This window comes from Anopheles gambiae, chromosome 3 (assembly GCF_943734735.2).
Source record: "Anopheles gambiae chromosome 3, idAnoGambNW_F1_1, whole genome shotgun sequence".
NCBI lineage: Eukaryota > Metazoa > Arthropoda > Insecta > Diptera > Culicidae > Anopheles > Anopheles gambiae.
The window spans coordinates 56,597,346-57,174,061 of record NC_064602.1 but is presented as its reverse complement, the minus strand read 5'-3'; the positions used below and the strand labels follow the sequence as shown (position 1 = coordinate 57,174,061).

Genomic DNA, 576,716 nt, shown 5'->3' with positions numbered 1-576,716 from the left:
ATGCACTCCTGTTAAAATTCCTCGTCGTGGACCACCATGGGCTGATCGCACACTAAATGCATTAAAAAAAGAAAAAAGAAAAGCCTATTCTGATCAACGAGCAGAACGAAACAGCACGTCACGTCTTTATTACAACAGAGTTCATTCTCTCTATCGCCGATACAATAGATCCTGTCACCGAAGTTATTTGAAACAAACTGCACGTTTCCTCTGCAAGTACCCTAGGCGCTTTTGGAGTTATATGGACAAAAAACGAAAATCTGCTGGGCTACCAAGCATTATACGTTATGACGGTGACAGTGCCTGTTCCCTGCCAGAAATGTGTAAATTGTTTGCCTTGCGCTTCAAGGACAACTTCGCTTCTCAAACTACTGGTCCAGAAGATGTGGCCGATGCTCTCTCTAACACACCTGTTGGTGCACTGCTCCCTATGCTACCAGTCATCACTGTCGATACGATCATTTCTGCCATCAAACGTGTCAAATCCTCATATACCCCTGGCCCAGATGGTATACCGGCTGTTATCCTAAAGTGGTGTGCTTCTGCGCTTACTCCCTCGCTGATGAAGATTTTTAAGGAGTCCCTGAGGTGTGGAACCTTTCCTGCCACTTGGAAATCTTCCTGGATGACACCCATCTACAAGAAGGGCTGTAAGAATGATGCTGTAAACTATCGTGGCATAACCTCACTCAGCGTGTGTGCAAAGGTGTTCGAAATGCTAATCTACGAGCCATTGTTGGCCTCGGCCTGCAACTATATTAGTGTGAATCAACATGGTTTTGTACCCAGGCGATCTACAACGACTAATCTACTAGAATTTGTTAGCAAATGCCATAAATCTATCGATAACGGTTTACAACTAGATGCTATTTATACGGATATCAAGGCAGCATTCGACAGTGTATCGCACTCCATCTTGCTAGCGAAACTCGACTTACTTGGTCTCCCAAACCCTATGATAATGTGGCTTAGATCGTACCTTACAGATCGTCAATATTCTGTGAAGTTAGGCCCGTACATGTCAAGTCCAGTACATGCATCTTCTGGAGTCCCGCAGGGTAGCAACCTGGGTCCTTTGCTGTTCCTTCTTTTCATCAACGACGCGACATTGATCCTTCCGGCTGATAATCATCTACTGTACGCAGATGACGCGAAAATTTTTCGTGTTATTCGTGAACCAGAAGACCACGCCCGACTGCAAACTTCCTTGCATGAGTTCCAGTGTTGGTGCAACCGTAATGCTTTATCCCTATGCACACATAAATGTGAAGTCATCACTTTCAGTCGTTCTCGCTGCCCATCATTGTATGAATATGCGCTTGATGGACAGTCCTTGGTGCGAAAACTATGTGTTAAGGATCTAGGTGTTTTGCTCGATACAAAACTATCATTTAAGGATCAGCTGGATCACGTAGTAGCCACCAGCAATAGAATGCTAGGACTAGTTATCAATATGACTCGCGAGCTTAACGATATACCTTGCACCAAGGCGCTCTATTGCTCACTTATCCGGTCGTTGATGGAATATGCAAATATCGTATGGTGGCCAACTGCAGCGCGTCCGTTAGCTCGATTGGAATCAACCCAGCGCAAAATTTCACGATTTGCACTTCGCTCATGGAACCAAAGGCTCGATTACCGGACTAGGTGTTTACTACTCGGGCTACCCACCCTAAGTGAGCGAATACGAAAAGCCAGGTTGTCGTTCATCACGGGACTTCTCGACGGCCGTATTGACTCTCCGTCACTACTGGCTGCCATCAACCTGTACGTTCCGGCCAGGCCGCTCCGGACTCGGGCAATGTTGGCCCTCGACGACCGTAGAACGCAATTTGGCTCCTCTGACCCGTTCATACTTATGTGCCGTGCTTTCAACGCAGTCAGCAACGCTTTTGAGCCGAGGATTTTGCCAACTGAGTTTAATGATCGTGTTTCTGTGTTAAATTTTGTTCCATAGTGCACATTTTTATGTTTTATGTTATTGTAAACCAATGTAAAGAACTCATTGTAAAACATTGCTAAAATGGTTCGAGAGGGTATTATTGTCCATCGATAGACAAATAAACATAAACATAAACATAAACATAAATACGAGTGGCCAGTTCTTTTTTGTTTCCACCTGTAGCTATTCCCCGTTCCTCGCACTGTTTCACCAACCCTAGTTGGGTGTATTCCTCGACCGCAACGGCTGCCTCAGTGTCGTTTTCCGTCGACATTTTCGCGGTATTTCGCTCAATGCAAGAAACCTTTGTTTGCACTGCACCGACCACACACGTTTTGTTTCGGCTATTGTTCGCTCTTCTCCACCCACAAACACACTTGTTATTTCGTCGGTTGCGCTCCCGTCTGAACCCGTCGCACACACACAACCACGCGTCTTCAAATTGGTTGATCTGTGCCTGTCCGCACCACACACGCACGCACGCAAACACACGTCTTTAAGTTTTCGGTTGCGCCCATTTCATCCTTGCTCATCCCAATTCTGACACCAAATGTAAATTCTCTTTATTGACGTGCTTTCTACAAAGGTTGAACATCGACTGTCCCTTGCTTCCCGAATTCTCTCGTTTTATAGTTGATTATTCCATCAGGGTTGTCGAACCCATTTTTCAATTCACATATATATATATATATATATATATATATATATATATATATATATATATATATATATATATATATATATATATATATATATATATATATATATATATATATATATATATATATATATATATTTATATATATATATATATATGTATATATATATATATTCTGTCTTTGTTTTATTTTTGTTTTTTTTTAAATTATATTTAATGTTGTTTCTTTTGGTCATAATTACTAACAATATAATTATTATTTAAATATAAATTTTTATTAATTATTAATATCAATAATATCATAATTATTATTATTTTGTTGTTACGTTATCGCAAATTTAGCCCTTCCAGAGGCATCATTGCATCAAAGATATATATTTTTTTATTAGTATTTTTAATTATTAATTATTTTACTAAAGCCATCCTGAACTTTCTGCATTTTTTCTCTGCTTCCTTCCTATTTTTCTTTGTTAAAAAAGTCGCATGATCGTTTGATCCGAGGGTGTGCTTTAGCACACGTGCTGCTTCGTAACACAAAGCACACGATCCTTGTAGGAACCCAACTTGGGCAAAAACTTTGCTTCTCTGAACAATACCCAAAATTCGATCCGTAACGTATCGGTGTGAATATACGCTGCACAGGCGTACGATCTATTGTTTTTACACCTCACACGTTGGGGTGCTCTTTTTTTTGCGTTGCGCACTTAGCTGAATTTTCAAGCGACTCTCGAAAGAACGTGCAAAATATACACAACTTAAAGCAAAATTATCACCAATTATGTTCCCTTGGGAGTCACAAAACGTACCCCATTAAAATTAAAAACAAAAAAACGCATTTCATGTGTCTTCATGGTTTAAGAACGATCCTTCCCGTTCCTTCACTCTAATAATTCTTCCTTGGCTCATCTCTTTGTTCAATTGTCGCATGAACGTGAGTATCTGTTCCCAAGCGCAATGCTATAGTGAAACGAGCGCACATTTTATTTTGATTTTTTTTTAACTTTACCACGTAAGTTAGCAACCAGCATACCCGAGTATTCCATACATTTTGTATGGAGAATGACGTTTCTCTTCTTCTTCTTTTCGTATTGTGCCAATTTTCGAGTCAAATTCAAGCGATTCCAAATTTCAATTTGACCGTTATTTTTATAATAAAATGAAAAAAACTTAATGAATAAATGAAATAGAAGAGAATATATGGTCGGCACTACTTGCTTACAGCATTAAAATATATAAAGCAATGTTTACCTATGAAAATCGTTAATTTTTTGCATCAAAACGAGTGGAATACCCGGGTATGCCGGTTGCCAACTTACGTGTGTAAATCTGGTTGCCAACTCTACGGTTAAACTGAAGTCTTAAACTTCCCTTAAACTGCACTTTTTCGTTGCTTTCTTCCAAATTCGATCGGAAACGATGTTTCCTATCGTTATAGTGGGTCATGTAGCCATTTTACACTTACAAGGTTTTCCAAGCCACTTCAATGTTCAAACTGAAAATTTCAACCACGTTAAACGAATGCTGAAGGCTGCCCGGGTGATTTCAAATCTGAAAAGCCAGTTCAATACAAAAAGTTTTGTTTTCAAAATCGTAACACTATTTTTCAATATCGGTATAGGCCATTTCAATCTGTCAGTTTGGCGGGCTCTCGCTACTATGGAATAGAAGGAAATGAAATACGTCAAAATGTTCAGTGAGTGATCCCAACGAATACAAAAATGCCTTTCGTACTTGTAATAACGCAAAGAGAATTGTTCTGTTGCCTTTCATATTTATATATTGATTATACAGTGGAGCGCCGTTTATCCGGGTACCTTTTATCTGGCTTTCCGTTTATCCGTGCTGTTGAGAATTGACAGTTCAATACAAAGGTGACATTATGTTATGAGGAGGATATTTGAAAAAGCGGTTATAAGAGCACATTGTCATAACAAATAACACTATAATTCATGGAAAATTTCAAATATTCTCATTGGAAACATGCGAAGTTAATAACAACTGGGTTATTTTTATAAAAAAAAGAAACTTTTCCAAAACATAATCAGGAATTGGTAATAAAATATATCATTTGACTCATTATCCGTGTAATTTTCATATCCGTGCGTGGTCAAGTCCCGAGAAGCCCGGATAAACGGTGCTCCACTGTATATTTCTATATTGATTTTCTTGGCTTTTTCCGAAAGAATCCTTCATTGTTTCCCATTTTTTGTTGTTTTTATTCATCATTATCAAGCGTATTGATTGCCCAAATTGTAATATGATACATTTTGTGTTAGTTATACACAATTTGGCTGAAAAAATAAAAATAAAAAAAGGAAGGAATAGGATCTATCAACACTGCTCGAATGGGTGAATGAACGACTGTTAATTTACCATTACATTACTCTTAAATTACCGGTAATTTAGCGGTAAGATAGGGGTAAATTAAATCCGATTTGTCTGACTGGGCACCGTCGATGGAAGTGACGGCGAGATCTGTGGGGCGAGTTAGGTAGGGGGGGATAGACAAGAGAGGATTATAGATAATTCGGTGGAGGGGGGAGGGGGGCCGTAGAACAGAATGTAAGCGTTAGTCGTCGCGTGTGTGTGTGTGCACTCGAGAACTAATTTTTTTGCTCTTTCCTGGAACCCACATGTTCTACATTTTTACATTTACCAAAGTAGCACGGGAAGTAAAAGCTACTTCATGAGCTACTCTTTTTGCTACTTTTCAACGTTTTGAAGCGCCTGGGCTATTGTCGCTTACTTCCGTAAGCGAGATAGGATACAGGCAGGAGAAATACGATTGTTTTGCTCCAGGCTTTCTACTTTTGTAAAATTGCATTTTTTGAAGCAAAAACGATATGCGACTTGTCGCTACAAAAGTACAGGAAAGAAGTTCAATGAATAAAGATTAACGGAATGACTGCCAAACAAAAAGAGAGAAATGCATTCCCAATGAACTAACTCCAAATGTCAAAGTGACATATCCGAATAAGCAATATTAAGCAGAGGTTTGTCCTATTGGGAAACTCCAAGTCAAACCGTCAAGCAGCGCATACGACTTAAAACCTTTACACATTTCCAAACCGTTTCTTTTTCATTCGGAGCAATAAAATAAAAATTACGAAAAATAATACAAAGTGTTAGCTTTTTTTACTTAGTACAAGAAAAAAAAAAGAATAAGTAGTTAAGTGCAAAGAAGAAGATGGGGGTCGTGGACCCGGGAGGAAGCAGGACTTTCGGGTCCTACTTCAGTATATTGGGAGAACCGCCGAATAGGAACTCGAGGAAAAAAGGAAAATAAGAGGGGAGCGACTCAACCTTAACTTCGACGAATCGTCCAAGACTGAAGTGGTATTTATGGTGATTGAAAGTGATACTAAGGATAAAAGCCTGGCAAAATATAATCCTTTTCTGTTTGCGAAAGCAACCGAAATGGTGTTGGGAGGGAAGCCATTGCAAACAACAATGCTACGGGATGGTAAAATCCTTATGCGCCTAAAAAACCAAACCGAAGCAAATAAATTAAAAAAAAGCTCAATCTTAACCACGGAACTGAAAATATCAAAGTGAACACATATGAACACAAAACTCTAAACAGCACTAAAGGCATCATCAGATGTGACGCCTGCAAGTTTTTATAAGAAGAAGAACTTTTAGGAGGTCTTCGACCTTAAAAAGTCATCGATGTTTACATCATGAAGCGAAAGGGACAAAATGGGGAAACATATAACACACGTACCGCCATCATCACTTTCAAAACTACAGTGCTGCCCAGAAATATAGAGATAGGATATTTCACGGTAAGGGTAGAACTTGTACCCAATCCGATGAGATCCATGACATGTATGCGTTTTGGCCACACAAAAAATAATGGCTCTAGGGAGAAAATATGCGCAAAAAGTGGAGAAAATTATCACGCAATTTGCAATAACCAACTTAAATGTAGTGAATGCGGAGAAAACCATTCGGCCTTAGACAAAGAATGATCTATATGGAAGGATGAAGTGGAAATTAAAAAAATACAAACAGAGAAACGTATTACCATGAGGGAAGCAAGACAAATTAGGCGCGAATCAGTCCCATTAGTACCACGCAAATATACAAACGAAAAATATTCAACAATAGTAACAGGAAACACAAACGTAACACAAAAAAGAAATTTAGAAATGACAAGCGAAGAAGATGAAAAAAATAAAAACTCCAACGTAGATACACAGGAAACAAATATTAATAACGAAATTGAACAAAAAGAAACAGAACAACTACAAACAATCGAAAATCAGAACAACAATACAAACTTAAGCGAAAATGAAATATATTTCAGTGACACAATTATGTACAATTCAAGTGAAAGTACAAAATCTAGAAATTGGTGAGCATGATACATCCTCACAAAACAATACACTGAACACATATAATTAATCATTTGTATAATTTAAAAATAATCCAAACTAACATAAAAGCCTGAGAAGAAACAGAGAAGAACTAAATCATATACTACATGAGGAAAAGTTTCACGTAGCATGTCTACAAGAAACTTGGCTAAAAAAAGATAAAACAATTACCATAACAGGATACAATATAATACGATCAGACAGGGATGACGGATATGGTGGGAGTTGCATCCTAGTCAAAAAACAAATTAAATAACAACAGACGAAACAGACGGAATTCAAACAACAGCCATACTACTACAGTAGAACGTCGATTATCTGGGGACAGATTAACCGGCGGGCGGCTTAACCGTGCGCATAAATGTGACAGCTGTTCAAACGTACAGCGAACATTTGCTGCGATAGTCAAGTGTGCAACCAGTTTTTTGTGCAGCTCTGTATTGTCTAGTGGTATTTTCGAAATTTATTTTTGTTCATGAACAGTGGTTAAACCTATAGTTATTGATTAAAATAATATTCTGCTAACGATTTATTGATTGATTGAAGGTGAATTAATCATAAAACTAGTGGATTTTTTAATTTAATCGACGTTCTACTGCACATGACGGAAACTTAGTCATAGTCTCAATTTACATAGCACCACATACCACTAAACAAATAATTCAACATACAATAACAAAAATAATACATAACACTAGAAACTATGAAAAAATCATAGTCACAGGAGACTTTAATGCACACCACACTTTTTGGGGAGACGATATAAACGACCAAAAAGGACACGCTATTTTAGACAAACTAGAACGAATACTTATTTTTTTTTTTTTTTTTATTCAGAAAGAACGGCTTTGGCCGTATTGCTTAATGTTAGGGTATAATCATACAATTCAAATGATTGCGAGACATTTCCTTCTCGCAATTATGGAAGGACACCTTATTCCGGGTGTGCTCGGACAGTGCAGATATTATCCAATCCAAGTCCTTGTCGAATGGCCTATTTTTTCGTAGCAGGGGTCGAGATCGTGCAATTCGTCGTCGTCCACTCCAGTTTGTTTTGTGAAGTCCATTCGTGGCAGGGGTCGAGATCGTGTTGTACGTTGTCATCCGGCGTACTTGTCCGGGTCATCATATGGATAGTCTTGAAGTTTTCGAAATATCCATTGCGGGTTCGATCCAGTCCGTTTTGAATAGTCCAGTAAGCGTAGCAGGGGTCTTTATGAAGTTTAGTTTCCAACGCTTTTGAGTGACGGTATTCATCTAGCATTTTTTTACGAAGGACCTTGTCCTAGCCCTTGGCGAGGATCTGTATGCCGGGATCGAGGGTTAAAATCTTTGCAAGGACCTCATCCATGCAAAGATCTTCTGTCTCAAGCCGTGCCTGAACCTCCAGCCATACACATCACGCACATTCATTCATACATTCACACATACAGTCATTCATCACAAGCAAACTAGCGATTTACAACATGTAGCACAAGGACAAACAAATGGAGTATGGATGGGAAACATTACTCTTCCGGCCAACCAACCGATAGCAAGCCGTCCGAAGATGACAAACGTTCGCACCCCGACGGCACAAACTCATGTGCGAAAGCGCATGTCAACACAGACGACCAACCACCGCACAGCCAGCCACAAGAGTCTTGCCTTAGGGATGTCACACAGTTAAACCGTTAGCTCTGCAGAACCCAAAGATAACCCTCAAGAGGCTCCAGTCCGACCCAGCTAGTATATCCCGGATGGGAATACCAGGAGTTCTTTCCAGTTTCTCGACTGCATCCAACAAAGTGGGTCGTGCAGCCTCGTATTCCTCGCAAGACCACAGAAGATGGTCTATGTCGTGAAATCCAAGGCCGCAGCCACATGCTTTCGTGTCGACCTGTCCTATACGCTGGAGATGTGCGCCCAATGCGAAATGATTAGACATAAGTCTAGACATCATTCGAATGAATGCACGCTCTCCAGAGATGTCGCGGAACCAAGGTTTCAAAGAAACTCTAGGAGAGATCGAGTACAGGAACCTCCCAAGTTCATCCGTGTCCCACAAGCTCTGCCAGCGTGCAATGCAGAAAGCTTGTGGGGCCCGTAAGAACTCGTGAGGGAGGATGGGTCTATCGTAAAAGGACCCTTCCGAAGCACCCTTCTTGGCCAAATGGTCTGCTTTCTCGTTTCCTAAGATGCCGCAATGAGCAGGCAACCATACCAGGGATATTCGAAACGATTTTTCAAACAAGGAGCTTAGGACTTTTAGAATTTCTTTTACAAAATAGTCTGGGCTCTTAATAGCCTTCACGGATTTTAATGCTTCAAGAGCACTTAGGCTGTCTGAAAAAATTACATACTGATCCGGAGGGCATGCACTTATCAACAGTAAGGCATAAAAGATTGCGGCGAGCTCCGCTACATAAACTGAGCATGGTTGGCGTAATTTAAAATATGCTTCGGTACACGTGTTATATACACCAAAACCAATGCCCTGCTCTGATGAGGATCCGTCAGTGTAAAAATGGTTTACATTTGGTTGGCCATGCCTTTCCACAAAAATGTTGGGAATTGTCATCCAGCGAAGATTATCAGGGATAGTATTAATTGCCTCCCTCAACGAGGTATCTACACTTAAAATGGAACTGTAGGACTCTGGTAAGCTGGCACTACTAATGTTTTGAAAACTACTAGGGTGCACCTGTAGAGAAACAAAATCACGATATACCTTCATGATTTTGCATTTAGAACCTATCTCTTGCAGTGTTTTAAAGTTCTCGATTATCAAGGGATTTGATACTGTAGAGCGGACGAAAAGGCGAAGCGATAGTAGCTCAAAACGAAGCTTTAGCGGCATCACTCCGGACATCACTTCGAGTGACATGTTGTGAGTCGACTTCATGCTACCTAGTGCGATTCTAAGACAACGATACTGAATCCTCTCAAGTCGGATTAGATGCGACTTGGCTGCCCAGTGGAAGCATATGCAACCATACTCCAAGACGGACAGTATCGTTGTCTTATATAGGTTAAGGACGTCTTTGGGATGTGCACCCCACCAGAGTCCGGTAATCGTTCTGAGAAAATTGATTCTTCTTGTACATTTCTGTACCAGATAGTCAATATGTGTCCTCCATACATTTTTGCTATCAAACCAAACCCCTAGGTATCGAAAAGATCTGGCAATGGATATCTTTTTACCATATAAAAAGATATCGACTTTTGGGTCAACCAAATTCAAGCGTCTATTACTCTCAGTGTTGTAAAAGAAAGAGAATATCAGCATTTCCGTTTTCTCTGGAGAAAACTCGATACCTAGGTTTGTGGCCCACACTTCTAAATTGTTAAGTGTGGTTTGCAAAGGACTTTGAAGGTCGGCGATGTTGTTGCTGGCGACTGATACAACACCGTCGTCCGCCAATTGCCTTAGGTTACAGCCAGGTGCAAGGCATGCATCAATATCGTTCACATAAAAATTATACAACAAGGGGCTCAAACAGGACCCTTGTGGTAGTCCATAGTAACTGACTCTCCGAATTTTCATGTGGCCATTGTCGAAATTCATTGCCTTTTCCGAAAGGAGGTTGAATAAGACGTTATTCAGTCTTGGGGTTAAGCCCGCAGATGATAACTTTTGACACAGAACATTGACTGATACTGAGTCAAAAGCCCCCTTGATGTCAAGAAATACAGATGCCATCATTTCTTTACGAGAATGAGCCATCTCGATTTCGGACACAAGCAGCGCCAAGCAATCGTTGGTACCCTTGCCTTTGCGAAAGCCAAATTGGGTACTTGACAAGAGGCCTTTGGATTCAAGCCAATTGTCCAGTCTAAAAAGAATCATTTTCTCAAATAGTTTTCGCAAGCAAGATAGCATTGCTATCGGTCGATAAGAATTATAGTCTGATGCCGGTTTGCCAGGTTTCAACAAGGTGACTACTTTCACTTCTCTCCACTCCAACGGGACGGTGTTAAGCTCCAACATAATGTTGAATAATCTCAACAGCCGTTTCCTCGCCAGATCTGGCAGATTATGGAGCAATTTGTTCCGAATCTGATCCAGTCCTGGAGACGAATTATTGCTGGAGTACAGAGCAAGCGATAGCTCAACCATTGTGAACGGCGAATCCATTTGCGGATCACTCCCATGAGCACTCTGTTCAAATGGTGGTGCTGGAGCGAAATCAGGGCAGACTTTTTGTGCAAATGGCTCTAGCCATGCCCCAGAAACCCTTTCGCTCTCGTTTGTTGCTTTGCTGTTGCGCATCCTTTTCGCCATGCTCTGAAGCTCCGTTAGCGAAGTGGAAGGCTTGAGGTTTTTGACATACCTCGGCCAGTATGACCTTTTTTTTGCTTTAAGCAAGTTTTTGCACCTACGCTCCAGGCCTCTATAATGGATGTATAGATCCATGGAGCCGGTGTCTCTATACCTGGCAAAAGCCTTCCGCTTCGCTGAGAATGCCGCTTTACAATCCGCGTCCCACCAAGGAGTGGGTGGTCTTTTAAAAATCCTTGCCTGGGGGGGCGGCCTCGTTTGGGCACCGAGGGCGCACTCGTTTATCGCCATAACGAGATTTGTGTACTCCTCATTTACGGAGAAACTGGGTTCTACGCGGCTTAGCAAAGCGGTCATTTGGTTGCCGTATTTCGTCCAGTCGATGTTCCTCGTTAAGTCACAATTAACGGGGACTTGATCGACTGTGCGACTCCTCTTGATAATCGAGATCTTTATTGGCAGATGGTCGCTGCCAAGCGGGTCTTGGATTACCTTCCACATAGAATCCAGCCCTAAAGACGATGAACAAAGAGATAGGTCTATTGCGCTGGGTCGTGCCATAGGTGAGGGCACCCTAGTTGCTTCGCCAGAGTTTAAAATCGTCAAACTGTATGTGTCGCAGATATCCCTAATGATTGGTGCACGATTATCGTCATGCGTACAACCCCAATCTGATCCATGGGCGTTAAAGTCGCCCAGGATGAAAAACGGTTTTGGTAGTACCGTTACTAGGGTTTCAAGATCCTTGTTGATCTTCTTTGGGTCCAGATTGGCTCCCGGTGGAATATAAATTGAAGCAATAGAAACGTCAAGATCCCCTAGTTTTGTCTGTATAGCGACGTATTCGATTCCCTCGGGTGTGGGGAGGGGTATTCTGTAGAAGCTGTGACTACTTCGAATACCAATTAACACTCCCCCACCACGCCTATCACTAGCTGGATCATGTCGATCTTGACGAATAATATTATATCCCGGGAAGGTAATATTTTTATCGGGTGAGAGCCAAGTTTCGCTTAGGGCAAATGCGTTACAATTGTGTTGCCCTATCAATACTTTAAAAGAGTCAATTTTTCCCAAAAAACTTCTGCAGTTCCATTGTAGTATAGTGGTCATCGGAGGCATTAATCATCCAAGCGGACCATCATACTGAGACATGGCCATTTTGATAACCATTGCCTGACCATTCCTCTTAGGAAAGGAAATGCCAAAGGGATTAGCCCTGATAGGGGTTCCGGGAGGGAAAGGGAGTCTAGGAGGGATTGTAAGATTTCTGTCAGGCTTGGGAGGGATTGCCTGGAGAAGGATCTGGGTTCACTGGGGAAAGCCAGATTGCTAGGATTGGGAGGGTTACGGGAAGGTGGACGAGTACGAACATCACGTGGGGGCATGGGACCCTGGGATTGGCGTTGGGTCGCATCAACGTGACGTCGAGGTGCCTTTTTAGGGGGAACAGTTTTGTTTTTCCGGATCCCTTTGATTGACACCCTCGGTGTAATCGATCTTTTCACTCCTGTTAGAGGGGCCAGATTGGGCAACGGTTCATTACCCTCAAGAAGTGAGAGTGTATCGAACGGATTCACTTCTGAGGTTTTCTTCAAAACATCGGCGAATGACCTCTTTGAGTTATAAAGGACGGCTTTTTTATGCTCGGCCTGCTTTTTGCGGTACACTGAGCAAGTAGACACTTCGTGCCATTCCTGTTTGCAATGGACGCACTTTTGGGTGTCAGCCTTGCATTCTGCCGTAGAATGCGGTCCTTTGCACTTACCGCACCTAACAGAGTTGGTACAGTAAGGCTCGGAATGCCCAATCTGGCTGCATTTAGAACAGGTAGCAACCTTTGTAACAAAGGGTCGACGGATGGGTACCCGTAGACCCTCAAAGTACAGCGTGTTCGGCAGTACTGTACCCTCGAAAGTGATCCGGAGTGAGGAAGTCTCACGGAACACCTTCTTTCCGTCAACCATTTTCGAAGCGTATAGTTTTTTCACTTCGAGGACCTTGACACGAGGCGAGGATTGATAAAGGAATGCCCCTTGTCCGTACTGAAGGATATCCTCTAAGGGGCATTCAAAGTCATCTACCACACCGATGACTTCCACCAATCCACCGGGAATATACACCCGGTAATCCTCCGTATAGTCCGGATCGGCCACAATTGCATTGGCCTGCACCCGGTCCTTTGCGGTGACACGCAACTTCTTTGGATGCAGTCGGATGACGTCCAAAACACCCGGGTATTTTTTGTAGATCGATGCTGTGATCGATCTAACGTCAAGCGGCTTGGTACGAGGCATAAAAAAAACATTATGTGCCCCGTTAAAAGAAGCATGATACGTTTTGGCCCTTGAATGTACATTCGCTTTAGCAGAATCATCTCGCGATGTTGAAGCCAAAGGTTCATGTAAAATCTTTTTCTTCGCCATCTGTCCTGGGTCAGAACTCTTGCGCTTCACTGTAATGAAGCCTTCATCAGATTCATCCATAGGCTCCGCCTCCATGGGAGAGCCCGAGCCAACAATTCAACTGCGTGGAGGACAAGGATAGTAGGATAAGAGAGGATCACTTACCAAACACAGGACAAATGAGAGGAGAGCGCGCTCTTCAAGATACGAGCGCGCGAGATGCGAACGCACAAAATGCGAACACAAGAGATGCGTGCCGTACGCACCTGTATTGTCGCTCAACACTCTCAAACGGGTAACACACGGACAATCACATACACTACACACATTTAACACAGTACACTACGCACTGTACACTTATTACGCACAGCAAGCACAGATCGCTTCACGTTCAACTAAGCGTACGTAAATCTTCGTGTGTGTATGGTGGGGTCAGTGGCTTGACTTTGGCCGTAATCATCCACCTGGAGCGCGTATCGAGAACGTCCGATTCGCTTCGTGGTTGGCGACAGAATTAACGAATACTTATATTCTTATAACTTCTTATAACTTATTCTTATAACTAGAATTATAAAAAAACAATACTTATACTTGCATTCCTACTGACCACAACAAGCGACAAGCAATAAACTTGACCTTCAGTTCAAAAGACTACTAAAAAGTCTACCAAAAGACGATTAAATCACTATGTAGCATATCTGCTATACAGAACTTATTATAATATACACTATCAGCTATAGACACATTGTAACACACTTCGGAAAGCCAAATCACACCATTGCAAAACATTCATTATAACACATCAGCAAATCAATCCACACCATAGTAACACACCCAGACCATACCATTTATAGAAAAAAACAATTGAGACACATTTATCGAAAACAACCGAAACGCGCAACGTAAGCAATTCAAGCGTTACTGCAGCAAAGTGGACAAACAGAGAACGCATAGCAACTTAACGCTAAAAGCGCTGCGTAGGCAAAGATCGACCAACGCACTCGTTCCTTGGCTAGAACAGTTGAAACATTCCAGAACCTTTGTAAAAACACTAAAAGCGCAACATAAGCACAAATTGATAGACACCTCACTCCGATACAATGTATAAATTGCACCTCAAAAAGAAATATTGGAAAAACATATCGGAGCCAGCAACCACAAAATAATAACAATATAAATACAAAAACAAAAAACTGGACCTATCAATAATACTATAATCAATATTAACAAAGTAATAGAAAACATCAAAACTTTGAAAGGAAAATATATTAAGAACATAAAACAACTCACAAAAAATATCAACAAAATAGTATCAAACAGCAAATAAAAAATAAAATTTCATTTAAAATCATGCTGGAACAATACACTAAGACAGGCACTACATGATAGAAATGAAGCCAGACAAATTTTCAATACTACTAGAAATATTACACACGCAATCGATTTTAGAAAAAAATAGCAATACTCAAAAGTAAAAATCAAACGAGCCAAAATAAAACAAACAGATAAAAACATAGCATACATTAACTCAAACTCAAACACTAAAGAATAATGGGATTTACTAGGAAGAATAAGCTATAACAACATCCAAAATAAGGAATCAAATTTGATACACAACGAAAAAAAACAAGCAAAAATATTTATGAACCTTAATTTTACTAAAACCAAAAATTAAAATTTAGACTACACATAGACTCAACTTTTCCCATGGATAATGAACTAATCAATAATGATTTGTGGGAAAAAATCCTTTAACAGAAAAAATACGGCACCCGGAACCGACAAAATTACACATCAAACGCTGAAACACATAAATGAAGAAACATTAGAGAAAATAATACAAGATGGAAATAACATGTGGAAAAAAGAAAAAATAAGCAAAGATTTAAAATCACTTAGAATACTAGCAATACCTTAACCGAATAAAGACGTGAACAACCCCAATAACTACCGACCAATAGCATTATTACCAACCCTTATAATATTTTTAGACTCTGCAGTATTATTAAAACTAAAAAAAAATCATAAAAACCAAAAATATATTACCTGAAAACTCCCTGGGCTTCAGAAATAGAAAAAAACGATAAACCAATGTATAAACTCTCATTCCAAACGTCACTGTGACTGGTCGAAGATTCTCTGCGCTCCGACTATTTTCAATATTATTCCGAGAAAACCTGTATCTTTGCTGAACTTGTTGCTGGTGTAGGTGACTTCATTGCCTGGTTTTGTTTAACAACTGGATTATTCACCGTCAATCACCTGGAAACGTTTTCCGGCCCACAATCATTACGTCGCGTCAACATCACAATCAATCGCTCATCCACAAAGCAATGGCTGGTATTTGTTCCGCCTGCGCTAACGACATCGTAGCTGCTGATCGCATTGTGAAATGCCAGGGTTGGTGCAACTCTGAGTTTCACTTCTCATGCAGCGGACTTTCTGAGGAACTTTCCGCTACTATAGAGTCCTGTGCACAACTTTTTTGGGCCTGTAAAGCCTGTGTAAAGTTTCACAAGGATCCGCGTACGGCCGTGTTGAGGTCATCCACCCCGTACACTCACACTTCTGTCGACCTACTGTCCAGCATAGCCGACCTTAAAGCGGGCCTCCGTAGCGAGCTGTCACAGCATACCACAGCTATTAAGTTAGAGCTTCTGGAAGTTTTAAAGGCGGAGATCCGTTCCTGCTTGCGATCGACGCATGCCGCCACCGATTTACCGTCTCAACGGCCCATTCATCACAATTCAGCGCCTAAATTGTTTAATTCAGTGGTCAAAAATATCCCCGGTACTATTACACCCACACTACAACAGTATCCATCATTAGCCGCTTCTCTTAGTGTGAGTGCGAACGAACCGTCATCCTTCACCAATATGCCACCAGTTTACAACCCGCAAACACCACTACTCAGAGGATCGGGATCGCCGCTCGATTCTGACACACTAGACACCATCCCACACACCGATACGCGAATGTGGCTATTCTTTACGCGTTTCTCCCCATCGGTTACCACTGAGCAGATTTCTCTCATGGTACAAGTACGGCTAGCACTCGATAAGCGGGATGTGTTTGCACACCGTTTGACGAAGCTTGGTGCCGACACTAGTACACTCTCATTTATCTCATTTAAGGTGGGCATACCAGCCACTTTACGCAACAAGGCTCTCTCACCTAACACATGGCCCTCTGCTCTTACCTACCGAGAGTTCCGTGACTATCGGACCAATAATTATAACACTAATACCTGTGCAACAACTGAAACAAATTCGATGCTCGATCAAAACGTTACTCCCGCTACCGACACTTATCATAATCCTCTCTCACATTCTGGAGGGAGTGCCGCGATGCCAACTACTACAACAGATACGCTCGCACAGCCCGTTACGATTTCCTCACCTGCCATGACCACTACAGACGCAGCTTTGTTTACAAACGAACCACATCTTGACCTTAATGAGCGAATGCTTGTTACCACCACACCCACTAGGTCACCTCCCGAATGCTTAGCCGCTCCTAAAAAACGACCGAAGCGAAACGCTAAACGGACTGATGAATCTGCTGACGCTGGCCCGTCGGATGAATAGCAATCTTGCACCGCATCCGGCGATGCACCTCGTTCAGCTCATCCCAGTCTCTCTATCTACTACCAAAATGTACGTGGTCTACGAACGAAAACTACAAATCTTCGCCTGGCGCTATCAGAATCAGAATATGATTTTATCATTCTTACCGAGACTTGGCTTACTCAGTCCATACCTTCTTCGCTCCTCACTGACGATCATTATCATATCTACAGGTGCGATAGGAATCTTTCCAACAGTGCCCTCTCACGCGGTGGGGGTGTTTTAATTGCAAGTTCCTCTTCAATACCGACATGTGAAATCGCATCGCCTAATACCATACTGGAACAACTTTGGATCAAAACATTGCTGCCAGGTGTCTCTGTTTACATCGGCGTTGTTTACATTCCGCCTAGTCATGCGAATGACCCCGCAGTGATGAACGCTTTACATGATAGTGTACGTGAAATTTCAAGCCGCATTAAAGAGAGCGATTTATTATACGTCTTCGGAGATTTCAATAAACCTGATATCAGATGGGAGCTGACTAATACATCAGAAGCCACCGATTGCTCTCCATGTTATTCTGTCATGCATTATTCACCTTTATGCAATTCCGTGGCTAATACCGATTTCGTTGATGGGTTGCATAGTACCGGATTATTTCAGTTGAGTGGTATTGCAAATCAATCTGGGCGTCAATAGGATCTGGTCTTCGCAAACCTTGCCGCAACCAATATTTTGTGCGACTCAATCACACCTCTGCACTCTGTGAATGGTACTTCGGCTCTAGAGAACTTCCTCCCATACGTAACACACTGTAGTATTCCACTTCTCAGTGAGGACTTTCATCATCCTTCATTGGATATGATGATTTATTATCCCGTACAACTATCCCACACCACCAACAGTCACACTCGCAGTATAGTCAATAGAAATTTCTTCAAAACGAATGTGGAACGTATGAATGCCCTTATTGTGTCGTTTGACCGTAATTTTGACTGCTCCAACTTTTCCACTATCGACGAAGCCACCGATTGCTTTAGCGTTTTTATGCGCTCAGCGATTAATTCCTGCGTTCCTGTTGCTCAACGAAAGCCTGGCCCCGATTGGTCTAATGCATCTTTAAGACGGTTGAAAAAAATAAAATCAAAAGCCTACGCGGATTACAGTAGAACGAGATCATCGCTGCATAGGAGAATTTTTTTCGATGCACTGAACAATTATCGTCGACATAATCGTGTGCTCTACCGCTCCTTCATTCGCCGTACTGAAAGGCAGCTGTTTTCTAAGCCGACACGGTTCTGGAGCTTCTGGAACAAACGGCGCAATATAAGAAGTATCCCTCCGTCAATGAGCTACAATGGCCAAACTAGTATCGATACATCCGATATTTGCAACACTTTCGCCAATCGTTTCGCTGATGCATTCACCCTTCCTGTTCACAATCCTAACACACTAGCAGAGGCCACCCGCAATACTCCATCGGATGCTATCGATTTTATTATACCCACAATTGACGAAGCATTAATTGCGCGCACACTCAACGATATAAAACCATCTACATCATCTGGACCTGACAATATTCCCGCATACATATTGAAGCACTGCCGTCAATCACTCGCACCCATTCTTGCCAAAATATTTAATGATTCCCTTATGCGTGGCACGTATCCTGAGTCCTGGAAACACGCGCGAATGATTCCTATCCATAAAAAAGGCAGTCGACTTCATGCTAGTAATTATCGTGGCATTGTATCCCTATGCGCTTGTGCAAAGGTGTTTGAGCTCATTCTATACAATCCGCTACTCACAGCAGTTCAAAACTATATGAGCCCTAGTCAGCATGGATTTCTCCCAAGGAGATCTTCCACCACAAATCTTGCTGAATTTGTTGGCTACTGCTTCGACAACATGGATCGTGGTACTCAAGTTGATGCAGTATATATCGACTTCAGGGCTGCGTTCGATAGTATTTCTCATGATATTCTACTTTCGAAGCTAAAAAAACTCGGTTTCCTCGACTGGCACATCACCTGGCTGCGTTCATATTTAACTGGTCGTTCGTACTACATAAGTATAGGATCTCATCGTTCTCACTCTTTCACCAGCTCCTCCGGTGTGCCTCAAGGGAGTAATTTGGGACCGCTACTCTTCCTCATCTATATAAATGATCTATCTTTCGTTTTACCGCCAGGCCAACACCTAATGTACGCCGACGATGTAAAAATATTCGCTCCAGTTAGAAACGACAGTGACTGTGTACGCCTTCAAACGATCCTTGAGAATCTGGATAGCTGGTGCAGCAGAAACGCTCTCCAAGTGTGTTCTGATAAATGCCAGTGTATATCATTCAGCAGAGCCCGTCACCCCATCACGTTTACATACACTATGCTCAACACGGCTTTGGCTCGCACGACATGTATCCGTGATCTGGGGGTGCTACTCGATCAGAAGATGTCATTTCGCCCTCACATTGATAGCGTTGTTGCGAAGGGAAATCAGCTACTTGGTTTAATTACGCGGACCTGTAGCGAGTTTACCGATCCCATGTGCGTCAAGTCGATCTTCTGTGCCATCGTAAGGTCGTGCCTGGAGTACTGCTGTCCGATCTGGTGCCCGCTTGGCGTTGGTGACATCAATCGCCTCGAAGCCATTCAACGGAGACTCACCAGGTACGCGGTTCGACTCCTTCCATGGCAATCCCACCACGCTCGGCCCACCTACCATCAGCGGTGTCTGCTTCTCGGACTTGAACCACTCTGCTCTCGACGTAAAAACGCCCAATGCCTTTTCATATTTCGGCTCCTTAACGGAGAGATCGATTCCCCGGCATTACTAGCCAGCATCAATTTGTTCGCTCCCTGTCGGATTCTTAGATCCAATTTCCATCTCCGTGTACCGCGTACCCGCAACAACCATAGCCAGGGACACCCTATTATACGTATGTCCCTCGAGTTCAATGAAGTGTTAGATTTGTTCGATTTTAGTATGTCTACTTCCACGTTCAAGGAGAAATTGCGTCTACGTCACATGTAATGTTTGCTTATAACTAGATGTTTATTTATATGCTCCTTAATTTAATTATAAGGTTGCCGATTAGACACGATGGTCCGTCGGTTTATATATGAAATAAATAAATAATAAATAAATAAACCTTTTTAACAACCATATCAAACACAACCAAAGACAGGACAGAATTTGCGGTGCAATATTTATAGACCTAGAAAAAGCATACAACAAAGAAACAACTAAAACTCTAATTGAAAAAATGATAGCAGCAAACATACCACTACAAATCACCATATGGGTATACTCATTTCTCAGAAATAGAAATCTACAAATAGAATGTAACAAAAAAATACAAAACATGTTAGTGACAGACAGATTACTTCAAGGAGACCTCATGTCCCCATCCCTTTTTAACATCTACACCAAAGACATGCACAAAATCATAAACGACACCCAGGAAAATTTCATAATCCAACATGCAGATGATTTTGTAATCCTTAGCAGTGGAAAAAACGAAAACGAACCTAAAAATAACTTACAAAAAAGCCTAGACTCTTTCACTCAGGAAATTGAAAACTTAAATCAACGCATGAATATAATTAAAACAAAATTCATGATTTTTGGAAATAACACTCACAATATTCAACTCAACATAACAAATATACACATAGAAAACACAAATACGTACAAATACCTGGGCACAATAATAGACAAAAAACTAAATTTTGAAAAAAAAAACACATAGAATCACAACACATAAGAAATAAAGCCACAACAAGATTCAATTTCTTGAAAATAATAAGCGCCAAACAAAAAAACTAAAGTCCAGATAGCAGCCTAAAAATATACCGGGCAATAATTAGAAATATATTAGAAACAGGAGCTTCGTACATATCAAACAGCAGGAAAAACAGCATAAAAACCATTAACATCCTAATAAATCAAGCAATAAGAAAGTAGACAGGATGCACAAAAACGACCCCACTCAACACCTTACACGCCATAGCATCGGAAATTCCGTTCAATATCAGAAGCAATATTATCGTAAGGAAGGAACTAGCCAAAGATATAGTGTTCTCCAGACCAATCAGACAACAATTAAACAAACAACACAGAACACAATACAAAAAGAAGAAAAAAACATTTCAGGAACAAACATACGATAAAGACATACATACACTAAAAAATATGTATACAGCCAAGAATAATGATTTAACAACAAAAATAAAAATAAACACAAGTCTCACACTAGATATAGGATCTAAAAACAAGTAAAACGCTTATATGCACTTTTAATTGTCCGAACACTGTATATGTTTGTAAGATGTTGTTAATTCACAGATCAGAACGCTACTAATTAAGCTGATAAGAATTCTCTCGGTCAGCGCATATATATATATATATATATATATATATATATATATATATATATATATATATATATATATATATATATATATATATATATATATATATATATATATATATATATATATATATATATATATATATATATATATATATATATATATATATATATATATATATATATATATATATATATATATATATATATATATATATATATATATATATATATATATATATATATATATATATATATATATATATATATATATATATCTATATATATATATATATATATATATATATTTGTATTTTTTTTTTTAAACTTGCTAAACTTGCTTAATTAAAGATAATATAAAAAAACAAAGCACAAAAAAAGTTAGATTATATTAAAATTAAACATTAGAACCACAAAAATGTTTTCACTATAAATCAATGAATAAAATGAATACACGAATAAACGAACAAACAAATAAAACTTTTACATTAATCAAACCGATACAAGGAAAAAAAACAAATAGGGTAAATGTACCTATAGTGGTGGTAATACCAATAGTGGTGGTATTGCACTAAAATGCGGTTCATAGGGCAAATTAATAATAAATAAGGTATTTACGTTAGTGTGAAATGTTCTTTAGCCTTTTACAAAGGGTTTAAAAGTTAAATGGGGCCATTCCGTTACTTAGTGACCGAAAAATATATTATTTTGTGAAATGTGTCAACATTTTTCCAAAATCCTTAGGATTTCATAACAAAACTCATATATCTGTTAACGTTCTAAATGACCACATAACCACGCAATTACTAGTTTTTCTACATAACTGTCATGAAATTTTATTGTTTTACAAAAATTATTTGCCTTTTGACCATATTTATGCATTTTTAAGTGTTTTTCACCATAGTGCCATTATTGGTACACAAAACAGGCATGTTCCTATAGTGGTTATAGTTATAAAAACAAAAAAAACAGGTAATTTTAGATTTTTTCGAGGATATTTTTGACATGTCGTACTGTTTACACTAAAATAAGTAACAGAAATTAGTTTTTGTAGGTAATTTACCAAAAACAGGCCAAAATTCGCTTATATGGTTGAAAGAAAAATTGACTTCAAATCAAGCACACTCTTCCGGGTGTAGGTTGACGACAGGTGTGATGCAGTACTTTAGTCAATAGTTTCATCGATCAATGTTGATGACAGCGCCGCATAATTAGGTCATCACGGCCTGGGAACTGACCGACCGAACGAAAACAATTGTAAGCAAATCTAATGTAAACAATATCGACCAAATAAAAACTGCTGATCGCGATCGGTCAGCAGAAAATTAGTATATAAGTTAGGAATAAGCATGAATAAATCGACTTTCAAGCACAAGAACTCAAAGACTAAGTTGTTTGTCTGTTCCAAGCCAAGTCGGACGGTAAAATCCTCCTGTCTTGGCGCTTCCCAACGAGTTCAGACTCGGTGCGGAAAATATATGGTGGCTCCAGAGAGGATTAGTAGAGACCTCGCAACGCACAAGTCGGAGGTTAACTTCCGATCTTGAAACCCAGAGTCGGCAGGAACATCGGAGGTTAGCTTCCGATCTTGACGAACGTATTCCTGACCAATAGAGAAAAACAACCGGCGCTCCAACGGAGGAAGGTTCGTAAAAGCGGAAAACATCGCGAATGTATAATAGTAGCCAAAAACGTAAAGTGCAACAAACCAAACGAGTGCAAAAAGTACGCCTGAAACAGTGCTTAAGAAGTCCAAGGTACAGAGACAGAATTCAGTAAGGCGCCGTACGATCACCGATGTATTGTGATTGAATAAAAACACCGGTGGTAAAAAAAAACGACGTTCGCTATATCGTTTCGGTCGTACCACAGGTTTGTAAACAAAACAAAAAGGGTGTGTGTGTGCAGTGAAACGCAACCTCAGAAAGGGCGTTTAAAAACGGACGACCTGAGAACATCTGATCGAAAATCATTACGTAGCGTACTAGTAACAAAGTGCAGTGTAAACAATTACGCGTGTGGCACACATTCGCAGTGAGAACGTAATAAAACCCACAAGACGCTAACGACCGCGGTTTACGGACGTTCCCGTAAAGCACCGGCAGTGTACTCCAATTACAACAACACAAGTAAATGTGCGGATCAAGAAAAGATCAACAGTTGGTGAGTGTAACAATACGGGACGTGCATACAAAAAAGAAATCTTCGAGCTAAACCGTATCCGGCTTTAGCATTTCCGGGAAACCACAAACATAAAGGTGTTGATAAGAGTGCGAACTAGTGGAGTAGTACGTGTCCAGCTTATTGACGTGTGTTTATACGGTGATCGGTAGCCAATGGTCATCGCCCCGGAAGACCCGATTATCCAACGAAAAAGCGTGGCGGCAATACTACCCAAGCAGCGGATCTGAAGGCGACCAGAAGACAGGGGTACTGACGACACCGCGGGGGATCACCTGAAGACGACCTCGAGCAGGACAAGCAGGGGCGTTGTAAGAGCAGCAACGACACGACGACACCCATCCAGATCGGCAGCGACAGCCCAGTTACTTTATCCACCGGTTACGCAAAGTGAGTAGTATGGATATCATATTTAAAAGCAACCCGAAAGGCAATTGCAAGCTATGCAAGAACCCCGATGAGTGGGACACACAAGTTAATTGTATCGAGTGTGACAGATGGTTACATCTCAAATGTCTGAAGCTAGAAGGTCCCGTTAAAAAATATGTGTGTCCAAAATGCTACACAATAGCTGAGGAACGCAAGGGAAATAGGGAGGCCTTAATGCAAACAGAGAGGCTACTGAAAGAAAAAACTGAAGCGGAAAAAAGAACTAGAGAAGAAAACGAAAGGTGTGAGAAGGAAATCGAAAGACTAGAAGACATATTAAGAAATGAAGAAATACATAACCAATCCGACACAACTCACCTACAAGACGACCTACAGACACTTACAACAAACGTAAATAAAATGGCAAACTTGGGTTTTGTTCCACGCAAGAAGACAGTTTTAAAACTTTCGGATTTCTATGGCAATTATAGAACATGGCCTCGTTTTAAACTACTGTTCGAAGAAACCACTCGAACAGAAAAATTTACGAATTTGGAAAACCTTACACGGCTCCAAATTCACCTTAAGGGAGATGCATTGCGATCCGTTAGCGGGTTGATGTTGAACCCAAGTAACGTGGATGCAATCTTGGAAAGATTGGGGAGGTTATATGGCAACCCAGTTAGCATTTTTAACGCCTTACTAAAATACCTTATGGTAGTTAAACGGGCATCTTTGGAAAATCCATCTTCGATTATTGAGTTCTGTAACGCACTGAATAACATGGTGGAAAATATGACCATGTTGAACCAAACGGAGTACTTGATGGACCAAAGGCTCCTTACAGATCTGGTCGCAAAACTCTCTCCGGACCTTAAAACCAGGTGGCTCAGAGATTCACTTAACGAGGAAGGTGACAAAATCAAAACCTTGAAAGATTTCAGCAAATGGTTGAAACCAACAGAAGACGTGGCGATCACACTTCTTGCTGTGGAAGGTGGTCAAAGAGACAGACCGGCGAGGCTGAATACTCACTATTCAGCCAGCCATCAAATTTCAAATAAAAGCTGTCTAATTTGCAGCCGTCCTCATGAAACCATATCTTGTTACAAGCTAAAGAATGCCTCAGTAAACGAAAGATGGAAAATGCTGAAGGAGAAAAACGTTTGCACTAACTGCTGCAAATTCTCTAACCATGCGGCCATTAACTGTCGCTCAAGGCCGCAGTGTACAGTGGATGGTTGTGGACGACGACACAACACCATATTGCATGAAGAAAAATTCAACTCAATGGGCGCGGCGTCAAAAGCACATTTAAATTTTCATCAAAACTCGGAACAATACCTATTTCAAGTTCTGCCAATAACTGTCTATAACGAAAACAACTCCATCGAAACATTTGCATCGATAGACCCAGGATCCTCAACGAGCCTCATGACAGAAAGCATAAGACAGAAACTAAATCTGCATGGCCCAAGGAAGCCGTTAACACTTTCGTGGACAAATGGATGCAACCAGGTAGAGGATACAAGCACGTCGGTATCTCTGAAACTCAGAGGTCCAAACGGCAGGCTGCTTTATGTCAAGGACATTAGGACAGTAAATGAACTGGACCTACCCACTCAAAGCATCAATGCAAACGTGTTGAAGAGAAAATTTTCCCACTTAAAGACGGTAAATATTTCAAGCTACAAAAATGCTAAACCCACCATTCTGTTAGGACTTCCACATGCTTATTACACGCAAGCTGTAGAGTCCAAATCAGGAGCGCCCAATGAACCAGTGGCACACAAAACACGCATTGGTTGGGTCGTATTTGGAAAGTGCAGAGATGGTGATGCAAAAGAAAATCAACATCTTTTCACAATACAGGATAAGAAAGGGGAGGAAGAAAAGTCAATGAAAAGGTTTTTTTTTTCAACAGAAGAATTTGGCGTAAGGGAAACCAAATTCACCCCAAAATCAAAGGACCATGAAAGAGCCCTAAGTGTAATGAATGACACACTGAAATATACAAATAATCAGTATGAGATTGGCCTACTTTGGAAAGATCCCAATGTATCCTTACCAAGCAGCTACGCACAGGCGCTAAGAAGGCTCGAAAGTCAAGAACGGAAAATGAAAGGTAATGACGAGATGAAAACCTGGTATAAAAATCAAATTACTGATTATGTTCAGAAAGGTTACGCTCGTAAACTAACACCATTTGAATTGCTGAATAGAGATCCAAAAATCAATTACATTCCCCATTTTATGGTCATCAATCCAAATAAGCCAACTCCAAAACCAAGACTGGTTTTCGATGCAGCTGCAAAGAACGAAGGGATTTCACTTAACTCTACTCTCTTGTCCGGACCAGACGCCACTACGTCAATTTTTGGAGTATTAATCCGCTTTCGCGAATACCCTATCGCCTGTTCAGGGGACATCAAGGAGATGTTCCATCAGATACGGATCCGCAAAGAAGATCAAGTGGCTCAACGATTTTTATTCAGGGATAATCCACGCAACGAACCCCAAGTATACGTTATGAACGTCATGACCTTCGGTGCCACATGCTCTCCTGCTTGTGCCCAGTTCGTTAAAAATGAAAACGCCTTAAAATATAAAGACAAATACCCCACTGCAGTGGAAGCAATAGTAAAAAACCACTATGTTGATGATTATCTTGATAGTTTTCGGACCATCAATGATGCAATCAAGACTATTAACGAGGTTTGCCTCATACATGATAGAGCGCATTTCTTTATGAGAAATTTCGTTTCTAACTGTCAGGAGGTAATAAGAAGCATCCCAGATGATAGATCCTCACAACAAGAGCTGCTGCACATCTCTAATAAAGATGTGAATTTTGAGAAAATTTTGGGGCAATACTGGGACAAAACAAACGATGTGTTAAGGTATAAGCTTAAGTATACCCCGTGTTCCATAATTTCAAAAAGAGAAATGCTAGCCTACTTGATGAAAATATATGATCCATTGGGGCTAGCGGCAAACTATACTACGCAAGCGAAGGTCATCATCCAAGAAATTTGGAAAACAGAACTGGATTGGGATAGCCCAGTACCAGAACGCATAATGGAACAATGGCAAAGATGGAAGGAAAGAATAAAGGAACTAGAACACATACAAATACCTAGATGCTACTCGGTGGCTAGCAATATCGAAGTAACTGAGTTACACACTTTCGTTGACGCTTCGGAGAAAGCGTTCGCAGCAGTAGTGTACTTAAGAACATTAACAGAAAAGGGGATTGACGTAAACATAGTGGCGGCAAAAACGAGAGTGGCACCAATAAAACCACTCGCAATTCCTAAGCTGGAACTTCAAGCAGCAGTACTCGGAGTCAGACTCGCCGAGACTGTTAAGGAGGAATTAAGAATTACCACTGATAGGGACTATTATTGGTCAGATTCCAAAACCGTCCTAGGATGGATCAATGCCGATCCACAAAAGTACAAACAATTTGTGGCGGTAAGAATTGGAGAGATTTTAGATACTACCAATGCTAGTCAATGGAAGTGGGTCTCCTCCGAAAGTAATCCTGCAGACGAAGCAACCAAGGTAGTTACAAGAAAATCTATATGGCTGAATGGCCCAGTATTTCTTAAACAAAGGGAAATTGAATATAGGGACCCCAAGCTAATCATTACTCATGAAGAAATCCGTCCAAATCTTATGATTAAAACCATAGAGAAGAGAACATTCAACTTTATAAAAACCGAATGGTGTTCAAATTGGCTAAGACTGAAGAGATCACTGGCAATCAATTTAAAATATATTGAATTTTTGAAAAGCAAGGTCAAGCGATTAGCATTTTCCCCGATAGTAGAAAAGGAAAACCTGGATAAAGCAGAAAAACTCCTATTGCAAAAGGCACAATGGGAGATATACGAAGATGATTTAGTTCAGCTTTCACTCAATGGACAAGTCTGTAAAAACAGCACAATAAAGAATCTCAATCCACAAGTAATAGAAGGACTACTACGAGCAAGGGGACGATTAGCAAATATATGCTACCTCTCCGATGACGTGAAACAACCCATAATATTACCCAAGAGGCATCACGTGACAGAATTGATCATACAGCATTATCATGAACGCTACATGCATAAAAAGATGGAAGCAGTTATTGCGGCAATCCGGCAAAGGTTTTGGGTAATCGACCTTAGGGCCGTGGTAAGAAGCGTGATCAGCAAATGCCAGCGTTGCAAAAATGAACGCGCACGTACCATTGCCCCGATGATGGCCCCCCTTCCAGAAAGCCGAGCCGCTGTGTTCAAAAAACCCTTCACCCATAAGGTGTAGATTACTTTGGACCCATGATAGTGTCAATCGGAAGAAGGGTAGAAAAAAGATGGGGAGCGATATTCACGTGTATGACAACGCGCGCTATACATTTAGAAATCGCTAAAGACTTAAGTACAAATTCCTTCATAATGTGCCTAAAAAATGTGCAGCATAGGCGTGGAAAGATTTGTCACATATACAGTGACAATGGTACAAACTTTGTTGGGGCAAACAGGCAAATAACGGAACTCATCGAAAGATGTGCAACCAACGGTATCAAATGGCACTTCAATCCCCCGGCCGCGCCTCACTTTGGAGGTGTATGGGAGAGAATGGTCCGAGAGGTCAAGAGCTTGCTGCCAAATAATGATAATATGCCAGAAGAAGTATTAAGATCGGCCTTTATCGAGATCGAATTTATTCTCAATAATAGACCTCTTACTCACATCCCCCTCGAAACTGAACCTCTCACACCGTTTCACTTCTTGATAGGGTGTTCCGGAGAGGCCGAACCTACGCCAGCCGGGATTTCAGCAGCTGAAGCTAGCAGAAACAACTGGAAGAAGCAGTGGCGGATCAAGGGTATTGGGGGCCCTAGGCGGAACGACGAGTTGAGGCCCTCTGTAAATGGTAAATGTTGTTGGGAGGGGGGGGGGGGGGGGGGTGGTAGCGGCACTAAACTGGTAGCGGAGATCGAACAGTAAACTTGAAATGCCGTCGGGGCCCCCTTCGATCATCAGTCGCAAACTCTAAATTTTTTGCTGACGGGGGGGGGGGGGGGGGGTGGGGGGTGCAAATGATTCACCAGCCTCGGGGCCCCATCGGCCATCCAGGGGGCCCTTGTCGCTAGTACTCTGTCCATACGGCATACTATAGAATGGCGATCTACGGGGCCCCTAAATCGGCGGGGCCCAAGGCGGCCGCCTAGTCCGCCTACCGTTAGATCCGCCGCTGGGAAGAAGGCACAAGTTATCACCCAAAACTATTGGGAACGTTGGTTGAAGGAGTACCTCCCAACATTAGCCAAACGAGAAAAGTGGATAGAACGCTCAGACCCAATACAACCTGATGACATAGTCGTCTTCCCAGACGAACAACGCGTGGGTAGGTGGTTAAAGGGCCGGGTAGTAGAAGTTTATCCCGCTAAAGACGGGCAAGTTAGATCCGCAAAGATTAAAGTTGAAAACGGCGAATACAAACGCCCTGCTATCAACTTATCAGTACTAGAAGTAAAGGGCAAGAAAATTGCAGACGTACCTTCGTGGGGAGTTAAAGACCGGTCAACATCGCCTACGTCAAGAAATTAGCTGAACAATTAAAAACTCCTCCTGCAAAAAGGAGGAAGCATCTCGTAAAACCTTATAATGGCCCGGTATCTATGCATTATAAGCCTGTTAGCCGCATGGAAACTAACAGACAATCTTTCAGTTAAACCAGTTGAAGAAGCTGGTATATTCTTCGACCACGAAGGAACGCTTCTCTTGAAAAGGGGTGTGTGGGAAACAACCTTCCACACGAAAATACACCCCGAAAATGACACAGAGACTTTACTGACAATGGAGAAAGAGGTGACCACAGTATTCAAGGCACTGAGCGACATGGACACTAATCTTCTAAATTTGAAATTGACATTACAACAAAACATTCGACACGCACTTCAACTCTCACAGACTGCAGTAAAAAGACGAACCAAACGATCTAGCGACATATTTGGATTTTTGAAAGGTATTCTTTTTGGAGAAGACGATATTGACGAACAGTTAGCCCTCTTTAGAGCTTCTGAAGACCAGAAATTGAAACACATATCGGAAGACATGACTCATAAAATCAAGCAGGGTGACAGACTTAGAAACGAACTTAATATGAAAATAGACCACATGAACGAAGGTATTAAGAGTCTTAATAAAAGCTTCAATGAAAACAAAAAAAACGTACTTATAAAGCATGTCACAGAAACAATCGTGCTAGCTGAAGACATAGTACAATACATTACGACAAGGTATCTAGAGTTAGAAATCCAGCCCCTTAGCATATTCGACTCGACGAAAATTTCCGAGAAGATACAATCAAGGTTACCCGATGGGTATATAATTCTAGACCACCCCCGAATTTCTAGCAAAGAGTTATTTAGGGGAGAAATAATAGTACATATTGAAAACGTCATCGTTTCGCAAGAGAGATTCGAAATATTCCATATCACTGTAATACCAAACCTAAAAAACTTTACAACTCTGGACTTAGATGAAAATGTAATAGCTATAAACGATATACACTATATATACCCTACAGATATTACACGATACAATAGCACTCATCACGTGTCCTCCGATGTAGCCGTTAGAAAAGATTTGGATTGTATATCCTCATCTTTCAGACATATAAAAACAGAATGCTTGTGTGGTATAAAACCAATTAAAAACTCAATAACCAAATTATTAAGGCTCTCCCAGCCGAACAAAATCCTATACTACTCTTCTCATCCTAACGAAATATACCTCAAATGTAACAAAACACTGACACATCCCGCGTATCAAGCTGGGGTAATAACACTTAGCCAAGACTGTAAAATACAGACCAAGAACATAGAAATCCAGCCAACCATGAAAATTGAAGCTGTAGAAACAAAAATGTATTTCAAGCCGCTGGCCAAAATACTGAATTTAAGCGCAGAGAAAAAAGAAGAAACAAATAGGGATCAGCTCTACCTCATAATAATTACAAGTACAATACCCTGCGTCGCCACTTTAATATTAGGAATAACCATAGCATTTATTATCAAACAAGTACGAGCTAAAATGTACACTTTACGCCCCCCGCCGTTTAAACCGTCACCAAATAGTAACCCCTCTACGAGGAATTACGGGCGTCAGGATGTTGATGACAGCGCCGCATAATTAGGTCATTACGGCCTGGGAACTGACCGACCGAACGAAAACAATTGTAAGCAAATTTAATGTAAACAATATCGACCAAATAAAAACTGCTGATCGCGATCGGTCAGCAGAAAATTAGTATATAAGTTAGGAATAAGCATGAATAAATCGACTTTCAAGCACAAGAACTCAAAGACTAAGTTGTTTGTCTGTTCCAAGCCAAGTCGGACGGTAAAATCCTCCTGTCTTGGCGCTTCCCAACGAGTTCAGACTCGGTGCGGAAAATATAATCAAATTTATACATTTTTTTACGATCAAATTACGCAAGAAACCAATATTATGGCAGTAATCCTTGCTATTCATACGAAAACAGCTTCGAAACTAAGTTTCATTGATATTACCCAAATAACCAAATCGTCCTTAACCCACTGTAAAACCACTTCAAACCCACGTGGGTTTGTGGTGGTCGATTCAGTCGTTAACCCACCAAATTTTAGAACAATCGGAGCTGCCAGTTCCGATCCGATGTATTTATCTTGCCCACACTTAACCCACCTTTTCCAACAATGCTTTGAGGAAAGGTTTGGTCAAGGGTTGGCTAAGGTCAATATGCTGAACAGGATTTTAACTCTTCGATTGATTACATTCATTCACTTGCATCACTGCACTTAAAGTTCCGCAATATTATTAGTCTATAAACTATGCACTGACCAGCGAAATGGAAGAGTTCGATCGCAAGTAAACAAACACACACATACACATATTACACATGAATGTTTTACAACAAACCAACTTAAACACACACGTTTAATTGCTTCCTTTGCACAGTTAAATAACATTTTATTACAGGTGAAACATGTTGAGCAAATAAATTGCCCGTGCATAAAAAACTAACTTCAACAACATTGAAGTGGCTGCTTCTGTGGCCGTGTGGCTTAACCCATAAAACTGATAGTTTTTTAGCTTTGTTTGATGGAACTGGATTTTTAGTACAAGAAATTGGTGGCGTTTTCGGTATCTTGGTTATATGGGTATACACCGTTTTTATACATCTTTGTTTACCACCACTATAGGAACACAATACGACGACTATAGGAACCATACCACTGTAGCATATCCGCTAATTAGAACTTATTGTAAACCACACTATCAGCTATAGACACATTGTAACACACTTCGGAAATCCAAATCACACTATTGCAACATATTCATTATATTACATCAGCAAATCAATCCACACCATAGCAACATACCCAGACCATACCGTCCATAGAAAAAACCATTGAGACACATTTATCGAAAACAACCGAAACGCGCAACATAAGCAATTCAAGCGTTACTGCGGCAAAGTGGACAAACAGAGAACGTATAGCAACTTATTGCTAAAAGCGCAGTGTAGGCAAAGATCTACGAACGCACTCGTTCTTTAGCTAGAACAGTTTATACTTTCCAGAACCTTCGTAAAAACACTGAAAGCACAGCATAGGTACATAATGACAGACACCTCACTCCGTTACAAAGTATAAATTGCACCTTATATCAATAACCTTTAGTTAGGACATAAACACATTCCAAAACCAAATGTACGAAACTTATTGAGTATAAATAAAACCAATTCCGACCGTGGCAGGTCAGATTCGTTCGGACAGTCAGGATAGGACTATGCCCATCCAACATCTATCGACTTCCCATATAACCAAGATACCGAAAACGCCACCAATTTCTTGTACTAAAAATCCAGTTCCATTTAACAAAGTTAAAAAACTATCAGTTTGGTGGGTTAAGCCACACGGCCACAGAAGCAGCCACTTCAATGTTGTTGAAGTTAGTTTTTTATGCACGGGCAATTTATTTGCTCAACATGTTTCACCTGTAATAAAATGTTATTTAATTGTGCAAAGGAAGCAATTAAACGTGTGTGTTTAAGTTGGTTTGTTGTAAAACATTCATGTGTAATATGTGTATATGTGTGTTTGTTTACTTGCGATCGAACTCTTCCATTTCGCTGGCCAGTGCATAGTTTATAGACTAATAATATCGCGGAAGTTTAAGTGCAGTGATGTAAGTGAATGAATGTAATCAATCGAAGAGTTAAAATCCTGTTCAGCATATTGACCTTAGCCAACCCTTGACTAAACTTTTCCTCTAAGCATTTTTGGAAAAGGTGGGTTAAGGGTGGGCAAGATAAATACATCGGATCGGAACTGGCAGCTCCGATTGTTCTAAAATTTGGTGGGTTAACGACTGAATCGACCACCACAAACCCACGTGGGTTTGAAGTGGTTTTACAGTGGGTTAAGGACGATTTGGTTATTTGGGTTCTCATTTAAAGAGTTTAGTTATGTCCCCCTACCCAAGGTAAGGCCTCTAAACTCCAACGTTTCCAGTAAGGGAAACCTCCTAAAGGTTTCTATGATCGCCTGGACGATCAAGTGTCGAAAAGTCCGCTTCGAACAAAGTGTTATTCTACCTCGATACATGTCAGCGAAACACTGACCTACCGCGATGGTACGCGTTGATCAGTTGTACCGTATGTACGCTCATTACATTACATGGCGACCGTAGCTATCTTCCGAACTTACTACACCAAAAATTATAGGTACAACGAAGCAGTCACAAAAATATGTATTTTTTCGTAAATTTGATGTATTTCATGGTGAAAATGGTTGTGATTGCGAAGATAAAACATATTCCAATTGCTATGTGTTAAAATATTCAGAAACTGTCCTTCCTGACAATTTGAATCCATTAAAACACATCGGTACCACTACAAATTGCACCACTATTGGTACATTTACCCAATATATGACGGAAAAATCAAAAGTCACAAGAAAATAACTATAATCTGTAAACCAAAGAAGAGAACACAGAAAAGGAGAATGGACCCTGAATCCCCCTCCTATAAAAAGATGGTTGAAACTCTGATTATGGCTCCGTATGACGGAAAACATAGGAGAATATATGCCATCAAACCAAATAAGAAGAAGAAGAAGACCTATTGCGAGAGAGCATAAGAAGTAAAATAAGGGATAAGCGTATAAGTGTTAGGTTTGATTTTGAATTAGTTGACAGTAAGAAATCAAGTGAATTAAGGTAAATTGATGTTAGGCCATATGATATTTAAGAAATAGTAAGGTACAATTTAAGGTGTTAATCAATTAATTAGGAAACTAAATTAGTTTAGAAAGTACGCAAAAAAGTTAGGCCGTCCTTACTGTAACCTGTACTGTACCTTATTGTATATTACGCATCGCTAACATAGCACGCCTTGCGAGAAGGGCCGGCACATTAAAAAGAACATACCCAAATAGCATTGGAGCGTTACGTTTCGCGATTTTTGTATGGAGGCGTTACTGCTCGCTACCTGCTCATAACACTGCTCGATAGCAGTCCTTAGTGAGCAGGTAGCGTGTAACATTCTATGTAAGCTCAATGAAAGCTCAAAGCTCAAGCGTTACTTAGCGAGTGCTCGAACCACAGTATAACGCTGTGGGTTCTGTATTCGGATGTAAACAAAAACACACACACTTTTTTAAAATTTCGATGCACATTGTCCAGTACAACGATAAAATGTATTTTATTTAACTATTATTCAATACTTACATGCCCCAATATATGGTTTTACACGTTTATATACGATTTCAACCATCACTTTGGATGGTATCAACGGATGCCGACGGCGTTGTTGTCTCTGCGTCAGGCACATTTATTGTTGCCGCTTCTAATGCTCGGATCGTTTTTTCGTTAGCAGTAGCACAACGATTAAACGCACTAATTGTACCACTTGCAAAGCGATACAAATAAAGTAAAACACATAATACACCGTACAACACACTTCTTAACAACACTTGCACATAAAAACCACTTGTCGATGCGGTGATCCAATGTCCTGTTTGCAGTGGAAAAATAACAATGAAAAATTCGAATGCTTTCAAATATGACATTATTTTATAATACTTTCCTTTCCATGCTATTTTGTGGTGTATGGCAACGTTGGTTTGCTTGAAGATACACAACGACCGGTGTGTTGGTCCAGTTGAGAATGTGCCGATCACGATCACAGCCGGCTTTAGTGATTGTTGTAGAAACTGTAACAAAGATCAATATCATTAAATCTGCATTATTTTTACAATTCATTGTGATTTCATGAAAAAGTAAAGTGAAAAAGTAAAGTAAAAGTCAACAAGTAAAACATTTCATTTTACCGGCGTCGTATTTCGTCGGCATACACACACACACAGCTGCTCGATCATACTCGGACGAATGTTGCCAAATTTCGGGATGAAATGATGTTTTTTCTGTGGAATAATGTGTTCAAACATTAAAAGATAGTTTATTTACTGAAATATGCACAGAACACTTACCTTTACCCTAGTTTTCACATAAAATTTCACGACTATTCTGCACACAATCTTTACGGGCGGTTGTCCGTGTTTGTTTACGTTTCTGACTTGACAAATATGCGAGCTGTCATGTGACGAAGTCAAATACATTCAAACCTCGCCAATTGCAAGTCTGCTTTTTCAATTGAATACAACAAATCCGAGTTGTTCACATAAATATGAGAAAAAGTCAGTTTATCCACATTGTATAAAATAACAAACATGACAAAATACGCAGACATTAGTCGTGTTACAAAATGTCTTTCTAATAAACAAAATATATCTTTTTTTTGTAGACATATGATATAAATGCAATTAGCGAGTTCTAATTGTATCATATATACAGGCGGTCCCCGAGATACACGGTTAATGGGGACCGAAAACGGCCACAAAATACCGCGTATCTCGAATTTCCGCGTAAGTCGAATCTCGTGGTTTCCAGCTAAAATATCAGTAATGTTCGTGTAATTTTGCAAGCAAGGGGAGGTTATAGTTACTTTATAAATTAGTTGATATAAATCTTACTGAATATAACAGTTTTAAACCATTTGAAATAGTTTTTTACATTCGATCAAAACGGAAATTATTTGGCAATTTAAAATTGATGTGTCAAATCAGTACAATTTGCTCAAAGAATTGTCATATTTAGAAAACCGCGTATCTCCGAATCCGCGTATAAGAGGTACCGTGTATCTCGGGGACCGCCTGTATTGCTATTTTCAAAACGGTTTAAATTAAAACAAACATCAGTGTTTTTTTTAAATAATCTGGAAGATAATTATAAACTTAATAATGATTACAATGTATTTTATTACATTTCTATACAACGATAACCTAACTAGTAAGCATGTTCATGCACGTGTGTAATTATTTGATAATTTTTTTGTGATCCCATGTTTTGTACTTTTAAAATGGTATGGATTTATTATCTACAATGTAATATAATATATAAATTAGTACACTTATAAAACAATAACAAACGGGATTGAAATACGTCCGTCGTACGGGCCGGTCGGGAGCGAAGAGGCCGAAACTTGTCACTCTCTCGCTGATAGCGCGTATCATCGGGAGTGATCGGCTTATCCGTCAACCGATCGGCAATCGCGACACAGGGTGATCCCAACATCCCCCCTCTTTAATCACGCTGGTACGACTCCATCCACTGCGGTTGTCTTCGAGCTCGCGAAGATCGGCGTAGAGGCTGTACCGGCGATGGTGATCCGCTATCTGCTGTTTCAAAACCAGGGGATGCAATCGTTTCCGTACCCATCTCTGACAATGGAGAAGTGCATAACAGTGAGCCGGACGACGGTGACGATGACGATGATGACGATGACGATGATGACGATGACGATGATGAAACTGGCGATGACGATGATGATGATGAAGCTGGCGATGACGATGATGAAACTGGCGATTGTGTATCTGCATCGGAATGACATTCATCCAGTAAAATGTCTAAGGCAATCGAAGTCTGCTTAGCATACGGCTGTAAATCCTGTGCCTTAAAATCAGTCTTGTTGTTCAATCGCGGCCGTAACTGGTTGATGTGTGACCGCCAACATTTACCAGCAGAATTCACCACTTGGTACATCACTTTTCCAATTCGCTTATCAATAATAGCTGGCACCCAACTCCAGGTGTTGTAATGATGTTTCTTCGCATACACAGATTCACCAATGTTAAAACTTCTGGTTGAAAACTGTCCATCATCTTGATAAGGTGAAGCTTTTACAGGTGGGCGCAGCAGCTCTAGGCAAGTACGAATCTTGCGACCAAACATAACTTCTGCCGGGGTTTTCATGCCTTCCAACTGCTTATTAGGTGTACTTCTATATGTTAAAAGAAACATGTCCAATGCTTCCTGCAACGACACCTCTCCCACCTTAATCTTTTTTAACGCTCTTTTGAACGAGTCCACGAACCGTTCAGCCTGGCCGTTGGACTGCGGGTGGTACGGGGCAGTTCTGATGTGTTCAATACCATTGGTGTTACAAAAATCAGCAAATGCTATGCTCGTGAACTGCCTTCCGTTATCGCTTACGATTGTATTTGGCATTCCCAGTCCTGCACACAATCGTCTCAAAATAGCAACAGTTGCAGTAGCAGATATTTGTGAGGTGGGTACAATCTCTGGCCATTTGGAATGTGAATCAATCACTAACAGGAAATACATGTCTTCAATTGGCCCAGCATAATCAATATGTACCCTCTGCCAAGGTGCATCCGTTGTTTGCCAAGGTACCGGTGAGCTTAGATTTGGAGACTTAGCCGCAGAAGCGCACGATTTACAGCATTTCACCATATCCTCAATATCTGCATCTATGTTTGGCCAATATACATAGCTTCGTGCTATTCCTTTCATGCGCTCAATTCCCGGATGTCCTCGGTGCATCAACTCAAGTACATGCTGGCGCTGCGACAAAGGTATGATTAACCGGTCTCCAAAAATAATGCAATCCTCAATTGCCGATAAAGAGTCACGTCGCGCGTGAAAAATTTTTAGCTCACGGCCTTCTAGCCTCTTTGGCCATCCATTCTGGATGTACTTTAACAACACCCGAAGCACAGGGTCTTTGCGCGACTCGCGCACAACGTCTTCAAAAGCTAGCGGCAATATCCTCGCTGCATTCTTTACTAAAGCTCCTATGTCGCTCTCAAGCTCGATGCTGGCAATTACAAAGTCCTGCTCAGGTTTTTCGTGTCGGTCCATTAGACGAGAGAGCACATCAGCATTTCCAAATTTATCAGTTTGAACATACTCGATATGAAAATCGTAAAGTAACAACGTCAAAGCGAAACGCTGCAACCGATTCGCGGTGTATGTTGGTATCCCCTTTTTAGATCCAAATATTCTTAGTAATGGCTGATGGTCAGTTTGTAACAAGAAATGTCGCCCAAACAGCATTCGATGAAACTTCGTGACGGCAAAAATGATGGCCAAGCCTTCACGATCAGGCTGACTGTACCGTTGTTCCGTTGCTGTGAGCGCTCTCGATGCATGTTGGACCACTTTCATTCTTCCGTCAGGCCACCTGTGTGATATTGTAGCCCCAATGCCTACCGAAGAAGCATCCGCTGAGACTACGATTTCGAGCAGTGGGTTATAATGAGTCAGCAAAAGGTCCGAAGCCAAAATCTTCTTAAACTGCTCAAAAGCATGCTGACATTGCGGTATCCATTTAAATAATCTCTCTTCCTTCAGCAGCTCGTCCAGAGGCTGCCGTAATATACGCATGTTGTGGACAAATTTTCCGTAATAGTTGATCGCCCCGAGAAACGATCGCATTCCCGGGACGTCAGTCGGAGGCTGGAGCTTAATGATGGCAGTAATCTTATCAGGGTCTGGCCGCAACCCTTTTGCATCCAACAAATGGCCCAAATATTTAATTTGGGGCTTCCGAAAACTGCATTTCTCTGCACGTAAAGTAAAACCGTACTCTTGTAGTTTCTCTAACACGGCATGAAGATTACGATCGTGCTCTGCCATATCTTTTCCTCCTACAACAATATCATCCAGATACACAGCTACTCCAGCCAAACTGGCCACCATTGTATCCATTAATTGCTGGAACGCTCCCGGCGCAGCTTTAGCACCTGGTGGCAATCGGTTGTATCTGAATAACCCACGATGCGTGTTTACTGTTAAAAAATCTCGACATTTTTCATCTACCTCCACTTGCAGAAATGCGTCAGAGAGGTCTAATTGGCTGAAAACTGCACAATTGCTCAAGCTCGCGAAAATATCTTCTGGCAGAGGTAACGGGTACTGGTGTGTCATTAGCGCATTATTAAGGCCTGTGGAATAGTCACCACAGATCCTTATACTACCGTTTGCCTTGCGCACCACCACTATTGGAGCGGCCCACTCTGAATACTCCACATGTGTGATTACCCCTTCATCCTCTAACCGCTGAAGCTCATCAGTCACTGGCTGTAACATAGCGTACGCAACAGGTCGCTTGGGGCGGAACACAGGGGAAGCATCATCCTTCAATTGAAGTTTAACCTGTGTCTTTATACAACGCCCGAGCCTATCAGCAAATAACTCCGGATATGACGTACTAAGAGCTCCACAGCTCACATCGCCGACATCGACTCGCCGGCAAATTGATGATAACGGAACATCCCACAAACCAAAAATCTCCATAGCATCCGCACCTAACAGCAGTAAATCAGCGTTAACAACACGTACCATACACGGTTTACACTGCTGCCCTATGCTCATCATACACTGGAACTCGCCCAAAATGTGCAAAGGCTCTCCGGATGCTGTTTTGGCTTTAATGTCAGGTTGTGTCATCGCCGGTTTACCCATATCCAACCAATGCTTTTTAGATATTAGGGTTATGTCGGCACCAGAATCGATCATCATCCGAGTTGGCATCTCATTTAAAATAACATTCACCAGTCCACGTTTAAAATTTGAAATTCTGTTTATCCAAACAGTTCTTATGCTCTTCTGCCTCCCACCGTTGGACCATCTTAAAGCGGAGTTACAAAATCCGTCCATGTGCCCGTACCGACGGCATTTACGACATTGGTGACTTTTATATGGACATCTCCTGGCATGATGCCCTTCACCGCACAACCAACACTTAATCGAGGACTCGGCCTTGCTCTCATGCTTAGTGTTATTTGGTGTTTTGGAATATGGTCTATAGCTTTGCTGACCTCGTATTGCACTGACTGTTTTATCGGCGTTTATCATAGCATCATCATGTCTCAAAGTGGCTAGACGTTTGCATTCTTCTGTCATTTCATCAAGGGTAGTCACACGTTTGTCTCCTAAACGACTCAACAAACGTGTACGTACATCGGCATAACTTTCATCCTTGAGACCACACACAAATATCAAACATTTAAGCTCCTCTTCAGATAAAACACTTAGCTCAGATTCAACCACTGCCTTATTCACACGACACGAGTATGATACAAAATCTTCTTGTTTCGTTTTCGCCATATTTATGCACTTAAAACGCCTTTCCATCTCGGAGCACGGTGAGCCAAACAGCTTCTTTAGCTTTGTTACAGTTGTGTCAAAATCAAAATCACCCGGCTTGGACGGTAGTATGTGTGAAACATATCGCTCGTGCTCTACCATCCCAAGCTTTCGCAGCAACAATCTTACACGCATGGCATCATCCAGCTCTCTCGCATCATCCACAAACAAACTTCCGAAGCGTGTAAACCATCCGGCAAAAAATACGCGATCATCCGGATTGTAACGGAACTCTTGCACGTCCTTCGCTAACGCTTCGATAACACTCTCCGATCCTGTCGGTTGCGGAAACTTTATAGTTGCGAAAACTTTTGTCATGAGCTGCTCTTGCTGTTTTAAAAACGCCTGCTGTTGCTGGTGTAGAGAATCTTGCTGTTGCCGAAATATATCCTGTATCCAGTTGGCATTAAGGCTTTCTTGCTGCTGCTCGACATGGCCGTCGCGCGATGGCCGGCCGTTCTCCATTTAGCACAATGCAGCACAGCACGTAGATATGAATTAACACAATACGTTGTTCCCGTGTTTCCTTTATCCTCGTCGCCACTTTTGTACTTTTAAAATGGTATGGATTTATTATCTACAATGTAATATAATATATAAATTAGTACACTTATAAAACAATAACAAACGGGATTGAAATACGTCCGTCGTACGGGCCGGTCGGGAGCGAAGAGGCCGAAACTTGTCACTCTCTCGCTGATAGCGCGTATCATCGGGAGTGATCGGCTTATCCGTCAACCGATCGGCAATCGCGACACAGGGTGATCCCAACACCATGTTATTAAGTAAAACAGACAATTTACTCTGTTCCTTTTTCAATTCTTCAAGATAAGGTTGTTTAAAAAAACATATATAAATACATATATAAATACACATACATTTATAAATATAAATATAGAAATAATAAATTTAATAATATATATATATATATATATATATATATATATATATATATATATATATATATATATATATATATATATATATATATATATATATATATATATATATATATATATATATATGTATATATATATACACATATCTATACATACTTATATATACATTTATTCATATGGTATATTATATTATAACATATATAATATACTATATATAAGTTGTTAATATAATTATTTTTATATCTTTGTACCGATGGCGGAAACCTTTAATTTTTTCATAAAATTTTAGTTTTAATTTTTTTCATTAAGTTTTTGTAAATTTTGCTTTAAAATATGTGATGTGAATCGTTATGAAATATCCATCACTCATATTTTCCAAATTCAGTTAGACCATCTCGCTTTGCTTCGAATTCTAAGTCAGAATGTATGGGGTGCGCGGTACGGGTAAGAAGAATATAGGGGCGGGGGTACAAATAAACGCATCACGACACCAAAGTCTGGGTGAGACGGTGATGGTGTGAAACGCTTCTTGCTTCAAGCTCTTGTGGTAACAGTGTTAAAAGCAACAACAACAACAGAGAATAACGCATCGCGTAGAAACAAACACGCCGTCCGTGGGTATGTCAGGGGGGGAAACGACGGGAAAAGCCAAGGTGGATTTAAAATATCAGGTGGTGGATTAGGGCCTTTGGGGGGTCGCCATAGTTGAGGGACTTTACGTCATTTTAGAACCGTTGACCATTGGTTTCCGCACACAAAGCTTAGCAAATATAACAGATTTCTTTGTTATTATGTGCATTTTAGTGTGTCTATTGATTTTATCGAAAAAACGTAATATATTAACAAAAGATTTGATGATTTTTTTATGCACGAAATTTAAAATCATGCTAGCATGAGTTCTAATCTCAAGTATATTGTCCATGCGGCTCGTAGATAATGAGGAATTAATGTAAAAATTGAAAAAAAATAATGATTTCTTAATTTTTATCATCAAAAATGTCGAAAACACAAAGAGTTCTAGAATAAATTCACAGAATAACACAAAATAACACACTTTAATGTATGTTTCAATGTTAAATAAGAACTCACAAAGTCCAAAATATATTTTTAAAGAATATTGATTCGAAAAAATGGGGTAGATAAATTATATGAACAAATTTAATTAATGTAAACAAAGTTTGAATCCTGGGGACCTTACGTCAAGTGACGAATTGTCAAAATGCACTAGAGTCCACCACCTGATATTTTTAAATTCACCTTGGGGAAAAGCTTAATTCTCTCTCAGCGATGCCGCTTGGGTACCCAAATAGCATTGGAGCGTTACGTTTCGCGATTTTTGAATGGAGGCGTTACTGCTCGCTACCTGCTCATAACACTGCTCGATAGCAGTCCTTAGTGAGCAGGTAGCGTGTAACATTCTATGTAAGCTCAATGAAAGCTCAAAGCTCAAGCGTTACTTAGCGAGTGCTCGAACCACAGTATAGCGTTGTAGGTTCTGTATTCGGATGTAAACAAAAACACACACACTTTTTTTTAAATTGCGATGCACATTGTCCAGTACAACGATAAAATGTATTTTATATGACATTATTTTATAATACTTTCCTTTCCATGCTATTTTGTGGTGTATGCCAACGTTGGTTTGCTACACAACGACCAGGGTATTGGTCCAGTTGAGAATGTGCCGATCACGATCACAGCCGGCTTTAGTGATTGTTATAGAAACTGTAACAAAGATCAATATCATTAAATCTGCATTATTTTTACAATTCATTGTGATTTCATGAAAAAGTAAAGTGAAAAAGTAAAGTAAAAGTGAAAAAGTAAAACATTTCATCTTAACGGCGTCGTATTTCGTCGGCATACACACAAACACAGCTGCTCGATCATACTCGGACGAATGTTGCCAAATTTCGGGATGAAATGATGTTTTTTCTGTGGAATAATGTGCTCAAACATTAAAAGATAGTTTATTTACCGAAATATGCACAGAACACTTACCTTTTCCCGAGTTTTCACATAAAATTTCACGATTATTCTGCACACAATCTTTACGGGCGGTTGTCCGTGTTTGTTTACGTTTTTGACTTGACAGATACGCGAGTTGTCATATGACGAAGTCAAATACATTTAAACCTCGCCAATTGCAAGTCTGCTTTTTCAATTGAATACAACAAATCCGAGTTGTTCACATAAACATGAGAAAAAGTCAGTTTATCCACATTGTACAAAATAACAAACATGACAAAATACGCAGACATTAGTCGTGTTACAAAATGTCTTTCCAATAAACAAAATCTATCTTTTTTTGTAGACATATGATATAAATGCAATTAGCGAGTTCTAATTGTATCATATATACAGGCGGTCCCCGAGATACACGGTTAATGGGGACCGAAAACGGCCGCAAAATACCGCGTATCTCGAATTTCCGCGTAAGTCGAATCTCGTGATTTCCAGCTAAAATATCACTAATTTTCGTGTAATTTTGCAAGTAAGTGGTTTTAGTCACTTTATGAATTATTTGATATTATTCTGACTGAATATAACTGTTTTAAACCTTTTTAAATAGTTTTTAACGTTCGATCAAAACGGAAATTATTTGGCAATTTGCAATTGATGTGTCAAATCAGTACAATTTGCTCAAAGAACTGTCAAATTTAGAAAACCGCGTATCTCCGAATCCGCGTATAAGAGGTACCGTGTATCTCGGGGACCGCCTGTATATTGCTATTTTCTAAGCGGTTTAAATTAAAACAAAAATGAATGTTTTTTTAAAAAATCAGAAAGATAATTTTAAACTTAATAATGATTAAAATGTATTTTATTACATTTATGTACAACGATAACCTAACAAGTAAGCATGTTCATGCACGTGTGTAATTATTTGATAATTTTTTTTGTGATCCCAATATGAATGTTGTATTGTTGTATTGTATTGTTTATTGTATTAAGTGATTGGCCAAACAAGCGGCCTTATCACTGAATTAAAACTAAAACTTTGTAGTACCCTGGAGATTTGACCCCTAATTAGACCATAGTGCCGGATCGGAATATGACCATCACCGCGACAACTGTGCGATAATCCGAATGTCAAAAATAAAGATTATTCGTTTACGGATCGTTGTACTGACAACACCTTCAGCCTTCTGTTAATTCTTCTGCCTTCCGATTTTGTGCCTTTTATAAGTTCAACGTTTAGTTCAAATTAGTAAAATTCGAGGTTTACATCTCAGAAGTGGGATTGTGCCATGCCGTCTAAAGAAGATATGTTGTGTGCGCTGGAGAACGCGAAAGTGCCGGTGCCTCCAACCGCTACGATTGCTCAAATCCGCATGTTGTACGAGGAGCTATTTCCTAGAAGTCACGTTGTAGCCGAACAAAAGCTTGCGCCCGAAGTAACGCATGAAAGTGTTGATACTGGGGATTTGGCGATAAAGCAAATGAATGACGAGCAAGAAATTGTCAAGACAGCTAATTCTGGCGGGTTAGAGACGGAATTAGAAACACTGCAGAAGGAGCTGCAAGTGCTCGAACTTCGTCAGAAAATCGCTATGCTGAAGTCATCTAACATCGCTTCGACTTCGCTACCATCATCATCATCACCACCACCGCTGCCTTTACCTACAGCGCAGCCAGTGCCGCCATCTTTAACATCGTCACCACCGCTCCCTTTGCCGCTACCTACAGTGCTGCCAGTGTATGTACCCAACTTTGAAGACTTCATAGGAAAATTTAGTGGTGAAAGAGGAGGAGTAGGCGTGGAGCACTGGTTTCGAGAATTTGAACAAGTATGTAGCTTGTACACACTAAACGACCAGCTGAAATTTTTCTGTATGCGCCGCCTGCTCACCGACACCGCCGCCATTTTTGCTAAAACCTCAGGCGCATGCACCTATGAGACACTGAAAGCTGACCTTATTAGTACTTTCACATCAAAAACTTCACTAGAAGAAGTGTTTAAAAAACTAAGGGCACGACATCTCTCGCAACATGAAAGCATCACAAGGTATGTGTTGGAAATGCAGCAAATAGCGGGCACCGTCATTCCAGAGGAAGACTTGGTCAATATTATAATTGACGGAATTGATGATCCTATTAATACGTCATCCATACGTTTCGCTGCAAAATCGCTCGAGCACCTTAAAACCCTGCTGAAAAAATACGAAACTTTTCGTCAAACTCGTGGCGTGACTCCTACACCAGCACCGTTACGCACTAAACCCCCAGCTCCACCCCGCAGCACTGGCCCCTCGCGTCAATGGGCGCAGAACAACAATAATGAACCGGCCAGATGCTTTAACTGTTCTCAATTCGGCCATTATCAAAGCGCTTGCCCAATGCCACGCCGCCCCAAGGGATCCTGTTTTAAATGCCACCAAATGGGACATACACATCGAGAGTGCCGAAACTTCCAGCCCGTTACGACTGCTGCGGTGCACCATCTGGGTTCCCATGGATTCGATGAGGAAACTGCGGACCAAATACTGCTTAGCGAAATTGAAACGGTATGTGTTAGTTTCAATATCCAACATACATGGAGCGAACAAACGTTTTTACGATCACTTTTTGATACAGGCAGCCCTGTAAGTCTAATAGCAGACAATGTAGTACCAGGTAACTTTCCGCATCAACCTACCCCTTCTGGATACCGAGGATTAGGAAATACTATGCTCACGACGTTAGGTCGAGTGGAGTGCAGGATCATAATTCGTAATATTAGTGTGACACACTCGCTTATCATTTTACCTGCTAGAAGTATGCCTTGGCCATTCATAATAGGTCGTGACCTTTTAGGAAAATTTAGAATCTTTCTTACACACTATCCAAGTATGATTCCCGCACATTATGCTCGCGAACCGGAGGGTAATTCAGATTTCGAAAAGATACCAAAACCTGTTAAGTCCCTTGATGTAGGTGATCCTTTTAGCCACATTTGTGTGTCGGAGATATTTGACAGCCCCCTTGAATTAGATATCGGGAAGCAACTTTCGCCTAAAGAGTCTGCTGCCATTTTGTCCGCATTTGATCATTGCTACACTAACTATCCTATTGAGAATATAGAATATCCTCAGTATTCCATGAAAATTAATCTCGTTCATGATACCCCTATTTATGCAAAGCCACGTAGACTTTCCTATGGGGAGAGGAATCAAGTGCGACAGATAGTAAATCAATTGTTAAATGATAAAGTCATTCAACCAAGCAATTCCCCATACGCTTCTCCCCTTGTGCTAGTTAGAAAAAAAAGTGGTGAAGTGCGTATGTGCGTCGATTACAGGCCCCTGAATAAAATAACAGTAAGGGATAATTTTCCATTACCGTTAATTGAGACATGCCTCGAACACCTGAGTGGTAAAAGTGTATTTAGTTTGCTTGATTTAAAAAGCGGTTTCCATCAGGTAAAGATGGATGAAAGCTCAATTAAGTACACCTCCTTCGTAACACCTGATGGGCAATATGAATATTTAAAGATGCCTTTTGGGCTTAAAAATGCCCCCGCGGAATTTCAGAGATTCATAAATTCAATATTACGCGAATTTATAGATTCCGAGAAATTAGTTGTCTACTTGGACGACATCATAATAGCTTCTAATGACTTTCACTCTCATCTTGAGACGTTGAGTTCTGTTCTCGAGAAACTTAAACAAAATGGACTTGAACTGCGCATTGATAAATGCAAATTTGCCCACACTAATTTGGAATATCTTGGATACGAAGCCTGTGCCTCTGGTATACGACCTAGTGGAAAACACCTTACATCAATATATAACTTTCCTATGCCTACTAATGTCAAACAGTTAAGAAGATGTTTAGGGCTCTTTTCTTACTTCCGTAGGTTCGTTCCATCATTTTCTCATATAGCTAAACCTCTTACAAATCTTCTTCAGAAAGATGTGCCATTTGATTTTGATAATTCCTGCATCCAAGCATTTCAAACCCTTCGTCAAAAACTTGTCCAGTCTCCTGTCTTGGCTATATTTAATCCCAAATATGAGACGGAGCTGCATTGCGACGCGAGCTCATTCGGTTTCGGTGCAGTCTTATTCCAAAAACAGAATGATGGGAAACTTCACCCAATAGCATATTTTTCTAAAACCACCTCTAAAGAAGAATCAAAACTTCATAGCTACGAGTTGGAAACTCTATCCGTAATATATGCGTTGAAAAGGTTCCACTCGTACGTCCATGGATTACCCTTAAAGATAATCACGGATTGCAATTCTCTTGTACAAACGCTGAAAAATCGTAACACTTCTGCGAAGATTGCCCGGTGGTCCCTATTCCTCGAGAATTATGACTATACTATTCAGCATCGCTCAGGTTCCTCCATGGCCCACGTGGATGCTCTGAGCCGGACTGAAGCAATTGGTGCTATAAGTGAACTTGATATTGACTTCCAACTACAGCTAGCCCAATCTCGTGATCCTACTATTGAAAGCATTAGGTCCCAACTAGAACTGGAAAATTTACCTGGATATGTTTTGCAAGATGGTTTCGTATATCATGAGTCACCCTCAAAAGAGCTTCAGTTTTATGTCCCCCGCGAGATGGTAGATAATATCATCCGCCACACACATGAGAAAATAGGTCACTTATCGGTTGACAAAACAATTTCAAAAATTAGCTGTCATTATTGGTTTCCTTCTATGCGGAATAGAGTTGAGTCTTTCATTAAGAATTGTTTGAAATGTATCATATATTCAGCTCCCACTAGAACTAATAATCAGAACATCCACAGTATACCGAAAGCTCCCCAACCTTTTGACACACTTCACATTGATCACCTGGGACCACTACCTCTTACGAAATCCAAAAAGAAGTATGTATTAGTTGTGATAGACGCATTTACGAAATTTACTAAGCTATACGCGACTCGTTCCACTGGAAGTCAGGAAGTATGCAATGCTCTCAAACAATACATTTCCTATTACAGCCGACCCAAACGGATAATTAGTGACCGAGGTACCTGCTTCACGTCCAACCAGTTCGAAAATTTCCTTAGATCAAATGAGGTACAGCATGTACTCAACGCTACTGGTTCACCACAAGCAAACGGACAAGTCGAAAGGGTTAACCGCGTACTTCGACCCATACTCAGCAAACTTTCGGACTCTTATGATCACGATGATTGGAATTTGCATTTACTGGATGCTGAATATGCGTTGAATAATTCAAAGCACGCCAGTACGAAGTTTTCACCCTCAGTTCTCCTGTTTGGTATTGAACAACGGGGTCATTTAATTGATGAACTAACGGAGTTTTTAGACGAGCGTCGTGGAAGTACACTAAATGATTTAAGCGACATTCGGGCTGAAGCATCGGCAAATATAATTAAATCTCAGCTTACCAATGAGGCATATTTTCGTAAAAATCATAAACCAGCAGCTAAATATGAAGTTGGAGATTATGTAGTAATGCGGAACATTGATAGCAACACTCAGCAGAATAAGAAGTTGATTCCTAAATATAAAGGTCCGTACATAGTCCATAAGGTATTGCCTAACGATCGCTATGTCATTAGGGACATTGAGGGCTGTCCAATAACTCAGATGCCATATGATGGCATATTAGAATCAAACAAGTTGAAGAAATGGAGTGAGCCGTATGAAACCGTTAACGAAATTTGAATTACTAATATTTACACATAAATTGAGGTCAATTTGTTGGTTAGGATGGCCGAGCTGTAGTACCCTGGAGATTTGACCCCTAATTAGACCATAGTGCCGGATCGGAATATGACCATCACCGCGACAACTGTGCGATAATCCGAATGTCAAAAATAAAGATTATTCGTTTACGGATCGTTGTACTGACAACACCTTCAGCCTTCTGTTAATTCTTCTGCCTTCCGATTTTGTGCCTTTTATAAGTTCAACGTTTAGTTCAAATTAGTAAAATTCGAGGTTTACAACTTAAATAACTAACGCAGTGTACAATGACAAAACGGATCAACAATATCTAGTAGGTAGGTGCCAGTCAAATGAAATGTAACGCTGATTAAATTTACGGGCCATCGCAGTCATTGGGTCGTTCTCGCTGTATGCACGTCTTGTAAGGTCAGTTCTTATTAGTCTGTAGTTACGGAACACTCTAGGAGGGACATTTATGTTGACTCTAGCCAGTAGTTCTGGCGAATCTATCTCACCGACAATAAGTTTGGACAAAAACGTACATTGGGCATTATCACGTCTCCTAGCAAGTGTGTCCAGACCAAACAACAAACAACGAGTATGATACGATGGACGAGGGGTTACATTACGCCACGGAGTGAAGTGTAGGACAATACGAGTAACTCTCTTTTGGACAGCTTCTATTCTATTGGACCAAACACTAGAGAATGGACACCAAACTGTAGAACTAAACTCGAGGATGGAACGAACATAGGACTTATACAGAGTTAACAGGCAGTGTGAGTCATTGAGTTCTCTCGAATGTCGACGAATAAATCCTAGCATTTTGTTAGCTTTGTCTAAAATATCACAGTAATGTTGTCGGAAATCTAGTTTGCGATCCAGGGTGACTCCTAAATCCCTGACCGTATTGCACCGCGGTAGTTGTGTCCCTGATATGCTATAGATATACCTTATCGGACTAGCTATTCTAAAGAAAGACATTGACGTACACTTATCAACAGAAATTAGCAGGTCGTTATTGATACACCAGTCAGAGAAAACATCAATCGATCTTTGCAGAGAAAGAGAGTCGGAAGTGTTCCGTACGATACGAAACAGCCTAACATCATCCGCATAGAGCAGACAATCTGCTTCCGTAATGGCCAGTGTGATGTCGTTAATAAAAAGCGAGAACAGCAGTGGTCCCAAGTTGCTGCCCTGAGGGACGCCAGATGAACTCTCGAAAACGTTAGAGGAGACACCATCGATTTGTACGTAGTAGCTACGTTCAGAGATATAGGACCTGAACCAATTCACCAGCGGAGTAGAGAGACCGATCCGGGCGAGCTTAGCCAACAGCAAGCGATGGTTCACACGATCAAACGCAGCCTTAAGATCAGTGTATACTGCATCCATCTGAGCTCCGGAAGTAAAGGCTGCATGGCAGTTGGAGACGAATTCTACCAGGTTTGTGGTAACACTGCGTCGAGGAAAGAAACCATGCTGGCGTGTAGAAATATAAGAACGACAGTGATACATTAGCGAGTTTTGTATGACGATCTCAAACACCTTGGCACAAGAAGGCAAGGTGGTTATACCGCGGTAGTTTTCAGCAGAGTTTTTATCCCCTTTTTTGTACACCGGAAACATCACAGAGGATTTCCAGGCCGTGGGTACAGTACTTTGTGCAAAAGAGAGTTGGTAGATTTGAGACAGAGGCTCTGCTAAAAATTCGCGGCATTTGGCAAGGGCTGCCGTAGGAATACCATCGGGTCCAGGGTTGTATGAGGTTTTGACCTGCTGCAGAGCACGTAGTACAGTATCTACCGAGATAATAATATCGCGTACGTCAATGTCAACAACATCACGGGGCACATTATTTAAAGCTGCTTCTAATGATAAGCTTGCATCATCCGTAGTAAAGCAGTCCTTGAAACGATCAGCAAATAGGTTGCACATGCCTTCCTTACTGCTTGTGGAGACGTTGTTATATGTGAGAACATCGGGGAGCGAGCTGTTACCGCGTTTTGATTCAACATACCTCCAGAATCGTGTTGGGTGTCTGATGAGCGAGAATTTCACTCGAATGAGATAACGAGTATGAAGTTGTCTGTTATAGCTTCTATATACATTATGGGCAGCAATGAACCTTAATTTGGAGTGTTGTGTACCATTTGTACTGTAAAAGCGAAAGCATGACGCTTTGTTTTGCTTTAGACGGCGTAAACGTGCATCAGACCATGGTGGACTGCGACGCGGTGGCATTAGAGGACAGCAATCAGATATAAGCGCCAGTAGTGTTGTGTTAAATAGTTCCAATGCTGAGTTAACATCCGGATTACCTTCCAGGAAAGACCAGTCAGTAGATTTAAGCAGTTCAGCTAGACGGATAAAGTTAGTTCGCCTGTAGTTACGTGTGCCGGACTCACGGTTTGGTGCGGTAGAACGCCAGGAACGAGCTGTATTGCCAGCACCAGTTAAGTGTAGTTCAACAGGAGGATGATGAACATCAACGGCAACCATAGGGAAGGGTGACACCACCGGTGAGGCACAATAATGTAGGATCTCGTCAGAGACAATTATGAGATCGAGAATGTTATCCGATGCATTAGGTATAAAGTTGATCTGAGAAAGCCCATTACTATAGATGCAGTCAAGCAAAGAGCGGCAGTTGTCCGTAATTCGTGAATTCTCATAATTGATTCGCAGTGCAGGAACGTTAGAATCATCGGTGTTCCAGGAAAGATTGGGGAAGTTAAAGTCCCCGAATAGGAGAAACGTATCGGTGGTTGCACAAGCAATATTATCTATGGTGGAGCAGATAGTTTGCATGGTAGTAGTGTTGTTTACTAAATCTGGAGGAATGTACACTACACCCGTGATAAAAGTACGTTTATTACCATAAACTCTTACCCAGAGTTGCTCAACGGTATCCTGTGTAGGATAAAGTATTGTACGTAGGTGTGAAGCAACGGCAGTAAGAACCCCGCCACCGGTTGATTTTTTACTATTTTTGGTGCTGCGGTCTGTTCTATACACTGTATAATTATCCGGGAACAATTCCGAGGAATCAATCGTTGAATCCAACCATGTTTCAGTCAGGATAATAACGTCATAGTGGGTTGTAGAAACATAGTCAAATACTTGATTGCATTTAGATTTCAATCCTCTAACGTTTTGGTACAGGAACAATAATTCGTCAGTATTATTACGGCAGGCGACCCCTGTAGGATTGACATGATAGCCGTGCGATTGTGTGAGTGTAGTGTCCGTTCTTTGGCGATGGTTTGTTTTGGTTTCACGATCATTAAGTTGCGTGCGCCTTTCGTCAAGCACTGCCTCAGTAGAAAAAATATTGTTGTTTGTAGGAAAAACAATCGTCTGGTAAGTGCAATTACTATTTACTAACGTTGTTTCAGCGCCGGTGTTCTTCGTTTCTTGAGACGTGTCAGGATGATTTGTGTGGTTCTAAGTGTGCGCGATGTGCGTGGACTGAATACCGGTGAATATTAGTGGGTTTGCGGTGTTGGTGATGTGCGTGGAGTGTGTGCCGATAAAATTGTGTGATCCAGCAGTGGCGGTGAGCGAATATTTAGCACCGTAGGCAAAGTTGTAGGGGTGGAGAGACCCATTGGCGGTTGTATACGAAAATTTGCACTCGGCTGTTGAGTTCGGTAGTCAATAAATTCACGTACTGATAGGCCAAGAGGCCAGGTGTCAGGGGAAAGAGCCTTGTCACGTAGTGATAAAGGCACTAACACTTTAAACGACAGGAATGAGAGTGTAGCCGTATTTGTACCCTGGCGAATAAGACAGTATGCTGTAGCATCGTCAATGGATAAAGCTTGTTTGACCATTTGTACAATTTGGTCACTGGTTGTATCGGGAGAGAGCCGGGAAATATACAACGCGCATTTTTGCACCGCGGAATGAGCGGGAACTATTTTGATAGAAAAAGCTGCTATATCCTTTTTTGTGCCAGTTATCACAGGTGGTGCATGAGTTTTGCGTTGAACATCGTCAATTCGCTTCGTATTGTTGTTTTGGCTATTTCTTTGATTGCTCGTAGCACCGAATGTAAACAACGTTCGTTGGTATGTCAGGGGGGGAAACAACGGGAAAAGCTTAATTCTCTCTCGCGATGCCGCTTGGGTTGTTCTACGCCCATCCCCCTTCTCATTCGCCCCACAGATCTATTTTTAGATCATCACTCTTCCATCGACGGCGGTCGATGTGACGATGTGTGTCGTCGCGTGTGTGTTGTCGATTTGGTCAGAAAAACCTTTTTTCTTCAGCCCAAATCTCTGACTTGGAGCGTCGGCGTTCCGATTGAACCATCGCGACTTTGATCAGTGTATTAAAGTATTAAAGTGTAAACGACCTTTTGCATTGTGTTGTATGTAGCGTGCGCGCAAAAATTGTAAGAGTGCGCGGAGAGTGAATGTGTTTTTTTGGGGGTGGGGGAATGAGATACAGAGACAAATTTCGCTACACATTAACACATACATTCTCACTGCATGGGTTGAACTGCCAACCCTACCAGCAATGAGAATGAAAAAGTGTGCGACTTTCAGGCGAGGGGCATGTAGAAGCATGGGGAGACGGTTGGAAATACGCTGAATTACGCGGAGGCGCGAGCGTGTTTTGGTTTCTACACAGTTTTTGCACTCACACAATTACACATGTGTGAATGTGTGCGTTCACTTTCAGCCTGCGCGCTCAGTTTGGTTTTCTCGCAGCGGCATGCGGGTATCGGTGTCACGCTCGCACTAGTGCACCGAGTGTTCCTCTGTGCGCTCCCTTTCTTGCCACCACACGAAATCGTCAGTTCAGCTCAAGCGTTCTCCGCGAATGGCCGCGCGCGTGTTAGCCTAAGTCCCGGGCGATCGAAGTTTCGCTAAGTGTTGAAGTGTTGTGCACATTGAAATGAAGCTGCGCTTATCTTTCACCATTTATCTTAAATGTGTGATTTGCGCTGCTTTATTTCAATGTTTTTTTTTGCTGTATTGAACATCAACAAAACGGTCACGTGGGCGCGGGGCCAGTCACCCAGTCCCATGAATCAACGACTACGGAAAGCCACAGAAATTTTCGAAACGGACATCCCGATACCGACCATACGCAATGCCCCCGGACTACTCTGAAAATGGGCTCATGGAACGTACGCACTCTAAGCGAAGCTGGAGCCTTGAAAAAACTTGATGATGCCCTAGCCACACTGAGCATGGACCTCGTAGCTTTGCAAGAGATTCGGTGGCTAGGGAACGGTGTGCACAACAGGCGTGGTAAGCATTGCTACGACATATATTACAGCTGCCACGACCGCCACCGCGTGCTCGGAACGGGTTTCGCCGTAGGTCCCCGGTTGAAACCCGCAATCATGGATTTCAAGGCTATAAACGATAGGCTATGCACCCTGCGCATGCGAGGCAAATTCTTTAATATAAGCCTCATAAACGTTCACGCCCCTACCGAAGATAAAGAGGAAGAGGAGAAGGACCTTTTTACGGCCGCCTCGCTAGAATTGTAGATGCATGCCCCAGGCATGACCTCATAATCATCCTGGGGGACTTCAACGCAAAAGTCGGTAGGGAGCCAATGTACCGCCAATACACTGGCTGTTACAGTCTGCATGAGCACAGTAATGATAATGGTAGTAGATTGGTCCAGTTCGCCGCAGCGAACAATCTGGTTGTAGGAAGTACCAAATTTGCGCGCAAAAAAATCCACAAGATTACGTGGGCGCACCCGGGTGGAGAATCCTTCAACCAGATCGACCACGTGTTAATAAGCCGCCGACGACAGTCGAGTCTGTTAAATGTCAGAACATATCGAGGAGCCAATATCGATTCCGATCACTACTTGGTTGGCTTAGTGATACGTTGTAGAATCGCCCGCCCCCGTGCCAATGGGGGCGGAGAAAACACGCAGGCTCGGCTCAACACGGACTCTCTAAGGGACATTGCTGTCCAACAGGAATTCAAAACCGCTTTAGAAGAGTCTCTACTACCAGAAGACAGATACGAAACTACGAGCGAGAGGTGGAACGCTCTAAAAACAAAAATAATAAACTGTGCAAGAAATATACTCCCACCACGTCGTGGAAACACCAAATCTGGCTGGTTCGACGATGAATGCAGACAAGTGACCGAACGTAAGAATACTGCATACCGAGCAATGCAGCAACGGCATAGAACGCGGGCATGCGCAGAGGAATATTCACGGCTTAGACGCGAAGAGAAACGAGTTCACCGCTCCAAGAAGCATGCTTTGGAAGAGCAAAACATGCGGGAACTCGAGCAAACCAGAGAGGCGTACGGACCGACACGAAAGTTTTACCAAGCGATAGCAGGTCACCGAAACAACGTTGTACCTAAGGTAACCTGCTGTCGCAACAAGGATGGAGATCTGGTCAGTAACCAGCCAGAGGTCCTCTCGCGGTGGGCTCAGTACTTTGATGAATTACTCAATGACCAGTTTAGCGAACAGCTAGAAGCGCCACTAGCAGATAATGTCATGCTACTGCCACCTAGCATAGAAGAAACACGAAAGGCTATCCGTCGGCTGAAAAATAACAAGGCACCCGGAACCGACGGAATTGCAGCTGAACTGGTCAAGAATGGAGGTGCACGACTAGTAAACGAGATTCATCAAATTGTAACTGAGGTGTGGGATAGCGAATCGATGCCTTGTGATTGGAATCTCGGCATCATCTACCCCATATACAAGAAGGGAGATAGGTTGGACTGCAACAACTACAGGGGTATTACGGTGTTGAATACCGCCTATAAAATATTCTCCCTGATCCTTCAGGATCGCCTTGTCCCCCACGTCGAAGAGATAGTAGGAAACTATCAAAGAGGATTCCGAAACGGAAAATCAACCACTGATCAGATCTTCACCATGCGGCAGATCTTGGAGAAGATGGCTGAATACAAAAACGACACATACCATCTCTTCATAGACTTCAAAGCCGCATACGATAGCATAGCCAGGGTAAAACTGTACGACGCTATGAGCTCATTTGGAATCCCGGCCAAACTGATAAGGCTAGTTAGAATGACTATGACCAACGTCACATGCCAGGTGAGGGTGGATGGAAAACGATCAGGACCTTTTGCTACCACCAAGGGTCTGCGCCAGGGGGACGGGCTTGCCTGTCTCCTATTCAACTTGGCGCTAGAGAGAGCCATCCGTGACTCGAGGGTGGAGACTACAGGAACCATCTTCTATAAGTCAACCCAGATCCTGGCATACGCTGATGATATAGAAATCATTGGTCTGCGGCACTCCTATGTAGCAGAAGCCTACCAAGGGACCGAGCAGGCGGCAGAGAGCCTCGGATTGCAGATAAACGAGGCAAAGACCAAACTGATGGTGGGAACATCAGCGAACCTACCAATAAATAATCAGAATCTACGTAAGCGTGATGTACAGATAGGTGTACGCACTTTTGAACTCGTCCCAGAATTCACCTTTCTGGGGTCAAAGGTCAGCAACAACAACAGCATGGAAGCTGAGTTGCGCGCAAGGATGCTGGCTGCCAACCGGTTTTTCTACAGCCTGAAAAAGCAGTTCTCCTTAAAGAACCTGTCGCGACGGACGAAGCTGGGACTATATAGTACCTATATAGTACCAGTGCTCACATACGCCTCTGAGACATGGACACTGTCCAAATCTGACGAAACCCTCTTAGCCGCGTTCGAGAGGAAGATGCTCAGAAGGATACTTGGCCCCGTATGTGTGGAAGGACAATGGAGGAGCCGCTATAATGACGAGCTATACGAGATGTACGGCGACCTCACTGTCGTACAGCGTATCAAGCTCGCCAGGCTCCGGTGGGCTGGCCATGTTATACGCATGGAAACGGACGACCCAGCCCGTAAAGGATTTTTAGGCCGTCCACAAGGACAGAGGAGGCGTGGTAGGCCCAAATTGAGGTGGCAAGATGGCGTGGAGGCGTCCGCCATTAAGGCCGGGATAACGGACTGGCAGACGAAGGCGCGAGACCGTGAGCGGTTTCGGACACTCCTGAGGCAGGCCAAAACCGCAAAGCGGTTGTAGCGCCGGATAAGTAAGTAATTAAGAACATCAACAACGGGATCCACGCAGTTAGACGGTTATTTGAAATATGTCGATTTTTTATATAATGAATGTGTGTGGTTTGAAGCAAGATTGTGTGAAGCAATGTATTTAAATGTGCTTTTATTTGCAATAAATGTGATAAAATATAAACCAAGTTTGATGTGTTCAAGTTTTTGTTTTGATTCGGGTGCACCAAGTCCGAATGAAGGGAAGCGCACAGCGCGCTACGAAAGAAACGAGCGGGAGGGGGTGTCAGTCCAACGCAGCGCAATTCGATGGAATCAAGTGAGAGGGGGTACCAGTTCAGCGCAGCGCAAGCCGAAAGAAACGGGGAGGTAGGGGTATGATGAAACAGCGCGAGCGAGCGTTCTTTACAGCGAGAGCGCCTCGTGTATTTTAAAGGCAAGCAAGAGAGCGCATTCTCTCCGTGATAGCCGTGATCCGCCATTTTTAATTTCGAGCCCAAAACAACGGACTTTGGATCCGACTTCGGGCCGGACCCCCACCGCGTGTTTCTACCTACCTCTCGCCTGAAAATTTCGTTCTCTTTGTCTGTCGGGAATACTCAGTTCTGAGAGAATATACTCGAGCGCTCGCGCATGAGTGCAAGCAAGCGCAGTATAGAGGATAGAGCGAGTCAAACGATTATTTTGCTCCAAGCTTTCTACTTTTGTCCCGTTGGGTCGGCGATTTTAACATTCCTTCTCTCTTGTGGAAAGCCGATAAATTCTTTATCCCTTATAACGTGCTGTCTAATGGGGCTGGGCTTTCGGACGGGATGAACTTAAATGGGTTATTTCAAATATCGGATGTAAAAACATTCCGAGGGCGTCAATTCGATCTCGCCTTCGCCAACGATGCTACGGTTCGTAATTGCACCGGTATTCTCGAGTCTCCTTATGCGCCTCTCACAATTGATCGTTATCACCCGGCAATGGAATTGTCCCTATCGATTCCCGATTCGATCCCGTTAATGACGCCGCGTGCTTAGTCTAATTCTTCATTACACCGTTTCAACTTTAAACGAATGGATTTCTTCAACTTCAGCCAAATCATTGAAAGCGCGGACTGGGCATTTATCGAAGAAAATTGTGATATCGATGTAGTAGTAAATAAGTTGTCCTCTCCTTTCTCCCCCTCCCTATCCTGCGTGGTCTAATTGAACCTTAAGAGCACTTAGAGCAGATAAAAATCGTAAACTACGTTTATATCGGCGACAACGTACTTCATATTGTTTGCGTATATACAAATATGCAGCTAGTGCGTATCGCTCTTATAACCGGTGGTGTCACAACGCATTCTTAATTAGGCTCCAAGATCGCTTATCGATGCATCCGAGAGCTTTTTGGCGGTACAGTAATACCAGGGTAAGCCCTAATACTATACCTTCCTTACTTTCCGTGGACGGCGAGTCTGCCAGTTCTCCCGCTGACCAATTTAATTTGTTAACCTAACACTTCGCAAGCGTATTCGTTGACCCAACTATTTGTCCCTTGTCTTTGTCGGATGGCCTCATCCATACACCATCAAATATCATTCCTTCTTTTAATGTCGCAATACGCAAAATGCGTATTGATTTTTGTTTTATTACTATACCGTTTATTTTGAAAGTCGTTAAACTCCGGTTCCTTTCCAATGTTATGGAAATGTGCATGGCATGCATCGCGGGGTGTCACTACTTTGTGCTTTGTGCTCATTCCTTAAGCGTGTTGCGCATTATATTTCTCATCACCAGCATGGCTTTATGCCCAAACGATCGACCTCTTCTAATCTCATGTCCCTAGTTTCGTTCATTTGCAACAACATGGCCTCTGGTCGTCAAGTCACGATTTATACTGATTTCAAGGCAGCATTTGATAGTGTTCCTATCAATTTATTATTGGCCAAACTTGCTAATCTTGGATTTAATGAATCTATGGTCGCCTGGTTGAAGTCCTATCTAGTTGGATGATCTTACCGAGTCCGTGTCTTAAATTGTCTATCAAACCGTTTTGTCTGGTGTCTCGCAAGTGTAGCATCCATGCTATCGCATACTCGTTTAAAGCATGAATGCTAACAGCCGGGTAAAACACTGCACATGTGTTCCGTGTTTTACTGCACACGCGGTTCCGTGTTTTACCATGGTGGTCGCACCACCCAAGCTGGAAATAAACAAGGAAGACCTCCAAAGTAGGTCATAAATAAGGAAGAACAATTAGCATAAGAAACACATTAGACCTTAAGCAAAACATTGTAAATTGTAAAAGCCCACCAGGAAGGCGACCCTCTTGACAAACATGCGTTTGTCAAAGCGCATCAAGTTGCGAAAGAGAAAGTTACGAGCGTAAACATCTGGTGAACAAATGTGCGCTAGCTTTCTTAAGATGGGAGTATAAATAAAGCTATCAGAACGGACAGAAGGTCAGTTCTGATCGGACATAGGATCGTACATCTTGTCCCTTCAACTCACTTATGAGCAGTATTGTCCCCCTACCCAAGGTAAGGCTTTACTGTCTCCAACAAACGTACCGTGTATCAGCTGGCCGGTCAGCAAAACCCCAATCCGAAAGGTTAACGTATGCTAAGTGGCATAACGTCGTTCCCACGGTTTAAACAGGAAGTCCGCTTTTTACCTGACGCATCACATTGATTTCAATTGTAACGCAAGGTCAAGTTCGATTAGTTTACCGCGCCAATCGCGAAGTGCAAACTCAGCGCTGCCACCAGGCCTATGACTCGAACCCGTACCGAACCTACTACGATAATTCCCATCACCACACAAGGGAGCGTTTTAAGCCCCCTTGTTTGTCTTGTTTGTAAATGACTGTGTAAATGTGCTTCCCCCCAATGGTCTTCTTATGTATGCGGATGACCTAAAAATTTTCTTTCCTGTCTTTTCTACTGAGGACTGTTGTCACAAGCAAAGCTTACCGTACTTGGGGCCTTATTACCCGTTTGTCTCATTTTATCCGCGATCCCTTGTGTCCCAAGTCTCTCTATTGTTGCTGGGTACGCCCAATTCTTGATTACGCTTGTGTAGTTTGTGGTCCCCCAATAATGTGCAGGATATTGCTAGATTGGAAGGAGTTCAACGCAAATTTACTCGACTTGCCACGAGGCGTTTTCTTTCGGGTCATGAGAATGCAGTGATCCCGTCTTATCCACATCGTTGTCGACTCATGGGTCTTAACTCGATAAAAACTCGCCACTTGTTTCATTGCCAGCGTCATTCTTAATGAGCTTGATGTTCCTTATCTCTTATCTGCAATTTCTTTTTATGCCCCTTCCCGCCATCTTCGCGATAGGCCACCGCTCTATTGTAGCATATCTGCTATACAGAACTTATTATAATACACACTATTAGCTATAGACACATTGTAACACACTTCGGAAAGCCAAATCACATTATTGCAACACATTCATTATTTTACATCAGCAAATCAATCCACACCATAGCAACATACGTAGACCATACCATCCATAGAAAAAACCATTGAGACATTTATCGAAAACAACCGAAACGCGCAACATAAGCAATTCAAGCGTTACTGCAGCAAAGTGGACAAACAGAGAACGCATAGCAACTTATTGCTAAAAGCGCAGTGTAGGCAATGATCGACGAACGCACTCGTTATTTGGCTAGAACAGTTGAAACTTTCCAGAACCTTTGTAAAAACACTAAAAGCGCAGCATAAGCACAAAATTGACAGACACCTCACTCCAATATAATGTATAAATTGCACCTCATATCAATAACCTTTAATTAGGACAAAAACACATTCCTAAACCAAATGTACGAAACTTATTGAGTATAAATAAAACCAATTCCGACCGTGGCAGGTCAGATTCGTTCGGACTGCCAAGATAGGACGTTACGCTTCCTAAAAACTTCGTGTACCAACTTATTTCAAGAGTTTAGTTATGTCCCCCTACCCAAGGTAAGGCTTCTAAACTCCAACATTTCCAGTAAGGGAAACTCCTTCCGGGTTTCCATGATCGCCTGGACGATCAAATCAGTCCGCTTCGAATAGTTCGTTCCACCTCAGCTCATGTCAGTAAAGACTGACTCCCCGCAAAAACGGTGCACGACGGCCCCGCGTAAGTTCGATCACATTACACTATATTCCCACCCGGCTAACTCAATATGGGCAAAATGACCCATTCCTTAAAGCTCAGATTGCATTTAATAAATACTATTCATATTTGTTCGATTTTAACACTCCTTTATCCCTCTTCCGTGCTCGTCTTCAATTCTTCCTCCTTATCCTTTCCTTCGTAATTAACATCCTTATCCTTTCCTTAGTAATTAAGAAACATTGTTAAGCCCTCGAGGCGGACATTTGTAGAAATACATAAATAAATAAATAAACAATGCATATGTATGCACTGTATGTGTTTTGGCATGGACGTTTGTTTACATTTTTCAATATTACATTTGAATGATTTTTATGTTATTATTGATGTGAATAACAAGTAAATAATTTGTTTAATCTTCCCCCTGCAGATGTATATTCATTTAAACAATGAAAATGCTTAATTTTCGAGATGAAAAGATAGGCGTATTGCAGTGCATCATGACAGGTCTATAAGACATCGAACAGCTGACAGAGCACCTATCGAACAGAGTCGTTGTTGGGTGATTTTAGTGAAATACAATTCTTTTATTCAGGAAACGTTGTTGTGTTGTAGGTGGTGTCACTCTCTTGACTGGTAGCTGGCCAATTGGCAGCGCAACTGGTGTTGAATTAGCCTTGAAACATGTTAAACAGTTTCGGTGCATGTAGTTGGTCAATGTTCTGCCATTTAAAAGCCAGAAATCTTGCCTCATTGTTGCCAAGGTGTTGCAAGGACCTCCATGTAGCGCCATCTCATGGTATGCTTTGGCAATAATTCGCGTAAAGTTGTCCTTTGCCGGAAGAATCATGTTTTGTGTTGCATCTGATGTTTGTTTGCTTAAGACGCCCTTCAACACGTAGAACACCTTTATCATCCAGAAAAGGTCGCAACTTCTTTAGTTTTGATGTGCAACATGGAATTCAAATCGTTGTAAATAGACGGCTAAACGTCGGATCGCACTAATAATTTCGTTATATGTAATTGGACCGCTGAGTACTGGCTAATTCCTGCATCTTTGACCGAATACAATAAGCTGCCTCTCTACCACATTTCCAGTAGGATGAATACCGATCCAGGAAAGGATGTGCTGCAACGCCCATCGTCATTACAGCCACTTGTCGCTTTCGCTCTAGTTGCAATTCATCGAAATTCGATTCCTCCTCAGGAATTGACCACGTGCACTCATCATTCGAGAGCCAGTGTGGCCCCTGGAGCCATTCCTTAGTGAGTTGATTAGGTAAAGCACCTCTGGATAGGATGTCTGCTGGATTTTCACTTCCTTTCACATGTTGCCAATGATTGCCTGGGGTTAAGTCCTGTATCGTGGCGACTCTATTTGCCACGAAAGTCGCCCACGTATACGATGGAGCCCTTTTCCAGTTCAGGACAATGGTAGAGTCACTCATGAAATAACTTTCTGTTATTGGTTGTTTCAAAGAGATGCATGCAATTTTCCAAAGTTTCGCTCCCAACACAGCCGCACAGAGTTCCAACCGTGGTAAGCTCAACTTCTTAAGTGGCGCTACTTTAGATTTAGGTGCAAGGAGACCTAAATTATTTATTTTATTTATTGATTTGATTGATTTATTGATTTATTGATTTATTTATTTATTTATTTATTTGTCATTTAGTATCTTGCATAGATTTGCTGGGACACTTACTTGTATCATAAATCCTTAATTCATCTATAAACTTAGCTACAGCGCTATCAGTCGAGAGACAATTGGTTTTAAACTGAGCTATACTAATATTGAAGTCGAAGAATCTTTGATATTTGTTGAAGCTATGTATCATTTGGTTAAAAGGCACATTGTAGGAATGTGCAGATCTTGAGAACGTAGGTCTTAATTGTTGTGAGCTAACCTGACCCGGACTCATTCACGGCGGTAACTCACGGATGGCAGCAAATGGTCATCCGTCAATGTATGCGTGTGATCGATCCGAGGGCCATCGGTTGCGCGGTCACGGAAGATCTAGCAGTCAGCAAGGAAGCGTGCTCGGAGCCAACACCAAGTGTAACAAAGAAGTTGAATATACGTTACTAAGTTTATTAGTAACGCGTGAATTTTATTCGACCACCTCCGCGATCGAAAGAACATAAAATTAATAGCTCACGTATCCTGAGAGGATAGCTACGTTCAGGAGCATAAAGATTCAGCTTTTCTAGCAGGTAGGGAGAGTCTATGTCCCCTCTGATTAACTTCGCGACAAAAGTAGCTTGTAATGCCTGACGTCTATGTTCTAAGGTTTGTAGACCAAGAAGCATGCACCGTGACAGGTAATCTAATTGTTGTGATGAAGCCCATTGTAATCGGTGTATTGCTATTCTGGAGAATATTTTTTGTATGCTTTCTATCCTAGCCGTCCACACGTGACAGTATGGGGAGAAAAGAACTGAATTAGACTCTAGGATGGAACGTACTAATGCGGAATATAATGCTTTCAGACATATTGGATCTTTTATCTCAAGAGTTTGCCTGATTACAAATCCTAACATCCTATTGGGCTTGGTAATAATAGAGTGGTAATGCTCGCGAAAGGATAGTGATGAATCAAGAATCACACCAAGATCCCTGGCTGATGACACGCGAGATAAATTTTAACTGTGCAATGAGTAACAAAAGTTTAAAGGGGTTCGTTTCCTGCTGAATGTAATCGCGCTGCATTTATCCACATAGAGGCTTAGTTGGTTTGTCACACACCAATTGCTGAATAGGTTGAGATTGTTCTGGAGCGCGAAACAATCATCAATTGACCTGATAATTGAAAAAAGTTTAATATCATCAGCATGAAGAAGTACATAATGTTTTGGGATAATAAGAGTCACGTAGTTTATGTAGAGTATAAATAATAGCGGCCCCAAGTTGCTGCCTTGGGGAACTCCCGAAGTATGTGTGAATGGTTGCGAAAAGATGTGTGAATGGTTGCGTTATTTAATCTTACAGAATACATTCTGTCCGTTGTTTTAAGAAGCGCTCTTTATTGGTCTGCTGCTCACGGCGTGGCAATGGGAACTGAGGGTGACGCGTTTCCTGTCTTCTTCTACCTTAAACATGTGCTCTTTGTGACAATACATATTTGTGACATTTTGACAGTTGTGCAATGTTTTGCAACCAAGGTGAGTATATTTGAATGCAACTGGTACATGTCAATATCCTTACATCCGTCAGATATGATTTCAACCAATCGATGACAAGAGGTGAAATACCAAGCTGTGCGAGCTTTGCAAGAAGGATGTTTGATTGTGATTGATGCTATCAAACGCAGCTTGGAAATCAGTGTACACTGTATCATTTGATATTCCGATTCGAACGATATATGACATTCCGAAAAGAACTGAGCCAAGTTGGTGGTTACGGATCGTTTAGGTACGAAGCCATGTTGATCAACCGATATGTAATTGATACATGACATTACTAGGACGTCGTAGTTTATGATTACCAAGATTTTTGCAAAAGTACATATGTAGAGATGTTATACCACGATAGTTTTTTTTGCATCATTCTTAGGCTCTCTTTTACGGATAGGTGTCATCTATGAAAATTTCCACGGCTCAGGAAAGATTCCCATTTTAAGCGATGCTGTAAAAACAGTCTCTAGAGGAGCGCGCAAACCATCAGTACACTTTTTCGCTACGATGGTCGGTATCCCATCGGGCCCCGGATTATATGAAGCTTTCAGTCGATTGATGGCATTACAGATGATATCACCGTTAATCTCGAAATCATTTAGCGAAACACAGAAAGCGTCAGAAGGTGTGTATTCCAAAGCAGCCTCAAGCAGCGATGAGGTAGTAGTATCAACAGAATAAACGCTTTGGATTTTTGCAGCGAATAGTTGACATATGACGTAACTGTTATGTCTACGTTCTCAACTTGACTTGACAGTAAAGAAAACATATACAGTTTCAGGTGATAAAACTTATATCTATTACAATAAAACTTATAATCTACAAATGCTTAGACGGAGACCTGCTCACGTCTATCTCTCGGCTCGGCTCGTGGGGGAGTGGCCTCTTCGTGCTTACTTCATCTATAGGTGACAGTCCCTGTCACCTGAGAGAAGGAGGCCCATTCAGCATCTGCATCTGTAAGGCCGTCTACACGAGGGCACTGCCCAACAGTAACGATTATCTGCATGTTTATCGTTCCAAACAAGATGATTAGGTACGCCGCTGTCTTTTCGTTTATTGTGCATGAATAGCCAGAATAATGTTAATAATAATCGAATAATAATCGATAAACTGTGATTGTAGATTTTGTATGTAATCATTGTAGAGCAGTTTGTTCACTTGTCTAAAATGGCTGGTAATGGTATTTAGCCAGAGCTTGTCTGATGGCAAACGAGTGCGTTTATATCGGCGCTTGGCTCTATTTTTAGACCGTCGTATATTATTTAATATCCTGTTACTCCACGGAGGTCCACGTTTTCTTGATGCTGTCTTTAAGGGACAACATTCAGCGAATATACTTATTAGTTTATCAGTTAAGGAACGAATAGCGGTATTCAGATCACAGTTGGTGGTGCAGTCGGGATTGCAGAAGGACCAATCTACATCGCGCAGCGTAGCATCCATTTTAGCGAAGTCGGCTTTGGGGAAATTAAAGCTCATGAGTGTATTAGCGTTCTCCAAGTCAGGATCGTTGATATTAGTGCGAAACGATTTGCGATATGATTCTTGCAAAGCCCTTTTACCTAATGGAAATCGCTCTCCTTCATCCACCGCAAGTTGAAAGAGCACTCGAGTTGCCAAAAAGGATGATGACGTCAGGCCAAATGTGACTCTCTGTAGTTCGAAATGCTTTATCTCCTCTTGTTGAGAAGATCGCCATAAGATGCGTTGCAATGGTGTGTGTTCCTCATGAACCTTTACCTGCAAGTACATCTTATCGATGCAATGAGCGCGATGGCATACGATCTAAATCTCACAATTAGATCAAAGAGTGTGTCTTGCAACACAGGTCCATTTAGGAGACAGTCATTTAGTGCAAATCCAGTTGAGGTTTTAGCGGAACCATCGAAAACCGGACGCACTTTGGTGCTAGCACTGAATAATTTTATAACTGGGTGATGTGGTAGATAGCATGGCTTCACGTTGCCACCTTGTGACATATCAGGAGATACCTCTACTAAATATCTCAGCTCTAGATACTGCTTTACCGCTGAGCAGTAATTCTCGTATAGTGCCACATCCCTCGACAATCGGTTTTCCAGTAGTAGATATCTTTTCTTTGCCGTTCCTAAGGACTCGCCAATCATTTCCCAACCTTTGAGTTTTATGGGAAGTTTTACTATGTATCTACCCGTTTCATCACGAGAATGTGTTGTTACGAAACTTAGCTCACAATCTTTCTCTTTTTGGGTCAAGCTGTTCTCTGGACAAAACTCTTCGATCGACCAAAATCGTTCAATTTGCTCCGCAATACACACATGAGAACAAATCGCTGATGTTTTCTGTTGCTTTTGCTTTGGTCCAGTTAATACCCAGCCGAACACAGTATTAACAAAATATGGATGAGAATCGTTCATTCTATAGACTCCAGGCCGGCCGCCGTCCGGCGCTAGAAATTCAAAGAAATGCTCCAACCCCAACAACATATCGATCTCTCCACCCTGATGCCATCCTGGGTCTGCTATTTTACCTTCATGCTTTCCTATACCTTTTAGTTTAATTCCGCTAGCTCGCCGTTGTAAACTAAGCTTTCTACAAAGTTTCTCAGTCAAGACGATGAGCTGTGATCCACTATCTAATATTGCTCGCGTTTGAATGAACATACCGTTCTTTGCTGTCATATTTACTAGAGCTGTGTTTAAGCACGCCACAAGAAACACCTGATCTTGTAACAGCCATAGTGAGCGTAGCATTTTCATGATTTGCACCTTGTGCTTCATTGATGAATGTTTCATCAACACCGTTGTTGCTTTGAGCTGATGTCCGAGGCATAGTGTTTTCCTTTAGTAACAACATATGTAAAAGAGAATGATGAGCTCTTTTACACGCACGACAACGTACTTTTGATACGCATTGGTTTCGAAAATGGCATTTTCCACTCACGCTGAGTTCCTTCATCGAGCTTTAATGTCAAAAGCTGCGTGAGCATGATACTCCATGTTGACGGCGTTTCTCCTTATTGTTGCAATAACTTTGTGCGCCTTTCAAAACCATCGATTACAGCGTTGATGTTTGCTGCAGTTGGTTTTTTCATTCTCGGCCAGTTTAGCAACTCATTTGTATGTCTTTTCTTTTTTATACATGGGTTAGCAAAACGACTTACCACAGTTACCACCATTAGCTCATACATGTCCCTAAACTGCAGTCACTCATAGAATTTACCTTGAAATTCTGGTAGCGCCATTTTGAGGAGCTTCACACCGCCTGTGTGTCGGTAATTTTGCTCATATTCTCGTCCTTCTTTGGCACGTTGCTGTTACGCTGCATTCTCTTAAGTTTGCCTGTTAGCACACACACACGCTCATCAAAGTCGCCAAATATAGCAAAATTTTCTTTCTTGTTGTGCTGGTCGTCAAACTGCCTCATTTCCTTTGAAACCTTCACAAAATGCTCCCAGCACCTCTCAAGACGTTTTAATCGAGCTTCGATTTGTTCCAACTCAACTATTCCCTAATTTTACACAATTTTGTCTAGTCTTACTAAATACTCTATTAAGCCATCTCGTTCCTCTTTTGCGAGAGCAAGAACCATTGCACTGTTGTCTATTATCGTGCTATTTTCCGTTTCTAAGTCCGAGAAACCACGGAAACTTTCTTCGGTTGAGGCTTTGTCTTGCGTCATTTTCACTTTCACCAGTAATCCTGGTCACGGCACCATATGTTGGTAGATTTTAGTGAAATACAATGCTTTTATTCAGGAAACGTTGTTGTGTTGTCTGCCCTACGTTGTGTTCTGTTCCATGCGGTTTTCAACTGACACTTCCCAAGCAACCGTCTTTCTACCTTTGACACTTCGTTCGTTAAATGTCATTAAAATCGTTAAATATTTGAATTCGTTAACTTTGACGATTTATCGTTAAATATTCCTAAAAGTCGTGTTTTTTTGTCTTGTTCGATTGGTTCCAGAGCGCCGCCTAAGACAACCACCAAAGTAATATTGTAGAAAGTTGCAATTTTATCCGATAAAAACTACAAGTCTGCTAAAAACAGAAAAAAACCATCATTCCATCAACTAAAATACCTGAGGCTTTAGTTAGATAGTTTTATGATACACCTGCTACATATAATTTTCCAGCTCATCCAGCCCGTAGCAAGGATTGTCTATCCGGCTACGTAGTAATGAATTAGGTCTCGAAAGCCTGTATAGGCCGGCATGTCCACGTAGGACGTTACGCCAAATAGAAGAAGAAAAGAATAGCGGAATTTGGGGCAAGTGTGCCATACGGAGCAAGAGTGCCACCAAGCATTTTTCCTTGAAAACTTTAGTTTAATGATCAATTTTGTATACAGTTGGATGCTTTCCAATGACTGGGTATACTGAGCGAAAATTCATATAGGTCAATCGATATTTCCCATTGTTTTGAACTGATTTATGTTGAGTTTCAAAATTGAGCAGAATATTATAATTTTTGAATCCAACCAAATAAGCTCTTAAAAATCATGCGAACAATCAACCGAGAAAATATTTACACCACCATATAGTTGAGAAAACGTGAAATTTTTTGTGGGGTTGGTTGAAAAAAACTTTTATTTTGTCACTTAAAAATTCAATTTCAAAAAAGTTACAACTTTTGGGGCAAAAGAGCCATCTCTGTTTGGGGCAAGTGTGCCACCATCTTTCATAGGCGCAAGCTGTCAAAAATGTAAACATTGTTGTAGCGTGCTGCGGTATGGTGCGCTTTTACGAGTGGATTCTACTCCGGAAAAACAGATCAGCAACAACCCATATTGCGATACAGTTTGTGATGAAAAGGGGTTCATTGGTGACTTAAGACATGTAGGAATACATACACTAGTGGTACAAACGTAATGATTTCCAATTATCTAAGAAATACGGTTATTTTAACCAGGTGGCCGTCTTGCCCCATATGAGTGGCACTCTTGCCCCATAGCCCAAAAAACAACGTCTTTTTGGACCCTTTTTAAAATGCTTCAAAAACTGTTTTGATTGCACTTTTTTCAAGCGAAACTCAGTTATAAGTGAGGAAATAGATGTTAAATGGTTATGAGATTTAAATCGGCTTTTGAAAAACACGTTTTAGTGAGTTATAACTTGAAATGCTTAAGGTGGCACACTTGCCCCAAATTCCGCTAAATGCCGCGGTATGTCCTCAGGCACTGACAACATTGGTTATCCAATGCTTCAAAATCTCCTTTACCGGTCCAAAACAGTCCTCCTTCAGATTTACAATAATATTTGGTCTTCTGGGAACATACCAGACGACTGGAAAACATGTTTCACTTTTCTCATTCCAAAACCCAATAAACCACTAAATGGATCTCTCTCCTGAATTGCATTGGCAAAATCATGGAGAGAATGATAAATAGAAGACTGACGCAAGAATTAGAAGACCGCAGCCTCCTTAACACCAATCAACAGCCGATATGCTAGGAGTGACTTTTGATCGTCGTTTAACATTTAAAGCACGCACTGCACGGGTCAAAAGAGAAGCGAAGAACCGTATTAATCTTTTCAGAATGCTTGGTACCGGTCAACATCGCGCCTCCTGCCAAACACAACTTCAAATTATCAATAGTTGGCTTCTTACAAGTAAGTACGGCATCGAAATAGTTTCCCAGCAACGGGAAAATTTCCAAAAACAGATCGCACCACTCTACCATACTGGGGCTAGACATCCATACGTCATCCGCTGTGCTGGGGCTTTCGTCACGAGCCCCATAGCATCACTTCTGTGTGAAAGCGGACTTAAACCCTTGAACCACATCATAACCAACATAACATAAGATAGTAGCAGCTGCAGGACGAACGATGGAGAAAAACATCAAGGCCAATGCCCTTGTTCAAAGGGCAAACGCCGAATTCACCACGCTCACAGATCAAACACTCCCCCCAATCACCAAACTCATCCAAATCGGTAGTCGCCCCTGGTACTACCGCTCACCACAAATAGACTGGACCATCAAAAATCAGCTTCGGGCTAGTTGCAATAGTGTCATTGCTAACCGTCATTTTGCCGAACTCGTTAAGCAAAAATACCATAACCACCATCTCATATTCACAGACGGATCAGTACAAAATGGTTCCCATGGCTGTGGAATCTACTCCAGAATCGACAATAGCGCCATCCGACTACCACACCATACCTCAATCTTCACCGCAGATGCAATAACCCTGGTTATTGCTACTGATGAAGGTCTAACCAGAGACAAACCCAACGTAATTTTTACCGACAGTGCAAGTGTTCTTCAAGCACTTGAATCTGGAGCCACCCGCGACCCGAACATACAACAACTCTGCAATATACCAAATTCTCCCCAAGTCACATTCTGCTGGATTCCTGGTCATAAAGGTTTCCAGGGAAACGAAATAACAGACCGACTAGCCAACGCAGGACGTAATAACCCGGCCTGCTGCCATAACACTCTTCCACTCCGTGACTTCATCCGCCTTAGCAAAACCATCATCGCCAATAGCTGGAATGCTTATTGGATTAGCAGCGGCCGCTCTTTTCTGAGAACCATCAAGACCACAACACCACCATGGAAAGACCAGCCATCACACCAAGACTAGAGAATCCTATCACGACTACGGATAGGACACACCCGGCTCACCCTCACCTTTTTATTACAAAAATCAAGCCCACCACTATGCAGTTTCTGTGGCGTCGATAGCACCGTCCGTGACATCTTAACCGAATGCCATGGATATTCTGCGGAACGCGTCACCTGCAAATTGGACCACAGCATCGACACCATCCTCTCACCAGACAGCGATTGCCAGCGTAAACTTTTAAAATAGCTATCGGATAGCTATAAGTAAACCGAGATTACCCGGTATAAGATATTTTGCAAGCCACAAATGGTTTAGTCATAAAATCATAGTCTCTAAAAGAATAAAGAAAAAAACGCATCGTAGCAACCAGCTGATGTGCAATGTAAACAAATATCGTGTACAAAATCGCCATTTAATTACTCTAAAACACTTAAATATCAAATATTTCGTTAATTTTCAGTCAACAGTTCGTTATTTCTTCCCGTATATAAATGTTCAGCTTAAGATGATACTCTTTTTAAGTGATTTTTGAAAGCGGATGTTGTATCTCCCCCAACCCTTTAGTATTTTCGCACCTGTCAAATATTTCGTCAGTCAAATAGTTCATTTTGCTGTATATTTCATACCTCGTCTGGCCCCACGGTTATAATTTATCTGACATCGCATTTCTTGTCCATTAAGCATTTTGATAAGTACTTAATCCACGTTTGCTTCGATAATTTTTCAGCCCTCATGACTTTTGTATCATCTTCAGAATATGGTCAATATTTTTGGAGGTGTGGGAGGATGGGGTAATCAAGAAGCGATATTGCTCCTTTTGTGTTATTTTTCCCCACTTTTGCCCCTCTACTGCCAATTTCAAAATGATTGAACATAACAATTAGTTTTTAAAGTAGATCTCTTCAATTTTGAACTATGTTATATTTAAAAAAAACAGCAATTATACCAATTGCGTTGCTTGATAATATTTACCAATTATTTTGTTTCTAAAATTTGATAATGTAATAATTTAAGCGCAACAATAAAAAAACGCTTTTATTGGCTTAAACGCTTTAACGCTCCTGATTCGTGGATCTCGATCATCTAGTTAATTTGGCTCTTCACCTTAAAAGTTGTCAAAATAAGCTCTGTTCGCGGCTGCTTAAATGTTAACAACTTTTCCAAAAACAAATTGCGAAGGAAGTGTGAGGCAAGATTTTGGGAGAATAATTGGACTAAACACGCAGGAACATTATTATACAGTTTTCCAAATAACAACAGGTGAGAAGAGGATAAAACATTGCGCGTTGGAATTTTAGGAGGAAAACAAAAAGGTAGTTTCTCGCTAGTTTCAAAGAAGCAAGTGAATCATTATGGAGATGGCGCTAGTGTGTAACGTATTTTTAATCGAAATAAGGAGACAACTTTCGAAGCTTATTTTTAATGTCTATATAATACAGAGGTCATCCAGAACATTTGATCAAAGAGCGTGGGAAAATTTTGACAGCTGGGGGAAAAAGCTTCAATAGTTTCATCGCATTGAGGTTTTAGTTTTTGTGAATTTTTGCATTTTTTTCAGTGGTCTTAATGCATTTTCGGCCATTTTTACAACTTTTGTTCATAATTGTATGAATAATGACAAATATAAAAAATATAGAATTATAGTGGAATTCATTATTATGAAAAGATTAGTGCACAACATTAGGACAAAATCAAGAGGACAAAAGCTAAGAAGCTAGAATACTGATGGTGGTCATTTTTAAATGATTTTTTTTTAATTCAAAAACAACGGCTTTGGCTGTATTGCTTATTTTTAAGTGATAAATTACTGAAATTACTCCAAAAATTACTCCATGTCACTGTACATGAGAAGAAAATGTATAGTTACACTAGGTTTTGTGCAGAATATGCACAATTGGCCCTAAAAGTGTTTGGGTGTGTGGAATCGTTTGTGAACACTTTTCCATCTAACTGTCAAAAACAAGCTTTGAAAATGGTGTACCAAAATCAAGCTATGCTCTGCATTATATAGAATTTGCTCATTTTGTTCGAAGTGTCACGTCGGTTCGTCGGTGTTACAGGGTTTCCCACGATTTATTGGCTGGTTTCCATTAATTTTTGGTTGGTTCCCATATTTTTTTGGTACGTTTCCACGATTTTTTGGCCGTTTCTCAGAGTTTTTTGGTCCAATTGTATTGATATCCAATCGGACGATACCAATAAATTATGGGAACGAACCAAAAATCTATAGGATACGATGAATAAATCGTGAGACGAGCCCAAAAAATTAGGAGAATTGACCAATAAATCGTGGGAAACCCTGTATTACATTCTCAATAAGATGTCAGTTGCTAATATAATTATTGAACTTGGCAATGTGGCATAGAAATTAAATATTTTTGCCAGAGATTAATTGAAAAAAGTCTTGTAGGCTTAGGCTTATAACTTATTTTTTCATATGAATATTAAACTAAAAACAGAATAGATGAGTACTTTTCTAGTGCTCATCAAATGATTTTTATTGTTCTTTAATTACGTGTTTTCGTTCGAAGTATCGAAGTATTTGAATGCTTAAGCTCTTAGCATAACGTGTGCATGGATAGTTTCTGTATAATATCGCATCATTTTTATAACGACCTATGTCTATCTAGGCCATAATTCGCCTTTTTATGTTAAATTTTCAGCTACATGAATACTTTTAGGACTCACTGTATCTATCAAAATCAAAATCTATCAAAATCATTTATGAAGATTGAATTTCGTTAACATTTAATATGTTGTTGATATTCCTCGCTATACTATAAAGACACTTCGAAAAATAGATTTTATGTAACTATTTTTCCACACAATGATAATTAATACGTTTAGTAAAGTATGTAAATTTTATTGCGTGTCAAAATCTGGTGTCAAACACACGTGTTCCGTTTCAATGCATTATTCGTGACAGTAACATCTCCCTATACAAAACGAAGTAAGAGGTGACGCTCACGTCACGCTCACGTTACGCTCATAGGTGAAACGATTGCTCACTATAGGATCTTCCTGTACGAAAAAGTTACTCACTATAGAACGGTTTTGCTAACCAACTATGGGTGCTTGGATGATTTTTATTTCTTTGCGGTGTTTCCATTCTCCGAGGCAACAAGCAATGGTAGAGTGATTGAATCATTGATATATTCATATTCAGATCAAAAGACATCATTGTTTTCTTCTACATACGTGTTGAAAGTGTATCAATAATTATCAAATTATTCCCAGTGATTCTAAATAATTCTGTGGTGGAGATTCTACCTCGCTCCATCCGTTTTATCATGCGTAGTAGTGTTTTTTGTGTAGTTGTACCATCATCCAAATGCAATCAAATGCTTGCTTGAAAGGATTACCAAATCGTACGCTATGAACGTTTACAATTTTCCATTGTACATTAACCCAAAAATGCGTGGTACCATGCAAAATAGAAAAACCATCGGAGCTACATAACTAGGACTAAGTGAACAACTTTAAAACATGCATATAACGGGTTTATATTTCCCACGGAATAATATACAATAATAATATACACGGAATAAGGACATTCCTGGGCTATGGGATTTTTAATATGAGCACATGATGAAGCAACAAAGTTAAATGAAGTTAGTTTAATTGATTTTATTTGCATTTAGCACTCCTGGATATCCATGGCTGCTTGGTACACAAATAGTCATGCAGAAGATAGGGCACGGGTCAATAATAAGCCGTGACAGTGAGCCCTGTGGATGGAAGACCCATATGTCATATGAACATGTCATGACATTTAATAGAAGCTATTCCATAAGTTCAGTATGACTAAATTAAATTTTCGTATGTCCTATATGGTTGTAAAAATGGTCAATGATAGCGGAATAGTCAAACATCTTCTTCTTTACCACAACAACCGTTGTCGGCCAAGGCCTGTCTGCGCCACATCGGGGCTTGATTTATAGTAACTTTTTGATAACCTATAGCAGGATAATAGTCAGTCATATTGGAACTTGAACCGACGATGGGCATGTTGTTAAGTCGTACGAGGTCCAGCCGATAGTCAAACATATTGAAAAAGAAAGTGGGCCACGATTGCTAATGTAATGGAAACACTAACATTTGTAAATAAAACATTTAAATAAGTAAATAAGACAAAACTTCTTCTTCTTCTTCTTTGGCTCAACAACCGATGTCGGTCAAGGCCTGCCTGTACCCACTTGTGGGCTTGGCTTTCAGTGACTAATTGATTCCCCCTCATAGCAGGATAGTCAGTCCTACGTATGGCGGCGCGGTCTATTTGGGGATTGAACCCATGACGGGCATGTTATTTAGTCGTACGAGTTGACAACTGTACTACGAGACCGGCTTAAAAATAACAAAAAAGACAAAACTATGGAAGGGCTATACACCGGGATAAGAATTGGATGGAAACCTGTACCAAGATAGCAACACGGTCATAAAAAGAATCAGTAAAAAGACATCAAAAGAGAGCAGGAATGCTTATCTACATGTTTGCATGAAAAAATTTAAATATGCCCTGCAGTCAGTATACACGTCTTAAGTTCTGTTGCGAAACCTGTAACCGGGCCAAATTAACTAGTCTCCTATATATAAATTTTCCTTAGCGCGTAACGCTACCATGGCATCGAGGTGACGCCGTTACAGCGACGCCGTTACGGTGACGGTGTTATGGTGACGCCGTTACGGAGGCGGTGTTACGGTGACGGTGTGTTTCTCATTGGTTGCTCTTCTTCGTACACGTGCGCCGTACTCGGACACTTTTGCTGACCGGTTGTTTTGATCTAGCAGTCACTTTCTACCGTACGGATTCGATCTGGTGGATGAAATTGTATTTGTGTTTTTTTTTGTGGAATATTTTTTTAAAGCTCTTGAAACTGTTTTAACTGGTGCTGGGCCAAGTTTTGTGTATCAATTAAATTGCTTGGGTGTTGATCAAACGTGTGTTGAGGTGAATTGAGCTTGCGGAAAGAAAAGGCATGTCGATATTTGCGAAATTGGTGCTTTCGTCTAATCAATTTGAAACGCGACAAGTTTGGTAAGTTGGATGATTTTTTGTACAGATGTTTATAGTACTAACCATAAACATTGTATCTTTTTCATGTGTGTATGAATCCTTGACTAGCGTGATCCAATCTATTAGCTTCAAGGACATCAAATGCCAACACAGATGGAGATCCGTACAGTATGAAGATGAACACAAATGAAGATCCATACAGTATGGTGGGTATTTTATCGCACATCGATACCATTCGCAGCTGTTAGCAAATAAGTTAACCGACCGTTTTTCTTTTACCTATAGCTTTTGAAACAACGAAACAACTAAAGAAGACAGAAGGAAAAAGGTGGCTCATCTCGCACCTAAAAACGAAACAATGGGCATATGAAGTATCCCATTTCAAGGAGGGTTAGGAGATGTACGTTATGAATGGACCAAGCAAGTACAGGTAACTAAACGTCCAGTTGTAGAAGCCGAACGCAATAGAGTAGGAGAGAAGATGGACAGGCGCAACAGGCACTACACAAAAAACATAAAAATGTACAAAGAAAAAAAGAAGAACATGCATCGCAGTCGCGTAGCTGTGAATGAGAGTTTAAATAAAGAACGTACGGAAGTACTCCGGCAAGAAATTCAAACTTAACAATCATCGAATTCTCTACTTTGCTTTCCGAAATCAGCCAATAACGTGTGTGATCCCTGAGCAAAGGGGAAACAAAATCGCAAGTCGATTAACAACTATATTCAGATGCTTGCGCATAATCATATATCAGACTATGACTGGAAATGAAATTGAATATGGCAAACAATTGTTGACGATGATGATTTATACAAATGCATGTTCATGTATTTGCCCTTGCAAAATTCATGCGAAATATCATAGAAAAAAGTGATTAATTCACATTGGCTTTTATAAGGTGTTAATTTTAGCAACATTGTAATAAACACAATTACAACGCTGTCGTTTAAAAACGGTTTTACACTCATTCAATATCGAACTTATTAAATGTTTTACAAAAAAAGACCTGCGTCCTCTTTAGTTTGGTTGATGTTCACTACAAATTGCTTATGTTTTCATCTACCAAGTAATTCAGGAAGAGGAATATTCAAAATAAACCTACAAGTCCAATTCAACCTTTCAAACTGAGATGGATGCATTATGGGACAAACACATACACACTTATTTCTTCGAAGTGTTGAACAGAAATCCACAAATGGCGCCGTTTCCTGAGTATAAACATTAACGTCCAAGTACTGCAGGACTCATCATCTATAATTTATGAAACTCAAAAACCAGTGATTTTCAACTTACATTTAAACACTCAAGGCAAAACCATGAATGATAAGCAGAATGGATGATGTTTATCATAGAGCTACGGCGTTTGATTCAGTAAAATCATTTTTTCGATAATAAAATCCTGCAGAAGGTAGAACACAGATTAACACGTTCATCCCTATGGCGGTCTACAGGGACCACCAGTGAACTTCCCCGTACGCCGGTGGCGGTCCCTGTGTCTTTTGATGAGAGATGGACAATCATTACGATCAACTGTACTCTGCCCTCATGAATGGAATCAGTGCACAGATTGAATTTCGTGTTCTAAGAATTATTGCGGTTGACAAAAATCTCATCGGACACACAACAGTATTGATAGACAGTTGAGTTGAAAACTTAGCAAAAATAAATCTTCTAATTGGCGTAAACGTCGTACGAGGACATGCCGGCCGATACAGGCTTTCAAGACTTTATTCAATACCACATAGCCGCATAGTCAGTCCTTACTACGGGGGGACGGTCCGTTCCGGGCTTGAACCTATTGCGGGCGTGATATTGAGTCATTCGAGTTGACGAATGTACCACGGGACCGCCCCATTTGCTTCGTGTATATTTGGTTAAATTCAACTTAAATTCAGTTAATGTAGGCGGAACGGAAAGTTAGTAAAAATCAGTACCAGGTTTAACCTATTGATGGTAGTTTGTGCAAAGGAGGACAATCAGTTCTGTCAATAGGATTTGCTGCCACATTACAATGAATTTTTATTTGTGTGATGTAAAATAAATTTAAAATATGATAACAATTTCAGATATCCAGATAAGTTGATTTCTAAATATTGTTAATCAGTTAAATAAAAAAAAAAAAAAGGTTTAGGAAGGTATTAGTCTAGAAAAGGAACCTGTTACACGATAGAACACGATGGTGCGATCCCGTGGTACAGTCATCAACTCGAACGACTCAATAACATGCCAATCATGGGTTCAAGCTTAGAATGGACCGTTTCCCCGTAGCAAGGATCAACTATCCAGCTGAGTAGGAATGAATTCAGTCTCGAAAGCCTGATACTCCGGCATGTCCACATAGGACGGTACACCAAATAGAACATGCTAAAAACACATTTATGAAACCGAATGGCGAATTTGGCTCGAATCGAAATTCCGACTTTTTGAATGGGAAACATCAATAACACCAGCAACAGTAACTGTACAGACGACAAGGTAACTTCGCCATCTATCAAGCAGTATAAGAGCAATAAGTCTGCTGGCAGTGATGAGCTAGAGGCCAAGCTCTTCAATTCAGGGCCGGTGAGGCTTACCGTCGAAATGGTTGGTGCATTCATGATTATAAGAATCTGGGAACAGAAATAACTGCTAGAAATTAGTGAACGCTGGGTTTCATTCACCCATGACATTTAAATTAAAAACAGACGACAAGCTGGAATGCTCGAATTTTCGTGCCATCACAGTCTTTAATGCAGCCTTCAAGATCCTGCCCCAGACCCTGTTCTGCACGTATGCGTCCCTAGCTATAAATTTCGTCGGCAGCAACCAAGCAGGGTTTGTTGGAGGCAAATCCACCACTGACCTATTCATCGACTTCAGGCAGCCTACAAAACGTTAGTCCGGTATGAGCTATAGAAAATCATGCAGCGGTACCACTTTCTTGGGAAGTTGATCTGGATGGTAGAAGCCACTGTGAACGAGGTGCAGTGCAAGGAAAGAGTATCAAACTTGATGTCGGAATCGTTCGAAACGCACAGGGTACTGTTGACGAACACAGGTTCTGAGACAAGGTGACGGACTGTTCTGCCTGCTCTTCAACATTGCCCTGGAAGGTGTCATTTTTTATGCAGCCGAAGAAATTGTTTCACGTTGAAAGTCTGTTTCATGGTTAATGTTTCATTATTAAGAAACAGCGAAGGTGTGTGAGGCGTATAAACGCAGGTGACTAAAATGCAAATCAACAATCATTTATCAGACTCAGACCAACTGGGGAGCAGTTTATTAGTTGACGGCGACAGTCTCGAGGTCGTAGAGAAGTTCTTCTGTTTTGGTATGGTTGTTACTTCGAACAACAACATCAGCAGCAAATTCCGTGCAGGGGAATCGTGTATACCATGGGCTTCATCAACTGCTGATATCCAGAAGACTCAGCCTGCATGAAATGTGAGATATAACGCACATTGATTCGCCTGGTGGTCCTCTATGGACACGAGTCCTGGATCATTCGAGCGAAAGACGCAAACGCTTTGAGCGTGTTTGAGTGACGCATTTTCCAACCACCTTTGATGGTGTGTTCGAGCATGAAGTTTGGAGAAGAAGGATGAACAACGGGTTTGCTGAGCTGTACGGCAAACCGAGCATCCTGACGGTGGTGAAGGCTGACAGGATACGATCGCTGGGGCATGTTATGAGGACACCGAACTCATGTCTCGCCAAGAAGGGGTTGGTAATCTGGAACAGATAAAGTAAGTTTTGTCGGAGAATGGGTATCTACATGGTTGAGATGCTGCAACTAGGGACCAAACATCATGGAGAATTGTTGTTCAGGCCATGTAAGGACGATGTGCTCGATCGTGAAAGAAAATATCGATAAAGATAGGAGAAACAGGACTGCATGTGAAGGTGTTTGAGTACAGTCTCGAGTGGTATAAAAACACTCGGGATTTTCTTGCAAAATCCTGTAACCGGGCCATCTTAAGCTAGTCTCCCTATACAAAACGAAGTAAGAGGTGACGCTCACGTGACGCTCACGTTATGCTCATAGGTGACGCTTGCTCACTTTAGAAACTCTGTGTACGAAATAGTTACTCACTATATAACAGTATTACTAACCAAATATGGGTGCTTGGATGATTTTTATTTCATAAAAGGGGTGCCTTTCTTCGAGGCAACAAGCAATGGTAGATTGATTGAATCATTGAGGTAATCAAATCGAAAGTTCATCATTGTATTCTTCTACCAACATGTTGTAAGTGTATCAACAATCATCAAATTATTCCCAGTGATTCTAAATAATTCTGTGGTAGAGATTATACTCCGTTTTATCCATTGGATCATGCGAAGTAGTGTTATGTGGTACAAAACATTTAAACATAAAGTAAGACAAATAAGTACTTGCTTCGAACTATCATCAAAGTGAAATCAAATGCTCGCTTGAAAGGATTGCACTACACTATGAACGTTGAACAAATACAATTTTTCATTATTGATTAATCCAAAAATTCGGGTACAATGCAATATAGTGAACACATTGGAGCTGAAAAACTAGGTCCAAATGAAGATCTTAAAAACATGCATTTAACGGGTTTATATTTTCCATGGATCGGGCCTCCATGCGTAGATGCGTGGATAAGGCTTTGTACGAGTTGAGTTAAACAATTGAAAAAAGTAAAAAATAAATAATTGAATTTTAATATTTATTCATCCATTAAAAGTATATCTTGCGGGAAAAATTATCTTATGGTTCAGCACTGGCATTACAACTAAACTGAACTGAAAACCTGAAATGAACAGCAACTCCTAAAGGGAAAGGTAATGGGACAATAACATATACGGAATAAGGACATTCTTAGGTCAGGGTTTCTTTTATATATAGGAAAATGAAAAAGCAACAAATTTGAATGAAGTTAATTTAATTGTTTTTATTAGCATTTGGCACGCATGGACACACATGGTTGCTTGGTGCTCATGTCATGACATGTCAGAACATGTCATGACATTTAATAGTAGCTATTCCATTAGTCCAGAACGACTAAATTTTCTGTGGCGTCGACATTACTATCCGTCACATCTTAACCGAATGCCATGGTTTTACAGCAGAACGCATCACCTGCCAACTGGACCACAGCATCGACAACATTCTCTCACCAGACAGCGGTTGCCAATGTAAACTTTTTAAATTCCTTCATATTACTAACTTTTATAAACAACTCTAACCAAAACCACAATTGTAACAGACAATAAAATCAACGGATAGCTTTAAGTAAACTGAGACTACCCGGTATAAGGTAATTTGCAAGTCACAAATGGCTTGCAAAGAAGATTGTTAAATTTTAGGTATAGATAAAATTATTAGAAGAGGCAAATGTGGCCAATCGGCTCAAAGTCTCTATAAAAAAGAACGACTAAATTAAATTTTTGTATGTCGTATGTGGTTGTAAAAATGGTCAATGATAGCGGAATATTTAAACATCTTCTTTGCCACAACAACCGTTGTCGGTCAAAGCCTGCCTGTACCACAGCGGGGCTTGGTTTTCAATAACTTTTTGATAACCCATATCAGGATAATAGTCAGTTATACGTATGGGGACACGGTCCATTTGGAATTTGAACCCATGATTGGCATGTAGTTAAGTCGTACGAGCTGACGACTGTACCACGAGTCCAGCCGATAGTCAAACATACTGAGAAAGAAAGTGGACCATGGTTACTAATGTAATGGAAACAGTAACATTTACCACATATTGTTGATAAAACAAAGAAATGGATGGGCTATGAACCGGGATAAGAATTGGATAGGAACCTATACCCAGATAGCAACACGGTCATATAGAGTATCAGTAAGAAGACATCAAAAGAGAACAGAATTGTTTATCTACATGTGCATGAAACCCTTTAAATGTGCCCTGCAGTCAGTATACACGTCTAAGTTTCTGTTGCGAAATCCTGCAACCGGGCCAAATTAACTAGTACATAAATATAATATATTTTAGGAAGGTTTCACAGTGTTATAAAAACTTTTGAGGATTTTTATGAGTTTTAAAGGATAATTATTATTATTAATTGTTAATATATGTGTTTCTTAAGATCGCAAATAATTTCAAAACAAAATTGTTTGCAATAATTATTGTTTTTAAAAACCAACCCAAATAGAGTAAAATAATTTTCAAATTCTTCTTTTACTTGCCATGAGAGCCTTATAAATTCAGCGTATAACTGATTCGATAAATCCCCAATTGTTTGTTGTTGTTACATACGTAGTTGAGGAATGAAATCATAACCTGATTTTTTTTCCTCCCACCACCTACTTCAACATCGATGATCTCTTAGACCGGTTCAAAGGCGCCCGAAGCCGTCTGCTTGTAAAGTTTGGTCGTGTATTCGCAAGGTAGTTTATGAGTCTAAATAAGGGCTGGCAGATATAATAATGATGCATATACATTAGTGATGTGCTGTATGGAGCGCACCCACGGCTCCGATCCGACTCCGACTATTGTTAGTTCGGTTCCGACTCCGGCAAAATGGAACCACTAGATCCGCCCGGAGTCGGAGTCGTTCGGAGTCGTCCGAAGTTGACCGGAGTCGTCCGGAGTCGACGACTCCGAACGACTCCGAACGACTCCGAACGACTCCGAACGACTCCGACTCCGAACGACTCCGGACGACTCCGGACGACTCCGAACGACTCCGGATGACTCCGGATGACTCCGACTCCGGGCGACTCCGGGCGACTCCGTACGACTCCGGACGATTCCGAACGACTCCGAATATTGCAGCGCGGACCTACCTTCCGGAGTCGATTCCGAATTTATCGGAGTCGGATCGGAGTCGACTCCGGATTTTTGCCAACTTTTCCCATCACTAATATACATGTATTAGTAAAGTATTTGTGCTACCGGTAGGGGTATGTGGAAAGGGTATTGTGGTAGGCCCATTGTCATTGAATAAGGTATTCTTCTGCACTTCCTCCGAAACATTTACGGGCGCCTTTGTAGTGTAGTCGTATGATAATGGTCTTGAATTAAAAAAAAAAAAATTACAAAGATGTGAAATAGTATTTTGCACAATTCATTCATTAATGTTTTCAAATTATAGATACAAAAGAGTTGTAAAAATATGAATTTTTGTGTAAATTTGTTGTGTTTGATGGTTGAAATGAGTGTATGAATGGTATGTCAATGAAAAATATTTTAAAAATGATTTGTGTTAGCAACACTTTTGTGTTAGGTTCATTTGTGATATAATAGGAAATAGAAGAGTATAGAGCGGAGACCTTATTCAGTGGAGCGCCGGATTCAGTGGAGCGCCGCCCATCGGAACTCGACTTCGGCAGGAGATGCGAATAACACGAGTAATGAGTAAAAAGATATTTTTAGCTTCAGCTTTATTAATTTCATGTTTTTCCAATGATACTTTTTGTGATCTGCCTTAAATAATAGTGTTTTATGTTATGACAATGTGCTCTGATAACTTTTTTTTATATCCTCCTCAGAACGCAATTTCACCTTTGTATTGAACTGTACATTCTCAAGAGCACGGATATATATAAAAGGTAGTCGTATAAACTGCGCTCCACTGTATTTATTAATCGATTTAACTGTAACGTAACGAAAAAATCATAATTACTTGCCTGTGATTTAATGTGAAAACATTCGATGAAAACAATATTTTTTCTTTCAGTGCCCTTTGTATGTTTTTACTTTAAATGCATGGATTTTTTATTTTTTTATAGCCCCTTCATTAGTAATAGTATTGATGATGTACTATTTTTCAATACTATAAATTTAGTTTTAAACTTGTGTAAGGCCGGGGTAAGTTTACGATGGCTTTTATCTTAAGATGGCGAAGAATCCGAATAATTCGCAAGCAATAATAATTCAGCTGTGAATCCTAGCTATTTTCATTTGTTGGTATGCCAATGCCAAGTAGCATTATTTTTTTACAAACCATAAAGAATAAGCTACGCACATTATTCTAAATCATATAAACTAAACACACACCTCCCGCCATGCAATTGACAGGGATTTGCGAGGGCGCGCGAGGGCTCGAACGCCATACAAGTTCACCGCCCCAGAGCCCTCACATTAAAGAGCTTGCGAGCCTTGGTAGTTTTTTCACTCCTAGTTTTAGCAGTTATAATTATAGCACCCCAAGAGCAGCTATAACAGTGCAAATTGTAGCATACTAAACACCTGAATTTTGTCATTTTATTTTAAAAAATCCACAAAACTTTAAATAGTGATCTTTTCGACAAATACTACCGCAAAAAAAAAATCCATGAATAAAAATCAAAGATTATTTAAAATACCATAAGATTTCGAGCAGATGATATCATTCGCAACCCTCGCAATGTTTGGCGGGGCTCCAAAGTTATCAAGAAATTTCGTCATTTACTATTTTTAACATATCGTAAAAAAATCTTTCTACCCTGATTACGCTGTTATGAGTGCTTTAGTATCCTTCATACATACTATATACTCTTTTTGTGAATCAAGTGGTTTGGGAACAATATTTGGTATTGATCGAAACCGCTGATTAAATCTGTTGCATTTTTTGACTTGGGTGTGAGATTAGCGCGATTTCTTATCTGCCGGTTTTTCTGATGTCCTTATTTTTCAATCTCCGTTTACGAATGTAATCATCATAAAAGAACTCCAAAAACCATAAACAAGACAAATCCTTATCGACCAAAACAAATAAGGTCTATCTACCAGAACTCTGTCCGTGTACGTGCTTGGTTGAAAGATAGATATATTGATAGATACATGAAACGCGTTACAAAAAATAAAATACGTATCTTGGTACAATACAAAAGTGTAGCTCATCTCAGTTATTTATCTTAAATAACAGAAAACATATTAAGGATTTACAAAGCATTATTCGATTCCTTTCAATTTTGCACCATGTGAAATTTTACGACTTGTCATCATTTTCTACAGAATCATTCCGACACTGTCGCTTTTTTATCTATCGCTTTATCGCTTATTCTTCCTCTTATTATCGGTTCACCTTTTGATATTAAGTTTCTTTCTCTCAGGCTTGACGGCTTAATGCACTAACTCTGATCTTCTTATGGAAAGTTAACCAATGTGCTCTTTGCGAAACGCTCTCGTGTCTTCATCGAAGTGGTTTAACAGAGCATTATTTAGCCTCTCCAACGGTGCTTCCAACGTGGTTTGTGGCACATATCTCTTTAAAACGAACAAATGTATTTTCCCCTTTTTCATGAAGGTTTCGCAGCACATAATTTATGTTTCCCTCTCATTTCCAGTAAAAAAAGAGAAATTTACTAATAAGTTTCCCGAGCTGTGAATCATAAGATTGGATTAATGATTTTTCTAAGGTAAAGATCTTAAATGAAAAATAATTAATAACCCAACGTTTGCTACTATATGATCTTCAGGTTCTTTATGCCTTGAAACTTTTATCAAGGGGTGTAGTAAAAGTAATGTCGTCCTTTACAACTTTAGCTTATTTCATTTTTATTGTAGTAAATTTCGAAAACAAAAGCCAACAAGCAGAACATTATTGTGGAAAATTATGTAATTATATTTTTAAAAAATATACAATATAAAACCAATTGCATGTCTATACATCTGCTTTGTCTCTTGTTGGCAATGAATCTATCTATTTGTGGCTATTTTTATGTATGCAGGAAAATGGTAGTGGATGACCAAACTAGAGATGAGATGACCCTTTATTGATGTTGGTAACAATGTTCTTTGACTATTTGAAATGTTGAATGGCGCACGGCCAACTCCTACTCCACTAAAACATGTAGACGAAAATGTAGCCAAGGATATTTACGTGGCATTTCTTGAAGTCAGCTTAGCAAGAAATAAATATATTTTACTCTGCATGTTTTAACACTTTTTTAGTTCTGTGGCAATCATCCAATTTTCCAACTTGGCTATCAAAGACGGTAAGCTATTATGGACTTCGTTTTTCTAGGAGACACTAACATATTACGAGATCATACCTTGATGTAAAGTGTCTAGCGATCTGAAACTGAAACCATTTGATGAAAAATGCTGTACAATTATTTTTAAGTGTTTTGAAATACACGGTGCAACGCTTTTTATCCGGGTTCATGGGAACGTCGAATAACACAGATAATAGGACCTAGCTTATATTTGTCACAAATTCTGGAAGTTGTTTTGATATTTTTATTATGTTTGGTAAAACCTAGCCAGTTTTAATTACCTTTATGTTCATTAAATAGAAAATTCTTTGAATGGAAGGATATTTCAAATATGTCACGAATTTGAGTCTTTTCGTTATTACAATGTGCTCTGATAATGATTTTTTTTAATATCCATTTTGGTACGTACAGTAGAACGTCGATTATTCGGGCAGCTCGGGACTGGACGGTTGCCAGTTAATCGATATCCACGGAGAATAGTCCAATAAATGTCAAATTCATATAATAGTTATAAAACTCACTGGTTTTACTAACAATTTACTATAATTCAATCGATTAATCATTATTATAATATAATTTTCATCAACAACTAACTGATTTAAATAGGTTTAACAACTGTTGATGAACAAAAATGAAGTTCGAGTATAGCACCAGACACTAGGTGGCTGCACAAAAATAATGTTTACGAACTTCAATATCGCTTTAAATATTCGCCACGATGATAAAGCTGTCAGATTTAAGCGCACGGTTAAGCCGCCCGCCGGTTAATCCGTCCACGGATAATCTACGTTATACTGTACTTTGTATTGAACTGTCATTTTCTGTGTAGCGACCTTGGCCGCTACGATTCGCGTAACGTGTAAATGCGACTCGGGTGCTGATAATGAAGTGAGAGGGATCGGCACAGATCGATTGGAGAGAGATTGGAGAAGCGATGGCGGAGAGAAGCGGGACTTCGGTGACGGCTTGCGTGTAGTTCGGGTGTGTTTAGAGTGGCGGTTAAATTAATGTAGCGGGAAATAAAAGTTAATAAATAAAGTTACTTATAATCTCTAAAATATTAATCTTTCGTTGTTTCACATAACAGAACGGTTGTACGGACACCCGGATAAAAAGTAGGGGAAAGCGGGGCAAAATGTGCAGATTCTATTTAAGCATTATTTCACTATAAAGATACTTTCCAATGCTCAAGATGTATTCATTAGAGTGTTCTATGAACACCACGTAAGTTTAATAATTCTTACATAACAAATAACCAAGGAAAATGCAAAATAAGGTTTAGTAGCATACTTACTTACTTATCCGGCGCTACAACCGCTTTGCGGTCTTGGCCTGCCTCAGGAGTGTCCGAAACCGCTCACGGTCTCGCACCTTCGTCTGCCAGTCCGTTATCCCGGCCTTAATGGTGGACGCCTCCACGCCATCTTGCCACCTCAATTTGGGCCTACCACGCCTCCTCTGTCCTTGTGGACGGCCTAAAAAGACTTAACGGGCTGGGTCGTCCTGTTATGTTCTTTCAAAATATTAAATAAACACGATGTGTTTAGTTGGAGCTTGGACGCTAAATCGCTAAAAGCTCGCGCTGCGCATTCCTTTTTATTCGAAACTGACAGCATGTCAAGACGGATCGCTATCGCTTAAACCGTGCACAACGGTTTCAGGTCATGGCAATATTGGTCATAATGCCATAACACGCCCAACCAAAAAAATTTTTTTTTTTTTTGTTTTTACGTACAATATTTCTTAATCCTATTTTTATGGACGATTTCTGTTCTATCACCTATCTTTAGTTCAACATTTGGACCGGTTTCTTTAATAATAGTATAAGGTCCTAAAAATGGTTGCTCTAACTTACTAGCCGTTTCATTTCTCAACAAACATTGATCTCTTGGCTCAAAAATCTTGATTTTACTTGTTTGGTCATACTTTAATTTTACCTTATGTTTGTTATTTATGAGTTTTTCTCTGACTTCTCGATGTGAAATTACCAATTTAGCTTGTAAGGTTTTTATATAGTTGTCTAAATCGTAATGCATTTCCTTTTTAGGGTTTTCTAAGCAATTCGAAGGAATATTAGGCAGTCGGCCATATAATAAAAAGAAAGGGGAATAACCTGTTACTGTATGTACAATGTTGTTGTACGAAAACTCATAGAATTGAATCCAATCCTTCCAAGCTAGTGGGTTGTCTTTGCAATGGATTTTTAGGAAATTCCCTAACATTTTATGTGAATTTTCCAAGGCTCCTATGCTTTCATGGTGATATGCCGTGGAATTTAGTTTTTCAATATTAAGTTGTTTGCAAAGTTCGATGAATAGTTTTGACATAAACTCTGCTCCTCTATCCGTGCAAATGATTTTTGGTATCCCATATTTGAGAATTACTTTTTCTACGAATGCCTTTGCTACCGTTTCCGTTCTTTTGTCTGTAATAGGTGTTGCTGTGATGAATTTAGTAAGATCGCATTGTGTTGTCAAAATATATTCACAACCTTCTACTTTCACAAGTGGTCCTACCAAATCTAAATATATTTTTTCCATGGGCTCGCTAGCAGTAGACGTTATTGTTAATGGTATTTTTGGTTCACTTATCTTTTTGTTCACCTGACACTCTTTACATTTTTTAACCATGTTCCGTACATCTGTATCTATGCCCTTCCATGTATATCGTTGTTTAATGGTTTTCAACATTCTATTTACTCCTGCATGTCCTGCTGTAGGCAGAATATGATGATCGTTCATAATGAGCAATTTTAATTCTTTTTCACAATCTTTGATTATTTTTATATCCCTTTGCATTACTACTATTTTTGGAAGGTTTTTTATATTTATCATTTTGATTTTTTCAAGAAGTTTTTTGATCTTCTCATCATATTTCCTTATTACCAGTATCACCTCTTTCCCTATTTCTTTTTTTATTTTCAAAATATCGAGCAATATTCTCCGTAGATGAATTATGCTTTGTGTATCGGGAATTTTGATTTTTTCGTTTGTTGCTACAACATTTTTTATCTCAGGGCAAACTACGAGCTCTACGAATACAGTTTTTGATGAAGGCTGTGGATTGTTCGGAATGTTCTTGTCTGAAGAAGCGTCATTTTGTTTAGAAATCAAAGACCTTGTTGTTGTTAGTACTACGTCATGATTGAGTGTTTTGAGATCGTCACTTGACATTCGAGAAAGTGCATCTGCCACCACATTATCAGTTCCTTTTGTATACTGGATCACGAAATCGAACTCCTCTAATGCAAGGCGGAATTTAGTGAGTCTGCTTGATGGGTCAGTCATTGTAAATAAGTAGACCAGCGGTCTATGATCAGTGAAAATTTCGAATGTTTTTCCAAACAAATAGGGACGAAAATGTTTTGTAGCCCACACTACTGCTAGCAATTCCTTTTCTATTGTACCATAGTTTAATTCGGCTTTGTTCAAAGCTCTGCTTGCATAAGCTATGGGTTTCCCATTTTTATTTTGTAAGACTGCACCGATGGCTGTTCCCGATGCATCCGTATGTAATACGAATTTATTATTTTCGCTGAAATCCGGAAAGTCTAAAAGTGGTGGATTTATAAATTTTTGTTTAAGTGTTTCAAATGATTGATTACATTCTGGAGTCCTTTTGAAAGGAACATTTTTTCTTGTGAGCATATTAAGCGGCATACAAATGCTAGCAAAATTTTGTTTGTGCTTCCTATAGTAATTGGCAAACGCAATGAATCGTTTAACTTGATCTGCGCTGGTTGGTACAGGCCAATTCTTAATACATTCAATTTTTGCTGGATCAGGTTTTATCCCTTCATTAGAAATGTAATGTCCAAGATAAACTAATTCTTTTTTTAGAAAATGACATTTTTCAGGATTTAATTTTAAATTGACTTTTTGTAATCTAGTAAAGGTAGCAATAAGATTTGTATTATGCTCCTGTAAGTTTTTCCCGAAAACAATAATGTCATCAAGATAAACCAAACATTTTTCTTGATTTAGTCCTGACAAAGCAATTGTCATAAGCCTCGAAAAAGTTGATGGGCTGATTTTAAGACCCATAGGTAATCTTGTCATATTGGCCCGTTGCTGTGGTAAATGCTGTTATTGGCCGGTCCTCTTTATTAAGTTGAACTTGGTAGTATCCTTGTGACAAATCAAGGTGCGAGAAATATTTGGCACCAGCCAATGAATCAATTACTTCCTCTATATTAGGAAGTGGAAATTTATCATCTTGTATAACTGAATTTACTTTCCGATAATCTACTACTAGCCGCCATTTTTTCGTATCATTTGATGATTTTTTAGGTACCAATAAAATAGGGCTATTCCAGTCGGATTGAGCGGGTTCAATTATGTTCTCATTCAGCATTTTATTAATCTGTTTTTCTGTTTCACTTTTCTGAAAATATGGCAACCGATATTGCTTTGAATAGCTTGGTGTTACATTAGTTTTTGCTTTAATATTAGCTTGAAGACAGCTTGAAGGTTTAAGAACGTCATTATTGAGACAAAAAATATCGTTAAATTTTAAACACAATTTTGAAATCATTCTTCTTTCATCATCTGTTAAATGTGCTAAATTTAATTCTTTAAGAAGTTGTTTGGCCCTGTCAGTATTTTCATCGTTTCTTTTAAATTCAATTATATTATAAGCTTCAGCAGGTTGAATTATTGGTTTGAAATTTTTAATGGAAGTTGGTTTGTTTGAAAAATTAACTAACTTAACAGGAAGTTTCCCATTTATTGGTGTTGCTAAACTGTTGGCAACAAAAACATGTGGCGATAATTGTTCACTCATTATTACAGACATTTCAGTTGTATCTGTATCAACATATGTAAGTAATTCAGTTCTTGCAGGTATATGAAAATTATTATAATATTTAGGTGGGGTAAAAGAAATTTTCATTTTAGAAAAATCTAAAATAGCATTAAATTGTTTTAAGAAATTGGTACCAATTAACCCATTAATATCTGACGGTAAATTATTTAGTACATGAAAACGAATAGGATATTTATTATTATCAATAGTTATTGTCGTGTCGATATATCCCATAGTTTGAGTATTGCCATTAAGACCTCTGACCATAAACTTATTATGAGGATTAATATATACATGGTTGGGAATACATCGTTGTGCAATAATGCAACAAGATGCTCCGCTATCGATAATAAATTGGATTTTTTTTGAAAAAAGGTGACCAAAAATTTTAACGGTTTTGATTATATCAAAATCAACGAAATAAATCCAACAAATTTACGTCTTCCTCTTCCTGCGTTGGTGCATCATTGGCTGAAAAGTTTTCGCGTTGATGTGTGTTGTTTGGATTTGACCTATTTGGCAAAAATGATGAACTTCCACGAAATGCGTTATTGTTTCCCCTTTGATTTCCTCTTAAGTATCGAAAACCAGATGGTCGGCGATAACCACCTCGGGCTCGCATGGGTGGTCGATTGTACCAGTTTTGTCGATGGTTCCACAATGCATCATGGTTTCCATCATTGTTTTCAAATTCAGAGGAACATTCCAAAGCATCAGAAATCGCCTTGCTTAGTGTGGGAGGATTTCTTGCTTTCAGAAAAAATTTTGTTGTTGGATTGGATAGTCCCCCTATAAACGCACGTATAGCTGTTGTTTCCACTATATTTTTCGCAGAACCTTCCGAAACAAAATTTCCAGCTGAAACATGGGCCGCTGTTAGTTTTGCAGACAAAGCTTCAATTTCTGACCCATACTCGGAAATGTCACGCTTTCCTTGCCTCTTGGTTCCCATCTCGTGTTCCACCGCCAAAGGTGTCATTTTTACAGCGAATTTTTCTTTTAGGAGTTTAAGCGCCTCCTCAATTGTATTAGCAGGAGTGATAACTCCATGCGCTACGCCTGTCAGTGTGGTTCTCAAAAAATTTAAAAAGTGATGCTCATCTACACCTTCTGAATATTCTCGAAACAACTCAACACTTTCTATATAATTCGCAAGGTCTTTTGAATTACCATCATATGGTTTAATTAGTTTTAATCCTAAATTTAAGTCAAGTTTTGTCGTCATTGTCGCGTTTTTGTTTGTCTGCCTGTTGCAAGTTTTTTGTCTGAACACTACCGAACCCACAGCCGCCACCAATTCTGTACTCACCTTCGGTTTTGTTGTTTTGTTTCTGATCGCACTTTTCCGCTCATCCACAGCGCTGCGGGTTGCTTTCTTCATTAGGTTGTCGGTAGACAAAGGCGAGATAGGCTGCTCGCTTAGGAATTTTCACGTAACTGTACACACACTAAAGTGATGATTTGATGATCGACGTTGCGGGTGTTGCTTGTCTTGTCACCAAAGTTTTAGCCTGCTGCACACAAAAGCGATGAACTCGATGATCCACGGTGTTGCTTGTATTGTCGCCCAAAATTTCTGCCTGGCACATACAATAAACAAAGACACGATTGTCACCAAAATTTTTGCCTGTTGCACACAAAAGCGACGAACTCGATGATCCGACGGTGAGGGTGTTGCTCGTATTGTCGTCCAAAATTTCTGCCTGACACACACACACAATAGACAACGAACACGATGATCCACGATGAGGGGCGTTGTTTGTTTTGTCACCACAACTCTAGCCTGATGCACACAAAAGCGACGAACTCGATGATCCTCGGTAAGGGTGTAACTTGTATTGTTACCCAAAACCTCTGCCTGATACACACAATAGACAACAAACGCGATTGTCACCAATTTTTTTTTTCTTGATGCACACAAAAGCGACGAACTCGATGATCCACGGTGAGGGTGTTGCTCGTATTGTTTTCCAAAATTTCTGCCTGACACACACACTAGACAACGAACACGATGATTCACGATGAGGGGCGTTGTTTGTTTTGTCACCAAAACTTTTTTTTTTTTTTACATGCACACTAATACAGCGAACTGGTGTCACAAGAGGGCCGGAACGGTTGCTGCTCTTCCAACGTTAACTTTTTTTTCTCTTCTTTTTTTTTTCACTCAGTAGGCGATGAACTCAGTGAGGCGATGACAGTAACAGTTATTTCGATTTTGTTTTTTTTTTTTTTATTTTTTTTTTTTACGCCAAACACTATTGGTCTGGTTCAATCATGTGACGCATTTTTATATGGACACATTACACCGCACTTTGCTACTGCTGCTCTTTTGATGTCACAATGCAAGAAATATCACTTCTGCACGTATGGCAATGTTATACGTATGCCATATTTAGCGTTTTCCCAATATGTTGCTGTTGCTCCTGGCAGGATCGCCATGTTATGTTCTTTCAAAATATTAAATAAACACGATGTGTTTAGTTGGAGCTTGGACGCTAAATCATGCGCAGCGCGAGCTGCGCATTCCTTTTTATTCGAAACTGACAGCATGTCAAGACGGATCGCTATCGCTTAAACCGTGCACAACGGTTTCAGGTCATGGCAATATTGGTCATAATGCCATAACAGTCCGTTTCCATGCGTACAACATGGCCAGCCCACCGGAGCCTGGCGAGTTTGATACGCTGTACGACAGTGAGGTCGCCGTACATCTTGTATAGCTCGTCATGATAGCGGCTCCTCCATTGTCCTTCCACACATACAGGGCCAAGTATCCTTCAGAGCATCTTCCTCTCGAACGCGGCTAAGAGGGTTTTGTCAGATTTGGACAGTGTCCATGTCTCAGAGGCGTATGTGAGTACTGGAACTATATAGGTACTATGTAGTCCCAGCTTCGTCCGTCGCGACAGGTTCTTTGAGGTGAATTGATTTTTCAGGCTGTAGAATGAACGGTTGGCAGCCAGCATCCTTGCGCACAACTCAGCTTCCATGCTGTTGTCGTTGCTGACCTTTGACCCCAGAAAGGTGAATTCTGGGACGACTTCAAAAGAGCGTACACCTATCTGTACATCACGCTTACGTAGATTCTGATTATTTATTGGTAGGTTCGCTGATGTTCCCACCATCAGTTTGGTCTTTGCCTCGTTTATCTGCAATCCGAGGCTCTCTGCCGCCTGCTCGGTCCCTTGGTAGGCTTCTGCTACATAGGAGTGCCGCAGACCAATGATTTCTATATCATCAGCGTATGCCAGGATCTGGGTTGACTTATAGAAGATGGTTCCTGTAGTTTCCACCCTCGAGTCGCGGATGGTCCTCTCTAGCGCCAGGTTGAATAGGAGACAGGCAAGCCCGTCCCCCTGGCGCAGACCCTTGGTGGTAGCAAAAGGTCCTGAGAGTTTTCCATCCACCCTCACCTGGGAAGTGACGTTGGTCATAGTCATTCTAACTAGCCTTATCAGTTTAGCCGGGATTCCAAAAGCGCTCATAGCGTCGTACAGTTTTACCCTGGCTATGCTATCGTATGCGGCTTTGAAGTCTATGAAGAGATGGTATGTGTCGTTTCTGTATTCAGCCATCTTCTCCAAGATCTGCCGCATGGTGAAGATCTGATTAGTGGTTGATTTTCCGTTTCGGAATCCTCTTTGATAGTTTCCTACTATCTCTTCGACGTGCGAGCGATCCTGAAGGATCAGGCGATCCTGAAGGATCAGGGAGAATATTTTATAGGCGGTATTCAACACCGTAATACCCCTGTAGTTGTTCAACCTGTCTTCCTTTTTGTATCTGGAGCAGATGATGAGCCCACCGCGAGAGGACCTCTGGCTGTTTACTGACCAGATCTCCATCCTTGTTGCGACAGCAGGTTATCTTAGGTACAACGTTGTTTCGGTGAGCTGCTATCGCTTGGTAAAACTTTCGTGTCGGTCTCTGGTTTGCTCGAGTTCCCGCATGTTTTGCTCTTCCAAAGCATGCTTCTTGGAGCGGCGAACTCGTATCTCTTCGCGTCTGAGCCGTGAATATTCCTCTGCGCATACCCGCGTTCTATGCCAGTGCTGCATTGCTCGGGATGCAGTATTCTTACGTTCGGTCACTTGTCTCCATTCATCGTCAAACCAGCCAGAATTGGTGTTGCTACGACGTGGTGGGAGTATATTTCTTGCACAGTTTATTATTTTTGTTTTTAGAGCGTTCCACCTCTCGCTCGTAGTTTCATATCCTTTTTCTGGTAGTAGAGACTCGTCTAAAGCGGCTTTGAATTCCTGTTGGACAGTAATGTCCCTTAGAGTAATTATACGGTAATTACATATGTCATTTCTATTTCCATTTTTGTAAACCGGGAATGAATGAAGATTTCCAGGCTTGAGGGAAGCATTTCTGCTGCAAAGACTTGTTGAACAATGTGGTCAAGACAGGAGTTAAAGCATCTCTGCAGCGTTTGAAAATAAAACTGGGTATAGCGTCAGGCCCAGCAGCGAATGAATGCTTCAACTCGTTCATTGCCGAAGCAATGTCAGCTTCAGAAAGAACAGGAAGAGGAATGTCGGCAGCATCAGGTATATGGTTGGACGTAACAGCATTAGTGACTGGTGGCGAGTTAATCACGTATGTTGATGAAAAGTAATCAGCAAATGCTTGACTGATTTCAACATTACCGGTGTACGATCTTCCATTCAGAAGCATCATTGATGGAAGTCTGTTACTATCTCGTTTTTGTCGAGCAAAACTAAAAAAAAGTTCTTGGATCCCTTTTAAATCGGTTTTCTTTTTTTCTTACGTAGTTGGCGTAGGCTCGGCGATTAAATGTCTGGTACAGACGGGCAGCTTTAATAAATGTAGAATTGTATGTTGAGTTGAAAGTTAGTATTGCCTGATGCAATCGGAATGAAGTTATAAAGAAGAGAACTTGGGTTGAGCGGGCAGTCGTTGATCAGAACTCAATAAAGCAACACCGTCAGAAAAGAGAAAAGTCTGTGTCAACGTTCTCCCTCATTCGGTCCACCTCCTCCACCCCCTCGGTCGGTTTTCGGTCGTCGTGATACGGTTGTGTTGGTTCATGGTTCTCCAGTGTTGAAGTTTTCGTCGCCTTTAATCCATTCCTCTCTCTCTCTCTCTCTCTCTCTCTCTCTCTCTCTCTCTCTCTCTTTCTTACATAAATATTCATCTATTGACCTCGTTCTTATGTTGACGGAACATTTTATGGAGTCTTTTTTCCTGTTTTCTCAGGTCTTTTAACCGTGAGTTAGACCAGGGTGGCTTGGTTGGGGTCCGATAACGAGGGACAAACTGATCGTAAAAGCTTGTGATTTTGTTTGTAAACAACAACATGTTTTGGTTGAGATCCGGGTCTCTGGTGATATGGCTCCAGTCAACGTTGGTAAGAGCCGATGAGAGACCTATAAAATTCGTCTTTCGGAAGTTCCGACTCTGGATATTTGATGTATGTTGTGGTGTTGTAGTGTGGTTTGATTCAGAGAATATGCGGAGAGCAATCACCAGATGGTAGGAGTCGGGTTGAATCCAAGGGTCAAGAACGAGCTCCAACTTTAATAAGTGGTAAGGAATCCCATCATCAGCCAAAATAAGGTCCAGTATAGAACCGTGAGGATTCATGTAGCTGTTTAGTTGACAGTCCTGCATAGTTGAATTCATCGAGGAGAACTGAGCAGGTAGGATTAATCCGAGATCCCGATGTGTTTAAAACTGCAACATTGTCATGGGATGTGCTCCATACGAAATGAGACTGATTGAAAACCCCCATAAGGATCATCGAATCATCAGTATATTTATCCCGCACACACCGAAGAGTGGAGCATAAAGCATTTATTGTGTGGGTGTCGTTACAACGGTCCGGTGCGAGGTAGATAGCACCAACTATAACAGAATTCGTAGGGGTTCTCAGTTGAATCAACAGACTCTCAGTAATGTTTGAGAGAGGAGTGCAAGGGCTAGCGGCAATTTTTTTTACTGCAATAAGAACTCCCCTCCTCTTGTCTTTGTACTATTAGTAGTAGAACGATCGATACGGTAAACTGTGAAGCGTTTGTCGTCAAAAAGCATCGTCGAGGAAATAGCATCGTCGAGCCATGTTTCGGTTAAAACTATAACGTCATATTCCGATTCATAACTTGTTGCATATAAATCAGCTGTTTTAGTGCGTAACCCACGCACATTTTGATAATAGATCGAAAGTTCACTCAGGGGAGGGTGAGAGTGTGTGATCGTTGGGAGAGTGTCGGAGAGCGAAACAGTACCCGTCCGGCAAAATGAGTGTATTTTTTGAGTGATTTGAGTACCGTCCCCCGTTAGCAGTTACTCTTGGAGGAATGAGTTACATCCTCGCGCGAGCCCTCCCCCTCCCCACCCGTAACGCACGGTGCGCTCTGTAGTTCTCAATGTGTTGTGTTCTTTCCAATCATGCTACCAACACATCCAAAGTTTTTTGTTTCTTTCGTTTCTCGTTTTCTTTCATGCATTGCCACGATCGCAAATACGCACTTATTCTAACAACAAACACAAACACGGTCTTTTTTATTTCATTAAAAACTTAATTGAAACATAAATTACACTTTCACAACACATTTAGAATCCTTCATACTCACGAATGGCGTCATACTGCAAAGTACCGGGTCGAGCCAGGCTGCGGGAAACTTGTCGACAATCTGCGTTGCCTCTGTTCAGCAAATTCTTACCTGTCGATGCACGCACTGCATGTGCGTCTGTACACACTGTTCACTTCACACTTTATCAAAACACACCGGCACACGAGACTTATAACGAAATGCGCATCAACGCACAAACACTGCGCTCGGGACTTAGAACGAAACGCGCACAACCATCTCCGACAAAGCGTCGCGCTGTACTGGTGGTTTTGTACGCGTAGGAGGGGGGACATACGGAGCGATGGTTCGATGCTGTAGTGTAAGCGAGACAACACGATGTGACGAGCAGCTCCAAGTTGAGCTCGCTGAAAGAAGACACACACACACATTCACAGACGGCTCGTCAAAGCACGGTATTTGTATTGGTGTTAGTGAAACGCGCGTGTAAAACAGAATGCGAACTCTCATCGCAGCGCGTTTCTCCGTGCTTCCTCAAGCTTCCTCATACCCCTCGGCCTGAATCACTCAAAATTTGGGGTCTCATTGTTTGCGTGCCCGTCCGGCAAAATGAGTGTATTTTTGAGTGATTTGAGTGACGCTGTCGAAATACAGTGTCTCTTCGACCAATGAGTTACCCACTCACGCGAGCCCTCCCCCACCCCACCCGCAACGCACGGTGCGCTCTGCAGCACGGTGTGTTTGTGTTCTTTCGAGCCATGCTACCAACACATCAAAAGCTTGTTGTTTTTCGCTTTCTTTCATGCACTTATTCTAAAAATAAACACAAACACGGTCATTTTTTATTTCAGTAAACACTTTATTGAAACATCAAGTACACTTTCACAACACATTCACAATCTATCATACTCAAGAATGACGTCATACTGCAAAGTACCGGGTCGAGCCAGGCTGCGGGAAACTTGTCGACAATCTGCGTTGACTTTGTTCAACAAATTCTTACCTGTCGATCCACGCACTGCATATGCGTCTGTGCACACTGTTTATTCACTGCACGCTTTACCAAAACACACCGGCGCACGAGACTTATAACGAAATGCGCATCAACGCACAAACACTGCGCGCGGGACTTAGAACGAAACGCGCACAACCATCTCCGACAAAGCGTCGCGCTGTACTGGTGGTTTTGTACGCGTATGAGGGGGGGGACATACGGAGCGATGGTTCGATGCTGTAGTGTAAGCGAGACAACACGATGTGACGAGCAGCTCCAAGTTGAGCTCGCTGAAAGAAGACACACACACATTCACAGACGGCTCGTCAAAGCACGGTATTTGTATTGGTGTTAGTGAAGCGCGCGTGTAAAACAGAATGCGAACTCTCATCGCAGCGCGTTTCTCCGTGCTTCCTCAAGCTTCCTCATACCCCTCGGCCTGAATCACTCAAAATTTGGGGTCTCATTGTTTGCGTGGTGGTATCCGTCTGGCAAAATGAGTGTATTTTTTGAGTGATTTGAGTACCGCCCTCCGTTAGAAGTTACTCTTAGAGGAATGAGTTACACCCTCGCGCGAGCCCTAACCCTCCCCACCCGTAACGCACGGTGCGCTCTGCAGTTCCCAATGTGTTGTGTTCTTTCCAGTCATGCTACGAAGACATCTAAAGATAGTTGTTTCGTTCGTTTCTCGTTTTCTTTCATGAATAAACACGATCGCAAATACGCACTTATTCTAACAACAAACACAAAAAGGGTCATTTTTTATTTCACTAAACACTTTATTGAAACATAAAGTACACTTTCACAACACATTCAGAATCTATCATACTCACGAATGGCGTCATGCTGTAAAGTACCGGGTCGAGCCAGGCTGCGGGAAACTTGTCGACAATCTGCGTTGCCCTTGTTCAGCAAATTCTTAGGCCGCGGGGCCATGGGGATTCTCAACGCTCATTTTCTCAAGCACTCATGAGTGCTTTTGAGAAAACCTCGTTCTCAGCGTTTGTCGAATCGGAACAAAATCGGTTTTGAGTATCTTTGAGAATCTTTGAGAAAGTTGACGATGCAGCGATCGGCCTACTGAAATATGGAGAATTGTGCTATTTGTTTATCGGAAATCACTTTGGAAAACGTATTTAATGTTTATAATTGAAAACGTTAAAAAAATGCGATTAAAAACTGTTTTTTCTATTTAAAGCTCTAAATAAAGCTTGAATGTCTATATCAGTCTCTCAGGGTGAGAAAAAACTGACGACGGCCACGGGCTTGAGTCTGAGAACAAGTTTTGAGTGCTTTAGAAACTTAAATGAGTGCTTGAGAACGTTTTCTCAGCTTGAGAAAGCCCCGTGGCCCCGCGGCCTTACCTGTCGATCCACGCACTGAATGTGCGTCTGTGCACACTGTTTATTCACTTCACACTTTACCAAAACTCACCGGCGCACGAGACTTTTAACGAAATGCGCACCAACGCACAAACAATGCGCGCGGGACTTATAACAAAACGCGCACAACCATCTGCGGCAAAGCGTCGCGCTGTACTGGTGGTTTTGTACGTGTAGGAGGGGGGACATACGGAGCGATGGTTCGATGCTGTAGTGTAAGCGAGACAACACGATGTGACGAGCAGCTCCAAGTTGTTGAGCTCGCTGAAAGAAGACACACATTCACAGACGGCTCGTCAAAGCACGGTATTTGTATTGGTGTTCGTGAAGCGCGCGTGTAAAACAGAATGCGAACTCTCATCGCAGCGCGTTTCTCCTAGCTTCCTCAAGCTTCCTCATACCCCTCGGCCTGAATCACTCAAAATTTGGGGCATCATTGTTTGCGTGGATGTGGTACATCACTAAAAATGCTGTTCGAAGACATGAAAGAAAAATATAAAATAACATTCCTATCAACGCATAATGTAAATGTTGTTTAACTTAACTTGATTTAAATCTTATGCATCTATTTAATCATTATGTTAACCTCATTATCAGGTCAACCAAGATGTTCTTGAGAAATTCTTTTCACAAATTCGACAACAAGGTGGTAATGTTTATGTTTATGTTTATGTTTATTTGTCTATCGATGGACAATAATGCCCTCTCGAACCATTTTTGCAATGTTTTACAATGAGTTCTTTACAATGGATTACAATAACATAGAACATAAAAATGTGCACTATGGAACCAAGTTTAACACAGAAACACGATCATTAAACTCAGTTGGCGAAATCCTCGGCTCAAAAGCGTCGCTGACTGCGTTGAAAGCACGGCACATGAGTAGGAACGGGTCAGAGGAGCCAAATTGCGTTCTACGGTCGTCGAGGGCCAACATTGCCCGAGTCCGGAGCGGCCTGGCCGGAACGTACAGGTTGATGGCAGCCAGTAGTGACGGAGAGTCAATACGGCCGTCGAGAAGTCCCGTGATGAACGACAACCTGGCTTTTCGTATACGCTCACTTAGGGTGGGTAGCCCGAGTAGTAAACACCTAGTCCGGTAATCGAGCCTTTGGTTCCATGAGCGAAGTGCAAATCGTGAAATTTTTCGCTGGATTGATTCCAATCGAGCTAACGGACGCGCTGCAGTTGGCCACCATACGATATTTGCATATTCCATTAACGACCGGATAAGTGAACAATAGAGAGCCTTGGTGCAAGGTATATCATTAAGCTCGCGAGTCATATTGATAACTAGTCCTAGCATTCTATTGCTGGTGGCTACTACATGATCCAGCTGATCCTTAAATGATAGTTTTGTATCAAGCAAAACACCTAGATCCTTAACACATAGTTTTCGCACCAAGGACTGTCCCTCAAGCGCATATTCATACAATGATGGGCAGCGAGAACGACTGAAAGTGATGACTTCACATTTATGTGTGCATAGGGATAAAGCATTACGGTTGCACCAACACTGGAACTCATGCAAGGAAGTTTGCAGTCGGGCGTGGTCTTCTGGTTCACGAATAACACGAAAAATTTTCGCGTCATCTGCGTACAGTAGATGATTATCAGCCGGAAGGATCAATGTCGCGTCGTTGATGAAAAGAAGGAACAGCAAAGGACCCAGGTTGCTGCCCTGCGGGACTCCAGAAGATGCATGCACTGGACTTGACATGTACGGGCCTAACTTCACAGAATATTGACGATCTGTAAGGTACGATCTAAGCCACATTATCATAGGGTTTGGGAGACCAAGTAAGTCGAGTTTCGCTAGTAAGATGGAGTGCGATACACTGTCGAATGCTGCCTTGATATCCGTATAAATAGCATCTAGTTGTAAACCGTTATCGATAGATTTATGGCATTTGCTAACAAATTCTAGTAGATTAGTCGTTGTAGATCGCCTGGGTACAAAACCATGTTGATTCACACTAATATAGTTGCAGGCCGAGGCCAACAATGGCTCGTAGATTAGCATTTCGAACACCTTTGCACACACGCTGAGTGAGGTTATGCCACGATAGTTTACAGCATCATTCTTACAGCCCTTCTTGTAGATGGGTGTCATCCAGGAAGATTTCCAAGTGGCAGGAAAGGTTCCACACCTCAGGGACTCCTTAAAAATCTTCATCAGCGAGGGAGCAAGCGCAGAAGCACACCACTTTAGAATAACGGCCGGTATACCATCTGGGCCAGGGGTATATGAGGATTTGACACGTTTGATGGCAGAGATGATCGCATCGACAGTGATGACTGGTAGCATAGGGAGCAGTGCACCAACAGGTGTGTTAGAGAGAGCATCGGCCACATCTTCTGGACCAGTAGTTTGAGAAGCGAAGTTGTCCTTGAAGCGCAAGGCAAACAATTTACACATTTCTGGCAGGGAACAGGCACTGTCACCGTCATAACGTATAATGCTTGGTAGCCCAGCAGATTTTCGTTTTTTGTCCATATAACTCCAAAAGCGCCTAGGGTACTTGCAGAGGGAACGTGCAGTTTGTTTCAAATAACTTCGGTGACAGGATCTATTATATCGGCGATAGAGAGAATGAACTCTGTTGTAATAAAGACGTGACGTGCTGTTTCGTTCTGCTCGTTGATCAGAATAGGCTTTTCTTTTTTCTTTTTTTAATGCATTTAATGTGCGATCAGCCCATGGTGGTCCACGACGAGGAATTTTAACAGGAGTGCATTCACATATAGCAGATCTCATGAACTCACAAAAAGCCTCTGTGGCATCGTCAATGGTTGAATAGTCCGAACAGTTAAAAGAATTGTCAAAAGATAAAATCAATCGCTCCAATTTTGGAAGGTCAACACGAGCATAATTCAGTTTTTTATCAGCATCAATGGCTGTAGCGATCGTAACTGGGGCTACGTTGTCCAAATCAAAGTCAAGCGGAGGGTGGTGTTCGTCGATAGTAGTAAGGGGATATTCACAGACACGTATTGAAGAACATGTAGATGCAGCTGGCCAATTTGCGTAAATTAGGTCAAGTATTCGCCCCGATGAGTTAGTATTGAAGTTAAGCTGGTATAGTCCACTCTGATGCAAACCATCAACGAACTGGACACTGCGCGCGGAGCGTGCATGAGGCTCATAGAAATCAAAAGCAGCTCCATTTTCCTCTGACGCCGATGTCCAGGATAGCGTAGACTGGTTGAAATCACCAATAAGCATGAACCTGTCTCTCGGACCAAGAGTAGTGCAGATATTAGTAACGAAGTCGATCAATGCACTTATTTTCTCCTCATTCATGCTATGGTTAGGAGGCAGGTAGGCAGCGGCAATAAACAAACGGTGGTCGCTTAACTGAATACATACGCAAGTGAGTTCTAACAGTGGCGGCAACGTAGGAAGCACATAAGAGAGAAGAGAAACGTTGCATGCAATTAAAACACCACCCCCACGAGAGTGAGAGCTGTTATTGGCATCCCGGTCGCATCGGTAAACACGATACTCATCTCCTAGAAGGAGAGCGGTGGGAATACAGGGATCAAGCCAAGTTTCAGTGAGTACCAATACATCGTATTCCGTCTCAAGAACCGACAAACGGAACTCATCGGCTTTAGAACGCAGGCCACGCACATTCTGATAGTATACAGTGATACAAGCCGCTCGATCAGTGGGTGCTTGTTGCGTAGTGTTAGTAGGCGCTGTGGTGTTGCAATTGAGCGAGCTTATCGTAGAAGGTGAGTGTATTGTGTTTGTTGTCGAAGGATTTGCTTGAGCCGTATGCGCAAAATATGGGTGCGCTGCTGTAGTGCGGTTACTTCGGAAAAAATTGAACCAGTGTAGTTTGAAGTGTTTTTGAACGTGACGTGGACGGAAGAGTGGGTGAAGGGAGAGTGCAGTTCATATCGGTTGGTGATTGTTCGGTTTGTGTTCGTGCGGGTTCATGGATATGTGCAGGTGAGTATGGATTATTGTGGGGATTATTGTGTTGGGTACAAGGCTGCTGTGGTGCCGGTGAGTGTTGAGTGCGAGGCTGTTGTGGTGCCGGTGTCTGCTGAGTACGGGGTTGTTGCGGTATCGGTGTGTAAGTGTTCGTGTGTTGTGTTCGTGAATGTAGAGATCGCGGCGGGAGTGAAATGAACTCACGCACACCGAGCCCGACCGGCCAGGAGGCTGCGTTAAGTGCCTTACTACGAAGGGCAGCAGGGATTCTGACCTTGAACGATACAGCACTCAATGGGCTAGGAACCGTTCCTGCTTTTAGCAGACTAAAAGCAATTACGTCTGCAGTGTCCAACTGCAAACACACCAACGAGACAACTTGCTCTATGGTGACGGACGCAGCCAACCTTGAAAGATGCAGCCATAAATAATCGGTTCGTGGTGTCTGTGAAACGGTTGGTATTGAAGCGGAGGTTGTATTAGTACCTGTGATTATTGGTGGTAGTGAAGGACGATCGATTCGGTGAGTGTTGTTTGTATTTGTGACGTTTGATATTGCTGCACTGTCAACAAACACGGCATCTGAGGATGCAACTGCATCACGAAATAATCTTCGTATTCAGTTGAATACGGTCATCCTTCACCGTTGAGTTGTTTGCATAGAATTCTACATATGATTTTGGGAAAATTGAACACTATTTTGAAAAATTACACATTGTTGAGCGAAATTATATTACAGTGGAAACAGATCAGAAACTATATAACTTGAGGGTAATGTATTTGAAACAAGACTCACTATAATCAACATTTACAACAATTGCTATGATGTGTATACATCATCTGCTTCATTGCACACATGTTGCTTTAGTCAATACACATCATATCAAGAATATAAAATATTTCAAATAAGACCAACACACAAAACAATTAAAAAGGGAATAATTAGAATTATCTGTCTGCCACGGTATTTTAGATTGCAGATGTTCCTCAAACACTGCTAGAAATATCATTGATGGCAGAAGAAACAATCTGATCGATACCAATAGCTCCGAAAATGAAGCTGTTAGCTGCGTTGGTTGCAGCAATTTAGAACTATCGGAACAAGATAGTGATTGAATGCATTACATAATGGGTTATCTTGCATAAAAAATCAATACAAAATATCCTAATTTATGTTTAGGTACGCATTCATAGCAAATTACCTTCGGCTAACCTCCGTCGTCATTTCTTACAACAAGAACCCGTATTATTTTGTAAAACTACGATAATCGTATCCAGCGTAGATTCGTGGTGTGTGAATGCAAAAATATTGGGGAATCTTTGTTTGACACTTGTTTCTGGTGCAATAGAATCTTCAACAACTAAATCTTCTGCAATAGAATCATGCGTGCTAAGATACGGTTTTTCATCTAACTGTCAAAAGCTCCTCAACTCCATATGCATTTAATCAAGATTGGAATCATTTAAACACCGCTTTCGAAACGTATTATTAAGTAGATCTATCTATTTAATTAAAACTTAGATTAGACTTAAGAACATCCAAACGGATCACTGTTATCCATGGAACGAGAAATACACAATTACAATTACAATCGCAAAGATACAGCCGGAAGAAACGGCGTTACTAAGATAAAAGAGTATGACCTTCAATGGGCTGGTTTGGTGGTGCAATCGTCAATCGTCAACGACCTTCAAAAGATTTCAATGTTTTATATGTCTAGTTTTTCTTATTGGTCTATTTGTTACGAATTTATTTGTATGTTTTATTTGTTGTTTGCAAAAGCTATCTATCTCAGCAATTTAAGATATAAGCTTATTAACTCGAAACTTTAGGCAATTATTGCGTACTGCGTGATATTCCTTTTATTTATAAAGAGCTGAGCATTGTATTCCTTTTATTTATATCTGTATAAAAGGAATACAATGCTAAACCACGAGCATGTTAAACCATTTGATCCAAGATTACTATTGTGTAATGTTAAGGGAATATTTATTGACTGCACTACTACATTTATTGACTGCACCATTAACCAAACAGTCAGCAATTTATTATGCAGTAATGTCTTATTGGTCATTTTAAGGGGGCTTGATGGCGTTTCCATTTCATCCGAATGTTGTATTGTTAATCCATTACGAATGTACTGCATTGAATAACTCAAGAATTACTATTATTCATTAATCAAAAGTAATCTCATGGTAACCTAACCTTATCGAAAATCTTATACAGTCTCTAGTTATACTGTAACGATACCAATTGCAACTGACGATCAATAAACTTATAGCAGCTCCGCTCTGTTGTTGAAATGATGTAGGTCATCAAATTGTATTAATAACGAATATCTATTCTAAGATACAAGAGTCGTTTTGGTTTAGTTGTATTCATATCCCTCTTTTAAATCGTACACATTCGTACATCGTGCTGCGGAACAATAATTTTCTTGGAATAGGCAGAGCAGTCAAGCAGATAAGCAGTGTAACGGGTTGTATCCACGCGCATGTAGATGGATACTATTGCAGGAATGGGAAATATTCGTCTTAGAAAGCCTTATTAACAATTAATCGGACTAATTAAAACTCGCAAAACAACCCTTAGAATGTAGTTCAAGTAAAAAAACTCCCTGAAAAGAGTCCTTTACAGTCATAGCTGATGTTTTGCCTAGGTCATGAATTGGTTGCAGAAAATATATGCTTCCAAATATAAGCTTGACAACCATATGACGATTCAATTTTTACATCAAGTTTACTCTTCCCGCTAGGTAATATTTTGATGCACACAATGTGGCATGTTATGACCACTGTCTTCATAAAACATTGTAGAAAACCCCGAAATAAAATTATTTTGTATTTATGAAACCTTAAGAAACTTTATCTCTATAGTGCTAATATTTCGAAACAGGGCGGCTTCCTTTTAATGAACAAGTTCAATATCGAAAAACTGAATTACGAAAATTCATTCCTTGTACATACGAGCATGCGCGTTACTTTCTGTATCTAAAATGAATCCTATGCATGAGCTAAAAAAATCGTAGATGCTCAGTCAAACATTGAGTTGTTGCCAAATAATCAGCTTCGGACATAGTTCATTTCAGCCGAAGCTTAAAATGTTTCACCGATTCACACCGGTTATTGGTTAGTTGTACGTTTGTTTGGTTCTTGGACATAATACTTCAGTTTCTTCCGTACTTGCAGCTGTTTAAGGTGTGTGTTAACTTCCTGAGAGCGTTTTAAGCGTTATAACAAGAGTTCATTTTGTTCAATATTTAGTGTAGGTTCAGCATACATTGAGGATAAAATATTTGTAGTATAAAAAAGTGAATATGTGGTGTAATACACATTAAATTGTGGTAAAGCATATGTTATTAGTCCTAACAAGTAGCATCAACAAAAATAGCTATAACATCGGTGTTACAAAATAATCAACTTGATGTTATGCATTATTAAAGTGGTCGTGTATAGTGTGTGAAATGTCTGCTAGTTCATGAACGATGAGTCGTGGCATTGTGTTGAATGTTATAAAATAATTCCTCCTGAACATCCTTTTCGGTGAGATGTTAAGTTTGTGTTTATTACAGAAAAACAAAGCCCAACCAAATCAAAGAAATTTATTAAAGAATTATTTGATAATACAAAAATAATTACAAATCTAAAAGTTTTTTGTTATGTGCCAAGTTAAAAAAAAACTTAAACCACTAGTATTGGAATTTTAATTGTAATTTTTTAAATGATTTTAAACAACATGAATTAAAATAGTGTAGCACTTGTTGTGTATTCTTTGTCATTAATTACATGTTTAGTAATATTTGATGCTTGTGAAGGAGCTTTCTGGTCAAAAGAGTGAATAAGCTAAAAACCCCGACACGATTTAAATAATACACGTTTAATTCATTATTTATTTCATGTTCTTTGTGTTTATAATAAGTGAAGTTTGAAATATGTTGTAAAATAATCACATCTAGCTGAATTCGACACTGTCCTGAGGATAAAATAATAGTGTTACACCATAAAAATAGTGTGATAAAGATCTGATATGAGAGCTGGAAAATGTGAGAAAATCTATCGGAAAGAAATCTAGTATTATTCAACATTGGTATCCGTGCGATTTTTTTTAAAGTGTTAACATAGTCTGATACAATGTATTTTGAGGCAATTGATAGGTTAGTAGGTCATTATTGCTACCTTTAGGGTTAGATTTTTTCCTTGGGTACAATATAGATTCAACATTTTGAACAAAGTGCCTTTTGCTCTATAGTGCTATTTATCAAACAATTCATCAATAGTCATACAATTTCATAAAATGTTCATTTTTATGTTTAGTGCGAAATGCGACAGAATGTAATTTCTGTTGCAATACATACGACAACCTCATAGTTCAAAGCGTAGTGAGTGATGGAACATATTTCAACATGTTTAAAAGGATTATTTTATTATAAAGTATTCCGTCAGTTGCTAGCTGATTAAGGTTAGTATTTAACATGCTATGCTTTTATGCACATTTCTCCACTTGTTTCAGATTTCTAGATTATGTTACAATTATTACAATTATGTTACGATTATTATGTAATTTATGTTACATACTATGTTACGTAGTTCAAGATACAATTGTACCTGAAGCATTTTTAGTCCATTAAAAAAGACCTTGATTTACACGACGATTGCATCCATTGAATGAATAAAGAGACATAACTAGTGCTAGCGCCCGATTCAAATGGTACGCAAATTTTATTGGCATGTTCTGCACACGTCTTCTTTTTTTTAATATATCATAAAGAAACAAAAGTCAAGACCAATGTGCCATTGAGTGAATTTGTAAAGTTTACATTGTTTTAAGACAAAAATTGTTCGTATTTTTGTTATTTGATATTGTTGGAATTATTGGAATCTTGGAGATATTGCTAGTTATTTGGTGAGAAAATTGTGTCTACAACTAAATCAACAACACTATCATTACGGAGATAGTTTTACATTCGCCATAAACCGGTGCCACTGTTCAACTATTAAAATAAATCTTTGCAGAATTGAAGTGCCATTCCCTTCCACTTATTAAAAAAAAACTGCTGGTTATTGTTGAGAAGTTGAAAAGATAATTTATATACTTTTATGATTTTACACCCTCTGAAGCACCTTGTTTACCGCTTTGTTTGAATCACCTAAATTTTTATCTGATTGATTATAGAGCTGATCTCAAGTCTTAACTTAAAGAATTATTAACAATACGACGCAGACAGTTGAAAAAGGCTGTAATCAATTCTTAACGTTATCTTAAAAAAAAAATTCATCTAAGTTTTCGGCCTTTTGCCTCCTAGCATACATGACAAAAATGGTGATTAAAACAAAATCCAGTCCTCTAAATCTTGCACTACCATCATCCTACTTTCCTGTGTAGCTGCATAATTGATTATTGATCCTGTGAATTCCCAAATCAATTATTTTCAAAAGGTTTTCATGGGTAGCAAACTTGCATGTGCTCTGCACCAATAATAATGTAATGAATCACCAATAGCTAAACAATAAATGTTAAATGTGGTATACTATACCTAGTTTACTAATTGAAATGAAATCACGTGTCTTGTCTGTCTGTTCTAGTTCTTGATATTTGAGACAGGAAAAGGCAGGAACGCAGCATAAAAAAATGTAGAAATTACACATAACGTCCTAAAAAATCGTGTGCGTCTTTTTGTTATCACGCAGCATAAAGGTGAACAATTTGTGGGAATATGTGATTATTTTTTCGACCTAATTTTCTCTACACAGTCTTACGATTTCAATTTTTGATTTGATTTGATTTCATATTATTATAATAAGGAAAAAAAATAAATATTTAATAACATAAAGAGTGATTCAAAGAAATATTAAAATATGAATGATTACTTTTTTCTTCACGTGTCATGAAATATTCTAAAGGAAAGGAATGAAACAATGTTATTATTCATACTTCATTTTCATAAGCTGTTAAATTTATATGAAATTATACTTTATAAAAAAAATAATTATTCAGTAAAATAATTGTTTGATTATTTTAGCTTGTTTATTAAAAAACCCTGTGTTAAAACCCTCTTATTATTGATGTACAACATCTTTGAGGAGTTATTGTTTTATTATTAAAGAAAAATCCCTCATAACTAGTTCCCCTGATAACAAAAATTTCCATAATAAGTTCAACAAATCTTCCAAATCTAAGTGCTCAACAAAAACCTCTTTTAAAAAGTAAAATCTTGCATAACGAGCAATATTATTTGCGTTCCTGGTAGATTTGTCGGTGCCGATGTGAAAATCAAGATAATGGTTGTTTAGCATTGATCATTTCTTTAATTTTTATTCTCGCTCAGGCAGATAAGAGTTTCGATACTAAGCATAATTTAATATACAAATATTGCAAGATGGAAAAGTGTTGTACACAAAAGCGTGTGATAAATTGACGAGTGTGTTTTGCACAGTTTTATGAATATACTTGTTCATGCAGGCGAGAGTTTCTTCAGCCAATTGCTGCCACTTGGAGGAGTTTCTAATTTTACTAATTTACTAAATTTTACTAGTAGACTAATTTTAGAAGAAAAAAAAAAATAGCAGGTACCGACACAAACCGACAAAAAATCGTTTCTGAAACGTGTTTTCTAAACATAAAGACTAAAACAATCGACCTTTTAAAAACACTTTTCAAAGAAAATGACACAATAAAAATTGGCAAATTAATGATGCATTACAAATATGTTCAAAATTATTAGTATTTTAAAGAAGTTTTCCATTTTTCTAAATGCATATATACCACAGTTGCAGTGCTGGGACCAATTATTTCACTTTTCATACAAATTATGGAAAAGTCCCTGCCGCATGAAGATTTTTTCGAATAACATGGTACTGGAACGGATTAAACTACCACGTTCGGCCTACCACGAGACCGGCTAATGCAGGGTTTTACTGTTTATAAAAAATACATTTTATGTTACCTTTTTTACATACAAAAATATAAATTGAACTGCTAAAGAAAAACAAATCGTCAACTCGTACCCGTCGTCAAACTCGTACCCCCCCTAATAAACCGTGCCATCATACGTAGGAATGACTATCCAGCAATGGGTAATCAATAAGTCTCTGAAAGCCAAGTCCACTTGTGGTATAGGGAGGCCTTGACCGATATCAGTTGTGGTGCCAAAGAAAAACAAGAAAAAAAATTTACTATGACTTATAATGAGTTATCAACTTAATTTCAGCTGATAGATATAAAACTCTAAATATTAAAATACTGCTAGGAAATGAAGAGCCCAGCCTCAAAAGAATTTATTTATGGGGGGTTTATATGCTAGTTAGTGCGATAGGTTTGTTCCTTCCTTCTATTTATCGTAAACGTCCTACGCGGACATGCCGGCCTATACAGATTTTCAAGACTTTATTCAATACCACGTAGCCGGATAGTCAGTCCTTAGTACGGGGGGACGGCACATTCCGGGCTTGAACCCATTATGGACGTGTTATTGAGTCGTTGGAGTTGACGGCTGTACCACGGGACCGCGATGGGTTTGTTATGATGGCTTATATGGTTGAAGCCGTTGAGATTGATACATTTTATTATTTAATATTTCAGTGCAAATGCGTTTGTGCGATAGTCATGTGTCCATTGTTTTGAGATATTGTGTTTATTGTTGACATAATTGAGAATCTTCTATCTGATATTTCTACAGCTAAGAAAATATGACAAATCCATATGGCGTTCGGAACAAGGAACATGTTGAGTATGTTGTAGAGAGTCGTTCATGTGTACGTTATATTTATAAGTTGGTGTACGTTAAAATGTGTTTCTATTCACAACAAATATATTACTGTTCTTCTTTTTTTATCCTAACAAAGTCTGGCTTCTTAATGAACATTACAGGGTTTTGAATCATATAAGGAAATAGTTAAATCAGTTGAGGGAATGTTGCAAATCGGTAGGAGAACATTGCAAGTATACTGTGGAAATTTTGCAATCATTTTGAAAGCATAGTGTGAAGCAGTCATACAGCCTGATGACAGCTCCACAGTATGCTTGCAAAATTCCCCGGTTGCAACATTACCCTATATGATTACAAATTTACACAGCATGCTTGCAACATTCTCCTACCGATTTGCAACATTCCTCTAACTGTTTGAACTATTCCCTTATGCTGTTACGTGTGTAACAGTATATGAACAGCTGTTAAGACTTTTCTAGAATTTACTTATTTAGATTTTATTGCACAGTTTAAAAATTAGTCTTTCTTCTGTCGCTTGACTTACCACTGCCTACTGCCTCGATGGCGCTTTTTGTTCAACAGCTGATCTGTGTTGATCCCGTTTGTCCCTGCTTAACGACCTTAGCTGAACTTATTGCTAATTGACCCTAAAATCGCCAATATAGTTGTCTCATATTAAGGGTTATCTTTCTTCCCTTGTCTGTCCAGCAGCGCCATCTAATGTTTTCATAATAAATTATTCGTGCTGTCCTTGACACCCACCTTGGCTAATCCGCACGAGGTCGATATTGTGCCAATACCTCATATGACTCGAAACCCTGTTTTTCATTAATCGGTTCATAGAAAGTTCGATTTAACATTATGAGCTTCATGACAAAAAATCAACAGTAAAACAATTTAAAGATGTAAGCTACGTAAAATATTAATGTTTTGTATTCAAATGTAATTTAAATATCATCCATTCAATTTCATACCAATCTTTACGAATAAACTAAAAAAATCTTTTTTGGTATATTGCTGTAATCAGTTAAAAATGATTAAGTTGAGTTGATGCATAAAATACTGCTCTACTGAAATGTCAAAGATGTTTTGTATGTAAGGCTAATCCCTATAGCAATACATACTGGCTGTTTTTGCTAAATAAAAAGTTAACGGAGCCTTACCTGTGTTGTTTTCGATGTACTCTAACAAGTATAAAAGTCGACAAACCCCTTTTACTCGAATGAATTTGCTTTTTTCAGTTCAATAGTCACACATGCATAGATTCTACGTCAAAACACAGATTATACGGATCGCATCATGGGTTCGTAAATCATAGGATGGTGCGTGTTTCTATGGACACATGCAAAATGGATAGGATATGCTAGAGCTTTCTTTTGCCAATGTTCCTTTTGTGAAAAAATACACTTTGCCATACTTTTTTGGGGTTCAGATTGTTGAAATATTTGTTCGATAACTAGCCTACACTTCTCACGCATGATTTGTTTTCAGACCCTTTCTTTTTTTACTTTTTTTGTGTCACTAGTTACCATTTGAGGCGGAATTATGTGGTATATTGTCCCTGTTACTCTGTGAGGGGGAGAGGTGGTGGTACATCAGAAAAAGTTGTTACTGTTACTCTTGAATAGCCGAATCGTATATTAAAGCTAGGATGATTGCTCAATATGTATAGATGTAACGGGAGAAGCTTTATCGTAAGAATTTATGTAATCAGACATTAGAAACATAGAAAATTTAAGTGTAAAAAATATTAAATGTTGTATATTGTATTCACATAAAACAATTAAATAATAAATATCTACTATATTTATAGTAATATTTATAGTAATATTCATTTATAGACTTACAGTCGCATTCAATTACTATTATGATTAATACACTAATATTGTGTCATACCCCAAACGACATGTTGATATTAACAAAATGGGGAACCGTTAGCGGTCTTGCGGACTGCCGTTTAAATGAAAATAAATTAAAAAATTGGAAAACATATTTTATATTACATTTTATTTATCATGTGTTATGATACTACCTTTAGTTATTAGCGAGAGTGTTACGTGGAAATATAAATTTATGTTGTCTGAATAGTTGTAGTTGTAAAAGCGTTGAATATGTTTATATAATTGAAAGTATTGGTAATCATATTTCATGAATACGTTAATTAATTTTGTTATTATTTAGTAGCGACGGTCCCAGCCGAAGTGCTTATTGATAGTCAGTTACATGAGGGTTTCAATCACTATTTACTACAATCAAATATCAAGGAATAATAAACAATATAGCTAACGTCAGTATGCAACAAAAGATATATATATATATATATATATATATATATATATATATATATATATATATATATATATATATATATATATATATATATATATATATATATATATATATATATATATATATATATATATATATATATATATATATATATATATATATATATATATATATAAATATATATAGAAGAAAATAATATATATCGCGCGCCCTCGCAAATCACTGTCAATTGCATGGCGGGATCCCGTTAAACATTTCGAGGGTTGAACACCTGAACTTTGACATTTTATTTTGCAAATATCCACAAAATTAGAACAAGTGATCTTTTCGATGAATTCCACCGAAAAAACTATAATTTATGAGAAAAATCAAAGATTATTTCATATACTATAAGATAATTATAACCCCGTAAAACATTGCTCGAAATATTAAGATATTTTAAAAATATTTTAAAAAATTTATTTTTTATTCATTAATTATTGTTTTGCTGTGTTATTTGTCGAAAACATCGCTGATTAAATTTTTGTGGATTTTTTCAAAATAAAATCTAAAAATTTAGGTGTTTAGTAAGCTATAATTTACAATATTATACCTGCTCTCGGGGTGTTATAATTATAACTGCTAAAACTACCCGTCAAACATTGCGAGGGTTGCGAGTAGTATCATCTGCTCGAGATCTTATGATATTTTAAATAATATTAATTTTTTATTCATAAATTATTTTTTTGTGGTGTTATTTGGCGAAAAGATCACTATTTCAATTTCTGTGGATTTTTTCAAAAAAAAATTGCAAAAATCCAGGTGTTTAGTATGCTACAAATCTCACTGTTATACCTGATCTAGAGGTGCTATAATTATAACTGCTAAAACTAGGGGCGAAAAAAATGCCTACCCAAGTGACATTTGCTCGAAATTGTTTTACCATATCTGCTCGATTAGTACTCGATACGCCTGAAATTGTGGATTTGTGTGTGATCAAGCGCCAAGATTTGGTGTGATCGTAAGTTAGACGTTCCTCTATCGATGGACGATGCCGTCGAGCTCATTTTTCATTCATAGCTATGGTTTTTTGATGAAAAACAAAAGCTAATTTTATGTGACGTTATTCTATAAAAATGGGTATTATTTAAGTATAAAATGGGTACATGACCAACTATAACGATAGGAAATATCGTTTCCGAGCGAATCTAGAAGAAAGTAACGAAAAAGTCGCATCACATTTCACAGGGCCATCACAGGGTACCCAACTGACATTTTATAGCACGATTAATCGGGAATTCGAGCAAATTCCCTTAAACTGGAGCCTTAAACTTCCCTTAAACTGCACCAGTTTAAGGGAATTTAGAAAAAGTCCTTTTAAATCAAATGTGATGCGGCTTTTTCGTTACTTTCTTCTAGATTCGCTCGGAAATGGTGTTTCCTATCGTTATAGTTGGTCATGTACCCATTTTATATTTTAAAAATACCCATTTTTTATAGAATAACGTCACACAAAATTAGTTTTTGTTTTTTATCAAAAAAACATAGCTATGAAGAAAAATGAGCTTGACGGCATTGTCCATTGATAGAGAAACGTCTAATTTACCAACACATCAAGTCTTGGCGCTTGCAACACACTTGATCACACACAAATTCACAATTTTAAGCGTATCGAGTACTAATCGAGCAGATATGGGAAAACAATTTCGAGCAAATGTCACTTGGGTAGGCTCGCAAGCTCTTTTATACGAGGGCTCTGGTGCTGTGAACTTGTATGGCGTGCGAGCCCTCACGCGCCCTCGCAAATAGCTGTCAATTGCATGGTTATTGCAGTTCGAAGTTGGAAAAAATACCCGAGTATCCGGTTGCCAACTTAAAGGTTAACCTTTTTTCCAACTTCGAACTGCAATAACTTTTGATCCATTGCTTTTATTGGCCTGAAATTTTCCGTAGCCTCCCAACTTTTAATTTCTGATTTTTGGTGTATAAATTGTAATTTTAAACAGCCTGTAAGTATTTTATTTTGATTTTTTTTTAACTTTACCACGTAAGTTGGCAACCAGCATACCCGGGTATTCCATACATTTTGTATGGAGAATGACGTTTCTCTTCTTCCTCTTTTCGTATTGTGCTCGAAAATAGTCAAATTCAAGCGATTCCAAATTTCAATTTGACCGTTATTTTTATAATAAAATGAAAAAAAAAACTTAATGAATAAATGAAATAGAAGAGAATATACGGTCGGCATTACTTGCTTACAGCATTAAAATATAGAAAGCATTGTTTACCTATGAAAATTGTTAATTTTTTGCATCAAAACGTGTGGAATACCCGGGTATGCCGGTTGCCAACTTACGTGTGTAAATCTGGTTGCCAACTCTACGGTTAATGCGAGGGCTCTGGGGCGGTGAACTTGTATGGCGTGCGAGCCCTGGCGAGCCCTCGCAAATCGCTGTCAATTGTATGGCGGGATCTGAATATCATCGATATTTTGTTTAAGAAGCGCGAAATAGGTACATAAATCAATTAGAATCATGCATTTTTGCATTATTATCATAGCAATGGGTCACAACGCATAGTTTGTTTACGCTTTTTAACGAACGTCAAATTTTGTCACTTTTTGTCAACTTTTATTTACCGTACCATGTCAGGTGTCAGTCATTTGGTCTCGAAACTTTAGAACACAGGAGAAAGAATGCTCAATGTATTTTCATGCATAAATTATTAAATGGGCTTATTGATGCACCTGAAATTTTAAATCTGATCAGCTTTTCTGCACCTACTAGGGATCTTAGAAGCAGGTCTTTAATCAGGATCCCATTTCGATCTTCTTCATTTGGCGCTAACGACCCTTTAATTAAAATGTGTGTCAGCTACAATAGACTTGAATCATCTACAGATTTTCATATCCCTGTTTCTCACCTTCGTCAGTTGTAAAGGGCTAGTGTTATTTATGTTTAAGTTGTTTACTAATTAAGAATTTGTATCTGTTATTTAGGCCTATTGCCCGATAACGTAAATAAATAAATAATAATAAATAATAATAATAAATTTTGTCAACTTTACTTCCTGGCTGCTCCAGGTTACAACATTTTGACAAAAACTCAAAAAAGTGACAAAAGCTCACGTTTTAAAAATTTGTCAGCATTTTGTCACTCTCATGGCCTTTCGCCTTTACAGAATACATTCTGTCCGTCAGATATGATTTCAACCAATCGATGACAAGAGGTGAAATACCAAGCTGTGCGAGCTTTGCAAGAAGGATGTTTGATTGTGATTGATCAAACGCAGCTTGGAAATCAGTGTACACTGTATCCATTTGATATTCCGATTCGAACGATATATGACATTCCGAAACGAAGTTGGTGGTTACGGATCGTTTAGGTACGAAACCATGTTGATCAACCGATATGTAATTGATACATGACATTACTAGGACGTCGTAGTTTATGATTTCCAAGATTTTTGCAAAAGTGCATAGAGATGTTATACCACGATTTTTTGCATCATTCTTAGGCTCTCTTTTAAGGATAGTTATCATCCATAAAAATTTCCACGGCTCAGGAAAGATTCCCATTTAAAGCGATGCTGTAAAAACAGTCTCTAGAGGAGCGAACAAAGCATCAGCGCCATTTTTCGCTACGATGGTCGGTATCCCATCGGGCCCCGGATTATATGAAGCTTTCAGTCGATTGATGGCATTACAGATGATATCACCGTTAATCTCGAAATCATTTAGCGAAACACAGAAAGCGTCAGAAGGTGTGTATTCCAAAGCAGCCTCAAGCAGCGAGGAGGTAGTAGTATCAACAGAATAAACGCTTTTGAATTTTTCAGCGAGTAGTTGACATATGTCGTAACGATTATCTGCATGTTTATCGTTCCAAACAAGATGATTAGGTGCGTCGCTGTCCTTTCGTTTATTGTGCATGAATTGCCAGAATAATGTTGGGCAATCGATAAACTGTGATTGTAGATTTTGTATGTAATCATTGTAGAGCAGTTTGTTCACTAGTATAAAATGGCTGGTAATGGTATTTAGCCAGAACTTGGCTTAGGCGATTTAGCCGATGGCAAACGAGTGCATTTATATCGGCGCTTGGCTATACCCGTCCGACTTTCTCATTTTTTTAATACCTACTTTGTTTCTAACTGACATGAAAGTGACTGTAAAAATTGCTATCAAAATGGCCAAAATGGCCAAACAAATAAGCAAATAAACAAATTAAAACATTTTCCGACCCGTATTCGCGTTGCCGAAAATAGGAGCACAGCCTGCCGAAAATAGGAACAAAACCAGTGTTTCAAAACCAACTTTCACGAATATCTCTAAAAAGTACATTTAAATCGGCAAATAAAAATAGCAAATAACATAATACGATAGTTTATCGTTCGAACTAATGTCACTTTCATGAAAAATAATAAAAATTAATTGTAAGTGTACCCGCAGTTTTAGTGAAACTGCTGCACTAACCTGCCCAATACTGGTACATTTACCATGTTTGAAATTCTTCACAAAAGAATCGCAGGAAGCTGCTTGAAATAAATGAAAAAATGGTGCATAATTTTTTTTTATTTCCTGGTTAAGATCCTGTTTGGTGGCCCGTTCTTACCTAGTAGGAATTAGCCCACATATGTCGTATTCTTTTACCAGTATATCGGGTGTTCCTAAGTGTGGTAACCTTGACCCGTTACTGTTCCTAATCTTCATTAATGAACTCTCAACGATCTTACCGGTTGGATCCTACTTGATGTACTCTGACCACATGTGATCCTATGTGTTTGAAAACTGTATTTTGTTTCATTGCACGCATAATATATACCTTTATCGTCTGGTATCCACTGACTGCCCGTTCCATCGACCAAACAGGACGTATAAAGCGTATATTCAAACGATACGCCATTAGATGCCATGGCAGAATAATGATCTAAAATCGCGTGCACATACTACTAAAGGCGGTGGTAACGCTTTTTCGCATGCGATTTTATCGGACGGTCTGTCAAATTTTTGTATGGGATTTGACAGATAACGTCGGACGACGAAATCGCACGTCCGACGTTATCGGTCAAATCCCATATAAATCGCGTCCGATAAAATCGCATCCGATGAGCGTTGCCACGGGCCTAAGTGTTAGTTACCAAGCATATAGAGTAAGAATAATTTGAGTAGATCGAAAGGTCCGAAAATTTCTGAGTAATTAATAAGAATAATAATAATAATAATAAACAGCGGCGACGAAGATGGTGATTCAGGCGATGATGACACTGGCGACGATGACAAAAATTGGGACTATTACGACATCGGAGACGCCGACGATGGGACTGACAACAATAATGAGGAAGCTTTGAAAGAGTATCACAACTCGGAGGCTGTTATCACTGGAACTAGCTGATGCTTTCTATGCAAATTGAGACGCTTTACAAGTACCCGGTAGAATTTTGTGGGCCATTCACGAATTACAGCTCTGCATTTGATAACCACGAGTTGCATAATTATTATAATATTGTCTCAATTGTTTAACATGAGCCCTCATTTCACGGTTTCCTTCTACTTTAACTCGATACATAACTCTCCCTATGCGATCAACTATAGTACCAAAAATCTAACTCCAGCTATTTCGATAATACATTTTAACAAATACAGAGTCATCTTTGTCATGCAGGAACAAGTTCTGCTTGTGGGCGTAATGGTTCCAAAAAGGTTCCGAAATAGCCAGCTCGTACTTTATAGCTGATTTGGGGCTGTTTAACGAAACATCGTTCCGATGTCGTACTTTGTGGGTGATTAAGAGATAGACGGTACTTTGTGGGAATATGAAGCTTTTTAAGAAGCACCTGGTACTCTCAGGAACCTTTTGGCTGATAAGCCTGATGTGTATGGTTCACAATGGAACTTGAAGGCTTGTTAAGAAAGCGTACCGAACTTGGTGGAACTTTATAGCTTTTTAATGCATGACATCGGTACGAGGTGGCACTTGTCAAAGTGTCAAAGACTGGTACCGTCAATCATCTCTTCGCTGCTGCCCAAGCTAGATAAGTTAATTGAAGAAGGAATATTGAGTGAAGTGATTGTGATTTTTTTTTAGTAAACTATGTAATATTATTTTGTTTTACATAAACATGCACATAAAAAAACACAAATCGTGTTGTTTATTTCATTGACGAAGCCTTGCTTGAAAATAAAACGCTAAAAAAAATAATCCCTGGCACCGTAGCATAAGGAAGCTGCTAAAGCGCTATTTGAAATATTTTTAAGCCGTTGAAACTGTTTTAACTGGTGCTGGGCCAAGTTTTGTTTATCAATTGAATTGATTGGGTGTTGATCAGACGTGTGTTGAGGTGAATCGAGCTTGCGGAAAGAAAAGGCATGTCGATATTTGCGAAAATGGTGCTTTCGTCTAATCAATTTGAAACGTGAACAGTTTGGTAAGTTGAAGGATATTTTTTGAACAAATGTGTGTTGTGCTAACCATAAACAATGTATCTTTTTCATGTGTGTATGAATCCTTGACAAGCGTGATCCTATCGAATAGCTTCAAGAACATCAAACGGCAACACAGATGGAGATCCATACAGTATGAAGATGAATACAGATGAAGATCCATACTTTATGGTGAGTATTTTATCGCACATCGATACCATTCGCAGCTGTTAGCAAATAAGTTAACCGACCGTTTTTCTTTTACCTATAGCTTTTGAAACAACGAAACAACTAAAGAAGACAGAAGGAAAAAGGTGGCTCATCTCGCACCTAAAAACGAAACAATGGGCATATGAAGTATCCCATTTCAAGGAGGGTTAGGAGATGTACGTTATGAATGGACCAAGCAAGTACAGGTAACTAAACGTCCAGTTGTAGAAGCCGAACGCAATAGAGTAGGAGAGAAGATGGACAGGCGCAACAGGCACCAAACAAAACAAAAAATGTACAAATAGAAAAAGAAGAACATGCATCGCGTAGCTGTGAATGAGAGTTTAAATAAAGAACGTACGGAAGTACTCCGGCAAGAAATTCAGTCTTAACAACCATCGAATTCTCTACTTTACTTTCCGAAATCAGCCAAGGACGTGTGTGATCCCTGAGCAAAGGGGAAACAAAATCGCAAGTCGATTAACGACTATATTCAGATGCTTGAGCATAATCATACATCGGCCTATGACTGGAAATGAAGTTGATTATGATAAAAAATTGATGACGATGATGATTTATACAAATGCATGTTCGACATCGCCCTTACAAAATTCATGCAAAATATTATAGAAAAAAGTGATTAATTCACATTGGCTTTTATAAGGTGTTAATTTTAGCAACAATGTCATAAACACAAGTACAACGCTGTCGTTTAAAAACGGTTTTACACTCATTCAATATCGAACTTATGAAATGTTTTACAAAAAAAGACCTGCGTCCTTCTTAGTTTGTTTGATGTTAACTACATATTGTTTATGTTTTCAAGTACCATGTTATGCAGGAAGAGGAATATTCAAAATATACCTACAAGTCCAATTCAACCTTTCAAACTGAGATGGATGCATTATGGGACAAACACATACACACTTATTTCTTTGAAGTGTTGAACAGAAATCCACATACTTAAACACACAACATTAGATTTTGATTTTATGGCACTCCTATCACACAATTTAAGACAAATATTTCCTGTAATTTTACGATCCACTTACGTTGATGAGATCAACGATAGCTTCAAATTGTTGCCACTGTGGCGCCGTTTCCTGGGTATAAACATTAGCGTCCAAGTACTGCAGGACTCATCATCTATAATTTATGAAACTCAAAAACCAGTGATTATCAACTTACATTTAAACATTTGATGGGAGATGAACAATCATTACGATCAACTGTACTCTGCCCTCATGAATGGAAGCAGTGCACAAGTTGAAGAATTTCGTGTTCTAAAAATTATTGCGATTGACAAAAATCTCATCGGACACACAACAGTATTTATGGACAGTTGAGTTGAAAACTTAGCAAAAATAAAATCAATTTTGCATTGTGTTCTTCTTCTTCATCTAATTGGCATAAACGTCGTACGAGGACATGCCGGCCTATACAGGCTTTCAAAACTTTATTCAATACCACATAGCCGCATAGTCAGTCCTTACTACGGGAGGACGGTCCATTCCGGGCTTGAACTCATTGCGGGCGTATTATTGAGTCGTTCGATTTGACAAATGTACCACGGGACCGCCCCATTTGTTTCGTGTATATTTGGTTAGGTTCAACTTAAATTCAGTTAATGTAGGCGGAACGGAAAGTTAGTAAAAATCAGTACCGGGTTGAACCTATTGATGGTAGTTTGTGCAAAGGAGGATAATCAGTTTTGTCAATGGAATTTGCTGCGACATTACAATGAATTTTTATTTGTGTGATGTAAAATAAATTTAAAATATGATAACAATTTCAGATATCCAGATAAGTTGATTTCTAAATATTGTTAATCAGTTAAATGAAAAAAAAAAAAGGTTTAGGAAGGTATTAGTCTAGAAAAGGAACCTGTTACACGATAGAACACGATGGGGCGATCCCGTGGTACAGTCATCAACTCGAACGACTCAATAACATGCCAATCATGGGTTCAAGCTTAGAATGGACCGTTTCCCCGTAGCAAGGATCAACTATCCGGCTGAGTAGGAATGAATTCAGTCTCGAAAGCCTGATACTCCGGCATGTCCACATAGGACGGTACGCCAAATAGAACATGCTAAAAACACTTTTGTGAAACCGAATGGCGAATTTGGCTCGAATCGAAATTCCGACTTTTTGAATGGGAAACATCAATAACACCAGCAACAGTAACTGTACAGACGACAAGGTAACTTCGCCATCTATCAAGCAGTATAAGAGCAATAAGTCTGCTGGCAGTGATGAGCTAGAGGCCAAGCTCTTCAATACAGGGCCGGTGAGGCTTACCGTCGAAATGGTTGGTGCATTCATGATTATAAGAATCTGGGAACAGAAATAACTGCTAGAAATTAGTGAACGCTGGGTTTCATTCACCCATGACATTTAAATTAAAAACAGACGACAAGCTGGAATGCTCGAATTTTCGTGCCATCACAGTCTTTAATGCAGCCTTCAAGATCCTGCCCCAGACCCTGTTCTGCACGTATGCGTCCCTAGCTGTAAATTTCGTCGGCAGCAACCAAGCAGGGTTTGTTGGAGGCAAATCCACCACTGACCTATTCATCGACTTCAGGCAGCATACAAAACCTTAGTCCGGTATGAGCTATAGAAAATCATGCAGCGGTACCACTTTCTTGGGAAGTTGATCTGGATGGTAGAAGCCACTGTGAGGTGCAGTGCAAGGAAAGAGTATCAAACTTGATGTCGGAATCGTTCGAATCGCACAGGTTACTGTTGACGAACACAGGTTCTGAGACAAGGTGACGGACTGTTCTGTATGCTCTTGAACATCGCCCTGAAAGGTGTCATTTTTTATGCAGCCGAAGAAATTGTTTCATGTTGAAAGTCTGTTTCATGGTTAATGTTTCATTATTAAGAAACAGCGAAGGTGTGTGAGGCGTATAAACGCAGGTGACTCAAATGCAAATCAACAATCATTGATCAGACTCAGACCAACTGGGGAGCAGTTTATTACTTGACGGCGACAGTCTCGAGGTCGTAGAGAAGTTCTTCTGTTTTGGTATGGTTGTTACCTCGAACAACAACATCAGCAGCAAATTCCGTGCAGGGGAATCGTGTATACCATGGGCTTCATCAACTGCTGATATCCAGAAGACTCAGCCTGCATGAAATGTGAGATATAACGCACATTGATTCGCCTGGTGGTCCTCTATGGACACGAGTCCTGGATCATTCGAGCGAAAGACGCAAAAGTTTGAGTGACGCATTTTCCAACCACTTTTGATGGTGTGTTCGAGCATGAAGTTTGGAGGAGAAGGATGAACAACGAGTTTGCTGTGCTGTACGGCAAACCGAGCATCCTGACGGTGGTGAAGGCTGACAGGATACGATCGCTGGGGCATGTTATGAGGACACCGAACTCATGTCTCGCCAAGAAGGGGTTGGTAATCTGGATCAGATAAAGTAAGTTTTGTCGGAGAATGGGTATCTACATGGTTGAGATGCTGCAACTAGGGACCAAACATCATGGAGAATTGTTGTTCAGGCCATGTAAGGACGATATGCTCGATCGTGAAAGAAAATATCGATAAAGATAGGAGAAACAGGACTGCATGTGAAGGTGTTTGAGTACAGTCTCGAGTGGTATAAAAACACTCGGGATTCTGTTGCAAAATCCTGTAACCGGGCCATCTTAAGCTAGTCTCCCTAAACAAAACGAAGTAAGAGGTGACGCTCACGTTACGCTCACGTTAGGCCTCGGGGCCACGGGGCTTTCTCAAGCTGAGAAAACATTCTCAAGCACTCATTTAAGTTTCTCAAGCACTCAAAACTTGTTCTCAGACGCGAGCTCGTGGCCGTCGTCAATTTTTCTTACTCTGAGAAACTGATAAAGCCACTCAAGTTTAATTTGGAGCTTTTAATATTAACATATTTATGTTTTTGATCGCATTTTTTTTAAACTTTTTCAATTATAAATGTGAATACATTTTCAAAAGTGATTATCGAAAAACAAATAGCACAATTGCTTATATTTCAGTTAGCCGATCGCTGCATCGTCAACTTTCTCAAAGATTCTCAAAGATTCTCAAAACCGATTTTGTTCCGATTCGACAAACGCTGAGAACGAGGATTTCTCAAAAGCACTCATGAGTGCTTGAGAAAATGAGCGCTGAGAATCCCCATGGCCCCGCGGCCTTATGCTCATAAGTGAAGCTTGCTCACTATAGGATCTTCCTGAATGATAGAGTTGTTCACTTTAGAACGATGTTGCTAACCAAGTATGGGTACTTGGATGATGTTTATTTCGTTGCGGAGTTTCCTTTCTTAGAGCCAACAAGCAATGGTAGAGTGATTGAATCATTGAGGTATTCAAATTGCAAGAAATCATGTATTTTTTATACCGTCACGTTGAAAGTGTATCAAAAATTATCAAAATATTCCCAGAGATTCTAAATAAGTTTGTGGTAGAGATTCTACTCCGTTCCATCCATTTGATCATGCGTATTTGTAGCATCCGATGTTTGACGGGGTATAACAGTGCGATTTGTAGCATACTAAACACCTGAATTTTGAAATTTTATTTTGCAAAAATTCACACAAATGGAAATAGTGATCTTTTCGACAAATAACACCGCAAAAAAATTAATTTAAGAATAAAAAATAAAGATTATTTGAAATACCTTAAGGTTTCGAGCAGATGATACTACTCGCAACCCTCGCAATGTTTGACGGGACACGTGTGGTCCAAAACAGCCAACACAAAACTACACAAAATTGATTCTAATGTTCAATGCTATGCTTGACATATATTATGTGTTACTCAATTGATTGTAAACTGGAAGCACGATCATAGAACCTTCGATGAATACCAATACCATGAATACAATTTGATTAATGATTCTCAAAATTGGCTGTTGAAACATCACTGTTGAATTATACTCGAAGGATACCTCTGAAGACACTCGATGTTTGGGAAAATTGAAGATGAAGAAGAAAATATCCTTGCCCTGATGTAATAATGGTCTATTGAATATGCGACGAGCAAAAGTATGCCTCTTAAGCTCGTCAAAAGAAAATCCTCTCCGACCTTTTTCTACAGCAAAGATTACTCCTTTACTTTAAGTGAAAGGAACAAACAATTGCTGACTGGTGCAAAATAATATATATATATATATATATATATATATATATATATATATATATATATATATATATATATATATATATATATATATATATATATGTATATATGTACATAAATATATATATGTATATATGTACATAAATATATATATATATATATATATATATATATATATATATATATTTATTATTTATTTATTTATTTATTTATATATCCAGGGCGTTCGGGATAATTTTCACAGTCACCTACGGAAAAAGAAATAAAAAATATATGGCAAAATTAATCATCGGAGAATTTGTTTTGTATTAGAAATAGTAGCTTACCATGTATTTTATTCATTTTATTCTAAATATCCGCCCTCGGCTTCTATTACGGTCTCCACCCGTCCCCGAAGCCGGGAACAAGCCCTGGCGACAGTTTCGCAGGGTAGAGCCCCGAAAACGGACCTGATTTTCGCCATCAGCTCCGCCTTGGTGTTGCTGGAGGTTCTGTTGGTGTCCCGATCCACCGCGCCCCAAACGAAATAATCCATTGGATTAAGATCCGGGGAGTTGTGAGGCCACACATTCGGCGCGGTGAAGTCGTTGAAATTGGCCACCAACCACTTTATCGTTTTAGAGGCTGTATGATACGGAGCGGAATCCTGCTGGAACACGTACGATCTGCCGTTGGCCACTCTCGTGATCCAAGGCTTCACGACGGTGTCCAGCATGGAAATGTACCCGTCCGCCATCTCCATCTCACGTGCCAACGGCCGAATTCCGTTCCCCGGATTTTCCATCACGCGCGCCTGGAGGTCAGCTAGGAAAACGTCGGTCCGCACGCAATCCCGCTGCTGAGAATGTGGTTTTCGTGCTGCCACCGCTTCGTCGTCGTCGCTGTTTTCTCCCAGCTCACTCCGGATCGCCTTCACCGTGTTCAGCGACTGCACGCACTGCATGATGTCGCGGTTGTTGCATCCGACGCGGATCATCATGATGCATGTGATCCGATTTCACAATGTACTCTTTTTTGGCATTTTTTTTATCACGGAATGTTTTCGCTGCTTGTTCCGTACACTTTTAGCTGTCGAATGACGTATTTATTGTTTTCCTATGCCAACTCGATCACCAGAGATAGATCGGGTGGTCGACCAGAGATTGATGACAAAAGTTATGAGCTAGAACGAGTCTCTAGGTAAGATTAAAAGGTAATAGACCTTCCAATTATTTCAAGCATAGGAAGATGTTTATATTACGATCGACAAACAACGTTTAGGACCAACGCATATCGTTTAAGCTACAATCTGACAATAACGTAACAATTTCGTAATCTGTTGTATGTTGAAAAATTAGAATACAGTGAACTATCTGTTATTTGAGGCTTCTCTAATTTGAAGCCCCCCATCCTTATTTGAATATTTTTCACAGTCCCTTCATTTTTAGTGCATTTTTTCCTCTAATTTAGAAAACCTCTGAATTATATACCCCTCTTAATTTTGTATGATGTTGCCATGGTTATTGAATGATGTATGCTCCAATCTGCAATGGTGTTCGCAGTTTCCTATAGCAACAGTCAAGGCTGCATACTAAATGTTCTGTCTCTATCTAGTTTGTATAGATTTTTCATTAACGTTCTATCTCTGTAATTTGAAATCTCTTAATTGGCAGTCCCATCGCCTCTCAAATAAGCGAGAGTTGACTGTATCTTTAAAAATAATTAAGCTTCTCCTCACTAGTTTACGATATTCCCTCAAATCAACTGTTACTATGATACAGTTAACTGTTTCTAATCTGAGATATCTTCAATTTGGAAACCCCCTCTTATTTGAAAATTTCCTTTATTTCCAGAACATTTCTGCCCGTCTTATTTAAAAAAACCTCTAAAATCTGTGTTCCATTTATTTGTGTATGTATTGCCATGATATATGTATGATATTGGTTATTGAATGATGTGTGCTCAAATCCACAATAGTGTTCGCAGTTTCTTAAGGAAACTATCAAGGCTGCATACTGAATATCCTACAGAGAAATCTCTCTAAAGCAGCGGTAGGCAAAATGCGGCCCACGGGCCAATAGCGACCCGCAGCAGTATTAAATCTGGCCCGCGAAAGGATTTGCCTGATTTTTAAAGATAGGAAAAAACTATTCGTACAAAAAGTTTCTGAAGAACTTTAAGCATGAAATTTAATTCCGTCATACTTGTTCATCCTTGATTATCATAATATGGATTGATGAACTAATCATTACTAGGGTTTTCAGAATTTCTGATAATGGGGCCCTTCACGATTCTAGTCAGTTTTTTTGTATGGAGTTTGACAGTTGGAGGCTGAAATCATGTAAACACTCCATACAAAATCACACAAAAAACTAACCTGCAATTTTCAGTCTAGATTATTCTAGCCACAAAGCTAGAATTAGATTCGAGTACCTGCTCGAAAACACGGTGTTGTTTACATTTACCCCAAGGTGCATTAAAGAGATCACGTGGTGGAATCTAGAACCAAAGTGTATGTAGTCCAGGTGGTCTCATAGCATTTTTTATAACCAATTTTGAACATCACTTTTTGACCGAACGAGTGAAAACTTATGCTCCAAAGGGCTTTCAGAAGGCTTGACGAATACTCAAAACACTCTTACAATCATCATTCAGAAGCAGAAGCGATAAAAATCAGCCTTCTAAATTCATACACCTTGGGATAAGCTCACCTGTATATTATACTCACTTAGATAGCTGCTCGTCAACTGCTATACAATGCAAACAGCTGACAGGCTGAAATTTCAGCCTACGAACTTACAACGGAAAGGGTCCCAATTTTGAGACATTTTCGTGACTCTTTCTTACGGGCATTGAACTTTATGGTTCGATAAGTGGACTCTACGGCACAATTTTTCGACTTGCTCATTCAAAGTACAATAAAGACTCGATTCAATATTTTTTATAATAACTTTACATGCGTCTTTTATCAGCTTAATTTTGTGGGTCTATGTATATAGTGCCATTGTAAAAATGATACTGTTCAGACACAGCCCTGTCATTTCATATCGTGCTTAACGAAACACGAACATTCTTCGTTCAGTTTCGAGTGTTTGGCTCGATCGAGTAGTTTATAAATAACAGTGAATGTCGCGAATAAACTCTCTCTTCCAATTTTGCTGCACAACGAATAACTGCTGGTAAATATTAAAGGTTTGAAAGTTACACCGAAACGCGGAAAATAAATTATCCGAAATAGTGAGATTAAACAGATACACTTTTGTAAATCATAAAATTCAAACCAGTTTCTATTCATCTGCGGAATCGATGTGTACAACATATTTTAGTGCTAAATTAATTGGCCTGCGGCTCTGATCATTTACACAATTTGGCCCTTTACCTCAAAAATGTGTCGAGCGCTGCTCTAAGGTGAATCTTCAAGGGACAGTAAGCTTAGAGAGATATTCATGTTGAGGAAAACTAATATAGGTGTTGCTATGAACTATCTTAGAAACCATGACAACAAACATAGCATCCTTGGACCAATATTTATGTAAATTATCACCTAAAAATTCAATTTAACGAATTTTGGCTACCCAATCCCGTATGCAGCTTGAAAGATATTCGTCTTAGGGAGACATTTATTTTAAAGAGACATAAAATGTATGTCACATTCCGGTCCCGTCATGATGTTCCTCTTAAAGAAATATTTCATCTTGAAGAGACTACATGATAGAGAGATTTCACTGTATCTCGTTCTAGTTTATATGAATGAGATTCTCTTTTAATTCTGTTTCAATTTCTGAAATTTTCAAATCCCTCTTATTTGGGAGTCCCATCGGATCTCAAATAAGAGAGAGTTGACTGTACTTGCTACATATGCCATCTTTGCGGTAACCTAACTAACGAGGATGAGTCTATATTTACATTTACATATTTACATTGCAAAAGCTGAATATTTTTCTTAAACTTCAAAATAGATAAAATGTATGGTGCTTAGTATTGAATCAACGATAAACGTCTGCTAAACTTCATCAAAGCTAAAATTTTCCATTACAAACATGGGAACATCTCCGGCAAAAACGAAAATATTATGATTTTATGAATGAATTGAATTATGGAATCAAATTTATTATGCATCAATCAATCTCAAAATTGATGAAGTATTTTTTCTTAGGCATGTTGTAGTATTATTGTGGGCAGTGGCGGATTTAACGGTACGCGGACGGAGCGGCCGCGGGGGACCCCGTCTATTTAGGGGGGGCCCGTGGATGGTAATTCCAGCATATACAACAATATGTGCAGTAGTCTCATCGAGAACTTCTGTGCCCAATAGGGGCCCCATGGACGAAGAAACTCACCCTTGGTGTTTGGTACTTGGTGTCTAAAAATGATATCGAGCTAGCCCTTGTTTTTTTTATCACATCGTTTCATAGACTTCAAAAAACGATCAAGTATAATTCGTAATTCGTTGTTAGGCAGTGCGTTTGTTGTATGAAACAACGATTTGTTTACAATTTGTGTTTATTGTTATGCCGTTCACAGCCGAACCGAAACGTCGCCGATTTGCCGTTACCAGAGGGAACAGAAAAAACATCGCCGCGCGAATCGAAAAACGGACATCGCGCGAGCGCCATGAGATCAAGTCAGAAAGCATAGGAAAGCGTACGTGAAATTTTTTAACAATCCGCCGCGAAATTTACTTTGCTACGTTGTAAGATTTTGAGCAATAAAGTAGTGCAGTAAACGACGAGTTAAAAGATCACGTTTTAAGTTTCAGTTGAACAACGAACTTTGCTTCTAGAACAGTGTTAGATCGTCGTCAAGAAGTTTGTGAGCTAGGCGTTACACTGGACTCTAGTTTAAATTTTAATTTACACGTTGACAACACTGTTAACAAGGCATACAAAATGCTTAAGTCTGTCTTAAGATGCCTTAAGTCTTAAGTCGTTGTTTACTTGTCTTGTGCGCTCGTGGGTAAAGTACTGCTCAGTACTTTGGTTCCCGAATTGTACTACGATGATTAACATAGAGGCAATACAACGGAAGTTTACAAGACTTGCTTTAAAATGCGACCAATTCAGAGGACTCACAACCATGCCAAGTTATCGCTCACGTTACCTTCTGCTTGGCCTACAGACGCTCGAGCACCGATTTAAGGTAAACAAATGTGTATTTGTTGCTAAAATATAAAAAAATAATGAATTAGACGTTGTCTATTAGAGAAGAGCAACATCTACGTGCCTTCGAAACCTCTTCGCTCTCGTAACTTGCTTGTTGGTGAGAGCAGGTGTACTTTATATGGAAACAATGAAGCCATTACTAGCTATGACAAGGCAATTCAATACATGGTCTAATCACTTTGATTTTATTTTATTTACGAATTAACGACCAACGCATTTAACCGTAGAGATGGCAACCAGATTTACACACGCAAGCTGGCAACCGGCATACCCGGGTATTCCACACGTTTTGATGCAAAAAATTAACGATTTTCATAGGTAAACAATGCTTTCTATAGCCGGCATCGCGAATAAATGAACACATTTTAACAGTCGTTTAAAGTTCATTTTGGTTTAACCGAGTTCATTTGTTGTTCATTCCTGTTAAAATAAACGACCGTCAAAACAGTTAACGACTGCTCGATATCGCATATAGGCAAACACGGGTAAAAAATCGAGCAGTATAATTAAACGACTGTTAATTTGTATCGCATACGCTCTTGACAGTCGTTTGTTTAACGACGGCATAGGACCAGTCGTTAAAATTAACAAATGAACTCAATGCGTTCGCGATGCCAAATTCTAGCAATTTTTAACGACTCTGGTTAATTTTTAACGACTGTTAATTTTAAACCAATTCTTTCGCGATACCAGCTTATATTTTAATGCTGTAAGCAAGTAATGCCGATTCTCTTCTATTTCATTTATTCATTAAGTTTGAAATTTGAAATTGAAATTTGAAATCGCTTGAATTTGACTCGAAAATAAGCACAATACGAAAAGAGGAAGAAGGGAAACGTCATTCTCCATACAAAATGTATGGAATACCTGGGTATGCTGGTTGCCAACTTACGTGATAAAGTTTAAAATAAATCAAAATAAAATACTTACAGGCTGTTTAAAATTACAATTGATGCACCAAAAAATCAGAAATTTAAAGTTGGGAGGCTACGGAAAATTTCAGGTCAATATAATAAGCAATGAATCAAAAGTTATTTCAGTTTAAAGTTAAAAAAATACCCGGGTATCCGGTTGCCAACTTAAAGGTGAAAGAAAACATTTTATTAATTTCCAATTTTGGCGATACCGGATTAAGGCAGATGTCAATCTCGAAAATCCCCCAACCCGCCAGCAAACCATTACGTTGAGTTTGATTCAAAGCCAATTGTAATATCCCACCCCCCCCAACCGCTCGACACCAACAGTGGGCCTCAACTCCTTTTACCGCTTAGGGCCCCCACACCCTAAATTTGTTACTGATTGTGGGAGCCAAGTTGCTTGTGTATGATTTTTACTTTTGGTTACTTCCTTGTGTTGCTGTGTATTTCCATAATTTATAACAAATGCAATAAGGGATTCTAATGGCCATGTGATTGGATACAATCGATTTTCGAAATTTGTTACTAATGGTTTTCAATCATGCTGCATACACTACTTTTGCTGATTGCGCTGATGTAGTAAAAGTCAGTTACATGTCACACGCATATTTTATTACCTAGGAAGAGATTATTTAAGTGTTTGTTGTAAATTGTGATATAAATTAAAATACGAAAATATGTTAATGTATTATGATTTTTCATTACAGCTTTAGACGTATAAAATTTTATACAAGAGAAAATTTAAAATTTTGAACATTTGCTAAACGAGGGCATTTCGTAACGTTGTTTTATCTATTCGAAACGTTAGATTGGTTGTATGAAAATTTCATTTTCAATTAATTTGATTTGAAAAGAATTTTATTCTTTGGTCATAAACTACATGGTTCACGTTCAAAATCTCGCGTATCATATCTACTTTAATCTTCTATAAAAAAACACTAAAATATTTTTTAGAAGTTTATATGCTCATTGTGGTTGCAGTGACCGCGGTGACGCGTGCGCTTAGACGCACCAACACAACTTCAAGCCGTGAAATGTCCGAACCCGCTGCGCAAATGCGAGCAGTTTCCTGCGCAGGAAATGGGGCAAAATCTGGCTGGCGAAATGGACGAACTATTTCAGGCGGCGGAGCAAAACAATACGGTCAAAAAATTTAAAAATATTGCCGTTCATTTTTTCGTTCGCTTCTCCTCTCTCCTCTTCTTAGCTTAATGCCGGCGCAAACAAAATCATGATTTTTACTGGCTGTGAACAGTGCTGCCAAATGCCACTGTTTCAGTCATGACTGAAACGAAGCTCAAATCAGATCACGTACACAACTGAGATGGTCAGTGACGAGACTAAAACAGTTGGAGAATCAATCACATGCTTGGTGACATTTAGTTTAGCACCCAACTTTTGGTCACTCACTTGGTCACGACATTGTTGTCGGTGCAAATCACGACATTCTTGGAATATACTTGGCACGTGGGCTCTAGCAACAAAATGAGCATACTTTCTCCCTCTATCTGTTTTGATTGTCTGTCGGGTCAAACAGAGCGAGAAAACATGCTCATTTGGTTTCTTGGAACCACTCGCACCATAGCACCAATTATGGCTATAACGAACCCTATTTTCACTCTAATATAGTCTATTTGCATTCTAAAACCAAGGAAGGATTTTTCATTTCAAATATGAACATTTTAACACATTTGTGCTTCATTAGTTCCGTACTGCTCATTTACGTTTGTTAAATCACCCTGTTAAATTGTGTTGCCAAGATTTTTGGTATCTCTTACCATTTTGCTAAGAGCAGCACTGTAGGATATTAGCGATTTTCAAGCACCTAACCATAATTTTATCTCAAGATCATCATTTTGCTGCAAAATATTAGTTATTGAACGACTTCAAATCAAAATTTACCATTATTTCATCGAAAATATGTCTTTTTTCCGTATGTCCATTATTGTTACAACTAACCTTTGATGCACCAAATATCGCAGTATACCATGGATACTTTGTTTACAAATGTCGTTTTGGTCGCATAATTTTGTTGTAAAATTATACAACATCCAATAAATTTCATCGAAATAACGCAGTTTTGAATGACTTTGATACGAAAAAAGGTGTAATCTGAACGCTGCTCGTGTCGTACTATTGGCAAGTGCGCTCTTGTTCTTCTCTGATCGATAATTAGAGCATAATTGACCATAAGTATCTTCAAGATAGTTGGGCAATGGCTACGATGGCTTCATTTCAACCAATTCAAACAGGCCATCCTGATTTGCGCTCCTCTGTGTCTCGTGCTGAAACGGTAGCTAGGTTCGGTATAGCTTCCAAATGAAGGAATATGAAGAATTGTCAGGAGATATAAAGTGTGTTCAAATACGGTGTTATCAGTAGAATAGGTCCCTAACATTTTAGAAGAACTTGTTGCAGCCACAGATACAACAGTGGAAGGGGGTAAATTACAGTTTCGCCCCACAAATTAATTGAGCATGGAAATGAATACAAATAGTGATACAAAATGAAGATTTGAAACTGTTAATTTAACTTATTTAATGGTGTTCACTTACTAATTTAGCTGCAGTGAACTTATTATTGCATGATTTGAGTTAAAATATTGTCAAAAATTGATTTTTGGTGTAAATGTCCACGAGTTTTGGCTTACAACCACAATTGGTACAGCTAAGGCGAATTTTTTGGAACACTATAGACATAATTGGTAACTTGAGATGCAATTTTTTATCAAAATTTTCTATTGTTTCGCTAAAATAAAAAATACTCTCGTGTTCTGCACATTATAGGCTTCTAGAAAACATATAGACTTTTAAAATTTTACCAAATACTATTTTTTACAGCAGTAAAATCGGTATCTTGTTGACGTAATATAACCATAATTGGTACACAACTCGTCAAAAATATAATTATGAGGAAATCAACAAAAACAAGGGAAATAGTAAACATTTGTGTAAATTCTTAAAATCTTTGATAAAGCCTGAGAAAAAATCCACATCACAAGTAAAGTTTAACGGTCTAATTCAAATAAATGAGTCTGCTATCCAAGCGCCACAGATTAATCTTAAACGACTGGAAAATCAAATATCCATAGAAAACAAAAATGAAAGCTACCTAACTTCACTGGTTTGCTCAATAGATGACGTATTATATTATAAACTCATCATTATATTGCGATCCTATTCTTGCAATTGTTACGACAAGTTTCATGTATTCTTGACCAATATATATACATAGCCTTCTAACTTGACGAACAAAATTTATGTGAATGGTCGTGTGGTCAGATACATGGGTATCAACACCATCGACCTTTACTCAAACCTCACTTGCTTCAGTGCTGATTGTTATGCATTGGAGTTCAGTATTTCAACAATCGTATCGTCGTTCTAGTTCTAGCGATGCATAACTTCAATGCGAAACCATACAACAGTACAGAGGAAATGAGAAAGCTCTCCTCCAAGCGAAGAAGCTCCTCTGGTTGGGTATCCCACAAACAAATGGCGCCACCAGCTTTTTGCTATTTTTAGAATGCATGAGTCGTTTGCCGTCTGCTAAACAAAGTATTTCTATATTCCGTTTAAGTTGATAGCTTGAGTCGTTTAGAACCTGTTTAGTGGTCGTTTAGTGGATTTGTAGCACTTGGGTATAGTAACAACATTTAACGAATATTTCATTACGAGCAAAAAAAAACAATTAATGAAAACATACAAGTGGTTCCTAAGCCAAACCAACTACAGTGAAAGCGCCGTTTATCCGGGTACTTTTTATCCGGCTTTCCGTTTATCCGTGCTGTTGAGAAATGACAGTTCAATACAAAAATTAAATTTCGTTATGAAGAAAAAATTTGAAAAAGTGGTTATAAGAGCACACTGTCATAACAAAAAACACTATAATTCCTGGCAAATTTCAAATATTGAAAGACATTTGTTAAATTTCAAAACAATAGCCGGCATCGCGAATAAATGAACTCTTTTTAACAGTCGTTTAAAGTTCATTTTGGTTTAACCGAGTTCATTTGTTGTTCATTCCTGTTAAAATAAACGACCGTCAAAACAGTTGACGACTGCTCGATATCGCATATAGGCAAACACGGGGAAAAAATTCGAGCAGTATAATTAAACGACTGTTAATTTGTATCGCATACGCTCTTGACAGTCGTTTGTTTAACGGCGGCTAGGACCAGTCGTTAAAATTAACAAATGAACTCAATGCGTTCGCGTTGCCAAATTCTAGCAATTTTTAACGACTCTGGTTAATTTTTAACGACTGTTAATTTTAAACCAATTCTTTCGCGATACCAGCTATTAGCTATTAGGTATGCGATATCGAGCAGTCGTTAACTGTTTTGACGATCGTTTATTTTAACAGGAATGAACAACAAATGAACTCGGTTAAACCAAAATGAACTTTAAACGACTGTTAAAAAGAGTTCATTTATTCGCGATGCCGGCTAATATCTCTGAATGATTTAAAAACAATTTGTTCCAATTTAAAAATAGAGCAGCTATAGGGAAAATATATTCAAAAGTGATTAAAGATAGTTTTGATATCATTGGAGGACAGCTTTTATCAATAATTAACGAATCTTTGGTATCTGGTATATTTCCAAAAGTGTGGAAGATGTCCAAAATAATTCATATTCCAAAAAATCGTGGTACTATTAACCCGCTGCGCAAATTCGAGCAGTTTCCAGCGCAGAAAATGTACCATATTCTGCGCTGGCCATTTGGCGCTCATTTTTTCGTCCGCTTCTTCTCCCTCCCTCACTCTGCCCTGCCTTACTTGCGCTTCAGCCCGTGCCTTCCGCCGCCAGCTGATTGGCTGTTGCGGTGTATGCGTTGGTACTCATATGTGCATTGCGGTTGTGTATTGTTATTGGTGGGTGTTAGCATTTATTAATTTGTGTATGACCTTGAGACGCTGTGGGAGAAGCTGGATTGGGATTCAAAGTGTTATCGGTGTATTGACGGTTTATTTTATTTCGTGCCGCTGCTGATGAGACCATTCGATGCCCCTGCCAATTGAGGGTGAAGATTCCTATTTAAAACAAGCGTAGGAGAACGTCTAACACTAATCTAATATTTTTTTAATTTGAACATGTTTGACGCTTCAACGACCTTCTAAGCATCATGTAGCACGATGTATAGTGGCAATAAATTATTTTTACAAATGTGCCGAAATCTGTCTCGAGTTTTCGGGACTCGACACACACACACACACAGCGCGTAGAAAGTGACCGTTCACTCTATCATTCCGCGATCCCCCACCCCGCCCGACGCTTTGAATGAGGATGCGCTACAAGATAGCTGACACAAGCCGTTCTACCGATAAGGTAGCCGTACTCGCTCGTGCGGGAAGGGGGGGGAGGGGTGGTCTAGTGGGGGGGGGGGGGGGGGGGGGGGGTGAGTGCGTGCTTGCGCGACTTCGGTGGTGCGTGCTCGCGAGCGCGCTTTCGTGGGTGCGTGCTGGCGTGTTTTCAATTGAATTCATACAAAAGATGATTCTGGATTTGTTTATTACGGTGAGCGTATGGTGCTGCACCTGTCCGCCCAGAATCTGATGGCTTGTTGGTTTGGAGTAGTTATCATGACGCCGATTGACCGGCAATGCCTTGGAATGGGTTCGGATCGGTAGGTTCATGTTTTGGTCAAGTGCATTCCGTGCATTTGTCGCGCCACAGCGGTAGACCCGGCAGCACCAAAGTCAAGACAAACTCTTACCCGGGTGTGGACTGCTACGCTAAGTTCTTTTTATTATTATTATTATTATTATTATTATTATTGGCGTAATAGCCAACGCGATCATGCCGGCCTTTTCAGGACTTGAGTACCATGTAGCCGGAGCCGGTGGCTAATCCCTTGCTACGACGGCTGGTTCATACGCGATTAGAACCCACGACGGGCATGCAGATGTGCGGAATGATGGCGGTGCCGCGGGCCCGCTCCTATCCAGTGTGCAACCTGCATACTGCCACACTGTCTCCTGCTCGATGCATACGCTGCAGGCAGGGGGAATTATGCACCTCCACAATAAAAAAAAAAAAAAAAAACACCGTCATGAACCAGCGGTGGACCTAACGGTAGGCGGACTAGGCGGTCGCCGAAGATCGCTAGTCTGTAGTATGCCGTATGTCTACAAGTGGACAGATTATTAGCGACAAGGGCTCCCGGAAAGATGATCTTTAGCGCTCCGTGGATGGAGAACCATTTGCACCTCCCCTCCCCCCATGGCGACTACAATTTTAGGGCCTGTGACCGATGATCGTAGGGGTCCCATGGCCACACCCCTTCCCGCCTGCAATTTAAGTATACTGTTCAATCTCCCAACAGCTGTGTGTCAGTACTCCCTCCTCCCGGTCATCAGTTACCATTGACAGGTGCCTCAATTCGTGTTTCCGCCTTTCATCAACACCTTCCTTTCTTTGACCGATGGATCATAACATTCCGGAAGAAAACACATTTGGCGACAGTTGTGAACACACGCACGCTCATACCCTTGGGCAGACGGCACAGCTGCGCTTAGCTTAGTGTAACAAAGTTATGTTTAATGCTTAACACGTTCAGATCGATGGCAGGCCCCAGGGACTGCCAGTGAACTTTCCAGCCTACGTTCTTGATGCTGGTGGAAAGGAAAGTTGATGAAAATAAGCGGCGGGATGAACGTGTTAATGCGAATTAGAATTAAGTGCGTTGCACAGCAAACCCTCCAGCGTAAACTAGCGATTCCTTAGTCATTTTTATATTGCAGTGTTTGAACTCATTGCGATTTTTTGGTTTGATTTGTGAAAATGCAACTTCATCGCCGCAATGTTTGTTAACGACATTTTTGGCGCCACATCAGCTCGCGAGCATTGACCACACGCGAGAAAGAGATAGCGCTATGGAGGGAAAAGGCACGGACGACGGCTGACAGCGATTGGCCGTCTGACGCACCAACACATCCAAACCTTCGGCAGCGCGCTCAGGCGAGGGGTATGAGGCGGAGCCAGGGACGGGTAGCTCGACGAGCTGCTTGACAAATTTGCCGTTGGAGGGAAAAAGATGGCATGATAAAATTCTCCGAACGGCATGATTTCTTCCGTCGCATTGCGCAGCGGGAAGGTAGAAGAATTTCGACCGATAATATCTTGCATGTATATGAAAAAATATTAGAATTGGTAGTAAAAGAGCAGCTAATGCATCATCTTACCACTCATGACTTATTGATACTAGAACAATCTGGATACACAGAAGGACATTCCTGTGAAACTGCACTTAATCTTGTGTTGTCAAAATGGAAAGGTTTTGTAGAACAAAAATATGAGTTGCTTGCAGTGTTTTTGGATCTCAAACGTGCGTTTGAAACTGTAGCGAGTGTTTTAGGGCCAATCTTGTTTATAATGTATATAAACGACATAAAGAAAATAATGCATTTTTGTGAGGTAAACCTGTTTGCCGATGATACAGTATTATTCATCGCAAAGCCTAATTTAAAACAAGCAGAGACTCTGTTAAATCTAGAACTGATTGTTTTAGAAGGTGGCTAAAATATAAAAAACTGGCTCTAAACATTAATGAAACAAATTACATGATTATATCCAATAACAATAATCAAAAACAGCTGTTTATTTCAATAAATCAAGAACAAATAGAAAATACTTCTGAACTAAAATATTTCGGGAATATCATTGACAATAAACTCTCGTTTGGGCTATTAGATAATGACATAGATAATGAGTTAAGAACACATGCGTTGGAATTGTAATAAAAAAATAATTTTATTTTTTTTAATTTGTCGCGCACATATTCACAGTTCAAGATGTTGATTAGAACTGCCTAACCTTTCCTGATTTCATGTTATATATGTTCGGTTCCCTACTTTTCATTGTTTATGCTATGGTTATTATGTTTATGCTACGGTTATTTATTAGATATTTGATTTGGCCAGATGTTGATACGATGTTGGTGCTGGTTCTGGTTCCGATGATTACTATGTTGATCATAGCATATTTCGCTATGAATGGTGTTGCATTGCTTCGGTGCTGGTGTTTTGCTTTCGGTGCTGTGATGTCGTGTTTCTAAACTAATGTCATAGCAAAAGTAGCAAAAAAGTGGTGTCATTAGCAGGCTTAGCAAAGATTGAAACTTTTTTGGTAAAGTGCAACTTTACAAGTCGCTTATTTCACCACATTTAGATGTTTGTGCTTCTATTCTTTTTCTTGGCAATACAACACAGATACAAAGATTACAACGTATCCAAAACAAAATTATGAGAGTGATTTTGGGTAATGGTCCAAGAACTTCATCTAGCGTTATTATTATTATTATTATTATTATTATTATTATATATTGAATGGAATGTAACCAAAATATCTCTGGGAACAAATAGTTCGAGCGACGGATGTTCGTCGCTACCCTGCTCGTAGATCATATGAACCGAGAACCCCAAGCTACCTTTCATTAAGAGCTCAAAACTCCTTATACTAAAAGGGAATTCGAATGTATACATCGATGCCAAGAGAAGTTGTTAACGCCACAAGTCAAGGTAAATTTAAGAAGAAATATGCACTGTATGTGAAGCAGGTGATTTAGTAATATGGCCGTGAAGTGTTTTAATATAGTAGTATAGTGTAATGAAGAATGTATACTTCTAGAAGTGCTTGCTTGTTTGTATGATGTAATAGTATTTAATCATAATCGCATTTATCTACTTGATGATGATGGTGTATTTATTAATTTGTTTTTGTTTAACAGCTATTATTAAAAAAAAGATCATTTAAAAAAATAAAAAAATAAATAATGAGAGTCTTCAAAAATTCGAGACACGCGCGCGTATAGAGGACTTTGGGGTTTAGACCCACTGATTGTAAGATGATAGGACTTAGCGGCACCTTATCGGATTCATTAGTGAGTCGAAAACACTCAATCATCCACTCAAGTTTTATGTAGAAATATTACCTTCATTTTTTATACCTAAATATCTTTAAGATAATTTCGTCCTTCTCGAAACTTTGAAGAGGAAAGTGGAGGGACCATCATCATCATCATCATCATTATCTTTCAAGAAAACTCGTTCGACAAAATGTCAGCTGGAAAAGCTGATGGACCTAATGGAGCGAAATCCAGAACTAGCTAAGTGTGCGGATTCCAATCCTACAGGATTTTGGAAAATAGTAGCTTTGGAACTTAATTCATTAGGCCCAGCAGTTAAGGAAAAAGCTTGGAAATGGGTATGTTGCTGTGTAATGATAATACGAAACCCATTTAATTAATCAAAATTTATCGTTTTTTGCAGACATGGATTGAAAAAAAGTCGATCGTTAAGAAAAAACTCTACTAAAATAAAAAGGAAATGCAAAAAACCGGAGGCGGAAAGCCGATGTTTAATACACTAAGCGAGTTAGAAAAGCGTATTGCCGCTATCACTAATGTGCGTTCTATATCTGTCATATTTGACGATAGCATATGCGTTGGAATCAAGCAATCCTCTGCAGACAAACGCTACGAATTGAATCAGCCGGAACCATAACATCATTGTAAGGCTGTAGAACAGCAGGGACCATCGCACCTTAGCCATATCACCGATCGGTCGGGACCATCGCACTATTCACAGACCACAGAACATCCCGAACCATCGCACCAAACTCATACTACCGACCAGGACTATCACATTCTTCGCAGACCACAGACCACTCGGAAACATCACATCATAGCCAGACTATCAACAGTCAGAACCATCTCAACCTATGGATATCATAGAACAGCCGGAACCACTACAATTCATACATATTATAGAACATCCGGGATTATCGCACAATAGCAACCACATGAATCAACAGCCATCTGATAGGACCAAAAAAAGCAAAATAACTGTCACAACTAAACTAGTTGACTTTCTAAAAAGGGTACACCGCTGGACATAAAAATAGGAAAAAAAATTGTGTGTGTTTTTTGTTTTTGGCTCAATGCATGCGCTAGATGTGTCATCGGCAAGAGTGCGAGGCGTACTGAAGTTGCAATCGCCGAGTTTTGCCTTATATACTCTCATGTTTGGTGCGACACTTACCTGAGTTACGAGTGCCGATAGCGTTTCGCGGCAGTATAAAAGGAGAGCCAAATCGTTTGGCACTTCTTCAGCCAGTGGTCAAGCTGTAAGGTTGCTGTTAAAAAATTCCAAAAAATCATCATGGGTCGCGGTAAGCACTGCACACAAGGGGAGCGAAAACACATTCAGGGGCTGTTTCGTGAGAACGTCCCAATAAAGACAATCTGCAAGGCGTTCGGCCGTTCGTGGACGTTTGTGGACAACGCCATTCGTAGCGAGGCTACAGGAAAGTCGACCGGTCGTCCGCGAAAAACTACGGTAAACGTTGACGCGCAGATTGTTGAAAAGGTCAGGGCGGACCCTTTCAAAACTTGCACTCGTAACAGGTTGGCTGATAAGTCCCCGGTCTGACACATAGATGGCGCCGCTAGTATTAAATGCATATTATTTTTACATAGTACCAACCTTCAAATGATTCGTGTCAAAATTTGACGTCTGTATGTCAATTAGTTTGTGAGACAGAGCGTCTTTTGTCAAGCAACTTTTGTTATTGTGAAAAAAATGGAAAAAAGGAATTTCGTGTTTTGATCAAATACTGTTTTCTGAAGGGAAAAAATACAGTGGAAGCAAGAACTTGGCTTGATAATGAGTTTCCGGAATCTGCCCCAGGGAAATCAACAATAATTGATTGGGATGCAAAATTCAAGCGTGGTGAAATGAGCACGGAGGACGGTGAACGCAGTGGACGCCCGAAAGAGGTGGTTACCGTCGAAAACATAAAAAAAATTCACAAAATGATTTTGAATGACCGTAAAATGAAGTTGATCGAGATAGTAGAGGCCTTAAAGATATCAAAGGAACGTGTTGGTCATATCATTCATCAATATTTGGATATGCAAAAGCTCTGTGCAAAATGGGTGCCGCGCGAGCTCACATTTGACCAAAAACACCAACGTGTTGATGATTCTGAGCGGTGTTTGCAGCTGTTAACTCGTAATACACCAAAGTTTTTGCGTCAATATGTGACAATGGATGAAACATGGCTCCATCACTACACTCCTGAGTCCAATCGACAGTCGGCTCAGTGGACAGCGACCGGTGAACCGGCTCCGAAGCGTGGAAAGACTCAAAAGTCCGCTGGCAAAGTAATGGCCTCTGTTTTTTGGGATGCGCATGGAATAATTTTTATCGATTATCTTGAGAAGGGAAAAACCATCAGCAGTGACTTTTATATAGCGTTATTGGAGCGTTTGAAGGTAGAAATCGCGGCAAAACGGCCCCATATGAAGAAGAAAAAAGTGTTGTTCCACCAAGACAACGCACCGTACCACAAGTCATTGAGAACGATGGCAAAAATTCATGAATTGGGCTTTGAATTGCTTCCCAACCCACCGTATTCTCTAAATCTGGCCCCCAGCGACTTTTTCTTGTTCTCAGACCTCAAAAGGATGCTCGCAGGGAAGAAATTTGGCTGCAATGAAGAGGTGGTCGCCGAAACTGAGGCCTATTTTGAGGCAAAACCGAAGGAATACTATTAAAATGGTATCAAAAAATTGAAAGGTCGTTATAATCGTTGTATCGCTCTTGAAGGGAACTATGATGAATAATAAAAACAAATTTTGACAAAAAAATGTGTTTTTCTTTGTTAGACCGGGGACTTATCAGCCAACCTGTTATCAAGCAGGAGCTTGGATTGCAAGTTTCGTCGAAGACGGTGTCTCGCCGTTTACACGCGGCTGGGTTCTGAAAATATTTTTTTCGGATGAGTCCAGAATCAATCTGGATGGTTCGGACGGCATTATATACGTCTGGCGCCTTCCCAATCAGGCGTATCATCCGAAAAACACGATAAAAACCCTTAGTCACGCAGGCGGCCACGTAATGGTGTGGGGTTGCTTCTCCTGGCATGGCCCAGGTCCTTTGTTCTGTATCATCGGGACACTGAACTCAGAAGGGTACAGAAAAATACTTAGTCGTAAGATGTTGCCATACGCTCGACAAACATTCGGAGACGAAGAGCATTACATCTTTCAGCATGCCAATGACTCAAAGCACACATCGCGAACAGTTAGATGTTATTTGGCAAACCCGGAAGTGCAAGTTCTACGGTGGCCTGCGTTGAGTCCTGACCTTAACCCGATTGAAAATCTGTGGACGAATCTTAAGGATAATCTCAAAAACCAGCATGCATCCTCAGCCGATGAGCTATGGGCACGCTGCGAGGAAATGTGGAAACGCATTCCTCCAGAAACCTGCCAGAATCTCATCAAGGATATGGCTACTCGCTGCCAGGCAGTGAAAGAATATAATGGTCAACACATTGACCGTTAGAATGTGTTTTCGCTCTGTGGAACACTGCAACACCACCTCCCAACCACCACTTAAACAGCTCTTTTCAAGGCTACCAAATAATTCTGAAAAGAACTATGTCTTTCGGTCAGAAAAAAAGTTCCTATTTTTATGTCCACAGGTGTACTAGAGCGAAATGATGAGACGAACAAACATCTTGGCGAAATTTTCAGCAACATAAAAATACTAGCAGAGGGAACTTTGTGCTATTTTGAAGAAAAGGAAAAAGGATGGAAAGATAAAAACTAATGTAAGAAATCAAAACAAAAAACTTATGCGCTGTTTTTGGAAAACAAAAACAAAAACCAAAAACAGCTTAATTGGGGCTTATCATTCTTCATTAAATTCGTAATACCATGCATGATGAGAAGGTTATGTAACATGCAACAAACGTTTATGATACGAACACATTTGTTTGGTGCTTAACGTATTAGTCTTTCACCATTCAAGCAGCAAAATCGTACTTTAGGCAAACCAAACGTTCTTTCAATGATGGAACGTGCTTTGGCATGCTGTACATTGAACAACGAATCTGGACTATTTGGCTCTGCATTTCTGCTCGGCTTGATTAGCCAAGGTTTCGAAGGATAAGCTGAGTCTCCGGAAATATATTAGAAAGCATGAAATGTTAATCTAAACTTAAAATGTGACATAGAAGCGTAACATGTGAATAGACCATCCCAAGAGTTTAAATATTCGGTCTACATTTCTCCATTTTTCTTCAAAATATGAAGAAATCGGACTGAAATTATAAATGTAAGAATCGTGATCCGAGCCTGAACCTCGCGTCTACAAAACGGATCATTTGCCTGTGGTCAAATATCTGGAAGATAAGTTTCATATCATTTTATCGCTGGTAAATTATGTCATATCACATATTTACCATCAAAGCGTTAAGACTATAAAATCCCTTTCTATTGACATAATGGGCTGAGTTGTCGTGAGGCGCAACGATTCTTATATGGGTTCCATCGATGCACATCACCAGGAACAGGTATTTTCGAGTAAAAGTATCTACTGACATCTGCTTTCTCGTCTTTTTTTAGATCCATGGTAATTGCGTATGTTAGTTCACGCTCCAGAACTGTTAAGGTTTGATCTAACGTTTAGATCAATTAAAGTAGATTGGTCAATTGTCATGATGAAATCGTTACCAAGTTTTTGTTCACGGTTATGTTTTGGAGCAATGAATGGGGCTATTTTTGCGAGAATTTCCTCGAACAAGCGCTTTGAAAGTCGAAAATTTTGCATAAATCTAGAAATGAAACATATCATCCAGTATAAAGATCAATGTTATATGAAAAATAAACAAACAGAAAAGAAATAGCTCAAACATCAACACGATTGACGAGAAAATTTATCGAATAATTCAAGCGGATCTAGCTGTTTCCGCAGTACCCTACGATGTTGTGCAAGATTTTTTTCAGCATCATCACTTTCACCAGTGAAAAATAAAGAATTAAACATGATTTTCCAATAAGTTTTGTTATGTATCACTTTTTTCGATTGCTAACTGGCTTCGTGACTTGTAAACAAACCCTACATTTGTCAGCTGACGAAACTACTCGATCGGTAGTTTTATTGGTCGTTATCATTTTATCGACCAGTAAGTAAAATACGTACGCGATACCAAATCGAGTAGATAAATTTATTGGTCGATATAGCAAACCAGTGGTAAATTTTTATCGATTGTTTGGCGATAGGTGCCAGTGTGCGATGTGTTAGTACACGGTAATCTGGCACACTCGGGAATGTTTGGCCAAGTGCCAGGCTGGAGGAAGATTGGCTGCAAATAAGGGAATAAACACCATGATTAGCATCCTTGTCGCTAGCTTCACCAAACAATCTTCTTCTTCTTTCGTGGTCCGCGTACAACATACCGAATCATACACAACGCAAAGCACAGCCCCAGGCACCCAAGGTCAGGCCTATAATCATCGTTTCTGCACTATATCTGCATATTGAAATAGTCTATAAAAGAACGCTTTTTATCACGATATTCGCTGGATAACACTTACCCGCTGCCTTGTGCTGTGTTGTTCATCACACCACTTACCTACGCTGGAACATGTGTGCACCGCTTCAAATGGAGTCAGCACGTATTGAGCACAACTCCTACCTCTTTATTTACCTAAAATGGCACTTACCTTCATAAAATTAAGAACTTCATTATTTTAAAAACAACTTACCACTTGTTCGGCCAATAACACTGTTTACGCTTTTCTATACACAACACAACTTGACTTTCATAGCGACAGCAGCAGCAGAGCACCAACACAACGAACGGTGATATGCGAGACGTCAAACGACCATAGCCGAGTGGTAGTAAGAAGTTCAATGGAGATTCACGACTTTCGCGGATTCGGAAATACGCGGTTTTCTAAATTTGACAGATAAAATGTCAAATCGGTACAATTTGCTTCAAAATTTGCCCAATGCAGGATAAACTGCATTTTGCCAATAAAAGCATGAGTTCCGGCATCCTCATGACATGCCCCAGTCATCGTATCCTGCCAGCCTTTGCCACCATCAGGGTGCTCGGTCCGCCGTACCGCTCAGCAAGCTCGTGTTTCACCGCCAAAGATGGTCCGGAGGATGCGTCGCTCAAACACGCCCAGAGCATTTGCATCCTCCGCTCGGATGGTCCAGGAATCGTGTCCGTAGAGAACCACCGGGCGAATCAATGTGCGATATATCGCACATTTCGTGCGGGCTCGAAGTCTTCTGGACCTCAGCAGTCGATGAAGCCCATAGTATGCCCGATTCCCCTGCACAATGCGTCTCCGGATTTCGCTGCTGATGTCGTTGTCCGAAGTAAAGACCGTCCCGAGAAAACTCCTTTACCATCTCAACAATGTCGCCGTCAACTAATACACTGCTTCCCAGATGGTCTGAGTCACCGGCAAGCAGGTACCTCGTCTTCGTCGCATTGATTCTTAAAACAATTCTTGCTGCTTCACATTTGAGTCGGGTGTACGCCTCATACATCTTCGCTGTTGTCCTGTCGATGATGTCGATGTCATCCGCGAAGCCAAGAAATTCGAGAGACCGGTAGAGGATTGTGCCACGAATGTCGTTGTCTAGCCCCGCGGTTCGAATGACACCTTCCAGGGCGATGTTGAAGAGTAGACAGGAGAGTCCGTCACCTTGCCTCAGACCCCTGAGAGATTCGAACGATTCCGACATCAAGTTCGATACTCTCACCTTGCACTGCACCCCGTTCATGGTGGCCTCTAACAGCCGGATCAACTTCCCAGGGAAGTGGTAATGCTGCATGATGCTCCATAGCTCCTTCCGGTCTTTGGTGTCGTAGGCCGCCTTGAAGTCGATGGTGGTGCGTTTGTCTGACTCTTCAAAACGGCGCTGCTTGGTCTGGAAGAGCAGGGTTTGCTGTTTCCTCAGTCGTCTGTAGATTTCCATGTTCTAACGGGTTTCATGCCGTAACATGCAAGCTCGCGCTGCATTCTTCTCGGATAGTGCTCGTCTGCACTCTTCGTCGAACCATTCCTTTGTCTCTCTACGTGGTAAGCAGCTGATCTTGTGTTCGGCTGCAGTGCTGATGGCTCGTTCCACCATACGCCAGTGGTCTGGGAGGGGCATCGTGGCGATGTTGTTGTCGGCCGTAAGAGCTTCTCCGAGCGCTGTCGCATATCCCACATCGCCACATCAGCACATTTCAACCAGTCCATGTTGAGCCTCGGGGTGGCCTGACTCCGTTGGTTGTTAACCACGGAGAGTTTCTGGTGCAGCTTTACCATGACCAGGAAATGGTCCCAGTCGATGTTTGCGCCTCTATACGTTATAACATCGATAATATCCGAGAAGTGCCTTCCGTCAATCAGAACGTGGTCGATTTGGGACTTTTAATCACCCCTCGGGTGTCTCCAGGTGTAGCTATGGCGGTGTGCATGCTGGAAAAAGGTGGTGCGGATGCCCATGTGCTTGGGAGAGGCAAAGTTTATCAGCCTGAGTCCGTTGTCATTTGTCAGCTGGTGGACGCTGAAGCTTCCAATCGTTGGTTTATATGCCTCCTCCTGTCCGACCTGAGCATCAAGGTCTTCGATGACAATCTTCACGTCATGTTGTGGGCAGCGGTCGTACTCCCTCTCCAGCTGCGAATAGAAGGCATCCTTCTCGTCATCGGTGCTCCGAAGGTGCGGACTATGACATTAATAATGCTCAGGTTGAAGAATCTGCCACGAATTCTCAACCTGCACATCCGTTCGTTGACCGGCCACCACCCGATCACTTTCTGTTGAAGAAGCCAGCGCAGCCCTTCGGGAAGGGACATACGATGGGGGGAAGCCGCTCCTGACATGGATAACAGACGCTCCCAGGTAGAGTCATGAAGATCAATCATCTACCTCCCTCTCAATTTAGCCATGCAACACATCCGCCCAAGGGGTTGGGTTTCCCCGTATACCCAAGCTTGGATAATTGAGAGACATGTTATCGTTCTGTACGACGGAGACGTATTGAGTAGGAGTAGGAGGTGGAAAGCCTATGTTAACCTTCTAGAGGCTTCGGATCCACGGCGCTTGTATACTATCTGATTCAAGTTATCAAGTCCAGCAGGGTTGGATATCCTGGTACTTTATGTAATATTCTTGTGTTGTTGAGACGTTACCAACAGGATTCTTTTTTTCACCCGAAATATGTAATACAATACAATACAAATTTTCGTGCAATCGGGACGACTTGGCCCGATCGTTATCAGCAGTTGTCCACACGACTCCACTTCGATAGTGTCCTCTATCGGGATTGTTGTAAAACACTAATGTGTCATCGGATTGACCGTAAATATTTATTTTAATATTTAACACTGACCCCCAGTGTTTGTGAGCCACGCTAATACTCCCATTGGTACAATTCGATGTTGACAGTTGTTGTGTTTTGTTTAAGGACATACTTAATTTCGGACTATTAAGGTAGATGCCTGAGCTATACTTGTTTTTTTTTCTAACACCACTACGTCCGTATGTGTTTCTTTGCCCTGACGGGTTGTCCTTCCCTGACTGGTTGCTGTGCACTGCTTGACCTCTTTGTTCTCGTATTAGAAATGGCGATTCATTTCTCGCTAACTTACTAGCAATTATTATGCGAAGCATCACGAATTGGGTCTGTCTATGGGTCACCTTTCCTGCTGCAAGTTCACTTCAGCACAGCTACGTTCCGACTTTCCTCAGGAACTTTATATCGCTGGCAACGGATGGGATGCGCAAGGAGTTAACACAATAAACTTAACATAATCCGTGGAACTATTATTAAACACACGCGTAATTCTGTAAACTAATTTCTCGCACCGTAGTTTGCCTGTTCTTCACTTCAGCACGGCGATTCCGATTTACCTCAGGAATCTTATTTTGCCGGCAACGGGTAAAATTAAGGGAAAAACTATGTTGATAGAATTCTTCTTCTTCTTCTTCTTCTTCTTGGCCTGCTCAATGAGCACGTCTCGTAGACATGGCCAGGTCGCCAATTCGTTTCCAGGAAACTCGGTCCTGGGCTGCAGTCCTCCAACCACGGTTGCATCCGATTTCCGACAGGTGCGACTCCACCTGATCCAGCCAGCGAGCTCGCTGTGCTCCTCTACGCCTCGTGCCGAACGGGTCGCTGACGAGCACCTTCCTGGTGGGGCATGAGTCCGGCATCCTCATCACGTGCCCCAGCCAGCGTATCCTTCCGGCTTTGATGACCGTCAGGATGTCTGCACCGCCAAACAGCTCAGCTAGCTCGTGGTTCATCCTCCTTCTCCACACGCCGTGCTCGCACACACCGCCAAAGATAGTCCTTAGCACTCGCCGTTCGAAAATGGCGAGTGCATTGGCGTCCTCCGTCAGTAAAGTCCAGGACTCGTACCCGTAGAGGACCACCGGACGTATCAGTGTGCGATATATCGCGCATTTCGTGTGTTGCTGGAGTCTTCTGGATCGCAGGAGTTTGTGGAACCCGTAGTAGGCACGATTTCCCTGAACAATGCGCCTTCGGATTTCGCTGCTTACGTTGTTGTCCGAAGTTACGATCGTGCCAAGGTAGCAGAACTCCTCTACCACCTCGAGATCATCGCCGTCAACTGATACTCTGCTTCCGAGTCGGGCTCTATCACGGTCAGAGCCCCCGGCAAGCAGGTACTTTGTCTTCGTCGCATTGATCCTCAATCCAATCCTAGCGGCTTCGCGTTTCAGTCGGGTGTACGCCTCGCACACCGCCGCAGATGTTCGCCCGATGATGTCGATGTCATCCGCGAAGCCAAGGAATTGGAGAGTTCGGGTGAAAATCGTGCCCCGGATGTCGAAGCCCGCGCTTCGCATGACACCTTCCAGAGCGATGTTGAACAGCAAACAGGAGAGTCCATCCCCTTGCCTCAGACCCCGGTGAGATTCGAACGCTTCTGACAGCATGTTTGTCACTCTCACCTTGCACTGCACCCCGTCCATAGTGGCCCGCAACAGTCGTACCAGCTTCCCAGGGAATCCGTGCTGCTGCATGGTGTTCCATAGTTCGGTCCGATCTATGGTATCGTAGGCCGCCTTGAAGTCGATGAACAGGTGGTGCGTAGGGATCTGGTGCTCTCGGCATTTCTGGAGGATCTGCCGTAGAGTAAAGATTTGGTCGGTAGTTGATTTGCCTCCAACAAATCCAGCTTGATAGCTGCCGACGAAATCTGTAGCAAGAGGCGAAAGTCGGCAGAAGAGTATTCGGGACAGGATCTTGTAGGCAGCATTCAGGACTGTGATGGCCCGGAAGTTAGCACAGTCCAGCCTGTCGCCCTTTTTGTACACTGGGTGTATGACACCCAGTTTCCACTCGTCCGGTAGTTCTTCCTGATCCCAAATCCTAACAATCAGCCGATGCATGATGACGGCAAGCCTCTCCGGACCCATCTTGAACAGTTCGGCCACCAGACCATCGCTGCCAGCTGACTTGTTACATTTCAGCTGTTTGATGGCGCTGATGACTTCGTCCAAAGATGGCGGGGGCACTTCGTCATTGCCATGCTGGCTGTCGTAGGGTTGCTCTCCTCTGCTTCCTGCGTCTGCTCTGGTATCTGCTCCGTTCAGGTGTCTGTCGAAGTAGCACTTCCATCTGTCGATCACCTCTCGCTCGTCCGACAGGATATCTCCCTCCTCACTGCGGCATATAGCGGTCATGGGAGTAAAACCGCTCCGTGCCGCATTCAGCATCCTGTAGAACTTACGAGTTTCCCCCGACTGGGATAGCTGCTGCATGAGTTGCTCGTCCGACTCTTCGAAGCCGCGCCTCTTGTCCTGGAAGAGTAGGGTCTGCTGCCTTCTCAGTCGTCTGTAGTCTTCCACGTTCTGCCGGGTCTCGCGCTGGAGCATGCGGGTCCGCGCGGCGTTCTTCTCGGAGAGTGCTCGCCTGCACTCATCATCAAACCATTCCTTCCTCTGGTTATGGGTCACGCGGCCAATTGTTCGCTCGGCCGTGCTGCTGATGGCTTGCTCCACCATGCGCCAGTGGTCATTGAGAGACATCGCCTCGGTAGTGGTGTCCTCCGGCAGCGCTTCCCCAAGCGCGATTGCGAAGTCCCTCGCCACAACAGCTTGTTTCAGCCGGTCTGTGTTGAGCCTTGGGGTGGGCTGATAGCGCAGTTTGTTGGCCACGCACAGTTTCTGGCGTAACTTAACCATAACCAAGAAATGGTCTGAGTCGACGTTTGCTCCTCTATAGGTCCTTACGTCGATTATGTCCGAGAAGTGGCTTCCATCGATGAGAACGTGGTCGATCTGGGAAAGTGTTTGCTGCGGTGATCTCCAGGTGTAACTGAAGCGAGGTGCGTGCTGGAAGAAGGTGCTGCGAATGTTCATGTGCTTGGAGGAGGCGAAGTTTATGAGCCGAAGCCCGTTGTCGTTGGTCAGCCGGTGGGCACTGAAACTTCCTATCGTCGGTTTAAATGCCTCCTCCCGTCCGACCTGAGCATTAAAATCCCCGATGACAATTTTAACGTCGTGTTGTGGACAGCGGTCGTACTCCCTCTCCAACTGCGTATAATAATTGTCTTTATCGTCATCGGTGCTTCCAAGGTGCGGACTATGCACATTTATGATGCTCAGGTTGAAGAACCTGCCACGAATCCTCAACCTGCACATCCGTTCATTGATCGGCCACTACCCGATCACTCGCTTTCGCATCTCACCTATGACCAGGAACGCCGTACCGAGTTCATGCTTTTCACCACCGCTTTGGTAGATCATGTAATCGCTACGATAGGGGCGCTCCGTCACTCCTTTCCAGCGCGTCTCCTGAAGTGCTACTATTCCGAAGCCACGGGCCCTCACCTCGTCCGAAAGAATGCGGGTACTTCCGGGTGCTGTGAGAGATCTGCAGTTCCATGTTCCGAGTTTCCAATCGTTTGCCTTGTTCGGTTGCGTGGGTCGGTATCGGTTGGTCCGGTTCGAAATCCTTTGGTTTCCTTTCGTTGCGTTTATGTTTTTCCAGGGGTGGCTTGCAGGGCCTCTCCCCCAACCTCCAGTCTCGTCGTAGGGCCTACGCAATTAAACGTTGATAGAATTAAATATTAGAAAACGAATGAATTTTTAGAATGTTGAGACGTTATCAACAGGATTCTTTCTTTCACCCGAAATATGTAATACAAGCGGTTTTTAAGCAACGTTAATTTATTGTTTGAGGCTAAAATTCAGTCGCTTGGCTCGGGGATACGTGAAAGAATGGCTCACGATCGTAACCTTTCCCGCAATCGGAAATTTTCGTGCAATCGGGACGACTTGGCCCGATCGTTATCAGCAGTTGTCCACACGACTCCACTTCGATAGTGTCCTCTATCGGGATTGTTGTAAAACACTAATGTGCCATCGGATTGACCGTGAATATTTATTTTAATATTTAACATGTGTTGTTACGGTTTGTACATACATGTAATATGTTCCTTTGCTGTCCTTTATGATAATACGTTTTTCCTTCTGATCCAGTTTCTTTCTTACTTCCTTACTTTCAGGTTATTTATACTGATTAATTTCAATGAATTGTATTGAACAAAAAGAGTAGAGACAAACATCATACTAATGACATCTTTTATATGTCTATTTATTTACAGAATGATTGGATTGCTGCAACAACTGTTAAACAAACACGGCTATTGTAATTAAATCCTATCCGACTGTGTTTCTCACCATTCCAATGAAGAACACACATAAACTTATGCTTCTTAACCGAGCAAAAAAAATATGTTATTTTTTTATAGTGGAGCTTTCATATAAACTATTCATAATAATAGAGTCACTGTTTTAGCCTCCAAGAGCAGTAGCGTGAATGTGGTTCATTGCTCGAGAACACCATGATGTTTCAATGTTGTTTATTTGCTCTAATGATAGCACATTGCGTATCATCGCCGGACCAAACAAAGCGAGAAGATTTTCAGCTGAGCCATCCATTTATCGATGACATACACAACACTAGCCAGATTGATTTCTCAATTAATACCATCCAAGACCTGAACAATTTTGATCTTGAATACTCTGGAATTCCAATGTTGAATGTTCAGGATATATACGACGAAAATAATGCATCACAAGATGACAAAAGTGGTGCTGGTAACGATCCAATAATGACAGCAGGAGAGATGAGATACGATGATGGTGACAACAGAAATGTCATTCTTTACGACAGTTCCGTAAGGATACTGTCCCCTTTAAACGGTGCAGAATCTGCGGCCGAATCCTTTCACGTCAGTGCCCGAACGGAATTGAACAACTTGGAAGCAGAGCAGGATACATTTGAATCTGTTGGTTCCCAGGGTTTCTTGCAGCACCACTTCGAACCCTCACCGGATAGCCGACAGCAACTGGATGGCACTGAAGGTAAGTAACGTGACATTGAAATGTTCACAATTATTATTAATTAAAACGTCGAATATACCCGTTAAACATTGCGAGGGTTGCGTGTGGTATCATCTGCTCGAGATCTTATAGTATATGAAATAATCTTTGATTTTTGCTCATAATTTATATTTTTTTCGGTGGTATTCATCGAAAAGATCACTAGTTCTAATTTTGTGGATATTTGCAAAATAAAATGTCAAAATTCAGGTTTTTAGTATGCTACAAATCGCACTGTTATACCTGCTCTCGGGGTGCTATAATTATAACTGCTAAAACAAGGGGCGATTTGCGAGGGCGCGCGAGGGCTCGCACGCCATACAAGTTTACCGCCCCAGAGCCCTCGCATTAAAGAGCTTGCGAGCCTTGGTAGTTTTTTCACCCCTAGTTTTAGCAGTTATAATTATAGCACCCCAATAGCAGGTATAACAGTGCAAATTGTAGCATACTAAATACCTGAATTTGGTCATTTTATTTTAAAAAATCCACAAAAATTGAAATAGTGATCTTTTCGCCAAATACTACCACAGGAAAAATAATCGATGAATAAAAATCAAAGATTATTTAAAATACCATAAGATTTCAAGCAGATGATAGAACTCGCAACCCTCGCAATGTTTGACTGGTTCTCGCATCTACGCATCAATTGGGTAAACCTGAACTCGCTGCACCCGCGGCTCAAAATGAACCCACCTTGGCGCGACCCGACCCGAACTCGTTGCAACAACGGGTCGGAGTCGCTGCTGCTTTCTTGCACCTACCGGAGTAGTTGCACCTACTTGTACCTTTCGGGTCGACCCGAACGACTCCGCGTCGCTTACGAATAGCTTCGACCCAATAGGTTCGGGTCGACTCGCCCATCGCTACTGGAAAGTAACGCTGATCAGCCTTTACTAGAAATTTATAAAGGCCTTATTAGACGGAGGAAAATACTGTCATTTGTTTTGGAATCGATCCTTCAAACAGAATTCGGCATGCTCAGTTCCGATTTGCTACAGAGTAGATTTTTACTGTCAATGGCGATAGAGCGTTTTGATGATAATGGTAATGATGAATAAAAACAACAAAAATGAGAAAACAACGATTGATTCTTTCGGATAATGCCTAGAAAATCAATAAATTAATTGTTAAATGTGAAAGGTGACAGAACAATTATCTTGCCTTATTACACGTACGAGTGGTATTTTTGTGCCTAAGTCTAAGTTTGACAGATAAATGCCAATCGATAAATGACAGTATTTTCCTCCGTCTGATAAGGCCTTAATAGATATATGACAACCGTCGCAGATGAAAGCACAATTATATCACTTGATGTTACAAAGCTAGTACGACGCTTCCGGCAAAATACATGCTTTCACGAATATATCCGCGATTGATAACATTTTGTCACAAAGGAGTGTTTTTTTTTATTTTCATGCGCAATTTCATTTCATTTAATTTCCCGATTGAAACTTTTTTGAAAAGGATTGTTATTGGTGCACTGTGTTAAAACCAGAGCCGATGGAGCGATTTCGGCTTCGGAGTCGTTTTGCCCATCACTTCTATGAAAATGTGCGGCACATCTTCCCACGCTAGCGGTGCAGAACTGATTATTCGTGCGATTCAGCATGTTTTCTGTATTTGTCAGACTTGATAGTGAGTTGACTAGATCGAGAACCTGTGTTACTCATGTCTTCTTTCCCATTCCAAACAAAAATGCATATTTTCTCGCTGTAGTAGGTTTTTTAACAGAGTAAAACAGCAGGTATTTTTCAGTTGGTAGAATAGCAGCCTAATGTAAACTGTTAATTTTTGAGAAAAAAAATCTCTGCACGGGTAATAGTTGACTTTTTTTGTATTGTACTGTTTTTGTTTTACGTCGGTGGATTAAGTTTTTTCACAACTTTGGTTTCTTTTTCTCTGCTCTTTGTAAATTGTAATTTTAAAAATAACAGGTTGTACATTTTTGCAACATAAAGTCAACGTTTTAAAACATACCGCACCCCAAACGTGCATAATCACAGCACGGCTTCAGTTCGCTTCACTGAGCGAACAGGACCGCACTTGATTTTTATAAAGAATCAGTTTTCTCATATTCGATCCATACGGAGCTTCAATCCATAATGGCCCTATTAGACTCGGTAGGTGGTAAGGAATTCGTACGTCAAAACTGACAGCTTTTACCACTGTAGGGAAAGTGAAATTGTGTATGCTCGTGGTTGTTTCCGTACCGAGAGGAATTTAGCTGTCAGAGTGCTCAAATCAAGGTAAAAAAAGTTTATTTTCGGTGAGATGAAAGGCACAAAAAAACAGAAGCTTTCAACGTGTTGCACTGATTTTATAGTTGAAGTAGAATAATTATCGGTCTGGTGGTACAGTTGTCAACTCGTACGAAACAACTAAATGCTCTTTATGGGTTCAAGCCCCGAATAGACCATGCCCCCATACGTAGGACTGACTATCCTGCTATGGGTAGTCAATAATGTTGAAGTTTACAATTGATTTAAGTATACTATGAGATACTGGTGTACCATTGATCATAGTACTCTATGAAATAGTGTTAACAGAATGTAGTTAATAAAATGTTCATTCCTCTTTCAACCATCAACCAGTAAAGGTGTTTTAGCTCTGTAAATAGGTTATGGGCCCAGTATAACCCAGTATAACCCAGGATAACCCAATTCAAGCCTAGAAGATTCTTTAAGCCATTCGAATAAATCCTCACGATGGGAGACGAAGAGAAGTTCCTCAAGATCAAGCCTTTCGACGGAACGGGTTTCAATAATTGGAAGTTCAGGATATTGGCGTTCCTGGAACAGTTGGACATCGCGCACTGTGTCGAGAAGGAAGCGGAGGAGGAAGACTTCTGGGAAATCGTGCATGAGGATACAGCGGCTGTAAAGAAGGAGAAGGAGGAGCAGAAGGCGTTCGGTCCTGATCGGAGCTGTCGCCGATAGTCACCTGGAATACATAAAGGACAAGAGGAGTCCGAAGGAAATTTGGGATGGACTGAATGAAGTTTTCGAACGGAAGAGCTTGGCCAACCGGTTCATGCTTAAGCGAAAACTTCTGGAGATGAAGCATGACGAATCTTCAAGTCTGGAATCTCACTTCCTTTGTTTCGATAAACTGATCCTAGAGCTCAAGTCGACCGGTGCGAAAATGGACGAGGAGGACATTGTGTGTCACCTAATGCTGTCCATGCCGGTTTCATACGAGTCTGTGAACACAGCGATGGAAGCAGTATCAGAGAAACTGACCCTGGAATTTGTGAAAAGCAAGTATTTGGATGTCGAATCGAAACGGAGAGGAAGAAGTTCGAGCATTCAAAATTCAGAAGAAGTTGCTTTTGCTGGAAAGACCAGAGGAAAATTTCGTCTGAAGTGCTTCAACTGTGGTGGATTCGGGCACAAGAGAGCTGATTGTCCGAAAAACGAACATCGTAAAGAGCATGCAGAAAATTTTGAAAAAAGAAAACCTATGAAGGCCAATGCTGCTACGACATCTGTATCGTTTGTGACAGGATCAGAGTCGACGTTGAATGAAAAATTGCAACGGTGGTATCTGGATAGTGGAGCTTCAGATCATATGGTGAATCGAAAAGAACTATTCAAAAACCTGGAAATGCTAGATGAGCCCGTCTGCATAGCAACTGCAAAGAAAGGCGTCAACCTGGTTGCTAAACAACGCGGAGAGATCAACTGAAATTGAAATCCGCATGGAAAACGTTCTTTTTGTTCCAGAGCTGACGCTGAATCTGATGTCTTTACGTCGGCTGGAAAATTCGGAAAAGAAGGTGGTTTTCCATAAAGGCAAAGTAACCGTTGAAGATGCTGATCAAGGTGTCGTTGCTACCGGTAAGCAGGTTGGTGTGCTGTACGCCATGGACTTTCATTACCTAGCAACACCAAATGCTGCTATGGTAACGGGAAAGGTTTCCATGGAGTTGCAGCTGTGGCATCAACGTTTCGGGCACATTGGGAATAGAAATCTCAAGACCTATTAAGGAGAACAGGTCAACGCAAAGCCCGTTGCTAGGTTGCCATTTTCAACTCGCTTTTGACAGTTTCATGAAAAAGTGTTTACAAACAAACGGCTAATAGTTAACGCGGAAAAATGGACAAATTTACTATTAGGAAGATTATATTGGTTAAATTTCTTGCGGTCAATCACTTCTGGAGAATAAAGGAGAAGTAATTGCACTTTTCTCTGTATTCAGAAACATGGATAACCTTTTTAATTGTTTGCAATTCCGTGACCACGAATCGCTACCGTTTGCAACGGTCCTGCTGGAAGAACGAAAGTTTAACGGACATAAAACAGCACATTATATGTTCCAACTGGGTAACAGAAGTCCTATTTACTTTCATTTAAACACTGAGAGTAAAATAAAACATCGAATCGGCACACACAAGTACAATTTGCATACCGTCTTCTGCTTATAACCCGGCGACGAATGATAAAAGAGATCCTTGGATTGTATCAGCCATGTAATATTCTAACTGGATTCTAATTTTTGTATTATTCTAATAGAAAATGAGTGCAAAATGTTGAAGAAAACTCTTATTCACTCCATAGCAACGTCCATCGCTAAACATAAACAATGTTCACTTTAACCGTCAAAATTTTCCCATGGCTTTCTGTCAATTTACTCTAAGCGCTTCGACCTGTTCTCTTTCAAAGTCCTTGAGAAATCTGATGAAGCTAATCGACAAGAAAATGGTAGATGGATTGGATCTAGAAGGCAGCGATAATTATGAAAGCTCGAAATCAGTGATATGTGAACCATGCTTGGCTGGAAAACAAACTCGAGAACCGTTTGTAAGTCGTGAAGGAAAGCGGACTACGCGTCCGTTAGAGTTAGTGCATAGCGAAGTCTGTGGTCCCATCTCACCTTTGACGTGGGACGGTATGCGGTACTTCATCACTTTCACGGACGACTTCAGTCATCAGACAGTTGTTTATCTGATGAAGTCGAAGGATGAAGCTGTCGATTATTTGGAGACGTACGAAGCTATGGCTACTGCACATTTCCTAACCAAGATGTGTCGTTTTCGCTGTGATAATGGAGGCGAGTATAGCTGCAAGAAAATGAAATCTTTCTGTCGGCAACGTGGCATCAGGCTCGAGATGACAGTTCCGTATACACCGGAGCAAAATGGTTTGAGTGAACGGATGAATAGAACCATTGTCGAAAAAGTACGTGCGATGTTGGCTGGAAGTAACGTATCGGAAAATTTGTGGGGTGAAGCAGTATATGCGGCAGTGTATCTAATCAACCGCAGCCCGACTGTTGCCCTGGATGGAAATCGCACACCTTTTGAAGTCTGGAATGCAAGGAAGCCAAATGTAAGTAACCTTCGCATTTTTGGTTCAGAATGTTTCGTTCATATCCCCAAGCAAAAACGCAAGAAGCTGGATGTGAAATCCGAGAAGGCGATTTTTGTTGGCTACGCTCCAAATGGGTATCGCGTTTGGAACGGAAAGAAGGTGTTCGTTGCAAGAGATATTGTTTTCAACGAATGCATAAACAGAGACGTTTCATCTGATAACATGAAAATTGAAAAAGATGAACAAGTTGTACTTTATGAACGAGTCCAACCACCAGAATTAGTTCAGGCAGTGAACTGTAACAACGGTGTACAATCAGAACACAACGATGTATTATCAGAACACAACGATGATGTGGAAGCTACTTCGGATGAAGATCTGGATAGTACGTTGGTTGACGAAACTGCTGAAGGTATTTGCGAAGAAAACGGTGTACGTCGAAGTGCTAGAAATCGTGTACCTCCTGACTGGCACAAGGACTACAATATTTCAGCGTTTGCGTTGAGTGCTGAAGAGTATGTAGACAGCATTCCAAGTGACATAGATGAATTGAAAAAGCGTGATGATTGGTCACTTTGGGAGAAAGCAATCGAGGCCGAATTGGAATCGTTGAAGAAGAATCAAACGTAGACCCTTACAGAACTGCCTGCTGGTCGACGCCCTGTCGGCAATAAATGGGTGTTCACTATCAAGCGTGATGGTGAAGGAAAAATTGACCGGTACAAAGCTCGACTTGTTGCGAAGGGGTTTACGCAGATGAAAGGATTTGATTATTCGGAAACATATTCTCCTGTGGCGAAGATGATGACCTTGAGAATATTGTTGGCCCTGGCAAATCAGCGAAATCTACATGTTCATCAAATGGATTTGAAGACTGCGTTCCTGAATGGCGGCCTGACCGAAGAAATTTATATGAGGCAACCGTCTGGCTTTGAGGCGGGAAATGGACTGGTCTGCAAACTGAACAAAGCCATTTATGGATTGAAACAAGCGTCTCGGAGCTGGAATTTGCGATTCCATATGTTCATCACTAGCATTAGTTTTGAACGAAGTGGACATGATCAGTGTCTTTACTACTGGTCAAAAGGAGAGGTAATCATTTATCTAGTTATATATGTAGATGACATCCTGATTGTTGGAAACTCGATAACGGCGATAAAATGTCTGAAGGAAAAGCTATCCAAAGAATTTGAAATGAAGGACCTAGCTGAAGTGCGGTGTTTTTTTGGGATTAAACTTCAATATCAGCCAACTGAAGAACAAATAGCTGACATGATGACGAAAGGTCTTCCTGCACCAAGATTTGGCAAACTACGAACGATGCTAGGATTGATCAATTGAGGCGGGATGTTGAAGTTTACACTTGATTTAAGTATACTATGAGATACTGGTGCACAATTGATCATAGTACTCTATGAAATAGTGTTAACAGAATGTAGTTAATAAAATGTTCATTCCTCTTTCAACCATCAACCAGTAAAGGTGTTTTAGCTCTGTTAATAAATAAGTCACTGACAGCCAAGCTCATTTTACTAGTAAGTACAGGCAGGCCTTGACCGACAGCGGTTGTTGTGCCAAATAAAAAGAAGAAGAAGAATAATTAGGGGAAGGTAGGTAAAGACGGACACTGCGGGTAAGATGGACACTTCTCATAAATGCATGAAAAAGGTAATCTTCGAGTAATTCAACAATGTAGAATCCAAACTGAAGGTAAAACAACACACTTGAGAACATTTTTGGCATAATATATATAAAATTGGTTAAATCCACGAACAAAACAAATTTTCAATCATGTGCACCCTTGTGGATCTAATTTGACTACTGCCAATTTTAAGCTCTTCAACTTGTATTGTTTAAATTTCCGGAAGTTTTATTTCATGAATAGGTTGTCGCGATCATTAATGAAAAAACTGGCGAAAGAACGAGGATAAAAGCAATACAAAATATTGTTTTATGGTGGCTTAAACATTCTGACACCAAAGCGGGAAAGATGGACACCGAATATATTGATTTGTTTTACTTCTTATATCAATTGGTGATTAATATATTTCTTCAAAAACCTTAAATAAGGGTATTTTGAAGATATAAACTAGAACTAGAAAAAGTAATAAATAAGCGAGAAATGAAACACCGGTCAAAATAGTAGCCATTCGATATGCTTTTACTCGCTCGATGCTGATGAGGCGCTTCACAAAATCCAATATCTTGTCAAGACTTGAACAACTTTAAGCAATAAAAAGATGAGGCATTCATACGACTTTGTTCAGGAATAGATGAGAAATTCTATGAGATTACAAAACTCAAATGTTAAATTTTGACATGGTGGAAAATGTATTAAACTATTAACAAGACCCTCATAAATACTGGGGTCGTGGACTGGTGTTCTGTAAGCTGGAGCAACGTCAGCTGTAAGTGCGCGATATGTCAATAATGCTTTAGATGCTGCATCCAACGAATATTACAAGCGCCGTTTACAATTCCTAAATTCATGGCTGAATGAATCGCCGTTGCAATAGACCAAGAATTGGTTCATAACCAGGACATGGAAAGCGATAGAATTTGTTAAAATACTGTAAAACTCTTCACTTTCTAACCTTTTCTACAGGTGTCCATCTTACCCTTCATGGTGCCCATCTTTCCCATATCAGGTGTCCGTCTTACCCGAACATTTCAAAACTGCACGAAAAAAAAAACATGTTTTTCATTCATGAAAAAACGCAAAAATCGACGGAAACTTAAAAGTTTTAACACATTTTCTGATAAAACATGAGTGTAAGATAATGTATGCACATTTTCATGGTCGTTGCACTTATATATCCCTAGATTTTTACCATTTCCCTTAACGTGTCCGTCTTTACCTACCTTCCTCTACCACAAACCCAATTCCGATTCACTGCGCGTTATTACACTAGCGAGTAGCATTTTAATGTCAAATAATTCTTTGGAATTGATCTTGAAAGAAGAATTCCAATTCCACATACCTCGTCTTATATGGCCATATCAAGCAATGTTGATTGCCCTGTTTTATATAAAGGTTAAAGTATCACTGTAACGGGTATTGATACTATTATTCCACTGTTAAGTTCATACCGCCTGAACTTTGAAACAGCATCAGAATTGTTATTTGCAATAAGATACATGTGTATCGTTCCAAGATGCCGTTTTGAGAGTCTCATAAATATTCATACTTTTTCTACCTTTTCCGCTAAACCGTTATGAATGTGATTCTCTCTGTATTGGCACACTAGGCTACCACAATTGCTTCAAATGCTGCGTAAATGGAACGTTGAGCATTTCAATTTTCAAAGCCATTTGAAGCCATTCAAAACCAGCCTTTGAACTTGCCATTTTTCCCCAGGGTCATTTTCAAAACCTATCTACAAATTTGATTGCCTATGTAAAGCACATATTCCAATAGGAGAATTTTGATTGAGTTATATACAATACATTGAAGTACTGAAATAGCTACAAGTACGAACAAACAATACAGTCGTTGCCGCTAAATTTTCACTCTAACTCACCAGTTTTTGCCTCAAATGTACTATTTTTTGGCAGCGGGTCATAATTTTTGACAGTGCTCATCATTTTTTGTCTCTAATGCATCAATTTTGGACTGTGAGTCCATCGATTTATTAACAAAATTTTACATAATTTATTTTGCATATTATTACGTGTTCCTAAAGTCTTGAAATAAAGTTAACTAGTGAATAATTTCATTGGTAAAATTTAAAATTAAACAATTATTATGCCAATTGTGGAAGTTTTAATGGAGTGAAACAGTTGGCATGTATATTCAGGTGTAAACAAAGACTTTACAAGTCATAAAATATCTTTATTTTTTCACGCAAAAAAACTACCAATTTACACAGTTTTTGTATTGTTTATGTGATGTGAAATAACATTTGTTCACAATCTGTTAAAATACCTAGTCAAATTATCATGATTCCTCAAGAGTCAAAAATTGATGACTTACAGACAAAATTAAGTGCGTTACAGTCAAAAATTGGTGCGCACTGTCAAAACTTGACGCCTTGGAGGGAAAATTTGATGCGCACTATCAAAAATTGATGCCTTAGAGCCAAAATTAGGTGGCAACGACTGTAAAAGAAATCATCTGACGACGGCGTAAAATCGTTGCTGTTATGATCGTCTTTGTTGTTTTGTGATCGACAGTTTGATAATTTATCATACCGGCAAGGTCCAGCCGGTACCAACATTAAATTCAACCCGCGAAAATATTTGCCAAATAACTTACTCGTATACAATGTACTTAAAATGTTTTAATAGAACGTTTCATACCGTCGAATTCTTCCAAATTTGAATTTGATAACAAGGATTGACGAACTAATTTATACGATAGAACTCGGTTTTACATTTTTTGGATTTAACATTGATTTTGCTTCTAAATGACCATGCTCATCTCCATTTGAAAATTGGAACGAATATAAAAAAAAAATATTTTTCTTGTAAGACGTTTACACACTATATACTTTTTAAAATATAATTGTGGTATATCACTTCTTATGGTATCACTTAATCGGGGTATTTTATTGTAACACTTTCTTTTAAATATCGCTATATTTCTCGGATTTTGATCGGATTGAGTTTCCCCTTATAAGTCTAACTTGAGCTTTTTTCAGCACAAATCCTATCCCACTATTTATTCTTACTAAAATTTTCCATTGTAATCCTAGTTTAATTTATTTACTTCCTATGTATTCTTAATTCCTTCTCATGCTTAATTTCCTATACGAACTATCCTATCCATATCTTTTTATCTAACTTATACTAACAAACTTCTATCAATCACTACTATTCCTATAAATGATAGCTTACTATAATTCCTGCTATATTAGTTTACTATCCCGTCAAACATTGCAAGGGTTGCGAGTAGTATCATCTGCTCGAGATCTTATGACATTTTAAATAATATTAATTTTTTATTCATAAATTATTTTTTGTGGTGTTATTTGGCGAAAAGATCACTATTTCAATTTTTGTGGATTTTTTCAAAATTTTTTTGCAAAAATCCAGGTGTTTAGTATGCTACAAATCGCACTGTTATACCTACTCTAGAGGTGCTATAATTATAACTGCTAAAACTAGGGGCGAAAAAACTGACTACCCGCCATGCAATTGACAGCGATTTGCGAGGGCGCGCGAGGGCTCGCACGCCATACAAGTTCACCGCCCCAGAGCCCTCACATTAAAGAGCTTGCGAGCCTTGGTAGTTTTTTCACTCCTAGTTTTAGCAGTTATAATTATAGCACCCCAAGAGCAGGTATAACAGTCCAAATTGTAGCATACTAAACACCTGAATTTTGTCATTTTATTGTAAAAATCCACAAAAAATTTAATAGTGATCTTTTCGACAAATACTACCGCAAAAAAAAAAATCCATGAATAAAAATCAAAGATTATTTAAAATACCATAAGATTTCGAGCAGATGATATCATTCGCAACCCTCGCAATGTTTGACGGGTAGGCTCGCAAGCTCTTTAATGCGAGAGCTCTGGTACTGTGAACTTGTATGGCGTGCGAGCCCTCGCGCGCCCTCGCAAATCGATGTCAATTGCATGGCGGGACAACTGAAAAACTACTAAGGCTCGCAAACTCTTTAATTTGAGGGCTGTGGAGCGGTTAACTTGTATGGCATGTGAGCCCTCGCGAGCCCTCGCAAATCGCTGTCAATTGCATGGCGGGTAAAAAGCTTGCGAGCCTTGGTAGTTTTTTCACCCCTAGTTTTAGCAGTTATAATTATAGCACCCCAAGTGAAGGTATACCACCCGCCATGCAATTGACAGCGATTTGCGAGGGCGCGCGAGGGCTCGCACGCCATACAAGTTCACCGCCCCAGAGCCCTCGCATTAAAGAGCTTGCGAGCCTTGGTAGTTTTTTCACCCCTCGTTTGAGCAGTTATAATTATAGCACCCCGAGAGCAGGTATAACAGTGCGATTTGTAGCATACTAAACACCTGAATTTTGATATTTTATTTTGCAAATATCCACAAAATTAGAACTAGTGATCTTTTTGATGAATACCACCGAAAAAAATATAATTTATGAGCAAAAACCAAAGATTATTTCATATACTATAAGATCTCGAGCAGATGATACCATACGCAACCCTCGCAATGTTAAACGGGCAGTGCAAATTGTAGCATACTAAACTCCTGAATTTTGTCATTTTATTTTAAAAAATCCACAAAAATTGAAATAGTGACCTTTTCGACAAATACTACCGCAAAAAAAATCCATGAATAAAAATCAAAGATTATTTAAAATACCATAAGATTTCGAGCAGATTATATTTTTCGCAACCCTCGCAATGTTTGACGGGTTATCTATAATTGAAAGTTACTTGCCCTTATTAACTATTGAATAATCTTTCTTGTTCACTTGGTTTTGTCTATTACATGGTGCAGTTGTTCAATTATCATCAACATTGTTGACAATGGCCACGACTTCAAATAATGGCAACTCATCACCTACGACTGGCCTCACGGTTCTCACCGTTTTATCACCAACGGCTGTGGAAGTATCACTGGAGAAAACCTCAAATGTATCTTTACCCAGCGTATCTACCCAACGAACCATACAACATCCCATGTCCAATGTCAGATTGGCTGTTATGGAATATAACAAAGTCGATGCCAGCAAAACCGTGAAGATGGATGCAACTGGCTCATATAACGACCAAATTACAACGACCCAGAAGATTAGTGATATACAACAATCGATAGTAGATGCTCACAGGAGAAATGATCCCAAGAGTATTCCCAATTTCCACCCTACTGCATTCGACGATACGATAGCAACTGTTACATATTCTAGTTTGCAACGTCATAGAACAATTAATTCAATGAATCTTAATCCTACCACGCCATCCATGGTAGTGAAACCAGTAGGTGAACTTCGAAAGTTGCTGAAAAGCACAGGACCCATCCTAAACTATGTATTCGACCATCATCCTCCTTACTACAAATCAACATATTACAATACTAGGTGAGTGCATTTGTTATGTTATTGTGATGAAGATTATTCTATCATAAAATGCGAGGGCACGGTAACGACAATATGCTGAAAAAATTGTCAATATTGCCAAAATTGCTTGTGCACTGCAAGAAAGCACATTTTGCTTGTGAACTCAGGAAAGCAAAAGTGAGAAAAGCTTACGTTGTTAGGTTATTTTTTTACTTTTTGTGAGAAACACTTATTTTAATCCACTGTTTGATAATTGGAATATATAGAGTGGTTGGATCCTACTTATTGCCCAAGAAAAAGTCTCCTTTTTATTACGCGTTTTTTTGCAGCTGCTTATTTTTGGCTGTGGAAATGCAATGCTCGTTACATCTTCGTGTTTTGCGAGCATTATTTACTGCAACTCTTTCACCGCGCGGCTACACGAGGCAAAATATACGAGGTGAAATTCCGGCTTGAACAAAAGACTAACGTATACATGATGTACCAGCGTTGGGTATTGTCCTTAAAACTATTTGATAGGAAAACATCCTGTAATGTGATCGGACATATGCGGGGGCCGTCTAGCACCGTGTTTGTGGGGAGTCGGTTATTACTGACATGAGTCGAGGTGGAACGAACTGTTCAAAGCGGACTGATTTAACATGGCATTTGATCTTGCAGGCGATCATGGAAAACCCGAAGGGGTTTCTCTTACTGGAAACGTTGGAGTTTAGGAGCCTTACCTTGGGTAGGGGGGCATATACTATTGAAATTGAAATAAGTACGTGAAGTTTTAGGAAGCGTAACGTTCTAGCTAGGCAGTCCGAACGAATCTGATCTGCCGCGATCAAAATTGGTTTCATTTATCCGTAAAATATCGGGTTGGTACAATTTCTTACAAATTGGGTCGTTTTTTTGTTTTAATAGCAATTAGTTGTTTTTGTTTTAAATTTTTCTTGGTGTTAATGAACTTCTGGTTTCCGTGAGGTGTTTCTATGTGATTTTAGTTTACAATGTGTTGCTACAGATCTGTTATTTGGGTAACGGTCAGTCGAAATAGGAAACTAATCGAGTGAAAGCCACTAAGCGAAATGGGCTACGCAGTGCGCGAAATAACGCAGTCCAAGGAGAGAAAACGCACTGTTGTATCGCCCGACCGAGTGAAGAAAGGAAAAGAGTAGTTTACGGAAAAGAGACGATTTGGAGGTAAGAAAGAGCAACGTGGGCAGCATCAAATTTTAAAGCGTCGCCAATAAAAAAAGTGTGCTAATATAAAGGTGTTTCAAGTTTTCCATCTCTACAAATTTCTTTAAAATTTGATCAGCATCAAGAAGTGGGAAAGATGAACTGCGTTGCTTGCAATTGCCCAGACGAAGCGGATGATATAGTGTCATGTGACAAGTCTGTAGACTGGCAACATTATGGGTGTGCAGGAGTTGACGATGAAATTAAGCACAACCCGTGGATGTGTGAAAAGTGCAGTTCTGGAGCGAAGAACACAGCTGATTCGATGGAAGTTGCGAATCACGAAAAGCAGGTCGGCGGAAGCGTTAAAGGAGGGCTTAAGAGTAGGAGCGCCACGCGGTCAACAAAGGAACGATCGTGAGACGATGATAAGCGCTCTCTGAAAGAGGAGACGACACGCGGTCGATGCGTAGTGATGGAACGGAGCGGCTGGAGGTAAACGACGGGCGATCGATCGATTGTAGTGCAGCAGTTCAACGGCGTGATGATGATACGCAATCGAAACGTAACGGCGTGACGGATCGGCGTGAGGAAATCGGCGGACTGTCGATAGTTCGTGGAACGAGTGAGCGGAAGCATGGTGACGACACGCGGTCGATGCGTAGCGAAGTGATGGGACAGCAGGATCATTTCGACGATCGGTCGATAGATCACGGAACGAGAGAGCGAAAACCTGGTGACGACGCGCGGTCGTTGTGTAGTGGTATAACGGGACGAAGAGAGGGCAATGACACGCAGTCGATACATGAGGGTGAGGCAATGCGGAGACGAGATGGTAAAAACCAACGAAGGTGTGAGGACGATGTACTCTCACGGTATACGAATGAGACAGTAGCGGAATTTGGGGCAAGTGTGCCATACGGGGCAAGAGTGCCACCAAGCATTTTTCCTTTAAAACTTTAGTTTAATGATCAATTGTGTATACAGTTGGTTGCTTTCCAATGATTAGGTATTCTGAGCCTAATTTCATATAGATCAACCGATATTTCCCATTGTTTTGAACTGATTTATATTGAGTTTCAAAATTGAGCAGAATATTATAATTTTTTAATCCAACCAAATAAGCTCTCAAAAATCATGCGAACAATCAACCGAGAAAATATTTACACCACCATATAGCTGAGAAAACGTGTGAAATTTTTTGTGGGGTTAGTTGAAAAAAACTTTCTTTTTGTCACTGAAAAATTCAATTTCAAAAAAGTTACAACTTTTGGGGCAAGTGTGCCATCTCTGTTTGGGGCAAATGTGCCACCATCTTTCATAGGCGCGAGCTGTCAAAAATGTAAACATTGTTGTAGCGTGCTGCGGAATGGTGCGCTATTGTGAGCGGATTCCACGCCAGAAAAACAGAAAGGTTACAAACCATATTGTGGTATAGTTGGTGGTCAAAAGGGGTTCATTTGTGACTAAATACATGTAGGAATACATACACTAGTGGTACAAACGTAATAATTTCCAATTATCTAAGAAATACGGTTATTTTAACCAGGTGGCCGTCTTGCCCCATACGAGTGGCACTCTTGCCCCATAGCCCAAAAAACAACGTCTTTTTGGACCCTTTTTAAAACGCTTCAAAAACTGTTTCGTTTGCACTTTTTTCAAGCGAAACTCATTTATAAGTGAGGAAATAGATGTAAAATGGTTATGAGATTTAAATCGGCTTTTGAAAAACACGTTTTAGTGAGTTATAACTTGAAATGCTTAAGGTGGCACACTTGCCCCAAGTTCCGCTACGCAAGAGAAATTACTGCTAAATGATATTGCGTTGCTTAGGTTGCAATTGAGTAAGCGTTTACGTGCGGAGAAAGAGAAGCAAGAGAGAGTTGGATGAATTGTGTGCTACTAGAAACGGAAGATATGGGTTGGGTAAAGACAGTCGGCCTCAGCACCATTTTTCGATCGAAAAAAATCGATAGGCGCTCACGTAAAACTGACAGTATAACTATTTCTTTCATACTCCTGCATGAAGTCGATTCCCATCGGGTTCAGTACTTAGTGTAGGCAAACCATTTTTTTAAGTGTCAAATGACACCAAAATGACAGCCGGATCGATCGAATTTTTTCGATCGAAAAATTGTGCTGAGTGTGCGATCTATGACGACAGAAAGTAAAGTAGAAGAATAGTTAGATGATTTATATATATATATATATATATATATATATATATATATATATATATATATATATATATATATATATATATATATATATATATATATATATATATATATATATAACTATAATATATATATATATATTATAGTTATATAAATATATATATAACATATAATATAAGCATATATCTAAATATCCATAAAAACAGGTTATCCCCGATACACGCCATACTCAAAAAAAACCCGTTTTCGCTTCTTTTTTAATTTGACAGATCTTCAAGAAATTCGTACTGATTTGACACATCTAATATGTTTAATATGTTTAATATGTTTATTGATTAATCCATCGGGATCTTGAAGAAATGTACTTAAATTAGTGCTTATAGACTATGTTAGGTACATACATCGATAGTGGAGAACAGGTGCACAAGAACAGAAAATCTATTTTGAAAATAAAATTATTACGTAAGTTGTGTCCTGAGTCTATCTCTAAAAACATTCTGTGGTATGTTGAAATCAAATAAATCAAAGTTACTTATGAAAGTTCGACACATAGCTGACATAGGATCAGACTGGCCAAAGCGAGTTCTATAACGAGGGACGCTAACACTATCGGACGTAGGCACAGTAGATGGTTTTTATGGTCATGGGATTACGGAAACCTTGCGTTGATCGAATAATCCAACCCAGTAGTTGGTTCCCTCTGGATACTATATTCTCTAGGTGATCGTTAAATGTTAAACGTGTGTCGAGAATGATCCCAAGCTCGCGGAATGTATCGGTGCGTTCAACGGATATGTTATCGATCTGGTAGTTGAATCGTGTGCAAGACCGAGAACGGTAAAAAGACAAAACATTTTTCGATACATAGCACCATTGCATTATCACGGCACCATATGCTAAATAGGTTGATGGCGTGTTGAAGATTGATGCAGTCATTGGTATCGTTGATAGGAGCGAACAGCTTAACGTCATCGGCAAACAGAAGAAAACGGTGTTCCGCTAGCAATTGCCCTACATCGTTTATATAAAGAATGAAGAGCAGCGGGCCCAAATTGCTGCCTTGAGGCACTCCTGAGGTGCCAAGCACCTCTCTAGATGTATGATCGTTTACCTTGATCTTGTATGAGCGTTCTGTGAGGTAGGAATGCAACCACTTAACTATTTGTTCCGAAAACCCTAACTTCTGCAATTTGGCGATTAAAATGTCGTGTGAGATGAGGTCGAGAGCAGCTTTGAGGTCGGTGTAAATAGCATCCACTTGACCTCCGGAGTCGAGATTACGTTTGCAGAAACTAACGAATTCAGTGAGGTTCGTTAATGTTGAACGTTTGGGTACGAACCCGTGTTGGTTATCCATAATGTAATTCGATGTAGCGGAGAGCATAGGGCCGTAAAGCAGAAGCTCAAAAGCTTTTGATACCGCACAAAGTGATGTGATACCGCGATAGTTTGAAGCACATGAGCGATCCCCTTTTTTAAATATTGGTACCATCCACGAGGTCTTCCATAAGCGTGGGAAAATACCGGAACTCAGTGACGTGTTGTATATGTTTGTTAATACAGGTGCTAGGGACTGATAGTGTAATGTATTCGGATGATAGCTACGGTCGCCATGTAATGCGATGATCGTACAACTGTACTTCGAGTACCGTCGCGGTAGGTCAGTTTTTACTGACATGAGCCGAGGTGGATTAAAACTTCGAAGCGGACGTTCGACACTTGATCGTCCAGGCGATCATAGAAACCTTTAGGAGGTTTCCCTTACTGGAAACGTTGGAGTTTAGAGGCCTTACCTTAGGTAGGGGGACATAACTAAACTCTTTAAATGAGAAGTCGATAGATGTAGGATGGGCATAGTCCTATCCTGACAGTCCGAACGAATCTGACCTGCCATGATCGGAGTTGGTTTTATTTATACTCAAAAGAAGTTAAGGGTTTCTCACATTTGGTTCCGGGTTGTATGTTGGAAAGTTATTGTTTTCACTCAGCTAGTTACGTTTGTCTTTTGTTGACAAGATCGATGGTTCTTGTCACTAAGTTCCTGTTTTGGGTTTAATGCATATACTGTTCCTGCTTTGGGTTACATGCTGTTCCTGCTTATGTTGTGCGTTTCGGTTGTTTTTGATAAGTGTGTCACATCTGTTATTTGTTTGAATGGACGGCCTGAACTCTTCCGGTTGCGGTGCTATGGTATGATCTGATTTACTGAATGTGTTATAATGAATGTGTTACAATGGTGTGGTTTGGCTTTCCAAAGTGTGTTACAATGTGTTTATAGCTGATAGTGTGTATTACAATATGTTCTGTATAGCAGATATGCTACACCTCCTCCCTTTAGGAGAATAACGAAAATAATGAAATTGTTTGAAGTTATTCTTTTCATTTAATTAAACTGAGTATTTGTTATGCTTTTTTGGTTTACCAATTAAATCATTACTTATCTCTTAATGTGGGTAATATTTTATGTAAATAGATCTATTATCTAGAGATAAAGAACTGTGAATATTTAATTTTCTCCTAAAATATTTTGAATTTCCTATGATTCCTTTGTTGGGTTCGTTTCTAGAGTTTTCTGCTTTTATAGATCTTATGACTTTTTGCATGGAGATAACATTATGAAATTTTTCTTTGAGCTCTTTTAGAATCTTGTCGTAAGTAACATTATTTCTTGGTTCTTTTACATTTTTTTTCACATAATGTGAAATAATTCATTTTTCTAGCCTTATTATCGTGGCAATATAATTCATTGTTTAATTCATTTATAAACTTTTTCTTTGATTTGATGTTACGTTTTCTTTTCTTTAAATATTTTGGCTCAGTTGCATGATTGTCGTTGCAATTAATTTCATCACTCATTTCCATGTTGTCTAGCAGTATTAAACTATCTGTTACTTGTTTTTCAACCATATTTTTCTCATTGTCATTGCTTATTGTAATCATTTGTATATGTTGCATGTTTTTATGTTTATAATCATTGTTAGTATCATTTTCATATTCTTTTGTGAATTTATCGTTCACTTTCATTATTATTTTTGAGTCGTCTCTTGACCTTTTCATATCATTATTTGTTTCATTTTTTAATGTATGTCTTCTATTTGATTTATCTTCATATTTTCTGTCATAATAGTTTGCTTTGCTGTTAATATTTCTATAATATTTTTTAACTTGGTCATTTATTTGATTAGTATTTCTATAATCTTCATCATTTTGGTGGTAAATATGATTCTTATGTAATTGATTATTATTATTGAACTGTTCATTTCTGTTCTGTTCTGTTCTGATGTAATAACATTGCATATTATTGGATCTGTTCTGAATACTATTGCTATAATTGTATTCGCGATTATTATACTTACTTACTTATCCGGCGCTACAACCGCTTTGCGGTCTTGGCCTGCCTCAGGAGTGTCCGAAACCGCTCACGGTCTCGCGCCTTCGTCTGCCAGTCCGTTATCCCGGCCTTAATGGCGGACGCCTCCACGCCATCTTGCCACCTCAATTTGGGCCTACCCCGCCTCCTCTGTCCTTGTGGACGGCCTAAAAAGACTTTACGGGCTGGGTCGTCCGTTTCCATGCGTATAACATGGCCAGCCCACCGGAGCCTGGCGAGCTTTATACGCTGTACGACAGTGAGGTCGCCGTACATCTCGTATAGCTCGTCATTATAGCGGCTCCTCCATTGTCCTTCCACACATACGGGGCCAAGTATCCTTCTGAGCATCTTCCTCTCGAACGCGGCTAAGAGGGTTTCGTCAGATTTGGACAGTGTCCATGTCTCAGAGGCGTATGTGAGCACTGGTACTATATAGGTACTATATAGTCCCAGCTTCGTCCGTCGCGACAGGTTCTTTGAGGTGAACTGATTTTTCAGGCTGTAAAATGGGCCGGTCTGCTGGTACAGTCATCAACTCGTACGACTTAACAACATGCCCATCATGGGTTCAAGCCCCGATTAGAACGTGCCTCCATACGTAGGACTGACTTTCCTGCTATGATAACAACAAGTCACTAAAAGCCAAGCTCACTTCACTAGTGGGTGCAGACAGGCCTTGACCGACAACGATTGTTGTGCCAAAGAAGAAGAAAGACCGGTTGGCAGCCAGCATCCTTGCGCGCAACTCAGCTTCCATGCTATTGTCGTTGCTGACCTTTGATCCCAGATAGGTGAATTGTGGGACGACTTCAAAAGTGCGTTCACCTATCTGCACGTCACGCCTACGTAGATTCTGATTATTTGTTGGCGGGCCCGCTGATGTTGCCACCATCAGTTTGGTCTTTGCCTCGTTTATCTGCAATCCGAGGCTCTCTGCCGCCTGCTCGATCCCTTGGTAGGCTTCTGCTACATAGGAGAGCCGCAGACCAATGATGTCTATATCATCAGCGTATGCCAGGATCTGGGTTGTCTTATAGAAGATGGTTCCCGTAGTCTCCACCCTCGAGTCACGGATGGCTCTCTCTAGCGCCAAGTTGAATAGGAGACAGGCAAGCCCGTCCCCCTGGCGCAGACCCTTGGTGGTAGCAAAAGGTCCTGAGAGTTTTCCATCCACCCTCACCTGGCATGTGACGTTGGTCATAGTCATTCTAACTAGCCTTATCAGTTTGGCCGGGATTCCAAAAGAGCTGTAGCATGCACATGCACATGCTATACTGTTTTCAATCAGTTCACACACATTTCTTATTACACTTAATAAACACAAAATTGTCAACACAACACAACACACAAAAAGACCAAATTCCAACCACTCAAGATATCAACACAACCCAAACCACATAAATAACCTTACGTCAGGAATTGTAAGTCAGCAGAAAAACCCTTATCCAAAAACACTTAGAAAACACACAAGCGACACACAACCCCGGAGGTGCGAAAAAACCTTACCCAGCACAAAACGCCTCAAGTGGGTAAAGCGTAAAAACACAGCATTGCATAATAGCAACCAACAGTTAATAAATAATGAAATAGGAGACACCGTACCTCGTGTGTACAAACAGAACCGTAAGCGTAGGAAACAAAACACCGCGTAAGCGTCAGAACCCAGAACTGACCTTACATAATAAGCACAACCATATGTAAACTCAAAACTTGACATTCAGCATAATTGACACAAAATAGAAAGTAAAGTAAAACCAAATCTAACTAAAAGGAAATGAATCGTATAAATAAAGATGTAAGATGAGACCGAGTGCTGCTCAGTTACACACAGTACGCACAGTGACACGGTTCAGTGGAGCCGTTTAAGTCTTATCGTAATTCGCACAAACAACACAAATATGTTAAATTAATTCATTGTGTCCACTCGTTACCTGGAGCCCTGATGGCTCCCAGTGATCATCCGAAACTAATGCTTTGTTTTTGACGAATTGACCTCACGAGTGATGTTTATCCTTCTGCACCGCTGCTCTAACAATTGCAACCTGTTCCGAATATTACAGAGCTCATAGCGTCGTACAGTTTTACCCTGGCTATGCTATCGTATGCGGCTTTGAAGTCTATGAAGAGATGGTATGTGTCGTTTTTGTATTCAGCCATCTTCTCCAAGATCTGCCGCATGGTGAAGATCTGATCAGTGGTTGATTTTCCGTTTCGGAATCCTCTTTGATAGTTTCCTACTATCTCTTCGACAAGGACAAGGCGATCCTGAAGGATCAGGGAGAATATTTTATAGGCGGTATTCAACACCGTAATACCCCTGTAGTTGTTGCAGTCCAACCTATCTCCCTTCTTGTATATGGGGTAGATGATGCCGAGATTCCAATCACAAGGCATCGATTCGCTATCCCACACCTCAGTAACAATTTGATGAATCTCGTTTTCTAGTCGTACACCTCCATTCTTGACCAGTTCGGCTGCAATTCCGTCGGTTCCGGGTGCCTTGTTATTTTTCAGCCGACGGATAGCCTTTCGTGTTTCTTCTATGCTAGGTGGCAGTAGCATGACATTATCTGCTAGTGGCGCTTCTAGCTGTTCGCTAAACTGGTCATTGAGTAATTCATCAAAGTACTGAGCCCACCGCGAGAGGACCTCTGGCTGGTTACTGACCAGATCTCCATCCTTGTTGCGACAGCAGGTTACCTTAGGTACAACGTTGTTTCGGTGACCTGCTATCGCTTGGTAAAACTTTCGTGTCGGTCCGTACGCCTCTCTGGTTTGCTCGAGTTCCCGCATGTTTTGCTCTTCCAAAGCATGCTTCTTGGAGCGGTGAACTCGTTTCTCTTCGCGTCTAAGCCGTGAATATTCCTCTGCGCATGCCCGCGTTCTATGCCGTTGCTGCATTGCTCGGTATGCAGTATTCTTACGTTCGGTCACTTGTCTGCATTCATCGTCGAACCAGCCAGATTTGGTGTTGCCACGACGTGGTGGGAGTATATTTCTTGCACAGTTTATTATTTTTGTTTTTAGAGCGTTCCACCTCTCGCTCGTAGTTTCGTATCTGTCTTCTGGTAGTAGAGACTCTTCTAAAGCGGTTTTGAATTCCTGTTGGACAACAATGTCCCTTAGAGAGTCCGTGTTGAGCCGAGCCTGCGTGTTTTCTCCGCCCCCGTTGGCGCGGGGGCGGGCGATTCTACAACGTATCACTAAGCCAACCAAGTAGTGATCGGAATCGATATTGGCTCCTCGATATGTTCTGACATTTAACAGACTCGACTGTCGTCGGCGGCTTATTAACACGTGGTCGATCTGGTTGAAGGATTCTCCACCCGGGTGCGCCCACGTAATCTTGTGGATTTTTTTGCGCGCAAATTTGGTACTTCCTACAACCAGATTGTTCGCTGCGGCGAACTGGACCAATCTACTACCATTATCATTACTGTGCTCATGCAGACTGTGACAGCCAGTGTATTGGCGATACATTGGCTCCCTACCGACTTTTGCGTTGAAGTCCCCCAGGATGATTATGAGGTCATGCCTGGGGCACGCATCTACAATTCTAGCGAGGCGGCCGTAAAAAAGGTCCTTCTCCTCTTCCTCTTTATCTTCGGTAGGGGCGTGAACGTTTATGAGGCTTATATTAAAGAATTTGCCTCGCATGCGCAGGGTGCATAGCCTATCGTTTATAGCCTTGAAATCCATGATTGCGGGTTTCAACCGGGGACCTACGGCGAAACCCGTTCCGAGCACGCGGTGGCGGTCGTGGCAGCTGTAATATATGTCGTAGCAATGCTTACCACGCCTGTTGTGCACACCGTTCCCTAGCCACCGAATCTCTTGCAAAGCTACGAGGTCCATGCTCAGTGTGGCTAGGGCATCATCAAGTTTTTTCAAGGCTCCAGCTTCGCTTAGAGTGCGTACGTTCCATGAGCCCATTTTCAGAGTAGTCCGGGGGCATTGCGTATGGTCGGTATCGGGATGTCCGTTTCGAAAATTTCTGTGGCTTTCCGTAGTCGTTGATTCATGGGACTGAGTGACTGGCCCCGCGCCCACGTGACCGTTTTGTTTAGCGTCGGGTTGCCCCCCCGACGTTCAGGCACCCAGTTTCCCGGGATACCCACCCCCCTCCTGGTTCGCCATGTGCCACCATCCGCCCAAGGGGTTGGGTCAAGCCCGTGTACCCAAGTTTGGATATGTGGTGACACATGTTACCTCGCCGTGCAGAGTGACGTGTCGGAATAGGAGTTGGATGGGAGAGCCTGTATTATCCCTCAAGGGGCTTCGGATCCCATCCCAGCGATTATTATATCCTTGATTAACTTGACTCTGACTACTACAATTCTTTAACGGATGGTGGCGTTTGTAGAAACTGAAGTTGTTATTATTTCTATAACTATAGTTGTTGGGTGTTGTTTGAGTAGTTAATGATTGATTCAAATTTGGAAAAAATTGGTAATTAAGCTGGTTGTTTCTTTGCGGGTATTCATGGTTTAGACTATAGCCATGTGTGTTAAATTGATAACTATTTTTATTGATTTCCTCGCATTCATTTTCCAATACTTTTTGAGTTGCATCTATTATCGTTAAGAAAGTACCAATCTTCAAGATCATTTTAGTTTCTTCATTTGAAATCTTTTGTTTTAGAGTTTCTATCCCTTGTTTGATTGCCATATCGTTTGCAATTTTTTCTGGGAATTCTAATTCTAGGTAAATTAAATTGAGTTTTTCTGTAAGCATTGCAACTTTCTGGCTAATTGTTTGTGTATCCTTTGATGTAATGGATTTCAATTCCACTATAATCCTGTCGGGTGTTAGTTTTTCTTTACATCTTCTTTTGATGTCGTTTATAAGCTCTGTAAAAGATGTAATATTGCTAGGTAGCCCTATTCTTGCTTTACCAATCAGTCTGGTTCGTAGGAATTTTATAAGCATCGCTTCATGGTTTGGATTTAGTTCAAACAAAAACTTTGATGCGTCTTCAAATGTGTCAAAAGTATCAGAAGAACCATCGTACATTGGTACAAGACCTATGGCTGTTTCAAGATCAAATTTAGCCATTTTTGTTATTTTTGTTAGTTTTAGTTCATTTAAATGATTTAAAATCTTAAATTGATCGATATTTTACTTTAAGATAATTTTTTTTGCTGTTAATTTCTAACATGGTCTTAAATTTTTTTTTTTCATTCATATGTTATTGCTTTTTGTACTGGATTTATACGCCAAATATAGTTTTCTGTAGGGGTTATTAAACCTTCTTCTCAATCTAGTGGTCTAGTAGTTCTTCTTATGTAAGATAAAATCGGTATTGAAAATAGATTTGTTTGATACTTCTTGAATTGTCAGCAAGTAATCTTTAAATATGTTATCATTGATAGTTTTAGTTTGATTCTTTTGTGTTTCTTTGCTATTAGTCATATCTTATGCATCGCAAGCTCTAATGCTTGGCTTATCTTCGTATTTACGTTAAAATTTGATTTTGTCATTTTTGCGTCTTTGTTGTGGATTAATTTGTTATCCTATTTGTATCTGTCATGCAAGGGGAATATATTCTTAAACTGTTTTTTCTGCTGCTTTTGCAAATTTATGCAGCCTCATCAGTAAAATTTTGAATTTACGGTACCTTATTTAAATACATAACATGTATTTAATGTTGCTGCTGCTGATGATGATGCTACGCTGCATTTTTACCGGTGCAAGGTGTTAAATCGGTGCTAGGTACATACTAGATGTTAGATGTGAAGTTCTGCGATGTCATCAGTCGTCACTCGATGTCTTGTCGGGGATGACACTTGTCCATTCTCGTCTGCCAATCCATATTGGGCAGTAGGCTCGGTTTGTCTTTTCGTCTTCCACGGTGAGAACGGTTGTTCCATTCAATCACGCTGACCACAGCTTGTTTTGCACTGCACTTTTATTATTCCATATCACTTGCTCCAAGAATCGTATCGATTGCTTTACTGTACTGTGCTGAACTTGGGTAACAACAACCCTTTTTAACAAAGTGTGCTTTTTTCTATAGTTTACCCATTTCAAGGTTACTCTACTAGGTACACCGATCGCATGAGCGTTAATACGTTTTACACATTTAGGTAGGTTCTCACAACACTGTGTACGGTTAATGTTTGTTCATCAATTAAACATTCATTTCGCACTTACACTGCACTAAATGTTTTTATTTTTCATTCTGCACTGTACGGGACTTGCTTGTAGCTGTTCTTTCATCGTTATTGTTTTTGTTTATATATGGGTTACTTGCGGCAGCTGCGTTGATGAATGTTCCGTAATAAAAAAATGCACATTTGACACTTTTTTTTTCACTTTCCGTCGAATGCCGGTTATGGTCACAATACTTTTGGTTCGTCACACGACACTTACGCTTTACGTTACCGTTGTACGTATCACATTTTACTTGAAATAATTTGCTTAAACTTCTGCCTGTCGATTGCAGATTGAGGTCACGGTCGCCATGTAATGTGTTCGGACGATAACTACGGTCGCCATGTAATGCGATGATCGTACAACTGTACTTCGAGTACCGTCGCGGTAGGTCAGTTTTTACTGACATGAGCCGAGGTGGATTAAAACTTCGAAGCGGACGTTCGACACTTGATCGTCCAGGCGATCATAGAAACCTTTAGGAGGTTTCCCTTACTGGAAACGTTGGAGTTTAGAGGCCTTACCTTAGGTAGGGGGACATAACTAAACTCTTTAAATGAGAAGTCGATAGATGTAGGATGGGCATAGTCCTATCCTGACAGTCCGAACGAATCTGACCTGCCATGATCGGAGTTGGTTTTATTTATACTCAAAAGAAGTTAAGGGTTTCTCACATTTGGTTCCGGGTTGTATGTTGGAAAGTTATTGTTTTCACTCAGCTAGTTACGTTTGTCTTTTGTTGACAAGAACGATGGTTCTTGTCACTAAGTTCCTGTTTTGGGTTTAATGCATATACTGTTCCTGCTTTGGGTTACATGCTGTTCCTGCTTATGTTGTGCGTTTCGGTTGTTTTTGATAAGTGTGTCACATCTGTTATTTGTTTGAATGGACGGCCTGAACTCTTCCGGTTGCGGTGCTATGGTATGATCTGATTTACTGAATGTGTTATAATGAATGTGTTACAATGGTGTGGTTTGGCTTTCCAAAGTGTGTTACAATGTGTTTATAGCTGATAGTGTGTATTACAATATGTTCTGTATAGCAGATATGCTACAATAGCATTTACTGATGATGTAACTCGGAATGCCATCGGGACCAGGAGCTGTAGAGGGTTTAAGGCTTTTGAGGCACTTTTCTACTATGCGTATATCAAACGTAGGAATGGTATAATCAATCATGTTTAGAGGTGTGTAAGATGTGGCCCTTGAGATCACCGTTTGATCTACAATTGGGGTGGAGAAGGCATCGGAAAATCGTTCAGCAAAAATGTTGCAAATATCTTCGGGTGACGTTCCCACGGAATCATTATATTTGATTGTGCTTGGAATTACGTTTGAGCGTCGTCTGCTGTCAATGAAGCGCCAAAATTTTCGGGGATGTCGGAGAAGGTACCTTTCGATTGAAGATATATATTGCTTATTTCGTGATCGGTTATACTGACGGTATGCATGTATCGCGTTGTTACGATTTTCCCTAGTGATATTACTTTTCATAAAATGGTGTCGACTAATGGCTTTGTTTTTGGCTCGTTTGAGGATGATAAGCCTGTTATTAGTCCATGCTGGAGAGCGTTTCTGGTGCATAATTGGTGTACAGGATTGTAGAGCATCTTTCATGAAAATCGTGAAGGCATGAACAGCGTCGTCAACAGATGGAAAGTTGGAGCAGTTAAAAGTAGAACCGAATAGAATTATTCTTTCTTCCGGTTCGACGATATTAGCCTTTGAATAATTTAATCGTTGCTGATGTGTGTTGCTAGGATGGGAGATAGACGCATGAGGATCATAGTGACGTATTGACCATTCGAGTGCAGGATGATAATTGTCGAGCTTGAGCAGGGCCGGTTCGGATTTAGACACGGCAGAACAGATCTCAGCGGCGTTGGAGTTAGCAAAAATTAGATCGAGTTGTCGGTCCATGGAATTTCTAACGTTGCTTAATTCATAAAGGCCGTTTGCTGCCATACCATCGATGAAAATATGATTATTTCGAGACTTAGATGACGGTTTATAGTGCATGAAAGTGGAGCGCAATGGTACATCCTCGACATCGGCTGGATTGAGTTTGGACCACGTAATGTCCCATTTGTTAAAATCTCCAGCGACAAGCAGGAGATCGTTATCTCTCATGCGTGATGAAATTTCGCGTATACTTTCTAGATGTTTGTTAACAATTATGTCGTTATATGCGTTGTACGGTGGAATATACATGGCACCGATATAAACAAAAATATTGCCCAATCGAATTTTGACCCAAAACTGTTCCATAGTTCGATCCGTCGGTGTAATTTCACAAGATGAAAGAGAGCGAGAGCAGGCTATTAGAACACCACCACCGATAGAGAAAGTGCTGTTGGTAGTGGTTCTATAGCATCGGTAAATAGAATAGCGATCGTCGTTGAATAACTCATTGTTTATGTTATTGTTCAACCAGGTTTCAGTTAATATTACGATTTTGTATTCAGTTTCGGAAAGTACTAGTCTTAGATCATTCAGTTTTTTACGCAAGCCTCGAACATTTTGGTAGTACATCGGTAGGTATGTTATTGTTGTGTTGTTGATATTCAATTGTTATTCATCTGACGGACCGGCTTCCGCAGAATCATCAGTCCGTTTAGTGTTAACTCGTCGCGGTCTTTTTTTAGGAGCGGCTAAGCATTCTGGAGGAGATCTGGTAGGTGTAGTGGTGACAAGCATTCGCTCGTTGAGATCCTGCAGTGGTTCAGTTGTAAACAAACCTGCATCTGTAGTGGTCATAGCAGGAGAGGAAATCGGACCAGGCGTGTGTGAGTTGATGTATCGAGTTAGTATCGATGACGGCGCGTGTGTTGGGATTATTATTGTTGATTATCTAATTTCAAATATCAAGTGAATTTCCTTTATGTCGCATTTTTAAAACCATGTTAAAAACTATAAAATTGTAATAATCAGTTGAAATTAGATTGAATAGCTTATTCAGTTATGTATAGAAGTTGATATATATTCATACATAAAAACATTATATAAAAAAACATACATTAAAATTGTATTTAAACAGAGGATTGTTATCTCAATTTCAGTCTTTAATTTTGATTGTTATAATCACAGATTTTACTTAATTTCTTATGTTTTTTTTTCCTAAAAACAGGTACGGACCTCACTTTGAAACTGATAATGTCACGAATATCACAGTGCAGAACGGTGATACACTTTTTTTGAGTTGTAGGATCAGCCTCCTGCAAGACAAAACGGTAAGTCTTTACAGAGATTTTCAAGTAAATAAATAAATTTTGCTATTAGTATCAACCAGTGTGTAGGGGATTCTCGATACAAGTGTGTAGGGGATTTCCGTTCGGCTTCTGGACTTTGACTAACTTTATTTCCTATCATTCTTTACATGTATTCGCTTATTCGGGCACGATTAGTGTAGCGCCTGGGAACGATCGTGTAACATCGGGGTTTTGGCTATATGTACTAATTCAATACTTAACATACCGCCCCCCGTGGAAAGGTTACTTTCTACGGCTCTTCATGTAACAATTTTCCTATTCGTAGCTATTCTTCTTGTTGGATCGGTAATACACATATTTTTGATATACAGCGTCGATACTCTCCTTCTTTCGTCCGAACCTCTACTACACGTATGTTGCCATCATTGCCTTCAAAGATTCGTGTGACTCGTACCACAGCCCATTTCAACGGTGGCAAATTGTCTTCTTTAATCAGTACCATCGTTCCATTACTAATATTATTCCTTTGTCTTGTCCATTTAGTTCGGGGATGGAGTCCGGATAGGTAATCGGTCTTCCACTGTTTCCAGATACGACGGACAAACTCTTGAATTTTCTGGAAACGATCCAAACGATTGACTTCGATGCCTTCATATGATGGTTCAGCCGTAGACACCAAACTGCAATGGATTAAGAAGTGCCCCGGAGTGAAAACTTCCAAATCCTCCGGATCTGTGGATAGTTGTGTTAGTGGCCGTGAATTCAAACATGCCTCGATTTGAATCAACAACGTCTCAAGGTCTTCCTTCAGAAGTATGGTAGCACCAATTGTGCACTTTAGATGTCTTTTCAAACTCTTTATGGCCGCTTCCCATAATCCTCCAAAGTTTGGCGAGCGTGGTGGAATGAATTTGAATTCAATTCCTTCAGAAACGCATTGCGTTGTTATCGCTTCTTGTGCTTGTTGCGTTTTGAACAAATCGTATAGTTCCTTCAGTACTCGAGCTGCTCCACGAAAGTTTTTGGCGTTATCGCATTCTATCAGTGCTGGCTTACCTCTTCGAGCCACAAAACGTTTGAGCGCTGAAATGAATGCTTGTGTAGACAAATCAGCTACCAGTTCCACATGAACGGCCTTAGTCACCAGACATACGAAGACTACCACAAAACATTTCATCGGTGTTGCTCTTCGTGGTGATAGTCGATACCACAACGGTCCACATAAATCTACTTCGGTATTTAGAAAGGGAAAGGTAGGAATTACTCTTTCTGGAGGCATGTCACCCATTAATTGCTCCATACAAGTAGGTTTGCTGCGAAAGCATTTTACACAATTATGTACAACCCTTCGAGCAAGGTTGCGCGCACGCAGTGGGCAGAAACTTTCTCGAACTATTGATATTAGTAGTTGCGGAGCCGGATGCTTAAACTGGTGATGGTACGATTACATAATCATCGTGGTTAATGGGTGATTAGGATCCAAGATGATTGGATGTTTTCGAGTATTCGAAACGGGTGCATTTTGAAGCCTGCCGCCCACGCATAAAATATCGGCTACTAATATAGGGGCTAGCGCTTCTAGCTTGGACGATCCCTTAACTTGACCTTTCTTCACGTTCTTGATCTCTTCTGCAAAGGTTTCCGCTTGTGCCATCCGCACGAGTACATTACAGGCTTGCCTCAACTTTAAGAGCTGTAGGACTCCGCTTCGTCGTTGGTGTCGGTTTACCCTCTTGCTGTTATGACAGAACCGTAAAATGTACGCCACTAATCGCAATAAGGCTGTGTACGATGACCGAAGAGCGAATAAACGATTAGTTGCTTTGGATGTAAGTGTCATTGCTATAGCGCGTTCTTCTAGTTGTTCTGGTGTGAAGCTTACATCAGGGGCAGTGATACTTGATGCCCATTCGTTGCTATGCCTCAGCCATTTGGGTCCGTGCCACCAAAGTTCGCTGTGCAACAATTCACTGGGGGACATGCCTCTGGATATAATATCTGCCGGATTGTCTTTACCAGATACATGGAACCATTGTGTCCGATCCGTGATATGCTGGATCTCTGAAACCCTGTTCACTACAAATGGTTTCCATCGAGATGGATTGGCAGCTATCCAGTACAACACAATTGTAGAGTCCACCCAAAATACTCCCTTCGTTTCTTGCTTCAAGCTTGCTTTAACCTTCTGCCACAGATGGCACAGCAATAAGGCACCTGAAAGCTCTAGTATTGGAAGGGTTACTCTTTTTTGCCTTTTGCCATTTTCTATTGGTTCTACTCTTGATTTGGCATATAGCAGCTGTACTGTGATGGTACCATTCGCCGAAATCGTTCGCATATACAAGCAGGCACCCTTTCTGATGCATCGCTAAAGCCGTGAATCTCAATGATGTTTGCTGCATCTCCTATCACCCTTCGTGGGACCGCGATCCTATGAACGTCTTCTATGCCTTGTTTAAACTTCTTCCAATTTACGCGTAGTTCTTCCTCTAATGGTTCATCCCAGTCAACCTTTTTTTCCCACAGGACTTGTAAGAAGCATTTTGCCATTACGATCACTGGCCCGATCAACCCCAAAGGATCATACAAGCGCGCTGCGTCTGACACAACCGTCCGTTTAGTAATGTTATCCTCCTTATGTCACTTTGGGATTCTGAATGTAAGCACATCTTGCGCCGGATTCCATTTCAGACCCAAAGTTTTTATCGACTTATGGGGATCAATCAGCAGCTCCGAGCCCATTTCTCGAAGATCGGGTGGAAGGGAATTCAGTATCTCTACAGAATTTGATGCCCACTTCCTCAAATGAAATCCCGAAGAATGCAATAATTCTGACAGCTCATTGCAAACTAGCCTCCCTTGTTCTACCGTGTCCACTCCGCTAATTATATCATCCATATAGAAATCTGACTTCAAAATCTTTGAAGCTATGGGGTATGATAAATTTGACTCGTTTGCCAGTGCTTGAAGACATTTTGTCGCCAGGTACGGAGCTGACGATGTCCCGTACGTTACAGCCTTAAGCTGAAACTCTCGAATTCCGCCACCATTTTCATCTCCCCACAAGATACGTTGAAGTGGACGGTCTGCCTCTCTTATCCATATCTGCCCATACATCTTCTCGATGTCTGCGGTCAATGCGTATCTCGGGATGCGAAAACGCAGTACGATACTAATCAAATCGTCTTGAATCACAGGGCCAACTAACAAAGCATCGTTTAGTGAAACTCCAGACTCAGTTGCACAAGAGGCATCAAAAACAACCCTCAGTTTGGTCGTAAGGCTGTCCGGACGAATTATGCAATGGTGTGGCATGTAATACGTGGGTTCGTTTATGACTTTAGAGCTTGAACTAATCCCTTCCATGTGATTGTGTTCTAAATAATCATCTATAAATTCCTGATACTGTTGTTTCAACTCAGGGTTGGCGCTTAGACGACGATTCAGCGAATGGAGTCGACGTTTTGCTATTTCGTAAGAGTTTCCTATTCTCCTAATCCTTTCCACATCTTTCGGCAATGCTACTATGAATTTCCCATCGTTTCCCCGTTTTGTAGTGCTTTCAAATATCGCTTCGCATTTCGATTCTTCAGGCGAAAACATATTCCCTGACTGGCACGCTTCTATCTCCCAAAACTGCTTTATCCTCTCATCTAACGATTCATCGATGCACGCTACGTTAACCAGACTTCTTTGATTTAAACTTCTGCATATCATAGATTTTCCCGACACTACCCATCCAAATGAAGTCTCTTGCAGTAACAAATTATTTTCTCCCGATCGTAGCCTAACTAATCCGTTCAACAATATTTCATTATACACCTCCCTTCCGAGAAGCATATCGATTGCGCCAATCTCTGCATAGGTTGGGTCAGCTAGCTTAACGTTCGGTGGTAGTTCCCATTGTTGCTGATCAACCTTGACTGACGGAAGGTTCCACATGATCTCAGGTAGCACGTGCAACCTTAAAGGAAAGCAAAAATTAGTACATTGCGAATGAATCACCACATTTACCGAATGAGTTGATGTTTGGCTGCCTCTGCCCGCTGCTCCAATCGCGTGATGATCTCGTAGCCTTTGTGCTCGTAAACCTTGCACTAAACGTTCGGTGATGAGATTCACTTGCGCTCCTCCATCCAGTAATGCACGTGCGATCATTTTGTTGCCATTTGATGCGACGACAGTTAGCAGGACAGTTGGCAACAATATAGATGTTGTAGGCACCGGTTGGTTCGCGGTCGGGGTCAGCATCACCGTATTGTTCGGTTCGATGAACGATGTCGCTCTCGTTGATGTTGTCACCGTACTCTCAGGAACACTCGCAGCAACCGTAGACGATGATTCAATTGGCGTCCGATGTAACATAGTGTGATGCTTCAGCTTACACACACGACACGTGCTAGAGGTGCATTCTCGTACGCGATGGTCTGGTGCCAAGCAATTTATGCAAAGTCCTTTCTCTTTCACTTTGTCGTACCGTTGATTGACAGGCAGGTTTCGAAAGGTGCCACACTTTAAGGCGGAATGGTTCTCTCGGTTGCAGAATGTACATTTCTTTTCTATAACGTTTACGGTTGCACACGCTTGCTTCCATTTTTGTTGACCGTGGTTAGTGTGTGCGTGAGGGGCAGTGTCCTTTGCACTGGGCAAAACTTGTAGGACCATATCGTGCTGTCGCAGGAAATTCACCAATTCCTCATAATCTGCTACTTTACTACTTCGATGATGAGTTTCCCATTCCTTTCGAGTGTTACAATCCAATTTGTCGCATAACATGTGCGCCAAAAGCACATTCCAACCATTCTTACAGACACCAACCTTCTCCACCATTTTGATCGTTCGCTCGAAACCGTCTAACAAAATGGTGAGGGACTCATAACTTTCACGTTTTGCGGGAGAAATGGCGAAAAGATCATCCAGATAGCGCCGCACTAACACTTTTTTATTTTCGTAGCGGGTTTTCAGCAACTCCCATGCAACGCTATAATTTACTCCTGTCGTTTCTACTGCGACGATCACTTGTGCGCTTCTTTGGAAACCACTCGTTGTAGATAAATTAATTTATCTGCATCCGATAATCCAGGATGCCCATCAATCATGCTACTAAATGCATCACGAAACGTTGGCCACGATTCTAGCGCACCATCGACATTAGGTAACGAAATTTCCAGTAAACACACTTTCGATTTGGGGTTCGACTCTCTTGGATCCTGCGCATCCGTATTAGGCACCGCATACTCCTGCGCTTTCGTGTTAGACACACACATCTCTGCTTCACGCCGCTTCAGCAGTACCGTTAGCTCGAAGCGACGTTGCTCGAACTCATCATACCGCTTCTCTTCTTCCTCCCACTGCACTTCCTCGCCCGTCTCCAGCAACGAAGCTTGCCTTCTCTCGAAGGCGGCCGCAATTGTCGTTAACTGCTCCGTACACGCTTGCAGGTATGACAAATCAGGAACTGCAGCTTCCACTGCTTTCACGAGGGAATCCATCCTACGCATTAAATGCGCTTGAAAACGTCCGACTACACTTGCCATCGATGTCATTTCCTTTGGACTTGACTATGCTTGCACATCCACAAAAGTAGATATTTCTGGATTCGACATTTCGTCACTTTCACTACTCCAACTAAACAATTACTTAAAACGGTAAAAGTTATCAGCAATACTTTATAATTCGGTTCGAAGGACCAAATTTTATGTAGGGGATTCTCGATACAACTTTTCCGTTCGGCTTCTGGACTTTGACTAACTTTATTTCCTATCATTCTTTACACGTATTCGCTTATTCGGGCACGATTAGTGTAGCGCCTAGGAACGATCGTGTAACATCGGGTTTTTGGCTATCTGTACTAATTCAATACTTCCCAAGTGACATTTGCTCGAAATTGTTTTCCCATATCTGCTCGATTAGTACTCGATACGTCTGAAATTGTGGATTTGTGTCTGATCAAGTGTGTTGAAAGCGCTAAAATTTGGTGAGTTCGTAAATTAGACTTGCTTCTATCGATTGACGATGCCGTCGAGCTCATTTTACACACATAGCTTCGATTTTTGATGAAAAACAAAAGCTAATTTTGTGTGACGTTATTTTATAAAAAATCAATATTATTTAAGTATAAAATGGCTACCTGACCAATTATAACGATAGAAAACATCATTTTCAAGCGAATCTAGAAGAAAACAACGAAAAAGCCACATCACAGTTGATTTTAAAGGCCTTTTTCTAAATTCCCTTAAACTGGTGCAGTTTAAGGGAAGTTTAACCCGCTGCGCAAAGCGACGGAAGAAATCAAGGCGTTCTGAGAATTTTATCATGCCCTCTTTTTCTCTCCAACGGCAAATTTGTCGAGCAGCTCGTCGAGCTGCCCGTCCCTGGCTCCGCCTCATTCCCCTCGCCTGAGCGCGCTGCCGAAGGTTTGAATGTGTTGGTGCGTCAGACGGCCAATCGCTGTCAGCCATCGTCCGTGCTCTTTCCCTCCCTAGCGCTATCTCATTCTCGCGTGTGGTCAATGCTCGCGAGCTGTTGTGGCGAATAAAAATGCCGTTAACAAACATTGCGGCGATGAAGTTGCATTTTCACAAATCAAACCAAAAAAGCGCAATGAGTTTAATCGATGCAATGTAAAAATGATTACGGAATCGCTAGCACACGATGGAGGGTTTGCTGTGCAACGCGCAGAACCCTAATTCGCTCTAACACGTTTCTAACACTAAGCTTTTGCTTTCGTCTGTTGTGGATTACATAGATATGCTAAGCATCCTGCGCATGATTGTGAGTGTGCGTGTGTATGCAAAACTGTCGCGAAATGTAATTTCTTCCGGAATGTTATGATCCATCGGTCAAAGAAAGGAAAGTGTTCATGAAAGGCGGAAAGACGAATTGAGGCCCCTGAGGAGGGGGTACTGACACACAGCTGTTGGAAGATTGAACGGTATACTTAAATTGCCGGCGGATGGGGGGGGGGGGGTGGCCATGGGACCCCTACGATCATCGGTCACAGGCCCTAAAATTGTTGTCGCCATGGGGGGAGGGGAGGTGCAAATGGTTCTCCAGCGAACGGGCCCCAACGACCATCTTTCCGGGGGGCCCTTATCGCTAATACTCTGTCCAATTGTAGGCATACGGCATACTACAGACTAGAGATCTTCGGTGACCGCCTAGTCCGCCTACCGTTAGATCCACCGCTGGTTCATGACGGTGTTTTTTATCGTGGAGGTGCATAATTCCCCCTGCCTGCAGCGTATGCATCAAGCAGGAGACAGTGTGGCAGTATGCAAATTGCACGCTGGATAGGAACAGGCCCGCGACACCGCCATCATTCCGCACATCTGTATGCCCGTCCTGGGTTCTAATCGCGTATGAACCGTCTGCCGTAGCAAGGGGTTAGTCGCCGGCTCCGGCTACGTGGTACTCAAGTCCTGAAAAGACCGGCATGATCGCGTTGGCTATTACGCCAATAATAATAATAAAAATAATAATAAAAAGAACTTAGCAAAGCAGTCCACACCCGGGTAAGAGTTTGTCTTGACTTTGTTGCTGCCGGGCTACCGCTGTGACGCGACAAATGCACGGAATGCACTCGATCAAAACATGAACCTACCGATCCAAACCCATTCCAAGGCATTGCCGGTCAATCGGCGTCATGATAACTACTCCAATCCAACAAGCCACCAGATTCTGGACGGACAGGTGCAGCACCATACGCGCACCGTAATAAACAAATCCAGAATCCTCTTTTGTATGGATCCAAATCAAAATGTTGTTTCCACTTGCACCCGCTAGCTGAATTAGAAACAAATGTGCAACAAATCACACGCACGTTTGCTTAAATCATGTGTTTTTTTAATACCCTCAGCGGATGAAAATGTACGCATCAGAATCAAATAGTTTTCGGGTTTCCAAACGCACGCACACACACAAAAACACAAACACGCGCACGCAAACTCTCTCTCACACACACAGACACACACAGACACACACACACACACACACACACACACACACACACACACACACACACACACACACACACACACACACACACACACACACACACACACACACACACACACACACACAAACAAGCGCGCGCACACACATGCATGAATGCGCGCACGCCAGCACGCACGCACGCAGACACACACACACGCACGTACGCGCGCCCGCGAGCATGAAAGCGCGCACGCCAGCACGCACCCACGAAAGCGCGCTCGCGAGCACGCACCCCCGAAGTCGCGCAAGCACGCACTCCCCACCCCCACTAGACCACCCGCCCCTCTCCACGCATGATCGATTACGGCTACCTTATCGGTAGAACGGTTGGTTCAGCTTTCTTGTAGCGACATGATAGAGTGAACGGCCTCTTTCCCCACGCTGTGTGTGTGTGTGTGTGTGTGTGACGAGACCCAAAAACTCGAGACAGATTTCGGCACATTAAAAACAAAAATTTATAGCCACTATACATTGTGCTACATGATGCTTAGAAGGTCGTTGAAGCATCAAACATGTTCAAATTAAAAAATATTAGATTAGTGTTAGACGTTCTCCTACGCTTGTTTTAAATAGGCTTCTTTACCCTCAACTGGCAGGGGCATCGAATGGTCTCATCAGCAGCGGCACGAAATAAAATAAACCATCAATACACCGATAACACTTTGAATCCCAATCCAGCTTCTCCCACAGCGTCTCAAGGTCACACACAAATTAATAAATGCTAACACCCACCAATAACAATACACAACCGCAATGCACATATGAGTATCAACGCATACACCGCAACAGCCAATCAGCTGGCGGCGGAAGGCACGGGCAGAAGCGCAAGTAAGGCAGGGGCAGGGTGAGGGAGGGAGAAGAAGCGGACGAGAAAATGGGCGCCAATATTTTTAAATTTTTTGACCGTTTTTTTTTTGCTCCGCCGCCATAAATAGTTCGTCCATTTCGCCTGCAGATGTCGCTAAACTTGCTCGACCCAGCGCAGGAATCGCTGAAGTCCAGCGCGGGGATCGGGCCAAAATCTGCGCTGGCCAGCGCAGATTTTGGTGCATTTTCTGCGCTGGAAACTGCTCGAATTTGCGCAGCGGGAGGGTTGCGAGTACCCGCTGCGCAAATTTGAGCAAATTTGACCCGCTTCTTCTCCCTCCCTCACCATGCCTTGCCTTACTTGCGCTTCTGCCCGTGCCTTCTTCCGCCGCCCGCTGATTGGCTGTTGTGGTGTATGCGTTGATACTCATATGTGCATTGTGGTTGTGTATTGTTATTGGTGGGTGTTAGCATTTATTAATTTGTGTGTGACCTTGAGACGCTGTGGGAGAAGCTGGATTGGGATTCAAAGTGTTATCGGTGTATTGATGGTTTATTTTATTTCGTGCCGCTGCTGATGAGACCATTCGATGCCCCTGCCAGTTGATGGTGAAGAACCCTATTTAAAACAAGCGTAGGAGAACGTCCAACACTAATCTAATATTTTTTAATTTGAACATGTTTGATGCTTCAACGACCTTCTAAGCATCATGTAGCACAGTGTATAGTGGCAATGAAATTTTTTTTTTAATGTGCTGAAATCTGTCTCGAGTTTTTGGGTCTCGTCACACACACACACACAGCGCGGGGAAAGTGACCATTCACTGTATCATGCCGCGATCCCCCACCCCGCCCGGCGCTAAGGATGAGGATGCTACAAGAAAGCTGAACCAACCGTTCTACCGATAAGGTAGCCGTAATCGATCATGCGTTGAGGGAGGGGGGGTGGTCTAGTGGGGGGGGGGGGGGCAGTAGGTGCTTGCGCGACTTCGGGGGTGCGTGCTCGCGAGCGCGCTTTCGTGGGTGCGTGCTGGCGTGCGCGCTTTCATGCTCGTGGGCGCGCGTACGTGCGTGTGTGTGTGTGCGTGCGTGCGTGCTGGCGTGCGCGCGCGCGTGTGTGTGTGTGTGTGTGTGTGTGAGTGTGTGAGTGAGTTAGCGCGTGCGTGTTTGTGTGTGAGTTTGCGCGCGCGTGTTTGTGTGTTTGTGTGTGTGCGTGCGTTTGGAAACCCCAAAACTATTTGATTCTGATGCGTACATTTTCATCCGCTGCGGCTACAAAGTCCATGCATTTTCGATCTCGCTACCTGAGAGACAACACAACCATTGGCATTGGCATCTTTGCGATCGGCTCTGCTGTTGGGGGTATTAAAAAGACACACGATCAAAGCAAACGTGCGTGTGATATGTTGCACATTAATTTCTAATTCAGCTAGCGGACGCAAGTGGACACAACATTTTGAATTGAATCCATACAAAAGAGGATTCTGGATTTGTTTATTACGGTGCGCGTATGGTGCTGCACCTGTCCGTCCAGAATCTGATGGCTTGTTGGTTTGGGGTAGCTATCATGACGCCGATTGACCGGCAATACCTTGGAATGGGTTCGGATCGGTAGGTTCATGTTTTGGTCAAGTGCATTCCGTGCATTTGTCGCGCCACAGCGGTAGACCCGGCAGCAACAAAGTCAAGACAAACTCTTACCCAAGTGTGGACTTCTATGCTAAGTTCTTTTTATTATTATTATTATTATTATTATTGGCGTAATAGCCAACGCGATCATGCCGGCCGTTTTAGGACTTGAGTACCACGTAGCCTGAGTAGGTGACTAGTCCCTTGCTACGGCGGACGGTTCATACGCGATTAGAACCCACGACGGGCATGCAGATGTGCGGAATGATGGCGGTGCCGCGGGCCCGCTCCTATCCAGTGTGCAACTTGCATACTGCCACACTGTCTCCTGCCCGATGCATACGCTGAATGCAGGGGGAAGGATGCACTCTACAGTAAAAAAAACACCGTCAAGAACCAGCGGCGGATCTAACCGTAGCCGGACTAGGCGGTCGCCGAAGATCGCTAGTCTGTAGTATGCCGTATGTCTACAAGTGGACAGAGTATTAGCGACAAGGGCCCCCGGAAAGATGGTCGTTGGGGCACCATGGCTGGAGAACCATTTGCTCCCCCCCCACCCCCAACACCCCCAACAGAAGCTTAGGATAACAAATTTATGCTTAATGCTTAACATGTTTAGTTCGATGGCAGGCCCCAGGGACTGCCAGTGAACTGTCCAGGATGCCGCTATCATAATCAGCTTGCGTTCTTGATGCCGGTGGAAAGAAAAGTTGATGAAAATCAGCGCCGGGCTGAACGTGTAAATGCGATTAAGGTTCTGCGCGTTACACAGCAAACCCTCCAGCGTGAGCTAGCGATTCCGTAGTCATTTTTACATTGCAGCGATTGAACTCATTGCGCTTTTTTTGGTTTGATATGTGAAAATGCAACTTCATCGCCGCAATGTTTGTTAACGGCATTTTTGGCGCCACAGCAACTCATGAGCATTGACCACACGCGAGAAAGAGATAGCGCTATGGTGGGAAAAAGCACGGACGACGGCTGACAGCGATTGGCCGTCTGACGCACCAACACATCCAAACCTTCGGCAGCGTGCACAGGCGAGGGGTATGAGGCGGAGCCAGGGACGGGCAGCTCGACGAGCTGCTCGACAAATTTGCCGTTGGAGAGAAAAAGAGGGCATGATAAAATTCTCAGAACGCCTTGATTTCTTCCGTCGCTTTGCGCAGCGGGTAGTATCGTCTGCTCGAAATATTAATGTGTTTTAAATAAGCTTAATTTTTAATAAATAATTTTCTTAAGAGGTGTATTGGTTGAAAAGATCACTGTTTCTATTTTGGTGTTTTTTTTTTCACAATAAAATGTCAAAATTCAGGTATTTAGTATACTAAAAATTGCACTGTTAGGCCGGTGGCAACGCTTTTTCGCATGCGATTTTACCGGACGGAGTCTTGGCGCTTGCAACACACTTGATCACACACAAATTCACAATTTTAAGCGTATCGAGTACTAATTGAGCAGATATGGGAAAACAATTTCGAGCAAATGTCACTTGGGATTTTATCGGACGTGATTTTATGGGACGCGATTTTATCGGACGCGATTTATACGGGATGTGACAGATAACGTCGGACGACGAAATCGCACGTTCGACGTTATCTGTCAAATCCCATATAAATCGCATCCGATAAAATCCCAAGTGACATTTGCTCGAAATTGTTTTCCCATATCTGCTCGATTAGTACTCGATACGCTTAAAATTGTGAATTTGTGTGTGATCAAGTGTGTTGCAAGCGCCAAGACTTGATGTGTTGGTAAATTAGACCCCGCTGCGCAAAGCGACGGAAGAAATCAAGGCGTTCTGAGAATTTTATCATGCCCTCTTTTTCTCTCCAACGGCAAATTTGTCGAGCAGCTCGTCGAGCTGCCCGTCCCTGGCTCCGCCTCATTCCCCTCGCCTGAGCGCGCTGCCGAAGGTTTGAATGTGTTGGTGCGTCAGACGGCCAATCGCTGTCAGCCATCGTCCGTGCTCTTTCCCTCCCTAGCGCTATCTCATTCTCGCGTGTGGTCAATGCTCGCGAGCTGTTGTGGCGAATAAAAATGCCGTTAACAAACATTGCGGCGATGAAGTTGCATTTTCACAAATCAAACCAAAAAAGCGCAATGAGTTTAATCGATGCAATGTAAAAATGATTACGGAATCGCTAGCACACGATGGAGGGTTTGCTGTGCAACGCGCAGAACCCTAATTCGCTCTAACACGTTTCTAACACTAAGCTTTTGCTTTCGTCTGTTGTGGATTACATAGATATGCTAAGCATCCTGCGCATGATTGTGAGTGTGCGTGTGTATGCAAAACTGTCGCGAAATGTAATTTCTTCCGGAATGTTATGATCCATCGGTCAAAGAAAGGAAAGTGTTCATGAAAGGCGGAAAGACGAATTGAGGCCCCTGAGGAGGGGGTACTGACACACAGCTGTTGGAAGATTGAACGGTATACTTAAATTGCCGGCGGATGGGGGGGGGGGGGGGGTGGCCATGGGACCCCTACGATCATCGGTCACAGGCCCTAAAATTGTTGTCGCCATGGGGGGAGGGGAGGTGCAAATGGTTCTCCAGCGAACGGGCCCCAACGACCATCTTTCCGGGGGGCCCTTATCGCTAATACTCTGTCCAATTGTAGGCATACGGCATACTACAGACTAGAGATCTTCGGTGACCGCCTAGTCCGCCTACCGTTAGATCCACCGCTGGTTCATGACGGTGTTTTTTATCGTGGAGGTGCATAATTCCCCCTGCCTGCAGCGTATGCATCAAGCAGGAGACAGTGTGGCAGTATGCAAATTGCACGCTGGATAGGAACAGGCCCGCGACACCGCCATCATTCCGCACATCTGTATGCCCGTCCTGGGTTCTAATCGCGTATGAACCGTCTGCCGTAGCAAGGGGTTAGTCGCCGGCTCCGGCTACGTGGTACTCAAGTCCTGAAAAGACCGGCATGATCGCGTTGGCTATTACGCCAATAATAATAATAAAAATAATAATAAAAAGAACTTAGCAAAGCAGTCCACACCCGGGTAAGAGTTTGTCTTGACTTTGTTGCTGCCGGGCTACCGCTGTGACGCGACAAATGCACGGAATGCACTCGATCAAAACATGAACCTACCGATCCAAACCCATTCCAAGGCATTGCCGGTCAATCGGCGTCATGATAACTACTCCAATCCAACAAGCCACCAGATTCTGGACGGACAGGTGCAGCACCATACGCGCACCGTAATAAACAAATCCAGAATCCTCTTTTGTATGGATCCAAATCAAAATGTTGTTTCCACTTGCACCCGCTAGCTGAATTAGAAACAAATGTGCAACAAATCACACGCACGTTTGCTTAAATCATGTGTTTTTTTAATACCCTCAGCGGATGAAAATGTACGCATCAGAATCAAATAGTTTTCGGGTTTCCAAACGCACGCACACACACAAAAACACAAACACGCGCACGCAAACTCTCTCTCACACACACAGACACACACAGACACACACACACACACACACACACACACACACACACACACACACACACACACACACACACACACACACACACACACACACACACACACACACACACACACACACACACACACACACACACAACAAGCGCGCGCACACACATGCATGAATGCGCGCACGCACGCACGCAGACACACACACACGCACGTACGCGCGCCCGCGAGCATGAAAGCGCGCACGCCAGCACGCACCCACGAAAGCGCGCTCGCGAGCACGCACCCCCGAAGTCGCGCAAGCACGCACTCCCCACCCCCACTAGACCACCCGCCCCTCTCCACGCATGATCGATTACGGCTACCTTATCGGTAGAACGGTTGGTTCAGCTTTCTTGTAGCGACATGATAGAGTGAACGGCCTCTTTCCCCACGCTGTGTGTGTGTGTGTGTGTGTGTGACGAGACCCAAAAACTCGAGACAGATTTCGGCACATTAAAAACAAAAATTTATAGCCACTATACATTGTGCTACATGATGCTTAGAAGGTCGTTGAAGCATCAAACATGTTCAAATTAAAAAATATTAGATTAGTGTTAGACGTTCTCCTACGCTTGTTTTAAATAGGCTTCTTTACCCTCAACTGGCAGGGGCATCGAATGGTCTCATCAGCAGCGGCACGAAATAAAATAAACCATCAATACACCGATAACACTTTGAATCCCAATCCAGCTTCTCCCACAGCGTCTCAAGGTCACACACAAATTAATAAATGCTAACACCCACCAATAACAATACACAACCGCAATGCACATATGAGTATCAACGCATACACCGCAACAGCCAATCAGCTGGCGGCGGAAGGCACGGGCAGAAGCGCAAGTAAGGCAGGGGCAGGGTGAGGGAGGGAGAAGAAGCGGACGAGAAAATGGGCGCCAATATTTTTAAATTTTTTGACCGTTTTTTTTTTTGCTCCGCCGCCATAAATAGTTCGTCCATTTCGCCTGCAGATGTCGCTAAACTTGCTCGACCCAGCGCAGGAATCGCTGAAGTCCAGCGCGGGGATCGGGCCAAAATCTGCGCTGGCCAGCGCAGATTTTGGTGCATTTTCTGCGCTGGAAACTGCTCGAATTTGCGCAGCGGGACGTTTCTCTATCAATGGACAATGCCGTCAAGCTCATTTTTCTTCATAGCTATGGTTTTTTGATGAAAAACAAAAACTACCCGTCAAAAATTGCGAGGGTTGCGAGTAGTATCATCTGCTCGAGATCTTATGATATTTTAAATAATTTTAATTTTTTATTCATAAATTATTTTTTTGTGGTGTTATTTGGCGAAAAGATCACTATTTCAATTTTTGTGGATTTTTCAAAAAAATTGAAAAAAATCCAAGTGTTTAGTATGCTACAAATCGCACTGTTATACCTGCTCTAGAGGTGCTATAATTATAACTGCTAAAACTAGGGGCGAAAAAACTGACTACCCAAGTGACATTTGCTCGAAATTGTTTTCCCATATCTGCTCGATTAGTACTCGATACGCTTGAAATTGTGGATTTGTGTCTGATCAAGTGTGTTGAAAGCGCTAAAATTTGGTGAGTTCGTAAATTAGACTTGCTTCTATCGATTGACGATGCCGTCGAGCTCATTTTACACACATAGCTTCGATTTTTGATGAAAAACAAAAGCTAATTTTGTGTGACGTTATTTTATAAAAAATCAATATTATTTAAGTATAAAATGGCTACCTGATCAATTATAACGATAGGAAACATCATTTTCGAGCGAATCTAGAAGAAAACAACGAAAAAGCCGCATCACAGTTGATTTTAAAGGCCTTTTTCTAAATTCCCTTAAACTGGTACAGTTTAAGGGAAGTTTAAGGCTCCAGTTTAAGGGAATTTGCTCGAATTCCCGATTATTCGTGCTCGAAAATGTCAATTGGGTAGGCTCGCAAGCTCTTTCATGCGAGGGCTCTGTTGCTGTGAACTTGTATGGCGTGCGAGCCCTCGCGCGCCCTCGCAAATCGCTGTCAATTGCATGGCGGGTAATTTTGTGTGACGTTATTCTATAAAAAATGGGTATTTTTAAAATATAAAATGGGTACATGACCAACTATAACGATAGGAAACACCATTTCCGAGCGAATCTAGAAGAAAGTAACGAAAAAGCCGCATCACAGTTGATTTGAAAGGACTTTTTCTAAATTACCTTAAACTGGTGCAGTTTAAGGGAAGTTTATATTTGGAAGTTGGCCGTTACGGCCAAGCTACACGTACCGGACGACATCGGACGATGCCATAAATCCGTTAACGCCAACTGTCAAATCTCATACAAAATCGGCCCGCTGTGATCCGACACAGCCCGGCCCGACGCGAATCTCTTGTCTGCGGTCCTACGTTTTATGGCATCGTCCGATGTCGTCCGGTACGTGTAGCTTGGCCGTAAGGCTCCAGCCCAAGTGACATTTGCTCGAAATTGTTTTCCCATATCTGCTCGATTAGTACTCGATACGCCTGAATTTGTAGATTTGTGTGTGATCGAGTGAGTTGAAAGCGCTAAGATTTGGTGAGTTCGTAAATTAGACTTGCTTCTATCGATTGACGATGTCGTCGAGCTCATTTAACATTCGTAGCTTTGATTTTTTATGAAAAACAAAAGCAAATTTTGTGTGACGTTATTTTATAAAAAATCGATATTACTTACTTACTTATCCGGCGCTACAACCGCTTTGCGGTCTTGGCCTGCCTCAGGAGTGTCCGAAACCGCTCACGGTCTCGCGCCTTCGTCTGCCAGTCCGTTATCCCGGCCTTAATGGCGGACGCCTCCACGCCATCTTGCCACCTCAATTTGGGCCTACCACGCCTCCTCTGTCCTTGTGGACGGCCTAAAAAGACTTTACGGGCTGGGTCGTCCGTTTCCATGCGTACAACATGGCCAGCCCACCGGAGCCTGGCGAGCTTAATACGCTGTACGACAGTGAGGTCGCCGTACATCTCGTATAGCTCGTCATTATAGCGGCTCCTCCATTGTCCTTCCACACATACGGGGCCAAGTATCCTTCTGAGCATCTTCCTCTCGAACGCGGCTAAGAGGGCTTCGTCAGATTTGGACAGTGTCCATGTCTCAGAGGCGTATGTGAGTACTGGTACTATATAGGTACTATATAGTCCCAGCTTCGTCCGTCGCGACAGGTTCTTTGAGGTGAACTGCTTTTTCAGGCTGTAGAATGACCGGTTGGCAGCCAGCATCCTTGCGCGCAACTCAACTTCCATATTGTTGTCGTTGCTGACCTTTGACCCAAGATAGGTGAATTCTGGGACGACTTCAAAAGTGCGTTCACCTATCTGTACATCACGCCTACGTAGATTTGGATTATTTATTGGTAGGTCCGCTGATGTTGCCACCATCAGTTTGGTCTTTGCCTCGTTTATCTGCAATCCGAGGTTCTCTGCCGCCTGCTCAATCCCTTGGTAGGCTTCTGCTACATAGGAGAGCCGCAGACCAATGATGTCTATATCATCAGCGTATGCCAGGATCTGGGTTGACTTATAGAAGATGGTTCCCGTAGTCTCCACCCTCGAGTCGCGGATGGCCCTCTCTAGCGCCAAGTTGAATAGGAGACAGGCAAGCCCGTCCCCCTGGCGCAGACCCTTGGTGGTAGCAAAAGGTCCTGAGAGTTTTCCATCCACCCTCACCTGGCATGTGACGTTGGTCATAGTCATTCTAACTAGCCTTATCAGTTTGGCCGGGATTCCAAATGAGCTCATAGCGTCGTACAGTTTTACCCTGGCTATGCTATCGTATGCGGCTTTGAAGTCTATGAAGAGATGGTAAAAAAAATCGATATTATATATGTATAAAATGGCTACATGATCAACTATAACGATAGGAAACATCATTTCCGAGCGAATCTAAAAGAAAACAACGAAAAAGCCGCATCACAGTTGATTTTAAAGGCCTTTTTCTAAATTCCCTTAAACTGGTGCAGTTTAAGGGAAGTTTAAGGCTTCAGTTTAAGCCCGCTGCGCAAAGCGACGGAAGAAATCATGGAGTTCTGAGAATTTTATCATGCCCTCTTTTTCTCTCCAACGGCAAATTTGTCGAGCAGCTCGTCGAGCTGCCCGTCCCTGGCTCCGCCTCATTCCCCTCGCCTGAGCGCGCTGCCGAAGGTTTGGATGTGTTGGTGCGTCAGACGGCCAATCGCTGTCAGCCATCGTCCGTGCTCTTTCCCTCCCTAGCGCTATCTCATTCTCGCTTATGGTCAATGCTCATGAGCTGCTGTGGCGCTTTAAAAAGCCGTTAACAAACATTGCGGCGATGAAGTTGCATTTTCACAAATCAAACCAAAAAATTGCAATAAGTTCAATTGCTGCAATATAAAAATGACTAAGGAATTGCTAGTTTACGCTGGAGGGTTTGCTGTGCAACGCGCTGAGCCCTAATTCGCATTGACACGATCAGCCCGGCGCTGATTTTCATCAACTTTCCGTTCCACCTGCACCTAGAACGCAGGCAGGAAAGTTCACCGGCAGTCCCTGGAGCCTGCCATCGAACTGAACGTGTTAAGCATTAAGCATAACTTTGTTACCCTAAGCTTTTGCTTTCGTATGCTGTATATTACATAGATATCCTGAGCCATCTGCGCGTGGGTGTGAGCGTGCGTGTGTGTGCAACACTTTCGCCAAATGTGTTTTCTTCCGGAATGTTATGATCCATCGGTCAAAGAAAGGAAGGTGTTCATGAAAGGCGGAAAGACTGAGGCCATTGTCAATGGTAACTGATGACCGGTAGGAGGGGGTACTGAGACACAGCTGTTGGAAGATTGAACGGTATACTTAAATTGCCGGTGGGGGGGAGGGGGGGTTGGCGATGGAATCCCTACGATCATCGGTCACAGGTCCTAAGATTGTTGCCGGCGGGGGGGGGGGGGGGGGGGCGGGGGGGAGTGCAGAAGGTTCTCCAGCGACGGGGCCCCAACGACCATCTTTCCGGCGGCCCTTGTCGCTAATACTCTGTCCACTTGTGGATATACGGCATACTACAGCGTATGCATCGGGAAGGAGACAATGTGACAGTATGCAAGTTAGGCGGCGCTCTAGCAGCAATCGAACACGACATAAGACACGAACAAACCCATATAATCATATGGAGGTGCACTGTCAGACACAAACAAACAAACAAGACAAACCTCGAGTCGAACATGTCAGTTGATTCTGTCTGTGATGTTCGATACCCACCTGTGCTGTGAGTACCTTGGCTGTCAAACGCTTCACAGCTACAGTAGATAGAATTCAATGCGGGACATTTTCAAGTTTTTTTACGTAGTTTGTCTCTTTTTCTTCGTAAAATTGCGTACAAAATATTTAGAATAGCTATCAATAATATTTGCAATGCTTCACAATCATTTATTACATCAAATATACAGGTTTGAAACGTATAAGACTATTACGTGTACACAATGCATATGTATGCACTGTATGTGTTTTGGCATGGACGTTTGTTTACATTTTTCAATAATAAATTTGAAAGATTTTTATGTTATTTTTGATATGAATAACTAGTATATTATTTGTTGAATCTTCCCCCTGCAGATGGATGTTCATTTAAACAATGAAAATGCTTCATTTTCGAGATGATAAGATAGGCGTATTGCAGTGCATCATGACAGGTCTATAAGACATCGAACAGCTGACAGAGCACCTATCGAACAGAGTCGTGTTTGTTTGTCTCGTTCGATTGGTCCCAGAGCGCCGCCTTACCCGCTGGATAGGAGCGGTCGCGCGGCAACGCCGTCATTCCGCACATCTGCATGCCCGTCGTGGGTTCTAACCGCGTATGAACCGTCCGCCGTAGCAAGAGGTGACTATCCGGCTACGTGGTACTCAAGTCCTGAAAAGGCCGGCATGATCGCGTAGGCCATTACGCCAATAATAATAATTATAAAAATAAGAAGAAGCATAGCAGTCCACACTCGGGGAAGGTTTTTGTTTTGACTTTGTTGCTGCCGGGTCTACCGCTGTGGCGCGACAAATGCACAGAATACACTTGACCAAAACATGAACCTACCGATCCGAACCCATTCCAAGGCATTGCCGGTCAATCGGCGTCATGATAACTACTCCAAACCAACAAGCCACCAGATTCTGGACGGACAGGTGCAGCACCATACGCTCACCGTAATAAACAAATTCAGAATCCTCTTTTGTATGGATTCAATTCACAATGTTGTTTCCACTTGCGTCCGCTAGCTGAATTGGAAATAAATGTGCAATATATCACACGCACGTTTGCTTCGATCGTGTGTCTTTTTGATACCCCCAACAGCAGAGCCGAAATGCGTGGTATTTTGTAGACGCAGTGGATGAAAATGTACGCATCAGAATCAAATAGTTTTGGGGTTTCCAAACGCACGTACACACACAAACACACAAACACGCGCGCGCAAACTCACACACAAACACGCACGCGCAAACTCTCTCTCTCACACACACACACACACACATACAAACACGCGCGCAAACTCACTCACACACACACACACACACACACACACACACACAAACACATGCATGAACGCGCGCACGCCAGCACGCACGCACGCACACACACACGCACGTACGCGCGCCCGCGAGCATGAAAGCGCGCACGCCAGCGCGCACCCACGAAAGCGCGCTCGCGAGCACGCACCCCTGAAGTCGCGCAAGCACGCACTCCCCCCCCCCCCCACTAAACCACCCCCCCCCCCCTCCACGCATGATCGATTACGGCTACCTTATCGGTAGAACGGTTGGTTCAGCTCCCGCACGACAAAATCGAGCAGCTTTGTAGCTCGGATTTGCGATCGCTTTCCGCCAAAAGCGATCGAAAAAGCGAGCAGAAATGTCAGGGAAAACGCTTGGATTACGATCGAAGAAATATTTCCATTCCAAAATTTCAGCGCTGAAAATTTCTAAATATTTCATTTATAAATTTGCAACAATTTTGAATGCGAAATATTTCACAGCCATGCGCTGTGAAATATGTTTGCAGTTTGAGTTTGAGAAGTTTTCGATCGCTTTGCGCAGCGGGGATGTACGGATCCCGCACGACAAAATCGAGCAGTTTTGTAGCTCGGATTTTCGATCGCTTTCCGCCAAAAGCGATCGAAAAAGCGAGCAGAAATGTCAGGGAAAACGCTTGGATTCCGATCGAAGAAATATTTCAATTTCAAAATTTCAGCGCTGAAATTTCTAAATTTTTCATTTATAAATTTGCAACAATTTTGAATGCGAAATATTTTACGGCCATGCGCTGTGAAATATGTTTGCAGTTTGAGTTTGAGAAGTTTTCGATCGCTTTGCGCAGCGGGCTTTCTTGTAGCATCCTCATCCTTAGCGCCGGGCGGGGTGGGGGATCGCGACATGATAGAGTGAACGGCCACTTTCCCCGCGCTGTGTGTGTGTGTGTGTGACGAGACCCAAAAACTCGAGAAAGATTTCGGCACATTAAAAAAAAATTTATAGCCACTATACACTGTGCTACATGATGCATAGAAGGTCGTTGAAGCATCAAACATGTTCAAATTAAAAAATATTAGATTAGTGTTAGACGTTCTCCTACGCTTGTTTTAAATAGGCTTCGTCACCCTCAACTGGCAGGGGCATCGAATGGTCTCATCAGCAGCGGCACGAAATAAAATAATCCATCAATACACCGATAACACTTTAAATCCCAATCCAGCTTCTCCCGCATCGTCCCAAGGTCCCGCTGTGCAAAGCGACGGAAGGCGTTATGGCGTTCTGAGAATTTTATCATGCCTTCCTTTTCTCTCCAACGGCAAATTTGTCGAGCAGCTCGTCGAGCTGCCCGTCCCTGGCTCCGCCTCATACCCCTCGCCTGAGCGCGCTTCCGAAGGTTTGGATGTGTTGGTGCGTCAGACGGCCAATCGCTGTCAGCCGTCGTCCGTGCTCTTTCCCTCCCTAGTGCTATCTCTTTCTCGCGTGTGGACAATGCTCGCGAGCTGTTGTGGCGCCTAAAAATGCCGTTAACAAACATTGCGGCGATGAAGTTGCATTTTCACAAATCAAACCAAAAAAGCGCAATGAGTTTAATCGATGCAATGTAAAAATGACTACGGAATCGCTAGCGCACGATGGAGGGTTTGCTGTGTAACGCGCAGAACCCTAATTCGCTCTAACACGTTTCTAACACTAAGCTTTTGCTTTCGTCTGTTGTGGATTACATAAATATGCTAAGCATCCTGCGCATGATTGTGAGTGTGCGTGTGTATGCAAAACTGTCGCCAAATGTAATTTCTTCCGGAATGTTATGATGAAAGGCGGAAAGACGAATTGAGGCCCCTAAGGTGGGGGTACTGACACACAGCTGTTGGAAGATTGAACAGTATACTTAATTTGCCAGCGGATGGGGGGGGGTGACCATGGGACCCCTACGATCATCGGTCACAGGCCCTAAAATTGTAGTCGCCATGGTGCAAATGGTTCTCCAGCCACGGAGCCCTTAAGACCATCTTTCCGAGGGCCCTTGTCGCTAATAATCTGTCCACTTGTAGACATACGGCATACTACAGACTAGAAATCTTCGGCGACCGCCTAGTCCGCCTACCGTTAGGTCCACCGCTGGTTCATGACGGTGTTTTTTTTTTTTACTGTGGAGGTGCATCATTCCCCCTGCCTGCTGCGTATGCACCGGGCAGGAGACAGTGTGGCAGTATGCAAGTTGCACGCTGGATAGGAGCGGGCCCGCGGCACCGCCATCATTCCGCACATCTGCATGCCCGTCGTGGGTTCTAACCGCGTATGAACCGTCCGCCGTAGCAAGAGGTGACTATCCGGCTACGTGGTACTCAAGTCCTGAAAAGGCCGGTATGATCGCGTAGGCCATTACGCCAATAATAAGAATAATAATAAGAAGAAGAAGAACTTAGCATAGCAGTCCACACTCGGGGAAGGTTTTTGTTTTGACTTTGGTGCTGCCGGGTGTCCCGCGGTGGCGCGACAAATCAACGGAATGCAATCGACCAAAACATGAACCTACCGATCCGAACTCATTCCAAGGCATTGCCGGCAATCGGCGTCATGATAACGACTACAAACCAACAAGCCATCAGATTCTGGACGGACATGTGCAGCACCATACGCGCACCGTAATAAACAAATCTAGAATCCTCTTTTGTATGAATTCAATTCAATATGTTGTTTCCACTTGAGTCAGCTAGCTGATTTAGAAATAAATGTGCAATATATCACACGCACGTTTGCTTAGATCGTGTGTCTTTTTAATACCCCCAACAGCAGAGCCGATCGCAAAGATGCCAATGCCAATGGTTGTGTTGTCTCCCAGGTAGCGAGATCGAAAATGCATGGACTTTGTAGCCGCAGCGGATGAAAATGTACGCATCAGAATCAAATAGTTTTGGGGTTTAAAAACACACACACACACAAACACATGCGCAAACTCACACACACACACACAGACACACACTCACACACACGCGCGCGCGCACACACGCGCGCGCCCACACACGCGCGCACACACACGCGCGCGCGCGCGCACGCGATAAGGCACCTACGAACGCGTGCACACGAGAACGCACCTACGAACGCGCGCACGCGAGAACGCACCTACGAAAGCGCGCATGCAAGCACGCACCCCCCACCAAACCCCCCTCCCCATCCGCTAACATCAGCTATCATATAGCGCATCCTCATCCCTAGCGCCGGACGGGGTGGGGGATCGCGGCATGATAGAGTGAACGGTCACTTTCCCCGCGCTGTGTGCGTGCGTGTGTGTGTCGAGACCCAAAAACTCGAAACAGATTTCGGCAAATTAAAAAAAAAATATAACCACTATACACTGTGCTACATGATGCATAGAAGGTCGTTGAAGCATCAAACATGTTCAAATTAAAAAATATTAGATTAGTGTTAGACGTTCTCCTACGCTTGTTTTAAATAGGCTTCTTCACCCTCAATTGGCAGGGGCATCGAATGGTCTCATCAGCAGCGGCACGAAATAAAATAATCCATCAATACACCGATAACACTTTAAATCCCAATCCAGCTTCTCCCGCATCGTCCCAAGGTCACACACTAATTAATAAATGCTAACACCCACCAATAACAATACATAACCGCAATGCACATATAAGTATCAACGCATACACCACAACACCCAATCAGCTGGCGGCGGAAGGCACGGGCTGAAGCTCAAGTAAGGCAAGCCAGGGTGAAGGAGGGAGAGGAGAGGAAGAAGCGGACGAAAAAATGGGCGCCATTATTTTTATAAATTTTTTGACCGTTTTTTTTTTTTGCTCCGCCGCCGCCCGAACTGTCCGAACTGTCCGAACTGCCCGAACTGCGCGACCCAGCGCAGAAATCGCTGAAGAACAGCGCGGGAGACCAGGCCAAATCTGCGCTGGCCAGCGCAGATTTTGGTGCATTTTCTGCGCTGGAAACTGCTCGAATTTGCGCAGCGGGGTCACACACAAATTAATAAATGCTAACACCCACCAATAACAGTACACAACCGCAATGCACATATAAGTATCAACGCATACACCACAACACCCAATCAGCTGGCGGCGGAAGGCACGGGCTGAAGCTCAAGTAAGGCAAGCCAGGGTGAAGGAGGGAGAGGAGAGGAAGAAGCGGACGAAAAAATGGGCGCCATTATTTTTTTAAATTTTTTGACCGTTTTTTTTTTTTTTTGCTCCGCCGCCGCCCGAACTGTCCGAACTGTCCGAACTGCCCGAACTGCGCGACCCAGCGCAGAAATCGCTGAAGAACAGCGCGGGAGACCAGGCCAAATCTGCGCTGGCCAGCGCAGATTTTGGTGCATTTTCTGCGCTGGAAACTGCTCGAATTTGCGCAGCGGGAGGGAATTTGCTCGAATTCCCGATTATTCGTGCTCGAAAATGTCAATTGGGAGTTTAAGGGAATTTGCTCGAATTCCCGATTATTCGTGCTATAAAATGTCAGTTGGGATCGCATCCGATGAGCGTTGTAACCGCCCTTATACCTGCTCTCTGCCCGCCATGCAATTGACAGTGATTTGCGAGGGCGCGCGAGGGCTCGCACGCCATACAAGTTCACAGCACCAGAGCCCTCGCATGAAAGAGCTTGCGAGCCTTGGTAGTTTTTTCACTCCTAGTTTTAGCAGTTATAATTATAGCACCTCTAGAGTAGGTATAACAGTGCAATTTGTAGCATACTAAACACCTGGATTTTTACAAAATTATTTGAAAAAATCCACAAAAATGGAAATAGTGATCTTTTCGCCAAATAACATCACAAAAAATAATTTATGAATAAAAAATTAATATTATTTAAAATATCATAAGATCTCGAGCAGATGATACTACTTGCAACCCTCGCAATGTTTAACGGGTGGGCGCTATAATTATAATTCCCGTCAAACATTCCCGTTCAACATTGCGAAGCCCGTTAAATATTGCGCGGGTTGCGAGATAAATCATCTTCTCAAAATCTTTAGGTATTTAAAATAATCTTAAATTTTTATTCATATTTTTTTTAAGAGGTGTATTGGTTAATAATACTCGTCCATAGCTCCGCCTTATACCTCTCACAAGAGCGCGCTGTGTAAGGTTTAGTTGTGTTGGTGCGTTAGACGGCCAATCGCAGTCGGCCGTCGTCCGTGCTTTTTCCCTCCATAGCGCTATCTCTTTCTCGCGTTTGGTCAATGCTCATTAGCTGCTGAGGTGCTTAAAAAAGCCATTAACAAACATTGCTGCGATGAAGTTGCATTTTCACAAATCAAACCAAAAAAGCGCAATGAGTTAAAACGCTGCCAAGTAAAAATGACTAAGGAATTGCTAGCGCACGCTGGAGGGTTTGGTGTGCAACGCGCTGAACCCTAATTCGCATTAACACGTACATCCCGGTGCTGATTTTCATCAGCTTTCCGTTCCGCCGGAATCTAGAACGAAAGCTGATTGTAAAACCAGCATACTGGAAAGTTCACTGGCAGTCCCTGGGCCATCGATCTGAACGTGCTAAGCATTACAGGGTTTCGAATCATATAAGAGAATAGTTCAATCACTTAGGGGAATGTTGCAAATTGGTAGGGGAATATTTCATGCAAGCTGTGGATGTTTGCAATCACTTACCCAAGCGCCACAAATTAAGCTTAAACGACTGGAAAATTTAATATCCATAGCAAAAAAATGAAAGCTCCACAGCTTCATTGGTTTGATCAATAGATTGCGTATTAAAACTGATTATTATATTGCTATCCTTTTCTTGCAATGTGTTTCGACAAGTTTCATCTTATCATGACCTATATAGCCTTCTAACTTTCCGAGCAAAAATCTATATGAATGGTCGTGTGGTCAGATACGTGGGTATCAACACCAACGACCATTACTCAATTCTCACTTGCTTCAGTGCTGGTGGTTTCCATTGGAGTTTAGTATTTAAACAATTGTATCGCCGTTCTAGTTCTAGCGATGCATAACTTCAATGCGAAACCATACAACAGTACAGAGGAAATGAGAAAGCTCTCCTCCAAGCGATGAAGCTCAACTGGTTGGGGTATCCCACCAACAGAGAGCGCGACTAGCATTTTTGCTATTTTTAGAATGCATGAGTCGTTTGCCGTCTGCTAAACGAAGTCTTTCTATATTCCGTTTAGGTAGAGAACTTGAGTCGTTTAGAAGCCATTTAGTGGTCGTTTAGTGGATTTGTGGCACTTGGGTAGGGGAGTGTTGCAATCGATTAGGGGAATTTTGCAAGCGTACTGTGGAGCTGTCATCAGGCTGTGGGTGCCGCTGTAAATACCCGTCAAACATTGCGAGGATTGCGAGTAGTATCTGCTCGAAATCTTTTGATATTTAAAATAATCTGTAATATCTTAGACATATGACCACGATGCGGCCACTGTGCTTCATGTGTCAAATTTAATCATGACCGCTGTCAGGATCATCGTGCGCGCGGCAATGAACAATAAACGTCATTCGTTTACGGATCGTCGTACCGGCAACATCTTCAGTCTTCTTCTGTATCGGTTTATTTCTTCTGCCTTTATTCTTTTGCCTTCGGATTGTGCTCAGTTTGAGTTTATCGGTTGATTGAATTAATTCAAAATAATTCTAATCATTACATCTCAGAAGTGGGATACGTCCTATCGACTACACCTGTTTTGTTGTTTGCACCCTCACGATAAAAAGTATAGCGAAAAGTGTGTGCGTGTGTATGTGTGTGCGGGGTGACGAGACGATCCGCCATCACGATGCCTACAAAAGATGAGATGTTGTGTGCTCTTGAAAGTAAGGGCATAGAAGTCCCCGTTACGGCTTCTATTCCACAAATTCGGAATATGTTTTCCGAAAACGTTCTACAACTAACATCAGCGGAAGCAGTCGCAACAACTACACGAGGTGAGATATGCCCCCCGTCGAGCACCGCCATAGCCACCACCACCACCACTACCACCGCCGTAGCTACCGTCGCTGCAAATTGCGCATCCACCATTTTGAAAGGCGACAACGATACCGATTCTGCCAACATTTTGAGTGCTTCCGTAGCTTGTGCTCCCATCGCGCTTAACAATGAGAATTCTTCTTCGCTTCCTGCTAACGCCGACAACGAAAATAAACTCAACGAAATGCGACGACGCTTGGAACTTTTAGAGCTTCGCCAAAGGGTCCAAACCCTTGAATATCAATCGGAAAAATTTTCGGCAAGCGATTTGAAGCTGGATGGAATTATTGAGTCTTTTACTGGAGACGATGCATCAAAGTTCATGATTGAATGGCTTGACGAGCTAGACCATCACTTTTCTCTGTGCCGCGTCCAAGATTCTGATTTCATATATTTAGAAAAATTTCTACGTGTATCGTTTACTGAAAGGATCTGCTGCTATGGTCGCTAAAGCCTCTCGTGCTTCAACACTGCAACAATTAAAAGATGAGCTGGTTGCAAATTTTTATGTGACACCCACGACCGAAGGCGTCTACCGAAAGCTGCGTAACCGTCGTCTCTCGCCCCATGAGACAGCCCTGCGTTACGTATTAGATATGCAGCGAATCGCCAGTCGCGTATCCGTTCCTGAGCCTGAGTTGATTAACATCATCTTCGAAGGGCTTGGCAGTCCGTCCCACACCGCTGGAATGCGTTTTCTGGTCAAAAAAGTGGACGATTTGAAGCCACTTTTGAACAAGTTCGAGACGATTCGACCACGATTTGTTGCTAAATCATCCGAGACGCCCTTTTCCAGTGATCGCAAACGGGTTACAACTAATCGGGGAACAACATCAACAACTGTCCGTTGTTTCAATTGCTCCCAGTTTGGTCATCATCAGAGTGCTTGTACACGCCAACGCCGCCCACCAGGAGCTTGTTTCCGTTGCTTCCAGCTGGGACACAACTATTCAGCACCTCCAAGAACTAACAACCGAAAAATGTACAGTATTACAAAGACACCCTTACCACTCGACACGTTGCATATTGATCATTTAGGACCCCTACCCAACATTACATCTCGCAAGAAATATATATTGGTTGTCATAGATGCCTTCACCAAATTTACAAAACTATACGCTACCGCTACAACTAATACTAATGAAGTATGTGAAGCTCTCACTCAATATATGTCATATAATTCGCTTCGGTCTGCTATAATAAGAGACCGTGCAACATGCTTTACTTTAACCGCATTCAAAGAGTTTGTTGATTCTAATGATATCACTCATGTTCTTAATGCAACCGGTTCCCCTCAAGCGAACGGGCAGGTGGAACGTGTTAATCGTGTACTTCGCCCCATTTTAAGCAAATTATGCAATTCTTCTGATCATTCTGATTGGAGTTCGCATTTGAGATCCGCTGAACATGCCCTCAACAATACAGTCCATAGTTCCACTAACTTTCTTCCTTCGATTCTTCTTTTCGGCATTGAGCAACGAGGCCAGATCTTAGACGAATTACATGAATTTCTTAATGATAAGCATGTTACAACAAACCGTGACTTAAACCTTCTTCGTTCTGAAGCATTATCTAACATTGAATATTCACAATATTGAAACGAACATTACGTATTACGTATCAAATACACAGATTCTACTAATGCAAATAAGAAACTCGTCTGCAACTGCAGCAACCTGGGTCCTTTGCTGTTCCTTCTTTTCATCAACGACGCGACATTGATCCATCCTTCCTTGGATAATCATCTACTGTACGCGAAAATTTTTCGTGTTATTCGTGAACCAGAAGACCACTGCAAACTTTCTTGCATGAGTTCCAGTGTTGGTGCAACCGTAATGCTTTATCCCTATGCACACATAAATGTGAAGCCATCACTTTCAGTCGTTCTCGCTGCCCATCATTGTATGAATATGCGCTTGATGGACAGTCCTTGGTGCGAAAACAATGTGTTAAGGATCTAGGTGTTTTGCTCGATACAAAACTATCATTTAAGGACCAGCTGGATCACGTAGTAGCAATAGAATAGAATCAAGCAATAGAATGCTAGGACTAGTTATCAATATGACTCGCGAGCTTAATGATATACCTTGCACCAAGGCGCTCTATTGCTCACTTATCTGGTCGTTGATGGAATATGCAAATATCGTATGGTGGCCAACTGCAGCCGGTCTCGTAGTACAGTCGTCAACTCGTACGACGTAACAACATGCCCGTCATGGGTTCAATCCCCAAATAGACCGCGCCGCCATACGTAGGACTGACTATCCTGCTATGGGGGGGAATCAATTAGTCACTGAAAGCCAAGGCCACTAGTGGGTACAGGCAGGCCTTGACCGACATCGGTTGTTGAGCCAAAAGAAGAAGAAGAAGGCCAACTGCAGCGCGTTCGTTAGCTCGATTTGAATCAATCCAGCGCAAAATTTCACGATTTGCACTTCGCTCATGGAACCAAAGGCTCGATTACCGGACTAGGTGTTTACTACTCGGGCTACCCACCCTAAGTGAGCGAATACGAAAAGCCAGGTTGTCGTTCATCACGGGACTTCTCGACGGCCGTATTGACTTGACTCTCCGTCACTACTGGCTGCCATCAACCTGTACGTTCCAGCCAGACCGCTCCGGACTCGGGCAATGTTGGCCCTCGACGACCGTAGTACGCAATTTGGCTCCTCTGACCCGTTCCTACTCATGTGCCGTGCTTTCAACGCAGTCATAGAACATAAAGATGTGCACTATGGAACCAACGCAATTTGGTTCCATAGTGCACATCTTTATGTTCTATGTTATTGTAATCCATTGTAAAGAACTCATTGTAAAACATTGCTAAAATGGTTCGAGAGGGCATTATCGTCCATCGATAGACAAATAAACATAAACATAAACATAAGTTCCGCGGCCCTTATATAGTTCATAAAGTACTTCCCCACGACCGTTATGTAAATAGAGATGTTGATGGATTTCAGATTACGCAGATGCCTTATGACGGAGTTTTAGAGATAGACAAACTAAGGAAATGGTCTAATAACATATAACATGATGTATTACTAGACAGCATCGTATTAAATTAGAATAGAATTGAGGTCAATCCTAGGTCAGGATAGTCGAGCTGTAATATCTTAGACATATGACCACGATGCGGCCACTGTGCTTCGTGTGTCAAACTTGATCATGACCGCTGTCATTATCATCGTGCGCCCGGCAATGAACAATAAACGTCATTCGTTTACGGATCGTTGTACCGGCAACATCTTCAGTCTTCTTCTGTGTCGGTTTATTTCTTCTGCCTTTATTCTTCTGCTTTCGGATTGTGCTCAGTTTGAGTTTATCGGTTGATTGAATTAATTGAAATAAATTCTAATCATTAAAAATCTTTGTTTTATATTCATCAATTATTTTTGTTGCGGTGTAATTTTCGAAAAAACCACTGTTTCAATTTTTGTGGATTTTTAACCTAAAATGTAAAAATTCAGATGTTTAGTATGCTATAAATTGCACTGTTATACTTGCTCTCGGGGTGCTATAATTATAACTGCTAAAACAAGGGGCAAAACAACTGCCTACCCAACCCGTCCCAAGTGACATTTGCTCGAAATTGTTTTCCCATATCTGCTCGATTAGTACTCGATACGCCTGAAATTGTGGATTTGTGTGTGACCAAGTGTGTTGAAAGCGCCAAGATTTAGTGTGATCGTAAATTAGACGTTCCACTATCGATGGACGATGCCGTCGAGCTCATTTTTCATTCAAAGCTATGGTTTTTTGATGAAAAACAAAAGCTAATTTTGTCTGACGTTATTTTGTAAAAAATGGATATTATTTAAGTATAAAATGGGTACATGACCAACTATAACGATGGGAAACATCGTTTCCGAGCGAATCTAGAAGAAAGTAACGAAAAAGCCGCATCACATTTGATTTTAAAGGACTTTTTCTAAATTCCCTCAAACTGGTGCAGTTTAAGGGAAGTTTAAGGCTCCAGTTTAAGGGAATTTGCTCGAATTCCCGATTATTCGTGCTATAAAATGTCAGTTGGGGTCAAACATTGCGAGGGTTGCAGGTGGTATCATCTGCTCGAAATCTTAAGATATTTTAAAAATATTTTAAAATATTTATTTTTTATTCATTAATTATTGTTTTGCTGTGTTATTTGTCGAAAAGATCGCTGTTTCAATTTTTGTGGATTTCTTCAAAATAAAATCTATAAATTTAGGTGCCCGCTGCGCAAAGCGACGGAAGAAATCATGGAGTTCTGAGAATTTTATCATGCCCTCTTTTTCTCTCCAACGGCAAATTTGTCGAGCAGCTCGTCGAGCTGCCCGTCCCTGGCTCCGCCTCATACCCCTCGCCTGAGCGCGCTGCCGAAGGTTTGAATGTGTTGGTGCGTCAGACGGCCAATCGCTGTCAGCCATCGTCCGTGCTTTTTCCCTCCATAGCGCTATCTCTTTCGCGCGTGTGGACAATGCTCGCGAGCTGTTGTGGCGCCTAAAAATGCCGTTAACAAACATTGCGGCGATGAAGTTGCATTTTCACAAATCAAACCAAAAAAGCGCAATGAGTTTAATCGATGCAATGTAAAAATGACTACGGAATCGCTAGCGCACGATGGAGGGTTTGCTGTGCAACGCGCAGAACCTTAATTCGCTCTAACACGTTTCTAACACTAAGCTTTTGCTTTCGTCTGTTGTGGATTACATAGATATGCTAAGCATCCTGCGCATGATTGTGAGTGTGCGTGTGTATGCAAAACTGTCGCCAAATGTAATTTCTTCCGGAATGTTATGATGAAAGGCGGAAAGACGAATTGAGGCCCCTAAGGAGGGGGTACTGACACACAGCTGTTGGAAGATTGAACAGTATACTTAATTTGCCAGCGGATGGGGGGGGGGGGGTGACCATGGGACCCCTACGATCATCGGTCACAGGCCCTAAAATTGTAGTAGCCATGGGGGAAGGGGAGGTGCAAATGGTTCTCCAGCCACGGAGCCCCAACGACCATCTTTCCGGGGGGGGCCCTTATCGCTAATAATCTGTCCACTTGTAGACATACGGCATACTACAGACTAGAAATCTTCGGCGACCGCCTAGTCCGCCTACCGTTAGGTCCACCGCTGGTTCATGACGGTGTTTTTTTTTTACTGTGGAGGTGCATCATTCCCCCTGCCTGCTGCGTATGCACCGGGCAGGAGACAGTGTGGCAGTATGCAAGTTGCACGCTGGATAGGAGCGGGCCCGCGGCACCGCCATCATTCCGCACATCTGCATGCCCGTCGTGGGTTCTAACCGCGTATGAACCGTCCGCCGTAGCAAGAGGTGACTATCCGGCTACGTGGTACTCAAGTCCTGAAAAGGCCGGTATGATCGCGTAGGCCATTACGCCAATAATAAGAATAATAATAATAAGAAGAAGAACTTAGCATAGCAGTCCACACTCGGGGAAGGTTTTTGTTTTGACTTTGTTGCTGCCGGGTGTCCCGCGGTGGCGCGACAAATCAACGGAATGCAATCGACCAAAACATGAACCTACCGATCCGAACTCATTCCAAGGCATTGCCGGCAATCGGCGTCATGATAACGACTACAAACCAACAAGCCATCAGATTCTGGACGGACATGTGCAGCACCTGCGCGTATGGTGCAAATAAACAAATCCAGAATCCTCTTTTGTATGAATTCAATTCAATATGTTGTTTCCACTTGAGTCAGCTAGCTGATTTAGAAATAAATGTGCAATATATCACACGCACGTTTGCTTAGATCGTGTGTCTTTTTAATACCCCCAACAGCAGAGCCGATCGCAAAGATGCCAATGCCAATGGTTGTGTTGTCTCCCAGGTAGCGAGATCGAAAATGCATGGACTTTGTAGCCGCAGCGGATGAAAATGTACGCATCAGAATCAAATAGTTTTGGGGTTTAAAAACACACACACACACAAACACATGCGCAAACTCACACACACACACACAGACACACACTCACACACACGCGCGCGCAAACTCACACACACACACACACAAACAAACGCGCGCGCGCGCACGCGATAAGGCACCTACGAACGCGTGCACGCGAGAACGCACCTACGAACGCGCGCACGCGAGAACGCACCTACGAAAGCGCGCATACAAGCACGCACCCCCCATCAAACCCCCCCTCCCCTTCCGCAATCATCAGCTATCATATAGCGCATCCTCATCCCTAGCGCCGGGCGGGGTGGGGGATCGCGACATGATAGAGTGAACGGCCACTTTCCCCGCGCTGTGTGCGTGTGTGTGTGTGTCGAGACACAAAAACGCGAGACAGATTTCGGCACATTAAAAAAAAAATATTGCCACTATACACTGTGCTACATGATGCTTAGAAGGTCGTTGAAGCATCAAACATGTTCAAATTAAAAAATATTAGATTAGTGTTAGACGTTCTCCTACGCTTGTTTTAAATAGGCTTCTTCACCCTCAACTGGCAGGGGCATCGAATGGTCTCATCAGCAGCGGCACGAAATAAAATAAACCATCAATACACCGATAACACTCTGAATCCCAATCCAACTTCTCCCACAGCGTCTCAAGGTCACACACAAATTAATAAATGCTAACACCCACTAATAACAATACACAACCGCAATGCACATATATGAATCAACGCATACACCACAAACACCCAATCAGCTGGCGGCGGAAGGCACGGGCTGAAGCGCAAGTAGTGCAAGGCAGGGCGAGGGAGGGAGAAGAAGCGGACGAAAAAATGGGCGCCATTATTTTTTTAAATTTTTTGACCGTTTTTTTTTTGCTCCGCCGCCGCCCGAACTGTCCGAACTGTCCGAACTGCCCGAACTGCGCGACCCAGCGCAGAAATCGCTGAAGAACAGCGCGGGAGACCAGGCCAAATCTGCGCTGGCCAGCGCAGATTTTGGTGCATTTTCTGCGCTGGAAACTGCTCGAATTTGCGCAGCGGGTGTTTAGTAAGCTATAATTTGCAATGTCCCGCCATGCAATTCACAGCGATTTGCGAGGGCGCGCGAGGGCTCGCATGCCATACAAGTTCACCATCCCAAAGCCCTCGCATTAAAGAGCTTGCGAGCCTAGGCAATTTTTTCGCCGCTAGTTTTAGCAGTTATAATTATAGCACCCCGAGAGCAGGTATAACATTGCAAATTATAGCTTACTAAACACCTAAATTTATAGATTTTATTTTGAAGAAATCCACAAAAATTGAAACAGCGATCTTTTCGACAAATAACACAGCAAAACAATAATTAATGAATAAAAAATAAATATTTTAAAATAGTTTTTAAAATATCTTAAGATTTCGAGCAGATGATACCACCTGCAACCCTCGCAATGTTTGACGGGGTTATACCTGCTCTCGGGGTGCTATAATTATAACTGCTAAAACTAGCGGCGAAAAAATTGCCTAGGCTCGCAAGCTCTTTAATGCGAGGGCTTTGGGATGGTGAACTTGTATGGCATGCGAGCCCTCGCGCGCCCTCGCAAATCGCTGTGAATTGCATGGCGGGAAGTGATATTTGCTCGAAATTGTTTTCCCATATCTGCTCGATTAGTACTCGATACGCTTGAAATTGTGAATTTGTGTCTAATCAAGTGTGTTGAAAGCGCTAAAATTTGGTGAGTTCGTAAATTAGACTTGCTTCTATCGATTGACGATGCCGTAGAGCTCATTTTACACACATAGCTTAGATTTTTGATGAAAAACAAAAGCTAATTTTGTGTGACCTTATTTTATAAAAAATCAATATTATTTAAGTATAAAATGGCTACCAGATCAATTATAACGATAGGAAATATCATTTTCCAGCGAATCTAGAAGAAAACAACGAAAAAGCCGCATGGCAGTTGATTTTAAAGGCCTTTTTCTAAATTCCCTTAAACTGGTGCAGTTTAAGGGAAGTTTAAGGCTCCAGTTTGAGGGAATTTGCTCGAATTCCCGATTATTCGTGCTCGAAAATGTCAATTGCCCAACTGACATTTTCGAGCACGAATAATCGGGAATTCGAGCGAATTCCCTTAAACTGGAGCCTTAAACTTCCCTTAAACTGCACCAGTTTAAGGGAATTTAGAAAAAGTCCTTTTAAATCAAATGTGATGCGGCTTTTTCGTTACTTTCTTCTAGTTTCTCTCGGAAAAGATGTTTCCTATCGTTATAGTTGGTCATGTACCCATTTTATACTTAAATAATTCCCATTTTTATAGAATAACGTCACACAAAATTAGCTTTTGTTTTTCATCAAAAATCTAAGCTATGTGTGTAAAATGAGCTCGACGGCATCGTCAATCGATAGAAGCAAGTCTAATTTACGAACTCACCAAATTTTAGCGCTTTCAACACACTTGATTAGACACAAATTCACAATTTCAAGCGTATCGAGTACTAATCGAGCAGATATGGGAAAACAATTTCGAGCAAATGTCACTTGGGTGCCCGCTGCGCAAAGCGACGGAAGAACTCATGGAGTTCTGAGAATTTTATCATGCCTTCCTTTTCTCTCCAATGGCAAATTTGTCGAGCAGCTCGTCGAGCTACCCGTCCCTGGCTCCGCCTCATTCCCCTCGCCTGAGCGCGCTTCCGAAGGTTTGAATGTGTTGGTGCGTCAGACGGCCAATCGCTGTCAGCCGTCGTCCGTGCTTTTTCCCTCCATAGCGCTATCTCTTTCTCGCGTGTGGACAATGTTCATGAGCTGTTGTGGCGCCTAAAATTGCCGTTAACAAACATTGCGGCGATGAAGTTGTATTTTCACAAATCAAACCAAAAAAGCGCAATAAGTTCAATTGCTGCAATGTAAAAATGACTAAGGAATCGCTAGTTTACGCTGGAGGGTTTGCTGTGCAACGCGCTGAACCCTAATTCGCATTAACACGTTCATCCCGGCGCTGATTTTCATCAACTTTCCTTTCCACCAGCACCTAGAACGCAGGTTGGAAGGTCACTGGCAGTTCCTGGGGCCTGCTACTGATCTGAACGTGTTAAGCAGTAAACATAACTTTGTTACACTAAGCTAAGCGCAGCTGTGCCGTCTGCGCAAGGGTATGAGCGTGCGTGTGTGTGCACAACTGTCGCCAAATGTGTTTTCTTCCGGAATGTTATGATCCATCGGTCAAAGAAAGGAAGGTGTTGATGAAATGCGGAAAGACGAATTGAGGCACCTGTCAATGGTAACTGATGACAGGGAGCAGGGGGTAGTGGCACACAGCTGTTGGGAGATTGAACAGTATACTTAAATTGCCGGCGGATGGGGGGGGGGGGTGGCCATGGGACTCGATCATCGGTCACAGGCCCTAAAATTGTAGTCGCCATGGGGGGAGGGAAGGTGCAAATGGTTCTCCAGCCACGGAGCCCCAACGACCATCTTTCCGGGGCCCTTATCGCTAATACTCTGTCCACTTGTAGACATACGGCATACTACAGCCTAGAGATCATCGGCGACCGCCTAGTCCACCTACCGTTAGATCTGCCGGTGGTTCATGACGGTGTTTTTGTGGAGGTTCATCCCCCGCGTATGCGTATGCACCGGGCAGAAGACAATGTGGCAGTATGCAAGTTGCCCGCACCGTCATCTCACATCTTAACAGCATGTCCGTCATGGGTTCTAACCGCGTATGAACCGTCCACCGTAGCAAGGGCCGACTATCCGGCTACGTGCTACTCAAGACTTGAAAAGGCCGGCATGATCGCGTTGGCTATTACGCCAATAATAATAATAATAAGAAGAAGAAGAACTTAGCATAGCAGTCCACACTCGGGGAAGGTTTTTGTTTTGACTTTGTTGCTGCCGGGTCTACTGCTGTGGCGCGACAAATGCACGGAATGCACTCGACCAAAACATGAGCCTACCGATCCGAACCCATTCCAAGGCATTGCCGGTCAATCGGCGTCGTGATAACTACTCCAAACCAATAAGCCACCAGATTCTGGACGGACAGGTGCAGCACCATACGCGCACCGCAATAAACAAATCCAGGATCCTCTTTTGTATGGATTCAATTCAAAATGTTGTTTCCACTTGCGTCCGCTAGCTGAATTGGAAATAAATGTGCAACATATCACACGCACGTTTGCTTAGATCGTGTGTCTTTTTAATACCCCCAACAGCAGAGCCGATCGCAAAGATGACAATACCAATGGTTGTGTTGTCTCTCAGGTAGCGAGATCGAAAATGCGTGGTATTTTGTAGCCGCAGCGGATGAAAATGTACGCATCAGAATCAAATAGTTTTGGGGTTTCCAAACGCACGCACACACACAAACACACAAACACGCGCGCGCAAACTCACACACAAACACGCACGCGCAAACTCACACACACACACACACACACACACACACACACACACACACACACACACACACACACAAGCGCGCGCGCACACATGCATGAACGCGCGCACGCCAGCACGCACGCACGCACACACACACACACACACACGCACGTACGCGCGCCCGCGAGCATGAAAGCGCGCACGCCAGCACGCACCCACGAAAGCGCGCTCGCGAGCACGCACCCCCGAAGTCGCGCAAGCACGCACTCCCCCCCCCCCCCCCTCACTAGACCACCCCCCCCCCCTTCCCGCACGAGCGAGTACGGCTACCTTTTCGGTAGAACGGCTGGTTCAGCCTTCTTGTAGCGCATCCTCATTCAAAGCGCCGGGCGGGGTGGGGGATCGCGGCATGATAGAGTGAACGGTCACTTTCTACGCGCTGTGTGTGTGTGTGTGTCGAGACCCGAAAACTCGAGACAGATTTAGGCTTTTTTAAAAATAATATTTTATTGCCACTATACACTGTGCTACATGATGCATAGAAGGTCGTTGAAGCATCAAACATGTTCAAATTAAAAAATATTAGATTAGTGTTAGACGTTCTCCTACGCTTGTTTTAAATAGGCTTCTTCACCCTCAACTGGCAGGGGCATCGAATGGTCTCATCAGGAGCGGCACGAAATAAAATAAACCATCAATACACCGATAACACTTTGAATCCCAATCCAGCTTCTCCCACAGCGTCTCAAGGTCACACACAAATTAATAAATGCTAACACCCACCAATAACAATACACAACCGCAATGCACATAGAGTATCAACGCATACACCACAACAGCCAATCAGCTGGCGGCGGAAGGCACGGGCTGAAGCGCAAGTAAGGCAAGGCAGGGCGAGGGAGGGAGAAGAAGCGGACGAAAAAATGGGCGCCAATTTTTTTAAATTTTTTTGACCGTTTTTTTTTGCTCCGCCGCCCGAACTGTCCGAACTGCCCGAACTGCCCGAACTGCGCGACCCAGCGCAGAAATCGCTGAAGAACAGCGCGGGAGAGCAGGCCAAATCTGCGCTGGCCAGCGCAGATTTTGGTGCGTTTTCTGCGCTGGAAACTGCTCGAATTTGCGCAGCGGGTGGGTACCCAATTGACATTTTCGAGCACGAATAATCGGGAATACGAGCAAATTCCCTTAAACTGGAGCCTTAAACTTCCCTTAAACTGCACCAGTTTAAGGGAATTCAGAAAAAGTCCTTTAAAATCATCTGTGATACGGCTTTTTCGTTACTTTCTTCTAGATTCGCTCGAAAACGATGTTTTCTATCGTTACAGTTGGTCATGTTACCATTTTATATTTAAATAATATCCATTTTTATAGAATAACGTCACACAAAATTAGCTTTTGTTTTTCATCAAAAACCCAGTGCTATTAGTGAAAAATGAGCTTGATAGCATCGTCCATCGATAGAGGAACGTCTAATTTACAAACACACCAAATCTTGGCGCTTTCAACACACTTGATCATACATAAATCCACAATTTCAAGCGTATCGAGTACTAATCGAGCAGATATGGGAAAACAGTTTCGAGCAAATGTCACTTGGGTATGAACTTGTATGGCGTGCAAGCCCTCGCGCGCCCTCGCAAATCGCTGTCAATTGAATGGCGCCCGCTGCGCAAAGCGACGGAAGAAATCAAGGCGTTCTGAGAATTTTATCATGCCCTCTTTTTCTCTCCAACGGCAAATTTGTCGAGCAGCTCGTCGAGCTGCCCGTCCCTGGCTCCGCCTCATTCCCCTCGCCTGAGCGCGCTGCCGAAGGTTTGAATGTGTTGGTGCGTCAGACGGCCAATCGCTGTCAGCCATCGTCCGTGCTCTTTCCCTCCCTAGCGCTATCTCATTCTCGCGTGTGGTCAATGCTCGCGAGCTGTTGTGGCGAATAAAAATGCCGTTAACAAACATTGCGGCGATGAAGTTGCATTTTCACAAATCAAACCAAAAAAGCGCAATGAGTTTAATCGATGCAATGTAAAAATGATTACGGAATCGCTAGCACACGATGGAGGGTTTGCTGTGCAACGCGCAGAACCCTAATTCGCTCTAACACGTTTCTAACACTAAGCTTTTGCTTTCGTCTGTTGTGGATTACATAGATATGCTAAGCATCCTGCGCATGATTGTGAGTGTGCGTGTGTATGCAAAACTGTCGCGAAATGTAATTTCTTCCGGAATGTTATGATCCATCGGTCAAAGAAAGGAAAGTGTTCATGAAAGGCGGAAAGACGAATTGAGGCCCCTGAGGAGGGGGTACTGACACACAGCTGTTGGAAGATTGAACGGTATACTTAAATTGCCGGCGGATGGGGGGGGGGGGGGGGTGGCCATGGGACCCCTACGATCATCGGTCACAGGCCCTAAAATTGTTGTCGCCATGGGGGGAGGGGAGGTGCAAATGGTTCTCCAGCGAACGGGCCCCAACGACCATCTTTCCGGGGGGCCCTTATCGCTAATACTCTGTCCAATTGTAGGCATACGGCATACTACAGACTAGAGATCTTCGGTGACCGCCTAGTCCGCCTACCGTTAGATCCACCGCTGGTTCATGACGGTGTTTTTTATCGTGGAGGTGCATAATTCCCCCTGCCTGCAGCGTATGCATCAAGCAGGAGACAGTGTGGCAGTATGCAAATTGCACGCTGGATAGGAACAGGCCCGCGACACCGCCATCATTCCGCACATCTGTATGCCCGTCCTGGGTTCTAATCGCGTATGAACCGTCTGCCGTAGCAAGGGGTTAGTCGCCGGCTCCGGCTACGTGGTACTCAAGTCCTGAAAAGACCGGCATGATCGCGTTGGCTATTACGCCAATAATAATAATAAAAATAATAATAAAAAGAACTTAGCAAAGCAGTCCACACCCGGGTAAGAGTTTGTCTTGACTTTGTTGCTGCCGGGCTACCGCTGTGACGCGACAAATGCACGGAATGCACTCGATCAAAACATGAACCTACCGATCCAAACCCATTCCAAGGCATTGCCGGTCAATCGGCGTCATGATAACTACTCCAATCCAACAAGCCACCAGATTCTGGACGGACAGGTGCAGCACCATACGCGCACCGTAATAAACAAATCCAGAATCCTCTTTTGTATGGATCCAAATCAAAATGTTGTTTCCACTTGCACCCGCTAGCTGAATTAGAAACAAATGTGCAACAAATCACACGCACGTTTGCTTAAATCATGTGTTTTTTTAATACCCTCAGCGGATGAAAATGTACGCATCAGAATCAAATAGTTTTCGGGTTTCCAAACGCACGCACACACACAAAAACACAAACACGCGCACGCAAACTCTCTCTCACACACACAGACACACACAGACACACACACACACACACACACACACACACACACACACAAACAAGCGCGCGCACACACATGCATGAATGCGCGCACGCCAGCACGCACGCACGCAGACACACACACACGCACGTACGCGCGCCCGCGAGCATGAAAGCGCGCACGCCAGCACGCACCCACGAAAGCGCGCTCGCGAGCACGCACCCCCGAAGTCGCGCAAGCACGCACTCCCCACCCCCACTAGACCACCCGCCCCTCTCCACGCATGATCGATTACGGCTACCTTATCGGTAGAACGGTTGGTTCAGCTTTCTTGTAGCGACATGATAGAGTGAACGGCCTCTTTCCCCACGCTGTGTGTGTGTGTGTGTGTGTGTGACGAGACCCAAAAACTCGAGACAGATTTCGGCACATTAAAAACAAAAATTTATAGCCACTATACATTGTGCTACATGATGCTTAGAAGGTCGTTGAAGCATCAAACATGTTCAAATTAAAAAATATTAGATTAGTGTTAGACGTTCTCCTACGCTTGTTTTAAATAGGCTTCTTTACCCTCAACTGGCAGGGGCATCGAATGGTCTCATCAGCAGCGGCACGAAATAAAATAAACCATCAATACACCGATAACACTTTGAATCCCAATCCAGCTTCTCCCACAGCGTCTCAAGGTCACACACAAATTAATAAATGCTAACACCCACCAATAACAATACACAACCGCAATGCACATATGAGTATCAACGCATACACCGCAACAGCCAATCAGCTGGCGGCGGAAGGCACGGGCAGAAGCGCAAGTAAGGCAGGGGCAGGGTGAGGGAGGGAGAAGAAGCGGACGAGAAAATGGGCGCCAATATTTTTAAATTTTTTGACCGTTTTTTTTTTGCTCCGCCGCCATAAATAGTTCGTCCATTTCGCCTGCAGATGTCGCTAAACTTGCTCGACCCAGCGCAGGAATCGCTGAAGTCCAGCGCGGGGATCGGGCCAAAATCTGCGCTGGCCAGCGCAGATTTTGGTGCATTTTCTGCGCTGGAAACTGCTCGAATTTGCGCAGCGGGGCGGGTTGTATGGCGTGCGAGCCCTTGCATGTCTTGGTAGTTTTTTCACCTATAGTTTTAGCAGTTATAATTATAGCATCCGGAGAGCAGGTATATCAGAGCAAATAGAAGTTTACTAAACTCCTGAATTTCGTCGTTTTATTTTAAAAAATCAATAAAATTAGAAAAAGTGATCTTTTCGACGAATAACACCGCAAAAAAAATAGTTTTGATGAATAAAAAATAAATTTAAATAAAATTCCATAAGATTTAGTGCAGATGATACCATTCCCAACCCTCGCCATGTTTGACAGGCTCCCGCTGCGCAAATTCGAGCAGTTTCCAGCGCAGAAAATGCACCAAAATCTGCGCTGGCCAGCGCAGATTTGGCCTGGTCTCCCGCGCTGGACTTCAGCGATTCCCGCGCTGGGTCGAGCAAGTTTAGCGCCATCTGTGGGCGAAATGGACGAACTATTTATGGCGGCGGAGCAAAAAAAAACGGTCAAAAAATTTTAAAAAAATTGGCGCCCATTTTTTCGTCCGCTTCTTCTCCCTCCCTCACCCTGCCTTGCCTTACTTGCGCTTCTGCCCGTTCCTTCCGCCGCCAGCTGATTGGCTATTGCGGTGTATGCGTTGATACTCATATGTGCATTGCGGTTGTGTATTGTTATTGGTGGGTGTTAGCATTTATTAATTTGTGTGTGACCTTGAGACGCTGTGGGAGAAGCTGGATTGGGATTCAAAGTGTTATCGGTGTATTGATGGTTTATTTTATTTCGTGCCGCTGCTGATGAGACCATTCGATGCCCCTGCCAGTTGAGGGTGAAGAAGCCTATTTAAAACAAGCGTAGGAGAACGTCTAACACTAATCTAATATTTTATATTTTGAACATGTTTGATGCTTCAACGACCTTCTAAGCATCATGTAGCACAATGTATAGTGGCTATAAACTTTTTTTTTTAATGTGCTGAAATCTGTCTCGAGTTTTCGGGTCACGACACACACACGCACACACACAGCGCGGGGTAAGTGGCCGTTCACTCTATCATGTCGCGATCCCCCACCCCGCCCGGCGCTAAGGATGAGGATGCTACAAGAAAGCTGAACCAACCGTTCTACCGATAAGGTAGCCGTAATCGATCATGCAAGGAGGGGGGGGGGTGGTCTAGTGGGGGGAGGGGGAGTGCGTGCTTGCGCGACTTCGGGGGTGCGTGCTCGCGAGCGCGCTTTCGTGGGTGCGTGCTGGCGTGCGCGCTTTCAAGCTCGCGGGCGCGCGTACGTGCATGTGTGTGTGCGTGCGTGCGTGCTGGCGTGCGCGCGTTCATGCATGTGTGCGCGCGCGCGCGTGTGTGTGTGTGTGTGTGTGTGTGCGAGTTTGCGCGCGCGTATTTGTATGTGAGTTTGCGCGCGCGTGTTTGTGTGTTTGTGTGTGTGCGTGCGTTTGGAAACCCCAAAACTATTTTATTCTGATGCGTACATTTTCTTCCGCTGCGGCTACAAAGTCCATGCATTTTCGATCTCGCTACCTGAGAGACAACACAACCATTGGCATTGGCATCTTTGCGATCGGCTCTGCTGTTGGGGGTATCAAAAAGACACACGATCAAACCAAACGTGCGTGTGATATATTGCACATTTATTTCTAATTCAGCTAGCGGACCCAAGTGGAAACAACATTTTGAATTGAATCCATACAAAAGAGGATTCTGGATTTGTTTTTTACGGTGCGCGTATGGTGCTGCACCTGTCCGTCCAGAATCTGGTGGCTTGTTGGTTTGGAGTAGTTATCATGACGCCGATTGACCGGCAATGCCTTGGAATGGGTTCGGATCGGTAGGTTCATGTTTTGGTCGAGTGCATTCCGTGCATTTGTCGCGTCACAGCGGTAGCCCGGCAGCAACAAAGTCAAGACAAACTCTTACCCAAGTGTGGACTTCTATGCTAAGTTCTTTTTATTATTATTATTATTATTATTTTGCGTACTAGCCAACGCGATCATGCCGGCCTTTTCAGGACTTGAATATCACATCGCCGTATAGTCAGCTCTTGCTAAGGCGGACGGTTCATACGCGGTTAGAACCCACGACGGGCATGCAGATGTGCGGAATGATGGCGGTGCCACGGGCCCGCTCCTATCCAGTGTGCAACTTGCATACTGCCACACTGTCTCCTGCCCGGTGCATACGCAGCAGGCAGGGGGAAGGATGCATCTCCGCAGTAAAAAAAACACCGTCATGAACCAGCGGTGGACCTAACGGTAGGCGGACTAGGCGGTCGCCGATGATCTCTAGGCTGTAGTATGCCGTATGTCTACAAGTGGACAGAGTATTAGCGATAAGGGCCCCCGGAAAGATGGTTGTTGGGGCTCCGTAGCTGGAGAACCATTTGCACCTCCCCTTCCCCCATGGCTACTACAATTTTAGGGACTGTGACCGATGATCGTAGGGGTCCCATGGCCACCCCCCCTCCCCCCCATCCGCCGGCAATTTAAGTATACCGTTCAATCTTCCAACAGCTGTGTGCCAATACCCCCTGCTCCCGGTCATCAGTTACCATTGACAGGGGCCTCAATTCGTCTTTCCGCCTTTCATGAACACCTTCCTTTCTTTGACCACATTTGGCGAAAGTGTTGCACACACACGCACGCTCACACCCACGCGCAGATGGCTCAGGATATCTATGTAATCTACAGCATACGAAAGCAAAAGCTTAGGGTAACAAAGTTATGCTTAATGTTTAACACGTTCAGCACGATGACATGTACCAGGGACTACCAGTGAACTTTCCAGGATGCTGGTTTCACAATCAACTTGCGTTCTTGATGCTGGCGGAACGGAAAGTTGATGAAAATCAGCGCCGGGCTGAACGTGTCAATGCGAATTAGGGCTCAGCGCGTTGCACAGCAAACCCTCCAGCGTAAACAAGCGATTGCTTAGTCATTTTTATATTGCAGTGTTTGCGATTTTTTGGTTTCATTGCGAACTCATTGCGATTTTTTGGTTTGATTTGTGAAAATGCAACTTCATCGCCGCAATGTTTGTTAACGACATTTTTGGCGCCACAACAGCTCGCGAGCATTGACAACACGCGAGAATGAGATAGCGCTAGGGAGGGAAAGAGCACGGACGATGGCTGGCAGCGATTGGCCGTCTGACGCACCAACACATTCAAACCTTCGGCAGCGCGCTCAGGCGAGGGGAATGAGGCGGAGCCAGGGACGGGCAGCTCGACGAGCTGCTCGACAAATTTGCCGTTGGAGAGAAAAGGAAGGCATGATGAAATTCTCAGAACTCCATGATTTCTTCCGTCGCTTTGCGCAGCGGGTAGCTTGCGAGCCTTGGTAGTTTTTTTACCCCTTGTTTTAGCAGTTTTATATATAGCACCCCGAGAGCAGGTATAACAGTGCGATTTGTGGCATACGAAACACCTGAATTTTGACATTTTAGTTTTCAAATATCCACAAAATTAGAATTAGTGATCTTTGCGATGAATACCAACGAAAAAATATAATTTATGAGCAAAAATCAAAGATTATTTCATATACTATAAGATCTCGAGCAGATGATAACACACGCAACCCTCGCAATGTTTAACGGGATACTTAAAACCTGAATTTTGACATTTTATGTTGCAAAAATCAACATAATTCGAATTTGCAAAGAATTGAGAAACCCGCGCAATGTTTGAAAGGAATCGTTGTTAATTGCATGACGGAATCTTTCACCGACAGCGACAAAAAGTAGCTCAATTTTGCAAACAGAGCTACTTGTCTAGCGCGGCATTTTTGCTTCATGCGAAATAATCAAATCATTTAGTTTGTTTACAATCCAGATTAATGCCAAACGCAAAAAAATAGATTTGAACACATTTTATCCTTTTTCTTGTGTTTTAAAATATAGAACAAGTTGGTTGACTGAGTCAAATGAGCTACTTTGATATACACGGAGTGAAATTTTGAGATATTTTTCGTCGCGCGCGACGTTGTCACTCTATTTCTATCTACACGGTCAATGTCAGTTCCACGTCTATAACTGTATACTATCAGAACGTGTGAGGTGTACGATCCAAAACTGATGAGTTCCGCTTAACCGTATTAAAAACGGACTACCTGCTATGCAGTTGACAGTGATTTGCAAGGGCTTGCACGTCATCTAAGTTCACAGCCCCGGAGCTCTCGCATTAAAGAGCTTGCGAGCCTAGGCAGTTTTTCACTTCTAGTTTTAGCAGTTATAGATATATGGGCCGGTCTGAGCCAGCACTTCTATGAGCTCATACGACCTAACAACATGCCCGTCATGGGTTTAATCCCGAATAGACCGTGCCCTCATACGTAGGACTGACTATCCTGCCATGGTAACAATAAGTCACTGAAAGCCAAGCTCACTTTACTAGTGGGTATAGGTAGGTCTTGATCGACAGCGATTGTTGTGCCAAAGAAGAAGAATTATAGCATCTTGAGAGCAGGTATAACAGTGCGATTTGTAGCGTACCAAATAAACACCTAACTTTTGACATTTTATTTTCTAAAAATCCATCAAATAGAAATAGTAATCTGTTCGACGAATCCTTACTTACAACCGCTTTGCGGTCTTGGCCTGCCTCAGGAGTGTCCAAAACCGCTCACGGTCTCGCGCCTTCGTCTGCCAGTCCGTTATCCCGGCCTTAATGGCGGACGCCTCCACGCCATCTTGTCACCTCAATTTGGGCCTACCACGCCTCCTCTGTCCTTGTGGACGGCCAAAAAGGACTTTACGGGCTGGGTCGTCCGTTTCCATGCGTACAACATGGCCAGCCCACCGGAGCCTGGTGAGCTTGATACGCTGTACGGCATTGAGGTCGCCGTACATCTCGTATAGCTCATCATTATAGCAGCTCCTCCATTGTCCTTCCACACATACGGGGCCAAGTATCCTTCTGAGCATCTTCCTCTCGAACGCGGCTAAGAGTTTTTCGTCAGATTTGGACAGTGTCCATGTCTCAGATGCGTATGTGAGTACTGGTACTATATAGGTACTATATAGTCCTATGTTCATTCGTCGCGACAGGTTCTTCAGAATGAACCTCAGAATGACCGGTTGGCAGCCGGCATCCTTGCGCGCAACTCAGCTTCCATGATCGTTGCTGACGTTTGACCCAAGATAGGTGAATTGTGGGACGACTTCAAAACTGCGTTCACCTGTTTGTTCGTCATGCCTACGTAGATTCGGATTATTTATTGGTAGGGCCGCTGATGTTTCCATCATCAGTTTGGTCTTTGCCTCGTTTATCTGCAATCCGAGGTTCTCTGCCGCCTGCTCGATCGCCTGGCTTCTCTTACATAGGCCGTAGACCTATGATGTCTATATTAGTGATGGGTAAAGTTGGCAAAAATTTGGAGTCGACTCCGATCCGACTCCGATAAATTCGGAATCGATTCCGGAAGGTAGGTCCGCCCTGCATCAGCCGGAGTAGTGATGGGTAAAGTTGGCAAAAATCCCGAGACCGACTACGAACGATTCCGAACGACTCCGGAAGGCTACGAACGACTCCAGGCGGCTCCGACTCCGGTCGGATCTAGTTGTTCCATTATTCCGGAGTTGGAATCGGACTAACAATAGTTGGAGTCGGATCGGAGTCGTGGGTGCGCTCCAGAGAGCACATCACTAGTCTTTATCATCAGCGTATGCCAGGATCTGAGTTGACTTATATAAGATGGTTCCCGTAGTCTCCATCCTCGAGTTGCGGAGAGCCCTCTCTAGCGCCAGGTTAAATAGGATACAGGCAAGCCAATTTCCTTGGCGCAGACCCTTGGTAGAAGCAAAACGTCCTGAGAGTTTTCATTACGTCTTCACCTGGCAAGTGACGTTGGTCATAGTCATTCTAACTATCCTTATCAGTTTGGCCGGGATTCCAAAAGCGCTCATAGCGTCGTAAAGATTTAACCTGGCTATACATATTCAAATTTATTTGTCTACCTTTTGGTTACACAAATACTTAAATAATACTTATTACCTATGTTCCTAACCTAACAAAAATTAACACAAATTATCAAAAATTTGAGAAATTTTTTTTTTTAGAAAATTAGAATCTAAAATTTAAAAATTAAAAATTAAGGCAGCACGGGATTATGGAGGGTTCTAATGCGGGATCGGAAAGAGGATAAGGGAAGGTTGAAATCAAACATAGAATATACACAGTTAAATCGACGAATTGCACGAAGAAGGGGGTCATTACGGCCCACTGCAGTTCGGCGGGAAGGGATCACTAGGGGAGGGCGGTTTCGAAGAACACGGTTAGGGGCGTAGAAAGGGATAGAAGAAAGAAGGGAAGGAGAATCAATATTACCAAGGAGTAATGCGGCAATAAAGGTGGATTGGGCATGGGAACGGCGGTTTTCCAATAGTTCCAGGCCAAGCTGCCGACACCTGCCCTCGTAAGGAAGTATGGGGGAGGACAATCTACCCAGGATTTTACATATAGCAAACCTGGCTATGCTATCATATGCGGATTTGAAGTCAGTGAAGAGATGGTATGTGTCGTGTCTGTATTCAGCCATCTTCTCCAAGATCTGCCGCATGGTGAAGATCTGATCAGAGGTTGATTTTCCGTTCCCCTTTGATAGTCCGGAATCTTCTTTGATAGTTTCCTACTATCTCTTCGACGTGCGGGACAAGGCGATCCTGAAGGATCAGGGAGAATATTTTATAGGCGGTATTCAACACCGTAATACCCCTGTAGTTGTTGCAGTCCAACCTATCTCCCTTCTTGTATATGGGGTAGATGATGCCGAGATTCCAATCACAAGGCATCAATTCGCTATTCCACACCTCAGTAACAATTTGATGAATCTCGTTTTCTAGTCGTACACCTCCATTCTTGACCAGTTCAGGTGCAATTCTGTCGGTCCCGGGTGCCTTGTTATTTTTCAGCCGACGGATAGCCTTTTGTGTTTCTTCTATGCTAGCTGGCAGTAGCATGACACTATCTGCTAGTGGCGCCTCTAGCTGTTCGCTAAACTGGTCATTGAGTAATTCATCAAAGTACTGAGCACATCGCGAGAGGACCTCTGGCTGTTTACTAACCAGATCTTTATCCTTGCTGCAGGTTACCTTTAGGTACAACGTTATTTCAGTGACCTGCTATCGCTTGGTAAAACTTTCGTGTCGGTCCGTACGCCTCTCTGGTTTGCTCGGGTTCCCGCATGTTTTGCTCTTCCAAAGCATGCTTCTTGGAGCGGCGAACTCGTATCTCTTCGCGTCTGAGCCGTGAATATTCCTCTGCGCATGCCTGCGTTCTATGCCATTGCTGCATTGCTCGGAATGCAGTATTCTTACGCTCGGTCACTTGTCTGCATTCATCGTCGAACCAGCCAGATTTGGTGTTGCCACGATGTGGTGAGAGTATATTTCTTGCACAATTTATTATTTTTGTTTTTAGAGCGTTCCACCTCTCGCTCGTAGTTTCATATCTGTTTTGTAGTAGTAGAGACTCTTCTGAAGAGGCTTTGAATTCCTGTTGGACAGCAATGTCCCTTAGAGAGTCCGTGTTGAGCCGAGGCTGCGTGTTTTGTCCGCCCCCATTGGCACGGGGGCGGGCGATTCTACAACGTATCACTAAGCCAACCAAGTAGTGATCGGAATCGATATTGGCTTCTCGATATATTCTGACACTTAACAGACTCGACTGTCGTCGGCGGCTTACTAACACGTGGTCGATCTGGTTGAGGGTTACTCCGCCCACGTAATTTTGTGGATGTCCCTCCGCGGAAATTTGGTACTTCGCCCCAACAGATTGTTCGCTGCGACGAAGTGGACCAATCTACTACCATTATCGTTACTGTGCTTATGCAGACTGTGACAGCCAGTGTATTGGCGGTACATTGGCTCCCTACCGACTTTTGCGTTGAAGTCCCCCAGGATGATTATGAGGTCATGCCTGGGGCATGTATCTATGGTTCTAGCGAAGCGGCCGTAAAAAAGGTCCTTCTCCTCTTCCTTTTTCTCTTCGATAGGGGCGTGAACGTTTATGAGGCTTATATTATAGAATGTACCTCGCATGCGTAGGGTGCATAACCTATCGCTTATGGCCTTGAAATCAATTATTTCGGGTGTCAGATGGAGACCTACGCTAAAACCCGTTCCGAGCACGCAGTGGCGGTCGTGGCAGTTTTAGTAGATGTCTTAACATTGCTTTCCACGCCTTTTTTTCACACCGCTCCCTAGCCATAGAATCGTTTGTAGAGCTACGAGGTCCATGCTCAGTGTGGCTAGGGTATCATCAAGTTTTTTCAAGGCTCCGGCCTCGCTAAGAGTGCGTACGTTCCATGAGGCCATTTTAAGAGTTGTCCTTTGGAATGGTATAGGGTCGGTATCGTTCGATACCCCGCGCCAACATGGCCGTTTTGTTTAGCGTCGGGTTGCCTCCCCGATGTTCAGGCATCCAGATCCCGGGATACTCTCCCCCTCCTGGTTTGACATATGCCACCATCCACCCAAGGGGTTGGGACAAGCCCGTGTACCCAAGCTTGGATATGTGGTGGCACATGTTACCACTCTGCACGACTAGGACATGCCAGAATAGGAGTTGGATGGAAGAGCCTGTAATATCCCTTGAGAACTTCGGAACCCATCCCATGTAGAGCTAAATGAACAATGAAACACAAGGTGAAGATCATGAAAATGCTACGCTCACTATGGCTGTTACAACATCAGGTGTTTCTTTTGGCGTGCTTCCTGCAGCTTTAGTAAATGTGGAAATGTGTATGTTCATACAAACACGAGCACTGGGACCCTTTCCGTTTTAAGTTGGTAGGCTGAAATTTCAGCCTGTCAGCTGTTTGCATTGTATATCAGATTTCGAGCAGCTATCTGTGGGTATAATATACAGGTGGGTTTATCCCAAAGTGTATAAATTTTAAAGGCTTATTTTTTATCTCTTCTGCTTCGGAATGAAGATTTTAAGAGTGTTTTGAGTATTCATCAAGCCTCTAGAAAGTTTGTTTGAACAAAAGTTTTCACCCATCTTGTCAAAAAGTGATATTCAAATTCGGTTATAAAAACATTTTATAAGACCATCTGGACTATATACACTTTGATTCTAGATTCCATCACCAGATCTGTTTAATGCACCTTGGAATAAATGTAAACACCACCTTGTTTTGCCATTTTTTCGAGCAGGTATTCGAATCTAGATTATCCTAGCCTCAAAAATAAAATTAGACTAAAAATTGCAGGCTAGTTTTATGTGTGGTTTTGTATGAAGTGTTTACATGATTTCAGCCTACAACTGTCAAACTCCACACAAAAAACTGACTAAAATCGTGAAGGGCCCCACTATTAGATAGTGAATCACAGCGCAACGTCTTTACTGAGAAACTTTATAGAAAAGTTTGTTTACAATATCGAGGTAGCGAAATTACACTAATCGGTACGGGAAAGCTTAAGATCAGTAGTGACATAGCTGCAACGACGGAAGTTGCGTTGCAGACCAATAAATATGCGAGAAGAATAGAATTCTTAGTGATGGACGGTAACACTCGCAATTTTCAGCATGTACATCTTTCTAACACATACATTCCGAATGAAGGTAAAATAGCAGACTCTGGATGGCATCACGGTGGAGTGATCAATATTTTGTTGGGATCGGAGCATTTCTGTAGAATTCTAGCGCTGGACGGCGGCCGGCCTGGAGTTTATAGAGTAAACGACTTTATTATTATATATTAAGTTAGTACTGTGTTCGGCTGGAAATTTACTAGATCAAAGCAGCAGCAACAGAAAACATCAGCCATTTGTTCCCATGTGAGTTTTGCAGAGCAAATTGAGCAATTTTGGTCTATCCAAGATGTTTGTCAAGACAGCTTGACTCAAGAAGAAAAAGTCTGTGAGCAAAGCTTCGTGATAACACATTCTCGTGACCCAGCTGGTAGATATATAGTCAAATTTCCCATAAAACACAACGGTTAGGAAATGATTGGCGAGTCCTTAGGGACAGCAAATAAAGAATATCTTCTGCTAGAAAATTGAGGCACTACACGAGAATTACTGCTCATCCGTAAAGCAGTATCTAAAGCTGGGTATCTATTTAGATTTCCACTGTTATATCAACTGGGGTGGAGTAGTAGATAGATATCCGACGGAAATGTTTTTTTTTTTGTATGAAGTTATCAACTGCATATCACACTGCTCGACTTTTCAACCACGTTGCTATGGCGGCATACACCATTCCATTCCACTGCCAAACCGATCGGTTAGCGAAGATTTTAATTGAGAAAATGCAATTGAATCGCATTGGAATTTTGCTAACTGATCGACTTAATGATCCACTCCGTTATTGACTTTCGTTAGCGATCAGGTTCATTGTTTGGTTTCCCTCACCTCAGTCTTGGATTCAGCGTATAAAGGCAATTTAAAGTAAAACAACGCGTTATGATAGAGAGACCATGGAGACATGGTGACGTACATCCAAATCACGCCAGTCAATGCCTACTGTAAGGTCTGGAGCCACTCTCAACTAGACGTACGAACGCTCAGCGTGGTGGTAGGTTTAATTAATAGCGAAATTGATGTGCCTAACCTACTCATCGCTATAAACTTCTTTGCGCCGTATAGGACTCTTTTGCAAAATCGAATAATACACGCCTTATCGTATCATTTTCGGGCAGTCAGGTCTGATTCATCAGTTCATTCAGTATGAATTAAGTATGTTTCAATGTGCATTCTGTGAGGGTTTGCGTGTTCGTCGATTAAGCTACAGTCAATTCTCTCTTATTTGAGAGCCGACGGGGCTGTCAAATAATATGGGTTTTCAAATTAAAGAGATTTAAAGTGAAAGAGAAGTTCATACAATCCAGTAAGAGATATAACAATTAGTGCGCAACCTTGGCGGCTACTATAGAAAACTGCGAACCGGATTGCAGATTGCAGCATACATCATTCAATAACAATCAACACCATACAAAAATAAGACGCACTCAGATTTCAGAAGTTTCCTAAATTGGGAGATAAAATTGTACTAAAAATGAAGGGACTATCAAAAAAGTTCAAATACGAAGGAATTTTCAAATTGGAGAGTTATCATATAAGAGAGAGTTTACTGTAAATGTAACGTCCCGTAGCATGTAGTTCATTAAGACACTTTCTATATCCGATGAACAAACTCAATAAACATTCAATAAGGACTAATTTATTATGTGACAAATACATCATGCTCTTAATCTTGAGGTTCTCAAATTGTTACGTTGTGTTATTTTTTATTATATTTTATAGGTGTCCTGGGTGCGACGGAAAAAAGGCGATACAGCTTTACAGCTGTTGACCGTTGGAAGGCAAACGTATTCCGGTGATCCGCGATACCACATAGAGTTCCAATATCCAAATAATTGGCGGCTGAAGATATCAAGAGCTCACAAAGATGATGAAGGAGTGTACGAGTGTCAGATATCAACCCATCCACCTAAAGTTATTGTATACTTTTTATTTGTTAACGGTGAGTACACATTCTAAATGTAATGTAAATAATAATTCATAAGTAGGGGAAGGTAGGTAAATACGAACACAGAAATAATAAATTTCTATCGTTTTTATGTTTTTTCATGAAATAAAATCATGGTTGTTTTCGTGCAGTTTGAATTGTTCGGGTAAGACGGACACCTGATATGGGAAAGATTTACAATATGAAGGGCAAGATGGACACCTGTAGAAAACGTTTGAAATTGAAAAGGTTTATAATATTTTCCCATATCCCATAGCTTTCCACATTCTGGTATTGTTAAACCAACTCTAGGCCAATTGCAATGACAGTTCATTCAGCTGCGAACATAGGAATTGTAAGCGCCGCCTGTAACATATCGCAGAATACAGAATCTAAGACATGTATTAAATATTGGGCACATACAGTTGACGTTCCTTCATCTTACAGACCAACATTCTAGAACTTCCCTTTAGAAAATTACTTCGCGAAAAGTTCGTGACTTCGTCATTTTGCAAGGACTTGTCAAGCCATTTTTTCTTCCATGGTCACAATTCAACTATTTGATATTTGTAATCCTTTAGAAACTCTCATCTATGCCTGACCGTTGTCGTATCAATGCATCTTCTTTTTGTCGATTTTTATTGTTCTTGTTAACAGGATAATGTGTACCGTGAAGTGCCTAATCAGCAGATGACTAGAAGGCGTCAGCCATTAAGGCCAGGATAATGACTTGACGAGGGCGAGAGGCCGTGAGCGGTTTCGGACACACCTTATTGTACCGAATAGTTGTACCGCGTTGTTTCAATATATTTTTGCACGAGAGCGTAAAATACGGACGTTCGCGGATCCAACGTTCGCGGTGGCTGGAGTTGATGGGCACACATGGTACATGGCACAGGACAAGGGTCAGCGAAGGCGGCTAGTTCAGAAAAGATTCAAACCTTGTCCTCCAGTTCATACTACTTTGTTTCATCTAGACTTGTCCAGGTAACCACCTGTTTTACACTTTTCCCGGATTGTTTGAATAGGCCTACAGTCAGTACTGTCTAAGGCCAATTCTAGTGTGGATTCTTCACTAGATGGCCCGTAAATAAGCCAAATTTACTATTTGATTCATTCCGCAAAACAACACCTCTAAATGTAAACAAAAGTGTGATTGACAGATAGGCAAAACCAATGGCTACTCGAATCGGAAAGAGTTGTCGACCAGTGTAGAAAATTATTCGATCTGAGCGTATTAACCGATCGGATAAATTTTATCGACTTTCGTTGGCGATCAGGCCCAGTAGCCTGAGCCCCCACTTCCTGACGCAATGAGTTCAAACGCTGCAATATAAAATTGACTACGGAATCGCTAGTTTACGCAGGAGGGTTTGCTGTGCATCGCACAAAACTCTAATTCGCATTAATACGTTCAGCCCGGTGCTGATTTTCATCAGCTTTCCGTACCGTCGAAATCTAGAACGCAAGCTGATTGTAAAACCGGCATCTGGAAAGTTCACTGGCAGTCCCTGGGGACTGCCATCGAACTGAACATGTTAAGCATTAAGCATAACTTTGTTACACTAAGCTTTTGCTTTCGTATGGTGTATATTTCACAGATATGCTGAGCCGTCTGCGCATGGGTGTGAGTGTGCGTGTGTGTGCAACACTTTCGCCAAATGTGTTTTCTTCCGGAATGTTATGATCCATCAGCCAAAGAAAGGAAGGAATTCATGACAGTGGCAGAGTAGGGAAATCGAGGGCCATAGGCGGAACGACGAGTTGAGGCCCCTTGTAAATGGTAACTGATGACCGGGAGAAGGGGGTACTGGCACACAGCTGTTGGAAGATTGAACAGTATACTTAAATTGCCGGTGAAGGGGGGGGGGGGGGGCTACGACCATGGGACACCTACGATCATCGGTCATAGACCCTAAAATTGTTGCCGGCATGAGGGGGGGGGGAGCAAATGGTTCTCCAGCCCAACGACCATCTTTCCACTTTCCACGGGGCCCTTGTCCACTTGTAGACATACGGCATACTACAGACTAGAGATCTTTGGCGACCGCCTACCGTTAGATCCGCCGCTGGTTCATGAAGGTGTTTGTTTTTATTGTGGAGGTGCATCCTTCCCCCTGCCTGCAGCGTATGCATCGTGGCCGCGACTCCGCCATCATTCCGTTAATAGTAATAATAATAATAATAATAATAATAATAATAATAATAATAATAATAATAATTATTATTATTATTATTATTATTATTATAATAATAATAATAATAATTATAATAATAATATTAATAATAATAATAATAATAGTAATAATAATAAAAATAATAATAATAATAATAATAATAATAATAATAATAATAATAATAATAATAATAATAATAATAATAATAATAATAATAATAATAATAATAATAATATTAATAATATTAATAATAGTAATTAAAAAAAAAATAATAATAATAATAATAACTTATCATAACAGTCCACACCCGGGGAAGAGTTTGACTTGATTTTGTTATTGGCGAGTGTCCCGCTGTGGCGCATATCAACGGAATGCAATCAACCAAAACATGAACCTACTGATCCGAACCCATTCTAAGGCATTGCCGGTCATTCGGCGTCATGATAATGGCTCCAAGCCAACAAGCCACCAGATTCTGGACGGACAGGTGCAGCACCATACGCGCACCGTAATAAACAAATCCAGAATCCTCTTTTGCATGAATTCAATTCAAGTTTTGTTTCCACTTGCGTCAAAGAAATGTGCAACATATCACATGCACGTTTGCTTCGATCGTGTGTCTTTTTGATACCCCTAACAGCAAATCCGGTCGCAAAGATGGTGGTGCCAATCCAATGGTTGTGTTGTCTCTCAGGTAGCGAGGTCAAAAATGCATGGACTTTGTATCAAATAGTTTTGGGGTTTCTACACGCACGCACACACGCAAACATAAACACGCACGCACACATGCATTAACGCGAGCACGCCAGCACGCACGCACTCACGCACGCACACACACGCACGCACGCACACATGCACGTACGCGCGCACGCGAGCACGCATCCACGAAAACGCGCACGGCAACACGCACCCCCGTAGTCACGCACGCGAGCACGCACCCTCCACCAACCCCCCCCCCCCCTCCCCCTCCCGCACGAGTGAGTACGGCTACTTTATCGGTAGAACGGCTGGTTCAGCTATCATGTAGCGCATCCTCATCCCAAGCGCCGGGCGGGGTGGGGGATCGCGACAAGATAGAGTAAACGGTCACTTTCCCCGCGCTGTGTGTATACGTGTGTGTGTCGAGACCCGAAAACTCAAGACATATTTCGGCACGTATAAGAAAATTAAATTTATCGCCACTATACATTGTGCTACATGATGCTTAGAAGGTCGTTGAAGCATCAAACATGTTCAAATTAAAAAATATTAGATTAGTGTTAGACGTTCTCCTACGCTTGTTTTAAATAGGCTTCGTCACCCTCGATTGCCACGGGCATCGAATGGTCTCATCAGCAGCGGCACGAAGTAAAATAAACCATCAATACACCGATAACACTTTGAATCCCCATCCAGCTTCTCCCACAGCGTCTCAAGGTCACACACAAATTAATAAATGCTAACACCCACCAAAAGCAATACACAACCGCAATGCACATGTATGAATCATCGCATACACCCAACACCCAATCAGCTGGCGGCGGAAGGCACGGGCTGAAGCGCAAGTAAGGCAAGGCAGGGTGAGGGAGGGAGAAGAAGCGGACGAAAAATTGGGCGCCAATTATTTTAAATTTTTTGACCGTTTTTTTTTGCTCCGCCGCCAAAAATAGTTCGTCCATTTCGGCAACAGATGGCGCTAAACCTGTGCAGCCCTGCGCAGGAATCCCGTCAAACATTGCGAGGGTCGCGAGTAGAGTTGGGCAAAACGCACAAAAAAGCGGAACTGGGTCCGGACGATTCCAACAAATTTCGGACCCAGTTCCGAAGGGTAGGTTCAATCCGACAAGCCGGAACCGCCCGGAATCGTCTGGAATCGTCTGGAATCGTCGGAATCGTCGGAATCGTGCGGAGTCGTTGGAACCGTCCGGAATCGTCCGGAATCGCCCTGAATCACCCGGAATCGTCCGGAATCGCCCGGAATCGTTGGAATCGTCCGGAATCGCCCGGAATTGTCGGAATCGTCCGGAATCGTCCGGATTCGCCCGGAATCGTTCGGAATCGCTCGGAATCGTCCGGAATCGTCCGGAATCGATAGAAATCGCCCGGAATCGCCCGGAATCGACCGGAATCTACCGGAATCGACCGGAATCGCCCGGAATCGACCGGAATCGTCGGAATAGTCGGAATTCCATTTCATTTCATGTCATTTATTCAGTGCATAACCTAATACAAATAGATACAAACAGTAACACAAGAAGCTAGATTGCATGTCGAACGATATTGAGGAATTCAGTGTGCGACATTCCTGGCTCAAATGTACGACAGCCAGCATTGACAGATGCGCGGCGGCCGGAACGTGAACAGTCGCAATCGACCGGAATCGACTGAAATCGCCCGGAATCGACCGGAATCATCTAGAATCGTTGGAATCGTTCGGAATCGACCGGAATCAACCGGAATCGTGAGGAATCGTAGTCAACCAATAGTAGTAAATGTTAGAAACCACATTTAATACATATTTTACTTTTTTCGTCATTGCTTTGCATGCACCTCCGGCAAGTATGGCTTCCCAAAAATGTTTGGAGCGTTCATGAAACCTCGTACGACTTGATAACTGTGTGCATAATTAGAGAGGTGCGTAGCTTTAGAATTCAAAATAGTACAAATGTAAGAATCTTATTAGTTGTTGATTAACACTAGGTTTACGGAACCAGTCAATTTGACGGAATTTTAACTTTGCAGTGAAATAAGAACAATACCTTTTGTTTAATTTCGTTTTTTTCTTTTCGTAAACTCATCATAACATACTATAAGTTTCTAACTTAAAACTATATTTACATTATATATAAGACGTTTCAAGTCATTCATACGTTCACTGGGGCCCCTCAATCGACGGGATCATCAACGGGGCCCCCAAATGGCCGAGGCAATGGAGATTGTTCTTCGTATTATGGCTGTGTATGGCTGTATGTAGATGCAGCTGTAACGGTTTTTGGTCTTGTTGTATTCGCAAAAACCCATTCAGCTTTGCATCTGACGTTCAGTGATTCTCTTGAGAACGAATGAGGTAGAAAAGAGAGAACGAGAACGACATGTGCTACGCCGCTTATCGCAATGAAACAAAAGAGTGATAACAATCGCACGAGAAACTGTCGCTCTCATCGCTCTCTTGCCATGCGCTACGTGCTCACTCAAAAACTGTGACGTCAGGCTGGCGGTCAAAGTGTTAAAGCGACGCGAGCTTGGTGTCAATTTTTCCTGCTAATTTCTCCGGCTACGAGCCGCTGTATTGAAATTCTGTGTAGGGGCCTTTAAATTTGTGTCTGTGTATGATGTGTGCTTGTGGCTGTTGTAACGGGTTTTCTTTGTGGTTAAACGCAGCATTCTGTTCTGTGTTCTGTGCATTGGATTTTAGCAGCAAGTGTCTCCGCGTTTTTTTGGCGAGCTCGTGCACCGACCATCCACAGTAAGACCAAATGCACGGGGCCCCTTATTGACGGGGCCTCCTTACCGATGGGGGCCCTTACCGACGGGGGCCCTTACCGACGGGGGCCCTTTATCGAAGAGTCCACATAATCGTTGGGGCCCCGTAAACCACCTTTGAGTTTTGGCTTCAATATAGCTGTATCGGTTTTTTTTTATCTTGTCTTCACGCAAAAAGTTATATGTTAATAGTGATAAAACATCATTTTAATATTAATGGACTTTTGGAATGGTCCAGGACATGGCCCAGTTCCTTTTTGGACATATGAATACCACCCCTTCCCGATTTCCCCTATTTGTCAGTTGACCACAAAAGATGAGTAGGGCCCCGCGTGAAAATTTAAGGTTTTGGGTTAAAAGCAGGCACGCTCCACGATCTCAGGCTTGAGATGTGAATACCATTTTTCGCGTGAAAGCTGTCTGTTTTCGGCACACATCTGCAAAACAAGTATAGGGGCCCCCAGCAAGCACAGGCACGTTTCATCCAAGCCAAATTGAAAAGCGCACACATCGATATCGATGGAATCGTTTCTCGAATGAAACCTCTACCCACTGGAGCACCGTTGCTTGCTTGGTGTTAGTCAATTTTTCCTGCTAATTTTACCGGCTACGAGCCGGTGTATTGATATTGTGTTTCGGGACCTTTAAATTTTTGTTTGGGTGTGTTGTATGCTTGTGTTGTATAACGGGTTTTCGGTGTTAGTTAAGCGCAGCGTTCTGTGCATTCCATTTTAGCAGCAAGTTGCTCTGCGTGGTTTTGGGTTTGGGTGTCTCGTGCACAGGCCACCCACACCAGTAAAAATTGACGATTTCTCGCTCTGTCCAATACTTTGCGCCAACGATGATGAGGTATTGATTTGAGCTGTGCGCGCGTGTCGCAGCGTTCTTCGCTTGCGACTTTGATGCAAGTATTGGCAGATTTCTTCGAACATTTAATGTGCTGCTTTGAGTAGTATGGGGCCCCGGTTTTCTGCAGTTCGGGGCCCTCGTGATACAGTGCTTGAAGCGATGGGAAAAATTAATTAATTAAAAATAAGTCAATTTGAAATAGATGGTAAAAGTCCCATCCAGGAACGAAGTCGAACATCCACAATGACGGGGCCCCTAGATCGCCGGGGCCCCTGGCGGCCGCCCAGTCCGCCCACCGTTTAACGCGCCACTGGACATGAAATGAAATGGAATTCCGACTATTCCGACGATTCCGGTCGATTCCGGGCGATTCCGATCGATTCCGGACGATTCCGGACAATTCCGGGCGATTCCGGACGATTCCGGACGATTCCGGACGATTCCGACGATTCTTGGCGATTCCGGACGATTCCAACGATTCCGGCCGATTCCGGGCGATTCCGGGCGACTCCGGTCGATTCCAGGCGATTCCGGTCGATTCCGGGCGATTCCGGTCGATTCCGGACGATTCCGGGCGATTCCGGACGATTCCAACGATTCCAGACGATTCCGGTGGAACTAGCGATTCCGTTTCTCTGGAGTCGGAATCGGAATCATACTTGCCGGAATCGGAGCGGAACCGTGGGTGCGATCTGGCGAACCCATCTCTAGTCGCGAGTACCCGCTGTGCAAAACGACGGAAGAAATCATGGAGTTCTGAGAATTTTATCATGCCTTCCTTTTCTCTCCAACGGCAAATTTGTCGAGCAGCTCGTCGAGCTACCCGTCCCTGGCTCCGCCTCATACCCCTCGCCTGAGCGCGCTGCCGAAGGTTTGGATGTGTTGGTGCGTCAGACGGCCAATCGCTGTCAGCCGTCGTCCGTGCTTTTTCCCTCCATAGCGCCATCTCTTTCTCGCGTGTGGTCAATGCTCGCAAGATGTTGTGGCGCCTAAAAATGCCGTTAACAAACATTGCGGCGGTGAAGTTTTATTTTCACAAATCAAACCAAAAAAGCGCAATAAGTTCAATTGCTGCAATGTAAAAATGACCAAGGAAACGCTAGCTCAAGCTGGAGGGTTTACTGTGTAACGCGCAGAACCTTAATTCGCATTTACACGTTCAGCCTAGCGCTGATTTTCATCAACTTTCCTTTCCACCAGCATCTAGAACGCAAGCTGATTGTGAAACCGGCATACTGGAAAGTTCACTAGCAGTCCCTGGGGCATGTCATTGTGCTGAACGTGTTAAGCATTAAGCATAATTTTGTTACCTTAATCTTTTGCTTTCGTATGCTGTAGATTACACAGATATGCTGAGCAGTTTGCGCATGTGTGTATGCAAAACTGTCGCCGAATCTATGCTCCTCCGGAATGTTATGATCGATCGGTCAAAGAAAGGAAGGAGTTCATGACAGTGGCAGAGTAGGGAAATCGGGGGCCCTAGGCGGAAAGACGAGTTGAGGCCCGTGTAAATGGTAGCTGATGACCGGGAGGAGGGGGTACTGGCACACAGCCGTTGGGAGATTAAACAGTATACTTAAATTGCTGGCGGATTGGGGGGAAGGAGGGGGGGGTGTAAATGGTTCTCCAGCCGCGGAGTCCCAACGACCATCTTTGCGGGGGGCCCTTGTCGCTAATACTCTGTCCAATTGTAGACATACGGCATACTACAGACTAGAGATCTTCGGTGACCGCCTAGTCCGCCTACCGTTAGATCCACCGCTGGTTCATGACGGTGTTTTTTTTTTACTCTGGAGGTGCATCCTTTCCCCCTGCCTGCTGCGTATGCACCGGGCAGGAGACAGTGTCGCAGTATGCAAGTTGCACACTGGATAGGGGCGGGCCCGCGGCACCGCCATCATTCCGCACATCTGCATGCCCGTCATGGGTTCTAATCGCGTATGAACCGTCCGCCGTAGCAAGGGGTTAGTCACTGGCTCCGGCTACGTGGTACTCAAGTCCTGAAAAGGCCGGCATTATCGCGTTGGCTATTACGCCAATAATAATAATAATAATAATAATAAAAGAACTTAGCATAGCAGTCCACACCCGGGTAAGAGTTTGTCTTGACTTTGTTGCTGCCGGGCTACCGCTGTGACGCGACAAATGCACGGAATGCACTCGACCAAAACATGAACCTACCGATCCAAACCCATTCCAAGGCATTGCCGGTCAATCGGCGTCATAAGGTAGCGAGATCGAAAATCCGTGGTATTTTGTAGACGCAGCGGATGAAAATGTACGCATCAGAATAAAATAGTTTTGAGGTTTCAAAACGCACGCACACGTACAAACACGCGCGCAAACTCTCACACACACACACACACACACACACACACACACACACACACACACACACACACACACACACACACACACACACACACACACACACACACACACACACACACAAACACACACCCACACACACACACACACAAACACACACCCACACTCACACACACACACGCACACGCGCGCGCGCGCGCGCGCACGCTATAAGGCACCTACGAACGCGCGTACCCGAGAACGCACCTACGAAAGTGCGCATGCAAGCACGCACCCCCCACCAAACCCCCACTCCCCTTCATCATCAGCTATCATATAGCGCATCATCATCCAAAGCGCCGGGCGGGGTGAGGGATCGCGACATGATAGAATGAACGGTCACATTCCCCGCGCTGTGTGTGTGTGTCGTGACCCGAAAACTCGAGACAGATTTAGGCATATTTAAAAAAAAAATTATTGCCACTATACATTGTGCTACATGATGCTTAGAAGGTCGTTGAAGCATCAAACATGTTCAAATTAAAAAAAATATTTGATTAGTGTTAGACATTCTCCTACGCTTGTTTTAAATAGGAATCTTCACCCTCAATTGGCAGGGGCATCGAATGGTCTCATCAGCAGCGGCACGAAATAAAATAAACCATCAATACACCGATAACACTTCAAATCCCAATCCATCTTCTCCCACAGCGTCTCAAGGCCACACACAAATTAATAAATGCTAACACCCACCAATAACAACAATACACAACTGCAATTCACTTATACCGCAACAGCCAATCAGCTGGCGGTGGAAGGCACGAGCAGAAGCGTAAGTAAGGCAAGGCAGGGCGAGGGAGAGAGAAGAAGCGGACGAAAAAATAGCCGCCAATATTTTTAAATTTTTTACCGTTTATTTTTTGCTCCGTCGCCATAAATAGTTCGTCCATTTCGCCAACAGATGGCGCTAAACTTGCTCGACCCAGCGCAGGAATCGCTGAAGTCCAGCGCGGGAGACCAGCCAAAATCTGCGCTGGCTAGCGCAGAATTTGGTACATTTCCTGCGCAGGAAACTGCTCGAATTTGCGCAGCGGGTAGTATCATCTGCTCGAGATCTTATAGTATATGAAATAATCTTTGATTTTTGCTCATAATTTATGTTTTTCGGTGGTTTTCATCGAAAAGATCACTAATTCTAATTTTGTGGATATTTGCAAAATAAAATGTCAAAAATCAGGTGTTTAGTATCCCGTCAAACATTGCGAGGGTTGCAAGTGCCCCGTCAAACATTGCGAGGGTCGCGAGTAGTATCATCTGCTCGAGATCTTATGATATTTTAAATAATATTAATATTTTATTCATAAATTATTTTTTTGTGGTGTTATTTGGCGAAAAGATCACTATTTCCATTTTTGTGGATTTTTTCAAATAATTTTGTAAAAATCCAGGTGTTTAGTATGCTACAAATTGCACTGTTATACCTACTCTAGAGGTGCTATAATTATAACTGCTAAAACTAGGTGTGAAAAAACTACCAAGGCTCGCAAGCTCTTTAATGCGAGGGTTCTGGTGCTGTGAACTTGTATGGCGTGCGAGCCCTCGCGCGCCCTCGCAAATCGCTGTCAATTGCATGGCGGGTAAATTTGCAACAATTTTGAATGCGAAATATTTCACAGCCATGCGCTGTGAAATATGATTGCAGTTTGAGTTTGAGAAGTTTTCGATCGCTTTGCGTAGCGGGTGCGAATACAGGCGGTCCCCGAGATACACGGTTAATGGGGACCGAAAACGGCCGCAAAATACCGCGTATCTCGAATTTCCGCGTAAGTCGAATCTCGCGATTTCCAGCTAAAATATCACTGATTTTCGTGTAATTTCGCAAGTAGGGGGTGGTTTTAGTTACTTTATGAATTATTTGATATGATTCTGACATATTATAACAGTTTCAAAGCTTTTGGAATAGTTTTGAACATTCGATCAAAACGGAAATTATTTGGCAATTCAAAATTGATGTGTCAAATCAGTACAATTTGCTCAAAGAATTGTCAAAATTAGAAAACCGCGTATCTCCGAATCCGCGTATAAGAGGTACCGTGTATCTCGGGGACCGCCTGTACTCAGTTCTGAGAGAATATACTCGAGCGCTCGCGCATGAGTGCAAGCAAGCGCGATATAGAGGATAGAGGGAGAAAAACGATTATTATGCTCCAAGCTTTCTACTTTTGTTTCGTTGGGGCGCCCCTACTAGCAATGAGAATGAAAAAGTGTGCGACTTTCAGGCGAGGGGCACGTAGAAACATGAGACGGTTGGAAATACGCGGAATTACGCGGAGGCGCGAGCGTGTTTTGGTTTCTACACAGTTTTTTCACTCACACAATTACACATGTGTGAATGTGTGCGTTCACTTTCAGCCTGCGCGCTCAGTTTGGTTTTCTCGCAGCGGCACTAGTGCAGCGAGTATTCCTCTGTGCGCTCCCTTTCTTGCCACCACACGAGGAGAGAAATAGAACGAATTAAGGAGGAGAGAAAGAGAACGTGTGTGTGTGTGAACTATTTTTCCTCCATTATCATTTTTGCGCCAACACGGTAGCGTACCGGAGCTTCTTTGTCAGAAAGAAATAAACATACCCCGCTGCGCAAAGCGATCGAAAACTTCTCAGCCTCTCGCTCAATGTAGCTAGAGAGCAAGAACTAATAATGATTAAGCGTGGTGAATGGATGTGGAAGAGGGGAAGGAGAGGAGAAAGAGAACGTGGGTGTGAACTATTTTTCGGCCATTATCATTTTTGCATCAACACGGTCGCGTACCTGAGTTTTTTGTCAGAAAGAGATAAACACATACAGCGCGCTCTCTCGAACGACCGTAAACGCTTCAATAGATCAAAAGCTTCGATCGGTTCTTCGGAAATTTCTGCTCGCTTTCACGATCGGTTTCGGCGGAAAGCCAGCTAGCAAGCGAGCTAAAAAACTGCTGGATTTTGTTGTGCGGGATCCTTTCACCACGCTTTATCCCCGCTGCGCAAATTTGAGCAGTTTCCAGCGCAGAAAATGCACCAAATTCTGCGCTGGCCAGCGCAGATTTGGCCTGGTCTCCCGCGCTGGACTTCAGCGATTCCCGCGCTGGGTCGAGCAAGTTTAGCGCCATCTGCTGGCGAAATGGACGAACTATTTATGGCGGCGGAGCAAAAAAAAACGGTCAAAAAATTTAAAAAAATGGCGCCCATTTTTTCGTCCGCTTCTTCTCCCTCCCTCACCATGCCTTGCCTTACTTGCGCTTCTGCCCGTGCCTTCTTCCGCCGCCCGCTGATTGGCTGTTGTGGTGTATGCGTTGATACTCATATGTGCATTGTGGTTGTGTATTGTTATTGGTGGGTGTTAGCATTTATTAATTTGTGTGTGACCTTGAGACGCTGTGGGAGAAGCTGGATTGGGATTCAAAGTCGGGTTCAAATTATCGGTGTATTGATGGTTTATTTTATTTCGTGCCGCTGCTGATGAGACCATTCGATGCCCCTGCCAGTTGATGGTGAAGAACCCTATTTAAAACAAGCGTAGGAGAACGTCTAACACTAATCTAATATTTTTTAATTTGAACATGTTTGATGCTTCAACGACCTTCTAAGCATCATTTAGCACAGTGTATAGTGGCAATGAATTTTTTTTTTTAATGTGCTGAAATCTGTCTCGAGTTTTTGGGTCTCGTCACACACACACACACAGCGCGGGGAAAGTGACCATTCACTGTATCATGCCGCGATCCCCCACCCCGCCCGGCGCTAAGGATGAGGATGCTACAAGAAAGCTGAACCAACCGTTCTACCGATAAGGTAGCCGTAATCGATCATGCGTTCAGGGAGGGGGGGTGGTCTAGTGGGGGGGGGGGGGGCAGTAGGTGCTTGCGCGACTTCGGGGGTGCGTGCTCGCGAGCGCGCTTTCGTGGGTGCGTGCTGGCGTGCGCGCTTTCATGCTCGCGGGCGCGCGTACGTGCGTGTGTGTGTGTGCGTGCGTGCGTGCTGGCGTGCGCGCGCGTGTGTGTGTGTGTGTGTGTGTGTGTGTGTGTGTGTGTGTGTGTGTGTGTGTGTGTGTGTGTGAGTGTGTGAGTGAGTTAGCGCGCGCGTGTTTGTGTGTGAGTTTGCGCGCGCGTGTTTGTGTGTTTGTGTGTGTGCGTGCGTTTGGAAACCCCAAAACTATTTGATTCTGATGCGTACATTTTCATCCGCTGCGGCTACAAAGTCCATGCATTTTCGATCTCGCTACCTGAGAGACAACACAACCATTGGCATTGGCATCTTTGCGATCGGCTCTGCTGTTGGGGGTATTAAAAAGACACACGATCAAAGCAAACGTGCGTGTGATATGTTGCACATTAATTTCTAATTCAGCTAGCGGACGCAAGTGGACACAACATTTTGAATTGAATCCATACAAAAGAGGATTCTGGATTTGTTTATTACGGTGCGCGTATGGTGCTGCACCTGTCCGTCCAGAATCTGGTGGCTTGTTGGTTTGGGGTAGTTATCATGACGCCGATTGACCGGCAATACCTTGGAATGGGTTCGGATCGGTAGGTTCATGTTTTGGTCAAGTGCATTCCGTGCATTTGTCGCGCCACAGCGGTAGACCCGGCAGCAACAAAGTCAAGACAAACTCTTACCCAAGTGTGGACTTCTATGCTAAGTTCTTTTTATTATTATTATTATTATTATTATTGGCGTAATAGCCAACGCGATCATGCCGGCCGTTTTAGGACTTGAGTACCACGTAGCCTGAGCCGGTGACTAGTCCCTTGCTACGGCGGACGGTTCATACGCGATTAGAACCCACGACGGGCATGCAGATGTGCGGAATGATGGCGGTGCCGCGGGCCCGCTCCTATCCAGTGTGCAACTTGCATACTGCCACACTGTCTCCTGCCCGATGCATACGCTGAAGGCAGGGGGAAGGATGCACTCTACAGTAAAAAAAACACCGTCAAGAACCAGCGGCGGATCTAACCGTAGCCGGACTAGGCGGTCGCCGAAGATCGCTAGTCTGTAGTATGCCGTATGTCTACAAGTGGACAGAGTATTAGCGACAAGGGCCCCCGGAAAGATGGTCGTTGGGGCACCATGGCTGGAGAACCATTTGCCCCCCCCCCCCCCCCCCCCACCCCCAACACCCCCAACAGAAGCTTAGGATAACAAATTTATGCTTAATGCTTAACATGTTTAGTTCGATGGCAGGCCCCAGGGACTGCCAGTGAACTTTCCAGGATGCCGCTATCATAATCAGCTTGCGTTCTTGATGCCGGCGGAAAGAAAAGTTGATGAAAATCAGCGCCGGGCTGAACGTGTAAATGCGAATTAAGGTTCTGCGCGTTACACAGCAAACCCTCCAGCGTGAGCTAGCGATTCCGTAGTCATTTTTACATTGCAGCAATTGAACTCATTGCGCTTTTTTGGTTTGATATGTGAAAATGCAACTTCATCGCCGCAATGTTTGTTAACGGCATTTTTGGCGCCACAGCAACTCATGAGCATTGACCACACGCGAGAAAGAGATAGCGCTATGGTGGGAAAAAGCACGGACGACGGCTGACAGCGATTGGCCGTCTGACGCACCAACACATCCAAACCTTCGGCAGCGTGCACAGGCGAGGGGTATGAGGCGGAGCCAGGGACGGGCAGCTCGACGAGCTGCTCGACAAATTTGCCGTTGGAGAGAAAAAGAGGGCATGATAAAATTCTCAGAACGCCTTGATTTCTTCCGTCGCTTTGCGCAGCGGGATTATTGGTTCTTGCTCTTTAGCTACATTGAGCGAGAGGCTGAGAAATTTTCGATCGCTTTGCGCAGCAGCTTTTTTGACTCTTTCTGACAATACGACAATACGACGACTATAGGAACCAAACCACCATTACAGGCACAACAAAGTCGTCATAAAAATATACTTTTTTCGTAAATTTGTTGTGTTTGATGGTTCAAATGCTTGTGATAGCGAAGATAAAACATATTTCAATTGCTATGTGATAAAATATTTATAAATTTACCTTCCTGACACTTTAAATCTATTAAAGCACAAGCACAGCACCCTACGTTGATAGATTTACCCTACTGGTACTGAAATTGTATATATACCGGTATAACGGCTCCGAAAACCGTACCGGGCTTGGAATTGATCCCGAACCCACGCCAGAACCTACACTGAGCCCACAACGGTGCTGGAACTGATCCTGACTCCATGCAGATCCTGCAACATATACCTTTCAGTACTGGAACTGAACCCCTTACAGATCCTTGAAATGATTAAGATTCCATGTCAGTCATGGAACAGATCCTGATTCCGAGCCCTGATACTGCTCCCTTTTATATTTCGGGATCTGAATAGTACCTGAATCTGACTCACTAATGGAACCATCCAGTCTAGTTTTCCTATTTTTATCTCTTGTTGGATCGAGGGGTCCCGGGGTACTATCGTCAACTCGGACATTTTAATAACATGCCTATTCCATGGACCGTCGCCCTAATCAAGGATTGACTATCCGGCTAAGTGGTACTTAGTATGGAAAACCTGTATAGGCCGACATGACCCGTTACTCCTAAAAGAAGGTTATTTGTTTCAGTTACTTTTTCGTATGAATGCTTTCGCAACGTTTTCATACATCCGGATCCAGTTCTTTGGACTACTGATAGGAAAAATTTTACTTACACGTTGTAGAAGACATTATTTAGCTATGCTTAAACCAAAAATTAGGCTCATGTGTAGAAAATTATCGAAAAACCACAGAAAAATTTTCAATTACAGTGAACTCTCTGTTATTTGACACTTCTCCAATTTGAAAAATCTCTCTTATTTGAACATTTTCCACAGTCCCTTTATTTCCAGTACATTTTTGTCCCTCTAATGTGGAAAACCTCTGAAATCTGTACCCCTCTTATTTGTGTATAGTGTTGCCATGAATGAATGTACAGTCAGTCCAAAAAGTATTCGTCTAGCTGAAAATTTAACAGAAAAAGGTGAATTATAACCGCAATAGGCATGAGGCGGTAAAAGTAATGATGAGGTTTGATAAAGGGACTATCAATACACACGTACTGCTAAAAAATAAGCGTTAAAACAGTGCAATAACAACTAAATTATATAAAAACTAAAAAAAGTCATTTGATTGGCGCGCAAAAAGTATTCGTCGATGTAGCTTTTTAATCATTGACGCTGGACAAACACTACGTAGACGTGAATTGAATTAATTATTATCAATCTACTGGTGACTTCCTTCTAAATTAATGCATTTCTGTTGTTTCAATTTCACTTCAAGCGGTCAGAGAGGCACTAAAAGCGGGGAGTTAAATGATTGGAGCATGATGGCGAAAATCGTATCTTTAACTTATGCATAACCTATCCTACCCATTTTTTAAGGTTACAAAATGTGTGGGAGGTTTCATTCCTTCATTTGATCAGAGTTTGGCCATTTTTCTGACACCAGTTGTGTGACAAACTGCCATGTAAGGAGCCATCCTTGACGGTTAATCTAACGAAAGAAGCGGTTTACTGTCCAAAAAATCAAATTTTACCAAGAAATCAATGCATTTTGTGATGGCCAATAAGATCAGGAAAAGAGATAGGTCACATTTGGTTGATGGGTCATGCTGCATTTCATCGTAGCTGGTCATGTAATAGCTTGAATGAATGAGTTGTTACAAAAATGTTTTGTTTGAATAATCTTACACACAGAAAGTGGCCAAATCTGTTAAGAAACATCAAATAATTCAGGAATTTATTTCAAATTAGGCTCTACTAACATATTAAAACATGTTTAAATTGCCAAGGTCATACGGCCGACGTCTACTATAGCGAAAACAGTCTACTAAGATGCAACATCAAAATCCCGTGTAACGATAGCATCATGGAGTCATGATACTAGCGCTCAGTAAGGTAAGGTGAGCTAGAAAAATGATTCAAAATGATAGGAGACGAGATGGGGAAATATATTAATGCAGTTTTTAAGTACTTTGAGTCCCAGTTCTGAGAAATTTAACTTAAAATGTATCACATGTTTCAAGAACAGTCGAGCTGGAGAACATACAGAGCATTGTCATTTGCCCGAAACGTCAAACCAGCTGAAACCAAACTGATGAAAATGATTTAGGGGAACTGGGGGTAGTTTCGACACCTTAAGGTTTTCCTCTGATTGCAATACTTTTGCCAATGTAATCTTACTAGTAGACATCGAAAAAGCTTTTTTGGTGTATTATGTACCATCTTACGAGAAACTACGGTTCCTGGATTGATTTTGATAACATTTTGATAAAAATAAAACAGTGTGTTTTTTGTTGCGTCACGACTGCAGTGCGGGTAAGTTCGACACCATGATGGGGTAAAATCGACACCTTGGGGGTGATTTCGACACTTTGGTTTTAGCTTTTAAAATAACAAACTCTGATGGCCTGTAGTTTTCATTGAAGTTCAACAAAGTATTTCGTACCAATTTTACGAAAAATTAACACAAAACAGTATTGAAATATACGAAAAAAATGAAGATACAAGCAAGAACAAAAATTTCATTTCAAATAGCATCGGACCAGACTCCATATAGTAGAAGCTGCGGCGATAGCATCTGGTTTACGGAATAATTGGTTAACATTCCTTTAAAAAAATAACCTGGCCATCTTCCAGTAATCTTTTTCTTTTTTTATAAAATCGAAGGGTGTTCAATTTTATTTTTCTCTGCCAACTCGAAAACCAAAAGGTGAACATCGGTCAATGTGATTCCAAACCAGCGACTATTTTTTTCTTCAGTTAAGCCTACCCGGCCTAAAGTAAGCCTAAAATACGGTCAAAGCCATAACAATATTAATTTTCATAAGCCTAAACCATATACATAGTACATGTTTTGAGTCCGAGTTTGGCAAACGTTCTGTGAGAGAATAATAGCTAAATTCCATAATTATAACTTCCTAGGTTTTTTGACATCTTGAATTTTAAAGCTTCTACGGTATTTTTAATTGCGTGTTTGTTCAGTTACATCGTTAAGGGACATCTTTATAAAATAAAGGCACTTTCAAATTACGATATAAACAAAATTAACATGCTACAAATAAGCATTACACTACTACCAAGTGGGGTGTCGAATTTACCCCCATTGGCCGCACAAGTTTTAGTGACATTTTATATTATATAGATTAATGTAAACATTACGCCTTGTGATACAGAACTAATCAATAGTATTTATAAAACAATACTATTAACATGAAAACTATAATTTTGTTGAAATAACGCCACAATTCCTTAAGTCCCAGAAGTAAAAACTTACATCGGCTGTCAATCAGAACCACCATGTGTTTATTTTGTTGTTTTTTGACAATTGACAGGTTTCTGATCAGTGAAATGTGACTCAAATATTCGAAACAGTTGACATAAATAATATGTATAAGTTTTTTGTCTTCAAAAAGTTCTATAAATACAAAAACGGCAAGGTGTCAAACTTACCCGCAGTGTCGAACCAACCCCGACTTCCCCTAGTAGACTCTCAATATGATATCAGTTGCCATTTTTTAAATGGAACTTGGCCACGTAGACCGGAAATGCAATATTTCTACCAAAGAATAATTGGAACAAGTCTTGTAGGATGAGTGGATAAAAAATACGCCTTTTTAAAGGTTCAAATGAGTTCTAACGTTGTGCAAGTAGTCACCAATAGTCATAAATGCAATAAGAAACAAGATCAGGACATTTTTTGATTCCATAACCTTTGTTTTCATACGCATATTACGCCAAAAGTCTGATAGACGAATACTTTTTGCGTGCCCACCAAAGGACTTTTTTTAGTTTTTTATGTATTTTGGTTGATATTGCACTATTTAAATGCTTATTTTTTATCAAAACGTGTGTATTGATGGTCCCTTTATCAAACCTCCTCATTACTTTTATCGCCCCATGCCTATTGCGGCCATAATTCGCCTTTTTCTGCAAATAATTCAGCTAGACGAATATTTCTTGGACTGACTGTATGCTCAAATTAGCAATCGTGTGCGCAGTTTCCTATAGCAACTGTTAAAGCTGCACACTAAATGTTCTGTCTATTTCTTGTTTGTATGGACCTTTCATTCACATTTAGCCTCTGTAATTTGAAAACCCCTCTTGTTCGACAGTCCCATCGCCTCTCAAATAAGAGAGAGTTGACTGTATTCAATTCTGATTGTAATTTGTATCATTGTTCTCCATACGTTTCAAAATACCAAAAACTAAGTCAGCGTTGCGTTTTCTACAGTCGATGTGGTTGCTATTGTATGGATGTAAACTAAGCAAAAAACATCCAAGCTACCGCTGGAAAGTAATGCTGATCAGCATTTACTAGAATTTTATAATAGAGATAGAGATTCTTGTAGCAATCTACGATTCAATCCAGTTTTCATTAAACATAAATTCTTCAACTCGAAATTACCGTAACATAAATCCTTAACACCGTAAGTGTTTACGATGGATCGAAAATTTGAAACAACATATAGCCAAGACTACACTCACCGATTAGAAAATCGACAATTAGCATTGAACCATAAGATTGATGCAAACCTTCTGGGCAGTTGCTTTTCACCACCTGTCGAATGCACGGTGCCGGTGTTTTCTATGGATGTAAGTAGAAAAAATATCGATTTAGAATCGAAAGACCGACATACACATGCCAATGAATGCTATATTAATCGGTTTGTTGAAAATCTCGCCAAATTGCAACCTGAACTTTACGCCAACCTTGACGTTAACCATCCTTGGAAGAATCGTGCCGGAGAATCTCCATTGAAATCGAGCTACCAGCTGGATTACGACCGGCTACCAGAGCGAACATCTTGTGTGATCAAGAATGCTGTTGAATCGAGTCGTTGGCCTGATTCTAGATACTTCCAACGAGAGTTCAAAGGGTTTCCGTGCAACGGTGCATCCTGTCAATCTAGTACGCGAGGCCCTCATCAAATTTGCTCACATGAGCCAGAAGTAGAAACTAAGAAGAAATCTAAATTTGGATGTGTGTATACCATATCGAATATACCCAAAAGTTATATTATATCAAGTCATTGGCCTGATCAAGATTGGCAACGTAGTACACCAAATATGACGGAGTATCGTGATAAGGTGGGACGACTTGGAAGAACTTTGCAACGTGAAAACATTCACGATCATAGTTGCTGCACATCTGTCCGAAATTGTCATCATCATTTCTTTTTATAAATTAATGAATCAACACCTACGTGCCCATACGCAATAATAAATTACACGTATAAATATCTGATTTTATGAGAACCCTTTTTTATTGAAAAAAAAAACTGCGAACGAACAAAACGAACGAATAATTTTTGAGTACCAAATAATACACTTTTTTTGTTTTTGATGAGCAATCTAAATCCGAATTCACTTTATATTTCATATTTTTACAACTTTGTTGATGTAAATTCATATATCGACTAATGAGTATACTAATGCAAACGATGGAATTGTTTCTTGGAATTGTTGGGATTGTTCAAACTGTTATCGTTGTCAATTCAGGTTTCAGATTTGACGCTCCTAATAACATTGTTGATTCTATATTGCCCATATTGTTTGTCTGTCAAATTGGATCTTAAGCTCAAATTCAAATTGTACCATATTTCATGCGAAAACATGTTTGTTCACTCATATATGTTGTTCCAAACAACGAAATGTATCTATGTGCAAAATCCTTCATCTTTGGGAAAACCTTTTTTTGATAAGACCATGTAAAATTCAATTAAACCTTCTATAAACTTGTCTTTCAAGTAGTCTTTCGCATCTAATATCTAAATATTTAGCACACATCGCTTGAATTATGTGTACGGTGAATCATATAATGCTCAAGCATAGGCTGCAGAATATATTTTTTTGCATTCCTCTTTCTTTTGTCCTACCAAACTTTTATTTGTACCACTACCATATTTCGTCCAGTACCAGTACCATATTTCTTCCTCCATCAACAGTTACACAACCAAGGTTACTCCAAAAAATATTGTTCTTTAAAAAAGCTTAAAGCAACTGGGTGAACATATCTCCCCCGGTAACGGTGCCATTCATGCCTTGCAAGACAGCCAATTATTGTGTACAAATCATATTTTCATCCAATCATCGGATGAACACAAGAAGCTGCTATTTTGATTGAATGTCCAACGATTCGTTAACCGTTGATCGTTAATCCATAACTCCCTATCTGCCAATCTCCATAGAAATCTCCATCCATCATGGCTACCAAAATCAGAGCTAAGAACCCGCCTATAGTCTATCTAACTGCTTTTAACAAAATTAGTAAAATTTAATAAACTCACAAGACATTGTTCACATCTGAAAATTCATGCCGATTTTTTTCACTGCACCACAACTTCAAAAACTGGCATAACAATTTTGATGTTTAAAATTCTATCAATTAAATGATTAATTACTCAACTACAATTGAATAATTTTGGAGCACACAATTCAACATAAAGCAATTTACTTACAGTCAAAAATTGATGCCTGATAGACGAACTCTGATGCGTTCTGTCAAAAATTGATGTCTTAGAGGCAAAAATTGTAACACGCTGTCGAAAATTTGTACATTAAAAGCAAAAATAGGTGGGTTAGCACTAACATTTAGTTGCAGAGACTGTATCCAAAATCTCTTAAAAGCGAAAAACAAAGGTGCTTTTTGTTGAATTTGAAAGGCATTACATGTTTTTTTGTCATGTATTATGCCATTCGGCTGACGATGTATTTTGAAATACACCTCTTAACCCGCACCTCTCACAGTTTTCCGGAACGAATTTGAATGCTACCGTATGTATACCATTTGATTGCAAACGTTCTTTGATAAAAGTGAAAATTTTATTCAGGATAAAAGTGCATGAAAGTGTCGTTGTATATTGTAGCGCTCCAGTGATATTGTAGCGCTCCAAGAATATTGTAAACTAAGTGAAAGAGTGCGCTGCTTTTAATGTAGCCAGTGGAACAGATAAAACCATGTAAAATATAACGCTGTCAAAATAAACGCTTTGATGCTATGAGTAGAAGTCTTTCAAGGATTGAGGAATAACATTTAAATAATAATAAAGTGTTTGAAAGATTCGGATACCGACATGCGATGGTACTTTTAGGGCGATTTAAATTATTCCTCTAAGCACTTGTATTTTGGTGTTTAGCTGAACTGATAGGCGTTAGTCGGGTACGTGGTAGGCTTTTTTGAATGATATACATTTTACGGAGTAGCTGGATTTGCTCTTGGCTCGAAACATGAATAAAAATAGTTACTGCTGTAAGGGATAATTTACTAGTTATTGCACACCACCAAATTATTTCACAATGTGTATAAATTGTTATGTTTTCAAATATTTATAAAACATTGATAAAAGAAAGCAGCTTATCCTTGAATATTGAGCATTTCTGCCGTACATTCCATTCATTTTTTTGTTTAATTTGATATGTTTTTTTTTTAAATATTAATAATAAAATTAACCAATACCGATCAAACCGAATGAATTTGTCAGATGAAACCGTTAGGATTTAAGTACCACAAAATAAATTTTATTTCATCCTATGAACCAGCAAAATGGTATAATTTGAATGAAATTACATAAATTTAAATATTTCTTACGTAGCGGTAGCTATAGATTCAACTTTTAGCAAAAAAATACACTTTAGGGCACTGTTCAATAATTGGAACAAACAAGCCATGTTTAAATAGAACAATTTCGGCTTGAAAACTCCGTCAAAATCATTGTTTTCCATGGCATCGAGCAGAGTTCGAAGAATCTTTTTTGTGCAATTTTTGCCAAGCGCTGTCCCGTTAAACATTGCAAGGGTTGCGAGTAATATAATCTGCTCGAAATCTTATGGTATTTTTAATAAACTTTATTTTTTATTCATTTTTCTTGCGGTGTTTTTTGTCGAAAAGATCACTATTTTAAGTTTTGATGTACGCTTGCAACTCTCTCATTAGTAAAACGCCTTTTCGCAAAGCTCCGTAAAAAGTGATAGGAGGTGAAAGAGAGATGAGTGTCGGAGATGGGAGAATGCGTTTCGCATCAGTTTCGCAGCCTTACCCGAAAAATCGCCAAAAGAGGAGATCTGATGATCTACTGACCTCCAATATTCTGGAGCCCAATGAAGAGCTTGTACACCTTCACCTTAGTCCTGTGCATGATGCTGTGTTTGCCCAAATGCACACTTTGGAGCAGGCACAAGCCATCGTCGAGCTGATCCACGATTACGTGATGATTCATCATCGATATTTGACAATGTTGCGAACAAGTCAAATGTACCAGTTAAGCTTTATTTTATTACAGTCAGGGTACGTAGGGCACTCTACCATCAGTGTCACACTCTACTATCAGTTTTGCGATCCACGCTCAGTTTCGATATCTTTGACGTCATATATCTTTGACATCGTAATAAATTTGAACATCGTAAAACACCGTGGTATCATGTATACCACATCCTGCTTGCAAGGTAGTGTAACTCACTACACCCACATTGATGTTACGTTCTGGCTTTGTGTTTGTGACTGATTATGGTTCTGATTGGTGATTAGCATTTATGGATTGAATGTTTTAACATACCAGTGACCTTGAAGATGAGGAAATCGTGACGAATCCGTAATTGAAGTCGGTGCTGATCAATGAGTGTCCGCGCCTTTTCCGATGTGGCTATTTTATAACCATGCCAACCGATAGTTATGAAGCTAATTTAAACAAACGTATAGTTAGTGTCGTGTCCATCCGAATTTTTTTCTTCTACCAGGAGCCCAGCGGATTTGATAGTATAGCTAAAGGATTCAAACACCGCAGTCCAGGTAGTTCAGCTAGATATATTATTCTGTTGTACTGAAATCCGGATGGTGGCAATAGACACTTTGAATGACTCATGTGTCGAGGACGGGCGAATCATTCCCTGTCAGTCAGGTACCTGTAAGCGAAAGGCAGTCCGGCATTAGGAAGGCAACGCTCTCAGTGGTTAGAGGTAAAGAAGGTCCTGACGTTGCAGACAACGATGAAGACAAAGATAGAAGGAAGCATCTATGGAACGAGCATCCTGGTCATATTTGAAGGATGAAACAATGCAACCATACGCTCACGCTCTTTTCTGCAGAACGCTTACTGCATTTGACAAGTAGTGTGTCACAATGAGACCGATAAGAGGATCAATTCTTCAATCAATCAATCAATCAAACTTTAAATGTAAAAGAACTTTTTTAATCTATTATACACAATACTTAAAGACAGGTGAACAACGTCCGTTCATCTCGAAGGTTACAGGAAAGAGGCCGTGATTGGCTGCTTTTCGATGCATGTCTGTAACAAAAGAGTATAACATACTGACTCTGTGACAGTTGCACACACGCTCACCCAAAATTACACTAAGTCCGACAATACTGTAATGTCGGCATAATCTTCTTCTTCTTTGGCACAACAACCGCTGTAGGTTAAGGCATGCCTGTACCCACTAGTGAAGCGAGCTTGGCTTTCAGTGACGTATTGTTATCATAGCAGGATAGTCAGTACTACGTATGGGGGCACGGTCTATTCGAGACTTGAACCCATGACGGGCATGTTGTTACGTCGTACGAGTTGACGACTGTACCACCAGACCGGCCCCATCGGTATAATACAAAAAATGAATATATGTAGCTTTATGAAATATTCACATAGTTGGACGTCGTGTTAGGCGATTTTGGAACCATTTATTTTCCGGAACCTCTTTTTAGCTAAGATTTTTAATTTTTTTACAGAAACTTTGAGCTCAATTGGAATAATTCTCCTCTTTAAATCAAGAATAAAATCTGATGTAAAGTCTGCTTTGTAAGTCATCACCTGCGATCAGTATCAGTCGATTGTGGTACGATATTCTCTTCTCTCATTGTTCAGTTTTGGATAAAATTGGCCGCGTCAAATTGCATCAACCGCCAAGTTTGTTCAAATTTTGTCACACGTGCTTGTATGCCATCGCACACATTTGAATCCGCCAACCGCGAACAGTCATTGGCGACACAACCGGTCCGTATGACATTCATATGCGAGAGAAAGACTACAAGAGGAAAATAATGAGTGCCAATGATGAACGCCAATGAACGGCTGCCTCGAACACCATTCAGGTTGACAAAGGAGTAAGGAGAAGCTTAAGGGCGGGGTGATCAAAAGCTCTACTCGAGACCATCGCAATAGGAGGGACGTAGATCGCACAAGAAAAAGAGCGAGAGGCCGCAATTTTTTCGATCGCCTTGCCCAGTGGGCGGCTTCGTGCAACAACACCGATCTTACGCTCAAGCTGCATCCCTGAGCCGGAATCGATTCCGATAGATTCGCATCCAACTCCGGGGTGCGTTGTGAAATGAATCGTTTGACTCAGTAATGGTCCACAGTACTCATACACAGCATGCCCAAAAACATTTTTATTGTTGCGGCAGTGAATTTCCTCATTGATACTTACTAACTTACTTATCCGGCGCTACTTCCTCTTAACGGTCCTGGCCTGCCTCAGGAGTGTCCGAAACCACTCACGGTCTCACGCCTTCTTCTGTCAATCCGTTATCCCAGCTTTAATGGTAGACGCCTCCACGCCATCTTACCTCCACAATGTAGGTCTACAACGCCTCCTCTGTTCTTGCGGACGGCCTAAAAAGACTTTACGGGCTGGGTCGTCCGTTTCCACGCGTACAACATGGCCAGCCCACCGAAGCCTGGCGAGCTTGATACACTGCATGACATGAAGTCCGCCGTACATCTCGTATAGCTCGTCCTTATAATGGCTCTTCCATTGTTCTTCCACTCATTTGTTATTTGTAATTTATTATTTAAAATTTAACGTACTTAACGTAATGTAACGTAAAATTTAACGAGTGGCCCACATGGAGCGAATTCGCTTTCATTCATTATATGAAAGTCACGTTTCGTTCATCGATTTGACATAGCAGCGGTCCAAGGTTACTCCCTTGCAGCATCCCCGAAGAAGCATCAATACGGTGCGACGTATGGGGTCCAATCTTCACGCAGTATGTGCGCCTGGCAAGAGGAATGCATCCAGGCTAGCAGCAGCACGGTCTGGCTAAGCGTTTGGAGCTTTGCAAGCAGAAAAGTGTGCGGAACGCTGCTGAAGGTAGCCTTAATGTCCGTGTAGACTACTTCGATCTGCGAGCCGGCACCGATGGTCCTGTGGCAGAGGCTAACGAACTCAACCATTGGTGGTGGTTGAACGCTGAGGGACAAATCCATGTTGAGCTGCGCTAATGTAGTTCGAGGCAGCTGCTAGGAGAGGTTCGTACAGCAGGAGCTCGAAGACCTTAGCGCAGGCACAAAGCGATGTAATGCCAAGGTAATTACATGCATTTGATTTGTCCCCCTTTTCGTGCACTGGAACAAGCCACGAAGTTTTCCAGCAGGCAGGATAGATGCCCGAACGCAGCGAGTCGCGAAAAATTGAGACCAGGATAGGCGCGATGGTGGTACCACAACGCTTAAGCGTGGAAGCCGGGATCCCGTCAGGCCCTGGAGCAAACGAAGGTTTCAAACTGTCAATCGCTTTCGAGACTGAATACTCATCAATGATCGGCAAGTTGGGGGCCATAGCATCCAGTGGTACGTTTGATAGTGCGTCGGCTATCTGCCTTTCATCAGTTACCGCTGGAAGGAAAGTGGCACCACAGCGTGAGGCAAAAATATCGCAAACAGCGGAAGGATTTTTGCCGTTGCGTCCGTTGTAACTGATGAAGATGGGAAAACCAGAGGATTTCCGGCGATTGTTTATGAAGTTCTATCTTCTTCTTCTTCTTTGGCACAACAACCGTTGTCGGTCAAGGCCTGCCTTGTACCCACTCCAGTGAAGTGAGCTTTGGCTTTCAGTGACTTATTGTTACCATAGCAGGATAGTCAGTCCTACGTATGGGGGCACGCTCTATTCGGGGCTTGAACCCATGACGGGCATGCTATTAGGTCGTACGAGTTGACGACTGTACCACCAGACCGGTCCAACCGGCGAAGTTCTATAGTACACGATAATTACCGCGGCCGCACAAAACTGTACGCCGTACGTGCCACAGGTAGCAGAAACTGTTATAGCGCCGATAGACAGAGTGCGCATTATTATAGTTGCGCATTGCAGCGGGACACCTACGCAACAGATAATCGCGATACGCGGCAGCTTTAGCCGTTTTGAGCCTGCGCAGCGTTCTGTCACCCCAACAGCTTACGATAGGCGAACTAGGCGGTCGCCTGGGGCCCCGCCGATTCAGGGGTCCCGTACATCGTTAGTCTATAGTATGCAGTACTCTACGAACAAATGTGGGCCACGCGAAGGATGCGGCCTTGTGAGTCTAAACCGCTCAAGTAACAGCGATCTTCTCAACCGTTCGACACCAATAATTAACCTTCTCGCTAGTTGCTCTCTCAAGTAATTTGAGGAGCCTATGCCGCAAAAGAGGGACGAGAAATTTCTTTCTTGATCCGAATATGCAATATTAAAAAAGACGAGGTTTCTTAGAGTTGCAAAATCCTTTATTCAATGTTCGGTCCCTTTTATACCCCCGGAAGCCCATACAATTTTAGGGTGTTAGTGTATCCTTTCCGAGGATAATTAGTACATAAGTGTACGTACGCGTGAGTACCGTGTGTTTGTGTTTGTGACGCATATTTATTCCGCTTTTACACGCAGTGTACCCGGTTTCTAGATTAAGGTGACCGCGCACCACGCGAAATTACTGTTTGGCACATTCGTTACAGAGTTAATAATCGCGAACGTAACACCCCAAGTAGCAGAGCCGAAGTTGTTGAGAGGTTTTTCTGTGAGCCAAAGCGAGAGGCCCTGTATTCTCTCTTTAGATTTTGGACGGCAAACCGCCGCCCGTGTAGAGGTGTGTGCGTGTGACGAAAAATTATGGATGAAATACGGGGGAAGCGGGGTTTGAAGTCTTTCGTTCCTCACACATACATGAATTTACCAGCGAATATCGCTGGACCGAGTGTACCCATCTCTCTCGATCCACCATGATTTTTCTGCTATCGCGCTCATCCGGGTGTTAGGCATCCTCAGTCTGTCCAGAACTGTCCCTATGGAAGGATGTACTGAAGAAAGGTGTGGTTTCTTGTGCGACGTTCTTTGCTCATTTACGTTTTGTGCCGTGTTCTTCCTCAGTTATGTTCTTCCTCAGAATGATTTATCCTAGCAAATTGTTGAGGTAAGTTTCTGGCTGTGTGCTTGTGCAGGTACATTCAACTAACCCTTGGCGTCTAAAAAGTTACAGGTGTGTGCGCTATTTATCAACGACTACCTGTTAGCCTCGTCAACAATCTTCAAAGTGAGCGACGGAAAGAAAACGTTTTCCAGTTTTAAAATATTAAGGTAAGTTTTGATCTAATCCTCTGCGCTAAACTCTCCATAGTAATACATACTACTTACATTCATTATTGCTTCATTGAGCCTCCGGTGAGGGCGTCATTACTTAACAGAAGCCGGTTCAACACGCGCAGCTCCTGTTCATGACGTCATCACGAAACTGAAGCCAGCTGAACACGCGCAGCACGGATGGTACCCCGAGCGCAGTAGGAGGAAGGAAGAACGAGAGGAGGAAGAACGGTAAATTTGGAAGGGGGAAAGCGTTCTACCGTCTACACAGCGGGAGTATGCCAAAACACATATGGGAAGGGAGAGGGATATTATTCAATAAACAGCATGCGAATGTGTGCATAAAGCAAATGTGAACAGCCTCATCATTTTTATAAGCAATTCGAAAAAGGGGGTGGAGCAAACACATTGGTATGCGTGAGCGGCTGAAGAAACCAAAACGTTTAGATGTGTGCGTGACGGATGGTTCGGGCGCCTGTGGCGAAGCTCTCGACAAACCTGCAAACGAGAGCTTTGTGGAGAGCTTTGTAGGGAACTCAGATTACACAGGCCGCCGTCGGTTTTTGCGTCCTTGGGACGTAGAGTTAAGCGGAGAAACGGTGTAAAAAAAAGGATGCGAGAGAATCAGAATACCCGCCATGCAATTGACCCGTCAAACATTGCGAGGGTTGCGAATGATATTATCTGTTCGAAATCTTGTGGTATTTTAAATAATCATTGATTTTTATTCATGGATTATTTTTTCTGCGGTAGTATTTGTCGAAAAGATCACTATTTAAATTTTAGTGGATTTTTTAAAATAAAATGTCAAAATTCAAGTGTTTAGTTTTACAATTTGCACTGTTATACCTGCTCTCGGGGTGCTATAATTATAACTGCTAAAACTAGCGGCGAAAAAATTGCCTAGGCTCGCAAGCTCTTTAATGCGAGGGCTCTGGGACGGTGAACTTGTATGGCTTGCGAGCTCTCGCGCGCCCTCGCAAATCGCTGTCAATTGCATGGCGGGATATACAAGCGGAAAACCATCTGTCAAAACCAGAGCCCAGGGGGGGGGATCGCCAAAAGCGCTATAACTACACCTCATTATACATTCCACCTTGCTCCTACGCCAAATTTGTCAAGCAGCTCCTCGAGCTACCCGTCCCTGGCTTCGCCTCCTACCCCTCACCTGAGCGTGCTGTCGAAGGTTTGGATGTGTTGGTGCGTCAGACGGCCAATCGCTGTCAGCCGTCCCCGACAGACAAAGAGAACGAAATTTTCAGGCGAGGGGTAGGTAGAAACACGCGTTGGGGGTCCGGCCCGAAATCGGATCCAAAGTCCGTTGTTTTGGGCTGAGAATTAAAAATGGTGGATGGAGCGCTACCACGGAGAGAATGCGCTCTCTTGCTTGCCTTTAAAATACACGAGGCGCTCTCGCTGTAAAGAACGCTCGCTCGCGCTGTTTCATCATACCCCTACCTCCCCGTTTCTTTCGGCTTGCGCTGCGCTGAACTGGTACCCACTCCCACTTGATTCCAGCGAATTGCGCTGCGCTGGACTGACACCCCCTCCCGCTCGTTTCTTTCGTAGCACGCTGTGCCCTTCCCTTCATTCGGACTTGGTGCACCCGAATCAAAACAAAAACTTGAACACATCAAACTTGGTTTATATTTTATCACATTTATTGCAAATAAAAGCACATTTAAATACATTGCTTCACACAATCTTGCTTCAAACCACACACATTCATTATATAAAAAAATCGACGTATTTCAAATAACCGTCTAACTGCGTGGATCCCGTTGTTGATGTTCAATACAGCTATCAACACTCGCTTGGCTAATCTACACGAGGTCGATATCGACATCCGTAGCAACAACAGTAAAAAAAAAAACATTGAAATAAAGCAGCGCAAATCACACATTTAAGATAAATGGTGAAAGATAAGCGCAGCTTCATTTCAATGTGCACAACACTTGAACACTTAGCGAAACTTCGATCGCCCGGGACTTTGGCTAACACGCGCGCGGCCATTCGCGGAGAACGCTTGAGCTGAATTGACGATTTCGTGTGATGGCAAGAAAGGGAGCGCACAGAGGAACACTCGCTAGACTAGTGCGAGCGAGACACCGATACCCGCATGCCGCTGCGAGAAAACCAAACTGAGCGCGCAGGCTGAAAGTGAACGCACACATTCACACATGTGTAATTGTGTGAGTGCAAAAACTGTGTAGAAACCAAAACACGCTCGCGCCTCCGCGTAATTCTGCGTATTTCCAACCGTCTCCCCATGCTTCTACATACCCCTCGCCTGAAAGTCGCACACTCATTCTCATTGCTAGTAGGGTCGTCCGTGCTTTTTCCCTTCATAGCGCTATCTCTTTCTCGCGTGTGGACAATGCTCGCAAGCTGTTGTGGCGCCTAAAAATGCCGTTAACAAACATTGCTGCGATGAAGTTGCATTTTCACAAATCAAACCAAAAAAGCGCAATGAGTTCAAACGCTGTCAAGTAAAAATTACTAAGGAATCGCTAGCGCACGCTGGAGGGTTTGGTGTGCAACACGCAGAACCTTAATTCGCATTAACACGTTCATCCCGGTGCTGATTTTCATCAACTTTCCGTTCCGCCGGCATCTAGAACGCAAGCTGATAGTGAAACCGGCATACTGGAAAGTCCACTGGCAGTCCCGGGGGCCTGCCATCGAACTGAACATGTAAAGCATTAAGCATAACATTGTTACACTAAGCTTTTGCCTTCGCATGTTGTAGATTACACAGATATGCTGAGCCGTCTGCGCATGGGTGCGAGTGTGCGTGTGTGTGCACACTTTCGCCAAATGTGTTTTCTTTCGGAATGTTATGATCCATCGGTCAAAGAAAGGAAGGAGTTCATGACAGTGGCAGAGTAGGGAAATCGGGGACCCTAGGCGGTAAGACGAGTTGAGGCCCCAGTTGTATGTCATCCGATGACCGGGAGGAGGGGGTACTGGCACACAGCTGTTGGGAGATTAAACAGTATACTTAAATTGTCAGCGGAAGAAGGGAGGGGGGGGGTTCGGCCATGGGAACCCTACGATCATCGGTCACAGGCCCTACAATTATTGCCGGCATGAGGGGAGTGGGGGGCCCAAATGGTTCTCCAGCAACGGGGCCTTGGGGCGGCTAAAACTAGCGGCGAAAAAATTGCCTACCTGCCATGCAATTGACAGCGATTTGCGAGGGCGCGCGAGGGCTCGCATGCCATACACGTTCACCGCCCCAGAGCCCTCGCATTAAAGAGCTTGCGAGCCTTGGTAGTTTTTTCACCCCTTGTTATAGTCCCGCCATGCAATTGACAGCGATTTGCGAGGGCGCGCGAGGGCTCGCACGCCATACAAGTTCACAGCACCAGAGCCCTCGCATGAAAGAGCTTGCGAGCCTAGCCAGTTTTTTCGCCCCTACCCGCCATGCAATTGACAGCGATTTGCGAGGGCGCGCGAGGGCTCGCACGCCATACAAGTTCACCGCCCCAGAGCCCTCGCATTAAAGAGCTTGCGAGCCTTGGTAGTTTTTTCACACCTAGTTTTAGCAGTTATAATTATAGCACCTCTAGAGTAGGTATAACAGTGCAATTTGTAGCATACTAAACACCTGGATTTTTACAAAATTATTTGAAAAAATCCACAAAAATGGAAATAGTGATCTTTTCGCCAAATAACACCACAAAAAAATAATTTATGAATAAAATATTAATATTATTTAAAATATCATAAGATCTCGAGCAGATGATACTACTCGCGACCCTCGCAATGTTTGACGGGGCACTTGCAACCCTCGCAATGTTTGACGGGATACTAAACACCTGATTTTTGACATTTTATTTTGCAAATATCCACAAAATTAGAATTAGTGATCTTTTCGATGAAAACCACCGAAAAACATAAATTATGAGCAAAAATCAAAGATTATTTCATCTACTATAAGATCTCGAGCAGATGATACTACTCGCGACCCTCGCAATGTTTGACGGGTAGTTTTAGCAGTTATAATTATAGCACCTCTAGAGCAGGTATAACAGTGCGATTTGTAGCATACTAAACACCTGGATTTTTACAAAATTATTTGAAAATATCCACAAAAATTGAAATAGTGATGTTTTCGCCAAATAACACCACAAAAAATAATTTATGAATAAAAAATTAAAATTATTTAAAATATCATAAGATCTCGAGCAGATGATACTACTCGCAACCCTCGCAATGTTTGACGGGGATTTGCGAGGGCGCGCGAGGGCTCTAACGCCATACAAGTTCACCGCCCCAGAGCCCTCACACTAAAGAGCTTGCGAGCCTTGGTAGTTTTTTCACTCCTAGTTTTAGCAGTTATAATTATAGCACCCCGAGAGCAGGTATAACAGTGCGATTTGTAGCATACTAAACACCTGAATTTTGACATTTTATTTTGCAAATATCCACAAAATTAGAACTAGTGATCTTTTCGATGCATACCACCGAAAAAAATATAAATTATGAGCAAAAATCAAAGATTATTTAAAATAACATAAGATTTCGAGCAGATGATATCATTCGCAACCCTCGCAATGTTTGACGGGAGTGCGATTTGTAGAATTCTAAACACCTGGATTTTTACAATTTTTTTTTTGAAAAAATCCACAAAAATTTAAATAGTGATTTTTTCGCCAAATAACACCACAAAAAAATGATTTATGAATAAAAGATTAATAATATTTAAAATATCAGAAGATCTCGAACAGATGATACGACTTGCAAACCTCGCAATGTTTGACGGGATAGCATTTTTTTATAACCAATTTTGAACATCACTTTTTGACAGAACGAGTAAAAATTTTTGCTCCTACGAGCTTTCTGGAGGCTTGACAAATACTCAAAACGCTATTAAAATCTTCATTCAGAAGCAGAAGCGATAAAAATAGCCTTCTAAATTCATACACCTTGGGATAAGCCCACCTGTATATTATACTCACTTAGATAGCTGCTCGAAAACTGCTATACAATGCAAACAGCTGACAGGCTGAAATTTCAGCCTACGAACTTGAAACGGAAAGGGACCCGTTCTTGGTTTTACAACTATCCGAAAAAATCAGAATTCAACCATAGCTACAAACAAAGTATTTACTTCATTCGTAAAGTTAAACTCTGTCTTTGTTTTAGTGCGTGTAGCTACTGATATTGAACTGGTTAACGAATCAGAGGAGTAGAGCTCATTATACAAAATGTCCTTCTGGATGCATTTTCTTTCTTGCAAAATCTTTTTTGTAGCATACTTCCCTCTATCCTTGTGACTTTTGGGAGTTTCTTCTCCCAAAATGAGCTGGTGCATTCGTAACGTTTACCTAATATGCGTATAATTTTAGAATTATTTTCCTTACATCCGTCTACAATCTGGAGTAGGAACAAAAGGTATTTGGTTCTGATTTGCTTCATTACATTTAATAATACAGTTAGGTTAGAATAGAAATTTACATATTAGATAAGTACATGAGCTGAAACTAAGATACACAGCTTCGTATTGGAAATTAAAGGTGATCAACATCATTTAGAATATAGTTTTGTAGAATACACTAAATACGCTACACTAGGCTCCTATGCAGCCGCCTAGTTACGCATGCGTCTGTTTTTAAAAAAAGTTGATGTGAAAAAACTTCAATAAAATTCGCGTTCGCAAACTTTCGCAGAATATTTCTTCACAGATTGATAGTATATATATAACACTATTATGTGACATATATGAGACAACGGCACTCTACGCCACTTTCATAATGGCATCAAGACAAAAATTAAAATGATGAAATTTTTCAGGAAGTTTCTTCAGTTATTATCGTATATTTTTGCATAAAATTAACTTAAATCAAAATCTTTGATGTATTTACGAAGGTGATTAATTATCCTTTTTAAAATGTCCAAACTTATCAAAATCGGTTCATATTTGAAAAAGTTACCAAGGTTCAAAGTTTTCCAAAATAATGAAAAATTTTCTGCGTTTTTTTAACAAGTCTCGACTTTGAGAGGTCTTTTCTAGAGAATCAGAAAAGATAAAGAGCTCATATTTGGTATTTTTCTTAGTTTAACCCTTAATATTCAAACCTATCATTTGGAATTGCGCTATTACAAAGTTGATTTTTTAATTTCATCCTGGCAAATGCCCATTGTGCGATGGGACAAAAGTAGAAAGCCTGGAGCAAAATAATCATTTGTCTCCCTCTATCTTCTATACCGCGCTCGCTTGCCTTCATGCGTGAGTGCTTGAGTATACAGTATCGGACAGAATGATAGGACCCTAGTGTTTTCAACGCAGCATGCACCCGTTGGGACAGGTTTATGTGTGGTTTGTGTTTGTGTGTGTGTGCATGTGTGTGTATGTGTGTGTGTAAATGTGTGTGTGTGTGTGTGTGTGTGTGTGTGTGTGTGTGTGGGTGTGTGTATGTATGTTTGAATGTGTATTGGTGTGTGTGTTTGTTTCACAAGTATGTCGTTTCGGATAGATTTGTTAGTAGTTTTTTTGTGTTTTGGGTTAGGTTTTTGTTGTAATTAGCAGGCCCACCGCCCTCGCGAGCAGTGATCCCTATTCAAAAATGCAATAAGCTCAGTTTTTGATCTTATTGCCGTCGCCCACGATGACATTTATCATGCGTTGACGCATCGACATCACCAGATTCTGGATCGTTTTAGGTGGAATTTTGCTCCACACCTCTTGCATGTGATCGAAGAGGTGATCCAGATCTTCCGGTATGTTTTTACCCAGCCTCTTCTTGAATATTGCCCAGAGGTTCTCAATGGGATTGATATCCGGGCTAAGGGCAGGCCACTTCATTGTTTTGACATTGTTGTCAGCAAGCCAAGTTTGGACAGTCCCGGAAGTATGCTTAGAATCGTTGTCTTGCATAAACATCCAAGACCGAGGAAGGTTCTTCCTAGCATGCGATAGCAAATGAGTATCAAGAATGTCTCGATACCCAAAACGATTTAAATTACCGTGGATTCGAACCAACGGACCCATCCCATAGTAGGAGAAGCATCCCCACACCATGAGACTACCACCGCCATGCTTGAAAGTTTTGAAGCAGTACTTCGGATCAAGAGCACAATTAACAGGGCGCCTAACCAACCTGCGTCCGTCCGACCCCTGTCGATTAAATTTCGACTCGTCTGACCACAAAACCCTGCGCCAATCCTCCTCATCGAAGAACATGTGCTCAATTGCAAATAACACCCGTGCGTTTTTATGCGCAGGTGTTAAATTGGGCACTTTGCGTGGCACTCGCGCGAGTAGCCCGGCACTGACCAATCTTCGCTGAACTGTTCTCGGCGTCACCGCCAATTTCAGTCTGCCTCGGATCTCTGGTGCCGAGCTAAACGGATGTTTCTTCGATATGTTTACGATCTTACGGTCTTCCTCCGCCGTGGTCTTCCGAGGACGTCCGGGTGACTTGCGCGTTTCGGTTGTCCGAAGCGCGTTTGCCACAAAGGTGCGCGATCGTTCCATCACGAACTCGATCGTTCTGCGCTTAATGCCAGCAGCCGCCATTCGCTTAATGATATGGCGCTGATAATCGGTACAATGTTTACCTCGACCCATTGTTACTAAAATTGCTTGCTTAGACCGTCAAGAACACACTGGTTAAAAACTTGGACACGACTGATGCCGTGCACTGCCTGCGTTCTGCTTTTATACGCGATGAATCACATCGTTGTCGAGCAGCAAAAAAGCGTATTGATAAAAACTATCAATGAGTAAGCAAGTGAGCATCTACCCATTCAAAACCAGAACAGGCCAACGAAAAACGCCCATTGAAAAGAACACCTGCGCTCTTGCTCAATGCACACACAAAGATTCCCATGCGCACACAACGTTTAACGCAGAGATGCACGCATGCCTTTCAATGGCGTGCACTGGTGAAACACCTGTGAGGGAATGCCGAGTTCATTGCTATTGTGCGCGTTTTCATTTCGCACCGGTGTCGTATTCACATTCATGAAACAGCACACCTGCGTTCTCGTCCGAGGAACAAGCGCTGCTGTCGATGCAAACTTTAGCTTTTATCCAAGTGTAAACACACGCTGTTTCACATGATAACACACATAAACAGAATGCTTGCAACGCAATATGAAACCATGTCAAGCTACGTTTCTTCAGACAAAAACCCGCACACACACACACACACACACACACACACACACACACACACACACACACACACACACACACACACACACACACACACACACACACACACACACACACACACACACACACACACACACACACACACACACACACACACACACACACACACACACACACACACACACACACACACACACACACACACACACACACACACACACACACACACACACACACACACACACACACACACACACACAAACACAAGTAACGTGGCAAAACAAGTGCACGGTGCGTTGAAAACACCAGGGTTCTATCTTAATGTCCGATACTGTACCCTCTCAACAATCTCAGAGAGAATCTGTATGGAAATCGTTCGCCTTGTTCTCGCCTTGATCTGGCCTTTATGGTATGGCAGTCACTCAGAGAACAAGGCGAAATGAGCAACGATCCGTGACGTCACGCGCATTGCTTTACAGCGGCTCTGCGGTACGTTTCGGTCTGCTTCAATCCCCAAATCCCTGCATTATAAACCTATAAACCTATAAACCTGCACAAATCACACCCTAAAATGGAACAATGATCGTAACTACACATACACATACCTTACCTCAGCGTCGGCATCGTGCGTGAAGGCTAGAAATTTCATCCGGTTTTATTCCATGCTCCAAGCATTTTTTTTCGCTTCCACCACAACTAAATCATACTTCCGTGGTTGGTTTTATGTTTATTCTACAAAACAAAACGTTTTTAATGATAAATATCATATAATTTGCATAAAATACTTACAAAATCACGGCACACGCGAACACTTGTTGTTTACATTTTAGCTTCACTCTCATTTGACATGTCAAAAATTTGCAAGCCCCAAAGCGGGGATCAAAAAGAGGGGTGGGAGGGGAGAGAAGGTGATGAGATCGAAGCGGCGATCGAAATGACCGTTGCAAAAACCGCATGCTCAGAACGCTAAGTCCCAGAAGAGGGAGATCGAGCTACGAATGTGACAGAGAGGGCATGAGAAAATGAGAGAATTTGAGTGCCATTGTCGGGGGGGTACTCTTAGAGGAATGAGTTACACCCTCCCGCGAGCCCTCCCCCTCGCAACCCGTAACGCACGGTGCGCTTTGCAGTTCTCAATGTGTTTGTGTTCTTTCCAGTCATGCTACGAAGACATCTAAAGATAGTTGTTTCGTTCGTTTCTCGTTTTCTTTCATGAATAAACACGATCGCAAATGCGCACTAATTCTAAAAGCAAACACAAACACGGTCATTTTTGGTTACATTAAACATTTTATTGAAACTTAATGTAAACTTTCGTAACACATTTATAACCTGACAAAAACACACATCATGTCGTCGTAATACTAAGTACGACCTCCATCCAGCAAACACATATCTGTGAATAAATGGATCCTTACCTGTCGATGCCCGCACCGCATGTGCGTCTGTGCAAACTGTTTGTTAACTTAACACTTCATCAAAACACACCGGCGCACGAGACTTTGAACCTACGCACAAACACTGCGCGCGGGACTTAGAACAAAACGCGCACAACCATCTCCCACAAAGCGTCGCGCTGTACTGGTGGTTTTGTACGCGTAGGGGACATACGGAGCGATGGTTCGATGCTGTAGTGTAAGCGAGACAACACGATGTGACGAACAGCTCCAACCCAAGGACGCAAAAACCGACGGCGGCCTGTGTAATCTGAGTTCCCTACAAAGCTCTCCACAAAGCTCTCGTTTGCAGGTTTGTCGAGAGCTTCGCCACAGGCGCCCGAACCATCCGTCACGCACACATCTAAACGTTTTGGTTTCTTCAGCTGCTCACGCATACCAATGTGTTTGCTCCACCCCCTTTTTCGGATTGCTTATAAAAATGATGAGGCTGTTCACATTTGCTTTATGCACACATTCGCATGCTGTTTATTGAATAATATCCCTCTCCCTTCCCATATGTGTTTTGGCATACTCCCGCTGTGTAGACGGTAGAACGCTTTCCCCCTTCCAAATTTACCGTTCTTCCTCCTCTCGTTCTTCCTTCCTCCTACTGCGCTCGGGGAACCATCCGTGCTGCGCGTGTTCAGCTGGCTTCAGTTTCGTGATGACGTCATGAACAGGAGCTGCGCGTGTTGAACCGGCTTCTGTTAAGTAATGACGTCCTCACCGGAGGCTCAATGAAGCAATAATGAATGTAAGTAGTATGTATTACTATGGAGAGTTTAGCGCAGAGGATTAGATCAAAACTTACCTTAATATTTTAAAACTGGAAAACGTTTTCTTTCCGTCGCTCACTTTGAAGATTGTTGACGAGGCTAGCAGGTAGTCGTTGATAAATAGCGCACACACCTGTAACTTTTTAGACGCCAAGGGTTAGTTGAATGTACCTGCACAAGCACACAGCCAGAAACTTACCTCAACAATTTGCTAGGATAAATCATTCTGAGGAAGAACATAACTGAGGAAGAACACGGCACAAAACGTAAATGAGCAAAGTACGTCGCACAAGAAATCACACCTCACTTCAGTACATCCTTCCATAGGGAAAGTTCTGGACAGACTGAGGATGCCTTACACCCGGATGAGCGCGATAGCAGAAAAATCATGGTGGATCGATAGAGATGGGTACACTCGGTCCAGCGATATTCGCTGGTAAATTCATGTATGTGTGAGGAACGAAAGACTTCAAACCCCGCTTCCCCCGTATTTCATCCATAATTTTTCGTCACACGCACACACCTCTACACGGGCGGCGGTTTGCCGTCCAAAATCTAGAGAGAGAAGACAGGGCCTCTCGCTTTGGCTCACAGAAAAACCTCTCAACAACTTCGGCTCTGCTACTTGGGTTGTTTGCATGGTCTACACGGGGCCGCTGTACTAGTGGTGGGAGCTCGGAATCGGACCTACCCGATTCCGATTCCGTGTTATGAATCAATTCCGGAGCCAATTCCGGAGCTGATTCCGGAGCCGATGCCGAAGATGACTCCGTAGCCGATTCCAGAGTTGACTTCGCAGCCGATTCCCGAGTCGGCTCCGGAATCGATTCCGCGATCAGAATCGGGTCCGGAATCGGAATTGACCTGGGAATCATAATTTGCCGCGATAACGGAATTGTAATTGACTGCAGAATTAGAATTTGCTCCGGAATGTGAATTAGTTCTTGAATAGAAAAATGAAGTTTTAAAAGCGAAATCAGTTCGGGAATCTCCATGAGAATGGATTTTTTTCAAGATTTTTTTATTTTTTGCGGTTATTAATACGTAGTATGATTGGACCCAAACGCCTATTTTTATGGTCCGAAACTGCTGATGCCGAAACTGACTCCGTTTGGGAGCCGATTCTAATTTAGGAGCCAATTCCGATTCGAGAGCAAATTTCGATACCGGAACAGATTTCGATTTCGAAACCGATTTCGATTCCAGAGTCGAATCGGGAGCTAATTCCGGAATTCATTATGAAACCGATTCTGGAACCAATTCCGGAGTCGATTCCGATTGCGGAGCCGAATTCGGAAACGATTCCGATAACTGATTCCGCACCTACTATCCGGAATCGATTCCAGAACACTGCGAAGCTAGCCGGAATCAATTTCGACAAAAACTTCATTTTTCCCATCACTACTCTGCACATCTTACCGCCTAGGCCCTCCGGTACCCTAAATCCGCCACTGCACTCTAAGGAGCGCATCGTTTAGGTCGTTTAACCAGCGTGCACTCATTCAGGGTTTACGGCATGACCCGCTCAAAATCGTTCACAGCGAGGTGAAGTGTGGCATAACGGGAACATTCGAAGACATCTGTGAACATCAGCAGAAGCCTTCTAAAGTCGTTCCGCGCGTAGTCAAGGCGTGGTTTTAACGCAGGAACAGCTGAATCCTCTCGTGGTAACGGGATGGCCAACTCAAGCGCAGGGTGATAGGCGTCAATTGCGAACAGCGGGGTGAGGCAAAGTTCTAGCGGAAGGCAAACAGAAGCAACAGCATTATTCACATATACCAGGTCTAATACGCGTCCGCTGGTGTTAAGATGACCATTGAGCTGGAAAGTCCGCTATGGTGCATCACGTCTGTAAACAGAGCGAAGAGAGCCGACTGCGTACGCGGCTCATAATGCAGAAATGGCAAATCCGGATCATGCAGAGCGGCTGACCAGGAGACAAGAGGTTGGTTGAAGTCCCCAAACAGCAAAGCTGAAGCTAGGCTAGCATCGTGCCACGTTTCGAAAATGGATTTCAACACCGACAGGCGAAACTCATCGACCTTTGTGCGCAGTCCCCGCACGTTTTGATAGTAAACAGAAGCAGTGGAACGGGCAGTGCGAAGCGCATTAGCAGCAGGAACAAAACAGATAGTTGTTTGTACAGACTGAACAGAGGTTCGTCTTTCCATGAAAAAAGCGGTTAAGTGTGGTCTGTTGTGAGTTGGTGTTGGAAATGCGGCGAATTAAAAGCGGGCCGTCAATGAGTGTTGAATTAGGACCATGAGTGGTGTCGTTCAGCATGTGTTGCAAGTTAGTGTTTGAGCCTGTGATGTTGATGCGTGTGCCGGTGCGTGATAGACAATGGATGTGGGTGTGCGAGCCGTCGATCGGCGATCGATGACAACAGGTGTTCGTGTGATAGGTGGTGGTGATTGGTGATGATGAGTGGTCACGCTCTCGCTCTCAATTAACGAATAACAAATAACAAATACCTATTTCTACGGAACCCGTCAAATTGACGGATGGGTTGATTAGATTTAGTTTATTTAGTTAAGTTGTAACATAATTCAATAAAAGTTAATGTAGGAATGAAAGTCCAAACCTGACGAAACCCTCTTAGCCGAGTTCGAGAGGAAGATGATCAGAAGGATAATTGGCCCCGTATGTGTGGAAGGGCAATGGAGGAGCTACTATAATGACGAGCTATACGAGATGTACGGCGACCTCACTTTCGTGCAACGTATCAAGCTCGCCAGGCTCCGGTGAGCTGGCCATGTTGTACGCATGGAAACTGACGACCCAGTCCGTAAAGTCTTTTTAGGCCGTCCACAAGAACAGAGGAGGCGTGGTAGGCCCAAACTGAGGTGGCAATATAGCGTGGAGGCGTACGCCATTACAGGGTTTCGAATCATATAAGGGAATAGTTCAATCACTTAGGGGAACATTGCAAATCGGTAGGGGAATATTGCAAGCAAGCTGTGGATGTTTGCAATCACTTAGGGGAGTTTTGCAATCGATTAGGGGAATGTTGCAAGCGTACTGTGGAGCTGTCATCAGACTGTGCGTGCCGCTGTAAATACCTTAAAATATTTTCGTCAATCTCACTAACTTATCATGTTTAATTATGGCTCCGCAGCAGGATTTATTTAGTTTATCATGTGTACAGCAGAATCCCACACAGCTTGCTTGCAACATTCCCCTACCTATTTGCAACATTCCCCTAAGTGGTTGAACTATTCCCTTATATGATTCGAAACCCTGTAAGGCCGGGATAACGGACTGGCAGACGAAGGCGCGAGACGCGGCGGTTTCGGACACTCCTGAGGCAGGCCAAGACCGCAAAGCGGTTGTAGCGCCGGATAAGTAAGTAAGTAGGAATGAAAGAAAACGATAAACCACTTATTATCACACATAACATATTGATCTTCTTCTTTGGCACAACAACCGTTGTCGGTCAAGGCCTTGCCTTGTACCCACTCTAGTGAAGTGAGCTTTGGTAACATATTGATAAATGATCTAAATAAAGTGATCTCAAACGGAATTGCTGATCAACTTATTCCTCGTGTTTTTAGAAACTCCCGCAGACATCGGTCAGAATGTGGCATCGAAAACATATCGGTTCATGTATTCACTGAAGCAATAACGTCTATTACAATAAATTAGAATTGTGCAGACAATTTTTTATGGAAACCAAAACATGTTAAACGAATCATGATTTTATTAAAATAGGGTTTTTCATAATTTTAACCAATCTAAATACATATTTTTATCCGTAGAGATAGGTATATAAGAGACGTCCGTAAATCTAGTGTTAAAAACGTGATTCGTTGTTGACTTTAGGCCGAAAATACACGGACCGGAATTTCGCGGCCGTGGAATTCCGCTTGCTGAAAAATGTATGGATATGACAGGACGGGAAAATTGCCGTTGACACTTTGTATATGGGTTTGACAGCATGCGGAATTCCGCAGCCGCGAAATTCCAGTTCGTGTATTTTCGGCCTTACACGTCATTTAACTAAAACTTTACGAATGTGCTTCATATCGGGTGTACAACTTAATAACCGGAATTTGACGCTAGATGTCCGTAGCAACAAATATGGTGAAAGCTCGAACTTTATATACATTGTTGGAATAGTTTATAGAGGATTCGGCTCCAACGGAGTTCGCCTCTTTAAAGAACTTTATATATATATATGTCATTTTGAAGATGCATTTGACAGCTATCAAAATCAGTCAACAAAACAATTTTATCTTGTGTGCATCATTATTATTTTTCACGATGTATAACTTGGAAAATTGGAGAAAAAGACAGCATTTGCGGGAGCTTTCGTTGGGTCATTTTTTTGCAAAGAAAACTGCTACGGAAAGTTTTCGTTTGCTTGTAGAAGTTTATGGCGACAATGCTTTAGCGAAAACACAGTGTGTTTATATGGGTTTGATTACGTTTGCTAGTTTTATTTTAGTCCTACGTTGTGTTACAAATTACAAGTTTTAGTGAGGTTAAAGAAAAATGGCTGAACAAAATCCTTGGTGTTTTAAGTGTTGCGCACAAGTACGTCTTTCTCTTTCGAGTTCACGAAGCGTTTTTTTTCTCCTTACAAAAAAAGTGGTAGTAATGAGCGTCACAGCGGAATCGATCATTCCGTGCGGATCGGAACTGTATCCCTCACTGAGCTGTCAAAATATGACCCAAGCAGCAAATTCTTCTGAACAAAAAAATGTATGATAAATTCAAATCCAAACATGGCGCCCCTCTAAATTTAGGATTAATTTACCCCTCAATTGGCCAAATAAGAATCTTTGAAGTTGGTCGGGTTTAACTGCCTTTCTGACTACGCACTTTAACTACTCGTAACTCTGGCCCTACAAAAGTTTTCTCGATCCTTCTCATTGGCCATTCACAAACTGGCACATTATCCTCCTTCAAAAGAACTACCTGTCCCTCTTCAACTCTTTCAACAGGCGATACACGTTGCCCATAATTGTGCAATTCATTTAAATATTCTCGCTGCCATCGATTCCAATGCAGCAGGACCAATCGCTGGAGCTGTTCATAACGACGTAGACGATTTTCAGGTTGATTGGAGACATCATTCTCGGGTAACGCCGTCAGGGGTGCCCCAATCAAGAAATGCCCTGGCGTAAGGACATTCATTTCCGATGGGTCTTCGGATAGCGGAGTCAAAGGACGGCTGTTCAGCTGCTCCTCGATCTGCGTTAATACTGTTGTCATCTCAAGAAAAGAAAGTCTCTGGTTGCCCAGTACCTTCCGCAGGATCTGCTTAGCAGACTTTACGGCCGCCTCCCACAAACCACCGTAGTTCGGAGCATGTGGCGGGATGAAGTGCCACTCGATGTCATCTTCGAGAGCTGCATTCCTAAGGAACATTTCCTACGCTTTTTAGACTTAAATATGTCTTATCAAAGTTTTATCATGATTGGCCTAAGAAATAAATGTCATAATACACAATTTTTACTTGCTAAGCAGTGTTTGAAATACGAGCATTTTTAAAGCATTTTAAAACATCTACAAAACCACCTATTAAAACCAAAATTGTTGTTTTTTTTTTGGTGATTTTAATCGCACTGTAGTTGTGCTGTAAAGAGCTTTTAAAAACCGTTAATTTAAGATCGATTTAAAACTCGCAATAAGTCCATCCTGTCTAATATTACGCTCGTTAAAACTATAATCTCTTAATACCGACGCTAGTTGTCATATTCTTGTACCAACAAAAGTAGCTATCATGTCTGACAAATTGAGCAGAATAAAATCGAGTGGAAGTTTTAGGCGAAATGTTGCTAAAAACTATCTGAAAATTGTGCAAACACATCCTAGAAGAAAAGTGGAAACATTACGAGCAGTAAATCAGCCTTTTCAAAATGCATTTGAACCAACAACAAACATCAAACCAACGCCTCAGGAATCCACACAATCTCTACAATTGGTACAACAACAAATGTTTTTCCCAGCTGTAAATGATTAAATTCATCGCCCAAGTGTAACTCCCGTTCAAAACTCTATTAATGATGATGAACAACTGTACAACGATCTTCAAAGCTGGTCCGTGGGTTTCAACATAAGAAAAAATGCCCTGAAGTCGCTTATGGGCTTACTTGACAAAAGGATACCGGGAGTTTTTTTTCCGAAAGATCCATGGGCTTTTCTAAAAACTGAAAGAAATGTAGAAATAGACACGATAGGTGATGGTACATATTGGCATAATGGAGTTGGAGCGTGCCTTGAGCAGGCGTTCCCAGCAATTCATCAGCTGGACAGTATATCGCTAAATATAAACATTGATGGAATCCCTCTTTATAAGAGCTCGAAAGCTCGAATTCTGGCCTATTTTATTCAATATTCAAGTAGCTCCAACCCTACAACCAATGGTCATAGGCATTTATTGTGGAAAAGTCAAACCAAGTGATGCCAATCTATTTTTGAACCGTTTCGTAGTTGAAATGGAAGATGTTTTAAAAAAGGGTGTGGAGATCAACGGCAGGTTGGATGCTTCCGCGATCTCGTTAAAATCCTGCTTCACAAAATTTAAACAGTCTTAAACGCGCTGGTGTCGTTGTCTTTGCGGACGCAGCAAAACTTGCTCATCTACTTCCGTGTCCGATTTTTCCTCCATTTTTTTGAGTTCATCGTAGGCTTCAGCGCGTGTAGCAAACTCCCTTTTTTAATGCTGTTGAGTTTTTCCCATTTATCCGAAGGCACAGAATCCTCTTCGAGTTGTAGCTTTGCCACTAGGTGTTTTTTTGGCCAATGAAGGATCCCTTTCACTTCCCAACGGCTCGGAACGACGCTCAAGCATGCTTCACCTCCTTCAATCGTTTGCATGATTTTATAAGGCATTCAAAAACTATAATCGATAAAATCAAAGACTTTCCTTAAAGACTGAATTAAAGACTGTCCTTACCTTTCAACTATTCAACTTACAGGACAATTTTGTTTAATTGCAACACTGAATTTCAATTCTTTCGGGAGCACTACAACGACAGACGCTTTTTAATGCTGCTGGCGGATGTGTTGCTCCGTCGCAGCGCCCAACGCCGGTGCTTTACACCGAGTCGGGTATATTTTTCCTTCGTCGACCGGAGAGTGCCTCCGACTATTAAGAAACGAGCGATTCTGAGGTTTGTGTTCGAATGCGCTTACTTTATTTAGGTTTTCATCTCTTATATGCTATTTAGTTGCTGACCGCATATAGGTCAGCTAACTGTAACTATGACTATTTTTATAACAAGTTGTATTTATACTTAATGCGACATGTACCTATGGTTTATGAATTGCGTAAGTCACTTCCTCGTTTGAACCGTGAGAACGGTTGACTACCTGTTTATGTTTGTTGCGTTTCTGAAGCGCACGCTATTGCTTGAGGCGTGTTTTGCTTGAACTTTGTTTTAACTTGAGGTGTTTTAACTTGAAGTGTTTTACTTCGCTACATCCGCATAAATGCTTTTACTTCATAATGAGGTCGTACGCAACACTTTTGTTTATAAGTTTGACACTTGACACGATCAAGCTTCCTAAGACACAATAGCTTGCGCCAGTCCTGCCATACAGGTTAACATGTTTCACATGTCATCGCGTACAATGCTGTACAGTCATTTATGCTTAACAGAGCACATGAATAGGTAAACTAAGAGTTTTAAGTCTAAACATTGTTTGTTGCCATACATGTTATATCAAAATGTGTGTGAAAGAGTCGTAAATCAAGATATACATAAGTGTCTTAATGCAATGGAAACCATTTTTATTAATGAAATTGACTTTTATTGTAACATTAATGTGTATGCCATATTGAATTTCTGAGTTTGCAAGTGTTTGAATTCATGCTTATAATTTAAATCTTTAATAATACATGACCTTTTTCTACTTGATATTACTTTATACTATGCTACAATATGGGATTAAACTCAAAGGTTTTTTTTTATTATTTGAAAATAGCAGAACACTCGGCAGTTCTTTTTAATTAATTTTTTTTATTGTTATTTCTTTATTTATTAAGTGTATTATTATGTCAGCGCTTCGTCAAAATTCGAGGTACAATGTAATATTTCGTCAGTAAAACTTTCTTGGCATTTAAATTTGCCCTTCGGTAATGTTATATTGCTTACCATAAAAATATGACTATTTCATTTGCTGACTATCACGATTCACAGGCAGATAATGTTATGGTTGTATTTTTATTGCCACTGAAATCTTTCAGGAATAACAATTTCACAGTGGTATGGATTATGATTTTTATCCCATGATTGTTAGAACTATGATAAAACTTAAAATGTTACTTGGGTTCTGGATACGCTGTTGATTCTCTGGTTCGTTCAGGAGTTCATACAACTCCTTCAGCTCACTGCTGGCGCCACGAACGTTGAGTCCATTATCCGAGTAGACCTTGGATGGAAGACCGGGAAACAAACCGAATAAACGCTACCACTAACGCTGCCGTCGATTAGTCCTCCACCAACTCCAGATGTATTGCTTTCATCGAAAAGCAAACGAAGACTGCCATGTAGCTCTTTTGCGCCGCCGCCCGCCGATACACCGGTCACAAATAGAATGGTCCACAGTAATCCATGCCAACCACTGAAAACGGTCGAGAAGGAGTAGCGCGCGGTTCCGGTAGTTGTCCTGAAGGTTGTGCCACTGTTGTGGGTGCCGCTTTGAAACAAATAACACAGCTTCTGCAAACGCCGTTCACCACGGTCCTCCCGTTGATTGGCCAAAATTCCCGTCTCATAGCTGCCAACGTTGCTCTCGGACCACCATGCATAGCTCGAAGGTGGTACACACGTGCCAATAACTTCGTCAGATGTGCGCTGCCAGGCAGAATCAGAGGATGCTTCTCCGTATAAGGAATTGCTAGTTGTGACAAACGTCCACCAACCCGCAACAATCCTTCTTTATCCAGAAATACTCCCAATTTCTTCAATTTAGAGCTTGGTGGAATGACACGCCCACTCGCTAGCTCCTTTATCTGCGCTACGAAGTGTTCTTGTTGAAGCATCTTCACTAAAGCCATCTTAGCTGCAACGATTTCAAACATAGTTAGACACTTACTTGGATACACTTCGCCGGACTTTCTGCATCCTTTTACAAATCTGAGGCAGTAGGCTGTCACTTTGAGGCATCTCCAAAACTGCGAAAACCTCTCAGCCCATTCCTCAGTCCTTTCGCTGCTAACTGCTACCAAGACCTTTCGTTTCCTTTCAAGGTCGCCTTTATCAGGGGGATCCAACGGCATCGACTTTCTCTACTTGTAGCGCTCTGCTGACACACTTTCTCCAGTTCGTAGCTAATACTGCTCCGCACAGCTCTAGTCTGGCAAAACTAATTTTCTTCAAAGAGGCTGGCCTGGATTTCGCTGTTACTAGCTCCACTTTGACGTTACCATCGCCGTCCATTGATTGAAGGTAAACACAGGTACCATAAGCCGCCTCTGAAGCATCGGAAAACAATGAAATTGGATACTCACCGGATTGCTGATAACCAAATGCCGCGCAAATTTCATTTCCTTCAAACGGGGTAGCTGATCTTGGAACTTATTCCACAGGAGTTCCATTTGCGTCGGTATTAGTTCGTCCCAATCGTCGGTAGCTATCCACAAAGCCTGCATCTGGATCTTTGCCCATGCTGTAACTGGCGCTAGAAGGCCAAGAGGGTCGAACAATCTAGCCACCATGGAGTACACGCGTCGCCGGGTCCATGGCTCATTAGATACAGGAATGCTGGCCTCAACAAACAATTCGTCATCTTGGGGTTGCCAGGCTATTCCCAAGGTTTGTACAAGCTCTTCAGAGCTCAGCTTCACTACATTTGCACGTGGCCAATCATCAGATGCCACTTGTGCCAGAACAGAACATCCTCCTTTCGCCATGAGTTTTATCAATTCATCGACCAGCTGCCGCGCTTCTTCTTCATTGTCTGCTCCTCCCAAGAAATCGCCCACATAAAAATCTTGTAGCAATGCTTGCAGAGCTTTAGGGTAGGCGTCCCCTTCGTCAATCGCCAGCTGCTTTAAAACCCTGGTTGCTAAGAATGACAATGGAGTCAGACCAAAAGTAACACGCTGTAGCTCATACACTTATATCGGCAATGCTGGATCCTCGCACCATAATATACACTGGTAACGCGTATGCTTCGGATCTACCTTTACCTTCGTGGTGGTGCTAGCTCTTTTGATAACCGGGTGATGAGGAAGATAGAAACCCTGCTGACGGTCATCACCGGTTTCGGCGAAAGCTACTTTCTTCAAAAAACCTTGATTTATGTAGTCGGCAATCACTGCTGCATAATCTCATCCCAACGACGGATCCCTTTTCAAACGCCGCTCCAACTGCAGAAACCTTTTGATCGCACACTGCTTCGACTCGCCTAATGGCACACGCTCGCCAATCTTAAAAGGCAGATTAACTACATACCTGCCTTCGTCGTCACGATGATGAAATTGTGCAAAACTCTCTTCACAATCCTTCTCCTGGTACGAAAATTGAGGTTTGTCTGGTAGCTCCTCAATGGTCCAAAAACGCTCCAAACATTCCGTCACATTTTCCGACGACGGCTCAGCGGTGACAAGGTGACATGCGGCTTGCTGGTTCTTCGGAAAACTTGTTCTGCCAGACACCAAACACAGTCTTCACGAAACCCGGGTGATCACTACTTGCTGGAACAATTTTACATTCGTGCTGAAGAATGTCCACAAAATACTCCGCACCCAATAACAGATCGATCGGTCCCTTCTTATAAAAATTAGGATCTGCTAACACCATGTTACCCGGCAACCTTTTCACATCATAACGCATATCACCACAAGGCTAATTTTCCGTAATATGTTCGAGCACTACAAAATCAACTTGTTCCATGAACGTCCTGCCTTCCGATGATACTAACGCCTTTGCCATTTGGGTATTTTGCACACCAATCTTTCTTATACCAGTAACTGTTACCGAACCGCGCACTTTGGGCAAACACAAACGTCGACAAAGATCTGCTGTCATGATGTTGATCTGCGAACCATTGTCCAAAAGGGCTCTAACGAAAAACCATTTCCACCTTTTCCTTGAAAGCGAACAATCGCGGTTGATAACATCACTTGCGTAGACCATGTTATCACCATGCGTAGACGATTTCAGCGCAGGTAGCGCGGCTAACATACTGCTTGCCCCTGCGGACACTTCTTGATCTTCTTCTTCATCTGACACTTATTTATTTATTTATTTATTTATTTAATTCAATTTTCCGCCAAAGGCTTAACAATATGTTGCTTAAAAACTAAGGAGAGGAAGGAATTTACGGGTTAACGAATTATGGAGTGGGAAGGGTGATAGTGTTGCGAGGGAGGGAGCGGAAACGGGAGGGTGGGATATGGTAGTCGAAGAGATTGTAGTGGTCATTGAAGGTGGCTAACGCTCGTAGGAGTGGGTCATTTTGGCCGTGACGGGTTCGGCGAAATTCAATGTAGAGGGGAGCTCTGGGGCGTAAGGGTCGAGACGGAACATAAAGGGGTATACGCGACAAGAGAGATGGGGAATCAAGGTCAGAGAAGAGAAGATTGACAACAAAAAGGGACTGGATGATAGAATGTCTGGCTTGGATAGGTTCCAAACTAAGCAGGCGACAACGGACATGATATGGAGGAATAGAAGACTGATTGGGAAGGAAGCGACGAATGGCAATACGGGTAAATTTGCGTTGGACTTTCTCTAGCCTTGCCATGGCAGTGATACCGGGTGGAGACCAAACGACTGCAGCGTATTCAAGAGTGGGACGGACCCAACAGCAGTACAAGGACTTAAGGCACATTGGATCTCTTATCTCGCATGCTAAACGAAGGATTAATCCAAGAGCTTTGTTGGCTTTTTTTAGGACGAATTCGACATGTACATTAAACAGTAATTTTTCGTCCAACCATACACCGAGATCTTTCATTGATGAGACGCGAACAAGTTGAGAGCCACAAATGTAGTAATTCCAGAGAACTTTGTGGGATGAACGACCAAACAATATGACAGAGCATTTTTGAGGACATAAACGGAGACCATTGAGGCAACACCAATCAGAAAATTTGTCCAGCACATGCTGGAGGACATTACAGTCATGAGGTGAGTCAACAGGTAAAAGATTTTTACATCATCGGCGTAGAGAAGACAGCTATTTTGAGTGAGCACAGATACACAATCGTTGACAAACAGTATGAAAAGCAAAGGACTGAGCTTACCTTGAGGTACGCCAGAGAGACCTGCGAATGTTTCGGAAAAACTATTGCAGACACGTACTTTGTAGGAACGGCCAGAAAGGTAAGATCTGAGCCAATCTAAAAGGTAACCTCCGAAGCCAAGTTTCTCAAGCTTAGCTAACAGGAGATTGATTGGTATGCTATCAAAAGCTGCTTTCATATCGGGATATAGGGCGTCAATTTGGCTTGCGGATGAAAGAGCCGGAGAAATAACATATAAATAGACACAAAAGGTTTGTAACGGGGGATCTTTTGGGCATAAAGCCATGCTGGAGAGGAGATATATAGCTGGAGACAATAGGAGACAGGTACGAATGAACAATCGAATCCATAATTTTGGACATTGAGCATAGTATAGCAATACCGCGGTAGTGCCCACTTGATGCACTTGTTCGGTTGCAGGCATGCCTTCTTTGTAAAGCAAAGAATGATGACGTTTTTTACACGTGTCGCATCGACCTTTAGAAAAACACTTGCTCGCAAAATGGCCAGGCGACAAACAAATTTAAACAAAGCCTTTTCTGCATAGCTACCTTCAACCTGTCATCGATTGTTAACTCACCAAACGACCTGTACACCACAATGCTATGCTGTTTGCTACACTGCGCACATTTCGTTTCTCCTTTGAGAGCAAGATTAACAAAGCGACGATCAGATTTTTTCGTAACACCCAAACTGTGTTGATCAACCGCCATTGCATGCAGAACACGCGTTTCTGCTCGAAGATAATCGAACAAACTTTGCACCGAACACTCGCTATCACTCTCTAACTGCCGTTCCCAATTCCACTGAGTTTCATCATCCAATTTTGACAAAAGAAGCTGAGTCAAAAGCATACCCCAACCACTGGTTTTTTCGCCAAGCTGGTCCAAAAGCTTCGCATTTCGCTCGAAACTATCCACAACGCTGCCCGCCATGCAATTGACAGCGATTTGCGAGGGCGCGCGAGGGCTCGCACGCCATACAAGTTCACAGCACCAGAGCCCTCCCATGAAAGAGCTTGCGAGCCTAGGCAGTTTTTTCGCCCCTAGTTTTAGCAATTATAATTATAGCACCTCTAGAGTAGGTATAACAGTGCAATTTGTAGCATACTAAACACCTGGATTTTTACAAAATTATTTGAAAAAATCCACAAAAATTGAAATAGTGATCTTTTCGCCAAATAACACCACAAAAAATAATTTATGAATAAAAAATTAATATTATTTAAAATATCATAAGATCTCGAGCAGATGATACTACTCGCAACCCTCGCAATGTTTGACGGGTGTGGGTGTCTTTTGTTTTGCGCGTTTTCATTTTCGGCATATTTAACAGTTCATTTACATACCGCATTTTCAAAAGATATTCGTTGGCGTATCTTTTTTCCAGCGCCTTCCAAGCGGCTTCATACGCCGAACCACACGTAGGAAAAACGTCCACTACTCGGAACGCCTCCTCCTTCAACGCACGCTTCAGATACATTATCTTTTCTGTATCCATCAAACTATTGTTTTCATGGACTGCCGTTTTGTACAAACTGTAAAAAGGCAACCATTCATCATAATTTCCCGAAAATTCGGACAGCGCAAGAGGCGGTAGCCGAGCCTTTTGTTCATCCAAAACACGTACTGCCACTGATTGGCACTGCCTGATTATCTTTTCTGTTTCCGTCAAACTATTGGTTTCATGGACTGCCGTTTTGTACAAACTTTAAAAAGGCAACCATTCATCATAATTTCTCGAAAATTCGGGCAGCACAAGAGGCGGAAGCCGAACCTTTTGTTCGTCCAAAACACGTACTGCCACTGCAATGTCACTTTCTGGACGCTTCAACTTTTCCTCGAATTGCCCGATCAACAACATGCACTGTTCCCCGCTGCGCAAAGCGATCGAACACTTCTCACCCTCTCGCTCAATGTAGCTAAAGAGCAAGAACCAATAATGATAAAGCAAGGTGAAGGGATGGGGTGTAGAGGAAAGAGGGGAGAAAGAGAACGTGGGTGTGAACTATTTTTCGGCCATTATCATTTTAGCGCCAACACGGTCGCGTGCCAGAGCCTTTCTGTCAGAAAGAGATAAACACATACAACGCGCTCTCTCGAACGACCGTAAACGCTTCAATTGATGAAGAGCTTCGATCGGTTCTTCGGACGTTTCTGCTCGCTTTCTCGATCGGTTTCGGCGGAAAGCGAGCTACAAACCGAGCTCAAAAACTGCTCGATTTTGTTTTGCGGGAGAACTAACCGTACAGAATAATTGCAACCAAGCAAGTGAACGTAAACCGAAACCCTCTGCAACCTTCTGTCTGTCATCAACTGAAGGAGCAATTTCGCCAATTCCAAAGCACACAGCGGTCTTCAGCGAGCTGATCCATTCTGTAACAATCGCAAACGAATATAATAAACCGAGAAATAACGGAACGAATCTCAAATTTATAACTCGCTTCTCTCTTTCTCCCTTTCTTTTTCTAACTGTTTTATGAAACGTAATATTGCTACTACGTTGGACTCATGCAGCTCCTGAAGTAGCCATCGTAGACGAAGAAGGTGTGCCATTATACGATAAGTACTACGAAGTTGGATCGACGATAAAACTGATGTGCAAAATTCGACACATCTCGATGTTACGGTCTGTCGTTTATTGGATACACAACGAAAACACTCTTAATCATGATACAACACGAGGTGGTATCAGGTAAGCCTCATATTTTTCTCCTTTTGAATGTTTCAGTACATACCAACCACTGCTTTTACTTACTCTATATTTTCATCATCTAGAAGTCACGTCGATTGTTTACGATCAGTGGATCAGATTTCGGCTATAATTCGTACACACGCAAAATTGTTCATTTATGGTTTGCTACTTTAATCAATTGCAAGCAGCTGTACATGCAAACAGCTTACATTAACGAACAGAATCGATGGTCCCATGCAAGGTGGATTTAAAAATATCAGGTGGTGGAATCTAGAGTATTTTGACAATTCGTCCCTTGACGTAAGGTCCCCAGGGTTCAAACATTGTTTACATTTTTTTAAATGATTCATTTAATTTTTCTACAACTTTTTCTCGATGAAATATTCTTTAAAAATATATGTTGGGCTTTTCGAGTTCATATTTAACATTAAAACATAGATTTAAGTGTGTTATTTTGTGTTATTCCGTAAAATTATTCTATAATTCATTGTGTTTTCGACATTTTTGAGGATAAAAACTAAGAAATTACTTTTTTCAATTGTCGCATTAATTCTTCATTATATACGAGTCGTATGGACAATTTACATAAGATTAGAACTCATACTCACATGATTTTACATTTCGTGCATAAACAAATCATCAAATCTTTTGTTAATATATCTCATTTTTTCGATAAAATCAATAGAAACACAAACATGCACGTAGTAACAAAGAAATCTTTTCTATTTGCTATGCTTTGTGTGCGGAAACCATTGTTTAACGGTTTTAAAACGACGTAAAGTCCCTCAACTATGGCGACCCCCCAAAGGCCCTTATCCACCACCTGATATAATTAATCCACCTTGGTCCCATGGAATGGGTCAATCATGAGTATCATCAGAAAACTGTTCTCGCGAAATGGTCGTAATGGTGGTAACAATACCAGTAAACCACCATTCCAATTCAACAGATTTTGATGAGTTCCAACACTTAAGAAAATGACAAAGCCGACAGTTAGAACATAAGAAGACTATAATGTATTTGTTTTACATATTTTACGTATACAGTGCCTACCATAACTATATGGATAATTGTTTTCACAGAGGAGATAAAATGAACTGTGCAGATTACAGCAATTATCCGCAGTACGCGATACTCGATATACGCGATTTCGCAGTACGCGATTCCTCTAAATTTGACAGCTCCATGTGTTTTTGGAAAATATTTTAATTCTTTGAATTATTTTATACTCTTTTTGAATTTCCTTAATGTTCTTAAAGCATTTTGCATAAAATTTCTGCAAAAAATACCTGTTTTAAAAAAAAACTTAAATGCAAAACTCTGTGTAGATATTTTTTAACCCTCAAACCAGTAGTGTAAACTATTCGCGCTGTATGTGTTTATCTCTATCTGACAAAAAAGCTCTGGCACGCGACCGTGTTGGCGCAAAAATGATAATGGCCGAAAAATTGCTCACATCCACGTTCTCTTCCACCCCTCCTTTTCATTTTCCCATCCTTTCACCTCGCTTTATAATTATTGGTTCTTGCTCTCTAGCTACATTGAGCGAGAGGGTGAGAAGTTTTCGATCGCGTTGCGCAGCGGGATAAAATGACAAAATTCAGGTGTTACATGTAACTGTGCCGACAAACCGCGTGCCTCTTTTATGGCACACGCAAACCAAAACAAACATATAATGACAGGAGATAGGTGTAAACATCTCGGCTGTCAAAGTCAATGTACGAAAATTCGGATATCGGGAAAAGGGCAACGTTCGCTGCGTAACGCGATGGCGCAACGGCCATCGCGGGAAGAAAGGGGCTTAAATAGACCGAGCGCAGGATAATCGGCCTCTTTCAAATATTAGCGAACGACAAGACAGCGTTTTTAAAACTACAGTGACTAATTGCATTCGGTCGAGCCGGTGTTTAATAAAGCAAATTGTACGTTGGTGAAAACGGTCGTTATTTTTTCATTTTCGCTATCGTCGAAGAGCCGACGAAGTTGCTTTCGCAACACAGTTGTTTAGTATGCTACAATTTGCACTGTTACACCTGCTCTCGGGGTGCTATAATTATAACTGCTAAAAATAGGGGTGAAAAAACTACCAAGGCACGCAAGCTCTTTACCCGGCATGCCATTGACAGCGATTTGCGAGGGCGCGCGAGGGCTCGCACTCCATACAAGCTCACCGCCCAAGAGCCCTCACATTAAAGAGTTCATATTTGCAAAATAAAATGTCAAAATTCAGGTGTTTAGTATGCTACAAATCAAACTGTTATACCTGCTCTCGGGGTGCTATAATTATAACTGCTAAAACAAGGGGGGAACCCGCCATGCAATTGACAGCGATTTGCGAGGGCGCGCGAGGGCTCGCATGCCATACAAGTTCACCATCCCAAAGCCCTCGCATTAAAGAGCTTGCGAGCCTAGGCAATTTTTTCGCCGCTAGTTTTAGCAGTTATAATTATAGCACCCCGAGAGCAGGTATAACATTGCAAATTATAGCTTACTAAACACCTAAATTTATAGATTTTATTTTGAAGAAATCCACAAAAATTGAAACAGCGATCTTTTCGACAAATAACACAGCAAAACAATAATTAATGAATAAAAAATAAATATTTTAAAATATTTTTAAAATATCTTAAGATTTCGAGCAGATGATACCACCTGCAACCCTCGCAATGTTTGACGGGAAAAAACTACCAAGGCTCGCAAGCTCTTTAATGCGAGGGCTCTGGGGCGGTGAACTTGTATGGCGTGCGAGCCCTCGCGCGCCCTCGCAAATCGCTGTCAATTGCATGGCGGGATGGTTATCTTTTCGACGAATAACACAATAACAAAAATATTATTTATGAATAAAAAATAAAGATTGTTTAAAATACCAAAAGATTTCAAACAGATGATAGAACTCGCAACCCTCGCAATGTTTGAGGGTAATGTGAGGTCTCCCGCCATGCAATTGACAGCGATTTGTAATTATAGCACCCCAAGAGCAGGTATAATAGTCCAAATTGTAGCATACTAAACACCTGAATTTTGTCATTTTATTGTAAAAAATCCACATAAATTGAAATAGTGATCTTTTCGACAAATACTACCGCAAAAAAAAATCTATGAATAAAAATCAAATATTATTTAAAATACCATAAGATTTCGAGCAGATGATATCATTCGCAACCCTCGCAATGTTTGACGAGTTATCTTTTCGACGAATAACACGGCAAAAAATATAATTTAGGAATAAAAAATAAATATTGTTGAAAATACCATAAGATTTCAAGCAGATGATAGAACTCGCAACCCTCGCAATGTTTGACGGGCTCTGGGGCGGTGAACTTGTATAAGCGAAAGGCCACGGGAGTGACAAAATGCTGACAAATTTTTCAAAATGTGAGCTTTTGTCACTTTTTTGAGCTTTTGTCAAAATTTTGTAACCTGGAGCAGCCAGGAAAAAAAGTTGACAAAAGTTGGCAAAATTTGACGTTCGTGAAAAAGCGTAAACAAACAGCTACTTGGCGCAGTTGTGACCCATTGTTATGATAATAATGCTAAAATGCATGATTCTAATTGATTTATGTACCTAGTTAGTGCTTCTTAAACAAAATATCGATGATATTCAGATGTTGGAGCTTTTTGTCGCTCTTGTGTATGTTTTTGGTGCGGCCACGAGAAAAGCTCTTTTTTGCAGTTCACAAGCAATTTTGACAAAGTTGAAAAAATTTTCAACATTTTTTCAGCTCCGTGGCCACGCGCTTTATGGCGTGCGTGCCCTCGCGCTCCCTCGCAACTCCCTGTCAATTGCATGACGGGTATATAATAGTGATGGGCGGGTCGACCCGAACCTATCGGGTCGGAGTCATCCGTAAGTGACCCGGAGTCGTTCGGGTCGACCCGGAAGGTACAAGTAGGTTCAGTGGGTGCAACGACTCCGGTAGGTGCGAGAAAGTATAAGCAAATCCGACCCGTTGGTGCAGCGAGTTCGGGTCGGGTATTGAACCTACCTTGACTCGACCCGACCCGAACTCGCGGCACTAACGGGTCGGAGTCGCTTATGCTTTCTCGCACCTACTGATCTTTCGGGTCGACCCGATCTCGCTGCACCCTCGGGTCAAACTGAACCTACCATGGCCCGACCCGACCCGAACTCATTGCACCAACGGGTCGGAGTCGCTTAAGAAAATGCAAGAGAATGTACTAAATATAAACAACTTAAAAAAAACTACAAGAAACAAAAAGAGAGAAAAATGAAGCTAAAACGTGAGTGTTGTTTCACACTCAAAATAATAAATAAAATAAAATAATACATAATAATAAAATAATACATAATAATAAACTATTTGAGAGAGATTGATTGAATATCTTAATTTGGCTTTTGTTGTTCTAGTGAGCTCTTTATTTTACATTGAACATTACCATTATACAGATATTTCCTATGGTTCATATAAAATAATATAAAATTAGCTAAAACATGTAAAATTAATACAGGGATTTCCAGGCGTTCTCATAGCAGTGGGACACTTCATAGACCCTTTCTTGTGTGACATGAACTTAATGTAATGGGAATTGGAATCTATAGCACCCTTGTTGGACAAATCCAACAGGAATTTCCAAGGTGCCTGTCAAAAAAGAGTGCAATTACCATCATATGAAGTTCACTTCCAGTTGGAAAGAGTCAAGGAAGAGTTCCACAACTATGAGAACCCCTGAAAAACCCTGTAAAACAACAAAGCAACTAAGATATTAACATTTTAACTTGCTGACTATACTCATTGCGAATAAACATGCAACAAACCAATCAAAATTTGTGAAAGCTCCCTACGACACTTTACCAAATAAAAAACATAACAAGCTTTTCATTGATCAAAAAAAAAAAGCAAACCAAAAAGGACACATTCCTACTTCCCTCGGGTGCGCGCTTTTGCTTAAAGAGCCACACGAGACACTTGCCACTGTTTTAACGAACAGACGGACGGCAAGAGGACGTACAATTTACACAGCAAATGTTGTCTCTACACTCCAAAAACCAAGATGAACCTCCATCAAGCAAGATCGCAACAAACGGTGGAAATCCCCCCCGTCGCTTCAAGTGTGCTACAGTGTGCTAGAGAGAGCCTAGAGAACTGCCATCGAAAAATGCCATCGAAAATGATGCTTCAACATCTAAACCGAAACAACCGCACAGGCACAAAAAAATGAAGAAACCGGGCATTCTTGACCTTAGCAATAATGAGGAATTGATTTTGTTTTTTCATAAGAGATGTGGGAGTTCAGTATGCCTTACAAAAAAAAAGCTTTCCAAAAGACATTTTTAAGCGATGAAAATGAACTCAGCCAAAGGCATCAAGCTACGAATCTCCTCCATAACATATTGAACCAAATCAATCAGATCAGGCAAATGATGCAAAATAAGGCAAATTACACCTTCAATCGTGAATGAGGTGATAATTTTTGCGTTTGTTACCTTTTACGTGTGTGAATGAGCATGCTCCAAGTGCCAAACCACAAATGGGGTACATAATTTACCACCCAACAACGGAATGATCCCAACAGAGAGAGAAGGAGCACTCCACGGTGGCCGAAATGATTTACATTACGATTCGCCGTACAGGAAAAAGGGCAGAACGAGAATCGTGTAAGCGGCACCAACGGGTCGGAGTCGCTTATGCTTTCTCGCACCTACTGATCTTTCGGGTCGACCCGATCTCGCTGCACCCTCGGGTCAAACTGAACCTACCATGGCCCGACCCGACCCGAACTCATTGCACCAACGGGTCGGAGTCGCTTATGCTTTCTCGCACCTACTGATCTTTCGGGTCGACCTGAACTCGCTGCACCCTCGGGTCAAACTGAACCTACCATGGCCCGACCCGACCCGAACTCGTTGCACCGACGGGTCGGAGTCGCTTATGCTTTCTCGCACCTACTGATCTTTTGGGTCGACCCGAACTCGTTGCACCCGCGGGTCGGATTTGATTCCGACTCCGACCTAGCGCACCCGTTGCACCCACGGGACGGAATCGATTCCGGCTGGCTCTTACCCGACTTGTCTAGTATCCGACTCGTCGTCTAGACTAGTCTAGTACCCGACTAGTATATAACCAACGGCGGATGAACCAGCGGCGGATCATGAACCAGCGGCGAATCTAACGGTAGGCGAACTAGGCGGTCGCCGAAGACTACTCTGTCGTATGTCGTATGTCTACAAGTGGACAGAGTATTAGCGACAAGGGCCCCCAGAAAGATGGTCGTTAGGGCTCCGTGGCTGGAGAACCATATGCACCTCCCCCCACCCCCTTGGATATAGACCCCCCCCATATAGACCGCTTGGATATAGATAGGAAATAATATTGGTAAACATCGATCTGTCAACAGCAGATCGACCTAACTCCCACTTTACCCGTCAGATGGCGCACTAGATGCACCGAAAGGGACGACAGGGTTAGCTTGTGCGACAACTAGTTCTCCCAGAATAGGACCAATCACGAAGCGGTTCAACTAGGGTCAAGTTCGCACAGCTGATCGAGAACAGGGCGCCATCGCTAAACGCAAAGTTAGTTGCAAATTAGATCACGGAAAGAAAGCACCAATTTTAAAACTGCTTGAAATTTGCTTGAAATCTGCGTGAATAAACAACAGTTTGTAAAATTATCTTTACCGTTTGCGACTCACTTAATCGAGTGCTACACACGTAGCAACATTTTAAAATTGCTCAGCTCTATTCCGTGTGAATATTTGAGACACGATGAGTAAACGCGGGTTTGATTGTGGTGGCTGCGAGCGGCATAATACCGTAGACGACATGGTGCTGTGCGATAGTTGTGAAAAGTGGTACCACTACGGATGTGCTGGCGTCACCGCGGAAGTCAAATTCCAGGAGTGGCGATGTGACGTGAAAGTGGCAAAGAGCGAAGCGAGGGGAACGGGCCAGCCTAAGCCTGCGAAGGAAGCCATCGCGAAACCGGGGAAGCCTGCTGGAAGCTGCAAAGGCAACGAGACCAAGTACGCAGCACCAAGCGAGGGCGAGACCTCGGGGCGTACAGCATCCGCGGAAACGCTGCAGCCTACGACGTCCCAAGCTGCTAGACCACCCAGCGCGAAATCGTCGAAAGCGCCTTCGCGCAATTCAAGCGCGGCGTTAGAACGTCTTGCAAAAGTGCAAGAGTTAGAAAGAGAGATGGCCGTCAAGGAGTTTGAGCTCAAAATGGTGAGCCTGAAACTCGAGCAGGAGAAACTCCGTTTCCAGTTCGAGGAAGAAGCAGAACGCGGATCCCACCGATCATTCGCGAGTAATTCGTTGAAAACGGAGGAGTGGGTACGCGACCAACAGCAGCTGCATCAGCAGCAGCATGAACAGCAGCATCAGTTGCATCAGCAGCAACAGCAGCAACAGCAGCATGAGCCGCTGCATCAGCAACAACTGCATCAGCTGCAACAGCAGCAACGGCAATATAACCCCGCTGCACGTACCAGTGAAGTGGTTGTACCCGCGTTAGTGGAAACAGTGACCGTCAACCCTACGACAGTGGCAGCCGTTGCGGAAACAAGAAGAAGAGGCCTTACAGAGGACCAGGTGGTGGCGAGGCAGATCTACCCCAAAAAACTGCCCACCTTTAGAGGATCGACGAAGGAGTGGCTCGTATTCATAAGCTGCAACAAAGACTCGACGGAAGCCTGCGGATTCACGGATCGAGAAAATATAATCCGTCTCGAAGAGTGTCTGCAAGGTCCCGCACGTGACGCAGTTTTGTCTAAGCTGAACACTCCCAAAGCAGCGCCTCTAGTAATCAAAACCCTAGAGCGCTTGTATGGTCGACCGGCGCTGATTGTGAAGGAGCTGCTGAACCAAGCGCGACAGTCAGAAGCTCCCAAACCAGAGCACCTGGAGTCGCTCATCACTTATGGGATGGCAGTGCAGCAGTTATGTGACCAACTGGTGACGGCGGATCAGGAAGATCACCTGAACAACCCCATGCTGCTGGAAGAGTTAGCAGAAAAGCTGCCGGCGTCAAGGAGACTAGAGTGGGTACGCTACAAGAGCCGGGTTACACGACCAAATCTAAAGGACTTTGGTGAGTTTATCGATCGGCTTTTAGATGAGGCTTGTGAGGCCTGCAAATATGTTCCCCCAGACAAAACCCAGCAGAGACACAACTCCGGGCGACCTCCTCACACCTTCGGCCGCTATCCGGTTAACGTACACTCACAACCAAGAGTAACAGTAATGGGTAGCGGGTGCCCAATATGTAGCGACCAGCACCATGTACGATTTTGCGAAACCTTCAGGACAATGACTGTGCAATGTCGACGGCAGGCAGTAAAAGAGAAAGCTTTGTGCGAAATTTGTCTGAACGCTCACGGATCCAAGCGGTGCTTGTCGAGAATCCGATGCGACATCGCTGGCAGCGGAGCGCGACACAATACGCTACTACACGAAACAGTCCGACCTGAAGTAGCGCAATGTATGACGCATAATACAGTGACGAGATCATCAGAATTACTATTTCGTGTCGTGCCCGTTACGATTTACTATGGGCAAAAGAGCGTCGAGACCCTGGCATTCCTCGACGATGGATCATCGGTAACTTTGGTGGAAACTGATCTGGCACGTAGCCTCGGTGTCATCGGGATGCCAGAGCCGCTGGAGATGAGCTGGACTTCAGACATAACGAGGGTGGAATCTAGCTCGATGCGGATAAGCTTGGAAATTTCGGCGAGAGGCGACAGCAGACGCTACGAGCTTTCCAACGCTCGTACCGTCCAAAAGCTAAGTTTGCCGCCTCAAGAACTCATCTTCTCTTCACTAACCACAAACTTTGCTCACTTTCAGGGACTGTCTGTTCGGCCGTACCTGAAAGAGGAGCCGAAGTTGCTGATCGGATTACAACACATCAACCTGCTGGCACCGCTGGAGACGCGAATAGGCGGCCCTGGGGAACCAATTGCCGTTAGGAGTCCATTGGGCTGGGCTATTTACGGACCCTGCAACAACAACCAGAGCAACAACACGATGCACCACACTGTTAGAGAAGTAATGCCCGAAAACAGCGACCAAGAGCTTAACCAAATTCTAAAAAACTATTTCACGTTGGAAGAAGTTGGCATAAGCAGCTTGCTACCTGAAGATCCAGAACTAGCGCGAGCAAAATCCATGCTACACAACACCACCGTACGAGATGGAGATAGATATACGACTGGCCTGCTTTGGAAGAGTGATGACGTCAACTTTCCAAACAGCTTTCCTATGGCTCTCAAGCGATTACAATCGCTGGAACGGAAACTTAGGAAAGATTCAGAACTAAAGCGAGATGTTCATCAACAGATTCAACACTATATAGAAAAGGGATACGCACACAAAGCCACTCAAAAGGAGTTATAAGAAACCGATCCTAAGCGCACGTGGTACCTGCCCTTAAACGTAGTATAACACCCAAGAAAGCCGGACAAAAAACGCCTCGTATGGGATGCGGCAGCCAAAGTGAATGGTGTCTCGCTAAACACATTCCTTTTAAAAGGACCAGATCTATTAGTAACACTCCCGGGAGTGCTAAGTAAATTTCGAGAACGTCAAGTAGCCTTTGGAGGAGATGTGGAAAAAATGTTCCACCAAATACGGATTCGTAAAGAAGATACTCATGCACAAAGATTTCTATTCCGTTCTGACGAAAACGAACCGCCAACTATTTATATAATGGATGTCGCGACATTTGGCGCATCCTGTTCGCCATGTTCTGCACAATACATAATGCACCGAAATGCACAAGAAAACGAGCTAGAATTTCCTGAAGCCGCCAATGCCATACAAAATAAAACATACATGGATGACTATTTTGATAGTTGCAATACAGAAGCAGAAGCAATAGATCGAGCCCGACAAGTAAGAGAAATTCACTCTCGGGCTGGTGTTAATATGCGAAATTGGGTGAGCAATCGTGAATCCGTCCTGAAAGGCATGGGAGAGTCATCCGACAAACCCGTAACGATCGTGGAACGCGATAGTGTGGAAAAACCCTTAAGAGTATTAGGCATGGTTTGGGACCCTTCGAATGATGTATTCAAGTATACTTCTAACTGGCGCAAAGACCTAATCCCCTACGTGCTCAAAAAGCAACGTCCCACTAAGCGTATAGCTCTAAGCGTCGTCATGAGTCTGTTCGATCCACTAGGACTGCTCGGTCCTGTTCTTATTCACGGGCGCATTCTCATGCAAGACCTATGGCGAAATAATCTGGACTGGGACTCGAAGATGGGTGACACAGAGTTTGAAAAGTGGCTGCTTTGGATTGATTTGCTTCCAATCATAAATAAGCTGGAAATACCCCGATGCTATTTTGACAATATAAACCCACAAGCATACAGATCCCTCCAATTACACGTCTTCACGGATGCTAGTGAGGTGGCATACGGTTGCGCGGCTTATTTCCGCATAACAGAAAATAATGAAGTTCGTTGCTCCTTGGTAATGGCAAGGTGCAAGGTGGCACCACTGAAACATCTAACAATTCCCCAAATGGAATTACAAGCCGCACTATTAGGTGCGAGGCTAATGCGTTGCGTGGTGGAAAATCACACGCTTCCTATAAGTGAGATATATATTCACACTGATTCTGAGGTGGTACTATCCTGGATCACCTCTCAACCGAGAGAATTTAAGCAATTTATGGCATGCAGAATAGGAGAAATACTTTCCTTAACAGATCCAAGCATGTGGAGGCACGTACCGACCAAAGAAAATCCTGCTGACGGCCTAACAAAATGGAATCAAGATACGATTCTTTCTGCCCAAAGCAGATGGTACAAGGGTCCAGCGTTCCTATACCAAACGAAAGATGAATGACCAACACAAAAAATAATAGAAAAGACTAATGAGTCTCGAAAGGCCATACACACGCTCATCGAAATGCCTTCCCAATTGTTAATAGAAACAGAACGTTTCTCGAAATGGACGGTTCTTCTTCGAACAGTTGCATCAATTTGCCGTTTTGGAAGCAACTGTCGTCGCAAGAAAAATGGTCTCCCTATTGAAGCTTTAAAAGCCACCGAACGGCAAGTGAAACTATTAAAATGCCCTAATAAGTACATAGACAGGCCATTAAAAAAGGAAGAATATGAAAAGGCTGAAAACTTCCTATGGTGTCTAGCGCAACGGGACCAATACAGTGAAGAAATCAATAAGTTACGAGAAGATCATCCTATCAATCGTAAAAGCGATCTATACAAACTATCACCTTTCGTTGATGAAACTGGTGTGCTTAGAATAGACGGTCGTACCGCAAATGCCACACAGCTTAATTACAACACGCGATACCCGATTATATTGCCAAACCAACACCAAGTAACAAAACTAATAATCCATGACTATCATTGCAAACTAAACCACGCAAATCGAGAAACGGTTGTTAATGAGATACGACAGAAATATTACGTGCCACACCTCAGAGCCGCGGTTGATAGAAGCATGAAGAACTGCCAAGCCTGCAACATAAAAAAATGTAAGCTATCCTGTCCAAAAATGGCACCCTTACCGAATGCAAGGCTGGCTGCCTATGCACATCCCTTCAGCTATGTGGGAATCGATTATTTGGGTCCATTGGACGTAGCCGTCGGTAGACGCAGTGAAAAACGATATGTGGCAGTATTCACGTGCCTCGTTACAAGAGCTGTACATTTGGAAGTAGCGTTCACTTTATCAACGGAATCATGCATAATGGCCATAAGAAGATTCATTGCTCGAAGAGGACCACCGGTTGAGATATTTTCTGATAACGGCACCAATTTCGTAGGCGCAAGCAACATTCTAAAATAAGAAATCGAAACGATTAACTACGAGTGCGCGAACACATTCACTGATACAAATACCAGTTGGCGATTCAATCCACCATCCGCACCACACATGGGTGGTGTATGGGAACGTATGGTACGAAGTGTAAAGGAATCAATGACGGCTTTGGATGATGGACGAAAGTTGAAAGATGAACTCTTGTTGACGATACTGGCTGACGCGGAGAAACTCATCATCTCACGGCCTTTGGTTTATATGCCACACACTCCTGATGACCCGGAAGCTCTGACACCGAACCACTTTCTGCTTGGACGATCCTCGGGTTTGAAAGAAACAATGATGACCGGCCCAAATCTCGCTGAAACACTACGAAGCAGCTACAAACGTACCCGATATCTAGCGATCGAATTATGGGATCGATGGATTAAAGAGTATTTTCCATCATTGAACCTGAGGTCGAAGTGGCAGGACGACAATTCCCCGTTACGTGAGGGAAACTTAGTATTTATTGCCGAAGGCCAGAGACGCGATTGGATAAGGGGAATAGTAGTGGAGGTACACGCAGGTAGTGACGGAAGAATCAGGGAAGCAATGGTACGCACTGCTACCGGCAAGACAATTAGGCGACCAGCGATAAAATTTGCTATTCTACCTACGGAAGTGGACCGCGACTCGGACTAGACATATCGTGCAGTATTAATATAGTTAATCCTGCTACGCTAAGGATTCACGGGGTGGGGTGTTGGCACGATATAGACCGCATGGATATAGATAGGAAATAATATTGGTAAACATCGATCTGTCAACAGCAGATCGACCTAACTCCCACTTTACCCGTCAGATGGCGCACTAGATGCACCGAAAGGGACGACAGGGTTAGCTTGTGCGACAACTAGTTCTCCCAGAATAGGACCAATCACGAAGCGGTTCAACTAGGGTCAAGTTCGCACAGCTGATCGAGAACAGGGCGCCATCGCTAAACGCAAAGTTAGTTGCAAATTAGATCACGGAAAGAAAGCACCAATTTTAAAACTGCTTGAAATTTGCTTGAAATCTGCGTGAATAAACAACAGTTTGTAAAATTATCTTTACCGTTTGCGACTCACTTAATCGAGTGCTACACACGTAGCAACAATAACAAACAAATACTTCAATCTAACTAGACAAACATATACTAGACAGCAAGCAATTTGTAACACAGCCAACACACGTAAAATGAAAGAATTAGGATGGGGAAACAAAAAGGGAGTCAAAGAACTGAAAGAAGAGGGGGCGAAGGGATTGAGGGGGAATATGAAAATCAAACATACCAGAGGCACTGTTGAAGCGATGCAGGGATCGAAAAAACGGATCATTGGTGCCATAAAGCGTTCTTCTCGACGGGATTTGAAGGAAATCGCGGCGTCGAAGAAAGCGAGCAGGCGCGTACAGCGGTATTCTGTTAAGAAGTGAAGGACAATCAATCTCGTTCCGAAGCAAACCACTGATAAGCAAAGCTTGAGAAGCAGAGCGACGATCATGCAGTGTCATCAATCCAAGCATACGGCATCGGACTTCATAAGGAGGAAGAAAGCACCCGATTGCCCTAAAAGACGCCTAATGGCAATACGGGTGAATCTGCGTTGAACACTTTCAACCCTTTCAATCCATACCGAGCTGACTGGGCACCACACAATGCTAGCATATTCTAAAATAGGGCGGACTAAGCTACAGAAAAGGGCTTTGAGGCATAAAGGGTCACGCACATCATTTGCCATAGCACAAATCATTCCTAGTACACTATTGGCATGGTTAATGGTACGCTCAATATGATGATTGAATGACAGCTTTGCATCAAGGTGAACCCCAAGATCACGAATGACATTAACACGATTTAATACAACAGAATTTAGTGAATAATTATGAGACAACACGTTTAAGCTCCGAGAGAAAGATATACAAGCACATTTATCGATACACAGGGAGAGAAAGTTAGCAGAACACCAAAAGGAGAAGGAGTCTAACAGACATTGAAGAGAGACACATGAATTAGAGTCAGTGATAGGACAAAATATTTTTAAATCATCTGCAAACATAAGGAAGGAATCGGATGGAAGAACAGAGCACACATCATTGACAAATAAAATAAAAAGTAAGGACTTAAGACACTACCCTGGGGTACATCCGACGAACAATGAAACTCATAAGAAAAACCGTCATTCAATTTAACACAGCAAAAACGATTCGATAGAAATGATTGTAGCCATTCAAGAAAGAAAGGAGAGAAGCCAAGTTTCTTGAATTTAGCAATGAGCAGAGAATGGGGGATTTTATCAAACGCAGCTTTGAAATCGGTATACACAGCATCAACCTGCATGCCAGAGTCCAGATTTAAGAGTGCTGAGGAAACAAATTCCATAAGATTAGTAGTGGTGGAGCGGCCAGCCATAAAGCCATGTTGATTTGGAATGATCCACGATTTCACCATTTCCATTAGAGGTAAACGAATAACAGATTCAAAGACTTTGCTGAACGCCGATAAAAAAGATATGCCACAATAATTAGAGACGCAACCACGATCACCCTTTTTAAAAACTGGCCTTATCCATGCTTGTTTCCAAATATTCGGAAAAGTAGCCGTAGACAAAGAAAGATTAAAAAGGAAAGAAACAGGAAGGGCTAGTGCTTCACGACAATGAAAGAGTAAAGCAGCAGGAATACCATCGGGACCCGGCACTGAGGATGGTTTAAGGTTACCTAACGCACGTAAAACAGAAGCATTGCTTACAGAAACAAATTCAACATTCAGGACATTGATAGGGGTGAATGAAAGACTGGCCTGAAAGCTTGCAGAGTTATTTAAACCATTTTCATAGACACTCGAGAAATGATCAGCAAAAAGCGAACGAATGTCATTCGGGCACGTAGCAAGCACATCACCAAGTGACATACTAGTAGGGAGGCCATTATTGTTTCTCATAGAGTTTATGTAATTCCAAAACGCTCGAGGGTTTGAAAGGAAGCGAGATTGAAGACGCAAAACATATAATTTATGGCGATATCTGTTATATGATCTGTAAGCGGATGCTGCATATTTCAATAACCTACGCGTGTACGGTGAACGCCAAGTCCGGTAAGCACGTGTAGCTCGATTTCGATCCCTAAGCAGAGAGCGCAGATAGCGGTCGGACCATGGAGGGGAAGGAGGTGGTCTGAAGAGAGGAGAACAGGAGTTTAAGGAAGTGATAAGGATAGCATTGAACTGTGTTACAGCCTCATTGATGGACGTACATTCAAACAAAAATGACCAATCAATAGAGGACAAAATTACACGCAGCCTAGCATAGTCAGCCTTCTTATAATTATAAATAGGACTAAGATTAACACTTTGCACAGAAACAGGTAAGTTGGCAGTGGATAGATATTCAATTTCAAAAACAAACGGAGGATGGTGGTCATCAATTTTTACAAGAGGAAGATCTGCCTCATAAACGGAACACGGCGTGAAGTTAAGAGAAAACAATAGTATAAGGTCAAGCACACGACCATTATGGTTTGGAATATTGTTTAGTTGACAAAATTCCATAACGTTGAATAAATCGACAAAAGGTCCATGACATAGCAACGCATTATGAGGTGTATAGTGCTGGAAAGGTGTCGTTAAATTAACAGAATTTATCCACTGCAGAGAAGATTGATTAAAATCACCAAGAAGAATAAGTTGATCCTTGTTACGCAAGCGGGCTTTGACATCGTGAACGCATTCTAAAAGTTTTTCAAACGTACGCATATCAGCTGCTAAGTAGGGTGGGACATAGATAACACCTATATGTATATATTAAAGCACTCATTTTTAATCACAACCCACACACACTCAAGCGGCGCGTCATTTACAGAAATAGGCGCTGATGCTAAACTGGTCGAAACAGCAATGAGAACACCGCCACCGCGAGTACTAGTATTAATGTTACGATCACAACGGTACACGATAAATTTATCACTACTAAAGAGCATACTATTGGGTAAAGAATCATCAGCCCAGGTTATAGTGAAAACAATCACATTAAAATCAGCAGCATCGGCCGCTAGCCTCAAATCAGTACATTTTGATCGTAACCCACGAGTGTTCTGATAGTAAATACTTAGCTATTCATTTGGTTCATTTGACAACGACGGTTGTCTGGCGTGATCACCACGGGTACGCTTAACAGGGGCAGGCAGGTTGTCTGGAGGCGACCGATCCGAAGGTTTACGAGAGGATCCAGTCGTTCTCGCAGGAATGAACACCGATGAAGACGATGACGGAATCGACGAGGTTGATTGAAGAGCAGGAAGCACGAAAGTAGGCTCGGAACAGGTGTCACTCAGTGGATGAGAGAGAGCCGAAGACAGAGAAGCACTCTGAGAAGGCATGCTGGCCAAGCGTGGTGTACTCAGAGAGCCGAAGTTAGATGGATAATTTACAGGAGCATCCAATCGGGCGACGATAGATTTAACTGTGTTAGTGTTGCTTGCACTATCGATATTTTTGGCCGACTCATCTGTAAGCGTGTCGTTCACTGACACTACAGGGAGAGGACGATTTTGGTAATCGATGAACTCTCGGAACACGAGAGACGGAGGCCAAGTACCCGGAGAGAGAGCTTCTTCGCGCTTGCTGGAAGGTACACCGACCTTAAATGATACGAATGACATCGTTTCGACGTTGGCGCCAAGTTTTACGAGACGACGCACCACAACGTCCGATGGAGCAAGCGCAAGTCGATTAGTCACCATGGTAATGACATGCTTATCCGTTACAGATGTGTCGAAGCGCGACATAAAAATCCACGACAATGACTGTGGCCTTGGAGCCACAAATACTGGATCATATGTACTCCCCGATCCCGTTCCTTGTTGCATTGCAGGCGCAGGAGGCACTGCCGGCCAGGGAGCCGGAGGGAGGTGACGAGATGGTAGATCGAGGGGTAGTGATGTTCGGAGAGGGCACCGTGCGTCTCTCTTATCATATGCAGAATCAAACGAGGCACGCTCACTAAATAGATCCTGCTTAAGACGGTGAAGCAGATCCGCTCTAATCGAGTTAATGGCGTTTCCTAGAGACGAGAAAATGCCATCCATTGAATTGACCAAGGCGGCCTCAATCTCCGGAAACAATACAGGCTTTTTCGATTTACGCAAGGCATCACATTGTTTGCATAGCCAGCACAGACCACAATCTGCGAACAATTCACTTAACGTGGATTCAGAGACACCGGCACAGTGAGCATGGAACAAACGGCCACACACCCCCGAACACGACAAGTGTAATGGATCACCATTTGGATTAATTGCCATAGAGCAAATTGCACAGATAGTCATTATGTAACACTGTTACACTGGAAAGTAGGCACACAACGAGTGATATCGCAAAGCAAATGTGTGCAAAAGTCACAAGCGATAAAATTTTGCCAGCCACAGGGCGATTAATCAAGCCGCGTTAAAACACTGGAATAATCAGGAGCGATCAAAAATCACGTCTGTGCGTCACCAAGCGGAGAGAGTGAGTGTTTTGGGAATTACAGGGACCTCAACTGGTCTTACTGCCTAGGACTCCCGATTCCTCTAATCCGCCACTGTCAAGAACACCTTCCTTTCTTTGACCGATGGATCATAACCTTCCGGAAGAAAACACATTTGGCAACAGTTTTGCACACACACGCGTTAGTGTGCGACCCCATGCGCAGACGACTCTGCATATCTGTGTAATCTACAACACACGAAAGCAAAATGTTGATGAAAATCAGCGTCGGGCTGAACGTGTTAAAGCAAATTACGGTTCTGCGCGTTGCACAGCAAACCCTCCAGCGTGAGCTAGCGATTACTTGGTATTTTTTACATTGCAGTATTTGAACTCATTGCGCTTTTTTGGTTTGATTTGTGAAAATTCAAATGCATCACGCGAGAAAGAGATAGCGCTATGGAGGGAAAAAGCACGGACGACGGCTGACAGCGATTGGCCGTCTGACGTACTAACACATTCAAACCTTTGGTAGCGCGAGTTAGCACATCGACATCAAACTGCTGATGCGGCGGGTTGAATAACTTGGGTATCGATATGCTGATCGATATATGCATATCGATACCGTTAGCCGACCGGTCACATTACCCGTCAAACATTGCGAGGGTTGCGAGTTCTATCATCTGCTTGAAATCTTATGGTATTTTCAATAATATTTATTTTTTATTCCTAAATTATATTTTTTGCCGTGTTATTCGTCGAAAAGATAACCACCCGTCAAACATTGCGAGGGTTGCGAATGATATCATCTGCTCGAAATCTTATGGTATTTTAAATAATCTTTGATTTTTATTCATGGATTTTTTTTTTTTTGCGGTAGTATTTGTCGAAAAGATCACTATTAAATTTTTTGTGGATTTTTACAATAAAATGACAAAATTCAGGTGTTTAGTATGCTACAATTTGGACTGTTATACCTGCTCTTGGGGTGCTATAATTATAACTGCTAAAACTAGGAGTGAAAAAACTACCAAGGCTCGCAAGCTCTTTAATGTGAGGGCTCTGGGGCGGTGAACTTGTATGGCGTGCGAGCCCTCGCGCGCCCTCGCAAATCGCTGTCAATTGCATGGCGGGTAAGCGTTGGTAACAATAATGGAAAATAAAGTTAGTTGGTTTCTAGCACTCGAAAGGTCCACTTCTTTCTAGAATCGAAGAAAGAAAAATAACTCGCGCTCAGGCGAGTGGTATGAGGTACGGGTAGCTCGACGAGCTGCTTGAGAAAGTTGCCGTAGGAGGGAAAAAGATGGCATAAGAAATGATTTCTTCCGTCACTTTGCCCAGCGGGTTACAAAAAGTGGTAGTAATGAGCGTCATAGCGGAATCGATCATTCCGTGCGGATCGGAACTTTATCGGTCAATGAACTGTCAAAATATGACCCAAGCAGCAAATTTTCTTGAACAAAACATGTATGATAAATTCAAATTCAAACACAATTCAATAGTTTGTATCACAATTTATAACAATTTTCTATATCAATCAATGTACGTATGCATAATATACGACATAGACATTTAAGACAAAATAATCTTATGAATTTTATGTTCTAAATTTCAGTGTTAAGACCAACTTAACGGATATTGGAGCCAATTCGACACTTTTTGTAGCTAAAGTTAAGCGACAGGACTCTGGCACCTATATGTGTTCCATTGGACCGAACCAACATTATTCTATTTCAGTGCATGTGCTCAACGGTAAGTATTCACTGGATTTTTCCTTACATATCCTGCCATTGCGGAGGATTTACTTCCTTCATAGACATTGGACCCTACCCAAGCGATTCAAAACGCTGAAAAGTTGCGAAAAGAGTAGCTCGTGAAGTAGCTTCTACTTCCCGTGCTACTTTGGTTGCTTAGAATCAGAAAAATGTAAAACATGTGGGTTCCAGGAAAGAGCAAAAAAATGAGTTCTTGAGTGTACACACACGCGACGACTCACGCTTACGTTCTGTTCTACGTCCCCCTCCTTCGAATTCTCTATACTTCTTTCTTGCCCCCTGTCGTAGCCGCAGCCCTTGTCATCGTTCTTCTAAACATTTTTAATACTTTATTTGCAATTTTCTGGAATATTATTTATTGTGACTTTCCTTCACTACGTCTGTCCAAAAACTGATCGCCTTTTCGCGTTTCGTTTCCATCCCGCCGCTCTCACATGCGATCTCACCGAGTCGCTCCTCTCTTGAAATAGCGCTTCTCTGTTGATCTCTTCTCACCGTTTGGTATCTCACCGTGCAATCTCTCACGTTCGCTTTTCGGCAAGCTGCGAATCTCTCAATTGTCGATAGGCTTCTCGTTCTACCGCTATTTCTCTCTTTATCTTTCCCTCTCGCGACCATTTCTATACTACGCTTTAGTGCTAATAATTCTTTTATTTTAAATTTAAGTTCTAAATTCTTATTCTTATTCTTATTCTTATTCTTATTCTTATTCTTATTCTTATTCTTATTCTTATTCTTATTCTTATTCTTATTCTTATTCTTATTCTTATTCTTATTCTTATTCTTATTCTTATTCTTATTCTTATTCTTATTCTTATTCTTATTCTTATTCTTATTCTTATTCTTATTCTTATTCTTATTCTTATTCTTATTCTTATTCTTATTCTTATTCTTATTCTTATTCTTATTCTTATTCTTATTCTTATTCTTATTCTTATTCTTATTCTTATTCTTATTCTTATTCTTATTCTTATTCTTATTCTTATTCTTATTCTTATTCTTATTCTTATTCTTATTCTTATTCTTATTCTTATTCTTATTCTTATTCTTATTCTTATTCTTATTCTTATTCTTATTCTTATTCTTATTCTTATTCTTATTCTTATTCTTATTCTTATTCTTATTCTTATTCTTATTCTTATTCTTATTCTTATTCTTATTCTTATTCTTATTCTTATTCTTATTCTTATTCTTATTCTTATTCTTATTCTTATTCTTATTCTTATTCTTATTCTTATTCTTATTCTTATTCTTATTCTTATTCTTATTCTTATTCTTATTCTTATTCTTATTCTTATTCTTATTCTTATTCTTATTCTTATTCTTATTCTTATTCTTATTCTTATTCTTATTCTTATTCTTATTCTTATTCTTATTCTTATTCTTATTATTATTCTTATTCTTATTATTATTCTTATTCTTATTCTTATTCTTATTCTTATTCTTATTCTTATTCTTATTCTTATTCTTATTCTTATTCTTATTCTTATTCTTATTCTTATTCTTATTCTTATTCTTATTCTTATTCTTATTCTTATTCTTATTCTTATTCTTATTCTTATTCTTATTCTTATTCTTATTCTTATTCTTATTCTTATTCTTATTCTTATTCTTATTCTTATTCTTATTCTTATTCTTATTCTTATTCTTATTCTTATTCTTATTCTTATTCTTATTCTTATTCTTATTCTTATTCTTATTCTTATTCTTATTCTTATTCTTATTCTTATTCTTATTCTTATTCTTATTCTTATTCTTATTCTTATTCTTATTCTTATTCTCTAAATTCGCCCCCTCTCCTACTCTAGCTATAAATTCGATATAAGAACATATCTTTTAGTTTTTCTGGCTTTCTCATCGCTCTTTGTGGTCGCTTAACTGGATTGTTCCTTGCCCTATCTTCCGAAAGATGTTCAGACTCATTTTCAGGATCCTTCGGAGTCGAAAATGATGTGCTATTAGGTCCTATCTCTTCTGATAACTGCGTACTTTGTGACGCTTTTTTACAATCCCCCACGTTGCGGGTATATTGAACTCCTCGATCGTTCTGAACAACAACCTTTGATCCTTCTCTAGCTAACACTGTGTATGGATCGGAAGAAAATGTACTATCGGTTTTGTTTTTCTTTGGAAATGAGAGTAGAATCTTGTCTCCTACAGTTATATCCGAATCCTTCGCTCCTCGACGAGTATCTGCATAAGCCTTGCTTACTAATTTGGAAAGAGTATCCTGCTCGCGTACGTCAGGTCTATCTAGCTCTCTTGTTACCTTAGATTCCCACAAACTTGGGAAGAATCCTCGATACCGCCATCCTAGCAATAATTCGAACGGTGTTACTCCCAGTCTGGAATGTGGTTTCATGGTATTATGTACATGAACGTAAGCACTAAGGGCGTCTTTCCAACTATTTCCATCTTGCTTGGCTCCAGCTAAACCTTTGATAATACCTTGATTCTGTCTTTCGACAGCCCCATTTGACTGAGGGTTTAGGGGTATTGACTTATTAATTATTAAAATACGCCTTTTTCCTCCCAGTATGTAATAAATTCATTGCTCTGAAAAGGAGGGCCATTGTCACTCTGAATGGTTAGTGGCAATCCCCATGTAAAGAAAATTCTATTCAGTGCTAAAATAGTAGTTTTTGCGTCTGTACAATGCGTTTCGCTAACGGGTAAGTATCTAGAATAGGTATCGACCACAACCAAAAACTCTCCAGCCCCGCAACCTGGTATGGATAGAAAATCTATTTGTAGTACTTGCCATGGTCCATCCGGCAAAGTGCGATTAGTCAAAGGCACTGGTGGATTTTTTCTTGCGATAACTAAGCATGTTGTGCAATTTTTCACAAACACCTCCACGTCCTTGCTTATGTTTGGCCACCAAAAATATTCCCTCATTATACGTTTCTTAGCGATTTCATCATGTGTCCTTGATGAGCTGTCAACATAATCTATGTTCTTAGTTTAGTTGGGGTACCACCAAAAATGAACTCATTAGCTTCGGAATCTGTACGGATGACGAATGTTTTACCCGTCAAATAGAACGTAAACCTTTCTACTCCCCACACTATCGCTAGCGCTTCTCGCTGTGTCTGTGGGTATCTCTGTTCTGTACTAGTTCATGCTTTTGAAGCACATGCTATTATCCGTGGCTTACTTTCCACATCGAACTGTACCAACACTGCACCAAGGCCCACGGGAGACGCGTCAACGTACAATTCAGTATCATCCTTGCAACTAAAATAACCTAACGTAGCTATAGATTTCAAAACTTCGTTTCTTTGAAAATTAAACTCGGATTCTTTTGCATCGGACCAATAAAAAATGTCAGATTTAGCTACTTCTCTCAAATACTTAGTTTTGTCCGCGCGCATGTAAATAAACCGTTCCGAGAAATTCATAAACCCCAAAAAACTTTTTACTTCGTTTACGGTTTCCGGACGACGGAAGTTCTGGACTGCCTTTAACTTTTCGTTTTCTACGCAAAATCCCTCATCTGATATAAGATAACCAACGAATTTAACTTTGTTTTTACCAAGCACATATTTGTTAGTATTAATGCGTACGTTATGTGCTCTAAGTTGACGAAGAACCGCTTTAAGATTTCTATCGTGTTCCTCTTTTGTATGCCCGTGTGTAATGCGTTTGGAGATTGTTACGGTCGCCATGTAATGCGATGATCGTACAACTGTACTTCGAGTACCGTCGCGGTAGGTCAGTGTTTCGCTGACATGAGCCGAGGTGGAATAAAACTTCGTTCGAGCGGACTTTTCGACACTTGATCGTCCAGGCGATCATAGAAACCTTTAGGAGGTTTCCCTTACTGGAAACGTTGGAGTTTAGAAGCCTTACCTTGGGAAGGGGGACATAACTAAACTCTTGAAATAAGTTGGAAGGCGAAGATTTATGGGCAGCGTAATGTCCTATCTTGACAGTCCGAACGAATCTGACTTGCCACGGTTGGAATTGCTTTTATTTATACTCAAATGAAGTTAAGGGTTTCGCACATTTGGTTCCGGGTTTTATGTTGGAAAGTTATTGTTTTTACTCAGCTAGTTAATTTGTCTTTTGTTGACAAGAACGATTAAAAAGTTGTTGTTTTCACTCAGCTAGTTACGTTTGGCTTTTGTTGACAAGAACGATGGTTCTTGTCACTAAGTTCCTGTTTTGGGTTTAATGCATATACTGTTCCTGCTTTGGGTTACATACTGTTCCTGTTTATGTTGTGCGTTTCGGTTGTTTTTGATAAGTGTTGCACGTCTGTTATTTGTTTGAATGGACGGCCGGAATTCTTCTGGTTGTGGTGCTATGGTATGATCTGATTTGCTGAATGTGTTATAATGAATGTGTTCCAATTAGTGATGAGTCAAGTAGCACTGTGCCACCACGCACACACAGCACAGTAAAATGTGCGAGCACAATTGCACATTTTATAAAATTCTGGTGCCACACTTCGCACATTTTTTGTGTTCCGCACGATTTTTGTGCTCCGCACAATTATTGTGTGCTCCGCACAGTTTGTGTGCTCCGCACAGGTATTGTGTGCTCCGCACAGTTTGTGTGCTCCGCACAGTTTGTGTGCTCCGCACAGTTATTGTGTGCTCCGCACAGTTTGTGTGCTCCGCACAGTTATTGTATGCTCCGCACAGTTTGTGTGCTCCGCACAGTTATTGTGTGCTCCGCAAGTTTGTGTGCTCCGCACAGTTACCCGGCGCTCTAGCAGCTATCGAACACGACATCGAACATGAAAAATGTATGGGATTTGACATGTTCCATTTGTTGGTTATCAAATCGAACATGTCAAATCCCATATATTTTTCATGTTCGATGTCGTGTTCGATTGCTGCTAGAGCGCTGCCTTATTGTGTGCTCCGCACAGTTTCTGTGCTCCGCACAGTTTCTGTGCTCCGCACAGTTATTGTGTGCTCCGCACAGTTATTGTATGCAACTGTGCGGATTGTACACAAATTGTGCGGAGCACACAAACTGTGCGGAGCACACAAACTGTGCGGATTGTACACAAACTGTGCGGAGCACACAAACTGTGCGGATTGTACACAAACTGTGCGGAGCACACAAACTGTGCGGAGCACACAAACTGTGCGGAGCACACAAACTGTGCGGAGCAAACTGTGCAAACTGTGTGGTAGCTGTGCGGAGCACAAAAAGTGTGCAGGAACACAGCTACTGTGCGACCACACATTAAGTGTGCTACCACGCACACACTGCACAGTAGACTGTGCGTAGTAACACAGCACCACACAGTGAAAAGTGGTACTTGACTCATCACTAGTTACAATGGTGTGGTTTGGCTTTCCAAAGTGTGTTACAATGTGTTACAATGTGAGCTGATAGTGTGTATTATAATAAGTTTTGTATAGCAGATATATTACACGTGTACTAAAATGTCGTCTAAGTAACATTTTTGGCCATGACACCCGGATAATACCTTAGTTCGTAATGTCTCTTGAAATATGTCTGGAGCATTGCAAAGGCCAAACGGTAGACGTTTAAAACGATACGTTGCGTTTCCTCCGAAAAAAATGGTTAAACACAAAAGTAAAATAAAGTGATAACTTCTTTTTTTATATATATTGGAGATAATCACAAAACGCAATCGAGAAAAATATTGTTTCCACTGATGCTGCTCACTGCACACACGCACCAGTCACTAAAATAAAGTAATGTGTTCCGTTTTCTTGTATTTCGACTAAATCACAATCGTTCACACATAACACATATCTATATCCGTCCGATCTGCACATCAGATTCATTTACAAAATCCCGTCAATGTTTTAACAAAACTTGGTGTTACGTTTTCGGGTGGTTCGTAATATAAAACGTTAAAACAACACGCGTTTACTCATACAGCTAACAGGATACTTTTTATTCCGCTTACTTCCTAATCGCGTTCCTACTTGCTTGACCGCTTATCCGAGAGTGTCCTCACGATCCCTGGCTAAACCCGAACACACTCACGTTCCGAGGCGCGCAGCTCCTGAGTGCCTAAGGGCGTTTTCTACTCGTCACAACACTTGGCATACTTACAATTTGGGAGCGTGGTTTGCGCCATTGTCGTAACCGCAGCCCTTGTCATCGTTGCTTCTAAATATTTTTAATACTTTATTTGCAATTTGCTGGAATATTATTTATTGTGACTTTCCATCACTACGTCTGTCCAAAAACGGATCGCCTTTTCGCGTTTCGTTTCCATCCTGACGCTCTCACATGCGATCTCACTGAGTCGCTTCTCTCTTGAAATCGCGCTTCTCTGTTGATCTCTTCTCACCGTTTGGTATCTCACCGTGCAATCTCTCACGTTCGCTTTTCGGCAAACTGCGAGTCTCTCAACTGTCGATAGGTGTTGCCCGCTTGGCAAAGAGTAACTCATTTTGATGCCTCTCGCTACCCCTGGCCCTAGTTTTGAAGGAATCATGCGACACACTCGCACTCCACTACCCCATCCCATGGAAAAACGCTCCCACCATCGAGGTGTTGACCAAAATTTCGCTGTGTGCATGAGACACACACTCGCACTCCTCCAGCCCTCCACAGCTGAACGCTCCCACCGTTGCGAATTTGCGAGAATTTTTGCTCTGAGCGTGAGACCCTGAAGCGCCAGAGATGACACTATGTGTAAAGACGATCATAATTCGATATGGTCAAAATGCGTCGTTTGTCGTTTCATTTATCTGGTAATGATGTTTTCACTTCATCAAAATTTTAAACATTAACAACTAGGCTGATAACAATAATTGAAATATAAATCAGAATAAATTAAATTCATTTGAAGTAAAATGACTTCCATTATACTCTATTTTGACCAAATGATCAACACTTGTACATAGTGCCATTTACTTTGTGTTCTTCACTCTCGCGCTGTGTTGTGATCGTTCGAAACTCATTGCCAGAACGAATGCAAATTTCATTTGGGAAGGATTGGTGCTGGAAGATGCAACGAAAATAATTAAATGTTAATAGAAAAGTGGTTAAGTAAATCGTGAAAGATGTCAACGCAGGCGTAACTGCAGTTTGTTTTGTTACATGATCTACGGGTAAGTGCATGCATAAGAAGAAGAATCTTGCAAATGATGTTTGTGTTCTAACAATCGTACTGCTTTTAATGTTTGTTTATTCTTCTATTATTTTCCATCACACCTAGCTATTTCATTGCCAAAGCTCCTGATAACAGATCAAAGCAGATGGATCATGCATACAGAGTCGCCATTTAACATTAAATATCTTCTTGATCGGTAAGTTTTAAACAGTACTAGTTTTGTTCACCATTCTAATGCTCGATTAATCTTTCATTCCTCAGGCAAACGCATCAAACAGCAAGTGTTTCTCTTCCAACAGCACGCGCCATCGGTGGAGCAAGCAGCCAACGATTTGATCGCCAGTACGCGCCATCAAGAATTGAAATATTCCCGAATAGCTCCGTGAATAAAAAACTGCACACTTACTGTCCGAATTTCCTGGAATTTTTTGATCGGTCTACGCTCGCGGGAATGGTGGGTTCGTTGATTAGAAGGAAAGAAAGGGTGGGAGCGAGGATTAACCAAAAACGCGGCATTGAGAATGAGGGGAGGTGCGCTCAGCGCTCACGCTGTGACACTCAGGATGCTTGAAATAAAATGTTAACAAGCATCGATTTCAAGCATGCATGTCGCGCGACATTTTGCCAAGTGGGCGTCTCTTGATCGCTTCACGCCTACGCTTGTTTTAAATGTCCCGTTTATGACAGGTAGTTGGATACCTTTGGTGCGAGGTTCCAACAATAGGCTTCTCGTTCTATCGCTATTTCTCTCTTTATCTTTCCCTCTCGCGACCATTTCTATGCTACGCTTTAGTGCTAATAATTATTTCATTTTAAACTTAAGTTCTAAATTCTTATTATTATTATTGTTGTTATTATTATTGTTCTTATTATTCTTTTTATTTTTATTATTATTATTATTATTATTATTATTATTATTATTTTTACTATTATTCTCTACACCCCCCTCCCCCTACCACACTCTCACACACAGATTTTTAGATCAGCACTTCCATCGACGGCGTGTCGATGTAACGATGTGTGTCGTCGTTGTTGTTGATTTGGTCAGAAAAACTTTTTCTTGACACCAAATCTGTGACTTTCGGCGAGTTTCGGCGTTCCGATTAGACCATCGCGACTTTGATCAGTGCGCGCTGTTAAAACGACCTTTTGTATTGTGTTGTACGTAGCGTGCGCGCCAACATTCATGGAGTGCGCGGCGAATATGTAAGTGTGTCGGGGTGGGGGAGTGGGATACAGAGAAAAATTTTGCTGCACATAAACACATACATTCTCACAGCACGAATTGAGCTACGAATACAGGTGTCCCCCGAGATACGACTGTATTTGGGACCGAAAAAATGTCCTTAAGCAAGGCGTAAGTTGAAATAGTCGTATGTCGAATATCTGTGAATATGAAGTTTATAACCGAAATTGAAGAGTCGGAATCTATGAAATCGTATATCTTATTTAAAATATTGTACGATGATGTATTAATTTTCCACCAAAAGCCGTTTACATGATATAGATATTCAAGATCGGGGAGTTGTGGAATCTGAGGAAATACCCCAAATAGCCAGCTCGTACTTTATAGCTGATTTAGGGCTGTTTAACGAAAAATCGTTCCGATGTCGTACTTTGTGGCTGATTAAGAGATAGACGGTACTTTGCGGAACTATGGAGCTTTTTAACAGGAACATGGTACTCTTTGGAACTTTGCGGCTGATTAACACTATATGTAGGGTTCATGATAGAACTGTAAGGCTTGTTAAGAACGTGTACCGAACTTGGTGGAACTTCATAGCTATTCAATGCATGACATCGGTACAAGGTGGGTCTTGTCAAAGTGTCAAAGACAGACGCCGCCAATCATCTCATTGCTGCTGTACAAGTTAGATTAGTTCTTTGAAGAAGGGGTTTTGAAGGAAGTGATTGTGATTGTACAGTAAATTGTGATACGTTTCGTGTAATTTATGAATATTAAGGATTTAAAAATATACACATGTACACAAACAAAACAAATCCTGTTGTTTATTTCATCGATGACGCTTGCTTGAAAATAAAACACAAAGAAAAATAATCCCCAGCACCGTAGCTTAAGGAAGCTGCTTGGGCGCTATTTAGAAGGACCGCCTGGAACTTTGATGCTGTTTATCTACTGCAAAAAGCGAATTAGAGCAGCGATCTTTAGCGTGCCAAAATGAGCTGCTTAAGCAATTCTGGCTATTTGGGATGTTTGTAACGGTTATCTGCACATAAATTCAAAAAAATACATCAATTTCGTCTCAATGACCACTTTCAACTGGCAAAATCAAAATCGTCGTATCTGCGAATCGTCGTATCTCGATAGGGTCGTAACTCGGGGGACGCCTGCACATAACTTGGAGAGAATATACTCGATCAGAATCAGCCCTGGAAGAGTTCGATAAAAGCCTTCATTCGGAGGAACAATTTTTTATAATGAAGGAATGGCTTAGTGTTGTGTTGGGATGGCCGAGAGTATACAATTTATATTACACCGAACACGTAATAAACAATACACAATACTTTATTAAACGATCAGCCCTTCTGTTCCCGACGGTGTCCCACGAGCGTCTGGCGCTCTCTCGTCTGCTAACCGCTCATCAGTCAGTGGCTGCATACGTCCTTAATGCCGAATAAAGGGAGCCTTCCACTTCATGACCACAACATCTCCCCCTTTTTAATAGCGTACATACAGATCGAACCTACGTGGAGCTCTTCTAGACCGAGAAGAGCGACGTGGTGAACGTTGATGCTGAGGAATGGATCGATGTGGGGGAAAGAGATGGCGGCTCAGTTGGAGTCGCCACTGGCGGTGCAAGTTGTATTGGATAAACATCTGGGAGCACTGATGGTGTAACGGGTATGCTCCAGCAATCCAAAAATACATCCAACGGTAATGGATTGAAACGTTCCGTCATGGGACCCTGGCTGTTGAATGATCCACGCCTTTTCAGTTGATTAATGTGTCGAATGATGCTGCGATGACCAGTCAGTACCTCGTAGGTAACATTTCCACGTTTCCGAATTACTCTTCCTGGAACCCAATGCCAATTGTTCCTACTATACGCCTTCGCATAGACAAGGTCATCACGCTCGAACGATTTTTCATTCCCTACTCTAAAATCATGTTCAATTTTCCTTGGGGGACGGAGTAAATCAAAACATGTTCTTATAGGTCGTCCAAACATAACTTCAGCAGGTGTTTTGTTTTGCTCTAACTGGGGGTTTGGTGTGGTTCGATATGTCTGTAGGAATAGGTCCAGTGCTTCTTGCAGCGGTGCTGCTCCTACTCTTATCGTGGTTAACGAGCGCTTAAACGTATCTACGAATCTTTCTGCCTGCCCGTTCGATTGCGGATGAAACGAAGCAGACGTAATGTGATGCACACCAGTACTCAAACAGAACTCTGAAAACTCCCCGCTGGTGAATTGTGTGCCATTGTCGCTCATCAGTGTCGTTGGCATACCGAAACGCGCGAACAACCCTCTCAAGATGCTAACGGTTATGCGGGCTGTGATACTAGCCGTCCGAATGATCTCTGGCCACTTAGTATGCGCATCGACTGCTACTAAAAAATAGTCTCCATCTATTGGGCCCGCGTAGTCCACATGAACACGCTCCCATGGCGTTGTTGTCTTCGGCCACGGCATAGGATCAGCATGAGCAGGATATTTTGCTGCCAGAGCACATGAATGACAATTACTGACGAGATCGATCATGTCTTCATTTAACGACGGCCAAAACACATAGCTACGCGCAATCGCCTTCATGCGCTGGATACCAGGATGTCCTCAATGAAGCTGGGACAGACATTGCTTGCGTAGTTTCTCTGGTATTAACACTCTCTCTCCGACCAAAATACATCCTTCTACCGTTGAATAGTCTTCCTTTCTGCTGTGATAATGAGACGAATCAGCACCAAGGGCAATGTTACGTGGCCACCCGTTTTTTATGTAGTAGTGCAACTTCCTTGCTATAGGATCACGATTCGTTTCTCGAGCGACCTCTCTAAAACTCAAGGGAATCGTAACTAAAGCGCTTGTTGCAATAGACTTTACATCCATCTCTAGTGCAACAGAAGCGATTACACAATCCTCATCTGGTTTATCATGCTTGTTAATTAGCCTGGAGAGTACATCGGCATTTCCGAATGATGCGGTGCGTACATATTCAATGCCGAAATCGTATGGCAGTAGCGTGAGCGCAAAACGCTGCAAGCGGTTGGCAGTGTAGACTGGGATCTCTTTTTTTGACCCAAAGATCCGCAGTAGTGGACGATGATCTGTCTGAAGCTGGAAACACCTTCCAAATATCATCTTGTGGAATCTCGTTACCGCGAAGATGATTGCCAGTCCTTCAAGATCTATTTGACTATATCCTTCTTCTGTTTTTGTAAGTGCTCTAGAGGCGTGTTGAACCACACTAATAGGCTAATAGTGGCACCAATACCTATTGATGAAGCATCTGCCGATACTATTATTTTATGCCTTGGATCATAATGCGTTAACAACAAGTTCGATGATAGCAAAGATTTAAATCTTTCAAACGCTCTTTCACATTCGGCGGTCCATCGAAACTGTGCCTTTGTCTTCAATAAGTTATCCAGTGGATAACGCAGCTCTCTCATGTTTGGGACAAATCTGGCATAATAATTTATGGCTCCTAGAAAGGATCAGACGAACACGAAAGTTTTACCAAGCGATAGCAGGTCACCGAAACAACGTTGTACCTAAGGTAACCTGCTGTCGCAACAAGGATGGAGATTTGGTTAGTAACCAGCCAGAGGTCCTCTCGCGGTGGGCTCAGTACTTTGATGAATTACTCAATGACCAGTTTAGCGAACAGCTAGAAGCGCCACTAGCAGATAGTGTCATGCTACTGCCACCTAGCATAGAAGAAACACGAAAGGCTATCGTCGGCTGAAAAATAACAAGGCACCCGGAACCGACGGAATTGCAGCTGAACTGGTCAAGAATGGAGGTGCACGACTAGTAAACGAGATTCATCAAATCGTTACTGAGGTGTGGGATAGCGAATCGCTGCCCTGTGATTGGAATCTCGGCATCATCTACCCCATGTACAAGAAGGGAGACAGGTTGGACTGCAACAACTACAGGGGTGTTGAATACCGTCTATATTTCTATTCTCCCTGATCCATCACGATCGCCTTGTCCCACACGACGAAGAAATAGTCGGAAACTATCAAAGAGGATTCCGAAACGGAAAATCAACCACTGATCAGATCACTATGCGGCAGATCTTGGAGAAGATGGCTGAAAACAGACACGACACATACCATCTCTTCATAGACTTCAAAGCCGCATATGATAGCCAGGGTAAAACTGTACGACGCCATGAGCTCATTTGGAATCCCGGCCAAACTGATAAGGCTAGTTAGAATGACTATGACCAACGTCACAAGCCAGGTGAGGGTGGATGGAAAACTCTCAGGACCTTTTGCTACCACCAAGGGTCTGCGCCAGGGGGACGGGCTTGCCTGTTTCCTATTCAACCTGGCGCCAGAGAGGGCCATCCGCGACTCGAGGGTGGAGACTACGGGAACCATCTTCTATAAGTCAACCCAGATCCTGGCATACGCTGATGATATAGACATTATTGGTCTGCGGCTCTCCTATGTAGCAGAAGCCTACCAAGGGATCGAGCAGGCGGCAGAGAACCTCGGATTGCAGATAAACGAGGCAAAGACCAAACTGATGGTGGCAACATCAGCGGATCTACCAATAAATAATCCGAATCTACGTAGGCGTGATGTACAGATAGGTGAACGCACTTTTGAAGTCGTCCCAGAATTCACCTATCTTGGGTCAAAGGTCAGCAATGACAACAGTATGGAAGTTGAGTTGCGCGCAAGGATGCTGGCTGCCAACCGGTCACTCTACAGCCTGAAAAAGCAGTTCACCTCAAAGAACCTGTCGCGACGGACGAAGCTGGGACTATATAGTACCTATATAGTACCAGTACTCACATACGCCTCTGAGACATGGACACTGTCCAAATCTGACGAAGCCCTCTTAGCCGCGTTCGAGAGGAAGATGCTCAGAAGGATACTTGGCCCCGTATGTGTGGAAGGGCAATGGAGGAGCCGATATAATGACGAGCTATACGAGATGTACGGCGACCTCACTGTCGTACAGCGTAGTAAGCTCGCCAGGCTCCGGTGGGATGGCCATGTTGTACGCATGGAAACGGACGACCCAACCCGTAAAGTCTTTTTAGGCCGTCCACAAGGACAGAGGAGGCGTGGTAGGCCCAAATTGAGGTGGCAAGATGGCGTGGAGGCGTCCGCCATTAAGGCCGGGATAACGGACTGGCAGACGAAGGCGCGAGACCGTGAGCGGTTTCGGACACTCCTGAGGCAGGCCAAGACCGCAAAGCGGTTGTAGCGCCGGATAAGTAAGTAAGTAAGTAAGAAAGGATCGGACGCCGCTCACATCTGTTGGTTCTGGAAGCCTTTTTATGACATCGATCTTCGCTGGATCGGGGCGCAATACGTGGGTGTCGATGATGTAACCCAAATATCTTAGTTGCTGAACCTTAACTGCGCATTTTTCCGATCGAATGCTGAATCCATACTCTTGAATTCTTTTCAAAACTGCCATTAAGTTCTCTTCATGCTCTTGTTCAGTGGCTCCTTCGACAATGATGTCGTCCATGTAACATGACACTCCTTTTACACCAGCCAGCATTGTGTCGATAAGCTGCTGGAACGCTGCTGGAGCAATCTTAATACCAGGCGGCAATCTATTGTAGGTGAATAAATCTCGATGCGTATTGATGGTGAGTAAAGGTCGGTAGGCAGGGTCGATTTCTACCTGTAAGAAAGCATCGTATAGATCAATTTTGCTAAATATTTTGCATTGCGATAGTCTAGCGAAGATATCTTCAGATAATGGTAAAGGATACTCATGTTGTACTCGCAAATCCGAATGCTGCCGTTTGCCTTGCGGACGACGACGATGGGTGCTGCCCATTCAGAGTAATCCGTTGGAGATATTATGCTCATCTGCTCTAGTCGATCGAGTTCCTTGTCGACTAACTCCTGTACTGCATAAGCTACCGGTCGCTTTGGGCAAAATGCTGGACGAACGTTTTCCGTCAGCTGCAGTTTTACACTAGCCTTTGTGCACAGACCCATGCCGTCGAAGACCTCTTGAAATCTCCGCTCAACCGTCTTAGAGTAATCCTCAGATGAAATATGCCTACAAAAAGCATCCATGGGGGTAGAACCTATTAAATCTGTTCCGAGCAATAGTATGTCTGCCTGTGCTACTCTTAAAGTAGCCACATGAGTTACGCTTCCGATGGTAACATTCGCTTCAAACTCTCCTAACAGAAAGAGTCCGCTTCCTGATGCTGTTTTTGCGCTAACTGTTCGTTTTAGTTCAGGCTTTCCAAGACGTTGCCATACGTTTCGATTAATGATCGTTATATCAGATCCAGTGTCGAACTGCAATCGAGTGCTTACATTATTTATAAAATTGTTTATATATTTTTGCCTTTGCTGAACATGCGTTGTGTTCACCGAAACCACTTGTGATGAAAACTTGTTTCTGTATATTGGACTATCTGAATAACGTTTCGGTTTTGGACAGTAACCGTCTCTATTACCCTTTTTTACAGACACGACACACATTCGACTTAAAAGGACAATCACGTGCCCAATGATTTTTTTTTCCGAAAAGCCAACAATTTTTTCCAGGTAGGATTTGAGGACGCTTGTATTCGTGCTTTCTGCTCTGGAAATTTTGGTGCTCAGAAAACTTTGGTTCGTCAGTTTTCTTTTGCACAGCGAAAACTCGCTCGGTTGCTGCTTTTTCGATCATAGCACTGTCTTCTTTTAGGTTCAAAATACGCTGACAGTCTGCTGTTAAATTTTCCAGAGTTGTGTCGTTTCGGTCGTCGATTTTTCCAAGTAGACGTGTTCGAATCTCGACGTCTTCTTCGTCCCGCAGTCCGCATACGTATATAAGACACTTGAACTGTTCCTCAGTTAATTTTCCAATTTCAAAATCTACACAGGCTCGATTCACACAACAAGAATATGCCAGATAATCTTCGCTACGTCGTTTCATTAGGTTCAAGCATTTATAACGCCTATGCAACAAAGACTCTTTCATTCCGGATAACGATGACAGCTTTTTTATCGTTTCGCTGAACGAAAAATCACGACAACTCTTTGGCAATATGAAATTTGCATATCTTTCATATTCTGCTGCGCCCAGTTTTCTTATGAGGAGCCGCACTTTTGCGCTGTCATCCAACCTTGAAGCATCTCGTTCAAACAAATCCTCATATCGAGCAAACCACGAAGCAAAGGTCATTTTTGCTTCCTCCTCGTAGTGGAACTCCTTTATGTGGTGCGATAAAGAATCAAGTATGTGCACTGCAAAAGGTGCGGAAGTTAATACATTTTCTGGGGGCTTGGCAATTGCCGAATTATTTTGCATTAATGTGAGTTGGCTTATCTGTTGCTGCATTAAAATGATCGTTTGTATCATTTGCTCCGATGACGCTGCTTGGTGCGATGACGCTGCCTGGTGCGATGACGCTGCTTGGTGCGATGACCCTTCAACAAAATTCTACGATGGCGCTGGATTCTGGTGTGCTGAGGGCATTGCACTTTGTAGATTTGGTGGCACTGCTACTAATGATGGCTGCTGCGGCTGCTGCGGCATAATTGCTGCACCGAGAACGCTGTACCAATTTTGCGACGCTCGACGCTGCTCTTCCGATGGGGGCTGATCTCCTGGGCTGTTCATTCTTCTCCGCTTCCGTAACGAAGGAATTGTTGCAGTACGCACAGAACACCCGATAAAACAAATTGAATACGACCCGAGACACGGTACAATCACGCGACGCACATACACACGACGCTAGCACGAGAGTTATAGCAATGAATGACACACGCATAACACGTAAACTTTACTCGAAAAACTCCCAAAAGTCTATTTTGTTTTCCTCGTCGTCACTGTTGTGTTCGGATGGCCGAGAGTATACAATTTATTTTACACCGAACACGTAATAAACAATACACAATACTTTATTAAACGATCAGCCCTTGTGTTCCCGACGATGTCCCACGAGCGTCTGGCGCTGTCTCGTCTGCTAACCGCTCATCAGTCACTCAGTGGCTGCATACGTCCTTAATGCCGAATAAAGGGAGCCTTCCACTTCGTGACCACAACACTTAGTAAACAAATTACAGCTGTACAAGGGAAAAGAAGAATGCATGATGCATTGTATCTAATGTTCAACAGGGGTTTCCTTATGGAGTGCTGTTGGAGCGGAAGAGGCCGAAATGGTCGAAAAATAGAGTTTAGAAAACATAAGCATGTACTAAAATTATTCCGTACAATAAGTGCAGTAGGAAATGTTGATGTGGGAGACAAAGGTTGTTGAAATTTTTTTCGTTTCTAAGTTCAGAAACGCCAAAAAAACAGGCGCTATAAAAAGTGTGAGCCGGGGCGAATACACACGCAAAAAAAAAAAAGAATGTAAAGAGTAGTTTGTGAGGTTTTTGTAAAAATATAAGCATTAGTTTTAGTCTTTGATTACTGTTTAAATGTATAGATTAGGCGTTTAAAAAACTATTTGTAGAAATGAACTAAATTTCCGAATATGAACTAATTCCAATAAAAGTTCCTTTTCAACCGTATATATAACAGCTATTATTTATGCTTTTTTGAATGATTACTTACTATGTGTAGGAAGATTTAAGATTTAAAAAAATCTTTCTAAACTAGAATTAATAGCTACTTTCGTTAAAATATGTTAACCCTCCTTAAGTATTAATGGCTATAGCAAGTGTTTGAAGTAACGTACCCCAAAAAAAACCAATTCATTTGTTATTTACTATGCTTAGTTAGGATGCATCATATCTCCATATAGTTCAAAACAGTTTCTTTAAGTTACGCATAATGACATTCATTCTTACTACCCTTATTAGCAGTGTTAGTATGTACAACTATAACCAAACAGAACGCTACTTGCTTTCGTATTAGCTTCTGCATAAGTATCCTGAATTGCTTCCAATCTAACAACGCAGTTTGTCAGTTGATTACTTTGGTCTAATGGGGACGTGTGGCTTAAAGTGGCTCGACAATGTATATCTGTAGGCTGAAAATATAATGAACATACCAGCATTAGAGTGTGTTTGGAATAGAGGTCCCTAATGTGTATTTGCCTGAAGTAGTATATGTATATCTACTTAAAGATTAAGCACATGCAGGCCAGGTCATTCGTTGTGATTCTCCTGCTGCCCATGGAGATTATCCTCTTTTGGCATGGCAAATTTAAAATCGAGCGCAGTCATTTATGCACTTAGCATGCAATAAGAGCGATGAACAGAATACTGAGTAAGCTTTTTATCGTGCAATGCACTACCATCATGTTTTCAGACAAATGCTTCTGTATCATGAAGCAATGTTCCATTTTAGTTTTTCCTTCCTAATAGCAAGTCAATGGCAGCCGTTTCACAGCTGCAGGTGATTGGAATGGAATATGCATGAAAAGATGGATGTTAAGAAACGCACAAACACCCCGCTGCGCAAAGCGACGGAAGAACTCATGGAGTTCTGAGAATTTTATCATGCCTTCCTTTTCTCTCCAATGGCAAATTTGTCGAGCAGCTCGTCGAGCTACCCGTCCCTGGCTCCGCCTCATTCCCCTCGCCTGAGCGCGCTTCCGAAGGTTTGAATGTGTTGGTGCGTCAGACGGCCAATCGCTGTCAGCCGTCGTCCGTGCTTTTTCCCTCCATAGCGCTATCTCTTTCTCGCGTGTGGACAATGTTCATGAGCTGTTGTGGCGCCTAAAATTGCCGTTAACAAACATTGCGGCGATGAAGTTGTATTTTCACAAATCAAACCAAAAAAGCGCAATAAGTTCAATTGCTGCAATGTAAAAATGACTAAGGAATCGCTAGTTTACGCTGGAGGGTTTGCTGTGCAACGCGCTGAACCCTAATTCGCATTAACACGTTCATCCCGGCGCTGATTTTCATCAACTTTCCTTTCCACCAGCACCTAGAACGCAGGTTGGAAGGTCACTGGCAGTTCCTGGGGCCTGCTACTGATCTGAACGTGTTAAGCAGTAAACATAACTTTGTTACACTAAGCTAAGCGCAGCTGTGCCGTCTGCGCAAGGGTATGAGCGTGCGTGTGTGTGCACAACTGTCGCCAAATGTGTTTTCTTCCGGAATGTTATGATCCATCGGTCAAAGAAAGGAAGGTGTTGATGAAATGCGGAAAGACGAATTGAGGCACCTGTCAATGGTAACTGATGACAGGGAGCAGGGGGTAGTGGCACACAGCTGTTGGGAGATTGAACAGTATACTTAAATTGCCGGCGGATGGGGGGGGGGGGGGTGGCCATGGGACTCGATCATCGGTCACAGGCCCTAAAATTGTAGTCGCCATGGGGGGAGGGAAGGTGCAAATGGTTCTCCAGCCACGGAGCCCCAACGACCATCTTTCCGGGGCCCTTATCGCTAATACTCTGTCCACTTGTAGACATACGGCATACTACAGCCTAGAGATCATCGGCGACCGCCTAGTCCACCTACCGTTAGATCTGCCGGTGGTTCATGACGGTGTTTTTGTGGAGGTTCATCCCCCGCGTATGCGTATGCACCGGGCAGAAGACAATGTGGCAGTATGCAAGTTGCCCGCACCGTCATCTCACATCTTAACAGCATGTCCGTCATGGGTTCTAACCGCGTATGAACCGTCCACCGTAGCAAGGGCCGACTATCCGGCTACGTGCTACTCAAGACTTGAAAAGGCCGGCATGATCGCGTTGGCTATTACGCCAATAATAATAATAATAAGAAGAAGAAGAACTTAGCATAGCAGTCCACACTCGGGGAAGGTTTTTGTTTTGACTTTGTTGCTGCCGGGTCTACTGCTGTGGCGCGACAAATGCACGGAATGCACTCGACCAAAACATGAGCCTACCGATCCGAACCCATTCCAAGGCATTGCCGGTCAATCGGCGTCGTGATAACTACTCCAAACCAATAAGCCACCAGATTCTGGACGGACAGGTGCAGCACCATACGCGCACCGCAATAAACAAATCCAGGATCCTCTTTTGTATGGATTCAATTCAAAATGTTGTTTCCACTTGCGTCCGCTAGCTGAATTGGAAATAAATGTGCAACATATCACACGCACGTTTGCTTAGATCGTGTGTCTTTTTAATACCCCCAACAGCAGAGCCGATCGCAAAGATGACAATACCAATGGTTGTGTTGTCTCTCAGGTAGCGAGATCGAAAATGCGTGGTATTTTGTAGCCGCAGCGGATGAAAATGTACGCATCAGAATCAAATAGTTTTGGGGTTTCCAAACGCACGCACACACACAAACACACAAACACGCGCGCGCAAACTCACACACAAACACGCACGCGCAAACTCACACACACACACACACACACACACACACACACACACACACACACACACACACACACAAGCGCGCGCGCACACATGCATGAACGCGCGCACGCCAGCACGCACGCACGCACACACACACACACACACACGCACGTACGCGCGCCCGCGAGCATGAAAGCGCGCACGCCAGCACGCACCCACGAAAGCGCGCTCGCGAGCACGCACCCCCGAAGTCGCGCAAGCACGCACTCCCCCCCCCCCCCTCACTAGACCACCCCCCCCCCTTCCCGCACGAGCGAGTACGGCTACCTTTTCGGTAGAACGGCTGGTTCAGCCTTCTTGTAGCGCATCCTCATTCAAAGCGCCGGGCGGGGTGGGGGATCGCGGCATGATAGAGTGAACGGTCACTTTCTACGCGCTGTGTGTGTGTGTGTGTCGAGACCCGAAAACTCGAGACAGATTTAGGCTTTTTTAAAAATAATATTTTATTGCCACTATACACTGTGCTACATGATGCATAGAAGGTCGTTGAAGCATCAAACATGTTCAAATTAAAAAATATTAGATTAGTGTTAGACGTTCTCCTACGCTTGTTTTAAATAGGCTTCTTCACCCTCAACTGGCAGGGGCATCGAATGGTCTCATCAGGAGCGGCACGAAATAAAATAAACCATCAATACACCGATAACACTTTGAATCCCAATCCAGCTTCTCCCACAGCGTCTCAAGGTCACACACAAATTAATAAATGCTAACACCCACCAATAACAATACACAACCGCAATGCACATAGAGTATCAACGCATACACCACAACAGCCAATCAGCTGGCGGCGGAAGGCACGGGCTGAAGCGCAAGTAAGGCAAGGCAGGGCGAGGGAGGGAGAAGAAGCGGACGAAAAAATGGGCGCCAATTTTTTTAAATTTTTTTGACCGTTTTTTTTTGCTCCGCCGCCCGAACTGTCCGAACTGCCCGAACTGCCCGAACTGCGCGACCCAGCGCAGAAATCGCTGAAGAACAGCGCGGGAGAGCAGGCCAAATCTGCCCGCTGCGCAAAGCGACGGAAGAAATCAAGGCGTTCTGAGAATTTTATCATGCCCTCTTTTTCTCTCCAACGGCAAATTTGTCGAGCAGCTCGTCGAGCTGCCCGTCCCTGGCTCCGCCTCATTCCCCTCGCCTGAGCGCGCTGCCGAAGGTTTGGATGTGTTGGTGCGTCAGACGGCCAATCGCTGTCAGCCATCGTCCGTGCTCTTTCCCTCCCTAGCGCTATCTCATTCTCGCGTGTGGTCAATGCTCTCGAGCTGTTGTGGCGCCTAAAAATGCCGTTAACAAACATTGCGGCGATGAAGTTGCATTTTCACAAATCAAACCAAAAAAGCGCAATGAGTTCAAACGCTGCCACGTAAAAATGACTATGGAATCGCTAGTTCACGCAGGAGGGTTTGTTGTGCATCGCGCAGAACTCTAATTCGCATTGACACGTTCAGCCCGGCGCTGATTTTCGCACTTTCCGTTCCACCAGCATCAAGAACGCAACCTGATTGTGAAACCAGCATCCTGGATGGGGGGGGGGGGGGGGGGGCGGGGGGGTGGTCATGGGACCCCTACGATCATTAGTCACAGGCCCTAAAATTGTTGTCGCCATGGGGGGAGGGGAGGTGCAAATGGTTCTCCAGCCACGGAGCCCTAACGACCATCTTTCCGGGGGCCCTTGTCGTTAATACTCTGTCCACTTGTAGAGATCATCGGCGACCGCCTAGTCCGCCTACCGTTAGGTCCGCCGCTGGTTCATGACGGTGTTTTTTTTATCGTGGAGGTCCATCCTTCCCCCTGCCTGCAGCGTATACATCGAGCAGGAGACAGTGTGGCAGTACCCCCGTCGTGGGTTCTAACCGCGTATGAACCGTCCGCCGTAGCAAGAGGTGACTATCCGGCTACGTGGTACTCAAGTCGTGAAAAGGCTGGCATGATCGCGTTGGCTATTACGCCAATAATAATAATAATAATAATAATAATAATAATAATAATAATAATAATAATAATAATAATAAAAAGAACTAAGCGTAGCAGTCCACACCCGGGTAAGAGTTTGTCTTGACTTTGTTGCTGCCGGGTCTACTGCTGTGGCGCGACAAATGCACGGAATGCACTCGACCAAAACATGAGCCTACCGATCCGAACCCATTCCAAGGCATTGCCGGTCAATCGGCGTCATGATAACTACTCCAAACCAATAAGCCACCAGATTCTGGACGGACAGGTGCAGCACCATACGCGCACCGTAATAAACAAATCCAGAATCCTCTTTTGTATGGATTCAATTCAAAATGTTGTTTCCACTTGCGTCCGCTAGCTGAATTAGAAATAAATGTGCAAAAAATCACACGCACGTTTGCTTACATCATGTGTCTTTTTAATACCCCCAACAGCAGAGCCGATCGCAAAGATGCCAATGCCAATGGTTGTGTTGTCTCTCAGGTAGCGAGATCAAAAATGCGTGGACGTTGTAGCCGCAGCGGATGAAGATGTACGCATCAGAATCAAATAGTTTTGGGGTTTCCAAACGCACGCACACACACAAACACACACACACACACACACACACACACACACACACACACACACACACACACACACACACACACACACACACACACACACACACACGCACACGCACACACACACACACACACGCGCACACTTGCATAAACGCGCGCACGCCAGCACGCACCCACGAAAGCGCGCTCGCGAGCACGCACCCCCGAAGTCGCGCAAGCACGCACTCCCCCCCCCCCACTAGATCACCCCCCCCCCCCCTTCCCGCACGAGCGAGTACGGCTACCTTTTCGGTAGAACGGCTGGTTCAGCTTTCTTGTAGCGCATCCTCATTCAAAGCGCCGGGCGGGGTGGGGGATCGCGACATGATAGAGTGAACGGTTACTTTCTACGCTCTGTGTGTGTGTGTGTGTCGAGACCCGAAAACTCGAGACAGATTTCGGCACATTAAAAAAAAATTTCATAGCCACTATACATTGTGCTACATGATGCTTAGAAGGTCGTTGAAGCATCAAACATGTTCAAATAAAAAAATATTAGATTAGTGTTAGACGTTCTCCTACGCTTGTTTTAAATAGGCTTCTTCACCCTCAATTGGCAGGGGCATCGAATGGTCTCATCAGCAGCGGCACGAAATAAAATAATCCATCAATACACCGATAACACTTTAAATCCCAATCCAGCTTCTCCCGCATCGTCCCAAGGTCACACACAAATTAATAAATGCTAACACCCACCAATAACAATACACAACCGCAATGCACATATATGAATCAACGCATACACCACAAACACCCTATCAGCTGGCGGCGGAAGGCACGGGCTGAAGCGCAAGTAGTGCAAGGCAGGGCGAGGGAGGGAGAAGAAGCGGACGAAAAAATGGGCGCCATTATTTTTTTAAATTTTTTGACCGTTTTTTTTTTGCTCCGCCGCCGCCCGAACTGTCCGAACTGCCCGAACTGCCCGAACTGCGCGACCCAGCGCAGAAATCGCTGAAGAACAGCGCGGGAGACCAGGCCAAATCTGCGCTGGCCAGCGCAGATTTTGGTGCGTTTTCTGCGCTGGAAACTGCTCGAATTTGCGCAGCGGGTGCGCTGGCCAGCGCAGATTTTGGTGCGTTTTCTGCGCTGGAAACTGCTCGAATTTGCGCAGCGGGGCTGTGGGAGAAGCTGGATTGGGATTCAAAGTGTTATCGGTGTATTGATGGTTTATTTTATTTCGTGCCGCTCCTGATGAGACCATTCGATGCCCCTGCCAGTTGAGGGTGAAGAAGCCTATTTAAAACAAGCGTAGGAGAACGTCTAACACTAATCTAATATTTTTTAATTTGAACATGTTTGATGCTTCAACGACCTTCTATGCATCATGTAGCACAGTGTATAGTGGCAATAAAATATTATTTTTAAAAAAGCCTAAATCTGTCTCGAGTTTTCGGGTCTCGACACACACACACACACAGCGCGTAGAAAGTGACCGTTCACTCTATCATGCCGCGATCCCCCACCCCGCCCGGCGCTTTGAATGAGGATGCGCTACAAGAAGGCTGAACCAGCCGTTCTACCGAAAAGGTAGCCGTACTCGCTCGTGCGGGAAGGGGGGGGGGGTGGTCTAGTGAGGGGGGGGGGGGGGAGTGCGTGCTTGCGCGACTTCGGGGGTGCGTGCTCGCGAGCGCGCTTTCGTGGGTGCGTGCTGGCGTGCGCGCTTTCATGCTCGCGGGCGCGCGTACGTGCGTGTGTGTGTGTGTGTGTGTGCGTGCGTGCGTGCTGGCGTGCGCGCGTTCATGCATGTGTGCGCGCGCGCTTGTGTGTGTGTGTGTGTGTGTGTGTGTGTGTGTGTGTGTGTGTGTGTGTGTGTGTGTGTGAGTTTGCGCGTGCGTGTTTGTGTGTGAGTTTGCGCGCGCGTGTTTGTGTGTTTGTGTGTGTGCGTGCGTTTGGAAACCCCAAAACTATTTGATTCTGATGCGTACATTTTCATCCGCTGCGGCTACAAAATACCACGCATTTTCGATCTCGCTACCTGAGAGACAACACAACCATTGGTATTGTCATCTTTGCGATCGGCTCTGCTGTTGGGGGTATTAAAAAGACACACGATCTAAGCAAACGTGCGTGTGATATGTTGCACATTTATTTCCAATTCAGCTAGCGGACGCAAGTGGAAACAACATTTTGAATTGAATCCATACAAAAGAGGATCCTGGATTTGTTTATTGCGGTGCGCGTATGGTGCTGCACCTGTCCGTCCAGAATCTGGTGGCTTATTGGTTTGGAGTAGTTATCACGACGCCGATTGACCGGCAATGCCTTGGAATGGGTTCGGATCGGTAGGCTCATGTTTTGGTCGAGTGCATTCCGTGCATTTGTCGCGCCACAGCAGTAGACCCGGCAGCAACAAAGTCAAAACAAAAACCTTCCCCGAGTGTGGACTGCTATGCTAAGTTCTTCTTCTTCTTATTATTATTATTATTGGCGTAATAGCCAACGCGATCATGCCGGCCTTTTCAAGTCTTGAGTAGCACGTAGCCGGATAGTCGGCCCTTGCTACGGTGGACGGTTCATACGCGGTTAGAACCCATGACGGACATGCTGTTAAGATGTGAGATGACGGTGCGGGCAACTTGCATACTGCCACATTGTCTTCTGCCCGGTGCATACGCATACGCGGGGGATGAACCTCCACAAAAACACCGTCATGAACCACCGGCAGATCTAACGGTAGGTGGACTAGGCGGTCGCCGATGATCTCTAGGCTGTAGTATGCCGTATGTCTACAAGTGGACAGAGTATTAGCGATAAGGGCCCCGGAAAGATGGTCGTTGGGGCTCCGTGGCTGGAGAACCATTTGCACCTTCCCTCCCCCCATGGCGACTACAATTTTAGGGCCTGTGACCGATGATCGAGTCCCATGGCCACCCCCCCCCCCCCATCCGCCGGCAATTTAAGTATACTGTTCAATCTCCCAACAGCTGTGTGCCACTACCCCCTGCTCCCTGTCATCAGTTACCATTGACAGGTGCCTCAATTCGTCTTTCCGCATTTCATCAACACCTTCCTTTCTTTGACCGATGGATCATAACATTCCGGAAGAAAACACATTTGGCGACAGTTGTGCACACACACGCACGCTCATACCCTTGCGCAGACGGCACAGCTGCGCTTAGCTTAGTGTAACAAAGTTATGTTTACTGCTTAACACGTTCAGATCAGTAGCAGGCCCCAGGAACTGCCAGTGACCTTCCAACCTGCGTTCTAGGTGCTGGTGGAAAGGAAAGTTGATGAAAATCAGCGCCGGGATGAACGTGTTAATGCGAATTAGGGTTCAGCGCGTTGCACAGCAAACCCTCCAGCGTAAACTAGCGATTCCTTAGTCATTTTTACATTGCAGCAATTGAACTTATTGCGCTTTTTTGGTTTGATTTGTGAAAATACAACTTCATCGCCGCAATGTTTGTTAACGGCAATTTTAGGCGCCACAACAGCTCATGAACATTGTCCACACGCGAGAAAGAGATAGCGCTATGGAGGGAAAAAGCACGGACGACGGCTGACAGCGATTGGCCGTCTGACGCACCAACACATTCAAACCTTCGGAAGCGCGCTCAGGCGAGGGGAATGAGGCGGAGCCAGGGACGGGTAGCTCGACGAGCTGCTCGACAAATTTGCCATTGGAGAGAAAAGGAAGGCATGATAAAATTCTCAGAACTCCATGAGTTCTTCCGTCGCTTTGCGCAGCGGGCGAAGAACCGATCGAAGCTCTTCATCAATTGAAGCGTTTACGGTCGTTCGAGAGAGCGCGTTGTATGTGTTTATCTCTTTCTGACAAACAAGCGATCGTGTTGGCGCAAAAATGATAATGGTCGAAAAATAGTATACACCCACGTTCTCTTTCTCCCCTCCTTTCCTTCTTCACCATTCTTTCATCTCGCTTTATCATTATTGGTTCTTGATCTGTAGCTAAATTCAGCGAGAGACTGAGAAGTTTTCGATCGCTTTGCGTAGCGGGATGTGTTTATCTCTTTCTGACAAAAAAGCTCCGGTATGCGACCATGTTGGCGCAAAAATGATTATGTTCGAAAAAATAGTTCACACCCACTTTCTCTTTCGTCCCTCCTTCCCCTCTTTCCCATCCTTTCACCTCGCTTTATCACTATTGGTTCTTGATCTCTAGCTACATTGAGCGAGAGGTTGAGAAGTTTTCGATCGCTTTGCTCAGCGGGACAACTTGCAACCCTCGCAATGTTTAACGGGACATAACAGTTTGTAAAAAATATACTTATTTCACATTGTTTTTGAAAAACCTACAAAAATCAGTGAGTTGGACGGTGAAAAGGGTATTTTTTTATTGCTACATGAAAATTTACAAAATTTCAAACAGATTTTGAGCAGGAGTCACTTGTAACACTTTTGATCAGGAGAACCATCATAATGTTTGGAAGGGTGCTCCATTTTGTTTAAACTGTGATGAAAGAATCTTAGAATTCAAATTCCTCTTTTTTGCAATCGTCTTCCATAAGTTAACATTTAGCGGAATTTCGGGCAAGTGTGCCATACGGGGCAAGAGTGCCACCAAGCATTTTTCCTTAAAAACTTTAGTTTAATGATCAATTGTGTATACAGTTGGTTCCTTTCCAATGACTAGGTATACTGAGCCGAATTTCATATAGACCAATCGATATTCCCCTTTGATTTGAACTGATTTATATTGAGTTTCAAAATTGAGCAGAATATTAATATTTTTTAATCCAATCAAATAAGCTCTCAAAAATCATGCGAACAATCAACCGAGAAAATATTTACACCACCGTATAGCTGAGAAAAAGTGAAATTTTTTGTGGGGTTAGTTGAAAAAAACTTTCTTTTTGTCACTGAAAAATTCAATTTCAAAAAAGTTACAACTTTTGGGGCAAGTGTGCCATCTCTGTTAGGGGCAAGTTTCATAGGCGCGAGCTGTCAAAAATGTAAACATTGTTGTAGCGTGCTGCGGAATGGTGCGCTATTGTGAGCGGATTCCACGCCAGAAAAACAGAACTGTAACAAACCATATTGTGGTACAGTTGGTGGTCAAAAAGGGTTCATTGGTGACTAAATACATGTAGGAATACATACACTAGTGGTACAAACGTAATTATTTCCTATTATCTAAGAAATACGGTTATTTTAACCAGGTGGCCGTCTTGCCCCATACGAGTGGCACTCTTGCCCCATAGCCCAAAAAACAACGTCTTTTTGGACCATTTTTAAAACGCTTCAAAAACTGTTTTGTTTGCCCTTTTTTCAAGCGAAACTCATAAATAAGTGAGGAAATAGATGTAAAATAGTTATGAGATTTAAATCGGCTTTTGAAAAACACGTTTTAGTGAGTTATAACTTGAAATGCTTAAGGTGGCACACTTGCCCCAAGTTCCGCTATGTCTTTTTTAATAATAATAACTCAATTGTACCCGTTGTCAGCAATAATTAATACTTTATTTATTTCATCTCTTTTAACAGGTACCGCTAACCCCTTCGGAATCTACCAGCGTTCGTGTGCCTTTTCAATAATTTTACAGGCTGTAGACCTTTGGTTTGTTATTCGGAGTCTCTTCTTGTTCTTCATGAAAGTTTCTATAGAAAGATAATAGTAAGAGTTGTCGTAGTTGCTCCGGGAAATCCTCCTTAAATAATTAACTATGCACCCAATTCCTTAGATTTTTTTGATCATATTTATGTCCTAGGATCCTTCCTATTAGCACATTAATAAGCGATAATAACAAACCAAGAAGTACTTGTTTATGCTACAAAATTGAATTGCATTATCTTTTTTTAATACTTTTCAGCAGCAAAGGTAATAATAAGGCAACCAAAGCGGCAAAAAATTGAAAACATATCATGGAGGCAATCCTTTTTAACACTTGTGAATCCTTCATGGTTTATTTTACATAGTAGCATTTTTATACAAATGGAAAATTGTTTTCACACTTAGCGTAAAATCCAGAAGAGAAATGAAAATACAGAATTAATTAATGGTCCAATACGCTAATTCACACAATTCACATTTGTGTTTATTCTTATCAAATTTAAAGGACTACAGTAGAACGTCGATTTTGCGGGGACGGATTAACCGGAGGACGACTTAACCGTGCGCATGAGTTTGACAGTTGGTCTGTCGTGGCGAACATTTTCTGTGATAAACCGGTTAGCAAAAACATTTGTTGTGCAGCAATCTAGTGTTTAGTGATATTTTTTAACTTCATTTTAGATAAATGACAATTTTAAATCTATTGTTATTGATTCAAAAAATATTCTAATAGTGATAAATCGATTATTTTAATGTGAATTTCTAGTGAAACCAGTGAATTTTATTTTTTTTATATGAATTCGACATTTCTAGGACCACTGTCCGTGCAAATCGATTAACCGGCATCCACCCGGTCCCGAGCTGCCCAGATAATCGACGTTTTACTGTATTATGAAATGACCTATTGCAAAAAAAAAACGAATTAAGAGTCGTAACATAAGTATAAAGACACTTTGAAAAATTAGTTTGTTTAACAAACTTGTAGTGCAATTTAAAATCGTCCAAATATACTATAAACATATTTTACAAAGGTTTCGTAAAAGTACACATTTCATTATTTTCTAAAAGACAACAAACGTCAAACTATATTTTTCAAATATCATAAAATGTTTACAATTTTTTTGCGAAAAAACTTACCTAGGTACAGGTACACGATTTTTTTAGTTAACAGCTCTTTGAGCAAATTGTAATGACAAATCAAACTTCAAATGCAAAATAATTTACCTTATGGTCGAATGAAAAAAAATCGTTTATAAATATACAAAATTGTAATCTTCAGTTGAAATCAGATGAAGTATCTATTAAAGTGGGTAAAACCTACCACTTAAATTATAGGCAAATAAGCTATAATGTCATATTGCAGGTTTTCAGCAAATTTAACTAAAACTAATATTCTAAATACGCTATTGCCTCCGGATCAACCTGTATGTCTTCTTCTTTTTATTTGGCCCAATAACCTTTGTTGGTCCAGGCCTAATAATATCAAAAAGCTTGTGGCGTCATCTGTTGGTGGGATACCCAACCAGTGGAGCTACATCGCTTGGAGAGCTTTCTCATTTCCTCTGTACTTTTTTTATGGTTTCGCATTGAAGTTATGCATCGTTAAAACTGGAACGACGATACGATTTTTTAAATACTAAACTCCAATGTAAACCACCAGCACAAAGACAAGTGAGATTTGAGTAATGGTCGTTGGTGTTGATACCCACGTATTTGACCACACGACCTTTCATTAAGATTTTTGCTCAGAAAGTTAGAAGGCTATATAGGTCATGATAAGATGAAACTTGTCGAAACGCATTGCAATAAAAGAACAACAATATAACGATGAGTTGTAATACGCCATCTATTGAGCAAACCAATGAAGCTATGAAGCTTTTGTGTTTTTTTTCTATGGATATTCGATTTTCCAGTCGTTTAAGCTTAATCCGTGGCGCTTGGGATAGTAGGATAATCAGTCCGACATATGGGGCTGTAACATGTAAATACCATATTATTTATTACCTTGCGAATTAATCACCAAACTTAACAAGAGGGAAAACCTTACTAGTAAGAAAAATGTGTTTTTTTTATAAAACTTATTTGCAATTAATATTCTAAAGCTTATAGAAGCTTTCAAACAGTTTAATAAAATGTTAATCTTTGAAATCTTCCTAAAATATGTTATGAGTATATTTAGACGATTTTTAAATGCAACAGTTAGTATCAAAAACAAAATTTTCGAAGTGTCTTGATGGTTATGGTACGATCCTAAATAAGGGTTTTGTACCCAACCCAAGTGACATTTGTTCCAAATTTTTAAACATGATCTGCTCGAATGATGCTCGAGATACCAAAAATTGTGGATTTGTGTGTAATGAACCATGAAGAAAGCGTCAAATCCTCGTTTATGTGTACGAAATACCTTTTTCTAGTAGACGATGATGGCGTAAAATTCGTTTTAGATTAATTTGTCTTAATATTTGACGAATAAAGAAGGTACATTTCGTATGACGTTATTTGGTGAAATTTTCGACGGTAATAAGCATTGGAAACGTTATTTCCCAAAGGATAGAGAAGAAAGCATCGAAAAATACACTTCACAGTCGATTTTAAAAGCCTTGCTCAAAAAGTCGCTTAAACTGGTGCAGTTTCAGGGACGTTTAAGGTGCCAGTTTAAGGGAAATACCAAAGTGACATTTGCTCGAAATTGTTTTACCATCCCGTCAAACATCCCGCTGCGCAAATTCGAGCAGTTTCCTGCCCGCTGCGCAAATTCGAGCAGTTTCCTGCGCAGGAAATGTACCAAATTCTGCGCTAGCCAGCGCAGATTTTGGCTGGTCTCCCGCGCTGGACTTCAGCGATCCCTGCGCTGGGTCGAGCAAGTTTAGCGCCATCTGTGGGCGAAATGGACGAACTATTTATGGCGGCGGAGCAAAAAAAAAACGGTCAAAAAATTTAAAAATATTGGCGGCCATTTTTTCGTCCGCTTCTTCTCCCCCATTTTTTTTTAATGTGCCGAAATCTGTCTCGCGTTTTCGGGTCTCGTCACACACACGCACACACACAGCGCGGGGAAAGTGACCGTTCACTCTATCATGTCGCGATTCCCCACCCCGCCCGGCGCTAGGGATGATGATGCGCTATATGATAGCTGATGATTGCGGAAGGGGAGGGGGGGTTTGGTGGAGGGTGCGTGCTTGCGTGCGCGCTTTCGTAGGTGCGTTCTCGCGTGCGCGCGTTCGTAGCTGCCTTATCGCGTGCGCGCGCGCGTTTCTGTGTGTGTGTGTGTGTGTGAGTTTGTGCGCGCGTGTTTGTGTGTGTGCGTGTGTTTGGAAACCCCAAAACTATTTGATTCTGATGCGTACATTTTCGATCTCGCTACCTGAGAGACAACACAACCATTGGCATTGGCATATTTGCGATCGGCTCTGCTGTTGGTGGTATCAAAAAGACACACGATCAAAGCAAACGTGCGTGTGATATGTTGCACATTTATTTCCAATTCAGCTAGCGGACGCAAGTGGAAACAACATTTTGAATTGAATTCATACAAAAGATGATTCTGGATTTGTTTATTACGGTTCGCGTATGGTGCTGCACCTGTCCGTCCAGAATCTGATGGCTTGTTGGTTTGGAGTAGTTAACATGACGCCGATTGACCAGCAATGCCTTGGAATGGGTTCGGATCGGTAGGTTCACGTTTTGGTCGAGTGCATTCCGTGTATTTGTCTCATCACAGCGGTAGCCCGGCTCCCAACAGCTGTGTGCCACTACCCCCTCCTCCCTGTCATATCAGTTACCATTGACAGGGGCCTCAATTCGTCTTTCCGCCTTTCATGAACACCTTCCTTTCTTTGACCGATGGATCATAACATTTCGGAAAAAACACATATGGCGACAGTTTTGCACACACACGCACGCTCATACCCTTGCGCAGATGGCTCAGGATATCTGTGTAATGTACAGCATACGAAAGCAAAAGCTTAGGGTAACAAAGTTATGCTTAATGCTTAACACGTTCAGATCGATGACATGTCCCAGGGACTACCAGTGAACTTTCCAGGATGCTGGTTTCACAATCAGCTTGCGTTCTTGATGCCGGCGGAACGGAAAGTTGATGAAAATCAGCGCCGAGCTGAACGTGTCAATGCGAATTAGGGTTCAGCGCGTTGCACAGCAAACCCTCCAGCGTAAACTAGCGTTTCCTTGGTCATTTTTATATTGCAGTGTTTGAACTCATTGCGCTTTTTTGGTTTGATTTGTGAAAATAAAACTTCACCGCCGCAATGTTTGTTAACGGCATTTTTAGGCGCCACAACAGCTTGCGAGCATTGACCACACGCGAGAAAGAGATGGCGCTATGGAGGGAAAAAGCACGGACGACGGCTGAAGCCCTTTAAAATCAACTGTGATGTGTCTTGTTCGTTACTTTTTTCTCTATCCTTTTGGAAATAACGTTTCCAATCTTTGTAACTGGTCGTTCAGTCTTTTTGTATCAAAAAACGAATTTTCACAAACTAACGCTGCGCTATATGTTCCTTCTTTTTTCGTCAAATATTTAAGCAATTGAATCTAAAACGAATTGCACGCCATCATCATCCAATACAGGAAGGTCTTACACAAAAACAAATAAAATTTTGTTCCTTTCAATACAGTTTATCACGCAATTTTTTTATGTTTGATAATTGGAGCACTGACATTTGACATTTTCGAGTTCTAAAATTGATGATAGGAGCTATTTCCCTTAAACTGTCACCTTACGGCCAAGCTACACGTACCGGACGACATCGGAGGATGCCATAAATCCGTTAATACCAACTGTCAAATCCCATACAAAATCGGCCCGCTGTGATCCGACACGGCCCGGCCCGACGCGAATCTCTTGTAAACTGCAGCAGTTTATGGGACTTTGAGCAATTGACATTTTTGAGTTCTAAAATTGATGATAGGAGCTACTTCCCTTAAACTGGCACCTTAAACTTCCCTCAAACTGCACCAGTTTATGGGACTTTTAGAACAAGCCCTTTAAAATCGACTTTGATGTGGATTTGTCGTTGCTTTCTTCTGTATACTTTAGAAAATAACGTTTTCAATCCTTATTACTGGTCGTATAGTCATTTAATATAAAAAATCACCTAATTTTCACGCAGCATGAAATGTGCTTTCTTTATACGCCAAATATTACAGAAAATGAGTTTAAAACGGATTGGACGCCACCATCATCCAATAGAAGTAGGTCGCACACACGTACAAACGAAATGTTAACGCTTTCAACGCGGTTTATAGCGAAAAAATCTATTATTTTTACTATTTTGAGCACCATTCGGGCAGATTATGGTTAAAAGTATAGAACAAATGTCACTTGGGTTAGGATATGGCCCAATTGACATTTTAGGGTTCTAAATAATGCTAAAATTGGGTTTTTGAGCTTTTTCCCTTAACCTGGCGCCTTAAACTTCCCTTAACCTGCATCAGTTTAAGGGACTTTTAAATTAATATCGACTGAAACGTGGCTTTTTCGTTGCTTTCTTTTCTATCTTGTAGGAAATATCGTTTCCAATCCTGATGACTGGAGGTGTAGTAATTTTATACAAAAAAATCACCGAATTTTCATAACAAAACGACGTGTGAAATGTGCCTTCTTTTTTCGTCAAATATTCCAACAAATCAATCTAAAACTAAATTAACGCCACCATCATCCGATAGAAGAAGGTCATACACACGCACAAACGAAAATTTGACGCGTTTATCATGGTTTATCATGCACAAATCCACAATTTGGTATTTCGAGAACCATTGGAGTAGATTATGGTTAAAAATTTAGAACACATGTCAGTTGGGAGCTCTTTGAAATCGACTGTGGCTTTTCCGTTGTTTTCTTTTCTATCCTTTTGCAGCCTATGTGTTCAGTCATTAATACTGGTGTTATGGCTATGGTTTCTGGTGATAACTAACAGAAAAATATTCAGCGATTATTGAGCGTAAACTGTACACATATTTTGTTACACGCGATATTCTAAATTTGACAGTAATTTGAGCAACTGGGACTAATTTAACCTATCAATTGTCAAATACAAAATAACGCCCTTTTGGTTAAATTTTCAAAACCATTTTAAAAGTACACAATTCCAATCTTTAGTCGGAATCAGATCAAATAACTAATTTTTCGGATAAAACCTACCAGCTCAAGCACAATTATTCGAATTTTCACAGAAAATTTGCTGAAAACCTCTTAATTTGATGTACAAGAATGTTTGAGGTACGCGATTGCCTCCAGCCCGCATCAATAGCGTGAATCGGGGAATACCTTTATAAATATTAAAAAGCGGTTTGTGTTACTCTAATTGTTGTTACTTCAAATTGTTTCATTGTTTAATTATTATTTTAATATCCTAGTTATCTAAACGTAGTTTAGGTTAAATCAGTTAAAGTTTTGCAATGCGTTTATAAATAGAGATAGCATGGAAAATGATATACCAACAAGTAAACTTAATTTTCAATGGCCTCGAATATCATGATATAATATCTATAATCATGAATGAATATCTTAAGAAAACATGCCTTTGTGGTGAACGTCGTAACAAAATAAACAATAAAATCGTTAAAAAAATAATATTTTTACCATGCCATTAGATTTCAAAAAAAAAAGTTACTTAAATGCAGATGTATAACTTACTGTCATGAAGCATTTTATAAATAAATATATCTACTATTATGCATTACAGATTACATTTCGATGCGAAACTTAAAAAAATACAGCATGCGTACATACCAAATATTCATATTCCTGAAACAATAGCTGTAATAAAATGTATATAGTTTTTAAAAATATTTGTATGAATTATTTTGTTATCAAAATCGTTTATTACGTGAAAAGTTTTATCTGTTAATATAGTTTTAATAACAATGTACATTTATTAGTATAAGATCTACATAACAGTATTTCAAAACATGGATAACTTAAGCTCTTAAAATGCAAACAAATCTTTGGCGATAGTCGTCATATAAACAGTAAAAATAGAATAAATGAAAATAGTGTGTAGTTTGCATTAAATTCAACCTAACAACGAATTATTTACTATCCGATTCAAACAATAACAAAAAGAATTGTTTGAGAACGGTACAAAATCTACAGTAAAGCGTCGATTATACGGGAACCACGGTACCAGAGGATTACCAGCTAATCGTTTTCCATGGACAATAGTCCGAGAAACGTTAATGTCACATTAATATTGATAAAAACAGCAGTTACATGAACTACTAACTTTATATCATTAAATCAATGATTTCAAGGAACAATTTTGTACTATTTACTTAAAGGATTAACACTTTACATGTACAACAGATTTGTTTAAAAAATATGACACAAGATAGCTACAGACAAACATTATTTACTAACTTGAGAAATGCTGCAAATGTGCCTCTGCTTTCAAATTCATGAGCACGAAAACCGCCCGCTGGTTAAACCTTCCCCAGCTAATCGATGCTCTGCTGAAAATTATTGCAAAATACAACAAAGATTATACGATGGCATGAGGTAAAAAGACATAACATGAGAAAATAAATAAATATAATATATATTCAATGTTTCATACGATTGTTGCTATTTTTATTATTGTTTCAATTTCTTCTTGCAAAACACTTTGCACAATGTAGTAAACGAGATAAAGTATTTCACTTTTTCGTATGGTTTATAAAACTATCCAACCCGTCAAACATTGCGAGGGTTGCGAGTACCCAACTGATTTTTTATAGCACGAATAATCGGGAATTCGAGCAAATTCCCTTAAACTGGAGCCTTAAACTTCCCTTAAACTGAACTAGTTTAAGGGAATTTAGAAAAAGTCCTTTCAAATCAACTGTGATGCGGCTTTTTCGTTACTTTCTTCTAGATTCGCTCGGAAATGGTGTTTCCTATCGTTATAGTTGGTCATGTACCCATTTTATATATTAAAAATACCCATTTTTTATAGAATAACGTCACACAAAATTAGTTTTTGTTTTTCATCAAAAAACCATAGCTATGAAGAAAAATGAGCTTGACGGCATTGTCCATTGATAGAGAAACGTCTAATTTACCAACACATCAAGTCTTGGCGCTTGCAACACACTTGATCACACACAAATTCACAATTTTAAGCGTATCGAGTACTAATCGAGCAGATATGGGAAAACAATTTCGAGCAAATGTCACTTGGGTAGTATCCGCTCGAAATCTTTTGATATTTTAAATACCCGCTGCGCAAAGCGACGGAAGAAATCAAGGCGTTCTGAGAATTTTATCATGCCCTCTTTTTCTCTCCAACGGCAAATTTGTCGAGCAGCTCGTCGAGCTGCCCGTCCCTGGCTCCGCCTCATTCCCCTCGCCTGAGCGCGCTGCCGAAGGTTTGAATGTGTTGGTGCGTCAGACGGCCAATCGCTGTCAGCCATCGTCCGTGCTCTTTCCCTCCCTAGCGCTATCTCATTCTCGCGTGTGGTCAATGCTCGCGAGCTGTTGTGGCGAATAAAAATGCCGTTAACAAACATTGCGGCGATGAAGTTGCATTTTCACAAATCAAACCAAAAAAGCGCAATGAGTTTAATCGATGCAATGTAAAAATGATTACGGAATCGCTAGCACACGATGGAGGGTTTGCTGTGCAACGCGCAGAACCCTAATTCGCTCTAACACGTTTCTAACACTAAGCTTTTGCTTTCGTCTGTTGTGGATTACATAGATATGCTAAGCATCCTGCGCATGATTGTGAGTGTGCGTGTGTATGCAAAACTGTCGCGAAATGTAATTTCTTCCGGAATGTTATGATCCATCGGTCAAAGAAAGGAAAGTGTTCATGAAAGGCGGAAAGACGAATTGAGGCCCCTGAGGAGGGGGTACTGACACACAGCTGTTGGAAGATTGAACGGTATACTTAAATTGCCGGCGGATGGGGGGGGGGGGGGTGGCCATGGGACCCCTACGATCATCGGTCACAGGCCCTAAAATTGTTGTCGCCATGGGGGGAGGGGAGGTGCAAATGGTTCTCCAGCGAACGGGCCCCAACGACCATCTTTCCGGGGGGCCCTTATCGCTAATACTCTGTCCAATTGTAGGCATACGGCATACTACAGACTAGAGATCTTCGGTGACCGCCTAGTCCGCCTACCGTTAGATCCACCGCTGGTTCATGACGGTGTTTTTTATCGTGGAGGTGCATAATTCCCCCTGCCTGCAGCGTATGCATCAAGCAGGAGACAGTGTGGCAGTATGCAAATTGCACGCTGGATAGGAACAGGCCCGCGACACCGCCATCATTCCGCACATCTGTATGCCCGTCCTGGGTTCTAATCGCGTATGAACCGTCTGCCGTAGCAAGGGGTTAGTCGCCGGCTCCGGCTACGTGGTACTCAAGTCCTGAAAAGACCGGCATGATCGCGTTGGCTATTACGCCAATAATAATAATAAAAATAATAATAAAAAGAACTTAGCAAAGCAGTCCACACCCGGGTAAGAGTTTGTCTTGACTTTGTTGCTGCCGGGCTACCGCTGTGACGCGACAAATGCACGGAATGCACTCGATCAAAACATGAACCTACCGATCCAAACCCATTCCAAGGCATTGCCGGTCAATCGGCGTCATGATAACTACTCCAATCCAACAAGCCACCAGATTCTGGACGGACAGGTGCAGCACCATACGCGCACCGTAATAAACAAATCCAGAATCCTCTTTTGTATGGATCCAAATCAAAATGTTGTTTCCACTTGCACCCGCTAGCTGAATTAGAAACAAATGTGCAACAAATCACACGCACGTTTGCTTAAATCATGTGTTTTTTTAATACCCTCAGCGGATGAAAATGTACGCATCAGAATCAAATAGTTTTCGGGTTTCCAAACGCACGCACACACACAAAAACACAAACACGCGCACGCAAACTCTCTCTCACACACACAGACACACACAGACACACACACACACACACACACACACACACACACACACACACACACACACACACACACACACACACACACACACACACACACACACACAAACAAGCGCGCGCACACACATGCATGAATGCGCGCACGCCAGCACGCACGCACGCAGACACACACACACGCACGTACGCGCGCCCGCGAGCATGAAAGCGCGCACGCCAGCACGCACCCACGAAAGCGCGCTCGCGAGCACGCACCCCCGAAGTCGCGCAAGCACGCACTCCCCACCCCCACTAGACCACCCGCCCCTCTCCACGCATGATCGATTACGGCTACCTTATCGGTAGAACGGTTGGTTCAGCTTTCTTGTAGCGACATGATAGAGTGAACGGCCTCTTTCCCCACGCTGTGTGTGTGTGTGTGTGTGTGTGTGACGAGACCCAAAAACTCGAGACAGATTTCGGCACATTAAAAACAAAAATTTATAGCCACTATACATTGTGCTACATGATGCTTAGAAGGTCGTTGAAGCATCAAACATGTTCAAATTAAAAAATATTAGATTAGTGTTAGACGTTCTCCTACGCTTGTTTTAAATAGGCTTCTTTACCCTCAACTGGCAGGGGCATCGAATGGTCTCATCAGCAGCGGCACGAAATAAAATAAACCATCAATACACCGATAACACTTTGAATCCCAATCCAGCTTCTCCCACAGCGTCTCAAGGTCACACACAAATTAATAAATGCTAACACCCACCAATAACAATACACAACCGCAATGCACATATGAGTATCAACGCATACACCGCAACAGCCAATCAGCTGGCGGCGGAAGGCACGGGCAGAAGCGCAAGTAAGGCAGGGGCAGGGTGAGGGAGGGAGAAGAAGCGGACGAGAAAATGGGCGCCAATATTTTTAAATTTTTTGACCGTTTTTTTTTTTGCTCCGCCGCCATAAATAGTTCGTCCATTTCGCCTGCAGATGTCGCTAAACTTGCTCGACCCAGCGCAGGAATCGCTGAAGTCCAGCGCGGGGATCGGGCCAAAATCTGCGCTGGCCAGCGCAGATTTTGGTGCATTTTCTGCGCTGGAAACTGCTCGAATTTGCGCAGCGGGCCGTTAAACATTGCGAGGGTTGCGTTTGGTATCATCTGCTCGAGATCTTATAGTATATGAAATAATCTTTGATTTTTGCTCATAAATTATATTTTTGTCGGTGGTATTCATCGAAAAGATCACTAGTTCTAATTTTGTGGATATTTACAAAATAAAATGTCAAAATTCAGGTGTTTAGTATGCTACAAATAGCACTGTTGTACCTGCTCTAGAGGTGCTATAATTATAACTTCTAAAACTAGCCCGCCATGCAATTGACAGCGATTTGCGAGGGCGCGCGACCCGCCATGCATTTGACAGCGATTTGCGAGGGCGCGCGAGGGCTCGCACGCCATACAAGTTCACCGCCCCAGAGCCCTCGCATTAAAAAGCTTGCGAGCCTTGGTAGTTTTTTCTCCCCTAGTTTTAGCAGTTATAATTATAGCACCCCGAGAGCAGGTATAACAGTGCGATTTGTAGCCTACCCCGCTGCGCAAATTCGAGCAGTTTCCAGCGCAGAAAATGCACCAAAATCTGCGCTGGCCAGCGCAGATTTTGGCCCGATCCCCGCGCTGGACTTCAGCGATTCCTGCGCTGGGTCGAGCAAGTTTAGCGACATCTGCAGGCGAAATGGACGAACTATTTATGGCGGCGGAGCAAAAAAAAAACGGTCAAAAAATTTAAAAATATTGGCGCCCATTTTCTCGTCCGCTTCTTCTCCCTCCCTCACCCTGCCCCTGCCTTACTTGCGCTTCTGCCCGTGCCTTCCGCCGCCAGCTGATTGGCTGTTGCGGTGTATGCGTTGATACTCATATGTGCATTGCGGTTGTGTATTGTTATTGGTGGGTGTTAGCATTTATTAATTTGTGTGTGACCTTGAGACGCTGTGGGAGAAGCTGGATTGGGATTCAAAGTGTTATCGGTGTATTGATGGTTTATTTTATTTCGTGCCGCTGCTGATGAGACCATTCGATGCCCCTGCCAGTTGAGGGTAAAGAAGCCTATTTAAAACAAGCGTAGGAGAACGTCTAACACTAATCTAATATTTTTTAATTTGAACATGTTTGATGCTTCAACGACCTTCTAAGCATCATGTAGCACAATGTATAGTGGCTATAAATTTTTGTTTTTAATGTGCCGAAATCTGTCTCGAGTTTTTGGGTCTCGTCACACACACACACACACACACACAGCGTGGGGAAAGAGGCCGTTCACTCTATCATGTCGCTACAAGAAAGCTGAACCAACCGTTCTACCGATAAGGTAGCCGTAATCGATCATGCGTGGAGAGGGGCGGGTGGTCTAGTGGGGGTGGGGAGTGCGTGCTTGCGCGACTTCGGGGGTGCGTGCTCGCGAGCGCGCTTTCGTGGGTGCGTGCTGGCGTGCGCGCTTTCATGCTCGCGGGCGCGCGTACGTGCGTGTGTGTGTGTCTGCGTGCGTGCGTGCTGGCGTGCGCGCATTCATGCATGTGTGTGCGCGCGCTTGTTTGTGTGTGTGTGTGTGTGTGTGTGTGTGTGTGTGTGTGTGTGTGTGTGTGTGTGTGTGTGTGTGTGTGTGTGTGTGTGTGTGTGTGTCTGTGTGTGTCTGTGTGTGTGAGAGAGAGTTTGCGTGCGCGTGTTTGTGTTTTTGTGTGTGTGCGTGCGTTTGGAAACCCGAAAACTATTTGATTCTGATGCGTACATTTTCATCCGCTGAGGGTATTAAAAAAACACATGATTTAAGCAAACGTGCGTGTGATTTGTTGCACATTTGTTTCTAATTCAGCTAGCGGGTGCAAGTGGAAACAACATTTTGATTTGGATCCATACAAAAGAGGATTCTGGATTTGTTTATTACGGTGCGCGTATGGTGCTGCACCTGTCCGTCCAGAATCTGGTGGCTTGTTGGATTGGAGTAGTTATCATGACGCCGATTGACCGGCAATGCCTTGGAATGGGTTTGGATCGGTAGGTTCATGTTTTGATCGAGTGCATTCCGTGCATTTGTCGCGTCACAGCGGTAGCCCGGCAGCAACAAAGTCAAGACAAACTCTTACCCGGGTGTGGACTGCTTTGCTAAGTTCTTTTTATTATTATTTTTATTATTATTATTGGCGTAATAGCCAACGCGATCATGCCGGTCTTTTCAGGACTTGAGTACCACGTAGCCGGAGCCGGCGACTAACCCCTTGCTACGGCAGACGGTTCATACGCGATTAGAACCCAGGACGGGCATACAGATGTGCGGAATGATGGCGGTGTCGCGGGCCTGTTCCTATCCAGCGTGCAATTTGCATACTGCCACACTGTCTCCTGCTTGATGCATACGCTGCAGGCAGGGGGAATTATGCACCTCCACGATAAAAAACACCGTCATGAACCAGCGGTGGATCTAACGGTAGGCGGACTAGGCGGTCACCGAAGATCTCTAGTCTGTAGTATGCCGTATGCCTACAATTGGACAGAGTATTAGCGATAAGGGCCCCCCGGAAAGATGGTCGTTGGGGCCCGTTCGCTGGAGAACCATTTGCACCTCCCCTCCCCCCATGGCGACAACAATTTTAGGGCCTGTGACCGATGATCGTAGGGGTCCCATGGCCACCCCCCCCCCCCATCCGCCGGCAATTTAAGTATACCGTTCAATCTTCCAACAGCTGTGTGTCAGTACCCCCTCCTCAGGGGCCTCAATTCGTCTTTCCGCCTTTCATGAACACTTTCCTTTCTTTGACCGATGGATCATAACATTCCGGAAGAAATTACATTTCGCGACAGTTTTGCATACACACGCACACTCACAATCATGCGCAGGATGCTTAGCATATCTATGTAATCCACAACAGACGAAAGCAAAAGCTTAGTGTTAGAAACGTGTTAGAGCGAATTAGGGTTCTGCGCGTTGCACAGCAAACCCTCCATCGTGTGCTAGCGATTCCGTAATCATTTTTACATTGCATCGATTAAACTCATTGCGCTTTTTTGGTTTGATTTGTGAAAATGCAACTTCATCGCCGCAATGTTTGTTAACGGCATTTTTATTCGCCACAACAGCTCGCGAGCATTGACCACACGCGAGAATGAGATAGCGCTAGGGAGGGAAAGAGCACGGACGATGGCTGACAGCGATTGGCCGTCTGACGCACCAACACATTCAAACCTTCGGCAGCGCGCTCAGGCGAGGGGAATGAGGCGGAGCCAGGGACGGGCAGCTCGACGAGCTGCTCGACAAATTTGCCGTTGGAGAGAAAAAGAGGGCATGATAAAATTCTCAGAACGCCTTGATTTCTTCCGTCGCTTTGCGCAGCGGGACTCAACACCTGAATTTTGACATTTTATTTTTAAAAATCCACAAAAATTGAAATAGTGATCTTTTCGCCAAATACTACCGCACAAAAAATAATGCTTAAATAACAATCAACGATTCCCGTCAAACATTGCGAGGGTTCCGAGTAGTATCTGCTCGAAATCTTTTGATAATTTAAATAATCTTTGTTTTTTATACATCAAGTATTTTTGTTGCGGGGTTATTTGTCAAAAAAATCACTGTTTAAAATTTGTTTTTCAAACTAAAATATCAAAATTCAGATCTTTAATATGCTATAAATTGCACTGTTATACTTGCTCTCGGGGTCCCGCCATGCAATTGACAGCGATTTGCGAGGGCGCGCGAGGGCTCGCATGCCATACAAGTTCACCATCCCAAAGCCCTCGCATTAAAGAGCTTGCGAGCCTAGGCAATTTTTTCGCCGCTAGTTTTAGCAGTTATAATTATAGCACCCCGAGAGCAGGTATAACATTGCAAATTATAGCTTACTAAACACCTAAATTTATAGATTTTATTTTGAAGAAATCCACAAAAATTGAAACAGCGATCTTTTCGACAAATAACACAGCAAAACAATAATTAATGAATAAAAAATAAATATTTTAAAATATTTTTAAAATATCTTAAGATTTTGAGCAGATGATACCACCTGCAACCCTCGCAATGTTTGACGGGGTGCTACCCGCACAACAAAATCGAGCAGTTTTTGAGCTCGGTTTCTAGCTCACTTTCCACCGAAACCGATCGAGAAAGCGAGCAGAAACGTCCGAATAACCAATTGTCATCAGTTGAAGCGTTTATGATCGTTCGAGATGGCGCGATGTATGTGTTAATCTCTTTCTGACAAAAAAGCTCCGGTACGCCACCGTGTTGGCGCAAAAATGATAATGGCCGAAAAATAGTTCATACCCACGTTCTCTTCCCCGCCATGCAATTGACAGCGATTTGCGAGGGCGCGCGAGGGCTCGCACGCCATACAAGTTCACAACACCAGAGCCCTCGCATTAAAGAGCTTGCGAGCCTTGGTAGTTTTTTAGCCCCTAGTTTTAGCAGTTATAATTATAGCACCTCTAGATCAGGTATAACAGTGCGATTTGTAGCATACTAAACACCTGGATTTTTATATTTTTTTTTTGAAAAAATCCATAAAAATTGAAATAGTGATCTTTTCGCCAAATAACACCACAAAAAAATAATTTATGAATAAAAAATTAATATTATTTAAAATATCATAAGATCTCGAGCAGATGATACTACTCGCAACCCTCGCAATGTTTGACGGGTCCTCCCCTCCTTTTCATTTTCCCCATCCTTTCACCACGCTTTATCATTATTAGTTCTTGCTCTCTAGCTACATTGAGCGAGAGGTTGAGAAGGTTTCGATCGCTTTGCGTAGCGGGTATAATTATAACTGCTAAAACTATGGGCAAAAAAACTCCCTAGGCTCGCAAGCTCTTTCATGCGAGGGCTCTGGGGCTATGAACTTATATGTTGTGCGAGCCCTCACGCGCCCTCGCAAATCGCTGTCAATTGCATGGCGGGTTTTTAAAAATACCATAATATTTCGAGAACATGAAATCTTTCGCAACCCTCGCAACCCGTCAAACATTGCGAAGTTTGCGAAAGATTTCATGTGCTCGAAATCTTACGGTATTTAAAAAAATCGTTGATTTTTATTCAAGGATTATTTTTTGTGCGGTAGTATTTGGCGAAAAGATTACTATTTAAATTTTTGTGGATTATTGAAAAATAAAATATCAAAATTCAGGAGTTTAGTATGATACAAATTGGACTGTTATACCTGCTCTCGGGGTGCTATAATTATAACTGCTAAAACTATGGGTGAAAAAACTACCAAGGCTCGCTAGCTTTTTAATGCGAGGGCTCTGGGGCGGTGAACTTGTATGGCGTGCGAGCCCTCGCGCGCCCTCGCAAATCGCTGTCAATTGCATGGCGGGAATGTTTGACGGGGAGGGCTCACATGCCATACAAGTTAACCGCCCGTCAAACATTGCGAGGGATGAAAGTGGTATCATCTGCTCGAAATCTTAAGATATTTTAAAAATATTTTAAAATATTTATTTTTTATTCATTAATTATTGTTTTGCAGTGTTATTTGTCGAAAAGATCGCTGTTTAAATTTTTGTGGATTTTTAAAAAAAAAATCTTTAAATTTAGGTGTGTAGTAAGCTATAATTTGCAATGTTATACCTGCTCTCAGGGTGCTATAATTATAACTGCTACAACTGAAAAACAACCAAGACTCGCAAGCTCTTTAATGCGAGGGCTGTGGATCACCCATCATGCAATTGACAGCGATTTGCGAGGGCGCGCGAGGGCTCGCACGCCATACAAGTTCACCGTCCCAGAGCCCTTGCATGAAAGAGCTTGCGAGCCTAGGCAATTTTATCGCCGCTAGTTTTAGCAGTTATAATTATAGCACCCCGAGAGCAGGTATAACATTGCAAATAATAGCTTACTAAACACCTAAAATTAAAGATTTTATTTTGAAAAAATCCACAAAAATTTAAACAGCGATCTTTTCGACAAATAACACAGCAAAACAATAATTAATGAATAAAACATAAATATTTTAAAATATTTTTAAAATATCTTAAGATTTCGAGCAGATGATACCACTTGCAACCCTCGCAATGTTTTACGGGAACCCTCGCAATGTTTGACGGGGGGTATAACAGTGCAAATTGTAGCATATTAGAAACTTAAATTTTGCATTTTTATGTTGAACAAATCCCGTAAAATTGAAATAGTCATCTTTTCGACAAATAACACCACAAGAAAAATTACTAATGAATAAAAAACAAATTATTGAATAGAAAAAAAATACCAAAAGATTTCGAGCAGATGATACTACTCGCAAATCTCGCAATGTTTGACGGAAATATAGCCGGTATCATGGTACAATCGTCAACTCGTACGACTTAACAACATGCCCGTCATAGGTTCAAGCCCCAATAGACCCTGTCGCCATACGTAGCGCTGACTATCCTTCTAATCCAAAAGACACTGAAAGCCAACCCCACAATTGATACAGGTAGGCCTTGGCCTGTTGTTGTTGTTGGCAAGTTGTAGAGCCAAAAGAAGGAAAATAATAATGCCTTATGGTGGTGGCAACGCTCATCGGATGCGATTTTATCGGACGAGATTTATATGGGATTTAACAGATAACGTGCGATTTCGTCGTCCGACGTTATCTGTCAAATCCCATATAAATCTCATCCGATAAAATTGCATCCGATGAGCGTTGCCACCGCCCTTAATGCACCATGGTCTAAGGCTGGAAATAGACGAATCGAGATCGTCGCGGTACCGCGAAAATCGCGTATGACTTGAGCTGTCAATTCTGTTATAAAATCTGACAGATAGGCGAGATAATCGCGGTTCGTGTATGGAACCATCCGAGGTCTGGTGACGATTGAATGTGCCAAGAAGAAATAATGTTTATCAATTTTCGAATCAAATTGGTTATTTCACATAGTTTATGTAAAATAAAATACAAAACTCTTTTCCCTACACGTTTTTTCAAACGAATTCACCAGAAAAAGTGAAAACAATCGGTTTGCGCTACCGCGAAAATCTCAGGAATACCGAAGTTGGGTATCTCTGCGAAACAGCAGGCGCGATCGGAGGCGCGGAAGATTTGACAGCCCAACTGTTCTACAACTGTTATAAACAAGGCGCGAATTTCGCGGTACCGCGACGATCTCGGTTCGTCTATTTCCAGCCTAACGCGATAGCGTACAGTGTTTAAGATTTGGGAGAAAAATGCTCTACTAATTTTTTTATGTACAATAAAAATGTGGGCCTTAGTTCACTATCATTTGAAAAATGTTTAAATTGTCACTGAAAATAAATTGGGATGTGATAAAACCATTATATTCACACACGCTAATTAACACACTTACTTACTACTTACTTATTATTTTTCTTACTTATTTTTTTTTGTGAAGTATTTAGTTCACATTATAACTAAAATATATGTGGCTCCACTTTATTCATCGAAGAAATTATTAGTTTTCTTTTATTCTTGATTATCGACCATTTATAGGTAGTGAAATTTGGGGCAAGAGTGCCACCAAGTATTTTTTCTTTTAACATTTTAGTTAAATGACCAACTGAATATACTGATGGTTTCGTTCCAATGACTTGATACTGTGCCGAGTTTGATATAGATTAATCGATTTTTCATTCTCATTGTCATTGTTTTCAACTGTTTTACGTTGAGTTTCAAAACTAGACAGAAAATAAACAAATTTTACCACACCAAATAAGCTTTCAAGAAATATAGGAACAATTAACCAAGACAATATATATACCACCGTAAAGCTGAGAAAAAGTAGCTTTATTGTGGGGTTAGTTGAAAAAAAAATTCATCACTGAAAAATCCAATTTCAAAAAAGTTTTTGGGACAAGAAAGCCACCTCTATTTGGGGTAAGTGTGCCACTATATATCATAGGTGCGGGGTTTAATTCAAAGGGTTCATTGGTGACACAATACATGTAATCACATGTAAACTAGTAAAACATAAATCAATTATCCAAGTAGTTCAATTATTTTACCCATGTGGCCGTCTTGCCCCATAGCCAAAAAACGCGTCTCAAAAACTTGCCCCAATTTCCACTATTAATGAATTATGCTATGAAAAGAAATAATCAAATATTTACAAAAACCCTACACATTAGAAAATTACCATTTTGTTGGTTGGTTATTGCAAAATTTAATGATAATACGCCCTATTTGTTACGAGTTATTATGATTTAAAGTCAATTATCCCTGGCTAACATATTTCATTTCATTTCATTTATTATATGTGGTATTATATATGTGGTTATTTATTATATAACATATGTGGTAGCCATGGCACCCCAGGAAACATAACTGGCTATCACATATCATAGCCATGGCAATCCAAATGTTAACCAAAGATGAAAAACTTGTTTCGTTTCTACACGGGATAACACTAAATTAGCACGGAAACCTTGTTCCTTTACACCTTTTCAAGCATAAAAGTAGTCCCTCATTATTTCACAAAGTAATTAAACTTCATTGACTTCGTTAGCAAAGGTATTATCAAAGAACGGGTATTCCTTCGATGTGGCCGCAAAAAGATCACCAATCACGTCACTGAAATGAAAGATGATGTCAATTTCTTTAATTATGACAAAACACATTTTTCATGGCGTTTCGTTTTTCATCTTTCTAAGAAGGCATTAACAAAAAAACGATTATTTCATACCTTTTGCGATCCATGAAATAACCCATTCGGAAGCCTTTTGGCCATGCAGGTGCAAGTCGTTTCGTTTCGCACCCTTGCTTATTGGGCATGGCTAAAAAGTCATGCTTGAATGCGCTGTTGAAAATGTATGGACACAGTCCGTGTGATCCTTTCGGATAAGGACCAGCTGCGTCTTGTGATTTACCGCAACGTCCCATGTTCCAGTTCTGGTGACATTTTCGCACGTTCGTTCCATAATTATCACTTGTATGAATGCATTGCACATTTTTTGCTGCCTCTGTAGGACATTTTTCACGATACTTTTGATCTCCATCGAAACCGGGGCCAGCTGGTTCACAAACTATGAAAATAATATCAGACAAACAACATGTTAAAACGAACAAACAAATCCGTGCACTCACTATCCATCTTTCAATAACACACGCACCATCCAATGCAGCTAACTTTCCAGGTCCAAATCTCCTTAACGAGTCAAGCGCCAGATGGGCACCGTAACTGAACCCAAACATGTATCCTTCATCGAAATCGTATCCGAAGTTCTCCAACTGTTGCAGCTTTTCCACTAGAACCTCGGAGATTGGCAAGAACTGCCGAACTAACCCAAAATAGTCATCATGGCGGGAAAAATTGTTATAATTCATGCAATAGATACAACCAGCCCGAACGTTTGAGAGATTGCTTATCATGTCTACCAGCCATTCGGTTTGACAACTCTCCTTCCAGCCATGCACTATTATAGCAAATGGATCGGAGCTGTTACAGCCCAGCGCTTCAAAATCCGTAAAGTCCGACGCAACGTTTAAAGTAGCGTTTTGCTCACTGTAAGCCCAACAATACAAACAACAAATATTATTCCACACTTTCTTTTTTAACTTAAAACAATAACTCAAAAACAACCAATATTTTTTACCTGTTATGAATCATGAAAGTAATTAAATTTCTGTAAAAGCTTGCATCTTGTGCAATCACTGAGGCTGTGACAGCTATAAAAATAAATAAACTTCTTTGATAAAAGTGATCACTCATTTTATCCAAAACTTATTTTATACAAATTACTAAGCGCTACAAACTTCAACTGTGTCCGTACCAATGCCACAACAATACTATGTCAATTTCCGTAGCGAAGGCTTTTATGAGCAGAAAAGCGTAAGGTCTCACGAATGATATGACCCACTTCCTTTATTGACGTAGTGATTGCCCCACCATAACCCTTACCTTTCTTAATCTTTTTTTTATTATTTTTTCCGATGAAATAAAACACATCACGAAGTCTGGCTACTTTCATTCAGACACATTCAGTCCACAACATTCAAGATACAGGGTTTTCATAGCCAATTCGATATCGTAAACTAGCTATCGGATTTCGTCAAGTCGTGAACCCTCTATTGAACGCAATCAACTCTATTCTTATGTTGTGAAGTATGAAACTGTCGTGGTCAAGATTGAATCCGGCGCGCTAAGTATTTTCTAGGGTTTCATTGTTTAGGAACCTTAAAGTTACCAAGGAATTGTTTGAGTGTTAAACATCATTGTATTTAAGTAAAATCACATAGTTTTATGAATAATTTTTAAGTTATATGAAATATATAAGCAGTAAACCTATATTCCTAGTATACATTAAACAAGCAACAAAACAATAAAAATATTTTGAAAAAATGTCATACGCTTAGATTATTTATGCATCTAACTAAGCAAAAGTTATTACTGGTTCCAATTTTTTTGTAAATAAGCTATTTAAAATAATTTTGTCCTTTTTTTTATTTTTTCTCATATACGTTTCCGTATGTATCGTTTTCCTGCTTATATGCATGCCGCCAACATTTATTGATAACTTATACATTTCATATAACTCAAATGTTTTTAATAAAGCTTTGTTATTTTACTTCATTATAGTTTTTTATACAGCACGCAAACAATTCATTTATAGTTTCAAGGTTCTACAACAATAAAACCCTAGAAAATACCGAGTATGCCGGATTCAAACCTGACAACGACAGTTTCATACTTCACAACATAAGAATAGAGATGACTTCGTTCAATTGAGGGTTCACGACGCCAAAGCCACACTTGACGAACATCGATAACTAGTTTACAATATCGAATTGGCTATGAAAACCCTGCAAAACCCCCAAATACGATCCAAAAATAATGAACAGCATCACGTGCATGTTCTTGCTCCGATGACATATTTTAAAAAATACAAAAAACAACTGTTCATACTACCATTTGGAATCATCATCCTCATTCAAATGAAATTCATCAATGCGTGAAATAATGGGTGTCTCTTCATCCAACACACTTTGACACCATTACCTAGAATGGTGAGAAAAAGGCTATGTAATGTTACGCATAACTGTAAATAAAACGATTAACAGAAACCTGTTCTGCGTTCAGTCGTTGAATGACAATATGAAGTTTTTATGGCCTATAAACATGTTTTTCTACCTACTTTATCCAAAACTATTGATACAGTCAATTAGCATATCTTTCAAATGTTCAGTTTCAATCATTTTTCTTACATAAGTATGCCACTCTGGACAAAATTCGCTATACCCGGGATTAAAAGTGTCACATATGAAAATATCTTCCCTACAAAAGCGTTCTAGCTAGATTCACTAGAACATAGCTAGGTTTTGATGAGTTGAATCTGGAAATCGAACCTAGTGTATTGAATCTAGAACTTGCGATAATGACAACGATTTTCTTAATGATGGTACTGTGTGAAGTACAACCTAATGAATAAATAAAGAATATTATGTTCAAAATTCATCAAGTCATTCCCCATATATTTTGACCTTGATGTTTCTATAACCACAATCGAACTTATAGTAATTTATAGAAGGTTTTGCGGTTAAAGAAACACTACGGCCAAAAAAAACGTTGATTAGTTATTGCAAGAGCAACATGCATGGTAAAAATTATTTGAAATGCGCTTTATTCTTTTTTTACCATTACAAACAAACGCCTCATACTGATCGATATCATATTTTTTGAAGATATAATATATACACTAAAACTAAGGGTGCGGTTATAAAAACTAGCCGCAGTATATATCTACTGGAACTTATTAGACAAGAGAGTTCTTTTGGTTTGGCCCGCGACCGCTTGAGCCAATGTTTATTTGTAGAAGCATTTCTGTTTCTACAGTAAATGTCAGTAAATTCTGGACTCCTGAAATATGAAGACATTTTCAACTTCTCAGGATTCTCTATGAATTATCAGATGCATCATCATAAAACCTTTTCGGTTATTTCCTACCTTTCCTATCTATGCATATATGTATAAGAAAGATAAAAAATTTGCTAAAACTGTTGTAGCCATAGAAGGAAAATCCAGCATGGTTATTTTAATGAAACTGAGAACTCAATTCCGCACAATTTTAGTAAAACAGTTAAACAATAAATGAAAATTATTTTATACCCTTTCCGATGAATAAAGTTGTTAGCAAAACAAATATTTGATGAACAATTCTTAAAAGAAACAACTCACGGTTTAGTTTCAACCTCCTACAAAATCGTGAATGTCTTACTCATTTGTATATATTTTAGGAATATTACTTTTCTATTGTTTAGCCATCAATCAAGGCACTTTTCAACTAATAAGCAATTTCTATTAGAAAACGACTTGTACCAATTAACAAAATCACTCAGCCAACAGGAATTAAAAACGCAAGGTATACTAAAGATAGAACATTATATTTCTACAAAACGTTTATAAATCAGATGAAATCAGACGTCAGCACAAACACGTGTTACTTTTGATAGAATGTTACACACAATCTCAAGCTTTCCATCAGGCATCCTACCAAGACCAATGTGATTAGATAAACTACCGGTGGGCTGACTCTGATTGCGGTATGACTCTGTTTTTAGTCGCCATAATGAATGAAGATTTCTATGGAGATTAACGGAAAGGGAATCACGGATACTAAGGACTTGTATGACATCTTCCTCTCCTCTGTAACGATCTGAACTGGACTAAACGACCTGTTGTAATGTATGGACTTTAGACAGCATCAAAAGTAAGAATTCGCTTGAAGAATTCAAAAATATTGATAATCAAAGTGACACAATAAATGTTGATTGTTTACAAAATTAACTGCTCTGTATTAGAACTAACGCGTTAGTCATAGCCATTTTTTGTACAATATGTTTAAAAACTGAATCTTGTTAGTTGCCATAAAACTATGAAGCTAATGGGGCCCTTTCCGTTTGAAGCTCGTAGGCTGAAATTTCAGCCTGTCAGCTGTTTGCATTGTATAGCAGTTTTCGAGCAGCTATCTAAATGAGTATAATATACAGGTGGGCATATCCCAAGGTGTATGAATTTAGAAGGCTAATTTTTATCGCTTCTGCTTCTGAATGAAGATTGTAAGAGTGTTTTGAGTATTCGTCAAGCCTCCAGAAAGCTCGTTGGAGCAAAAGTTTTCACTCGTTCTGTTAAAAAGTGATATTCAAATTTGGTTATGAAAAAATACTATGATACCACCTGGACTACATACACTTTGATTCCAGATTCCACCACCTGATCTCTTTAATGCACCTTGAGATAAATGTAAACAAACCCGTGTTTTCGAGCAGGTACTCGAATCTAATTCTAGCTTTTAGGCTAAAATTTTCTAGACTGAAATTCGCAGTCATGTATGGATTGTTTACATGATTTCAGCCTCCAACTGTCAAACTCCATACAAAAAACTAACTAGAATCGTGAAGGCCCCCAATGTAAGAATCTGATATAACCGATAGAACATAATCTGTTAAATCTATTTTTTCTCTATTTTAATTTTTACATCAAAGATTTAACTTTTGTAACGCAACTATCATCTCAAAATGAAAAGAACGGCTAATGATTTGATTTTGTGCGATATCATCATGCGAGAAGTATCATCTGCTCGAATCTTTATGTTTCATTAGGTACGTTCAGCCACGGCATATCTTTCTCAGCGAAACTTTCCCCTTCACCAGAAACAAGTGGCATAAAAAGATTCGCCAATATTTTTGCGTACACATCTCGAATCTTAGCAGGATACAACTATCTAATTTAACAAAATAATTCGTAAAAAACGTGTTCTTGTTGTAAGAAATGCATGATATACAACCCCGTCGAACATTGCGAAGGTTGCGAGTAGTATAATTGCGTTAAACATTGCGAGGGTTGCGTGTGGTATCATCTGCTCAAGATCTTATAGTATATGAAATAATCTTTGATTTTTGCTCATAAATTATATTTTTTTTCGGTGGTATTCATCGAAAAGATCACTAGTTCTAATTTTGTGGATATTTGCAAAATAAAATATCAAAATTCAGGTGTTTAGTATGCTACAAATCGCACTGTTATACCTGCTCTCGGGGTGCTATAATTATAACTGCTAAAACAAGGGGTGAAAAAACTACCAAGGCTCGCAAGCTCTTTAATGCGAGGGCTCTGGGGCGGTGAACTTGTATGGCGTGCGAGCCCTCGCGCGCCCTCGCAAATCGCTGTCAATTGCATGGCGGGCTACCCGTCAAACATTGCGAGGGTTGCAAGTGGTATCATCTGCTCGAAATCTTAAGATATTTTAAAAATATTTTAAAATATTTATTTTTTATTCATTAATTATTGTTTTGCTGTGTTATTTGTCAAAACAATCGCTGTTTAAATTTTTGTGGATTTTTTCAAAATAAAATCTTTAAATTTAGGTGTTTAGTAAGCTATAATTTGCAATGTTATACCTGCTCTCGGGGTGCTATAATTATAACTGCTAAATTTAGCGGCCAAAAATTGCCCAGGCTCGCAAGCTCTTTCATGCGAGGGCTCTGGGACGCTGAACTTGTATGGCGTGCGAGCCCTCGCGAGCCCTCGCAAATCGCTGTCAATTGCATGGCGGGTAGTTTTAGCAGTTATAATTATAGCACCCCGAGAACAGGTATAACAACCAAGCTACACGCACCGGACGACATCGGACGATAACATAAATCCGTTAACGCCAACTGTCAAATCTCATACAAAATCGGCCCGATGTGATCCGACACGGCCCGGCCCGACGCGAATCTCTTGTCTGCGGTCCTACGTTTTATGGCATCGTCCGATGTCGTCCAGTACGTTTAGCTTGGCCGTAACAGTGTAAATTGTAGCATCCCGCCATGCAATTGACAGCGATTTGCTTAGCACACTTCTTCTTTTTGGCTCAACAACCGTTGTCGGTCAAGGCCTGCCTGTACCACTTGTGGGCTTGGCTTTCAGTGACTTATGGATTACCCCCCATAGCAGGATAGTCAGTCCTACGTATGGCGGCACGGTCTTTTTGCGAGCGCCTACACGCGTAGTCCAAAACAGCCGAAGTCATACAAAATCATGAAAAAGTCTGCGCCCTTTTCTTCCGGCATCCTCGTGAAGTTTACCGAGCCGAACCGAATAGTTGTGTTCGATAAACATGTGTGCGTATCAGGTAGCAGCATTTGTACTGCTTACCTGCCGTATGCTGCTGTAATACCGAGCGAGACGCATAGACAACGCATCAAAAGGACATGTGTAGCCGTGAGGAAATTTTTCTGTGTCTCTTTTGCCTTGTCCTTGCCTTTAGATCCTGATGAGTGAAGCATGCATACCTTTCAGGTACGTTCGGGGTATAAGCTCTGTCCCTCTCATGTTAATGGTAAAGATAGAATCGTATGCCATCGGCTCTGCATTCGGGCGTGGGCAGGCCCGTGGACGCCGTCTGTTCGTACGCTTTGGGGCTTGAACTCATGACGGGCATGTTGTGAAGTCGTACGAGTTGACGACTGTACCGCAAGACCGGCTTTGCTTAGCATACTAAACACCTTAATTTTGACATTTTATTTTGCAAATATCCACAAATTAGAACTAGTGATCTTTTCGATGCATACCACCGAAAAAAATATAAATTATGAGCAAAAATCTAAAATTAATTCATATACTATAAGATCTCGAGCAGATGATACCACACGCAACCCTCGCAATGTTTAGCGGGACTATTTCAATTTTTGTGGATTTTTGCAAAATAAAATGTCAAAATTCCGGTGTTCAGTATGCTATAAATTGGACTATTATAGCTGCTCTAGGGGTGCTATAATTATAATTGCTAACCCAAGTGACATTTGCTCGAAATTGTTTTCCCATATCTGTTCGATTAGTACTCGATACGCTTAAAATTGTGAATTTGTGTGTGATCAAGTGTGTTGCAAGCGCCAAGACTTGATGTGTTGGTAAATTAGACGTTTCTCTATCAATGGACAATGCCGTCAAGCTCATTTTTCTTCATAGCTATGGTTTTTTGATGAAAAACAAAAACTAATTTTGTGTGACGTTATTCTATAAAAAATGGGTATTTTTAAAATATAAGATGGGTACATGACCAACTATAACGATAGGAAACACCATTTCCGAGCGAATCTAGAAGAAAGTTACGAAAAAGCCGCATCACAGTTGATTTTAAAGGACTTTTTCTAAATTCCCTTAAACTAGTTCAGTTTAAGGGAAGTTTAAGGCTCCAGTTTAAGGGAATTTGCTCGAATTCCCGATTATTCGTGCTATAGAATGTCAGTTGGGAAATCTAGGGGCGAAAATTTTGTTCAACAAATAACACCGCAAAAAAATAATTAATAATTAAAAAATAAATATTATTTAATATATCATAAAATTTCGAGCAAATGAAATTAATCGCAACACATGCAATGTTTGACGGGAATTGACAGATTGCATGACCGATCAACCACACACTATCTCGTTTTTCTTGTCAGGGCTACTTCGATTACCAAAGGTGGAGGGATTAAAATTCTTTTTCCAAAAAATGAATAACGAGCAAAAATTATTGCCCGTCAAACATTGCGAGGGTTGCGAAAGATATCATGTGCTCGAGATCTTATGGTATTTTAAAAAATCGTTGATTTTTATTCAAGGATAATTTTTTCTGCGGTAGTATTTGGCAAAAAGATCACTATTTAAATTTTTGTGGATTTTTTAAAATAAAATGACAAAATTCAATTGTTTAGTATGCAACATTTTGCACTGTTATACCTGCTATTGGGGTGCTATAATTAAAACTGCTACAACTGAAAGCACAACTACCAAGGCTCGCAAGCTCTTTAATGCGAGGGCTGTGGAGCTGTTAACTTGTATGGCATGCGAGCCCTCGCGAGCCCTCGCAAATCGCTGTCAATTGCATGGCGGGTGATAAAAAAATACGGACATCAAACGAGGAATAAACTCAAAAAGTTTATGCTTGATTTGTATGGCCCGCTGCGCAAAGCGATCAAAAACTTCCTAGCCTCTCGCTCAATATTTTATTTTATTTTATTTTATTTTATTTTTATTTTATTATTTGCTCGGCCACGTTGGGTTACAGCAATAGTGCTTACTGACTATAGTATAACAATTATTCACGAAGGAGTTGGAAGGAGTTTATGGTACGGAAAAGGAGCGAAGACGGGATCGGTAGACAGGATAGGATATGTTGAAATCGAACAGATCATAAGTACTATTAAAAGACGACATAGCTCTTACAAAAGGCTCATTGCGAGCAAAACGTGTACGACATATAGGTAACTGGAGACGAAAACGATAACGTAAGGTACGACAAGGTGCATACAAATGTAAGCGCGACAGAAGTGAAGGGGTATCAATCGTATTGAGCAATATGCCAGCGACGAAAGAAGCCTGAGCGACCGAGAAGCGGTGCTCCAACTTGGCAAGGCCTAATAAAGTGCATCTATCCTCATACGAAGGAAGCGGAATAGAGTGATGACCCAGCGACCTACGAAATACGATCCTTGTAAAACGTCTCTGGATCCTCTCAATCCTTTGGAGCAGAGATAGTTGGACAGGAGACCAGATGACACAGGCATATTCCAGTACGGAACGGACCCAACAACAATAAAGGGACTTAAGACAAAAGGGATCACGAATTTCAGTGGACATGCGACAAATATAACCAAGACTTTTGTTGGCCTTGTTGATGACATAGTCCGTGTGCTCCTTGAAAGAAAGACTCGGGTCAAAGAAGACGCCAAGACGCCTTAGACAAGGACGCACGGGGAATAGGGGCATCACAGACACTATAAGCATGAGTTATACTTGTAGAAGATCGGAAGAAAGACAAGACGGAACATTTTTGAGGACACAGGACTAAACCGTTAGAAGCACACCATGTAGAGAATTTACAGAGCCAGGATTGAAGGACTAGACAATCAGCTGTAGAAGATACAGGAAGAAAAATTTTAACGTCATCCGCATATAGCAAGAAGCCGTTAGGAGGAAGGATCGAAGTACAGTCATTGAGGAAGAGAATGAACAGTAAGGGACTAAGGACACTACCTTGAGGGACTCCCGAAGAACTAAGAAAGCATTCAGAGAAAGAGCCACAGATTTTAACTGCATATGAACGATTCTCAAGATAGGAGTTGAACCACGGCAATATAGAGCCACCGAAACCTAGTTTTCGAAGCTTAGCAACAAGTAATGATAGAGGTATACTGTCAAATGCCGCTTTGAAATCGGTATAGATAGTGTCTACTTGCTTACCACTAGACAGATAGTGATATAGAGAAGACAAAAAACACATTAGGTTGGTGGACACTGAGCGATTGGGCATAAAGCCGTGTTGTTCCGTAGAAATATAATTTTTTACACGAGGCATTACAGATAAATGGACAATTGACTCGAGGATTTTAGAACACGCACAAATAATAGAAATGCCTCTGTAGTTTGATGCTAGTGTGCGGTCACCTTTCTTATAAATGGGAACAAGCCAAGCTAGTTTCCATTGACTAGGAAAAATCCCTACACTAAGCGAGCGAGAAAAAAGACGAGTGAGAATAGGAGTGAGGGTATTGCCACATTTTTTCAAAACACAGGCAGGGATGCCATCGGGGCCTGGTGAAAACGAAGTTTTAAGTTTGGATAAAGCGGATTTTACTAGGCTTTCACTTACAACGACTGAATTACATGATATCACATCAGAGGGCGTGTAAGACAAGCCCACGTCCAAAGGAACCTTAAAAGTACTAGGATCGACAAATACACTAGAGAAATGTTTGGCAAATAGGTTACATATATCAGGATTGGACGTAGCAGAGGACAGATCAAGAAACAGGGTGGATGGAAGGCTAGCAGAGCCTCGCCGAGAGTTCGCAAAACGAAAGAATGACCCAGGATCAATAGTGAAGCGCATTTGAAGACGCCGAACGTAGCGACGATACAGATGGCGATTAAGAAGACGATAAGCCTTAGCCGCATATTTATATACACAAAGATTGTGTAAAGTATTATTTAAACGGTAGGCGCGTTGAGCGCGGTTTTTGTCCGATTTTAATAGACGTAAAGCTCTGTTCGACCACTTAGGATTAGGAGCGGGTTTAAGGAGAGGACAGCAGGAAGGGAAGGCGGAAGTGATTACATTAGTAAACGCTGCTACAGCTTGATTAATGTCACAGTCAGCATTAATAAAGGACCAATCGGTATCGGCTAATATACGATGAAGCTTTTGGTAGCCCAATTTTCTAAAATTGAACATACGAGCCGTAGGTATTCGTTGGGAGGGTGCAGGGCGAGAGTGCGTAAGGAGCACGCTTGTCTCAAGAGCAGGATGATGATTGTCTAGCGCGACGAGTGGAACAGGTGAAGCTATGACGGGGGAGCAGCATTCCAAGAAGCCAGCATTGGCAAATAGAAGATCTAATTGTCTTCCGCGTATATTTTTTATGCCGGATAATTGCAGCAAACCGTTTACCGACATTCCATCAAGCAGAGAAACATTTTCACGAGATACACCAGTAGGAATGAACTGATTAACGCACGATGCCGACGGTTGCCAGGAGAGTGATGGTGAATTAAAATCACCAAGTAACACCATAAGATCATTTGGTTTAAGTTTGCCAGCAACGAAACTAACACTCTCATGTAAATCGTCAAGGACTACTTCGGAAGAACGCAAATCGGGTGGGATGTAAACGGCGCCGATATAGATTGCAAGGTTTTGAAGCTTAACAATTGTCCAAACAGACTCCAGCGAGTCGAACGGCAGTGATAAAGTTGACGTGTTCAGCACGGAAGAGCAGGCAATGAGTACACCACCACCACGGCAACGGTTACTGTTGAGAGAATTTCGGTCGCAGCGATAGATGACATACGCATCCTCCGAGATAAGAGAGGACGGAATTGAGGCATCGAGCCATGTTTCAGTTAACACCAACACAACCATATCAAGCTCAGATAGAGAGAGGCGTAACTCGTCTAGTTTTGTGCGCAATCCTCTTACGTTTTGATAGTAGATGTTTAGTCGATCGATCGAAGGAATGAGAGAGCGAGATGCGCCGGGAGTGCTCTCGCTGCACGTTATTAACGGCGGAAGAGAGTCGAACGGATTGTGTGTATTAGATGCAGGGTTAGCTTCCATCAATTCGGGTAAAGTCGGTAGTTCATGAAAATCTTCAGCCGGATCAGCCGGTTTACGCTTGCTGAAAGTACTGCGTATAAGGCAAGCTCATAGGACCATGATCGGGCGAAATAGTGAAATCAGCGTTTCGCAGTTGTGTCGTGTGGTTGATAGAAGGTGGCGATGAATGATGATCCGATTCACGGGTAACAGGCGCAGAAGGTGCATGGGATGCTGCAGTAGTGGGTCGCCAAACATTGACGGAGCGGGGATTAAGGTTGATGAACTCCTTAAAAGTGATCCCGCGAGGCCAGGTTGAAGCAGCCAAAGCAATAGCCCGGTGCGAATCCGGTACACCAATTTTAAAAGATACGTAGGAGAGCGTAGAAAGATCCCGGTCGCGTCGTACAAGGCTGTATACCAAGATGTCGTCTGTCCCTATGTTGGAACAGGCCATTTCACGGATCGCTTCAATCGGAGTATCAGGAGCAATACGGGAGATAAAGACCCAAGTACGGGGTGGGCGTTCAGGAACGGTCGTAATATTGTTGTAGGACAACCCTGTACCCGATGACAGCATAGCGCGTGTAACGGTATTGGTAGGCGACGAGTCGGGAGAGCGATCCATCAATCGGCGTTTAGAAGGATTCTCACCAACAGCTTGATGGGTGAGCTTAGAGGCCGCAACTGGATTCGTGGTCGTTGAGTGCGTAGCAGGAATCGCGGAATGGTGAGCACTCGATGTAGTAGTATGCGTGGCAAGATGAGAGTTGAGCTTGTTCATTAGTGAGTTGAAGGAAGTGAGAAACTCACGGTGCATGAGATCAAGCCCCTTGATGCCATGCTTAACTTCATCAAGCGTTGTGAGTAGTGGAGCCTGTGAGTAGTTGCGTTCCATTGAGTGAGAAGCAGTAAGTGAGTCGATGAAATCTTTCACGGAACGAATTGATGATGCTGATTCCTGTTTCATCAAAGCTATCTCGTTTCTAAAACAATCCAGTGAAGAGGAAAGTTCGAGTCGCAAGCCAGCTGATGTCGCCTGCACAGAACGTGAGGTATCGTGGAAATCGGACTGCAACGATTCCAACAGGTAGGCAGCATCACGAGAAAGGCCGTGCGAAAAGCGTAAAGTGTCAACGGCCCGCAAACGCTGAGCACAATCCGCGCAAGCCCAGAATAGATTTTGTGACTTCTTAAAATCACGCAGGAGCGGGGTTGAAAGTCCAATGCACTTATCGTGGTAATAGTGTTCACACAGACCGAAGCACGGAATTGGATCATTGCTAATAGCACCTTCACATTTCTTACAGATCACGGACGCCATCGCAAAATAGCGCAAAGTTCAACTGCACAATGAGTGGTCAAAACAACCGCAGGCGGATCGCAATGTTTATTTGTTGAACCGTACAATTCACAGGTGCCGCACAAATTTGTGATACGTGAACGCGCGAGTGCAAATTAACCGAACTAAAACAGTTCAAGCACTTAACCAAGAAACCAAAAATCGCGGTAAAAATCAACTTGGAAATAGCAGAGTGAGAAAGCACAACCAGCCGCTATGAGTGACAAGTGACAGTATATATAGCTACAGATCAAGAACCAATAATGATAAAGCGAGATGAAAGAATGGTGAAGAAGGAAAGGAGGGGAGAAAGAGAACGTGGGTGTAAATTATTTTTCGACCATTATCATTTTTGCGCCAACACTTAAGCTTTTTTGTCAGGAAGAGATAAACACATACAACGCGCTCTCTCGAACCATCGTAAATGCTTCAATCGATCAAGAGCTTAGATCGGTTCTTCGGACTTTCTTCTCGCTTTCTCGATCGGTTTCGGCAGAAAGTGAGCTCAAAAACTGCTCGATTTTGTTGTGCGGGGGGTGCAGGTGACCCGCAGAACAAAATCGATTAGTTTTTAAGCTCGGTTTGTAGCTCGCTTTCCGCCGAAACCGATCGAGAAAGCGAGCAGAAACGTTCGAAGAACCGATCGAAGCTCTTCATCAATTGAAGCGTTTACGATCGTTCGAGAGAGCGCGTTGTATGTGTTTATCTCTTTCTGACAAAAAGGCTCTGGCACGCGACCGTGTTGGCGCTAAAATGATAATGGCCGAAAAATACTTCACACCCACGTTCTCTTTCTACCCTCCTTCCCCTCTTCACCATCCTTTCACCTCGCTTTATCATTAGTGGTTCTTGATCTATAGGCTAGGAAGTTTTCGATCGCTTTGCGCAACGGGGTCTAATAACATTTTTTTAAGACGCAAACAATCAAAATCCGAAATCTCGTCCATTTTTCAGTTCGCTAGATTTGTCGCGTCTCTCTACTGTAGCGGTTTTGGATTAAAGTTTGTAGAAAAAGACGTTCTTTGTAAATGGAAAATTTACAGATTTACAGAAAATTTGTATTTACATTTACAATTGAGGCTAATTTATAAAGACGCAGCAGATCATGGATCAACGTCAGGTAAACCAGCTAGAGGGTTTTCTGTAAGGTTATTGTACAAAATTCATTAAATCATAATTGTTTCTAGTTGATTACGCTGGATATTCGAATACATCTCATGCGGAATGCAGCAAAGCTAATCAGAGTGATAATATTGTATCTGATGAATCGACTGTATCCATTAAAGATTTTTTGGAAGATGAATCGGAAGAAGAGGTACGTATATGGTTGAATTTCGATTTCATTACTTTCAATATTAAAATGAATTAATAAAAAAATCTTTACATATTCTTGTAGGTTAGAGGAGATAGTGATTGTAGAAATTTGCGACCTAATATTGACGGTTTCTTTAACAACACACTAGTGATAAATAAAAGACTCGCGTTAATCTCGCTCCTTGCCTTAATCCGGCAAAAGTATTTATTTTACTCTAGCGCATACGCGCGTTAAAAAAATCCCGTGCTCTTTCTCCCGATTATTGATCGCAACTGGCCACTTCTTCTTGCAGTGCCACTCGCTCTCATTCGCTCAATATTCGGGAGCGGCTTAAACCTGGCTGATCGTGGTGGTCTAGTTCGGCTGTCACAACTGCTTTGGCAATACTCCCCCCCAGTACACAAGCCGTTGCGTACGGTTTGTTTACTAAAAGAACAAAGACCAAAGCAGTTTCTTTGCCGTAACTTTCTTCTGTTGTTCTCAAACGGTAGAGAATATCTATCGTGATTTGAAAATATCCACGATGACGTGATGGTTTTCGGTCCCCTTAAACAACCGCTACTAGCAACTCGCTTTTTAAAAAAGTAATTGGTGTCGTCCAGAATCAGCATTGTATGTGACCTATTCAAACTGGTTTCCTTTACGATCTCGATGTTACGAATGTCAATTTGCGTATCGCTCAATGAGTCGAAATAATCGCGCTCATCTTCGCAATATTCGCCGTATGCTTTAGATTTCCTAACGCCAATTGTACCTGTTTCATTTCGTTCACTTTCACTCTCTCTGTAATTTATCTCAGTAATTACGCCTATATCAGATGCACTCTCTTTTACTTCGTTTTCAGAACACTCTATTTCGTTTAAATCACCGTATGCAGATGAAGAGAACGTTTTCTCTCTCGACACGATCAACTTTATTGGCTCCTCAGAGAGCACCTTGCACACTACCTCGTCCGATAGCTCGGGTTTTTTGCACCGAATGAACCTTGGCTCTCCCGGTTGCCGCCTAACGTGCCTTGCCTCTTCAGGTTCAATCCACGCCGAAATAGCGTGATCCGTGGTGACAGGCAAATCTACCAGCGACTCCATTTTGTCCAATTCAGCCAGCAGGACCTCATATTTACGTCTTGTTGCCTGTTTTCGTCTTTCTAGCTCGGCCAGTTCCATTGTTTCTTCTATAGCTAACAGATTTAGCAACATATTTTGACGAGCTATACTCATCGGGAAGCTGCTGGTTGTCTTCGTTGGGTTTGGAGACGATGATGGTTTTGCTCTATCCTCTAACAGCTCACACGTATGCCACGTCATCTTCCTGGATTGTAGACTAATTGTACTGCTACTCTTGATCCGAGTTTAGATACGTTGTGTTGCTCTTAATCCGAGCTTATGCTCAACACAATAAACACAGGGGATTTTTGTAATGTAGAAATTTGCGGCCTAATATTGACGGTTTCTTTAACAACGCACTAGTGATAAATAAAAGTCTCGCGTTAATCTCGCTCCTTGCCTTAATCCGGCAAAAGTATTTATTTTACTCTAGCGCACACGCGCGTTAAAAAAATCCCGTGCTCTTTCTCCCGATTATTGATCGCAACTGGCCACTTCTTCTTGCAGTGCCACTCGCTCTCATTCGCTCAATATTCGGGAGCGGCTTAAACCTGGCTTATCGTGGTGGTCTAGTTCGGCTGTCACAACTGCTTTGGCAACAGTGATGCTGAAGAAGGAGATACCGAATGCTGTTAATCAAGTTTGCCATTTGCTGATCGTATAAGAGGATGGGCATTGAAAGCAAATCTTTCACACTACAGCCTCAATCAGCTTCTGCAAATTATTAATACGTCAAAGATCGATAAACTACCAAAGGATGCCAGAACGTTGTTTCAAACAAATAGGGAGCGTGCAAGAGTAAATAATATAGCAGGAGGAAAATATTGGTATAATTGAATACAACAGAGTTTTTCCAACAGTTTTAAGTAAGTTAAAGGATAGTATCTCCATAAATCTATTATTTAAAAATATTTTTATTTTTTTATATTTTACCTTTAGAAATCGAAGCATTCATTTGGACTCGATATTGATAAACATATCAAACGATGGGCTCCCTCTGTATAAGAGTAACCCTACTCAATTTTGGCCTATATTGATGAATATACATGAATTGCCAGATATCCCAGAGATGATCATGGCTATTTTTGTGGTTCTTCAAAGCCTGGCAGTATAGAAGAATTTTTAAATCCTTTTGTTGAAGACATCAAAAAAATCCAAGAAGATGGAATCAGTGGCGGATCTAACGGTAGGCGGACTAGGCGGTCGCCTGGGGCCCCGCCGATTTAGGGGCCCCGTAGATCACCAATCTATAGTATGCCGTACGGACAGAGTACTAGCGACAAGGGCCCCGGAAGGATGGCCGTTGGGGCCCCGAGGCTGGTGAATCATTTGCACCCCCTCTCCCTTCCGTCAGCAAAAATTTTAGAAAAAAAACAAAAATTTGTGACTGATAATCGAAGGAGCTGCCGACGGCATTTCAAGTTTCCTGTTCAATCTCCCAACAGCAAGTACAGTGCCATTGAACCACCCCCCTGCCCCCCCCCCCCCCCCCCCCCGCCTCAACAACATTTATCATTTACTAGGGGGCCTCAACTCGTCTTTCCGCCTAGGGCCCCCGATACCCTTAATCCGCCACTGGATGGAATAATGATAAATGGAAAAAAAATAAAAGTAAAACTACGAGCAATTATCGCAGATTCTCCGGCTCGTGCGTTCATTAAAGGTAAGTTACAACATCCTTTCCATGATAAATGCTAACTAACTTTTTGTTTTATTGCAGGAGTAGCTTATTTCAATGCCAAGCATGGTTGTTTAAAATTTACATGCCATGGATAATTTAATGAGCTATCGAAAACAGTGTTGTTTAAAGATTTACATGCATCAAAAATAATTGATAGGCTGTTTCGCAGAAGGAAGTATGGAAAATATCATAAATATGATTCGCCTCTATTACGCATAAAGAATTTCAACATCATAGACGCTATAATAATAGCAGATACTCTACATCTCATTGAATTCGGGGTTTTGCGCAAACTTTTAAATGGTTGGAAATATCAAACCCTAGGACTAAAAACAAATTGGTCAAATGAAGGTCACATAATATCAGACATGCTTAGGAAAATGAAACTTCCTTCAGAAATTTGAAGAAAAATGAGAGGTATAGATTGTCTATCACATTGAAAAGCCTCAAAATTTTACACGTTTCTATCGGTACACAAGCATTCCAATATTGGGGGCCTTCACGATTCTAGTTAGTTTTTTGTATGGAGTTTGACAGTTGGAGGCTGAAATCATGTAAACACTCCATACAAAACCACACAAAAAACTAGCCTGCAATTTTCAGTCTAGATTATGCTAGCCACAAAGCTAGAATTAGATTCGTGTACCTGCTCGAAAACACGGGTTTGTTTACATTTATCCCAAGGTGCATTAAAGAGATCAGGTGGTGGAATCTGGAATCAAAGTGTATGTAGTCCAGGTGGTCTCATAGCATTTTTTTACAACCAATTTTGAGCATCATTTTTTAACAGAACGAGTGAAAACTTTTGCTCAAACGAGCTTTATGGAGGCTTGACGAATACTCAAAACACTCTTAAAATCTTCATTCAGAAACAGAAGCGATAAAAATCAGCCTTCTAAATTCATACACCTTGGGATAAGCCCACCTGCATATTATACTCACTTAGAAAGCTGCTCGAAAACTGCTATACAATGCAAACAGCTGACAGGCTGAAATTTCAGCCTACGAACTTAAAACAGAGGAATTGAGGATTGAGGAAATTGAGGAAATTTCTTCCAACTCATGCTGTTACGGCAACCGTAATGGTAACGCGTCACCCTTAGTACGCCTAGCGTAAGGTAGAGGGCGCTTTCCAGAAAATTGACTACGTTTAAAAAGAACTTAATCATAAATCTATTACGCAGTGCAAACTGCTGTAGATTGGTATTGTGCAGCTCGAATTCCCGCAAGTGCAGCTCGAATTCCGAATTTCTGCAGTATATAAGCAAGTTTTTTTCCTGAATAAATTTAGTCTAGTTCCAGTGTTCAAAGCAACAACATCGTGTCTTCACCATTACCAAACTTCCTCTTCATCATTAACATTTGGTCCTTCGGAAACCGAATTAGTGTGCAAGTGATCCACAGTTCGCGTTTAGGGAAGTTTGTGAAAAGTGAAGTTTGTGTTAGAAAGTGAAACTATGCCCGTTGACCATTCTCCCGCCAAAGAAGTGGTTCCAGCGGCCAACGACATGGAGGAAAGCCAAAGTTCCACCGTCAGAGAATTTGGCTCCGTTCCAGACGTCACCAAATTGAACCGTCAACGCACTCGCCTGGAGTGGCAGCTTGACCGTCTAGAACAGATGTTCGTCAAACCCAGCACCGACTTTCACTCGCTGAAAACCATATCAGACCGAGTGAAGGTGCTTGCTTTGGACTACAAACAATGGTACGACTCGATCTTGGACGTTGTGAGCGACGACCAGGCTTAGGAGGCAATCGAGCGATATGGCGTGTTTGACGACAGGGTATTCGAGTTAAGCAAAAACATCGAATACCAGTTGGCATCGCAGATCCCATTGCCTACAACACCAAACCCATTTTTCGGCAGTGAGCAGAAACCCACGACAGTCCCGGTGCGTGCAAGACTTCCCGAAATCGTGCTACCACATTTCGACGGAAATATTCGCGACTGGCCTGCCTTCCGTGACGCGTTTCAATCACTGATACATTCGTCAGAACAGCTGACCGAATGTGACAAGCTGAATTACCTTGCTGCGTCGCTGACGAAGGACGCACGCGCGGTGATCGACGCATTGGAAATTACATCCAAAAACTACGACGTAGGCTGGAAGCTGTTGTCCGAGCGCTACGAGAACAAGTACCTCATTGTGAAAACCATCGTTGAGGCGTTATTCAACATATCGCCACTGAAGAGAAAATGTGCAGATTCTCTAAGCCGACTCGTCGACGAATTCGAGCGTAACCTACGAATGCTCGAAAAAGAAGGCGAGAAACCAGATGCATGGAGCATGCTGCTGGTGTTCAGGCTAAGCTCGCTGCTGGATCCAACAACCCTGCGTCATTGGGAGCTTCACCGGAAGTCTACGACCATCCCAACGTACAAAGACTTAGTGCAATTCGTCCGCAACCATTGCCATGTACTGAAGTCCTTCTCCAAGCCAGCCAGCGGAGCCAGACCCGGAGACACCATGCGCAGCAACCCTCGAGTGCAAACCATCCATGCTGCGACCAGTGCTGTGAATAGTGTTGCGTACAACGAAAAGTGCAAACTGTGCGGTGTTTCAAAACATTCAGTGTTCCGGTGTGAATTAATGAACAATATGAGTGTTGCAGATAGAAAGCAACTAGTGCAGTCGAAAGGATTATGCTTCAACTGCCTTTCTCCAGCTCATCGGTTACGACAGTGCACATCAAGCGGATGCAAGATCTGCCAACAACGGCATCATAAGTTGCTGCACGAAGCAGCGCCAGCAACTGAGGCGTCGGATGCTCCATCCACGAGTTCTACCTGTCCTCCTCAGTCCCTTACCCACTGTTCCATCCAGATCAAAAACAGTGTTGTGTTGCTGCAAACCGTGCTGGTCCAGGTAGAGGACAATCACGGACGATGTCATCTAGCACGTGCCTTGCTGGATTCCGGAGCACAACTCAACATCGTTACCGAGCGCCTTACTCAACGGCTGGGTGTGGCGAAACGGCGAGAGAATCATCGCATCGGAGGAATCGGAGAAGTTTCCGTGACGTCACAACATTCGGCTGTGTTAAGGATCCATTCTTTAGACAGCGAATACACAGCGTCCGGAAAGTTCCACGTACTCAGCAAGCTCACTCGTGAGCTCCCATCAAGCCGTATCAACACAAGCAGCTGGGAGATACCTCATCAAGTTCAGCTGACCGATCCTTCGTTTCACAGTCCTGGCCCGATCGACCTCATCATCGGAGCAGAGCTGTACTACGACGTCGTTGAGAAGGGACTCATCAAGCTAGCCCACGAAAGAGTGACACTCCAAAACACTGCTTTTGGTTGGGTGATAGCAGGTAGAGTCAATGTTCATGCCCCACCACCACCTTCATCCATCGGTTGTTGAGCCAAAGAAGAAGAAGGAGTCATGCCGAACTACCAGCACATTATCCGTCGAGGAGAGCAACTGTGAGAAACAGTTCGCAGCCACTACCACCAGAGACACCGATGGTCGATTCATCGTACAGCTACCGAAACGAGAGGAGAAGCTGGTTCTTCTTGGGCTGCAATGCAATGCTACAACTTCATCACCATCATACTATCTTCCACATCACTGCATCGTGCGACCAGATAGTACCACCACTAAACTCCGAGTGGTGTTCGACGCTTCGTGTGCATCAGACACCGGAACATCTTTAAACGATGCACTGATGATCGGACCCACTATCCAAGACGACCTGATGTCCATTCTATTACGGTTTAGAATATCGAAATATGCCCTGGTAGCAGACATCGAGAAGATGTACCGGCAAATCAACATTGCTGCCATCGATCGTCCACTGCAACGAATCCTGTGGCGAAATTCTCCAACCGAGCCTATACGAACGTTCCAACTCAACACCGTCACCTACGGCACATCATGTGCTCCGTATTTGGCCACCAAAACCCTGCAAGTGCTATCTCAGGTCGGAGCTAGCAGCCATCCCGAAGCGGCAACCATCCTCGGACGAGACTTCTACATGGACGACATGCTGACCGGCATAAACAGCATTCCCGAGGGTCAACGAGTATGTCAGCAACTCATCGATCTTCTGTCTTCTGGTGGATTCTGCTTGCGGAAATGGGCCACCAACAACAGGCAGATCTTCGAACATCTGCCCCAGCATCTGCAAGATGAAAGGACGATTCTCAATTTGGATGCGAAGTCACCGATCATCAAGACACTCGGACTGAAGTGGAACGTTTCCACCGACACTTTTGTATTCAACATCCCGCGCTGGAACGCAGACAACATCATCACCAAACGAAACGCGCTTTCGGATGTCGCGAAACTGTTCGAGCCAATCGGACTGGTTGGACCAGTTATCATCCAAGCCAAGCTGTTCCTTCAAGAGCTGTGGAGATGTCAGATCGCCTGGGACGAGCCGTTGACACCAGCACTACAAAACCGATGGCTCCTGTTTCGCGAGAAGTTGGCCATGCTGCAAATGATCCACATTCCACGCTGGCTCTTAACCGATCAACGAGCAACGAATCTACAAATGCATTGTTTTTGTGATGCATCCGAGAAGGCTTACGGAGCGGCGATTTACCTGCGTTCGACCAACACCGATGGACGTGTGACATCCAACCTCATCACTGCAAAATCCAAGGTGGCACCACTAGCAGACTCCCGTAAGCAAAAGCGTGTTTGCTTACCCCGGCTGGAGCTTTCTGCAGCACTGCTACTGGCACACTCGTACGAGAAAGTGTCAGACGCCTTGAAGCTACAGGTCGAGACCATCTTTTGGTCTGACTCAACCATCGTCCTGCATTGGTTGTCTGCAACTCCGTCACGCTGGAAAACCTTCATCGCTAACCGGGTGTCCGAGATCCAACACATCACTCACGGCAAGGAGTGGAGACACGTACCCGGAACGGACAATCCTGCGGACATCATCTCCCGAGGAATGGATGCAGATCAGCTGGAAACTTCAACCCTTTGGTGGCACGGACCAGACTGGCTGGCGCAACCATCAGAGGAATGGCCGAACACTCATCAACCTCGACAGGAAGAATTCACCACGGACGAATTGGAGGAGCGACCAATCTGCATGGCTGCACAATCCGTGGCTCCGAACGAACTTTTTAGCCTCCGTTCAACGTTCACCGGACTGCAACGTCTGGTTGCGTGGCTAAGAAGATTCCGACACAACACGAATCCTGCTAATCATCAACAGATTGGATCATCATCTCAGCTTAGAGGAACTAGCCGAATCTACACTATGTCTAGTTCGCCTCGCACAAGCTGAATCAATCTCAGAAGACATCAAGCATCTATCGAAAGGCGATGCGGTCGGCAACAACTCACCTTTAAAACTACTAGCACCGTTTCTACAAGATGGCCTGCTACGAGTGGGCGGAAGATTGCGACATGCACCAATCCCGTTCGACCGAAAGCATCCGTACATCTTACCCGCCAACCATCCGCTGACGAATCAGATTGCTACTCTGTATCATAGGACCTATCAACATGCGAATCCACAACTACTAATAGCGAGCATGCGAGAACGATTTTGGCCACTGCGAGCAAAAAACCTAGCCAGAAGAATCGTTCACTCCTGCTACAAATGCTATCGTTGCCGCCCCACACCAACGCAGCAACTCATGGGCGACCTTCCAGCAGAGAGAGTTACACCAACGTCAACTTTCTTACACACCGGAGTCGACTTGTGTGGACCGATACACTATCGACACACATCTCGGAAGGCGCAACTCATCAAGGGCTATGTAGCGATTTTCGTCTGTATGGCAGTGAAGGCTGTACACATCGAATTGGTCGCGGACCTGTCTACCAACGCATTCCTTGCGGCACTTCGACGATTCATCGGACGACGCGGGAAACCGGCTCTCATCGAATGCGACAACGCTAGGAATTTCTTGGGCGCCTCCCGAGAAATTGCCTCCTTGTTCAAGCAATTCAACCACCAGTGGCAAACATCAGTGATTAAGTCCTGCATCGACGATGGCATCCAGTTCAAGTTCATCCCACCTCGCTCACCCAACTTTGGAGGTCTTTGGCAGTGAAGTCTTTCAAAACACACTTCAAGCCGACCGTTGGGAACGCCATCCTCACGAGCGACGAACTCAACACGCTACTGATCCAAATTGAAGGATGCCTCAACTCTAGACCACTTACACCACTCTCCAATGACCCATCGGATCTGGAAGTGCTGACCCCAGGTCACTTCCTCATTCATCGCCCCATCGTATCCCTGGCCGAACCATCGCTGGAAAAGCTGCCGTTCAACCGTCTCGATCGCTGGCAAAAGGTGCAAGAATTTGTCCGTCGACTATGGAAACGTTGGTCAACAGACTACTTGTTGTACAGCAGAGAACCAAGTGGACCAAGCAGAAGGACAACGTAAAGCTGGATACCATGGTGCTGCTGAAGGAGGACGGGCTACCTCCATCGAAATGGTGTCTTGGCCGCGTCACGCAGATCATCAAGGGAGCTGACGACAACATCCGAGTGGTCATCGTCAAGACGAAAGATGGAGACTTCAAGCGTTCCATCTCTAAAATCTGCGTTCTTCCCACAGACGAGCCATCCAGTTCATCCTAGTTGAATTAGATAATTCAACGCGGGGGAGTATGTTACGGCAAGCGTAATGGTAACGCGTCACCCTTAGTACGCCTAGCGTAAGGTAGAGGGCGCTTTCCAGAAAATTGACTACGTGTAAAAAGAACTTAATCATAAATCTATTACGCAGTGCAAACTGCTGTAGAATGGTATCGTGCAGCTCGAATTCCCGCAAGTGCAGCTCGAATTCCGAATTTCTGCAGTATATAAGCAAGTGTTTTTCCTGAATAAATTTAGTCAAGTTCCAGAGTTCAAAGCAACAACATCGTGTCTTCATCATTACCAAACTTCCTCTTCATCATTAACACCCCGTCAAACATTGCGAAGGTTGCGAAAGATTTCATGTGCTCGAAATCTTATGGTATTTTAAAAAATCGTTGATTTTTTTCAAGGATTATTTTTTGTGCGGTAGTATTTGGCAAAAAGATCACTATTTAAATTTTTGTGGATTTTTGAAAACTAAAATTTCAAAATTCAGGTGTTTAGTATACTTTAATGCGAGGGCTCTGGTGCTGTGAACTTGTATGGCGTGCGAGCCCTCGCGCGCCCTCGCAAATCGCCCCACTCGCATTAAAGAGCTTGCAAGCCTTGGTAGTTTTTTCACCCCTAGTTTGAGCAATTATAATTATAGCACCCCGAGAGCAGGTATAACAGTGCGATTTGTAGCATAATAAACACCTGAATTTTGACATTTTATTTTGCAAATATCCACAAAATTAGAACTAGTGATCTTTTCGATGAATACCACCGAAAAAAATATAAATTATGAGCAAAAATCAAAGATTATTTCCTATACTACTAGCTGGCCCGAAAAACTGAGTTATTCCGAAAAAAAAACTAAAATATTCCATTATTGCTTTTTTACTTGGGATAGTTATATCATGCCCGTACCCCCTCAGGATCCGATCATCGAGTGTAAACCGCCAGGCACCTTACACAAAGTGTCAAAGTGCTGTATACAACACAACAACAATCCTGCTCTTTGTATGGGAGTTAGAAAATCATTATTAAATTAAGTTTAGTGTAACATCTGAACGATTTTTAAATCTTAAAACCTATTCTCATACCACCATAAGGTGTGTGCAAAGTTTCGTTGAAAATGATTCAGCCGTTTCGGAGTTTGCTCGCAACAAACACCGTGACACGAGATTTTTTGTATATATAGATAAGATCTCGAGCAGATGATACCACACGCAACCCTCGCAACCCGTCAAACATTGCGAGGGTTGCAGGTGGTATCATCTGCTCGAAATCTTAAGATATTTTAAACATATTTTAAAATATTTATTTTTTATTCATTAATTATTGTTTTGCTGTGTTATTTGTCGAAAAGATCGCTATTTAAATTTTTGTGGATTTTTTCAAAAATTTAGGTGTTTAGTAAGCTATAATTTGCAATGTTATACCTGCTCTCGGGGTGCTATAATTATAACTGCTAAAACTAGCGGCGAAAAAATTGCCTAGTGTAATATGTTTGATGGCTGTTACGGTCGCCATGTGGTATGTTTTGAGATAGTCACGGTATGTTCGATTTTGGGACGGTTGCCATGTAGTAACTTTGAACTCGCGTTGTTCAGGGTGGCCTTCTTCATCGTTTGCCGAATTAAGTAGAACTGAGGTGGATACTGTTTCGAAGCGGACGTTCGACACTTGATCGTCCAGGCGATCATAGAAACCTTTAGGAGGTTTCCCTTACTGGAAACGTTGGAGTTTAGAGGCCTTACCTTGGGCAGGGGGACATATCTAAACTCTTTAAATGAGAACTCGATAGATGTAGGATGGGCATAGTCCTATCCTGACAGTCCGAACGAATCTGACCTGCCATGATCGGAGTTGGTTTTATTTATACTCAAATGAAGTTAAGGGTTTCTCACATTTGGTTCCGGGTTGTATGTTGGAAAGTTATTGTTTTCACTAAGCTAGTTACGTTTGTCTTTTGTTGACAAGAACGATGGTTCTTGTCACTAAGTTCCTGTTTTGGGTTTAATGCTTCTACTGTTCCTGCTTTGGGTTATAAAGCATAAACTGTTCCTACTTATGTTGTACGTTTCGGTTGGTTCTGTTAAGTGTGTCACAATTGTTTTTATATGAACGGTGTGGCCTAAGCTCTTCTGGGTGTGTATGGTATGATCTGATTTACTGAATGTGTTATAATGAATGTGTTACAATGGTGTGACTTGGCTTTCCAAAGTGTGTTACTATGTGTCTATGGCTGATAGTGTGTATTACAATATGTTCTGTATAGCAGATATGCTACACCTCCCCCCTTTAATAGAATAACGTAAATAATGAAATTGTTTGAAGTTATTCTTTTCATTTAATTAAACTGATTTTTTTTTTGCTATGCTTTTTTTTTGGTTTAGTAATAAAATCATTTCTTATCTCTTAAGGTGGGTAATATTTTATGTAAATAGATCTATTGTTTAGAGATAAAGAATTGGGAATATTTAATTTTCCTATAAAATATTTAGATTTTCCTATAATTTGTTTGTTAGGTTCACATATAGTGTTAATAATTATTAACGTTAGATTCGATCTGTCGGTGTTATCTACCGTGATTCCCGACAGAGCGCGGTACAAACGCGTAGTGTGGGAAGCATCCAATACCGATCGAGCCGAATATTCCCGATCGCTCAAAGGCTCCCGAACAGCGTGGCTAAGGCAATGACCGAAGGCCACTCTTTCGCGGTAGCCCGAGTCAAGCGATTGATTTTTAGCGTCGCAATAAAATAATAATATAGACTGCTTAAGAAAACGCTTGTTTTTTAATACCAAATACTACTACGGGCGAAAGAAAGAGTGCTGTTGCAATAGTTTGCAACATATAGAGTTTTCTGCTTTTATAGATATTATGTCTTTTAGCATGGAGATAACATTATGAAATTTTACTAGGAGCTCTTTTAGATACTTTTCGTAAGCAATAGTTCTTCTTGGTTCTTTTACGTTTACATCACATAATGTGGAATAATTCATTTTTCTAGCCATTTTATCCTGGCAATATAATTCATTGTTTGATTCATTTATATAATTCTTCTTTGATTTGATGCTACGTTTTCTTCTCTTTAGATGTTTTAGCTCGGTTGTATGATTTTTGTTGCAAGAAATCTCATCATTTATTTCCATTTTGTCTAGCAGTAATAAACTATCTGTCACTTGTTCTTCAACAATATTTTTCTCATTGTCATTACTTGTTGTAATCATTTGTATATGTTGTTTGTTTTCATGTTTATAATCATGTTTAGTATCATTTTCATATTCTTTTGTTAAGTTATTAGTTTCTTTAATTATTCGTTCAGAGTCGTCTCTTGACTTATTCATATCATTAATTGTTTCATCATTCAATGCATTTCTTCTTGTTGATCTATCTTCAAGTTTTTTGTTTATATAATTCAATTTGCTTTTAATATTTTTATAATATTTTTGAGTACGATCGTTCATTTGAATAGTATTTGTATAGTCTTCGTAATTTTGATTATTGAATTGTGTATGATTGTTTTGTTCTGTTCTTACATAACAGCATTGGATTTTATTGGAATTGTTCTGACTACTGTTGTTATAGTTGTATTCGCGATTATTATATCCTTGGTTAATTTGACTCATACTACTACAATCGCTTAACTGATGGTGGCGTTTATAGAAACTGAAATTGTTATTATTTCTATAACTGAATTTGTTTTTAGTTGTTATTGATTGATTAAAGTTTGGGTAAATTTGATAATTAACTTGGGTATCTTTGTGTTGAAAATCCCTATTGTTGTTTCTGTTGTTGTTCTGTGCATATCTTACGGGTGGGAACCTGATTAGGTTTTGTGCCTGAAATCTATTATTATTTTGGAATTTGTTGAAATTATTCCTTCCTTGGTAGTTGTTTCCATACTCTCTATTGTTCCTGTTAGCGTTTGCATATAGGATCTTTATACGATCATTATTTCCCTTTTTCATTCTGTCGTCTAGCTCCAACTCTACTGCTCGCTCTATTGCTTCATGCAAGGTTTCGAATTTACTCGATCTCATTATAATTTTGGTCTCGAAATTTTTGAGTCCATAACTCAATGCACTGATTCCTGATTTAGTTGCCTTTTTTCTTGCTACTTCTGGCGCTATCTCTTCTGCAATGTATGCTTCTTCTAGTTGTTGCGTTAATTTTTCAATAACGCTTCCAAAATCTTCTATCCTTCCAATCTGTTTAGTATTGTCCATTTTCAATACTAAGATCTCTGGTGTTACCTTTATGCTGCACCTGTCTTGTAATTTGCTAATTATATCTTCGATTGAGGTTGGGTTTTCCCCTACGACAATTCGCGCTTTTCCTGTAAGACGTCCTAATACCAGTTCTATTATTGTTTCTTTATTTTCCGGATTTACTATTTTCTTTAGTACGTTTAAATTTGACACCATACTTTTCAAATCCTTCTCATTACCATCATACTTTGATATGAGAGAAGTGGTGATTTTAATTAATTCCATAATGTCAGCCATTTTGTCTGTTTTAGTTTCTATTGTTAGTCAAATTGCCTAAAGAGGCAGAGCCTACATTTGTTCAGCTGTTTCACCTGATCATAATTTATGTCTGATTCTTCTATTTTCTCTAACAATTTTTGCATCGTTCAATTTGTTATTGTTGGTATTGTCACAGTCTATAGACAATTTAAGTAAATTCCTAGCCTGTTTTTGCTACTTTATGCAGTCTGATCAGTAAAATTTCGTATTTACGGTACCTTTTTTTAAATACATAGCATGTATCTTTGTTGTTGCTGCTCATGATGATGCCTCGTTACCGGTGCTTGGTGTTTAATCGATGCTTGGTGTTTACTCGATGTCTGATAAGAATTTCTACGATGTCATCAGTCGTCACTCGACGTCTTGTCGAGGTTGGGACCCTATGTCCATTCGCGCATGCCAATCCATATTGGGCAGTGAACTCGCCTTGTCTTTTCGTCTTCCACGTTGGGAACGGTTGTTCCATTCAATCGCACTGGTTACATCTCGTGGACTGTATTCTCGCCATTCATTCTATCAACTTTTCGATGAACATCACTTCTACATAGGTATTGCTTATGGTTTCACTGCACTGCTTCTCATTACTCATGACATCATTATTTCCGTTTACTTTAGTTTTGGGGTCGATGCGATGTTCCTCACTTCAAGGTAGCTCTAGTTTGCAAACTGATCGCTTAAGGGTTTATTCATAATGTTATTGCATTTTTGCACGTTGAGGAAGGTTGTCACAACACTTTTTTTTGCATAATTGCATTATATCACACTTTTTTCGCCCTTCAAACGGTTCATCACTTATATTTTCGATGAGTTGTCATTTTGTACACCACACTGTATTTGCTTTTGGTCGCTCATTCATAGCGATTGTTTTTTTATATATATGGGTCACTTGTGCCAGTTGCGTTGTTCAATACAAATTTGCACATTTGACACTTTTTCCGTCGTTTACCGGTTATGGTCAAAAACGCACTTTTTTTACACTCTTTGATGCATTAGCACGACACTGCTGTACGTTACCGTTGTACGTATCACAAATAATTGGTTTATACTTCTGCCCGTCGATTGCAGATTAAGGTCACGGTCGCCATGTAATATGTTTGATGGCTGTTACGGTCGCCATGTGGTATGTTTTGAGATAGTCACGGTATGTTCGATTTTGGGACGGTTGCCATGTAGTAACTTTGAACTCGCGTTGTTCAGGGTGGCCTTCTTCATCGTTTGCCGAATTAAGTAGAACTGAGGTGGATACTGTTTCGAAGCGGACGTTCGACACTTGATCGTCCAGGCGATCATAGAAACCTTTAGGAGGTTTCCCTTACTGGAAACGTTGGAGTTTAGAGGCCTTACCTTGGGCAGGGGGACATATCTAAACTCTTTAAATGAGAACTCGATAGATGTAGGATGGGCATAGTCCTATCCTGACAGTCCGAACGAATCTGACCTCCCATGATCGGAGTTGGTTTTATTTATACTCAAATGAAGTTAAGGGTTTCTCACATTTGGTTCCGGGTTGTATGTTGGAAAGTTATTGTTTTCACTAAGCTAGTTACGTTTGTCTTTTGTTGACAAGAACGATGGTTCTTGTCACTAAGTTCCTGTTTTGGGTTTAATGCTTCTACTGTTCCTGCTTTGGGTTATAAAGCATAAACTGTTCCTACTTATGTTGTACGTTTCGGTTGGTTCTGTTAAGTGTGTCACAATTGTTTTTATATGAACGGTGTGGCCTAAGCTCTTCTGGGTGTGTATGGTATGATCTGATTTACTGAATGTGTTATAATGAATGTGTTACAATGGTGTGACTTGGCTTTCCAAAGTGTGTTACTATGTGTCTATGGCTGATAGTGTGTATTACAATATGTTCTGTATCCCGCCATGCAATTCACAGCGATTTGCGAGGGCGCGCGAGGGCTCGCATGCCATACAAGTTCACCATCCCAAAGCCCTCGCATTAAAGAGCTTGCGAGCCTAGGCAATTTTTTCGCCGCTAGTTTTAGCAGTTATAATTATAGCACCCCGAGAGCAGGTATAACATTGCAAATTATAGCTTACTAAACACCTAAATTTATAGATTTTATTTTGAAGAAATCCACAAAAATTGAAACAGCGATCTTTTCGACAAATAACACAGCAAAACAATAATTAATGAATAAAAAATAAATATTTTAAAATAGTTTTTAAAATATCTTAAGATTTCGAGCAGATGATACCACCTGCAACCCTCGCAATGTTTGACGGGATAGCAGATATGCTACACTAGGCTCGCAAGCTCATTAATGCGAGGGCTTTGGGACGGTGAACTTGTATGGCGTGCGAGCCCTCGCGCGCCCTCGCAAATCGCTGTCAATTGAATGGCGGGAATGTTTAACGGGTTTAAATACCCCGCCATGCAATTGACAGCGATTTGCGAGGGCGCGCGAGGGCTCGCACGCCATACAAGTTCACAGCACCAGAGCCCTCGCATGAAAGAGCTTGCGAGCCTAGGCAGTTTTTTCGCCCCTAGTTTTAGCAGTTATAATTATAGCACCTCTAGAGTAGGTATAACAGTGCAATTTGTAGCATACTAAACACCTGGATTTTTACAAAATTATTTGAAAACATCCACTAAAATGGAAATAGTGATCTTTTCGCCAAATAACACCACAAAAAAATAATTTATGAATAAAAAATTAATATTATTTAAAATATCATAAGATCTCGAGCAGATGATACTACTCGCGACCCTCGCAATGTTTGACGGGACTATATCGACCTGTTTACGTTTTTTGTTATTGTTGCGTCTTGACAGCTAGGGCTACGTTCATCCAGCATATTGTGTGCGTATTTTCACTGGGTGAAGCATTAGCGTTGCGTTTGAATTATCGATGTATTAGTGTTAGGTCCGTTAGGCTAAGAACAAAACTGTCAACCATTGTCGTTAAAGGATTCGGAATATACTGACGCGTACGCCAAACGGTCACCTTTAAACCCTGAGCAATTTTCACTGCATTTTAACAAAAAATATCACAACGTAGGGCCGATCACGAACACGACCGATCTTTTCGAAAATGCACTCCAACTTTTAAAGAAAATTCTTAGAGGCCGCAGAAACGATTTAGAATAAGTTATTAATCAAATATCACAATTGATACAATTTGAGTCATTAGATAAACACGAAAAAACGAATTATCCAAGGCTCCAACTTAAAGCAAGTGATGTTATGTGCAAATTAGTAGCAGCAGGAATAGATAACCCAGACACTTTTATCTTCAGCCCACTTCATCATACTCTTATCGGATTAAAGATCCTATTTTTAATTAAGTTAACATCACTACTTGCATAATAAGATGTCGCTCTTTACGGATAATAAAAACAAAAAAAAAATTGTAACAACCTATGATGATGATGATGATAAGTCCCACCTCTTTCCCCAACATAGGTTTGAGAAGGACGGAAGTATCTTTACGATAATATTACTCTGATAGGTATATTAAAATATTTTGTACGAGCAAGTGGTGGCATCGGAAAACTCTCAGAGGAACTGTTCGAGTCATACACACACCCAATATGACCAACATAGTTTCATCAAGAAAAAACGGGTCATACTCCATCGAATACAATGGTATTCCCAAGCATCCTTTACGTAGCCCGCCAAGAACCAATAAATGGATCTGGCGCACCACTTATCAGGACACAACTGCGACATGCATATGGCCAGTTCCACTAGTGCCAACCACTGGCCCCAGGGTCTCTGGCACCAATGGCAGGCTCCAGGGCACTACCTTCCGAAGCAGGGGAATCTAATGTATCCCTTACGTAGCTCGCCAAGAACCAACTAATGGATCCGGCGCACTACTTATCAGAACACAACTGCAACATACATATGGCCAGTTCCACTAGTGCCAATGATTGGCTCTAGGGCACTACCTTCCGAAGCAGGTGAACCTAATGTATCTGGAATTGGCCACTTACAATCATCAATGAGTAAATCCTGTTGTGACCTCCCAGACCGTGTGTAAACCGTAAATTCCCCCAAATAGATCCCGAATATCCACTTGTACGCGCGCGTGTCTCAAACCTATGTTCACTCTTTCTTATATTTTTTCTAATTTTAATTATAGTATAATTAGTCACTGAAAGCCAAGCCCACAAGTGGGTACAGGCAGGTCTTGACCGACATCGGTTGTTGAGTCAAAGAAGAAGAAGAATATAAAGAAAAATCTTATCATCATATTATCATAAAGATCGTGATGACAACTGCAGTTACACATTTAATAATGACATGGGACATCTACACATATTTCACATTATACAGTTTGTTCAACATATATGACGCACAAGTTAGGTACCCTTGGCATTTGCCCTGCGTGTGTGATGCCGATGGATATCGGACCCCCGAACTATGCTCTCCCCCAGGTACACTGGTGGACATAAAAATAGGAACTTTTTTCTGTGACCGAAAAACATAGTTCTTGTCGGAAATATTTGGTAGCCCTGAAAAGGACTGTTTAAGTGGTTGTTGGGAGGTGGTGTTGCGGTGTTCCACAGAGCGGAAACATATTCTAACGGTCAATGTGTTGACCGTTATTCGCTATCACTTCCTCACAGCGTAGGGCCATATCGCCGATGAGGTTACGGCATTCGCTTCTGTCTATGCGTTTCCACATAGCCTTGCAGCGTCTCCATAGCGAATCGGCAGAACGTGCATGCTTGTTCTTAAGCTGACGCTTGAGAGTTGACCACAGATTCTCAATCGGGTTGAGGTCTGGACTCAACGCAGGCCACGGTAGAACTTGCACATCCTCGTTTGCCAAAAAACATTTAACTAATCGCGATGTATGCTTTGAGTCGTTATCGTGCTGAAAGATGTAATGCTCTTCGTCTCCGAATTGTTGTCGGGCGTGTGGCAACATCTTACGACGTAGTATGTTTCTATACCCTTCCGAGTTCAGTGTCCCTTTGATACGGAACAAAGGACCCGGGCCGTGCCAGGAGAAGCAACCCCACACCATTACGTGGCCGCCTCCGTGCTTTAGGGTTTTTATAGTATTTTTTGGATGATACGCCTGTTTAGGAAGGCGCCAGACGTATTTAGTGCCGTCCGAACCATCCAGATTGATTCTGGACTCATCCGAAAAAAATATTTCGCTCCACCAAAAGATGGATGCAGCTAAATGCTCTTCGGCAAACCGAATGCGCGCTTCTACGTGGTGCGGCATTAGCTTACGAACCTTTCGTGGTTTCCGGGCACAGAACCCACCGGCGTGTAAACGGCGCGACACCGTTTTCGCCGAAACTTGCAATCTAAGCTCCTGCTTAATACGATTGCAAGTTTTGAAAGGGTCCGCCCTGATTATCTCAACCATCTGCGCGTCAACGTCAGCCGTTGTTTTTCGCGGACGACCTGTGGATTTACCCGTAGCCTCGCTACGAATGGCGTTGTCCACAAACGTCCGCGAACGGCCGAACGCCTTGCAGATGGTTTTGATAGGCACGTTCTCACGATACAAACCCTGAATATGTTTCCGCTCCTCTGGAGTGCAGTGCTTTCCGCGACCCATGATGAACTTGTGGAATTTTCAAATCGCAAACTTTCACCTTTACCACTGAATGAAGAATGAAGCGCAACACGGTTTGGATCTCTTTTTATACTACCGAAAAACGCTGCCGTTACTCAAAACTCAGATAAGTAGCGCACCACAAATGCGAGTATAAAAGGCAAACAAACAGCGATTGCAAATTCAGTACGCCTCGAACGTTAGGCGAAAGAACTCCGCAGGAGCCAAAGCTTTTCTAAACCATACTAACAACAACATACGCCTCGATCTGTTGGCGATAAGAGGCCAACGAACTCCGCAGGAGCCAAAGCCTCTCTAAACCATACTAACAACAACAACAACTGTTGGCGATGACACACCTATTGCACGCAAAAAAACACACAACAATTTTTTTTTCTATCTTTTTGTCCACCGGTGTACCCAGGCAACAGGCCCTTTAACATTTTATATATAAAAGTCATGGTCTGGTACACAATCCGCTGCTCTACTGACATCCATTGAAGAATATTCAGCATAACCGCGGACGGTGTACGTCGACCGCACCCCAGAATTAACCTCATAATCCGGTTTTGCAACCTTTGAAGTCTTTTAATTTGACCTTTGTTGCCAAGAAACAAAATGGATGAGCAGAAGTCAATGTGTGGCGAGATCAATGATTTGTAGAGATGAACTTTCCCAAAAAAATTGAGATCCTTCGCCAATCTACTTATCACTTCACACTTCTTTGCCACTTTAGCGATGACCCAGTCAATGTGAGCGTGGAACTTCAACCTGTCGTCTAGGATAACTCCCAGGTATTTAGCCTGTCTAACTCTTTCGATTAGTTCCGAATTTATTACGATAGATGGAGGTTCTTCCAATACACCCGCAGACATTACCATGTAACTAGTCTTCTTAACGTTTAATGCCAGCCTTTTGTACTTCAGCCATCCATCCAGAGCGTTTAAATCGATATTCATCAGAGACTCTGCTTGCTTGATTTCTTTGTGCGAGATGAACAAAACAGTATCGTCGGCAAAAAGATTGATCTCACAAGCCTTCAAAACCTGTTTCATGTCATTGATGTACATGATAAACAAAATTGGTCCAAGAACACTACCTTGCGGAACACCAAGGGTGTTTTCTATAGGCTCTGATACTGTTGGCACGATATCGACCGCGTGTGATCGGACAGGGAACAGCATTATTTACAAACATTAAGCTGACTTGACAACTCGATCAAATACCCAAAATACCCGGCAGATGGCGTACAAGATTCACAAAGAGAGATAACACGATTAGATTGTGCGACAACCAGATCTCCGAAATAAGGGCCAATTCGCGAGCAGGTCAAATAGGGTCAAATAGCACAGCTGATCGAGGAACAGGGCGCCATCGCCAAACGCAGTTAGTAGCAAATATTAAGCTAGAAAGGACAGACGAATTTTTAAACTGCGCAATAAATAGAAACATACATAGCCAGTTCTAAAAACGTCTACCAAGCTATTCAAAATAAATAGAAAGCTACATCCGTAGCAACAGATACAGAGCTACCAAATAAAGTTCTCTGAGTTCTGTCTTTTTAATAACTTTCGAACCAACTGAGCTCCCCCCCTCCCCCCCCCCCCCCCCCCACAATACCAAAACGCATTAAGGTAGAAAGCAATAATGGCCTGGATATTGTTTCAAATGCCCGTTTTAGATCCAAGAAAACAGCAACTATCGATTCCCTCCGATCCATCAACACCCTCCACCTCGCTAGTACAAGATTCAAAGCAGTCTCACAAGAGTGTCCTTGCCGATATCCTGATTGCTCTCGGATCAACAGCTCGTTTCTGTTCAGAAACTGAAACAATTGCTCCTTAACTACTGTCTCCAGCACCTTTTCGAGCACATGCAACATGTTTATGGGGCGAAAATCTTCCGCATTGGCAGCTCCGTTCACTTTAGGAATAGGTACAATCAATGATTCTTTCCATGATTTCGGAAAACATCCCCTCTCTAGTGATTGATTAATCACCATAAGAAGGTCCTCCACGATCACATGATAGCAATCCTGTATGGTTGTTGAACTTACATTCCCTATACCTGCCGTTTTTGTCAGGTTGAAACAAATGGTTTTTAGTTGTTCAAGAGTAATTTTCTGAAATCTGAAATGGCATCGTGGAGTAGCACTATCTACGTAATAGCTAGGTTCACAGACAGAAGCAATGTTTTGATTAATATCTAAAACACTGTTCACAAAGAACGTGTTAAACTTGTTGCAAATGATGGAGTCGTCAGCCTCAATCACACCATTAAATTTTACAACTGAAACGCATGATTCATCAGGTTATAACATGCTTTTGAGGACTTTCCATAACTCTTTGCTATTTTTCTTGTGCTTATTTATTTCATTGCTAAAGATATCGCTTCGTCTATTTTTGAGATCCCTACTATAACTGTTTCTAAGTTTAGTATACTCAGACCAATCATTATCTCTATTCGTTCCAATAAATTTTTGATACACTTTGTCTCTTTTCCGTTTAGCACGTGCGAGATCCAAAGTATACCACCTACTAGTTTCTCTAGAAACAATTGTCTTTTCTTCCCCAAGGTGCTCATTGCATGTTTCAATGTGTTCCTTAACAAGTCAGCAGCCTCATCAAAATCAGATGCACCACACTGCAAGCCTAGTGACACATTATTGCAAAGAGCATGTTTTGAATACCTATTCCAGCATTTAACTTTCCGTTGAATCGTTTAACAACGTTCATCGTTTATGTTCAAAACAAGTGTTTCGTGATCCGATATTTTCAATAACGGATCAGTAGTGACTTTGATTGAGTCAATACTACTGTAAACCTGATCAATCAATGTCCTGCTCTGCCTAGCAATTCGTGTGAATTCATTAACTTTTTGGTTCATGTTTACTGAATCCATTAAACTTTTCAGTTTCGCAGATTTTTCAAATTTAACCAGTCAATATTAAAGTCACCGACGACAATGTTCATTTTGTTAAAATCCAAAAACCTTTCTAACCATTCTTCCAAAATATCTACGAACCTCGAATCACTCGCACTAGGTGAGTGATACAATATGCTATAATTGCCTACCGTCATACCCCGAGAAACCGCTACACCGAGAAACCAATTGCCTTCCAATGACTCGTTTAAAATCACTTTAAGGACAACGTCAATTCTGACATAAGCTGCAACACCTCCTGTGTGACGTGAATGAGATAAACACGACACTACCCTATATCCTTTTAAATAAAATTGCTCGAATGCCTCCTTCTCGGTTACGTGGGTTTCAGAGATCAAAACCAACAAGGGTTGAACTTTTTCTACTGTCTCACGAAACATAGCATAGTTAGATGAAAGACCGGCAACATTGAAATATAAAATCTCTCTGAACCGCCCTAATTCCACCCCTCCCTGCTATTGAGAAAGTTGCATTCGTCTCTCTACCTGTTTTTTAAACAGCGGGCATTCATAGCTATTGGCCGCATGTTGTACCTGTAGTTTCAGGTTCTTGGATGTGTTAGCCAAAACACAATTTACACATTTGACGATGGACGAAGTACAATCAGACGTTCGGTGCTCGCCACTGCACTTTGAACACGCTTCCTTATTTTGGCAGTCAGTGCTTTTACAGGGTTTCGAATCATATAAGGGAATAGTTCAATCACTTAGGGGAATGTTGCAAATCGGTAGGGGAATATTGCATGCAAGCTGTGGATGTTTGCAATCACTTAGGGGAGTTTTGCAATCGATTAGGGGAATGTTGCAAGCGTACTGTGGAGCTGTCATCAGACTGTGGGTGCCGGTGTAAAAAGCTACGAATTGATACCGATGATGTTTTTTTAAAAACATCGTTTGGAGTTGTTTTCGTGTGGAATTCTGCTGTACGCATGATAAACTAAATAAATCCTGCTGCGGAGTCATAATTAAACATGATAAGTTAGTAAGATTGACGAAAATATTTTAAGGTATTTACAGCAGCACCCACAGTCTGATGGCAGCTCCACAGTACGCTTGCAACATTCCCCTAATCGATTGCAAAACTCCCCTAAGTGATTGCAAACATCCACAGCTCGCTTGCAACATTCCCCTACCGATTTGCAACATTCCCCTAAGTGGTTGAACTATTCCCTTATATGATTCGAAACCCTGTATGGCTAAATTGATCACATTTAAAGCAGCGCATAACGTGAATGGATCTATAAATTTTACACCGATCAAATCCAATATTGATTTTATCAAGTTTTGCCAGACACTTATCAGTTTCATGGTCGATTTCCAAAACTACATTATGTTTCTGGTACTTGTAGATGTTACTCTCAAACATTCCAATTACATTCACCTGTTTCCAGGGAATTCCTTCATTTTGAGATTTCAAAAGATCTACTAAGTCAGAAGAAGAATATTTTTCACTCATTCCAAATATTTTAACGCGTGCCATAGGTAAGGATGTCGAATAATCGTCTCCTAAAATGTCTTCTACTTCTTTTCTAATGCTATCTAAATTCGCCAGAACAGGACATTGTGCATATACTTGACCGTCTCTGCCGTTGCGGAATTCCGACGATTGCTGCTTCCTCGGATCCAATCTGGCGCGAAGGTCAGCTCTTGTCTTATCGCAAGACTGCTCCACCTTAGGAACAATAACCAGAGTTTTATTATTTTCTTTATTTTTTTCCATGGGCTCCTTCACATCGTTAATTTTCTTAATTTTGGGAGTAACTTTATTGTTTCCCTCGTCAAATCTATTAATAATAGTTTGAGCATTGCTGTCTCCACTATTTGTCCTTTTTCTTTTTTTTTTTACTGTAGCCCATGTTTCTAAATTTACTTCCTGCACTGTTTTGCTGGTTTGCGGAGTGTCAGAAGTTGCACGCAAGGCCACCTTCGACATTTTCGAGGCTTCTATAGCGCTTAATGTTTCGCGCAAAGTTGTTTCCAACTTACGCTCCACTTGCGCGCAAAGCTCAGTTTTGAGAGTCTCGATTCCTCTGTCTAAAGCGCTAGAAATCCACACGCTCACATTGGCTTCCAAATCCCTCAGTGTTCAAAGTGCAAATCATTTGATTTAGTTGCATCAGTATCCATGTGAACCAAGCCCGCGCTTTGATCTAAACAAATGTCACACATATAGCCGACATTGCGGTTCTCATTAATTAATTTTACCGCAGGCTTGTTGAGTGTGGGTGTAATACACCGACGGTGAAAAATAAACCCACAACTCCCTGAACAAATTATCGGGTCATCGCTGGTTCCCACCACGGCGGAGCATTTTAAACACTCCATGCCGTGTAAAAAACAAATACGGGCGAAGTCTTATAAAAGTGTTTTTTTTTTCTCGCTTACCTGGTTTCAAACGCCGGCCAAAAGCGACACAAACACTACTATACTAATATGCTACTCTACGTATCTCCCGGTGTCACACATACATGGATAAAAACGGTACAAACACTTATCTACACAAAAAGGATCGGTTACTGCCACCAACGCACATTGGGCAAACGCCTGTATGAAAATCGAAAAACCAACTTCATCGCAGGTTTACACCATAATCATTTTCTTAAAATAGATACTTAAACTTAGTTGAAACCAAAATATTTCACGTTTTTGTCTTAAACTTACTGAGATATAGGCCATCAAAGTGTAAACTTTGGGTTTTTTGTCCCAACTTTGAGCTATTTTTCGACCATATTTATTTTATATATTTATTCGACCATATCATATTTTATTTATTTATTTTATTTATTTTTTATTTTATTATTTGCTCGGCCACGTTGGGTTACAGCAATAGTGCTTACTGACTATAGTATACAATTATTCACGAAGGAGTAGGAAGGAGTTTATGGTACGGAAAAGGAGCGAAGACGGGACATAAACCATCATATTTTATTTATTTATTTTATTTATTTTTTATTTTATTATTTGCTCGGCCACGTTGGGTTACAGCAATAGTGCTTACTGACTATAGTATACAATTATTCACGAAGGAGTAGGAAGGAGTTTATGGTACGGAAAAGGAGCGAAGACGGGATCGGTAGACAGGATAGGAGAGGACAGCAGGAAGGGAAGGCGGAAGTGATTACATTAGTAAACGCTGCTACAGCTTGATTTATGTCATCATCAGTAAAGCACCAATCGGTACCGGCTAAAATATGATGAAGCTTTTGGTAGTCCAGTTTCCTAAAATTGAACATACGAGCCGTAGGTATTCGTTGAGAGGATGCAGGGCGAGAGTGCGTAAGGAGCACACTTGTCTCATGAGCAGGATGATGATTGTCTAGCGCGACGAGTGGAACAGGTGAAGCTATGACGGGGGAGCAGCGCTCCAAGAAGGCATAGCATTGGCAGCATTGGCAAATAGAAGGTCCAATTGACTACGCGTATATTTTTTATGTCAGATAAATGCGGCAAACCGTTTACCGACATTCCATCAAGCAGAGAAACATTTTCACGAGATACACCAGTAGGAATGAAGTGATTAACGCACGATGCAAACACATCCATATCAAGCTCAGATAGACAGAGAGGCGTAACTCGTCTAGTTTTGTGCGCAATCCTCATACTTTTTGATAGTAGATGTTCAATTGATCGATCGAAGGGATGAGTGAGCGAGATGCGCCGGGAGTGCTCTCGCTGCAAGTTATTAACGGCGAAAGAGAGTCGGACGGATTGTGTGTATTAGATGCAGGGTTAGCTTCCATCAATTCGGGTAAAATCGGTAGTTCATGAGAATCTTCAGCCGGATCAGCCGGTTACGCTTGCTGAAAGTACTGCGTATAAGGCAAGCTCATAGGACCATGATCTGGCGAAATAGTGAAATCAGCGTTTCGCAGTTGTGTCGTGTGGTTGATAGAAGGTGGCGAGGAAGGATGATCCGATTCACGATTAATAGGCGCAGAAGGTGCAAGGGATGCTGCTGTAGTGGGTCGCCAAACATTGATGGAGCGGGGATTTAGGTCGATGAACTCCTTAAAAGAGATCCCGCGAGGCCAGGTTGAAGCAGCCAAAGCAATAGCCCGGTGCGAATCCGGTACACCAATTTTAAAAGATACGTAGGAGAGCGTAGAAAGATCCCGGTCGCGTCGTACAAGGCTATATACCAAGATGTCGTCTGTCCCTATGTTAGAACAGGCCATTTCGCGGATCGCTTCAATCGGAGTATCAGGAGCAATACGGGAGATAAAGACCCAAGTACGGGGTGGGCGTTCAGGAACGGTCGTAATATTATTGCAGGACAGCCCTGTGCCCGATGAAAGCATAGCGCGTGTAACGGTATTGGTAGGCGATGGGTCGGGAGAGCGATCCAATAATCGACGTTTAGAAGGATTCTCACCAACAGCTTGATGCTTGAGCTTAGAGGCCGCAACTGGAATCGTGGTCGTTGAGTGCGTTGCAGGAATCGCAGAATGGTGAGCACTCGATGTAGTGGTATGCGTGGCAAGATGAGAGTTGAGCTTGTTCATTAGTGAGTTGAAGGAAGTGAGAAGCTCACGGTGCATGAGATCAAGCTCCTTGATGCCATGCTTAACTTCATCAAGCGTTGTGAGTAGTGGAGCCTGTGAGTAGTTGCGTTCCATTGAGTGAGAAGCAGTAAGTGAGTCGATGAAATCTTTCACGGAACGAATTGACGATGCTGATTCCTGTTTCATCAAAGCTATCTCGTTTCTAAAACAATCCAGTGAAGAGGAAAGTTCAAGTCGCAAGCCAGCTGATGCCGCCTGCACAGAACGTGAGGAATCGCGGAAATCGGACTGCAACGATTTCAACAGGTAGGCAGCGTCACGAGAAAGGCCGTGCGAGAAGCGTAAAGTGTCAACGGCCCGCAAACGCTGAGCACAATCAGCGCAAGCCCAGAATAAATTTTGTGACTTCTTAAAATCACGCAGGAGCGGGGTTGAAAGTCCAATGCACTTATCGTGGTAATAGTGTTCACAAAGACCGAAGCACGGAATTGGATCGTTGCTAATAGCACCTTCACATTTCTTACAGATCACACGCCATCGCAAAATAGACCAAAGTTCGACTGAACAGTGAGTGATCACAACAACCGCAGGCGGATTGCAATGTTTATATGTTGAACCGTACAATTCACAGGTGCCGCACAAATTTGTGATACGTGAACGCGCGAGTGTAAATTAACCGAACTAAAACAATTCAAGCCTTAGTCAACAAGAAAATCGCGGTAAAAAATCAACTTGGAAATAGGAGAGTGAGAGAGCACAACCAGCCGCTTTGAGTGACAAGTGACAATTTTAGTATATGATGGTTAGATTTTGATAATCAATGTGTCGTTGGAAAGGTTTTTTGTCATATTTTGATATTATGTCTTAATATTTTGCAAAAACTTGTTTTTAAAGTTCATAAATGATTGAAAACCAAACATCACTGCTGAATTTTTGGATATTTTTATTTTGGAGAGTAATTTTTTTTATGATTCGACTCGATTTCACTCGTGAGTCGTATATCATTGGAAAGATCAACAATTTTCCTACGCATTATCGTTAAAATTAGCTGCGACCATCTGCGACCCCGAAAATTATTAATTTTTTTCTTAAAAATAGCGCGAGCGATTTTGACGTGTTGTTGTATGAGCCTTACACCACCAGTATCCAACTACCTGTCATAAACGGGCATTTGAAACAAACAGGCAGAAAACAAAGCTGAAGAGAGGAAAAACAGGTTAAAAAAAAGTCGTAAGATAGGAATCGGCTCTTTTCCAAACAAACCATGAAAAACACAACTTTTTTAGTGCGTAATACTTTAAAAATTCGTTTTCAGTCAGAAACTTATTCCGCCTTCGTTTTAATTCCTAACAATTATTATTGATGCTGTTAACTGATACGCAATAATGCAATGTTGTGAGCGATAATTATTAAGTTTTATTCGCTGTCTTGATTTTAGTATAGGACTACCCTGTATAGTAAGAGCAATTTTATTGAATGAAGATAAATTGCAATAGCACGAGGAATTGATTTTCATCCCGGTGTTTGTATGGCGGTTGCCCACTGTGCAACGGCGAGACGCTGTTGACCGCACCAATCTTTTGTTTTTTAACAATGTCACTTTTTCATTTGCAAAACACACTGACACCGAGAGAATCCACGAACATTTATCCACACACGTATCTAAAAATTTGAGCACTTAGCTCTATTTTAAACAACTTATTTCACGTCACAACACAGAGCTAAACAGTCACGAACTGCACTTGTCAACAGTCACTCATCCTGTCCTATGACCTATATGTTTGAAATTCATCTTATTTATTTAAGTTCAAGTAAATTGGAAGATCAAAATTAACGTTGAAAATAAATTCATATTTCATAACTGATAAACATTAGGTTTAAATTCTATGCGACGTAAGTTGTACATCCTATGCTTTTAGCATTCACTATTTCTTCATCTTTCTTCCTATCTAATTCACGCATTACGCAGTTTTACACACGCTTTTGTACTGTGTGGCAGCTCGATTTGCGGATTCCATTTGCAGCCACCCATTCTTTAGCATGCCTTAGCTTTTTTTTTTTAAATCAGCTACCATCGCATCATCGGCTTCTACAGTTCTAGTACAAACAATGTGCTTGAATAGGTTAATAACATTTCTGTAGGTTCGCATGGCTACTTTTGAAATGTTTACTGTGGAAAGCCCTGTCCAACTACAACTACACAAAAAACTTTTCTCGAAAATAAAATCCAAAGCATGCAACATTCTATTGTTTGACAAGGTTTCAGTTACAGCATGGCCCAACCAATCATGAATTTTTATGCGGTAAGATTCCTCGAGAAGATCCCTGTTGAAATTTACAAACTGTTCTTCGGACAAGATTTTGATAAAATTTACATGTAAAACTGTTCTACGGGTGGTTTCCGATGGCCGTATGTTATTGGTTGATAAGTTCACTTGAGTTGTTAAAAGCCTTACATCCTCTCTTAAACTGCTAATTTCACTTATCATTATTTTAAACATTTGTCAAATAGCTTCGATGGTGTCTTTTACGCCTTTTCTGTGTCTGTGTTTTCTACTCGTTACAGGAAAGGCACCATCTGGCACAACACCGTACCACGACCAACACTCAGATCTACACAGGAATTATAAAAAAGTTAGTACAGTACAGTTATATACATCCCTATCTAGCTACACATATTTAATACACCCCGCTTCTAAATGGCACCGCACCCATCGCCACTTCAGCTCATGCCACATTGCTCCTACCACCAGAAACGCCTAAATTCTGGTTGTACCTGTCGCGCTGCCGCCCGACAGCCACAATCTTAAAAGTGGAGATTTTCGTCAAGGAACAAATCGGCATCGAGGATGTCACCGTTTTTAAGCTGGTGCCACTTAACCGCGATGTCCGCACTCTGACTTTCTCTTCGTTTAAAGTCGGTTTGTCGCCGGATTATAAGGAGAAAGCATTATTATGCTCATCGTGGCCGATCGGAACTGTCTTCAAAGAGTTCACGGATCGTAGGAATGCTCTTATTTCTACATTGTCGGCAAATCTCCTGACCACTACCACTACAGCACCAACAAATACACACGTACCTGTCACCACAAACACTGATGTATCTATTCATATGGAAACAAACAACAACATTACTGCCTCCACCAACAAAACTGCAGTCTCGACGTCACCTCCTCGATCATCACAGCAGCAATAGCAACACTACTTACACACTCGCACTCTAAATCTCCGTTAAAATTTTACTATCAAAACACTCGCGGTCTCAAAACCAAACTTTCGGATCTTCGCATCTCTCTCGAAGTTAGACTCATTCTTCAATACAATTACATTAATACAATCTCGCATGAAAGATAGGGATTTGTTTGTCTTATGCGGTGATTTCAATCAACCTGGACTATCGTGGTCTCAAAATGAGGATTATTTCGCACCGCTTGCCGTTAACCCTGCCTCATCCTACTTTATAGACGGATTAGCTGAATTCAATCTGCGTCAACTTTCAGGGGTCGTAAATTTTTTTCGGAGGCAACTAGATTTAGTTTTTGTTAATGAGTTAGTGACATATACATGTTCACCAGTTTCTTGTAGTATTGACCCTATTGTTAAATTAGATCATTATCACCCACCTCTGGAATTCATAGTAAATGTTCCTTTACCGCATAATGGTAATAATGTTAGAGATAACAAATCTGAGTTGAATTTTCGGAAAATGAACTTAGAAAAATTTAGGGAAATCATAACCAACTCTGATTTTAATTTTTTAGAAATTAGAACCGATTCTCCCTCCACTGTGGACGTAGCGGTGGAGCAATTTAGTAATATTGTTAAGGCAGCTCTCCCTTTATGTTGTCCTCGTTCTAAACCCTCCTCTCGCCTTCCTTGGTACGATGCTACATTGCGGTCATTAAAGGCGGATAGGACACGTGCCCTCAAAAAACTCGGTTCAACTGCTTCTGAGTATAATCGTAGTTTTCAAATATGCCGCTTCTGCTTTTCGTATTTATAATCGGGCCAGTTATAGGTTGTATCTTGGAAGGCTTCAATGCATGTTATACCGTAATCCTAAACTTTTTTGGTCTTATGCCAAGAAGCGTCGTAATCCCTCTTCCCTTCCTACTTCCATGTCGCTCGGTTCGGTCACTACGGACAATGCTGCTGACACCTGTTCCCTATTCGCTGAGCATTTCGCCAATGGTCTGTCTAGACCGGAGAGTCAACCTTTGACAGACTCTGAGGGCATATGGCCTGGTTTAAACTCCGTCGCATGGGCTGAGGGTATTGTCAATGTTAATACAGTCTCTGAAGCTCTTAAAAAACTTAAGCCATCCTTCTCCCCTGGACCGGATGGAATACCAGCCTCGGTTTTAAAAACGTCACCTTTTCTATTCGTCCCTCTATTGGTAAAATTGTTTAACCTATCTTTGTCCTCGTCTTCATTCCCTTTATTGTGGAAGCGAGCATGGCTAGTTCCCATTCACAAAAAAGGTAACCCGTCTGTCATTTCCAATTACCGTGGCATCTCTATACAATGCGCAATAACCAAGGTATTTGAGCATATTAGAGGGAATTAGATCGCGGGAATAAGCTGCCATAATGATATTCATTCTTGTAACCGACCACGAAGGAGAAACGGCTCTCGACAGCGCGCGTTGAATAAAGTATGTAAAATTGTGAAAGCGTGTTCTGGTTTTCATAAAAAATATAACACAACGTAGGGGTTTGCGCGATCATAAATTGGTGCCGTGACCAGGATTGCTGCGGAAATTTAATTACATAACTTTTGTGCCTGTTTGTCCGTTTATTTGGTGCTCCGTCCCTTCACAGTACCGTCTTTCTGTGAACATTTGTGACACTACTTTCTCCTTCGTGATTTGTGAACATTCTTTTCGGTTAAATCGTGGACCTTACACATCGTTATTTCGCTAGTTGCTGATTCGCGTTTTTTGGTTTAAAGTGTTTGTGCGCCCATGTTTTGTCCTGCTACGTCTGTACGTTTGCTGCGTAACAATTGCGACAGTTTTTCGGCCACACCTTTTTTGGACACCATTTTCAAAAATCAGGACTAAGATTTTGTGCGTTACGTTTTCCGTGAGTGTTTGATTTATTCGTCGTGTAAATCGTCTTCTACGTTAGGATACGATTCTTTGAACATTTACGCGTTCGTGTTGTAACCCCGTCCCGCGTTCCGCGTCTCGCGTCCGATATTTCCGTATTCTACACGTCGGTTTAAGTGTCGAGTGGTTTCGCGCGCAAAATCGTCATCTTAGTTCATCGTCCTCAGCGCATCAAAAATGGCCAACATGGAGCTCCTGCTTTCCCGCCGCTTAACCCTGGAAGAGAAATTTAACCGAGCATCTGTTTTCGTGTCGAACTACGTTCCTGCTAGAGACTGCTCCCAAGTACCTTTTCGGATTGCGAAACTTGAGAATCTGGCGGCCGAATTCGACAATGTTCAGCAGCATATCGAAAACTTGGCAACATCAGAGTTACGTGGAGAAGAAGGCCAAGTTCGTGCTGTCATCGAAGAGAAGCTGTACGTCACGAGAGCATCGTTAAGTGCTCTTTTGCCGCACGCGTCCTCCGCTACTTCATCTGCCAGCAGCGTGGCAGTGTCCGGCATAAAACTGCCTACCATTGCCCTACCGGAGTTTAGTGGAGACGACTTGCATTGGGCTGCTTTTCGTGACACGTTCGAAGCGCTTATACACAACAATTCCGAAGTAATGGAAATTCAAAAATTCCATTATCTTCGCGCTGCATTAAAGGGTGAAGCTACGAAGCTCATTGAATTGGTTCCATTATGCGCAGAAAATTATCAGATAGCTTGGAAGTCTTTGGTAGATCGCTACGCTAATGACTATCTGCAAAAGAAGAGACACCTGCAGTCAATATTTTGTATGGCTCGTGTAACTAGGGAATCTAATGTGGCCCTGCATAAGCTCGTGGACGATTTTGATCGTCATGTTAAAATGCTGCAGCAACTCGGCGAGAAAACGGAGCATTGGAGCACCATGCTAGAGTATGTGCTGTGCACCAAGCTGCCAGAAGAGACCCTAAAAACGTGGGAAGATCATGCCTCCACATTAGAAACGCCTGACTACAATACTTTGATCGAGTTCCTGCAACGAAAAATGAGAATACTTGAGTCAATCTCCATGAACCATCAATCGAGCAGAGAGCCTACCTACCCACAGATGAGACGAACGCCAACGCATCTTTCTTCTTGCTCGTCTGTTGTGAGTACTACGAGAAAATGCCCACACTGCCAACATGACCATCTGCTGGGAAACTGTTACAAGTTTATCCGCCTTCCGCTGTCTGAACGTATGCAGATAGTCCATACGAAGAGGGTATGTAACAATTGTTTAAAGGTAGGACATGTAGTACGTAGCTGCCCTGCGGTGGATAATTGTAGACATTGTGGAGAGAGGCATCATTCTTTGTTGCATCGCGGTTCGAATAGCGCACCCGAAAGCCGAACGGAATCTAGTATGGCGATGTCAGCCTCTCCCGGTCCTCACAAAGCCATAAATGAAACTGTCGTGCACAGCCAAAATGCTGCTGGAGACATCGAGATAAATGAGCATGTTTTTCTTCTCACTGTGCGATTAGTTATTGTTGACGCATTTGGCCAGGAACATCCGGTTCGCGCTCTGCTGGATAGCGCGTCGCAGCCGAACTTAATGACCAAAAGGCTCGCATGTTTACTTCAACTACCGCGAGAGAGAGCGAATGTAAAAATCAACGGTGCTGGCAGTTGTACATCTCATGCTCGAGAAGCGGTCGTAGCTGAAGTGGTGTCGAAGAAGCAACCATTTAGTTGCACAATGAAGTTTTTGGTGATGGACAAGTTAACTGCTAACCTTCCTGCTCAAGACGTATCTATCGCTGATTGGAAAATACCAGAAGGAATCGTGTTAGCAGATCCGCAATTCAATAAAGCGCAGCCAGTTGACTTGATCATAGGGGCTAAACAATATTACTCTTTGTTCCCCTCCTCTGCGCGTTTGCAGTTATCTGATCAACTTCCGTGGCTGATCGATAGTGTATTTGGTTGGATCGTAGCCGGCTCAGCAACTGTGCAATTTCTACCCCATTCTCCTGTGTCACAAGTATCTGCAGCCGTGTGTATGTTGTCGCTGGAAGAAAGTATGGAGCGGTTTTGGAAGATCGAATCGCTGCAAAATAAAGATAGATACTCTCCCGAAGAAAAGAGGTGTGAAGAGCTGTACCAGAAGACGACGGAGAGAAATGAAGAAGGTCGATATGTTGTACGCATGCCACGTCATTCTGACTTTGGACTGAGGCTTGGCGAATCTAAATCAGGTGCACACCGCCGGTTTCACCTTCTGGAGAAAAGGTTTGAACGCGATTCAAAGGTGAAGGAGGAGTATCACGCGTTCATGAGAGAGTATCTGGATCTTGGGCACATGACTGCAGTACGTAAAGGAACGCCGGAACCTACAGAATGTTATTATTTGCCACACCACCCTGTATTTAAAGAAACAAGTACCACGACCAAAATACGGGTAGTATTTGATGGCTCGGCGAAAACCACAAGTGGCTTCTCTCTTAATGAATCGCTTTGCGTTGGCCCAGTGGTGCAAGATGATTTGCTGGATCAATTGTTGCGTTTTCGCACATACCGTGTTGCATTAATTGGAGACATTGCCAAGATGTATAGGCACAGGTGTTACTGCACCCTGATGATCGGGCTCTTGTACGCATTTTGTATAGATTCTCACCACAACACCCTTTGCAAGAATATGAGCTGAATACCGTAACGTATGGACTGGCTCCTTCTTCGTATCTTGCGACACGAACGTTATTGCAATTGGCAGAGGATGAAGGTGATGGCTACGCTCTTGCTGGATCCGCGCTGAAGAAGAATTTTTATGTCGACGATTATATCGGTGGAGCGCAATCCATCGTAGCTGCCATCCAGTTGCGGAAAGAGTTGAGCGTTCTACTGAGCAAAGGAGGTTTCGAGCTGCGAAAATGGACGTCCAATCGTCTAGAAGTGCTTGAGGGTTTGGATGGTTCTCAGATCGGTACAAAATCAACGTTGTGTTTCGCTACCCATGAAACGGTGAAAAGCTGGCAGCCTCAAGAAGATGTGTTGCAATTTGATTGCATGATACAGCCAGACAGTGCAGTCGCAACAAAACGGTCAGTACTTTCCACTATAGCTAAAATGTATGACCCTTTAGGAATGATGGCTCCAATAATCATTCGCGCCAAAATCATCATGCAGGAGATGTGGGTGTCTTCGTGCGATTGGGACGATCCTTTGCCTGATTGTATTGTTGCTAAATGGAAGCAGTTTCAACGCGAGGTATCTTCTTTGACCAATTGTAGCATGGATCGCTATGTGTTGCTTCCTAATGTAACCAAAATGGAACTGCACACGTTTGCTGATGCGTCCATCGCTGCGTACGGAGCATGTACTTATGTGCGGTCGGAGGAAGCTGGTGTTGTTCGTGTTGTGCTACTGGCATCGAAGAGCAAAGTAGCACCACTGAAGCGTTTATCCATCGCTCGACTTGAGCTGTGTGCCTGCGTCCTTGCTGCGCACTTACATAACCGCATTAAGCGTGCTATCGACATGAGGATAGATGGATCGTGGTTTTGGACCGATTCATCAATTTGTTTAAATTGGTTAAAGCTGCCGCCGAATACATGGAAGACATTTGTTGCCAATAGAGTTTCCGAGATACAACATTTTACCGCCGGATGCAAATGGAAACACGTTGCTGGAATTGAGAACCCAGCTGATTTAGTATCTCGTGGCATGTCAGTTGCTGGTTTTAACGAGAGTCGATCGTGGAAACATGGGCCTTCGTGGCTCGCGCTCTCAGAGAAGTTTTGGCCCGTATCCGATCCTTCTGAAGGAGATGATGAGGAGAGAGCGCTGAAGGTGTTGCAGACATCGATTCATACGGCGCCGAGTTACAATTGGTTTTTCCTGCGTTGGTCATCGTATACTCGCCTTGTAAATGTTGTTGCATATTGTTTACGATTTACCACGTACCTTCGGCAACTTGTTCAGTAAAAAAGGAGCAACAATTCTGCGGCTATTTCGACGAATGAAGTGAATGAGGATGCAATCTCTGCAGAAGTGCTCACCGTTCAAGAGCGAGTAGAAGCCGTCAATGTTTTAGTCCGTCTTGCGCAGCGTGAAGTATTCGCCGAAGAATTACGGGATCTAAAAGAGCGAAAGCAAGTGAGAAAACGTTCGGTTTTAAATCGACTTACCCCGTTCCTTGACGAAAAGGAAATCATCCGAGTAGGCGGTAGGCTAAACTTTGCGCAACTGCCCTTCCAAACCAAGCATCCTGCGGTTCTCCCAAAACATCACCCGTTGGCTCGTTTGATTGCTGAACATGAGCATCGTGTATTGCTGCATGGTGGAGGTCGTGTATTACTTTCACACATCCGTGAGGAGTTTTGGCCGATAAATGGACGAATGCTTGTCAAAAGCGTTGTGAGAAGCTGTTATCGATGCAATCGTTACCAACCTGCACTTGTGGAGCAGCAAACTGGTCAGCTGCTATCCGGAAGAGTGCAGCCGAGTCGACCATTTGCAGTTACTGGGGTTGATTATGCTGGACCGTTCTACTTGAAACCAGTACATCGTCGTGCCGCATCGTTGAAGGCGTACCTGTGCGTGTTTGTCTGCTTTGCTACAAAGGCAGTCCATTTGGAACTTGTTGGTGATTTGTCCACGCAAGGGTTTTTAGCTGCCCTAAGAAGATTCTGTGCAAGGAGAGGCTTACCAGAGCATTTGCACTCAGACAACGGGAAGAACTTTGAAGGAGCTAGGAACGAATTGAAGGAGTCATTCGAGCGGCTGTCCAATGAGGCCGAGATGGGCGCCATCGCAAAATCATGTGCTGAGCAAGGTATCCGATGGCACATGATACCACCGCGAGCACCACACTTTGGCGGTCTCTGGGAGGCTGCCGTGAAGACAGCAAAACGTCATCTGTTTCGTCACCTTGGGAGCACACGCCTTTCCTTCGAGGGCTACTATACGGTGCTGCATCAGATCGAGGCTGCTATGAATTCTCGTCCTCTATTGCCGGTATCTGATGATCCTAATGATTTAGCTGCACTAACCCCGTCTCATTTTTTAATAGGCACGTCCATGGTTGCCTTGCCAGATCCCGATTTCCAACACGTACCTATGAACACTTACGAGCACCTGCAGAAGCTTCAACTACTAGTGCAGAAGTTTTGGAAGCACTGGCAGAAGGAGTATCTCTAGGAAATGCAGAAGGTCCCGCGATCGAACGCACGAGCTGATGACATCCAGCCTGGAAGGATGGTGATTGTGGTCGACGAGCTACTCCCTACCACACGTTGGCCGTTGGCGCGTATAACTGATACTCACCCCGGACTGGACGGACTTGTACGAGTTGTAACGTTGCGTACCGCCAAGGGAACGATTAAGCGTCCGATTACAAAAATTTGCGTTTTACCAACTAGTAACCACACAGTTTAGAGAACGTTTAGCGGAGAGCACATGTTTATTAGCAGCGGAGCCGCCTTGACAGGTGAAAGTTTGTTATTGTTTTGCTGTTGATGTCCCATCAAGGCGGGGAGTATGTTTACGTTTCATGTCCCGTCAAACATTGCGAGGGTTGCGAGTAGTATCATCTGCTCGAGATCTTATGATATTTTAAATAATATTAATTTTTTATTCATAAATTATTTTTTTGTGGTGTTATTTGGCGAAAAGATCACTATTTCAATTTTTGTGGATTTTTTCAAAAAAAATTATAAAAATCCAGGTGTTTAGTATGCTACAAATCGCACTGTTATACCTGATCTAGAGGTGCTATAATTATAACTGCTAAAACTAGGGGCGAAAAAACTGCCTAGGCTCGCAAGCTCTTTAATGCGAGGGTTCTGGTGCTGTGAACTTGTATGGCGTGCGAGCCCTCGCGCGCCCTCGAAAATCGCTGTCAATTGCATGGCGGGGTTTTTTAACACGTTGTCTGCCACGTCAGCCACTATGTGGCTGACGGGTTTTTTTCCGATCGGGCCACGTCAGCCACATAGTGGCTGACACATTACCGCGCGGCTACATGAGGTGACCCGTCAAACATTGCGAGGGTTGCGAGTAGTATCATCTGCTCGAGATCTTATGATATTTTAAATAATATTAATTTTTTATTCATAAATTATTTTTTTGTGGTGTTATTTGGCGAAAAGATCACTATTTCAATTTTTGTGGATTTTTTCAAAAAAAAATATAAAAATCCAGGTGTTTAGTATGCTACAAATCGCACTGTTATACCTGATCTAGAGGTGCTATAATTATAACTGCTAAAACTAGGGGCGAAAAAACTGCCTAGGCTCGCAAGCTCTTTAATGCGAGGGCTCTGGTGCTGTGAACTTGTATGGCGTGCGAGCCCTCGCGCGCCCTCGCAAATCGCTGTCAATTGCATGGCGGGGAAATATACAGCGAAATGAACTATTTGACAGGTGAAATATCTGACAGGTACAGCTAAAGGGTTGGGGGAGACACAACATCCGCTTTCGAAATTCTATTAAAAATAATATATTCATAAGTAGAACATTCCCTAATTAGAAGAAATTATGAACTGTTGACTGAAAATTGACGAAGTAATAGACGAATTGACTGAACAACTTCACCTTGTCATTTATAACACCTTGGTTTCACCGATAAACGAAACGATTGACAGGTGCTGTTTTTGTGTGTATTGGTAGGGAATGAGATCGCGGGAATAAGCTGCCATAATGATATTCATTCTTGTAACCGATCACGAAGGAGAATGTAAATATGTATGTAAAATTGTGAAAGCGTGTTCTGGTTTTCATAAAAAATATAACACAACGTAGGGGTTTGCGCGATCAGAGTCAGTTAAACAAGTTGATACTATTTATACTCGGGGCGAGTACCGGCTTCGAACGACGAAATCCGTTCGACGCTCATGAGAGAATGAGAATCATGAGATAAAACTGTCAAGCATTTAAAGACGTTTATATCTACGATTTAAGGATAGTTATGTTTTGAATTTTGATTTTCTATAATAACTATATTATTATAGATATTTGTATGTATAGTTATATTCCGATAAATTTTATGTTTTTTATATACATTTTTAAAACTGATGAAAATTTATTTCATTGGAAATTGATCACAAAACATTTTTAAAATGTTACATACCTCTAAGTTCAATTCACTTCAATCATTTAAAGCAAAATTTAAAGCAAAACGTTACATTGAAAACAACATTCGTTCCAAATCTGCAGCGCAAAACATCGCGGATTTCTCCCCATACAAACGGGAACGTTCGACCCCGGCAGGTAGAACTCATTCTTTCGCTCGCTTCTTACAGTCTCTCAATGGTACAGTATCGGACATTAAGATAGGACCCTTTTTTTCAATGCACCGTGCACTTGTTTTACCACGTTACTTGTGTTTGTGTGTGTGTATGTGTGTATGTGTGTGTGTGTATGTGTGTGTGTGAGTGTGTGTGTGTGTATGTGTGTGTGTGTGTGCATGTGTGTGTGTGTGTAGTAGTAGAAAAAGAGTGTGCTTTTTAATGTGTATTTGCAAGTGCGCGGGTTTGTGTCTGAAAAACATAGCTTGCCATGATGTCATATTGCGTTGAAATTATTCTTATTATGTGTGTTATCATGTGAAACATTGTGCGTTTACACTTGGATAAAAACTAAAGTTTGCATCGACAGCAGCGCTTGTTCCTCGGACGAAAACGCAGGTGTGCTGTTTCATGAATGTGAACGCGACACCGGTGCGAAATGGACACGCGCACAATAGCAATGAACTCGGCATTCCCTCACAGGTGTTTCTCCAGTGCACGCCATTGAAAGGCCTTCGTGCATCTCTGCGTTGCACGTTGTGTGCGAATGGTAAACTTTGTGCGTGCATTGAGCTGGCGCGCAGTTATTCTTTTCAATGGGTGTTTTGTTTCATGAGCGCGGCAGTATTCTTTTCTCGATTTTGAAGGGAAGACGCTTATTCGCGTACTCGTTGATAGTTTTTATCCATGCGATGTTTTCGCTGCTCCAAAACGATGTAATTCATCGCGTATAGAAGTATAACGCAGGCAGAGCACGGGATCAGCCGTGTCCAAGTTTTTAACCAGCGCGTTCTTGACGGTCCAAGCAAGCAATATTAGTAACAATAGGTCGAGGTAAACGTTGTACCGATTATCAGCGCCATATGTAAAAGCGAATGGCTGCTGCTGGCATTAAGCGCAAAAGGATCGAGTTCGTAATGGAACGATCGCGCACTTTTGTGGCAAACGCGCTTCGGACAACCGAAACGTGCTTAGACAACTGAAACGCGCTTGGACAACCGAAACGCGCAAGTCAACCGGACGTCCTCAGAAGACCACGGCGAAAGAAGACCGTAACATTGTTAATATATCGAAAACACACTGATCGCGAGGGCGGTGGTCCTGCTTATCACACCAAAAACCTAACCCAAAACACAAAAAAACTACTTACAAATCTATCCGAAACGACCTACTTGTGAAACAAACACACACATCAATACACATTCAAACATACATCCACACACACACACACACACATGCACACACACATACACACACACACACACACACACACACACACACACACACACACACACACACACACACACACATACACACACACACAAACACATACAAACCACACATAAACTTGGCCCAACGGGTGCACGGTGCGTTAAAAAACCAATGCCCTATCTTTCTGTCCGATACTGTACGTTATTTTAAAACTGAGCGCCAAGTGAGCGCCTTCTGACAACCGCGGCGAACGGATCTCGTCGTTCGAAGCCCATAGTCGCCCCGACTGACTTCAAATCTGCATTTGATCGTATTCCTCATTCCTTACTTCTAAATAAAATTTCACAACTTGACGTCAATAATCTTTTTGTATCTTGATTACGTTCTTTTCTATGTGATCGTTCCTATAGTGTTAAATTTAATGATATGTTTTCGACTCCCTTTTCATGTAGTGCAGGCGTACCGCAAGGTAGTGTTCTAAGTCCTTTGCTGTTCATAATTTTTATTAATGATGTCCGTCCCCCCCTCCCTCCTGAGTGTTTCCTCTGCTACGCAGACGACCTCAAAATCTTTCTCCCAGTTTCGTCTCCTAGTGATTGCATTTCCCTACAAAATATTCTTGATCGTTTTTCGTCTTGGTGTTCTAGTAATTCCCTCACATTATGTCCTGATAAGTGTAACGTCATTTCGTTTAGTCGTTCGCAGTCTCCAATCACTTACTCGTACGTCCTAAATTCTGTACAAGTCAATCGTGTTTGTATCGTAAAAGTCCTCGGTGTCTTGCTTGACAGAGGCCTCACCTTCAGCCACCACATTGACTCAGTTGTCAATCAGGCGCGGAAAACATTGGGTCTCCTAAAGAAAATTGCGTGCGATTTCTCCGACCCAATGTGCCTGAAGACTCTTTTCTGCTCTCTGGTCAGATCGATTTTGGAGTACTGCTCAATAGTCTGGTCCCCTACAGCTCGAACCCACGTGGAACGTATCAAGCGGGTGCAGCGATCGTTCACCAGGTTTGCTATATGTAAAATCCGGGGTAGATTGTCCTCCCCCATACCTCCTTACGAGGACAGGTGTCGGCAGCTTGGCCTGGAACTATTGGAAAACCGCCGTTCCCATGCCCAATCCTCCTTTATTGCCGCATTACTCCTTGGTAATATTGATTCTCCTTCCCTTCTTTCTTCTATCCCTTTCTACGCCCCTAACCGTGTTCTTCGAAACCGCCCTCCCCTAGTGATCCCTTCCCGCCGAACTGCAGTGGGCCGTAATGACCCCCTTCTTCGTGCAATTCGTCGATTTAACTGTGTATATTCTATGTTTGATTTCAACCTTCCCTTATCCTCTTTCCGATCCCGCATCAGAACCCTCCATAATCCCGTACTGCCTTAATTTTTAATTTTTAAATTTTAGACTCTAATTTTCTAAAAAAAAAATTTTTTCTCAAATTTTTGATAATTTGTGTTAATTTTTGTTAGGTTAGGAACATAGGTAATAAGTATTATTTAAGTATTTGTGTAACCAAAAGGTAGACAAATAAATATGAATATGAATATATAATATTTGAGTTGATTGCGTTTGGCGGTAGGTACTAAGTCTTCTAAGGACTAAGGTTCTAAAATACACGTGGATCTACCCTAGTCATGCAATTCATTTAATTCATTTATTACATTTACAAACTGCCTACAAGGGTCATCTGTTTATCTTAACTTTAATGAAAGTGGTATAATTCACGTTTAAAAAATATATAAAATTTAAAAAGCAATTGCGAGAATCGTACACTCAGCAAGGCTGAAAGAAAACAGAAGGAAATATACTGCATTATCTAGAATTTCCGAACACCTCGAATTTCCGCGTTAGTCGAATCACGTGGTTTCCAGCAAAAATATATCTACTTTTCAAGTAACTCAGTATGTGAACCATTTTGCATGATTTTTGGAATTTGATATAAAGGGAAAATAATATGCCATTGACTATTATTATTATTATTATTATTATTATTATTTATTTATTTACGTTATCGGGCAATAGGCCTAAATAACAGATACAAATTCTTAATTAGTAAACAACTTAAACATAAATAACACTAACCCTTTACAACTGACGAAGGTGAGAAACAGGGATATGAAAATCTGCAGATGATTCAAGTCTATTGTAGCTGACACACATTTTAATTAAAGGGTCGTTAGCGCCAAATGAAGAAGATCGAAATGGGATCCTGATTAAAGACCTGCTTCTAAGATCCCTAGTAGGTGCAGAAAAGCTGATCAGATTTAAAATTTCAGGTGCATCAATATGCCCATTTAATAATTTATGCATGAAAATACATTGAGCATTCTTTCTCCTGTGTTCTAAAGTTTCGAGACCAAATAACTGACACCTGGCATGGTACGGGGGGCGTGGCATTTTGTTTGACCAAGGAAGACGATAAAACATAGCGCGTGTCACCTTTTTCTGAACTTTTTCTATCATGTCTATATAGGTCACTTGGTTTGGACACCAAACAACGCAAGCAAATTCTAGTATAGGACGGACTAGGGCACAGTATAACGATTTAAGACAGAAAGGATCTTTAAAGTCGGAAGAAGCACGTAGAATAAAACCTAACATATTTAATGCTTTTGAGACGATTGTGTGGAAATTGAACGATAATATAAGTTTACTGTCTAACATTATTCCTAAATCACGAACTACAGATGACCGCGGCACACTGTCTTGACCTATTTTGTAATTAAAAGTTATTGGAATCCTTTTCTTAGAGAATCCAGTTACATTTTTGTACATTCACAAACATTTCGTTATCATGGCACCACGTCAAAAAACGGTTTACGGAATCTTGAAGTATTTCGCAGTGATTTGAATTTTCAATAGCAAGGAACTTCTTAAGATCGTCTGCATATAGTAAAACATTGACGTTGGGAACAGCAAACACAATATCGTTAATAAATATAATAAATAATAATGGCCCTAATATGCTTCCTTGTGGAACACCAGAAAAGTTACACTATTACACAGTTACACAGTTACACTATGACTATTGATGTGTCAAATCAGTATCAATGAACTGTCAGATTTAAAAAATTCGATATTACCTCAACAATTCTCGCTACAAACATGCTTCAAAACTTAGTTCCATTCAAGTTTATACAGTTGATTTGACCACCTAATAGTTACATTTTAAGTTTCTCTGACTATCACGATTATAGGAACACCATACAACAACTATAGGAACCATATCACCACTACGGATACAACGGTGCAATAAGAAAAATATTGATTTTTTAGATATGTGTTGTGTGTGATGGCAAATGGAATTCTTTGGGAAGACAAAACATCAATAACTGTAATGGTATTATACCATATATACCATATCAACACTTAAAATGCTTTAAAACCCATTTACACCAGTAAAAATTACACCACTATTAGTACATTTACTCTATTCATCAGCTATGGTCAATTACTTCCGTATCCCTCAGCATAAACTAATGGAATGTGTTTCGATCTATCATAACTACAAAGAAAAGGTTGAAGAAAAAAATCTATTCGATGTCTAAAAATAACAAATTAAGAGAGCAGAAGATTTTACGAGAGCATTTATGCACTCTTTCTGAGCGAAAACCCTCTCACTACAAATACGTTCATGAGCTTACTCAGTTAAATTTATCGTTTTCTCGCGATCTGACGTGTTAGTTCTATTCAATTACGGCAATGTTCAACCTAACATTGTAGTCACTTATCATCAGTAATTTTCCTAAACTTAAATGAAAAAGTAACAAATTAGCCTTTTATTTATAATCGATTGCATTACACCTATTGAATACGCAGCAACTACCTTCTTTTATTTATATGGTGTGACAATCGCCAAACCCAAGTTCTTTGCGATACAGGCCTGTGAAAATGACGTTGTGTAAAATTAAAGTGATATATAAATTTAGAATATCATCAGCTCGACACAAGCACAGCTGCGGCCGCACAGCAGGCGTTATTTTTGTTTCGTAGAAACTGCGACTAGTGAGTCGGATAGATGTGAAAGAGATACTAACATTTTCACGATCTTGATCACAACCACAGTAGCAGCAACAGTTGTATCAATGAGAAATTATCGTGTATACTATTTAATTTTAGTGACATTAGTGAATTAACTTCGTTTTACTCGATACGATAAGGAGTCACATTCGTATTTTATTCCGACTTCATTATGAAATTACCCTTTTTTTACTTTGCTGAGTTTTGTGCAATTTGGTGATCGGCAGAGAATGAAAATAAACCTAAACGCAGAGAATAAATAAGCCAATAACATCATGTAATGTCTCGTTCTAGTCTAAGATAAGAAATTTAAAAAAAAAACTTCTTATTTTGCCACTTTTACACGACAATTATACGAGGCTGTACTGGATTAAGGGCTTGACGAAGAAAAATTTGTGCTTGGATATCTGTGGTGTACTCATACCCATGTTATTTGATTGTATGCCTCAATGACTGTATGCGGCTCTTACCCGTTCATTTATTTCATAGAACTTTCACACAATTTTGCTCTGAGTTTAACAATTTTGCTCTTCACGTGAATCTCTACGAACATGTTTGTATAATTAGGCTCTTTCGGACAAAAAGTTTGTCGACCGCTGGTATAAGTGAAAAAAGTCTTAAAATCATAACTTTATGAGTAAAATTTTGGAAAAGCAGACTACAAATTCTTCCGCTCAGTTTTATCTACATTAGTGTATATGTTCTCCAACACATCAAATGTTATTGTGAATTTTTGAAAAAAAAAACATATCATAATACGTTACGGCTATCTAATAAAATCAGTGATTTGTGTTCAATTAATTTACCTTTCACCATACAATCATAAGTATGATTAAAGATAATAATCAGTGTTATGATAATCGTTGTTTGACGCAACATACATTTTAAATTTCAAACAATAAACAAATACTGAGATAATATCTATTTAGTGATAAATTAAAAGTGATTGTGAAACTATTTGTTTATTTAATTTAGTTTAGTTTAGTGTTTATTAATCGATGGACTACAAAGGCCTCTCGAGTCAAATAGTATTCACAATATACAATAAATAACGAACAGAAAATTAATATATTGGACGCAACACTTAAATGTGAAGTCCGCTCTGCCATCGTCATTCCAGGCGCGTAGAGATCGTCAACTGAATTTATTGATATAATACAGCGGTTTTCAGCCGGTGGGGATATCTCTCCATAGAAGGGAATTTTTGTTTTGCTAAAATGGAAGGGATGGAGAATAGTGTATCGTAGTTTCTGTTATCCATAATAGATAGATAGCCATATTTGAATACAGTAAGTTCGAAAAGGTCTTCGACCTTTTTCGATGAATATCAATTACGCCCATTAATCGCCTTTTTCTGTAAATTATTTATCAAACCAGGGATACGCAAACTTTCCGACTGAAAGAGCCAAATTCTACAAAATTCTTCGTAGGCTTCCATTTGAAGAGCCAAATACATAAGCCAAGAATAAAAAATGGGTGAAATGTCTATGAAATATATAAACGACTATGAGCCGCCATCTCAACACCAAGGAGGATTGCTGATCTAGAGGAATACTTTTTAGAATCATTATAAGTGAGATGTGAGACCAACTAACTTTACAAAATGCATGGCGTACCTTCGATACTGAAAGCAAGCACCAGGATTAAAATTGGTCATTGCACATTGGGTGTTACCTTGCACCTTGTATGTCGTATGTATTGATGCCGTTTCCGGAACTATTAGTCCGGAGCCAGGGGCTATAGCCGTTGGGTATATGCCGGCTTCAAAGCCGTAAGCACATCTAAAAAAATCAATCATTCGAAGAATCGATTTTAAACTCACAAGAAATTTACAGCGTTAGTTTTAAATAGGAATTTGGATCGAGTTTTATTGATCACTTTGGTCAGTTCGGTCACTACTACTCATCTGAAGAATTTTGTGCAAAATAATAAGTGAAGTTTAAAGTATTGCGTTCGTTGGGCAGTACTGTGCAGTCTGACCTATACTGAGTTTATGTGTCCCCGAAACATCCATGTATCTTAAATATTCGCGTAAGCCGTTTTTACGTTTTTGAGCCAAAGACATTTGATAATTGAGAATGTTTTATTAATTTTAGTGATTGAATCATATGTTAAATACGATACGTGCCGAATTTTATAACTGGTTTTTTAATTTAGCGATTTATTTGTTTTTAGCAACCCTGCTATTTGTTTTGCGTTTAATAAATCTTGGAGTAAATTGTACTGATTTACCACATTGACCGTATAATTTAGAAACCGTGTATTTCCGAATCTGCATAAATTGAGAAACATGTAACTCAGGAACAGACTGTTTTATGTGTATCTTTCAGTGAAGAATACTAGATTTTTTATATTTAGGATTAAGCAAGTGGTCTTTATGTACCGATTATTTTAGCGAACTGTTAATGATTGGGATGAGATGATTATTTGATTGCTCGTAAATATTGCTGTTGGTCTGGTTTTGACGGTAAAATAAGCGATTAACATAGCGGCCATCAATTTAACTCCTTTAAAATAGAATACAAAACTATTTCAGTGGAAAATAAACAAATAGCGATTTTATTGATCACTTAAATTATTCACTATAACTTAAACTTCATGTGTTTATTTTAATGCAGTGCCTTGTGCAATGTATTCGTTTATATATGTTGTTAAAGCTGGTATATGCCAACATTTGAAAGACAAATATGTTATATATTTAATAATACTAATAATATATTACAAACTATACTAGATATCTACGAAACCCACTGCAACTGTTCTCTTTTCGATAGGGTTAGGTAACTGTTTGTTTCTCCTTTTTCCGTTCATACATTGTACAGGATGCTTATTCCTCATTTAGTTTTTCGTGTAATTTTTATTTTGTGTTGTTTTTTTTTTATTCGCAGTTCACAACATATAAAATTTGGAAAATGAAGTAAAATCCACTGATATTACAGAAGAATTCAAACTATGGTAGCAAATGCTTTACCTTCATGTTCGTGTCTAAAAACTAAACATCAAACGCGAATAAAATGGCTTCATCCAAGAAATCTGCAGGAAGCATCCACAAAATTCGCGAGTTTGAGCTTGACAAAGTGGTTTTGTCTGACGAATTTGACATCTTACAAATCGTTGGTGAAGGGTGGTTTGGAAAAATATTACTCGTGGAACATCGTGCAACTGACACCGAGATGGTCCTGAAGCTTCTACCGAAACCGTTCGTTTCGCTTACCGATTTTTACAAGGAATTTCACTTCAGTCTTATGCTGGGGCAACATAAAAATATTGTCACCACTTATGATGTAGCTTTCGAAACAGCTGGATTTTTCGTATTTACCCAAGAGTACGCCCCATTAGGTAATACCCTGCGGAGATTCAAAATGGAAAACTTTTATTTCACTCTTGGAAGTTGCTGAATTATTTTGCAGGAGATCTGACATCTAATGTTTCCGACAATGGCATTGGTGAGCTACATACAAAGCGCGTTGCAAGACAACTTGCTTCGGCGATCGATTATATTCATCAAAAGTAAGAACAAAGTTTAAATGAATCATTGCTTGAAATAACTTAACTTTTCATTTCTACATATTTTTCAGAGATCTAATTCATAGAGATATTAAACTAGACAATGTGTTAGTGTTTCGCTCAGACTTTGCACGTATTAAACTATGTGATTTTGGCGAATCTAGAAAGCTAGGTGAGGAGGTTCTGAGACGTAATGAATGGCTTCCATACAGCCCTCCAGAAGTTTTGCTGGTAAAAACGGATGATAAATACAAGTGCGTAAGTAACCCTATGATAATTTTGCTCTATAGCTAATATTACAGGTCTTTCACGAACAGGACTGATACAGCTCATGATGTGTGGCAGTTTGGCATAGTTTGTTTTGTATGTCTAACAGGGTGTTTGCCTTGGCAAAAAGCATCCACAGACGATCCTCGATATAATCGCTACCAACAATGGCATCAAGCAACACTCACCTTTCCGATGAAACGATGTCCAAAACTGTTCAAGCTGCTCTCTGCTAGAGCATGTAAACTATTTAAGAAGTTTTTGGATCCTCGTTCGGATAGACGTTTAAAGACTCTAAGCGATTTGCAAAAATTTATCGATGATCGATGGCTAGCAAAATCGGCTGAAAAGGAAATGGCTGAAAACGAGCCCGATGAATTGTGCCCTTCGATGTATTCTTTCCACAGTAGCGTCGAGGAAAAAAATAAGCTACTAGGAACTCTGGCACAATGTGGCATCGAGACAACAGTTGATCGTGCTGCTAAGAAAAATCGTATACGAGATTGGATTCAATCGTCTGTCATCGCAGAGGAAGAGGAAGAGGATGATTCAGGATCAGCCACTCCTTCATCCACCGTTTCTAGAACTGCTGTTCCTGGACATGTTTCATCGGTGGCCGCTATGGAACGAGCGGAGAAAAAAATTAACACAACAGTAAAGGAGGCATCACAAAAACACATCGATCCACGTACCGGCACCGTTCAAGTCGGCCCAAGTGAGATGGGATCTATTAATGCTCATAAAAATAACAATAATCGGTCTCCACCAAACATTAACGGACACACGATATTGTCAAACTCTAGCAAACCTAATCTCCTCTTAGCTACGCATGGCCTCGTAAAGGTGGCATTTAGTTCGGTTGCATCAGTTCCGTTACCGCAAATCAATCGTAGCGATTTAGCCAATAAAAAGATCAATATGGAGGACAGTGGCTACGGTAGTATAAACGGTACCCATAAGAATAGATCATATTCCAATAAAATTTCAAAATCGCCGACACTACCTAAACGATCTACTTTCATACGATCTGAAAATAATCCTTCGGAAGATATGGAATCATCAGAAGAACGCGACAGTCAAAGCTTAGAGTTTGACGAGCTAGAAACAGATCGCGGATCGGATGGTTTTGTTAATGCATTGCATGAAAAACGAAAGTCAGAGAAAAGGCAAGAGAGCACCTATGATAAGCTCTTCTTTCGAAGAAAATAGTTGCAACTCGTCTGTACATTTTCTTTCAACATAAATATGAGCAAGTACGAAAAATTGCTCACATCACTGAGTAAAAGGAATTGAGACAAAAAAAAACAAAACATAATAAGAAAGAAAAAACGATAATGTTCTAGAAACAGGAGAAAAATAGAGAGTGTGTGTGTGTGTGAGAGAAAGACAGAGAGAGATAGAGAGAGAGAGAGAGAGAGAGAGGGGGAGAGAGAGATAGAGAGAGAGAGAGAGGGAGAGAGAGAGAGAGAGAGAGAAAGAGGAAAAGAAATGAAAAATATAATAAACCAAGCACAAGTTTCAAGTCATTAATGGGTGACACAGCAACAGGAACGGCATAGATTAAAATTTTAAACTGCACTGACGATCACTTGCGTGTGTATACTTTTTGAGATCACGATTTTATATCTGCACCTGGATCGGATTAAAACTTACAGCGCGAGAGCTAATGAATGTAAATTTTACAAAACATATTCCAAACAATAAAATTTGACTAATGACAATGATTTTTTGTTTTTTTGTTTTGTTTTTTTGTTTTGTTTTTTGAAGTCTAATATTTATCTTGTTGGCAATTTGCTATCCACTAATTAATATGGCCCGCCTACAAGGCTACATTAAATAACTTGGAGATATATAATGAATCCTAAGTTTAAATACAATGTCTTTTTATTACTGAATTCTCACATACCCCTGCCATCTACGGGACACATAAAACATGTATGATTCTGAATCCGTTTGATCGCAGTATGTTTCCAATATCATTGTTCATTCAACCTTCTACAGCAGGTCTTTTGTCCACTCCCGTATGCCAATCATATCGGTAAAGATTTGAGTAATAATTTTTATAGTATGTATGGTTATTTTGGGCTTTTAATACAGTTGATATCAATCTTCATATCCAGAGATGTCAAACTCATTTTGGGTCGCGGGCCGGATTAAAGTTGAAAATATTCTCGCGGGCCGCAATTGTGTTGGGTAGCTGGGGGAGGGGGGGGGATTAAGTGATGAATAAAATTCTACCTTTTTATACCAAAATATATCATTTAAATTGTTGTGTCTGCACAAAACAAACATAACGACGGTGTGTACGGCACAAACAGAATATGTATTTTACAATCTTTGGTATCGTTTACAATAACACGTATATTAATAATATTGCACACACACGCAATGCGGGGAGAGGACGGCTGGTCCTTCTCGCGCCGCGATCCTCACCGTCCAAATAGACATACAGCGACAACGACAAAAAGTAGCTCAATTTTGCAAACAGAGCTACTCGTCGCGCGCGACAATTTTGCTTCATCCTAAATAATCGAATTATCTAGTTTTTTTACAAGCCAGATGAACCCCCACTTATTTGAGAGGCGACGGGACTGTCGAATAAGAGGGGTTTTCAAATTACAGAGGTGGAAAGTGAATGAAAGATCCCCAAGTGACATTTGCTCGAAATTGTTTTCCCATATCTGCTCGATTAGTACTCGATACGCTTGAAATTGTGGATTTGTGTCTGATCAAGTGTGTTGAAAGCGCTAAAATTTGGTGAGTTCGTAAATTAGACTTGCTTCTATCGATTGACGATGCCGTCGAGCTCATTTTACACACATAGCTTAGATTTTTGATGAAAAACAAAAGCTAATTTTGTGTGACGTTATTTTATAAAAATCAATATTATTTAAGTATAAAATGGCTACCTGATCAATTATAACGATAGGAAACATCATTTTCGACCGAATCTAGAAGAAAACAACGAAAAAGCCGCATCACAGTTGATTTTAAAGGCCTTTTTCTAAATTCCCTTAAACTGGTGCAGTTTAAGGGAAGTTTAAGGCTCCAGTTTAAGGGAATTTGCTCGAATTCCCGATTATTCGTGCTCGAAAATGTCAATTGGGTCCATCCAAACAAGAAAGAGACAGAACATTTAGTATGCAGCCTTAACTGTTGCTATAGGAAACTGCGAACAGCATTGCCAATTTGAGCATTTGAGCAGCAATTTGGGTAAGGTCCCAACCCAAGTGACATTTGCTCGAAATTGTTTTCCCATATCTGCTCGATTAGTACTCGATACGCCTGAAATTGTGGATTTGTGTGTGATCAAGTGTGTTGAAAGCGCCAAGATTTGGTGTGATCGTAAATTAGACGTTCCTCTATCGATGGACGATGCCGTCGAGCTCATTTTTCATTCATGACTATGGTTTTTTGATGAAAAACAAAAGCTAATTTTATGTGACGTTATTCTATAAAAATGGGTATTATTTAAGTATAAAATGGGTACATGACCAACTATAACGATAGGAAACATCGTTTCCGAGCGAATCTAGAAGAAAGTATCATATTCATATTCATATTCATATTCATATTTATTTGTCTACCTTTTGGTTACACAAATGCTTAAATAATACTTATTACCTATGTTCCTAACCTAACAAAAATTAACACAAATTATCAAAAATTTGAGAAATTTTTTTTTTTAGAAAATTAGAATCTAAAATATAAAAATTAAAAATTAAGGCAGCACGGGATTATGGAGGGTTCTGATGCGGGATCGGAAAGAGGATAAGGGAAGGTTGAAATCGAACATAGAATATACACAGTTAAATCGACGAATTGCACGAAGAAGGGGGTCATTACGGCCCACTGCAGTTCGGCGGGAAGGGATCACTAGGGGAGGGCGGTTTCGAAGAACACGGTTAGGGGCGTAGAAAGGGATAGAAGAAAGAAGGAAAGGAGAATCAATATTACCAAGGAGTAATGCGGCAATAAAGGTGGACTGGGCATGGGAACAGCGGTTTTCCAATAGTTCCAGGCCAAGCTGCCGACACCTGTCCTCGTAAGGAGGTATGGGGGAGGACAATCTACCCAGGATTTTACATATAGCAAACCTGGTGAACGATCGCTGCACCCGCTCGATACGTTCCACATGGGTTCGAGCTGTAGGGGACCAGACTATTGAGCAGTACTCCAAAATCGATCTGACTAGAGAGCAGAACAGAGTCTTCAGGCACATTGGGTCGGAGAAATCGCACGCAATTTTCTTTAGGAGACCCAATGTTTTCCGCGCCTGATTGACAACTGAGTCAATGTGGTGGCTGAAGGTGAGGCCTCTGTCAAGCAAGACACCGAGGTCTTTTACGACACAAACACGATTGACTTGTACAGAATTTAGGACGTACGAGTAAGTGATTGGAGACTGTGAACGACTAAACGAAATGACGTTACACTTATCAGGACATAATGTGAGGGAATTACTAGAACACCAAGACGAAAAACGATCAAGAATATTTTGTAGGGAAATGCAATCTCTAGGAGACGAAACTGGGAGAAAGATTTTGAGGTCGTCTGCGTAGCAGAGGAAACACTCAGGAGGGAGGGTGGTACGGACATCATTATTAAAAATTATGAACAGCAAAGGACTTAGAACACTACCTTGCGGTACGCCTGCACTACATGAAAAGGGAGTCGAAAACATATCATTAAATTTAACACTATAGGAACGATCACATAGAAAAGAACGTAACCAAGATACAAAAAGATTATTGACGTCAAGTTGTGAAATTTTATTTAGAAGTAAGGAATGAGGAATACGATCAAATGCAGATTTGAAGTCAGTATAAATAGTATCAACTTGTTTAACTGACTCTAACTGGGATGATACGAAAGAGGTGAAGGACATAAGGTTAGTTGTTGTAGAACGGTTAGGAAAAAAGCCATGTTGCTGAGGGATAATAGTAGAAGAGGTGAGTTTAAACACATAGGTATGGATAATATGCTCAAATACCTTGGTTATTGCGCATTGTATTGAGATGCCACGGTAATTGGAAATGACAGACGGGTTACCTTTTTTGTGAATGGAAACTAGCCATGCCCGCTTCCACAATAAAGGGAATGAAGACGAGGACAAAGATAGGTTAAACAATTTTACCAATAGAGGGACGAATAGAAAAGGTGACTTTTTTAAAACCGAGGCTGGTATTCCATCCGGTCCTGGGGAGAAGGATGGCTTAAGTTTTTTAAGAGCTTCAGAGACTGTATTAACATTGACAATACCCTCAGCCCATGCGACGGAGTTTAAACCAGGCAATATGCCCTCAGACTCCGTCAAAGGTTGACTCTCCGGTCTAGACAGACCATTGGCGAAATGCTCAGCGAATAGGGAACAGGTGTCAGCAGCATTGTCCGTAGTGACCGAACCGAGCGACATGGAAGTAGGAAGGGAAGAGGGATTACGACGCTTCTTGGCATAAGACCAAAAAAGTTTAGGATTACGGTATAACATGCATTGAAGCCTTCCAAGATACAACCTATAACTGGCCCGATTATAAATACGAAAAGCAGAAGCGGCATATTTGAAAACTCTACGATTATACTCAGAAGGAGTTGAACCGAGTTTTTTTAGGGCGCGTGTTCTATCCGCCTTTAATGACCGCAATGTAGCATCATACCAAGGAAGGCGAGAGGAGGGTTTAGAACGAGGACAACATAAAGGGAGAGCTGCCTTAACAATATTACTAAATTGCTCCACCGCTACGTCCACAGTGGAGGGAGAATCGGTTCTAATTTCTAAAAAATTAAAATCAGAGTTGGTTATGATTTCCCTAAATTTTTCTAAGTTCATTTTCCGAAAATTCAACTCAGATTTGTTATCTCTAACATTATTACCATTATGCGGTAAAGGAACATTTACTATGAATTCCAGAGGTGGGTGATAATGATCTAATTTAACAATAGGGTCAATACTACAAGAAACTGGTGAACATGAATATGTCACTAACTCATTAACAAAAACTAAATCTAGTTGCCTCCGAAAAAAATTTACGACCCCTGAAAGTTGACGCAGATTGAATTCAGCTAATCCGTCTATAAAGTAGGATGAGGCAGGGTTAACGGCAAGCGGTGCGAAATAATCCTCATTTTGAGACCACGATAGTCCAGGTTGATTGAAATCACCGCATAAGACAAACAAATCCCTATCTTTCATGCGAGATTGTATTAATGTAATTGTATTGAAGAATGAGTCTAACGTGTCAGTATTCGAGCTGAGGTTTGGAGGTAAATACACACCACCAACAAAGAGTGAATGACCGTTCAGTTTAATTTGAATCCATAAAAATTCTAACGAGCATTGGGATACTTCAATGTGCAGCGACAAGAGCTTAGCGGAACAGGCAATGAGTACACCACCGCCGCGAGAGCAGGTACTGTTAGCGCTTGAACGTTCACAACGATAGACGGTATACTTTCGGTCACAGAAGAGGGATGAAGGAATCGAATCGTCCAGCCATGTCTCAGTTAATATTATGACATCATAGCTCGCAACTTCGAGAGAGATGCGAAGATCCGAAAGTTTGGTTTTGAGACCGCGAGTGTTTTGATAGTAAAATTTTAACGGAGATTGGGAACTGACATTTTATAGCACGAATAATCGGGAATTCGAGCAAATTCCCTTAAACTGGAGCCTTAAACTTCCCTTAAACTGGACTAGTTTAAGGAAATTTAGAAAAAGTACTTTAAAATCAACTGTGATGCGGCTTTTTCTTTACTTTCTTCTAGATTCGCTCGGAAATGATGTTTCCTATCGTTATAGTTGGTCATGTACCCATTATATACTTTAAAAATACCCATTTTTTATAGAATAACGTCACACAAAATTAGTTATTGTTTTCCATCAAAAAACCATAGCTATGAAGAAAAATGAGCTCGACGGCATCGCCCATTGATAGAGAAACGTCTAATTTACCAACACACCAAGTCTTGGCGCTTGCAATATACTTGATCACACACAAATTCACAATTTTAAGCGTATCGAGTACTAATCGAGCAGATATGGGAAAACAATTTCGAGCAAATGTCACTTGGGGTAGCTTAAGGCAGCGGTCTAATGTTGTTGCGCGCAACTTAGTTGCTCGGAAACATATTGTTGAGATGGTCTATGAATGTTGATGGCAACATTTCGCTTTGACATTGAATAGCGTCAACAATTAGCCAATAAACAGCTCAGAGTTTATTTTTTATCATTCACTTGTTGAATACAGAATTGAAAAAATTATATATATATATATATATATATATATATATATATATATATATATATATATATATATATATACATATATATATATATATATATATATATATATATATATATATATATATATATACCAAAAAATGTATTATAAATGCTTAAATTCCAAATTTACCGGATGTCAATCAAACACACTGCTTTTGTGTCATGTCATACACCCGATTACCATCACCAAGGTAAATATAAAATGTTGCCAGACAAAAATCAAATTGCTTTGAATTTGGTCGGCAACAAAGTTGCGCTAGCTGTCCAAATCCATACATTTTGCCAGCAACAATGTTGCGCGCAACAAGATTAGACCGCTGCCTAAGTAATCTCTATTTTTTAATCCTTTTTTTGTCGAGGTGTTATTGAGTGATTTATTTATTGAGTGAGTTATTGAGTAATCATTCGTCAAAAAGATTACTGTTCGGATCGTCTCAGTGGTATGAGTGTTAATCGCGGTAGTGAATTCTGCTCAATTTTATTTTCGATGTTCTCTTCTTGAAGTTCTCCTACGTTGTGATTATTCTAATAACTATAGAACCGGCATGAACAAACAGGTTCTAACGCTAACGGTTTATCGTTAACGTTCACCGTTCCCCGATCAACAAATTCAATATGATCTAAAACCGAATATAGCGGCCACCTTAATTTATTTAATTTACTATAGAGCTTTCTTTTCTGGTTGATTATTACCTCTCAAACGGCAACAAACAAATTTTCGACACCGGACGCTTGAAAATGCTTTCACGTGCTTTCAACGTCACAACGCGAACTATCCCATCTGGTCCTGGATGTGTTTTTACTATTAGTCCTAAGGGCCACGATAAAGGCATAGAGTCGTCTTCTTTTAACAATATCATTTGGCCTACTTTAATCGGAATGATCTTCCTATCACGCTGTTTAACGTTATGTAACTCGGATAAATATTCCTTCTTCGATCTTCTCCAATGACGCTGTACTATTTGCTGAAGCAACTGATATTTGTGTAGTCTATTTTCTGCTTTTAGGGTAATATCATCCTCTGGGAGGGCATTTAACGCTGTTCCGATCAAAAAATGGCCTGGGGTTAAGACATCTAGTTCCTCAGGATCTTCGGACATAGGCGTTAATGGTCTACTATTTAATTCTGCTTCCACTTGCGATAGAACCGTAACCATTTCACCAAAGGTTAATTTATGCGTGCCTATTACTTTCGCAAGCCCTCTCTTGGTTGCTTTTACAGCCGCCTCCCAAAGGCCACCAAAGTTCGGTGCCCTAGGCGGAATAAACTCCCATTCTATACCTTGTCTAGTAGCTGCTACCTGGATATCGTTCAAACTTTTCTTGCATTGAAACATATCATAGAGTTCGCTTAGACAGTTACTGGTGTTGAGCTTCTCGGCTTGATGCGTCAAGTGCCTATCAGGCAACACCGAATGATTGCCAATCGGGCCACACTTTGCACACCACACACACGATTGAACTCTGAATAAAGATTATTCCTGCATTAAGCGTACAAGCGAACACACGTCTTTTCATTTGGTAAAACAGTCCACTCGGTATTTCCACTTTGCGTTTCTCTTCCAGTTCAACAACTTGCACCCTTGAACTTCAATCCATTCTCCGAAAATACTTTCGCAGGAACGCCCCGACGTGCGATGAATTGCCGAAACGCTGCCAAAAATGCTTGTGTCGACAAATCTTCTACAAGCTCAATGTGTACGGCCTTTACACTGAAGCACACGAACACCGTGATGTAAGCTTTCTGTTGAGCAGCTCGTCGATGGACTGGTTTGAGGTACACTGGGCCGCAGTAATCTATGCCCACTATCGAAAACGGTCGCGAAGGGGTGATACGATCTATTGGTAGTTGTCCGGGGGGTTGAAACACGGGCACAGGGTTCAACCTAAAACAAACAATACAATTTCGATAAATATGATTTTCCAATGTACGCGCCTTAAGAATCCAATATTCTATCCTGAGAGAACTAAGTGTTGATGTAGGTCCTCCATCAAACGACATACGATGATAGGCTTCGACGATTGCTCTCGAAAATTTTTCCGTTGCTGGCATTATCCAAGGATGCTTTACTGCATAATTGGCGCTGCCAAGACCTAGGCGGCCACCAACTCGCATTAGACCATCTTTATCCAAATATGGTCGTAATTTGCGAATTCTCGAATTGGCTGGAATCGGACGCTGATGGGAAAGTTCCTTGATCTCATCCAGGAAGTGTTCATGTTGTACGGTTAATATTAACCTTTTCTTGGCTCGTTGCAGTTCACTGAAGCTGATCGGTTCTATAAGTTGTGAAACTTCCCCTTTTTTTCTCCCCTCGTGGCAATTCTCATACAGGCTGTGATACGCAGCATCTTCCAATATTCTGAGAAACGATCCAAGATCGGATGTTGTTCTGCTTTCACTACAGTTAATACTACCTTTCGCCTTTCTGGTACATCAGCTGCAAGTAGGTTGAGGTGGTCTGCATTTTCCCAAAAGTTGTATACGTCTGTAGAATGTAACCATTGTGGGCCATGGAACCACTCAGCTTTTTCCAATAAATCCTCGGGCAAAGTGCCCCTTGACACGATATCTGCCGGATTTTCCGATCCCTTTACGTGAAGCCACTGGTGATTTCCGCATTCTTCTAGCACAAGAGCGACGCGATTGGCAACATAGGTATAGGAGGGTGACTTTAACCAATGTAGTACCACCATCGAGTCCGTCCAGAAGAAAGTGGAGTTTTGTTCAAGTTTCATCGCGTTACTCACCTTTTTCCAGAATTTTACCGCCATTACTGCGCCACATAACTCCAGTCTAGCCAAGCTAACTCTTTTCAAAGGGGATGGTTTTGATTTGGCAGCCAATAACATCGTTTTTATCTTCCCCACATCATCAATCGATCGTGCATACAAACAAGCTCCATACGCTGCTTCCGATGCATCCGAGAAGCAATGAAATTCAAATATTGAGGCTTCTGTGGCTACGATGTAACGTGGAACCGTTAATTTCGACAATAACGGTAGCTGTGATTGGAACTTAGTCCATTTCTCAGCCAGCTCGATGTGTAAAGGATCATCCCAGCCCTTAGTTGCAATCCATAACTGCTGCATGCGAATCTTGGCCCAAGAAATGACCGGAGCAATTAATCCTAGGGGGTCAAACAGTCTTGCAACCATAGAATATGCCAAACGCCTTGTTAACGGAGCAGGTGTCGAATGAGTTTACAATTATGTGCAGATTGTCAGAAGCAGGTAACCAAGAGATGCCTAATGCATTGATGTTTTCTTCGAGAGTAAATGATATTTCGCTGTCAGGGGCCCGTGTTTCTGGGGGAACAGCTTTCATTATCGATGTCTTATTCGAGCACCACTTTTTCAATTCAAAGCCTCCCTTCCTTAATACTTGAATTAATTCCATTTGCAATTGTAAAGCATCGTTTTCGCTATTCACCCCGCCAATAAAATCATCCACATAGAAATTTTCTCGCAGAGCCCTTTGAGCAAGGGGGTATGTTTCGCCATCATCAAAAGCAAGCTGTAACAACACTCGCGTGGCTAAAAACGATGATGGTTTGAGTCCAAACGTAACTCTCTGTAGTTCGTATGTGCCAATTATTCGGACGATCACCAAAGGATGCGCTGAAGAAGGGTCTGATCCGCATGTACCTTTACCTGCAGATACATTTTCTCTATATCTGCTACCAATGCTACACGATGCATCCGAAAACGCAGCAACAGATCAAATAGGGGATCTTGAACAGCCGGTCCTACAAGTAGAACATCATTTAAAGAGAAACCCGATGAAGTTTCTAGCAGCAGCACCAGAGCCATCAAATACTGGCCCGATTTTCGTGCTTGTGCTGGATGCTTTTAAAACCGGGTGATGTGGAAGATAACAGATTGGCTGATGTGTGACCTTTCTTTCTTCTGATATTTTGTTCAGATATTCTCTAGTCATATACTCATCGATGACAGCTTCATAGCCCCTTTTCAACTCTGATTCGCGTTTGAATCGCCGCTCGAGTTGCAGGAAACGCTTAAGTGCTGCATCCAGAGAGCCCCCAATCATCTCCTTGAAATTAGTCTTAAATGGAAGCTTCACTACGTATCTACCCTCTATGTCTCTTGTGTGATACTGCCGAAAATGCTCCTCACAATTACGTTCTTCTTGAGATTGTTTAGTTGATACTGGTAACTCGTCAACTACTCAAAAGCGTTCTATCTGTTTGGCCAAATCGTACTCATTGCTGACAGTACACACGCTAACTTCAGGTATATTATATCGAGGGATGCACTGTATTTTACCCATGGTGATCCAACCAAAAACAGTTTTGACTAAAGCTGGTAGTGGTCCTTCGGCCTTTCTAATATAAGGTCGGTTTCCTTCGACTGACAAAAAAATGACAAAAAATCCGATCTCAATAGCAATTCTATGTCTTGCATTTCATCAAAATTTGGATCGGCAAAGTCGAAATCTCTAGGTAAGTTGGTTCTTATTGCTGTTACGTCTACACTTGGTTGATATTCAGTAATCCTCGGCATAAACACAAAATCCATCTGCTGCTCATACTTCTCTTTTCGAGCAGCATTTGATGTGGATACGGATCTTGAGGTAGAAACACTCCGCCTACCAACACCAAACAGCCGCATGCTATTTATGTTTTTCGCCAAACCAAGTCGTTCACAGAGAGCTTCTGTCATCAAATTGACTTGTGCAACATTATCTAATAGGGCTTTCACAAAAATCCATTGCCCGTTTGCTGATTTAACCTTTATAATTGCCGTAGATAGCAACACTTGATTCGCTTTTGCTACTGGAATACTAATAGCCGTCAAATTAGTTACCTCGTGCTGTCTATCGAAACGTCGATCTTTTGGCTGAATGCTCTGTTCCAGCTTTAAATTACCATGCATTAAAGTATGATGCTTACCAGAACAATGAGTGCACCTGAATCTCGACTTAAACGTCTTCGCCCAATGTCCAGGAGATAGACAGTTGTTACACAATTTTCTCGCTCTTACGAATGAAGCCCGCTCCTCCAGAGTTAATAATTGGAAAGCGTCACATCGCCATAGATGATGCGCCTCGTTGCAATTTTCGCAAACTATTGGTGAGTTGCTAGCCAAAACATTCGCCACTAAACGTCGTTGAGGGTGCCTTCCTGTAAGACGATAGTCCGCCGCTGCCGCATCAAGAATTCTAGTCTGTGAATGTAGAAAATCATAGAGTTCACTGATCGAGTGTTTACCTGTCGCTTCCACCTGTACCTCCCAATCGTGCTTGGTTTCCTCATCTAGCTTAGATACCAAAAGTTGGGTTAGCAGCATACCATAACCTGATGCATCTTCCCCTAGTTGGGACAACAGTTTCGTATGCCGTTCAAATCCGTCCACCAAGTTATGTATGCCTTTGGTGCCTTTGTTTCTCAATTTTGGCCAATTAATGATCGCATTCAGGTGTTGTTTTGTCAGAACATACTTGTTGTTAAACCACTTTTTTAGCATTTCTTATGCGGGTTCATAACTGGCATCACACGTTAAAATGTGCCAATGACCGTTAGTGCTTCACCCTTTAGAGATGACCGCATGTAACACATTTTGTGAGTTCCACTTAAATGCTTGTTATCGTGCACTAATGAGACAAATAGATCATGAAACGACAGCCAATCTTCGAATTTTCCAGAAAATTCAGGTAGAGTGATTTTTGGTAGCCTCATGCTTTCCCGTCAAACATTGCGAGGGTTGCGAGTAGTATCATCTGCTCGAGATCTTATGATATTTTAAATAATATTAATTTTTTATTCATTAATTATTTTTTTGTGGTGTTATTTGGCGAAAAGATCACTATTTCAATTTTTGCGGATTTTTTCAAAACAATTGAAAAAATCCAGGTGTTTAGTATGCTACAAATCGCACTGTTATACCTGCTCTAGAGGTGCTATAATTATAACTGCTAAAACGAGGGGCGAAAATCCTGACTAGGCTCGCAAGCTCTTTAATGCGAGGGCTCTGGTGCTGTGAACTTGTATGGCGTGCGAGCCCTCGCGCGCCCTCGCAAATCGCTGTCAATTGCATGGCGGGTTGTGCATTGTTTTCTACTAGTAATCCCGCCATGCAATTGACAGCGATTTGCGAGGGCGCGCGAGGGCTCGCACGCCATACAAGTTCACAGCACCAGAGCCCTCGCATTAAAGAGCTTGCGAGCCTACCCGTCAAACATTGCGAGGGTTGCGAATGATATCATCTGCTCGAGATCTTATGGTATTTTAAATAATCTTTGATTTTTGCTCATAATTTATATTTTTTTCGGTGGTATGTATCGAAAAGATCACTAGTTCTAATTTTGTGGATATTTGCAAAATAAAATGTCAAAATTCAGGTGTTTAGTATGCTACAAATCGCACTGTTATACCTGCTCTCGGGGTGCTATAACCAAGGCTCGCAAGCTCTTTAATGTGAGGGCTCTGGGGCGGTGAACTTGTATGGCGTGCGAGCCCTCGCGCGCCCTCGCAAATCGCTGTCAATTGCATGGCGGGTAGGCAGTTTTTTCGCCCCTAGTTTTAGCAGTTATAATTATAGCACCTCTAGATCAGGTATAACAGTGCGATTTGTAGCATACAGTCTTTCGCGTAAGTCGAATATCACATGTTACAGCAAAAATATACTTTATTTATCATAATTTTTGATTGAATTTAGTTCATTTATGTAATTTAATACTTATTTGATGCAATTGGTGTAGAAAATTTGGTTATTTATCGGTAATTATTTTTCATTTGACAATTGATGGAGAAAATTGTACTGATTTGACATCTGAACTGTCAAAAATAAAAATTCGCGTAACTCGAATTCGCGTAACTCGGGGAAAGACTGTACTAAACACCTGGATTTTTATAATTTTTTTTGAAAAAATCCACAAAAATTGAAATAGTGATCTTTTTGCCAAATAACACCACAAAAAAATAATTTATGAATAAAAAATTAATATTATTTAAAATATCATAAGATCTCGAGCAGATGATACTACTCGCAACCCTCGCAATGTTTGACGGGATGGCGCAATCTTCCTTTCCCCACCATGCAATTGACAGCGATTTGCGAGGGCGCGCGAGGGCTCGCATGCCATACAAGTTCACCGCCCCAGAGCCCTCGCATTAAAGAGCTTGCGAGCCTTGGTATTTTTTTCACCCCTAGTTTCCCGTCAAACATTGCGAGGGTTGCGAGTAGTATCATTTGCTCGAGATCTTATGATATTTTCAATAATATTTATGTTTTATTCATTAATTATTGTTTTGCTGTGTTATTTGTCGAAAAGATCGCTGTTTAAATTTTTGTGAATTTTTTCAAAATAAAATCTAAAAATTTAGGTGTTTAGTAAGCTATAATTTGCAATGTTATACCTGCTCTCGGGGTGCTATAATTATAACTGCTAAAACTAGCGGCGCAAAAATTGCCTAGGCTCGCAAACTCTTTAATGCGAGGGCTCTGGGACGGTGAACTTGTATGGCGTGCGAGCCCTCGCGCGCCCTCGCAAATCGCTGTCAATTGCATGATGGGTAGTTTTAGCAGTTATAAATATAGCACTCCAAGAGCAGGTATAACAGTGCGATTTGTAGCATACTAAACACCTGAATTTTGACATTTTATTTTGCAAATATCCACAAAATTAGAACTAGTGATCTTTGCGATGAATACCACCGAAAAAAAAATAATTTATGAGCAAACATCAAAGATTATTTCATATACTATAAGATCTCGAGCAGATGATACCACACGCAACCCTCGCAATGTTAAACGGGATGTCAAACGCCCCCTTCCTTCTATTTCTTCTTGAATGTCAAATCGCTCTACATTACTCGATTTTCTACCTTTAAGGGACCGTATCCAGACGCTACACTTGCCTCGGTACATGAATCGAATTTAAAAAAAAATTAAATCTATAGGGGGAATAAGGGAAAAAATGTATGTCAAAAACATTTCAGCGCAACAAGTTAAAAACACACCATTTAATCGATGCGCAATCTCAGCATGCCCATATATTTTTCTGTCAAACTGCTCGATTTCATATATTTATCTGTAAAAGAATGTATCTCTCGGACATATACGGCCGTATCGGGGTGGTCGTTCGCTCCCGGGAACGTTCGCCGCGACGCTCATTTTCACTCATTTCATAGCCCTCTATGATCAAAAATTAAAAAAAAACCGTCTAGATTTTGTTCTGCCCAATCTAGTGATACAACCCTGTCCACTCATGAGCGACGAACGTTCTTCGACGAACGACGCCCCCGATACGGCCGATACTCTTTAAAATTTATGCGCAATCTTGGCGCAATCTGATAATCTATGAAAATGACGTTTATAGGCCAGAGCTGGCTGCACGAAATGATATATTTTTTGAAAAAACAATTAATTGTGCAATTTGAGACGGCTTACCGTTTATTTATACGGTCATACTAAATCTTTTAGACATGAGCTCGAAAACTCAAAACAATCACATTGTAGAGGTGAAAATAAAAGAGAAGAGCACTATCACAACCAAACAACTGTATTGTCACGCGAAGATTCACAGAGACTCCACTGTAATTACAACTTGACCTGCTGACCCACAAACTGGTAACCTTAACCTTCACAACAAACACACAACAACAGTTTAAACCTTCACATATAGATAGTATGTGTAACAGACACGTCGCCCTTTTGTGTTACCTTGTTTTGATGCTGCTAATGAACCTATTTTTATGGGATACAATATATCTACATCACGAATGGTCATGACGAGTCTTTGAAGACTAAAACAGCTTTAAAAGGAGTTTACCAGATTTTCAAAACAAGTGAAGCAAGATAATCGGTTATCTTGTCTGAGTAACCATAATACTAGTATTGAAATTGTATCAGTTAATATCAGGCATGCATCGTTGTTCGGTGGCGCTCTTTTATGGTATGTTTATCACAAGCATTAGGTTTAAGAAGTCAGGTGAATAATCAGATAAGCAGTCTGCTTACCATTACACCAGATAACAGTGATATTATTTCTGTATCACATCAGAATATTACAGTAGCTCTTTTGACATCCACCATCCACCATCCACAGTTGTTCTATGATTTAGTAAAGTGTACTGCCAGTGCCCGCATCATTGCAGCGTTTAGGTAGCAATACACATGGAAAACAAAAGATGTGAGAACATATTCATTTAATTGACTAGAGTTTATTTCAAAAGTTTCGATGTGTTTTTTGTTTTAAATGTATTAACTATTCAAAATCGTTAAAAGTGATTATAGTGTAAAACGAAAATTACTGTTATGTTATTGCATCATTTGAAAACTGATGATGTTGAACCAAAAGCGTGTGTACTACAATATATTTTCTATAATAAAATAGTTAATACACTATATTAGCAGCCTGCTATAAAAAATATTTTTTATAATTACAGTAGAATGTCGATTATCCGGGGCGGATTAACCGGCGGGCGGCTTAACCGTACGCATAAATGTGACAGCTGTTCAAACGTTCGTTTGAAACGTTCAAACGTTTTGTGCAGCTCTGTAGTGTCTAGTGGTATTTTCGAAATTCAGTTTTGTTCATGAACAGTTGTTAAACCCATAGTTATTAATTCATATAATGTTCTACTAACGTTTAATCGATTGATTCAAAGTGAATTATTCATAAAACTGGTGAATTTTATAATTTTTATATGAATTTGACATTTATTGGACTATTATCGTTGCAAATCGGCAACTGTCCGGTTCTGATTTGCCCGGACAATCGACGTTCTCCTGTATACAGTTTAATAAAAAAAAAACAACTAATAGACCGTACAACTCACTAAGATTAAAGTAGCATGAATGATGTACAGATTACAACGGACATTTCTTGTTTTATTTAATCAATTTCAACATTTTTCCAAAGATGGATATTAACCATGTATATCCACACACACACATGATGCATGATCATATAGCAAAGCAATTATATAGTTTAGTTTAGTTTCAAAGTTTCAATCATATATATGTTAAAAATTAAATTGTTATTTTAAAAGAAATTTGGACCCTATATGGTCTTTCAGGTGAATCGTAAATGTAGAACATATATATGGTCTTTTGTTGTTAGGATTTTAGTTTTGTTAAGTGAAAATCGAGCCTAAATATTATTAATTATGTACCAAGCGACGGAATTTTATTCAACACATAATTATCATTTGTTACTATAATAATCGTTATTTGGTTACTCTATAGTCATATTACTCATTCATGATCGTGGAAAACATATAAATATAAACATATAAAGTTTGAGGTAGCAAATATCTTTATATTTCAAAACTGTGTTTCAGTATACGTTAAGTTTGTTTTCTTCTCTGCTACCTATAGTCACTGCTTTGCTTGTGTAATATTGCATGTAATTTTTGTTATTATCTTTGATTAGAAGAGCAATCATAAAGCTTATCTCACGGCTCGTGTCACTACTATATTGCATAACTCTTTGCTTTTCATACTAACTGCATGTAATCAGTACGTCAGCGTTGAGTTGAAGACCTACGTACGACGTTATCAGCAGTCAGTTCCCTTCATATTTAATACACCTCTTATTGCATATTATATATATATTGTCAAATTATTAAATTAATAAACAGGTGGTCCCCGAGATGCACGATATCTCTTATACGCGGATTTGGAGATTCGCGGTTTGCTAATTTTGGGGCCCTTTCCGTTTTAAGTTCGTAGGCTGAAATTTCAGAATGTCAGCAGAATGTTTGGATTGTATAGCAGTTTTCGAGCAGCTATCTAAGGCGGTATGAAAAACGAGCGAGACATGGAACGCTCTAAAAACAAAAATAATAAACTGTGCAAGAAATATACTCCCACCACGTCGTGGCAACACCAAATCTGGCTGGTTCGACGATGAATGCAGACAAGTGACCGAACGTAAGAATACTGTATACCGAGCAATCAAGCAACGGCATAGAACGCGGGCATGCGCAGAGGAATACACGGCTCACCGCTCCAATAAGCATGCTTTGGAAGAGCAAAACATGCGGGAACTCGAGCAAACCAGAGAGGTGTATGGACCGCCACGAAAGTTTTACCAAGCGATAGCAGGTCACCGAAACAACGTTGTACCTAAGGTAACCTGCTGTCGCAACAAGGATGGAGATCTGGTTAGTAACCAGCCAGAGGTCCTCTCGCGGTGGGCTCAGTACTTTGATGAATTACTGAATGACCAGTTTAGCGAACAGCTAGAGGCGCCACTAGCAGATAGTGTCATGCTACTGCCACCTAGCATAAAAGAAACACGAAAGGCTATCGTCGGCTGAAAAATAACAAGGCACCCGGAACCGACGGAATTGCAGCTGAACTGGTCAAGAATGGAGGTGCACGACTAGTAAACGAGATTCATCAAATCGTTACTGAGGTGTGGGATAGCGAATCGCTGCCCTGTGATTGGAATCTCGGCATCATCTACCCCATGTACAAGAAGGGAGACAGGTTGGACTGCAACAACTACAGGGGTGTTGAATACCGTCTATATTTCTATTCTCCCTGATCCATCACGATCGCCTTGTCCCACACGACGAAGAAATAGTCGGAAACTATCAAAGAGGATTCCGAAACGGAAAATCAACCACTGATCAGATCACTATGCGGCAGATCTTGGAGAAGATGGCTGAATACAAAAACGACACATACCATCTCTTCATTGACTTCAAAGCCGCATATGATAGCATAGCCAGGGTAAAACTGTATGACGCTATGAGCTCTTTTGGAATCCCGGCCAAACTGATAAGGCTAGTTAGAATGACTATGACCAACGTCACTTGCCAGGTGAGGGTGGATGGAAAACTCTCAGGACCTTTTGCTACCACTGCGCCAGGGGGACGGGCTTGCTTGTCTCCTATTCAACCTGGCGCTAGAGAGGGCCATTCGTGACTCGAGGGTGGAGACTACGGGAACCATCTTCTATAAGTCAACCCAGATCCTGGCATACGCTGATGATATAGACATCATTGGTCTGCGGCTCTCCTATGAAGCAGAAGCCTACCAAGGGATCGAGCAGGCGGCAGAGAACCTCGGATTGCAGATAAACGAGGCAAAGACCAAACTAATGGTGGCAACATCAGCGGGCCTACCAATAAATAATCAGAATCTACGTAGGCGTGACGTGCAGATAGGTGAACGCACTTTTGAAGTCGTCCCAGAATTCACCTATCTTGGGTCAAAGGTCAGCAACGACAATAGCATGGAAGCTGAGTTGCGCGCAAGGATGCTGGCTGCCAACCGGTTTTTCTACAGCCTGAAAAAGCAGTTCTCCTTAAAGAACCTGTCGCGACAGACGAAGCTGGGACTATATAGTACCTATATAGTTCCGGTACTCACATACGCCTCTGAGACATGGACACTGTCCAAATCTGATGAAACCCTCTTAGCCGCGTTCGAGAGGAAGATGCTCAGAAGGATACTTGGCCCCGTATGTGTGGAAGGACAATGGAGGAGCCGCTATAATTACGAGCTATACGAGATGTACGGCGACCTCACTGTCGTAGAGCGTATCAATCTCGCCAGGCTCCGGTGGGATGGCCATGTTGTACGAATGGAAACGGACGACCCAGCCCGTAAAGTCGTTTTAGGCTGTCCACGAGGACAGAGGAGGCGTGGTAGGCCCAAATTGAGGTGGCAAGATGGCGTGGAGGCGTCCGGCATTAAGGCCGGGATAACGGACTGGTAGACGAAGGAGCGAGACCGTGAGCGGTTTCGGACACTCCTGAGGCAGGCCAAGACCGCAAAGCGGTTGTAGCGCCGGATAAGTAAGTAAGTAAGTATCTAAGGCGGTAAAATATACAGGTGCGCTTATCCCAAGGTCAATCAATTTAGAAGGCTGATTTTTATCGCTTCTGTTTCTGAATGGAGATTTTAAGAGTGTTTTGTGTATTCGTCAAGCCTCCAGAAAGCTTGTTTGAGGAAAAGTTTTCACCCGTTCTGTCAAAAAGTGATATTGAAATTTGGTTATAAAAAAAAAACATGCTATGAAACCATCTGGACTACATACACTTTGATTGTAGATTCCATCACCAAATCTTTTTAATGCACCTTGGGATAAATGTAAACAACACCTCGTTTTGCCACTTTTCGAGCAGATACTCGTATCTAAATCTAGCTTTGAGGCTAGAATAATCTAATCCAAAGTGGGTAGAAAGGAGGTGTCGTCATGTAGAACAATTGGGCATCGAGGCTTTAGAAAAAAGCACAAAACCAAGATCGACGGCAGTTGTCAAATGCGACGAATGTTGCTGGTATTTGGATATGATAAATGAATTTTTTTTCGCTTAATAAACATTTGTTTAGCACAAAAAATTTGTACTTTGCATCCACACTTCATAAATCGGCATTTTACACGTTATAGTGCAGATGCTGCCTGTAAACAAATATCGACGGCTGTTGTCAAACTGAATCTCAAAATGGCAACATGTCAAACGCTACGAATACACCTCCTCTATATTCCACCTTGATCTAGACTGAAAATTGCAGGCTAGTTTTATGTGTGGTTTTGTAAGGAGTGTTCCCGTCAAACATTGCGAGGGTTGCGAAAGATATCATCTGCTCGAAATCTTATGGTATTTTAAATAATCTTTGATTTTTGCTCATAATTTATATTTTTTTCGGTGGTATGTATCGAAAAGATCACTAGTTCTAATTTTGTGGATATTTGCAAAATAAAATGTCAAAATTCAGGTGTTTAGTATGCTACAAATCGCACTGTTATACCTGCTCTCGGGGTGCTATAATTATAACTGCTAAAACTAGGAGTGAAAAAACTACCAAGGCTCGCAAGCTCTTTAATGCGAGGGCTCTGGTGCTGTGAACTTGTATGGCGTGCGAGCCCTCGCGCGCTCTCGCAAATCGCTGTCAATTGCATGGCGGGTTTACATGATTTCAGCCTCCAACTGTCAAACTCCATACAAATAACTGACTAGGGGGGCCTTCACGATTCTAGTTAGTTTTTTGTATGAAGTTTGACAGTTGGAGGCTGAAATCATGTAAAAAATCCATACAAAACCACACAAAAAACTAGCCTGCGATTTTCAGTCTAGAAAATTTTAGCCTAAAAGCTAGAATTAGATTCGAGTACCTGCTCGAAAACACGGTGCGCGAGGGCTCGCACGCCATACAAGTTCACAGCACCAGAGCCCTCGCATTAAAGAGCTTGCGAGCCTAGGCAGTTTTTTCGCCCCTAGTTTTAGCAGTTATAATTATAGCATCTCTAGATCAGGTATAACAGTGCGATTTGTAGCATACAAAACACCTGGATTTTTATAATTTTTTTTGAAAAAATCCACAAAAATTGAAATAGTGATCTTTTCGCCAAATAACACCACAAAAAAAAAATTATGAATAAAAAATTAATATTATTTACAATATCATAAGATCTCGAGCAGATGATACTACTCGCAACCCTCGCAATGTTTGACGGGTATACCCAATTAGATAGCTGCTCGAAAACTGCTATACAATGCAAACAGCTGACAGGCTGAAATTTCAGCCTACGAATTTCAAACGGCCCCTAGAATCGTAAAGGGCCCCTTTGAAGTTTTTTGAGGAAATTGCACTGATTTCATACATAAATTGTAAAATGCCAAAAAAATTCCTTTTGATCGATTGTTAAAAACCATTTCAAAAGGTTTAAAACTGTAATATTCAGTCAGTATGATTTCAAATTATTAATTAAATGGCTGCAATCAACCACTACGTGCAAAATTACACGAAAAATAGAAATATTTACGCTGAAAATCACAAGATTCAACATACGACCAAAATTCGAGATACGCGGTATTTTACAGCCATTTTCGGTTCCTATTAACCGTGTATCTCTGGGACCGCCTGTAATTCATTATCTCCGTGTGGTCAAGCACAAGGTATAATTTATATTGATTGATTGATTGATTGATTTGATCTTGAGTTTGATTGTTTGACTACTCCTAACAAAATTGAAATGTTACGCATCAGCAGACAAATCGTCTATTATCGTATCATTTATCTAAATCTGAGATACGCTTAGAAATAAAGATTTGTCACGCAAATTTAACAATGTACATGTAGACCTCGAGATGCACGACTTCGGAGATACCGGTTTTTTTTATCAATATTATAGCTCTTTGAGCAAATCGTGCTAATTTGATACATCCATTGTCAAATGCAAAATAGATTCCCGTCTTGTTGAATTTTTTTTTTCAAGAAGCTTAAAATTAACTTTAAATTAAGCTTTAAATGCAGAAGGCGAGTTTAACTATTGTTAAGTAATATAAAATAAAATGTTATAATTTTTGTCGAATTACAAATGAGTATGAGTGTCGAATAAAAACGAAGATTCTGCTTGATGATTTCACAACCTTCGTGGTTATATCAGTCTAAAAACGATCTCGTTACTATGTATGTACTACGCAGCCGAATAGCCCGTCATTTGGTTACCACGGACGAAATAACTTAACACGGGAACGTCACAGTAATGTTGCATTCCGTTACTGCGACGACCCATTTTTTCGGTCAGAGTTGATTATTGGTCGTAATTTTATGAATCCATCGAAAATGCATCAGAAACTCTAGCAAAAATTACCGATTTTATTCGTGATTTGTAAGACATGCGTAACATATTAAACATGACTTCCCGTCAAACATTGCGAGGGTTGCGAGTAGTATCATCTGCTCTAAATCTTATGGTATTTTAAAAAATCTTTGTTTTTTATTCATAACCTTCATTTTTTGCGGTGTTATTCGTCGAAAAGATCATTATTTCATTTTTTGTGAATTTTTGCAAAATAAAATTTCAAAATTCAGTTGTTTAGTATGCTACATTTTGCTCTGTTATAATTGTAGCACGCCGACCAGGTATAACTGCTAACACTACGGGCGAAAAAACTACCTATGTTCGCAAGCTATTTAATGGGAGGGCTCTGAGGCTGTGAACTTGTATGGCGTGCAAGCCCTCGTGCGCCCATACAAATCTCTGTCATTTGCATGATTGCAGATAGGAAGTATGAGTTACTAAGAACTCTCCCTAGCTTGGAATTTGGACTCCCTAGCTTTCAAATGAAAATTTTTCAAAGTACAACGAACGACTCAATAACATACCCGTCGTGGGTTCAAGCCTAGAATAGACCGTCCCCCCAAAGCAAGGATTTGGGATCTGCGTGGTAATGAATAAAGTCTCGAAAACCCGTATAGGCCGGCATGTCCGCGTAGGACGTTACACCAAATAGAAGAATACGAATGTCACTTTAAGGCAATAGTTGACAATAGACAATAGTTTTTAAAATTAAAAGTAGTCGTTTTACTTACTTTACTACTTGAATTCTTTAGTAGATTTTCAAACAAAATGTTAAATTTTTAAATCCATGTTATTAATGATATTAAAACTTTCACAAAATTCTGCGAACTAAAACAATATTTCTTATTTCTTTTCATTATTACTAGATAGCATCCAGCTATTCAAATAGCTTACAAAAATTCTCCTACGTTCAACACTCATCCTCTTTTTCTCTATCTTTTTTTGCATTACTTTTCAGTTTGGAATAGCCAGATTTGGACAGTGTTTACACTGTTTCTAGCCGAATTTTTCGGTACTGCGATGTTGCTTTTTGGTGGTTGCATGGCTAGCATAGACGGTTTTGACAACGTCACGTCAAACATTAGTCGTGGAATTACCTTTGGAATGGTTGTTATGATGGCGTTTATAACATTTAGCGCCTCTTCAGGTGCAATTATTAATCCGGTTGTGTCACTAGCAGCTTACATCTTTGGTACATTATCGTTACAGGTAAGAATGTCAATTCAGTTCTTTAGTACAATAGCTTATTTTTTTTTAAATTTTGTTATTCATCATCCACAGTTAACGATTTTATATATTGTGGCTCAATTCGCCGGGGCACTGTGTGGTTACGGACTATTAAGAGCAGTCACACCATGGCAATATTACCAACAAGCGCTGGAACACGGAAACGCCCACTGCGTCACAGTCCCTCATCAAAGCCTATCTTCTGGAATGGCCCTTGCAGTGGAGATATTACTAACAGGCATGTTAGTGTGGACGAATTGTGGCGTCTGGGACCCGCGCAATAAGAAGGACAGTGATTCAGTTCCAGTTAAATTTGCTTTTCTCATTGCGGGGCTTTCAATTGCCGGCGGGCCTATTACCGGTGCCAGTATGAATCCCGCTCGGTCCTTGGCACCTGCAATATGGAATCATTACTACGAGGGACTTTGGGTACGAATAATGAAAAAGGCAAAGAAATTGAATACTCATCCTTCTTTTTTTTTCTTTTTCCAGATTTATTTTGCTGGACCTACGATTGGTTCCATATTAATGGTTACAATATATCGGTATATTTTTCTTCAAAAATGTAGTGATACTTCGGAAATGATGTCCCCATGCAATTGCCATCATGATACGGGGAAACAAGATCCTCATTCTTCTAAAATTGTACCATAAAGTCGGTCGTTACGAATACCATGTAGCCCCTATTAAAGTGTCTGCTTTTGAAGATAGCATCATTACGTCGGTGTAAGCTGTAATAAAGGCAAACCTCTTTCAGGGTAAACAAAAGATTAGGTAAACAAACCTAGCAGCATTCAAAACTGACACGATGTGCTATCAGTATAGGTAAATTAAGCATCGAAAATTACCCCCGTTTGTCAGCAAATTCTTTGATTGGCCTTGTTATCGGTAAAGATAAGTTGATTGTTCAGTACGCCTAGTCTGTGCAATGTCATAGTAGGCCAGTTAGCATTCTGCGTCTTTCCGACTCGGTTATTCCATTTGTGATGTATATAACGTTTCCACTCTCATACCGATTAACGCCAAAGTACCCTTATGAAGCACTGCATCCAATAAAAAAACCAGATCGAAAGTGAATTACTAATGCTATTAATTATGTTCTGTTTGGCATTGAACCTACCAGAATAGAAAGTGAGAAAAGGTGAATAATATGACACATAACGGATTTTCAAACCATCACGAAAAAGAGCTTGTAGCAGGCAACGTCGAGGGACACACTAATGGAATTCACGCAAATGATGACGAAGCTAAAAATCAATCTAAATTCGATATCTTATGGAACACAAAGAGTAAGTTGTACATAGCATATAAATCATTGTCGCCGTAAAATGACAATGTAAAATAGTGTAATAGCATCTTAACAACATGCCCATCATGGGTTCAAGCCTCGAATAGACCGTGCCGTTATATCTGGAAAGGTGGCAAAAAGCTCTAGTAGAATTATAACAGGTGACTATTTATAGATAGTTGTACTAAAAAGATGCAAGTTACAAAAATATATTTCTTTCCACTTACTATATTTTTATTCAACAATTGGAATTTTTAGTCATATAGAAGCGGAGGTTATGGAAAGTGGACATAAAGCATTTAAAACTACAACAACGTAAAACACAATAATTCACCATCCACAAAGCTACTTTAGACAAAATGTAAAAAAACCATTCCAATCGTTGTTAATTTCAAATGTCTAACATATAATATTTAGTCAGAGTGATAAACACACGTACAATATTGGTTAAATATCATCTACTCCTTTTCATCCGAGATAACAATATCTCGTTTACGGGTACAGATTATTCCCGAGAAACGCAACTAATGAGGGCCGAGAAGAAACCGCCCCAAGCGCCACAGATTAGGCTTAAACGACTGGAAAATCAAAGATCCATACAACAAACTAACCCGTTAAACATTGCGATGGTTGCGAGATGTATTACCAAAACGAAATCTATATTATGGTATTTTAAATAATCTTTGATTTTTATTCATTAACTATTTTTATTGCGGTAGTATTTGTCGAAAAGATAACTATTTCATTTTTTGTGGAATTTTTCAAAATAAAATCCCGTCAAACATTGCGAGGGCTGCGAAAGATATCATGTGCTCGAAATCTTATGGTATTTTAAAAACTCGTTGATTTTTATTCAAGGATTATTTTTTGTGCGGTAGTATTTGGCAAAAAGATCATTATTTCAATTTTTGTGGATTTTTTAAATAAAATATCAAAATTCAGGTGTTTAGCATGCTACAAATCGCACTGTTATACCTGCTCTCGGGGTGCTATAATTATAACTGCTAAAACTAGGGGTGAAAAAACTACCAAGGCTCGTAAGTTCTTTAATGCGAGGGCTCTGGGGCGGTGAACTTGTATGGCGTGCAAGCCCTCGCGCTCCCTCACAAATCGCTGTCAATTGCATGGCGGGACATTGCGAGGGTTGCGAATGATATCATCTGCTCGAAATTTTACGGTATTTTAAATAATCGTTGATTTTTTTCATGGATTATTTTTTCTGCGGATGTATTTGTCGAGATCACTAGTTAAATTTTTGTAGATTTTTTAAAATAAAATGACAAAATTCAGGTGTTTAGTATGCTACAATTTGCACTCCCGTCAAACATTGCGAGGGTTGCGAAAGATTTCATGTGCTCGAAATCTTATGGTATTTTAAAAAATCGTTGATGTTTTTCAAGGATTATTTTTTGTGCGGTAGTATTTGGCAAAAAGATCACTATTTAAATTTTTGTGGATTTTTGAAAACTAAAATGTCAAAATTCAGGTGTTTAGTATACTACAAATCGCACTGTTATACCTGCTCTCGGGGTGCTATAATTATAACTGCTAAAACTAGGGGCGAAAAAACTGCCTAGGCTCGCAAAGCTCTTTAATGCGAGGGCTCTGGTGCTGTGAACTTGTATGGCGTGCGAGCCCTCGCGCGCCCTCGCAAATCGCTGTCAATTGCATGGCGGGGTGTATATTCCAGATCATTGTTGTGAGTGTAGCTGCGTTTCGAACTCAGTCCACTGATGATGAAAACTCGTACATCTGCAGTAAGGGATAAAGAGAATTATTCACATTGGAACTCTAAGAACAGATAAAATGCTTCAGGTTTATGATTGTGATAATTGTGATACAAATGTTTTTATACATACAAATTGGTTTGTGTTGTGATGGCTCATTGAATATGCCAATAATAATCAGAATTGCTATTGTTTTCTAGAACAATATTCATGTGTTGCTGTATGTTTAGCAGAGTCTTTGAATACTTGGCATAATATTCCGCTTCTTTCTTAAATGTTACTCTTCATCAAATTAGACAACTTCATCCATGTAGATGGACAATCTTTCTAACAAAATTGCTTAAAGACTGAATTTGGACACTTTTTGGGATATATCATCTAATAACAACTATTAGACAATTATGAGACAGGTTTATGACAGTAAGTTATTTAGCTTATTAGATACTTTTTAGACGACTATTAGACAAGAAGTCTAATAAATCTTATTAGACACCAAAAAGACAACAATTCGACGAGTCGTCTAGTTACACATGCGCTGACAATAAATAGACAGTTATTGGGATCCGTTGCCTTTTTATTTCGATTTCGGCTAGTAGGGCTACAGCGATCGCAAGGCGATCGAAAACGTCTCAGCCTCTCGCTCAATGTAGCTAGAGAGCAAGAACCAATAACGATAAAGAGAGGTGAACAGGGGAAGAGGGGATGGAGGGGAGAAACAGAACGTGTGTGTGAACTATGTTTCGGCCATTACTATTTTCTCTCTTTCTGGCAAAAAAGCTCCAGTATGCGACCGTGTTTTCGTGTGTTTAGTACGGAGAATGTCCCCCGGTCCAGGGGTTTCAAAACTTTAATGTTCGCAGGCCGTATTGCTGCGTAAATAACGATGTTGAGGGCTATTTTGACGTTCCCTTACTAAAGGGAATGTATAAATATCGTTTTGACAAGAAAATATTTAGTCAGTACTTCAAAATTGTGCATCTTGCTATTATTGTAGCTTGATTTTTTGTCTTGATTTAGTATGAATTGAAATCTTGTTGAAAATTGTGTTCGAGGGCCGCGTACGGCCAGCGGGCTGTAGTTTGGAAACCCCTGCTCTAAATATACAGGGTTTCCCACGATATATTGGTTGGTTCCCATCAATTTTTGGTAGGTTCCCATTTTTTATGCATTCTCACGATTTTTTGGCCGTTTCCCAGAATTGTTTGGTCCAATTGTATTGATATCCCATCGGAGAATCCGAACCAAAAATCTATGGGATACGACCAAAAAATCATGGGAACTGACCAATAAATCGTGGGAAACCCTGTAAGAAGTCTATTAAAAGGCCAACCAATATATGCTGAACATGCTGTTTCTAACGTTTGCACAACATAAGAGGATACACCCTAAATATAAAAAGAAATAGAAAAAGCAATCGAAGATGATAATTTTATTAATCAATTGGACAGCGTAGCTTACACCAGCTGACGTCTGAGCAAGTGGTAGACAGCGGTATTCATTCAAAAAGACAATTTTTATAAACATGCGAACAGTTGTTTATTGGACTCGTATACCATATATGTTTCACTTTGCATTGCCTGAAATGGTTACCATTTTCTTGTTTTAATTTCAGTCTCTAACACTACATCGTTTATCATCGTTTCCAAGTTTCTAGCGGAATTTTTTGGAACAGCAACGCTCATGTTTCTCGGCTGTATGGGCTGCCTGGATGGTTTTGACAACGTTACAACCAACTTAAGCCGAGGCATCATTTTTGGCTTCACCGTTATGATTGTGATCCTCACGTTTGGTGTTGTATCAGGAGCACACATAAACCCGGTGGTTTCCATAGCCGCATACATCTATGGTGATCTTTCTGGCACAGTAAAATAGCTGAGATACCAATTTTTTTTCGTTACGATAACCATTCCCATTTATTTTTCAGATGGTATTAGTTTACTTTATAGCACAATTCACCGGAGCTTTATGTGGTTACGGACTGCTCATGGCTGTTGCTCCTCAAGATTATTTCAACCAAGCATTGGTGGATGGCTATGGGAGCTGTGTTACTGCTCCACATAACAGCCTTACATCTGCAGGAGCATTGGCAATAGAGTTCATAGTAACAGGAATCCTTATATGGGCATGCTGTGGAGTATGGGACCCGCGTAATGCAGACCAACAGAACTCGGTACCAATTAAATTTGCGTTACTTGTAGCAGCCATCTCGGTTGCAGCTGGTCCTGCCACAGGGGCCAGTATGAACCCCGCTAGAACACTTTCTCCTTGTATATGGAACAATAGTTATCATAAAATATGGGTAAGATAACAGTACAAGAAGGATTTCAAGTCAATATGTTAACCTTGATACCTTACACAGATATATTTCGTTGGACCACCGTTGGCCGGTGTTATTATGCCCATCGTGTATAAGTACGTATTCCGAAGAGAATCGAACAACATCATCGAACATATTCCTGCACCTCCACAGGAACAAGTCTGTGTTTGCATCCTGCACAATAAAGATTCACATGTTGAAAAAGTTTAACAGTGATGATAATCATCAATTTTAAATATGTGAGAAGATAATGAGAATAAATGTTAATTTTAAATTAACTCACTTGAAATAATATTAAGGCAGTGGAGAGAGAAAGTATGTGTGCAAAAGGCAAATAACAAAAAATCGAGATGATTTGATTGTATGTGAGATGTGCTTTTTATTTTTATTTTCTTTTACCTAATGGCAATCCCGCACGCACTCTTAGCTTTCGTTCATCCAGCAGCTACAATTCAAATCTCACTAAAACGCTCTCGGAGTACACCACACAAGTTTGCAACCGATGGAAAACCCCTGGCTTTAAACTCACCTCCGACCACGCAAACTGCTCGAATTTTCATGCCGAGAATAATTTTGTAGCGACATCTATCGGATAATATACCCACTAAAATGATATTTTTGATTATTTACAGGGGTCTGCGATCTACCTAGTCCCTTGAAAGAATTGTAAAATTTATGTAAACTGTATGGAAGTTGTTATGTCCTATAGATTATTGATCTTATTATTAATTATAGATTATTGATCCCAATTTAAATCATACATATTCATAAGGAACCATTCTTATGATTCAATAAGAAAAGGATACAAAATGTTTCAATTTGCTACTTACGAAAATTATCTACTATCAAAGCTGTTTAGCTAAACTTAAAAGAATCATTTTTTAACGTTATACTAATTACAAAAATCAATTTATTTGGTGTTATGTTTTGTGCGGTTCACAAACGTTCAACATAAAACGAAAGTAACTGGTACGCAATGGCTAAATAGTTTTGACAAAAATAACAACAAAAACAAAAACAAAAGAAACACAAAACATGATCAGTACGCTTAAGTTCAACAAGCTAGACATTCTAAAAATATTCCAGCATCGTTCCCATCTTCTACCTCATTCCAACCTTCATCCAAAACAATCGTATATGGCCCTCACATGGTCGCTCACACATGTAATTCTCCGCATCGAGGTCGCGCATCTATGTCAGCGGTGCGCTAGCCTTGCAACCCAGTTACACTCCTTGTTCTGAAACTAAAAGGAGGAAAACTATCTGCTCTTACAAAGACTCTTAGGATCGCGTAGTAAGTAGTACCTTGCCTTCCATGCTCGTCATGCAATGGCGCTGAACACACCCGGTGAAAATGAAGTGGTACCAACACTTATCAGCGAACCGTTTGAGGTTTTCGGTGGGATCGTGTGACGAAAGCTATCAGTTTACTCGTAGCGTCCAACACGTTTACAGTCCCAACCGTAAGTCATCGGAACACATAGTCGGCTCCTAGTTGCATCACTTCTAATCTCAGAGCATCAAGTTTTTTTGTGAAGTTCTATCTTTACTGGGAGGCATTTCTTTTTGTTCCTTAAACGGTGAGTTTTGTGATGTGAGTTTATTTTGAAATCCAATAAACACATCAAGCGTATCAAGTTTTTTTCAACTCAAATTGTGTGTTATACTACGCAAAGATAAATACACATATAAATTATAATCTTGAAATATGGTAGATTATCTCAATTAAGAAGAATTAAAACACGTTCAGCTCTATCGTATTAATGATCCCACATTACTTTATTGACGTTGGTAATTACATTGATTTCATACAACGTTAGCATCGAAGTGTACGAGTAAACGAAATTATACAATTACCATTCGATCAGTTTACGGATGCGCGCGTGATTATTGCTACCAGTGTGCCAGCTATTTACACTTTCACATAGCCACAATGTTTGCTCGTTGATGACCCCAGGGTAAAAAGGCCATGCGATAGTGAACCAACGCCAGCAACGGCGCGAGAACGTTAGTTCGTTTGAGATCGGTGTATTTAAAAACACACTCAACCCCTCCCAAACGAATAACCAGTGCCGAATACGTTTCTTATTTCCGGTATTAAGTGAAATTCAAACACCGACATGGGACCATCAAGAAAAACGTGCATTAATACCAAAATCTCGCGTGAAAATGTGTCTTCCTTTCTCCTGTTCAATCGGAAATGCCGGCATGAATAAAAGTAAATAACATATTCAAAATTTAAAGCTGTTTAAAGCTATTCTAAGATGTTTTGTTTTAATCATTTTGCAACAAGACATTATGCAATGTTTGACATATTTGAGTTATTTTTAAATAAAATAACACCAATCATAAAAACGCTAAGTTGTTCTTTACTTTATGATTTTTATTCTTTACAAAGTCATAAACAATTGCTACATTGTTGTACCGTGTTTATTCATATCTGACTCTAGTTCTTTTAATCAATACTGAACTATCCGGTTCTAGCTGCAACAAACGTGACAGCATTCTCTCCACTTCTGACATCCACATTCTCAGAATGTATTCAACATCTGTAAAATATGTTCTTCTCTTAATCATAAAGGTAAAGCGATCCGGTTCTGTTTGTTGTCCAGCGTGTTTTGTTATTCTGCACGATAAAAAAACAACAGCGGCTACACTACGTTGTCAGGTATCGCTGTCCCAGGTTACTCTTAAATAAAAACTCAAAAACTCAAACTTTTTGAGACTAATTGTCATAAGAAACATCAGAATGATATTGCTGATCAAACCATCGAATCTATCCTTGGAGGTCGTGTAACACATAAGCTGAGGAGAGTAGGCCCTATATAACCCTACATCAAGCAAAAACATACCATACGGATGTTCTACTTAGTTCAATTATTCAACCCGCAACTAAGCAATGCTCACATTGCTGTGTACGTTCAAAGGCCATTCATTTACTCAGGATTGTTGTTGTTCTATTTATCAAGTCCTGATAACAAAACTGATAACACATTGCACCATGATTTGATTTTTCCTGTTTTAAACTTCGATAAAACATAATCAACAAATCCCATGATCGAGAAACCTTATCGTGAAGCCCTTAACCACTCGAACATGTTTTACCCTCCGCTGACGTAACAATATAAACCACACCAGACCGGAATGAAATGAACAGATAAACAGGCAAAAAGACACATTACAAGCAAACCATCGAAAAGCCAGCTCCATCTAAAAGCCTTATAAAGGGCAGCTTACGGAAAGATAAATTTCAACTACTCCTACTGGAGATACAAAGCTACCTTGAAACCATGTGATTGTCATTAACATCCATGTTTAACTAGCGTTTATCTTAATAAACACTGTCTACTTGACTGCTGTAGCTTCTGGATGCATATGCTAAAATTAATTTGTACGCATATTCTACTGCAAACCAAGTACACTGCAAAATGTTTTATCACTTATTGAAGATAAAACTTATATTGGTAATTAGTTTATAATTTTTTTAAACATATTTCACATTTATTTTAAAAAAAAGTAGGCTCATAAGTATATTCATATTCTTTTATTGCTCAATTAAACAACATCTACGACTGTAGCGAAAATTGCTACTCAATCTGATATAGCTTATCTGATAAATCTATATCACAGATTGTCAAGTGTTATTAGTGTCACGTCATATAACGCAATATTGATATTAACACTAGGTTTACGGAACCCGTCAATTTGACGGAATTTAAACTTTGAAGTGAAATACTTAAAATACCTATTTACTTTTCCAAAATGTCAAATTGACGGTAAATTGATGTTAAACGATTCATAATTTTAATTAAATAGGTTTTTTTCATGATTTCATGATAAGTATTTTTATCCTCCTGTCAAATTGACGGGTGTCCGTAGAGATACGTATATAAGAGACGCCCGTAAACCTAGTGTTAAATAATATTTAATAAGTTCATTTAAGTTAAGTTTATAGTATATTTGTTCCATATGATACATTTGTCACTGTCACAGCTCATTAAAGTCTTTATCCTTCATGAATGGTACACACTCACACATATTACCGTTTGAATCTATGTAAATATGACCTTCTTCTAACTCTTCCTCTTTAGCAAAATAACAGTTGCTGGACAGGGCCTGCATGTAACACTGTGCTTAACAGCCCGTGACTTATTGATTACTTATAGCAGGATAATCAGTCCTACATATGCGGTCCATACGAGGTTTGAACCCAAGACGGACCTGTTGTAAAGTCATACGAGATGTCGACTAGATGACGGGCCGGGCTAAAAGTAATATTTGCTAATCGAATTAGTTATCGAATTATAATACAGTGAAACCTTTCATAACGAATACTCCTTATAACATTTTTCGTTTTTTGCATAACGAGCAATTCAAAAAGCTCAACAAATATCTCTCATAGCGAGTAAAATATCGCATACAGAGCAATGTCATTTGTATTCCTGGCATTTTTATTTTCCGATGCCAATGTAAAACCAAGATCACGATAACATTGAGCCAATTGACAATTAAAATTTCTTGAATTCGCAAAATGGACATATATATTTATTTATTGAACATATATGTATTGAACATTGAACATATATATTTATGTATTTATTTATTTATTTATTGATTTATTTATTTATTTATGAATTTCTTTACATTTCTCATTATTTTCTTCAAATATTATTACAGACAACCACGATGAAAAAATCTACGCTTGATAACATTTCTGTTTTTCTTGCCGAGCTGATTGGCACAGGACTATTGGTGATGTTAGGATGCATGGGATGTGTGTCCGGACTTGGTCATACACCTTCCCACTTTGAACTATGCATCAACTTTGGATTAATAGTGATGATCATCGTACAAATATTTGGATGTGTATCTGGATCTCACCTTAACCCTGCCGTTACGGCAGCTGCATGGGTGTACGAGTTGGTTTCAACCAAGGTAGGAGCATTATTCTTGATATTTTGTCACGTTTTTACACCGTTTTCGAGCCCAAATTAACAATTAAAAACTTCTTTTGAACATTTTTCTACTATGAAAATTTGACGTCTAACTGAAATACTGATGCCTTTCTGAATATTGTTCAATCGCAACTAAACATTTGCTTTTTCCAATATTAACATTTCCAATATTAACATCCAACATTTAATTTGATTTTGTACTAATTTAAATGTCAATTATGAGTCTTGGTGGTATCGGGATAAATTATTGACAAATAAATTCAAACTGTTTTTGCAAATGAAGTCACATACAAATGTCTAAACTCTATACAGAAAATGGGTAAAGTTAGAGGTATCACTTATTTAGTTACGATTGAACAAAATTCAGAAAAGCATCAGTATTTCAGTTAAACGTCAAATGTTTATTTATAGTTGAACAATGTTGGAAAGCAGCTTAACATTGTTTATTTGGGCTCGAAAACGGTGTAATTCATTCGTTGTATTAAATGGACATACATTATTTTACACTTAATTGACTTTTTTATGAACCCTGCTAATACACTACTAATGTTGCCTAATTTACCCTCAAAGTTATTTAAAAATAATATGCTACTATTGTACTCATAAAACTCGCTAGAATCATTGAGTTTAATTTACATTGCGGTCGCCGGGCCATTGCTTGCATATACACTACTGTATCGACTCAAGTCTACCTAACCAAATTTTAACATTTGTACATTTGCACATGGATTTCCTACTTATCTATTTAATGTATTCAGATGGCTCTAGCTTATGGTGCAGCACAATGTATCGGTGCTTTCATGGGCTACGGAATTCTCAAACTGCTGACTCCTGCTTCTGTATTTGACGTCGCTCTTGAAAAAGGAGCAGGATTCTGCGTAACACAGCCGAACAGTGCTATCTCGAATATGCAGGCAGTTGGTATTGAATTTGTTGCAACAATGGTATTAATTTTGGTATGCTGTGGTGTTTGGGATCCTCGTAACGCAAAGCATCACGATTCGGTTGCCTTAAAGTTTGGCTTTACTGTTGGAGCCTTAGCTGTTGCGGCAGTAAGTATTACATTTTCCATAAAACTTGCTAAATAAATTATTCACTGTTTTCGTTACCATTTATAGGGACCTTACACTGGTGCGAGCATGAACCCAGCACGTTCGTTAGGACCAGTCCTATGGAATGGAGTATACAATGCACATTGGATCTATTGGGTTGGTCCGCTTGGCGCTGCTTTTCTGACCGCCTTTGCCTATAAGGCTGTTTTCCGGCGGGAGGTTCCTATTGAGCAACACAACCACGAACTTGCTGCACTGAATACAGACAAGTCAAATGTTTAATAGCAACATAATCTCAGATCGAATCCTATGTACCACCAACGATCACCTTGCCCACAGCAAAAGTGTCAGTGTGTATGTACTGCAACCTAATTACTCATTTAGCAGCCCATTTCTGTGGACCAATCATTATTATGATTGTGTTTGCGCTTGTGCTGGCTGTACTCATCTTAAAACTAAATTGTGCAAGACGTATGCATTGTTTAATATTAAGATATGCTGTTAAAATAAATGCTGTTAAAATAAATAAATTTCAAAAACGTGAAATACACACATATTTCATACGAAATAATTGTTAAGAGATTGTAAAATTTGCAGTGCACCGTTCATTTATTTTAAAATGTGATATGATTGTAGTTCTGAGGATGAAAACTTACCAATAAACATATAATAGTTTATTCATATATTGCAGAAAGTCCAAACAATAACCTAGCTATATTTTCTTATTATTCGGTTCATATTCCTATAGTAAAACGAAAAATACGAGAACATAACATTGTGTTCTAATACAGGCATAGCACAACAAACACCGATTTGATCAACGCGAATCTCGCTATAGGGTAATTTGCCAATTGTTGCACACTTAAAGGAACAGCTAACGTATTTCATATATTTGAGATGGATAAAATTACAATATTCTGGTTATGAGTGTCTATTATACATTATTATTGTTTAAAAAATAGTATGTATATTTTATTTGAATTATGATTTATTATGATTATGATGAATAATGGCAAAAAATACTATTTTTTAAACTTATTGAAAAATCCAACTGTTGCACACTTACAAAAACTCTAAATTCTATTATTGCACACTTCATAGCCAATTAATGCACACTTTATAATACACTGAAATAGACAAAAATAAGCCTGCAAATGGATGATTTTCTATCGAATAGTTTCAAAGACAATACAATACATTGCTACATTATACGTTTGTCCATTGTTCAAGCCTGAACTCTGCAAAATAAGTAGCGAATTTGCACCTGCAACCGCACGTCAATTTTAAACAAAACGCTGTCAATATGATAGCACGGTGAAAAAAGGAGGCTTTGGGCTGTGCAATAAATAGGATCAAAGCACTCTTTTTGTTCCAATTACTAAACAGTGGATTAAAATAAGTATTTTTTACAAAAAGATAACATTTTGCTACCGGATCCTGAGATTTAACCTTATTTGTTTGATTACACCCAAATAGCCAAAATTGCTTAACACTAGAACCGCCGGACTTTTCAACCTTACTAAAACCGCCATATGGGACAATTTTGTCCCATTCGTTATGTGTACATATTTAGACATGTTTATTATTTCCTAAGGGTTTCATGTGGTAAAATAATTAATAAACTCCATAATTAGGTATAATATTTTTTTATAAGACGACAAACCAGTGCTACTAATAAAATTGCGCTAGAGTGTACGGTAGGATGCTTGTATGGACTAGCCGATTGAATATAAAAAAGCACATTGAAAACATAAGCACGTAGTAAGCAAGAGTAAAAGCACGTATGTAGTTAAATACTTTCGCGCACTTTTATTGTTCTATTCGTACAGGCGGTCCCCGAGATACACGGTACCTCTTATACGCGGATTCGGAGATACGCGGTTTTCTAAATTTGACAATTCTTTGAACAAATTGTACTGATTCGACACATCAATTGTAAATTGCCAAATAATTTCCGTTTTGATCGAATGTTAAAAACTATTTCAAAAGGTTTTGAACTGTTATATTCAGTCAGAATCATATCAGATAATTCATATAGTGACTAAAATCACCCCCTACTTGCAACATTACACGAAAATTTTTTCGTATTTATAATCGGGCCAGTTATAGGTTGTATCTTGGAAGGCTTCAATGCATGTTATACCGTAATCCTAAACTTTTTTGGTCTTATGCCAAGAAGCGTCGTAATCCCTCTTCCCTTCCTACTTCCATGTCGCTCGGTTCGGTCACTACGGACAATGCTGCTGACACCTGTTCCCTATTCGCTGAGCATTTCGCCAATGGTCTGTCTAGACCGGAGAGTCAACCTTTGACGGAGTCTGAGGGCATATTGCCTGGTTTAAACTCCGTCGCATGGGCTGAGGGTATTGTCAATGTTAATACAGTCTCTGAAGCTCTTAAAAAACTTAAGCCATCCTTCTCCCCTGGACCGGATGGAATACCAGCCTCGGTTTTAAAAAAGTCACCTTTTCTATTCGTCCCTCTATTGGTAAAATTGTTTAACCTATCTTTGTCCTCGTCTTCATTCCCTTTATTGTGGAAGCGGGCATGGCTAGTTCCCATTCACAAAAAAGGTAACCCGTCTGTCATTTCCAATTACCGTGGCATCTCAATACAATGCGCAATAACCAAGGTATTTGAGCATATTATCCATACCTATGTGTTTAAACTCACCTCTTCTACTATTATCCCTCAGCAACATGGCTTTTTTCCTAACCGTTCTACAACAACTAACCTTATGTCCTTCACCTCTTTCGTATCATCCCAGTTAGAGTCAGTTAAACAAGTTGATACTATTTATACTGACTTCAAATCTGCATTTGATCGTATTCCTCATTCCTTACTTCTAAATAAAATTTCACAACTTGACGTCAATAATCTTTTTGTATCTTGGTTACGTTCTTTTCTATGTGATCGTTCCTATAGTGTTAAATTTAATGATATGTTTTCGACTCCCTTTTCATGTAGTGCAGGCGTACCGCAAGGTAGTGTTCTAAGTCCTTTGCGGTTCATAATTTTTAATAATGATGTCCGTACCACCCTCCCTCCTGAGTGTTTCCTCTGCTACGCAGACGACCTCAAAATCTTTCTCCCAGTTTCGTCTCCTAGAGATTGCATTTCCCTACAAAATATTCTTGATCGTTTTTCGTCTTGGTGTTCTAGTAATTCCCTCACATTATGTCCTGATAAGTGTAACGTCATTTCGTTTAGTCGTTCACAGTCTCCAATCACTTACTCGTACGTCCTAAATTCTGTACAAGTCAATCGTGTTTGTGTCGTAAAAGACCTCGGTGTCTTGCTTGACAGAGGCCTCACCTTCAGCCACCACATTGACTCAGTTGTCAATCAGGCGCGGAAAACATTGGGTCTCCTAAAGAAAATTGCGTGCGATTTCTCCGACCCAATGTGCCTGAAGACTCTGTTCTGCTCTCTGGTCAGATCGATTTTGGAGTACTGCTCAATAGTCTGGTCCCCTACAGCTCGAACCCATGTGGAACGTATCGAGCGGGTGCAGCGATCGTTCACCAGGTTTGCTATATGTAAAATCCTGGGTAGATTGTCCTCCCCCATACCTCCTTACGAGGACAGGTGTCGGCAGCTTGGCCTGGAACTATTGGAAAACCGCCGTTCCCATGCCCAGTCCACCTTTATTGCCGCATTACTCCTTGGTAATATTGATTCTCCTTCCCTTCTTTCTTCTATCCCTTTCTACGCCCCTAACCGTGTTCTTCGAAACCGCCCTCCCCTAGTGATCCCTTCCCGCCGAACTGCAGTGGGCCGTAATGACCCCCTTCTTCGTGCAATTCGTCGATTTAACTGTGTATTCTCTATGTTTGATTTCAACCTTCCCTTATCCTCTTTCCGATCCCGCATCAGAACCCTCCATAATCCCGTGCTGCCTTAATTTTTAATTTTTAAATTTTAGATTCTAATTTTCTAAAAAAAAATTTTTCTCAAATTTTTGATAATTTGTGTTAATTTTTGTTAGGTTAGGAACATAGGTAGTAAGTATTATTTAAGCATTTGTGTAACCAAAAGGTAGACAAATAAATTTGAATATGAATATAATATGTATATAAAATTAGTGATATTTTAGCTGAAAATCGCGAGATTCGACTTACGCCGAAATTCGAGATACGCGGTATTTTGCGGTCGTTTTCGGTCCCCATTAACCGTGTATCTCGGGGACCCCCTGTATTGACATGCCTTGTCACAAAATGCGTACACGCCAGTGCTGCCAGACTTGCAGAAGCACACCCCTCACTCGTTGACAGCAGGGATGCCAGCCATCACAATTAAATTTGCTTATGGGACAAAAATGTCCCATATGGCGGTTCTAGGATAAAAATGATTTTTTTAAAGAACCATATGGAATACAATTATTTTTATTAGCGCATTCGAAAGATCGTTCAAAATAAATGAAAGTCAGAAAATTTCAATGGTTTGTCACGACGGCAAGCGGAATAACACCCCTTTTTCGAGTGCGATGGGACAAAAAAGTCCCATCGGCGGTTCTAGTGTTAAGCAGCTAATTTTGGCATGCTAAAGATCGCTGCTTGAATTCGCCTTTTGCAGTAGATAAACAGCATCAAATTTCCAGGTGGGTCTTTCAAACAGCGCTCAAGCAACTTCCTTATGCCAGGGTACCGGGGATTATTTTTCTTTATGTTTTATTTTCAAGCAAGCGCCATCGATGAAATAAACAACAGGATTTCTTTGGCTTGTGTGCATGTGTATATTTTTTAAATCCTTAATATTCATGAATTATACAAAATGTCACACAATTTACTGTACAATCACAATCACTTCACTCAATATTCCTCTTTCAATTAACTTAACTAGCTTGGGCAGCAGCAACGAGATGATTGACGGCACCAGTGCTTGACACTTTGACAAGGGCCACCTCGTACCGATGTCATGCATTAAAAAGCTATAAAGTTCCACCAAGTTCGGTACGCTTTCTTAACAAGCTTTCAAGTTCCATCGTGAACCATACACATCAGGCTAATCAGATACAAGGTTCCTGAGAGTACCATGTGCCTGTTAAAAAGTTCCATAGTTCCGCAAAGTACCGTCTATCTCTTAATCAGCCACAAAGTACGACATCGGAACGATTTTTCGTTAAACAGCCTCAAATCAGCTATAAAGTACGAGCTGGCTATTTGGGCAATCAAAATATAAAGTGTATGTTGGTCACAGGGCGAAATAAACCTTATTTTGTGAGGCACAATTCTTAGCGGTTTTGCAAAGAAATCCATTCGATTTGATTGAAAATCAGTCAAAATATTTTCATTTGTGTTTGAAAAATTTAAAATATGCTCTTTTAAAATAATAAAATTGTGGAAAAAGAGGCGAATGCTCAAGATTAAAGGAAAAATGCTAGCTTTTATCAAAATTTTATAAATATTTTGATAAACAACAATTTATACGCAGTGTGGAATAATTGGGTGATGTGCAACAATTGGAAAAATCTCGCTATCAGGCCTATTATTTTACTCGAATGACATTCGTTTCCGTCGGAAGCACTCGAGTCGAACGGGAGAAATATAGGTAAGATTCGCCATTAGAATCGATGAAAGTTTCGTTGACATTTTTGTTCTAGCATCTGTATGTTTGACAGTTGGTCGAAACAACCGGCGGTCGGAGTGAGTGTAACGGATTCAGCACTTCTTTAAAATCTTTTTTTACTTAACTTACTTAATTGTGAAATGGTTGATATTTCAATTTATTCAATCATTCATAATGCTTACATGGTTACAGAATATCCTGTAAAACGGGATGCTATACCCAGGACATTGAACATGTACACTCACTCAAATCTACTACTCCGCATTATTGGCTGAGTCGGGACAAGGAAAATGCATGACAACAAGGTGAGAGTAGGTGAGAGATCCTAAACGGCCAAATGTGAAAATCCTTGCTTGAAATTTCGAGCGAGATAGCGGCGGAGGTATTGATGGCTTGAAAGCCAAAGTTGAAAATGCAACGATTTGCTCGAGGGCGTAAAAAACTACAGTCTGAACTCACTGGTTGAACTTCGATTCCCTGCCAACTACTAAATATGTGCGTTTTAGTTGGCACGTTTTTTCATACAAAAATTTTCTGAAATTTTTCTCAGCAAGCCATGAGATTTTTGGGAATTTTTCAAAAACTTTTTCCATATAAACGCATGCTTTTTAGTTGAACTGTCGAGCGTTCAACTAAAAAGCATGACAATTAAAAAGCGTTCAACTATAGCATTCTGACTGTACTTATTTCAGGATGTCTTTCCGCAACAAAGCATTAAAGAGAGCGATGGTTCATTGCGCGACATGGCTGCAACACACTGCACGTAATGTGAGGCAACTTTCCGCACTGCATTAAGCTAGATCAGCATCGACAGCAGAATGATCCACAATGGAACCCTTCTACTGTATCGAAAAATATCGAAATATCGAAAAAATCAAGGATCAAGAGATTCATTAATCTCGGATGATTCATGAATCTCTAAAGAATCGAAGTGTCAAAGCTTTTTATTTTTCTTATTCTTAGCGTAACAACCTACGTGGTCATGCCAGCATATACAGGTTTTGTTTTTGATAGTTTGTTTTGCTACGGAGAGATGGTCCATGCGAGGCTTGAACTGATAACGAGGAATGCCTACTACACAGTTGGTATAATTATATGAGGGGATATATTTACCGTTGAAATTTCATATTTGGCGCAACAATAAATATATTTGTCTCAAACACAAATACCAATTCCATTTAAGACTTCAAAATCAGATACAGGACAATAAAATAAAATGTTGATGACATTTTTGGAAATGACCCTTGTGGAATTTAAGAACGGGAAATAAAAAATATAAAAAAAAACGTCATAAATGTGTGTCAGGTCGTATCGTATCAGGTCTATTGAAAATCGGATCTTCTGCATTCCTGTAGAACCTTCTGCTCTGCTCTGCGCACCATTGCTCACCTGCGAGTGATGAATTCAGTGATTACTTAGATTTATTTAGATAGATGTTGTTGTTGTTGTTTTATTTTTTGACGAGGCTTTTTAGCATTCGCCTCTCGTAATTTAAAATTAAGAAATCACTAATACTATTGGAGAAAAAAATTAAATAAAAAATGAATTAAAAGTTCAAGAAAAATAAGAATACAATAGAAAATATATAGAATAGAAAAAGACCATAGTTCTTATGGTAATGGTGAAAGGTGAAAATGTTTGTTAATTCTAATGCTTTTTTCATATCAGTTATGTTTTTATAAATATTTTTATCCATATTTGCTACACTTGTTTGTAGAGATTATTTTCCTTTAAGAAATTTAAAAAATTTTCAATTTCCTTGTAATTGTTGGAAAGTACAATGTCCAAATGATCTCCAAGTCTGTGTTTCTTCCTTTCTGCGGAATATCCAAAACAATTAATTAAAATGTGTTCCACCGTTGTATCACATCCACAAATTAGATAGATATATTTAAAAAAAAACCCATTGCAAACCACAACATGCATTGTAATGTATGTATTGAATATAAGGAATACAGTCAGAATTCAATAGTTGAACGCTTTTTAGTTGGCATGGTTGTTAGTTGAACGCTCGATAGTTGGCTGACAATTTAATTATAAAGCATTCGTTTGTATGGAAACCCGGTTTTTGAAAAATTCACAAAAATCTCATGAATTGCCGATAAGTTAATAAATTCCAAAAATACAATTTATCATTTATTTCATAGGATTCGTAAAGATTCTATTATTTCTGATTTTCAAGCGGATTAAATTGTCGAGCAAAAATGCAATTTATATTGCAATGGACAATTCTTAACCGTCTTGTGTACGACTAAAAAATTATACTTAACCATACAACCGCCTACCCGGGTAGGCCATGCATTTTGTAGGGAAGAATGATGTTTTTCGTGGTTAAAAGCGTATATCTTTTGAATTACTTGTTAGATTTGAAAAAAAACTGTCTTGTAGGATCATAATAATGTTTTATAACATAGCGTAGTAAAATTATAATTTTAAAATCCATTCTATATTCAATATTTTTTTCAATATTTTTTTCATTCGTTTGTTACAGTGTTACTGCCGAATGGGTGTTTCGGAGCGCACCAGGGGCTCCAACAGCTCCGGAGCCGGCGGCGAATCAATGGCTCCGGAGCCGGCGACGAATCCACGGCTCCGGACCAACGGCTCTGGACTAACGTTTCAATAGATCGACTTGCGCAAAAACATAGCTTAACAGTGTCCTCATATATAACATGTTCGGATCCAATCCCAGTTACGTACTTACAATCTTGAAATGGCGCCAATAATAAAATTTCAACGGTTTCAACTATGCCAACTGTGTAGTTGTAGTATTCTGATTTATACTTATATGAAAGGGATGATTCAACACGGTTTTAAACTTGCTACACCAATGATATAAATTCGCAAAAGGCTTGGTCTGCCCTAGCTGCTCTTTCAAACATTGTTTTTAATTTTCCTTTAAGCGAAGTTGTTTTTAACTAAAAGATCAGTAGAATGGTGATATTATCACTTGGTCACTCTTGCTGGATATCGTAGGCATCGTTTTCTGTCCTTTTAGGTACACTACAATAAGAACAGCTCCATTATGGATCATTCTGCTGACGATGCTGATCCGGTTGTTTGCCGTGAGCACGATTGCTTAACCTAACTAGCAGTATGTTGCTGCCAAGCCGTACCATAAACCATTCCTACCATTTGTACTTCGTCCCGGAAGGACATCCTGAATTTACCCCGAGTAAATTTCTCACAGATTCAACTTTAACTTTAAAGTTATTAACATCCATGATCGAAACTTCAGGAAGGCTTTTATCTTTTGGTCGCTTAGGGTCTAGACAGTTATACCAGCAAATAGACAGTTATACCTTTTACCTGACTCAACAAAGTCATTAATGCGGAGCAGTAGGTTTTAAAAGATAGTTAATTAGGCGCACTGAACGTCTTCGACGTACTGAGTACAGCAAACTGTGGTAAAAGTTATTCCGTACTACACTTACTTTAACTTTAAATGAGACTCTTGATCGGTTGGCTGATATTTGAATCTTTAAATTCTCATACAAATACAGTCTGAACTCACTGGTTCAATTTTGATTCCATGCCAACTATTGAATAACCGCGTTTCGACGAAACGATTTCTGCTTGAAAACTCCTGTGAAAATTACTGTTTCCCATAGCAACGGAAAATCGAACAGAGTTCGGCAAATCTTATTCGAGTAATTTTTGCCATTCTCCGCTGGATCACAAATCTTTGCTTGTTATCTTTTAACAGGTGTAAAGAAAACTGTGTACAGTCTGTTCTCGAGTTACGCGGTTCTCGACTTACGCGGATTCGGACATACAGTGAACCCTCTCTTATTTGACACCTCTCCAATTTGAAAAACCTCTCTTATTTGAACATTTTCCACAGTCCCTTGATTTCCAGTACTAGTCAGTATTTAAAAGTGTTAGAACACAGACTTAATTGATACTTCATGTGCGTATAAATGTTTTGGAGGAAATGCAGACGAATACGATTTTTTTTATAATAAGTCGTGTGGAAACGTTTTTAAAAAAAAAGGAAAAAATATACGAAGATATGAAATAGTATTTTGCACAACACTTACATTAACTCTTTTTATCTATCTCATATGGATTTTCTGCTGAGCTGAATAGTGATGCTGCTGTGCAGAATAATGATGAGCACAGTTTCCAAAGAAATTTGGAAAAATCTGTATTGAAAAACAATCAATATGTAAAATGGTTCCATTGTTTCCATCAGCTTAAAAAAATCAACTACTGATGAACATTTACATCTGTATAAAAATTCATCACTTCGCATCGGTGTTTCTTACCATATGTTTTACCCATTCTGATATTGGCCTTGAAACGCACCCGAGAATCAAAGAACTTTTGGATGTTTTTTTTCTTTTCTGGTTATATTCTTTTGCGCAAGTTTGAAATCGGCAAAACAATATTGAAAAATGTCTTTCACAGGTTAGTTATATGTTGTTAAGGTTTGCTTAGTGATCGAGTAAAGCTGAACTTATTAATTTTTTAATGATAGCTCACATTTTTATCTTTTATTTGTTTAACTTTCAATATACAGGGTTATCCAAGTCACTTTCGAATGTGCACAAACAAAATTATTTACCTCCTTCAAGATGTTTTTCATCAGCTCTCAAATGGTGTATTTGTATCATACATGGGATTTTGCAAGTCAATTTCGAATGTGCACATAATTATTCACCACCTCAACGATTTGCTTCATAAAACAATTTCAGTTTAACACATGATTTTTAACACATCACAAAGTACTCAATCCAGCTTGAGACGTTTTAAAAAAGATGGTAGAGAAATTAAAACTTATTATGATGGAAATGAAATATCATATTGATGTAGATTGACTTGTTGCACGCGGTTAATAACAATGTTTACATTCGAAACTGACTTAAAAATCTCGCAAGCAAATGAAAAATGTTGTAGACGTTGAAAATTGATTCGGAAAACCCTGTAATTTATTCCTTAAATATATGCATTAAAAATACATGTACAGTCAAATTTCAATAGTTGAACGCTTTTTAGTTATGCCAACTAAGCTAAGCGCTTTTTAGCTTCATTTCAATTAAAAAGCATGCGTTTGTATGGATATCCCGGTTTTTGAAAAAAATACAAAAATCTCATGGCCTGCCGAAAAAAATTCAGAATATTTTTGTATGGAAATACGTGCCAATTAAAAAGCACATATTCAATAGATAGCAGGGAGGGAATCGAAGTTCAACCAGTGAGTTCGGACTGTAATATTGTTTATCATCAACGTTTATTATAATTATCGTTTATTTTACTAAAAAAAAATTTCACGACCCTTTGACGGTGAAAATTAGTTTTAAGCGGTCTAAAAAATGCAATTAGACAGGGCATATAACGTCCTATCATTTAGTATCAAATGCTTTATATTTAGAACTTTTTTGCGAGACATCATCAAAAACTGTATTTTACATTCGCTTACACTCGATTACTAAATAGTCCTTTATTTAACAGCTAACTCCCGAAACATTTTTACTTCCTAAAACTAGGGGCACTGTTTAAATGTGGTTAGATAAGTGCTAGGCACTTTAAAAAATAAAACACGATCAGTTTGACACAACTTTGTTTTCACGATTCATTTATATAAAATGCATGTCCTAAAAATCTGCCAAAAATTATTGTTTATAGCTATTTTGAATGTTGCAAATATAATGTCAAGCTTTAACCATTCTTATTTTTCATCTTCTAACTAAATTTAGACAACTCAAACTACTATCGTATTACGTTTACATCTGCTATGCATATTCCCTAAAATTAAACTAGTTTAATCAGACAAAATATCAAACAAATCTATCCCATTCATACAGTTCTCAATCGTATATTTTTCGATGCAATTTACACTTTAACTCATAGCTCAATTAAATATTTTTTTTTTATATTTACTTATCAAAAAGTTCACCTAATATTTACGTACTATCTTTATACAAAGAATGTCGAAGATTAAATCCAATTTAAATCGTCTTGCTCCTCTCCATTTTAATCGGCTGGGATGAACCAGTGTAAATGGAACAAATTTATTAATAAAGCCAACTGTAAAAAAAAGCGAAGAGGACGGGAGGGGGTCGGGGTGGTGGGCGAATAAACGTAGATTTCTGCTACCAATGTGGAAAATCATATTATATTTAATTGTTATCCTATTTTGTACATCTACTCATCATAACAAACGAAGTTTAATGTAACGCTTTTTCAATTGAATTTACCGGTCACGAATGTAATCGTAAATGTTTACAGCTAGCAGAATATGTGAGATTCATAGTTCAGTCGGGAAGAGGAACCTAAAATACAGCAGATGCAGCAGTTGGAGTTGGATTTGGAGTAGGAGCATCGCACCGAAGAAATATATATTAATGCACTGTTTTGGAATTCCGAATTTCCTTCTCTTCAACATTATCCCTGCTGCCATGTGGCACGCGTTCTCTGAGTTTTCTCTCTTTATCTTTTTTTATTTGATTTAATTTTTTTGTTTTTAATCATTCCTCTCGATTCCAATCTCGTTTACTCATTACAGACTACATTGAATCAACTTTAATAGATTACTTCATATACAGTAGCTTTTTTATCTCCCGAACCTGTAACGATGTATTTATCATCGGCCGAAATATCACAGCTTAGCACCGAGGAAGATTCCTTCGACTAAATCAGAAGAAACAAATGTAGATTCAAAATAAACAATTGATTACAGTTCTACAACAATATAAAAAATAAACTTTCCTACCTGAAAAATCGAGGCCCCGTATGGCGTCCTCCAAGCATTCAACAAGTTATCTTTACCCGTTGAAACGAACCACTTCCCACAAGCAGCAAACTTCAAACTCAGTACACAACTTTCATGAAGATGTAGCTGATACTTATCGGGTTTTGTAGCATGCAAAACTTCCACATTTGAATTTTCCATTCCAACAGCAAGCCATTCACCTAAATAAAAAAAAATATATAAAAAATATAATAAATTATTAAAAAGCGTGGTTACCCAAAATATAAGTAAAAATTCACCAAAATACTACGTTTTTACGATTTTTGAATGTTTTTACCTGTCGGGCAGTAACCAAGAGAGAAGATTTGCGAACTAAAATCATGTTGCTGTAATTGTCTTCCCTCTCGCAGATCCCATGATCGCACGGTATTGTCTAAGCCTCCCGTCCAAAGTTTCGAACCGTCAGCACTAATATCTATACACGATGCACCATCAGTGTGTCCTGAAAAGTAGACATCAAATACTTATTAACATGTTCCATATCTGCTTGGTCTTTCCTCATGTTTTCATACCTTGGAACTGTCTAACTAAAGTTTGATTTTGAAGATCCCACACAGCAATATTACCATCTGAGCAACATGAAAAACATACTTTAGAATCAGGTGATATGGCAAGTGCATAACATGCGGGGGCATTGGATGTGAGTTCAGCTTTTATTCTTGGAGTAGGACTTGCCAAATCCCAAATCGATAGGTTAGACGCTTCGCCACCAACGATCAACGTTCTCCCGTCTGGTAGCAATTTCACTGAACGTATATAGTTGTCTCGTTGCTGTAAACCCACCAAAAAAGGAAAAAATGTATTTTTATAGTGTGTAACAGTACATACTAGGATTTTTCTTACCAAACAATCTAACTGAGAAACAGGACTTTTATTTCCAGGTTGTGAAATATCCCAGGCCTTGACGCATCCTTTGCCACCAGTGTAAACGTATTTGGTCGGATTGGAGATCGTTACTGCACATACAACTTCACCATGGTTCAGAGAACTAATCTGTCTAGCGTGACGTGGAATGCCTGGTCCTACTAAGGCATCTTGAGGAAATGGCACCGGTTGCATTTGCCCTTCAGCGTTCACATGAAAAGAATATGCACTACAATTTAGTGGAACAGAGAAAAAAGGAATTTGTAAGATATGCATATGTCCATATATAAAATATGTTGCTTCAATTTTATTTTTTTTTTTTTGTACTAACGGTTTTCCACCCGGAATTCCAATCGGACCCAGAGGAGCACGCATCTGAGAATGAGGATCAAACGCCAACGGAGCGCGGGCGTAGTTGTTTAGTGAATGTGGAAGGTTATTGTGCACACCCGGACCGCCATAAGCAGCGGCAGCGGCAGCTGCTTGAAGATCGTGTGGAGCACCTGAAACAAAAACGAGACATAAATTATTATATACCACGATAAAGATCATTCAAACTATATATCATACCATTCAACGGACCGGCAAGATATGGTGGATATCCAGGATTTATAACAGGTGGTTTATTTACAACCTTTGGAACACCGTTGCTTGCTACCGAGTTGGTAGGGGTAGCTGGTTTTGCAATAGGTGTGGTTGGTTTGTCATCTAATTTTTTGTTAGAAGGCGTTGATGCATTCGAAGATGTACCTATTATGTTAAAAGAATAAATTGTAAGTTAAAAAATATGTCTCATGAAACACAAAGCTAAACTGACATTATCGTGTTTAAGGTGAACTACACGTATCTACTATCTTGCACATGACCACATGTAAGCTTTTTTATTTGTAACGATCCAATACAATGATTATCTACGACTAATTTTATCTCTAGCAGTATAATCATTCCAGCATACGCAAGGACAGTTTTTCTTCTATTTGGCGTAAACGTCCTGCCATGCCGGCCTATAAGGGACATGCCGACTTATAAGGCTTTCGAGACTTTGTTCAGTACCACACAGCCGGATAGTCAGTCCTTGCTACGGGGTCCATACGAGGGTTGAACCCATTACGGGCATGTTGTTAAGTCGTACGAGTTGACGACTGTACAATGGGACCCCCGCAAAGACAGTTGGAATGGCTATCAATCCAGAGCAAGCTCATTTTTTTCTGACTGAGCGACGATAACACTACAGATAATAGTTTGGAATAGCTTTATGATTTATTATAGACCATGAATAGTACATAAAACAGTTTAATTGGTAAGAGCTATTGAAATCCGGCCTTATTTCTAAACCAAATCAATTTATAACTAATCATGTTCTCACTAATAACTAATCATGTTCTCTGAAATGATGAGATCAAATTCGAGCTCTTTGGGCGAAAACAACGAACACGAGGCGAAAACAACGGACAAAACCCATAGAGAAACTGATTGACAAAAATATTTTAAAAAAAAACATCTAAGGAAATTAGAGGTGTGCCAAATGAACGAGAACCGTACGATTCATTCAGTTCACGTAAAAATATGAACTAACCGGTTCGCATGAATTGAAATAAATAAAAATAAATTTGATAAATTGAAATAAAACAATGCGTGCATTCGATCATAATCATTAAAAAAAAACTTTGGAAAAAAAAATCAACATCGGCACATTTATTAAAAAAACGCAAATCAAGAAACGGTCAATTTTATACTGCGCAATGCGTTCTTGCGTCGTTTGACATATTGGCTGGTATTATTGGCTGGTATAATTGAATCCGTTCGTAGCGGGAACGTACGGCGCTCACATGAAATTCTAGGGATGGCAACACATTTCTTGAGCCCGCTACTACAACGCCGCGGTGAATAACTGTAGCAACCATCTAGTACGTTAAGAAAATGAGTGTCGGGACGTACGCCGCCGCTACGAACGGATTCATTAATACCAGCCATTGACTTGACTTGCCAATATTGACTGTTGAGGTGACCAAAGTATTGCTATTTGTAAATCCACGAATGAACCGAGATCACGTTCACGTTCATTGTGATGAACGACTCGGTACATTCACGTTCACTTAAAAGAACCGAATTGCCCACCTCTAATGGAAATGGCAATGTCATAGGCTGGTATTATTGCATCCGTTCGTAGCGGGAACGTACGGCGCTCACATGAAATTCTAGGGATGGCAACACATTTCTTGCGCCCGCTCCAACAACACCGCGGCGAATAACTGTAGCAACCATCTAGTATGTTAAAAAAATGAGTGTCGGGACATACGCCGCCGCTACGAACGGATTCAATAATACCAGCCATAGTATTGGGATTAGACATGGGCAAGAAGAGCGGGAATCATAAGGTTCGCTCGCTCCCATTAGTGAACGGGCGCTCGCCGCTCTTCATTTCAGAAAAATATGATTCGCCCGCTCGCATAGCAAAATATAAAAAAACGCTCGTTTGAAACTTGTTGCCCCGAGAAACAAAAAATCTAAATCTATAATACTGTTGGGCTTGTACGGAATGTAAATAGCCGCATGTAAAAAAATCAAATATTTTTATTGTGGTCTAAACTAAAACTCAAATTAACGTTTTTATTAAACAAAAAAAACATCACAAGCTACTGTCGTCGACCCACACTGGCTATTCCAAACACACGTATAAAACATCGTAGGCCGCGGGGCCATGGGGATTCTCAGCGCTCATTTTCTCAAGCACTCATGAGTGCTTTTGAGAAATCCTCGTTCTCAGCGTTTGTCGAATCGGAACAAAATCAGTTTTGAGAATCTTTGAGAATCTTTGAGAAAGTTGACGATGCAGCGATCGGCTAACTGAAATATAAGCAATTGTGCTATTTGTTTTTCGATTATCACTTTGGAAAATGTATTCAATATTTACAATTGAAAAAAATTAAAAAAACCTGCGATCAAAAACATATTTTCTATTTAAAGCTCCAAATAAAATTTGAGTGGCTTTATCAGTTTCTCAGAGTGAGAAAAATTGACAACGGCCACGAGCTCGCGTCTGAGAACAAGTTTTGAGTGCTTGAGAAACTTAAATGAGTGTTTGAGAATGTTTTCTCAGCTTGAGAAAGCCTCATGGCCCCGCGGCCGTAGAGCGCGAGCGCATCGTATGTGCAAAACACACAGAAAAAAAACAGTCTTGCTTGCAAGCGCACTGCTTGTCCAAAATACGTAGCGAGAAGATCAGGGTAGCTCGCGAGCGCACTGCCTATCCAAAATCCGTGCAGAAAAAAACTGCCTAGCTCGTGAGCGCACTGCCTATCCAAAATCCATGCAGAAAAAAACAGGGTAGCTCGCGAGCGCCCTGCCCATCCAAAATACGTAGCGAGAAGATCAGGGTAGCTCGCGAGCGCACTGCCTATCCAAAATCCGTGCAGAAAAAAACTGCCTAGCTCGTGAGCGGACTGCCTATCCAAAATCCATGCAGAAAAAAAACAGGGTAGCTCGCGAGCGCCCTGCCCATCCAAAATACGTAGCGAGAAGATCAGGGTAGCTCGCGAGCGCACTGCCTATCCAAAATCCGTGCAGAAAAAACTGCCTAGCTCGTGAGCGCACTGTCTATCCAAAATCCATGCATAAAAAAACAGGGTAGCTCGCGAGCGCGCTGCCCATCCAAAATACGTAGCGAGAAGAACAGGGTAGCTCGTGAGCGACCGGTTGGCCCAAAATCCATTCATAAAAAAACAGCCCAGCTCGCGAGCGCCAATATGCGTAGTGAGAGGATCAAGCTAGCTCGCGAGCGCGCTGCCTGGACAAAATACGTAGTGAGAGGAGAAGGGGCGCTCGCGAGCTTTCCTGGTCTTCTCGCTACGTATTTTGGATGGGCAGGGCGCTCGCGAGCTACCCTGTTTTTTTCTGCACGGATTTTGGATAGGCAGTGCGCTCGCGAGGTAGGCAGTTTTTTACTGCATGGATTTTGGATAGGCAGTGCGCTCACGAGCTACCCTGTTTTTTCTGCACGGATTTTGGATAGGCAATGCGCTCGCGAGCTACCCTGTTTTTTTCTGCATGGATTTTGGATAGACAGTGCGCTCGCGAGCTAGGCAGTTTTTTTCTGCACGGATTTTGGATAGGCAGTGCGCTCGCGAGCTACCCTGTTCTTCTCACTGCGTATTTTTGATAGACACTGCACTCGCGAGCTAGGTTGTAGAGTCGCTGATAAACAGCTGGTTTTTAAAAAGCAAGGTATATTTCGACATACACAAATCGGATTTATAGTGGTTATAATACATATTACCTAGTTGTATTCGCTGCACAAAACCAGTCATTACGATAAAGAATATCAATTGTTTTGTAATAGAAAAAAAAGTATTCCAATTGCCGTACGCTATGTTTTTTTTATACAGGAGGACAGCTTTGCCTTATTGCTTAAAGACTCACTATAATAATGATTTGTGTAACATTCGTTCACAGAGTGACATTTTGTTTTTCTTCCTGCCTGATTATTATTTCATTCCTGCTAAAAAGATCATTATTTTATTAATGAACAGATGCCACGGATGAAAAAAATGGGGAGCACAATTAATGAAATGAAAACTCATTAGTGTGTTTTTTGCTCCCATCGAAGATGTAAAAAATGTGTATTTTTGTGTATTGATTTTTTCTCACCATTAACTGTATACTCTATTATTCGAGAACAACCTGCATTAATTAAGCAATACCTCACGAAAAATATCACCTATATCTGCTGTCCAATTAAAGGTATGGCTAGCGCGAGCGGACGAATCACCGCTCGCTCGTGATTCGCAGTAAGCAAAAGAGCCAGCTCGCTCGAATCGTCGCAAAGAATCATTTTGCCCATGTCTAATTGGGATGCTTACTCATACTAGGTTGGAAATATTGACAACATTGATGAAATTGACTGCCGACAATTTATATCAGTATTCTGAAAACAAATCGTAAGGAATCGGCACGTAAAGCTGAAATCAACAAGACGACGATTCCAAGACACCGCTCACATATCCACTGCCTACTTCCGTGCAACCTCAAGAGGTTGAATGGTATAGGGCTAGTGGTCTAGTTCGTGGTCGTTTTCATGCGATGAATTACTACATAAATTACTCCACGCCACGTTCACGATAAGAAAATCTATAGTTACACTAAATTTTGTACAGTCTGCTCCCGAGTTACGCGGTTTCTGCGTCCCCTACGAATCCGCGTAACTCGAATATCCGCGTAAGTCGAGTTTCACGTTTTTTGACAAAAATACTATTGATCACTCGGAGTTTTTTATTTAATTTAGTACTTTTATACACTTTATCATGTATTTGATATGATACGTGCAGAAAATCCTAATATTTCTGGCTTTTAAGCGGTTTCAATTTGTTAGCAAAAATGCAATTTATACCGAACTAGACGCAAATTGTACTGATTTGACATTTAATCTGTCAAAGGGGGCCTTCACGATTCTAGTTAGTTTTTTGTATGGAGTTTGACAGTTGGAGGCTGAAATCATGAAAACAATCCATACAAAACCACACAAAAAAACTAGCCTGCGATTTTCAGTCTAGAAAATTTTAGCCTAAAAGCAAAAATTAGATTCGAGTACCTGCTCGAAAACACGGGTTTGTTTACATTTATCCCAAGGTGCATTAAAGAGATCTGGTGATGGAATTCAGAATCAAAGTGCATGTAGTCCAGGTGGTCTCATAGCATGTTTTATAACCAAATTTGAATATCACTTTTTGACAGGATGGGTGAAAACTTTTGTTCAAACAAGCTTTCTGGAGGCTTGACGAATACTCAAAACACTCTTACAATCTTCATTCAGAAGTAGAAGCGACAAAAATCAGCCTTCTAAATTCATATACCTTGGGATAAGTCCACCTGTATATTATACTCACTTAGATAGCTGCTCGAAAACTGCTATACAATGCAAACAGCTGACAGGCTGAAATTTCAGCCTACGAGCTTCAAACGGAAAGGACCCCAAATTTAGAAAACCGCGTATCTTCGAATCCGCGTAAGTCGAGAACCGTGTAACTCGGGAACAGACTGTACAGTAAAAGTACAATTGGTCCTAAAACGTGTTTTGTTGTGTGGAAATGTTAGTAAACACTTTCATCAAACTGTCAAAAACGCTTGAAAAATATAAAATCGACCTATATATTATATATTATATAGACTTTATTTCATTGTTGAACACTTTTGTATCCAATTATTGCACAAATTCCAATACACTGAAACCGACAATAAAGAGCCCTGAAATAAATATTTTTCTATCGAAGACTACTATCAAGCACGCGGAACTACATTGGCACATCTCAACATGATTTCATTCCCAAGACATCCACTACCTCGAAACTTGTACAATTCACCAGTCTTTGCCACACTGCTATCTATGCGCGCAAGTTGATACTGTTTATACGGATATTCGAGCCGCATTATGATATTTTCTATATCAAATATCAAATATTGCGGAACTACTCCGCTCCCGTATTGGCTGCCCTACTCTTCTCACTTCAATCAATCTCTACACTCCTGCAAGAACGCTTCGATTCCGGGATCTGATTGCTATTGAGGACCGTCGTTCACGTTCCGGCCCAGCGATCCTCTCTATGTAATGTGCCGTGAATTCAATGCTGTCTGTCGTACATTCGAACCAGGAATGTCGCGCACTGACTTCTTGAATAGTGATCGTCATGCACGCTAGCTTCTTGTGTTACAGTTTGTAGCAATTTGTATGAGGTTAAGTCTTAGCGTGTAGTTTCGTTTGACAGGGCTAACAAGGTCCATTAAACTGAATAAATGAAATAAAATGAGAATGGTTAACAAAACACTGTCATAACGATGGCACGATGAAAAATGGAGGCTTTGGGCTGAGTAATAATAAAGGATCAATGCATTCTCATCTTGTGTTCCAATGATGAAACGAGGAAAGGCGAATTATGACTGCGACAAATGTAATGATGAGGTTTGAACAAGGGATCATCAATTCACACGAGAGTAACTGTACCAGTTAGAGTTAGAGTAACTGTACCAGTATTGGGTAACTGTACCAGTAAACTATCGTATTATGTTGTGTTATTTTTTATTTGCTGTCTCAAATGCATATTCTAGAGATATTCGTGAAAATGCAAACATTGGTACAATTTTCGGCAGGCTGTGCTTCTATTTTCGGGAACGCGAATAAGGATCGGAAAATGTTTTAATCAATGCAAATAGGTAGACAAAAATATTTTTAAGAGTTTTACACTCTCCCTCTCCTAAGATTGATGTTCAAACGTAGGGGAAAGCGGGGAAAATGGGCATGTTAAGCAGTTTACTGAATATTCCTTTGAATATGCCACAAAACACAATTTTTCGTTCATGATTGTATGCCTCCACCATTAATCTATGCATTAACATTGCCACATAGAATGAAAACAACTTTAAAACATGAACATTGTAAAATAAAAGTTAATGTTTTACGAGAAGCTATTTTGACACGCGGGGTAAAATGGGCATAGCCCTGGGGCAAACTGGGCATATGTACCAAGGTGGATTTAAAAATATCAGGTGGTGGACTCTAGTGCATTTTGACAATTCGTCACTTGACGTAAGGTCCCCAGGATTCAAACTTTGTTTACATTTATTAAATATGTTCATATAATTTCTCTACCCCATTTTTTCGATTAAACATTCTTTAAAAATATATTTTGGACTTCGCGAGTTCTTATTTAACATTAAAACATGGATTAAAGTGTGTTATTTTGTGTTGTTCCGTGAATTTATTGTATAATTCATTGTGTTTTGGACATTTTTGATGATAAAAATTAAGAAAGCATTATTTTTTTCAATTTTCACATTGATTCCTCATTATCTACAAGCCGCATGAACAATTTACGTGAGATTAGAACTCTTACTCGCATGATTTTAAATTTCGTGCATAAACAAATCATCAAATCTTTTGTTAAAATATCTCATTTTTTCGACAAAATCAATAAACATACAAAAATGCACATAATAACAAAGAAATCTGTTCTATTTGCTAAGCTTTGTGTGCGGAAACCAATGGTTAACGGTTCTAAAATGACGTAAAGTCCCTCAACTATGGCGACCCCCCTAAAGCCCTGATCCACCACCTGATATTTTTAATCCACCTTGATATGTACACAAACTGTGAAACGTCAAAACTCTGGGTCAATAAGGGGCACAACAACCGCGCTTAGATAATGGTCTATCCCAAGTGACATTTGCTCGAAATTGTTTTCCCAAATCTGCTCGATTAGTACTCGATACGCTTGAAATTGTGGATTTGTGTGTGATCAAGTGTGTTGAAAGCGCCAAAATTTTGTGTGTTCGTAAATTAGACGTTCCTCTATCGATGGACCATGCCCTCTAGATCATTTTTCATTCATAGCTATGGTTCATAGCTATAACAAAAGCTAATTTTGTGTGACGTTATTTTATAAAAAATGGATATTATTTAAGTATAAAATGGGAACATGGCCGATTATGACGATAGGAAACATAATTTCCGAGTGAATAAAAAGTGAATGGAAAAGCCATATCACAGTTGATCTTAAAGGACTTTTCTGAATTCCCTTAAACTGGTGCAGTTTAAGGGAAGTTTAAAGGTCCAGCCCAAGTGACATTTGCTCGAAATTGTTTTACCATATCTGCTCGATATGGCGCACGTTTCGTGAAATGTATTTTCGTTGTTTCGCTGTGAAATGTAGCTTTTCAGGAAAGACCTTCAGGGTTGTTCAGGAAAGCCCTTCAAATTCTTCCAAAACTATGTTATCAAAATTAAAACAATTTTTACACGTTTAAATCTACAAAATTGAATATTTTGAAGCTGTGCCTGTCATCATTATTGAGGCGACAAATACAACACCATAGCCTCACCAAGCGCCGTATGTCTAAAGCATCTGCCCATTTTGCCCCAAGCGTAACTGCCCATTTTGCCCCAAGCGTAACTGCCCATTTTGCTCCACGTAAAACATTTTTGTATTTTTTTGTTATATTAGTAAAAATACGCCTTCAATCGCCTTGCATGATTTTCAGAGGTATTTTAAGATATTAGCCTGATTTTTTGCCTGATCCATTAGGCCGCGGGGCCACGGGGCTTTCTCAAGCTGAGAAAACGTTCTCAAGCACTCATTTAAGTTTCTCAAGCACTCAAAACTTGTTCTCAGACGCGAGCCCGTGGCCGTCGTCAGTTTTTCTCACTCTGAGAAACTGATATTGCCAATCAAGCTTTAGTTGTAGCTTTAAATAGGAAATATGTTTTTGATCGCATATTTTTTTTTAATTTTTTTTCAATTCTAAACATTGAATACATTTTCCAAAGTGATTACCGGAAAACAAATAGCACAATTGCTCATATTTCAGATAGCCGATCACTGCCTCGTTAACTTTCTCAAAGATTCTCAAAGATTCTCAAAACTGATTTTGTTCCGATTCGACAAACGCTGAGAACGAGGATTTCTCAAAAGCACTCATGATGCTGCTTGAGAAAATGAGCGCTGAGAATCCCCATGGCCCCGCGGCCTTACAGACGAATGTCCTCAAAGAAGCATAAACATTTATTTTTCCTATAGGTAGTCAGGCCGGTCTCGTAGTACAGTCGTCAACTCGTACGACTTAACAACATGCCCGTCATGGGTTCAAGCCCCAAATTGACCGTGCCGCCATACGTAGGATTGACTATCCTGCTATGGGGGGAAATCAATTAGTCACTGAAAGCCAAACCCACAAGAGGTAAAGGCAGGCCTTGACCGACAACGGTTGTTGAGCCAAAGAAAAAGAAGAAGTCTAAGGAACATTCACAATCTAATATCTTTTTTTTTTCTTTCTTCTTACCCACAATCTAAGATCATTACAGCCTGAAAAATCAATTCACCTCAAAGAACCTGTCACGACAGACGAAGCTAAAACTATATAGTACCTATTGTGTACCAGTACGCACATACGCCTCTGAGACTTGGACACTGTCCTAATCTGACGAAATCCTCTTAGCCGCGTTCGAGAGGATGGTGCCCAGAAGGATACTTGGTTCCATATGTGCGGAAGGACAATGGAGGAGCCGTTATAATGACGTGCTATACGAAATGTACGGCGACCTCACTGTCGTGCAGCGTATCAAGCTCGCCAGGCTCCGGTGGGATGGCCATGTTGTACGAATGGTAACGGACGACCCAGCCCGTAAAGTCGTTTTAGGCCGTCCACGAGGATAGAGGAGGCGTGGTAGGCTCAAATTGAGGTGACAAAATGGCGTGGAGGCATCCGCCATTAAGGCCGGGATAACGGACTGGAAGACGAAGGCTCGAGACCGTGAGCGGTTTCAGACACTCCTGAGGCAGGCCAAGCCGAAAAGCGATTGCAGCGCCGGATAAGTAAGTAAATAAGGAACTGTCCCTAGTGGGCCCCAAAGTCAGTTAATGGGTCCTTTTCCATTTTAAGATCGTAGGCTGAAATTTCAGCCTATCTGGTGTTTGCATGGTATAGCAGTTTTCGAGCAGCTATCAAAATGGATATAACATACAGGTGGGCTTATCCCAAGGTGTATGTATTTAGAAGGCTGATTTTAATCGCTTCAGCTTCTGAATGAAGATTTAAAAAATGGTTTTGTGCATTTAACAAGCTACATCTATTTGTATAGTAAAGTCTATTTTTCATTCTACTATACGACCGGGTTTTTAAACGTTCTTGACTAAATATTTTATGCTTCAGCAAAAAGCACACCTGAGTTAACCTGATCGTACGTGCGACGAATCGATGTTTGTTTACATTTTTTGGTAAAAAGTACGGTATGATGTTCTTATAAACCAGGTTGGGTGCAAGTGCTTATCTTGCATGCAAACTGACTGCAAATCTCGCACGGGTTGGGAAATAGGCCATGATAAAATGAAAATGGTTATAAATTTTAATGATTTAACACTATAAAATAAGTTTAAGGTCGCGGGGGCATGAGGTTTCTCAACGCTAATTTTCTCAAGCACTCATGAGTGCTTTTGAGAAACCTGCGTTCTTAACGTTTGTCGAATCGGCACAAAATCGGTTTGATAATCTTTGAGAATCTTTGAGAAAGTTGACGATGCAGCGATCGGCTAGCTGAAATATGAGTAATTATACTATTCGTTTATCGGTAATCACTTTGGAAAATGTATTCAATGTTCATAATTGAAAAAGTTTCAAAAAACTTATTTTCTACTTAAAGCTCCAAATAATGCTTGAGTGGCTTTATCAGTTTCTCAGAATGAGAAAAATTGACGACGACCACGAGCTCGCGTCTGAGAAATAGTTTTGAATGCTTGAGAAACTTAAATGAGTGCTTGACAATGTTTTCTTAGCTTGAGAAAACCCCGTGGCCCCGCGGCCTAACGTGTTCAATGGTCCAATCTTGACCAATTCCAATGTCCAATTTTCAGTCGTTTTGCATACAATTTTAAGACCTGCGTCCAACCTGTCCTTTAAGTACTTTTTATTTTTATAAGCTGAAAACCTTAAATTTGCGGCCGAATAGCCAAATTCTAAAAAAATGTTCGTAGAGTTTAACGTGAAAAGCCATTTAGATAAAATAAAAGTAAAAAAATATGAATGTTTCGCAATATATATAAACGGTTAAAAGCCATCATCCAGAAATCAAAGACCATCCGTGCTTTGCCGATTGCTGCCTTACCGCAAGGCCAGACGATGTGAAATATACAGCGAAATGAACTTTTTGACAGGTGAAATATCTGTCAGATAACGCATCACAGCAACCAGCTGATGTGGAATGTAAACAAATAACGTGCACAAAATCGCAAATTAAAAAACTTCAATGTCAAGTGTATCGTTAATTTTAAGTCAACAGTTCATCATTTCTTCCTATGTGTAAATGTTCCGCTTAAGAAGAAACTCTATTTAAGTGATTTTGGAGAGCGGATGTTGTACCCCCCCCCCCCCCCCCCCCCCCAACCTTTACCTTTCCTTTAGATTTACCTGTCAAATATTTCGCCTATCAAATAATTATTTTCGCTGTATATTTCACCTCGTCTGGCCCCACGGTTAGGTGAAAATGTAGGCTAAGCCGTAATAATGTAAATCTAAATAATTAAAAAGGTTATTTTGGCGTGGCTATAACCTTATCTTAAATACTATTTAAATACCTGATCGCGGTGAGTGTGTCCCAATTCGATCTCTGTCCTGTACGTCAAGCTTCTTTTGCATCATACCATTTTCACGGGGCGATGCTGTTCCTAAAAAATCGAAATTAAGTTCAAAATTCAAACAAAGCTTTATCACAATTCAAAGTTTACCATTATGATGTTGATTGGGTATTGGACTCATTGGATTGGTCTCAGATGCATCATCCACCACTAAATCCTGATCCGACTTTTCTCCATCAGACTGTGAAATATACATTCATTGAAAGGACTTGTAGGAGTGACTCCACCTTTACTCATCAGATTGTTACTTACATGTCCCAAGTCTTTTTCTTCTTTCTTAACCTTCTTCAATTCATGTGTAGATTCTGGTGTTCTTGGGCGATATTTATCGCGATCTGAAGGAGAAATTGAGCTTCTCTAATGAGCAGCCCAAAACATAGAAAGAATAAGAGCAGAAGAAATAAAACAAATATAATCCTTTTCTGCATAGTTACTCTTAAAATATTTCTACATACGTGTCTATCATCCAATGGCATTATATTACTATTGCTGCTTTTGGATTCTTCGGGTCTGTGAAGTTCCTGTTTGTTGAGTATTGCCAACGGATGTTGAGGAGGCGTGCTACCAAGAGCTAATGGACCTCCTAGTGCTCCTGGTCCAAGGCTAGGATGAGGCATACCAACAGGTATCGGAGGCGCTCCATGGGCACCTGGAATTTGTTGAGCATGCATCTGTTGTAATAACCGAGGTAAATCAGGACGTTGTTGTTGCTAAAAATATACAAAGTAGTTAATATTTCAATGAACTTTAAACAAAATATCTAACAAAACTTACCCCTATCACACTATTTAATTCAGACATTGTAATTTGTTTAGCTCGTTCAACTGCTGTTAGTACTTGCTGTTGATGCTCTTGGGACAGAAACGGTACTATCTGCGTGATAATTGCATTTAATCTTTTTGATATTTCTGTCTGTAATTACATAAAAGACCAAAAATAGGATATCGTCAACAAAGTACGCTTTTAACGGCAACAAAGTACGATACAGTCGAATATTTAAACAAAAACATGGTACGGTAGCCAGCACACCATGTTTGATTAAATCTTGTACTAAACAGGCATGTTAAAAAAAAAATCTGTCAAGAGAGACGGCTTTGGGCATTATTCCTTAAATATGTTATCAATAATAATATTTATAATATTTACATTTTAATGAGTTTTTCTGTAGAGAAAATCAATTAATTCGCGGGTTACGTCTGTTTATGTCACGAGCCACAAGTGGGTTACGAATCATATGTTGTAAGTGATAACACTATTCAAAGCCGTTTTAGCTGAACCTCTGCTTCCAGAAACCGACTACTATGAAACGATGAGCGAAAGGTGTAATGCTCTAATAAAAGCGAATGTAATGAACTGTGCAATAAATACAATCCTCCCCCACATCGTGGCAACACCAAATCGGACTAGTTCAGCGAAGAATGCAGACAACTGATCGAACGTAAGAACAATACATACAAAACAACGCAACAACGGCATATAACGTAGGTAAGCGCAAAGGAGTATACAATATACTCCTTCAGGTTTCGATATGGCACATATTTGAGTAATATTCAACGTAACCTCTGCAGGTGGCCTGACTCGTTTTGGCGCTTCTACAAGAGCAAAACAAAATCCTCGCATACACAGAAATCTATTACGTACAAAGGAGCAACAAGTGCAACACTAATGAAATGTGCAATCTCTTCACGGATCGCTTCGCAGATTGCTTTTCACCGGCCATGAATGATACCGATACCATTGATGCTGCTCTCGTCAACACTCCGGCTGGCGCAATTAACATGAGTACTCCTTTCATCGACAGTGAGATCGTTTTATCAGCCCTAATGCAACTAAAGCCTTCCTTCGTTCCTGGACCCGACGGAATTCATTCTACCGTGCTGAAACGCTGTCAAACGACAGTAGCACCTATCCTTGCAAAAATGTTCAATGCATCGCTAGCCAATGGCTACTTTCTCAAAACATGGAGGAATTCTTGGATGGTTCCTATTTACAAAAAGGGCGACAGGACAGATGCCATCAACTACCGGGGTATTACATCTTTGTGTGCCATTGCCAAGGTGTTCGAACTAGTGATATACAAAATATGCTATATGCATGCCGCAGCTACCTAAGCCCGTATCAACATGGATTCGTGCCAAAAAAGTCGACTACCACGAACCTGGTTGAATTTGTAACCTATTGCACTAGTCAAATTGATGCCGGAGCTCAAGTTGATGCAATTTATACAGATCTGAAAGCAGCATTCGACTCTCTTCCGCACGCAATTCTTCTCGCTAAACTCGATAAGCTAGGATTTCCCTGCTCGCTCGTACAGTGGCTTAAGTCTTACCTAATTAATCGCACATACATCGTGAAAATTGATAAGCACATGTCCAAAGGAATAGTCAGCAGCTCGGGTGTGCTCGGGTGTACAAGGAAGTAATATTGTCCCGCTTCTCTTCATATTTTCCATCAACGATGTTACCCTCGCTTTACCTCCCGACAGTGTCAGTCTGTTTGCCGACGATGCACAAATTTTTGCGTCTATTCACAACACAGGTGATTATACATTCCTGCAAGACTGCATCGAAATCTTCTGTTCGTTGTGCAAGCGTAATGGACTGACTATCTGCATCGAGAAATGCTACTGTGTGTCTTTTAGTCGATGCAGGAGCCCAGCCACTGGTACCTACTTCATAGACGGCACTGCAGTTAATCGACAAAATCATGCCAAAGACCTGGGCGTTCTGCTTGACTCTAGTTTGAATTTTAAACAGCATATCGATGACTTTGTAGCTAGAGGAAATCAATTACTTGGCGTGGTTATCCGGACAACTAATGAATTCCGCAACCCCATGTGCATCAATCAAAGCTGTCTACAACTGTATCGTTCGTTCGGTTCTGGAATATTCATGCGTAGTCTGGAGCCCAACTACTGCTTCTTCAATTGCTCGACTTGAGGCGATTCAACGTAAGCTCACGCGATATGCCCTACGCTTACTTCCCTGGCAGGATCACAATAATCTTCCTCCGTATGCTGCGCGGTGCCGTCTTCTAGGCCTTGAACCTCTTTCGGTTAGAAGACGCAATGCACAGTGCTCTTTCATCGCTGGATTGCTAAATGGCTCTATCGACTCATCGCCTTTGTTGCATCGAGTCGATATCTATGCACCATCCCGTACACTTAGGTCTAGAGAAACTCTACGGCTCGCTCAACCCCCTTCCAGCGCTGGTCGGTCTGACCCTATGATCCCCATGTCGGCTGTCTTCAACACTGTCTCGGATTGCTTCGACTTCGACATCTCAACTCAGTGCTTCAAGGAACGTCTCCGGCTTTTGCCGTGGTCGTTTTGCAAGAATTGCGATGCAAATCTTGTTTTTGTTATGTATTTTTTTTAATGAACTGTTACATCTTAATTAGGCCATACGGCCCGTTGAAGATTTAAATAAATAAATAAATAAATAAATAAATAAATAAATAAATAAACAAATGAATAAATAAATTAATAAATTAATAAATAAATTAATAATAATAATAATAATAATAATAATAATAATAATAATAATAATAATAATAATAATAATAATAATAATAATAATAATAATAATAATAATAATAATAATAATAATAATAATAATAATAATAATAATAATAATAATAATAATAATAATAATAAAAATAATAATAATAATAATAATAATAATAATAATAATAAAAATAATAATAATAATAATAATAATAATAATAATAATAAAAATAATAATAATAATAATAATAATAATAATAATAAAAATAATAATAATAATAATAATAATAAAAATAATAATAATAATAATAATAATGGCGGACGCCTCCACGCCATCTTGCCACCTCAATTTGGGCCTATCACGCCTCCTATATCCTTGTGGACGGCCTAAAACGACTTTACGGGCTGGGTCGTCCGTTACCATTCGTACAACATGGCCAACCCACCGGAGCCTGGCGAGCTTGATACGCTGTACGACAGTGAGGTCGCCGTACATTTCGTATAGCACGTCATTATAACGGCTCCTCCATTATCCTTCCACACATACGGGGCCAAGTATCCTTCTGAGGCTCATGGAGAAGTATCCTTCTGAGCATCATCTTCCTCTCGAACGCGGCTAAGAGGTTTTGAACTGTCATTTCTCAACAGCACGGCTAAACGGACAACCGGAGCGCTCCACTATAATTTTTGAAAAAACTGGAGTATTTTGTATGTATCTGTCATTTTGTAATAACATATATAGAAACAGTAATACATGTTTTGTATCTAACGCGGGAGGTTCAGCGTTATTGACTAAGATATATCAAATGAACTATACGGCTTAAAAGCGGCAATAAAAGGAGTTGAAACGTTGCGTTAACATCTAGAGCTGTGTCAAACTCATTTCATCAGAGGGCCGCAAGTACAGATTTTCAATGATTCGTGGGCCGCAAAGTTGAGAATAAAAAATATACCTCAATATTTATATAAAATACTGTTTAATATCATTACTGTTAAACAAATTAACTTTTGTACTCCTCGCTTCAAATCTGGAATAGTTTCTTATTTACAAATTTGCTATGTTTTTTTTTTCATTGTGCACTTTTTTATTTGAAAAAAAAATGTTTAATGTACTTTGAAAGTCACATGCATTGTTTTCATCCTTATTTTTAAAATAGGACATTTCTCATTAGTCGCGTTCTAACACGGCAGTTCTGTTAGAAAATATCGCTCAACCACACTTTTTCACTGAGATAGGGGAAGTCTACCAGCCTGTTGCGAATCTTTTTCAAGCCATCTGACCTATCCACCGCCGGATGAATAAAAAAAAATTGCCTGCAATTTTTTGACAGAACAAGAGGAAATTTGTAATGAAACGTGTTTGAACATTATTTTTCGCTAATTTACAAGTTCCAAGGGGTATATGGTGGTATATTCATGTCTAATTACAAGAACCCATATTTTACGAATAATTTTGTTAAATTACGATAATTTTATCTGACGAAGATTTGTGGTTTGTGATCCCATAAAGATCGGCAAATCTTGTTTTGACACTTGAAGGGAGATGATTCGCGAATTGAGGTATGCGGCCTCAGCACAATTTTTCGATCGAAAAAATTCGATAGGCGCTCACGTAAAACTGACAGTCGGCCTCAGCACAATTTTTCGATCGATCCTGCTGTCATTTTGGTGTCATTTGACACACATTTCGCCGCCAAGGTGTTCATTCTACTGTTCTTTTTGAAAACTGGTATACCATGACACTCATGAGCAAAATGAACTATGCTACAAAAATTCGATCGTTCCGCTTTGTACGGGGCAAAATCCGCGACGCATTGAGCTGCGGAAATTATCGAATATCAGAAAAATGCCATAAATCAAGGTTAATGGTTTTGAAAAACGTTATGTAAAAGCAAGTTGGTAATTGATCTGGTTCTTTTTCAATATTCTGGGTGATAAAAAATCATTTATTAAATATTTAAAAAAAATGGTTTGCCTACACTAAGTACTGAATTCGATGGGAATCGACTTCATGCAGGAGTATGAAAGAAATAGTTATACTGTCAGTTTTACGTGAGCGCCTATCGATTTTTTTCGATCGAAAAATGGTGCTGAGGCCGAGTATAACTATTTCTTTTATACCCCTACATGAAGTTGCCCCCCCCCCCCCCCCCCAGGTAAACAATTTTTAAAATAATTAATAAATAATCACCCAAAATATTGAAAAAGAACCAACACGTTTACCAACTTGCTTTTACATAACGTTTTTCAAAAACATCAACCTTGATTTACGGATTTTTTCTGATATTCGATAATTTCCGCAGCTCAATGCGTCGCGGATTTTGCCCCGTACAAAGCGGAACGATCGAATTTTTGTAGCATAGTTCATTTTGCTCATGAGTGTCATGGTATACCAGTTTTCAAAAAGAACAGTAGAATGAACACCTTGACGGCGAAATGAGTGTCAAATGACACCAAAATGACAGCCGGATCTATCGAATTTTTTCGATCGAAAAATTGTGCTGAGGCCGATGGACTGTGTGAGCTAATATATTAATAAGCTATGTATCGCAGGACTTCGGCATTTCGATTATTTTAATGCTTAATCTAAATTCTTTAGGCTTAAACGTAATCATATGATTTTGGTTTAGAGTTTTGGGGAGGTTAGAAAGTACATTAATTCGTCTTGCAGAATGGGGGTACACATAATTCCAACTTGGCTACAATCATTTTTATTAACATTTATGGTGGCATGACTATGAAAAACAACAGAAGAGGCTTCAATCGAACATCAAAGATGTAACATTCTAAGGTCGGAGCCGAGCAAATCCGTTCGGAGAAATTCAGAGCCGAATGAATCCTTTACTCGGCACTCGGGGGCATTGAGATGGTCAAATTCGGACCGACCGGATCCATTTCTGCAGGTTAGCCGCTCCGTGCGACAACCGATGACTCCAACGGTTCCGAATGGCTTTAAACGGCTCTATAGGCTTTGGACGGCACCGAACGGAACTGTTGGTTTGATTTGGCCGGATTCGGAGTCGCTATAGCTAAGATCGAAAATGGTTTTGAGCCATGGATGCGATTTTGACAATCCATCACTAGTTTTTGCGAAGTTTCATATTTATTTTTCCTTTTTCGTTTGTAGAAGGTTGACGCAAATCTATTTTTCCATATAGAATGTGCAATCGAGTGTGCACAAAATTATGCTAATATTCACAATTTAATCGAAACATAATACGACTGAGTTTGCATTCAATTCAATTTTTCTTAAGGGTCTCGATTGTTCTGTACGATTGTGTAGAATAAGTTTATGAGATGTTATGGGTACATTCATGTTAGAGTCGAAAAATATGCCATCAAAATGATTGTTCTTCTCTGTAAAATTTAATACACTTCGACAAATAGTAATAACAGTTTTTTGTTTTGAGTGATTTTAGCAATTCTCAAAAGATTCTCGCGGGCCGCATTCAGCATTGACGAGGCCGCAGGATTTGTGTGTGATAAACCGTATAGAAAGTATCAAAATGTTTCTCTTGTATACGTAATGCATATTGTTGTTGTTTGAACAGTTTATAGAGGCTTTGGCTCCAACGGAGTTCTTTCGCCTCTTACAAGGACGTAGATGCATATAACCGAAGAACTGATACGCAAATTGACGGTCTTTCCCGTAGGAGCATCAAGGCATTTGTCACATACCCCTTCTAATATCGTTGTTTTCTTGTAATTATGATTGTATTAAAGTATTTTTTATGCCATTAAACAGAAATTAGTTCGACTGTCCGGAATTAAAATCAAGATAAAAAATCTTGTTTCAAATTTTGGACAGAATTAAATACGTGTTTTAATGAAATTCAGTAAGAACTGGTCTTCAGGCTCCCTATGAAGGACCATACCTGGTTATACGAAGATGTCGAAAATTTTATGTACTCAAAATCAAAGATAAAAATGAGTCAATTTCCATCGACCGTCTCAAACCCGCTTTCGAGTCTGAAGAAGCAATCAAACCACCTGAGATTTCCTCTCAACCGAAACGGCGCAAACACGTCCGATTTAAAACATAGATTGCCAGTCCGCTTACGCGTTTGACGGCAATAACTTAAGCGTGACTACGTCACTGGTGGGGGGTCATGTGGTGATCAGCGCCATCTGCACATCAGATGCCGCAATCTCAACGTCGCTGTCATATTCACCACCTTAAGTGGACATCACCTTGTGGTATAGAGTAAGTTGAGTTGACAGATATTAGATCAGTTTAGTGCAGGACGAACGATCGCAGCGAAGGAAGCAGCGATCGGATGCGCCGATCACTCGTTCACTTCTCTCGCCATCCCCCGATTCGGATCAATTTATACGTTACTAGCTGATTTACCCGGTTTCACACGGGATAAAATTAATGTCTCGTTTTAATTAAAAATAGAAGAATTTGCAATCCAAGGAGTACAAAACAACGATTACTATGATTACTATGATTTTATCCCAAAGCTTCGATTCTTCTTATCGGTCGTAATAACAGTAGGTAATTAAGATCTGCAATAATCCGCTTGGGTACTACTGAGTTTTTGGTTTACCACGGAGTTTATTGGACACATATATACCATATATATCATATACAGGCACTCCATGATATATGCTATTAATGCGGACTGGAGGCAATCGCGTATCTCTAATATTAGCGTAAGTCGAATTTCGATGTTGTTGATCAAATTATAGCTAATTTTCGTATCATTCTGCTTGAAGGGGTACATTTTAGCCATTAAATTAGTTATTTGATCTGATTTCAACTAAAAAATTGAAATTTTGCGCTATTTTAAATGGTTTTTAAAATTTGACGTAAAGAGAATTTATTTTGAGTTTGACATTTGATGTGGCAAATTAGTATAAGGGCTGTCAAATAAATAAAATCTAAAGCAAATCAAATTAAGATAAGCTAAAAAGTTATCGCGATTGCGAGGCCTCGTGCGAGCTGGCAAACTGCTTGAATTTGCTTGCGGGGTTTTAACATCAGTGTAAACTGCACTTAACACCGAGTGTCAAAGCGATGTATACAACAACAACAATACTGCTCTTGGCATGGGATTAGAAAATTGCTAATAAATTAAGTTTATTGCAACTTCTGAAAATGATGTGAGTCTTAAAACCTATTCTCATACCACCATAAGGTGTGTGCAAAGTTTCGTTGAAAATGATCCAGCCGTTTCGGAGGTTGCTCGCAACAAACACCGTGACACGAGATTTATATATATATATAGATAATATATTGTGAATAATAAAGATAAGCTCCGACTAAAAGCTCACAGTACAATATGATAGAAAACTGTTGCTTTTGCGTTGATAACTAATTCCACAAAAGATTCTTATGTATTTCAATGTACGTGGACGTGATTAATAAGAATTGTCGATGAAATAAGCATAACGGAATGATCTTAAAATTCAATTGGAAAATACCAAATTTGTACATAAAGAAGTTGCATTTCCGGGACATATAGTTACCGTCAAGGGCATTAAACCCACCCCTGATAAAATCTGTTTAATATAAAAATGGCCTATACCGAAAACTGAGAAAGAATTAAGAATATTCCTGGGAGTTATTGGATACTATCGAAAGTTCTTAGGCGTCATCCACCAATTATGTAACGCTGACAGGGGGGGTGTCGTCCAACGTTACTATTTGTTACATAGGGGAGAGGGGGAGTTTAACTGTTGTTACGTAACGCAAAATATATATATATATATTTTTTTTTGAGAAACAAATGAGTAAAAAACGAGGATTCTTCTTGGGTACTTCACAACCTTCGCGGTTATGCCAGTCTAAAAAAGATCTCGCAACTTTTTATGTTCTACGAAGCCGAATAGTTCGTCATTTGGTCCATCGAATTTGGTTACCACGGACGGACGGACGGACAAACACAGGATCGTCGCAGTAACATTGCATTCCGTTACTGCGACGACCACAATGTGCGTGCCACTCAATTCGAAGCAACTGGCACGAGAATCATCTGTAACGCTGTAAACATGTGTTATACCAATCCAACTCCTGACAAACTCAATTCGTTTCAAATAAATTGAAGATGGAGTTGATGCAGTCAGCCGTTTTTTTCGTCAGAGTTGATCATTGGTCGTGAATTTAATATCAAATCTATTTTTAATTTACATCGTAATTTTATAAATTCATCGTAAATGCAGCCGAAACTTTTGAAAACATTACCGATTTCGTTTGTAATTTGTAAGACATGCGTAACATATTAAACATCACATGTTTTGTGAAATATAATAATCAATTTGATGATGATACAACATCTGAAGCCAAAGAAACATTTCCGGAAAGACAGACATATTTATGGAGGACCAGGAAGATGGCAGGATGAAACGCTTCTGATGATGGTGATGGGAGTACATTACAAACCGTGCTGAGGATCCGATTATCATAATCTTTTTTAATTTGATAGCTGCATGGGTATTTCTGTATATAAATATAATTTATTTTTGTTGATTTTTTTTTTGTTTTTAAATTGTGGATATACCAGAATAAAGTAAAAACAAAAAACTCACAAAGAAATCTGATTTTGTTGAATAAACTAAGCTATTTGAGGGGGGGTGGGGTCCATCTGTTACGTAATTTGGTGGAGGGGGAGTTTCTTAAAACGTTACAGTTTGTTACACTAGGGGGAGGGAGTCGAAATTTTGCAATTTTTGCGTTACGTAATTGATGGATGACGCCATACAAGATTTCGCCTAGATTACTAAACCATTGACTGCATTGCGAAAATGTGATTCTGTTATTCTTTCAAAGGAATACGTTGCTGCATTTTTAAGGCAATTCTTAGTAGCAGCAGTTATCTAACCAAAATTTCACAAAAACATTGGTTCTTACTACGGCTGCATCCAAATTTACTATTTGAGCGTTGCTTTCTCAAGGACCTATTGGACATGATAAACCCATTACTTTTGCTTCAAGGACATTTTCGAAACACGAGGCAAACTACTGTAAAATAGAAAAAAAAAAATAGATTGAGGAAATAGATTTAACAACCAAATAATTCAGACTATATCTTTCCGCAAGAAAGTTTATTTTGTACACTGATCACAAACTTCTACCTTCACGATGAATTAAAAGATCCCGATAGTAAGCAGATAAGATACATGCTAAGGTTGGAAGAGTTTGATTATGAAATTCGTCACAGGCCAGGAAAGCAAAACGTTGTGGCAGATGGGTTATCTAAAGTAAAAGTTATCGAAGAGTTAAACAATTCTACTACAGTAGGTGACCGCTAACAGAGAGGTTAAATTTGTGAGAAAAATGCACATATGCTATGAATTTCTCTTCGTAAGATTCCGTATGTTTCATGTTTTGACATTAAAAAAACTTCAGTAGTACTAGAACAACTAAAAAGCAAGAAAATATAAAGTAGGCCGCATTCATTCTGCACTATGCCCGATACATACTGCACAAGTCCCGAATAAAAATGACAGTGCCCAATTGAGGGTTTATGTCGCCCGAAAAAGTATTTACAGCGACCGATAACGGTTTGACGACGCCCCATTGGCTAGCCCGCTGCGCAAAGCGATCAAAAATTCCTAACCTCTTGCTCAATGTAGCTAGAAAGCAAGAACCAATAATGATAAAGCGAGGTGAAAAGATGGGGAAGAGGGGATAGAGGGTAGAAAGAGAACGTGGGTGAACTATTTTTTTGACCATTATCATTTTTGCACCAACACGGTCGCGTGCCGGAGCCTTTTTGTCAAAAAGAGATAAACACATATAGCGCGCTCTCTCGAGCGCCCGTAAACGTTTAAATCGATCAAGAGTTTCGATCGGTTCTTCAGACGTTTCTGCTCGCTTTCTAGATCTGTTTCGCCGGAAAGCGAGCTCAAAAACTGCTCGATTTTGTTGTGCAGGAGGTAAACCCTGTAATGGATCAAACACACCAGAGCTACCGATTTGACGCCTTGCCCGATTCAAACTTGTCAAGACCCGAACAAAAATGACAGTGCCTAATTGAGGGTTTACGTTGCCGGAAAAGTATTTAAGGCGACCGATAACGCTTTGACGATGCCGGATTGGCTAGGTAAACCCTGTAAATAATTTAACCGTCTTGTGTACGACCAAAAAACTTTGCGTAATCGTACAACCGCCTACCCGAGTAGGCCATACATTTTGTATGGAACAATGGTGTTTTTCGTGGTTAAAAGAGTATGTCTTTTGAATTTCTTGTGAGATTTGAATGAGAACTGTCTTAAAGGTTCATAATAATGTTTTAGAACATACCATAGTATAATTAGAATTTTAAAAATCCTATCAAGATTTTTTTCAATCAAAAAGTATGTTCTAACTCCACCACCATAACTGCCCAGGCCGCATGTTTTAAGTGGATGATTAGTCTTTTCCTAAGTTTTACTTACGTTTCTTTCAAAAGTTATATACATTTTTCAATTGTCAACAATTGTTCAATTGTTCAATTTCAACAACAATACAATACAATACAATATGATCATCATCTTTTACTAAAAACCGGCTCCGACCGGCTCCAGAAAACTTCGGTACCTCCTCCACTCCAACCCAACGGAACCGCCTCCGCACCCACGGCTATGAAGCTGACTCCACTCCAGCTTCTCTGGAACCGCCTCCGCATCAAAGACTCCGCACTCACGGCTCCGGGGCCGGTTTTTACAGGTTGCACAAAAAAAATCATTTTCAATAAAGTTTCAATCGGGAAGATCCATAATTAGCTGAGTAAATAATGTTCAAAGGAATCTAAAAAAAAATCGATAAGTGTTGAATATTGTTCAAATCGCATCACACAATCACATCGGGTGTTAGCTTCTACACTTGCGAGAATATAGATTCGTTTTTTAGGCTATCATACAATGCCATCTCTATTGAAACGTTAGTCCATAGCCGTTGGTCTGGAGTCATTGATTCGTCGCCGGCTCCGGGGCTGTTGGTGCGGATCCGGCTCTGGAGCCGTGGGTGCAGAGCTGACTTCGGAGCCACTGGTGCGCTCCAAAATACCCATCCCTATTCGGCAGTAACACTATGACAAAAGTATTAATGTGTGTGTTAACTTTCAACCAATTCTATTTCGTTTGCTTGTAGTGGTTGGTATCATTTTAAAAGAGATGACTCAAGTGTTCATTTCAAAATATTGTTACACTGCAATACAACATTTGAAAGAAAAGAAAAAGACATAAGCATCCTCTGAAAACATGCGGCAAGGGCGGTTGGGGTGTTTGAGTTACAGCACATTTTTGATTGAAAAAAAAAAATTCTAAATTTACAACGATATGTTATAAAACATTATTGTGATCCTATAAGACAATTTTCATTCAAATCTAACAAGTAATTCAAAAGATATACGCTTTTAACCACGAAAAACATAATTCTTCCATACAAAATGTATGGCCTACTCGGGTAGGCGGTTGTACATGTGAAGGGTGCATAAACTTAAATAATTTAAAAAAATATTTAAACATTTTTGATATTTATTATTTTTGCAAATGGATAGAAAACATCTTTTCTGATGCATTTTTAAAATTTGAAGTCGATACGATTTTTTAATCCAAAGTTATTTTGGAATAAAGATGCGAAACTTTCCCGGGTAGGCGGTTGTACACATGACGGTTAAGGCAGTCGTTAAGAGTACTTAAATTACAAATTTTATGTTCAGGATGGTCACCCGAATCTGGATTTTAAATTCCTGGTTTTTCCCCGGGTTTTCCCGGATTTTTTCCGGCTCACTATGCTTTTCGTGGCGGTTTTATCGATATTTCAATTCAAAATTATTATATCATACGTTTTCAAAAAAAAATATCTAGAGGATGGTAAGTAAAAACGGTAAGAGGATGGTCCCGTAAGTACGGGAAAGATGGACACTTGTCATAAAAAAACTGGATAAAAGTTATTAGTGAATTATTCTACAATATAATATCTAATCTGGATGTATGTGATAAGAAAACAAAGGAGAAACTATCGGACTGCAGAAGCGACGCCACCTCAACCATCAGTGCCAATGTGGGAACCCAGTCACCCGGGCGGAATGAAGAGAGAGAGAGGCCCGAAAAAAAATGCAAAATGCTAATGTACAGGCGATTGCTTAAAATTGCCTTACCTTAAAATTGCTAAAAAGGACAAAAATTATCAGTTATCGGCCTGTGGTAAGTTGGGAACAATATACAAAACATTCCGTTAAATTAAAATGCTCTTAGTACGATGGTAGACAGTGATAGCTAAAGTTTGTGATAATTTCCCGTTTTTTCGAGAATTTCTCAGGTTTTCCCGGGTTTTCCCGGAAAAATAAAATTCCCGGCTGATTGCCGACTGATTCCCGGCTAGTTCCCGGTTTTCTCGGTTTTCCCGGTTTTCCTGGTTGAGTGGCCACCTGTATGTTGCCCATTTTGGTCATTTTGCTGGCAGTTTTTACAGTTTCTTTGATGTGAGTTACAAACAAAGTAGCCATTGAAAAAAAAGAAACAGTCTGACGGCTATAGAGTACGACCCCGACTGGCTCACAAATTATAATTTTTCTCTCAAGTTATTGGATTATTGATCTCTTTAGGTTTCATTCCTCTCTCATTCTTTTCGAGCTCTGAAGAAAATTGTTACTCAAAAAGCGAGATTTTAAATGAAGTACTGCTGGTATACTGTTTAGCACTCCTGATACTATACTAGAACGGAAGCTCTTATCTACTGGTATTCACGATGCTTTCTACTCCTAACATATACGCACACAGATAATGCGATACATTTAACTACTCTAACACACAAAAACGTACACTCTCACCAATGCCAAATCCAACCCTTCTAATCAGTAAGGTTGAACAGCACTACAGCACATCGTCTGATATGCAAACTAGAAATGCCACCCGCGCTACGGTCGATGTGCAGAAGGGTTTGTGGACCATTGTAGACTAAACGAAACATCGTATGTATGCGTGTGAAGGCGGGTGGGTATCGGCTATGAATGAAAACGAAATAAACCACCACAAGAGTGCGAGGAAGAGAAGGAGCTTATGGCTTGCGGTGAACGGTATAAAATAGTTGAGACCAAAGGATTCTCTAACGTACACTTTGACAACTGATGTGCAGAAGGCGGATACTGCGGAAGGCGGATAGGTACTATGTAGAGCCACCACAACGTTGCGGTTCGGACGACCGCATCATATAGGATACAAATATGACCACAGAGGAAAACCACTGGGTCCCGGAGGGTAGGAAAGCAACGAGTCTGGATTGTTGCGTCTGTAGCGTATACATACACAGACGCTTTTACCAACCACCCAAAACAGCTAGTGTAAATCTGTTCCATACTACCATTCCTCCTTCAATTATTCGGAAGTCATGATAATAGCACCATTTTTGAGAACTGTGTCTGATATGGATTCAAGTTGATGCAATTGCAATGGGCGAAACACAGCATAAGCCACACATGAAGGTAGGACTTAAGTTTGATTTAGATGGTTTATGTGGCTTATAGCTCCTCTTGATTCAGTCAAATTTTGGCTGTTTGGTAAAATCAGAGTACATTGGACTGAGCCGTAGCACTCCCTTCATTCGTTTGTCCAATAAAACCTGCCAAGCATTTTCAAAATACTAAACGTAACCCGTAGTATACAACGATCTAAGAACTTAATCTAGCAATCTGGCAATGGGGCCCTTCACGATTCTAGTCAACTTTTTGTATGGAGTTTGACAGTTGGAGGCTGAAATCATGTAAACACTCCATACAAAACCACACACAAAACTAGCCTGCAATTTTCAGTCTAGATTATTCTAGCCTCAAAGCTAGGTTTAGATACGAGTATCTGCTCGAAAAATTGCAAAACGTGTGGTTGTTGTTTACATTTCCCCTATGGTGCATCAAACAGATCAGGTGATGGAATCTAGAATCGAAGTGTATGTAGTATATGTGGTCTAAAAGAATGTTTTTATATCCAAATTTGAACATCACTTTTTAACAGGATGGGTGAAAATGGTTGCTTAAAAAAGTTTTCTAGAGGCTTGAAGAATACACAAAACACTCTTAAAATCTCCATTCAGAAACAGAAGCGCCCTAGAAAATCAGCCTTCTAAATTGATTGATCTTGGGATAAGCCCACCTGCTCGAAAACTGCTATACAAAGCAAACCGCTGACAGGCTGAAATTTCAGCCTACGAACTTAAAACCGAAAGGACCCCATTGATAGATAAATATGTTGTGCAAGTATTTTAGCCATTTTCTAGCGCTAGCTCTTGCGCATATAAAAACGGTCAAAAAGCTTCTTAAATTTGAAATCCGACTCGACCATTCCCTCGATGACCAAAAAAGCTTCCACCAGCCGCCGCCAGACGCGCTAGTGAAAATCGCAATTAAACTAGCAAGTACGGTAAACGTACCCCGGCTTTTATGGTAGTAACCACAGGATTCATCCTGCGATACACCTCAGTATGATATCTCCCCTTAGTGATTTTTTATCTCTCCGCTCGAAGTCACGTCTGTTTGCAAAGATGTACAGCACGAGGGTCCATGAGATGGAAATATATATATATTAATTGTATTAACACGTTTTAACATTGGTAACACGTTAAAAAGATTAGTTTTCCAAGCTACGACTTTTTGGACTTACCTGTTTATGCATTTCAACGTTAAGGCCGTATGACATTTCGTAGTACTGAAATAAAAAAATATTACACATTTTAATTAGTTATTATGTTACAAAGATAAGTCATACTCTTATTAAAAAATATTCTATAAAAAAGAAAAACCAAAATTTGCATTAACCGTGCACATTACAAAGTTACTTAACTTTTCGTTAAACTTTTTTCAAAATGTCATAAATGATAGCCATGTCCCCCAGGAAACATAACTGACTATCATGTATGATAACCATGGCACTCAGTGTTATTCCGTTCCAATGATGTCAATCCCGATAGAGGACACTATCGAAGTGGAGTCGTGCTGATAACGATCGGGCCGATAGCACGAAAATTCCCGAACGTGGCAAAGGTTACGATCTTTAGCCATTCTTTCACCGATCCCCGAACCAAGCGACTGATTTTTTAGCTACAATAAACTAACCACGTTGCTTAAAAAACGCTTGTGTATCTCATATTTATTGTACATTCGGGTGAACGAAAGAATTCTGTTGATAACGTCTCAACACTACTACAAAAACGGTTTGTATGTAGTGGTAGCAAGGATTGGCTATCCGGCTGCGTGGTAATGAATTATGTCTCGAAAGCCTGTATAGGCCGGCATGTCCGCGAAGGACGTTACGCCAAATAGAAGAAGTCTTCTTAGCGTTTGGCATGTTGTCCTTTTGAGATTCAGTTTGACAACAGCCGTCGATATTTGATTAACAGACAGCAGCCACAATATAACATGAAAAATGGCGATTTATGAAGTGTGGTTATAATAAAATACAGGTTTTTAATATTTTTTAAGCTGAACGGATTTTTATTGAATGTAAACCATTCGTCTATCATTCCCATTATACCAGCCGTCCCATGGTACAGTCGTCAACTCGAACGACTCAATAACATGCCCGTCATTGGTTGAACTTCAGAATGGACCGTCCCACGTAGCAAGGATTCACTTTCCGGCTACGTGGTAATGAATTAAGACTCGAAAGCCTGTATAGGCCGGCATGTCCACGTAGGACGTTACGCCAAATAGAAGAAGAAGAAGGAGTAGAAGACCCATATACCAGCAGCACTCGTCGCATTTGACAACTGCCGTCGATCCTGGTTTTGTGCTTTTTCCTAACGCCTTGATGGCCAAATGTTCTACATGACGACACCTCCTTTATACCCACTTTGGCTTCTACACCAACAGAACACGCATCGAGCACTGCTGGACCAATTCGAACGCGTTAGATGAATTCAGTTGTATAGGTGCAATTTCAACACTAACAGAACAAATTTCGATCTCTGGCGAATCTGTTCGTACGGTGCGAGAAAGAGGGAGAAAGCAATTCCTGTGTGCAGTGGCGGATTTTCCTATAAGCGGACTGAGCGGCTGCGAGGGGCCCCGGCCTAAGGGGGGCCCCGAGCTAAACCTCCACATGTTAGTTCACTTTTATTAGCGATTGATATTTTGTTAATAATACACAAATGAACAGAAAACTTAATCATTCTCAAAGTAGTACATTCTTAAAAGTAAGTGTGTGGAATTTGTTGATAACGTTTATAGCAATGTGCAACGTTTATATTGAATATGTGCTTATTATTTGGCACGTTTTTCCATACAAAAAAATCTGAATTTTTTCTCGGCAAGCCATGAGATGTTTGTGAAATTTTCAAAACCCGATTTTTCCATACTAACGCATGCTTTTTAATTGAACTGTCAGTCAACTATCGAGCGTTCAACTAAAAAGCATGCCAACTAAAATGCGTTCAACTATTGAATTCTGACTGTGTAATTATAATAAGCAAAGCAGTTTATATTTACTCATACTTTTCATAAGCGGCGGTTTCCCGAACCCGGAAATTTTATCTATAAGAGACTACCAACTTCTAATCAGCTTCATATATTTCACACCTTTTTTAATTGCTTGGGGTTTCGAGATTTTTAAACATATCGGCCTGATTCTAGCAGAACCATAGCTAAAGAGTACCCTAATCAATGAAGTGAAATAAGTGGCATTCTGATACATAGTTTCAGAATTTTCTAGAAAGCCTCAAAGTCAGAAAATGGATGGAAATATGGGAAAATATGAGTCCGATTTTCGGGTGCCGCTAGCAAACAAGAACTAAAACACATGCTAAATGCCATTTTCGCGGATACCTTCCCAAAAACAGTCACTATGAGCAACTTAGTTGCTTCGTTGATCGAATTATTAAGACTTAATGTTGCAAGTTTCTTCCTCAGTGGATAAAAATTAGAACACCCATTTTTTCTGTCTCGTAATGTACAATCTACTTCAGTTTAATTGAAATAACTGCCAATAATAATAATTCACGGGCCGCATTGAAAGACTTCGCGGGCCGTATGTTTGACTTCTCTGGACAAAGTAATCTAGGCTGAGTATCGAAGGCTACTTTTGTGTGTGATTATGTATGGAGTGTTCACATGCGGCCGTATCGGGAACGATACGCTCGTTCGTTCCCGGGAACGTTTGCCGCGACGCTCATTTTCACTCATTTCATAGCCCTCTATGATCAAAAATTAAAAAACCGTCTAGGTTTTGTTCTGCCCAATCTAGTGGTACAACCCTGTCCACTCATGAGCGACGAACGTTCTTGAACGAACGAGCTCCCCGATACGGCCGATGATTTCAGTCTCCAACTTTCAAACTCCATATATCGTTAAGGCCCCATTATCAAATAAAAAGAAAGGAAATGGAGCAATTAAACCGAAGACACTACCAGTGCTGCAAAATGTCATGAGCAACACATGACCGAAAAAACCAAAAAAAAATGAACATACCCGTGGTAGATTGATGTTCATAGCTGAAACTCAATAAAAGTGAAAACTCTGACTTACAAGCTGAGTTTAATACCGGATCAAGCATAATCATTTTTTTCTGACTGTCCACAGTACTGCCAAATGCCACAGTTTCAATCACCAACTCACATGACTGAAACGAAGATCAAATCAGCTCGCGCGCACAACTGAGATGATAAGAGGTGAGACTCAAACAGTTGGTGGACCAATCACATGTTTGGTGACATTTGGTTTAGCACCCAACTCTTGGTCACTCACTTGGTCACGACATTGTTGTCGGTGATAATCGCGACATTCTTGGAATATACTGGGGGTAGGATGTGTGGTGCCAACCAACAAAATGAATATACTTTCTCTCTCTATGTGGTCAAACAGAGCGAGAAAACATGCTCATTTTGTAGTCGCATGCGGTGGCATCTCATCATGACTATCGTGATGATCACCGACAGAAAATGTCTCGACCAAATGACTGACCAAGAGTTGGTTGCACACAATGTCACCAAGCATGTGATGATCGCCACAACTGTTTGAGTCTCACCTCGGATCATAGCAGTAGAGCTCGTGACACTGACATTATTTTGTTTCAGTCGAAATTTGCCATGACTATGTCAGCGACACAGCAAAAAAGGCATGGCGAAGTGACTGACCAAGCGTTGGCTACTAAGAATGTATTGATCAAACCAACTGTTTGAGCATCAATTTTGATAATCACAATTGAGTCGTGACGCTGACATGAATTTTGTTTCAGTCAGAATTTTGTGTGACATTGACAGTGACATTTTGCAATACTGGACACTGCCTCATTCACTCCACCTTAAGCGCAGCATAACTCTCAGCACCGCTATCTTATCCCCCCCCCTTCCCCCCCCCCCTCCAGGATTTTTTTCGATTTTCGTATGACTTCGTGAATTTTGGCAGTGACCGTTAATATGTCATTTCCAGGGCTGTTACAGAAGTCTCAATTTAAAAACCGCGAAATCCGCGCCAAAATTTAAAATCCACGCCAAAACTTAAACACTGCGCTTATACGAAAGCAACACATTTATATGTTGAATCAGGGATTTTTTTGTTGAATCAGGGAACTACATGTTTCTGTTCTTCAACTTCCTTTTTCTTGCTGCTCAATCCTAAATCTGCATTCTTCTTTTCTTGTTTTTCTTTTTAAATTTTTTCATTGTGTGTCTGCCTAGCCAGTTTAGCTTTTAATCATAATTCCTTTGGTGGAATAAACTTTTCTACATCATTGTGGAAAAATTGCATTCCATTGATTATGTTTTTGGATGGTTGAAGAGTTCTTTTAACATACATGAGCTTTTTTCTGTCATCACCAATTTGGAAGACGCAGTTTTTTGAGTTCAATGAAATTATGCTGCCGGAAAAGAACAGCATAAAACTCCAAATCATCATTACAATGTGGAAGGGAATGCTTCAAATTTTTTAGTAACACAATTTTTTCAAAAACACGAACTTTGTCGAGTTTAAAACCGGCCTTTTAAGCTAGTTTCAACATTTTTTCCTCTGCTTTAATGGAGAAAACCTTTGTAGGTTTCATGTATGAGACGAGATGGTAATAAAATTTGTGGGGAATGTTATTCTCAAGCAAATATGTTATTAATTTTACCACATACTTTTTCATACCTTTTTTAACAGTGTTTATGACCTGTTCATTTGTCTCATACTTAGATAAATAACTGGGCAAAATTATCTCGTCAACTTCCACTGTCTAAGTCCAAATGTTTAGTTTCAAAAACAGACTCTAGTTTTTCGACTTCATAAATTTTTGCTAACCAACACGGCATAAAAGATTTTATATAGGCATGTGTAAAATGAACGAGAATCGCACCGTTCGAACAGTTCGGTAAAGTGCACGAACGAACGAGGTTCTTAACAAAAAGAACGACCAGGACTTTTGGAAGAAACTGACTACACCGAACGCGTTCGAACGTTCCGTTCAGTGTTCGACGGCACACATAAATGTGGTAATAAAACGTGCAAAATCATTCGAACTGGTTCGATCTGGTGTTCGATCTGTGTTCTGTTGGTGTGTAAATCGTACCTACACAACTGAATTCATCGAACGCGTTCGAACTGGTGTTCGATCTGTGTTCTGTTGGCATGGAAATTATACCTATACAATTCAAAAGATCGAGCCCGTTCAAACGGATTAGTCATTGTTCGCGAATGAACTGAACTGAATTGATTGCGCTCATCATGTTGATCCATATTTAAGTAGTTTTTTTAAATAGAATCCTTAAGTGTGTATAAGGCATGGGGTACAATATATGCAGGAGACATTTTTGCTCGTATTAGTTTTTTACATGCTAGTTTTTGGTCGGTTTTGCGATGGATTGTGTTGACCAGACAGCCGAGTTGTTAGCTCCCGAACTAGTCGCGTAACGGAATAGAAATTGTTTTCTCATAGGAGTCAAAAAATGTTTATTCGCCGAGTTTCGCTTTGGGTGGAAACTTTATTCTGTCGCGGTTTTTGTACACCTTTAAAAAGTTTTTGACTATTCTCGCTCGCTGTCGTGATGCTACTGTTTTAATCGCGATGGCGAGGAACCCGATTCCTAATCCTAAGGTCATTCGCCTTCCCTGTACCCGAACCCGTTACAGTGCCCTCTGTAGGTGAGATTGTGGAATCTCTCGCGATCGCAAGTGCTGAATATTTGACTGTCAGCCGCGGTGACAGTTCTACTCTGTTTGTTTATGATCGTCGCAACACCCCACCCCGTGAACCGGTTATCTGTCAATTTTCTTACCGGGTTCACTCCATGTGCTTTGGCGATCTATAAAGTAACTTCCTTCCTAATCTCTAATAACTTCGCTTCCTGACTTACGCTTCCTAGTCGTATAACATTGTTTGTGTTTCGCTTTCCGTCTGCTGTCGTACCGGTAAAGCAATCGTAGCGGCCGATGCCATCGAGTTTGTACGGGATATGCGCGACGACTGTTGTGTATCGTACGCGTTGTTGTTGCTGCTGGGATTGTTGCTGCAAATGTTTGGTTGGCTGCAAATGCTTGCATTCGGCCGTGATAGCGGTTGTTTATCGACCGCCGTGCTGCTGGAGGGTGTCAGGATTCGTCGACGCTGCTGTATGTTTTTGGTGATGGATACTACCTCACCACCCGGTATCGTCACTCGGTGATGATGGTAGTCAGCGCCTCTGATGGTACGGTAGTTGGCGGCCGTTGCCGTTGGTGAAGAGAAGTTGCAAGGGTACTGCTGGTTTGCCACAGCATGATCACCACAAAGCAGCGATACTGCGTTCATCTCTGGCACATGTCCGATAGGGGCCGATAAATCCTGCTGCTGGCTTGCACTGTTGCTGTTGGCCGTCGTTGGTTGACGCTTGGTGGTGTTTTCCTTATGTGGCCCGTAAACAGACCATCCTAACACCGTCCTCACTGCGATCGGTCCTCCAGATTGACCTGACCGAGACTCCAGCGGCGTAAGTAGGTGTACGTTCTCCAAGCCGATAAGGATTCTCGGCATACCATCTTCGTGTTGTTCAGCTGGCAGATCCTGTAAGTAGTCATAAGAACTTATCAGTGTGGAATAATCATTTTTTTGTTGTGGCAAACTTAGCTGTTTAACCGTATGAGCGGCCGCTATTGGATAGCGCCGCTCTCCCCCGCGTGCAGAGATCTCAAGGCTGGTCAAACGCGAAGATTCCTCCTTGCGCTTTACGTTGGCGGTCCACTGCAGCTCAAGTGGGTCCGGATGGCCCTTCAATCCAATACTCGCAGCTAGAGTATCTTCAATCAGCGTCAATGATGATCCTTCATCGAGAAATGCGTGCGTGTCAACTCGCCTGTTCCCATTGTATACCGTCACGGGCACTACACGAAACAGAGTTGAATTCGCACTATGTTGATGCGTTTGACACTGTGCTGTTTGGGCGGTCGCCCCTTCCATCAACCGGTGCAGTAAGCTGTGATGCCGTTCACCACAACCCGGGACGCCACAGGAGAATTTCGACCGACAAGGCTTCGTTCCGTGGTTTGCAAGGCAGTTGCGGCACAGCTTCATCCGTGTCACAGCCTCAACACGTTCCACGGGAGACATGCGCTTGAACGCTTCGCATTCTCTTAGTTTGTGACCCGTGTTCTTGCACAGGTGACACGGTGTCGAAGGAATTTCGAGTATAGGTGTTTGTCTCTCGCGAGGTGGTGTGTTTAGTACAACAGACATTTCACTACTTGCACAGCTATGCACGTGCATGCGATGTGCTGGGCGATGTACATTGGCCTTCGGTTGAACGTACTTCGTGACTGCACTAGCCTCGTCAACCAGCTTGTCCATAAACATGCCAAACTCCTTCAATGTTGGATGTAGGTATTTCTTGCTGTATCTCACCCATTCTAACTGTCTCGTTGCAGGTAGTTTTTCCACCAGTTCTTCTAACAGCTCCGGGTTAGAGAGGTAATGTGCCAAGTCTGCGTTGCTAAGATGGTCGCACAAATGTAGTACCGCCAGTCCAAACGTGATGAGCTCGTGTAGCTGTTCTGGCCTGGGTGCTGTTGTGCGCCGTACCTTTTCCAGCAGATCCTTCACGACGAGTGAAGGTCGCCCGTACAGTCGCTGCAGCGTTTTGATCACGAGCGGCACTGACGTAGGAGTATCGAGCCATCCTTCGACAGCGTCTCGTGCAGGTCCTGTGAGACACTCTTCTAACCGGGCTGCATTTTCGACTGGAGAAAGTCCGCAGGCTTTTGTTGATTCCACAAAATAGTTGTGGAATTTTGGCCACTCTCGCGGTTTCCCTGAAAAAGAGGGTAGTTTTTTTGGCCATACCTGCCTAGCCGCTATGTGGTCCGCTGGCCTCCATTTCGCAGCAGCCATTACTGGTCCGGCTGCAGCTTCTAGTTGTTGCTCATCTTGCAACATGGGATTGTAGCTGGAACACCTTTGCGGCTCGACAAATTCAGATTGCTGTTGCACCCACTCTGCCGTTTTGGACACACCACTGATGCTTATGGAGCATTTCAAACTGATCGCCTCCTCGAGGTTGTTTCTCTGGGTCTCGTGTTGCAGTTCCAGAGCGGCCAATTTACATTTTAGTTTGGCCTCCGTCGCCTTTTTCTCCTTCTCAGCCATCATTTTTTCCTTTTCGGCTATCAGAAGTTTGACCTGCAGGGCTTGCTCCCTTACCAGGCGTTCTAATGCCGAATGTTGTGAGGACGTTGAGGACCGTTCTCGCTTCGAAGAAGCAGCCTTGCTGGAATGCCGCGATGCACTCTGCTCGCCGTTGGGATATAGCGAACCGTGCTCGTGCTTTCCACTGTCTACTTCTTTCTCTACCTCTTCGTTCACGCGGCGCTCTAATGCCGAGCATTTCGCTGTAGTCGAAGATCGTTCGTGCTTCGATGAACCAGCCTTACGAGGATGGTGGGATGAGCACGGCTCGTCGCTGGGGTGAAGAGGCTTGCTTTCCTGTTTTTCGCATGCCACCTCTAAGGGGGCTGCAGGATCGCGATTTTGGCTAACTTTTGCCGCCATTATCCTCTCGCTCTTGGGTCGACGAACTTGCGCTGCTACCGCTGTTGCGGTTTTCTCGCCCGGTTCACCTTGCACTTTCGGCGCATTTGCCCGATCACTCACTGCGCCGATAGCTTTCCTCATCTGCTCGGACATTTCACAAGTGTACACTCGCGTAAACTTTTATTTCTCCCGGCTTCACTCCCGGAACTTTCGTAATTCGATAAACGAATAATTTACTCTTCGATAAGTAATTTGGAATATTCGCGATAAAAGTCTTTGCACTTATTGCAAAAAAAAACTTTTTTAAAGCTTGTTAGCTCCCGAACTAGTCGCGTAACGGAACAGAAATTGTTTTCTCATAGGAGTCAAAAAATGTTTATTCGCCGAGTTTCGCTTTGGGTGGAAACTTTATTCTGTCGCGGTTTTTGTACACCTTTAAAAAGTTTTTGACTATTCTCGCTCGCTGTCGTGATGCTACTGTTTTAATCGCGATGGCGAGGAACCCGATTCCTAATCCTAAGGTCATTCGCCTTCCCTGTACCCGAACCCGTTACAGTGCCCTCTGTAGGTGAGATTGTGGAATCTCTCGCGATCGCAAGTGCTGAATATTTGACTGTCAGCCGCGGTGACAGTTCTACTCTGTTTGTTTATGATCGTCGCAACACGAGTGTTTAATGTTTTTAAATGATTGATTTTAACCGCAGAATGAGTACTTCTTTGGCTACAGTATGCGTCTATGGTGGGTAAATGAAAAAGATAACGAGCGTTCTTTGTGAATAAAAACCTCATGAAACAAAGAACGAAAGAATCGTCGTTCGCGTTCGGTTCTTTTTGGTGAGCGAACTAGTTCGTTCGCGTTCGGTGAAAAGAATCGTTTTGCCCATGCCTAATTTTATATATTCGTAAATTTGAAAAAGCACGAAATCATTGGTTTCCAGAAATTTAATTAACTTTTCGGCATCACTGCACACCTCAATAACAAACCGAATTACGGACTTGATACCTGTTATAGACAGTATCCTAACAATAATCTCTTCATAATAGCTATTTTTTTTCCTTTCCGAGTGAGTAAATTTGGCTTTCAATGCAAAATGTTCGTCTATGTTCGCTAGTAGGACCAGCGTGCATTGCCTAACATTACGTGTTCCACCAAATTTAAGAACTTTTTTGGTTTTTCCTTGTAACTTTTTTTGAATTCTTCCCACTTGGATGGTACATCAAAATAGTAGTAAACTTAAGTAATAGTAGTTCGCCAACTCAGATACCTCAATCCCAAACTCTTTCAAGGCATACTTAACAGCATTATGATATGGGCTGGGCATCATCCTGTGTCAACTAGCTGGAATCCTCTTTCTTGGGGCCATCCCGGCTTATCATGACAAAGTGGTCTAAAGGGAGTTTAGCAGCTTCCAGTCCTTCGAGAATTTTGCCTATAAGAATATCAGCTTTACCGAGAAAAGCGGAATTCAGATGGAAGAACATCAGCTTCGTCAGGTGGCTCGAAAAATATTTCACCGTCACTTCCATTTCCTTGAGTCTGTTGTTTCCTTCGGACTCATCGAACAACTGCGAATAACACTCTCCCCGTACATCCTTCAAGAAAAGGTCCCTGAAGAATGGTCCGATAGCGTAATTGACCATATCGGTCATTTTCTGCCGATACAAATTGAACCCCTTAAAATCATTTGGCGCTATCGCGCGTAACACCTTAGTGTCCTTTTCAGCAGAGTTGAACGATTCATTCTTCATTACTGCGAGTATGGTCCAAATAACCTCTTTTTCGAGAATACCTCCGTTTCGGAAACCTTCTCGAGTTTTTACCAAATAATGACGATTTTGTAAATTTTTTTTTTATTTCCGCAAAATCCGCGCCGATGAAGAGTAAAAACGCGCAAAATCCGCGCGAAACGCAAAATCCGCGCTAGCTGTAACAGCCCTGGATTTCCTTTACATTTTTCCTGCAAACTTATATGCAATCCCTTCTAGCAAAAACTTGCGATTCTTAGTATTGTAACGTTTGCGGCAACGATTCTTACAGGCCTATTATATTCTTGCCAAAGTCTATATAATACAGAGGTCGAGTCATCCAGAACATTTGATCAAAAAGCTTGGGAAAGTTTTGACAGCTGGATGAAAAGGCTTCAATAGTTTCATAGTAGCAAACATTGAGGTTGTAGTTGTTGTACATGCAGTGGTCTGGATGCGTTACAAGATCAATAACTATAACAAGATCAGTGCCCAAAATTATGACGAAATCATTTGCAGCTCAAGAGGAGCAAAGCTAATAGGCTAGTTTCCTGATTTTAGTCGTTTTTAACTGATGAATTAGTGAAAAAACTACTCCATGGCACGATAATGAGAATGAAATGTATATTTACTCTAGATTTTGTGCAGAAATAGCACAATTGGCCCTAAAAAGTGTTTGGTTGTGTGGAATCGTTTGTGAACACTTTTCCATCTAACTGTCAAAAACAAGCTTTCAAAATGGTGGACCAAAATCGAGCTATACATCGACCTCTGTGTTATATAGACTTTGTATTCTCGCAATCGACATGTCTCGACGTCGAATGAAATAGTGCTAAGGAAATCAGGTCTAGTATACAACTAACCTATCTCGCTTCCAATAGTGGATTCTAGGTTTCCATAGAAATGTGACAAGTAAGCGAGTTTTAATTATAAAACCGCCTTCGTAATCTTTTGATTTGAGAATCAATAGAGGCCCTTCGTTCTCGATATCAAAAACCTTACGGGAAACGGATCGAAAACGATGTTTTGGCAGTTTTGAAGTATATGGCGGGATTTAAACGCAATTAAAATGAAATTCAATGGACGAAAAGCCATAAAAGGGATAGTTCATTGAAATCTATCTATATATATATATATATATATATATATATATATATATATATATATATATATATATATATATATATATATATATATATATATATATATATATATAAATCTCGTGTCACGGTGTTTGTTGCGAGCAACCTCCGAAACGGCTGGATTATTTTCAACGAAACTATGCACACACCTTATGGTGGTATGAGAATAGGTTTTAAGACTCACATCATTTTCAGAAGTTGCACTAAACTTATTTTATTAGCAATTATCTAATCCCATGCCAAGAGCAGTATTGTTGTTGTTGTATACAGCGCTTTGACATTCGGTGTTAAGTGCAGTTTACACTGGATTTAAAACCCAGCAAGCAAATTCAAGCAGTTTGCCAGCTCGCACGAGGCCTCGCAATCGCGATAACTTTTTAGCTTATCTTAATTTGATTTGCTTTAGATTTTATTTATTTGACAGCCCTTATACTAATTTGCCACATCAAATGTCAAACTCAAAATAAATTCTCTTTACGTCAAATTTTAAAAACCATTTAAAATAGCGCAAAATTTCAATTTTTTAGTTGAAATCAGATCAAATAACTAATTTAATGGCTAAAATCTACCCCTTCAAGCAGAATGATACGGAAATTAGCTATATTTTGACCGAAAACATCGAATTTCGACATAAAGAATCGAAGCTTTGGGATAAAATCATAGTAATCATTGTAATCGTTGTTTTATACTCCTTGGATTGCAAATGCTTCTATTTTTAATTAAAACGAGTCATTAATTTTATCCCGCGTGAAACCGGGTAAATCAGCTAGTCACATATAAAAGATGATTGCTTTGTAGATAAGAAATTCCTTTCCTGGGCATTAGACATCTTGAAGAGACATAAATTGTATGAAATATGGTGGGACCGTCAAAATGTTCATCTTAAAGAAACAAATTATCTTGAAGAGACTACATCTTAGAGACAGTTCACTGTACATTTGAAAACATATAAGAATTGGAATAACAGTAAGATCCTTCATTTCACGTTTTAATTGTAAATTATACTGTACAATTTTGTAGAACTGCATTGCACATAAAAACTCACTGTGATTTTGAAACAAAAGTTTATTTTCTATTAACTTACCATTACATAATGTCGCTGCATTTCCGTTTTGTCTTGAGCTAGTTTTTCACACTCCATTTTGAGACTGAAAAATAAAATAAGTAGAATAACAACAGTTAATTATGATTATTTCATATACAAAAAAAATATTTGATGAATCTGATTTAAATGTACCTTATGTACTTTCAGATTAATGAAACATCAAAGAAACATGAGCATTAGCATGTTGCTGGAAGGCACGAATATTTGCTTGACAGGTGCAAAAATAAAAATTGTTAATTGGTATTTAACACGTTCAGCCTGGCGCTGATTTTCATCGACTGTCCGTTCTGCCAGCTTCTACAACGTACCTGCTGTGCAAAGCGACAGAAAAAAAATCATTTTTCTTGTTCATTTTCTCATGCCTTGCCTTGAAATGCACCACACATACACGTACAAACGCACGAGTAATTATCGTTGCCTTATAGGAAAGGTTGCTGGCCCAGCTATCTCACAGCGCATAGATCTCGACAAGTCACAACGGCCTAGCCACATCCAAAGCACCGGATGAAATCTTCACAGATTTTGGTCCATTTCCTGCCAAGGAAACTGCTCGATTTTACGCAGCGGGCAAGCACTTAGTTATGAACCGTGACCGTTGAAATAGACATAAAGCGACAACGTCGCGCGCGACGACTTCTCGCGCGACAAAAAAGTAGCTTAATTTTGCAAACAGAGCTACTTGTCTCGCGTGTCATTCCTGCTTCGACCGAAACAATCGGATTATTCGGTTTGTTTATGAGCCAGACTAATTCAAAACTCAAATAAATAAAATTGAAAACATTTGAACTTATTTATTGTCTCCTGAATAAAAAAAACTTATTTATTGTGGTTTGAAACAAAAAAAAGGTTGTCTGGGTCAAATTGAGCAACTTTCATATGCACAGAGTGAAATTTTGAGCTACTTTTTGTCGCGCGAGACATTCAAGCCTATTATTTTACTCGAATGACATTCGATTCCGTCGGAAGCACTCGAGTCGAATGGGAGAAAAATTGGTATCGTTTTCGCCATTCGAATCGATGAAGGTTTCGTCGACATTTTTGTTCTAGCATCTGTGTGTTTGACAGTTGGTCGAGGCAACCGGCGATCGGAGTAGATGTAAACAAACGGATTCAGCACTTCTTTAAAATCATTTTTTCCATAATTTTGTTGGAAATGAGGTAAATATGAGTGATGAGAGTGTTGATAAACTTGTGTAAAACTTAAATTTGCGCGTTTCCGACAGCTTGAGCTGTCGGCAGAAAATCTCTCGAATGCAGCTTCCTGTTCGAGCAATACCGTACTGATTTTTACTTCGTCGACTCGAATCTGCCGATGAGTTACTCGAAGCGGAACGTCGCTAGCAAAACGATACGAAAATGAACAAAATGAACGTGCGAGTGAATCTTCTCGAATGCCGAACGCAATATAATAGGCCTGATTGTCGCTCCCCACACAACCCGTTTAACATTGCGAGGGTTGCGAGTAGTATCATCTGCTCGAAAACTTCTGGTATTTTAAATGATATTTGTTTTTTATTCATAAGTATATATTTTTTGCAATGTTATTCGTCGAAAAGATTACCGTTTCTATTGTTGTGGATTTTTGCAAAATAAAATTCCGGTGTTTAGTATGCTACAATTTGCAAAGTTATATCTGCTCTCGGGGTGCTATAATTATAACTGCTAGAACTAGGGGCGAAAAAACTGCCTAGGCTAGCAAGCTCTTTAATGCGAGGGCTCTGGGACTGTGAATTTGCATGGCGTGCGAGCCCTCGCGCGCCCACGCAAATCGCTGTCAATTGTATGGCGGGCCTCGCAATGTCTAATGGGATTGCGAGGTTTCGAGTACTATATTCTGCTCGAATAGTATTGAAATGTTTGTTAAACGTTTTATTACATGTATTAAATTTAATTTATTCATCGTTATTTCTCGTAATTATCACTCACTGCATGTTTGTTTTAAAGATTTATCAAGATTTAAAAGATTTATCAAATTTCAAGTCTATGGCAAGCCATAACTTGCGATATTACAAACATTATTAATTTGTGGCGATTGCGAGGCCTCATGCGAGCTTGCAATCTGGTCGAATTGGTTTTGCAAGGATATAACGTGTTCCCCGTCAAGGTGGAAATCGAGCATACTTCCTGAATTCTTTTCGAGCATCCACGCAAACCGTCACATCAAGGAATTTTTAACAATCAAATTTTTAACATCATAAAAGATTAAACACAATTTTTAAAAAAGTACTTACTTATGATACTGTGCCTGTAGAAAATTAAATTCTTCTTTTATCCTATCACAGTTTTCAGTTATAGTGAATTTGAATGGCTGTGCAGACTGCGGTGGACCCTGTACAAATAGAAGTAAATAAGAAAACATTATTAATATAAAGATTGTATAGATTTATTAGTAGTAATCTAAAAAGCGTACAAAATGAAAACCATCCTTAAGTCAATATTTATATACATAACTTTTTCTTCTATGCATTGTGATGCTGTGATAATTTTTAGTGATTTAAATTTTCTTTCCTAACCGTTCAAATACACATACAGCGACAACGTCAAAATTACAAAAGTAGCTCAATTTTGCAAATAGAGCTGCTCGTCGCGCGCGACAATTTTGCTTCATCCGAAATAATCGAATTATCTAGTTTTTTTTACAAGGCAGATTAATGCCAAACACAAAAAAATAGATTTGAACACATTTTAACCTATTTTGTGTGTTTTCAAATATAAAACAAGTTGGTTGACTTAGTCAAATGAGCTACTTTGATGTACACAGAGTGAAATTTTGAGCTATTTTTCGTCGCGAGCGACGTTGTCGCTGTATGTCTAATTGAACGGTAAGAAACAATGAACAGTGGCGGCCACCTTACTTAATTTTTCTTATACATTACACCTCGTATGTACTTAGTTTGAAGCTTCCGGAACAGTTCTTTAAATTAGTGGAATAGAACGTCCCCCCATAGCAAGGAGTGACTATCCGGTTGCATTATGGTCCGGGTAGTGATGAGTCAAGTACCACTTTTCACTGTGTGGTGCTGTGGTACCACGCACAGTCTACTGTGCTGTGTGTGCGTGGTAGCAAACTTAATGTGTGGTCGCACAGTAGCTGTGTTCCTGCACAGATTTTGCATAGTTACTGTGTTATCGCACAATTAGTGTTCTTTGCACACTTTTTGTGCTCCGCACAGCTACCACACAGTTTGCACAGTTTGTGTGCTCCGCAGGACGACACGAGCGGCTTTCAGATTTTGAATGTCCAATGAAAGTCATTTAAGTTTCATTTTGATGAAACTTATTCGATTTAATCTTACTTTACAAATAAATGATGTTTTAAGTATACATATTAACATATTAACACTTTAGATTGCAAAAATAACAATGAAAACCTCGATTTATTCACTTGCACAGTTTCTGTGCTCCGCACAGTTGCATACAATAACTGTGCGGAGCACACAATAACTGTGCGGAGCACACAAACTGTGCGGAGCACACAAACTGTGCGGAGCACAGAAACTGTCCGCAGCACACAATAACTGTGCGGAGCACACAATAACTGTGCGGAGCACACAATTGTCATTGTATGCAACTGTGCGGAGCACACAAACTGTGCGGAGCACACAATAACTGTGCGGAGCACACAAACTGTGCGGAGCACACAAACTGTGCGGAGCACACAAACTGTGCGGAGCACAAAAATCGTGCAGAACACAAAAAATGTGCGAAGTGTGGCACTACAATTTTATACAATGTGCAATTGTGCTCGCACATTTTACTGTGCTGTGTGTGCGTGGTGGCACAGTGCTACTTGACTCATCACTACATGCGAGCCCTCGCGCGCCCTCGCAAATTGCTGTCAATTGCATGGCGGGCTGTCATCAGATTGTGGGTGCCGATTTAAAAAGCTTCAAATTTATACCGATGATGTTTGTTTAAATATCATTTGGAATTGTTTTTGTGCAAATCGCTCTCAATTGCATGGCGGGCTCTTTGAAAACAAGCTCCACAGTATGCTTGCAAAATTCCCCTAGTTGATTGCAACACCCCCCTGTATGATTGCAAACTTCCACAGCTTGCATGCAACATTCCCCTACCGATTTGCAACATTCCCCTAAGTGATTGAACTATTCTCTTATATGATTCAAAATCCTGTAAGGGGTACTCGTTATGAGGGTTTCCACTAGGCTTAGGCAATTCGGTTCATTTCCATGAACTTGAACGTAGCGTAATTTGGGGCAAGTGTGCCATACGGGGCAAGAGTGCCACCAACCATTTTTCCTTAAAAACTTTAGTTTAATGATCAATAGTGTATACAGTTGGTTGCTTTCCAATGACTAGGTATACTGAGCCGACAATTTCATATAGACCAATCGAAATTTCCCATTGTTTTGAACTGATTTATGTTGAGTTTCAAAATTGAGCAGAATATTATAATTTTTTAATCCAACCAAATAAGCTCTCAAAAATCATGGGAACAATCAACCGAGAAAATATTTACACCACCGTATAGCTGTGAAAACGTGAAATTTTTTGTGGGGTTAGTTGAAAAAAACTTCCTTTTTGTCACTGAAAAATTCAATTTCAAAAAAGTTACAACTTTTGGGGCAAAAGAGCCATCTCTATTTGGGGCAAGCGTGACACCATCTTTCATAGGCGAGAGCTGTCAAAAATGTAAACATTGTTGTAGCGTTCAGCGGTATGGTGCGCTTTTACGAGCAGATTCTACTCCGGAAAAACAGATCAGCAACAACCCATATTGCGATACAGTTTGTGATGAAAAGGGGTTCATTGGTGACTCAAGACATGTAGGAATACATACACTAGTGCCACAAACGTAAATATTTCCAATTATCTAAGAAATACGGTTATTTTAACCAGGTGGCCGTCTTGCCCCATACGAGTGGCACTCTTGCCCCATAGCCCAAAAAACAACGTGTTTTTGGATCCTTTTTCAAACGCTTCAAAAACTGTTTTGTTTGCACTTTTTTCAAGCGAAACTCATTTATAAGTGAGGAATTAGATGTAAAATGGTTATGAGATTTAAATCGGCTTTTCAAAAACACGTTTTAGTAAGTTATAACTTGAAATGCTTAAGGTGGCACACTTGCCCCAAATTCCGCTACTAGTGTACTAGTGTACTAGTGTATTGCATCTTGAAAATTACTAGGCAGACCAGGAAGATCCTTATTACGATTGGTAGGACGATCTTTTCGTGAACGTCTTGGTATTACGGTTCACGTTCATATTTGTATGACGGGAATGAACGACCTAGCGTACTAGGACATTCTTTATTTCGACTGATAGGTCGTTCTTTTCGTGAATGTCCTGGTCATACGATTCACGTTCATATTTGTATGGGGAAAATGAACGACCTGGCGTATTAGGACGTTCTTTATTTCGAAGAGTAGGACGTTCACATTAATTACATGAACGTCCTGGTATTACGGTTCACGTTAATATTTGTGTGGGGAGAATGAACGACCTAGCGTAGTAGGACGTTCTTTATTTCGACTGATAGGGTAGGTCGTTCTTTTCTTGGTCATACGGTTCATGTTCATATTTGTGTGGGGAAAATGAACGACCTGGCATACTATAACGTTCGTTATTTCGGCGGGTAGGACGTTATTTTGATGACCAACTCAGTACATTATGATTTATAAAGAATCGATGAACGTTGATTAGATGAACGTAGGTCGTTCGTTCTTTAGGATGAATTGAATGAATCGTACAGTTCTGGTATTTGAGGCACAACTCTAGTTTCCACTGTATTTAATTTAATATTAATCGGAATATCGCTCATCGTACACCAAAACAAAGGACATTCAATTCGCCTACTATTGAGACAATAAAACATGCTAATATAATGAATTAAATGGATTGCCAATCCTAATCCCATTCCCAATCGAAACGCATTGAAATCTTTTAGGGATTCAAATCCTAAAAACGGGATCCGATCCGATAGAATCTTTCTAGGGATTGAATCTTCGAATCTTCCGAATCCTGTATCTCCCAACACTATGCCGAACTTGGGATCGCTGTCGAAAACCTTCTTGGTGGGGCATGAGTCCTGCATCCTCATGATATGCTCCAGCCAACGTATCCTGCCAGGCTTTGCCATCTTATCTTATCTTATTGTGCGCTCGTTTGTGGATCTAATTTGACTACTATGGATCCTAAGCAATTTAAATATGCAACCTTAAAATTTTCGGAAGTTTTATATGAGCAAACAACTGATGAACAAACGACGAAAAAAGCTTTAAAAATATTGCTTTTTGGTCGTTTAGCAGCATCATGACAATAACGAATAAATACTTTACCCCGTGACAAAGATATTTTGCATCTGCTATCAATTGTTGATTAACAGATGCCATGACACATCTTTAAAAAAGGGTAACCTGAAGCCATGGACCAACCAACCAGATGATGCAATAGATACAGGAGAATTCAGGGGTTTTCTTAATTTTGGGACACTTACTTGATTGTGTTTTACGGGATGTATACTTTTAAGTGATAAGAAGTGGGTTCTACGGCACCCTTTTTGCACAGGCTTTTATCTATTTACTCCTGCGTAGAAACACACGCTCTTGGTTTCATTTTCACTCATTCCATTTCCATTCCCTTTTTTTTAGAATTTCCCGGTTTTCCCGGCTTTTCCCGGAAAAATAAAATTCCCGATTTTCGCGGTTTTCCCGATTGAGTTGCCTACGCTGCTATCAGTTATTGTCACATTGTGACACACTTCGGAAAGCCAAATCACACCATTGCAACACAGTCATTATAACACATTTGCAAATCAATCCACACCATAGCAACACACCCAGACCATACCGTTCATAGAAAAAGGCAATTGAGACACATTTATCGAAAACAACCGAAACGCGCAACATAATAAATTCAATCGTTATCGCAGCAAAATAGACAAACAGAGAGCGCATAGCAACTTACAGGGTTTTATAAGTCAGAATCGAATGTCAGCAAAACAATTTCAGAAGCTCTGGATACAGTTTAGCTGTCAAAGTTATTGTTTCACCGCACCGATGCTATTTTCAAAAGCGCAATATGATTTTTAAATCACTCAAGTTGTTTTTTTAGAGGCCTTTCACATCGTGTTGAAAATTCAATCAGGCATTTAGAGATTATTTGTATACAATTCAATTATTTAGTGCGAACCTCATGTCAGTAACCTTTAATTGGCACAAAAACACATTCCATAACATCTATCGAGTATAAATAAATCCAACTCCGACCATGGCAAGTCAGATTCGTTCGGATTGTCAAGATAGAACTCCCTAAAAACTTCACCTTCTAACTTACTGGGTTTTCCAAGTTAGTTTAGAATGTAAACATTGTTATTCACCGCATACAAAATGTTGTTCCATATCAATCTGACATTTCATTTTCATCACAATAATTTTTAATTTCTACAGCATGATTTTCAACACGACTAAAGCTGGAATGAGTTTGACAGTTCTTTGTCATGTGTTGAAAATCATGTGTTTAAACTAAAATATCATTTTGAAACAAATAAACCATTTGACAGCTGTTGAAAAAAAATCTTTGATGCGGTGAATAACAATGTTTACATTCGAAATTGATTTGGAAAACCCCGTATTTCAAGATTTTTGTTATGTCCCCCTATCCTAGGTAAGGCTTCTAAACTCTAACGTTTACAGTAAGGGAAACCGCTTCTGGGTTTCTATGATCGCCTGGACGAACAAGTGTTGAAAAGTCCGCTTCGACCAAAGTTTTATTCTACCTCGATACATGTCAGCGAAACACTGACCTACCGCGATGGTACTCGATGATCAGTTGTGCTGTTTGTACAATCACCATATTACATGGCGACCGTAGCTATCTTCCGAACTCATTACAACAGCAAACCCTGCTCTTCCAGGCCAAACAGTGCCGTTTTGAAGAGTCAGATGTAAAGCTGCTGGAGCAGCTAGCCCATTCGGGGGACACCCACTTGTTTTACAGGAGATTGAAGGAGGAGCGGGTTTGCTCCGAAAAACCGCAATGTACCGGAATGCGGATAGAAATCTCCTGGCGGACGAGCGGGAGGTGATCGAAAGGTGGAAGTGCTACTACGAAGGACACCTGAATGGAGTACAGGCAGGAGAGGCTGGCGCAAGTGGCAAAACAAGGCAACCACCACAGCAGAGGTAGTAACAACAGCGACAGCATTGGCGCAGACCTTAACCGAATGCCATGGTTATACAGCGGAACGCATCACCTGCAAATTGGACCACGGCATCGACACCATCATCTCACCAGGCAGCGACAATAGCTTTAAGTAAACCGAGACTACCCGGGATAAGATAATGCGATGGACTGGTGGCCGAGCTCTTCAAGATGGGACCGGAGACAGACTTACCATCGAAATGCATCAGCTGATCGTGAAAGTCTGGGAGCATGAGGAACTACCGGAGGATTGGAAACTGGGTGTTAATCATCCAGTATACAATAAGGGTTTACCATCACAGTCCTTAATACTGCCCACAAAATCCTGTCCCAGATCCTGTTCTGCCGACTTGCGCCCCTTGTTACAAATTTTGTCGACAGCTACCAAGCGGGTTTGTTGGAGGCAAATCCACCACTGACCAAATTTTCACTCTGCGGCAAATCCTCCAGAAGTGCCGAGTGCGCCAGATTCCTACGCACCACGTGTTCATCGACTTCAAGGCGGCCTACGACACCATAGACCGGAAGGAGCTATGGAGCATCATGCAGCGTTACCACTTCCCTGGGAAGTTGATTCGGCTTTTAGAGGCCACCATGAACGGGGTGCAGTGCAAGGTGAGAGTATCGAACTTGACGTCGGAATTGTTCGAATCTCACTGGGGTCTGAGGCAAGGTGACGGACTCTCCTGTCTGCTCTTCAACATCGCCCTGGAAGGTGTCATTCGTGGCGCGGGGCTAGACAACGACATCCGGGCACGATCCTCTACCGATCTCTCCAATTTCTTTGCTTCGCGAATGACATCGACATCATCGGCAGGACAACGGCGAAGGTGTGTGAGGCGTATACCCGACTCAAACGCGAAGCAGCAATAATTGGATTGAGAATCAATGCGACGAAGACGAAGTACCTGCTTGCCGGAGCCCATCTGGGAAGCAGCGTATTAGTTGACGGCGACAATTTCTAGGTGGTAAAGGAGTTTTGCTATCTCGGGACGATCTTTACTTCGGACAACGACATCAGCAGCGAAATCCGGAGACGCATTGTGCAGGAGAATCGGGCATACTATGGGCTTCATCGACTGCTGAGGTCCAGAAGACTTCGAGCCCGCACGAAATGTGAGATATATCGCACATTGATTCACCCGGTGGTCCTCTACGGACACGAATCCTGGACCATCCGAGCGGAGGATGCAAACGCTCTGGGCGTGTTTGAGCGACGCATCCTCCGGACCATCTTTAGCGGTGTGTTCGAGCATGGAGCGTGGAGGAGAAGGATAAACCACGAGCTTACTGAGCTGTACGGCGAACCGAGCATTCTGACGGAGGCGAAGGCTGGCAGGATACGATGGCTGGAGCATGCCATGAGGATGCCGGAATCATGTCCCACTAAGAAGGTGTTCGACAGCGATCCCCAGTTCGACATAAGGCGCAGCGGAGCACAGCGAACTCAATGGCTGGACCAGGTGAAGCGAGACCTGACGGAGATCGGGTGTCTGCATGGATGGGAGGCTGCAGCCAGGGACCGAGCATCCTGGAGAATTATTTTTGACCGGGCCATGTCACATCTACATGCTCTATCGTGACCAAGCCAACAAGAGAGAGAGAGAGAGAGAGAGAGGGGCCAGTCTGATGGTACAGTCGTCAACTCGTACAACTTAAAAACATGCCCGTCATGGGTTCAATCCCCGAATAGACCGTGCCTTCCTAAGTAGGACTGACTATCCTGATATGGTAACAATTAGTCACTGAAAGCCAAGCTCATTTCACCAGTGGGTACAGGCAGGCCTTGACCGACAACGGTTGTAGTGCCAACGAAGAAGAAGAATTTACAAAAGATGAGATGCAAAAGATCATTAACACTCTGGGCGCTGCGCTGATCGTTTTCGATCCACAACTTTTTTCGCTCTCCTTCTTTGTACCTGTTCTCTCAGCAACTATCCACAGAATGTATTACAGCGGGAACAAGGGGGGCCGCATATTGCAGAAGCGGCATTGTCTCTGAAGATCAGGAAGTGAACGATTGCAGAAGCGGCATTGTCTCCAAACTACGGCCCGCGGGTCGCATGCGGCCCTCAAGCGCCTTTAATGCGGCCCGCGAGGACTGGGTTAAGGTTAAATTAAATAGCTTTCTTTTCTAACAGATTTTTTTTTTACTTCTGAAAGATGAAAATCAAGATTCAATAAAAGAAAGCTGCAGAAATTTGATATATTTCAATAGTATTTTCTTATTAAAACGAGATTTGAACTTCCACTCATTCTAAAGGTAGCGTCAAAATGGCCCTCAAAAAGGTTGATTGTGAAGCAATGCGGCCCACGAACTGAAAAGTTTGGTGACCCCTGGTATAAGCCAACGAAACGTTCTATCCGCTCTTTTATTTTCTACTGTGCTCTCCGCAGAATGCCATAGCAGAATGCCAGCGCTCAGAGTTTTAAAATTGCTATACAATCTTTCCCCGAGTTACGCGAATAATGCATCTCGAAGACATTCGCGTAACTTGGATTTTCGCGTAAGTCGAATATCACGTTTTTCACCCAAAATATTGTTGATACACTGTTGATTTTGATTAAATTTATTGCTGTTATGCACTAAATTACATATTTAATATAAATCGAATGAAAAATTTGATATTTCTGCCTTTAAGCGTCTTCAAACATTCAACGATAATTCAATTTATTTTGCTTTTGACAATTGTTGGAGGAAATTGTACTGATTTGACATATGAATTGTCAAAATTTACGTAACTCGAGTGTCGCGTAACTCTGAGAAAGACTGTAATATGAAGATAGAATTGATTGACTGTCGTATAACAGTGTTAACGAGGATTACAAATCAGCGTACAAACGGATCTGAAAAAATAAATATTATTTAAAATACCTTAAGATTTCGAGCAGGTGATACTACTCGCAACCATCGCAATGTTTGACGGGTTTGAGGTAAAGAACCAAATTTATTAAATATTTTAGTGTTCCTGGCCCGCAGGAGAACGCAGATTTTTTTTATTTTTACATACAAATAATTACACTACAAAACTTGAGAAACATGATAATTGATTTTTCTTGATTTATTGATCCATACAAGATTCAAATTTGCATCATTAAATTACAAATCCTAAAATTAATTAAACATTCCTCAGTTTAGATTCGGCAACATAATGCACAAAAATGATTAAAAGTTAAAAACATTAAAGCAAGAGCAATATCGCTTCTTCATGAACCCCTTGTCCCATGCTGTAAAAAATATTGGGGATACAGTGTCGGACAAATCAATAGGACCACTTATCAATTTATTATTCATTTATCATATTTCATGACTTAAAGTGAATCAATCTTTACCAAACTTTCATGAAAGCACTATTAGAATGTTTACTTTAACAATGTTTTTAAAGTTTGGTGAATAGTTAAGAAACAAAAAAGTTATGATAAGAAATGTAAAAATAACCCAAAAATCATGCGCCAAAATAACAGGACCAGTTCAAAAAATTTTAAAATAATTATCATTTATTGTTATTAAATAACAGTTTTTGATGTTATTGAGTTGTCGGATAACTTAACTTGAATTACTGAACTAATGCGTATACATTTTTTTTTTGTAGAAACGCTTAGCGCAGTGGTAATTCGCTGTGTCTTTAATTAACATGCTCTAATTTACTAATGCGAGAATATTACGGCACTCGCTTGAGGGTTTTGAGCTCCCTTTGCACTGAGAGACGAAATAGTGGTGAGTACCTTCGTCTATGGGTATAAAAGCGCGTCACAGCGCTGGATCGCTTACACTGTGTTCTAAGCCGTTGCCTAGAACACTTCACACGATCAATTAGCTCGTGTATTTTTGGGTGCACTACTTCAAGCGCTTGATTGAAGGAATTCCAACGATGGGCCGTAGTGCACACTCCACACAACAACAGCGTTTAGATATCAAACGTTTGTCCGCTGCTGGGTACTCCCAGCGTAAAATCGCGGAAATACTTGGCCGATCCAAAACATTCGTGTATAACGCGCTGCATAGCAAGGGCACGAAAATATTATTATATTATGGATATTATGGCGATGGTAAAAGCCTGAAAAAAAACGACTTGAAAAATATCAAGACAAACGTACATTCAGTAACTATTACAGGCGGTCCCCGAGGTACACGTCTAATGCGGGCCGAAACCGGCAGCAAAATACCGCGTTCTCAAATTTCCGCGTAAGTCGAATCTCGCGATTTCCAGGCTAAATATCACTAATTTTCGTATAATTTTGCAAGTAGGGGGAAATTTTAACCACTTAATTAATTATTTGATATGATTCTGACTGAATAGAACAGTTTTAAAACATTTTGAACCTTAACCTAAAGATATCACATGCGATGATTATAAGGGAATTTACTTGGCATTTTACAATTGATGTGTTAAATCAGTACAATTTGCTGAAATAGCTGTCAAAGGGCCCCTTTCCGTTTAAGTTCGTAGCAAGAACTGTGTAGGAACGAGGTCAAGTAATATAGAACGATTTGACAAGTAGTCAAAAGTTCGTTACAGACATTTTGACATCTATGAGCCCTTTTCGATTTAAATTTTTATTGTGATTTCAATGATAAATCGGTCTGGTGAATACAAAAAAAAAATTGTAAATTTATTATTGAATGTTTCACCAAATGTATTGATACCTCTTTTAATAATAATGGTTCAAGGGTTTGATGAGTTTTCTAGGGCTTTCTGCTGTCAAAAGGCATCCAATCCAAGATGGCCAAACCGATTTTGGCTAATACTTGACCTCGTTCCTTCACATTCCTTGGTTCGTAGGCTGAAATTTCAGCCTTTCAACAGTTATCACCCGGTCAGACAGCCTTCTGTTGATTTACCCATTCGAGCAGTTTTGTGTCTGTTATAACAGTAATTTAAGAGCAATTTAGCGATACGAAGTGCTGTCGTTTGTTGTCAGTGAAAAGATATAAATAAGAACAAAAAGAGTATTGTTTTAATGATCTTTTAGTAGAATAAGACGTAGATGGTGTGTTCAAAACTGTGAAATGTAAAAATCAGCCGAGAATTTGCGTTTATTAGTGCTAATTGTGCATCACCTTCTCCGGGTGAAGCGGCTATTCAAGTCGAGTTTGCTAAAAAAAAAATTGTTATCGTTTGTATACGTTAATGAAAATGATTGAATATAAGCAGGTATGTCAAACTGGCGGCCCGCGGGCCGCATGCGGCCCGCGAGAATATTTTGAGAAGTACTGAAAGCACTGCAAACCAAAAATCTGTTATTACTATTTGTCGAAGTGTATTCAATTTTCCAGAGAAAAACAATCATTGTGTCGCTATATTTTTCTAAATTAACATTAATGTTCCCATAACATCTAACAAACTTATTCTACACGTACGTACAGAAAAACCGAGACCCTTAAGAAACATTAAATTGAATGCAAACTCATACGTTTTATGTTTCGATTAAATTCTGAATATTAGCATAATTTTGTGCAGACTCGATTGCACATTCTATATGGAAAAACAGATTTGCGTCTGCCTAGAAACGAAAAAGGAATGAAAATAACAAGATACACACACTTAGAAACTTTGCAACAACTAGTGATGAATTGTTAAACCAACAGTTTCGCTCGTTGCCGTCCGAAGCCTATAGAGCCATCTAGAGTCATTCGGAACCGTTGGAGTCATCGGTTGTCGCACGGAGCGGCTAGTCTGGAGTCGGAACCATTTCTGACGGTCCTACCGATCTTAATGCCTCTGACTGCCGAGTAAAGGCTTCAGTCGGCTCCGAATTGCTCCGAACAGATCTGTACGGCTCCGACCTTAGTATGTGGATTGTTAAACCAACAGTTTCGCTCGTTGCCGTCCGAAGCCTATAGAGCCATCTAGAGTCATTCGGAACCGTTGGAGTCATCGGTTGTCGCACGGAGCGGCTAGTCTGGAGTCGGAACCATTTCTGACGGTCCTACCGATCTTAATGCCTCTGACTGCCGAGTAAAGGCTTCAGTCGGCTCCGAATTGCTCCGAACAGATCTGTACGGCTCCGACCTTAGTACATCTTTGATATTCGATTGTAGCCACTTCTGTTTTTTTTTCCTAATCATCCCACCATAAAAATCAGTTAATATCCAATATGTACGACTTATCGAAAGCGTTTGTAGCCAAGTGGAATTTATTTGCATCTCACATTCTACAAGACGAATTGTACTTTGCAATCTCCGCGAAAATCAAAACCAAAATGAAATGATTATGCTTAAGATAAAAAGATTTACATTAGGGATTAAAATAAACGAAATGCCGAAGTACTGCAATACATTGCTAATTAATAGGCTAGCTCACGCAGTCCTTTCCTTAATTAGCAAATCATTTCCCTTCAAGTGTCAAAAAAATATTTGCCAATCTTTTTGGGTTCACACACCACGAATCTGCGTCGGATAAAAATATCGTAATTTAACAAAATTATTCATGAACAACGGGTTCTTGTTATTAGAAATGAATATACCACTAGAACAATTGGGACTTGGAAATTAGCGAAAACTAATGTTTAAACACGATTTATTACAATTTTTCTCTAGAACTGTCAAAAAATTGCAGGCAAATATTTTTGTTATTCATCCAGCGATGAATAGCTCAGAATGCTTATACCTCAGTGAAAAAGTGGGGTTGAGCGATATTTTCTAACAGAACTGCCGTGTGAGAACGCGACAAATGAAAAATATAATAAGGATAAAATGAGATTGCATGTGACTTTAAAAGTATATTAAACTTTTTTTTTTAATAAAAAAGAGCACAATGGAAAAAAAACATCGCAAACTTTTGAATAAGAAACGATTCCAGATTTGAAGCGAGGAGTATAAAAAGTGAATTTGTTTAACAATAATGATTTTAAATAGTATTTTATATAAATATTGAGGTATATTTTTTTTCTCAACTTTGCGGCCCGCGAATCACTGAAAATCTGTACTTGCGGCCCTCTGATGAAATGAGTTTGACACAGCTGAATATAAGCATTAAGCTGTAATGTAATACAATTCAAGTTATTTATTAACAATTTGGTCGAAAAAATAAAAATAAAATAGAGAAAGGAATAGGATCTATCAAAACTGCTCAAATGGGTAAATGAACTACTGCTAATTTACCACTAAATTACTCTTAAATTACCGGTAATTTAGCAGTAAGATAGGGGTAAATTAAGTCCGATTTGTCTGACTGGGCATTGTATAGCAGTTTTCGAGCAGCTATCAAAGTGGGCATAATATACAGGTGGTCTTATCCCAAGGTGTATGTATTTAGAAGGCTGATTTTTACCGCTTCTGTTTCTAAATGAAAATTTTAACACTCTGGGCGCTGTGTGGGTCGTTTTGAATTCATAACTTTGTTCACTCCCCTTCTCTGTGATTGGTCTCTCAGCAACTCTCAACAGAGCGTATTGCACCGGGAAGAAAGTTAGAGCGCATATTGCAGCAGCGGCATCGTCTGTGAGGATCGGAAAGAGAGTGAACAATCGTATGCCAATGAAACGCTCTCATCGCTCTACCCAGGTGACAACTGTTCTACATTTTTAGCTTAAACTTGTGAATAGCTCGATTTAACCCATTGCCTCATATAAACGCTTTAAAACATGGATGTGTGAGTGAACAACGATGTGTTGAAGCGTTGATGTTTATGTCAGAACTTCGGTAGAAGCCGGACAAACAAGAAGCTTGCAGTTTCGTCCTCGGTGTTCAACAACCAAAACACTGAGTAAGAAGAAATAAACGATCTTTCCAGGAGTATCAGAATAGCGAGGAAACGCACGGACCAAAAAAACAACGTGAAAGAGTGTTTTATAATAAACTTTTTGTTTGATACGGATTGAAGAGTACGAATGTTTTGTTTTGGGCTGGTAGCCTGTGCACAACGTGATGACAATTCTCAAAATGACACCAGAAAAAACGCTTCACTCTGACGTTTCAACTGTTATAATAAGCTTTAAGTCGTTGATATCGCCAGCTCTTTAAGCTTACTTTAAGCCTGTCTTTAAGCTTCCAGCAGCTCGAAAAACGAAAATATCTTCTCGAAAATGTCACTTGGGTATTATCTTGTCCAGAAATCCTGTTTGAGCAAAAGTTTTCAACCGTCCTGTCAAAAAGTGACAATCAAAAGTGAAATTTAGTTGTTACCGTATTAATACACGATGCGCAATCTCAGATTGCGCATATATTCGTTTTATCGAAACATATGTCATTTCGCGTAGCCAACCCTGAGCTATAAACGTCATTTCCATACAATTTCAGATTGCGCCAAGATTGAGCATAAATTTTCAAGATTACATGTCCGAGATATATATATATATATATATATATATATATATTTTTTTTTGATAGATAAATAAATCAAACCGATCCCTTTGACAGATAAATATATGCGCAATCTGAGATTGCGCATCGTCTATTGCTACGGTTACAAACATGCTATGATAACACCTGGTCTACATACACTTTGTTTCTAGATTTCACCACCTGATCTCTTTAATGTACCTCGGGACAAATGAAAACACCACCTTGTTTTGCCATTTTTTCGAGCTGGTACTCGAATCTTATTCTAGCTTTGGGGCTAAAATAATCTAGGTTGAAAATCGCAGGCTAGTTTTGTGTGTGATTTTGTATGGAGTGTTTACATGATTTCAACCTCGAACTGTCAAACTCCATATAAAAAAGCTGCCTAAAATCGTGAATTGCTTCAAATTTAGAAAACCACGTATCCCCGAATCCGCGTATAAGAGGTACCGTGTATCTCGGGGACTACCTGTAAAATAATTTACGAACAAGTAATACCATGTCAGAAAACCTAGCCCCAAAAATCACCCGTAGGGTTTTCCAAACCAATGCCCATAATTATTCACTTTCGAATGTGCACTTAGTTATTCACCGCATCCAAAATGTTTTTCAACGGCTGTCAAATAGTAACACATTACAAACACATCACAAAGAACTGTTTAACTCAATCCAGCTCGAGTCGTGTTGAAAATCATGCTGAAGAAATTATAAAATAATTTTGATCGAAATGAAACATCAGATTGATGTGGATTATCATCTTTCACGCGGTGAAAAACAATGTTTACATTCAAAACTGACTTGGAAAACCCTGTATTGATAGTAAAAACTAAAAACATAGGCTACAAATGTAAAGGAAGGTCTGAGATTTTGAAAATGAAAAAAAAATTGGGGAATTATTTGAAACATAATAGACTGAAAAAAATCGAACGTAGCTAAGACAAAAAAAGGAACTATTTAAAACAAATTAATCTTTCGAAAAGGGTCCAAAAGCTTACGTTAATCATGAAACATGTTTTCTGTCTCTCAAACTTAGTGACAATGCGCAAGTCGTCGAAGATTTATTGTATAGCCCTGTAGCCGGGCCAATATAACTAGTAAATATAAGCTCGGCATTGTCATAATGCTATGTAACTTAAAATTATCGAGAACACACTTACCGGATGGCGGGCCGCGACCGCCGCCGCGTTTATGCCTGAATTAGGATACATATCGGAGGGTGTACGGACGCCTTCAAATTATCCTGACTGCGCTCTATATACACCTCCACGTTAGGCGTTCCTTTTATTAACACACTATCACACCACAATGTTTGCGCAGCTTCAAACACGAACTTACAAAATCACACACCCGAAAAGTGTGTGTATTTTTTTTTCTTCGAAACTACAATATAGGTCAACAATTGCTTCACTATACAGAAGTGTAAAAGTAATGTAATAATTATATTAACGAGCCGGTGCATACTTTATCAACTTCAACTATCCTACGGAAACATACGCAACTAGAGTAATCACATTTATACAGTTTTAAATATTATACCATGATTTTTCCAAGTCAGTTTCAAATGTATACGTGGTTATTCATTGCGTGCAAAATGTTGATTCACATCACTCTCTTAGTCATTCCTACGTATGCGGGCACGGACCATTTGGGGCTTGAACCCATGACGGGCATGTTGTTAAATTGTACGAGTGGACGACTGTACCATGAGACCGTTCAATGAAGCAAATACACCTGTTGAAAAACATCTTGCAATGGGTGAATAATTAAGTACACATTTGAAAGTGACTTGGAAAACCGCGTAAGAATTTATACATTGATTCAATGATTATTCTTAATGCGCCCATTATTTTACAGGGTTTTGTCAAACACAATCCAGCTTGAGACATGTTGAAAATCATGTGGAAGGACTGAAACGTTATTGTGATACAATTAAAACATTTGACAGTGGTTGAAAAACATGTAGCAAGCAATTAAAAATGTTGTAGACAATGGAAATTGACGCATTAAACCCTGTATTTGTAATTAATTAGGAAAGCAAGGTAAAAATAATGTAACTTTAACACAAATATTTTACCAAAACATACAGAGGTTTTATATTGAAATGATTGAAAGATGTTACATGCAAAAACTAATTCATCGAGAATCACAATAGTAATGTCACACTAAGGAACAGTGCTGCGGGAAGGAATTACACTGATAGCAATTTTAGCATCTTGTGATGATTTTCTTAAATTTAAACACAGCACTCCTAGACTAAGCATGTTGCATATACACATGACACTACATACAGACAACCGACTAATCCAATTTGTGTCGGATTGTTCCTTCTCACCATCTATCAACACCACTTTCACTCCTTTTTCTGTTATGCCATCCGAAACGCTACCCAAACCCCGAACGCACACTGAAAATTATTACGGAAAAGAACGAGGCAAACACACACTCCGACTAATAGGGATACCCGTTTCACAAAGCTGAATAAGAGGGAATCAAAATCTTTTGTACACGATAACGCCAAATTCAATTATCAGCCGATTTCACTTTCCATTCTCGTTCGGTGGGGGAGTAATTCACGGTCAAATAAAGCGGGAAATCTGCTATCCTCGAGCGTTCTTGCCCAAGTGCGTGATTCAAACTTTGTCTCACTTACTCCAGCCCAAATAATATGCTATTTTTCGGATATGATGAGGTGTTGCCGGTTGTTTCATGTGTGCTCGCAAAGGGCGCCACCATTTTCTCTTTATATATTTTTCCTGCACCGCACCAGTGATTTGACCATAACAATTATTCTATTACTGGTAAACGAAATCAAACAAATTATGCACTGCGCACTATTATCTTAAAACCATCACTTCAAGATTAACTTTCCCAATGAGGAGTAATAAACTGCCAGTGACTCGTAAAAAAGTATCAACCATGTCACACATCTTGGCCATCATACGATAAATTTACACGCATAGCACCAACTAAAGCTCACACACATACTCCTTCACATATTCACATTATTCCAACGAAAAAAGTAACACATACTGAATTGCCAATCACTTATCCATCACTAGACGGCTAGCATAAGATCAATACTCACAAATATTTACTTTTTTTTTTTCAAACAACCAACGGCGGAACTTTCAGTCACAGTAACACGCTACTGTAACATGAAACCACATCACATAAAAAGAAACCCAACCTACTTTCAAGATTGACCAATGAACAGATAACCGTACGAATCACGCATTATTTTGACCAAATAAAACAAGTTGGGGAAACGATATATCTTTTTGTTGGATTTCAACATTCGCCGTCGGCACGCTAATCACTTATACCACTCGCACTGACCCTACGCAATCTGCACATACTTGAATCTCATTAATGCTACGTTTTTCCATGCCGCAAACATTCGCAAAAGCAACTTTGCAGATAAATACCAATCTTTCTCGGCAAGTCAAACAAATTGGTAACACAACACAAAGAAACACGATCACGAAGTGCTACGTAATGATACGCAAACGCAACAGAAAAATGCCTTGTAGAGATTATCTTGATTTTTACCGACCATAAGCCAGATGGACCGAAAAAATTGCTAAAGTTGATCTACGACACTAAACGTTTCCACAAAATTCACAGAATAGGGAGCGATGCTACCAGCTTCGGCCACGGCAAGCTTCCAAATAATCGCTTGTATGTGTACGCATCCGGCAGAAACGCTCGTGTTGAATGTAGTAGTGATATCGCTTGTGTACGTATATAGTGTGTACGATACATCATGAGCATTACGTCTATGCTTCATAGCTGGTTACTGTGACTCAAATTGGAGTTGAATTATTCCTGCAGATTTATCTGATTATCCACACAATCACCAATGTACGCAAATTTTTAGAAAAAAATAGGCATAAAAATTACTGTTGCTTTACAAAAAAATTGGTTTTGCATCTATAGTTTTGCAATGTATGCTTCAAATAATGCTGTAATCAATGGTACGATTTGCGCTTGAATCTCAAAGCATTTTGTCCAACTACGATTGCATGTCCCGAGTGATGAAATGTATGAATCTTTATTTTTTTAAGAATTTGTTTGATAGATTTATTATAGCTTTTATAAAAATTTTAAAACCATTTCAAAAGTTTTAAAACGGTTAAATTCAATCAGTATCATATCAAATAAATAATTAAGTGGTTAAAACCACCCCTTACTTTGCAAATTAACACGAAAATTAGTGATATTTAGGCTGGAAATCGCGAGATTCGACTTACGCGGAAATTCGTGATACAGGTGTATTTTGTGATCGTTTTTGGTCCCAATTAACCAATCTCGGGAACCATCTGTATGCGCTTTCTAGTTGGCATGTTTTTTCCATACAAAAATTTCTTATTTATTTTCGGTAAACCATGAGATATTTGTGATTTGTTTTTCCGTACAGCAAATATTCTGAAAATTTTCTCAACTGGCCATGAAATAATTTTCCATGCATACGCATATTTTTAATCTAACCGTCAGCTAGCTATAGAGCATTAATCTAAAAGGTATGCTAACTAAAAAGCTTTCAACTAACTTTACATGATCGTCCTGAGTTCAAGCCCGAGAATGGACCCATGGGAATGCCCAGGTCTAACTAACAAAGGGCTGTAGTATCGCATGGTATATTTTTTGTACAGCCGCATTATCGCTATTAGAGCGTAATTAAATTATTACCGATTATTACCTTACGACCAACTCTCGAATTTAATTTATTTCCGTCATTTGAAAAAGCTTAAATGCAAAACAGCGAACAAATAAAAACAAAGGTCTAAAAAAATAGTTCTAAAGTACTATGCTAAAAATTTGAAATGAAATAGCACAAAAACGGCAAAAGTAAAATAACCTGACATCATATTCGCTCATCAAACATAAGCCTCGCTACTTCATCTTACTGATATATGCTTTTTTTCTAGACCATCTTATACCAGTCCCCTCGGTACAAGTTGTGCTTCTAATCAGTCCTGGGAGAGCGTATGTGTAAATTATTTGAAGATGACACTTAAATACCGATTAAATATTCCATATACCCTATCCAACTAAATCCTTCCCCATTTGGATGTTAGAATTGAGAAAAAATAAATGTTTCGGTTCCCTTAGCTGCCATGACATACGTTGTAGGCTATCATCCACATTAGGTAAAAAAGAGAAACGAGAGGGCCTATAATTTATTATTAGAACCATTAAAAAGGCGCAGGGGAAGAATCGTGGAATCGTTACGGCACTCTTCACTTACTTCGCGCTAGCAACAAGAAACAGGCGGGAAATCATGAGGCACGGCAGAGGGCGATTAAACGACAAAACACGTGAACACGCTTGACTACGAAAGGAAGAGAGGAAAGGTGTCACAGAGATGATGAAATCAAGAGCACGTTGGTTGAGCCTGCGGTGGATAAACCTCTGATTAGAAGAATATAAGTAGGCAGTATCTTCCGGGAAACTTTCAATATATAACAAATGAACAAAAAAGAAGCAGAAAACTTCACAACTATGTTAACATCGACAAATTTATCACGCATGAGAAGCAAAACTGCGCTTAGAAAGAGAAATCCAGATGGGCGATTATTCAGTTTATGTATAAAAATAGATCCTATCACTCCTAAGTATACATTTTTTGGCAACTATAGCGAAATCTCCCAAAGGTGTAGCCTCCTCAAGACAAATTGTTTCTTTAAAATTAACACTGCGATAGTCCAGTCATATTCTGTACATTTTTGTCTCTTCAAGATGAATTCTTCCTAAGACGAGTTTCTCTAAATTGCATATGCGTGTTGGATGGCTAGAGTATCGAGGGTGAATCTTGAATGAGCAAATTTTTTAAAAATATTTCGTTGTTGTTTGGATACGCGACATCAATGAGTTGATTTATTTACCCTAAAATGAACTTCGCTCTAAGCTTCTAGGTCCCTTGAAAATTCACCTTAGTGAGACTACACTGTATGTTCAATTGCCCTTTCTTATTATAATCTTCTGCATATATTATTGCGGAGAATTAGTTAGTTTACGATTGATTAGAAGCTAACAAAACAATAAAATAAAACAGTATCCCAGAATATACCTCGATCTAAAGGTAATACAATGGGTTTCGACTAAATTTACGAAAATGAATCTCAAATCGTCTTGAATTTTTCATACCAATTAATTTTCCCTTACATGTCTTTTCTGTTCCTTGCGGTGCGGAAGATAAAATGAATGTCGAATGTCGAATTTTAATCGCAATTAAAATAGCTGCATTACGCGTTCGTAAATGTACCAAGTGTATTCAATATACTACATACTACACGGTAATCAAGGTCGCACAGATTAAGACAGTGGTAATCTTTTTTGACATTTTACAGCCATTTAGTTTTGCCCAATGTAAATCTGTTGAAGGAAATGAAGAGCTCCGGTAATGACGCCAACAGAAGAGTATCAGAAACAAGAAGATATAGCTGATACTGCTGTTGCGTGAATACACATATTTTTGATTGTGCATTTAGGTGCATTCGATTTTGCGTCTCGCGTCTCATTTCATGATTTTTGTTACAATCTAGTCGATTAAAGCGGGAAAAAAACAATAACTACAATGAAAAAAATGAGTGTGTTTGCCAGCGTGCATGTGTGTTTATGCATGCGCAAAAGTGTTTGTACAGTAGAGGTAAATTTTCGACGAGGTGGTAAGAAAAGCAAACGTGAGGGATTTTTTTTTGGTTTAGTTTGAAAAGGTTTTGGAAAGAGAAACAACGGCGCCGGCCCCTACCTCTACCGCTTGACCCTTTTGCATTAGCGATGGTTAGAACCAAAGGATTGCATGAAAGAAATTGTCGATTGGAAGCGGAGTAAGCGGGAAAACATGTAGCAATGCGGAAAAAGCATCAGCCGAAGAAAGAGAAACAACGCCAATCATAAGACCGGAATCAAGAGGGTTTGAAGGTATCGAGACCGTGAATCGATAGCAACGTACGCGTGTGGGTGTTCAAGGGAAGCAAAGAGGGACTTAAAGTAGGATTTCCGGCGTTCGGGTCCATGATAAATAACGAATACGATTCAGTTGGGAAAATTGGATCTTTGCAGCAGACGTAACGAATAACGAGCGGAGTTCGCGTGCGAGTAGAGCACATGTATTTTGCCGTCGCATTAATATTGCCTCGTTTTGCTTAAAATTCACATAATACACACTTGCTTTTGACTTTTTATCCGCCGATTTCAATAGCTCTTCCCTTGATCGAAGCACTGAACACATCGAATAGAAACGTAACGAAAGCGACAGTAGGAAGAAAAAAAAAGCGACAAACCGATTTCAAGTTCGAGAACGTTGGCTCCCCAAATGGGATGTCGTTTGTCGATTGCTTGAAGCGGCAAAAGAAACAGGAAAACACACGACGCGCAGAAACCGTTTTTGAACCATGAGGGTGAAGTAATTCATGAAGGGAATGAAAATAGTATCTATGCGAAAGAGAAAAAGAGAGAGAGAGAGAGAGAGAGAGAGAGAGAGAGAGAAGAGTTTCAGAAAAAGCAAAAAGGTAGAGAGAGTGGAAGAGGGAAGTAGCCAAGTCTCTTGGCAAAGGGCTGTTGTGTGAAATGGTTGTGTACGCGCCCAAGAAGTGGAAAGGGGTGAGGTGGTACAGTAGAGAGAGGAAGGTTGGCGGTGCTCAAACTCCGACAGTCGACAACGATGGCCGTGTCAGTGAAATCGGTTCGGGTTTGGGTTTCCTGCGGCTTCCCCTTGTTCGGTTTTGGTTATAGCGTGTGATGAAGGGTAAAGGGAAGGCAGTAGGTGCGCGTTAGCGAGAACCGTGAGGTAAACATTTTTCAGTTCAACCGAACTATAGCGCGTACCACAGCGACCGACCGAAAAACCGACCCGACTAGACTCCACGTGGAGTAAATGTTTTAGTACGCACAAGCACAACCAATCAGGGCGCAGTGTTCGGTTCAACATATTATGGTATATGGAGAGTGGTGGGAGTGCCCTCTATTTCTACCCTTCTTGCATGCATGTGTCTGCCACTGCCGCTATCACCGTCGTTGCCTTTCCTCCATTTTCGTCTACACAAACACAAGTCGAACAAGGGAGCTACAGCGAAAAGCGCACGGATGAGGTTAGAGAGGATGACGACGATGCCGTGCCATGCCATCCGGAGCTGCTGTACGAAGGTGGAGATGCATGCGACGAAAAGCAACAAAAAAGAAGCACACAAAGAGAGAGGTTTACGAGCAAGGACGAACGGTTGTGTGGGGTTCTTGGAACGGTTGGAAGATCGTCATCACCATCGCTTCGTCGCCAATGTGTTTTTTTTCTCCTTTTTGCTTCTCTTCAGTCTGTGTTGTTGGCTAGTGCTGCTGTTAGTACTGTTATTGGTGCTGCTATTATGGTTGGTCGCGTTGGTCTCTCGATAGCGGCAGCTTGTGGGGTTTGGGTTTGGTTTAGGTCCCTTACCTCGCGCACTGTCGGGGGGCAGTTATTTGGTAAAGTGGTGTAGAAAAAGAAGCAATCGACAGGAGATGCCAAAGAAGCGGCAATGTTGGCTTTTTTTCTCTGGCCAACATAGACGTACCCACACATACACATTCCCCTAGGCCTCCGTTTCACCCGACCTGGTTCCATCGTTTCTTCTTTTTGCTATTTTCAATCTGGAGACTGCAACTGCTGGGTTTTGAAAATGTTCTGAATTGCATGAGAGCCGTTGGAGCTTTTTTATTCCTTTTTTATACGAATCTTAGCCAACATGGGTTTCTTTTTCTTTCGTATACACCATACTGTCATGAGTGGGTTATACTAAAGTGTACGGATTATAGCAAAGAAGGAAAAGAATTAATATGTTTGCAAATTTTTTCAAATATTTTTTTGTTGTTCTGGGTTTAAAGAGTATAACTTCAGAACGAAACAAAATAAAAAAATCTAATTCAATCTTCGTAGAGTTGGGTTATAATAGCACGAGCCAGACTCGGTTGGCCGTTTGCCCGCCATTATTGTGCTGTTGAATCTAACTGGTAATGCTGTGTGTGTCCGTTGTTTGCACGAATACCATGATGCAGCCCGAAGCAACCAAACGCACACTATTGCGCTATCAGTACGAAAACAATTCACGCACACTACAGTAGCTCAGCATGTCCTGAGGATTTGAATGTACCAACAAAACTGCACTGCTGGGTATTCAAACTCGTACACTTCGAAGTCTGACGGTTTTCCTACCTTGAAGAATTTTAAGTTTCTCCCGGTATTTTTATTTGAAAGTTTATTTTTGATTCTCATTTCACATCACCCTGTTGAAGGATAACAAAAGAAGCCTTCTGTACAGTTTTCATGACAATTTATAATTTTATGAAATTGATGTATGAATCGCCAAGTAGGAAGATCTACAATGTGAATTTCCGAATATTGGGGCCCTTCACGATTCTAGTCAGTTTTTTGTATGGAGTTTGACAGTTGGAGGCTGAAATCATGTAAACACTCCATACAAAACCACACACAAAACTAGCCTGCAATTTTCAGTCTAGATTATTCTAGCCTCAAAGCTAGAATTAGATTCGAGTACCTGTTCGAAAAATGGCAAAACAAGGTGGTGTTTACATTTATCCCTAGGTGCATTCAAGAGATCTGGTGATGGAATCCAGAATCAAAGTGTATGTAGACCAGGTGGTCTCATAGCATGGTTTTTATAGCCAAATTTGAATATCACTTTTAGACAGCATGGGAGAACATTTTTGTTCAAAAAAACTTTCTGGAGGCTTGACGAATACACAAAACACTCTTAAAATCTTGATTCAGAAGCAGAAGCAATAAAAATCAGCTTTCTAAATTGAATGACCTTGGAATAAGCCCTCCTGTATATTATACCCACTTAGATAGTTGCTCGAAAACTGCTATACAATGCAAACAGCTGACAGGCTGAAATTTCAGCCTACCAACTAAAAACGGAAAGGACCCCATTGGCCGATTTTGAATACTCACCACTGTAGCTACAATTGTATGAGGAAGTGCAAGATTACTACATGTTATATGATTTTTTTTTCTTTATTTTTATATAGACTTTGAGCCAATTGGCCTCATCCGCCTATTCATGTTATATGATGATTTCTAAAAAATCATACACGAGCTCTGGGATTGTAACTAGGCTTGGGCAATTCGGTTCATTTTAACCGCGTAGCCACACGAAGTGAAATATTCGGCAAAATGAACTACAGTAGAACGTTAATAATAATAATAATAAATGTGACAGCTATTCAAGCGTACATTTGCCGCAATAGCCAAGTACGCAACCAGTTTTTTGTATAGCTTAGTAGTGTCTAGTGGTGTTTTCGAAATTCATTTTTGTTCAAGAACAGTTGTCAACCTATAGTTATTGATTAAAATAATATTCTACTAACGACTAATCGATTGATTCAAAGTAAATTAATCATAAAACTAGTGAATTTTATAATTTTTATATGAATTTGACATTTCTTGGACCATTATCCGTGCAAATCGATTAACCGGCAACCGACCGATCCCAAGCTACCCGGATAATCGACGTATTTCACAAGTAAAATATCTGTCGGATAACGCATCTCAGCAACTAGCTGATGTGCAATGTAAACAATTTGTTGAGGATTGAAATGCGCCAAAATGTAGGCAATTTGTTGTGCACGTGAATTAAGCCATAAAACCAATAGCAGCGCCATCTCGAGGCAATGACAAAACTACTCTCCACTTCACAGTAGCGCCATCTGCGTGGTTAGTTATGCAAATCATGGGGTCAAAGGGTGATGATATTGACTAATAATTAGGAAACATTTGTATGTCCACGGAAAGAGGGGAAATTAAGCCAGCGTACAAACCCAAAAATGTAAACATCGCTAACGGAACACAGCACTTTGTAATAAGTACCCCAAGAATTCAGTTAACAGCACAGATTTTGGAGCTAGAATTTATTTCTACATCTTCATATCACCTTGCTAGCGAATCTTGCATTGAGTCCTTAGCGGGTAGCTCTTGCTTGACACTTGTTAACGCTCTCCGGTGAATATGGTAACTGTGCTGATTTTTGATCCCATAGAAAACTCGAGTCGCGAGTTTTAACTATCTAGTGTGGGGCGCAATCATATACACAATTAACGGGCACAAAATCGTAACTAAATCCTTTAAATAACTTCAATATCAAGTTGTAAAAAAAACAACAAAATATCATAGAAATATCTTAACAAGTTAGAAAATTGAGAAAACTCATTTCTTGCCGCATGCGGCGATTCTCTGACCATTACCTTAATACATATTCTTTTCGATACTAGGTTTACTCTTATATACCTATCTCTACGGACACCCGTCCATTTGACGGATGGATAAAATACGTATTTCGATTGGTTAAAATAATGTAAAAACCTTTTTTTTATTAAAATTATGAATCGTTTTACTCGTTTTGGTTTCCATACAAAAAAATCTGCATAATACTAATTTATTGAGACAGTTGTTATTGTTTTACCTATCCGATATCTTTTTAATGTCACATTTTGACCGATATCCGTGGGAGTTTCGAAAAACACGAGGATAAGGTGATCAGCAATTCCGTTTGAGACCACTTTATTGAAATCATTAATAAAGATTTTTTATGATAATAAGTGGTTTATAGTTCTTTCATTCCTACATTTACTTTTGTTGCAAAATGTTACAGCTTAAATAAATAAACCAATCAACCCACCCGTCAATTTGACGGATTCCATATAGTGATGTGGTCTCCGGAGCGCACCCACGACTCTGAACCGACTCCAACCATTATTAGTCAGATTCCGACTCCAGCAAAATGGAACCACTAGATCCGCCCGGAGTTGGAGTCGCCCGGAGTTGGCTGGAACCGTCCGAGTTCTTCGGAGTCTAAAGTTTAAATTCCATCAAATTGACGGGTTCGGTAATCCTAGTGTTAAGTAAATTTCGAAAGTGAATGTTGTATCTTACCCAATCCTTTAGATGTACATGTCAGTTAGTTATTTTTTCTGTATATTTCACCACGTATGGAGCGGTCTTGAACATTAACGTACAACACAAGGTCTATTAAAGAGCACAGGTCGATGCAAAGCCCATTGCTAGTTTGTCATTTTCAGCTCACTTTTGACAGTTTCATGAAAACGTGTTTACAAAAAAACGATTTCCTACCAGCATTAAACGGGTTTGAATGCATTTAAGGCCTTAGAGGGCAAATAGAGATTTCAACCGAAACTTTTACGACTGTAACGGGTTCTCTTCGAAATCTTTTAAAATTTTGAATTTAACAAAAAAAATTTGATTATTCTCGGGGATTTCAATCAACCCTATCTTAAATGGATTACTCGGAACGATTTTCCTTCGCTTGATTTCAGCAACTCCCGAATACATCCTACCTGCCAAATTCTCCTCGATGAAATTAATTTGGCCGGCCTTCAGCAAGTTAATTCAATCACCAACTGTAACAATACTATACTTGGTTTAATTTTTGCGGATGACCAGACCGTTGAACGATTGAGCCCATTAGAACTGAGTTTAGAATCCATAGTTGAACCTGATTCACATCACCCTGCTCTACTTACCAGCTTCATGGTTCCGCAACAGAATTTGTCGTCTTCTGAGTCCCCAGAACGGAGAGATTTGAACTTTAGACGTACGAAATTTGATGAATTAACAATAGCGCTAACTCAAACCAATTGGGAATTATTAAAGTCTAACCACGATATCAACGATAGCGTGTTAAGCTTCACAAATCATCTAAATGGATTATTCGAACAGTTTGTTCCCTACTTTAATCCTCCATCGAAACCACCGTGGGCTAATAATGCACTACGCGTCGCCAAACGCCGGAGATCTAATGCCCAACAAAAACTGCGCAGTCTTCGAAACAGCACCAACCAAGCAAACTTTACTCGCGCTGCTCGGATTTACAAACAGTTAACCCGTTTTGCGTATGCTGACTACGTTAGAAAGATCGAATTCAGATTCAAAAAGGATCCACTAGCATTCTGGAAATTCATACGAAATAAGAAATCCTGCGACCGTCTTCCAGCTGTAGTGAACTTCAAGGGAAACATCATTTCGGGTGATGATGACCTCTGCAAAGGTTTTGCAGAACATTTCGCTTCCGTGTACACCTGCGATTCTTCGAAACCTCTCAACCTATCTTGAGCACTTTCCGCAATCAACGACGCAGTTGACTTATCCACATCTATTATCAGTGAAGATGAAGTCGATGCTGCCATATCGCAACTGAAGCTTTCGTATGCCTCTGGGCCGGACAACATTCCCAGTGCAATTCTTATTCACTGTAAGGCTGCTCTTTTGCCTATTCTGACTCAACTTTTCAACAAATCCTTACAGTCGAAATGCTTCCCGCAAATATGGAAATCTTCTTACATGTTTCCTGTCTTAAAAAAAGGAGACAAAACTGATATATGTAATTATCGCGGAATCTCTATGTTATGTGCTTGTAGTAAGCTGTTTGAAAAAGTTATGTTCCGCCACATGTCCTACGCTTTCCTGCCTGTTATATCTGTTATGCAACACGGCTTCATGCCTAAACGTTCGATTGAAACTAACCTGCTTCATTTGCTTCAATTTTGCTACTCCAATATTGGCAAGGGCCTCCTGGTTGATGTCATTTATACCGACTTCTGCGCTGCATTTGACAAGGTCAACCACTACTTATTGCTTGCTAAATTATTAAAATATGGTGTATACTCAATTTTTTTAGCATGGTTAGAAAGCTACCTAATGAACCGTTGCATTAATGTAAAAATTGGAAAAACTTTTTCTGACCCTTTCTGTAACTTTTCTAGTGTTCCACAAGGAAGCATATTAGGGCCATTATTATTTATTATATTTATTAACGATGTTGTGTTTGCTGTTCCCAACGTCAATGTTTTACTATATGCAGACGATCTTAAGATGTTCCTTGCTGTTGAAAATTCAAATCACTGCGAAATACTTCAAGATTCCGTAAACCGTTTTTTGACGTGGTGCCATGATAACGAAATGTTTGTGAATGTACAAAAATGTAACTGCATTACTTTCTCTAACAAAAGGATTTCAATAACTTTTAATTACAAAATAGGTCAAGACAGTGTGCCGCGGTCATCTGTAGTTCGTGATTTAGGAATAATGTTAGACAGTAAACTTATATTATCGTGCCATTTCCACACAATCGTCTCAAAAGCATTAAATATGTTAGGTTTTATTCTACGTGCTTCTTCCGACTTTAAAGATCCTTCCTGTCTTAAATCGTTATACTGTGCCCTAGTCCATCCTATACTAGAATTTTCTTGCGTTGTTTGGTGTCCAAACCAAGTGACCTATATAGACATGATAGAAAAAGTTCAGAAAAAGGTGACACGCGCTATGTTTTATCGTCTTCCTTGGTCAAACCAAATGCCACGCCCCCCGTACCATGTCAGGTGTCAGTTATTTGGTCTCGAAACTTTAGAACACAGGAGAAAGAATGCTCAATGTATTTTCATGCATAAATTATTAAATGGGCATATTGATGCACCTGAAATTTTAAATCTGATCAGCTTTTCTGCACCTACTAGGGATCTTAGAAGCAGGTCTTTAATCAGGATCCCATTTCGATCTTCTTCATTTGGCGCTAACGACCCTTTAATTAAAATGTGTGTCAGCTACAATAGACTTGAATCATCTGCAGATTTTCATATCCCTGTTGCTCACCTTCGTCAGTTGTAAAGGGCTAGTGTTATTTATGTTTAAGTTGTTTACTAATTAAGAATTTGTATCTGTTATTTAGGCCTATTGCCCGATAACGTAAATAAATAATAATAATAATATTAATAACGAGAACAGATAGCTTGCCGCCATCTTAGTTTGTTTATAAACCCGTTTTACAGTGACAACACTTTTGGATCCGAGCCGAGAAAGCGTGTGTTCAATTCCGAATTTAAATGAGATTCTTATTTTTACCTTAGATTTTTATTTTTTTGTATTTTTTTACTTAAATTAATAGTGTCTTGCCATAATTAGTATGCACAAAGTTTAGTGAGAAGCAAAATTAAAATAAAACTTTAAAAAATGTTATAATTTCCCTATACTCATCAATCAGATAAACTTGAACTTAACGCTTTGATAGGATAATTAGTAGATAAGAACAATCTTTTGTATTGTTTTAATGAAAAAAAAAAATCATCGGGAAAAGTGAAATATGCATCTTATTTTAACTTTTTTGAGAGTTATAAAAATGAGTATGATATATTAACTCTTTGACAGTCTGGGCGGTCCCATGGTACAGTCGTCAACTCGTACGACAGAATAACATGTCTGTCATGAGTTCAAACCTAGAATGAACCGTCTCCGCGTAGCAAGGATTGACTATCCGGCTGAGTGGTAATGAATCAAGTCTCGAAAGCCTGTATATGCCGGCATGTCCGCGTAGGACGTTAAGCCAAATAGAAGAAGAAAACGACAGTCCCATGATTTGGCAATAATGGATAAAAAAATTGCTACCAGTTTTTAACTCAAATTTTGAAAGTTTACATTTAATAAATGTTAAAAAAATTGTTCAAGTCGATTTTTCTTGAATTACAGTGATAGAATTAAAACAGTGGATCGCCGTTTATCTAGGCATCTTTTACAGGGTTTCACACTTTATCTCAAGACCGCGGGACCCCTTCCCGAATCTGTCTTAGCCAAAGCCAAGACTGCGGTATGATGCTTGAAAACGTTGATGATACCTGAATTCATCGGATGCAATGCTGAATCTGCGGCACATTTCTCGAACACACTGTTCCGCGCCGAGGACATGCGGTCGAATATTTTTTTTTACACGGATAACCTTTGTGTACTTCAGTGTATGAGAAACACCCAATTATCCTTTTCGTGTTTTTACCAAAGCTCGGTTTACCAAAGCTACTCTTCCAAAGCTTGGTTCTTGGAGCAGTGAAACGTTTCTCTTCGCGTCTGAGCCGTGAATATTCCTCTGCGTATGCCCGCGTTCTATGCCGTTGCTGCATTGTTCGGTATGCAGTATTCTTACGTTCGGTCACTTGTCTGCATTCATCGTCGAACCAACCAGACTCGACACGTGGTCAATCTGGTTGAGGTTTAATCCATCCGGGTGCGCCAATGTAACCTTGTGGATTTTCTTGCGCGGAAATTTGGTACTTCCAAGAACCAGATTGTTCGCTGCAGCGAACTGGACCAATCTACTACCATTATCGTTACTGTGCTCATGCAGACTGTGACAGCCAGTGTATTGGCTCCCTACCGACTTTTGCGTTAAAGTCGCCCAGGATGATTATGAGGTCAAACCTGGGGCACGCACCTATGGTTCTAGCGAGGGGGCCGTAAAACAGGTCCTTCTCCTCTTCCTCTTTCTCTTGGGTAGGGACGTGAACGTTTATGAGGCTTATATTACAGAATTTGCCTCGCATGCGCAGGGTGCATAGCCTATCTTTTATAGCCTTGAAATCTATGATTGCGGGTGTCAGTTTTAGACCTACGGTGAAACCCGTTCCGAGCACGCGGTGGCGGTCGTGGCAGCTGTAGTAGATGTCGTAGCTACGAGCTACGAGGTCCATGCTCAGTGTGGCTAGGGCATCATCAAGTTTTTTTAAGGCTCAAGCTTTGCACTCTAATCGTTCCATGAGCCCATTTTAAGTGTAGTCCTGGGACATTGCGTAGGGTCGGTATCGTGAAATCCGTTTCGCATTCTTCTGTAGCTTTCCGTAGTCTTTGAATACATGAGACTGGTTGACTGGCCCCGCGCTCATGTGACCGTTTTGTTTAGCGTCGAGTTGTCCCCCGACTTTCAGGCACCCGGTTTCCCGGGATACCCCCCCCCCCTCCTGGTTCGCCATATGCCACCATCCGCCCAAGGGGTTGGGTCAAGCCCGTGTACCCTAGCTTGGATATATGGTGGCACATGTTACCACTCTGCACGACGAGGACGTATCGGAATAGGAGTTGAATGGGAGAGCCTGTATTATCCCTCGAGGGGCTACGGATCCCATTCCATTGCAGAGCTGATGGGAATAGTTCCGACCATTGAGGAACGGAACGAACCTGTTAATCTGGAGAAAAAGAACGGAACGCAGAACGCAGGTTCAAGATGTCATGGTTACGCTTTTTTCAGTTGCTAACTTTATTAATGGATAACCTGAAAGTATACATTTTTTTTGCCGTATTGCTTTGCAAGTATTCATTTAATACTGTGTAATATCTTAGGCCGGGCTCATGGTACAGTCGTCTACTCGTACGACTTAACAACATGCCCGTCAAGGGTTCAAGCTCCAAATGAACCGTACCGCCATACGTAGGACTGACAATCCTGCTATGGGAGGGTAATCCAAAAGTCATTGAAAGCCATCCCCACAAGTGGTACAGGCAGGCCTTGACCGACAACGGTTGTTGAGCCAAAAGAAAAAAAAATATCTTTGATGAGCAATAATCACACAGTTTCAATTCAAGCAGAGCTAAATAATAGTTTATTGAATGTGTAAAACTATTCTACTGCTAAAAGAAAAACGCTTTACTTAAGTAACCCGCTATACAGTACATTTTATATTAAAAGGTGGAGACATTTGTTTTTGTTTTGAACTAAAATTGATCATTTTTCTCTTTTTATTCTTCTAATTATTGATTTAAATTAGAAATGTTTTGCAACGCACACTACACTTAATCAATTAATATTTCTCAATAGAAGCAACAAGCATCGAATCATCGGTCTATAACAAATACATAGAGTGTTAAGTTGTTTCCATAAGGTTGACATTATACTGTGCGGTGCACTAACGGAGTTTCCAATTGTCCGGTAGTGCACTTTAATTGGCTATAAGAAAAGCGCTATTCTACGGCTCGATAAACGGTGTTCAATAAATTATTGTTTATGGCTAAACTTGTCGTGCACCCTAATTTTTTAGTTGCACAAAGAAGATCACAGGTAAACATTCAAGTGATTTTATTGAATGCGCAACGAAACGCACCAATACTATCGATGCGCTTTGCGTTCCGAACCTGCCAGGTGCGATCCGTTCCAACTGGTTGCTCTCAGTGCTCTTTGCGATCCGGCCAAGAACGCTCGACTGAGAGAATTGATCTTTGATTTGAAGGGCCGATTTGCTGTAAACAAAGCATCCAGGGTCATTTTGAACCTGTTTCTCTCAGCGTTCTTTTCGATCCGGTCTGGAACGCCCGATCATCTGCTCTCTTTCATACGATGTACCGATTTAGTACGTACAAAGGAAGCATGGTAAATCTGAACCTTTTTCTCTCAGCGTTCTTTTCGTTCCGGTAAAGAACGGCGTTCTCTTCCCTTTTGCTTCTTGCTAGTATGGACACACACACATTTTGACTATGTGACTGATAACAGCGCAAGCCATACTCTCTCAGTCAAAGAGATAACCGTACAACACCTGCGCCATGAAGCCAGAAAAGGATAGAGATTTGTGATTGGTGGGAAGCTAATCGCCAAAATTTAAAGAGACAATCTTCCACTAGCAATTACCGCAATGAATGAAATGTTTCTCTTTTGCCATATGGATCACTAAGTTCGTGTTTTGGGTTTTAATGCATGTACTGTTCCTGATTTAGGTTATAGTGCATACACAGTTCCTACTAAATTTGCGCGTTTCGGTTGTTTTTTGATAAGTGTGTCAAGTTTTGTATAGCAGATATGCTATAAGACTATACGGGTTGTACTTGAAATACGCCATTAAATCAACTGAACTTGTGATCAGGAAAGTCCTTCTGATCTTAAGCCAATGAAATTCTTTTTTTTTTTATATGATTGTTGATTTTTGTGTCCAATATGTGTCAGTCATGTTGATATTTTGATAAACAAATTCACAGTTTACATGACAAAGCAAAAATTGCTATTTCCAAAACATTTTCCACGTCATGTTTATTATGACAAAGCATTTGGTGCAAATTGGGGGCGTTTAAAACAAATCTGCTTTTTTAAAATATTATAATTTTTAACTAAAAAGGTGCTAATTATTGAAGCGCTTTGATGAAATTTTCTTGGAATGAATTTTTGCTCTTACGCGAGGGATTTCATCAGAAAAAATTATCAAGACAACATAATAATGCTCAAATAATTATTATGACATTATATTCGATGCTTCATTGCCGTCTCAAGAACATACCATAGCAATATGCTGCAATTTTGATAGTTTATTTGCGCCTCACATCTTAGGCTAGAAATAGACAAACCGAGATTTCCGCGGTACCGACAAAATCCCGTATAACTTGTACTGTAAATTTTGTAATAAAATCTGACAGGCAGGCGAGATAATCGCGGTTCGTGCCATTTGCACCGAATCGCAAACCGCCTGCATCGAATCGCATACCACTACGATCGAATGCGTGCATCCACGGTTGAATCGCGTTCCACAACGCACAATGGGCATTTGCCGGGATGAAATTCAAAAAATCAACTTTGTAATAGCGCAATTCCAAATAATAGGTTGAAATACTAAGGGTTAAACTAAGAAAAATACCAAATATGAGCTCTTTATCTGTTCTGGTTCTCTAGAAAAGACCTCTCAAAGTCGAGACTTGTTAAAAATACGTAGAAAAATTTTCTTTTTTGGAAAACTTTGAACCTTTGTAACTTTTTCAAATATGAACCGATTTTGATAAGTTTAGACATTTTAAAAAGAATATTTAGTCAGCTTTATTAATATATCAAAGATTTTGAGTTAAATTAAGTTTTTGCAAAAATATATGATAATAACTGAAAAAACTTCCCGAAAATTTCCATCATTTTAATTTTTGACTTGATGCCATTATGGAAGTGGCGTAGAGTGGCGTTGTCTCATATATGTCACATAAGTTTGCGAACGCGAATTTTATTGAAGTTTTTTCACATCAACTTTTTCTAAAAACAGACACATGCGTAACTAGGCGGTTCCATAGGTGCCTAGTGTAGCGTATTTAGTGTATTCTACAAAAATATATTCTACGTGCTTTTGATTACCTTTAATTTCCATTACGAAGCTGTGTATCTTAGTTTCAGCTCATGTGCTTATCTAATTTGTAAATTTCTATTCTAACCTAACTTTATTATAAAATACTAGCTGACCCGACAAAATTAGCTATTCCAAAAAAAAAAAAAAATTTTATTATTGATATGTTACTTGGGATAGTTGTATCGTGCCCGTATCCCCTCAGAATTCGATGATCGAGTGTAAACCGCCAGGCTCCTCACACCAAGTGTCAAAGTGCCGTATACAACACAACAACAATCCTGCTCTTTGTATGGGAGTTAGAAAATCATTTTTAAATTAAATTTAGTGTAACATCTGAACGATTTTTAAGTCTAAAAACCTATTCTCATACCACCATAAGGTGTGTGCAAAGTTTCGTTGAAAATGATCCAGCCGTTTCGGAGTTTGCTCGCAACAAACACCGTGACACGAGATTTTTATTATAAAATATAATGAAGCAAATCAGAACCAAATACCTTTTGGTCCTGCTCCAGATTATACACGGATGCAAGGAAAATAATTCTAAAATTATACGCATAACAGCAAAATGTTATGAATACACCAGCATCTATTGGCATTTTGGGAGAAGAAACTCCTAAAAGTCATGACAAACTAAATATAAGGATAGAGGGGAGTATGCTACAAAGAATATTTTGCAAGAAAGAAAATGCATCCAGAAGGACATTTTGTATAATGAGCTGTATTCCTCTGATTCGTTAACCAGTTCAATATCAGTAGCTACACGCACTAAAACAAAGACAGAGTTTAACTTTACAAATGAAGTAAATACTTTGTTTGTAGCTATCGTTGAATTTTGGATAGTTGTAAAACCAAGAACATCGGATTTTTAGTTTTATTACCCCTTCTGAAGGCAGTACAGGACTTGGAAAAGTATTGGATGAATATTCAAAGACAAACAATATGGGCTGCTTTTCATTACGAATTTGAGAACTACTTTATTTCAATGTACTTGCTCTATCTAATTATTTAAATGCATTTATTCATGTCTTTAGAAATGTGAACTAGACGTCAGAAGCTTGTAATAGCATCCACCTAAGTTGTGTATGTACATTTTTAATATTCGTACTACCTGTGAGTAAAAGTGATGAGAATTAGCTACAATTGTCCTATACAAAGCAGAAAATATTATCTTATTCAAAATTATTATGTTTTGTTCATATATTATGGAACATTACAGTATATTTTAAAATGGTTTATACTATTAGAAACAACAAATACAAGAAAAAAAACACACAAAATTAAAATACAAAAGCAAAGATCCATTAAAAAACTATTTTATGAAGCGCCACCTGGTGGTATGGATGCGAACTGCATATAAAATGTTATTTACTATCATAACACTTTACTACAAACGATAACAACTAACAATTTCTGCAAAAATAATTTTATCCCGAAATTTGTTCTAAACTGCCCATTGTGGCAACGGTCGAATCGTGTGCTACTACGATCGAATTGTCTGGAACTACCATTGGATTTCTGAAAGTTAGAGCATACCAAAGTGACATTTGCTCGAAATTGTTTTCCCATATCTGCTCGATTAGTACTCGATACGCCTGAATTTGTAGATTTGTGTGTGATCGAGTGAGTTGAAAGCGCTAAGATTTGGTGAGTTCGTAAATTAGACTTTTTACTATCGATTGACGATGCCGTCGAGCTCATTTTACATTCGTAGCTTTGATTTTTTATGAAAAACAAAAGCAAATTTTTTGTTATGTTATTTTATAAAAAATCGATATTATATATGTATGAAATGGCTACATGATCAACTATAACGATAGGAAACATCATTTCCGAGCGAATCTAAAAGAAAACAACGAAAAAGCCGCATCACAGTTGATTTTAAAGGCCTTTTTCTAAATTCCCTTAAACTGGTGCAGTTTAAGGGAAGTTTAAGGTTCCAGTTTAAGGGAATTTGCTCGAATTCCCGATTATTCGTGCTCGAAAATGTCAATTGGGTAGTAAACTGTTTGTTTACGTTTGCAAACTGCTTCCTTTTTCGCTGATGGAAATTCGTTTGTAAAATTCTAATAAAAGGTAATTATTCACTGATTACACGTAAAATCCTTGTTATCAACGAATATCGTGGTCCCTTGTTGATGGTAAAATACTTGTTTTCAACTAATATTCTGTGTTCGTTGTTGATGGTAAAATCCATGGTTTCAACCAATATTGGGGCCCTTTCCGTTTGAAGCTCGTAGGCTGAAATTTCAGCCTGTCAGCTATTTCCATTGTATAGCAGTTTTCGAGCAGCTATCTAAGTGAGTACAATATACAGGTGGGCTTATCCCAAGGTGTATGAATTTAGAAGGCTGATTTTTATCGCTTCTGCTTCTGAATGGAGATTGTAAGACTGTTTTGAGTATTTGTCAAGCCTCTTGTCAGAAAGCTTGTTTGAGAAAAAGTGTTCACCCGTTCTGCCAAAAAGTGATGTTCAAAATTGGTTATGAAAAAATGCTGTGAGACCACCTGGACTACATACACTTTGATTCCAGATTCCACCACATGATATCTTTAATGCACCTTGGGATAAATTAAAACAACACCGTGTTTTCGAGCAGGTACTCGAATCTAATTCTAGCTTTTAGGCTAAAATTTTCTAGACTGAAAATCGCAGGCTAGTTTTGTGTGTGGTTTTGTATGGATTGTTTACATGATTTCAGCCTCCAACTGTCAAACTCCATACAAAAAAATAACTAGAATCGTGAAGGCCCCCATTCATGGGGTTAACCTATAATCAGAGAATAATTGCCTTTTATTAGTATTTTTCAAACGAAACGCCGTCGGTGAAGAAGGAAACAGCTTTCAAACGTAAACAAACAGTTTACTATGCTCTTGCTTTCAGAAATCCAATGGTAGCAGCACACGATTCGATCGTAGTGGCATATGATTTGACCATAGTGGAACGCGATTCAACCGTACTGGCACGCGATTCAACTGGGGATGCACGCATTCGATCGTAGTGGCAAGCGATTCGAAGCAGGCGGTTTGCGATTCGAACGTAGCTGGAAACAGGTGTATTTTGAAATCTTAAGTTATGAAACGTTCAAAGTGGCCTTTAAACGTTGTATTTGATGTTTTTCAATCATTAGAATTCATTATGAACGTGTCAATTTGCCAATAATGCAGGTTACCATTTCGCTCCACCAAACCATTTTGCCCCAGGTTCCCCAACCAATCCTAGACCAATTGCAACGATGTTTCATTCAGCCGTGAATTTATGAATTGTAAGCGAGGCTTTGGGGGCGGTCCCGTGGTACAGTCGTCAACTCGAATGACTCAATAACATACACGTCATGGGGTCATGGGTTCAAGCCCAGAATGGACCGTCCCCCCGTAGCAAGGATTGACTATCCGGCTTCGTGGTAATGACATAAGTCTCGAAAGCCTGTATAGGCCGGCATATCCGCGTAGGACGTTACGCCAAATAGAAGAAGAAGAAGAAGCGAGGCTTTATATGGTACAGGCAACTCGTACGACTTATCAACATGCCCGTCATGGGTTCAAGCGCCAAATGGACCGTGCCACCATACGTAGGACTGACTATCCTGCTATGGGGGCTAATCCAAAAGTCATTGAAAGCCAATCCTACATAGTAAAAGTCATAGTTTTAAAGTACTACTGCATAACACCATATGGGTTTAAAGAAGTTCATTGATTTTTTTAGGAGCAATTCAGAATTTGTACCCTTTTTTGATTGATGATCCCGTTTACCGATTCCGATTGCTGAAAAAAACTCATAGAAACATTGAAATAAAAATCGTGTCCTCTATAATGCATCATCAATTGCAAGAGCAAGGATTATTACTATTTTGCGATCAAACTATAAATTTTAGAAAAAAAAATCCTTGATGGTTGATTGTTTTATTTATAGAGACTTTGAGTGTCGCGGCTGCATTCGTCTCTGATCAAATTTCTGTACATCCTGGCTGAAATGTACTTCCTGTATGTAGGGTAATTTTCCCATTGTTGCACACCACGTAATTATTGCCCATTTCTTGCAAAATGTTTTCCTAACATTAATAAAATATTGATGAAACGAAGCATTTTTTCTTAAATATTAATCTTTTATTGCGAATACTCCACTATTTTACTAAAAAATAAAAATAATTGGTTCTCCGAAAATAATGGCAGCCATAATTTTGACTTTTTGTAAAAAAAAACTTATGGTAACTGTAAAACTATCGGGCATGTTAGTGCAGCAGTTGCACAAAAACTGTTTGAACACATATAATATTTATTATTTTTCATGAAAGTTTTTGAACGATAAACTATCATATTAAGTTGTGCTATTTTTTATTTGCCGATTTAAATGTAATTGTTAGAGATATTCGTCCAAATGCATACATTGTTTTTGTTCATATTTTCGGCAAGCTGTGCTCCTATTTTCGGCAAAGCAAATACGGATCGGAAAATATTTGAAACAATGCAAATAGGTAGACAAAAAAATTTAAAACAGTCTCACTTTCCTAAGATTGGTGTTGAAATGTACTTAAATTATTAATTTTATGTTGCCAATTTTGCCAAACAAAGTAGGCATTGAAGAAAAGAGACAGTCTTGCGGCTGCAGAGTACGTCTTCAACTGGCTCACAAATTATTACGTTTCTCTCAAGTTATTGGATTATTTATAGTGAAATCAGGGATATTTGATACAAGAAAAGTCGTTTTATGTGTGACACACGCATTTAAGTGTTCTGATCAAGTTTAAAAGAAATATTCAACCAAATCCAAGATTGGTTATTGTTTCAAATTTCGACAGGAGCCCACAGCATTGATCTATCTAAAATCAACATTTACCGTGTACCTATTTTCGGCAGCATTTAAAGTAAATAATTACTTGTTTTTCGTGATTTAACAATTTTAAGCGGGCTAGAATAAATTCTGCAACCATAGAATCTTTCATTAAAACTACACTTTCATTGTTTTACCGATCTGGTTCTCTTAATAACGAAACCTGCCGAACTATTGGCTGACAGCAAATATGCCGAAAAAATTTGAACACTGAATATTTTGTTTCAAATTTAGAAAAATATGCCAGGGAATTTTGTGAATCTTCGTATATGAATAACAAATGTCAAAATAAATAAATAAATAAATAACAAATGTCATATCTCTATTTAAAATATATGCAATACTTGCACACTTTAACGTGCAATTTTGAATTGAATTTTGAATTTTGTCAGTGTATAACAATTGGATATCTGTATATTTAAAAAAAAATCAGTATTTCTTGACATTATTCATTTCAATTCATTCTGATTTCATTTTTGTACTTTATTCCATTCGTCACATTAAAATGAAATCCAGAGCAGCCATATTTTTTAGATAGGAAATTTAATTTGTTTTAAATTTAAAAGCCTTTAGTTAATAGTTAACTTTAGTTGAAACATAAAATCCACTGAATTTTTGTTTATTTGTAAAACTTATTGTAGGCTTATTTTTAAAGCTTATCTACATAAGTGTGTCGCAAGGAATACTTTAAATCATATCATAGTTTAAACGATGTTGCTACGGTTATTCCATTAAATCTTCCTTTTGTATTTGAAAGTCGTGTATGACCTCATACGACTATAACAAAACTCACTTAAGACTGAAAGCGCCCACCTACATAACTCTGTTAAGACTTCTAGTTAAAACCATTTCTGGACCTTTAAGATGTGAGGCGTAAATAAACTATCAAAATTACAGCATATTGCTATGGTATGTTCTTGAGACGGCAATGAAGCATCGAATATGACGTCATAATACTGATTGAGAATTATTTGAGCATTATTATGTTGTCTTGATAATTTTTTCTGATGAAATCCCTCGCGTAAGATCAAAAACCATTCCAAGAAAATTTCACTGTTGAAATACATTATAATAATTAGAACAATATCAAAGCGCTTCAATAATTAGCACCTTTTTAGTTAAAAATTATAATATTTTAAAAAAGCAGATTTGTTTTAAACGCCCCCAATTTGCACCAAAAGCTTTGTCATAATAAACATGACATGAAAAGTGTTTTGGAAATTGCAATTTTTTGCTTTGTCATGTAAACTATGAATTTGTTTATCAAAATATCAACATAACGGACACATATTGGACACAAAAATCAACAATCATATGAATAAAAATGAATTTCATTGGCTTAAGATCAGAAGGACTTTGCTGATCATAAGTTCAGTTGATTTGTAGTGCAATATGTGTGGCTAAGATCGTTTTAAACAGTACATAGATTTAGGAAGCGCGTGTGCAGACTAGTGATGGGTCATCGGAATCGCACCCACGACTCAGAATCGCTTCCGAGCATTGCTACTCCGGCTCCGATTCCGACAAATTCAAACCGTCGATTCTGCCCTTAGCCGTCGGAGCCGTCGAAGCCGTCCGGAGCCGTCCGGAACCGTTGGAGCCGTCGGAGCCGTCCAGAGCCGTCGGAATCGTTGGAACCTTCGGAGCCGTCCGGAGCCGGTTGGAGCCGTCGGAACTATAGTAGCCGACAGAGCCGGCTCTGAAAGACTCCGAGTTCAGAATTTTGCACCTACCTTCCGGAACCGCTTCTTATTTTGGCGGAGTCATTTGGAAGCGATTCCGGATTTTTGTTGAATTTACCCATCACTAGTGCAGACTAACAAGTTTTAAGACTCTCCGCATACAGGCAGTGTCAGAGATACGCGGAACTTGACAAACGCATATTTACATAATCGCGATTTTCTCAGTTTTATTTCGTGCATAGATTATGAGAATCCCGTGCATAGAAAATACAACTTACGCAGAAGTTAAAGATGCTCGGCTTATCCACGTTTTGCGTTAATAGCTTATTAGCGTTAATAGTAATAGCGAGCTTTGTGGCCATTTTGATATAACAGAAAGTTCTGCAGGAATGCAACAGGTTCGATTTTCAACAGACGTGATACGTTGTATGCCTTTGGTGACACAGATGTATGATTTTTTTATTATTATGCACTAAGTAGTAACCTCAACAACGTGTTCATTGAATAACGTATTGATGTGTAGTGGCCGCTAGTGCATATACAACATGTTCAGATCCAATTCCAATTGCGTACTTAAAAACATACAATTCCGAAATGCTCATTTCTGCTCCAATCCATGTTCTGTTTTTTGAATGCAATGAAATTTAATGAGGGTCATATCCAAAAACGCCATCAAAATTTTATTTTATTGTCCTGAATGAATACTGGTTTTGAAGTATTAAATGGAATTGGTATTTGTGTATGAGACAATTGTTATTGTTGCGCCACTTGTCACTTGTCACTCAAAGCGGCTGGTTGTGCTCTCTCACTCGCCTATTTCCAAGTTGATTTTTTACCGCGATTTTCTTGTTGATTAAGGCTTGAATTGTTTTAGTTCGGTTAATTTACACTCGCGCGTTCACGTATCACAAATTTGTGCGGCACCTGTGAATTGTACGGTTCAACATATAAACATTGCAATCCGCCTGCGGTTGTTGTGATCACTCACTGTTCAGTCGAACTTTGGTCTATTTTGCGATGGCGTCTGTGATCTGTAAGAAATGTAAAGGTGCTATTAGCAACGATCCAATTCCGTGCTTCGGTCTTTGTGAACACTATTACCACGATAAGTGCATTGGACTTTCAACCCCGCTCCTGCGTGATTTTAAGAAGTCACAAAATTTATTCTGGGCTTGCGCGGATTGTGCTCAGCGTTTGCGGGCCGTTGACACTTTACGCTTCTCGCACGGCCTTTCTCGTGACGCTGCCTACCTGTTGGAATCGTTGCAGTCCGATTTCCGCGATTCCTCACATTCTGTGCAGGCGGCATCAGCTGGCTTGCGACTTGAACTTTCCTCTTCACTGGATTGTTTTAGAAACGAGATAGCTTTGATGAAACAGGAATCAGCATCGTCAATTCGTTCCGTGAAAGATTTCATCGACTCACTTACTGCTTCTCACTCAATGGAACGCAACTACTCACAGGCTCCACTACTCACAACGCTTGATGAAGTTAAGCATGGCATCAAGGAGCTTGATCTCATGCACCGTGAGCTTCTCACTTCCTTCAAGTCACTAATGAACAAGCTCAACTCTCATCTTGCCACGCATACCACTACATCGAGTGCTCACCATTCTGCGATTCCTGCTACGCACTCAACGACCACGATTCCAGTTGCGGCCTCTAAGCTCACCCATCAAGCTGTTGGTGAGAATCCTTCTAAACGTCGATTGTTGGATCGCTCTCCCGACCCATCGCCTACCAATACCGTTACACGTGCTATGCTTTCATCGGGCACAGGGTTGTCCTGCAATAATATTACGACCGTTCCTGAACGCCCACCCCGTACTTGGGTCTTTATCTCCCGTATTGCTCCTGATACTCCGATTGAAGCGATCCGCGAAATGGCCTGTTCTAACATAGGGACAGACGACATCTTGGTATATAGCCTTGTACGACGCGACCGGGATCTTTCTACGCTCTCTTACGCATCTTTTAAAATTGGTGTACCGGATTCGCACCGGGCTATTGCTTTGGCTGCTTCAACCTTGCCTCGCGGGATCTCTTTTAAGGAGTTCATCGACCTTAATCCCCGCTCCGTCAATGTTTGGCGACCCACTACTGCAGCATCCCTTGCACCTTCTGCGCCTATTAATCGTGAATCGGATCATCCTTCCTCGCCACCTTCTATCAACCACACGACACAACTGCGAAACGCTGATTTCACTATTTCGCCAGATCATGGCCCTATGAGCTTGCCTTATACGCAGTACTTTCAGCAAGCGTAAACCGGCTGATCCGGCTGAAGATTCTCATGAACTACCGACTTTACCCGAATTGATGGAAGCTAACCCTGCATCTAATACACATACAGGGTTTTCGAGCATTATATAGACATGTTCAGCGAGTTGTAGATTCGTTCAGGCATATAATAGACTCTTTCAGCGAGATATAGAATTGTTCGGATGTAGGTGTAGACATGTTCAGCGATTCTGTAGAGCTGTCATTTGTTTTGTTTACACACTGTGCCGCAGGGTTCAATTTTTCATTCTTAAAAGTCCTAAAAGTAGCTAATAATCATTCTCCAATTCTGTTTAATACATAAATTAGTTGAAAAAAGCATATTTTTTCGAAAACCGTTTGTTTACCTTCTGATGAGAATGATCCAACTTGCAGTCCAAGGGGTACGAAAGTGACAGCTCTACAGTATAACCGAACATGTCTACACCTACTTCCGAACAATTCTATATCTCGCTGAAAGAGTCTATTATATGCCTGAACGAATCTACAACTCGCTGAACATGTCTATATAATCCTCGAAAACCCTGTAATCCGTCCGACTCTCTTTCGCCGTTAATAACTTGCAGCGAGAGCACTCCCGGCGCATCTCGCTCTCTCATCCCTTCGATCGATCAACTAAACATCTACTATCAAAAAGTATGAGGATTGCGCACAAAACTAGACGAGTTACGCCTCTCTGTCTATCTGAGCTTGATATGGATGTGTTTGCATCGTGCGTTAATCACTTCATTCTTACTGGTGTATCTCGTGAAAATGTTTCTCTGCTTGATGGAATGTCGGTAAACGGTTTGCCGCAATTATCTGGCATAAAAAATATACGCGGAAGTCAATTGGACCTTCTATTTGCCAATGCTGCCAATGCTATGCCTTCTTGTAGCGCTGCTCCCCCGTCATAGCTTCACCTGTTCCACTCGTCGCGCTAGACAATCATCATCCTGCTCATGAGACAAGTGTGCTCCTTACGCACTCTCGCCCTGCATCCTCTCAACGAATACCTACGGCTCGTATGTTCAATTTTAGGAAACTGGACTACCAAAAGCTTAATCATATTTTAGCCGGTACCGATTGGTGCTTTACTGATGATGACATAAATCAAGCTGTAGCAGCGTAATGTAATCACTTCCGCCTTCCCTTCCTGCTGTCCTCTCCTATCCTGTCTACCGATCCCGTCTTCGCTCCTTTTCCGTACCATAAACTCCTTCCTACTCCTTCGTGAATAATTGTATACTATAGTCAGTAAGCACTATTGCTGTAACCCAACGTGGCCGAGCAATTAATAAAATAAAAATAAATAAATAAATAAATAAATAAATATGAAAATTCCAGGGTATGCTTATAATTATTCCTACTTTGTACTTCTGGTATTCCGCTCTATGCTGCTATAGAAAGGGATGGTTCAACACTGTTATAGCCCTCCCAGATCAATTAACCAAATTCTCAAGCGACTTTATATGCTCTTTCCGCCCCACATCTCTCAGATTTTGCTTTTAATTTGACGTATCCTTAACTATGGGCCGGTCTGGTGGTACAGTCGTCAACTCGAACGACTTAACAACATGCCCGTCATGGGTTCAAGCCCCGAAAAGACCGTGCCCCCATACGTAGGACTGACTATCCTGCTACGGTAACAAAAAGTCACTGAAAGCCAAGCCCACGTTCACTAGGGGGTACAGAAAGGCCTTGACCGGCAGCGGTTGTTGTGCCAAAAGAAGAAGAAGAAGATCCTTTATTATAGCGTTGTTGTTCTTAACCAACACCATCAATAGAAAGGTCAACTGATCTCTCTTGATAGATATCAACAGAATCCTTTTCTGCCCTCTTGGGCGTATTTCGATTGCTGATCATTCTGCAGTCGATGCTGATCTGGCTTAATGCAGTGGGCAAAGTTGCCCACCTTACGTGCAGTGTATTGCAGCCATGTCACGCAATGAACCATCGATCCCTTTAATGCTTTGTTCCGGAAGGACAGCCGGAAATAAGTATTTCTTCTCGCCCGCGAGTAAATCGTTCAACTTTAACTTTATCTTTAAAATTTTCAACTTTAACTTTCAAGCCATGTATAAGGTATGGGGAATTTTTCTTGGGTGTAGGATTGTATTTTATGATAATCGTGCTCGCTTTAATAATTTAATTTAGCAATCTGAAACCTGTTAATGGAACAAAATTAATAGTTCGGGATGTGTTTTCCGTATGCAATAGACAATTGTGTTTCATTATATTGAATTTCATTAATTTTGTAACAACAATCATCTCTAAAAAATTAGGTTGTTTTTCATCTTTCTGTTTAAAATTATTATTATATTTTTAATGTTGAAAAATCATTTCAAACCATAATTTTTTTTTGCCTTTTTAAACAAAATACAGTCTTTCCCCGAGTTACGCGACACTCGAGTTACGCGAATTCGAGTTACGCGAATTTTTATTTTTGACAGTTCAGATGTCAAATCAGTACAATTTTCTCCATCAATTGTCAAATGAAAAATAATTACCGATAAATAACCAAATTTTCTACACCAATTGCATCAAATAAGTATTAAATTACATAAATGAACTAAATTCAATCAAAAATTATGATAAATAAAGTATATTTTTGCTGTAACATGTGATATTCGACTTACGCGAAAATCCGAGTTACGCGAATGTCTCCGGAACGCATTATTCGCGTAACTCGGGGAAAGACTGTATGTATAAAAAATCGTGAGCTGCTGCTATCAATCATGCAACAAATCGGTATTTGTTTACATTTTTTCATGCTGAAATAATCTACGCCGTAACATGAGAAAAGGTTAGTGTGAGGTTTTGTATAGAGTCAAAATCAACTGTTAAAATCAGTATATAAAAAACTGGCTAGTATCGTGAACTCCAACCATGTATTTTTACAGTTTACGTTTTTTAAAAATGTTTTTCTTTTGCTCTATCGCAGATTTTTTTTTTCGTTATTTTTATAAAGACTTTAAGCCGATTGGCATTCGCCTCTTTTAATAATTCAATTAATTCTGTACTTAAAATCTACCATTCTTCTTTGTCTGTCGCAGTTGATTTTGAGATGTTAATGTGATAGTAAAAAAAATCAAAACCAAAACGAAAAACAGGTCGCAATTTGCCACCTAGCTTGTCGGGTTTACCTTGTAGATTTTATTAATATACATAAAATATACACAATAACCGCATACTCCGAATGATTCGATTCAAAAACTCATGGACTTTCTATATGCCGAAAAGAGTAAAAATGATGTCCAAAAAGGAACATACAAAAAACTAACATTTCTTCCCAAACCAGCAGCAAAAACATCATGCATGTCAGTAAGCATAACTGGGCAACCACGAAGGAAGGAAATGGAAGGAACGAAAGTAATGTGTGCTGGGGGCCGATGCCAGAAATACATTTTCGCTCGAAAAACCCCAACGGAGAGCCCCTGCAAGGAATGAGGTTTTTGGGTTTGCGTTCTGTGGTCTCTCGCAGAAGGGCGCACAGAGGAAGGTGAAGCTCTTCAAAGGAACGAAAAACGCGGGAAAATTATTGGGCGAAAGGGCGGATGAAGAATAAAGGCGGTTAGGAATGGAAAGCAATGCATAGAGCAGCAACGACTGAAATGTGTGCATAGTTCATGAGGCGGGAATGTGAGAGGTGATGGGATGAATTTGTTGGGTGGGAAGAGACGCTACATGGGGTGTGAGAAGCAGTTTAGAAGAGCTCGATAGGAAGGAACGGTGGCACAAGGACGTATACGACATGACGTGCAGGAGGTAACGGAAAAGAAGGGAGGATAAGCACGAGATCTAGAATGATTGGTTTGCCTTGGTCAACGGTAGAGGGAAAGATTGGTTGAGAGCGAGCGAAAGGACGGTATGTATATGCCTGTATGTCGCTGGTGGTTGATTGGGGTTGTGGGCACGCGGGACAAAAATGGTATGTCGGTGTGAAATATGAGGAGGCGGTAAGGAGATATCTGAGGAGTGGTGCTTCCGCTCCAACCTACTCTTATTCGTTTGCTACCCTGCATTTCCACTTGACAAACCCAAAGGCGAGGCAAAAAATATTGGTTTCTTTTCATAAATAGTCAACGAATGCTTGGTTTTCATTGGCCCACCGAGTCAGAGGCTGGTGTAATCTTGCTTGGAATTAACTCCACGTGGAGTGATTCCGCTTCGCGTTAGGTTTGTAAATGGAGTGTGTGGTGAGTGACGGGCGAGTGTGTGTTGTGCAGGGAAGCGGGAAAAGAAGAGAGATAGATCTAAAGAGGATATTAGATAGAGATAGTTATATATGTATATAGAGAGAAAAAGAGTGTGTGTGTGTGTGAGAGAGAGAGAGAGAGAGAGAGAGAGAGAGAGAGAGAGAGAGAGAGAGAGAGAGAAAATGGGCTCTTTTCCGCTACCTCATGCTATCGTTTTGCTACGTCGCTACTTCTCTTCACATGTACACATCACCCTTCCACGCTCTTCCTATTAGACATACTCACCTACTGTGACGCTTGTCGGCTATGTTGCGTTGCCGGATAGACGGGAATGGTGAACGTTTTCATTTGTTAGCCGTCGTCTACGTTTCGCTTTACCTGCTCACGACCCCTAGTCTTTAACAGCCAAGCTCGTTCTTTTATCTCCTTCCCCTCTGTGTGAACCCCCGTTAACCTCCTACTGATCACAGTTAAACAATAACAATAACAGAAGTACAAAAAATATACACACAAACGTGAACACAGGTATAGCACCTACACAGTTTTTTTTTATTTTTTTTATTTTTTTTTATTTTTATTTTTTTTTTTTTTTAGGAGCACAGCTTAAACGCCACGGATAGTCACCAATTCCTTTAACTCATGCCCTTACCTACGAATTATTTCTCTAACGTTGGTTTCTGATTACCTAAAGCTGTCGGATCTCTCAACCTTCCCTAGAATCGTTCCGACAAACTTATTTTTATTTTTTGTCAGCATAACTTGTGTGTTTTTTTTCGTTTTGACAACACGAACCCTGCCGTGATGTTAAGCATCGGTAGATGCTCACTTTTCATTAAATGAATTCGCTTATTTTTTCATCCCGTAAGATGTCCGTTTTATCTTTGCTCACGAGACTCAGAACCGTCAAAATACTCAGCATAAAGAATGGATTGTAATGTATAGTAAACCTTCTCCAATGTATTATATGTCTGTCAATGTATTATTATATGTACCGCAGTGCTAGTTCATGATTGTGCACTCGCTGCACTTAACTGTACATCGTCTTACTAACGCAATTAATGTTTCTTATACGTTTCCCGTAGTTTTGAGTTTGTTGATTAACAACAGGCCTGTACAGGTGTCCCCCAAGTTACGACCCCCTCGAGTTACGACGATTCGCAGATACTACGATTTTGATTTTGACAGTTAAAACCTGTCATTGAGAAGAAATTGATGTTTTTTTCGAATTTCTTGCTGATAACGGTTTCACACACATTTCCAACTATCATATCTTGAATATCTATATCGTGTAAACGGCTTTTGGAGTAAAATTAATACATTATCGAGCTCTATTTTAAATAAATTACACGATTTCCTAGATTCCGACTCTTCCATTTCGGTTACAAACTTTATGTTCACAGATATTCGACATACGACTTGCTTTGGGACATTTTTTTGGTCCCAAATACATTCGTATCTCGGGGAACACCTGTAATAGGTTTAACCACCATATGGATCGTGATGGAATAGTTCAATCGCTTAGGCCCGGGTCTATGCAAATGTTGCGGGAACATATGTTGCCAAATTGTATGGACGAACATTCCATGTCATTTTTGGGAACATTTTTGTAGCAAGAGAAACAAATCGGTTTGTTTCACGTTTATATGTTGCATTAATATATTGCATACCACAAAGGATACACAATAATTTCAACTTAATTTTAAATCATTTTCTAAGTATTTAAGCGTACAGTTTTTGAAATTAATATAAATATCCTAACATGTAGCTATTGAACAATTGTTGCCGCAACTTGTTGCCGTCAACTGCCGGGCCTTAGCGCGCATACTGTGGAGGTTTGCAATCATGTAGGCCCGTGGCAGTGCTTCATCGGATACGATTCTATCGGAAGGCCTGTCAAAATATTATATGGGATTTGACAGATTTCATCGTACGACGGAATCAAATCTTTTTTCCATGTTTTTTTGATTCCGTCGGATCGTTGCATCCGATTTTATCGATAAATGTAATTATGTAAGATATGTATGAACAACATGAAATTAATCATGTATAATTGTAAAACAATTAAAATCATGAAAATAGCCGCAATATGGACCGGAATAGCGTGTGACAGCAGCGTCTGATGAAATCGCATTGAACTGTCACAGGCCATACCTACGTCACACGAAGCGTAAACATTAGAGTACATTTTCATGGATTTCAGCCATACCACCCTTTAATCTTTTGACGGGAAGTCTAAGCTCTCCCATACAAATCAAGCGTAAACTTTATGAGATTACGCTTGATGTGACGTTGGTAATATACCGCTCTTTTAAGGATTTCGACAACTCGACTCATATACCTGTAAAAACAGCTTCAAACTGATACCGACGATTTTTTCTTTAAAAAAATCATTTTGAGTTGTTTTCGTGTTGCGTCCATCTGTATATGTAATAAACTAAATAAATACTGCCACGCAGTCACAAGCAGACATTATTAATCAATAAAATTAACTAAAATATTTTGGGATGATTACACCGGTTACCGCAGTCCAATGAAAGCTCCACAGCCAGCTTGCTTCTACCGCCTGGCATAATGCTATAGCACAATATTACAATTCACACAGTTGTGAGACATTTCCTACTCGCAGCCATAGAAGCTCACCTACGGCAACCATGGAAGGATTGTAAAGGCATTTGAAAACTTGTTGTGAGCACGTTCAGATCGATGGCTCCAGGACCTACCAGTCAACTTTCACGTATAACGGTGGCAGGACCTGGGGCTTACCATTGGTCCTTTGGTAAGATACAACGAACATTGCGGGTAAAAAGATCTTATAACCCCGGTTGCACGCGAGTCTTAAAATTGCATGCAAAAGCACTGAAAATCTTACCCCGATTGGGAAATAAAGCGCGATAAAATCAATTTTGTTTTAATTTTAATGATTTAACATCGTTACATACGTTTTACATAATCCGAACTCCAATCCTGACTATTTTTTGACTAATTTAACATGCAATTTTAAGACTCGCGTGCAACCTGGGTTGTAAGTTCTTTTTGCCATAAGTTCTTTTTGCCGTATTTTTTACCGAATTTTCGATGGATTGCACAGAAGATGGCGCTCGCATTGAGATATAGCCCTATCCGCAAAAGGCGGTTTTCGCCGCGATTTACGACCAAGCGAAAATAAAAATTATGCCATTTGTATGGGGCGAACACACACACACACACACAAATTATGGTGGCTGATTATGGATGAGAAGATTATGGTTCTGACTTCTGTTTCGCTCTCGCTCACAGACGATGGTGTCCCGTCCCATTCTCACCATGTTATAGGCGCAAAGCTGTGGTTGTTGCTGCTCTTTCTCGCACGTGAGGGAGTTTTCTTTCTCCTTGTTGTTCCCATGTGTAGCATTGACTGCGAACGATCATCATCCTCCTGATCCGTTAGTTAGTTAAAGGTAAATTGTTAGAAGCAATGGCTGTGGCACACCCAATGCTGCACAAATTCGTGCACGTTTATGTGCCACACTGTACGGACAACGTTTTGTGACTAGCACAACAACACAATTTAGCAACACAGCCCGGCCTTTGGTCCTGAATAAAAAAAAAACCTTAAGCACATGTATGATGCTGTGTGTAGATTTGGAACATTTTATACGGACGAGCAACAATTAAATGCCGCATATGGTATACCCTTTAAACCATACGGCAGAATGTATTTTAAACGTCATTCTGCTACTCTATTCGACATGCACACAGACTCATTGAACGCATGCTGTGATTAAAACGTTTCCTACGAGGCCAGATGAGTTCGATTCTCATCTGGAACATTCCTCAGGTATGAAGAACTGACTATCCGATAACGTGGTTTTAGTAAGGTAAAGAAGAAGCCGTTACAGCTCGGTCCACAGTATTGGTCGTTACGTCAAAGAAGAAGAAACTTTGTACGGAAGGATGTGGATTGAATTGCTGCGCTCAGCCTCGGCTCGTAAGCCCTAGCCGCAAAATCCGCCGTTGCTATAAAATGTACGACGTCGAGTAGACGTCGAGTGAACGTCGACTGGACGTCGAGTCTACGTCGAGTTAAATAGTTTACTCGACCAAGCGAATTTTTGAAATAGATTTCGCGGCGAAAAACACCAAAATTATGGGTGGTTTTGCTGATTTTGGGTTGTTGTATAGAATCTTCTTCTTCTTCTTCTTTGGCTCAACAACCGTTGTCGGTCAAGGCCTGCCTGTACCACTAGTGGGATTTGGCTTTCAGTGACTAATTGATTTCCCCCCATAGCAGGATAGTCAATCCTACGTATGGCGGCACGGTCTATTTGGGGATCGAACCCATGACGGGCATGTTGTTAAGTCGTACGAGTTGACGACTGTACTACGAGACCGGCTCATAGAATAGCATAGAATATAGAATAGCAGCCACAAAAAATAAATTTTATAGATGGCTAGAAAAAGATGATTCTTGCCCTCACCCTTACTCCTTCCTTGCTTGTCGGTTGTGGCGATCACACCAGCTGTTCATATGCTGCTAGTGAGGGAGGTAAGATCACCTGTACAACAAAGAGATTAGGAAGATGGCAGGGAGCTGTGGCGTCTTATCGGCCACGGACTGCAATCGATCACGTGGCTCCACGGAGCGCTGGCATGTGGTCAGCGAGTGCAGTATGTAGTTTGCCAGCCACCATCCCGTCCCGTGGGAGCAACGAGTTCGAGTCGGCCCAAATGATCCGGATCGTTTATGGTTCCCGCCCGGTAGGACGATCCGCACCCAGTGTCGGATTAACAGGTGTACAGGCCCTAAGCAGTGACACAATGTGTCGAGCGAGAAGTTATATGAGGAATGCTAAACCAGAGAAGGTTTGCGAAGTAATGTTATTTTTGAGCGGGGGCCCCACACGGCCACTTTATTTGCGTACTGGCAGTGGCGAATCTAACGGTAGGCGGACTAGGCGGTCGGGGGCCGCCGATTTAGGGGCCCCATAGATCGCTAGTCTATAGTATGCCTATGGACAGAGTACTAGCGACAAGGGCCCCCGGAAGGATGGGACGTTGGGGCCCCGAGGCTGGCGAATCATTTGCAACACCCCCCCCCCCCCCCCTTAGCATTTTTTTCACGTTTACTGTTAAATATCCCTACAGCAAACAGTGCCAATACGCCCCCCCCTCTTAGAACACCATTTATAGGGGGCCTCAACTCGTCTTACCGCCTAGGGCCCCCGATACCCTTTATCCGACTGGTTAATCCGCCCTGCCCGTACCTTGTATACTAAACTATGCTAGCCTTATTAAACAGCAACATGAATCAAAAAGGAAAGAAAAGGGAGTATGGAAATGGTGGGCAAACAAGAGCGGAAGGAGGGCGGGAAGGGTGATAGTCGAAGAGGTGAGATGAGAAGAAGAATGCGTGTATTGCGTGCAGCAGCGCGCATTGTTCCGGAGCGACGATGGGCTCTAAACAATGGGGGACGAGAGCGCAGCGAGCTGGAGGGGGAGCGGGAAGGACATACAGGAAGGAATATGCGCAACATGCATTTTTTGTAAGTAAATGTTCTTCCTTCTAGCCACACTTTGAAAAGAAATTTCTGTTAAAAATGAAATCAAAAGTATTGTCTACATCAATCTTATGAGCGGAGGATCATATAAAGTTTATCTATCTTTTTCTTATTTTACACAACAACCAATGTTTTTTTACCTGCCTCAACAACTCTTGGGCGCGGATCTCATGGTTTTCTTCATCTTGGCGTAACGCCCTGCGCGATCATGCCGGCAGCCGCATAGTCAGCCTATACGAGGATTGAACCCAAGACGAGCATGTTGTTAAGTTGTACGAGTTGACGTTACTAATTGATTTACCCATAGCGGTATAGCCAGTCCTGAGCTGGACCATACGGGGCTTGAACCTAGGACTGGGTATGTTGTGGTATTGTGTTCGAACCAGTGTTGCGAACGGTGACGTTCATCGACATAAAATTGTAAACATTCATTCGATTTGAAGCTTCCCATTCCCATCTCTCTCTGTCATTTGACATTCCCGTCAAAAAATGTCATTTGACATGAAGACATTTTCAAGATACATTCATTTGACATTCGCCAACCTGTATGAATCGTGAACTGTGTCGTATAGCAAACGTCCGTATTCATGTCAAACTACAACAGAGCGTGCGGTGCAAAGGCTTTCATTTCACTAGTTTTTGCTATTTCACTAGATTTCAGCGACGATACACTTCATAATCCTCCGATCGTATCGATTTGTGTTGTTCAAAAAATGTCAAATGACATTCAGACTACATTGTTTACATTTCATGTCATTGCATCAGCCCTGACGGTAGCGACACGAATGAATTTCGTTTAATGACAGTCGTGTCGTGGAAGCATTGAATGTCATCAGCCAAAAATTATTTTGACCGGCTGTTTACGGTGACTGTCATGAAAAATGTCAACAGTTAACAACACTGATCACGACAACGAGGGACCGCCGAAACCAACCAAGCAATCCATAGAATGCAAGGACGCGTGGAGCACCTTGGCGCGTGAAAGGTTCGGCTGCATCGCCGGAATTTGAGGCTCCCGGGGGCCGGTCGCCACAGCCAATCCCCGAGTGCAGCCGCAGAGCTATCGACAATACATGCAGCATAAACGTCACTTACGCATGCTGTGTCAATGGCGAGTTCAGCGACGGGCTAGAACACAACTCTCTATGCCACCCGCCAGGCAGCGACATGGCCGCGCCGCACCATCCGCAACGATTATGCGTCTCCAAAAAAGGCGAGATAACCCGCTGCGCAAATTCGAGCAGTTTCCAGCGCAGAAAATGTACCAAATTCTGCGCTGGCCAGCGCAGATTTTGGCCCGATCCCCGCGCTGGACTTCAGCGATTCCTGCGCTGGGTCGAGCAAGTCTAGCGCCATCTGTTGGCGAAATGGACGAACTATTTATGGCGGCGGAGCAAAAAAAACGGTCAAAAAAATTTAAAAATATTGGCGCCCATTTTTTCGTCCGCTTCTTCTCCCTCCCTCACTCTGCCTTGCCTTACTTGCGCTTCTGCCCGTGCCTTCCGCCGCCGCTGATTGGCTGTTGCGGTGTATGCGTTGATACTCATATGTGCATTGCGGTTGTGTATTGTTATTGGTGGGTGTTAGCATTTATTAATTTGTGTGTGACCTTGAGACGATGCGGGAGAAGCTGGATTGGGATTCAAAGTGTTATCGGTGTATTGATGGTTTATTTTATTTCGTGCCGCTGCTGATGAGACCATTCGATGCCCCTGCCAATTGAGGGTGAAGAAGCCTATTTAAAACAAGCGTAGGAGAACGTCTAACACTAATCTAATATTTTTTTTATTTGAACATGTTTGATGCTTCAACGACCTTCTAAGCATCATGTAGAACAGTGTAAAGTGGCAATAATTATTTTTTTAATGTGTCGAAATCTGTCTAGAGTTTTCGGGTCACGACACACACACGCACACACACAGCACGGGGAAAGTGACCGTTCACTCTACCATGCCGCGATCCATCTCCCCACCCGGCGCTAGGGATAAGAATGCGCTACAAGAAAGCTGAACTCACCGTTCTACCGATAAGGTAGCCGTAATCCATCATGCGGGGAGGAGGGGGGTGGTCTGGTGGGGGGATGAGCAGTGCGTGCTCCCGACAGACAAAGAGAACGAAATTTTCAGGCGAGGGGTAGGTAGAAACACGCGGTGGGGGCCCGGCCCAAGATCGGATCCAAAGTCAGTTGTTTTGGGCTCGAAATTAAAAATGGCGGATGGAGCGCTACCACGGAGAGAATGCGCTCTCTTGCTTGCCTTTGAAATACACGAGGTGCTCTCACTGTAAAGAACGCTCGCTCGCGCTGTTTCATCGTATTTTCCTCATACCCCTTCCTTCCCGTTTCTTTCGGCTTGCGCTGCGCTGAACTGAACTGGAACCCCTCCCACTTGATTCCAGCGAATTGCGCTGCGCTGGACTGACACCCCCTCCCGCTCGTTTCTTTCGTAGCGCGCTGTGCGCTTCCCTTCATTCGGACTTGGTGCACCCGAATCAAAACAAAAACTTGAACACATCAAACTTGGTTTATATTTTATCACTTTTATTGCAAATAAAGGGGCATTTTCACACATAGCTTCACACAATCTTGCCACAAAATCACACAAATTCTTAATATAAAAAAATCGTCGTATTTCAAAGAGCCGTCAAACTGCGTGGATCCCGTTGTTGATGTTCGATACAGCAAACAAATATTAAAATGAAGCAACGCAAATCACACATTTAGGATAAATGATAAAAAATAAGCGCAGCTTCATTTCAATGTGCACAACACTTCAACACTTAGCGAAACTTCGATCGCCCGGGACTTAGGCTAACACGCGCGCAGCCTTTCACGGCGAACGCTTGAGCTGAACTGACGATTTCGTGTGGTGGCAAGGAGGGGAGCGCACAGAGGAACACTCGCTGCACTAGTGCGAGCGAGACACCGATACCCGCTGCCGCTGCGAGAAAACCAAATTGAGCGCCAGGCTGAAAGTGAACGCACACATTCACACATGTGTAATTGTGTGAGTGCAAAAACTGTGTAGAAACCACAACACGCTCGCGCCTCCGAGCAATTCCGCGAATTTCCAACCGTCTCCCCATGCTTCTACATGCCCCTCGCCTGAAAGTCGCACACTTTTTCATTCTCATTGCTAGTAGGGCGTGCTTGCGTTCGCGCTTTCGCGGGTGCGTGCCCGCGTACACGCGTACGTGCATGTGTGCGTGTGTGTGTGCGTGAGTCCCTCACTCTGCCTTGCCTTACTTGCGCTTCTGCCCGTGCCTTCCGCCGCCGCTGATTGGCTGTTGCGGTGTATGCGTTGATACTCATATGTGCATTGCGGTTGTGTATTGTTATTGGTGGGTGTTAGCATTTATTAATTTGTGTGTGACCTTGAGACGATGCGGGAGAAGCTGGATTGGGATTCAAAGTGTTATCGGTGTATTGATGGGTTTATTTTATTTCGTGCCGCTGCTGATGAGACCATTCGATGCCCCTGCCAATTGAGGGTGAAGAAGCCTATTTAAAACAAGCGTAGGAGAACGTCTAACACTAATCTAATATTTTTTTTATTTGAACATGTTTGATGCTTCAACGACCTTCTAAGCATCATGTAGAACAGTGTAAAGTGGCAATAATTATTTTTTTAATGTGTCGAAATCTGTCTAGAGTTTTCGGGTCACGACACACACACGCACACACACAGCACGGGGAAAGTGACCGTTCACTCTACCATGCCGCGATCCATCTCCCCACCCGGCGCTAGGGATAAGAATGCGCTACAAGAAAGCTGAACTCACCGTTCTACCGATAAGGTAGCCGTAATCCATCATGCGGGGAGGAGGGGGGTGGTCTGGTGGGGGGATGAGCAGTGCGTGCTCCCGACAGACAAAGAGAACGAAATTTTCAGGCGAGGGGTAGGTAGAAACACGCGGTGGGGGCCCGGCCCAAGATCGGATCCAAAGTCAGTTGTTTTGGGCTCGAAATTAAAAATGGCGGATGGAGCGCTACCACGGAGAGAATGCGCTCTCTTGCTTGCCTTTGAAATACACGAGGTGCTCTCACTGTAAAGAACGCTCGCTCGCGCTGTTTCATCGTATTTTCCTCATACCCCTTCCTTCCCGTTTCTTTCGGCTTGCGCTGCGCTGAACTGAACTGGAACCCCTCCCACTTGATTCCAGCGAATTGCGCTGCGCTGGACTGACACCCCCTCCCGCTCGTTTCTTTCGTAGCGCGCTGTGCGCTTCCCTTCATTCGGACTTGGTGCACCCGAATCAAAACAAAAACTTGAACACATCAAACTTGGTTTATATTTTATCACTTTTATTGCAAATAAAGGGGCATTTTCACACATAGCTTCACACAATCTTGCCACAAAATCACACAAATTCTTAATATAAAAAAATCGTCGTATTTCAAAGAGCCGTCAAACTGCGTGGATCCCGTTGTTGATGTTCGATACAGCAAACAAATATTAAAATGAAGCAACGCAAATCACACATTTAGGATAAATGATAAAAAATAAGCGCAGCTTCATTTCAATGTGCACAACACTTCAACACTTAGCGAAACTTCGATCGCCCGGGACTTAGGCTAACACGCGCGCAGCCTTTCACGGCGAACGCTTGAGCTGAACTGACGATTTCGTGTGGTGGCAAGGAGGGGAGCGCACAGAGGAACACTCGCTGCACTAGTGCGAGCGAGACACCGATACCCGCTGCCGCTGCGAGAAAACCAAATTGAGCGCCAGGCTGAAAGTGAACGCACACATTCACACATGTGTAATTGTGTGAGTGCAAAAACTGTGTAGAAACCACAACACGCTCGCGCCTCCGAGCAATTCCGCGAATTTCCAACCGTCTCCCCATGCTTCTACATGCCCCTCGCCTGAAAGTCGCACACTTTTTCATTCTCATTGCTAGTAGGGCGTGCTTGCGTTCGCGCTTTCGCGGGTGCGTGCCCGCGTACACGCGTACGTGCATGTGTGCGTGTGTGTGTGCGTGAGTGCGTGCGTGCTCGCGTGTGTGTGTGTGTGCGTGCGTGTGGAAACTCCAAAACTATTTGATTCTGATGCGTACATTTTCATCCGCTGCGGCTACAAAGTCCATGCATTTTCGATTTCGCTACCTGAGCGACAACACAACTATCGGATTGGCACCACGATCTTTGCGATCGGTTCTGCTGTTGGAGGTGTTAAAAAGAAACACGATCGAAGCAAACGTGCGTGTGATATGTAGCACATTTCTTTCCAATTAAGCTAGCGGACGCAAGTGGAAACAAAACTTGAATTGAATTCATACAAGAGAGGATTCTGTATTTGTTTTTTACGGTGCGCGTATGGCCTTGTATGGCGTATCTGTCCGTCCAGAATCTGATGGCTTGTTGGTTTGGAGCCGTTATAATGACGCCGATTGACCGGCAATGCCTTGGAATGCGTTCGGATCGGTAGGTTCATGTTTTGGTCAATTGCATTCCGTTGATTTGTCGCGCCGTAGCGGTAGATCCTGCAGCAACAAAGTCAAGACAAACTCTTTCCCAGGTGTGGACTGTCGTGCTAAGATCTTCTTATTGTTATTATTATTGTTGGCGTAATAACCTACGCGATCATGCCGACCTTTTCATGACTTGAGCTACCCCAACAGACAAAGCCGAAGTCGCTCGAAGGAAATAAGGTTCGAGATGGGTTCGAGGGAGCTTATCGCTCGAACCCTTGCTCGACTTCGAGCGGAAGCGATGGCTCGAACCTTTCTTCGTGCAAAAAGCCGAAATTAGTTCGGGTTTCGAATGGGAAAGAAGCAAAACAACACACGCACACACACTGTGCAGTTTGATTTTGGGGCGTTCCTTTTTTTTCGCGTTCGCCTTGGGGGGGCAAGGGCTAGGTGGGGTGGACGGCGGGTTAAGCCTGGAGCCGCTTGTGCTTTGTGGAATCCTCTTTGCTGCCTGTTTGCCTGTGAACTGATGGAGAGTTATTTTTGTATATGGATTAAAGGGTACTTACTTACCGCCGGGTCTTGATCCAGCGTTTGTGATGGGAGAAATGTTTGAAACCAGCCGGTCAAACAATTTAACCATTTATTACATCGCGCTTGGCGAGATTATTAATGAAATAAGAATGGATCTTTTCCATCGTTTGATTTTTGTCTAGTATCACAGGCGCTAGCTTCCGCGCAATGAACAGATACCCGCTTACTTCTGAACTTTTCAAATATGTGTGTTCGAAGAAAGCAACAGGTTTTTGATAAATATCTTTGTAACTATTCATCGTATCCAAAAACGATCTTCGAGAGCTAGATTCAGCAACTCAAAATATACTTAGAAAAAGTTTTTCGTATTTTTGTTTTTTTGTTTTCATTACGGGTTCAGAAACTTTTTTTTTAAATCGATAATATAATCAATCTTAGCGGCTGCGGCTTTTTAGCGCCGTTCCTATGAAAATATTATCTATAGAAACTTTCACGTGTATTTTAATGAAATATTTGAAAAGTGGTGTGCCTCGTAGTACTGTCGTCAACTCGTCCGACTTAACCACATGCCCGTCATGGGTTCAATCCCCAAAAATAGACCGTGCCGCCATACGTAGGATTGACTATCCTGCTATGGTGGGAAATCAATTAGTCACTGAAAGCCAAGCCCAAAAGTGGTACAGGCAGGCCTTGACCGACAACGGTTGTTGAGCCAAAGAAGAAGAAGAAGATTTGAAAAGTGGGGAAAAATTTAGAAAATGGTGAAAACAATAACATAGTAAGCAAATGTTGCAAAGAACATACAGTTTTTCATAATCATGAGCATGAATCCCACCGCGCGAAAAAATAGCACACCCTTCCCTCAGCAGCGTTGGTATTGGACTGATAAAACCATGGGGAATTGTTCGGGTCCCTCAACTGAACGAGAAAACCCCGCTGCTTCCCATCTTCATCCATACATTCGCTCCGCACACACACACATCTACACGCGCTGTGTTTGCAGCTGTAGAACTTGATTCAGAATGCATGTTTTCTCGCTCTGGCACAGAGTAAAAGGTTCGAGCGACTTCGGCTTTGTTTGGTGGGACGTGCTGATAGTCAGCCCTTCTACGGCGGACGGTTCATACGCGGTTAGAACCCACGACGGGCATCCTGTAAAGATGTGCGGAATGAGGCCGGTGTCGCGGCCCCGATGCATACGCTGCAGGCAGGGGGAAGGTTGCACCTCCACAATAAAAAAAAAACACCGTCATGAACCAGCGGTGGATCTAACGGTAGGCGGACTAGGCGGTCGCCGAAGATCTCTAGTCTGTAGTATGCCGTATGTCTACAAGTGGACAAGGGCCCCCGGAAAGATGGTCGTTGGGCCCCGTGGCTGGAGAACCATTTTCCCTCCCCCCTCTCACCCCCCTCATGTCGGCAATAGTTTTAGGGCCTGTGACCGATGATCGTAGGGGTCCCATGGCCGAAGCCCCCCCCCCCTCCCTCCCTCCGCTGGCAATTTAAGTAAACTGTTCAATCTCACAACAGCTGTGTGCCAGTACCCCCTCCTCCTGGTCATTAGTTACCATTTACAGGGGCCTCAAATCGTCTTTCCGTCTAGGGCCCCCGATTCCCCTACTCCGCCACTGTCATGAACACCTTCCTTTCTTTGACCGATGGATCATAACATTCCGGAAGAAAATACATTTGGCGACAGTTTTGCATACACACGCACACTCACAACCATGCGCAGGATGCTCAGCATATCTGTGTAATCTACACCAAACGAAAGCAAAAGCTTAGTGTAACAAAGTTATGTTTTATGCTTAACATGTTCAGATCGATGGCAGGCCCCACTGCCTGCCAGTGAACTTTCCAGCCTGCGTTCTAGGTGCTGGTGGAAAGGAAAGTTGATGAAAATTAGCGCCGGGATGAACGTGTTAATGCGAATTAGGATTCAGCGCGTTTCACAGCAAACCCTCCAGCGTTATCTAGCGTTTCCTTAGTAATTTTGATATTGCAGTGTTTCAACTCATTGCGATTTTTTGGTTTGATTTGTGAAAATGCAACTTTATCGCCGCAATGTTTGTAAACGGCATTTTTAGGCGCCACAACAGCGCGCGAGCATTGACCACACGCGAGAAAGAGATAGCGCTATGGAGGGAAAAAGCACGGACGACGGCTGACAGCGATTGGCCGTCTGACGCACCAACCCAACTAACATCCCAATTGACATTTTCGAGCACGAATAATCGGGAATTCGAGCAAATTCCCTTAAACTGGAGCCTTAAACTTCCCTTAAACTGCACCAGTTTAAGGGAATTAAGAAAAAGGCCGTTAAAATCAACTGAGATGCGGCTTTTTCGTTGTTTTCTTCTAGATTCGCTCGAAAATGATGTTTCCTATCGTTATAATTGGCACCAGTTTAAGGGAATTTAGAAAAAGTCCTTTAAAATCAAATGTGATGCGGCTTTTTCGTTACTTTCTTCTAGATTCGCCCGGAAACGATATTCCTGAACTAGAAAGTGACATTTGCTCGAAATTGTTTTCCCATATCTGCTCGATTAGTACTCGATACGCTTGAAATTGTGGATTTGTGTGTCATCAAGTGTGTTGAAAGCGCCAAGATTTCGTGTGTTCGTAAATTAGACGTTCCTTTATCGATGGACCATGCCGACGAGCTCATTTTTCATTCATAGGTATGGTTTTTTGATGAAAAACAAAAGCTAATTTTGTGTGACGTTATTTTACAAAAAATGTATAATTATTAAGTAATTATTTATGTATAAAATGGGAACATGGCCAACTATGACGATAGGAAACATCATTTCCGAGGGAATCTAGAAGAAAGTAACGTAAAAGCCGCATCACATTTGATTTTAAAGGACTTTTTCTAAATTCCCTTAAACTGGTGCATTTTAAGGGAAGTTTAAGGCTCCAGTTTAAGGGAAATTGCTCGAATTTTCGATTATTCGTGCTCGAAGATGTCAATTGGGGAGCCTCTAATACGCCGAATCAGAGATACGCGGTTTTCTAAATTTGACAATTCTTTGAGCAAATTGTACTGTTTTAAAACATCAAGTGTCAAATTCCATCTAATTTCCTTTTTGATTGAATGTTAAAAACTATTTAAAAAGGTTTAAACAGTATAACCTCAATTGTGCGCTGTAAATAAACCTAATGCTGCTGGTGGATGTGTTGCTCCGTCGCAGCGCGCAACACCGATGCTTTACACCGATTCGAGTATAATTTTCCTTCGTCGACCGGAGAGCGCCTCCGACTATTAAGAAACGAGCGATCCTGAGGTTTGTGTTCGAATGCGCTTACTTTATTTAGGTTCTCATCTCTCATATGCTATTAAGTTGCTGACCGTATATAGGTCAGCTAACTATAACTATGACTATTTTGATAACAAGTTTTTAATTATACTTAATGCGACATGTACATATGGTTTATGAATTGCGAAAGGTTACTTCCTCGTTTGAACCATGTGAACGGTTGACTACCTGTTTATGTTTGTTGCGTTTCTGAAGCGCGCGCTATTGCTTGATATGTGTTATATGCGCGCTATGGCATGTTTTACTTGATATGTGTTTACCTGAACTTTGTTTTAACTTGAAGTGTTTTACTTCGCTACATTCGCATATATGCTTTTACTTTACAATGAGGTCGTACGCAACAAAACCAGTGATAGTTCGAAAATGCGACCTGGGCAGCTGTGGGCCGATCCCCACTCTTTGTGTCAGTTTCAATTGGTGTTGTCTTAATTTTTTGCGGTTTGTTTACATTTCGTTGCGGGATCTTTGCTCTGCACCCAAATAACCAAGAGCCTGAAATCGCCACCACACATGATTTTTAATGAATATTAAATTTTCTATCATTTCTCAGGATGTGCGTATTTAAATGCTACTCATGGATGCCTCAAGTGTACTTGCGAAGGGGAGTTTAGTCCCCTTTCAAATACAATGATTTTTAAAAGCATCAATGCCCCTCTTCGTACTGAAAAAGAATTTCGAGCCGAAGCATATCCAGATCATGTGAAAGTATTCTCTCCTCTTATAGAAATACCCGACATCGATATAATGAGAGATGTCATAGTTTCAGAATCCCTGCATTTGTTTTACTTAGGTATATTGAAAAGACTTTTATTTGGATGGAGAGATGGCAAGTTAGGGACATGTTACAAATGGTCTGGTATGCAATGCGATAGTGTATCAGAGCACCTAGTAGGTGTAGAATTGCCATCAGAAATACATAGAAGGTTTAGACGATTAGATTAATTAAAAAATTGGAAAGGTACTGAGCTAGCATCATTTTTACACTACGCTGAATTTGTGGTTTTGGAAAAGGTGTTTCCATCTGAAGGTTACAACATTTTCTACTACTTTTTTGTGCAGTCACGATCCTCTCATCTAATGAATAAAAAAAAAAATTCACGTTGCTGGTAAAATGTTGGGAACATTTTTCATCCAGTATGGACAAATATATGACGAACAATATCTTACTAGTAACGTACATAATTTGCTGCACGTTTTGGTTCCTTCACCCTCCGCTTTTTGATATGAAAACAAACTACAGTTTATAAGAAAATTCTCTTCGTGCAACCAATAGACCATTAGCTCAGGCCACCAATAGAATTATAGAACTTCAAACTAAGCTGATAATACAGTACCATCTAACCCATTCACTAAGAATAACAAAACAAACGATTTAGTTATAACTTCTGGATTCCTCTTGCAAAACAATAATCAAAATTGTTGGTTCTTAACTTTAGACAATCAAATGATTCGTTACCATTATTTTGTTATGTTATGTTAAAACAGAGATTATAATTGAAGTTTTGTTTTCACAGGCATTACAGACTATTTTCAGTATCCCATGAAATCTAATCATTTATACATTTTTCGGGGAAACCGGCGAGATTTAAGAAAAAAATCTTCTATGTTTAAGTTAAGTGATTTAAAATGCAAGCTAGCTGCTGTAACAACAAATGATGGCAATGAATATGTTTTTGTACCTTTACTACATACGTTACGATGAGTGTGAAGTGTCAATAAAAAACAATAACATGTGAATAACTACATTGATTTTTTTATAAATTCATATAATTTTTATTTTTTATTATTTTTAGTTCACAGTCACAGTTAATCTATGTTAAGTAAATAGATTCGTCACAATTATATTGTGAGTTACTAGAACAATGTTAAAAAATTAATTTATCACATTTCATCGTGTTTGAAAGTATGTTTAGTCCATTTTCTTAATCCTTTATTATTATTATTATTTCGTCACTTCAGTGCGTGCTTTAACGTATCCTTGAAAAAGTTTGCAACTGCATTAAAAGAAAGTAGTTCATCATTAATAGACCCTATTTCTTTAAAAAGGTTAACAACATTTTGATATGATAGAAACTGTATCTTGTTCCCAGTTCTTCCTACACCTGCTCAACTACATTTCGTTAAAAAGGTTTTGTCAAATAGAATGTCCTATAGAATGAAATAGAATCTACTATGGCTGATTTGGTCCGATATAAAAAAAAATCAAGCCAATCAAATATTGTTTGCATGTTGGTAAATGACTCTTTGTTCTTTGTTATCTTTGTTAAGTTTTTTGAGATCTTCCAACGTTTTTATAATTTTAATATTAGCATGCTTTTCTTTTAGATGTGGAGACACACGAGGACAGGTCTTATCAAGCAAACTATTCATTTGGGTGATAAGAGTTGCTTGCATCTTTTCGATTCATGAAAGCCTGTTATCTATTTCGTTTAGTTGCTGGGTATGGTTATAGTTCCCTTTTCGGCTTTGTGTTTGTCTACGAACATTGTTGTTTTCATTTATGGACAGATGATTGCTTTTTATTAAGTTATTTGGATCACAGGGGATATATGAATGGGGGTATAGTACATTAGCATCGTTCATATCTGCAAACTTTGGACAGCCATGGTTTGAGCATTCTGTTGCTACCGAGTCATTTATCGTATCACATTCATCATTTGCGTCATTTTCATGAAGCCATTCTTCTTTAGAGTATTTGGCGGATTGATTTTCTTTTATAGCCTCTTTAGTTTCGTTGCCATGGGTTGAATATAGTGATGCTACCGAGCCATTTATCGATTCAACTGCATCATGTTCATCGTTGTTATGAAGCCATTCTATAGAATATTCAGACCATCGATTTCCTTCAACAGCTTCTGTAGTTTCATTTTTAACATAATCTACACTCTTAAAAAAATTTGCCGAATCTCGGTTAATTTTTGCCGAGATCTGCACAACTGAGATCTCGGCAAAGATCTCGGTTAAATTTCTGTTGCCGACATCTCGGTTAATGTCATTTTGTTTTGACGTTTACGTTTAACCGAGATTTTCGGTTAGAGCAAATCGAGATTTCGGCTAAATATAAAAACATTTTATTTTTATTTTAGTTATTTTATTTGCATATCAAATGCGTTTTTTGATGTGATGGAAAGCGTTGGGACAGGCGCCGATTCAACCGCCGGATGGGGCACAGCGTTTGGATGTGGTACCGGTACAGAAAAATGAGCCGGACAAGGAGCGGGCACTGGTACAGGCACGGTTCCGTAAAGCGGGCAGAGTGAAACAAGTCTGAGTGAACCCTTTTTAGTTGTCATGTGATCGAGTGTTGATACTTACCTCGTGTAGGGGACCGGAAATGAATCCTGGAAGTCTGAACGGTCTGGCAAAGGTAGAACCAACCGGATTAGCTTCCACATGTGATCCTTGAATAGGGACTGCTCCGAGCGATGCTCTGAAGAGCACCGGTTGCGTGCGCTGATGGAGTTTCCTAGCCCCAACCCCGCTCCATACCTGTGCTCGATCGCACGCTACTGATTCTCGTTTTTTTCACGCTGAGAGACTCATTTTCACTTTTTTTACATTTTTTATTTTACATCACAACATCACTCCGAAAGGTTTTCGTTTCATTAGCACGAGATTAACAGAATGGCGAATGACAGATAGAATACCGAGCCTCGGTTAATCCAAGTAGTAAAGCTGAAATTTCGGTTATTTTGACGGATTATCTCGGTGACAGCAGTGTTAACGTATGTGCTCGGCATGTTGTGTTGCCGAGTTTCGGTTCAAATATTTATTTAACTGATATTTCAGTTTTAAATGGTACTGATTTACGGTTACTAGGTTTTTTCAACTGACATATCAGCAAGAATCGAAAGAGCCGACGGATTTCGGCAGTTTTTTTAACCGAGGTCGTGAAATATTTTTAAGTGTGTATAATTATTAAGATTTCAAAGTTAGCTCTTTTTATACCATCTAATGTGTGTGCGGATGTGATGCTAAAATCAGAGTTATTTTCGTCACTCATAGCAGTTACCAGTTGCTCCGCATCTTCTATCGTACCTATGTTCTTTTTTTCACGATGTACTTAATCTTCTTCCAGTTGGGGTTGCCTGTGCAATTCCCATCGCTAACCATTTGTTGAAGATTACGTTTGTTTTTGGCCAAAGATAATATGATTTGCCTCGGTTTGTTTCCTGTATCCAGCCCTCTGGGACTATATATAACTCGCCATTTCCTCTTGCATCAGTCGTCTGAACTATGGCGTGCGGCATTTTACTGAAAAAATATTTCAACGACGATGATTATTCGCCATCCATTATATACGTGTACTTGTGGCTCATACGCCGAAGCTATACCTGTTCTATATGTCCTCTAACAACTTGGATGGCTTTTCACATCGATATCTCAATGTTTTCAGATAGCCGAAATGACAAAGGCACTACAAGATGGATGCACACAAAGGCCTCGGATCAGGACTTCACTAGAATAGGTAAATATAATAAAATCTTAGATAAAATCACATCACACTAATACCATATCACAATAAAGCAATAAACGCAATATTAACCAATAGGAGGGGAGGTAAAGCGAGGGATACACGCAATAAAGGCAATATTAACCAATGTGTATCCCTCGCTCCCGACAATCTCAGTCTGTTTGCCGACGATGCAAAAAATTTCGCGTCTATACATAACACAGGTGATTGTATATTCCTGCAAGACTGCATCAAAATCATCTGTTCGTAGTGCAAGCACAATGGACTGACCATCTGCATTGAGAAATGCTTCTGTGTGTCTTTTAGTCGATGCAGGAACCCAGTTACTGGTACCTACTTCATGGACGCCACTGCAGTTAATCGACAAAATCATGCCAAAAACATAGGCGTTCTTCTTGATTAAAGTTTGTACTTTAAACAGCATATCGATGACTGTTACGTTCGCGATTATTAATTCCGTTACGCTCGTATCAAACTGTAAATTCGCGTGGTGCGCGATCACCGTTATCTAGAAACCGGGTACGCTGCGTGTAAAAGCGGAATAAATATGCGTCACAAACACTAACACATGGCACTCGCGCGGAAAGGATACACTAACACCTTAAAATTGTATGGGCTTCCGGGGGTATAAAAGGGGCCGAACATTGAATAAAGATATCATTCGGATTTTGCAACTCTAAGAAACTCTTCGACTTTTTTAATTTGCATATTCGGATCAGAAAGAAATCTCTCATCCCTCTTCACCCCCTTCTACGGCATAGGCTCTTCAAATTACTTGAGAGATCAACTAGCGGGAAGGTTAATCACTGGTGTCGAACGGTTGAGAAGATCGCTGTTACCCGAGCGGGTTTGATTTACAAGGCCGCATCCTTCGCGTGGCCCACAGATCCGTTCGCCGTAGTAACAATGACGTTGTAGCCAGAGGAAACAAACTACTTGGCGTGGTTATCCGGACAACTAATGAATCCCGCAACCCCATGTGCATCAAAGCTGTCTACAATAGTATCGTTCGTTCGGTTCTGGAATATTTGTGCGTAGTCTGGAGGCTAACTACTGCTTCTTCAATTGCTCGACTTGATGCTATTGAACGTAAGCTCACGCGATATGCCCTACGCCTACTTCCCTGGCAGGATCACAATAATCTTCCTCCGTATGCTGCGCGGTGCCGTCTTCTAGGCTTTGAACCTTTTTCGATTGGAAGAAGCAATGCACAGTGCTCTTTCATCGCTGGTTTGCTAAATGGCTCTATCGACTCATCGCCTTTGTTGTGTTAGTTTAACTATAACGGAACCATGGCAGTTAATAATACTCCAAGATGTTGTAAATATATAGTTACGTGCACCATAGTGACACGCAAGGCTCAACTCACCGCTGGAATTGACCATCGATTCACTGAACCAGCGGAGAACATCGGACGATCGCGAGCAAAAAGAAATACTGTTCTATCTGTAGCATCCATGCTATCGCGTACCCGCTTAACGCATGAATGCTAACAACCGGGTAAAACACTGCACATGCGTCCCGTGCTTTACTGCACACGCGGTTCCGTGTTTTACCATGGTGGTCGCACCACCCAAGCTAAAAATCAACAAGGAAGACCACCAAGTAGGTCCAAAGTAGGTCATAAATAAGGAAGAACAATTAGCATAAGAAACGCATTAGACCTTAAGCAAAACATTGTAAATTGTAAAAGCCCACCAGAAAGGCGACCC

The 576,716-nt window shown here is 41.2% G+C and overlaps 11 protein-coding genes, 3 long non-coding RNA genes and 3 pseudogenes across 48 annotated transcripts; 10 read left to right on the top strand and 7 right to left on the bottom strand.

Annotated features, from left to right (window-relative positions):
* Window positions 1–35,263: 35,263 nt before the first annotated feature.
* LOC133393524 (uncharacterized) lies at window positions 35,264–35,985 on the bottom strand. Its single transcript, XR_009766230.1, has 3 exons — window positions 35,664–35,985; window positions 35,505–35,597; window positions 35,264–35,387 (listed from the first exon to the last, which is right to left on the bottom strand). It is a non-coding gene; the product is annotated as an uncharacterized LOC133393524 (long non-coding RNA).
* An 8,601-nt stretch (window positions 35,986–44,586) lies between these two features.
* Window positions 44,587–49,404, top strand: LOC133393412 (uncharacterized). Its single transcript, XM_061658329.1, has 2 exons — window positions 44,587–46,090; window positions 48,520–49,404. Exons 1-2 carry the CDS (start codon window positions 45,864–45,866, stop codon window positions 49,211–49,213), a joined length of 921 nt encoding a protein of 306 aa, XP_061514313.1. The 5' UTR covers window positions 44,587–45,863; the 3' UTR covers window positions 49,214–49,404.
* A 57,377-nt stretch (window positions 49,405–106,781) lies between these two features.
* LOC133393520 (uncharacterized) lies at window positions 106,782–340,307 on the top strand. 6 transcript variants are annotated; one of them, XM_061658753.1, is made up of 10 exons: window positions 106,822–107,002; window positions 107,583–107,812; window positions 107,973–108,117; window positions 152,883–153,645; window positions 165,400–165,979; window positions 181,952–182,054; window positions 235,264–235,483; window positions 288,665–288,842; window positions 307,701–307,837; window positions 335,380–340,307. In XM_061658753.1, the coding sequence occupies exons 4-10, from the start codon at window positions 153,123–153,125 to the stop codon at window positions 335,505–335,507; spliced, it is 1,869 nt and encodes a 622-aa protein (XP_061514737.1). In that variant the 5' UTR covers window positions 106,822–107,002; window positions 107,583–107,812; window positions 107,973–108,117; window positions 152,883–153,122; the 3' UTR covers window positions 335,508–340,307. The 6 variants fall into 6 exon arrangements, with proteins under 6 accessions (XP_061514740.1, XP_061514741.1, XP_061514737.1 ...); XM_061658756.1 differs by lacking the exon at window positions 107,583–107,812 and having other exon boundaries at window positions 106,782–106,856; XM_061658752.1 differs by lacking the exon at window positions 107,583–107,812.
* Window positions 144,654–145,273, bottom strand: LOC133393129 (uncharacterized; annotated as a pseudogene).
* Window positions 252,977–265,404, top strand: LOC1278607 (uncharacterized). The gene is made up of 2 exons (XR_009766233.1): window positions 252,977–254,870; window positions 255,012–265,404. It is a non-coding gene; the product is annotated as an uncharacterized LOC1278607 (long non-coding RNA).
* On the top strand, window positions 295,146–297,931 carry LOC133393995 (uncharacterized). The gene is made up of 2 exons (XM_061662031.1): window positions 295,146–297,846; window positions 297,920–297,931. Exons 1-2 carry the CDS (start codon window positions 295,570–295,572, stop codon window positions 297,929–297,931), a joined length of 2,289 nt encoding a protein of 762 aa, XP_061518015.1. The 5' UTR covers window positions 295,146–295,569.
* LOC133393473 (uncharacterized) lies at window positions 297,648–305,933 on the top strand. The gene is made up of 2 exons (XM_061658611.1): window positions 297,648–297,855; window positions 297,923–305,933. The coding sequence occupies exon 2, from the start codon at window positions 298,423–298,425 to the stop codon at window positions 299,659–299,661; it is 1,239 nt and encodes a 412-aa protein (XP_061514595.1). The 5' UTR covers window positions 297,648–297,855; window positions 297,923–298,422; the 3' UTR covers window positions 299,662–305,933.
* LOC133393479 (uncharacterized) lies at window positions 313,905–315,331 on the top strand. The gene is made up of 2 exons (XR_009766184.1): window positions 313,905–315,113; window positions 315,179–315,331. It is a non-coding gene; the product is annotated as an uncharacterized LOC133393479 (long non-coding RNA).
* Window positions 340,308–353,733: 13,426 nt separating the features above from the next.
* LOC1278618 (pancreatic triacylglycerol lipase) lies at window positions 353,734–356,228 on the bottom strand. The gene is made up of 4 exons (XM_318235.4): window positions 355,915–356,228; window positions 355,432–355,823; window positions 355,005–355,344; window positions 353,734–354,892 (listed from the first exon to the last, which is right to left on the bottom strand). Exons 1-4 carry the CDS (start codon window positions 356,028–356,030, stop codon window positions 354,805–354,807), a joined length of 936 nt encoding a protein of 311 aa, XP_318235.4. The 5' UTR covers window positions 356,031–356,228; the 3' UTR covers window positions 353,734–354,804.
* A 56,025-nt stretch (window positions 356,229–412,253) lies between these two features.
* LOC1278616 (serine/threonine-protein kinase meng-po) lies at window positions 412,254–418,964 on the top strand. 12 transcript variants are annotated; one of them, XM_061658766.1, is made up of 5 exons: window positions 412,254–413,743; window positions 416,355–416,805; window positions 416,877–416,976; window positions 417,045–417,231; window positions 417,276–418,550. In XM_061658766.1, exons 2-5 carry the CDS (start codon window positions 416,481–416,483, stop codon window positions 417,294–417,296), a joined length of 633 nt encoding a protein of 210 aa, XP_061514750.1. In that variant the 5' UTR covers window positions 412,254–413,743; window positions 416,355–416,480; the 3' UTR covers window positions 417,297–418,550. The 12 variants fall into 12 exon arrangements, with proteins under 12 accessions (XP_061514750.1, XP_061514754.1, XP_061514751.1 ...); XM_061658770.1 differs by having other exon boundaries at window positions 412,257–413,182; window positions 417,291–418,550; XM_061658767.1 differs by having other exon boundaries at window positions 412,257–413,743; window positions 417,291–418,550.
* Window positions 418,965–428,839: 9,875 nt separating this feature from the next.
* Window positions 428,840–430,309, bottom strand: LOC133393928 (uncharacterized). Its single transcript, XM_061661117.1, has 2 exons — window positions 429,773–430,309; window positions 428,840–429,709 (listed from the first exon to the last, which is right to left on the bottom strand). Exons 1-2 carry the CDS (start codon window positions 430,007–430,009, stop codon window positions 428,840–428,842), a joined length of 1,107 nt encoding a protein of 368 aa, XP_061517101.1. The 5' UTR covers window positions 430,010–430,309.
* Window positions 430,310–433,431: 3,122 nt separating this feature from the next.
* On the top strand, window positions 433,432–442,397 carry LOC3292445 (aquaporin AQPAn.G-like). Of its 5 annotated transcripts, none has more exons than XM_061661120.1 (4): window positions 433,432–433,648; window positions 441,052–441,302; window positions 441,375–441,749; window positions 441,813–442,397. In XM_061661120.1, the coding sequence occupies exons 2-4, from the start codon at window positions 441,114–441,116 to the stop codon at window positions 441,972–441,974; spliced, it is 726 nt and encodes a 241-aa protein (XP_061517104.1). In that variant the 5' UTR covers window positions 433,432–433,648; window positions 441,052–441,113; the 3' UTR covers window positions 441,975–442,397. The 5 variants fall into 5 exon arrangements, with proteins under 5 accessions (XP_061517104.1, XP_554502.3, XP_061517103.1 ...); XM_554502.3 differs by having other exon boundaries at window positions 433,519–433,676; XM_061661119.1 differs by lacking the exon at window positions 433,432–433,648 and adding an exon at window positions 433,697–433,845.
* A 62-nt stretch (window positions 442,398–442,459) lies between these two features.
* On the top strand, window positions 442,460–446,874 carry LOC133393929 (aquaporin AQPAn.G-like). Its single transcript, XM_061661118.1, has 4 exons — window positions 442,460–442,609; window positions 445,948–446,198; window positions 446,260–446,634; window positions 446,695–446,874. Exons 1-4 carry the CDS (start codon window positions 442,471–442,473, stop codon window positions 446,860–446,862), a joined length of 933 nt encoding a protein of 310 aa, XP_061517102.1. The 5' UTR covers window positions 442,460–442,470; the 3' UTR covers window positions 446,863–446,874.
* A 970-nt stretch (window positions 446,875–447,844) lies between these two features.
* LOC1278605 (aquaporin) lies at window positions 447,845–453,205 on the top strand. 8 transcript variants are annotated; one of them, XM_061661129.1, is made up of 5 exons: window positions 447,880–447,946; window positions 450,744–450,923; window positions 451,330–451,587; window positions 452,366–452,659; window positions 452,726–453,205. In XM_061661129.1, exons 3-5 carry the CDS (start codon window positions 451,339–451,341, stop codon window positions 452,939–452,941), a joined length of 759 nt encoding a protein of 252 aa, XP_061517113.1. In that variant the 5' UTR covers window positions 447,880–447,946; window positions 450,744–450,923; window positions 451,330–451,338; the 3' UTR covers window positions 452,942–453,205. The 8 variants fall into 8 exon arrangements, with proteins under 8 accessions (XP_061517114.1, XP_061517113.1, XP_061517108.1 ...); XM_061661127.1 differs by lacking the exon at window positions 447,880–447,946 and adding an exon at window positions 448,075–448,115; XM_061661126.1 differs by lacking the exon at window positions 447,880–447,946 and adding an exon at window positions 448,093–448,232.
* A 10,824-nt stretch (window positions 453,206–464,029) lies between these two features.
* LOC1278620 (protein groucho) lies at window positions 464,030–526,561 on the bottom strand. 8 transcript variants are annotated; one of them, XM_061661115.1, is made up of 17 exons: window positions 526,404–526,561; window positions 524,008–524,257; window positions 508,635–508,732; window positions 506,383–506,446; window positions 494,107–494,151; window positions 478,793–478,930; window positions 478,474–478,728; window positions 478,271–478,375; window positions 478,109–478,199; window positions 477,959–478,042; window positions 466,416–466,595; window positions 466,177–466,348; window positions 465,825–466,074; window positions 465,494–465,752; window positions 465,259–465,423; window positions 464,943–465,142; window positions 464,030–464,860 (listed from the first exon to the last, which is right to left on the bottom strand). In XM_061661115.1, exons 2-17 carry the CDS (start codon window positions 524,056–524,058, stop codon window positions 464,753–464,755), a joined length of 2,265 nt encoding a protein of 754 aa, XP_061517099.1. In that variant the 5' UTR covers window positions 524,059–524,257; window positions 526,404–526,561; the 3' UTR covers window positions 464,030–464,752. The 8 variants fall into 8 exon arrangements, with proteins under 8 accessions (XP_061517099.1, XP_061517092.1, XP_061517094.1 ...); XM_061661108.1 differs by having other exon boundaries at window positions 477,959–478,048; window positions 526,404–526,549; XM_061661110.1 differs by having other exon boundaries at window positions 477,959–478,048; window positions 524,008–524,330; window positions 526,404–526,532.
* On the bottom strand, window positions 497,798–498,920 carry LOC133393686 (uncharacterized; annotated as a pseudogene).
* On the bottom strand, window positions 503,085–505,270 carry LOC133393685 (uncharacterized; annotated as a pseudogene).
* Window positions 526,562–576,716: the final 50,155 nt, after the last annotated feature.

What these genes read in the sequence shown, in the direction of transcription:
- LOC133393995 (XM_061662031.1), top strand. Translation starts at nt 295,570, where the DNA reads ATGAGTAAACGCGGGTTTGATTGTGGTGGCTGCGAGCGGCATAATACC.
- LOC1278620 (XM_061661108.1), bottom strand. Translation starts at nt 524,058, where the DNA reads ATGTATCCTAATTCAGGCATAAACGCGGCGGCGGTCGCGGCCCGCCAT. An exon ending in AATTAAATAGTGTGATAGGG is followed by an intron (nt 478,729 to 478,792) that starts GTAAGTTTTGTT and finishes GTATATTTTTAG; the next exon opens with CAACAACAACGTCCTGATTT. An exon ending in TCTTGCCGGTCCGTTGAATG is followed by an intron (nt 466,349 to 466,415) that starts GTATGATATATA and finishes TTTTTGTTTCAG; the next exon opens with GTGCTCCACACGATCTTCAA.
- LOC1278616 (XM_061658759.1), top strand. Translation starts at nt 416,481, where the DNA reads ATGGCTTCATCCAAGAAATCTGCAGGAAGCATCCACAAAATTCGCGAG. An exon ending in CCAAGAGTACGCCCCATTAG is followed by an intron (nt 416,806 to 416,876) that starts GTAATACCCTGC and finishes ATTATTTTGCAG; the next exon opens with GAGATCTGACATCTAATGTT. An exon ending in ATCGATTATATTCATCAAAA is followed by an intron (nt 416,977 to 417,044) that starts GTAAGAACAAAG and finishes CATATTTTTCAG; the next exon opens with AGATCTAATTCATAGAGATA.
- LOC3292445 (XM_061661119.1), top strand. An exon ending in TTGGTACATTATCGTTACAG is followed by an intron (nt 441,303 to 441,374) that starts GTAAGAATGTCA and finishes CATCATCCACAG; the next exon opens with TTAACGATTTTATATATTGT. An exon ending in ATTACTACGAGGGACTTTGG is followed by an intron (nt 441,750 to 441,812) that starts GTACGAATAATG and finishes TTCTTTTTCCAG; the next exon opens with ATTTATTTTGCTGGACCTAC.
- LOC133393520 (XM_061658756.1), top strand. Translation starts at nt 153,123, where the DNA reads ATGATGTTTCAATGTTGTTTATTTGCTCTAATGATAGCACATTGCGTA. An exon ending in TCAACATATTACAATACTAG is followed by an intron (nt 165,980 to 181,951) that starts GTGAGTGCATTT and finishes TCCTAAAAACAG; the next exon opens with GTACGGACCTCACTTTGAAA. An exon ending in GCCTCCTGCAAGACAAAACG is followed by an intron (nt 182,055 to 235,263) that starts GTAAGTCTTTAC and finishes TATATTTTATAG; the next exon opens with GTGTCCTGGGTGCGACGGAA.
- LOC1278618 (XM_318235.4), bottom strand. Translation starts at nt 356,030, where the DNA reads ATGAGTGATCACTTTTATCAAAGAAGTTTATTTATTTTTATAGCTGTC. An exon ending in ACTTTCATGATTCATAACAG is followed by an intron (nt 355,824 to 355,914) that starts GTAAAAAATATT and finishes TTGGGCTTACAG; the next exon opens with TGAGCAAAACGCTACTTTAA. An exon ending in TATTTCATGGATCGCAAAAG is followed by an intron (nt 354,893 to 355,004) that starts GTATGAAATAAT and finishes CTTTCATTTCAG; the next exon opens with TGACGTGATTGGTGATCTTT.
- LOC133393473 (XM_061658611.1), top strand. Translation starts at nt 298,423, where the DNA reads ATGTTCCACCAAATACGGATTCGTAAAGAAGATACTCATGCACAAAGA.
- LOC1278605 (XM_061661130.1), top strand. Translation starts at nt 451,339, where the DNA reads ATGAAAAAATCTACGCTTGATAACATTTCTGTTTTTCTTGCCGAGCTG. An exon ending in ACGAGTTGGTTTCAACCAAG is followed by an intron (nt 451,588 to 452,365) that starts GTAGGAGCATTA and finishes TAATGTATTCAG; the next exon opens with ATGGCTCTAGCTTATGGTGC. An exon ending in GAGCCTTAGCTGTTGCGGCA is followed by an intron (nt 452,660 to 452,725) that starts GTAAGTATTACA and finishes TACCATTTATAG; the next exon opens with GGACCTTACACTGGTGCGAG.
- LOC133393928 (XM_061661117.1), bottom strand. Translation starts at nt 430,009, where the DNA reads ATGCTAAAAAAGTGGTTTAACAACAAGTATGTTCTGACAAAACAACAC. An exon ending in AAACCAAGCACGATTGGGAG is followed by an intron (nt 429,710 to 429,772) that starts GTACAGGTGGAA and finishes CTACATTCACAG; the next exon opens with ACTAGAATTCTTGATGCGGC.
- LOC133393929 (XM_061661118.1), top strand. Translation starts at nt 442,471, where the DNA reads ATGACACATAACGGATTTTCAAACCATCACGAAAAAGAGCTTGTAGCA. An exon ending in TATCTTATGGAACACAAAGA is followed by an intron (nt 442,610 to 445,947) that starts GTAAGTTGTACA and finishes TTTTAATTTCAG; the next exon opens with TCTCTAACACTACATCGTTT. An exon ending in ATAGTTATCATAAAATATGG is followed by an intron (nt 446,635 to 446,694) that starts GTAAGATAACAG and finishes TACCTTACACAG; the next exon opens with ATATATTTCGTTGGACCACC.
- LOC133393412 (XM_061658329.1), top strand. Translation starts at nt 45,864, where the DNA reads ATGAACCGGCCAGATGCTTTAACTGTTCTCAATTCGGCCATTATCAAA. An exon ending in TGCTTAGCGAAATTGAAACG is followed by an intron (nt 46,091 to 48,519) that starts GTATGTGTTAGT and finishes TTCCTATTACAG; the next exon opens with CCGACCCAAACGGATAATTA.